The sequence below is a fragment of the Hippocampus zosterae genome, chromosome 15 (genome assembly GCF_025434085.1).
Source record: "Hippocampus zosterae strain Florida chromosome 15, ASM2543408v3, whole genome shotgun sequence".
Taxonomy (NCBI): domain Eukaryota; kingdom Metazoa; phylum Chordata; class Actinopteri; order Syngnathiformes; family Syngnathidae; genus Hippocampus; species Hippocampus zosterae.
Window position 1 is genome coordinate 1,270,431 of NC_067465.1, and position 567,129 is coordinate 1,837,559.

The 567,129-nt window shown below is 45.9% G+C and overlaps 30 protein-coding genes and 5 long non-coding RNA genes across 65 annotated transcripts in view; 18 read left to right on the forward strand and 17 right to left on the reverse strand.

Annotated features, from left to right (window-relative positions):
* The first annotated feature begins 17,759 nt into the window (after positions 1-17,759).
* Positions 17,760-168,911, forward strand: LOC127616137 (ephrin type-A receptor 4-like). Of its 3 annotated transcripts, none has more exons than XM_052087568.1 (20): positions 17,760-17,769; positions 141,242-141,383; positions 141,969-142,036; positions 145,658-145,855; positions 147,007-147,117; positions 148,044-148,398; positions 157,302-157,457; positions 157,985-158,494; positions 160,374-160,498; positions 160,615-160,774; positions 160,863-160,974; positions 162,349-162,407; positions 163,266-163,379; positions 163,469-163,654; positions 164,111-164,172; positions 164,270-164,479; positions 164,595-164,771; positions 166,433-166,620; positions 167,667-167,846; positions 168,023-168,911. In XM_052087568.1, exons 2-20 carry the CDS (start codon positions 141,290-141,292, stop codon positions 168,138-168,140), a joined length of 3,183 nt encoding a protein of 1,060 aa, XP_051943528.1. In that variant the 5' UTR covers positions 17,760-17,769; positions 141,242-141,289; the 3' UTR covers positions 168,141-168,911. The 3 variants fall into 3 exon arrangements, with proteins under 3 accessions (XP_051943528.1, XP_051943529.1, XP_051943527.1); XM_052087569.1 differs by lacking the exons at positions 17,760-17,769; positions 141,242-141,383 and adding exons at positions 135,238-135,291; positions 136,271-136,422; XM_052087567.1 differs by lacking the exon at positions 17,760-17,769 and having other exon boundaries at positions 141,174-141,383.
* epha4b (eph receptor A4b) lies at positions 38,345-111,034 on the reverse strand. The gene is made up of 19 exons (XM_052087574.1): positions 110,839-111,034; positions 97,634-97,698; positions 90,147-90,347; positions 89,846-89,953; positions 89,404-89,755; positions 71,884-72,039; positions 70,232-70,567; positions 69,484-69,596; positions 68,180-68,342; positions 65,407-65,515; positions 55,828-55,895; positions 55,214-55,339; positions 54,690-54,875; positions 46,087-46,148; positions 44,332-44,541; positions 42,594-42,743; positions 42,219-42,412; positions 41,934-42,071; positions 38,345-41,813 (listed from the first exon to the last, which is right to left on the reverse strand). Exons 1-19 carry the CDS (start codon positions 110,954-110,956, stop codon positions 41,714-41,716), a joined length of 2,955 nt encoding a protein of 984 aa, XP_051943534.1. The 5' UTR covers positions 110,957-111,034; the 3' UTR covers positions 38,345-41,713.
* On the forward strand, positions 125,534-126,469 carry LOC127616157 (eotaxin-like). The gene is made up of 3 exons (XM_052087602.1): positions 125,534-125,693; positions 125,783-125,897; positions 126,194-126,469. Exons 1-3 carry the CDS (start codon positions 125,636-125,638, stop codon positions 126,423-126,425), a joined length of 405 nt encoding a protein of 134 aa, XP_051943562.1. The 5' UTR covers positions 125,534-125,635; the 3' UTR covers positions 126,426-126,469.
* Positions 127,477-128,726, reverse strand: LOC127616158 (monocyte chemotactic protein 1B-like). Its single transcript, XM_052087603.1, has 3 exons — positions 128,279-128,726; positions 128,097-128,205; positions 127,477-127,787 (listed from the first exon to the last, which is right to left on the reverse strand). Exons 1-3 carry the CDS (start codon positions 128,343-128,345, stop codon positions 127,646-127,648), a joined length of 318 nt encoding a protein of 105 aa, XP_051943563.1. The 5' UTR covers positions 128,346-128,726; the 3' UTR covers positions 127,477-127,645.
* Positions 167,009-172,531, reverse strand: LOC127616166 (uncharacterized). Its single transcript, XR_007967055.1, has 2 exons — positions 172,444-172,531; positions 167,009-167,110 (listed from the first exon to the last, which is right to left on the reverse strand). It is a non-coding gene; the product is annotated as an uncharacterized LOC127616166 (long non-coding RNA).
* Positions 172,532-176,891: 4,360 nt separating this feature from the next.
* On the reverse strand, positions 176,892-190,704 carry LOC127616142 (phosphatidylinositol 4-phosphate 5-kinase type-1 gamma-like). 8 transcript variants are annotated; one of them, XR_007967043.1, is made up of 18 exons: positions 190,176-190,539; positions 187,869-187,894; positions 187,697-187,786; positions 187,375-187,505; positions 187,162-187,279; positions 186,078-186,230; positions 184,608-184,907; positions 184,294-184,502; positions 184,128-184,211; positions 183,095-183,143; positions 182,898-182,982; positions 182,508-182,684; positions 181,466-181,622; positions 181,319-181,387; positions 180,690-181,215; positions 179,619-179,653; positions 177,487-177,551; positions 176,892-177,365 (listed from the first exon to the last, which is right to left on the reverse strand). XR_007967043.1 is itself a non-coding variant. In XM_052087577.1 (18 exons), the coding sequence occupies exons 1-17, from the start codon at positions 190,261-190,263 to the stop codon at positions 177,492-177,494; spliced, it is 2,397 nt and encodes a 798-aa protein (XP_051943537.1). In that variant the 5' UTR covers positions 190,264-190,704; the 3' UTR covers positions 176,892-177,365; positions 177,487-177,491. The 8 variants fall into 8 exon arrangements, 5 of the variants coding, with proteins under 5 accessions (XP_051943537.1, XP_051943536.1, XP_051943540.1 ...); XR_007967042.1 differs by having other exon boundaries at positions 177,479-177,551; positions 190,176-190,538; XM_052087577.1 differs by lacking the exon at positions 179,619-179,653 and adding an exon at positions 179,234-179,308 and having other exon boundaries at positions 190,176-190,704.
* Positions 190,705-191,776: 1,072 nt separating this feature from the next.
* On the reverse strand, positions 191,777-195,313 carry LOC127616156 (phospholipid hydroperoxide glutathione peroxidase-like). The gene is made up of 7 exons (XM_052087601.1): positions 195,181-195,313; positions 194,023-194,117; positions 193,253-193,397; positions 192,825-192,976; positions 192,620-192,644; positions 192,473-192,532; positions 191,777-192,381 (listed from the first exon to the last, which is right to left on the reverse strand). Exons 1-7 carry the CDS (start codon positions 195,247-195,249, stop codon positions 192,349-192,351), a joined length of 579 nt encoding a protein of 192 aa, XP_051943561.1. The 5' UTR covers positions 195,250-195,313; the 3' UTR covers positions 191,777-192,348.
* A 10,453-nt stretch (positions 195,314-205,766) lies between these two features.
* LOC127616150 (C2 calcium-dependent domain-containing protein 4C-like) lies at positions 205,767-209,944 on the forward strand. The gene is made up of 2 exons (XM_052087590.1): positions 205,767-207,739; positions 208,433-209,944. Exons 1-2 carry the CDS (start codon positions 207,002-207,004, stop codon positions 208,982-208,984), a joined length of 1,290 nt encoding a protein of 429 aa, XP_051943550.1. The 5' UTR covers positions 205,767-207,001; the 3' UTR covers positions 208,985-209,944.
* A 664-nt stretch (positions 209,945-210,608) lies between these two features.
* fem1a (fem-1 homolog a) lies at positions 210,609-213,607 on the forward strand. The gene has a single exon (XM_052087582.1). The coding sequence runs from the start codon at positions 210,796-210,798 to the stop codon at positions 212,647-212,649; it is 1,854 nt and encodes a 617-aa protein (XP_051943542.1). The 5' UTR covers positions 210,609-210,795; the 3' UTR covers positions 212,650-213,607.
* A 1,931-nt stretch (positions 213,608-215,538) lies between these two features.
* Positions 215,539-288,867, forward strand: LOC127616131 (receptor-type tyrosine-protein phosphatase S-like). Of its 8 annotated transcripts, XM_052087556.1 has the most exons (36): positions 215,539-215,860; positions 229,887-230,097; positions 235,568-235,713; positions 237,929-238,070; positions 246,572-246,760; positions 253,340-253,450; positions 258,801-258,815; positions 260,521-260,790; positions 261,578-261,957; positions 263,061-263,262; positions 264,920-265,056; positions 265,686-265,830; positions 267,509-267,829; positions 268,845-269,032; positions 269,154-269,180; positions 269,482-269,599; positions 269,745-270,404; positions 271,148-271,242; positions 272,633-272,886; positions 272,993-273,080; positions 273,248-273,466; positions 274,776-274,933; positions 275,241-275,252; positions 275,484-275,596; positions 277,699-277,796; positions 278,146-278,269; positions 278,819-278,994; positions 280,047-280,166; positions 281,677-281,831; positions 281,910-282,195; positions 283,035-283,213; positions 283,690-283,816; positions 285,195-285,320; positions 287,289-287,443; positions 287,511-287,646; positions 288,715-288,867. In XM_052087556.1, exons 2-36 carry the CDS (start codon positions 229,956-229,958, stop codon positions 288,781-288,783), a joined length of 5,883 nt encoding a protein of 1,960 aa, XP_051943516.1. In that variant the 5' UTR covers positions 215,539-215,860; positions 229,887-229,955; the 3' UTR covers positions 288,784-288,867. The 8 variants fall into 8 exon arrangements, with proteins under 8 accessions (XP_051943516.1, XP_051943511.1, XP_051943512.1 ...); XM_052087551.1 differs by lacking the exons at positions 267,509-267,829; positions 268,845-269,032; positions 269,154-269,180; positions 269,482-269,599; positions 269,745-270,404 and having other exon boundaries at positions 215,541-215,860; positions 235,568-235,716; XM_052087552.1 differs by lacking the exons at positions 267,509-267,829; positions 268,845-269,032; positions 269,154-269,180; positions 269,482-269,599; positions 269,745-270,404 and having other exon boundaries at positions 215,541-215,860.
* On the reverse strand, positions 236,965-237,454 carry LOC127616163 (uncharacterized). Its single transcript, XR_007967050.1, has 2 exons — positions 237,221-237,454; positions 236,965-237,189 (listed from the first exon to the last, which is right to left on the reverse strand). It is a non-coding gene; the product is annotated as an uncharacterized LOC127616163 (long non-coding RNA).
* A 4,167-nt stretch (positions 288,868-293,034) lies between the features above and the next one.
* Positions 293,035-299,520, forward strand: LOC127616155 (GRAM domain-containing protein 2B-like). 4 transcript variants are annotated; one of them, XM_052087597.1, is made up of 13 exons: positions 293,036-293,244; positions 294,541-294,681; positions 294,750-294,807; positions 294,902-294,974; positions 295,103-295,206; positions 295,278-295,367; positions 296,024-296,095; positions 296,255-296,305; positions 296,931-297,030; positions 297,303-297,347; positions 297,431-297,530; positions 297,952-298,053; positions 299,067-299,520. In XM_052087597.1, the coding sequence occupies exons 1-13, from the start codon at positions 293,204-293,206 to the stop codon at positions 299,080-299,082; spliced, it is 993 nt and encodes a 330-aa protein (XP_051943557.1). In that variant the 5' UTR covers positions 293,036-293,203; the 3' UTR covers positions 299,083-299,520. The 4 variants fall into 4 exon arrangements, with proteins under 4 accessions (XP_051943560.1, XP_051943557.1, XP_051943559.1 ...); XM_052087599.1 differs by having other exon boundaries at positions 296,931-296,988; XM_052087598.1 differs by having other exon boundaries at positions 296,931-296,987; positions 297,299-297,347.
* LOC127616153 (alpha/beta hydrolase domain-containing protein 17A-like) lies at positions 299,350-305,983 on the reverse strand. 2 transcript variants are annotated; one of them, XM_052087595.1, is made up of 6 exons: positions 305,768-305,983; positions 305,197-305,280; positions 304,334-304,785; positions 304,052-304,246; positions 303,494-303,673; positions 299,350-303,394 (listed from the first exon to the last, which is right to left on the reverse strand). In XM_052087595.1, the coding sequence occupies exons 3-6, from the start codon at positions 304,780-304,782 to the stop codon at positions 303,169-303,171; spliced, it is 1,050 nt and encodes a 349-aa protein (XP_051943555.1). In that variant the 5' UTR covers positions 304,783-304,785; positions 305,197-305,280; positions 305,768-305,983; the 3' UTR covers positions 299,350-303,168. The 2 variants fall into 2 exon arrangements, with proteins under 2 accessions (XP_051943555.1, XP_051943556.1); XM_052087596.1 differs by having other exon boundaries at positions 304,334-304,788.
* Positions 305,984-306,318: 335 nt separating this feature from the next.
* Positions 306,319-332,442, forward strand: LOC127616141 (semaphorin-6B-like). The gene is made up of 18 exons (XM_052087575.1): positions 306,319-306,719; positions 306,813-306,884; positions 319,887-320,010; positions 320,714-320,825; positions 321,542-321,602; positions 321,689-321,751; positions 324,948-325,046; positions 325,139-325,229; positions 325,410-325,529; positions 326,203-326,291; positions 326,378-326,595; positions 326,711-326,842; positions 326,933-327,082; positions 327,169-327,345; positions 327,581-327,721; positions 328,469-328,546; positions 329,201-329,262; positions 331,066-332,442. The coding sequence occupies exons 3-18, from the start codon at positions 319,890-319,892 to the stop codon at positions 332,052-332,054; spliced, it is 2,703 nt and encodes a 900-aa protein (XP_051943535.1). The 5' UTR covers positions 306,319-306,719; positions 306,813-306,884; positions 319,887-319,889; the 3' UTR covers positions 332,055-332,442.
* Positions 324,394-327,700, reverse strand: LOC127616160 (uncharacterized). Its single transcript, XR_007967046.1, has 2 exons — positions 327,542-327,700; positions 324,394-325,533 (listed from the first exon to the last, which is right to left on the reverse strand). It is a non-coding gene; the product is annotated as an uncharacterized LOC127616160 (long non-coding RNA).
* An 11,948-nt stretch (positions 332,443-344,390) lies between the features above and the next one.
* On the forward strand, positions 344,391-358,394 carry LOC127616147 (nuclear receptor ROR-beta-like). 2 transcript variants are annotated; one of them, XM_052087584.1, is made up of 10 exons: positions 344,391-344,800; positions 350,361-350,446; positions 350,529-350,670; positions 352,150-352,671; positions 353,676-353,797; positions 353,927-354,059; positions 354,504-354,611; positions 355,501-355,611; positions 355,811-355,920; positions 356,008-358,394. In XM_052087584.1, exons 1-10 carry the CDS (start codon positions 344,794-344,796, stop codon positions 356,167-356,169), a joined length of 1,503 nt encoding a protein of 500 aa, XP_051943544.1. In that variant the 5' UTR covers positions 344,391-344,793; the 3' UTR covers positions 356,170-358,394. The 2 variants fall into 2 exon arrangements, with proteins under 2 accessions (XP_051943544.1, XP_051943545.1); XM_052087585.1 differs by lacking the exon at positions 344,391-344,800 and adding an exon at positions 346,554-348,707.
* A 603-nt stretch (positions 358,395-358,997) lies between these two features.
* Positions 358,998-366,319, forward strand: LOC127616152 (endophilin-A2-like). Of its 2 annotated transcripts, XM_052087593.1 has the most exons (9): positions 358,998-359,305; positions 360,592-360,660; positions 360,747-360,963; positions 361,259-361,392; positions 361,506-361,664; positions 362,178-362,281; positions 362,608-362,744; positions 363,000-363,038; positions 363,765-366,319. In XM_052087593.1, exons 1-9 carry the CDS (start codon positions 359,261-359,263, stop codon positions 363,950-363,952), a joined length of 1,092 nt encoding a protein of 363 aa, XP_051943553.1. In that variant the 5' UTR covers positions 358,998-359,260; the 3' UTR covers positions 363,953-366,319. The 2 variants fall into 2 exon arrangements, with proteins under 2 accessions (XP_051943553.1, XP_051943554.1); XM_052087594.1 differs by lacking the exon at positions 363,000-363,038 and having other exon boundaries at positions 358,999-359,305.
* A 907-nt stretch (positions 366,320-367,226) lies between these two features.
* Positions 367,227-372,806, forward strand: stap2a (signal transducing adaptor family member 2a). 2 transcript variants are annotated; one of them, XM_052087592.1, is made up of 11 exons: positions 367,227-367,451; positions 368,088-368,159; positions 368,237-368,356; positions 369,225-369,281; positions 369,374-369,525; positions 370,113-370,244; positions 370,332-370,401; positions 370,477-370,579; positions 370,668-370,763; positions 370,831-370,959; positions 371,932-372,806. In XM_052087592.1, the coding sequence occupies exons 1-11, from the start codon at positions 367,344-367,346 to the stop codon at positions 371,985-371,987; spliced, it is 1,095 nt and encodes a 364-aa protein (XP_051943552.1). In that variant the 5' UTR covers positions 367,227-367,343; the 3' UTR covers positions 371,988-372,806. The 2 variants fall into 2 exon arrangements, with proteins under 2 accessions (XP_051943552.1, XP_051943551.1); XM_052087591.1 differs by having other exon boundaries at positions 367,234-367,451; positions 370,822-370,959.
* Positions 372,805-376,259, forward strand: LOC127616148 (zinc finger protein OZF-like). Of its 4 annotated transcripts, XM_052087587.1 has the most exons (4): positions 372,805-373,183; positions 373,333-374,057; positions 374,480-374,695; positions 375,035-376,259. In XM_052087587.1, exons 2-4 carry the CDS (start codon positions 373,934-373,936, stop codon positions 376,129-376,131), a joined length of 1,437 nt encoding a protein of 478 aa, XP_051943547.1. In that variant the 5' UTR covers positions 372,805-373,183; positions 373,333-373,933; the 3' UTR covers positions 376,132-376,259. The 4 variants fall into 4 exon arrangements, with proteins under 4 accessions (XP_051943547.1, XP_051943546.1, XP_051943548.1 ...); XM_052087586.1 differs by having other exon boundaries at positions 372,805-374,057; XM_052087588.1 differs by having other exon boundaries at positions 372,805-374,057; positions 374,480-374,647.
* A 1,044-nt stretch (positions 376,260-377,303) lies between these two features.
* On the reverse strand, positions 377,304-382,200 carry LOC127616066 (zinc finger protein OZF-like). Of its 2 annotated transcripts, XM_052087473.1 has the most exons (3): positions 381,708-382,199; positions 379,744-380,830; positions 378,839-378,984 (listed from the first exon to the last, which is right to left on the reverse strand). In XM_052087473.1, exons 1-2 carry the CDS (start codon positions 381,829-381,831, stop codon positions 379,788-379,790), a joined length of 1,167 nt encoding a protein of 388 aa, XP_051943433.1. In that variant the 5' UTR covers positions 381,832-382,199; the 3' UTR covers positions 378,839-378,984; positions 379,744-379,787. The 2 variants fall into 2 exon arrangements, with proteins under 2 accessions (XP_051943432.1, XP_051943433.1); XM_052087472.1 differs by lacking the exon at positions 379,744-380,830 and having other exon boundaries at positions 377,304-378,984; positions 381,708-382,200.
* Positions 382,201-382,842: 642 nt separating this feature from the next.
* Positions 382,843-392,864, forward strand: sema4e (semaphorin 4e). Its single transcript, XM_052088230.1, has 15 exons — positions 382,843-383,291; positions 385,911-386,157; positions 386,761-386,906; positions 387,026-387,088; positions 387,175-387,273; positions 387,349-387,448; positions 387,840-387,947; positions 388,043-388,188; positions 388,959-389,137; positions 389,237-389,390; positions 389,482-389,677; positions 390,114-390,229; positions 390,305-390,462; positions 390,551-390,603; positions 391,249-392,864. The coding sequence occupies exons 2-15, from the start codon at positions 386,049-386,051 to the stop codon at positions 391,719-391,721; spliced, it is 2,100 nt and encodes a 699-aa protein (XP_051944190.1). The 5' UTR covers positions 382,843-383,291; positions 385,911-386,048; the 3' UTR covers positions 391,722-392,864.
* A 2,293-nt stretch (positions 392,865-395,157) lies between these two features.
* cactin lies at positions 395,158-400,034 on the reverse strand. Its single transcript, XM_052088229.1, has 10 exons — positions 399,550-400,034; positions 398,791-399,328; positions 398,600-398,695; positions 398,225-398,370; positions 397,974-398,136; positions 397,744-397,858; positions 397,075-397,267; positions 396,704-396,823; positions 396,173-396,552; positions 395,158-395,783 (listed from the first exon to the last, which is right to left on the reverse strand). Exons 1-10 carry the CDS (start codon positions 399,852-399,854, stop codon positions 395,293-395,295), a joined length of 2,547 nt encoding a protein of 848 aa, XP_051944189.1. The 5' UTR covers positions 399,855-400,034; the 3' UTR covers positions 395,158-395,292.
* A 410-nt stretch (positions 400,035-400,444) lies between these two features.
* cdc34b (cell division cycle 34 homolog (S. cerevisiae) b) lies at positions 400,445-403,803 on the forward strand. Of its 2 annotated transcripts, XM_052088237.1 has the most exons (6): positions 400,445-400,560; positions 401,122-401,275; positions 401,380-401,466; positions 401,855-401,952; positions 402,833-402,967; positions 403,363-403,803. In XM_052088237.1, the coding sequence occupies exons 1-6, from the start codon at positions 400,460-400,462 to the stop codon at positions 403,571-403,573; spliced, it is 786 nt and encodes a 261-aa protein (XP_051944197.1). In that variant the 5' UTR covers positions 400,445-400,459; the 3' UTR covers positions 403,574-403,803. The 2 variants fall into 2 exon arrangements, with proteins under 2 accessions (XP_051944197.1, XP_051944198.1); XM_052088238.1 differs by having other exon boundaries at positions 400,496-401,275.
* A 401-nt stretch (positions 403,804-404,204) lies between these two features.
* On the forward strand, positions 404,205-414,919 carry sirt6 (sirtuin 6). Of its 2 annotated transcripts, XM_052088236.1 has the most exons (9): positions 404,205-405,239; positions 405,586-405,713; positions 407,613-407,795; positions 408,382-408,441; positions 408,648-408,743; positions 408,859-408,939; positions 409,929-410,052; positions 410,290-410,601; positions 414,775-414,919. In XM_052088236.1, exons 1-8 carry the CDS (start codon positions 405,174-405,176, stop codon positions 410,593-410,595), a joined length of 1,044 nt encoding a protein of 347 aa, XP_051944196.1. In that variant the 5' UTR covers positions 404,205-405,173; the 3' UTR covers positions 410,596-410,601; positions 414,775-414,919. The 2 variants fall into 2 exon arrangements, with proteins under 2 accessions (XP_051944196.1, XP_051944195.1); XM_052088235.1 differs by lacking the exon at positions 414,775-414,919 and having other exon boundaries at positions 410,290-410,820.
* On the reverse strand, positions 412,429-414,939 carry LOC127616574 (relaxin-3 receptor 1-like). The gene is made up of 3 exons (XM_052088232.1): positions 414,748-414,939; positions 413,443-413,889; positions 412,429-413,333 (listed from the first exon to the last, which is right to left on the reverse strand). Exons 1-3 carry the CDS (start codon positions 414,937-414,939, stop codon positions 412,725-412,727), a joined length of 1,248 nt encoding a protein of 415 aa, XP_051944192.1. The 3' UTR covers positions 412,429-412,724.
* A 2,138-nt stretch (positions 414,940-417,077) lies between these two features.
* On the reverse strand, positions 417,078-424,182 carry LOC127616575 (cyclic AMP-responsive element-binding protein 3-like protein 3-A). 2 transcript variants are annotated; one of them, XM_052088234.1, is made up of 10 exons: positions 423,711-424,182; positions 422,658-422,750; positions 421,948-422,215; positions 421,496-421,626; positions 420,468-420,572; positions 420,246-420,352; positions 418,566-418,634; positions 418,097-418,181; positions 417,871-417,964; positions 417,078-417,287 (listed from the first exon to the last, which is right to left on the reverse strand). In XM_052088234.1, the coding sequence occupies exons 2-10, from the start codon at positions 422,736-422,738 to the stop codon at positions 417,100-417,102; spliced, it is 1,128 nt and encodes a 375-aa protein (XP_051944194.1). In that variant the 5' UTR covers positions 422,739-422,750; positions 423,711-424,182; the 3' UTR covers positions 417,078-417,099. The 2 variants fall into 2 exon arrangements, with proteins under 2 accessions (XP_051944194.1, XP_051944193.1); XM_052088233.1 differs by lacking the exon at positions 417,078-417,287 and having other exon boundaries at positions 417,570-417,964.
* eef2b (eukaryotic translation elongation factor 2b) lies at positions 422,029-434,684 on the forward strand. The gene is made up of 15 exons (XM_052088228.1): positions 422,029-422,169; positions 427,522-427,669; positions 428,897-429,111; positions 429,234-429,415; positions 429,484-429,695; positions 429,763-429,941; positions 430,026-430,131; positions 430,237-430,489; positions 430,659-430,854; positions 430,956-431,079; positions 431,631-431,873; positions 432,011-432,364; positions 432,715-432,897; positions 433,531-433,663; positions 433,813-434,684. The coding sequence occupies exons 2-15, from the start codon at positions 427,667-427,669 to the stop codon at positions 434,004-434,006; spliced, it is 2,577 nt and encodes an 858-aa protein (XP_051944188.1). The 5' UTR covers positions 422,029-422,169; positions 427,522-427,666; the 3' UTR covers positions 434,007-434,684.
* Positions 434,685-435,034: 350 nt separating this feature from the next.
* LOC127616573 (BTB/POZ domain-containing protein 2) lies at positions 435,035-439,923 on the reverse strand. Its single transcript, XM_052088231.1, has 9 exons — positions 439,400-439,923; positions 439,206-439,325; positions 438,297-438,453; positions 438,090-438,195; positions 437,827-438,024; positions 437,539-437,731; positions 437,122-437,209; positions 436,892-437,038; positions 435,035-435,875 (listed from the first exon to the last, which is right to left on the reverse strand). Exons 1-9 carry the CDS (start codon positions 439,921-439,923, stop codon positions 435,714-435,716), a joined length of 1,695 nt encoding a protein of 564 aa, XP_051944191.1. The 3' UTR covers positions 435,035-435,713.
* LOC127616580 (protein unc-13 homolog A-like) lies at positions 439,852-464,049 on the forward strand. Its single transcript, XM_052088240.1, has 43 exons — positions 439,852-440,003; positions 440,759-441,088; positions 444,070-444,099; positions 444,251-444,350; positions 444,799-444,916; positions 445,065-445,188; positions 445,680-445,750; positions 445,916-445,970; positions 446,138-446,167; positions 446,407-446,620; positions 446,796-447,827; positions 447,916-448,018; positions 449,229-449,272; positions 449,710-449,788; positions 450,106-450,111; positions 450,200-450,274; positions 450,360-450,579; positions 450,708-450,935; positions 451,126-451,267; positions 451,346-451,515; positions 451,645-451,760; positions 453,098-453,261; positions 453,355-453,508; positions 453,794-453,862; positions 454,336-454,425; positions 454,708-454,842; positions 454,975-455,102; positions 455,194-455,279; positions 455,388-455,514; positions 455,613-455,709; positions 457,761-457,904; positions 458,003-458,080; positions 458,633-458,710; positions 458,794-458,882; positions 459,114-459,257; positions 459,336-459,459; positions 459,590-459,646; positions 459,725-459,805; positions 459,930-460,077; positions 460,238-460,294; positions 460,371-460,457; positions 460,544-460,700; positions 461,197-464,049. Exons 2-43 carry the CDS (start codon positions 441,067-441,069, stop codon positions 461,483-461,485), a joined length of 5,562 nt encoding a protein of 1,853 aa, XP_051944200.1. The 5' UTR covers positions 439,852-440,003; positions 440,759-441,066; the 3' UTR covers positions 461,486-464,049.
* Positions 464,050-464,781: 732 nt separating this feature from the next.
* On the reverse strand, positions 464,782-486,599 carry LOC127616579 (myomegalin-like). The gene is made up of 40 exons (XM_052088239.1): positions 485,313-486,599; positions 483,932-484,069; positions 483,740-483,859; positions 483,582-483,674; positions 483,193-483,417; positions 482,944-483,102; positions 482,750-482,851; positions 482,220-482,357; positions 481,953-482,132; positions 481,672-481,866; positions 480,741-480,923; positions 480,550-480,669; positions 480,407-480,478; positions 480,191-480,291; positions 479,533-479,672; positions 477,094-477,206; positions 476,876-477,006; positions 476,626-476,788; positions 476,296-476,419; positions 476,078-476,194; positions 475,728-475,993; positions 475,449-475,663; positions 474,731-474,848; positions 474,529-474,646; positions 474,383-474,431; positions 472,532-472,767; positions 472,333-472,440; positions 472,016-472,246; positions 471,619-471,750; positions 471,166-471,282; positions 470,930-471,089; positions 470,713-470,834; positions 470,397-470,633; positions 469,668-469,769; positions 469,296-469,516; positions 469,077-469,220; positions 468,857-468,995; positions 468,415-468,461; positions 468,145-468,199; positions 464,782-466,930 (listed from the first exon to the last, which is right to left on the reverse strand). The coding sequence occupies exons 1-40, from the start codon at positions 486,597-486,599 to the stop codon at positions 466,800-466,802; spliced, it is 6,849 nt and encodes a 2,282-aa protein (XP_051944199.1). The 3' UTR covers positions 464,782-466,799.
* Positions 486,600-499,388: 12,789 nt separating this feature from the next.
* On the reverse strand, positions 499,389-501,197 carry LOC127616090 (uncharacterized). Its single transcript, XM_052087504.1, has 2 exons — positions 500,738-501,197; positions 499,389-500,216 (listed from the first exon to the last, which is right to left on the reverse strand). The coding sequence occupies exons 1-2, from the start codon at positions 500,940-500,942 to the stop codon at positions 499,984-499,986; spliced, it is 438 nt and encodes a 145-aa protein (XP_051943464.1). The 5' UTR covers positions 500,943-501,197; the 3' UTR covers positions 499,389-499,983.
* Positions 501,198-501,989: 792 nt separating this feature from the next.
* Positions 501,990-505,952, reverse strand: LOC127616091 (uncharacterized). The gene is made up of 3 exons (XR_007967035.1): positions 505,562-505,952; positions 504,544-504,612; positions 501,990-503,029 (listed from the first exon to the last, which is right to left on the reverse strand). It is a non-coding gene; the product is annotated as an uncharacterized LOC127616091 (long non-coding RNA).
* Positions 505,953-506,941: 989 nt separating this feature from the next.
* LOC127616094 (transmembrane 6 superfamily member 2-like) lies at positions 506,942-510,729 on the forward strand. The gene is made up of 10 exons (XM_052087506.1): positions 506,942-507,255; positions 508,239-508,345; positions 508,448-508,545; positions 508,631-508,734; positions 508,830-508,912; positions 509,123-509,247; positions 509,389-509,490; positions 509,581-509,673; positions 510,193-510,312; positions 510,446-510,729. Exons 1-10 carry the CDS (start codon positions 507,164-507,166, stop codon positions 510,653-510,655), a joined length of 1,134 nt encoding a protein of 377 aa, XP_051943466.1. The 5' UTR covers positions 506,942-507,163; the 3' UTR covers positions 510,656-510,729.
* A 1,487-nt stretch (positions 510,730-512,216) lies between these two features.
* LOC127615967 (neurocan core protein-like) lies at positions 512,217-540,982 on the reverse strand. The gene is made up of 20 exons (XM_052087331.1): positions 540,926-540,982; positions 535,083-535,162; positions 531,013-531,216; positions 530,311-530,493; positions 529,522-529,696; positions 529,143-529,270; positions 528,358-528,642; positions 527,072-527,197; positions 526,815-526,901; positions 526,596-526,738; positions 525,577-525,766; positions 523,680-524,840; positions 518,828-518,938; positions 516,944-517,057; positions 515,884-515,935; positions 515,386-515,492; positions 514,882-514,964; positions 514,656-514,800; positions 514,330-514,512; positions 512,217-513,383 (listed from the first exon to the last, which is right to left on the reverse strand). The coding sequence occupies exons 1-20, from the start codon at positions 540,943-540,945 to the stop codon at positions 513,268-513,270; spliced, it is 3,693 nt and encodes a 1,230-aa protein (XP_051943291.1). The 5' UTR covers positions 540,946-540,982; the 3' UTR covers positions 512,217-513,267.
* An 18,341-nt stretch (positions 540,983-559,323) lies between these two features.
* The window catches only part of LOC127615901 (uncharacterized), a 20,278-nt gene continuing 12,472 nt past the window's right edge, over positions 559,324-567,129 (forward strand). Inside the window, exons 1-2 of the long non-coding RNA XR_007966983.1 lie at positions 559,324-559,556; positions 561,653-561,740. This is a non-coding gene — a long non-coding RNA (uncharacterized LOC127615901). The remainder of the gene's footprint in view (positions 559,557-561,652; positions 561,741-567,129) is intronic.

Sequence of the window (567,129 nt, forward strand, 5' to 3'; positions counted from 1 at the left end):
CAACGACTTTCAGTCCTCTTACTCAAATGAGGGGTACAATGCAACAATGGCATGGAATGAAACCAAAAAACAAAACAAGAAAGTGTTGAAAGCGTGTTTTTAGTTTTTCTATATGAGTATCATCAGATTCAGAGAGGTGGATAGATAAGTTTTTTTTACTTCATCCTACTCCCTTGAACATTATAACTGTGTTGAATGAAGATTGATTTCTTTCTTTTTACTTTTTTATCTACCTTATTTTCTGTCAAATTATTACTGTATATGTTTTATGTTCAATAAACAAACAAACAAACAAGGTGGGGGGAAAAAATCACGAGAGACAACAAGGAAATTGCACTCTTTCGGTACACCTGGCAGGTAAAAATACTGTCAAAGAAAATGGAGGCGGAAACATGTTCAATTCATGTTGTCACCTTGACCGGACGGGCGGATTTGCCTCGTTGGAACGATCACACCGCCGTACCCAACGAGGAACTTTCCAAAACTTTTCACCGCACCACTGAGGATATTCACTTTGACGCCACAAAAGACCAATTGACGGTAAGAAATCGTCAATTCGACGTTTACGTTTTTTCCGACGTCCTAAAAACGAGCCGCTTCTCGTTGTATTGCCGTTGGTGGCCATGACGTGGATTCGCCCAAGCGTCGTGATCGGAATGAAGTCGCTGCAATGCAGATTTGGATGCGAGTGCTGCTGCTGGTTTTAATCACTCTTCAAAGTGATGTGCTCATTTTAGCTGCTGCCTTGCCGTGACGATGAATCATGACGGAACTGAAGTCATTTGAGTAGATGCAAAGTAGGTTGTCATTTTTTTTCCTTTTTTTACCCTTGCTGATGAATGTAGTGCAGCATATAACCGACAGACTGATTTAGTGATTAATTAAGGTGGCTGCACTTTCTTTACCGTTGTGGCAATGTGATTAGTATCACAACTATGACGACGCCTAACATAATTGCCCCCCCCACCCCCAACATGTCGACTGCTTAGCTGAACAATATCGCAACATCATTATCAGATGTAACACGATTCTTTTTTTTTTTTCGGAACACTGCAGCTCTGCTTCCATTTTGCTTTTGTCGAAAATGGTTGTGTGTCTCTGGAACGTCACTTATCTTATTGTTTTGTGTTTTTTGTTATTGTAAAGTGTCTTTGGGTGTCTTGAAAGGTGCTTATAAATAAAATGTATTATTATTATTATTATTATCTGATCATGTCGGTGGTGGAGAAGGTAAGTGTGGGCATCAGAATCAGAATCATCTTTATTGGCCAAGTATGTAGAACACACAAGGAATTTGTCTCCGTAAACAACAAAATCATTGAACCATTTTAGAGTAACCATGGTAATCAGCCTCTCTATTTCTTAACAGTAGGGTGGATAATAAATTTACTTGGTGCTTTACTTTCACACTCAACATGGCAGAGACCCAAATATTTTAAACAATGAAACATTCAATTGCCAAATCAGCCGGCAGATTTTGATTGCAATGCAACTTGGTGCGCTTGTTGCTCGTGATGGCCCGAAACGGAATCTCAAATTTGAGCTCAATCGGAGCTCCACCCTACCAAATGTTGACATTTTTTTGCTTTCTTTCCGAGTGTCGGTGTATTAAAGCCATAGCAAGCTCGCAGATTCAAACACGCTCCCGCTCTCGAGGTTAACGAAGTGGCCATCTGGAACAGGCTTCTACTATTATTTGTCCCTTGCACACTGCCGAACACGCGCGCGCTGCTGAAAAGCTAATCTTTTTGTGCTAATGAATGGTATTGGCTTTCCTAACAGGCTTTTAAAGAAATAGGATGGATTGGGGGGGAGGGAGGGACTGACGGACGCGGGGAGGCGATGCCACAAGTGCGAGGAGGGAGGGGAGGTGTCAATAAGCACCATCGGCCTGACCCCCCCCCCCCCCGCCCTTCACTCCAAGGCATGCATATGCTGCTAATGTATGCGTCCGCACTCATTGACATGCACACGTAAGCACCTGCGTGCTCCTTTAGTCGCTCATAAATCTGTGGGCAAAGGAAAAAGTCTTTCAGTGCCAATAAGCTGAGAGATGGATCGCAGGGGGGGTGCAGGGGGGGGGATGTCTCCACCTTGGCCGTTGCTGTGATGAATGCCCGAGAGTGTGTTTACATGCACTCCCGTGTATTACATCAGCTGAGAGATGTAGGCGTATGCAGATTGCTGTTGAAATAATGTGAGGAAATCCATTTTGTGATCTCTTTGGCATGGAGGAGACCTCCGTTTCATCAAAATAAAAAATAAAAAATACAGGAGTTGACAAATGGAAACATCAATGTGTGAAACCATAGCAACCAATGCAAAAATGTTTGGCATTTTCGTCCGTTTCATTCCGGTTTAGTATGGCCACCGATTGTCATAGAAATGAACATGAGCGGCATATGTCGATCAATGCCTTTCATCGTTGGTCAGGAAAAAAAAAACGGTAACCCGCAGCTCATACTTTGTCATGGTCCAGCCTCTCCTTTGGTCTGAAAAAGATGCTAAGCTAGCATGTAGCCACATGCTAGCTTAGCATCGTTTTCACTCCACACAGAAGGTTGTGACCTGAGATTCGAACCCAGAACTTCTCCATCATGAGACAGATGTGCCAACCACTACCCTTGCTGTGTTCACTTACTTTGGATATCAAAAGATTTTAAACACCTTTTCAACAATATATGTAACAGAAATCAACCGCGCTAGCTAGCGCCAATCATTCCAAAGTGTTCGACTATCTTGGATTAGCTGTCCCAATATTTTCTCTCCCGTGACTTTGAGGGGACGGCAAGCCCACCGTCCCTTTGGGGCGCTTCCAGGCTTCATCAAGGGCCGATAATCCCGCGTGTCCCAATCACATTAGCATGCTCCTAATGAGGAAGGTAAGTCAGCCATTAGAAGATGATCCATAATTCATTGTTGAATCTCATTCATTATCCCCACGCTGCTGAATGCTTCAAATCTGCGTGTGCATTTTTTGTGTGTGTGTGTGTGTGTGTGCGTGTGTGACAATGTATCACAGATCAAACAGCTTGTTTGTACATGATGCTGTTTGTATGTCCCCCTTTCCAATGTCACAGTCGGCTACTTTGTTGGAAAATTAATGCAAGGGTCCCTTATTCCCACCGTTTTAAGTGTGTTTGTGTTTGTTGCTCTCACCCGTATCGTGTGTGTGAGTGTGTGTGTGTGTGTGTGTGAGTGTGAGGCAGACAGCTGTTATCTGTCGCTGACAGAATCGTCCCATCAGCTTCCTCCTCCCCGCTGCCAATCACCAGAAGTTGTCGTCATGCTTTTGTTCAAATATCGCTTTTCTCCTTTATTTGCTCAATGCTCAAGAAAAGTGTGTGTGTGTGTGTGTGTTGTCTCTTGCCATCTTGACAGCGGGGTTATAATAGTTCTTGAATTTTTCCTGACCATTTGCTTTTATTTTGTTTTATTTTTCAAATTTTAATTCGATTTTCCAGCAGGTTTGCTATTTTTTGTTTGATTTTTTTTTTTAACTGCTGTCTTTTAGTTTGAGTTTCACTCATTTTAGTATCATTTTTGTGAGTGTGTGTGATTTTTTTTTTAATTTAATACAACCTATTTGTCCAGCGTGACACTTTCAGTGATTAAAAGTGATTAAAAACATTTACAAAAAACAACCAACCCCAAAACAAGTACTTGTACTGCATGGCAGTTCAGTCTTTGAAGTACAATAAATGGAGCGCATCATCCTGCTCCATAAAATCTAGTTTGTTCCAGCTCAGCAATTGAACAACCACCCGCAAAGCAACAATAGTCTAACGTATAGTGTTGCCGTCCGCCGACCATTAAGTGCAGTGCGGTAGACTGCTTCTATGGTTAGCTGCACCACCACATCCATAAAACCTTTTGTGAGACAATCTACCTTCCCTGCATGTTGAATGAACGACGTGACTAAAATACATTGAGGCATGACCTGCTAGTTTCGTACCTTGAAAAAAAATAAAAATAAAAAGTGCCCTTCCAGCCGGGATATGATTATTTTTCAGAGACATTTTAATCTCTGCATTTTCCATGAAAGTACAAGAACGCATACACTTCTTTGTTTGACCTTCATGACATGTCTTTTGGCATGCACGGACACACGCACGTCATCATTTAATTTCCCTTGTAAGTGACAGTCCCTTTTTTTTTTTTTTTTTTTCAATGGTGTTGTGACCTTTTTCGTCTGGGCCTGTCAAAAGGTTGCAACCGTCAGATCGGATTTCATGTTGGAGCATCGCTGTCTCTCCGTCTTGGAATTGAGATGTGCCTCTCTGTTCCATTGTCATCTGCGTTGCCGCACTCGAGACTTCTGGGAAGTCTGAACCGGCCCGCGTGTTGCTTACGGAATAATTTGTGTGGAATCGTCATATTTTGCGTAACACATGGCCATAAATACCGATTCTCGTGTCTCCGCCACTGTTTGTTTGTGATGTCGGACGGCCGCAACATGTGTTGGCCGAAGAACTGTGACTTACAGACCCTGTGAAGTGAATTCAGAGTTGTTTTTTTCCCCCTCAACAACAGTAAATGCAATACCGCATTTTCCACAATAAATTTTGATTATGAGGCGCACCTTCAATGAATGTCCGATTTTCTAATTTTTTTTCATACATTGGATGCACCGCACTACAAGACGCAATCTACAATGCATCCACTAGATGGAGCTGCGCTCGAGGAAATGCCAGCAGAAAGATCATATTTCAGTAAAACGTATTTAATAAAGCAGCGACGCAGTTCACTTAAGCAACAGCAAGTTATAACGTTGCACTCTCTCGCCGCTGCTCTGTTTCCGTGTTCAACTGCGTCACCGATCGCCTTAAGTTTGAACTCTGCGTTGTCAGCATGTCTCGAAAATGGAAGTTGCTGCTGAAAAAAAAGTGAAAAGACTGAGAATTATGTAGTCTTAAATTTTGGAGATGTAACTTATAAATGAATGACACAGCAAAATCCACCCAATTTGATGCATCTCGGGGGACGGCCATTTTGCTACCTGCCGTCGAGTGAAAATGACATCACAGCTGCTCGAGGCTCAAGTAACGACCAATCCCGATTGGGCTTGCGAATGTCACATGACCGAACTCGGCGACTGTATGTCAATATGGCTGCTGATTGATGGTAGGAAGTGTACTTGAGTGTTGTGGGAAGGGATTAAATGGAGTATATCTCATTTTTCATTCATAGCATTTGTGATGTCATGCCTTTCCCACATCTCATCTGCATCCATAGTTGGCCCATTTGTGTCTCTTCACCCGGGTTCAGCGGCACCTCATGTCCTTGGAATTTCCTCATCGTTGCGTCATTTCACCTTATTTTCTCCCTTTCAATTCCCATCTGAGATTGTTATTGCAGACACGACATGTCAATCTGAGGGGGGGAAAAAAAATGTCCCTGACAACCCGAGCACTTCAATTTGCATGATTAACTTCTCCTTCGTTCTGTGCCATAATTTCCCCTTTGCGAGAAGAAAATGTGTTTTTATTTATTTTGGATATGCATCAAGAGCTTGATTGGAAAGCCGGCGCCGGCCCGGCAAATTGATTCAACCGTCGGATCGTCACACGCTGTGCGTCGGCTCCTTTTGTTTACCGCGCCGGCCGTTTCCTGAGAGGCGTTGCTTTTTGTACCGCCGCGCTGCCGCCCGCATAACCGTCGGTCGCTAAGTGCTTTGAAGTTCATCACGCTGTGTGGCGTTTGTCGAGGACAATTGGAGAGGATGGGGCTCGCTCGTTAAGCCTTCCTGGGGACCAGACAAAAGCAACAAAGCAGCACTTGTTGAGTCTTTCCTTCCAACACAGCCGTGCGTTGAATCGGTGTACAATGGTTAGTAGAATATTGATGCGCCGCGCTGAGCTCAAATCCAAAAGCGGTGACGGCGGCGGCAAATGCTTGGATTCCAATCGACAAATAAAAATGCACATGGAAGCCAAGGAGTCGACTGGGGGTCGATGTGATATTTCTTCGGACCCCACAACTGTTGCCCGACACCCGACAATCTGTGTGTTCTGCCCACAGTAAAAGTTTTGGGTCATTTCATTAATAGTAATTCCGTTTAGAATATTCATTTAGTTATCGCGGTGCATTGTGGGTAGCAGACGTCACGTTTCAACAGACGACTCATTACAGAAAGCGTGACCGTGATCGTTGTAACCGGTCCTCCTGAGTTATATTCCTTTCGTTTCACCTTCGAAAGCAATGGCTGTAAGTCTGCTCGTGTTTGTCATTAGTTAGAAATGTGTTTCAGAGATTGTTATTGGAAATTCGCTAGTTTAGAATGTTGCTAACGACGTAGCGACTATGCTAAATCGGTGCTAACAAGCTAATTAGCATGCGAAGGTGCTGCAAAAATGCACTGTTTATCGTTGTTTGTCACATTTTGAGCTGTATTTATGTCCTTGTTAAACACCTGACGATTTGTGTACACAATATTAATTCATTCATTCATTCATTCATCTTCCGTACCGCTTGATCCTCACTAGGGTCGCGGGGGGTGCTGGAGCCCATCCCAGCCGTCTCCGGGCAGTAGGCGGGGGACACCCTGAATCGGTTGCCAGCCAATCGCAGGGCACACAGAGACGAACAACCATCCACGCTCACACTCACACCTAGGGACAATTTAGAGTGTTCAATCAGCCTGCCATGCATATTTTTGGAATGTGGGAGGAAACCGGAGCACCCGGAGAAAACCCACGCAGGCCCAGGGAGAACATGCAAACTCCACACAGGGAGGCCGGAGCCAGAATCGAACCCGGTACCTCTGCACTGTGAAGCCGACGTGCTAACCACTGGACTACCGGGCCGCCCCACCCGGAGAAAACCCACGCAGGCCCGGGGAGAACATGCACACAATATTAATGCATGTTTTAAATCTGTTCATTTCAGTTTCACTCTGCAATTCATTGAGTCGATGTCACAGTTGTTCACTGTACGCCGTCAAGAAGACCGTAATAAAGGAGCAAGACGCTCAGTTTCCTGGCTCATGAATAAATGAGTTTGGCTTGCTGTTGACCTGCGTTAACATACCTATAGCATCCGACACGTAGCGATAACAGTACACTGTGAAAAAGGCAATCCAACTGCAATGATTTAATCCACCATTTAGACTTGATGCATTTAGGTCTAATCAATGCGACTTTGAAAGGGAGCCACCTCCCATAAATAACCCTCACTGCTTCCGTCGCCTGTAATTATTATTGCACTGAGTGTTTTATTTTTTATTTTTTGTCAGCATGCGAGCTCTGCCAAAACAATCCAGAGGGAAGGAAAGAACGCTCTTTTCACTCTTTCTCCACACTCACTATCGAAGCGGCCCCTCTCCCGTGAGGTTACTTGAAATAAGTGTTATGCTCTAAAATGTTCAAATGTACTTTTTGGCAAGCAGCTAAAGTGTTGTGCGAAAGTGAGACACCTCCAGCAGCGAGCGCGCTAGCATTCTGACATTGAAACAATCGCCTGGCGTCAAAGTCGTTTCTTAGAAACTAAGTTTCCTGGGTCAGATAAGGTTCTAATGTCATCATGAACTCATCAGCCACACACTTGTACGTACATTTCTGAACATCTTTGAAGTGTCCAGACTTGATGTTCATCGTAGCTCGTTCCAGCTCGTACCAGTACGTCGACTTGGTTTGCCGATGACATCACGCGCAATCGCTCCCCATCATGTCATCTTCACATTTCGAAGAATGTTGCTTAGTTTGACAAAGCTGGAGGTGACTTTCTCCTCCGCCTTGTCATATTTATGCCGTTTGCTCCAAGGTGAATCTTTTACGTCAACGACCCCCCCTGTCTGTCTCTGTTGTTTTATTTTCCTCTTCCCCAGTTCTCTCCGCTCTCGCTCGCTCGGATCAATGGGCCCGTATGACGGGAGTAAATCTTTCATGTCAAGCTTGTGTGTGTGTGTGTGTGTGTGTGTGTGTGTGTGTGTGACGGGATCATTTGTGTGTGTGCGCTTCTGGTGCAGGTGAAGTATTGCTCACTCAGCAGCGTCCCGCCCCCTTGGGCACTGCCGCCCCCCCTCCGTGACCGCCTCCGGTGTAGCCACAATCGATGTCACACGTGCAAGCGCAATGAGCAACAAAGCAAGCGCTCATTTCGTTAATCGCGGTCGTCACATAGATGAACCTCAAAAGTCACAGCGTTGCAGTTTATCAAGAAAATTTTTCCCAGGCCCTCATTTAATAATTGAATCTATTAAATGAAAGCTTGTCACAAAAGTTGACATACTATTTTGGGGCAATACAGTGGTACCTCTACTTTGGAAATGAATTGGTTCTGGAAAAAAAAAATTCTGAACTATAACATTTTGTAAGTAGAGACGCGTTTTCCATGTAAATGCCCTAATTCGTTCCAAGCCCCCCCCCCCCAAATTCAGACATAAATGCATCAAAATATGTAACAAATACATGTTACATTGAGATTATTGCACAATAAATGAGAGTCGCGCATCGTGTTAAAAACAAAGAATAGAGTCGAGGACAAAAAAATGGACATTTAACTTAAATACGCCCTGGTCGTATTTTGCCTTCTTTAGTTCATGTTCTCTCTCGGAAGTGTTTTTTTTTTTTTTTTTTTTTTTTTGGCGTACCATTTTGTCAAGAACTGATCCAAGGACGTTTGCTTTTGTCGGCTTTGAACACTGCTTCGAAAATGTCCAAGGCAAACATTAGCATAGTGAGCGATCGCCCGACGACTGAATACATTTTCTGGGTGATTCACATTTCCGTAAAAAATGATCGTAACGCCTCATGGCCCGAGGGGGCGAATGACGAGGATGACGCCGCATCGCCGCAACGACACGTATCTCTCTATTTACCGATCCACACAGAGACGCGTACGGTAGCCGATGGGATGCTAGGTAATAGCATCTAAGCTAAGCTAGCAATAGCAGAGCAGTTATCGGTGTGTTGCGTTCAGGAAACTCGGGAGCTGCGACTCGAAGCCCATACTAGTTTCCGTATCTTGAAATTTTTTTTGGAACAAGAGGCAATATTTTCCCGTTGAGGCGTTTCGTAATTCGAACATTTTGTATGAAGAGACGTTCGTAAGTAGAGGCGCCACTGTTTGTCGAAAGTCATGTTTGTGAAACGGGTCGGATCAATCCGCATACATTGAAGAATCCCAAATTAACATGTTTTTTTTTTCTCATGCGAGTGCTGACGAGGCAGCTGCAGGCTCTCTCTTCACATTCTCTGATTGCCACGTTTGATATTTCCTGCCCGTAATTGTAGATGGCAGCTTTGCGTATCTATATTGGTCTGTGAGTGCGCTCAGCGTGGGCTCCCGCGCCAATCAGCGTGCGACTTTGGCGTTGACAGTTCTTCATCACGCGCGAGTCGCGAAAAGGGCCTAATGAACCGCGCGGCCCCCGCGTGGCCCCCGCGTGGCGGAGGGGCGAACCAAATGGAGAGGCAGAGACCCCACTGTGGCTAAATGGTGTGGGCCAGGTGATGCGGGCGTGCCAGATGAAGCCAAAGGATGCATTGGGTGGGATTCAGCTGGCGCCAACAGGCTCTCACTTGAGATTCTTGACCCCCCCCCCCCCCCCCGCCCCCCCGCCCGCTGAGCTGCTTTCAAGAGCCTTGCGAACTCTCCTCTCCTCTGTACGGATCCCGTTATTACCTGCTGATTACAGAGCTGTCATTTCTCGCGTCGAAGCGGGCCTGGCGAGTGATTGGCGCTGGAATGACTGCATGCCCCCCCCCCATGTTTGCTCAAGCGTGATGGCTTTCTTGTGTACGCGGCTTTTGCGGGTGACTGCATGCGTGTTTACCCGTCTGATGGCCACTTGCGCATAGGAGACATTGTGCTTTTTCCGCCCTCGTCCTGATGAAAGAAGGTCGTCTTCTTCCGAGCGAGTGGAAGGCCAAATATTTTTGCAACAGCGGCCCGGATGCGACGCTCTTTTGCGATCGCTTACCTGTTTGATTCCCGGCTCGCCGCTCGTTTCTCCAAAGACTAAAAAACATTTCATGCGTGCAGCATTTAGTTGATGTCTGGCGGGAATTCCACAGACAGGACATGAACATGTGTCATGGGGAGGCCGTTAAAAGTGCCAGTAAATGGAAGTCTCCTGATTGGCTGTTTGACCTTTAAAGGGTAATTGCCACTTTTAAAAACTCATAAAGATTCCGAGCGTATGAAAGGAAGGAGGAAGCCCAACCCATTTTACTAGAAACTCTAACCTCCAAACAATAAATGCTTGTTTCTCCATAAAACATGGAGCTAGTTATGGTGGTGGTGGGGGGGGGGGGGTACTGCCCCATAAGAGAAATCAAAATGGAACCCATGTAGGCTTTTATGCCTTAAACCTTTGGTCGTAAATATTTCCATCATAAAAAGCCGCCCCTCCTTTTATTTCGGCACATGCGCCTTTCTCGTTAATAGTCGCCTCGCTGAATGTTTCAGAAATGCTTGAAAGCGTGTAACCCGCGCAATTGCTTAAAAAGTCTGTTGCTTCAAAGCTCATTGTATTTTCTTCTGTCTGTTTGAAAGGGAATTGGGGGGTGGGGGGGTTTAAAGAAATGATAAGTTTATGGCAGTCAGAACTAATAGTTGCCCTCCATTCGCCTAGCATGAAAGTCGCCACTCTCCGCGGTAGCATTTTGGAAACAAAGATTGCTCTCTGCGCCCACACCGTTGAGAAAATCAAGTGCAGCTTATCGTGCAAAAAATCCGTTGGGGTGGGGTGTTTTTGAGGACTACTCAAAGGAGGCACGATAGCGACCTCTATTGACGGACCAGTGGAACCTCGTAAATGGTGGTTGGCGCGCCCGAGCAATCATTAGCATAATCATTATTTCTCCTTAAATGCACTCATCATCACCAACGACTTCCAGCGTTCCCCAGAGTGAGCAGCGGACGCCCTTGTGTGGCGATTCAACATCGTTAGCCAACTTGACTGGTTGGAGGCATTAGAGACGCAACATTACACAGCGCCATGCGCTGTGCCGACGGTTGCAAAACGAGATGGCGTCCCCTCACTCATGCGTTGCTCACCGAAACCCGTGAAGGGACGTTGAGAAAAATGGGCTGAGAAAATCTCCGTCCTTCAAATAGCGTCATGGCAAATGCGGGTTAGCGGTGTGAATCTCGATACTTTTCAATATCTAGCATGATCGCATTGCATTTCTTTATCACTTGATTCGATCTTTTTCTACGGTTTTGTCACGTTTTAAACGAGATGCGGTTGAAAAGTTTGGTGGGGCTAACTTTAGGGCTGGTGCAACCAAGTAAAAAATAAAATAAAAAATGCAAGCAGGGTAAAAACTTGGTCTGGAGTCCTGTTATGAGCAACCAGAGCATATCGTATATTAGATCTGTCCTTTTACATTGCTCTTCCTTATCACTAGATGCAACATATGGGAAGTAAAAGGTGGTGGTAGTGGTGGTGGGGGGTAGATTTCAATTTTCAAAAAAAATGTATAACTGCGAGGGCTCGCTCATCTGATCACGCCGTTACAGCAAACTCATTCAAATGTACGCGCCGGCATCAGGGGTGAGTGTGTGACGATCGTTTCCCATGCTGTCGTAAGCAAGAACAGCCACGCCAAAGCTATATTTAGCTAGCCTCAAGCTCTTCTCACCTCACAGCCGCGCTCCCCTTTTAAATTCATTTGATGACAAGTATCGCCCCAGCCTCGGATTTCTCACCTCCGCCCTCGCCCTACCCCGACAAACACATTTTTTTTCTCCTAATATTTCCATTTTGGTGTTCCAAATGAGGAAATGCGAGACAAAGCCAGTTTTCGACCCGCTCTTTTATTTGTAGCCTACTTCCCTCTTTATAATTACATTTTATTTTGTTTTATTTATTATTATTATTATTCATTCATTCATTCATTCATCTTCCGAGCCGCTCGATCCTCACTAGGGTCGCGGGGGGTGCTGGAGCCTATCCCAGCCGTCTTTGGGCAGTAGGCGGGGGACACCCTGAATGGGTTGCCAGCCAATCACAGCGCACACAGAAACGAACAACCATTCGCACTCACGCTCACACCTAGGGACAATTTAGAGTGGCCAATCAGCCTGCCATGCATGTTTTTGGAATGTGGGAGGAAACCGGAGCACCCGGAGAAAACCCACGCAGGCCCGGGGAGAACATGCAAACTCCACACAGGGAGGCCGGAGCTGGAATCGAATCCGGTACCTCTGCACTGTGAAGCCCACGTGCTAACCACTGGACTACCGGGCCGCCCTTATTATTATTATTTTTATTTATTTATTTTTAAAAATTTTATTTCATTTTATTTTTTTGGCAGCACTTTTGTGCCCAGAGCCAGCTGCGACTGATACACTTCTCATGCAGACACAGAGCGAAAGAAATAAGAGAGGCAAATTGGAAGCTTGACGCTGATTGCCGGGAGACCCTTCGGGTTGTACTGGCGCCGCCAAAAAAAAAACAAAACAATTTGTGCATCATTTCCATTCCAAAGCAGTTGACCGAGTCGACTCAAGCTGAAGACGTTCCTGCCGCGGCTTTTCCTCCTTGTCACACGCCTGTTATGTTGAACAAAAAGCTACTTCGGACGCAGACACGTGACGCAGCCCGACAAAAGTCAGTCAGACATGGCAGAGAAGTGGAAGTCGGTTCCTGCGATGAGATGTGCCATCTGCCTCGCCTTTCCACAATCCCCTGCGTGATCAATGCAAATAACGGCCGAGTTAGTTAAGTGAATGCCACACGTTCGGCTTGTTTGTATTTCGACCGATTGCATACTCGGGCGTATTTGCGAACGCTTTTGATGAGGAGCTTGAAGGCAATCGCTTGCTTTAAATTGGGACCTGATGAAGACCAAAACCGATGACCTCCCATTGCAATTTTTCTTTTTTAGCATTCTTTTGCAAGATCTTCATGACAAAGCTTTACGCCGCTGTAGCTCCTCTCATTGCTTTTTTTCTTTTTTACCCACCCCCGCCCTCTAGACCCCCCCAGACTGAATTGGGATGACTTAACCTTTCTGAGGAACAATACCATTACAAGCTTGGATGGATTCCACTGTGCCACGTGCGTGTTTGACTTGCAGACGCGCACACTCTTCCTTGGGGGGGGGGGGGGGGGGGAACACGGATGCAGCCTTTTGTTTTTGCTCTTGTTCCTGATTACCGCTTGTTTTATTAATGCTATGTTAATCTCGGTTCCCCCGTCCTTCCGCGGGCGCCGCGCCGCCTGCCGTGTAGGCATTCTCAAAAGATGCTTGATGAAAAATGGCTCCGACGGGATCCGGCGCCATTCGTTTGACTTTTACTGTTTCTTGAATGCGCGTGGAGAGAAAAAAAGGGGCCGTTTGGGGAGCAGCAACAAACAACGCCATTCGTGGAATATATTTCTTTGCGGGCTATTGAACTCAGTTTCACGCCTGCACGGTGGAATCCGACACATTGCAAGAGTTCTATTGACAAATCCACACGTCTGGTGTATCGTTTGCTCAAAGGCAAATTGTGTGTTGTGCAAGCTGATAAAAGCAGCGTATTTTCCGCCTTATAAGGTGCCGCTAAAAGCATTCAGAGTTAAAGTTGTCGCGGTAGTGAAAGCTCAATATCAGTTAATCTGTATTGGATTGTATTCCATTGTATTGTATGGGGCGGCCCGGTAGTCCAGTGGTTAGCACGTTGGCTTCACAGTGCAGAGGTACCGGGTTCGATTCCAGCTCCGGCCTCCCTGTGTGGAGTTTGCATGTTCTCCCCGGGTCTGCGTGGGTTTTCTCCGGGTGCTCCGGTTTCCTCCCACATTCCAAAAACATGCGTGGCAGGCTGTTTGAACACTCTAAATTGTCCCTAGGTGTGAGTGTGAGTGCGAATGGTTGTTCGTCTCTGTGTGCCCTGCAATTGGCTGGCAACCGATTCAGGGTGTCCCCCACCTACTGCCCGGAGACAGCTGGGATAGGCTCCAGCACCCCCCGCGACCCTAGTGAGGATCAAGCGGCTCGGAAGATGAATGAATGAATTGTATTCACTTTAGCATTGCTCCATCTAGTGGATGCACAACGCAACCGCAGCCACTATTGCAGCTTCTGTTCTATGCGCCCTGTCGATGAAAATAGGCCATTCATTGAAAATGCGCCTTTTATTCCGAAGCGCCTTATAATGCGGAAAATACGGTACATGGAGGATATCGGATCATCACATCACGTCAAAAGCTTGACATCAGAGTGCGATATTTTCATGTGCACACATAGCTGAATGCTATTGAACAAATTCGGTTCAGAAATACGTTTTATAACAACCAAGACGAGTTTTTTTTTTATTTCGTACGGTGTACCCGAGTTGTTGTCGGGGGGTAGGATGAGGTAACCGTGATCCACCAGCGACTGCACACACTGTTTATTTATTTCCCTTTTGCTGCTTTTCATATAACCTCGACACGCCTCTAGTTTGTCTTAATTTCCATTCACCTGCAGGAGGAAGGGCCATGAAATATTAATTACGAGGCTCTCGCGCGGCGATGTGCTCGGCCTACCGAGAGCCCTTTGTGTGCTTGTAAGTCTTTCTTGGGCCTTGTGTTCTGCCTGCTAATGACGGCTGTTTCCGAGACCTCTTGGCCTCTTTTCTTTTGCGTCTCGGCGTCCTCTGCCCCCCCGCACCCCCACCTTGTCTCTCATCTCCCACTCGAGAGCCCTGTTTTATTCTCACTGCTTTACTTGTCTTATCTGCCTCCCAAAGCCCCGGTTTAAAGAACTGGCCTTGAGCTGCAGCGACATCTCGTCACTGCAAATGGGATCCCGGCTAGCTCCGACTCTCATTTCTTAGCGTCCTCTCAGAGGTGATGCGGTCGTGAGGGGTGTCTTGGTTTGGACCTTTCATAACCTCGGCCTGCTGCGGCTTTCAAATCGGCTTATTCGCTCTTTGCACCCTCGTGTTATCCTTCTGTCACCTGAACCCTTCTCTGCCTTGTTACCTTGATTCATTGGACATGGATATTCCGTATGTGCTGGCCATAACTTTTTGTTTTGGTGTGCCATTAGTAATAATTGAGAATGGTCTGTGTTATATATGTTGCTACACAGAGTGTATACTTCATGATACTGCATGTCAGCATTATACTAGTTGAGCTTTTACACAACGTGTACTGTAGTTCTCTTTCGTTTGATGTTTAGTTTGACAGTAACCTTGGCTATATACAGCCGGAAGCCTTTGTTTTGACATTGTACATTTTGCTGCCAATTTGCATCTGTAGACAAGACACTGGATTTTCTGATGGCACGGTTAGCTTGCGGTGGCAATGCCTACGACACATGAGCAGATTTGAATTCGGATTCAGAATTCGGCAGGTTCACGACGGCCGATTATTGGCCTCAAATCTTCATGCAATTAACAATCCATCATCCATCCATCCATCATCTACCGCTTATCCGGGGCCGGGTCGCGGGGGCAACAGCTTTAGCAGGGAAGCCCAGACTTCCCTCTCCCTAGCTACTTCTTCCAGCTCTCCCCGGGGGATCCCGAGTCGTTCCCAGGCAAGCTGGGTGACATAGTCTCTCCAGCGTGTCCTGGGTCTTCCTCGGGGTCTCCTCCCGGTGGGACATGCCCGGAACACCTCACCAGGGAGGCGCTCAGGAGGCATCCGAATCAGATGCCCAAGCCACCTCATCTGGCTCCTCTCGATGTGGAGGAGAAGCGGCTCGACTCTGAGCCCCCTCCCGGATGACCGAGCTTCTCACCTTACCGAGCTTCTCAATTAACAATATTGCCCACATATTGAATTATCAGGGATCGATTTACCAACTATGAATTTATTGATCCCACTCACATTGTGCTTCTGTTTTTATTTTTTTTTAATACCCGACACATCTGTGTGAAATCTTCCTCCAGTTTTTTTTAACACTTTTCAACACGTCGTTTGACTCGCCAAGACATTAATGAACTAAGATCGTAGACAAAAGTCAATCTCATTTTCCCAATCTCTATTATCTTGAAGTTGAATCCTGGAGCAGATCGAGGCACGATGTTTGAAAATGTCACCTGCACCATTACGTGATAATTTGAGCAAGACGAAAAGCGTTGGAGCCAGAGCTAGCCCGCTAAGCAATTCCAATCGTATCTTGAACGAGGCTCCATTTGAAATGCACGTAAAGCATGAAGGATTTAATAAATGGCTTTTTAGAGCCATGCCTCGGAGAGTTTCACTGAATATTTATAAGAAATGATAACCACATGTAAAACGGCGGCGAAATAATTTTCCCCTCCCGGCGTGAAACCAGGATGCCGTTAAAACCTCGGTACGAGTTGCAGTCATTTTGCGTTTGAATCCACCAGGGTGAAAATGCTGTAATGTCGCGTTTGTTGGTGGCACAAATTATAAATTAATGGAGCGGGGCGTGCCTGTTCTCGCGTGAATATGTGAGCCCGCCATCTCATTAACGGCCTCCACTTCTGCCTTTGTAGTAAACGGCGGTCCTCGTCGTCAAATAATACGCAAGAGGAAACGACTGCGAACATTTATTAGGAAAGGAGGAATGTTGGGCGACTAGTTATCACGTCTGCCTCGCAGTGCACAGGTCACGGGTTCGATTCCGGGCCCTGGCCTTCCTGTGTGGAGTTCTCCCGGTGCCTGCGTGCCTTTTCTCCGGGTTTCCTCCCACATTCCAAAAACATGCACAGCAGGTCACCTCGAAATTGTCCTTCGGTGTGATTGTGAGCACGAATGGTGGTTTGGCGACGTTTGCCACGTGATTGTTATCAAGACGGCGGCGCTTTTATCCACTAAACCCCCCCCCCGCCCCCCCCCCCCCAAAAATGGATACGTTTATGTAGTCCGCTGATGATGTTGTCACAATGTGCTTCGCTAACTGAGCGCTGCGAATAATTCTTTTGACAAGTGAATCGGGGAGAAACCCCCCCCCCCCCAAAAAAAACCCCTTCACAGCAGTTCATTGCAGAGTAGTCAACAGAGTAAGAGGTAAAGTTGTTTTATGCTGAGAGGTGTTTAAGGGGTTAGGCGCGGACGGGAGGCCGGGCGGGGGGGGGGTGCTATGTGCAAGATGTAGTACTCTGTACCTCTCGAGAGCGGAGAAAATTGGCCACCAACAGACAAATAAATCCGAGGTCATTCCCTCTTAGCTTTCCGCGCTCTCGGTGATTCATGAGTCTCACACTTGGAAATTGGGGATACCCTTGAATACTTTTGCCCTTCCTTCTTCTGAGGCCCGTAACGCGCCAGTGACTTATCGCTCGGACGTCCAGGTCAGGTGCGGCGCAATGCAGGAGGTAGAGAAGGCAAGACCCGCCTCCCGGGCGAGGAGGCGGGCGGAAGGGAAAATCTCTCATGAATAACCGAGGCGCTACGGAAAAAAGCCACGTTCGGCTTGAATACGGATGCTCTCCGCAGGAGTCACCCGCAGATCAGGTCTCGTATCTACATTCGGGAAAAATCTTTGCCGAGTCGACCTGCGGTTGATTGACAGATGGCCGCGGATGTGTGGTGGCGCTGCCGCTAATCCGAGTGGCGACATTTGCACTCCTCCTTGAGCGTGAAGGGATTTGGTGTTCCGTCATCAATAAAAGCGACGACTATAATAATGATGCAAATCATTATTATAGTGGAATATCATAATATATTTGCATATTATTATGATGCAAATCATTATTACATCATTATATAATCATAATGATGCAAATCAGATCCGCATCTCATCCGCGGCCAATTCCACCGCTCTGGCGAGTCCACCCAGCAACGGAACCCCGCCCCGCGTCAAATCTACCGGGGGCGGCCAATCGATTGTGATCTGCTAACTTTGGCTTGTCGGGTGATGGATGGATCCTCGGCAGGTGGCCTCAAGCAACAGTTTCCCTCAAATTGAAACGCCTGCGGGCCATGGCCGTCCATGAAGGATGAAGCGCTCCATATATCAACTGTCTCTCTGAATCGGAGCCCGAGCTCCATCACCATGGCGATGGGATGCTGATTCCTCCCCCAAGAGAGGTCGGAGGCGATGGCGTGTACGGCGTGCGCGGGTTTCAAAGCTTTCAAAGCGGCTGCTTGTGAGGCTTGTAGGTGCGATTCTGTCTTCCTTCTGTTTGGCTTCCATTTGTTGCTATGAATTATAGATCAGGGGTCACCGTGGGATTCGTGATCAAGGCCAAACGGTTTCCCGGTCAAGCACTCGAGCCGGCGGAGACGACTTTCAAACTGGGTGCGCCGGGATTGGACGTGCGTGGATGCTGAGGCTTTGCTCGCTCGCCGTCGTGCGGCACCCCCTTTGTTTCCATCACCCCCCCCTCTCCGCCCACCCCCGGGGAGACGCTCCCTTTTCTCCTTCCAAAGTGGAATCCTGTCGAGCCGTTTGCTCCTTCATTACCTCATTACTTGACTCTCTTCATTCCTCGCCTGCGCGCCGTCTCTCCGAGGACGGCCGCGCTGGGTTTTCATTACTCAACGAGTCAATCTTCATCATCGCTCTCATTGGCTGAAAGGCTCACCACGCCGCAGACGGAAGGAAAAGTCACGCACATGGAAGGGGGGGGGGGGCGATGAAGTTGCGTTCACAGTTCAATGGCGGATTTCATCACATCACACATCCTGTTGTCCAAAACTATCAAACCAAACCAAAACAGAATCATAAGAGTCGTAACCGTATCCAAATAATGAGGAAAAACTCCACCGCATGCGATTCACAAAGTGTGCAAGTGTGCCTAATTTTGTGTCTTGTGTGTGTTTAAGTGCCACTCACCCGTCAATGACATCGCTTGGAACCTCCGTTCGATTTGCTCGCCGCTTTCTCTTTGAAAAAAAAAAAAAAAGTGTCAGTATGACCAAGGACGCGGTTTTGAAAAGAAACGACCTCTGCTCTACGCACAATTTGGTTATCTTATACGTTGGCATGCGCGTGCATACGTAGCCGCTCAGCTCTGGAACGTATACGATTGTGTGCATGATATTGCCCCCCCCCCCCCCCTCTCCCCAACGCCCTCCGCCTTCTCCCGCGTGCGTATGTGTGTGATGAGCCATGGCTAACGGCTTTCGGTGAACACCGAAGGGCAAGTTGGCCGGTGAGACTTGCCGAGGCAGTGAACCGGGGTCAAACAAAGTTGCACATAAATCATTTAATGGCAACTCCGCCACGACGCTCGCCCGGTTCGCCAGGAAATGCCGGCCGTTGCCTCGGCAAAATCCGTCACAACGACGACATTTTATGATGCTATTACATTCCGCTAGCAATTACGTGAATGATAACCCCAGTTTTGTCCGTCTGTCAATCCGTTCAGTCCCCCCCCTTCCCCCATTTGGTACATTATTAACCGGGCATTTCAGAAGCAGTCAATTCCTATTTGAAATTCCGTTGACGTCATGTGACACAAAGTGTTCGTTGGCGACGCCCCCTTATCGTATTGACAATCCCATCCGGATGGCTCATTGTGGACTTCAAACGTCGTTTGTGTGCTTCCCGTGCGCTTGTTTACATGCGAGTGGCACTGCCTCTCACCTCTGTTTTACCCCGAGTTCATCCGGAGTTCAACAGTCTCCCCTCCGCCACTGAACATGCGCGTCAGGGATGCAAAAAGACTTCCAATATTCTACCTTGAGTCTCCCCAGAAGCCACTTAGGCCGTGTGCCACAAGTTATGACGCCGCCGAGATAATTGGTTCCTGGATTTACTGCGTGGTACTTTGCTGTATACGTTTCTCACACATGCAAGCGGGTATTTATGAGACGTGCCAAGTGTCTGATGACGTGGCATTCCGCCTTGTTCCCCCCCCACCCCACCCACCCCGACTGCCGGTTTTTATAGCTCGCGGTGACATTATGGTTCTGACTTTATTTCCTGCTATTACATAGTTGACGGATGTTTGTTATGTGACAGATTATATTACCTTCTTGGAGGTTTTTTTTTTTTTTTTCCTTCTGTAATGCTGCGAGAAATTCAGCTTGCTACATTCTGGCAGTCACGGTAATGTTGAGGTTCGTGTGTGCAGGTGTTGGGGTTGAATAATTCATGTGATGGTAATGCGTGTGATGGTAAAAAAAAAAAACCCAAAAATACTGTACAATCATAGTCCAGCACCTTTTTCCGCAGGATACGGCCAGTGGAGTTGATTGGCCTCAATAGCCCAAATTTGCGGACGTTGTACACGTGTACAATTGATGACCATTGAAATGCATTTGAAAAAAAAAAAGGCACTTAAACATGAATCATTCCTCCAAATTTGTTGATAAACATGCAATATGTGGAAAATGAGAGGAGGGGGGGGGTCCTTCTATTCTTCGAAACACAAAATATAATTCTGGGGCAAACTACTGCTGCTTTGGGGGCAGATTTGGCTCCTTAACATTGGGGGTGTTGGTCGACTAACTTTGACAGTCACTTTCTTGTCAGAGCAAAGTAGATGAATTGCCATTTCTTTTGGAATTAACCCCCCCGTCCCCCCCCCAAAAAAACTAAAAACATACGGATTTCGTCAGATCTGCCATGTCTTTATTTAACAGCATTGTAATGAACACACTATTATTTCCAAGGCACGCGTTCAAAAAAAAAAATATCGGAAATGTCGATGTATGCCAACGAGCAGCTGGCGTCTTGAAAGTTAACAAAAATTCCACATAAACAACTTTAGCCTCAATCAGGAAAGACCATGCTTAAAAAAAAAACACATACACACACACACACACGCAACCACATGGAGAAACAATTTACATGAAGGAGCCTGGAAAGTCCGACGACTCCTCTCTAACTGCTGATGTAAATGCCAGATTGTTCAAGCCTTTGAATGATTGACCGAAACGCTTCAGACAAGTTAGCCATGGCTCAGATCTCCCAAGCTTCTTTCGCCCAAATGCTGTTTCTTTAACGTCAACGTTTTTAATTGATGGTTTGGTCTCTTTTGTTGATTCCGAATGCCTCATTATGTGTATGTGTGTGTGTGTGTGCGTGAGAAAGAAAGAGATGATGAACGAGGCCAATGCTTGGCCTCTGTTTGAAATATGAAAGCACTCTCAGCTGTATGATATTACAGCAATGGAACAGCAATCAGCCGTTAATTGAATGTGGCTTATGACTTTTCTGTGATCTCGCTCAGCTGAGTTTTCTTTCGCTCCCTCTCGGCCCCTCCCAAGCCTTGCCCGCATGCGACTCTGCTCTCGTCTCTTCACGGTCTATCCTATACATTTTCTTAGCACTCTATACAAGTGATGATGTTGACGAGAGCGTGTTTAGAAACATTGATATCGCAATTCATTTGAGTAATAATGCTCGATCGGATTCTCTTTTAACGTCCGTCCAAACATGATACAAAACGGCGCCTTTTGATCTGATTCACACGTTGAAAATCCATTCCCAGGTCCGACATTTACTGTCATAAAACCTTTTTAACATCTCTTAAATGATATACAGGGCAGCCCGGTAGTCCAGTGGTTAGCACGTCGGCTTCACAGTGCAGAGGTACCGGGTTCGATTCCAGCTCCGGCCTCCCTGTGTGGAGTTTGCATGTTCTCCCCGGGCCTGCGTGGGTTTTCTCCGGGTGCTCCGGTTTCCTCCCACATTCCAAAAACATGCGTGGCAGGCTGATTGAACACTCCCTAGGTGTGAGTGTGAGTGGGAATGGTTGTTCGTCTCTGTGTGCCCTGCGATTGGCTGGCAACCGATTCAGGGTGTCCCCCGCAGGGATAGGCTCCAGCACCCCCGCGACCCTAGTGAGGATCAAGCGGCTCGGAAGATGAATGAATGAATGAATGAATGAATAAATGATATACAAGCATCAAAAGGAGCCAAGTGCTGTTAATATTCAAATGTAAAATCGTCAAAATGCTAGCAAGTCGACGACGAGCAACGCACGTTGCAATACTTGTATTACTGTTCGGCAGGGTACCCTTCATTTGTGGCATTAGGAATAAGCACCAAATATTTTCCACATTAAAAAAAATGCAAACATATACATGCAGATACTATTTTCCCGCTTTATGCGTTTTACTTTCAGGCTTTTTGTTCACTTCCTGTGTATTGTACTTATTTGTCATACCCATGTGAGGAATCCAATAATCTAACCTTGACCCACTGGGATCTGTTCGCAAAGGAAACCATCATCGTCGGACTAGCAATAGATTTCAGCAATGGCCAGACATCGTCACTTCCAAGAAAAATCGCTGACGGTTACATTATAGTCTAAACATGCCGCCGAGTCTGTTCCAGTCGCGTTCCAACATGAGTGTATTCACCAAGTCCTCATAAGGACTGTAAGTGTGCTGGCAGTGTGTGTATTTCCACTCTTTCATGGAATGGGAGCCCATCTATCCAGCGTGACCTTTTCCTTAATTGCTCGGTTCAGTTCTGTCTCTGCTCATTTCGGGAACGGCGGCCTGGCTGAAATGACAGCACACTCTCAATTGTCTCTGGCCAAACCGCACTTTACCGCTCGCCGCCGACATCTCTGCGACTCGCACGCATTTAATCAGAGCCGGGTTGCAGCAACCACCCGTCAGGTGTGTAAAGCAATTTGTGAGTCAAGGTCATATGAAAGGGCGCGGAACGGGTCGCTGCGAAGGAGATTTATGCCTCTTCTCCCGTCCTTCCAGTGATAGAAATTTTGCTATGATGTATCTTGTGTATTAAACTTTTATCTATTTCCCTCTGTAAACATCACTCGCAACTTAGTTCCTCTCTGACCTAGCATAGCATCACTCATCCGTCGACCGCCTCTCCCATGCAGGTAGAAATAAATCAGCCCGAATGCATTCGGTTTATGTCTACGTAACCGCACTATGATTTATGTATGCGTGTTTTAGATATTTATTTAAAAAAAATAGTCTGTCCACATCGATGGGACGTTCATTTGCCACGTCTCTAATATTGGCGGAACGGAATTGTAACATTTGTGTGGAAATGCCGGCATGGATTTACACGACATGCAGTTGTAAATCAATTCATAGACGGCATGGTGCAAATGTGGTATTGTTTATGATTGATCTCTCGCTGACTATATTATGAACCCCCCCCGTTTTGCTTTGGTGCCTGAAATGACCGTGTCAACTTGTTATAGTCGGGGGTTGTCATGATGTGCATGTGTGCACGCAAAGAGCTTAAATCTCCACTCCTACGCAGCTAGCTAACATCTGAAAATGCTTAGCTAGCTAACATGAAATGTAGCCTGTTGATATGATCGCTCACTCGGGGCTGCCGATACGATATTGCTTCGAGCGGCATCTTTTCTCGGCTCTGTCTTTGTGGCGGGTGGGTGTCAGGGGGTCATGTAACTCTTGTTCTGTCTCAACAAATCAACATTGAATCAATTTTTCGAGACCTTCGGGCAATTGTCACGAGGGTATTACATTACATCCGGTCACAAACTCTTGATTGCATCCGAATGTCTGTTTTCTGACTTGATTTCAGGATTTATTTCTATTTGCGTTGGATTGTAAGGGAGGACGGGTGACGATGTCCCTCAGGTAGATTTATTACCCGCGTGCCATTAATGTCATTTTTAATCCGGTTTCTCCATAATATGCGTTTGTATGCAGCGGCTACTAGCATCTCCCCAAATCAAATTTCCTTACCTTCATCGATGACACCATCTACAAACACCTGAAGCTTCTGTTTTCAGTTGGCTCCCGTTGCATTTAATGCCCAACGGCCCCAAGTGCCGGCAGAGTGGCTCCACCAAAACTTCAGCCTGAGGGGGGGTTAGCTCATTTTCTGGATCTGCTGGATTTTCTTTGTCGGTTTTCTTAGTCTCTGTCACTATTGAAGCCCTTTGAGCCTCTTTTGTGCTTTCGGGCCATTTAACGGGGTTCTGTTTCAAGAATCCAATGTTTCCTCCTTCTCACCGTGCAATAACGAAGCGGTCGTTCCTGAAAATGGCCCACCCATGAGCCCCATGGCTAATCTGCACGCTCCGTATTCATTAAGCCCATTAGCCTTGCACCTGGAGCTGGCTCGCTGCCACTGATACCCGACGTCCTCGTCGCGGTCCTCACGCCAAGCTCGCGTGATTGAGCTTTTGCTGATCGTCATTTGTCACGAATGAAGAAAAACAAAACGACAACAAATGACAGATCCAAACGAGTGCCGGCTCAATCGAATGCGACGCACTTACGCTCTTGACACCCGGAGTAGTTTCATGACCTTTAACTTGACTTTCAATGTTAAAATATTGCTTTGCCTTCTGCCGGTTCATCTCACCGAGATTCATCTCACCGACGCGGACCGTGTGTCTCGTCTCCTTTTCTTTCCGGCAGTCTTAATTGTTGCGCGGGCAATCCTGCGGCTGGATTTAGTGTTGCGCTTGCCTTAATTTAATTGAAAAGCTGCGGAGAGGAAGGAGGAGGGGACGGGAGGGGAGCGGATGAAAAACAGATAAATAAAAAGTGGAACCAATCTTTGTCGGCTGCGCCGGGCGGTAAAATGTCTGTGCGCGGTGAATAATGCATGGGGGGGGGGGGGGGGGGGGGGGAGATGGATAGGTTTGCTTGCTTAAAGCCCAGGACTGCTGGAGCTTCATTACCAAGATGTTTGTATGCTGATGCTGTGATTCCAGCATCCTTTGCTCCGACCGAATTGTGGCTGCGGCCGTGGCACCACCCCGAGCTATCTCATATTTCCTTATTCATTTTCTCTTTAAAGCACCCCCCCACCCTACCCCACCCCACCCTCCATCTCTCCTGGTGTAAATTTTAATGGCTCTACCAACCATCCTTCCCTTCGCTGCTCTCGCGGTATGCAAATGAGCCGTATCTCAACTGATTGCAACGCCTCGAGACGTATAGAAGTAACGCTCGCCTTGGCTCAAAAACGCAAAGCCGGCTCGTTTAAAAAAAAAAAACATCGCACGACGTACATTGTAGATACGCGTTTAACTCATTCACTCCCAACGACGTTTTTAAACGTCTTTTCAGCCTTGGTCCGGAATTGGCTGGTACCGAATGAGTTAATTTGTTCCTCGGTCATGAGCGTAACGCAAAACACTCCAAAAGGCCTTGATGCTCATGAGTAACGGGCAAGCTCAGCAAACGAAAACTGTGTGGAATGAAAATGCCCGAAATGTCCGAAGTGATGTCACACGATTGGAGTCAATTTTCCGAGGTCCTTGTCTATCGTCTGTTTTTGTTTTCCCTTCAAATAGTGGCGCGCCAAAGGCACCGTGGTGAATATTTTGTCAAAGTAAAGCAGGTAAACAAGCCACAAACACTCTGTCTGGAGACTTCCATTGTTATTGTTTGAACTCCCTCCTACCTGATTTACTTTACGAACATGACAGACCTTCAAATTACATGCCCCCCCACCATCCCCCACCCCCGGATTTGATCGTTAAAAAGTTTCTCATGTTGCTCCCGGATCAGATTTGACTCTCAACATATACACGCGATGCAAAGATTTGATCCCCCCCCCCTCCCCCCCGCCGCGGCGTCACGTTAGCTTCTTACTTGGACTTAAATGAAAGGATCAAAGAAAGAAACGTCTTTCATGTCACAACGACAGCGCACGAAAACGCGAAGCTGGAGGTGCGTTATTGTCGGAAGGCCCGGCCCGCGGCGGCGCACAGCGTGCCGTAATATATTCCATTTCATTATATCCACCCTCCAAGCCTCCTCTCATCAGTGGATCAGGGGTGTGCGGTCTCACGGGCACACGGCGATATAATTACTTTCGAACGCACCGAGAGAAAGAGACGAAAAAGACAGAGAAGCTGCGCCGACGAATAATGAACTTTAATTATGCTTTATGGCTACAATTATAGAACCAAAACAGAAAGTCAATAAGCAAGAAACACCGTCTCATTTTCTCTTTGTCGAGGTGGGCTGCCCGTGTGCCGCCGGCGAACCAAAATAGAGAAGGCGTCGAGGGGCAAAGAAAGAAAGAAAGAAAGAAAGGAGACAGATGGCTAAATGTTTGCTTGTTTTGACCCGTTTCCTTCCTTCGAATGCTCATCTCATCGCTAATGGCAACCTGCGTTAATAATAACAAGATGAATTGATTCTCGCCTCCTTGCGACGATCGTGGCGTTTTCAAAGGTGTCCGCGCGACGGAGCTAATTGGAAGGCCAAGCGCAGTTGCGGCATCGAACCGAATCTGACGTTCCGTTGACTCAGTCTGCGAATATCGGGATCGCTGGGATTAGGGGGTTCTGATTATCATGTCCCCCGGTGGCGCCCACGTGCATGAAGACGTAGTAGATGTGGGGGGGCAGACAAACACCTCCTCCATCAAGGGCACATTAATTAAAAGGAGCAATCCAATTAGTGTCATTAAGGAAGGGATAATGGAGAAAATTGGACGCGCAAACACCGTGCCAGTCTGTCAATACTGTTTGTACTCACATTGTCCTTAAAAGAGCAGGGTAATCTGTTTGGTGTGGGGGGGGGGGGGGGGATTATTAGTGTTGAATCAATACGTTCCAGTCAACACTGTACACCTTTTCCTCTGCTATTTGTGTGTGACTTTTTTTGTATGTGTGTGTGTGTGTCGTTTTCAAGGAGCGAAATGGACAAAGCAGCGTTGCCATGGGCAACAAGCCCCTCACAGTTAGTTGCCTTGGCATTTTGTTATTTTGTTAACCAATGTGATGGCAGGAGAGTCAACGACGTATATGCTGCCAAAATCATTTGGAGGAACACATTCCAAGGCTGTTTATTCACTTTATAATTTTTTTTTTTAATGGAAGTTTCTTTTTATCATGCTGAATCTCTTCATTTGAAGAGGGCTCGCTCCATTTTAAATCATACAAAGGATGTGGATTTATTCATCGGGACCTCCGGTAGTCATGGAACTTTTTTTTTTTTGTGCGCGACAGATGACTATACTGTATATTTTCCTATACCTTTGTTTAGTTTTGTACTCGGACTACTTTCAAAGAAGAATCGGCGATGGGCAATTTACAAAATATTGCCGTCCGCTTTGTCATATTTTCAAATATCGATACCACATGACCGACCTGACATACTTTTGTAGTCGGAGCCTAGTCGGCTGTCGGGGGATAATTTATAAATAACCTTAGCACACACAAATGATTGTGTTGGCATGATTTGACATCTTGCTCACCAATACCAAAGGGAGTGCGCCCAAGTCTTAATGTGTGAGGTGGTTGCTCTGTAAAGCCACACAGACACACTGGACCCAAAATATATTATCATTTATTTATTCATTCATTCATCTTCCGAGCCGCTTGATCCTCACTAGGGTCGCGGGGGGTGCTGGAGCCTATCCCAGCCGTCTTCGGGCAGTAGGCGGGGGTCACCCTGAATCGGTTGCCAGCCAATCGCAGGGCACACAGAAACGAACAACCATTCGCTCTCACACTCACACCTAGGGACAATTTAGAGTGTTCAATCAGTCTGCCACGCATGTTTTTGGAATGTGGGAGGAAACCGGAGCACCCGGAGAAAACCCACGCAGGCCCGGGGAGAACATGCAAACTCCACACAGGGAGGCCGAAGCTGGAATCGAACCCGGTACCTCTGCACTGTGAAGCCGACGTGCTAACCACTGGACTACCGGGCCGCCCCTATCATTTAGATTTTCTTTTTTCAAGGTTAGCTAGTCGTGGCGTATTAATTGCGCGAATGACGAGAGTAACTTAGAGGAGCTGTGTGCACGCCCACCAAAACGGTGAGTGATATGGGCGCCCGGTCTCAATCATATCAGTTTTTCATTCCCCTGTTATTTAATTTTTTTGAAATGAATGCGGCGTTGACGCGCTCCCGTTGTTCCGCCCGCTCTCAGACATGCTCAACGCGCACTCGCACGCTCCGCGGCTTCAAACTGAATTTTGAAAGTCGCCGGGTTAATGCGCAACAACAGCTCCGCGCGCCCTTGCTCTCGCTCCCTATTCGTGACACGCAAAAAGGAAAACAATGCACGCTGCCAGAATACACACGCGCGTGGTTTTATGCCGCGGGCTGCGGCAATATGAATCAAGGGTGACAACGGCGTGCAGAGTGGAGCCCTGTGAATCCCATTTTCATCATTTACTTTAGGCTAAATGGATTTGAAACGCTGTTGGATCGCTCACCCCTCACGCTGGTTCGCCTACTTACATGTGAAAAATGGTCCGGTTCCAACTTGGCCTTACATTTTCCCATTATTTCCCGCCACTCGCTCTGTGTCTCCATCCGAACATCAACCCTCAGGTAACCGGGCAAATTTGTTTAGAATATTGTCGTTTCCTTTCAGCTAGTTTCATGTCTATTTTGGGGGCTGTAAAATTCTTGGTTTTACACAAATATTTTTGCCTTTAAAGGTACACAACAACCTCAACAGTCACTTCATATTCATGCGGTTTCATCGAAGCTACCTTCGGCGGATGCTTGCATTCAAGCCATTGACAGCCTCGGATGCCGTTTATTACACAACCTTCTGTGCAAGGACATCCTATCGGCAAGCTTTTCAGTGTAGCGAAATGTGGCCACCGTTCACCTTTCATGTATGATTGAGCCATCACGCAACCCGGCGCGCGTTGCAGTTTTGTCAAAACCCTCGCGGCAGACATTCCTGTGCTGAAAAGGAAATTGGACGCGTGAGGGTTTTCCTAATTTGGGTCATTGATCCTTTAAAATCAAACGCCCTCCACTCCCTATGAGATCACAGTGAAGTGTCCCTCTCTCTGCTCTCCATTGTCCTATCTTCCCCCCCCCCCCCCTGTCTGTCTCCAAACCACCACGTCGATCCATTATTGACAATCTAATGTGAGACGCTTGACGCCTCTCCTGTCGGCCCACTTTCCTCCGGTCTGCCCTAATTCACCGGCAGTCTCGGGAGACATACAGTTGCACATCCATCGTTTCATTTATAGGAGTGGACATTTTGCTTCGCTTCCGTCCTTGATCCACAAGCAAATATATACAATCGAGCTTTTCAGTGCTGCTGTTGACATTGTCTTTAATAGGATTAATATTATTATGCAGTCCTGTCGTCATTTTAGTGTTGTGTGAAAAGAAGGAAGCGGGCTGAAGGAGTTTCTTCGCAGATATCTCATAAGATTCTTACCTTCGAAATGACGTCACCGTATTTTCCGCATTATAAGGCCCATCAGAGTATAAGGTGCACGTTCAATGAAAGGCCTGTTTTAAAACAGTTTTTATATGTGGGGCGCATCTCATTATAAGCTGCATTGAATAGAAGCTACAATAAATGCTGCAGTTGCGTTATGCAGCCACGAGATGGCACTACGCCGAAGGGAATACAATATAACGCAATACAGCTTTATTTCTATTGAGCTTTCACAACCGCCAGAGCTGTAACAAATCACTTTACAGAACAGTTAAAATGCTACGTCCAAGAAAACAGAATATCGGGCCATATAAAATATAAGGCGCATCGGATTATAAAACGCAGCGTCGGCTTTTGAGAAAATCAAATACTTTTAGATGAGTCTTACAATGCGGAAAATTTTTGCTTATACTTATAAATTTGACAAAGTAGAAACATGCTGACCAAAAAAGGGAAAAGAAACCTAAACGGAATGATTTTTACTTATCACGAAGAATTCCCCACAATGCTTTGGATTTGTGAAACAGCTTTTCTATTTAAGATAAGATATCCTTTATTTGTCCCACACTGGGGAAATTTACATGTCTGTTGGCATCGATTCCATTTCATGTTCTTGACCCTTTGCGCCTGCACTTGTGTGTATGCGTGCTTATTTAGAACTCCGGGGGACTGAAACACATTTAACTAAGTGCGACACACACCCATACTTGCAAAGTCATGCATATGCATACCCACACAACTTGAGAGCGCCGGTAAAGCGGACTGCGCCGTGTCTGGCTGAGTGATCCTTTTGAAGAGAAAACGGCGACATATTTGCTGCGCTGGGAGCAAAGGTTTGTTTGCCGCTGTCGCTCCACTGGCCCCCTACGGGGCCCTTGTAAAAGCGGCTTGTTTTGAAGCCGTTCTTCAAATAAGATCCTTCATCTACTTTTCTGTGCCACCAGATTGGCTCTAATATGAGTTCATTATGCACAAAAGTTTAGCGTGTAACGTGGGAATGGGCATTCCGTCTGTTTCCTTGCGTGCATATATGTATATATATACGTATATGTGTGTGTGTATAATATGTGTGTTCATGTGTACAGGTTTAAGTGTGTTTCCCTCGTGTTGACTCTTAATTGTTCTGTGCTTCTGAGAGTGTGTGTTCTGCTCAGTCCACAGCAATTGATCTGGAGAATAATGGTTGGTGGAGGGTCTCAGGTCTCTGAAATCACTGTCTGAAACTCTTTTGTAATTACCTCAGGGACCTCTCGCAATGATGAGAGAGAGAGAGAGAGAGAGGGAAGAGGTGGAGAGGACTGATGGACGAAAAGTGACAGAGAGGGGAAGAAAATGACGGTGAGAAATAATATGTGCTCGCGCCGGTGTTGTAATGGAAACGGCTTTGTGTTTGCTCTTGCGAGAGTCCTATGGACTAGCTGATCAGCACAATTAAATGCTGATTTGCAAACGTCACTTTGGGTTAGTTGTGGTAATAATATGAAGCCTTGTTAAAGGACGGCGAAAGCAAACGTCCTCGGATCAGTTCTTTGCAAAACGGCAGGCAAAAAACACTTCTGAGAGAAAACAAGGGCAAAAAAAAAACAAACGATGAGGACGCGGTGAAGTTAAATGACCATTTTTATTCTTTACTCTGTTGTTTGTTTTTTACATGATGCGCAACTCTCATTTATTGCTCACTAATCTAATTCGAACATGTTTTGATGCATTTTTATGCCTTAGAAAACATTTATGTCTGAATTTTGTGGGTGCTTGGAACGGATTAGGGCATTTACATGGAAAACGTGCCTCAACTTACAAATTTTTCTCGTTAAGACATTTCTTCCAGAACCAATTAATTTTCGTAAGTAGAGATGCAACTCTTATGCAATTGATGTAAACCGTGTGCATGTCCAAATTTCCCCAGTATGGGACAAATAAAGAATATCTTATCTTATCTTAACTTCTAGAATGGCCATCTAAGCTCGCAAACTAGCGGCCGCTGCCTCGGTCGCCTTCGTTGTGTTTTTTTTTTTCGTGGGGTGATCGAGTCTGCAGCAGACAAACTACTGGGGAGCAGAGGCCAGACACAAAAGCCACATCCATCAACAATATCGGCGCTAACAAGTTCTAGGCCGCAGTGAGCTCCCCAGTGTTGCTGCAGCTTGGGTGGCGGGGGAAAAAAATCCTGAAATCTTTCGAGTTCGCCGTTATTTCTTTTGTCTGCGAAGGTAGCTTCATTCTGCAAGCGCGACGCTCATATGTGAAATGATTCCCATCTAAGAGATAAAAGAACAAAATTGATTTCTTGCAAAAGGGACGCTGCTCCTTGCCGGGGAAATGCGCGCACATCCACCCGCGAGATGAACATCATCGCCAAGCGCAGTGGCGGAGCGGGCGAATAGCGCGTCCTTGTTTGCGTTTGGTCGTTTTTTGATTTCGCCGCCGTTCCGCACCTGCAAAGCGATTACATCAGAGGGAGTGTGCGGATGGAACTGGAGAGCAGGAGGGCAGTGGAGTGGGAGAGGGCGGGGAAAGCGGCGGAGCCCAAATGAAAACAGGAGATTACCGATCGACGCCTAACGCGGGATGAATTTGGGATTCGGTCTTTTGTGAGCTTGTTCTTATCTGAAAACATGAAATGCTGATATTTCGCGGTTTTCGGGCTCCATGCAGACGGCCGCCGTAATGGCGAGATGGATGAGCTGTCAATTCTCAGCATGACTGCGCGATAGAGGAGCACGTATCGGTGGCATTATGTCGAAATTGCATTTGGCCGAAAGAGATTTGAGCTTGGCCTTTTTGAAAGCTGAAAACGGTGTTTTCTTTAGCCTCCGAGCTTCAGCTTGTTGTCGGAGCTCGGCGGCGGTAAATCGCACGCGGCCGCATTGTCGCTCGGAAAGCTAAGCCGGCTAGTGTGCCGCGTCCCGGATTAGCTTGCGCGCACCAGGCTGCCGTCCTTGTACCGGAGATCATCGGTGAGCGGCGATGCATGTCTGCATGCTGATAACATTTTTAAACATTAATGCGACTTTGAAAATAGCGCATTAGGGAGTGTATCGACTTTGAGAGGTAAACGCCCGGCAGGTGCGCCGCTGTGCATCCGAACGCCTCACGCGCGTCCTTGTAATTGCTCTTCTCGTCGCCCCAAGGACAGCACGAGGTGGCATATAAGATACGTAATAAAGCGGTATTATCCGGGTTGGTAATGCATTTTCGCCTCCTCCAGCTTGATGACAGCTGGAATTGAGCTCCCCGTGTTGCACAAGGTGATCCATACTAAATCGCTCCCGGCGGCTTGGAGCTCTGGTTGTCAAGGAGCTGACCTTCTCCTGACAAGTAGCATAATGAGTTTGGGAAAATAAACGTCCTCCATGAACGAGTAAAGTCGCTGTTATTTTTTGTTGTTTTGTTGTTTCATAACCATTTAGCTTGGGTGGCGAATCACTCGATTTGCGAGAATATTTTCGTCGGCAAGCTACTGGTTGTGGTCCTCAACAAAGCAGCTGCTAAAAGAATCAAAACGTGTCTTGACTTGAGTGATTTTTTTAAATTTATTTTTTTGACTGAGGGAATCGCAGCTGTTCCGATTGTCAAGTGATGAAGACGGCAGAAGATGAAGGATTTGTTTTCTTCAAATCACCTGCACTGCTGCCGATGCGGCTTTGATAAAAGCAAGATGTTTGCCGTAAATGAAAACGCCTTCAGTTGACTCCCGCCGTCAATTATTGCGGGAGGCGTCGCTGTCATCTTGCCAGACGAATGAAACCGCATCGCCAGGGGGGGTGGCTTTCACTTTGCTTCGCACATTTCCGCTTAAAAGAAAAAAAAAAAAGTTCAGCGCCCTCCGAGTGACATGTAAACACTTCTTACATCATTATCTGCAAACGATGGTTCCAATTATGCGTGACGATTGTCATTCAACAGAAATACGGTCTGAAGACTTTGCTAGCCCACGTTTCCGTAATCTCATCGGAACGGAATCCCGAAGGCCGGGAGGCCGACGCATCCTCTGCATCAAGAGGAGCTAGATGAGGTGGCTCGGGCATCTGATCCAGGATGCCTCTTTATTGCCACCCTAGTGAGGTATTACGGGCACTTCCCACCGGGACGAGATCTCCGGGGGGATCTCACAGGACACTCTGGAGACACTTTTTTTCGGGTCGCGGCGGCAGCGGCTTTAGCGGGGAAGCCCAGACTTTCCTCTCCTTAGCCACTTCTTCCATCTCTCCCCGGGGGATCCCGAGGTGTTCCCAGGCCAGCTGGGGGACATCGTCTCTCCGGCGTGTCTCGGGTTGTCCCTGGGGTCTACTCCCGGTGGGACATGCCCGGAACACTTCACCAGGGAGGCGTTCGGGAGGCATCCGAATCAGACGCCCGAGCCACCTCATCTGGTTCCTATTGATGTCGATTGTGTATAGAAGATGGATGGATGGATGGATGGAATAATTAATCTGTACCCATGTGTAATACTTCTCCCTTAATTTCTTCGGCAAAAATGTGTGTTATTCTTGAGAATTTCATTTTTCGATCTCTTGAACTTATCAGTACCCATGATGCCAGGGTCGCGCTGAGCAGGATGAGGCTGCCCGAGAAAAGTTGTGTCATTCTGAAGGTCCGCTTCCCTTAACTGAGGTCATAACAAAACAATTGTGACTCAATCGATAGCCGGATGCCGCGTTGCAGCCGCGTAGTACGCTAACGTTTGCCTCAATCGTGTGAAATGAACAATGGGGCGAAATCCTTGACGATCAATTACAGTGATCGATTCTTAGGCTTACTTCTACAATGAACTTAATTGAGTACGGTCGGAATGCGGCTTTAAAAAGCGTCTTAAGACACGGGGATGATAAGCGTGATGAAGTGGATGATTGAAAGGGAAGCATCTGTTACTCTTTACGCTTATTGCTGTTGTTCTCCCAAAGGCCGACCGGGTGGGCGGGTCAACCGTGACTTGACGCGTGCGACTGTTTTCCAACCGACAGATGGGCGACGGCGGTGCAGTTTGGGAAATGGATTGGCCGCGTCTCCGCATGCTGCCACGGTCGCTTTAGCCAACTGTCTGTCACAGGCGGCAAGCTCCGAATTATCCGCCGCACTTCTCTTCTCCGAGCCGCATCTCGGTCCGAGTCGGGCGGCAAAGGCGATCAAGCGGAAGGATGGAGTACACTGACATGTTGCGATAGATGCAATCTTTGAAGGTTAAAAACGTGAAGACGGGCGGCCCGATAGATACAAGTAATGAGTTTTAAAAAAAAAGAATAAAAAAATAAACTACACACACACACACACACAAATGGAGTCTCAGTGTCTTTGATATGCGATGCAAGAGCCGCAAATGTTGCCTGCGCTCTTGTGGACTGACGCGTAATGAAGACGGCTTTGGCTTTGCACCACGAAGGAAAAGATGAAGTGCCACGAGAGAATCAATTCTGTCCTCCCTCCTCTCACAGAGCGATTTACAGGCCGAGTTATGACAGCAAACAATAACGACAAGCATCCTTCACCGCGGTCGTCGGACAAGACGGTTACCCACACGCGCGCAATCAAATCGGCCACACTTTCCTCTCTCGTATGACTGTGAGTGTGTGCGCGTGTGTGTGTGTTTCTCCATGTCATCACTAAATGTGATTGTCCTTCATTGGGTTGATCCACTCAGTTTATTGCTGCCAGAGATAAAAGACTCTCTTAGCAAAAAAAAAAAAAAAAAAAAAGGGACTTTTATTGGCAGTGTGGCAATGGAAGGCAACCAGACATGGATTCCCATGATTTGAGTATTTAGATACAGTTGACGGATAGATGCGTCGCCACAAGTAATTGATTTGGCGCAGCCCTTTAGCTCACATTCAGTGTACCAAAAAGCAGGAAAATCATCATAAATCATCTCGAGGGTGGGCCGCAGCTGATACTTGTCTCACTTGCATTTCATTTTCATGCTTTGGCCCTTGCAAATTTCTCACTTCTCCTCCGCGCGCGCACACAAGCCCCACCCCACCGGCTTTCTTCTCCCGGCTGTTGATACGTCGTGAATATAAGAATCCAGCGCGCGCACAATAACACGTCTTGTACATGTCGGCAATTTGATCGGGAGGCCCCTAAAGCGCCGGCGGCGGCCTGAAAATCAGCCCCTGGCATCCATCATGCTTTATAGCTCGTCACACGGTGCGGCCCCTCGGTATAGAGACAGAAATGAGTAGGCGGGGGGTGTGCTGGTGGTGGTGGTGGGGAGGGGGGGAGGGGCATATTAAAAAGTGCAAAATGCAAAAGAGAGAAAGATGAGGCTGTGAATGAAAGCGGGGGGTGGGAAAAAAAACATTGGGTTCCGGGGGAGTGTGTTTGGGGGGTGTTGGGGTATTGCATCAAGCCTTCCAATCAATATCCATTTCCCAGGGCTGTCATGTTGCTGGTACATTACCAAACAGAAAGCGTCTGATCCCAAATAAAATATCACCTTCAGTACAAAGCGGCACATTCGTCTTCATTTAACAAACACTCTGCTTTCAGTCAAAGCTTTCATTGTTGGTTGTTGTTGTTTTTATTTTCTTTAATCCAAGTTGAAATCGGAATCAACGAATCAAGTCGCATCAAACCTACCCTCGAGCTCATTCACACTTGATAATGTTGTCTTTATTTGTCGCGGAACTCAATTGATTGGCATTTGAATTGCCTCTTATTACGTAATTCGTCACCAGCCGCTCGCTACTCGCTTCATATGTCTAATTGCGCACATGGTGACACGTTTGCAGATGAGCACGTCTTTGTAAAACACGGTGTGCATTAACATTGTGTTTACTGTATCATTTCAAACGACAGTAGTGGCGTGTCCCAATAAAAAGACGGCGACATAAACTAAAGCCGTGGAGCTTGGTTTCGCCTCTCATTATTCTCTCTTCTATTTCCATGGCTGCCTAAAAGCCTTCATAAATGACAATGTTATTTGGGTCAAACCTTTGTTATAAAAGCACGGGGGGGGGATGATTTAGAGCCTCGACTGCCTACGCTAACTGCCGTGTTTGTGCTTCAGACGCACAAACACGGCGGTTCACCCAGCGCAGAATGAGACAATGTTGACAACCGGAAAAAAAAGAGAAGCGCATCATGTGTATTTAGCGAAACGGACCGCTAGCTGTGTCGCCCGCCGCTCTGTCGCGTGGTCAAATCGCTACATGGCTACATGGCTAGCGGTTATGGATTCTGGTGTGTGTGTGTGTGTGTATGTGCGGTGCTAGCTGCTTGTAATCAAATTCATTTTCAAATATGACATCTGGTCTTCGGATTACATTACAAACTACATCTTTTTAAAACCAGGTAACAAGTAACTATACCGGAATACATTTTTAAAGTAACCCTCCTAGCCTCGCTACTAAATACAGTACAGGTTGCACTTTGAGTGGCAGAAATTGAGTCCTATTGCACACCTTCATTTGATTTGAATACAAGTGGATTGGGGAATATTACTGCCTTTATCTTTCAATTCTTTTGATTCTTTTGAAGTAGATTTAGGTTCCAGCTTGACAAGCATGCCCAATGCCATTCGGATGCTAAATCCCCTTTCACGCTATTTGCCGTTGTCGTTTAACTCTACCCAACCGCGACCCGCTGGAGGTTGAAGCAAGCGCCAAAAGCAATGCCGCATTCAACCCAACCCAGGTGTGTTATCTTTTCCGTCCTCCATCGCACGGCTCAAATCGCAGCGTTCTGTCAACATCCATTTTTCAGCGCCGTCGCTAGCACGCAAACACACACACACACGCACAGTTCATGGTGCTGACATAGTGACTTCTCATTCCTGTGGCGTGAGGAGGGTGAGGCATGTAATATGATATCTAGAGCCGAGCCTCTGTTTATAAATTCAATCAGGAACTTTGATTGTCTTTCAAAAATTTGAGACCGGAAATCCTTTTTTGAGCAAACTAAAACACGGCGGGGCAGCGGGTTGCGGAAGTGCACATTAAATAACATTTGCTCGGGATTAGATGTCATTTCTACTTAAAAAAAATTATGTCCGTGCACAAGTCCCAATAGACGTCTAATCTTTTGGTCTCTTGTGTTTTCTTGTAAATGTCTTCTGATGCTGTCGAGGGCACAGTCAAATCCACCCGTGACAGCATGAATGAGTGCAGCAATTAGCTTTCCTTTGGGATTTTTGTCCGCGAGACCCGGCGACACTGGCCACTTGGACATGTATGTGATAGAAACATGACAGGCTCATCAGTCATCGATGGCCTTTTTAAAGTGTTCTCCATAGGGACACGTGACCTTTTCACTTGATGCCAATAGCGGCTTCTGCGATGAATCAATTGCCTGCGACTAGCTCGCACCGACCTCACGAGAAATGATATTCTCCTCATCCCCATCTTACTGTTTGGCCTTCATGGCTTCCACTCTAACAGAGAATCCAACAGGGAATCGGGATGATATGCTGGCCTAAAGGAGGTGGGATGCCGGTAATATGGAGCGACAGCAACTGGGGTTCTTTATTAAGGGGTTAATTAAGGCAAAATTGTCTCTCGTGACGGACGTTGTATCGGTCTGTCGTGGTGAAGAAGGAGCTGAGCCAAAGGGCGAAGCTCTCAATTTACCGGTCGATCTACGTCCCAACCCTCATCTATGGTCACGAGCTATGGGTCGTGACCGAAAGAACGAGATCCCGGATACAAGCGGCCGAAATGAGTTTTCTCTGCAGGGTGTCCGGGCTCTCCCTTAGAGATAAGGTGAGAAGCTCGGTCATCCGGGAGGGGCTCCGAGTCGAGCCGCTTCTCCTCCACATCGAGAGGAGCCAGATGAGGTGGCTTGGGCATCTGATTCGGATGCCTCCTGAGCGCCTCCCTGGTGAGGTGTTCCGGGCATGTCCCACCGGGAGGAGACCCCGAGGAAGACCCAGGACACGCTGGAGAGACTATGTCACCCAGCTGGCCTGGGAACGCCTCGGGATCCCCCGGGGAGAGCTGGAAGAAGTAGCTAGGGAGAGGGAAGTCTGGGCTTCCCTGCTAAAGCTGTTGCCCCCGCGACCCGGCCCCGGATAAGCGGTAGAAGATGGATGGATGGATGGATGTCTCTCGTGAAGGAAAACGATGCTCACTCACACGGTGACTCACGATGACGTCACAGGCTGGTCGAGGTTTGCCATGTGCAAATGTTATGAAACAATTTGACTCCGCCTTGGAGCAGGGGAGGGAGCGGGGAGAAGGGGGTGGGGTGGGCGGGGTTAACTAAGCAACCTTTTATGCTGACTGGTCTGCACTCAACACATTTGATACTTTAAAGCTTTTTAGCAGCAAAAATAATTAAGCGAGGTTCTCGTATTACTTTCCTGTAAAGGCACTTTGAATTGCGTGCGGTCCCTCTGGAATCACGCGCGTGAATTTACTCGGCGTGTTCGCTCGTGCATATGTGTGTGTTTTGTGTGTGTGTGCGGTACAATGAAAGAAAGGGACAACACAGGCGACAGCTAAGAAATTAGAAATATTAGCATATTTATTACAGCGACATGAAAGACAGGAGAATGCTGACAAGCTTCACGACGAGCAAGACAGAGGAGGAAACTTGGCTTGATGGTCCCTCGACAATATTTGGTGACCAAAGAAAGGAAAAGTTGAGAGGAGGTTCAAAAGACTCACTCGTTGAACATTCACAAGAACGCAGACGGAGGACAAAGACGACGCCAAACCGAGCCACGTGACTTGACGTCAGCAAGTGAAATTGGGGACAAATTTGGGATTTGAGGCTTACAAAAGGAGTGTGCCGGCATCTTAAAAAAAAATACTGTAAATTCTGAGATAGGTTTGGAAATGCATTATACGTGGTGAGGGCGGGGGGGGGGGGGTCTGAAATCATACAAAAACCGACAGCTGGAGAAAAAAAAACACTGACAGCTGTACGGAGCCAATTGTGGCGAAATACGGTAGTTGTCAACCTGTTTCTCACTATTTCTGTTTTCCTGATTTTCGTTTTGGAGCGTATCGCATTTCTATGTTGTCTCGCTCTACGTACACATCAGTGGTTTTCCGGCACAATTACGAGTTACTTAGTTTGGCCGTTACTTTGCAAATGATTGCTGGCTAGCGCCTCTCATTGAGACGTTTGAAGTCCCACAATGTCCTGGCAGTCCTTCAGCCATCAGAGATTTGAAGCGGACATGTTTTTTTTGCGTTTTTTTTACGAAGTGGCATCCATTTTTCAGGTGACATACATACTCATACTTAGCTATGTGCTCGGGCAATTTCATTATTTTTTTTATCATCATTCAAATTTGCCAGGATTGTTCATGACACGTTCCTTTGTTTCACTTAACAGGGACTTTAATTGTGAATGGGTGATGCCGTTTCAGCCATATCCGATTGGTGGGTTGGGAGGTGGGGGCATTTTATCTTGACGTAATCTTGGAACCATGTCAAAACACAATATGCATCCAGATAGACCAAAGGTGCGTCAGTCCATCACATTTGCATTCCTTTAGTTCCACAGAACATAAAATAAATAACAACACTTTTTTTTCCTTTTTTTTTTTTTTTTTGCAAACCGTTTCCCCACATCAAGATATCAAAATCCATGTTTCCAATGAAAGCGTGCTGACGCGTGGACATTTGAAGAGCAGATAAATCCTTCCTTGACGTACACTTCAGCCTCCGTAGGGCAACAAAAAGAGAAAATAAGGCATCCCAAAGGCCACCGTTGAAGGGAACTCCACCCGATACATGAAATCGCAAATTTAGTATGAGTAGAATGTGCTCACGCTGTCAGATGAGAGTATTTTTGATTTACGGTCTAACGGTTTGGCAATGATAAATCATCTGACTGGCTGTTGTGGAAAGTCGTGAAAATGATCGGCTATTCATGTTCTGTTTTTGAAAGGCTGAACAAAAAAAAATCTCCACTAGCTGACTCCAAACAGCCAAGCTGACTTTTAGGGTATTATCTGCCCAAGTGGTCCGATAGTGACGCGTCTGACAGCGCCATTCTCGTGTCCTCACTTGGACTGCGAGAGTGCCGTTTTTTTTTTTTTTACAATGAACGTGTCATTTCCACAAGCGCGATGAGCCAAACGAATCCCCAAGTCACCCCTTTTTGGCAACCAAACACTGTTTTTATTCATTTTATTCTAGAACTCATTTCAATGGTTTCTTCTCCTATTTTGGGAGTGCAATCAAAACAACCCCCCCAAATCCTTTCATCCCCGCAAGTCCGTCTTAGCGCCGTAAGTCCTCTCCAATGCCCTTGCGCATTTTGTTAATTGTGAATGCTAGCAGGGTCAACTAGGATTACTTTTGGTTGCTATGATTGGACAATCATCAGTTTGGTGAGTGAGTGTCATTTTCAGTGCAAGTACATATAAAAAAAAAGAATTCACATTTTATCCCTGCTTGCACAAACACAATCATGGAATGTCAGAGTGCAGCGGGAGCCTCCGGAATTACACTCAAGCAGCCAATGAGATTTTTGGGTTGGAATCAGCCAAAGTCCGTTCTACTCTGATGTCGAAACCGTGATCGCCGTTGCCCGTCAATCAAAGACGAAGCTCCTTTCCCATGCTACATTCCTCCGTTCGAACGCGTCAAGTACCTCGTGCGTTTCTCCTCTTTGCCCCCCCTTGAACACCCACTCGCGAATCTCTTCAGAACAAGAGTACATCACGGTCATCCTCGTCATCGTTACAAACATCGTATTATTGGAAATCAACACTGTACATATTTTACACTATGATACAATCGTATATATGGTGCGGGATGCCACTCTCTGCCCTACATTGTAAAACACCCAAAACCAGGTTCAGTGCCATTCCAAAGGTCCCGTTAGTTTTCACCTGATCGCCCGACTGCTCGGCAAAGAATTTCCTCACGGAAGGTGAGCCGTTTGCTGTCAAACTTAAGGTTGCGTGTTTGAGATACGTTAGCTGTGACGAGGGCCACGTAACCATCTGGCCATACAAGCGCAAATGAGGACTACATCAACCATTGTTGGACCCTTCACCAAAAAAAAACCCCTCGGTTTCAGTGTCAACTTGATTTTGACATTTGCTATACAACTAACTATTCCCTTCATGAATCATAAGCGAGGAAATGGATTTCATCTGATCGATATTCTTCTGGATATTGCTGGCAATGGTGACATGGAAGAAAACCGGACTCTGGATAGTCCAAGTCTAGGTAGATGGAGGGAAGCACTTTGCCCCCCGTGTGCACGCATTTTTACCGGTTGCAATACTTCCTTTTTAGGTCCGCTAGCCCTCACAACAGCCAAACATTCACGTCCTTCCTCCTTGTGTAGCGCTGACGAACGGAGGACGTAGGAACACGCGCTCGGTAGAAACTAGCATACAATCCTCAAAACCAAAGCAAACGTTAGGTCCATCTACACATGGATACGGGTGTGGGACTCGCCGCCGCCTAACGTACGGACATCTACACATAAACAATGTACTCGCGGCGCCTTTCAAACTCTTCAAGCGGCGAGCAGAAGACCACAAAAGCAATTGTAAACCTTCACGTGAGAAAGAGATTCTATTTTCTCGTCTTTCCTCTCTCGATCCTTTTTTTTTTTCAATGTTGATTTGTATTTTCGAAGCTGTTGCAATGCGAATGATGCCGTAGATGTTGGCGGTGGCGTTGCCGCCGGCACTCCGAAGCCGGTAGCGTCCGTTCAGGAGGGGGAAGAATGATGCAAGAATGTGGAAGGCGCCCGTGTTGTCCTCCGACTCGGTGACTGTTAAAACCAACGGAGTGTCTTGTTGACGTCTCTCCCTCTCGTAGGGGAGGGAAACTTAAAACGGGCGTCCCCACTCTGGGCTCTCTCTCTCGATGTGTGTTGACGTGGAGAGGGCGTTATACTTGGACATGCGTCCCCTGGGTCTGCAGGCTCTGCACGCTGGATAAAATCTTCTTCTGGTGGCCGGCGAGACTCACGCCCATTTTGGCCAATTCACTGCAAGATGGACAACATTCAACAATCTGTGAGGGTAAAAGACATTAAAACACACACTCGGCCAAAAGTGTCTGAGTGTATTTCGTATGACACTCATTGTGCCATCGGTCCCTTCGTTACCTGACACTGATGTACAGGATTGAGTCTAAGCTGACGTATCCGGAGCTGGAAAAGTTCTCCTTGTACTGGCCCATCTTGATGGCCTCCAACCACTCGTCCACAGTGCTGACACTGAATTCTGGAGTGGTGGGCTCCTCGCTGTTCAGATACAAACACATGATTGGTCTTTGCAGTTTGAGGCTAGTTGCTTGCCACCAACTAATGTCTGACGTCGGTGACGAGACTATCCAGCACCAAAATGAAATCTAAAGGCGGCCATGATGTCTTCGCCGCTGTCCCACTGACCCTGCGGGGCTGTTGGCCAGCTCTCTGAGGCTGGCGGGGTTTCTGATGAGCTTGTCCAGGATTGTGACGATCTGTCCAAACTTGGGTCGCTCGCTGCGTCCCTTCTCCCAGCAGTCTAACATGAGCTGGTGCAGGACCACCGGACAGTCCATGGGCGCAGGAAGACGGTAGCCCTCCTCGATTGCTTTTATCACCTGGAAACAACAACAACAACAAAACCCAGAGGCCAATAAATTACCTCTGCTCGAAGTTGCGCTTTGAGGGCCGCAAGCGTTCTTTCCGTGCATGCTATTAATCGCCGGCGATAACACGACTCTCGTGATGCGTGAAGGTCAGAACGGCGGGCTCCAGGATGGGGTCGTGATTGTGACTCACGTCCTGGTTGGACATCTCCCAGTAGGGCCTCTCGCCGTACGAAATCACTTCCCACATGACGATTCCGTAACTCCACACGTCACTGGCGGAGGTGAACTTCCTGTAGGCGATGGCCTCCGGAGCCGTCCACCGGATGGGGATCTTCCCTCCCTGGAAATCGTGAAGAGAATCCAAACACACTTAATTGAATATGTCACCCTGAACTTTTAAGAAATGCCGTCGTGGGGATTTGGCTCAGGAGCGTCGTAAATGAAAAGCAATAACAAGTCCGGGCTGCTCGACGACGACTGAGCCCATGATCTTATGCAGCGCCATTCCCGTGTTTACGCCAGCGCGTCGTCCTGCCGCTATCAAATTCCCTTTTCTGCTTTCATCCGACTTGTCGTGCGTTTGTCCGCGCCGGGCGCGGATCGAAACGGATTTTCTAAAACGCCACGGTGTGGACGCGACGGGGGATCTGGCGCCTTTTCGCACCGACGAGCACAATAACGACCAAAGCTCCGGTCGTCCTTTTAACATACGGCAGCTGCCTCCGCAGCGCCCGAGCGTTGCCCCGTCTCTGCGCCGCTTGGTCAAAGTCAAGTGAAAGACAAAGCTGCCCAGTCACGCTGCACCGGACTTGAGTTTCCCTGGTGCCCCCCGTTGGGCGCCTCTAAAAGCTCCTCTCTTATCTCTGAACTTCTCTCACTGGGTCCCTCCCTTGTTCCCCCTCAGCCTCATTTGATTGCCGCTCCTCTGTGGATGTCTTCCACGTCTCCACCTCTGCATCTTGCCCCGCCCCCTCCCAGCGCCTCCGGTTTTCCATCGCCGTCCCCTGACAATAGTGGGTGTGTGTCTGATTGCAACGGAGCAGTCTGCGGCTGACGCGGCCCTCCCGGGGCAATGCTAATGCCATATTAAAAATAACATCCTCGACGGTTCCTCCTATGCGTATGAATAATGCCATCTCCTTGTGGGCATTTTAGATGAGTTCCTCCGCCGCAGCTTAACTCGCTGACGACGGCTCTGTGCCAGGATGGGAATGCGACCAAAGATTTGGCCAATTTGCTAAAATGTAGGGAAGAACGTGAAAGAAGTTTATTAGCATGATGCCATGTGCCCGTGTCTCATAATTTATGAAGTCTCCAGTCATTGAACAAAGCAACCTTGGTGTGAAACATCTTAAACCACCAGGTGTCTCGTAACCAAGTCCTCATCGTGGGATCATTGACTATTTCTTCGGCGGCGGGCTCGCTAAGGATTTTGGACGTACATGTTTATTCCGCAACCAGAATTCTATCTTTGGTTCTCATAATTGACATTTTGGTTTCCACAAAGTTGGAGGCAAATTTAAAAAGAATTAAGATTTGCGGGAAATAGTGGGGGGTCTTGTTGGTTGATTCATCCAGCCATCGTTGTTCAAACAAATGAGCTGAAGGCTAAACCGTCAGACTTTGGGACCACACATTCAGGACTGGTTGCTAGCCAACCATCGGGCACACACAGGAAAACCATTCAAAGTCATATTTAGACCTGGGTGGTTGAGAGGCTTCAGTTAACCGAGCATGCGCGGTTTTGGAAAACCGGTGCAAGCATCCGGGCAACATGCTAACAGCGCAAAGAAAAGCTAACGTTTGAACCCAGAGTAATTGACCGTCAGGCAAACGTGCGTTCATAAATCCGACTTTGGGGCCTGCTACGATAACGCTCATCTTCACTATGCAGCGAAGCGTTTTCGGGCCGCGAGAATCTGTCTTACCCTTGTGGTGTACGCAGCCTCCGGGTCGTCCTCCAGAACCCGACTTAGGCCGAAGTCAGACACCTTACACACCAGGTTGCTGTTGACCAGGATGTTTCGTGCGGCGAGATCTCGGTGAACATAGCTCATGTCCGACAGGTACTTCATGCCTGAGGCGATGCCGCGCAGCATGCCCACCAGCTGGATTACGGTGAACTGACCGTCGTGTTTCTGCGGGAACAAGGAGAAAGATGAATTAATACGCAGTGGTGTACGTTGTAAAAAGCTCACACTGAGCGGCGGCAGGATGACGTCATGAATGCTGCATTCTTCAGCCGCCTCAATTGGAATTTTGAGCCCCCCCCCCACCCCCTTCAAAAAAAAATCTTCTCAAGTGTCCCTAAACAACATTAGTAATGCATTCTGTCTCCCGCTAACCCTGTCCTTGGCTACTATCAGCGGGATGTCAATGAAATATGTTTTTTTTTTTTGGGGGGGGGGTTCCACCACGAAGCCTTGGCGGCTCGGAATACTGTATGCCCAAGCAGCGCTCTACCTGATTCTGGGTTTTGTGTCCGGGAAGCGGAGCCTGTTGATCGATGACAGTTCAGCTTACCTTCCTGTGCAAATTATTTCTGCCATGGGCCAACGGCGCCCGTTAAAAACCCATCCATGTTATCGGTCACCCTTTCTCCTTCATTTAATCTCTCCCTCCCTCTCTTTGGATGCTCTCTCCATCCGTCTCTGTCTTTGCCCCGGCTTTCTTGTCTCAGGCAAAGAGAACTGAATTAGGTGGACTCCATCCCCATGTAGCCATTCATCTTGTGGCCATCATCTTTCAGAATATGCACACCGCCCTCTACCAACAACGACCGTGCTGCAGTATCACCCCACCCACCCGCACCCCCACCCCGCCTCAGCAGCTGTGGAGTAAGTTAATTAGCTGGTGGATTTTGCGAGATGCTGATTGATTGGAGTGTCTAACAAACCTACAGACTTCCTCTATTAATCTGCCCACTACAATGTATTGCCGGGCTGCTCAGTAAGGAGGCAGATGAGGAATGAACGTATTAAATGTGAGTGAGTGAGTGAGAGAGAGAGAGAAAATATATATATATATTTATATGTATGTTTTTGATTGTTTATATTTGCAAACGTCTGGCATACATGAGCACATTTGTGGGGCAGATGCTATCTCGGCGGATAGTAGGATATGAACGAGAGGGAGGAAGTCCTTCCCTGACAGGTCTCCGGTTTTGTATTTTCTCAGGGACAGCTGTTTAATAAATGGTCAGCATAATTAAAGACACATATGGATGCCGAGAGCGCAGATCAGCTGTAAAAAACATGTTCCGTTATTATATTGAGGCACCGTGGACACTCTTTATGACCCTCGTTATAAGACAAAGTGCAACACAAAACAGATTTGGTTTTGTTTTGTCTCATTAGTGTGTGTGGATTTTGTGACTGTGTGTGTTTTTGTTTTTGTCATTTAAAGTCAGCAGTTCCCATTGATCTTGTTGGAGTAGTGTGTGTGTGTGGCAGGTTGCGAAACTCCCCCCCCCAAAAAAGGAATCGGCGGACATCCACTGGTTAAATTTTCCACCTTGTGATGTTGAAATCCCCTTTTGAGTTCCAGCGAGTTGTGTGGAGTAAAAGCCCAATTTGGGCTACTCATCATCATCATCATCATCATCATCATCATCAGGAGCTGCATACCTGACCTTGAAAGTCTGCAAGTGATTACGGCCGTTGCTTCCCTTCCCGCTCACTCACCTTGAGGAAGGTGTCCAGCGATCCATTCTCCATGAATTCTGTTATGATCATCACCGGCTTACCTAGAAAGAGACATAACAAGGCAGCTGTAATGAAGTGCAATTATACGCAACAAAGACGTGGACTATAAAGAGACGAGGAGAGCGCCGCGGCGGTGCAGCCCGCAGCTGTGACCGGCCTTCTTCTCTGGGGGGGGGATCGCGTGGCGTGGCGTCATCAGTCACATTGACAGCTTCTAATCAAGCCTCCCCATGAACGCCTGGAGATAATTAGAACGGACCGATCGACTAGCATGTCTGTGTGTGTGTGTGTGAGAGAGAGAGAGAGAGAGGGAGGGTGTTTTAGGGGTTCTCCTGAGATTTCATGAATACTAATCAGCCTCAAGGGAAAGGAGGTGTGGGGCGTGTTGCGCTTCAATCACGGTGCACCTGCACATGGATGTTTATGTGTCTGTGTGTGTGTGTGTGTGTCCGTAAAGTTGACTGACAGGCCCTGTGTGCACTCTGCCCCTCTGCATGGCATCTGCTCGGGCTTACAAATGACTAACAAAGTAGAGGCAATCACACATACACGCAAACACACACCCACACTAAAAGAGCAGCCGTTCCTTTGCGGCGAGGCTAACTCAACGTGCGACCCCCGACAGCCCTACTTTGCCAATCACAAACAATTATGGACAAACCATTTAGTGTGTGTGTGTGTGTGTGTGTGTGCCTGGAAAGATGGCGTTTACGTTCCAAGTCGCGCATTTGCTCTGTCTTTGTATGTAGGCGAACTCCATGCAAGCAGACTTTCCTTCCCCGGTACATGACGTACAGTTAAATAATGATTTCATTTACTTTAAGTGCTAACAGGTTGTCGCCGCTATGATTGCATTTCAGAGTCAACAAGGAGATATGAAAAGTACGTGAAGGGATGAGGTTCTAAAGATGAAGGGAGCGAAAGAAGGAAGTAAGGGAGGATGATGGGAGCCCTGCACATAGGGAAGTCAGACGAGAGCAAAAACAAAAGAAAGATACAACACAATACAATACATGCTGATTTATATGGCGCTTTCACAACGGCGGCAGCTGTAACAAAGCGCTTAACAAAACGGTTAACATAAAGTAAAATAATAAACACAACACACAACATAAAACACGGACAGTCACGCAGTTCTAACCACTTTTCCATCACACGCTTTATTGTTTGAAGCAGTTTGAGATGAAAGAGGAGAGAATAGGGCGCACTGTCGACTTTTGGGAAAAGGGAACGCTTGAGGTGCGCCTTATAATGCGGAAAATACGGTAATTTGAACGGCTTCCCATTCCATTTGTTTTTAAGTCTATTTGGTTCTCTGCACTCAAATGTGTCAATCAGGCGTCGATAACTTTTTCCCGAAGCAGCGCGTGGCAAAATTTTATAAAGATGCTAATAACTGTCCCCGTTAGATTAGGAAGTAGCTCACAGCTAACACACAACACGGTTTCCATTCAGAGTGTATAATATAACCAGACTCATTATAATATGGTGTTTGAATATTTCCATCCCAAACATGAGACTTTGCAGACCTCTTTAATGTTTTCCGCGGCTTTACGGCCCTTGGAAAGATGGGAATGGGAATGAGATGAGAATGAAACGAGAGGAGGTGACCACATGAGAAGAGATGATGATGGTCAGAACGAGAAGGACTTCAACATTTTTGGAGTGGGCTGACTAATGGACGACGTCAGTTTTTTTTCTTCGGGTGTCAAGAGTTGTAGATGAGAGGAAATGTGTAAGAGGAGCACGGGTAAGGGTGTTATGGAGGATGGGGGGGGGGTGTCACAATCTTGTCATGGGAAGGCAGAACAACACCACAGAGGCCTCGAGTTAGATTGTAGGTAAAGGCAGCAATGCATCACCTTAAATGAATTCACTTTCTGCGCAGCAAACAGAAGGACACACACACACACACACACACACACACGGAGAGAGCCGTGGGTCTCCGGTGGTGGTGTCTTCTTTGACAGTGACATTAGTCTCAGGGATAAAAGTGAAAGGGAATTGGATTTTCTACTGCTCGGGGTGAAGACTGCTGGTCACATTTATCTCGACACGGGGCCTGGATTGTGTGTTGCTTTGTATTTGTTTGTCTTGTGTTTATTAAATTGTGTCCCGGCGTGCTTTTGTGTGTGTGTGTGTGTGTGTGTGTATAAGTGTGACTGAGAACTGGTTTCGGGGCACGGCGAGTGGAAACGGAGACGACAAAAGTGTTCAAACAACTGTTGGTGGGATTTACCGTGATGGAAAACGACGTGACGCTCTGGCCTTGATCCGCGTATGTGTGTATGACTCGTGATAAATTGTTAGTTAGGATTAGCAGTAACGTACTCACTCTCTAGTGTTGAGTTATAATTATACATACATACATACATCTTCCGAGCCGCTTGATCCTCACTAGGGTCGCGGGGGGTGCTGGAGCCTATCCCAGCTGTCTCCGGGCAGTAGGCGGGGAACACCCTGAATCGGTTGCCAGCCAATCGCAGGGCACACAGAAACGAACAACCATACGCACTCACACTCACACCTAGGGACAATTTAGAGTGTTCAATCAGCCTGCCACGCATGTTTTTGGAATGTGGGAGGAAACCGGAGCACCCGGAGAAAACCCACGCAGGCCCGGGGAGAACATGCAAACTCCACACAGGGAGGCCGGAGCTGGAATCGAACCCGGTACCTCTGCACTGTGAAGCCCACGTGCTAACCACTGGACTACAGGGCCGCCCGATTTATAATTACTGATACCAATAAAAAAATAATAATACCTCAATACTAACCTACAGTCGTCCACACATAGGAGCAGCACACCATCAGCGACGGATTTACATTCCAAAAAGTAAACATTTAAGCTAATAGCATTTAGTGCTACGATGAAGTCATACCAGAGCGGGAGCTGCGGCTCGTTTTTAAATTTATTTTTTACAGTGCACGCCTTGAGAACATTCACAGGGGTGTGTTACTTTCCTTTTTTTTTTTTTTTTTTGTTGCACAGCGACACCATCCATACCAAAGTCAGACCTCCCAGGACCATAACTTCCAACACTGACAGCAAGAAATTGAACAACAAAACACGGCTTTGTGTGTGCGGGTAAAATCATATGCCGCACGTTACCCGTGAAGTATAGACTATTACCTTTAGGCCGACGGTATTGGGTGTACCGGGAGAGGGCCGGAATGAAAACACATTCATTCTGTTGTCTCAGTGACGACGGACATGAGCGCGCCACAAGCGCCTGCGCACGCAGCGACACACACACCATCAGCAGCCATCATCTGGACACCTGCCATCCTAAATTATCCTTGCAAGTGACAGATAACAGAGGTTACCAATAAAGTCGACCGCACACAAAGCGGCTGGGCGCATTTACACGTTCCTTCTCGTTGACTCGGGTGTGCGCACGGGGCGCACGTGCGCATCCACGCACGCGCACGCAACACAATGAGCCCTTTTCATTTCCCTGAGCGACTTCATCCACTTTTCAAACGAAAATAGAACACACTTGCAGGTTGGAGCATGTCAAGAAGCGCCACTTTGCCAAATGCTCCTGAAAGCACATCGTTAACTAATCACCTTCCTATTCAGTCACATTTAATACCTTTCATCGCGCTAGGAAATAAGTCAAAGAGCTGCAAGGGCTGTCTGAGTGGGTGCCCCGCGTGCAGATTGGCTATTGACATTCTGCCAGGTGGCGGGTCATGGAATGGCTCAGCGACAACTGCCCTCGTCTTTCGGCCGCTTCGTCTATCTTTCCTTGGCCATTAAAGCGCTAATCATCACAACCTTGCGCTTGATTGTGTTTGTGCGTGAGTTGAAACCCGTGCTGCTCTCTCATTGGTCGGAATCATTCGTCATGGCATTTGAATTACACAATTGTGAAAGAAGAAATGACCGATGGAGTCACGGAGTTTGTCTCCAGTATGTCGAGTCGAACGTTCCTGGGTGTATGCTAGGCGCTAAGCTAACTTCCGCCACACCGGCTAGGTTTGTTTTGCTAGCGTGGCTCAATCGTGTTCTTCCAGGCGGTGAAGTAAGTCGTCCTCACATTCATGCCAGTGAATCAGCTCTACTTCTGACTAGCACTGCTTGCTATCGCAGGAGGAGGATGGTAGTCGCTAATCCCAGGGAGAGCAAAATGGAGAAGCATGCTAACTGCTAAAGTGCATGTAAAACGCAAGAGTTGCTGCTCCGCGTGTGTTGAAGTAGCAGATGTTTTGGAAAGTTTCTAAGTAGTTAGCTTCCGTGCTAACGTCCGCGGTTAGCTTCCGTGCTAACGAGCTAGCGTTTCGTCCAGCCCCCTCTTCACGTCGCTAATTTCTACACACGCGCTGCCACCGTGTTTCGCTCTGTTCTTTACTTTCAAATGTGGGAAAGCTTCACACGAGAGAAATGTTGACTTTACTGTTGCTGCTCCTTCTTTCCGCTCAGCAATGCGTAGCAACTCACGTGACGTGACGTCATTCCGTCAAGTACTGTAACATCGATGTTCAATTTCGTTAGCCCGTCAATGACGATGATTCACATTATCTGTAAGCATTAAGCTAGCTGACTTTTGTTCGACAGATCAACTGATTGGCATGTTGGAATTAAGTAAATCCAAGATTTCTTTTTTCCAGTAAATACGGTGAACTGTCTCCCCCCCCCCCCCCCCCCCCAATCAACTGTACTATTTTGAAATAGAGCCTCCACCCAACCCTCCCAAAAGTAGATGCTAGTAGACCCACGCAGTGGAAAAACAACCATAGAAGGGATGTAAACAACACATACGGTCATTTTTAGTGTTTGTTTCTGTTTACGAGCGTACAAATTAAATTGCCGATTGTGTGTGTGTATACATGAGTACAATTACGCTATGGGTTTTGTTGTGCCAGAGGCCTACATCGTGGCATTATTGAACGTGGTTTGAAGTAGAAAAGAGAAAATGAAGGGTTTAGAACAAAATGGTACAGGACAGATTGCGCCATGCGAGGCTGGGGGGGGGGGGGTGGGGGGGTGGTTGTGTTGCTGCATAACAGGTAGACAGAAATTCAATAAGCTTATCTGTTGGCGTCTCTCCACCTCCCCACCCTCTCATTTCCTCACGTTCATCTCCTCGCCATCCGCCCTCTCGCCTGCCCGCCCTTCTCGAACCGAAATCTCTGCACGCATCTTCGCCGTCACCCTCATTTGTTCTCCGAGTGCAATGCTGTCTAATTTCCTCGCTCTCGTATCCCATCTCATCTCGGCCACCTCTCCGCCATCTTCCCTCCATCCTGCAACCATCATCACCTCTTCGTCCTATCTTAACTCCCCCCTCGTGTGCCTCTGCGGTCGCTCCAATCTGCACGGATCTGCATACGAGCCATCCAAAGCGCCTTTTACGCAGTGTATTGTTCGACAAGCGAAGGTGCGCGTTTGGAGCCGATCGCTAGATACTCCGGACGGAAGACAAAATGGAATGAAGTCAGAGCGCGGCTTTGAAGCATCTTTAATGCATATACAAGAGTATTTGATCGGCGGACGCGATGGAGTGCCATAATTGAAGGTTTTCTCCAATGAGCTGATTGTTGCAGCCATTTTCTTTTCAAAAAAAATGCACGAGAGGCGGCCGGATCAAATTAGAGATGCGGTGAATGAGATGAAGGGATGATGAGAGGGAGGTGGAAGGGGGCGCAGATTGTGGCGCTTTTCCTGATGTGCGGATAGAGAAAAGGTGGGGGGGGGGTCTTTTTTTCCCCTCTCGCTCTCTTTTCTTGCGTGTGGCCCACCAATCAGCAAGACAATAGCAACAATCGGATGACAGGCGGCAAAGACGCTTATTAGGGTGGAACGTCGCAGGAGCTGAAGGCTTACGCGCTTGTAAACTGACAAGAGCGGCACGTATAAAAGGATGACAAGTGCCGGAATTGAAAAGATTGCAGCCGAAATGCACGAGCGGCACACACTCCACACGAGGTCCTACGCAAAATTACGAACAAAAAGACTTTTCGCTTTTTCTCAGTGAGAACAATTGCTGGGATTGGTTTTAAAGTTGCACAAAGGGCTTTTTTTTCCCTTCCCAATACGTGACAGCAAATTAGCGCGGCACTTTACTGAATGTACTTTAACTGACATTTGTGAATTCATTTGAATCCCCAGAAGCGGGCAAATTTTGTTGTCGCGTTTACAGCCCCAATCTTAGAAATCTTCCAAGAGTTTCTCCGCGCGACTGGAAAAGCGTGATTGCAAAATCCTCCTTCTCCTCCGTTGAAGTCTAGTTAGCAGCTCAACCCCTCTTGAACCCATCTGAGCCCCGGTCGGTGCACGCCAGGTCAGCCCGGCTGATTGCATAGCGAGGGTGGCGTGAAGGGACCAGCTGGTGTCGGAGAAAAGAGCCCGCGGGAATTATTGACCCATCTGAACCGGGGCCCATCAACGAGCCAGCCGATCCAGCCGCGCACACCTTAGGCTGTGACCTGTGAAATGACGTCCCGCTCGTCAGATTTGTTTCGGGGGAGGTCGAGCACCCTCTCGACACCCCCTTCACTGCAAAATAGGCCACCTTTGAGCCAGCCGAAAATTCACTCGACTTTTTTGTCAGCAAATTTCGAGATTCACTCTATTCGGTTCACGACATGACAAAAAGTGACGTTAAAAGCCACGATGCCAAAACAGATTAATCATTAATTAATGATTAATTAATTAATCATTAATCGGCCCGCTTCCGCCCTGCGTTTATGATGAAGCCTTATTTACGGAAAGCAAATAGGCAATTAATATAAGTATGTTTTTTGCATCAATTGTTTGCACACTGGTGAATATTCATGAGGGTGAAAATCACAGCCAATTAATGTTATGAATTATTGATATTCATGAATATGCATTCACGCTTGCGTTGCTGACCAGGTGCTGTGCTGTGCTGTCCCCTCCCCAGCATCCCCCTCCCTACATTTTGGTACACTTGTCTTTTTTCTGGCTACAAAAACACAAAATATTGCCTTTAAAGTCGTTAAATCCAAAGAGGATTTTTTTTCTTGCGCAATAACGGCAATAGTTGAATTATGTAACACATTAAAAAAACAAACAAACACTAAACAAGTTAGAGGTCAGTTAGTCCGATTGCGTTCAACATTTAAGGTCCCGCCGCAATTGCGGCGCACATTTGCGTGTAAAAGCCGACTCGAATTTTGATTGACACGGGGTGGTCTCCGCCGCAACAGCTAGCGTGTTATCTCTTCCCGCTTTCATTAGAGTAACATCGGGGCACGTCATCTGCCGGCGAAATGGGAGCGAGTGAGAGATAAAGATGGGAGAGATAGACCGAAAGAGAGAGAAGAGAGACTAAATGAGAAGATAAGACGAACACTGAGGGACAAAGCCGTGGCGCGAGATGGACACGCGAGATAAGAAGAGAGATGGAAAAGGGGGAGAGAGTGATGGCTAGAGCGGGCGCCAGAGATAACCAATCAGCCTTGTTGTTGAACCGCGGCCTGCGTGGCTCCCCGACGCACACGTGCAGAGATGCTCACAATGGATAGAACAGGAGTGAAGTAAACAAGTAGCTCTTTGAAGAGCGCAGGACAGTCGCAGTTGCCATGTGTCATGCAGGCGTAACCATGGTAATGGAAATCTATCCCGACAAGGGTTAGCTCCTGTTCACGCCGGCTTGCGTGCGGCGGTCCATGTACGGCGCTACAGTGGACCTCGGTCCGCAATCAGTTGATGAACCAAAGATTGGGATAAATATCGCTTTGAATCACAAAGCGATATGTGGACTTCAAGCTGTAGATAAGCCGGTCCTCGTTTATCCACATCATTTTCCAAATAACCACAGAAAATTGCCTTCAGGTAGCATAATGCTAACGGACGATTCAAAACGCTATAGACGCGCTAACAAATAGCACTGCCGGGGGCGGGGTTATTACGTTTCAAGCTCATCAACACAACAGACCAACGTATCATAGTACTCAGTCATACGTTCTTTATCCTCAGTGAAAATTGAAAATTCATTAATTCATTCATCTTCCGAGCCGCTTGATCCTCACTAGGGTCGCGGGGGGTGCTGGAGCCTATCCCAGCCGTCTCCGGGCAGTAGGCGGGGGACACCCTGAATCGGTTGCCAGCCAATCACAGGGCACACAGAAACGAACAACCATTCGCACTCACACTCACACCTAGGGACAATTTAGAGTGTTCAATCAGCCTGCTATGCATATTTTTGGAATGTGGGAGGAAACCGGAGCACCCGGAGAAAACCCACGCAGGCCCGGGGAGAACATGCAAACTCCACACAGGGAGGCCGGAGCTGGAATCGAACCCGGTACCTCTGCACTGTGAAGCCGACGTGCTAACCACTGGACTACCGGGCCGCCCAAAATTGAAAATTGACAATGTTTATTGCGGATTACAAAGTCATGGGAGTAGTTGATATATCATGCTGCACAAGCTTTTTTCGACGCAAGTGTGGCTTCACAACAAAATTTGTGTCTCAAGGCATTGTGTAGAAAATCACTTATTGCCGGCCCCTAATTTTCCATTAAATATTCTCGGGGAAAAAAACGAGAACATTCATAAGAACGTTTCACTGTAGGGAGTGATTGTTTCATAGCAACTGAGCATGACTCACATTTTGTGACGACTCCTTCCAGCCTGATGATGTTGGGGTGGTCAAATTGTCCCATGATGGAGGCCTCTGACAGAAAGTCCCGCCTCTGTTTGTCCGAGTAGCCCGCCTTCAGACTCTTGATCGCCACGTAGATCTCACGTTTTCCTTGGACGCGCAACCGCCCGCTGCACACTTCCCCAAACTCCCCTACAAATACGGACGCACATAGCCAGGCTAATTTGTGTTAGCCCATCAATGGAGTTTCACATTATATGTTAGCATCAGCTAGCTGACTTTTGCTCAATGAAATTACATGACATTTTGGGGTTTAAATGTACAAATGTTCAATTCTATTTCGTTGTATGTGTCAGTGAGAGAGTGAAAAGATTTATTTTGTGTGTGTGTTGATATTCAAAACTTGTTGGAGGTGTGAAACTATGAAAAATGTGTGTCTGGAACATGCCCACCCTAATAAACAGGGGGAGTGACTGTATCTATGTTATAATACCCAGGACGAAATGAAGCACATATGTTTTCAAGCGTACCGGCTCCAATAACTCTCTCGATGCGAATATTGGTCGCATCGATCTCTTTGGCAAAGTCCCTGACAGCCTGGTTGGGGTCTTCATAGGTGTGAGGATGGATGTAGGTCCGACTGCCGGGAAGCTTGACTGCGCACATGCCAATGAGGGAGAAAAGAAGCGAATGAACAAACACCAGTTGTATTTCCACATCTCATAAACGTTCCGGCATAGCGGGTTTACGGGGTTCCATAAAAAAAAATGCCGTTTGCCGTCCCCGCCGTTTGACTGGCCGTGGCGACGCGAATACGCTGCTCGGATGGTGTTAAAACGGTTACGTAATTAGACACGTCGAGTAACCGCTTTGTTAGTTGCGGTGATGAAAATGACACCTCGTTTTGACAGGAACCCAGAAGGAGCCTCATCCTGCAAGCACACGTTTGCGTGCAAAAAAAAAAAGCAAATTGTTGACGCCGACCTAAATGTCACCGATGTCTTTCTTTACAGTTTGAGTCGGCTACTCTTGGGATGCTTGATTAGGGTTAGCAGTCGCGGGTCCGAGAAAATGGGGCACGCATCTGTGTTTATGTTCGCCTCGCTGTTTGTATGTGTGAATTCTATTAAGGTGATGTTATTACCTCGGCCATGCTGGAACTGCATCTTCTCTTCATCGGGGTCCTGCTTGGCTTTGATATATCCACAGTGCCTGCAAAAAAAAAACAAATAGCCAGCTGGGTGAGCAACCTGCTGTAACGAGCGCACACGCACACCCGCGCGCCCACCAACCCATATGCGCACTTTCTCCACCGGATGAAAACTCGTGACGGAGAAAGTACAAAGACTCCGTTAAAATCCGTATCCCATATTGAAAATGCATATTGACAACAAGCGATCCCTCATTTTGTATATATATTTAAATACAGCGGTACCTCCGCTTACGAAATTAAGAAATGTTTTCAAGTCGAGACAAGTTTTCCATGTAAATGCCCTAATCCGTTCCAAGCCCCCCTAAAATTCAGCCAAAAATGTTTTCTAAATCATTAAAATGCATCCAAAAAACATGTTACAATTAGATTTCATTTCCTCCCGTTGTGGCTTTCAGTGACCCCCCCCCCCCCCCCCCCCCCAACATTGCTGCTTGCTAAATATTGAGCGTGTGTGAGAGCCGCAGATGTTCCATACACGTTGACTGCATTAACGCGCTACAGCCCCTCTGGCCATGACCGCCTCCAGATTTACTACGGGTCACGCTCCTATGCTGACCCCTCCCACCCGTCGGTGCGGTGTGGTCTCCGTGCGACCACCAAAATATTGATCCGTTGATCAACCGGCCTGTTGTCCAGCTGTGAGGAAGTGTTTAACAGATTGCGTGATGCCGACCTTGCGGGAGGATGACGCCGAGTTTGTTTGTGCGTTTCTCTGAGTGTATTTTTCCACGATGTCGAGCATTATCCAGGAACGGGTTTAACAGCCCCCCATTACCCATAAACATCTGACTTGCTGCTCTTTTAGATTCCGCACAACTATTTCAGGCCCAAACCCATAAAATAAGAAAGCAATTTCACTTAATGATGAACTAAAAATGATTTAAAACACAGCGTGGCCTCGCCTGTCTGATGGTTGGGGGGGAATTGAATTCTAATTTGCTTGTCTCTACTTCCCTAAGGCCCGCCGCGTATCGACATATGCGGCTGAGCGCGGCTTGACTGGACAACTGCCAGCAAATGGCAGTCGGCGACTCGCGCCCGGTGATTGACTCTTGCATACGGAATGACTTGCCGCAATGAAAAAAAAAAATAGGCATCGTTATTGGCTAGCATAATTTTGAGGCGCCATATCTAGTTTGCTGTTATTGTCACTGTACAAGAAACAACGCGACATAATTTCCTTTATTATATGCTACCGATTGCACATTCATTGAATGCGCTTGTTTATTCGGCTACGGAGACTATCCGCGCTTCGCTTTTCAGCCATGAGTACATATGCCATTATGTTACGTATGATAGTAAAATATCTAAAATGCTAGATGGGGCCAACATTTTTCATCTGTACTCCTGAGGGGGCAGGGCTGGGGGGGGGGGGGGCACAGAGGACTACACACTTGCTAACCAGCTGTATGTCAAAAGTACCAGTTTAAACAGGCAGCATATGTGCAAAGTAAGTTCTCGATATATAGTTAATTTTTTCAGACTACATTTCTCAATGCATGTAATAATAATAATAATAATAATAATACATCACATTTGTAAGCGCCTTTCACAACACTCAAGGACACTGTACAGCCAAGACCAATAGTAAAACACAGATAAAATATTTAATATTATTGATATTAATTTTTTATTATTATTATTATTAATATATATATAATATTATTATAGGGCGGTGTATTAAAAATCCACCGCCCTTCAACAACAACGGCTTTGAACAGTCCAAAAAAAAAAAAAAACAGCCCCATGTTATGATCAGTGTGAAGGGCTCTTGTGCATAAAAATGACACATCAGGCAATAGTTTTGTTCACTTCCCCCCAAAAATCAACTCACTCAAAATTTGAGTTGAAAAGATGAGGTTGAAGCGATGTTAAAGAGTTTTGAGGTCATCGTTTTTTCGTATATTTCCGGTTTAAACCAACAATTTAGCTGTTTTTGAGAGGGGTGGGCTTACTTGCAGATTTCGCTAATCACGGCAATTTTGAGAGATGCGCAATTGGGCAAGAGGACCGGTTCCGGTGCTTGCTCATGAAATCCACACACACAATCTGAGCCACAGGAAACTAGTATTTGGGGGCGGTTAAGGAAGGACGGTGGGGGGTGTCATCTGGTTATCAGCTGAGCACAAAACAGTCGATCACCACCATGAGCCGATCATTATCCCCTTGTCGCACATGCGAATACGCACACGTACCCCTTTGGGGCATGTGTTTAGAGCATATGGGGAGCCGGGGGGGGGCACACTGAGTCACACTCCTGTGATCGTCCCATGGGTGCACACACAACCCCACCTCCGCATCAGTATACATGTTCCGTGAAACCAAAAGCGTGCCTCTGTTGCTTCATATTTAATACGTGTGTGTGTGTGTGTGTGCGTGTGCATGGATACAGATGTGAATGAGTGTGTCTGATGGGAAATGAACACATTTCCATAGTAATTACGGAGAGACTCATTTCTCCTCTCCAGTTAAAAGTGTCATGAATCATTAGCTCGACATTCTGAAACACGGCGTGAAACCTGACACGGCTTTGCCTTTTGTTTCCCCGTCTTCTGTTTTTGGCCGCCGCAAAGTGTTGAAAGCCGCGAGCTAGCGAGTCAAATGTGAAAAGCTTTTGTCCATCCAATGGAGTCCATTTTTTCATCATTTCGATATGATGTTCATTGACGGAATCCAAAATGACAGATATCAAAAGTTATATTGTCTTTTTTTTTATGTTCCAAGTGGCACATTCTGCTAGATTGGATTTTTATGCGATTAGCTTTGATTAGCAAACCCGAACATCGCCCATCGAGTCGGGCAAGCCGACATTGACAATATTTCAATACTTTTAAAAGATGTCGTGTACATTTTCATTTTCAGATCTTTTGGATACTTGGTCCACACATTTACAACCGAGCAGAGACATCTTTTCGCTTTATCCGAATACTGTGAAGACGTAGATGACTGTCGATAATTTGTGCACCTTTGAATTCCTCATAGTCGTTTTAAATGGATCAATTATGGATTTTGGGGTCTTTATATTGAGTTTGCTTCATGATGCTTTTCTGTAGCTTCAAAATAGGTTTGTTTTCAATGTCATGAGTTAAAGTTGTTGTGAGAGAAGCCTCTGCGTTGACCGCACGTCACACACGCGCGCGCACACACACACACACACACACACACAACAACGCATTCACCACCAGGTTATCCTGACCTTCATATTTTCAATAACGTCAGCCCGACTGGCGATTCGGCTCATTCATGCGCGTCTCTTCGATTTTGTCACTTTGTCTTGGCGAGTTGGTGACAATCGCCTAAAGGTGCGCTCGCGTGCGCCGCAAACACAAAGCCCCCCGCTTTTGCACGTGAGTCATGCAAGGATGTCACATCGCCAAGACCGCAGGAAGCGCATCATCATTGACGCAACCGCCATTTGCATCGTTCGCCGCTTACTCCAGCTGATCGTGCTATCAGGTTACAATGTGCATGAAAGATTAACACTGATGTTGGGTGTCGTATTTACACAATCACTCCCTGCCCCCCCCCACAAAAAAAAAGGCAAATGTCAGGTAGCGATGAGGGTTTTCCCAAGTATTTATGTTCCCATCCTGCCATTTAAGAGTTGTGAGCTAAAGTTTGCAAGGAGGACGTCTCGCATTGCCACTGTCTGATTGTTCACGCCGATGCCCTTGCCGTTCAAAGTTGGCACGGTTTGCTCTCGCCCGATGTCTTCCTATCTGCTATTTTGCTGACACGCAACTGCACTTCATGCCCATTCTGCACACACACACACACACACACACACATTGGCACGCAACTTTCTATTACTGCGTACTTACTACGAACACACGCAGGCACGCTGGCATGCTAATGGTTGTGTGCTGCCATCTCCTCCCTCACCTTTTTCCCTCTGTTCCACTTCAGTGACGACAGGCTATCCCCCGTCCTCCAACGCTGCGCATTTGCATATCAATTTACTTTTTCATCTAACACTCTGTCACTTGAGAGCCATTTGTCATTCTGCTAGCAAGCTTCCCTCACAGAACTCCAATCCTCAAAACATTACGGCCGTAACCGCTCCCGCCTAGCTTCTTCCCCTCCCTCGCTCTTGTCCCATCATACACACTTTTTTAAGGCCTTTATCTCTCTTGGGGGTTATTATTTTATTCCCTAATTCTGTGTTTTTGTGAAAACATTCCCTTGTTCAATCAAACCATATATGGCAGCTTTCTTCCACCGGGCATCCATCCATTTAGCCACTCTGGCCTCCTTTCCTGCACTCTCCGCTCTTCTGGGATCGTTTTTTTTGGATAGAAAGAGTGGACTAAAGGGGATGGAACAGAAAGGAAAGTAAGAAAGAGAGAAGAGAGAGAGAGAGGGAGGGGGGGGGGGTTCCAAAGGAGTGCTGACAGGCAAGAAAGCACAATGGGGTTCCGTGCCTGCATACCAACTAACAAGCAATCACAAAGGGAGGGGCGGGGGGTGACGAGCGTCGAGGGTGAGCCGTACGGGGGCGGTGCGGGGGTGAGGGGGGTGACATAAGGGATGTGGAAAGACATAGGGTGAGGCAGTGCTTGTGCCGCAGCAACGTGGCCGGAATGTGAACAGCTATTTGAACAAGGAGACTAAAACTACCCGAGTAAAGTCAAGTGGAGATGTCGGACATCCGCAAAGTTTGTTTATTTGATTTAAAAAAAAAAAAAAACTTCTTGTTCGCTATATTTAGAACACACCTGGTGTTGGCTGTGGGGTGTGTAGACTTTTTCTATCCATCGCCTAAGTGTCAGCATGCCAGTTCCATTGAGATAGACGCGTGTGGCTTTGTGGTAATGAATAACCTTGGAGTGATGTTAGCATGAGACGCTCGCGGCTAATAAAACGTTTTGTAGCCGAGCGAGCGCCATGTCACATCACCCGCTTTGTTTTATATGACGGCTCGCATTTGATCGGATTAGAGTCGGCCCGCTCGCCGGGCGAGACGGGGAGGAGAAACGAATGCGGTTCTGAAACGAGGAAGTGTCAGCAGGGTTCGGATGCACGTTGTCTTTGGCGTGGCTTTTACTCATCGTCTCCTTTTCACTTTCATTTCCTGTCTCGCCGCGTTATTTTCCTTCTGCTAATCAGAATGACGAGGACAAATGAAATCAGTACGCCGTTAGTCACCTCTGCGGCATGACATCTGTCCTGCTTTTGCGCGCCACCTCACCTATCACACGCGCACGCTGCTGTTTTCATTACTCCCGGTGATTACTAATGGCTATTCCATTTAATATCAAGCCATTAAATTAAAACTAATTACTGAGAATGAAATTGGCTAGATTGAATTCACCTTCTTGTTATTTCACAGCAAAATTGTGTCTTGAATGACCAAACACATTATCTGCCGACATACCACACCACAATAATTAATTTTACCGTAGCGGCTGAATAGCACAAAGTTGAAAAACTAATACAAAAAGAATGACGAGGACCAAAAAAAAACATTCTAACATGAAGTCCTTTCTGACCCAATCTCCATCTTGTCGCCGTCTGGCACCGGCTCAACGATCTCTGACCACAGTAGAAAAAGATTTACTCGGCGCCGGCTAATTATTAAGACGGGGAAATGATTAGCGCAAGAGTTATGACGAATAAATCTGTCCGTTTCATTAGCAGCCTGTTTGGAAACATTTCAATTAGCTCCTTCTCATTACGGGAGAATGGAAATGGATAAAACCGAGCAGGGGGCGGGAACGAGGAACGCTTGGGAGCTGCAATACAACAATTTTATGGTCACGGACGAACGGCGTATCATCAAGCTAAGTGTATTTTTTTATATATGCAAATAGATCGCTATGTAGATCAGTGCGATACTTCCAATGATGTCACCACTGTCCGATGGCTAATAAATACATCTCAATGGTCTTTGAAACTGGAACAACCCAAAAAACGGTTCGATTTTTTGGTTTTTTTTTCTAAATAGGCCGTTTGACCAATCCCATCGCAACATATGCTCAGTTGCATAAAGCCTGCGTGAAATTGTTTTGCATCAGGGGCAACAAGCTTCCAAGGCTGCAGCGCTTTGATGCATGTTGGTTACACCCTAGCAACCCAAGCAAAACAGCCCAATCTTTTCGAATAACATCTCGTTCTAATATCATCACATAACCGCGTGTACACAATAGACCGGCCCGTCTACTGCGGTGTCTCTTGCACACACCGTACCTTGGATGCCAAATCTTTATTGTGCTCTTACTGCGGAGAGACATTGCAAAAGAGCCACGTGAACAGGCTTTGTTGAGTTCACTGGCAGATTTCGACCTGCGCTATCGTCTCCTTGAAAAAATTGTCATTGAAAGCCAGAGCGTTTCTTTTTGCTTCCAACATCCAAGTCACAAAGCATCCTCAGCGCTGACTAGTCATTAGCAGAATACGTTGCACTGCTCTTTGAATTCCAAATGCATCACATCGTTTTTTTGGGGGGGTGGGGATGCCGTGAAGGTAAAAGAACCCACCCGCAGAAACATCGCCGTTGACATGATGTGCTAATGCGCTACTGCCATTACCATGATACGCGAATCCGCGGAGCAAAAAATGGACGTATGGATGAACGTACAGAAGTACTTTTTAACGTTTGTACTTGTTTTTTTTTTTTTACTTTGAAGTACAGGAATTCAATCAGTACTTTGACTCTTACCACTATGATTATCAGTTTCCCCCTCTCTCCGACCGACAAATGAAAACATGGCTAACACGCCAAAATGTATCCGGGGTGACGAGCCATTCCGATATTCACAGGGACGCGCCTTAATAGCAAGATTGGGGAGTGATTGGATGGTGCACGAGACGAGGCAAAAGCTGTAACGTGTTTAACAAGGAGCGAGAGAAAGTGAGGACCTTGCGGGTCACGGGGGGGGGGGGGGGGGGGGACGTGTGCGAGCACGCTTTGAGCGAAAGGCCATCTGCTGAATTCGTGGTTACGCCATTCGCTCGCTTGCCTCCCACCACTCACACCTGACAGCCTGCCAAAGACCCCCCAGTGTCCCCCCCCCCACTCCACCCCCAGGTGGAGGAGAAGTGGCAAGTTCCCACACAAACATACCCTTCCACGCCTGCGCTTGCAGAGCAATAATGGCACTCATACAAGCGGAACTGGTGTTATTTGTCAGAGACGCTCGGCTCTGAGGCTCTTTGGACACTTTTTCATGTTTCCTCTTAAGGTGGAACAATCATCTAATAGCGGCGGTAGGTCGTATCAAGCTACATGGTGCTTACGAGCACCACATTGCTAACACCTAATTGTAAATTTCTCCAGTGTGGGACAAATAAAGGATATCTTATACCTACGCTAGGCCGATTTAGCGCCGGCTAATGCTAGCATTAGCGCACGTCCATCGATAGCAGCGGGACTTACTTAACAACCTACTCAACACGCGAGTCTTTTAATTCATAATTCATTCAAGCCAAACTTATAAGACCAATGAAGAATAAAAAACATAAAAAATAAAATAAAAATAAAAAAAGTTTTATGAAGAATAAAACGGATATTTTTGACCGTAACGCAGATTAATTTGCTTGTGCTTGTTTAAAAAAACAAAATAAATATGAAGAGGCCCACAAAAGAATAATCACATTTTAAATCATAATATTGAGTAGATAATGTATTTTTGAAAAATCATCCCCCATAATTTCCTTTCCGTCTAGTTGTTCCGCTGCTCCTCCTGCCTGCCTGGCTCCCATATGCAGCTTTTGAACCCTGACATAAAACGCGCAACTCCAAGCCTCACCTAATGCACACGACGAGGCAACTTTTGACAGCTGCAACAGATGCTGTTTAATCAACACCCCCCCCCCCCTCCGCCGCCCCCTCCGTCTAAATAGGGGGAAGATAGAGGGCGACGACGCCAGACGAAGCCACCTAAAATTGATGTCAGCGGATCGACCCTCTTGTAAAAGTCAGTTCGCGCCTCCCGGCTTGTGAGAGCTTATTAGCCGAGTGTGACTCTGTAGGCGCTTCACATGGCGCGTGCTCAAAATGTGCGACATTTAACGGCTTGTTTTATGTCTCTCATAATTCCCCTTTGATTAAAAACATTTTTTTGTAGTGCTCGATATGTACAAAATGTGTGTGTGTTTGTGTGTGCGCGGGTCTTGGCCTGATTACATGGCTCCGACTCGCTGGCGAACGTTGCGCTCCGCCTGATAAGCAATCACCTCAATCAATAGGAATGTTTTTCGAGTGCGTTCGTGAGGGAGCGTCCGTACGGGCGCGCGTGAGCAGCTTGTGTGTTGCGCGTCGCCTGTTGTGAATCGAGTTGCAGCTCGTTGAGGTTCCATTTTTGCTCAGGTGCTAACGTGATGTCACAGATGTCACCCCTCCCTTCAACCCTTTCATCTTCTTGGATGTAATTTTTTATTTTTTTTGGTTTTCTTTTCTCACCTTCTCCTCTACGCCCCCCCTCATTTTCTCATGTCCTTGTCCTCCTCAGATTTCGCACATAAATGTTTTGTAAAGCATAAAAACGCATGAAAATGTGCGACAAGCACAATCCTCAGCGCTCGGCTCAAACGGGACTGATTCCGCATCCCTTTGGCTCTGAATCTCTCCTGGCGTGCCTTTCCGTGAGTGATCTTGTTCTCTGCGAGTAAATATACAGCCCAGTGAAAATTTAATTTTCTCCTTGAGGCATCATAATGAGTATGATAAGTTAAAATGTATATTTCTGTAAATAAATAAGAGTCATAAGCATGAACACAAGGAGCCTGTGCGGACTGGCTGCGTGTCAACTCATAAGCAAAGGTAACCCATGCACAGAGACTCGGGGGTGCAACTCCCCCCCCCCCCCCGATTTTATTTTGGGTGTCGTCGATCCCGCCATTCTTAACATTCTGCGATTTGTAAGAATGCGTTTTGCATGTTGCTGCTGAGCGTAAGAGACCAAAAGATTTCTTTACTCTTCCGATGAATATTTTGAACCCCCCACTGGGCAGGCGTGAACCAAAAAAAATGTCAAGTTCAATTCAATGCAGCTCTTGGCTAACTTTGATTGTCGTAGTTGAACGCGTTTCTCTGCAAACACCCCAAATCTTTTCTTCTGCTTTTTCTCACCCTCCTCGTCTTTTCCTTTCGTCCTCCCCTTCCAAAATTCAACCTCCTTTCATCTTCTCAACTCTCAGCCGTCTGCGTCATTTGATTCTATTTTCTCCCTCTCTCTTCTCCCCTCCCCTGTGTGGCCTTCCTTGAGACACGGTATTAACCTTGAAAGGAGGCGATCTTAGCAGCGCCGTCGACTTCACAGAAAGACTAACACGGCCTGAAATGTCAGAAGCTGGATTGCTCGGCTGCGCTTTGCCCATCAATAATGGAATCCCTCCGTATAGGACCTAAAATTTAAAGACCCCCCCCCAAAAAAAGCCCTCGACGCTCGATTAGTACGTCTTCAACAGCGTCCGCTACAAATGCCTCCTCGCGCGTCGAGACGATGAATTCGCATTTTCTGGCTGGCAAAAAAGGGCGACATCTCCTTTTTTTGCATGCTGGGACCTCACCTTCCGCTAACAACGAAGCACGTCACCAAGAAGATGAGGAGAACCACGCCGCCCGCCACCGATACGGCCAGAATGGTGGTCTGGTTGGGGTCTCCGATCGCAAAGACGTCTGTGTGGAGAGAGGACAGAACAGAGAGGGGGGGGGGGGTGCGTGGCACGTTGAATAAAAGCGGCAGGAGCAATGGAAAAAAAAAAAAGTGATAAAAGCGAGCGAGGCTGCCGGGTGGAATAGTAAGCAAGCATTCCTGATGAAAAGCCTCGCCTGCCCGAGAGGCACCGAGAGAAGACGTGAGAGCAATTCCCGCTCGCCGCTAGCTGGTCAACGTTGCGTAAAGCGAGACCGCCGGCCAGAACTTTCCGGTGGCATCGATTTTTTAATTGATTTATTTTTCTTTCTACACCACACGATCGAGCGATTCATCGAAACTAATTTCCATTTTATCCGCCGCAGGTGAACACGAGCGCATCGGCACCTGCCAAGCGTCCGTTGGCGATTCACGTCTCTCAAGCAAGCGGCGGTTTGCGATCCGCCGCATTTACTAGCATGCGCGTATTCTTTCGGAATCAATACCGTTGATCAGATACGTTCACATTGATAAGACTCTGAAGTGCACTTGGCCTCGCGCACCTGATTAAACGGCCCTCCTCAAATTTAATTAACAGCGACGTTGGAATATGTTGCGGTTATCTTTTTTTGGGGAAATCTCTCTAACGTCAGTCTTCCTTCCCGCAATGAGCATTTCGGATTATCCGAAATGAAATTTCACTGCGGATAACGTTTCAGTCATGCCGTGATGGATATCGATAATTCATCGGCAAATATTGCCGATATCTGAATCACGGCTGTCCGCGTGAATTCATTCGTCTGTAATTCTGAACAGTCGTAATTCTCGATCAGGAGATCTTGAATTCATCTCAAATAAAAAAAAAATCACCGTCTGATGTCTTACATCTCGTGAAAAGAAAATTGCAGGTACCTCAAACTAAACGCAGAGAAACGTCGAATTCAACTGCAATTCACGAGCGGATCTCTGCACACGCGAACGGCAAAACCGCCGACATCTTTCCTGGATGCAATTCAATGAGAAGTTACGTGACGGTTACCTCAATTCAAAAATGTAATTACAACTAAAGTTAAAAAAAAACAACTCAGATTTGAAATATCAAGTCAGCTTGCCATGCGACGGCCATGTTTTTAATACATGCGGCTTTCGTTTTTCCGCGCCTAGCATTGAACTTGTACAAAACGAAGAAAAAAAAAATGCTAACACACAAATAGCACAAATGCTAACAAAATGCTAACAATTTCCCCGTCCTTTGCATTTCCCGCATGCAGTTTTGTCGCAGGGCAGAAGCGGACAACCTCCTTTCAACCATATTCATTGATTATTCGATGATTAGTAGGCTAATGTGTTCCCACTGTATGCGGCGCGATCTATATCCGCGCTGCTATACGCTAAGAGATTTATGGCCCTCTCTGCCGGGGCCATCTGAGAATCAATGTGCACTTTGAAGAGCAGATTATGGGGCCTCGATTGCAAGAAAATCGTTCCCCCGCCCCCCCTATGATGAAGCGATGAGCCAAGTAAATGACGGCTAACAAAGCATACAAGAAGGGAAAGTGAGTTTGACAACACGTTGATCACATGCCAAAGAAATTGCTACCCTTTGAGTCAAAAAAAATCATTTTTTGGAAACTGACACAAGTAGTAATAAATACATTTTTCACTTCACGAATGAAAACCAGGTATTGCGGTTTTGTGGTCCAACGTACATCATTTGAAAAAAATAAAAATAAATAATAATAATACAGGCGGCCCGGTAATCCAGTGGTTAGCACGTCGGCTTCACAGTCCAGAGGTACCGGGTTCGATTCCAGCTCCGGCCTCCCTGTGTGGAGTTTGCATGTTCTCCCCGGGCCTGGGTGGGTTTTCTCCGGGTCCTCCGGTTTCCTCCCACATTCCAAAAAACATGCATGGTAGGCTGATTGGACACTCTAAATTGTGAGGGTGAGCGTGGATGTTTGTTCGTCTCTGTGTGCCCTGCGATTGGCTGGCAACCGATTCAGGGTGTCCCCCGCCTACTGCCCGAAGACGGCTGGGATAGGCTCCAGCACCCCCGCGACCCGGGTGAGGATTAAGCGGTTCGGAAAATGGATGGATGGATGGATGGGATAATAATACAAAATCTTGCACAAACATTTAAGGCACTGCAATCAATCTATTTCTGTAACCGGATGTACCGGTCAAACGGTCGCCCACTTCAGAGTCATCTGTTTTAATCATTTCATTTAATTGCCCCTGTTAAGAAACTTTTCGGTGACATCGCAGCCAGCATTTTGTCTTTTTTCAATGAAAAAGTGGATAGTTGCAATAAAAAACAATACATATATATGTGTGTGTATGTATATTAATTAATAGTATAAATATTTACCCGGATGTTTCAAAGTAGAAAAGTTATGATGTGAACTTCCGCAAGAGTGAGATTCCTTAGCTGACAAGCGTCACTTTATTCTTTTTTTTTTTTTTTAATCGAATAAATCGTACAAATCCTGATGACAAGAGAACGGTAAGAAGCCATCGAGATGAAATGTAAGCGATTTAATAACCATCCATCAGATTGATTTTAAACTCCATCGCGGGACAAATCGCCGCACGGAGATGAAATCGAGCGCCGCTGTTTGCACTTTGTCTTCGTTGACCGCCGCGCGCGCTCTTTGAATTTGGATCCGTTTTAACCCGATCGGCAGCTTGCGTACGTTCCAAACGCGTACCTTCGTGGCTGGTTTCCAGTTCAATCTCTCCGCCGTAGCTGCCGTAGCCGCCGGCGGTTCGAGCCCTGACCCGGAACACGTAGGTGGTGCCCGGTTTCAATCCGTCCACTGTCATCATGGTGGAGCGAGTTTTCAAAACGGTGTAGTTTTGCTCCCGCTGGTTCTGAAGCAGAGATCATCAAAGAAGTCAAGTGAATAAGCGTCGTAACTGATGAGATAAAAGACACTCGTTTATTTATTCATCATGTTCGTTCTTAACGACGGCCGAGTCGACGCTCGGAGGAGTATGCAGTCGAGTTTTGCTCTTCTTCAGTTCATGATTGGATCAGATGGCGTTCCGTTAGTCGGAACCCTGCAGAGAAGGTTACTCATTCTCAAATGGAAGAGGCTCCCCGCCATGGATTAAGACCATTTCATGACTAATGCAAGCCGTCACCCATCCACGCACGCTCAAAAGCGCCCAGGCTTAATTTCATCACCTCGACGACGTTTTACCAGATTTGTCCAACAGATGTGTGTGAGTAACTGACACGCCGGCAGCCGCGGGAGAGGAGCCGATCCGATATGCCCTTCGGCTAAAACACACAGCCGATAAGTCAAACGAGAGAGACGGCGGACATGTTTGCTTTCGCCAATCTCGCGACCGGCGTTCAAGACCACACCTTCCATATGCGGCCGGGGCTAATAAGCAAGAAAAATGGGACCACGTTTGCTAAAATGGATATGCGGGGATAATTTCGTGGCCGTTTAAAAAAAAATGTATGTATGTAAATGTATGTAAATGTAATGTAAAATGTAAAAAAATAAATACATTACATTACAATACAGATACATTTTTTTTTAACTATTTTTGACATTGACGTTTACTAGTAGGCGGTCCAACGGTTAGCGCGTCGGTCGACCTCACAGTGCAGAGGTACCGGGTTCAATTCCCAGATCCGGCCTCCTTGTTTGGAGTTTGCATGTCCGGGCTTGCGTGGGTTTTCTCCGGGTATTCCGGTTTCCTCCCACATTCCAAAAACATGCATGGCAGGTTGATGGAACACTATAAATTATCTTTAAGTGTGTGTGTGCCCTGCGATTGGCTGGCAACCGCTTCAGGGCGTCCCCCGCCTACTGCCCGACGACGGCTGGGATAGGCTTGGGCACCCCCCGCGACCCTTGTGAGGGTAAAGCGGATCAGAAAATGGATGATTGGACGTTTACTAGTATGGGAAAAAAGTACAGCGCTGTGGAAATGCCAAGAATAAAGGTACACAGCTAAAGGACAACCTTTTAAAAAGAGATTTTTTTTTTCCTCTCACCTTCTCATAGTAGATGACCTCATACTCCACGATCACACCTTTGGGTCTCTGTGGACCTTGCCAGGCCAATGTCACGCTGTCCTTGCTGCGCCTCTCCTTCAACACAACGCTCACTGCAGGAAAAAGGAAAGAGAACGGGGAGTGGGGGGGCGGTGAAGCTTGACGCTGAAGTGGGGAGAGATGTGCTAGGTGGTACTTTATTATTTTTTTGTGTGCCGCGAAAATCGGAGCTTGTCACATGAAACATGGTATGCTAATTGAGGGTATATTTACGAGCCGTTATTTGATAAGGCGGAATGCTAAATGATCTGCTCATTAATTGCATGAAAATCGCAAAAAACTGATGACCGAGTCACCCATCCCACATTGGGCGGCAGATAAAAATGAGTGCCGGGTGTGCACGAGGGATGTGAGTGGCACGTGCGGGGAGAGTTGCAACCGCCTCCGCGCCTGTTGGTCATCACCACCCCGTCACATTTAATTCCCCCTGCGTCCCTTTTCGACACATCCGCCGTGTGACGGTGTGAGTGACTCATAAAAATGTGTCAATTTCCTCAGTGTGGGACAAATAAAGGATATTTATATCATATGCGGCAGCCTAAATATGAGGCTTGTCCAGACAAAAAGTCGACAAAAAGATAGCTCGGTCTTTGCGCCAATCCCAAAATCGGTTGCAAAATGGCTGAATAGGAAGTGGGAGCTGCTCAGCTCTTCGGGACTTTGGTGGGTCAGATGCAAAGTCACTCACCCGTTTGCGAGGTGGTAATATTAATCACGGCTCTTCCCTTGGGGGTTGGACTTAAGTCCGACACGCCGTTCTGGCTCTCGATGATGAAACTGTAGTTTGAATCCGGTTGCAGGTCGGTGATGGCGACGGCGGCTGACGTGAGGCCAAATTGCCGCGGCACAAAGTGGACGGCGCTTCCGCAGGGCGCGCACTCTTTGCCCTCGCCCGAGCACTTCCTGCAGTGAAGGCTGTAAGTGACGTCCCCCCGTCCTCCCGTGTCTCTTGGGGACGACCACTCCAAAGTCACGCAGGTCTCGTTCACCGTGGAGATCGGGTTTTCCGGACCGGATGGGGGACCTGGCGAAGAAAAAAAAAAAATCATAGACGATAACAACAAAGGGAGAAGACAAAGAAGATTAGCATCCATGCTAATGAATTGTAGTGAGTATGATGAACGGTGCGCAAGGAACTAGTTTAAAAAATTGAAGTGCGGATGACCGTCGAGTATGTCGACGTGTCATCAGGACATGGCTAAATACGGTACTGAGCCCTGAAGACCCCCCCCCCCCCCACACCCCCCTTCACCTTCCCCAGTGGCGAGCATCTGAGAGACACGCGGGTGCATAATTGAAGCTACCTGTAAGAAATCTGTCAGCAGGGCATCCCGTTGTCTCCCGCTAATTCTGTCATTTGCTTTTCTGCATCCCCCCCACCCCCCTTCCACACTTCCCTCGGCCACGCATAACTGTCCATCATCATCATTGGAGATCCAGTGCGCGTGCCCGACTGCAATTGCAGACTGTTCTATTCCTTTCCCGTGATTTATGTGTTCACCCCATTCTCCTTGTTTGATCCCATCCCCCCCCCCTCCCCACCCCCCCGCTCCTTCCTGCTGCCCATTTAGGGGAGCATACATATTTGAAGGAGGCATTAGTCATTTCCAACTGATAACGCCTGTCACATCTCACCTGCTATAACGATTAATGAGAGTAATCTACCGTAACCTGATAATGGCTCCGCGCTTGTGAGTGTGGGCTGTGGGGGGGGGGGGGGGGGTGTTCCGTGTGGAAGGTTTGTGCTCTTCTTCGCTTTCGGTCTTTGTCATTGTGTCACTGTCCTTTCCTGCCCCCCCCCCCCACCAACCCCCACTCACACATCCTTCCGTCTATCTCAATCCATCTCTTTGCATGTAGTGTTCTCGCTTCATTCGCCCCTCCATGCTCATAGGACAGAGTTAAATTCCTTTGGCGGGGTGTGTGTGTGTGTGTGTGTGTGTGATAAAAAGGTCAAGAAATTTCCTACATGCTTTCAATAAGAGTATTGGCCTCATGTGTTCTCACGGCACAGTGACCTACAAGCACTCAGCGAACACACCCCGGTTGTGTTACACGCGTGTGTCAGGCGTGTCGAACAGGCAGAGCCCAAGGAAAAGGGAAACGGCACGCGCGCGCTTCGTTACGGACATAAAATTGGAACGATGTCACGCACCGTAAATCCTTACCAAAAAAAAACACATTACAAACCAATTAAATGGAATGTAATCCAATTGTTGGAACTTGAAGCCGCAGTTTGGTGCAGGATGCTATGAAATCAACTTACATCGCTATGAGTGTGTGTGTGTGTGTGTGCATCGTGCGGTTATTTCTTCATATTTTGGACAGAGCATCACTCACGTGTGCACGCCATCGAGCGCGGATCGCCGTCGGCTCGGTAAAAGCCTTTCTCGCAAACGCACTCCGTGGCTTTCTCCTGCGAGGACGAGCTGTGAGGAGGACATTTGTTGCAGTAGGCGTCAGTGGCCGAGGCCTTGTAGGTCCCGAGTCTGCACGCTGGGGGTCGAGGAGAAAGACAGCGACACAAAGTTAATGGAGGAGTCAAGGTAGCCACTTAAATGCCCGCATGATGTTCGTTTAAGATCAATCACATAGACAAAGAAACGCTGCTTTCAATGTGAAAAGTGTTGCATTAACCGCCGGTTCCTATTTGGAGTTGATTGATGACTAAAATAGGATTACTTACAACAAAAAAAAAATACCCACGTACTATACATAAAAATCAATGCGAGGCATCGTAACTCGCCGAGTTCACAAGACCGTACGCTGCATCCTTGACATTGAGAAATGGCTTCTGACCACAAGCCAAACCAAAATGGCTGCCAAAAACAACACCAGATTTACCGGATGTATTTATTGATTATTATTCTGGTTGTTGTGATTTTGCTGTTGTGTATTTTTCATCTTGTCATGGACTGTGTTATACTTTCATTATTATGAAGTTGTGCTGTGTATGGTGTCGTACCTGAGCTATCTCCTTTCCGTGTAGCTAGCTAATGCTACCGCGATTCTGAAACAGGGCAGTATTGAGCAGCTGCGTCTGTATCGAACACATTTTTGGGTCAGTGACTTGATGTTAATTCGTCAACTGATTCAGACATCCTGTTTATGCACAACCAAGAATTGAGAAAAATGTATTCCGCGTGTAAATTAAGAAACACAGCTAATACCAATATAGCATCCGCGACACACGTTTTTTGGGGCGTGTAGCTGACTTCAAAGGCTTCCTGAAATAACAAAAAACACATTTGAGTGGCATCAATTTATACTTTGCCGTATAAAGCAACATGTTGCGTTATTAGAGCGCTAACAAAGCCAGTTCCTCACAGCATATCGGTTTGTTTGAACTTTTTTATGAATCAGAAATACATGAATGACTCACCATCAAAATACTAAATGATCTAAAGTAATTAAATACTCTGATTGTCTTTTACTGTCGGTCTAATGTCATTTAATACATATTTTAATCACTATAATCATTATTTTCTCTCTCTTATTTGGCTGCGAGAACCCACTTGAACTCATTCAGTTCCAGTCAATTCTAGACCAAGTCTGAAAAGACATTTCAAAACGTATTTGGGAGTGAATGAGTTCATGGCCAATTCAGATGATTCTATTATTTAGTCCTTGAAACGCACTGAAAGAAGAGCCAAAGGCTTGACCAAAAAAAGTGACCATGGGTTAAAAAAAAAGCGGAGTTGTGGTGCGGCAAAGGCACTCGAGAAACCGATGGCTCGTACGATGTTTCGTGCAGCACCCATGGCAACGGACACAAAAACAAGAGTCTGATTTAATGCGTGGTGGCATTCGGTCTTTCTACGTGAGATCTTTTTGCATCAGGCGGCAAGACCGCGGGGGGTCGTGCTGTATAAAACACAGCCAGGCAGCATCACAACTGTCACTACGCTTAGATAAGCGCCGGCCGGCTCTTCGGGCTACCGGGGGGAGGCACAAATACAAAGTTAAAAATCCTCTGGCGGTAACATAACGTGACTGCGGCTCGGCTCTGGATGCTTAGTCGTCATTTTGGGGCGCGGCATCCTGGAATAACGTCGTGCACGTTGGATGCAAGGCAGTGGAATAGACGATGCTCATCGTTAGACTTGACACAGATCTGATTGTATCTGCAGATATTTGATGCATTTTTCACATTTAATTGTTACTATGTATTGCTAATGCCTTTAAACGGGCGGCAATTAGACGTGAATGTGGACGCAGGCCAGTCCCACTTTCCCTTAAAATAATTGTGGTTGATCTTGTTTGAGATGGGTTCATTTTTTGGATCGGATTGCTCATCGGTTGTCACTTTAAAAAAAAAAATATTTTTTAACTCGCTGCTCAATGATCCTGACTGTGTAAAGCCTTCAATACATTTCTAGGACGAGTATTCAGATCCTTATACAGTCTCCCCCCCCCTCCCCCGCATTCCGTGTGCTGAAAATGAGGGTGTCACACAACCCGCGAGTGTGCTTCTGCATATTTGTCTGCAGGATAACCGATGCCCTGGAATCCACCTGGCTGCTGATTGTACGTCGATGTGCCTGACACGTGTGTCAAGTGTGCCGCTGATGTGCGTGCCTGCGTAAATGCGTTTGTGCGCCTGCTGATTGCTTGTGCCGCCGGTGAAGGTCACGCATTTAATCAAGGTACAATCCACTCATCCCGGGAAAGCTGTAAATTATCACACTCGTGCACGTCCACACACACACAAACACACACACACACACACACACACACACACACACACACATACGCTCAACATATACACGCCTCAAAAAGACGTCCATGAAGTTTATGGAAAATGTAAAAAGTTCACCCTACCCTATCATATCATGAACTTGGACATTTAAGGAGAAGGATGCACTGGTGATTTCCTGATCTCCAACAATTTGTTGAAACCAAAGTGGTGGGTACACCGCATGAAAACATTTCGACATCTCAATAACTCAATCAGGTGCCCTTGAGGATCAATGACTGGTTAACGACGTCGCACGCTGTTCAGAAGTCGACTTATTGTCTGATGAGGCATGACAAGCGATTTTTCTCGAAGGTTCATTGAGATTCTGGGAGCCTCATTGTTCATAACGCCAAAGGGCATCCACTTGTACATCTTTCTGTGACTCTTCCAGTCTCTCTGTAACGGCGACCTGCTAATGACACCGTGTAGCAGCTCACTGGCCACTTGTGTCTGAGAGCGTCCTTTATGAAGCATCACAATGGCACGGGAACGTTGATCTATTGGAGGTGTCGTCTTGGTCTCACGATGTCAAAATTGTCAACGGTGCGAAACAGCAGCTCTAATTGGATCAGGACATTTATTGGTCGGATCAAACACCATTTTGTGACTTTTGCCACTAAATTCCCGTTATTTTACAGAACAGCGACTTGTGCAAAAAGCACCGAAACAACAGTTGGACGTGTGCTTTCAAAAGCTTAGAGAAGCTCACATTTAAGTCCACCTGGAAAGGTTTGAATGCATTTTAGGCTCGTCTTGAAATTTCACCAGGAAGCCAAATATCCCTCCCTATTTTTTTATTTTTTATTTTTTTGTAAGTAGTCTATATGCAAGGCAGTAGTAGAGAAAGAGAGAGCCCTCAAAGCGGTGTGATTTCTCAAAAGTGGAGCTTAAGCTCTTCCATCTGGATGCTGCGCTGCGCTCGCTCGTGAACAGAAAGTATTTTTAGGCAAAACATTCATCATATTGGGAGCAAGGTCCACCGGCGCAATCCCCTGAAGACCTGCGGGAACGCTGGAACGGGAACGACGTGCTGCCGGTAAAAAATATTAAAAAAAAAAAAAGAAAATAATCAGGAAAACAAAAATAGAGGCGAGGTCAGTGGAGGGAAGGACGGGAAGTGTGTCTTCTCAAAGGGAGGACTTTGTGGCCTCTTTCCTCCTTGCCGTCATCTTCCAAGAGAATGGCTACCCGTGCGCTATCCCGTGTGGATTCCTTTGGCTGAGCTCTAGAAATAGGGTGGGCTAGCGACTATTCTCTAGGCAGGGGGGGCGGGGGAGGGGTCTCATCCGGAGCGTCCTTGCTCTTGCCAAGCCTGGCGTCCCAACACTGCCCGATCAAAGTCTGTGTAAAAACTTGGCGTCTTCGAGGAGCGCTTTGCCCTCCCAATTCTTTCTTTCTTTTATTTGCCGCACCGCTGCTACTTTATGTCTCTTCCACGGAGTCTCGTCTTTCTTTCCCTGGCTCCCTGACGGGGGTTCCCTTCTGATTCATGTCAGATACGAAAAGACAGACGCACAAAAACAAGCTAGCGCGCAAAAGAGTCGCCCTCGAGACTCGAAGGTAAAGCCACGAAAATCATGTGAAGCGATGCTGTGGAGCCATGAGGATTCCGAATTTGCATTTGCAACAGGAGAACGCGGATCACAAGGAAACGTGAATGAGAAAGAGATGTGATGCGCTCTAACGCAGGCCGTTTGAGGGCCCTGACTGTGGAGAAATGTAGCGAGGCATGCTGGGAAAGTCCTTCTTCCTTCTTGTCAATTTCGAATGCTGCTGACAAGAGTCGCATTATCGCTAGCGGCCGGGAAATGTTCAGCATTGACGCACTGAAATATGGATGGAAGCCTAATGGAAAGCCGTTTCATAAATTTTAACGAAATCAATCTTCGTTCACTCTGCCATAGCCTCCGCGTTCACTTTTCATAGTTCATAATTTCATTTGGGGATTCATAGAATTGGGATGATTTTTAGCAATCGCCGTGAATTCTCAAACTTCGATGAAACTTCGCATCGCCATATTTTCCACACTAAAAGGCGCGCTGGATTATGAGACTTTTTTTCCGTACATTGAGCGCACCGCGTTATAAGACGCAATCTACAATGCATCCACTAGATGGAGCTACGCTCGAGGAAACGCCAACATAATGATCAGATGTCAGTAAAAGTTATTTATAAAGCAGCGCAACGCAGTTCACTTAACCAACAGCAAGTTACAACGGCGACTAGTTCCCGTTGAACTCTCTTGCCGCCGCTCTATTTCCGTGTTCAACTGCGTATACCCGATCGCCTCGAGTTTGGACTTTGCGTTGTAAGCATGCCTCTAGCAAGGAGCCATTTTTGGGGTTGAAATATTACCGTGATGATCTTACACAGGGCGGCCTGGTATCCAGTGGTTAGCACGTCGGCTTCACAGTGCAGAGGTGCCGGGTTCGATTCCAGCTCCGGCCTCCCTGTGTGGAGTTTGCATGTTCTCCCCCGGGCCTGCGTGGGTTTTCTCCGGGTGCTCCGGTTTCCTCCCACATTCCAAAAACATGCGTGGCAGGCTGATTGAACACTCTAAATTGTCCTTAGGTGTGACATTCATTCATCGGAAGATGAATGAATGAATGAATGAATGAATGAATGAATGAATGAATGATCTTACACAAGGCGCATCAGATTTTAAGTCGCCCCCGTGAGTTTTTAAGAAAACGGAAGGCTTTTAGGTGCGCCTCCGAGTGCGGGAAATATGGTCATAACAAAAACAGGTAGCTAGTAACTGTAAGAGAATACATTTTCAACAAGCCCTCCCAAATTTGCGCATGGCTTACATCAGTGGTTCCCAACCAGTGTGCCGTGAGAGTTCAAATGGTGTGCCACGGTGCGCCACCCAGAGTGACAGAAAGACCAAATAAATGATCTCCTATTAGATGGCAAAAATTGACATATCTATCCTCGATGGGTGACAATTTTGTTTGGTGGTGTGCCGAAGAAAAAAACGCCTTGGCTCAATAAAGTTTGGGAATCACCGGCTTATATTCCGTATTCTATTTCTACGCCGTTGACACGAACGCCATCCTGCCCGCACGCTCGCCGAGTGACGTCAGATCATTTCTGAGCGTCCCAAATGTTGCTGCGGCTGGCGTAATTGCTTCGCGGCTAATTAGGGCATCACCCATGTGACAAGCTCTTGTGCCAGGAAACACCCAACGATTTTCTTTTTTGTGCCGATGCGGCGGCGGCGCGGGTGTGTTTTTCTTCCAACGACAAAGGATGGCCTCATATCCAGCGTCTGGTTAAATATTTATCTGGTCACCGGAGAGACTCTCCGTATTTATGCCAATCGATAGCTCTTAGATATGATGCAGCAGAGCTACTCGGGACACCCACGCTCTGATTGAGGAGTGGGGGGTAGGGGGGGGGGGGACAGCCCAGCTGTCTCCACTGGACCCACACGACTCTGTGAGCAGTTTGAAGGAAAAAAATAAAATAAAAATTGTCATTTTCTACAGAGCTCTCCCAACATGTTCAATTTACTTCTACGGGACGGTGGAGGAGAGTTTAGCACGTCTGGCTCACATTTCTGAGAACGGTGGTTTGAATCCGAGATCCGGACTTCCTGTTTGGAGTTTGCATGTTCTCCCCATGCGTGCGTGTTTTTTTTTTTTTCTTTTGAGGTATTCTGACTTCCTCTATTCATCCTGCAAAATGCATGTTAGCTTCTCCGAAAACTCTTAAGTTGTCGTTTAGGTGTAGCCCAAGAGACGTATTTTCAAGTTGTAAATTGTAAGTTTGACGACGATGAAACCAGAGTGCATTTGTCAAACCTCCCCCGAAACCCAATTTCTTTGAAATGATAAAGCTGCTCCGTGTCAGGGGACATCTGGGGGTACTTAAAAACCCAGCGGAATGCCGTTTAAACATATTCGCCGGGGAAAAAAAAAAAAAAGGTGATGAAATGTCCGTTTTTGCTTGTTCCGCCGCTCTCGGTTTAATATTGCTTTTGCTTGATAAATGTTATGAACTTCCTATCACGGCAAGCCACTTTGCAGTTGTATTTATTAGTTCAAGTTGAATGCGGCCGGGGAACGGGATCGTTTTAATTATTGCCTTTTCAATATCCTTCACAGTTGTTCATATTTATTCTCGGTTTTATGAGAACCGCCAGCTCGACATGAAATGAGAGTGTTTAGTATTGTTATAAAAGTTTATTGGGGAACACGCATCCACCTTTTAATATCCCCAAAATGAATAACAAATGAAGGGGATTACAAAGCGTTCCAATTGATTAAAAAAAACAAACAAAGGTCTTGAAACCCGTATCGAATTTAATCTTCATGTAGTAACACCTTGAATGTGTTTTGGCACGGGGGGGGCTCCCCCCGGTCATTTTGGAGGATAATGTACACGCCGGCTCAAAATTTCCACACGGAGACGCGTAGCTGCATCATGGACTTTTTGACTCTCTGTTCAAACCTGTCAAAAACGGCAAAATTTGCAAAAACAACAATTTGCAGGGGGGGCACAACTTTTTAATGACCCTTTGCTAAAATATCCGGTCAAGATACGAACGCAAATAGTAAGTGATACATCATTAGGTCGATTGTGCACCTGCTTGATTTAGAAGCAAATGTTCATTCATTCATTCATTCGTTCATTCATTCATTCATTCCTTCATTCATTCATCTTCCGAGCCGCTTGATCCTCACTAGGGTCGCGTGGGGTGCTGGAGCCCATCCCAGCACCCGTCTTCGGGCAGCAGGCGGGGGACACCCTGAATTGGTTGCCAGCCAATCACAGGGCACACAGAAACGAACAACCAGTCGCACTCACACTCACACCTAGGGACAATTTAGAGTGTTCAATCAGCCTGCCACGCATGTTTTTGGAATGTGGGAGGAAACCGGAGCACCCGGAGAAAACCCACGCAGGCCCGGGGAGAACATGCAAACTCCACACAGGGAGGCCGGAGCTGGAATCGAACCCGGTACCCCTGCACTGTGAAGCCGACGTGCTAACCACTGGACTACCGGGCCGCCTGAAGCAAATGTTGAAACTCACAAAAACACAAAGCTTAACGCTTTCTAATTACATTCCAAACAGGTGGTCGCTGAGACTGTGCGCGCTCTCTTGTCTGCTCCAGACTCTGGCGCTAGTTAGTCTGTTAATTGCTCCTTTCCTGGCCCTCGACGACAATCAGTTCAAGGCAAACATTGGCTCGCCATCAGGTTTGCCACAAAGCTCTGAAAAGGGAGAAAAGTGCGCGTGTATGTGCATATATCAGTATGTGTGTGTGGGGGGGGGGTGGTGGTTTGGAGCTGCCGGGTGGGCACGGGGTGTACTGAGTGCGCGCCAAAAAGTGTACGTATGTGTGTGTGTGTGTGTGTATCCTTTTGAGAGGGCTGTTGTGTAAAGCCCGCTGGCCCCCCAGGAGATGAGCTCTATCATGGTCACCATGGCAACGGGCTTTCTGGACGCAGCCCTCCTAGTACCCCTTGAGTGCCACAGCTCCTGAAGCAAAAGTAGCAGGGTGTGTGTGTGTATGTGGGAGGGGGGGGGGGGGGTTGTTTTAGGCCCGCCACTTAAAAATTGATCCATCAAACGTCAGTGGAGAAATGTGATGAGATCAAAAGTGGCATCATTCACGGCCAAGGGGGTGGCATCTGTGCGGGTGTTTGTGCTCAAGCGCATATTGACGTGGAAGGTGTTTGACACGTCTTCGTGCTCAACAAACTTGGGTGAGGGGGTGGGGGGGGGTAATCATGCTAATGATCCCAACTCGGGGCTTCTCGGCGATTTGCAGATACACGGACAGCGGCGGAGGAATGTGGCCTTTTTGCGACGACATGCCGGCTGGGTTGCGTGACGCCGTGTTTGTGTGGGGAAGAAGAGATGTCAAGTGCTCTGCTGAGAGTAGCGCTCATCTCTATTTTTAACCGCATCATGCCTCGTAGGATGCTCACACCGGCGCTTTTTTTTATCCCTCGGACCAATTAGATTTCTGCTCCTAAAGGGATTCGGTTATCTTTAACTTTCAATTGCGAATATTTTCCATAGGTTGCATCATCTGCAAGGAGTTGAGGCAGGATACAATTCCGGGCGACGTATTTGGGGAGCCGCACACGCAAAAAAAAAAAATCATTTCAACCGTGTGGCGTGAGAAATGATTCACTTTGACGTCATTTGTCAGCAAATCATTTCTTTACGCCGCTTTATCTCTTTATGACTTCTAGTGATGGGAAGGCATTTAATGCACAAATAATGAGAGCCTGTAACCCGATAAGCTGTCGTGACCACCGTCCCTGAAAGATTGTAGCTTGCAATGATAAGTTTAGTAGCCCAGATGTCGTCGAAAAAAATCGAGATGTTGCAATCATGCCATTGATATTCAAGTCTGTATAGTGTAACCAAATCCTTTTCATTCATTCATTCATTCATCGTCCTAACCGCTTGATCCTCACTAGGGTCGCGGGGGGTGCTGGAGCCTATCCCAGCTGTCTTCGGGCAGTAGGCGGGGGACACCCTGAATCAGTTGCCAGCCAATCGCAGGGCACGCAGAAACCAACAACCATTCGCACTCACACTCACACCTAGGGACAATTTAGAGTGTTCAATCAGCCTGCCATGCATGTTTTTGGAATGTGGGAGGAAACCGGAGCACCCGGAGAAAACCCACGCAGGCCCGGGGAGAACATGCAAACTCCACACAGGGAGGCCGGAGCTGGAATCGAACCCGGTACCTCTGCACTGTGACGCCAACGTGCTAACCACTGGACTACCAGGCCGCCCACCAAATCCTTTGTAGTTTACAATTTAGTTTGCTGGGGTGTTGTGTGAAACGGCGATGGCCGTATGGCATCAATTAAGTGAAACCAGCAAGAGGTTTGTGTGTGTGTGTGTGCGGAAAGTTTGCGAGCGACACCTCATCACGCACACCCTCTCAGTGTTTCGGGCTCCTTATGACTTCCCCTACTCACGCGTTCGGACCGGATATGAAACACTTGATGATGTCCAAGCGCACGAAGTGCACGAGTCGCCCGTGGGTGTCCTCAATGTAGCCGTCCAATTACCGAGAGCGCTGGAGGGGAACCGCCGGATCAAGCTTGTCCTCCTCCTCCTCCTCCTCCTCTTTCTGTCCATCACTGTCTTTCATCTCTGATGCCGCTACTCTGTTTTTCCCCTCGACATGTCTCTGTTTGCCCTCCTGTCTATTTATTTTTATTTTTATTTTTATTTTTTTATGTTCTCTCCTTGCCGCCCCTTTCGATTCGTTATGCGGGTGTGTTTGCGCGCGGGGGTTGATGTGCGTGCGCGTGTGTATTTCCCAGTGGACTGTCTGTCATACGTTGACCCCGACCTTCCTCGGAGCTCCTGCACAAATATTTACCCTCCCGCTGACAGGGACACACACACGCACACACACACACACACCCGCACGCACAGAAAGCTCCATTTGAGTACAATTAAAGCAAAGTCCCACGCCATACGTGCACATGCCCGCCTGGCAGTAATCCAAGCGGATGGCTCACTAATTTCAAGTCGAGGTGATTATCCCAGAGTCCCCAAAAAAATAGTAAAAAAAAGAAAAGGATGAAATACATGCCAGGTGTGTGCATGTGTGTGTGTGTGTGTGTGTGTGTGTGTGTGTCAGGGGTCATGGGCGATCGACGAGCAAAGAAAGGAAGAAAGAGAAGCTGACAGGCCCACAGGAGAAGTCTGGTGGGAGTTTGCTTCTCAGTCTGAGTAGCTTATTCTGCCGTCTGTTCCTTTTCCAAAGCTTCACCTTTCCCCATTTTGAATGGAAGCGGACACATCCCGTCTCCCGCGCGCGCACGCGCAAAGCTAACGCGCAAGCTAACGTCATGGAGGCACACGTGTCGTGGAAAGAAAATGAACCGACGCCTTTCTCGTCTCCCACAATGCAAAAAAGTCAAGCGGGTGTCACGGATGAACTCCTCGATGTCTATTTTGGAGCTTTATAAGCTAAAAAAAATTCAATCTATATTTTAGTTTAGCGGTCCTTTGACTGAGGAGTTGAATTCATTCCGTGAGCATTAGCTCATAACACTCAAGGCCAAGAATTGCGGCCTTTCTCTAAATCCGGACAAATATCACCGACACGCCGAAACGCATTCTGCTCAGCAGCGCGGTTAGCGAAGCGTTTCACCGTCCGCAAGGTGAATCCGTTTGCTCCGTGTTTACCGCTTAGCGCCACGCAATCGACATGCTAATTTTCGGTCGCCGTCAAAGTGAACGGAAATAGTGCGAAACCGTTCCAGCATTTGCGCTGTTTCTGCTTTGTGCGCCGTTTTCGTTTCATTCAGACACGGAGACGTACGGTACGCGCAGTTTGGGAGCGACGAATTCACCACTCGTGACGTTTGGCGTCGGAACTCATTTGTCTGTGCACCGTTGTTTATATTGTACAATGTCAATTGTATTGACAGAGGGCTGCCCGGTAGTCCAGTGGTTAGCACGTGGGCTTCACAGTGCAGAGGTACCGGGTTCGATTGCGGCTCCGGCCTCCCTGTGTGGAGTTTGCATGTTCTCGGGCCTGCGTGGGTTTTCTCCGGGTGCTCCGGTTTCCTCCCACATTCCAAAAATATGCATGGCAGGCTGATTGAACATTCTAAATTGTCCAGAGGTGTGAGTGTGAGTGCGAATGGTTGTTCGTCTCTGTGTGCCCTGCGATTGGTTGGCAACCCATTCAGGGTGTCCCCCGCCTACTGCCCGGAGACAGCTGGGATAGGCTCCAGCACCCCCCGCGGCCCTAGTGAGGATCAAGCGGCTCGGAAGATGAATGAATGAATGTATTGACAGAAACCTTATGACAAAGTTAGCATCCGATGTCACTTATTTCTGTATTGATACACGTATCAACCTTTTACTTGGAGCCGATGGGAAGGATTTTCTCATGAAAAGTGCATTTCCGAACACAAAAGTCCAGAAGCTATGATAAGCGTACCTCGTGCCGGTAGGTGGCTACGTCATTTGAGGAAATTGAAAAATTCCTCTGTCTCAAAGCTGCGCAATAATACTCGAGGCGTCGCGGACGAGAAAAGCCGCTTGCGACGCGGAACAAAATGGCTCCTCCCTGACACGCGCCGCAGTTACTTGGTCTGCATGGTTTGGGCTAAGGTCTTGCGTTACACAATCGTCATTTCGCCGACATTCTGGACAACTCTGTGTCTTGAGCTTTTTGCCTGAATACATGGGGGGGGGGGTGCAGGGGGGATGACATCACTTCTTGTTCTGCTTGATGGATGGATAAAATTCCCATGAACGCACCTCACAAGTCACCCAGCTGCAAACATGGGAGGCTGTTGGGGGTGGGGGGGGACTCCAGAACATGACTTTTTTTTGCCTTTATCACTCCTGAAAATGAAACACACACACGCACACACACAAGAGCTCCTTGACTCGCCGTTTCAATCTTTTTTGTCGCCACCCCCCTCCCCCCTCCCTGCCTCCTTTTTACCTTCAAGCCCTCTCAAGCTCCCCCAGCTGCCGTCAAAAGAGGAGCGTAGAAACCAAAGAACAGCATGTGTGTGAACATGGGGCGAGGGCGTTGACCTTCAAACGTCTGAGCGCGGTGAACACAAAATTGCTCACTTTACCAAGCAAACACACACACACACACACACACACACACACATGCAGCTAGTGGGATGGAGACAGACTTCAGGTTCTGTGTGGGTGAGGCAATGAAGTGAAGCAGGTTCCCTACTGTGCTTTCCACACACACACACACACACACACACACACACACACACACACACACACACACGCCTGTAAACGTGCTGGATCTCTTTTACAGGTGTAAAGAAAGATGAGCCTTTCTCTCCATCTGTTCTTTGCTAAAACCTTTCATTGTGAAGAGAGCCTGGAATCCTCCGATGAGATATGACTTGGACCGCGCACGCCTGCGCCTGCGCCTGCGTCTTGCCGTGCATGTGCACACACGGGCCTTTTAAGTGCACTCGCTTTCATCTTGTGCATCTAAGGGCCTATCTTGATTAAAGACCGAATCCATGTCGTATAACCTTTAGCTTGTCGCTTTGTTTTTTTTTGGGGGGGGGGGTTGCCAAGGTGCATAAACAGAGTTTTCTTTTCCTCCTGCTCGGTGGTCGTAGCCAGAGTCTGATTGTCCTAGCAGCTGAGAAGCAGCCCTTTGATCGCAGCCCATCACTGAACAAACGGAAAAGCCAAATTCCACTCACAGCCCCCCCCACACCCCCTCAAACTCTTCTGTAAACGACATTGTGCAGACCTCTGCGTCACCTCCCTCAAGTTATGATCTCATAGCGGCAGCCAAGCGGACTTTATGGCGTGTAAAAGTGATGTTTGCCCGACTTTTGCACATGGCCAGCCCTTAATAGGCGGGTTATGTTTTCAGAGCAGTGGTTTACCCGTCGTTTTTGAACGAAACGATGAGCGCAATGGGTGAAGCGCCTATCCGGGAGGCAACTTGCATTACTGAGAACGAATAGATGTTATTTTCGGTGATCCTATTGCGGCCGATGAGTTTTTCCCCACGAAAAAAATGAAAGAAAAATCACATTTTTATGGGTTTGTCCATTGATCTGAACCACTGAGGCCCTTTTAACCCTTTCATGCACCCTGTAACCCGATAAGATGCCCGCTGTCATAACCGCTGTCCCTGAAAAGGGTTAAGATCAAATTGAGCTGTGTTTATGCAAAATCGGAAGATTAAAAATTAAGATTCAGATTGCGGCAGAAGAGTCACATGGGAAATCCCATTGAACGTGTTTACATGCTTGCCGGTAATGTTTCTGTCAAATCGTAACAGATCGCATTGTCATTTGCGGTGCTCGTGTAGGATCCTCGAACACTTTTTGCTCCCTTGGTTCCTAGCAAATCGTAGCTCTTGTGAGCTTAATGTCCCAGATGGGAGATGATTTCCAGGTGACAAACGACCAAGCCTTGGCAGAGGTCCCAATGCCCTTGGTCTGAGTGTGATTTTATAATGTCCTAAATAGTCTCGATATCTCTGAGTAAGTCCATTCGGTTCTGTACGTTCAGTATATAAGCAATCGGCAGCGCCCGAGCCTTGACTCCTCACTCATTCGGCCCATTTGCTTTTAGTCCGGTTTCTCAGAAAGCGAAAAGGAATCCGAATGTCATTGTTCTTTGACTTTCTTCCTGTAAATTAGGTTGCCACGTCATTATTGCAGCACCGGACCGATGCCGATTGCACGAGGAGGAAGCTGCTATAAATCAAGTGGTGTCTGTGTGCAACAAAAAAGGAGTGCCACGCCGAGCTTTAGAACTGCGGCATGCTGAGGAAAAGAGAGTGCGAGGCGGTCTTACGCGGTGACAGGTGTCTGTCCCGTTCCGCTTTTCTCTTTTCTCCATCTGAGGCGGTAATTGGCGCTGTCAGGCACACGAAAGAGGACAGAACACACATGCAAACACACACTCCTGCCCTTCAACGTGTACCCCTTGGGCATAAAGAGGTTTGAGAAGAGATTTTACCGCGCTCCCTTGTCGCCCGCGAGAAAGCAGGAGAGGGCGAAGGACCGCCAAGCAGGAATGGAGGCAGTAATGGCGAATGTATGAGAGACAAACAAGCCTGTCTGAAAGAAGCCGTGGCCTCCTGGAGTGTGCAAATGATGGTTGGAGTGGGAGTGAGTGAGTGAGGGAGAGATTTTGTAAGTCCCCGTGAAGGGACAAAGCGCATCTGTATGATTGCCCGTGATGGAGCCGCAACGTTGTTGCGCACGCGCGCCTCAGTTGACAGGCGGCACGCGTGTGAGTGTTATAACACAGGTTAACATAACAGCAATTACGCAATCTCTAGCGAGCTGGTATTCTCAATCGAATAAAGTTACTGAAGTTTATGAGCTAGCTACCTAGCGAGCTGGTATTCTCAATCGAATAAAGTTACTGAGGTTTATGAGCTAGCTAGCTAGCGAGCTGGTATTCTCAATAGAATAAAGTTACTGAATTTTATGAGCTAGCTAGTAAGCGAGCTGGTATTCTCAATCGAATAAAGTTACTGAATTTTATGAGCTAGCTAGCTAGTGAGCTGGTATTCTCAATCGAATAAAGTTACTGAAGTTTATGAGCTAGCTAGCTAGCGAGCTGGTATTCTCAATCGAATAAAGTTACTGAATTTTATGAGCTAGCTAGCTAGTGAGCTGGTATTCTCAATCGAATAAAGTTACTGAAGTTTATGAGCTAGCTAGCTAGCGAGCTGGTATTCTCAATCGAATGAAGTTACTGAGGTTTATGAGCTAGCTAGCTAGCTAGCTGGTATTCTCAATCGAATAAAGTTACTGAATTTTATGAGCTAGCTAGCTAGCTAGCTAGCGAGCTGGAATTCTCATTCGAATAAAGTTACTGACGTTTATGAGCTAGCTAGCTAGCGAGCTGGTATTCTCAATCGAATAAAGTTACTGAATTTTATGAGCTAGCTAGCTAGCTGGTATTCTCAATCGAATAAAGTTACTGAATTTTATGAACAAAGATGGCACGGTGGAAAACGACAGTGTAAGGACAGTGAGGGGAAAAAAAGCTCGATTATAGAGAGACACCAAAGCGAGGTTAGACATAGCCTATAGAGGGGGGAGTTTGCTGGGGGGGGGCAGTAATTGGAGGTGTCTGCTGTTTGTCTAACACAGAAAGGCTAGTAATGATTCCATTAGCGCCTCACACCGAGAGCGAGAAAGAGAGAAAGGGACGAGGATACAAAGAGAGACGCTTGAGGGGGTGAGTCAGAGACAAACACTGAGACAAAATGAGGCAGCTCAAGGGGGAAAAAGGGGGAGATCCGCACAGAACATTAGCACGGAAAAACAATGAACGTCAGAGCAGCGAAATGGCAAAGAGGAACAAGAGAGAAGGAATTCAAAGTGGCCATTACAAGACTTGTTCACCTGCAAAATGAGAGTCACAAATGCCCGTCCGTTCCCCACCCCACCCCCCAACTCTTTGTGCGAAGGCAAGCGCGAGAGGGTGATTTAAATGCATTAGCAGCGTGTGTTTTCCCAAAGGAGGACCTTTAGAATGCATCAGGGCAGGAACATTTTGTTTAGAGCCACCGTACAGGTGTGAGTGGATGCGGCAGAGCCCGGCTACCTCCCAGCGGGACACATTAAAGCATGACGCACTGGCTAATATTTCTATGCGGCCTCTTATGTCTTTTTTTAAATGCAAGCAGGGATGCGACTGCGGTGCTCAACACCCCCCTCTAAAAAAAATTTATATATTTTGATCTCTTTCTCTGAACACAATGAAATGATATTTTGTGTGTGCACATTGAATTAAATGGCGAACGCAATAGTAGTTCAGAAATGTTATTCGTAATCCTTTTGCAAAGACTTGATCTGCTTACGCGCACGCACACAAAACTGAGCCTAATTATCCCACCCCCCACCCCACCACCACTTTTTTTTGCAGTCTTTTGAATTGGATCTCATTAGATTGTGCAGGTGGTCATAATTGTGTTGCCTGTTGAGTGCATGTGGGAAAATAAAAGCCTAAATTGCTCAAAATGCATTTGTGAAGTGAGTAGGTGTCAAAGGAAAACATGCCACCGATATGCTTCTAATCATCACAAGGGAATTCAAATTGTTTGGCAAGCACCCGCCCATTGTTTCCAGAATAATCACCACACAAGCAAATATGCTTTAACTTGAACTTGAACCAAAAAAAAAAAAAAAAAGAAAAAAAGGATTTATGTCCAACAATGGAAGCCTGCCGTCCGGTAATCTACTCACCATAAGTAATTACACAAGACAAGGGTCACATGATTCCTGCTCTTTGACCTTAGACCATCTGAGACCGCCCCGACCCCCCCCCCCCCACCACCACCACCCCCCTCCCTGTAGTGACGATATACACGCACACCCACACGCAGATACACAAATGCACAATGATTGAGTTAAACCTAGCTTGGGAAATTGAGCAGTTAGCATGTTAGCATGCAACATAACACTGTAGGTTTATGGCAATGTGTTCATGGGCTTCAAGCCGCTAACTTAGGGGCGCTAAAAATCGTTTTTTGGCGCCAGCCACATTTTGGTTACCGTTTCACTTGTCTCCCCTCGGTGGCAGTAGCTGCTCAGATTATTTTCTTGGATATATATATATATATTTTTTAATATTCAGAACAATCACAGTTAGCGAGTTAGCGTTCAGTGATTTCCGGAACATTTGATAGCTCTGCGTTCTGTCGCATAAATGCATGTGTGTGATCGATTGACTCGCAAACTGCAAGGTCAATTGTGCCATAGAGTCCAGCTATGCTGTGTCGGTCCTCAAAAAAAATAAAAAAAATAAATATAAAGACGACTGCCGATTGAGTGTACGTTTTAACAAAGGAAAAGGCAGAGTAAGAAGCGGAATCCGCTGAAATCAGCCCTGGGCGAAGAAGCTCCAGACAGACGCGAAGCTCAACGGCGATTGAGATGCAGCCAGAGTTGCGAGGCAATCTGTGCGCATTACCAGCGCGCAGGCAAGAGTGTACAGCTTGTACTTATTCACTCGTCTCTAAGGCCCCCACTGCCAAGCTTTCAGGGTGTCTTGGCGGCCGCTTCTCGAAAAACAACCCAGATTGCATTATGTGCTCGCGTTGCAAGTTTGCGAGGATGAATATCGATGATTTTTATTTTTTTTTTTTCCCCCCCCCTTCTTTCCTGGAAGAAAGTGAGCCTGCGGGGACACGGTGGGAAGGCTTCGATGTAATGGAGCTTCCTCTCCCCAATACATGCGGGCAAAGCAGGCAGACAAACACGGCGCACATTGCACATGCCATCTGTGGAGTTTTACGACTCAATAACCGCCTTCCTTGTCAGGCCTACCTTTTCCTCTTTCAACACACACACACGCGCACACACACATACATCTAGCAATAAGCACTTTCTCAAACACGACTCCTCAGCTCAGCGGGGTAAACGAGATATTCAAGATGGACAAACTCACACGCGCGCGCCTCTTAAATAGAGAAGAAGACGCCTCAAAGCATCTCCCACAGTTCCTTCCGAGACCTGGCCAACCATTATTGAGGGAGGCTTCGCCAACACGCTTCTCAAAAGACGCCAGCGTTCCTTCCTTACGCGGGAACGAGCCAGCATCATCCCGACACACGTTTTCAGACGCGCGGCGCTCGCTCCACTCACGTTGGCAGACGTCCTTGTTCTCCTCGAAGCCCGGTTTACACACACACCTCCCGATGGGAACCAGCCAGCCGCCGTCTGCGCTGCAGTACATCTTGGGAACCTCAAATTCCTCGGAGGCGTTGACGCAAGCTCCGTGCACCTCCACCAGGGCCGTGTCCCCCCCGGTTATGGTGTCGGGGAACTGGGCCAAATTAAGCACGGTGAGCGGACACTTCTTGTAGAAGACGCGCACCGAAACCAGAGCGATGCAAGCGCCCAGGTCCTGGAAGGCCAAGTAGAAGCCTTTTTTGCCCAGATTGCTGATGTCGCGCACTTCCGTATTGAGCTTCATCACGCGGTCGCCGACATCCACCTGGCGAGAGGAAATGCGCGTTACGAAAACGCAACCTTACATCCGATGGAGCCAAATATTTGAAGCCTTTTCGGGTACGGCGCTGGCGACCTGTGTAAAACTTTCATCTGCAGCGATAGTATCGATCTTGACGTACTGGCCTTCCTTGATGAACCACAGGTTGGCGTTGTTGGATTCGTAGTAGTACATGTTGAATGTCTGAAAGGACAACAAAAAGGAAAAATAAACCTTGGCGTTGACTTCGACGCGTTGTCGTCGAGCACTCGGGCATCCGCCAGTGCACCCAATGTGAAATTTCAACCCAGCTCGCTGCGCTCTCCCCTCGGCGTTAGTCCAGTGAGCGTCGATGCGCGTCACGTTAGCGCTTGCGCGTGCGTGAATTGACACAAACCTCTTTGCAGGTGCCGGGGACCCCCGGGAGGCTGTTGCAGTCGCGCAGGGTAAACTTGATCTCGATGTAAACCCGCTGCGCTCCTTCCCGGCTGATGTGGCGCGTCCGCAGCCAGTTGTTCTGATTGGCCTGCATGACATTGCACACCTGGTACGTCCGCATGGGCGTGTTGCGCTCGTCCATCACGCTGATCTCCTCCCACTGAAGGTAAAAGACAAGTTGCCGGTTCAGATTCCTTTAGTCGCGCTCGGAATCAACTTGACGGCATTTTATCATTTTGCAGGCGACGCGCGGAGGACAGGCGCAACCGGATCCCTCCGTCCATCACGGCGCCGATGTTGAAAACGCTCAGAAGGGATGAAAGAAGCCAAAACGAAAGAGCAAATACCTCAGGTAAGTGCAGGATGCATAAAATAAAAGACGCTTTTTTTATTTTGAAAGTAATACCAAGCAGCAGCGCAGCTTTACTTGACAGCATCAACCCGCAGCTCGGAGTTGAGTTTTTATGGGCAAAGGAGATCTCAGTCCAAAGTTTTTTTTTGGGGGGGGGGGGGGGGATTCGTGCAGGGGGGGGGGCAGGGCTCACAGTCAATGAAGTGTGAGGTCGCACAACATACAGGTTGTGTTTTGAAGTCTGGCTGAGTATGAATGATGAGCTGCGTCAAGAAGACTCGAGGACAGTCTTTGTGTGTGTGTGTGTGTGTGTGTGTGTGTGTGTGCGTGTGTTTGTGTGTGTGCGTATAAGACAGAGCAACTTTGTCTCCCATCATTTGCTGCCATCTGTTTCCACTTGCGAGTAAGGCAGTAATTGAGACCACTTCTCGCATGAGCAGGAAAACATTTCTATCTCCACGCACACGCACACACACCCACACACACACCCACACACACACACACACACACACACACACACACGCACACACACACACACACACACACACACACACAGCGTGAGCATTTCAATTCCTTAAAGACAAGAAAAATAAACCAATGCGGTTTGAGTGTTTAAAGATATTTGATCCATTGAAGGGGAAACCAACTGGGCGCACAAACACTCCGAGACGCACACAAAAAACAAAAAAAAAAAAAGTTTGCCGGGTGTGAGGAGCAGGCCCGTATTTGTTCTGCACTCGTGTCATCACGTTGATCCTCAAGATCCTGCGCAGTGATGATGATGATGATGATGATGATGATGATGATGTATCACCTAGCAACCGTTCAAACTGCGGCGTCACGTGAATGTGCTCAAAAAGCATACACATCTTGAAGTCTCAAGTGTCCCACAAGAGAAGTTCCAGCAGTGCGACACGCACCCAAGGGTGCAGTGAACGAATAAACATGGAGGAAATTCGGCTTTTTATTTGGAATAGCGGTACTTATAATTCAATGTTGCCTCCATTTTAAAACAGCGGGAAGGCAGTTTGGCTATTGTTATTTTCATAACATTTATTCCAGCACCTCATAAGTTTATTTATTTAGTTAGCTACTGAGTTATTTAGTTATTTTTACAAAGATGTTTGGCAAATTTTGTATCGGTAAAGCAATGACGATGATTGCAGTATACAGTATAGAAGTGGATATGCGTTTGATATGAAGTCATACTAAATGATTATGATGGCAGATTGTATACAAACATATAGTCTTAAAACTGCTTGGTCGATAAAAATAGTAGGAATAAAAACAATAATCTGGTATCAAAAAATTAAAAAAAATAAATAAATCAGACAGGGCGGCCCGGTAGTCCAGTGGTTAGCACGTGGGCTTCACAGTGCAGAGGTACCGGGTTCGATTCCAGCTCCGGCCTCCCTGTGTGGAGTTTGCATGTTCTCCCCGGGCCTGCGTGGGTTTTCTCCGGGTGCTCCGGTTTCCTCCCACATTCCAAAAAAAACTTGCGTGGCAGGCTGATTGGACGCTCTAAATTGTCCCTAGGTGTGAGTGTGAGTGCGAATGGTTGTTTGTCTCTGTGTGCCCTGCGATTGGCTGGCAACCGATTCAGGGTGTCCCCCGCCTACTGCCCGGAGACAGCTGAATAAATCAGACAGACCTGTTACTTGGGTCATTTTGACCCAAACCAGAAAGTTGAGTCAAATTGAGAAGTAGCAGCTCGGTCTGATTTTTCACCACAATTGTTTCGTTTTTGGCCCGCTTGTTTTAAGACTGTCGACTTCTGTCATTCATTAGTTTTTGTCATAAATCCCTGCGGAATTCTTGGAAACTGCCACATGTATGCCACGACGAATTAAAACGTTTCAAGTGTTTCCCCCAAATGTGCCCATTTTCTGTGAATTATTATCATCTCACAAAATCCCATTCCTGTGAAATTCTACAAAGTTCTTTTCCTCTCTCCTCTTGTACTGTATGTGTATGAAAGGCACAGCAGAGCAAAAAAAAAAAAAAACTGACAACCAATTGGAAAAACAGCCCTTTGCAAGCGTTCCCAGTGGCGTGCTCAATTATAAAAATCCCACTTTATTGTCGGAGACAGACACTCGCCATGTCCACCTGTCATGACGTATCGTGCGTCAATCCGGAGGGAAGTCCGCGGTTGCGTGCAGGAAACACACAAGCAATAAGAGAACGGCCATTCTGCTTAACAACCTGAAAGGCGCAAAAACGGAACTTTCCGGCTTCTGCAAGTTAATGCGATGTGACGTTCCGACAAGGCGGCAATAAAGTCCTTAACGCCAGTCACCTTGAGCGCCAAAAACAGATCAAGACGCGCGTTCTCACGCCGACTCGCTCGCTCGCTCTCGGCTGCTTTTCATCTCCACTGAGACGTTTCGTGTGTATGAATTGGAGCACGACCAGTTTTTTTTTCCCCTGGACCCTTTCCCAACTTCTAGCGGGGGGAACAGAGGCAAAGAGATGAGACCATGTGTGCGACGGGGAGGGGGGGGGGGTGCGGGGGGGGGGGGGTGCTGCTTAAGATAGAGTGGCCAACTGAAAAGTCAATGAAAGTTTCGACCATTGTTCTAGATTACTAAAAGACGACATAGAGCCGAAAATGCCAGCGAGTCCTCCATTCAATTAGAAGTGCAAAACTAGAGACTGGTGGCAGGATGGAGGGGGGGGGGGGGGTGGCGGGAAGTGTGGGGGGGATAAATGTTGGTAAATTACAGGCGCGCTTGGCAGCTAAATAGACCCATCTGTGCAGCACTGAGACCAGTCGGACATCACAAGATGGACACACACACACACACACACACACACACACACACACACACACACACGCGCGCGTGCACACAACGCTCCCGCGGGAGTAGTGATTAAAGCATTTATGGGAATAGTCGTTGAGGGATAAAAAAGGGCTTTCTAATGTCTGTGTTTATTTCTTTGTAGGCAGAGTTTGGAGTGGCTGGATTAGTGCCACTTGCGAGCGAGCAACTTATTTCCCCAGTCGGAGAAACGCGCCTGTTCGTCATCACTTTTTTTACTCGCCGCCGAGCGCAGGTGTGTTTATGGACGCGGGAACAACCCGCGCTCCTTCTCAACTGCGTCGCTGTTATGCCACTTGAGAGAAAGAGAGTTTTGAAAATATGTATATTTAAATAACGCGCATGGATGGGAAAATATTTGGATTATTTGGAAGTTGTCACCGATCGGTCAAAGTGAAATTGAAAAAACTTTTTTTTTTTTTTGGTTCATGAGACGATGTAAAAATGAGAGTGCTTTTTTAAGAAATGAAACCGAATTGAAAGTACATTTGAGGTTTGAAATATTAACATAGCTAAGAATGTTCATATCAACTGAAGTTAAAGGACATGAAGTGGAAACCAAAAATGACAACAACCACAAACTATAACATGCCCGCTCGGTAGTCAACACATTTGCACCCACACAGAGTTGAAACACGGGTTCGGCCTCGATGCTAATTGACATTTCGGGTTGGACAAAAACAAAAAAAAAAAAGGGACCCACTCCCCGCTCCCTTCCCCCCCTGAGCCCCCTCGGCCAACGCAGCCAATCAGCACCGAGCTCTCTTGATTTCTTTGAAGTGAAGCAGAGACGTCAGATCGGGGTCAAAGTTCAACCATTGGCTGGCTTCCCATAATATCCCTGCTGCTGCAATCATCCGATGTGTACACCTACCGGCACGTAATTGGCTCCCAAAGTTTGGAAAAAGCTCTGGCTTAGTTTAGGGATCCCAAATTAGAGAGGGGTGAAGAGCCTGCGGCGGTGGAGAGATGTTATGGGGCCTCTCATTTTCAAACATCATTATGACATATCTGTTTTGTGTCCCTCATGATGATCACCCCCCCACCCCCAGACCCCCGACACCACCCCTCCCACCCCCGGTTGCTCAGTGACAGAAATGGGTCGCTCCGCTCCGTCTCGGCCACGTCCGGCTCCGCGCGGCCCGGATTAAATTTGACCCGCGGGGGTCAAGTGTGGTTTTTGGACTAATTCGTGTAGACAGTGGCCTGAGATTGGTTGGGATTGTCTCGAGCTGAAACCAATCTCAAGGTTTTAAAAGCGCAAAGGTCAACTCGGTAAGACCCATTATAGGAAACACAAGACTTTCTTGCAACCGCAGCATTTTTCCTCCGTTCACCGGCCACTTACTTCTCCTATTTTGACAGTCGCCGAGCGGTGACACAAACGAGCCGCTAATATATCGAGATGCAGATAGATTTGCAATTTTCTTATGGATTTGAAAACACCACAAGAGAATTGCTGAATGCAAAACTGCAGAAGAAAGTCCGGATTGGTTCGCGTCGTCTTTCAGTTTGTTGGCCACAAAAAGCAAAATAAAACCTAAGCGCAACATCCTGGTGAAAGAGAAAGAGCAAACGTGTGGATGCAACGTGATTGGATTACATCATGGGAATGGGAGGAAAATGTGGCAGCGTGAATCTCAGGGGGGGGGGGGACATTTTGCAGCGTGCCGTCGAGCGAAAATGACATCGCAGTTGCTCAGGGCTGAGGTAAGGACCAATCACGCCTCATCTGTTTTCTGACTTTGCTCATGTAACATTTGCAATGGTCCTTAACCTCAGCCCTGAGCAACTCCATCCATCCATCCATTTTCTGATCCCGATGGATAAAAATGGGTGGAATTTGCTGCGCACAAAAAAAAAACTCGCAGCAAAAAAAATTTGCTGCGAGTGTGGCTGCATAGAATGTCTTCTTGGAAAGAACATTTGGGGCTTGATTCCCCCTTCAAATGTTAAACTTTCCAACATTCCGTATACATTTTCCATGAAAAACAAGAGGAAGATAACTAAAAAAAAATTAAAATTTAAAACTGAAATTTAAAAAAATAAGGGAAAAAAAGAGTAAAAACAAAATCAGCGAATAGGTGAATTTGCGGGTGCCAAACAGCGAGTATCAGGGTAAAGAAAACCATTTTTATTACATATATTATTCTGAAACCTCGACGAGACTCATTCCTGATGACTGAGAGACACAAAAACTGTTTGCCTTGATTTCAGGTGTGATCGCAATATTGATTTTAAATCCAAAGTGCATTCTTTTTAGTTCAGTGGGCTCATATTTGACTACGCGTTTGTTTGTGTTACCTCCACAGGCACAGATTGCCTTCAACCAGATGGTCCTCTTTCTGGAAAAAAAACATAATTTGTACTAAAGTTTAGTACAAATGGTACTAAACGGCCAGTCCGCGGACCGGTACCGGTCCGCAGGGCATTTGGTACCAGGCCGCACAGAAAGAACTTGCCTTAATTCCGTTTATTTCGGAATACGAAAGATGTTTTATTTTGAAAAATTACCGGATTCTCTGTTACATCCGTCTCTGTCACGCTTGACACGCGTCAAAACACGCTTCTGCGTCACGTGACCGATTACGCTAAAAAAAGGATTTTTTAAAATTGTTTAAAAAAATTGTGTGAGATCGCAAATGACGGCGGCCTTAAAAGGACGTTCGAGACTACTGGATTAAAGTTATGGCTGAATATTCTGAGATCGCCACAATAGCACTGTTGCTATTTCCGACATACTACCTGTGTGAGGCGGGGCTTTTCTGCAGCAACGGCGACTAAAACAAAATTACGACGTAGACCGGACATAAAACACACACTTGAGGTGTCATTGTCTCCTATTGCCGCGTGATGGGATCGCCTGGTTGCAGAAAATCAAGCTCGGGGCTGTGGTGAGTCGTCATTTTCATACACTTTAAATTTGCATCGTATCGTATTTTGAATGCCTTAAACATTACACATCGCGATCAGAGTGTTGCGGGCAGATTATACGCTCCTTGTGTTTATTGTTATTATATTACGAAAACAAACGCCACAGTTTTCATGCAGCTCATAGCGTGTTATTTTGTTGTTTATTTCTGCCGTTCCCTGAAAATATTGTCTAACATAAACCGGTCCGTGGGGCAAAAAAGGTTGGGGACCCCTGAACTAAACCAAAACTGACTGCAGTAAATTAGCGAGACATCCGTTTGAAGAACTGAAAACTCCATCAAACTAAAATAAAGGCAAGATAAACAAGCAGCAACAAGATTGTTTGTGTAAGAGTAAAGCAACATTTCTCGTGAAAGCAACAAAGTCGACCACTTTCATCCACTCATGTCATTTCCTCTCTGTATACACTCAAGGGAGTGATGTGTAATCCTTGCTTGAACGCTTGAACGAGATAAAAAGATAGGTGCAAAAAAAAGGGGGGGGGGGTATTTCATTCTGCAGTTGGTAAATTTGTAATTGTAAAATGAGAACAAATGTGCTTTTTCAGGAAGCCCGCGTCAACGAATCACATTTTCATGACAAGAAAACCCCTTCATAAGCGAATCACAGATGGAAGCCATTATGCTCGTCAATGACAACCTCGCTGAAAGAAAACACCCACAAACATAAACAAGATGGCCGCGCAATCAATGCGTTTTCGAACGCATGAACCCATACCCTCGATCGCTTGAGAAAACAAGCCCGCTAAGCCCCCCTTCGCTTCGGCTGCTGCCTCTTTGCCTACCCGCAAACCGTGAAACCCGTGTGCGGCGTCCCGCAATTCAAGCCACGCGGAAGTTGGAATCAAGTCGAATCTAATCGGTGGCAGTCAACTACAAAGTCGCTCATATTTCTAGCACGTTGGTCCTCGCGACACGTTCCTTTGGCTTTACCTGCAAAATGCGGGTTACGCAACCCTCACATGCACGTCAATCCACAATATATGCATGCAAACATCACAGGCAGCGACATTTCATCTTACATAATAATATTTGCCCCTCCCGCCCTACCCAAAAAAAAGCAACCCGAAATAAATGGAGGCTAAGGCGTCACAGCACAGTTTTCAGTGCGGCGGCAATAATTTGTAAATTCCCCCTGAAGATTCCTGATTTAGCAAGAAGAGCTCAAGAACTCGGCTCTCTCTCTTTTCAAGCACACTGCACTGCGGCTGCTGCTAAGTCCCGCCTTCCCTTCCCTTGAAATAAAACATGACGTGCATAACTTATACATGTGGTGGCGGCACGAAAAAAGGCCCATGTTTGTTTGTGCGGGTGTGTGATGTGTGCTGCGCATACTCACCCCCTCATTAGGATAAGCCTCCCAGCCCAGGTCGGCCAAGGCTGACATGGAGTCCAGCAACGTCACTGCAAAAGAGAAAACAAACGCGTGAAGCCCTTCTTTCAAGGTGTTTGTTTATACACTCAAGGGAGGGGAGGGGGGGGGCTGGCTTGAATGCACCAGATCACTCCTTCATGGGTGAGTTTGTGTGCATCTGGAAGGCTTTTGTTGTGCTGGGAAACAGCTGAGGTGGAGCTTTTGTCAAATTCCAATGTTGCGTTCGGCGCGGTGGGCCTTGCAGCTGCCGGTGTTTTTATTTTATTTTTTTTAAACGGGAGACCGAAAGCGGGCCGGGATGCCAAGAGTTGAAGCGATGATGCTCTTTTCCAAGATCAACCGCAAGGAGTGCAACGCGGCTGCAATAACTTTGTCATTTTGAAGGAGTAAAAAGGGGTTTTGCTGACGCACGCGACGGCCTTAGCGGCTCGCAGAGCTTCTCGACAGACGTTCTACATGTTGGAAGCGTGTCTGCGGGATGTTTTTCTTTCAGAGCGTTCATCCAGAAAAACATATTTGAGGTTACTGTTATTGGACTTGAGAACAAGAAGGGCTGGCTCGCTACGAGTTCATCTCAATGGTGTTCTTTTCGTTGACACGCCGAGTCGTTTGACTGTCATCGTCAACAAAGAAGAATTATTGAGTGCTGCTGGTGGTTTTCACGTCAATTTTTTTTTTTTTTTGCCTCTTTGGCTAGCGCTCTCCACTCTGGAGGTCCTGCTCAGACACTGGACAAAATCTTTGTTTTCGCTCCCATTCATCATGAGCTGAACTTGTGAGTGAATCTGTGTTAAGCTAGCTAGAATTCTGGGAAGATTTGGAACGGACCCTTGGAAAACTATCATCTCACACTTGCTCGCGTTTGAAAACGGGGTTGCCGAGTTTCTGACAGACATTTTTCAAAGACTGAATTTGGCAGGCCAGTGGTTGGCGTGTCAACCTCACAATGCAGAGGTCGTGCGTTCGATCCCAGCTCCGGCCTTTCTGTGTGGAGTTTGCATGTTCGCCCCGGCCCCGCGTGGGTTTTCTGCGGGTACTCCGGTTTCCTCCCGCATCCCAAAAAACATGCACGGCGGGCTGATTCAACGCTCCAAATTGTCTCGAGGTGTGAGTCTGAGCGCGGAGGGTTATTTGTCTCTATGTGCACCCCCCCCTGCGACCCATCAGGAAGTGGAGGGGAGATGAAGAAAGGTAATCATGACAAGCGATGAGAAGAAGGCAGCGGCATGACCAGCAGGAGGCATCGTAAAAACTTCTTAACTCGTGTGTGTGTGTGTGTGTGTGTGTGTGTGTGTGTGTGTGTGTGTGTGTGTGTGTGCGGGTGGTGATTCATCGAACGTGCGCGGCTGCACGTCTCCCGCTCAGGTCCTAATCAAGGCTTCAATGCCGCTGATCATCAATATTTAATCAGCATCCATATGCAGAGACGCCTGCTTCTCTCTTCTTGCCACTCAACTGCCATCACGTCACGCTTCTCTGTTATCCAGATTACAGTATGGCCGACAATCGTGAGGAGATTTTTTAAATTTTTTAATTTTTTTATAGCACACTGTCCACTGTTGAAGCTGCTGGGTTTTTTTAAAGTAACACCAAACGGAGCAAAGTAGCTAACCCAGCGCTGGGTCAAAAAGGGACTAAGCCAATGCTGTTATTTATCCCCAGCATATTTTGGGTTAAAGATTTGAACCAGAACATTGGGTCAAGATTTAGACATAGTAAGGGGTTAAAAAAAAAACATGCCGTACTAATGAGTTGAAGTGACCCAAAAATTAATTATGAGGTTACTAGCCGAGCTGCAGTTGAAAAATAATGCCTACTTTAGTCGCAAAATGTTCTTCGAAACAACTTTCCCCTTTCAGGGCAAATCTATTTTTACACCGGATGCCCTTGCTAACGTAACGCACCCATTTTTAATCAAGGTTTCAGACCAGCAGTGGCTGGGAATTTGCATAAAAAGTCATAGAGAGATTATTAAATTATATTTGACTTCAAGTTTAGCAAAACTGTCCAAAATGGTGACCGCTTACATGCCCCAAATTCAATCTGCTTGGTCAAAATAACCGACCCAACCTTTGGTAAAAGTCACCCAACCCGCTCAAAATCCACAATTAGCCAGTCAGTTACTTAGGAAAACGGAAAAGAAAAGGAAAAGTTTTTCTTGTATGTTCACTCACTTCAGGGGCATCAGCTGTGGCACACAAATCACCCAATTTGGCGCATCTTGTCATATTTTCTGCAATAAGAGTTTGATACAACATCTTCATCACTTCCAAAAAGACGTAACGTAATCACATTTTCTACACAGGGTGTATATACGCCTGTTTCCGAGCTCATCTGTGCTCCAGAGAGAGTGCCCGGTGTGTGCGTCGCGTGAAAGTGGGCCGAAAGAAGCAGCGTGACAAAAGAACAGGGAGGGAGAGGTGCTGAGCAGCGAAAGGGCACGTGAAACCTCCAGCCTCACGCACGTATTAAGAGCGTTTCGAGTAAACCGCCTCCCTCCATCAAGTGGCGCCGAAAGAAAGGGGAATGTCATAATCGCGTGATTAGACGTGATATCAAAGATAGAATCACACACTGACGCCGATCACGGAGCAAATGCATGGCCTGCGTTTTTAGTCCTGCGTTTCTGCAACGAGTGACCGTGCTTGTTGAAATAGGCAATCTGTGCACATTTCATCGTTCATGTTATGCCTTCGAACACGCACTCATTTCATAATATTCATTCATTCATTCATCTTCCGAGCCGCTTGATCCTCACTAGGGTCGCGGGGGGTGCTGGAGCCTATCCCAGCTGTCTCCGGGCAGCAGGCGGGGGACACCCTGAATCGGTTGCCAGCCAATCACAGGGCACACAGAGACGAACAACCATTCGCACTCACACTCACACCTAGGGACAACTTAGAGTGTTCAATCAGCCTGCCACGCATGTTTTTGGAATGTGGGAGGAAACCGGAGCACCCGGAGAAGACCCACGCAGGCCCGGGGAGAACATGCAAACTCCACACAGGGAGACCGGAGCTGGAATCGAACCCGGTACCTCTGCACTGTGAAACCCACGTGCTAACCACTGGACTACCGGGCCACCCTCATTTCATAATACTGTTGCAAAAATGGTCAACGTGGCCTCACCCGATGGATACCCGATCCTATCTGCAGTTGAGTAAAAAAAATAAAATAAAAAAAACCCAGACGCTATTTGGGGAAATAGTTTCCCGCCCTTTCATCCAAGATGATATAAAGCTGAGGAAGCAAAAAAAAAAAAAATCGATGAGCACCGGATTTCAGGGCGGGGGGAAAAAAAAAGTCAATAATTTTATTTTAAGGCCGTGTTGCCCTGCGCACCAGTTCTTGTTTTGTACCTCACAAGAGACAAACGACCTTGCGGCCTGATCCCGCCTCCACAGGCTTTACATTTCCCGAACCCGAGCAAACAGCTACATGCATTAAGATGCACCGCAACACGTTTTTCTTCTTCTCCTCACACCTCTGGTCAATACCACTTATCCCTTCTAATCACCGGGCGCGCTTATCAATGATGTAGATCCCTTCCTGACTCTGCTGACGCAGCATCGCTCCATTGCGTGGATGGATGCTGTCGGCCAACGCAAGCATTTGATCCACACGTATTATTAATCATCAGCGCATGTAACATTTGTGGGAAAACGTTCAAATCAAAATGTGCCGCCGCAACCTCAAAGGAAGAAAGCTATTACCTTGAACAAACATTTTAAAATCACAAGCGTCACGTTTGAAAGCGTTCAAGGTTGAGCTCTTACGTTTTATTGCACGTGGAACGGATGAATTGGAGAGAGAGAGCGACAGTGCAGCTCTTCCGTAAGCAAACATCAGCAAGCGTCCGTGTCTATATTTGCCTCGGCATGATTCTCTCCCTTCTTGCCATTTTCTCTCCTCCTGGGACCTTAAATGGCATTTGTGTGCGTGTGCATGTGTGTGTGTGTGTGTGTGTGTGTCTAAGACAGGCTCATATTCAGTCTGATGAGCAGTTTCTGCCTCTGACAAGCACGCGCAATTTCCACTTTGATGAGAATCGAAATATGACATCACATAGCCGCTGCGGAGAGCACCTTGCGAATCTGATGTCTTGGGTTCTACCGGTACTTTTGAGGTGAAGCACCCAATATCTCCCTCACACCCCATAGTGTCCACATACCTGCTGAGCATATACGCTATAGTGGCATTCAAGCGCATGGACGACGTTTTCTGTAAGTTGTTGACGAGTCTGCAGCCTTGCTTTTTCCAATTCGGTCCCGTACTTAAACATGAGCCTGAAATATTTTCCAGAAAAAAGTTACCTCACCCGGCACAAAAACCTCCCAGAATCCCCTGCTTGTGGCTTCTAAAAAGATTTTCATCTAGATCCAAGCCTTCGGTGACTATTGTTACATCGAGTATTGCATGGCAGGCAAGAACACATTGAAGAGGTTAATTGATCAAAAAACTTTGAAAATGTTGTAACGATCTTGTTGCTATACGTGATGCAAAAATATACGTTGATGAAATGATGGGCGGCCCGGTGGTCGCCGAAGGTTTGGCCTTCCTTTGTGCAGTTTGCATGTTTCCCGCGTTCCTGCGTGGGTTTTCTGCGGGTACTCCCGTTTCCTCCCACATTCCAAAAACATGTGCGGGTATGGCAGGCGAATGGAATACTCTGAATTGTTCTTGTGAGTCCAATGACAGCTGCGATAGGCTTCTTTTTCGAGTATTCTTAATCATGTGAAGCACCTTGAGTTAGCATCATCTGAGTTAGCATCATATGAACTGCATCATCTAAAGCCTTGCTTCGCTTAAAAGTCTTGATAGAACTGTACTCGGGCAGTGATTCCGTTCCGCACCTTTAGTTGGAAAATCGCATTTCTTACGAAAATGCTGATTCCAGACTAGTTTTGCCGAACAAATCATCATTTCTATCAGTCCTTGTGCGCCTGTTGATGATTCCTGTCATTTCTTTCATGAGTGCCTCTCTCTCTCTCTTGTGGGCATCCGCATATGGAGCTGAGCAGCCTCTGCCAAGCCTCAAGCAGCGATGCCAATAAGCCCGGCTGGCTCACAAAGAGACCAAGATGCTTATGCACTTGCGCATGCACACATTTAGATGATGCAAAAAAGACCCCACCGCAGGGATGCGAAGCACAATACATAACTTCATGCACGGTTAATTAGGTGCCTTTAATTGAGTACAAACGACTGACTACGGGGGGACAAGCCACTACTTTGTCCACATTGCGCGAGGAGCCAACCCAAAACGGTCGACGTGATTATCGGAGTCCTTGTTGTCCACTCAGTCAGAGACTTCACCGCGCTTCCCCCCCCCTCGTGTGATCGTTGAGCCCAGAGAGGGCGGGAAGTTGTTGTCAGGGCAACACACGGGCTGACGGAGAGCAAGCAGTTGAGCTATGTGAACTTTGGGAGTAAGGCGGCCCCCGCAGCAGGAGCGCTCCACTCACACTGCTGTCCTCTCATCAGTCCTCTCTCCACTCATCCACAACCCACCGGAGGCTCTGCACTCGTTTTTCTTCTAGTTATCTCTCGCCGTGCTCATCCCCTGCTCATGTCACTTGAATGGAGATTGCGTATATGTGTGTGTGTGTGTGTGTGTGTGTGTTTCTTGGCTTACGACTCTCCATGATTGTTTCATAACTGGTCTTCCACGTGCGAGCCAGCAAGGATTGCAGCAAGATTAAGGTTGAGCTTGGTAAAGCTTTTTACATTTCAACTTTCACAAAGTTGTTGCCAATTTTGAAAAAGCTTTTCAGCACAGCGTTCCACCGCTATTCATCGTTTGTGTGCCTGCCATATTGCATTTTTTTTTCCCCCCAAAAGTTTCTACAGTCTACTTACTGAGAGTGATGCCCTTGCATGTGGGAAAGGAGAGCCACTGTTGCTGGTGCAGTGGAAGACATTTTGTGCTCGATTTTTAATTTTTATTCTCGGTGCTCGGACCGATCGGCAACATGTGGTCGACAAATGTCAATCGATTTACTTTTATAGGCGATCATAACAAAAACGATCGCGACTGTGATGAGGCAATCGCCGACGACATGATTTGTCCAAACCGCCGAAGCCAACGAAAAAGCAGGAAACTCACGCAACAACCATTCGCAGTTTGGGAAAAAAAAACGGTATGCTTATTTTCACATTAGTGTAAGACGGAGCAACGATTCAAATTCACCATCGCCCGATGAAGTCATAATGCAATTCACGCGGCTAAAAAAGCGGCAATTACAACACTGCCTTTGTTCAAAGACGGCGTGTGGCGTATTGATGGCGATGCTCTTTCGGCGGCCTTGATGAAAAGCTCGGAAGCCGCAACAAAGTCGATGGTGCAGAATTTGACAAATAACTCCGACGTACTCTTTCCTTTGAAATTACACTTGAGTATCAGAGAAGCTATTTCCGAGCGGAAATGTCCAAGAAAGACTATAACAGAGGACGCTACTGCTGATTCACACACAATCCACACGCACTTTGCAGAATGGGGACCTTGAGGATTCACAAACACAACAGTCCGAAACGATCAGCACGACGCGCAATTTGACGAAAATGTGACCGACCGACGAAATGAAGTAATTAAACAAATGACACTTCACTCGCGCCGACGATTGAGACGGCTTTGGTGACTACGCATTGTGTTGCTAGCGCTAATGTCGCCATGCTCGGGTTCTGTGGCGGCGAGGTTTCCGGATTTCCTCTTTTGACCTTTTACAGCGTAAGCCGTTTCTCCTTATGAGAGCGGAGTCCTGATCGCCTGTGGACTCACACAGCGGTTGGCCACAGGAGGGGAAATTAGAGCAGTGGGCCTTAGCACTTGACACGGATAGGAGATCACATGGCGGACAGGTTGTTAGCCGTCATGCACATACACCCACAATGGCAACATCGGTCACTGCCGAACATCCAAAGGACTCAAGTCCCGAGGCTTTGTTGCGGCCTGGTCGTATGATCATGCGTGAAGTGGACTTTTATGCGTGAGTGACTGAAAATGTGACCGACGGTCAAATCTGGTTTTACGAGAGATTATACCGTTTGTTCCCTGAAACGGGCTACCTGCAAGTTTAAAAATATTTGCTTCATTCTCATATACTACAAACGTGCCTTGACTTAAGAGTTTGACTCTTGGCCATGCTCATCACTGGAAACACTTGTATCACAAATCATCTTTCGCCACTGGGATGAATGGAAATCATAATAATCATAATAATCTGTAACGGCTCTTTCTGTTCATTAGGTGTGCCGGTCTTGACCATTGTGCTGTGATGTAATCTAGCCCCTACAGATACAAACGAAGAAACGTTTCACTACTAAGTTGCAATAGTAGTCATTTTTCGCAGAGGATAAATAATATAAGGTTGCGGCCCGGTAGTCCGGTGGTTAGCACGTCGGCTTCACAGTGCAGAGGTACCGGGTTCGATTCCAGCTCCGGCCTCCCTGTGTGGAGTTTGCATGTTCTCCCCGGGCCTGCGTGGGTTTTCTCTGGGTGCTCCGGTTTCCTCCCACATTCCAAAAATATGCGTGGCAGGCTGATTGGACGCTCTAAATTGTCCCTAGGTGTGAGTGTGAGTGCGGATGGTTGTTCGTTTCTGTGTGCCCTGCGATTGGCTGGCAACCGATTCAGGGCGTCCCCCGCCTACTGCCCGAAGACAGCTGGGATAGGCTCCAGCACCCCCCGCGATCCTCGTGAGGATCAAGCGGCTCGGAAGATGAATGAATGAATGAATAAATAATATATGCAGACGAGCATTGTTATATTGCTTGTCTACATGTGTTGCTGTTGAGTTTGTAGTCATTAAAGCATCATTACACCAGCCAGGGCTGCAGACTAACTTTTTTTTTGGGGGGGGGGGGGTTGTGTACTATAGGTGAAATGTCCATTCGGTCCATACTCTTTTGGCTGTGCACTTGCTTAATATGTCAGCCTTATTTATTGTATGGTGAATGAATATCTCATAGTTGGAGCAAAGAATGGAAAGAGTTGCGCGTATAATGTGTTAAGCGACGTTGATACGGCCTGATGCAATGGAGCTTGTGAGACGCCGCTCATTGTGCGAAGATAATCTACCCAGCCGCTTGCGTTACATTCCTATTGAGGCGACGGCACAAACGCACCGAGAGCATTTGTCATTTCACTGTCGGCGAGAATCTGACGAAACAGCCGTCGAGTTCAAAGACAAAAAAAAAAGAGCAAAGATCAATGTGACGAGTATTCCGCTCCCTGCAGAAAATAAGAAATGCTTCAAATAATAGAAGCTTAGTGTGCGTGGTTTATTTATTAAAACAAGAGAAAGCCTCCGTGGGCTTAGGATCACTGTGCGTTGCCACAACGCCTGCCTCTTTGTCTCTCGTTTCAACTCACTCCTGTGAATTTGCTTTTTTTTCTTTTGCTTTTCATTGATAATAGCTCACCCGCAGACACACACACACACACAAGCGCAGAAACACAGTATGTGCTCCAAGCCTTCGCACCAGAATCATTCCCCGTCACTGTGCTGTATTTATAGCCTCATCTATCAGCTAGCCGCAGGAATACTTGACGTTATTCTCTGGACCAAGACCACCAAACTGCCCCCTAGCCATACATTAGGATGAAATGAGCGTCTGTGGGCGTGCATGCACAATGCACGGGCACCCATCTCAGCGTGCCGATGTATTACACGTACGCGGCGGCCCCACCTTGTTCCAAGTGCAGAGAGATCCTGTGATATTCGTGTTACTGAACGAGGGAGGCGGGGAAAGGGGGCTTGAATGAGAAAGAACTGAAGGGAAAACAATCCAAGAAAGAGATTATAGTAAAGTGGGGCACATATGACGGAAGGAGATGAGAGAAGAGGGAATAAAAGAATCAGGTGCTTGCCCGTGCGTCTTCTTACTCTCCCGCTCTCTTATGACAACGGCGATCTATAGCCTCTTCTGTTCAAGGTCACGGTTGTTACACGGGAGCGCCGCCATCGCCGGCGCACAAAGGCACATTCGCGGTGAGGTATGCCTCTGCCGATAACTGCAAGCAACCCTTATAGATTAACAACCCTTATAGATTAAAGCAATTAAAGCGGAGGAGACCTTTGACCCTACATTATACCATAGTCAGGATCTTGTGTGAATCATTAGGATGGTGTGTGTGTGTGTGTGTGTGCTTGCTCGTGTGTCAGCAGAGGGCATGTTTTACATATGCTTGTCTCGGCAATAAACCGCTCATATTAACCTTACAAAGCAATACAGCCATGACCCACCACCACCTCCACCCAAGACCAACGGAATGAAAAAAAAACATCGTCGATTGTGTTTACTCGGGGGGGGGGGGGGGGGGTACTGTATATGCGGTACAAATCTGGCCTACAAGTACACTTTGAAGATTTGGACTCGACTGATCAGTCACAATAATAGCTGCTTGTCGCCCGTACCTGAATGAGTGCGAAAATGGCTTCCAGCTCTTCTGACCAAAGAGCTGGACGAGCTGCCGGCTGTTCGTGCGTCTACATTGAACCAGTCACCCTCCTTGATTTCACGGCTGCTTGGGAACTACCAGGGAATGCCCCTGGTCGCGGCTGGCTAGCTAGCATAGCGAAACAGTGCGCGGAGCTTCTTTCTAAATCACTGATCCTTGCCTCTAATGTAGCAATTAAGCTTTTCAGGCCTGCTCCTGATGAGTATTGTGATCACTAAAGGAGATCAAGGAATAATAATAGCTAATCGTGTGACATGATAAGCAAAAATAAAACGGGGGAAGACCGACAAGCCATGCTAACCACTAAACTAGCGTGAAATGTGGAACAGCGAAATACCAAAATAAGGCTGAAACGGTGTCAAAGCAGAAGGGCCTCCAGCAACTCTGAACATTAAACTAGCAAGTTAATTCGATCTGGTTTGAAGCTAGCCAAACACAATCAAACCACTCGCTTAGGACCAAAACTTAGGACGTCAACATCAGGCAAACTCACAAAGTGACTCCCAGAGTGGATCGCTTTGGACTATACGCCACAAGTAAAAGATGAAGGCTTCCAATATGTGCTACAGATGCGATCCAACTGTTCAACTGCCATGCGGAAAGCATTCGAAAGCAACACTGCCCCTGACAAATACTGTCCTAAAATGGCTACTTTTGCTGTGTTCATTTCTGGCCAGGGACATTTATTTTCTATTTGGTTTCGAGAGTCCAAAAATATCCACGTCCGTGTCATTTATTGTATTCAGTCATTAAAATTAGATGGAATAAAAATCTTATATTATCAATACTATTATCATAATCAATACTACAGAATGCATTCAGAAACAATTGCATGAGAAATGGCCATAGCACCCTAGCCTAGTGCTTATCAAACCTCCAATTTAAAGTACCGGCAATTTCTTTCTATGCTGTATTCTAATGAGCGGCACATAAAAGCAAGACCCAGTCATATCTTCCCTAGGATTGAGGGGGGGGGGGGGGGGTTGCGTATTTGGAAATACAAAAGTAGGAGACAAAGACGGCACGCAGAAAGATCTCACCAGCAAAAATGATAAAAGATGGAGGATCCACAAACGGAGAGCAGAGCTGGGGGGGGGGGGGCGGGCACCCATCCTAATGTTACATCAGTTTGCCCTCAGGGTTCGCACAATACTAAATGAGTGTGTGGGGCGCCCTCTGCTGGTCCACAATCATCTCCCGGCAACTCCTCATCCCCCCCTTCCTCTCTTTCGTGCTTCTGACAAAGACTTTAAAAAGCCACTTGTGAAAAACAAACCCCGAAAAAAATCATTTCCACGATAGATCACGTTCCCCTGTCTGCAGTCACCACCAATTCCAAGCAATGTAATCAATTCCCCCTGTAGCACTTTGTTCCGCTTGTCCACCCTCACGGCGGGTTTTCTTGTAAATGCCGCCAATTTCCGTGTAAGATCGCGTTGTAAACAAAGCTTGTTGTCGCTGAAACACGATTGGAGCTTACAATATCAGCTCTGTCCGAGGGCCTTGTTGCTCTTTAATTGGTCCTGAATGGGGGGAGGGGGAGGTGAACTGTACGTTTTTTATGACAGTCCCGGCCGGCCCCGTGGGTAGATGATGTGTCATATGTGCACACGAGCTCGCATACGCACAAGACTCTATGAAGTCAAACGATCTCGATGGAAAAGCAGAAAGATCCAAAGTAAAAGCAAAATTGGCCGGGAAGGGGAAGCCGTTTACCGTACAGAAGTGACGCTTGAGGTGCAAATTGGACTCGCTATGTGTGAAACGGCAGGACGCCCGAGATCACACGTGGATAAGCCACACGATGAGAGAATAAAATCCCCATCGGGGTTCACATCAATGAAAAGTGGGAGTCGGTCGTCTACGCCGCAAAGGCTCGTTTATCTACATCGACGGGGAGTTTCAATTCATCATCTTTCAGTCTGCGTTCACCTCGATTAATATTTCATCACGTGCGTTCGACATTGTCTCCACTTGTTTAAACATTCCTTCCTGACCGCCTCTGCTCATCCTCGCTCGCCGACTGGGAGATCTCCTGCGGGCTGCGACGTATATTCGGCATCGTACTTATACGCGGCACTTAACGCGCTCAAATTGGAGGTCTGAGGTGGGGCCCCGCTTGTTGTGTCAACTTGAAGCGATTCATGGTGTGAGACCTGAGCGTCTTTTCAAACCCTTTATAGGCCACTCCTAGGAAGAGGAAAATCGTAAAGACATTGCATGAGTTTCAATTTAGTAGCCTCTAATCATGTATGGTGAAGAAATAGCTCCTTATGAATCATTTTGTTAACCGCGTACAATGTAGTAAACATGTCCCTTAACACGAAATGGAGTAAACGAGCAGCAGAAACGCAAGTCGCTTCAAGTCTCGTTAATTTGTAGTCCAAAGGACACATTCATTCATTCATTCATCTTCCGTACCGCTTGATCCTCACTAGGGTCGCGGGGGGTGCTGGAGCCCATCCCAGCCGTCTCCGGGCAGTAGGCGGGGGACACCCTGAATCGGTTGCCAGCCAATCGCAGGGCACACAGAAACGAACAACCATTCGCACTCACACTCCCACCTAGGGACAATTTAGAGTGTTCAATCAGCCTGCCACGCATGTTTTTGGAATGTGGGAGGAAACCGGAGCACCCGGAGAAAACCCACGCAGGCCCGGGGAGAACATGCAAACTCCACACAGGGAGGCCGGAGCTGGAATCGAACCCGGTACCTCTGCACTGTGAAGCCCACGTGCTAACCACTGGACTACCGGGCCGCCCCAAAGGACACATATCTGCAATTAAGGTCATATTAATAAAATTAGCATTTTATTCAAATCTAACAGTGTACCGGTTGTCATTTTCTCCAGGAAAATGCCCAATCCGAAATGTTGGACTTTTTTTTTCAACAATAAGATCAAAAGTCCATCCTGTACTGCCCCCTTTGAATCGTTATCTCCTTTCTTTCCTCTCCTCTTAACTTGTAAACTTGCCATGTTGGCCAAATCACACATGCGACCACTGACACTGCCTGACAGCGTCGTTCTTTTCTTCTCCCGCTCAATAAGTTGCTTAATAAAGTGCTCATCATGAATCTCCCCGCCTGCCTTCATACAGAATGATGACTTCTTTTTTTTTTAAATCCTCCCGCAACTTGCCAGTAAACAAGCCATCTTGCATGTTTCAGCCCGAGAAGCGGTCAGGAGTAGTTAGCGACTAAATGTATTGGCCGAACATCGATGTTAATTGAATAACCGAGAGAGGCTGTGACAAATGTAATGCAATTGCTGACTCTCATTTGCAGACTGAGTTAGATGGCTCGAGTCCGCTGAAGAAAAGACATCATCATCCCTCAGCGGGTTTTAATGAACGCGTTTGCATGGCAGGGTTGTTTGGGGGGGGTTAAGTGCTACAAGTTTGCCCACTTTCGTACACATCGGCCTTCTATCGTCACATGTCATGCAAATTTAATGTCAAAATCCAGAGGAGAGCGGGGAAACGTGACGCACCCCCCCCCCCCCCCCCCGGCCCCCCTCATCTCCAAGCTCTTTTTGTGGCTCTTTATGCATGATTCATAACGGAACGCAGCACTTCATCGCGAAGCGCCGCCGTTCCTCAACCGACAAGTGGGGCGCTCCAGATGGGGCCGCAGGGCCATGACAACCCCGTTCGCCCCACACGCCCCCTCCCGATCAAGTAGCCCGCGCACACCCACCCACCTACCTACCTTCATTTTCCGGATAATTCCTTAAGGCTCCACACGGCAACAACACGTGAAAAACCACGGAGGAGGTGAGCAGGAAAAGGGAAGGATAGATCCACAAGACGCGCGGAGTCTGGGCCATTTTTCAGGCTGCGCTTCGCCCTCGATGCATCCCTGTTGGCGGCGTGGAGAGTGTGCGCGCAGACGGCGAGATGAAGAGAGAGCAGAGCGGAGAGGGAGAGTGAGGGAGAGGAGGAGGAGGAGGAGGAGGAGGTTGGGATGACGGGAAGGAGGGTCGCTAGCCAGCCAAGTGCCGTCAATCATCCGCTTGGCCCCCCCTGGCTGTTTGGAACGCCCGCGCGCAATGCTCCAAAGCCAAGGCTGGTGGGAAGTAACAAAGTACAAAAGCTGTAACCATACTGAGAGTCATTTGATTTTCAGGGAACTGTCTTATTATTATTTTTATTTTTTTATGACGACTTTTACTCCTTACGTTTAAAAATGTGCGGTGGTGTCTTGACCGCTCTCAAGGATTCGTATGTCAAATCATCGTTCCCCATTGAAATGAGTGGAAATGTCAGTAATCCGTCCAGTCTGGGATAAAACACCAGCAAAAGTTTTAGTCATGTATTTTGGATTTTTAAAAAAAACAATTTACAGTAACGTAACTTTGAAAAGATCGCATCATGATCTTATGCAATAATTGTTCAGCTCCTTCTGGCGTGTGCCTCGCAGGACGCTTATCTTACGACAAAAATACAGGAAGAAGATGCTCACTGTGCAACAGTGATGTTAGTTTTCGCAGGGGACAGTGGTATTTTCTGTAATGCTGAAATGTTTCCAAAGGGAAAAAACAAATGCTACCTTCTATCTCAAAATATTGATCCGCGGGGGGGGGGGGGGGGGGGGGGTGTCTGGGGGGGAATACAGCAAAATGAGGATTGTGTTTGTAGTGAATGGTACAAGATAAGAATTGTTTCATAGTCTGGTTTACGCCAGGTACTTACCCTACTGCTGCATATCAGACAAGTACTGCATGGCTTTAGCCTTTGCTAGCACTTTGAGAAGGACATCAAAGTGCACAAAAACAAAAAATAAAATCTTTCAAATCGGATTCAACAATCTGATTCCATTCCGTTCAGAGCATCAGCAAAGCTTCGGGTATGAACACGAAGCAAGTTAGTAAAAGTTGGAGACTATTTTGTGTGGAGGGAAACCCCCTCCCCCGCCCACTCATCCACCCGCATTTGCGCCAAGTCGCTTTTGTATATAATTGACGGCATAGACTTATATTTACTCTTGTACATTTCGGAATCTCGACTTTTTACTTTGACTTAATTCAAAGGAGCCGAATCAATAGTTCTGCTTGAAGCACAGTTTTTCTTCGGCAAGTATCTCTTTTAGCACCTGTGCAATCATCTCGCTGATCGGGAGCCCGCCGGCGCTGGCGCACGGCGCCGCAAAGTGAGCTTTATTTAAGATGACACTTGGGATTGTCTGTGCGCCGTTGAACAACAAATGGGCAACATTAACACCGACCTATTACTTTGAATCGAAACAGCTTCAAGCAGACGCTTTGTTGCACGTGTAAGGGCGACCGAGAAATGTCCAGAAGTGGAAAAAAAGTCTACTTAAGTCGATATATATATATATATATATATACACTTATTTTTTTTTACACTCTGCTCACAATTTTTTATCATAGTTGTGAAAACATTTTGTTATTGAGCAAAGCCGGTTCCAGCACTAGTATAATCTCGTAGGCGCAAGTATTTCTACCTGCAACCTTTCGAAGCCTTTAACATTTGGTTCCATTCGACGACTTAACATGAACAGTGCCCAAAATGCCGTTCGATTGTTCTATAACAACGTAACCACCCAATGGAGTAAAGTGAGTGGATGCGTGTAACCGCTGCCACAAAGACACCGCAACAACTCCAGACGTCTCATTAACTGCTCCGCTCTCGTTAAGATGCACAATAAGGCAGCGTGGCCGCGACCGGGGGAAGACACTTGCGTCTTGCTCGGATGAAATCTTATCAATTAGCGTCGCCCGAGCAAGATAGGCGGGCGCATGCTTTTGTTGGGGATTAGTGTCAAGTCGGTCGTCTTCCGCTTGTTCGCATTGCTTCCTGTAAATGTCAGCGACTATACGCCGAGGCTGACGTATAATACGTTTGAGTAAAACGTGAAAATGTATTCAGCCTGCTTTACCCAACTTTGAATTCAGGGGGGGAGGGGGGGGGGGGCCGCGGGGCCGCGCGCAATGTGTTGGCAGCTCCGGGGAGGCCGGCAAGCGACCGTCTTTAAAATATGAATAAATAATGTGCGAAGCCTCATATAAAATGTGCGAGGGGGGGAGCTGAGGTCAAGCTGGCAGTCTTTTAGCACTTTGTGCGAGAGCCACTTGACAGCGCCCGTGCGGCGAAACCTCTGCCCTCGATGGAAGACGCTGTTTAAGAGGATTCCACTTGGCAACTTGCTTCTGCACACGCTCACCGGCCATAACGTTAGCTACACCAAGACAAAAGACATTAAAAAAAATAAAAATCAAAAGCGTTCAGGTTTGGTTGCCATGATCAGAGATTTTTTTTGGGGGGGGGGCGAGGTATTATTATTATCTTTGGTGGCCCGGTGGAGTTTGCATGTTCTCCCCAAGCCTGCGTGGGTTTTCTCCGGGTACTCCGTTTTCCTCCCACATTCCAAAAACGTGCGTGGCAGGCTGATGGAACACACTCCAAATTGTCCCGAGGTGTCTGTGTGAGCGGGGATGGTTGTTCATCTCTGTGCGCCCTGCGATTGGCTGGCAACCGGTTCAGGGTGTCCCCCGCCAAGATTAAGCGGATAGGAAAATGGGATGGACGGAGTTGCTCGGGGCTAAGGTTAAGGACCATCGCAAATGTTACACAACCAAAGTCAGAAAACAGGTGACTGAAGACAGCTGGGATAAGCTCCAGCAACCCCCCCCCCCACCCCCCACCCCCTGAGGATAATGAATGAATGAATGACTTATGATCTATTAAAAGTAGAATTTTGGTTATGGCCCTTGTATTTGTTTCCTCGTGAGTAGTCAAGAAAAAAGAAATAAGAATCAACTATACAACAGCTGCTAGTCTGCATCCTGATAACTAGTAAGGTGACCTTGAGCAAGGCACCAGCGATCACTTTTCCTGCATACGCGCATACGTGTCCTGCGCCTGTGCCTGTGACACAACATGCGCGGCAGAGTGTAAATTGAATTTTGCCTCGAGAGCACCACGTCAGTCCACTAAATTGACAATTAAAGGCGCGGCTTCTGCTGTGGCTGCTCAGGGTGTTGCGTTGAATTCAATTCCTTTATCATTATTGCGCAGTGAAGCGGAATGATGGAGCCCTTGATGACACTCGCCAAAGTTGTAGAAAAGACACCGTCAATCGGAGAACGTCCATCTGTTTTCGAATCCTCGCAAGGGTGCTTGACCCTCTCCCAGATGTCTTCGGGCAGTAGGCGGCGTACAACCTGAACTGATTGCCGACCAATCGCAGGGCACACGTAGACAAACATTTTCATAACCAATCTTGAGGGTTTTATTAAACACAATGATGTGTCGATCAATGCTTCTAGAACTTCCCATAAAAAATAAAAAATAATAATTGATGTTTATGATTTTGAAAAACACGGCTGAGCACATCCATCCTCTTGATTCCCCCGATGGACTTTTGAGGTTTTTTCTTTCCCTCCCTTGATGTAAGCATGCGGTGATTTACGAAGAGATCACGACCACAATTACATCGAGCACAAATTACGCTCCTCTCTCCCGCCTGTGTTCCAAACGAGGCTGCCGAATGAGGTATAAAACCGTCAAACGGCCTCGGGATTTATGCCGGGATTCTGTTTGACTCCCCCCGCCCCCCCAGGGTGATGCGAGCGGCCGCAGAAACGTGTGACGGCTTTTGTGGTTTGTCTGAAGCGGCCACGGTGGAAAAGGATCCAATTATGATGATGATGATTTGTTCCTTACAACGGTGGGACGAGTATGACCTCATTTCCTTTCTTCTCGTCGCTTCCTTCCGTGGTCTTCTCCTGCCGTGACGGCGCAAAAACTTCAGGCAGCCCCCCCCCCCCCCCTCGTAGTGACGCTCTTGACACACGGCTGGCGTAGGAGTCCTCTTGCTAGCGCGAGACGCTACATGTGCATGCTAACGCCTCGGGGTTGAAGCGTGCCGCGCATTTCAAACAATCACAGGACTGAAAGGCGAAATTCACAATGTTTTTTTTTTTGTTGTTGTTGTTGTTTGAGAGCGGCGAGCTGGATAATGGTTGCGCGGGACACGCAGCTGTCAAACAAAAGCTTGAATTTAAGAACGAGGAAGACTGATCTCGCTAGTGCTCGTCTTATCATTTACCGATCATGTCAACATATGGCGCTGTTCCTTGTCGCCTCCCTCACATTTCATTCGTTTGCGGCGAAAATCTCAACTCAACGATATCCAGACCGCAAAGTCCTTGATGTCAACTTGACTTGAAGCTGTCCTCTGTTTAAATCTACTGCGCTAAGAGTAGCGGGGCCAGACTCACGCACGCGCCGCCGGCGGGCGAGCGCTTGTCCGACAAGGGTCGGAGGTGATAATGGGGGTCGTCTGCCTTGTTCAGGGACGACCCCCCTCCCCTCGTTCGCCGCCACATCCTGTATACGCACAAGCCCCTTGGAGGCATTGAAAAGCACTCACTCATGTGCTAATGTCTCCATTGTGGCTAGCTAAATGCTTTACGGGCAACGTTCGGGCAGAGGCGCGAGACCGTCGGAAGGTTAGCGTGCCGACTGACTCGCCGAGCGCTTGAAATAATCCAGACCTTGATTTCTCAGCGTGAGCGGCGGATGAGAAGCGGCGCCATTTGAGATTTCAAGGCCACGCGCGCTAGAACCTTCATTCATCACTTTGATCCATTCCGGTTTTTTATTTTTTTTATTGAAACTTTTCGAGTAACACGTCTCGGGCAAAGCAGGCCGTGCGATTCGTCATGTCGGAGAGCCCCAGTGCGCCCATGCAACAAAAGGTGAAAGGGGAGTGTGGGAAAGGGCTGATGCACAAAGCCCGCCGTGCCCCCCCCCCCCCCCCCCATCTGTCCTCCTGTCTTCATTGTAGGCACATGGACACTTGAAGCATCCCCCGCCTTGCGCAACGCCCATCAAGGCAAAGTTGTGAGGGAGGTGGTTTATTTCTCGCGATGAGCTAAAATCATGAACAGAAACAGCGGTTTGACAAAAGTTGAGGGTTCAAAACCAAGTGATGACTGCGGGCCCGTGGTGCCCCTTGATTAAGATTAATTGATTAATTTTGCGATTAAACAAAACAACTCCACTCAACTGTCCAAGAATCCCGTGTTGATGAAAACATCCTTCCTTGCTACAAGTGTTTGTAGCTACTTTCACGCACACCCGGACCACGACGTGGCCTACGCATTTGTCGAGAAGGCCGCGAGTTCCAATAAGCAAAAGATCATAGAAAAATTAAGGACACTTTTTTTTCGGTCCTCAATCAGCTGACTTTCTGAGGCGCCTGCGCGATTAAACAAAGTCAACTGGGACTAAGATGAAGGCCAGTCAGCATTTTTCTCTCTGGCTAGAATCGTTAAAGAGCTTCAGAGCTGAAAAAAGCCCTTTCTTTCACGTAGTTGACACAATAGTGGGTGGGGGGGGGCAATACTGTAAATATTCATTCATTCATTCATTCATCTTCTGTACCGCTTGATCCTCACTAGGTTCGCGGGGGGTGCTGGAGCCCATTCCAGCCGTCTCCGGGCAGTAGGCGGGGGACACCCTGAATCGGTTGCCAGCCAATCGCAGGGCACACAGAAACGAACAACCAATCGCGTTCACACTCACACCGAGGGATAATTTAGAGCGTTCAATCAGCCTGCCACGCATGTTTTTGGAATGTGGGAGGAAACCGGAGCACCCGGAGAAAACCCACGCAGGCCCGGGGAGAACATGCAAACTCCACACAGGGAGGCCGGAGCTGGAATCGAACCCGGTACCTCTGCACTGTGAAGCCGAGGTGCTAACCACTGGACTACCGGGCAGCCCACTGTAAATATTCCTGCTGAGGAAATTGCATCATTTTCCAGCCTCCTTTCCTTCACACATACATACAGAAACACACACACACGCACACACGCACACGTCGGTGTGATTTGTCACCATCCGTCGAGGCCCGGACACGCTTGCTCTAATGGACAAACACTCTTTGTGTGCTAAACAAATTAGCTCCATTACGAAGAGACAGACAGCGCGGGTGAGAGAGACAGATGGAGACAACTTAAAGGTCCAAGATATGGGAAGCTAGCGGGAAATGGATTCGGTGAAAGCCAAACAAGTCGACAAAATGAGCAAAGTGGCGGTTTTAGAAGCGTTTCGCATCCCGTCGAGTCGGCGTACCGACCCGGCCCCGTTTTATCCCCGTCTTTGAGAGCGAGTCTGCGCGAGCCAGACGAGACATCCAACCCCTCGTGAGAGAGAGGCTAAATGTGCATTAGCATCCATCCATCACTCAACTCATTACTCATTCGCCTACTTACACACACACACACACACACACGTGAAGGCTGATACACACACTTAACACCACCAGACTGGATGCAAGCGAGACACATTTATCTCGATGCAACTGTGTGGAAGTGATGCAGAGTGCATCTGGGAATTTGTGTTGTGCGTGTTGTGCATTTGTGTGTGTGTGTGTGTGTGTGTGTGTGGAGGAGAGAATGTGATCTGCCAGGTTTCAGGTCAAAGCAATTCTCCGCCAAATGATTGGTTCATAATCGGATTGACAGGCTAACTGTCTCTCCTCGCCTCGTCCTCTCCTTTCTTTCCCAACATTCATCATTCTTGTTTCCGTCTTTCTCAATCACGCCTCGTCCCGATTGTATACATTAGCCGGGCTTTTCCGCCGACGGCTCGCCTCTTGTTTGTCCTGGGTGCGTGCCCCCCTTTTCTTCCAGCCCATAATATCAACTCATCAGTCTGTCTGAGCTGTGGGGGGATGCATTACCTGTTCTCATCTCCGCCAGTGGGGGGTGAGAGGAAAGACTTTGTCCTGTGATATTGGGGAAAAGAATGGCGTCAAATGTTTTTTTGTTTTTTTTTTAATATCCAAACTCCAACTCAAACCTTGAAATGTCTTATTATTATTATAATTATTATTATTAATTATATTATTATTAGGGCGGCCCGGTAGTCCAGTGGTTAGCACGTGGGCTTCACAGTGCAGAGGTACCGGGTTCGATTCCAGCTCCGGCCTCCCTGTGTGGAGTTTGCATGTTCTCCCCGGGCCTGCGTGGGTTTTCTCCGGGTGCTCCGGTTTCCTCCCACATTCCAAAAACATGCGTGGCAGGCTGATTGAACACTCTAAATTGTCCCTGGGTGTGAGTGTGAGTGCGGATGGTTGTTCGTTTCCGTGTGCCCTGCGATTGGCTGGCAACCGATTCAGGGTGTCCCCCGCCTACTGCCCGGAGACGGCTGGGATGGGCTCCAGCACCCCCCGCGACCCTAGTGAGGATCAAGCGGTACGGAAGATGAATGAATGAATGAATATTATTATTATATTAGCATATTATCGCAGAGGCTCTGTATTTTTGTTTTGAAAATTCTAACCAAAAAAAAAGATCCGGGAGCTTCCAGCGTCATCAGCCTGTCATAAAAAAGTGAAATGAAAACATATTACACATTAATTAACATTATTCTTTTTTTTTTTTAAATCAGATCTCATCCATCCATCCATTTTCTGAACCGCTTTATCCCGCCATGCTTGTTTTTGCAATGTGGGAGGAAACCGGAGTACCCGGAGAAAACCCACGCAGGCCCGGGGAGAACATGCAAAATTGTTCCGAACAATTCCGACGTTGTGTGTGGCTAGTGCTGGGAACTGCGTTGGAAACCTGTCGTGTTGTGCGTGTGCCATGGAAAAAAAAAAGTTTGAGTTTGAGATTCAAATCCAGCGCACTCCCGCCATCGAGCGGAGGTAGAACGTCATCGGTTGTGACATGCTGAAATATAAATGCCACGGTTAATAAGAGTGACAAAGAGAGCGGAATGAGAAGAATCATTATTGGAAACTTTGTTCCATTTCACTTGTCTAAAGGAAAAGTGCCCCCGCGCCCGTAATGTATTACTGCACTTCCATAAATCAGATCTTATTGATCCCTGGAGTGCGATTGGTTTTCTATCACTGTTCAGCATTCACTTACTGAAAGAGCATAATGAGCACAGTTTTTAAAAAAAATAAAAAATGCATTGTGAGAGAGTACATTAGGATTGAAAACAAAAAAAAAATCCGTGATAAGGCGTGAATTCATAAATCAAGATATTATTGAAAATTGGATGACGAGTGCTCCGGTTTCCTGACTGGTCCTTCCCTGCGCACAACGCTCGACATTTACGGGCTAGAAACGGTGCAAGATGTCACCAATGAATTTAATCAGGATTGCTCATGCCTTCTCTGATTTATGGACGATTCCTTGACAAGCCCCCCGCCCTTGGTGATGTTTTATGATCGGCGGCGGCCATATTTTTGGGATGGATCAGAAACACTTTGTCATTCGGAGACTCCAAACGTGCCGCTCCGACTGGCGAATGGGCGGAAAAGCGCGCATAATGGAAAGCGCTTTGTGCCGCATTTCACGTCGAGGGGCAAGAGTGGATGTGAAGATTTTCACGTGCGCTTACTTTTGAAAACAGATTTGAGGTGTTCAGCTTCTTAAACTGCAACTATGTACAGTCACTGCACACATTTCCTGAAGAAAAAAAATTTTGTAAGTCGAGGCACGTTTTCCATGTAAACGCCCTAATCCGTTCCAAGCCGCCCCAAAATTCAGACATAAAACGATTGGAACACCTCATGGCCCGAGGGAAGACGCTACATAGACACTTTTTATCTCTCTCTACACACAGACACATCCGGTAGAGGTCCCTCTTAGCCAATGAGATGCTAGGAAGATGCTAGGTAATAACCATGCTATAAGTATGTTGCGTTCAGGAAACTCGGCGCTGTGAGTAGCACACCGTACTCTATTTCGACCTTTCATATCTTTCGTAACAAGACGGAAATATTTTCCTCTTGAGACGTTTTGTAACTTCAACATTTCATATGAAGAGATGTTCGTAAGTAGAGGGACCACTGTGGTAGCGTTTTGGCGTGAGAGTGTACATTGAGTGCAATGGCTTCCGAGTGAATCTGCAAAGCCACAGTCAAACAAGTATTTGGTTGCATTTGCAGGATTTTATTCAATCGCAGAGCTCATTTCAAATCTTCGCAGCAGGTGCGGCGCTTTGGTGTTGCTCAGCGATCAATAGCACACACGCCTATGCACGTGCGTCCCCGGGACGGCTCTTTCTAATCGGCAAACATCACGTCAAGCGGATACACTTGAATGACAGATGAACTCTGCGTGAGGGGAGTCAGGATCAATGTGTGGGGTGGGGGCGGGGGGGGGGTTTGCTCGAAAGACAAACTCATCTGGACCATTGAGTATTGTCGTGCCCATCCCAGCTGTTCAAGCCATATTGATATCAAGATAGTGCTCAGGATCAAAGGGAACCGGCTGTGTGCTTTACTGGACAAGTGTGACAAGAAAGACCCCCCCCCCCACACACCCCCTCCGGCTGAGCTCCCCCGCCGGGCTTGGGAGACAAAGGCAAGTGCCCGTGTTGCCAAACATGGGCCTCACACATCACCCGGGGGTCAGGAACTCGGAATAATCTAGCGCAAACAGGAGGACACACACACACACACACACACACACGTACACACACTTGGGGATTAAGGCTTTGATATGACCCTGCTTAACCCAGCAGAGGAACAAATAGCGGGGTGTCACGGGGGGGAAAGAGTTGTCGCAAAAGCGGAATGAAGAGAAGCGTTTGGAATGACGCTGGCGATTGGTCGTTGGATGAAAAGGCCAACCGCCAAGCGTGCGCTTGAGCCGACAAAGAGGTCCGACTGGCCTGCGAAAAAAAAAAAAACGCCGAAATAAGATTTTGAAGGTTTGGAAATGGACTGTATGATCAAAGCGGACAAATGACGGGATGGATGAAGAGACGTTGCTTCCGTGAGTCATTAAGGGTGAGCGCGGTGCTCTAAAAGGGGGGGGGGGGGGGACACGTGCTCTAAAAGGGGGGGGGGGGGGACACGTGCTCTTTGATCCTCTTTCAGGCCTCATCACACGCGAGCAGCAATGGCGATAAATGACCGACGACCACACTCAACTTCAATCGGCAGATTTCCTACCGGCTTCCAAAAGTACATTTTCCTCTCCTTTTGGCGCCATCGCATTCTACAAAGTCGTCGGTTGACTGGTGAGCTTGTCGAGGAGGAACCAGTCGGAAATTGTTCAAGGCAAGCTGACATTTTCTCTTCCGCCTTACAACTTACTGTCGGGCCATGAAACGCGGAATACATTTCGGATCTCGCCCCGCAGGCTCCGAGGGGTTCTATTTTCAAACCACACTCAACTAGTGGGTTAAATTTAGAGAGCTGGCTTTCTCTCTCTCTCAGCAGACAGAAGCTGACGAGCCAGCCGCCTCCCTCTCAGAGACTGTGGGGAAAGCTCGCCCTCTGGTGGTCAAATACTAAACGTAGCTGTCCCTGCATTTCAGGGGGAAACAAACTACGAGTATTCTGACCGGCTCTACCCGTAGGCTGATTCAAAGTAGCCCCAAAATGATTCGGGCCCTCGGCGACAAGCAGCCGAGCAAAAATCTGTGGCATGATGATGAGAAAAATTTGAAAAATGATCTTCACCTACTTTGCCGTAGCTTCTCAATAGTTTTATTCCGGTCTGGCATCGAACAAAAAAGAGGAAAAAGAAAGCCTTGTGATTATTAGTCATCACGTAGTTAGTCATGATTTTAAAAGAAGGAGCATGTCAGATGTGTATATAAAAAAAAGACTTAATTTTCAAGATTAATTTGCCCCATATTCTAGCAAGGAAATGTAAGGTCGGCCCATTAGCGTTAAGTACGCAATAACCCGAATGTAATGACTCCCCTTGTGATTATTTTTCATGAGGAAATAATCCAGACGAATCGGCCTCCGCGGACCGGCAGATCATAAATGAATTTTGTCACAGCTCCTCCATAACGAGTCAAGTCTCGGGGTAAGCCCGACGCAACTACAATAAGCTATCTCGAAAGCTTAAAAGGCTCCCCTCCACCTCTACTAATCGGCCCATTTTCCCAATCTTAAAGAGGAGGGAGGACAATTTGCTGTCTATAATGGCATTGGCACGAGAGGGACAAGTTACTGAGGCGGTGAAAAGCCAGCGCCTCAGAAACGATCACGCCGGATCAGCTGTGGCATTGCGCGCTGCCCAAGCGTGAAGAAACCGCGGGGCCGAGCGCCATTATAATTAAAGCATATATTGATTAGACTTTAGTGTCCCCGTTAGATTGCGTGCCAGAGGCGCCGCCGGGTCGGTCAGTCGCTCTCGCAAGACATCCAAAGCGCCTGCGGAGCCACGAGAGCAATGTCTATGCTAATGCCTACGGTAACAGAAGCCTCGCTTGACGTCAATTATTGACGGCGAGCTCTAAATGGCGGTTCGAACCGCAATTGAAGCTTTGTGTGCGGGCGGGGTCAATAGCAATAAGATGGATACGGGGGGGGGGGCAGGAGGGTCGGTTTCATTTCGACCGCACCACCTTCAGGAAATGACTTTGCTAATTGAAATATTAATTTGAAGAGAAAATGACAATTCCCGAGAGGGATTTGCGTTCATCCCGTGCTATTGAGTCGGAATACACGTCCATAAAGGCCCTCGGGAATGGCTGAGGATGAATTTGTCAGCTGTTGAAATGAAGTGAGCAAAAAAAAAAAGAAGGATAGTAAAAAAAAAAAAACGGGTCAAGTAAAATACTGTCGTCGGGCACGAGAAAGAGCCTGAACGGTTGGAGATCAGGATAAAGCGCGTGAGGTTTTTATGGACCTCTCGCAAGTCGGAGTTGTTGATAAGAGGTCACGGGGTCGATCGCTGCCCACTCTTACAAATCAAAATCATCTGTGCTCTTCAGAACAGAAATAAAAGTCTTAAAACACCGCCAACAGCAGCAACGCCAAGAAAAAAAAAAGTTTCTGGTCCAATTATTTTCCATGACCACAGATGAACTTCCCTCCATGTTTACAAAGATAGAAGGAAGGAGGAGTCCTCTCTGATGGTGAGGGAAAGGGGGGGAAAAAAATGACACATCTTTATCTTCCGGGGGATGAATCAAAAACATTCCTCGAGCGGCAAGAAGGATGAATCGAAAAGCTTGAGACGTTTGCAGCCGAATCCTCATTAAAAACAAAGCGAGCCAAATTTAGCCATCAAACGTCGTGTAATTTCTGGAACGCACATCCGCAGCACTCAGGGGTGCGTTTGGTTTATCTCCGAGGAACCCTCCGTTTCATATCTGAATATTAAATTATTAAAAGCTGCTCATATTGTTCATCAGACATGTTCTTTCATTATGTAGTCCATTATCTGGTTCTGATGACAGGGCAAAAAGAAATCAAATCCCCGTTGTGTGTGTTATATTTTCATTTTTCATGTACACTTTTGATTAATGTAAAACAAAGTGTGAGCGTCATTTTCAACTCGATTGAACTTCACACTGCTCCTCATCATACAAGTGAAGAAGGATTTGCTCAAAGTGTGTTTTTCTTTTATGTCATAGGATGGCTGATGTATTTTTACACTCAAAAAGTCCCTGTAAAGTGAAAAAGAAGGATTCGAAATTTGAGAGGAGCATAAAAAACAGCACCGGGCGATATTTCGATTGATTAAAAACATCCGGAAATGTCCAAATTAAACACAAATAAAAAGGTTTCCGCAGTCAGGATAGATGTCTCGGCTCTTCGCAGAGGATAAATATTATACGACTGCGCGTACTGACATGTTGAATGTGTTGCTGCACCGTTTGTGTTTAAATATCAGCGGCTGTTAGCAATAGCATTAAGATAGCGGACTCAAGACATCTAGAGTCTGTGTCCAAGTTACATGAGGCGAGACTGGATGTAAAAGTCTCGGGACCCACGTCGGGAGGCTCTCGTACAGGCTCAATTACGAACTGGAGGTTTCATCGCAACAAAGACATTTTGCACAATTTCGTACTTCCACAAGAAGGGGCTGTCCCAGTTGTCCCAATACTTTTATCCACCGTGCCCTTTTAAAAGTTCTTCCGGGGCTTCCTTCTTCTGTTGACGATGAGTCGCGTGGCGAGGACGCACCCCCTCGCATCCATACCTGAAAATGGGCTGCCAAGTCCCTACGTGCGGTCAATATCCAACGAGAATATGAAGTCAGTATTGATTGCAATTTCCTGCCATGCAACATTCCACTCGCCGGCTTCATCAAGAGACTAATTGTAAATCAGCGACGCTGTCGTCCTGCCGACAGTCGCGGGCTGCCGCCAGGACGACAACTAATGAATTGGAGAGGGACGAATAATCCAGAGAGGCGATGATAATGATGAGGCCGGCATACTGCGAGTTGGGAGTTATGTGGATCAGTGTGAACGCTGCCAGTAGACAACAGAGCAGCACGGCTTGGCTTGGGATTTTGCATTATAGTTTGTTTTTAAGTAGTTTTAAGTAGTTTCGATTTTTGATGTTTAATTTCAGCTAGTTGCATTGAGTTTTTGGAGATTTGTTAGTTTTGATTAGTTTTTTTAAATTTTCCAAATATGCCTGATTTAGTTTTAAATTGGTTTTAGTATTAGTTTTAGTTTTTTTTTTTTAAGTCGTACGGCGGTGGAGTGTCGCTCGTATTTCCAAATCCGCTCTCATTCAGTCTGCAGAGATTATAATACAAGCATTTGTTGCGTCTCGCCTTGACAATTGTGCCGTGCTGCTTTCTAGTTTTCCCATGTCTCGTCTTGAAAGCCTGCAGTTACTAGAAAAAAGACTCGACGAGGACAAGAAAGTATCATCCAGATACTAGCAAATTTACATTGGCTCCCGGTCCACCTGAGATGCAATTTTAAGTCTGTTTGTTTTTTTTTCTGAGTCATAAATGAAAACATAAATGAAAATAATTGAAGTCCGCAGGTTCCCAATGTGCCCACCCACCGTTCGAGTTAACATTGTGTAACACCACATTTCATTATTAACGCTCCCCACTCTGCATCCTTTGCATCTGTGGTCCCCTCTGGGGTTTTTTTTTTCCCTTGCCCTCTTGGGGGGGTTTAGATCAGGGGATTATTATTGTCAACTGTGGTTTTATATAAGCCTTCTGAGACACTTTTGTGATTAAGGGCTTAGTAAAACAATCTGACATTACAAAATATGTTTTTTTTTTTAATTTTTAGAAATGATGCACAAAACCTCTTAATTGCCTCATTGGTGCTACTATTACTTCATGAGGTAAACCACAGCAATTTGTGGTGATTAGATGGTAACAAAAAAAATACATTGGTTGTGACTTTAAACTGATTCGATATACAAATGGGAGCAAGCGAGCGGATCAGGAAGCTCGACGTGTCTCCACCTTGATCTTAGCACGTCTACGTGCGTGGTCCGCTTAAAATAGACAACTGTGTGTACGAGAGCCACGTGAGACTTTTTCCAAGGAGGTGATGTGCGAGAGTGTTAAACTATTGTTTCACTGTGGGTAGATCTGTGGTCAGTGGTCTCTTCACTCATCAATTCCACCACCGCCTATCAAGGAATCGCAGAAGAACACCTTCATGGAAGAGGTGGGAGTTTCTATATCTATATATAAGAGCCTCCATCCTAAACCGGATGAATTTCATCCGCTCGCTGGTCTGTCATTCAAATCGCCGGCAGCTCTGTTGTTCCTGCTCCAAAGATGAAACTCAACCTAATTCTTCTCTGCTGGTCTCTGTGGATGACCTCGGCCCTCACAAGTGAGTGTTTTTAATTTTTAAAAAAAATTGAAATCATCATTTGATCTGAGTGTCCATGTAATGGTTTTCTTTGCGTTTGTCTTGTGTAGCGCACGGGCCAGTTTCGGACTGCTGTCCTGGCTTGTCCAACACCACAGTTAGCCTGAATCGAATCAAGAGTTACGTTATTCAGTCCGTGGGCGCCTGCTCCTTCAAGGCAGTAGTGTAAGTCAATCCTTGGCTATTGGAGATAAAAAACATATGTACTTCATATTTATAGAACAGAGTAGATGTAGGCGTGTTTGCAAAGATTGCCACTCAATTTTTCATTAGAAAGAGTTTAACAGACGGCGGCAGCTCTTGTTCATTTCAATGAAAACGGAATGAATTTGCAAATTAGACTCTGGTTCAACCCCCCTTTTCCTCATTTTGCACACCACTCTTTGACAAAAAAAATAAAAATAAAAACATGAAAATGGACTTTTCTGGGTGACCATTAAACTATTGCCCCTCCATTTTAGGTTTTACACTCACGGCCGCAAAAGAATTTGCGCAGACCCCAACAGTTGTTGGACTCAGAGAGCCATGTTCAAAGTGGATGGCCGAGCATTGCGGCGGAAGGAAGAAAGCAACGACAAATCCACGGGGGCCAGTGGGACGACTGTACCGTGCACCCTGTCAAGAAATTCACACGGGAGGAAACGTCGGAGGGGAAAGCTGTTAGGAATGAAAAAAGGCAAGACGCGGGTGTAGATATATTTGAACAAATGTCCTAAATAAATGTGCTTTAACAATGATTTATGTGCAGTATCTAAATCCATCCGTTTTTCAAATACACTTATCGTCACATGGGTTGCGCCACGTGCTGGAGCCTAGCCCCCAGCCCTCTATCCCAGCCAATCGCAGGGACACGCAACCATTTGCACTCACAATCACACCGAGGGACAATTTAGAGTGGTCGCATTAAAGTGCCACACATGTTTTTGGAATGTGGGAGGAAACCGGAGTACCCGGAGAAAACCCACGCTGGCACTATCCAGCTATCTAGCTAGCTAGCTATCTATTGAGCTTGCTAACTAGCTAGCTATTTACATGTTACAAGTACGGGAGGTTGTTTTAAAAGTTGCCCTCAATTCAGCCAATGTGGGAGAACTTTGAGTACACATTACCCGGAAACCACAAATTTATCCATTTATCCATTTGTGCTCATATTGTATTTAATTGAAAGATGTTTGTTGTTTTTTTTTTCTCTTTCTCCTTTCTTCTTTCTACATACATTCTTGCTGCTGGAGGCTGTAAATTTCCCCAGTGTGGGACGAATAAAGGATATCTTATCTTATCTTAAATTTAATCCAGTATGTAGTCTCACACACTGTCCCATAAATGCTCCATAGGCTGGTGGGTGGGGGGGGGGGGGGTCTATCATTGTGATTGACGTCTGCATCAAGGAAAATCCATTCACCTCCTCAAAGTTCCAGTGAGAAGCAGCAGTTCTCTTCCCACACATTGTAAGCAAATATGTCTGGACTGGAAGCCCCCTAAACCTCCACCTGGGCAGCCAGAAGACCGCCGTGACTCAACTAGGTACCAGGACGTACGGGGGCTGTGGAGGGCTGCGTAAAACCTCTGAATACCATCTGAGTCATTTGTGGTCAAAGACGGATAGAATTTCCTTTCCCCCCGGCGAACGAGGGTAACGCTCTGGCATATCTAAGTAACTCCTCAAAGAATGGCCGCATCTCAGATCTGACAGCTGGCGACTCTTCGATTGACTTTCTTCCAAGAAATGTCTTTCAAAAGCCTTTCTTTATTTAGAGAGCTCTTACAGACATTGGCTTAGTTCCAACTTTGCTAAAAAAAAATCATTTTCTTAATTTGCATGGTCTGTTTCTGGTTTACATGGAAAGGCTGTACTGGACCTTTTTTTTTAAAAAATGTTTTTAACGTAGAAAATATGAAGACATTACTCCAGTTCATGTGAAGCAGCGTGCTCGCTTCCGTTGTGTGCCGAGCTTTTGGGCATGACGGTTCTTCCCGTCGAGATATTTCATGCTATCTTGGGTCCACGACTTGTTCGGGTCGGCGCAGATTCTCTTGCCTTTTATCGTGACGAAACTGAGAAATAAGTACAAAAGAAACATAAGGTGGAGAAAAGTACATTAAAACCTTTCCAACATCATATTTTGAAATTTAAAATAACGTGATATAGTACATGGGGTTTTTGGGGCTTTTTTTTGGTTTTTTACAATTTGACATTTTACATGGGCCACAAATGCCCCCCCTGGTCTGGCGTTTGGACACATCTGCTTAAAAGACTTTCCTTGTAATTTCTCATTGGTAATATATTGCATAATAGAGATCATATATTTAATATGCATTCAACAGAAGAGATGCACGGTCGAAAATATTTCACATGTAACTTACACCACGACATGCAAAGCACAAGAGGGGGGTCCTTGGCGGTAGTACTTGATCAGCCGATCTCGACAGACTTGCGTGTCGGAGATTTTGCGACAACAACTTGGTAACCCCCCTGAGAAAAAAATAAACTCGTCAAATCAATAACACATCATCTCGTATGTGAGCGAACTTGACGTAGCACCTACCTCGAGCAAAGGCGCCGGGCACCATGACAGCAACCAGAAAAAGGCCGACCAAGTTAAGAGCTGTCATCGCACATGTCGGACGTAATCAGGTGTGAAGTGGATGTTTGCGCTGCGGGCTTTTAAAGCCCGCGAACGTCCTCAAATACGTGAATTTGTGTCACTTGCGAGTCTGGCGTGATGCGCCCACAGTTGCACATAAACCTGGAAATAATCAAAGCTTTTTCCTTCCACCGAAAAAAAAGGCCAAAACAACCCGTGGCCTTCTTTTCGACCTAGAGCGAGGGTGTCAATGGCCTACTTTTCGTTTGCGGGAGTCTCGTGTCAGAGCGCATTCTCTTGCAATTATAAGACTCCTCAATTTGTGAATAAGAGCCAATATTTCATCTTGATCTTCGCGGTCAATCCAATTTTTCAGCTTTGTGCATGACCTGAGAAACAGATCCACTTTTTAGCACTTTTTTTTGTCTGTTTGTTTGTGCTTTAAGGTGCATTCAGCAGAGTTGGGGCACTCGACACAGGACTGGACTCGAGTCTTGGGATTTGCGACCATTTATCGTTTTTTTAGAAAATAATAAAACACGTGTCTTGTACTGAACCACAAAAACATGTCACCATTGTCAAGGAAGAAGTGAACTGCCACAAAGGGAGGAAATGAAGCCCCGCCGCACACTTGGCGATATAAAAGCAAAGCGTGGAGAGTATCTGTCGCGGAAATGCATGAATGCCGTCAGTCAGTACCGGCGTGCAAACATCGCTAAAAACCTCTCAATGCTGTTCATTATTTTTGGGGGGTAATGCGCGACTTCCTTGACAATCATGCCATGTTTTTGCTGTTCAATAAAAAAAATAATAAATACATTACAGTACAGTATAATGCTTATGGAATCTAAAAACCCAGTACAGTGTGGCACTCATTGTGTTGGTGTGAAGAAGCAGTTACTCTATTTTATTTGTACTTGTCCCAGCTCGTGTAATTAACACAACCTTGGAAATTCCGCATCCGTGACAGCAAACAAGTAGAATGGGCGCTTTTTTTAAAGTCCCCCCCAGTCGGCGTTTGTAATGTGCTGAGATCTTATTGTACTACGGTGCTGCGTGGCTGCCGCAACAAAACAATTCTTCACATATTGATGATGACGTATGACTTTTTCTACCGCCATTTTTCAGCAGCGTTTATTCAATTCATATATAGAAACACAATATTTACCCCCTTCTCAAAATATCTCGTTCATCATCGAATTACTTTCAAGCGATCGCGGACTGCATATATCTCGATCTGCTTTTGCAAGCTCGTGAGAAATAAACTCGGCCGTGGGTTTTCTTTCTAAGAGAGAAAGTGACGCTCACAGAATAACTTGCGGTATGTTAACGGATACAGTGTACCAACAAAGTTTCCCCTGAAACTCCCCCCCTTGTTTGTGGTCACTTGATCTTTGCTGAAAGGAAGTGCACGTCGTACTCACGTGGTTGTGTCGACAACTTTTTCCTGCATGCAGAATTATCAAGGTCCACGGTGACATTTTTTTTTATCTTTAATGTATGAAACACGGGAAAAAAAGTCCATTAAGCAGTCGTCAGAGGCTTTTGGTTGAAGATGATGAAGCAAAAACACCCAGTGAGGTGCATCGCGGTCCCATACAGTCTACACTAGACAATACCAAAATGAAGAACGTTTTTACGCCGAGCGCAAAATAGTTTTGCCTCAACTCTTTTTTTCATATAAAATCTTCGGCAACGACGACATTTATTATTTTCCTGCTACAGGATGATTATGAGTCAGTAATTTTACCATCTCCATTATCTCTGCAGATCTCTGGAATCCAATGAGTCATTTTGAGAACGTTTCACCAGATCTTCTATCTGCAGCGGTCTTGATTTCTCCGTCAGATTAATAATCTTTGTCTGTCTGCCACGGCCCTGAAAAATGAAACTTTATTCATTCATTCACAATCTAGCAATCACATGATACGATTCAGAGAAGTGGATCCTTGATTTTCGCGAATGCTTCCTTCCTCCTTGTGGGTGGCACTTCTTCTTTTCACTTGCAAGGAATTCTGATGTTTCATTCAGAAATTTCAGCGCAATCTCGGCGGCGTTATATTTACTGCCGGCACTGTACGGACACACGGGCCTAACTTTTTAGACTGGTGACGAATCGTGGTGGCGTCAAACTGTATTTGTCATCCTGTTTGGAAACAAATGACACCTTCCTCTGCTCATCCATATTCTCCTTTTGCTTCGGTTATAGGCAATCTTTGTTGAAATAATAGCATTGTTTGGGTAAAAAAAAAAAAAAAAGTCGCTTTCTAGCATCAGCAGGCTAACATTAGCTCTTTCCCGACCAACGACGGAGATCTTAGAAACAATGATGTCGGACTGACTTGCCGTTCAGAGTCTCCCATTTGAATGTTTCCCCGCTTCTTGCCCAAAAAGTCAGCCGGGACAGGCTCCAGCTTTGCCGTGACCCCGGGCGAGGACAAGCAATGTAGAAAATGAATGGAGAAGTATTTAGTCGAATTCACAAACATGTTGAGACTCGTGCCGACTGACTAATGACCAAAAGGTTTGGCGGATGTTTGCGGTGCAAACCTCAGGATCTCCTTCCTTCCCTTTTCTTTTTGAAACAAAAGAAATACAGCATGGCGCATTTACAAGTGATCAGCATGTGCATGTGTATGGTTTCTTGTTTGTTTGCTTTTTTGCTGAAATCATCAAGATAATAACATTACTTCAAGGGCGCCATTCATATTTCGCAATAAGATTGCTGTCCACCCCTAAGAAGTCAGTCAGTCTGTCGGGACAAGACAGGACATGATTCTAGCGAGATCACTGACAATTCCACAAAGTCCTGTAACATTCAACAATTATACAGATGGACGGTTGAACAATAAAATATGACCTCTCATCACCTGTAACAAATTCCAAAATGTATCATCTTTGATTTGTTTGAAAATGGATGTTGTAATCTATGCTGTTATTGACGTCTTTGTTTGCAGTGGTGTAGAATAGCATTGCATCATTCTGACAGCTGTTTCTAATATTCAGGTCGCCTTATTTAGTTGAGTCACAGCGGCATAATACTCAAAACTAGGGATGAGGAACAATATTTTGCCAAGGATAACCATAGCTATAAATTACAGTAAAACCCCTACAACTCATAAGGGATAGAGACCATAACCTACTGTGAATAGTAAACTCGGCCAGTCATAGACACCCTCAAAATAATATTGTCTTAATAAATTATAATTATAAACCATCAACCAGTTTGTTAAGTTGGGTGACGTTCATCTGATGTGTATATTGTTTGTGGTATCCCCCAGGGGTCAATTTTGGGCCCCATATCGTTTATTTTCTAGATCAATGGCACTCATAAATAGGTGACACGTAAACAAACAACCATTAAAACACATAATCACAACAGAGGGCAATTTTGAGTGGTCAATTAACCAACCGTGCATGTTTTTTAAATGTGGTGTACCCAGAGAAAACCCAAGCAGGCACGGGGAGAAGTCTCAATGCAAGAATGCCGGGGACCAGAATTGAACCCCGGTCCCCTGTTTTTGTATGTCAAAAGCCCTCGATGTATCGGGATTCCGTATCAGATGAATACTGAAAGAGCGAATACTCAAACTAGTATGGGTCTGAAAAAAATGTAAATCCAACATCCTTGCTGTAACAAATCCAAACTTTGCTGTCCTATTAAAATGTATAACATAGCCAAGTTGGATGACGAGTCTGTGTTCGATTTCAGTCATGTAACTGTAATGATGAAATCAAGGGAAAGAAATGCGTCACCGACCCTCCCAACATCAACACGCTGTCAAGTACAAGATGATGCCTGCGGTCAGTTGGCTTCCCCTTTTTCTCCGATAAAACCCGGAGGTCTGACCAGAGGGTATCATCACCCTGTTACTCCTCCTGCCGGATCAAACGTTCAGCTGGTCATCTGGAACCATCTCAAGAAACAATCATGCAAGTGAACACTGCAAGACTGGCATGCTTGGCCCTTTTCGTAGGCTACCTGGCATTCGCTGCCGCAGGCCCCGGTAAGTCATCCGATCCTGCTGAGGTGGCAGTACTTCACACGATGCTAAAACTGAAATCTATTCTTTGCATGTGAACAGGAATTAAGATGACCTCCTGCTGCACTAAAAGCACCTTGGGGCATATTTCAGCCCCAATCATTGGCTACAGGATTCAAAGGAAGAACCTTCCTTGTATCCACGCTATTGTGTAAGAAGGCAAAGAGCCTACGACGCTTCAATGTGATGAATCTTTTGTTGAAGCGAAACGAGATTTTGAGCGGTTTCTTTTATCCGCTGCTCAGATTTGAGACCACTGATGGAGAAGTGTGCAGCCACTGGAAGCAGGACTGGATCATTAAGAAGGTCAAGGAGCTTGAGTGAGTTGACTTTTGTCTTGTGCCTTTTTCTGTTAATATGCGTTTTTTTTGTTTGTTTTTTAACATGTATCTCATATTCAACGTAACTCTGAAATGACGTGCATTTTTTTTTTGTGTGTGTTATACAGGGAAGCACGGAAAGTTAGAGTAAACAGCACTTCTTACCATCACGGAGAGACAAACACAACAGCCTTATACTGAGTTCACATTATTTAAAATATAATTACAGGTTTTAATTTAATATTTATTGGCATCCGTTTTATTTATATTTTTCTCTCATTTACCGGTTCAGAATGAATCTACTGTAGTCTGAAAGATGGACGATGTGGTGGCGAAAACTCTGTTCTGTTGTTTCCATTAAATAATAATACCTTGTCCTGATCATAATATTTTGTGTGTCTATTCGCGCCACCAAAGGCGTTTTCATTGTTGCCTGTGAAACGAGATGTCTCATTTGGAAAGTGGCTCCCTTGAGTTGTTAAATTTCTTGTAGAGTGAAAATATCTTGTAAATTTGGTGTTATGAAAGAAAATAACAAGTGTATAAAATCAAGCTCTTCTCTCGGCTCTCAAATGCTGCGGCAGTGTCCCTTAACTGTGCTGAAACCACGCTGCGCTACAGTTAAAAATGGATTCTACTTTGTTCAGCAACTTAAAAAAAAAAATAATTTACACTGAAATAAACCATGGCTGGAATATGTCCCACCAGGTCATGGCAGGGTTTTCTGTGAAGCACGCAAAACCACTCATAAAGCTCCTGCCCATTTCTTACAATTTGCAAATTTTCAGCAATCCTCTTCAAACATGTACTTCAAAACAAATCTCTGAATTCATTTTACGAGCAACGTCTTCGTGTTCACTTATGGCCAAGATTAGATCCGGCATTTTGCTTTTGTGCGGGTCATTAGTCAGGGAAGAATTCTCGTATGGATCCAGAAATTTGCTTCAGTTATTGTTTGCGTCATTGTGACATATTTCATTGAATGATGCATGAAAGTCCAGGGTACTCAAATATGATCCACAATTTTATCCGCCCCCAACCCCCATATTTTGACCGTGTCCTATCCCTGATATGATATTTTAAAGCGATAAAATCTTTTGCAACATTCTAATGGCTCAACTTACTCTTAGCATCTCCTAAAAAGCAGTCTTGAGTCTAGTTTTCGACAGCGCTCATCCTCATTAGGTTTGAGCCCGCAGTTTTTGACCACTCTGGACTGGTCGCCAACCAATCACAGGACACATAATGTATCAACAAACAACCATTCACACAGAATCCCAATTTCACCACGGGGGTGACCGCTGACTTTGAGTATTATTATCTACTATGAACATAAGATTGCAAATGTTTCCTTTGAAAAACAATCTGTAGCATTTTGGAGATGGGACCTTTTTCACCGTCTGTCCCAAAATATTGTCCAGCACTGTTTTCTCACTTTCCTGGGTCATTTCCTAATCCAGAAGATTCATTGCCCATTCTCTCATTCATTCATCAAATCAAAAATGACTTGGCGGATATGAATCATTTCGAAGCGAACGTCATGATTCAAGTCTGGTTCAAGGGTTACAATTTTGGATCTCTTTTGCCACTCAGTGGCCAATCCTGGTTACTGCAGCGAGTGACTTTTGGCTGGAGTCACCTTGCTTGACTGCAGCATCATCAAGCCCTGTGGCCTCCAGAGCACAAATAGCAAACTGGGCAGCTTTTTGACAGTCACGTCATGCATTTGCATGAGTTAGCTGGCACGACGTCTCATTAAACATTTTGAGGCACCCTTCAGCTGGAATGGCATCGTTGTTTTTTTGTCTTGATACTGCAGGCGGGTGCCACTTTGCGCAGTCCCACACACTTTATAGACTTGACTGAAAAGCACAAAGGTTCACTGTGTTAAAAATAAAAGTAATCCACGCTCATCGCAAGGACGCTCGGCTTTAAAGTCATAATTATTCCGCATTAAGGCTGACAGATTGACCACAGAAGTGACGATTAGCATGATTGCATTTCAACATATTCATGACCTCCAACTGGCAATTTCTCTGACTGCGCCACAAATGCTGCTAATAGCACATTGGAGTGTTGATTTGAAAGGTTCATGTGGTGTTGAGGAGAGTGCTCTTTTCTGGTTTAACTCTGTATTTTTTTTTTTCTTTCAGGTTTAAATGATTCAGTTGGACACCCACCAACCCGTTATTTATTCGGATGCTAATAAGATGAAGCGGATTGAAGCATAAGCACAACACGATCCTATATTGATATCTTGATTTATGTGTACTCCGTCTTACAAGTTTTTGTTTCAAGTTACAAGCCATCGGTGGATGGATTTTAGCAATATGGATATGTTCGGATATGCTAGCGTTACTTGGGGTGTTCCACTCGCATTTAAACAGCCTGTCAAAAAAACTGCCATTGGTGTTTTTATTACATAAGATTTGAGAACCAATGCTCCAAGGAACCCATACAATACAGACAAGAACTAATTTGAGATATTTTTTAACTTAACTCCCATACAGAGAGCGGCAAGTGAAATGATCACACAATGACGGCGCTGATGAATTGCTGTCGGTCCGCTCATTTCGTTTTCCAGTGCTCTCATCTGTAACATATTCACGGCGTGATGATGAACTAAGCGTGCAAGTTCGTCATCACACCGGGAGTATTTTCACGCACGCTACATCACAGCACTTCCTCCTCGCGTCACGAAGATAAACCCTCACGTCCCCATGCTCTACTGTCATTTATAGAATATTTAGATCACATGCATGCATAATGGCGCCACTGTAATCTGTTTCCGCATAACATTGCCTTTGTCTTGCCTTACTTTTCCCCAGGGGAGACAAGACTAATATCCACTGTCATCATTTCATGCTGTGTCTTGAAGTGCAGACATGGGTGCTTTACCACATCAGCAATCTTGTGGGGGGGGGGGTTAAAAAAATATTTATGAATTTTTATCCAACTCTCCTCACAGCCACCACACTCCCTCCTCCTCAACATGCCCCATTTCATCTGCTATAACGTAACAACTCCAAATGTAGAACATGCACAGATTCTTTTACGGCAGGGTTGTGTGAGCATCCACAACATAAATATCCTTTCAATGCAGTCAAAGCAACATGAAATAATAAGTAACAGGACAGAGACTGTTGTGCATCAATTTCCACCTCTATTGTCTTCATCATACCTGAACCGCGTCATCAGTGTGGGCATTACAATATGTTCTCAGTGGCAGTGGTAGGCTAAATTATATTAGCTAACATATTTTTGATTTGACGGGGGGGTTTGTAATTTTTATATCTTTAAATAAGAGTGACTGGATACCGTATAAGAGGTCATTAAAAAATCTTCAGAACAAAAGGCAGTTTTTAAACAAATCTATTTTATTCTTGACGGTGAGTGTTGGTGTTTGGTTCAATTTCGTATGCTCGCCTAAATGGAGTTTCGATTCGCAGACGTTTTTTTTTTCCAAATCATTTTTCAAAGTTATTCCTCTCTGATAGCCATTAGAACGCAGCTGTTTACAAAGGAATGTAGTTAACTTCGGACGAGAGATGGTGACTCATGGTGTTCTCTGACTTACTGCCCTCCCGCAGTCCCACACGTCGACATGTCGCACCTTCCTCCACCTTCTGCCACAATGTGGATGACGTCAATGATGCCCGGCCACCAGGGGGCGCTGTTTCTTCGAGGAGGCCTCTCCACTCCGCGGAAGTTGGAAATGGCAAACGTTTGTCACATGACTAAGGTGGGTTCATGAGATAAAATGACACTAATGTGTAATTGTGTGCAGGGCATCTTGGGATTTCAGTCCCCCCCCCCCCGTTTTAATGTGTCTGCATACGTGTGTATGTGTGAGCTATTGTGTTTACTGATAAAAGAAAAGGTAACTTGATAAACTGGACAATCATATGGTTTGACAGCCTAATCCTCACTAAGCCGCCGAAACACAAACTCTTATCACCAGCATGTCCTCCTCAGAACAAAAAGAAAACACCTTCATGTGATATTCCTGCCAGCTGTTCAATTTCAGGCGAGTTTTCTCATTTGCACCCGTTAGTCGTGATAAAATAATGATAAATGTTTTAAGTGGAGTGTATTAACCGCAATGAAGAGAAGTTCATTTGAAAAGCGCAGGTTATAACCTACTTTAAGTTGAAGTGATTTTTGTTTGCTGAATGGTTATCTTCTGCCTAAAATTACATAAGAGGATAGTATGTTTATGTATGTGGTATTTTCAGAAAAAAATATATATAATCTTTTTAAATAACAGAACATGGACATCAAGTCGTTGACCACTTTCTCGTGTTATTTCCAACTAGTTATTCACCCAATAAAAATGAACTCGAACATTTGGGCACAGTTTGAATAATTTATGTTTGAATAGCAGGAGAAAATTAACCTAATTTGGCACTGCAGCTGAATATTTTTGAGAAAGCTTATCTCATACTCTTTTTTTTCCGCCATTGGTAAGAAAAGATGTATTTTTTTTTTTTTTTTTTTTTTTTTAGGGGGAAAGAGGGTGAGGGTAAAGAGAAAGGATCACCATTGAGTTGTCCACCCACGTAAAGCCCCCTCTGGTCGCCTGCGTGGGTTTGGGCCAAAAGAAAGGCGAGAGTGCGCACACACGCACACACAACACGCACACAAACAAGAAAGAATGATACACTTCTAAGCTCACTTGTGAAATGTGAAGTTAAAACATGAAATATCAAACCAAGAAACATCATGTGGCTGAAAAAGTACAATATCGTAATAGTACTTCACATAAGATAAGATAAGATATCCTTTATTTGTCCCACACTGGGGAAATTTACAGCCTCCAGCAGCAAGAACGTAGGTAGAAAGAAGAAAGAGAAAAAAAACAACAAACATCTTTCAATTAAATGCAATATGAACACAAAATGGATAAATCGCAGTACTATTTACAATTTTCCTTCACATCATTTAATTACTATTATTATTATGATTGTTATTTTTTATTCATCAGCCTGACAGCAGTCGGTAGGAACTTCAGAGAAGATGAAAAGCTCTTGAAAATGCTCTTGGCGTTGACTTCAAACCCTTTATGCAAATTTCTCCTGACAGTAAAACCTGTACAATAAGCCAAACAACGTACTCCTCACTGTGTGTGTGTGTGTGTGTGTGTGTGTGTGTGTGTGTGTGTGTGTGTGTGTGAAGAGTAATGGTAAATGACATGATGCGGAATTGTTAGTGAGCCCAGAAGCTTGTGTCCTCTCCTTCTCCTCCTACATCCCATCTGCGTGTCCACAGTGTGGGTGATTGCAAGAGCTGCGGGGGTGATGAGGAATTATTGTAGCGAAACGATAAGGAAACTTGTGATGTAACAGTCTGAGTTACACTTGTGCTGTCCAGACCAAGGCACAGAATGAGAAGAAAAGAAAAAAATGGTATAGGGGGAGTAGGAGGGGGGTGGGGGTGGGGGTGGCTTGCTGTATTGTGTGACATCAGAAGGTGCCCCCGAGGTGTTTTAGTCTGGCAGAGCCTTGGCAGACTACAGCGGATACCTCACGCCAGGAGAGGTGAGGGGAACAGTGGAGAGGTGCGCCGAGGAATATTTTTAGGGTGATCTGTTATCTGAGGAGCCGGGTCACATCGCTGAGAGGGGAACGCGGTACAGGCTCTCCGCCAAGGCAGCGGATACGGAGGAGAGGAACAATGAAAACCCTCTCACACACACACACACACACACACACACACCAGAGACACGTTCCCATGAGCACAAGAAGCCAAGCGCAAACCTCACTCTTTCACCAAAGGCCGCTTTGAACGAGGCAGCACAGTTAAAATTTGCTGTTAACTGGTGTTCGTTTAAAATTGCATCGCATCCCACTTGCTCGGTGGGAATGAGCCTGTCAACGTATTTAGCTCCCACAATGATGGCGGCCCTCCATGTTGGGCTGCAAGCTGAGAGAAATCCGGAATCGCTCCAGGAATATCTCAGCGAGGCTTTGAGGGAAGATCCGTTTCATACGCCCAACAACCCCCCCGCCCCCTCTTCCCCCACTACCATCAGCATCCATACTCCACCGACGCCCACCCATCCAATCAGCTCCTCACTGGCAGTGTGCTGTCCCCGGTATCTCTTCCCAGCCTCCTTTGTTCGTCTCCTTTGCCGCCCACACACTTAGCGTCCCTTGGGCTTTTTTTTTTCTTCCTCACACACATTCTCACATTTACATTTTGGAGGTTTTATTTCTTCCAGTCGTCCTCCCCATATTGATCTGTATCGTATTAGACTGAGTCCGTGTTAACATACAAACGCACACCATCTGTGTGATACCCACAATACAGATGTGTGGGCAGCAGCCATCTGGGGACCAAAATTGAACAAAAGATGTGTGTGTTTGTGTGTGTGTGTGTGTGTGTGTGTGTGTGTGTGTGTGTGTGTGTGTGTGTGTTTGGACGATGGAGTGCCAGGGACCCGCTGTGGAACCCCCTGTCCTCCAGAGAGAGTGGGGAAATACATCCCAACAGTCATCAATCAAAACTTTGGTGACACAAATGACCAGAAACAACAGCTCGCCCGAGGACCGCCCACCCACGCCATTTTCACCGCAGGCCTTCGGCTTTTGCCGGCCAACGCCATTGGTCGAAACTTCCCGGGCGAAATCACGTGCCCCCCCCCCAAGTATGGGCTAATTTGGCCTTTGTGATTGCGCAGTCGATCGCGGCGTTGGGGGAGAAAGAAACGTGAAAATGGTATTATGGTCGATGGTTGGGCGGAGTGGCACATCGAATGCGGGACTTGCTTTTTATTTCGGCATCTGAAAGCGCCAGATGCTCTTCCTGGGCTCATTAGAATGCCTGACACAGGATCGACGCGGGTTCGGCGAAGCAAAAACAAGATGGAGACTGGAGCTTGCGAATGCAAAACACGGAGGCAATAACAATCTTGATACTGTGTTGCCTTGAGATACGTGTAAGCCTCCCCCAAAATTGAACAAATATGTTTGAATGTCTTTTATGGATAATAGCACTCCAGTATTGTACTTTAAAAGATAAATATTACTCTAGTCATAGTTTTTTTTGCCACATATTTGCTTCAATTCAATTGGCATTGTGCTGTTCCTTCTGTCGGGCTTCCCTCGGCCACCTGGGGGTTGGTAAAATACAGATATGCGACACAGCCAGTCAGTCTGATCTTCTCTTCACAGAGAATAAAGTATATATTGTATGCCTGTAAGTATTGTTACTGGATACAGGGTTGGCACTGGGCCATGAACCCGCTTAGCCAACGGGGCTAAAATCTCTTAGATAATACGTTTTAACTTGTCATTGACGACGTGGTGACCAGGGAGCACGAAGCTAGTATATTGTTTGTTTACATGAGTTGCGCCACCGTTTGTGCTCAAATATCTGAAACATATGAAAGAGTTTTAATAATGCAAACCTGATGCTATTCATTAGCCTGCCTATGGCATTTCTCATTATGCGTTAGCATTAAGATGGCAGTCTTTCAGGCAATGCGGGGTTTTCTGATAAAAAAACGATATATTTTATATTTTGACGGTACACTTAAACTGCAAGTGACAATAAACTTATTTATTATTTGACCCATCACATGGTAGTCCACTCCAAAAAAAAAGTGTCATCCAACGCCTCCCACAGGTGACAAATGACCAGAAAGCAAAAAAAAAATTAAAAAAAATGGACGATTCGCTGTAACTTAACATTTATTACTTGCTGTGATTTCACAAGAGCGATTGTTCTCAATTCTCTTTTGAGGGAGGGGACGGTGTAGGAGGACAGGCCACGAGGCCGTTCTTTGTTTTGCTTCACAGTGTTTTCGTGCAGTCTTGTGCTATCTCACCCCCGCCCCCCCCCCCTTCCTTGCCCAAATGCTCGCACTTGTGGTAATATTATTCCAGTATGAACCATTCCTTAACGTATTTTACAGAGAAAACGCAATAAAAGCCGACTGTCAAAAATTGATTGACATTTGGAAAACTTTCATGAACAGTAACGACCAAAAGGGGGCGCTGTAGTTACGTGTACAGAATCGGCAGGATTCGGGATGCTGTGCAGATAGATAACCAGTAAATCACCTCAAACCTACAAACGCCCGAGATGACACCTTATTCCTGATGTCCCGAAAAGCTTAATCGTGTGATTTATTTTTTTTGTGTGGCGTTTTATGAATTCGTCTCCATGGAATGCCCCTTATAAAAAAATAAATCCAGTGCAAGAAATAGAGCGAATGAAATATTTATCACGGGTCTGTGGTCCAGTTTGGAGGTGTTTTCAACTAAAAATAGAGCGTCATTAAAAAAAAATAGATATACATTCCAAATAACGATCTTTTTTTTTTTACATTTGACCAACACACACATTTTTATAACGTACAATTCATTCATGTTTGTCTTTCGTGGATGAATTCCATTTGGCCGGTGCAGTTTGAATGACCATTACGGCAAGCACGCGAGTGTGAGACCGCCCCGTTATCCACATCATCCAACTCACTCCCCACCACACACACCACGCACACACACTCCCGGGCTTCTTCATTTACACACACTTTTCCCACCGGGATGGATCTTCCGCAGCCAGCGCGCACAGCCAGCGGCCAACAGGCACGCATCGCTTTGTCACACATGGCCGCGCATATAGGGCGAACATTCACGGCTTTTATGTGGATAATAACTGTCGTTTCAAGTTCAAGGACGAGGATTTATCCGAGCAATGAAGGTAAGGTGGTCCGTGTGACTGTTTGCTGCGCGGCGAGGCGAGGCGAGGTTGCGTGCGCTCCTTACGCGCTGATGGTTCGCTTTTACGAAAAGCCGCGAGGGCGAAAAGTTGACAGATTGGAGCATTCGCAGCGTTTTTTTTGCTTCCTTGCCCAGTGATGCATCTCGAAGCACTTTGGGATGTGTCATGTGAATGGCTCGTCTTGGAATATGTTGCATGTGACCACCTTTTCGCTCATGTAACCTTGCGTACAGTTTTAAATGATGATTTGTGTAAAGTGCAGAAAGGACAAAAGTTTTCGGACACCCTTGAATCAAACGTTCCATTTGGATTTGAATGCCAACAAATCTGTTTTTATCTTATCCAGAAATTTTTGGATACATTTTCGGTGTTCGTGGGACGAACGGATCGATTGTATTCCTTATCCTTTGTGGAAAAAAATGAATATCATGAGTGGAGAAAGTGTCTCTTAAATCCACATCAGAATCTAGTTAAATGATGTATATCAATTCTTTAAACTGCACATTTCTATTTTTTTTTTTTTTTTACATTGAAGAATTGTTGACAGTGCATGTGTCATTTTAGTGACCCTGCTGGATACCAGGACAGTGCCAGGAGAGCTGAAGTGGGCAGCGAGTCCCTCAGAAGGAGGGGTGAGTGGGAGCTCTCCATTTCTCCTTTTTAGTTTTTTTCAGAATCACTTTGGACAACCTGCTGTCTTTTTGGACAACGCACACAAACGTGCACACATGAGGTCTGGAAACGAAATATTCATCCCCCAGATTTGAAAAATGAGCTGTCCACACAGCCTAAAGTGCTAAGATGAGCTAGTTGGCATTGTGTTTGGCACGCCACGTGGCATAAAGCAGCCTGGTGGTGGGTGTCATTTCTCGAGACTTTTTTTTTTTTTTAACTGTGATGCATTTAGCTAGAATTCGTTGAGAAAATCTCACCGTTGTCTACTTTCACCGTGCAGTGACTCTCTCACCTCGTTGTTGGTTTAAGAGTTATTGCTGAACTTGACGCCGATTTCTTGGTTCTCTATACGCTCATTGTCTCACAGGCCACTTGATTGGCAGGGTCCTGGTCCGCACACACCGAGCTTTTGATTACAAGCGCCACCCCCCCCCCCCCCTCCCCGGCTCCCCTCAGCCCTTCTGACACTTTCTGCATCTTCTTGCTTCAAATACACATATCACAGGGGGATCTCTTTGCAGACCCAAAGCCCGCCTGGCAGCTGCGATTTTTTTTTTCTTCAGCTAACAAAGACTCCAAATGAGTCAAGACAAGGAGGCATCACACCTCATTTTTCTTTACGGCCCGGCCTTCAAACACCCACACATAAAAACACGCGAGAAGCGCGCTCGTGCCCTTGTACACTCTTTGCGCTGCACATTAACCCTCCGAAGCATGGGCCATCATACCGGTTATAAAATTTTCATCTCTTGAAGCTCAACTCTCTATTGTATCTTTTAACTAGGAGAAGTGCAAAAAAAAAATGTATCGGAATTTGTTTATTTCTGTGATCCTATCGTCAAAATCAGTTTTCAGGTTATAATGTAGAGAAACAAATCTATCACAAAATACACCCGGCACAAGATCAGAAGTACTAATAAAATAAAACACATTTTATTTATGATGAACCCAAACACACACCAATGCAATGGCATTTACGGAGATAATCCAATTTCCTCCGGCGGTGCAAAAACATGCACGTTTTAGGTTCATTGATCAGTCTCGATTTTCCATCGGTGTGAATGATTGTTTGTCTTTGTGGGCCCCTGGCAATCGGCTGTGCAGGGTGGACCTCGCTCCAAGTTAGCAGGCATAGGCTGCCGCCAAATTTGATGTCTGGAAATTGTTTTGAGGGGTTTGAAAACGCATGCATCCACAAAGAATGGGCACGTGACGACATTCCTTGTCTTTTCTGAAAGACAATGTTTGATTCATTACATGTCATTTAATTCTATTGATCAAAAAAGAAAACAATAATGCAAATCACTCGTTCTCATTGATAAACATGAGCATGACAAAATAAAACACAAACGAGAGATTGGCAGTCCAGCAAATGTCAATACTGATGTCAATGCAGAGATACCCGTGCGCTAACTTCGCCTTAGCGTGCTAGCCTAACGTGGTAGTTTAACTCACTCACATCACTCACCACCCGTGTGTCGTGTTGCAATTAAGCGTTGGGAGAAACCATTCGATTGTCACAAACACAAACGCTTCGGCCGCCAGCTCCATTTGACTTCAACTCACTGCAGTAATTGTTTGATACAGCAGAACCTTCCGAGAAATCTCCATTTGTATTGTATATTTGACAGTTTGTCCTGTTAACAAGACTGCTCCGCTCCCACGTCTTCATTCAAATCTTTCCAGATTGACCTACTGGCACACCAAAAGAGGAGATGACAATCTCATTGACACGCAGTACCGATACTGCATTTGAGGGGCCCATAAGTTAATTATAGTTAGTTCAGTAGAATGGCCTCACCAATGCACACAATGTCTCATGTCTAATCATCAATTCACTAATAGACGCGTCGCACTAAAGGCCATAATTAGCTAACTGAGGAGATCGGCACTGATGGCATATTGATGAGAGTTCACCGCACACACACACACACACACACACACATGCCCGTTCGCCTTGTTACCAGCGCACGAGCACGCTCGCTCATTCCTTCTTTGGCGCGCGCTCCCCCTCCCGTTGTCCCTCGTTGGACATGGCACATTTAAGCTTGTGTGGCTCTGGGTGGTAAGGGAGAGAGCAGATTATTATTCAGTGGCAATAAAAAGCCAATTTGGAGTTGGGAGGCTCTGCGGTCATTTGAGGGGTCACGGTACAAGGCAAGTGGCTGCGTCTATTGAGATGGATGACGCAGTGAAGGCTGAGCCTGCTTCACTTGCATGGAAATGTGGCTGGGGGGGGGGGGGGGGGGGGGGGAAATGGACTGGCAACAAATGGGATACCGCAGCAGAATAGTGATGCAACAATGAATGGCTGCAGTCATTTAGCCCGTGCAACATGGGAAATATGTGCACTTTATCGATTCCACTTTTTGGATGTTTTTTTTCTACTTGGACCAAAATCAAGAAATAAAGGGGCGGTCAACCGGAACATGTTCTTTACGATAATAATGTCGCACAGTCGCTGATGTAATCTGTCGTTTCGTCACACAAATTCAAGAAACAGATATTACAATATGTTCCGTGAAGATCTATTAGTCTAAATGTGGTTTGATTCATACTGATTTCAGGCGGCGGCCATTTTGCCACTCGCTCTTGACTTGAAAATGATATCGCAGTTGCTCAGGGCTCAGGTAACAACCAATCATGGCTCAGTTTCAGAAACAAGACGAGCTGTGATTGGTCGCGACCTGAGCTCTGAGAAAATGTGATGACGTTGTTTGTTGACATAGAGTGGCAAAATGGCCGCCCCCCTCACATAGCTAAAAACGCGTGGATTTTGCTGCTTAACTCATGTTCCACAAACGTAATATTAATCAGAATGCCGTGTCTAGACTAGTGGAGGAGCAAATAATCTGTTACTGTCAGGAACATTTTGAGATTGACTTCCCCTTTTTTTTATTTGGCTATCCATTGGTTTTGGATGCGGATTAGCGCAACAGACCAATGCGTATCGATCAAATGTTTTGTTCAAATGACTTACCCGAATTTTCCAGCATGCACGATTTCGTGAAATGATTTATTTGAGAGCGTTTAGAGAAATAGTGTCTGAAATTGCAGAGCAAAAGACAATTTCATGCTCATGAGGTTTATTTTTAACCGCATTTTATTTCTCCCGGGTTTCATTTTTTGGCAGCTTCATTTCAAAGCATCTCACTTGGCAGCATTTGAGTCTGAGGTTTTGGAATACATGCACTGATTTATAATAACCTTTGTAGTTGGTGATATATGATTTCCTTTGATGGTCATAAAATCTAAACTAAAACGGCTCCCTCATTGGTCAAATAGCCAGTAGAAATTAGACACCTGTTGCCAGGTAGAACTGTCGACTTTATAATTTAATTTGAAAAGTGTATTTTATATATCTGCGGTTCAGGGTGTCCCCCGCCTACTGCCTGGTGACAGCTGGGATAGGCTCCAGCACACCCGCGACCGTTGTGAGGATAAGCAGATGAGATAACCGATGGATATTTGATATATTTGATATTATGTGCTTCTCTTGATTTTCCACTGCATTGTCATGCTGGATGTGCTACTGCTAAACAGCCGCAGAGACTAAATGTGGGGTTGTGGTTTTGCAGTGGGAAGAAGTGAGCATCATGGATGAGAAGAACATACCCATCAGGACGTACCAGGTGTGTAACGTCTTGCAACCCAACCAGAACAACTGGCTGAGGACGGACTGGATCCCCAGGTCTGGTGCTCAGAGGGTTTACGTGGAGGTCAAGTTTACGCTCAGAGATTGCAACAGCCTGCCGGGGGTCACTGGCACCTGCAAGGTATGAGGTCTTCAAATAATTCCAATCGTACTGTGTCTGTGTCGTCTTTAGTATAAAGTGGAATTTTCAGCAAGGTTTTGTACTGTATACTCAAGATGCAAGTGACCCGATTTTCTTTTTAGATGCTAACTTCAGGATGGATGGCTTAAAAACTCAACTCTGTTTGTTTCACAACAAGTAGCAGTTTATCAGAACTACTCTTGAAAAAGAGGTTTATTTCCAGTCCCAATTCATAATCACCGTCAAACTAAACATATAACAAGGGGAATTCCATGATTTGTTTTTAAAGCAAGCACATAACTACAGCTTAATGCTAAGGCACAATAGGAAACGCCAGGGCAATAGACAAATAGCATCTGTTTGGTGGTGTAAAGACTTTTTAAGGGACAGATATTTCAGCAACAACGGTGCCGCCACTTATGTAGACAGACAATACAATGCTCACGGGCATATATTCTTTATCCTCCAAAAAAAACAGTAACATTGCTGCAGATTACTGAATCACTTGCTGCCGTTGAGATTCTTCTTTATTTGTCTGCATGACTGTATTATGCTGCTGCAAGTTGCGCACACCAGAAAGAGCCGCGTTCAATATGATTATCATATGACTATGATATCATATTTATATGCATTGATTTTTGTTGTCTTTGGGGGAAGGGTCGAACAAATTAAAGACATTTCCATGTATTTCAAGCGGATTTCGGATAGAAGTGCTGTGAGTGTTTGAGAGCAGGCTGCGTTTGAGTGTTTGCCCTCGCACATGCCACACACCACACCACTAGGCCCCGCCTCTTAAAGGCACGTCATGCGTCTAACACACAAACGGCAAAATCCATTCATTTTGAATGTTTTATGCTTGTATGTTCGTGTATTTTATCGCAGTTGTGTGAATGCGTTTCAAGCTGGTGCAAACGATAAAAACGATCCATATGGTCTCACTTATTGTGGCATTTCTGGAATGTATCCCCCAGTGTAGATGCAAGCATGTATCGAATTTCCTTAAGGCAGCTTCTGATGGATATTTATGATATTTTACCGCGGCTGGCTCTCCCGCCATTGCTGTTTGCTTCATTATCATATAAAGAGGGAAAATGAGCAGCGACAGAGATGAATAAGACGGCTCTCTTCTTTAAATCCCTTTTGTCTTGCAGGAGACGTTCAATCTATACTACCACGAGTCCAACGAAGACGGGGAGAACTTCATCAAAGAGAGCAGCTTCATTAAGGTGGACACGGTGGCAGCAGATGAGAGTTTCACTCAGGTGAGGAGCGAATTCCTCATCCCGCCGCCCCCGCTCACTTTAATTCACTCTTATCTCAAAGAAAAAGCCTCCCGAGGCACTTAGCTGTAATGTTTTTATTTGTGGAACAAGCACTTTTATCTTTGCTGGACCATACACGAATATTTCTCAGGCCTTGCTAATTACCTCTCCTAAGAGGGTTTATGTTTTCATTAGTATTTGATTATTTGTTAGTGAGGAGGAGTTGCACGACCACTGTGTTACTGATTTCCATTAAATGCCATTAAATGAATCACGTTTTGTTGAGGATGGAGGGGTACATCGGGATTTTTGGGGGGTTTTTTTACGTGCAGCAAACACAAAAATGTGAAAAAGGAATCAGTTGATGTTCCTCGAGATCATTAAAAAAAAAGGACGTGTCACTTCGATACATTTCATATTTTTTCACAAATCTGTACTATTGGTATACGTTGGTCGAGGTTTTTTGATTTATTTATTTTGGAGGTGGGGTTGGGGGGGGGCATTTCATTTTTCAACCAGACTATTGCATTGCGGGCGGCCCGGTAGTCCAGTGGTTAGCACGTGGGCTTCACAGTGCAGAGGTACCGGGTTCGATTCCAGCTCCGGCCTCCCTGTGTGGAGTTTGCATGTTCTCCCCGGGCCTGCGTGGGTTTTCTCCGGGTGCTCCGGTTTCCTCCCACATTCCAAAAATATGCATGGCAGGCTGACTGAACACTCTAAATTGTCCCTAGGTGTGAGTGTGAGTGCGAATGGTTGTTCGTTTCTGTGTGCCCTGCGATTGGCTGGTGACCAGTTCAGGGTGTCCCCCGCCTACTGCCCGGAGACAGCTGGGATAGGCTCCAGCACCCCCCGCGACCCTAGTGAGGATCAAGCGGTTAGGAAGATGAATGAATTGCATTGCATAAATCGTCTCTTTACATGTCTAGGTGGACGTCGGCGACCGCATCATGAAACTCAACACTGAGGTGCGGGACGTGAAGGTGACAAACAGGAAGGGCTTCTACTTGGCCTTCCAGGACGTTGGCGCCTGCATCGCCTTGGTGTCTGTGCGAGTTTTCTACAAAACTTGCCCGCTGACTATTCGCAATCTGGCAACCTTCCCGGACACGGTGACAGGGGCTGACACTTCGTCCTTAGTGGAGATTAGGGGGTCCTGCGTCGACCAATCAGAGGAGAGAGAAGAGCCCAAAATGTACTGCGGCGCCGATGGAGAGTGGCTGGTTCCTATTGGCGGATGTCTCTGTAACGCAGGGTATGAAGAAAAAGGGAGTTCATGTAAAGGTAAGCGGCTTGTTTGCGCTTATTATGACGGCGCGACTCATCCGAGCCGACAGTGATGATGAGGCTTTCGCTGTAAACGCGGCGCATTAATTCAGCTGTTCTTGTCACACCGTCATTACGTAGGAAACAGAGTTGAAGGCTCACAACTGCATTGGCAAATGCCCGTCTGTTATCTAGACCTGAAACACTAATGACGGCAATAAATTTTGCACTCTGCTTTCTTCAAATTGGATTTGACAGCACAATTTGAGCAGACTCCTTCTCTTTACCTAAGCGGAAGAGCACATACTTATGTTTATAAAAAAAGTAGAGGTACAGAATCGATTCCAGAACTTTGTGAAATGTAATTTAAAAAATAGTTCTCGACTTACAAAATCAATTGGTTCTGGAAAAAAATTCTGAACTATAACATTTTGTAAGTCGAGACGCGTTTTCCATGTAAATACCCTAATCCGTTCCAAGCCCCCCCCCAAAATTGAGACATGAATGCATCAAAATAGGTAACAAATACATGTTACAATTAGCATCGTGTAAAAAAAAACAAAGAATAGAGTAAAGAATAAAAATGATTTTAACTTTTAACAGAGTCTTCATCGTTTTTTTGCCCTCTTTAGTTCATCTTCTTTTTTTGTCTGGCATTTTGTAAAGAACTAATCCAACACAGGCATTATTTTCCCGTCGAGGCGTTTCATAACTTAAAAATCTCGTATGAAGACACGTTCGTAAGTAGAGGCACCACTGTATAGACTGTGAAACGTGGTTAAACGCGATATTCTATGATGCCATTTTCAATGTTTTTAAAGATGTTCTCAAATTCATTATGGAAAAAAAATATTTGCCTTGAGGAGGAATTCCGGTCAATTCAAGAGAAACGGTTTGGTTACCGCTGTTCCATTTCCGGTACTCTCAAGTTGTTAGGTCTCATTGTGAATCACTTGGTCCAAACTTTACAGTAGCAAATATGCAATCTGTTCACACTTCTCAGCATCATCCTTGAGGCGTGGATGACGTGGAAGTGGAGAGCTTGGTGGCTTGGACATCACAACTGAGTGTATGTGTGTGCGTGCGTGCGCTTTGTATGTGTGTGAAGCATTCGACAAAAGTCTTATGTGGAGACATTCATACAACACGGTGTCACTCCCCCTATTCACTCCCACACAGATGGTCAGAGACCAGTCAGGGGGACCTGGGGGAGCCTTTTGCTGAACTGCTCCCTCCATTTTTATTTATGGAGCCTATCCCAGAAGGCTAATTGTATAACAAACAGTGCTATAATTCAAAGTTTAAAAGAAGAGAGAAAGACTTAAGAGAGAAACGATGACGGAAAGGGAATTGCAGTTGGTTCCAGTTGGCAAGCCGCGGACTGGAAAATGCAGTAGCCAAATTTCGTTGTGTGTGTGTGTGTGTGACAAATGTTCTTGGAGACCTTCACCGCATTTACCTCGTTTGTTCACTCTGAAAGGAGGGAGGAGGTTCACCGGTTGGACCTAAAGGTCTGAAAGATGTTTCTCCTCCATGAGATTTAGGAGAACCCCTTGACACTGTTGAACCAGGAGCAGATGTGAAGTGCCATCTATCTGTCAGCCGCGCTCTCCCTTCCCGCCGCCTGTCAGCTCGCCGGCCGGCCTCAGCTTGCATGGCTGGAAATCCATCAAAGCGCGTGTGAATAGTAAATGCCGCCGCGGCCGAGTCTTTGACCCCGGCGGTGTCAGACAGGCACCTTCTCCCATTTTAAGTTTGCAGCGGTGCGAAGAGGGAATGAGGGAAGGCGAGGGGGTGGGAGTGGGGGGGGGGCGCTGGAGAGGAGATTTAGACGTTCTCTCTTCCCACCCGGCGTCAAGGTCGAAAGGTTTCTGGATTTTCTTCACTCCCGCGCAAGAGACAGGCTGAAAGACACCTGCTGCTTCAAGTGTACTCCGATAGCAGAGTGTGTCGTGAGAAGCTTCGTAGGCCCAACTTCAGTTGCGCGACGGTCCCGGCCGGGTGTTCGTTGTGGCATTTTGAGCTTCATAAAGCGCTACCGATTTTCAAAAGGGCAACAGGTATGGACTGCTGGCAGGCCAGTCGAAGGAGTCACACTCTGTTTTACAACGGATGCGGCTTGGTATTGTTTTGCCGAAAAAAAGCAGAGAAGTCCCCGGAAAAGACATTGCATGAATGGCAGCTCCGAAGCCCGCGTACAATTGCCGGCGCGAATGGTGTCTCCGCAGATGTGCAAGATGTCAATGCCCTAGTGCGCCTACACTTCCCTCTACCGACACCGACTACATTTACATGCTGTCGGGCAAAAGTCCAAATGCTAATTGTCATCAACCCTGATCTAAAGCGCGACGTACGGTTAACCCTTGTGTGCTCCAAATTAAAAAGGCCTTAAGTTACGCATTTTACAATTTTTGTAATGATGTATTTTGTGTTATAAAAACATTCTTTTTTTTTTTTTCAAACACTCAAAATGTTCAGAGGCATCTGTGCTATCCATACATATATAGTTTTTATTAGTTCTTTGGGATTTTTTATTCTTTATTTTTTGATCGCAAAACTCATTTGCGATCCTCTGACGCCACCTAAAGTTGCAAAATTGGAATGACCTCAACCCAACCATGTGGCATGCTTACGTCTGTCCAAGCGAAAACAAAGCGATTGTCGTAAAAATCGCGTGAAATGCATGTATACACATTAGGTTTACGGTGCATTCAAAAATATGAATTATAATGGGTCTCTATGGTGCAAAATATGTAAATTGTGAAGATTAAGGTATCAAAACGTTTTTTTTATTATTGCTGCAATGCCTGAGAATTATCAGCCGGTGACGTCATGAAATTTAGGCCATTTTAGAACCCCTCCATAAGTTTCAGCTCTCTCGTGTTTTTCTGAATGCCTTTGCCTTTGATCATTTTACATTTATCGCAAGCGGTGCACTACGAGGGTTAATGTCATGACAAAAATAGATGTCATTTCCGCTTCTTACTTTCGTAACCGTTAATATGTATATGCGGCCCGTGAGGGTAAGCGGCTCAAATAACGGATGGCTCGATCCGCACGCTGTCGTTTTTGCCAATAGACACATGAAAACGTTGTCAAGTTTGGCCCGGCGGAAGGTATCCTCCGCTTCTTGTACCGCAATGCTTATTCTAATACAAGCATCAATTCCAAATCTTCTTTTCCCCAGACTAGTTGTGAACAAGAGGAGACTCAGACCGTCTGGTGAAATGCTAAACGCTCGTTTTCACCGTTGAGACAGGGTGACGTGGATAATAGCGGGAGCCGCGGCGAGGAAGAAGGGATTAAATGTTGAATGGTGCCATCGGGATATTGAAAAAGGGCCATTGACAGCAGAAGGCAGCGCCGCCCCGCCCCCCCGTCATTGGGGGTCATTGCGGGGTGCAAAGGGGGACGAGTAGAGAAACACAAGAGCGCAGGAACTCCCCCCTCTTTTTTTTTTACATCCCCGGTTAAGACCGAGGTCACGACTGAGCCCGATGAAGACGTCAAACGCTTTTGACTGACAGCCGTGCATACGCTCCCATACGGGCCGAGTGCAGGGTCACGACCGAGCCAGATGAAGTCGTCAAAAGTTTGACAGCTGCGATCCGTCCGGAAAGATCGGAAACCAGGGGCGGAGGGACGCGAGGCGAGCGCGGCGCAAACAACGGAGAGAGTTTGAAATGGGAATGGCTGAAGAATGGAAGCCGAGCCTCCTGTTTTTTGTCCCGCTCCGAAAAAAACCCCCACTGCCCCCACCCCCCTTGCGTTTGGCTTTCTGATGCTGCCCGGGGCCGCTCACTGCCTGGGAGGCTTGGAATGCCTCTTTGTGTACAGTCTCTGCATTCCCAGTCCCCACCGTCGAGACAGATTTCATGCTTGTGCTTCTTTCCAGCGCACCTGCAGTGTCTCATCGACCACAGAGAGAAAATGGAATGAGACGACACAGAGACAGACGGGTGCAAAAAAAAAAAGACTGCGTGAAAGAGGCTTCGAACAAAATAGCCAGATCACGATTGACATGAAAGAAGAGACTCCAAAAGCCCGCTTTTTTTTACGTAGTTTGCTTTCACGCGGTAACACAGCACCAAATTAGATGTCTGACAAAGTCAACATCCGTCGGGTGCTTTCAACACAATCGAACGGGACAAGTGTGAAAGCCTTTTTTTTAAATCGGAATAACACCGTTTCTACGCAGACAGACTTATAGTAGAAGTCTGTGCGTCCGGAAATGCGCAAGCAGAGGGGAAACAATCACGGCAAAACACAGCAAAGAATCGGATTTTTTGAGCCAGAAGAAAAAGAAAAAACAAAAATGAATCGAATGTGGGGCGGCCCGGTAGTCCAGTGGTTAGCACGTCGGCTTCACAGTGCAGAGGTACCGGGTTCGATTCCAGCTCCGGCCTCCCTGTGTGGAGTTTACATGTTCTCCCCGGGCCTGCGTGGGTTTTCTCCGGGTGCTCCGGTTTCCTCCCACATTCCAAAAACATGCGTGGCAGGCTGATTGAACACTCAAAATTTTCCCTAGGTGTGAGTGTGAGTGCGAATGGTTGTTCGTTTCTGTGTGCCCTGCGATTGGCTGGCAACCGATTCAGGGTGTCCCCCGCCTACTGCCCGGAGACAGCTGGGATAGGCTCCAGCACCCCCCGCGACCCAAGTGAGGATCAAGCGGTTAGGAAAATGAATGAATGAATGAATGAATCGAATGTGTTTGATTGACAGTAGAAAGAAACCGACGAAAACGGCGTCCATTTTTGCTTCACCGCTCGAATGGGGATATTCAAATGCGGGAGTAACTCTGTCCTCTCACGCGCGGGTGTTTCTGGAACCGGAATTTGAAATATTGAGGCTTCCCCTTTTTAATTGTGTCGGATTTTTGGGCCACCAAATGGTTTTGCTTATTTGGTGTCTGTGCACACACGCTTGGAGCGCTTGCCCGGCCATGCTTACGGAAGTGTGCGTAGGGGTTGCGTATTGTTGGCGCGTACGTGCGGGCTTCCTGTATTTGGTAGATGGCAAAGAAAGAAACGGGAATGGCGCAAGCGATGGCGCTCCGGCAATCGCGACAAGGTGCGCTCTCTCATTATCCCGTCTTTGTGTCTTTGGGTCATGGTGGGGCTGCGGGGGCGACTGGAGGCTTGATCTTTGTGTGACACAGAGGAGGGGGATGGTGGGGGGGGGGTATTGTTCGAGAGACCCCCACATCTCACATGCTAATGTTGGAACTGTTGTCTTTTGGGGAGCCTCTGGATTTGCTTCCAAAAGTAGCTGTTTGTAAATTTTTAGCCCGACTCTTAGGCCGCGATGTCAATTTGGATTTGTGAACCAAGCTACGGAGGAGCGTCACGTGTTCAGGCGGCGCCGTACGCGAAGGCCCCCCAGGAGACGAGATAAAAAAAATCACGTCCTTCCTCCCGCATTCTTTGGGTTGCAATTAAGAGGGCGCGACCCCCGTGATTAAACGTGCGCCCGCCTTCTGGCGCGAGCCTCATCACTTTGCGCATCCATCCGTCACTCGGCCAATCCCTCCCACGCGCCATCGCACAGACCGGGTGTCACACACGGAACGGCTCGGGGTACTTCCTGCGCCTCAACCGTCCGCTGGGTGGAAACGAGGCTTTGTTGACACATGATGTGGGTTCAAGAGGAACACACACACACACACACAAAGCACAGGTACCCTTTTTGGACACTTTGGAGTTGATTTAGAGGGTGTCAAAGTGAGGACCGGCCAAAATGTCCTCACTTCGTCAAAATGTCCTCACTCTGTTGGTTAAAAACTCATGCCGGTCCTCACAACGTGGTGAGTACAAGAACACACACACATGCAGTCATGCATCCAGTGCGCCGACGTCAGATTTGCCGTGAGCCACATTTGCATTTTAGATGGGAGAACAATGCATATGCAAATGGCGACAATGCTGATCGTAATCAAAGGGCACCTTCGCCCGCATGTCTTCGTCCGTTCGTCCCTCCCCCTTTTCTAGATTTCTGCACCTCTTTTTTGGTTGTTGTTGTTTTTTTTTTAATCGCAAAAAAAAAATCTAATCGACATTCTTTTTTTTTTTTTCCTTCCTCACTCTGTCGCCATTTTCGTGTTCCCCCACTTGTCTTTACGTACGTGAAAACCGGGTTAATGATATCCGCACGAACTCTTATTCCGGGTCATCCGCCCCCGACCGCCTCCTGTGCAACACTTTGAAACCGCCGCAAAAGCCACTGAAAAGCCTCCAGACAACAGAGAGAGAGAACAGGAGACACGAGAGGACCATGAAGGAAGTTTACGGCTTCAAATGCCTTTTTCCTTTCTTTCTCGTCCTCCCTTATTGTGACCTCGGCGCTGGTGGAAGTGACGCGTGATTGGGTTGGATATCGACAAAGATGCTGTGCTAGCCTAGCACCCGCCCCCACCCCTCCCCCTCCTTCGTCAGAGCATTGCTGAGCCCTGCAATCAACCCCGAAAAAACCTCAGCGGCTCTGAATCTTATCTCTTGTCTCGTTACGACTCTCTTTTCCTCATTGTGCTGTTTACTTGCTTGGGCTGTACTTTATCTTTATTGTTTTATTGGATTTATGTTAATGAATTTACAGAACAGCTTTCCGCGCGGGCTGTTCTGGCATCGATAGGCTATAAAAGCCGGCTTACTTGTTGTTTGGCGCACATTGAGTTATCGGGGGGGGGATCCGAGGCATGAAAAATGGACGCCGTGGAGGAAATGTGCAGGAAGACAAGAAGGAGGTTGTGAAAAGTCTGAAAGTGTGGGGGGGGGGGGGGGGGCAAGCCAGTGTGTGAATGGGTAGATGTAAGGAGACTCACCCAGATGGGACAGGATGGTTCGTGTGAATCAAGACTTCCTCCCTGTCATCCGCTCATCATAACACACACACACACACACACACACACACACATACACACACCACACACACACACACACGGCAATTTTGCCACATCTCTTCCTCCAAGCACTGGGATGTCTCCAAACTCTTTGGAAATGGGAGAGGATTGAGCACCAGGAAAGATGAATACGGTGTGATGATGCTCGCAATGGAAACAAATGGAGGATTTTCCCTCTGGAATTCAAAATGGGGGTGGGAGAGGGGGGGTGGATTTTCAGCCCCTGCTCTCCAATCTGGTTGGCTCCCATCAAGCTGGATAATTATGTTCTCATTTACAGCTTTGTTGCCCCGTCAATGCCCAAAGCCGTCAGTATACAGCCGGGAGAGACCCTCCTCTCGTTTTGCATCTCTTGTCTCCTGTGTACATGTCGCTTACGCTTGTGCGGGCTGTCAGCACCGCCGTTTGAGCTTCCATGCATTTCATCGGAATGTTCACTCAAAGTCGAAATGTGTCTCTTTGTTTGCTTTGGAAAACTCCCTTGAGGTCGTCTTTAAGCGCCAAGACTTTACCTTGTGTCAATTATCTTGTTGTCTGGCCTTTCTGGCCTGTCAATATGAAAGACAAAGAGAACTGTATGAAGGGTCAAGGGTCACTTGGCCTGAGTCGCTTTTGATGATATTGCTCGGAGGGTGGGCACAGTCCTTTCGCCGCAAGGCTTCAAAGGCACACAAGGACTATATTACAGGTGCCCCTCGAGGGCAAAACCTCGCGAACATTGTTCTTTTTAGTCTGTAACCAAAAAAAAATGAAGTGCATCAAATTTCATGCTAACCCCCCCCCCCCCCCCACCCCAAAAACGTTAAATGAAAGTGCCACTGTCACCTACTGGAGTGGATGTGCAATTACACTTTATTGTCGTCTGGCAAAAAAACTAAGCATGTTCCCTGCGGGTCCTCCCCTGCCATCGTCCGACTATTTGCGAAGGATTGCGTTCGCATTTCACATTGACTTTCGAAAATGAAGCATGTCTTGTATTTAAAACACACTACATTGTTTGGCACTTGATTCATCCCCCCCCCCCCCCCACCCCCTCCATTTGTAATGTTGTTATGATGGTGATAAGCCAAAATTGAAATCAGGATTACATTTCTATTATCTATTATCTCAGCCCGAGATATGCATGTTCATTTTTAATAAATTAATCAGTGTCCAAGAAACACTGTGCCTGCATGACAGTTTAAAAACAACAACAACAACTAATTAGCGTACTTAATTCTACTTTGGCTGAAAGGCAACACAGCCTTAGCGTCTTTGGCTATAATTGGGCTCCAAATTCACTTGTCGTCGCATTCACAAGGCACAGAAATGTGTTTGGAAAGCGACACAAGGAGTACTTTCCAAACCAATCGACAGCATACATTTCAGTGTCGTATTCGGAAATCTTCTTTCAAGCACCAGCATGCAAAAAAAACCCCATTGACTCCGTTTTTTTAAAAATAAAATCCATGATTATGTGTTTTCAAGCTTGCAGAGTGAGCAAGTAAGCTTGCCGGCGGTCTTCTGTCTGCGCTTGATTTCGCTGGCACACGAGCCTCATCCTGATGATCAGTGATGATTAGCTACAGGAAACTGCTGGCACATCAGTGCTGCTTCACTTTGGGATGCGGGCAAAATGCTACACTGCTGGTCCAAAGCCTCCCAAGTACACGACGCAGTAGAGGGGGGAGGCTACGTTTTTTTTACCTTGACGCGTAATCCGCTCATTAACCGTTTGGTTACTATCTGGATTATTTCTGTAATAGAGATTTAAGTTTTGCTGAGCACCATTTCACTTCTCTTGAGTTTCTCTTTGAGTCGTTTGCGCCGCATTAGAGCGCCTCGTTGCATGAAACGTGAAGACGCCCCTCGATATATTCCAACCGCATTTTGAATCATTCAACTCTCTTCGCTATGGCGTGTCCAATTTGTGTCTTTTCCTTTTTAGAGGACCTTTGGTCCAAAACATGTCAACGGATTTCAACTTTGGTATGACGCAAGAGCAAACGGCTGACTGTGCCTGGTGTATGTCCGTGTCTTTCCGCAGCATGTTCCGCCGGTTTCTACAAGTCCGGGTCATCTGATGCGGGATGCTCAAAGTGCCCTCCACACAGCTACTCCCTTCGAGAAGGGGCGACCGTTTGTGACTGCCACTCGGGATACTTTCGAGCTGACAGCGACCCTCCCTCCATGGGCTGTTCCCGTAAGAAAACATTGCTCCGCTTGTCGTAAGAACGGCCAACATGCCGACGCAATGACTTTCAGTTCATAAACACACAACCGGTTTTCTTGCCAGCCCTAAGCGTCCCCTCCTCCACCCCCGATGCAAAACAGAGGCCGACACTCACTTGTCTAAATGACACTCTTGTTTCGTGATCCTATTACTTATGACTAAACCAGCATCCGCATCCTATTAGGCAGCTCGGACTCCTGACGTGAATAAATGAATGTTCGCCTTTCTCCTTGTCTGCTTATCTCAGCGTCTCAGTGATGTCCTGCGTTGAAGACCCCACTCGTAAAAACAAAAAAATGGATTATGCCCGTATGGAGCATGTGGTCTTCTTGGCCTGGGAAAAAAATTGAGAACTCTAACTTGTTCACAAAAAAATTTTGTTATTGCCGGTATTTGTTTTGAAAATGTGTTGGCCACTGAAAAAGACCGATGTCTTGAGTGCTCGGTTTTTGGATTTGGACCTTAAAAACCTCTTCTTCCTTTCCCTCCTTCCTCAGAGCCTCCGTCGGCGCCGCAGCAGCTGATCTCGGTGGTGAACGAGACCTCGGTGCTTCTGGAATGGAGCGCCCCCCGCTGGCTGGGAGGACGAAGCGACCTCAGCTACAGCCTGGAGTGTCTGGTTTGTCAAAGCGGCGGCGATACTCCGACGGGTGATCAAACCGTCGGCAGGAATCGTACTACTTCCCGACCTGATGCTCAACGCGTCGGCCGAGGGATGCAGTCAGACCAGGGCTTCGTGGTGGGACCTCAAGTCCAGATGGGGAGAGGCGTCTACCAGAGAGATTCCGACAGAGCGGCCTCGGGCTCTCAGCTGTGCCAGCCGTGCAGCTCGGACGTGCTTTTCTCTCCAGACCAGACGGGCCTGACGGCCACCCGAGTGGTAGTGAGCGAACTGCGAGCCCACACTCACTATACTTTCATCGTGCGGGCACGTAACGGCGTCTCCCAGGGCGCTTCTGCCGGGGCCGCCCAGAGCGCGTCTGTCTCCGTGACCACCAATCAAGCCGGTAAGAACTTTTTGGATTGCCGCTAATATCATCTTCAGATGTTTACGAAAACGCCTGCTCGGGGAGAGGTTGTGGATAGTGGGCGGGCTCTCGTTGCATGTTTTGTCCAGAACACATCCTGTTTCGGAAACCTAGCCACGCGGAAATTGTACCGCTCTTTGAGTTAGCAGCGAGAATGCCATAAAGCTTCTGAAACTTGGCGCCGAACTGCCGTTTTGCAGCACTGCTCCAAACGCCGACCTCACAGATGTCGGAACAACATCTGTGACCCCCCCCCCCCCCCTCCAAAATTAAACATACATTGGCGGCCCGGTAGTCCAGTGGTTAGCACGTCGGCTTCACAGTGCAGAGGTACCGGGTTCGATTCCAGCTCCGGCCTCCCTGTGTGGAGTTTGCATGTTCTCCCCGGGCCTGCGTGGGTTTTCTCCGGGTGCTCCGGTTTCCTCCCACATTCCAAAGACATGCGTGGCAGGCTGATTGAACACTCTAAATTGTCCCTAGCTGTGAGTGTGAGCGTGAATGGTTGTTCGTCTATGTGTGCCCTGCGATTGGCTGGCAACCGATTCAGGGTGTCCCCCGCCTACTGCCCGGAGACGGCTGGGATGGGCTCCAGCACCCCCCGCGACACTAGTGAGGATCAAGCGGTACGGAAGATGAATGAATGAATGAATGAATCGTGACTTGAACTACCAATGCAGCAGGGTGGAGCAATTGTGAAATGATTATCATCTGTTGAAAAAGCTCACAGTGTGATTGTCAATTTTTTTTTTTGGTAGGTTTTTTTTTGTAGGTATTTTTAGCGGCAACAAATCTTCCGTTGCGCTCTCCCCTACTTGGAACTGCCGTAGCATAATCTCACTGCCAATGTTGCCATAGTTATTACTCTGTCCTCCTACTCTAAACAATGGGCTGAATTAATTACAGGGGTCTTCTCAAGCGCATGTCAGAAAACATTCCGGGAAATGCACGTCAATGACTGAAATACGAAGAGTGAACGCGGCGCGCACAAAAACGCCACACAAAAAAATCGAAATAGTAACAGGAAGCCGTAAATATATAAAAGAAGGCCCTCTTTCTTGTGTCCTTTGCTAACCATTAAAAAAAAAAAAAACGAGTCCTGTCGTTTTTACGGTGTGTTTCATTTTAGTTGAGGGGGTGTTAGCTGAGCCTCAGTTCGTGTTTCCGCCCAATATCTCGGCCGTCTTGGCTTGAGGACTTTGCGTTGGCATTTTTCGGAAAAGCGGCGCACCTGCTAAGTTTGAGGTGCCCCGGGGAAATAAGTTAGCCGGGAGTGCACAACACCAGCGTGTGCCTGGGATGTGTCAAGCCCCAACCTGCGCAGCCATATGGCTCCGCGTCATGACTCGCAGCAGAAGGGACCCGTGGAAAATGGAGCGATGGGGAGCTATAGAGCGAGCGAGGTGTTTTGCCCCACTGGAATAGGACGGAATAAGATTTAGGTTAGCTCTCATGAGCACTGGGTCAATGGGATTGTGGAGAAAGCTTCGCTATGCATTACTGATATATAATTGCGCCGTTCACAATATTCGGTGCACGTATGCAGTTTGAATGAGATGCAACATAAGAGTTGTAGTAAAAAATATATATATGTATAATACAATTAAGAATCTGGGCGAAGATCGGGGGCGGAGCTAACAAGTCAAGCGGCCGCTGCAGTGTTTGAAAAAAAACGGGCGCACGTCAGCATTTTCACTCGGACTTCAAAGCCTACCCTTCATACTCTGATCAATTAGTGTGCGGATCCATGCATGTGGTGCATGCAGCGGCAAATTGGGATACTTGAGTATACTGAATGTGTATGTCATTTCACATTTTTGGGGGGGTTTGTTTTTTAGTTTGATCTCTTTCTGTCTTTCAGCTCCCTCTCGGGTGTCATCCGTTCAAGCCACAGATGTCACAAGGCACACTTTGTCGTTGTCATGGCAACAGCCCGATCAACCCAACGGGGTCATCCTGGAATATGAGGTCAAGTTCTACGAGAAGGTGAGCGTCCGGGCGGGTTAATGGAGCCGAGCCAGTCGCCTGGAATGCCAATATTTAGTTGGACAGGCTTCTTGTCGGGCGTTCAAAGCGGGCCAACTTTTGTCTGCTCTCATCAGGATCAGAGGGAGAGGTCCTACCGCATAATGAGGACCTTCTCTCGAAACGTGGAAGTCACGGGACTCAACCCCATCACTGTCTACGTCTTTCACGTGCGGGCTCGCACCGCCGCCGGATATGGAGACTTCAGCGCCCCGTTTGAATTCGCCACCAATTCGGGTACACAAATCACAACCCGTTGCTCGTTTGGGTGGCTCGCGTTGATGTTTGTGGGGAGGGATAATGAAATGCGGGTTTTCCTGTGTAGATCCATTCCCTCTGATCGGAGAAGGCGTCAACTCCGCCTTCCTTTTGCTGTCTGTGAGCGGGGTTGGAATTCTGTTGCTGATATCTGCAGCTGTTTTCATCATTAGTCGCAGGTACGCACGCGCACACAAATGTACGCGCCATACAAGCAGGCGAGCGTTCACGTTTGATAACTTCACGATTGTCATCACTGGCCCCGATATTACATGAACAATGAGATCCCATGCGGAGCGCTCCGAGATAACAAAAAAATGGTTTGATGGACTCTGTTAAAGTCATTTGAATTGTGTTCCATCTGAGTATTACTCTAGTTTTCTGCTGTGTCGAAGTGCACCGCGTGATACTGAGAGGCGTTTGTAAATTGCTTTCCTTCATTCAGCCACCATGAAAGAGCCTGAATATCAGAAACATCTGACCAGTTCATGTCCCTCGAGGAGAACAAGCTAGAGCTAGCTAGCTAGAGCTAGAGATAGCTAGCTAGAGCTAGAGCTAGCTAGCTTGTATCAGAATATCAGAAACATCTGACCATTTCATGTCCCTCGAGGAGAACAAGCTAGAGATAGCTAGCTAGAGCTAGAGCTGGCTAGCTTGTTCTCCTCGAGGGACATGAAATGGTCAGATGTTTCTGATATTTAGCCTCTTTCATGGTGGCTGAATGAAGGAAAGCAATTTACAAACGCCTAGCTAGCTAGCTAGCTGTCTGTATCAAAAATCATCTTATGAGGATTTGGGGAAATTGTCCACTGATTTCCACAAAATGTGTGTCAGGTTCCATTGAAGAACCAATGTTTTTGTCCCCGATAATTCCATCTAAATTATGTATGAATTGTAATTAAAAATTCAATTTTTTTTTTTTCATAAAGGCCATATTTCCGATTCAATCCTTTCCCATTCCCTATTAGACGATGCAGGTGTGCCGAATGAAGTGCCCATTGAGTGTATTTTTAATGCATAATGCATTTGCCTTAAACGGCACCACTGTCATTAAGAAAGACGCCCACGCTACCGCCGCTATTGTGCGGCTAAATGAGGCGTGTGTGTTACCTGCAGCTTTTTAAAGGCGATTAGAGTGGAGACAGTGATAATCCCTTTGTCCCTGACTTGTCATCACTGTCTCCTCTTCGGTGTTTCGGTGTGTGTGTGTCTTACACACACACAAAGCCGGAGCAGGTGCGCACAGATGCACATTAAACACACCTGTCCCTGTTCATCCACAAAGGGTTTTTTGGGGGGGTGGGAGATACTTTCTTTGTTTCATGAAAAACACCTTTTATCTCAACCTACCTGATGTCAACCTCTCCCCATCAAGCCACCGCCCACCCCTTCCCCTTTCTCCCGCTCCCTCCCACCCCGTTACCCAAACGCTTTCATGTTCTCGCGCCATGTCCTGCTTGCTCTCAAACCCTCCCCCCCTCCCCCCAAAAATGAAAAAGTGTCATTTACTGGCTTTAAGTGTAAATATATGTATAACTTTTATTTGTGAGCAGGCGGAGCAAGTACAGTAAAACCAAGCAAGACTCAGAGGAGGAGAAACATCTTAATCCAGGTAGATTTCACACGCAAATGTGCACAGATCCCTTGAAACGCTTATCCTACCAAGACATTTCCATAACTTGTAGCCGTTACACAGCTCCCACCTCTCATCCTCCTTCGCATCATTTCTGAACAGGAATTTATGGGAATAAATAGTAATATATCAGGAGTTAGGGTGGCCCGGTGGTCCAGTGGTTAGCACGTCGGCTTCACAGTGCAGAGGTACCGGGTTCGATTCCAGCTCCGGCCTCCCTGTGTGGAGTTTGCATGTTCTCCCCGGGCCTGCGTGGGTTTTCTCCGGGTGCTCCGGTTTCCTCCCACATTCCAAAAACATGCGTGGCAGGCTGATTGAACACTCTAAATTGTCCCTAGGTGTGAGTGTGAGTGCGAATGGTTGTTCGTTTCCGTGTGCCCTGCGATTGGCTGGCAACTGATTCAGGGTGTCCCCCGCCTACTGCCCGGAGACGGCTGGGATAGGCTCCAGCACCCCCCGCGACCCTAGTGAGGATCAAGCGGTACGGAAGATGAATATATCAGGAGTTGAAGGTCGGCTTCAAGGGAAATTAGAATTTACGCTACTATATTTTTGCATAATGCTGACTAATACAAACATATTTCATGCACGTAAAGTGGTACTTTGATCTGAATTTTTTGGGGGTCGGGTGAATGTATTTTGCATGATGTATCAATGACATCACAACATCTTCATATTTAAGCTTGAACATGATACCCTTGTTGCCCTTCCTTCCCATGGAAAGTTTCCAAATTGGACTAGTTCCAAAATTCATTGCCCTTTACCGGAATTTTTCTGGCTATTTTCCACCTCGATGCCGCCCTAACACATTCCCTTGCTTCTTCTCCTCCACGGCAGGCGTGAAGATCTACGTGGACCCGTTCACCTACGAGGACCCGGATCAGGCCATCCACGAATTTGCCAAGGAGATTGACGTGAGCTGCATTCACATCGAGAGAGTTATCGGCATGGGTGAGCCGGCTAATGACGCACGCGCGCACGCACGCACCCCGTCATAAAACTGCACCCACGTGCGCTGACCTTGCCGCTTTGCCGTGTAGGAGAGTTTGGCGAGGTGTGCAGCGGGCGATTGCGTTTGCACGGAAAGCGAGAAGTGTACGTGGCCATTAAAAGCCTGAAGGCGGGCTACTCGGACAAGCAGAGGCGGGACTTCCTGTCGGAGGCGTCGATCATGGGGCAGTTCGACCACCCGAACATCATCAGGCTGGAGGGAGTCGTCACCAGATGTGAGTCGACGTGGAGGAACGGTGGCAGCCGTATTGCATCATATCATGACCGGGTCGCAAAACAAAAATGCCATGTACATCATCCGAAGTATCTTCTACTTGACCGATACGTCCTTGTTACAATGCTGATTTTCAAATCCTCTCTGTTGCTCGTCAAACTTGGCCGTAACAGGTTTAACTCAAACCAACCAATCAGAAGAGGGATTTTGAAATCCCACTGGCCAAAGAAATAGTCCCGTTGCTAGCATAGTTTGTGATACTTGGGCCAGCGCCGCTGATTCTGAATACCCTTGTCAGTTTCCATTGACACGGCAACACAAAGAAGCTCAAATCTGATTGGACAAAAATAAAAAAATAAATGGACAACATACACATAGTGGGAATGAGATGCTCCAAAATTAAAAGAAGAGATTGTTGGAACAAATGAAACCACTGAAATACGTCTTTTGTGTTTAGGTAAACCACTCATGATCGTTACGGAATACATGGAAAATGGATCCCTGGATGCGTTTCTTCGGGTACGTTTTGCTCTGGTTACATGGTCCTTTTGGTGTTGCAGCGAGATGGCATTTGAAGTGTTTATCGCGTTTGATTTGGCCTCTCGTCACGGATCAGAAACACGACGGCCAGTTCACGGTGATCCAGCTGGTGGGCATGCTGCGCGGCATCGCCTCAGGCATGAAGTACCTGTCGGACATGAGTTACGTTCATCGAGACCTCGCCGCACGAAACATCCTGGTCAACAGCAACCTGGTGTGTAAGGTGTCTGACTTTGGCCTCAGTCGGATTTTGGAGGATGACCCGGAAGCTGCGTACACCTCAAGGGTAAGAACAGCCACTCTCCGTGCAGACTCTCATGATCACAGTTTAGCTCTGTCATGTGCATATTTAAACAAAATAAAAATAAAAAAGCTAACATGCATAAGTGTCGTTATTTTAGGAAACCCTTGGCACTTACCTCTCCCCTGGCGGAAAGATCCCCATCAGGTGGACGGCTCCGGAAGCCATCGCCTACAGGAAGTTCACCACAGCCAGTGACGTGTGGAGTTACGGCATCGTCATGTGGGAAGTGATTTCGTACGGCGAGAGGCCCTACTGGGACATGAACAACCAGGATGTGAGTATTTTTAAATGATCTCTGACCTACAAGTCCTCTTACTATCAGAAGAAGGAGTAAAAAAGGTACGCCCGTCGGAGTACGTGGAGGTATCGCGTCTGGAGCGGTGCTCTCAAACGTACGCAGACGGAGACACCCTTGGTAAGGCGACATTATTAGTATGTAGATTGGACCTCGTGGACGTCAATAGACTCATAAAGTAGCTTTATATATGGCGCTGTAAGTGAAACCGTCACATCAAAGCCTTCTTGGTCATCCGTAATTAGTCAAAGGCTCGAAAGTTCCGCATTACAAGACCGTCAGTGTCACCATCAAAAGACTTTTCAAGCGGTTATTCTGCCATCGGAGCAAACTATGGATCCCCCGAAAACGAAAGAGAAGATTGTTGATTCGGTTATTCCGTGATGCTTTTGAGTGACTAAGTCTTTCCGATGGCCTTGTGTCAAACTGAACATAAAACAAGAAGCAATTCACGCGGTTGATTTAAAACAATCATATGATAATTTGATTGTGTCTTCATGACGGTAGAACGGCCAAGCGTTGCAGTGGATCCAATCCTGTAGCAAATGCACAGGCCACATATAGACGGTCACGTTTTGTGAGCCAAGTTCCGTATAGTGTTCACTGGAAGATTGCTCGGACAAAAAAAAATAAAAATAACACGATTTGGCGTGCAAGCAGTTTCTGGTCGGTCGTTTATTCCTGCGCAGACCAATTATGCAAACTTCAAATGAGGCCCCCCTTGATGTAGAAGAATACATGAAACAGGCTCCACATGTCTGATATTTCAGGAAAGGGAACTCTGAAGGCAAAACAAAGCAGAAGGTGTGTGTTTAACCTTTGCACCCTCGCGGCGATTTTGTCGCTTTGGCTTTCAAACCGGGGGAGGCCAATGAATCTGATAGCTTACAGGAAGAGAACCAAAAATCAAACAAACGTTTGCAAATTATAAGGTTGGCAATTGATTTTGTTGATTTGAAGGAATGGTAAATTACCTTGTTGTATTGTCGCAGTAGTGAAGGAATTTCTCGCTATTCTAGCAACCGTTTAACATTTGGGACAGGTTCGTTTTTTTCCAGGGATGGGTACATTTAGGAATCGTGAACCACAAATTAACTACTGCGCACTTTATGGTACTATTAATCTCACTCACTGCCATTGACGACTACAGCCGTCAAAGATCCATTTGAACTGTGCTGGCAGTTAATGAGTTCATGAGAAAAAACTTTTGACTGGTAGTGTATGTGGAGAGTGGCGGTCCGGTGGTTACACAGTGCAGAGGTCGTGGGTTCGATCCCATCTCCGGCCTCCCTGTGTGGAGTTTGCATGTTCTCTCTGTGCCTGCGTGGGTTTTCTCCGGGTACTCTGGCTTCCTCCCACATTCCAAAAACATGCTTGGCAAGCAGATTGGACACTCGAAATTGTGAGGGTGAGTGTGGACGGTTGTTCGTCTCTGTTTGCCCTGTGATTGGCTGGCTACCGGTTCAGGGTGTCCCCCGCCTACTACCTGAAGACAGCTGGGATCGGCTCCAGCCCCCCCCCCCCCCCCGTGACCCTTGTGAGGATAAAGCGGATTGGAAAATGGATGGATGGATTTAGCAATGCAGGGCTGTTTTCTAGCCAATGAAAACAATGACCCCCCCCCCGTGTCCTTCATGAAGGTGATAAAAGCAATCGAGGAGGGCTACCGTCTTCCTGCTCCCATGGACTGTCCGGTGGTCCTGCACCAGCTCATGTTGGACTGCTGGGAACGAGACCGAGCGGAAAGACCCACTTTCAGCCAGATTCTCAACATGCTGGATAAGCTGATTCGGAACCCGGGGACTCTGCGCAGAACCGGAGGGGAAAGGTACAGTGTACCATCATGTTCAGAAAAAAAAATGTTCGAAACATCCACCGGCTACGCTCTTCTCTCTCCTCAGTCCACTGCTATACTTGTTCACACCGTGGTCACCTCGCGACTCGATTACTGTCATTCCCTCCTGCTCGGTCTCCCTCAAAAAACCCTCCATAAGCTTCAGTTGGTCCAAAATTCAGCCGCCCGCATTATCACACACACAAACCATATGACACCTGTCCTCCAACATCTCCACTGGCTCCCCATTTTACACCGCATTCAATATAAAATCCTGCTCCTCACGTTCCACATCCATCCATAACCGTCACCATGGGAAACGGAGCCTTCAGTCGCTCTGCTCCCCAGCCTCAAAACTGTTTAGACAAAGCCATAAAATCCATTATTTTTATGTATTTATTTTTGTTGTGGGCGGCCCGGTAGTCCAGTGGTTAGCACGTCGGCTTCACAGTGCAGAGGTACCGGGTTCAATTCCAGCTCCGACCTCCCTGTGTGGAGTTTGCATGTTCTGCCCGGGCCTGCGTGGGTTTTCTCCGGGTGCTCCGTTTTCCTCCCACATTCCAAAAACATGCGTGGAAGACTGATTGAACACTCTAAATTGTCCCTAGTTGTGAGTGTGAGTGTGAATGGTTGTTCGTCTATGTGTGCCCTGCGATTGGCTGGCAACCGATTCAGGGTGTCCCCCGCCTACTGCCCGGAGACGGCTGGGATAGGCTCCAGCACCCCCCGCGACCCTAGTGAGGATCAAGCGGCTCGGAAGATGAATGAATGAATGAATGAATATTTTTGTTGTATATTTTTTTTCTAATTTCATTTGATGTTGTTTTTAGCATCGTATTCGTGATTTTAACTGCTTGTTGTAAGGTGTCCTTGAGTTTCAAGAAAGGCGCCCACAAATAAAATGTATTATTATTATTATTCAAATAGATTTACAGAGCAAAATCAATAGCCAAAAGGTCACATTCAATTCTCGCATTTTTTTTTTTGAACAAAGTGATTTTTCACACCGATTTCCAGTGTGTTCTCTGTGTACTCAACAGACCCGCGGTGCTGGAGTCAGGAGCGTGTCCGGAGGTGTGCGTGTCGGTTCTACCCGAAGTGTGCGTGTCCAAGTGGTCACTGTGTGAGTGGCTCCAGTCCATCGGCTTGGAACGGTACGCAGAGACGCTGGTGGCGGGAGGATATTCCAGCCTTGACAACCTCCTGGCACTCACACACCAGTGAGTGACACTTTTTGTGGGAATTCCGTTACAACGTCCCACACGCTCAAACGTTAGCTTCACGCTTGCCACTAAAATCAGTCTAAAATCATCTTTGATTCGTGCCCCTCGATTTGATTTGATTTTTTAAAAAAAATTTCCTCAAAGCTGGTGTTTTCTCCTGTCTGTGCCCACAGGGAGATGGACAGATTGGGAATCATCACACCATCGCACCAGGACATACTAGTTGCCGGTGCCCAGCAGGAAATCTTGTCTCAAATGCAGCACGTGCAACATACAATGGTTCCGGTCTGAGTCGCAGGTCAGAAAACCTGAATTCCATTTACCTCACCCGTGCACTTTAGGGGGGACTTTTCCACCAGTGGATCAGTACAGCGGAGCGGAATGGAAAGTGAGAAGTGAGGAAAGCGCCACTCGCGTCAATTTCCATCCTGCCGTGCTTTCTAAACACACAATATGGACGGTTGGCCACCGATTGCTACTGAGACTGAAGCCCCCCCGTCTTCTTCTTCTTCTTCTTCTTCACTTTTTAATTTGGCATTCCTTTGTTATCCGTTTTGTGAAAGCTGACATGAAAGCAGAATGGCTTCCAGTTTTATGTGGGACTTTCTTTGCTGCTTTGGGCTTGACTTGAACAACAGTGTGCGTGCGCTCTGCGCGTGCATGCATGTGTGTGTGTGTGTGTGTGTACAATGTAAATCCACAAAGGGTTGGTCGGCTCTCCTGTGTCCAAATGTTGCACGTCTTTGAACATTCTTGATATGCAAAGTGAAATTGGGAGCAGTCGGGGCAAATTTGTCGTCGCTAGTTGCAGACTAACGTACTGAATGTTTTTCTTTTGTTTTCATAGCTCTCCTCGGTTGAATCGTATTGATTAGACATTTACATTAGAATGTCGTGTCAGTATTGACCGTCTCTCATTAGCAACATGAAATATTTTATTTATGGCCTTTTTTTTTTTTAAATGTTAGTTTCTACTGTATATTGTAAATTAGAAGTGAGGAGGGGGAAACTGAATTGATTGCCATATTGCATTACAAATAAATGCCAAACTCCATCGGTGGACGTTATTGTGTAATATTGACTGCGTAGAGAGTTTTCTGCGATACACTCATCGGCCGCAATATAACTCTGAAAGCATAGCGTAATAACAGAATGAAGTGGAATGCGTAGAACGAATTGCGATAAATGCATTGCGGCTCCTTTTGTTGTTGTGCGCCACTTGGCCATCGGGGGCAGTATAAAAGACTCATTCAAACACAGACCAATTTCACCACGCCTGTAAGTGACCCGATAAGCTGCTAGAATAGTTGCCCTTCTTCACAGAGGATAAAGACCGCATGCTTGTGAGTGTGAATATCGCTACATTGTCTATTTACATCTGTTTGCTGCACCGTTTGTGGTCAAACATTCATTTCTTGGATCCCTATAAATCCGCCGCGTGGAGGCTATGAGTTAACCTCCCTCTTGCAAAGCAACCAATTCAAATCATCGGTATCGTCATCAGGTTTCTCAGAGCTGGCTGATGAGCTCATCATGTTCAATCAGGTGTGTTGGAGGACGGAGCCTTGAGGAACGCACTTGGGCACCCCTGGCTTACTGTTTGCGGATGAAAAGATAAACGTGTTTGTGTGAGAAGGAGAGGACAGGCTGACAGACAGACCGCATGGCGAGAGCGCTTGTGATCAAATGGGGGATGAAAAAAAGCTGCGGGCTGTCTTGACGCGGTATCGCGCTTTCGCCGGGGATAAATTGGGCTGAGTTGGCTGCGCAAACTTGTCCAATCAGCACACATCTGTCCTCTCGCACAAATTCTTGCACGGACAAACACTAAGGGAGCTGATTGGAGGATGCTTTTGCTACACAAAGGAAGGGGGACTATACAATCTGGATTCTGGCATCTCTGCCAATGTTTTTCCAGCCTAATGAGAGTTGGCCGCGTACACACTCATGCAAATGCGCAGACACACAAACACATCCAACCCCCTCCCACCGCCCCCCCCCTCCTCCATCCCTTCATGACTCACTCCCAATGACTCCCGAAATGAAATGCTGATGGTGGTTAATGAGGCAGATGCCGCTAAGTAAGAGACAGAAAGGGAGAGAGAGTGGGGGGGTGGGGGCGGGGGACGGGGGGGGGGGACTCGGTTGTGCTCCAGGCACATAAACTTGCCGCTGCTCCTCAGCAATAATGAGCAAGTGATGTCACGTGACCAGGCCACCTTTTGTGGCGCCGCGTCGCTTATCCAACGGAGTGTGAATGGCAGGCGGAGGTGCCAAACGTACTCCATTCATTCATTCATTCATCTTCCGAGCCGCTTGATCCTAACTAGGGTCGCGGGGGGTGCTGGAGCCTATCCCAGCCGTCTTCGGGCAGTAGGCGGGGGACACCCTGAATCGGTTGCCAGCCAATCGCAGGGCACACAGAAACGAACAACCATTCGCACTCACACTCACACCTAGGGACAATTTAGAGTGTTCAATCAGCCTGCCACGCATGTTTTTGGAATGTGGGAGGAAACCGGAGCACCCGGAGAAAACCCACGCAGGCCCGGGGAGAACATGCAAACTCCACACAGGGAGGTCGGAGCTGGAATCGAACCCGGTACCTCCGCACTGTGAAGCCGACGTGCTAACCACTGGACTACCGGGCTGCCCCCAAACGTACTCACACAATCTATTTAACCCTTTCGGGTGACCGCGGTCGCCACCGTGGACGTCCTCTCGTCTTATCGGGTTATCGTTATTGGTGCGTGAAAGAGTACAATGAGTAACGTGAATCGCCGATTTGTTTGGAAATCCGCAATGAGCGCTTGAAGAACCACCTCGGATATTTCGTCTGTTTGGTGAGATGGATTAAAAAAAAAAGAGAGATATCACATTGCTTGGTTAAGAGTATTTGATCCCTCCTGTTTGAAAAAAAAAAAAACGACTGTGGGTAGAAGATGTTTTGTGAAATTCCGCACCACTTCCTTGTTTGTCCGTTAGGGCGCTTCTTTGATTGGCTCGTTTGTGTTCACGCCACAATCCAAGGAATCAAATGACTCGTTTGGGACAAATGGACTCTGAACACATCTGGGACCAAGGCTTAAATGGAATTTGACATCCTTGGTCAGGTCGATGTGGTCTGAGCAGGTTTTTGGATGTTTCCCTCCTCCGGCACACCTGATTGACATGATTGACATGATCGGCAAGCTCTTCAGAAGCCAGAGAACCACCCTGATCATTTGAATCAAGTGTTTTGGAGGAGGGAGGCATCTAAAACGGGCTGGAAAGCGGGCTCACCAGGACCCCGGACTCTTTGTGTGATCCTGTTCCCTCATCTCAACTCTCTCTGTGTTAAAGCGTGGAGACTTTTTTTTTCTTTTTTTTTTTTTTTCAACAGATGCCTTAATTTGAAGCTAGATCATTTCCATTTGCAACGACTGTGACAAATCAGGCCTGCGTCTGTTCCAAATTGCGCTCAAAGGAATCGATCAAACGGATAACGGCGCGGCCCCGAATCCACTTTGACCGCTGCTCGAGCGAGCAGTAGTAACGTTAACCCCAAAAGGCACTCTTGATGTATTGAGGGAGGCAGATCAAATTGAATCTTTCTGTCTCCGTGTCTCCGTGGGAGGCCATTGTGGGTTTTTGTCCCCAGATTAGGGCTCGTATGGATCCGGCTAATCCTGCCTAGTCTTCCGTGTGGGAGTGGCAGCGGGGCGTCTTTGCTGCACAGCCGGCCGTGACTTAATGGCTGTGAGATTGAGTTTTGTACACGGGCGCGATCGCTCTCTCGCTCGCTCGCACACGGCCGCAAACACACAACACAAAGTCCAGATATGTTTGGGGATTAAAAGCATCACACCCTCAAAGATGGAGACAATGCCGCGGGCATTCCCACGGATGAGGATGCTCGTACACACGCGTGTGCACGAGGCTGTCCGGGATGGCGGACCGTGTCGCTCTCGTTAAGTCTTGGCTCGCTGCTGCCGCTTTGGACAGGTAGCATCTGACACACATTAGCGCGCTCGTAATGACTTCTTCTGCTGCAGTCATTATTACCCACTTGGAGGAAAAACAACCCCGGGGTGCCGTTTTTCTTTTTTTTTTTTGGTCTTATTTATTTATTTAGGCATTTATTTTCATTGGTCTGCGCTTTTAAATGGATGTCTTTGTCACGTTGGCCAGGAGAGCTTCATAAAATAGATAGCGAGCTACGAGGAGAAAATTTTAAATATTTAAAAGCATTTCATCTCCGGACTGAGTTTCGTTCTATTGTCAGTTTATTCCAGGGGTGTCAAACTCAAGGCCCGGGGGCATATAAGGCGGTGGTGGTGGTGGTGGTGGTGGTGGTGGTGGTGGTGGTGGTGGTGGTGGTGGTGGTGGTATGCAAATGTTTTTAGGTGCTGTCTTTGACTTTGTGAAGCACATTGATCCATGTATGAAATGTTACATCAATAAAACGGCCTTGCTTTGGCTTGCCTTTATAAAATCTACCCGTATAACGACGACAACTAAAATAAGTAAGTATGGCCCGATACAGCCCGGTAGTCCAGTGGTTAGCACGTGGGCTTCACAGTGCAGAGGTACCGGGTTCGATTCCAGCTCCGACCTCCCTGTGTGGAGTTTGCATGTTCTCCCCGGGCCTGCGTGGGTTTTCTCCGGGTGCTCCGGTTTCCTCCCACATTCCAAAAACATGCGTGGCAGGCTGATTGAACACTCTAAATTGTCCCTAGGTGTGAGCGTGAGTGTGAATGGTTGTTTGTTTCTGTGTGCCCTGCGATTGGCTGGCAACCGATTCAGGGTGTCCCCCGCCTACTGCCCGAAGACAGCTGGGATAGGCTCCAGCACCCCCTGCGACCCTAGTGAGGATCAAGCGGCTCGGAAGATGAATGAATGAATGAATGAATGAATGGCCCGATACGTCGTCAGTGTGCTCACACAAAGCAAATGAATCCTGAACCCCTTAAAAAAAAAAAGCAAACGCTCGTCACAATTTTTCGTGAACGAATGTAGAATTCATTGACGTTATGAAAAATTAACGCGCCGTTGCATTCAGTCCGCCGGCCGCGGAAAAAATGTGCAAGCACAACATTGACGCGTTCTCATCTCATGTGCTTGTCACTTGTGAACAAAGCAGCTGGCCTGTTTACATACCCGTCGGAGAGTAGCGACATTAGCATTAATTTGGAGTCGTGTTCCTCGCCACGCAATTCCAATATTTACTCTCATTCCACCTCTATTTCGACCTCCGCCAACTTCAACCTGCATAAATGAAGCGCTTTGCCTGCCAACTTTAGCAGTTTAGGAAAACGGGGGCAGCAAAATGCGGGGATGGAGGGGAAAGAAAACGTTATAAAGACCATACCTGTCAACTCATACGGTTTAGCCATGGTTCATACGGATTTTGCGCTGAATCTTACGTATATGGCCGTATCGCATAAAATTTTTTTGGGGGGGGGTGGGCTTCCCCTAACAGGTAGTTCCGTTATTTTTTGCCCAGAATGGTGCTAGTCTACTCAAATGCTTTCATTTCCGGTAACTTAAGTAATGCCACTAAGTAGAATGATGACATTGTATTATGGAGATCTACAATAAATAGCATTGAAAATGTCGTTATTTTGACATATAAAATGCTTTGGTACGTTATAAGGATTTTTTTGGTAGTTTATACAGGTTGACGCTCCGAAAAGTTGACAGGTATGAAAGACTCCAAAACTTTCCACAGTGAAAAACTGTCAATGAAACATGACGCTTCAAAGGCACAAAATTGCAAATTGAGCTAGCTCATTGTCTGCTTTGTTCCTCATGAGGTGACAGGTCAAGGAAGCGTGGAGGTTTTCAGTGGGGAGGCGGTGGCTCTGAAAAACGAGATGACGCGCGACGCCCCGCAGGGGTTCCAAAGTTTAGCGGCATGACGGATCAGACGCCCTCACGGAGGAAATCAATGATCTCATTTTTCCTGTGTCTCTCCCCGTGGCTTGTGGCCAAAGGCGGCTTGTGGGATTGTAATGTGGGATGTAAAACAGCAAATAACTTAATAACTTGACTTGAAGGTCACAGCTTCAAAATTATGATCAGTGTAAAGAGCCTTTTGAACGGGAGTATTTATTTATTTGTTTTTGGAGTGTCATTGACATGGTGAACTCACATTACCAACAATTGGCACCTGAAATGTTGCTGGACCAGCTAGAAGGCCTCTCTAGAGTGGCACCTAGATGATAATGTTTACAGTCGTGTCTAGTGGCTTACATATTGCAGACATATTATATATTACCCATATGCCAGGAGACTTGAGACGCACGATCGGGTATGGAAGGCTGGAAGCACTTTCTTCACCTCCTCATGAATGTAGTTTGCGCAAGCCGATCTCTGCCATGTAGTCCGTGTGCCTCATCTGCGTGGAATTTAAAACAAATGAAGGGAGCGATTTTGAATGAATTCGGCTGTGTTCACTCCCACAACGGCGCAAATGCTTCTCCCTACCAGGTGACCACTTGCATACACTTGAGCTGAATCGTTAAATTTGTGCCCGAAGCGCTCAAAGTGAACTTAAAACCAACGGCAGCCAGGCACAGACCACTGAGGGCGAGCACACGTTATTATCCGCAATTAGCTTCTATCTGCACAGCTTCACTGCTGTTGTTTTAGGGATCAGGTTGTTGAGAAAACCATCCTGGGATTGTGTACAATCACCACCGAGGGGGGGGGAAATGGCTCATTATCACAGAACGTACCGTCACTGTTGTTTGGACCTGAAATTTAATCCTTGTGTGTGTGTGTGTGTGTGTGTGTGTATGTACAAAAAGTATGTTGAGCGCATTCATCCATATCACGGACACTCAATATTTAGGCAAAGCGACTCAGTTGTGTTTGCTAAACCTCATCCAAAGTGCACTCCCGCATGTATTTTTTGTGGCAAAAGCGACATGGGGGTGGGGGGGGGGGGGGGTTGTGGGGGAGGGGGGTGCGCTTAGCCGGAGACGAGCCACGGCCTCGCTCGCTTCGTCCTTCATCAGCCCTCCATTCCTATTTTCCTTCATCTCATTAATGGATGGATAGATGATCAATAGCAGCGAGCGGGTAGAAGGGGGATTAGGATTAGAAATCGATGGCGATGTTTTCTTTCGACCTGCCAGAGATAAACTGTGCCGCAAGACACTGGCAGACTTTTAAGGATTATTTGTGTGTGTGTGCGAGAGAGAGAGAGAGAGCGAGAGAAAAAGAGAGAGAGAGAGAGAGAGAGAGGTCATGGCTTACCTTCTGGATGTTAAAACACACACACATTTGTTTGCAATTTAACACCCCCTCCCACCCCACAGTGAGATTCAGCAGAAAAGGGGGGAGGGTGATTCTCCAATGGCATCCAAGCCCGATTCTTGCACACTTTGCCAAACAAAATGTGAACGTATAACCAGTGGAAGATCAGAGCGAGCCAGGTTGACGCCGAGTTACCTTCCGACTCTTTCTGAGAATAGCTCGAGATGACTGAAGAGGAGGCAAGAGAGTGAGCGCACCCAAAAACCTGAGTGGGCTGCGAGAGATGAGGCAAAGCATTCTGGGTAGCTGTGCCTTGCTCTCCCACTCAAAAGACATTTAGAAGCGAAACCCTTGATCTGAGCCTGCTTGCTCTCGCCTTTTGTCTCCTCTCACTCTATCTCTCACTCACACACACGCACACACACACACACACACACACACACACTCCATGTGTTGAGGTGCCCATGCCTCTCGCGCCTTTGAAAGAACAAAGGCATTTATTTGTGGTTCCCGCAGATCAAAGCTGAGCTTGGTGACGGCCCGTTTCCAAGACAGGTGCACAAGGCGCCAAACCGTAATTGTTCGTTACCTCCATCACGTCGTGAAAAGCACAAAACGCCGCTTCGACGCTTTACTAAACGCGTCGTGTATACAGTAGAACTTCGGTCCATCGGTTTTCTATAGCGCTAATTGTTGCGGTTGGGATGGGGGTTGATCAGAGTTTGGCATCTCATCATGATGACTTCCGATTGATTCTAATCGATTTTCAATTTTTAGGTGACTGAAATAATTCTCCGGGTGCTCCGGTTTCCTCCCACATTCCAAAAACATGCGTGGCAGGCTGATTGAACACTCTAAATTGTCCCTAAGTGCGAGTGTGAGTGCGGATGGTTGTTCGTCTCTGTGTGCCCTGTGATTGGCTGGCAACCGATTCAGGGTGTCCCCCGCCTACTGCCCGGAGACAGCTGGGATAGGCTCCAGCACCCCCCGCGACCCTAGTGAGGATCAAGCGGCTCGCAAGATGAATGAATGAATGAATAATTTACTCTAATGGTGGCCTGGCGGTCCAGTGGTTAGCGCGTCGACCTCACAGTCCAGAGGTCGTGGGTTCGATCGCTCTGGCGTCCCTGTGTGGAGTGTTGCATGTTCTTCCTGTGCCTGCGTGGGTTTTCTCCGGGAGTTTCCTCCCACATTGGGAAAACATGCATAGCGGGCTAACGGAAGACTCTAAAATGTCTTTTGGTGATTGTTTGTCTATATGTGGGATAGGCTCCAGCCCGCCCCGCAACCGTTGTGAGGATAAGCGGATAGCGATATTCAGTCTGCAATCGTTTTATCCATCCATCCATCCAACCTGTTAAGCGGATACAGTAACTCGTGTTTCTTCACGCCCTTGTTTGTTTCAAAACAACAATCAAGTCCTGTACGTGTACATGCTCTTTATTCACTCTATTCTCTCACATGCTAATGACGTGGCTGACACCAATCTGTACATTTTGACAAATGGGTCGGAACAAAAAGCAAGCATTGCCGTCCGGTACCGCGCATGCACACTGACTCTTGAGGACTTGGTCAGCTTTCATCACGAAAGTTAGCGACGTGTCCTTTCACTTTGCAGGCTCAATGATATTATCATAGTGAATTTGCATGCGATTTGCATACAATGTTTTTTTTATAGGTCTCGAGGCGTACGCAGACTGACATGAATGTGCTACAGCACACATTTTATATACAATTAACAAAAGAGATTTATTTACATTTTTTTTTTCACGAAACCTGATTCCGTTTATGCTTTCATTCCAAATTGTCGACCTTTTTTTTTTTCCTTTTTGTTAGTCAATAAGGCATGATGAAGAGTAGACTTTGGGTGCCTCCAGAGAACACAAGACAGTCTTATAACAATTATGAAAAAATAGTAATTAATACAATGAATGCAGATTTTAAAAATTTGACTTCTTAAAAGTGCAACAAATAAGGGATACATATGCTAGATGTTCACGTTTCTAAAATATTGCACAGCCACTACTGCCACGGCAACAGATTTCACACCACGTATGAGGAGTTTGGGTTCGGGCTATTGAAATGCTTTTCGGGTGAGCTTGTTCTGTCGATCCGTTTTACAGCTGCAAAAGTCCACATGCCACCTAAGCTCTCGGCATCAAAGCGTAGTAGCGCAGCTTGAAACCGGCAGCTTGCTCTAGAAAGTGGCGGAAAAACACACAGCTTGCGCTCCACGCGCTCTTCTTTGCTTCTCGCCGCCTCCCCTCTGAGCGACTGAAAGACAAATACAATGCAGGGGGGTGGGGGGGGGATGATTGCGAAATCATGAGGGTTGCTCACAATGGGATAACATCGAAAAAAAAGTAAGATAAAACCCAAACACTTACTGACTCACATTCCTCATGAGTCATCTTCTGAGCTGGAGTGAGGAGAATGCACACAGCTCCGGTCCTCCTGAGTCTGATGTTACCAAATTTGGCCAGCAGAGAGCAGCCATAAGGGGAAGGAGGAGGGGAGTGACGGAGGAAATGAGAGGATCAAGAACACCCTTAAAAAGTAGCGATCCGACTCATCACCGTTTCATTTAAAGCTGCAAACTCTCCCCCTTTTTTTTGTTTGTGTGTGTGTGTTTAAATGCTCATCTCACACGTTTTACTTTTCTTCCGGAATTCATTAGAGCAATTTTTGTGACATTTTACGATAAGGCCACGTTTTCAAGGGGTATACAGTAAGATGTGCAGCTTTAATTATGATCAGTGCCCACTCCGGTGTGGAAGATTCCGTTTTAAACTCATGAGTTTTATCAGCTCCGACGTGCTAAAAGCCACTACGTCTCTCAAGAAGCCAATACAAACACAATCTAAAATGCTTAATGCCGCACCACCACTGAAATGTTGCATCGTAACGCCAGGCTGTAAAAAAGACAAACGAGGGCCCTTCAGAAGCTGCCTTTTTTAAATAGAATTGACAATTCATTCAGAAGTGGTCAGAGCAATCCTGAGAGATTTAGAGAAATTAAAAAAAATGAAAACGAATGAATCAACACCTGTGGTGTTTTGATGTCATTGTCGTCGTAGGTTCCAGGTTTTGCGGTTTTGCGATTTTCCCTTTAAATTGTCGAGGGGTAATTTAGAACATTTTTTTTCCCTAGTTTCCATTTGTTTTGGGTGTAATTCCACTGTAAGCCAGCAGATGGAAGCGCACATTTGTCCTCCACACCGTGCACATTTGAAAGCAATGAGAAGCATTTTAAGATCAGGTTTTGCTGAAAATTGTTGAATGTCACATCTTCTGTAATCCTGCTTTTTACACCTACAGAACGCAGCTGAAGGTTTCGGCGAGACCTGGAGAATCAAAATTTCCTTCAAGGAAACCAAAACAAAACGCAGGTGTTTGTTTTTGGCACCAGATGTGTGTGAGTAAACACTCACAATCAATCACAAAAACGGCATTTGAACATCTGAAAAGTAGATCCAGATCGAGAGGATGAATGCTCCAGGAAAACCAGCGGAAACTTACTTCGCTTTTTCAATACCTTCAGATTTGATTATTGTCATGGTCTTCTGACAAGACTGCCTCAAAAGAGCATCAAACAGCTGCAGCTCATTCAGAACACGACATTAGAGCATATTTCTCCAGTCCTAAATGCTTTACAGTGGCTTCCTGCAACATTTAATTTAAAAAACGGTTTGATATCATGTCAAATTCATCTTAGAACTTTATCATAAAACTAAATGACTCACAGATGATTCCGTTTTGAAAAATCCACCCATGGTGCTTCTGTACATGCACATTCAATAAAGTCTCACCATCACTTCCGCTAACAACCCAGGCTAAACTTGACCGGTCATCAGCATACAAAGCTCGTCTCAAAGTCAAGATCAATCATAATTCTTTGGACGCATGACTGTACTTTTCTACTTTGGACAGGGCTTTGGCACCATCTTGAGGCATTTCAGAAAAAAAGCACAAAAACCTGAAATATTGGATTTTTCAAAAGTATTTGACATATATTTGAATATCTTACAAGCATGCTTCTGAAGAGCCACAAGTCCAAGAATTTCTTTCCTACAGCGGCGCGCTGCTATGCATATGATCTGTCCTGTACATCGAATGACTCGAACAACCATCCTGTGACTTACGGTGTAACTCCAGCTCGAGTTTAGCTTACGACGGCCAAGAACAGGAGAGTACACCCAATATCTGCCATCTGCATACTGATGGATGGACAAACACACACACACATTTCCACATACACATGGAAAATGAGATGATTCAAGTTGCTTTATATAAAAAAAAAAAATATCAACCGAAATGAAAAACAAATGTAGGGAAAGCGGTGATCTCTGCAAGACATCGGCCGGGTGTATGAATGCAGGTTGACATATATAAACACCATGCAGCGAAAGGACAATTTCTTTTTTGCTGGCGCATTCAAAACGACAACCGCTGGCAGTGGCAGCCTCATGCTTGAGAAACTCCCTTAAGTGCGTGCACGCCATAATGTGAGCCCTCCTTCCTTCTCACCTTTATAACTCTATCACGCTGTCCTGACTGGGCCACTGCAAAGGAGAACCCAGCAGAGCAAAGAAAAACAAAGGAAGAAAAGATAGGACACTCACTCGCTGCAGTAGGCCACTGAAAATAACGGTATGGCGGACAAAATGAACCAAAATCATTTTCAATTGGCATCTGGGCCAGCAATCTCCCAACCACAGGGCAGAAAGCGGTTGTTTGTTTTTTGTTGTTGCTTTTTTCAGTTTGAGCATATGTGTCCGCATGTGCCACTGCAGACATGTTAAAATGCTCATCGCCGTCAGGAGTGGCAAAAAAAAAAAAAGTCAAATGATGAGATAAAAGAAGAAGAGCCAATAGCTTCAGAAGAAAAAAGAAAAAACAAAACGCTGTATTTAAGAGACATCTCAGCAGTCCTGCGTGTTTATTGCTACATGCGATTCTTCCATACCAAACACGGTCTGCATAACATGTGGCCAGAGGCACAAATGAGGCGATGAACCCAGTCAGCACTTTCAAAAAGACATCTAAAATAACTCCCGTAATGTGCTCATATTACTTGGAGGTAAATCTTCGTTTCCGTTTGTCTCCAGAAGCATCACAATTTAGTCATTTGTGATAAAAAAAAATGACTTTTACTGTTGTTTTTCCCAAAAAATGCCCATTGATTTGTTTCCTTTTTAGAAGGAATTGCAACACCAAAAATGTTGGCTCTCGCTGGTGAGCTATTTTTAGAGCAGGCCCACGGCAATGTTCGTGACAGGCCATGTTGGTGACCCCTGATCTTGAGCATGCCAAAAAATGTTTTTTAAAAACTCCGCTGCTTCCTTTCATTGTAAAACGGGATTTCAAAAACAACATTACAGAGTCCACTGGGAATAAGCAACATATTATGAGTATAATTGTCTCCCATTAACCCAGAATGAAACCGGGTTCATTCATCCAAATACCATGTTGAGACTAGTCGGGCCCATATGACTGAAAAGAAATGTGTTTGACTCGACCTGCCCTGTAAAGAAACTATGAGCCTATATTAAAAACATAAAGCCCCGTCCCCAAAAAAGAATAAGGATGAGGACTTACAAAGTAGATATCGGAAACCTGCACCTCGCCATCCAGCGAGTCGTGGCTGCTTGAGACAGACAGCTGATTGCACGCGTCTTGTGACACCGGAGTGCACGCTGGCTTGCCCGCAGGGAGATGAGGAGAGGAACTTTGCACGGAGGAGTGAGAGGACGCGGGACAGATGGGGGTAAACGCCGAGGACGGCTCGAGCGCGGTAGCGTCCGGGGTCGAAGGGTTCGCTGAAGCGGAACGTGTGGGTTGCGTGGCCGGGTGAGGGAGCGTGCGCGTGAGGGGGGTGGACGGAGAGGTGAGGAGCGGTTTGGCGGAGGGGCGGATGGAAGAGCAAAGTGTGGAGGAGGACTGGCACGCTGATTGAGCGGCGCTGGGGGAGGATGGGGAGGTGGGAGGGAGGCTTGACGAGTCGTGTGCAGATGAGGGGTTGAGAGGAGGAGGAAGAGTGGATGGAGGAATGAAGCTGGCCTGATTGTCAGCTGGCGAGGTCGCGCCGGTCCTTTGTGTGAGCTCGGTGCTGGATGGAATTTTACTGTAAGGAGCAAAAAAAAAAAAAAAAAATTATACATGTTTTTTTTTGAATAGACACCTCTTGACACTATCACACAAAAAACGACGTGTGTATGCGTGTGTACCTGAGCTCAACTTCGACTGTTATGATCTCAGGCTTCTTCTCGTGAACTTCCACGACCTCTTTGTGGGACCTAAAATGATACAATGCGGCATGTCCTTATAGAATATTACGGATTCTAGAAATGTTTGGGGTTTTTTTTCCTCCTTACTTGGCCGTATCGGGTGAGAGCATTTGTTTCCTGTAGCGCGGATGCTCGGGGGTGTCGAAGGGGGTGGTGGGCACAGAGTTGTTTGAGGAGAGTGTGGTGGCGATGGAGGCCGTGGTGGCGTCTTCAAAGGAGGGAGGCGTGCAGGGCGGCTCTCTCGCTAATTAGAAAGCAAGAAATGGAGACGTGCATTCGGATGAGAAGAGGATAAGATCATGAAGAGCACATAGGAGAGGTTGTGAACATCCACACGGTATCTCAGCTAAAAATGTTCAAGCAACTATTCCTCCTCAGTTGTTTTTTTTTTTCCTTCACAAAGTGAAATGCCGCCCAAGACTTCAGAAAGAGAATCCAATCCACTGATTGGCCATTTTGGCCCAGTTTAGCAGAGGGGCTCAAGCGCAAGGCAAGTGTCTTTCATTTCTCCGGGCTTAGATTCTCGGGGAGATTGCGGCGATGCTGATGACAGCTGCGGAATTCAAAGGAATTTATACGCGCCGGGCAAAACTTGGAAAGCTTGCAATGTTCCAGTGTGCCCGCTAAGCATTGGATTCTTGTTACAAGAAATGGATACGCTGACAAAGGTGCAATTTAGGAACATTTCATGATATAACCTAATAACCCGTAGAACCTACAGAAACCTAAATATTGTCTCGGTATGAAAACCCGAATTGTAAAAAAAAAAAAAAAAATTACTCTAAAGAGTGCACTTCCTTCTCAGGAAAGTTTTGCTCGTATTTTATTGTGTTGGCACCGCTTGCCGTTCTGCTGCTGAGCTGTTCTTTCTCCAGAAGATCAATAAGGCTTGACTTCACCCCATTTAAACAGAAAATGGAACACTCAAGTGGAGACGATTTAAGTTAATAGTGTGCCATAGCTCAGAAAGAAACAATGCAAATACAAAGAAAAAAAAAACCCAGCCCTTCGTCTTTCCGTTTTATGACTTGTGATGGCTATCGAGTGGCTCAGGGGGCGCTATTGTTGGATCTATATGAGCTCTATGATCTACCAGAGTTTGCAACTGATATGTTGAGTGAGTCCCTACCACTGTCCTCCAGCACCAGGAAGCTGTGAGGTCCTCGCGGGCTCTCCGGGTTGTCCAAGTTTTCCTGCGGCTCATCGCTCTGCGAGGGATGCTGGCCGACCCACCCGGATGCACCGGTACCGGATTTGAACATGGAGAGGGTTCCACGGCCCCGTTTAGAAGGAGATGGTCTCAGTGCTACGGAAGGAAAGGATGTGCGGGTACAGCTCTTATCAAGCAAGTTGACCGCGTTAAGTCGTGATCATTGGCAATGACGGTCGCTACGCTATCACAATAAATGGCATCCGAATATCAGCAGCTCTCAGTTATGAAAGCTCAAATCATTTATTGATTGTCGGTCTATCTACTGCCCGTGCCCGGCGCATGCCTCGTGCTCATTTTGGAACTCACAGCAACTCTTCCTGAAGACGACGCCGCTACAAAACTTGTAGAAGCGCTCCGCGTAGAAACCCGGCCTGTGAACGGACACCGTGTCCTGAGGGTCGTTATAAAGGAAAATAAATGACGGATATCAGTGCAGTGTCGGATTGCATAAAAGACATGCAAAAATAGATTAGGCCGATTTATCAGAGCGCAGAACTACTTACCCCGTCGTGGATGAGAGACTTCCAGGAATGCTCAAATTTCTTAATTAATCTGTAAGATAATTGAATTAGTTAGGTCGAAGACTTGACTCGTCCAACGCATTACCTGCTAACTTATGAGAAGCAACGGATTTAGAAGAGCTAAAAGTCACATTGTAGATTTGAATACAGGTCGTACAAGGCTAGATTTATTTCTTTGGCTTTCCGCATCTTTGTATGGCTTTCATCTATTTATAATGTCCAATGCAGGCATGCCAAGATCTGATTTCATCTCCATTCCTTTCAAACAGGATTTATTGTCAGACCGAGTCCAACTACAAAAAACTACAGAGTGAATAATGGGGAAAAAAACACTAACACTACCCTAAAAAATAAATGCTGTACAGATTATTATGATTTATAAATACTTATTATTATTAACTGAGCTCCTCCCAGAGCTACTTCCTTGGGCCAATTACTCTTCAAATTTAGACAGTGCTTTGGCGCCATGCTGTGGCATCTTAGAGCATTTCAGGAAACGCAGAAAAATTGAGACGGGAAAGACTCTGCAACTTCCACGAGCCCCCCCCCCCCCCAAGGCTAATCTTAGCTCGTCTTATCTGGCAACAGATATATGACTTGAGTATACTTCCTTGACACCATTTACTGCTTGCCAATTTAGCTTATGCTTCAGCACCACCGTGTGGCATCTTAAGGCATTACATAAAGAGCACAAATATAAATAAGAAAACATGATTAGGTGATTTTTTTTTCCTTCAGCAAACAGCTGAGGATAAGTTCCACAGGAAAAAAAAAATGCAACTAGGTAAATAGACCGGGTTCACCGTACTTCAAACATGACAATACAGTGTGTACTAAAACCAGATTAAGCCTAACTTGCATTGATTTGGTCGCCTACAAGGAGTGAAGGGATTTCCAAAACGACTGACCTCTAAAACACAATGTGCTGTAGCGGTGTTAAAATTCTCACAGTGTCTCAAAGTGACTGTCTATAGGCATCAATAGTAAATGAATCATTAAAATGCGGGACTTATACCGATAGGACTGCAGAATGTCGATGATTCCGATGAAAAGGAGGAGGTGCTCTCCTTTGACTCCCACAGCCGGAATACCACCCATTCTGCAACCGATTGGAAAAGTTACCGTGGAACGTGACGATGCGTGCGCGTTTATGCGCCGATAAAGCGCCTCGTGAGACTCACGTGTCATCATGGTCGAGAGTCTCCCTGCATGTGGACCCTCCCTGGATCGACTCAATTGCAGTGGAGTACAGAGCTCTCTGTGCAGCAGGCCGCATTTCATCCGCGCCACCTGCTGGCGAACCATGGGACTGACGCTCTCTCTGCGCATGTGTCTTGTTATGGACCCCGAGGAGCAAACTGTAGTCCATGATCTTAAAACTCTCCAGCACCTGACATGAAGAGGAGGTTACCTGTGCTTTTGATCTTCCCCATTGCTATACTTTTACTTACTCACTGAGAATCGGGAACGATGCATACTTGTAACTCTCTCTTACCAGACAGTCTCTTTGCAGGGTTTTGACCAGAGCACTGTAGGTGTCCTGGTCCAGGCTGAGGCCCTCGGGAACGTCACTGAGGAAGTCTAGATCTTTAAAAGTGGGTCTGGTTTTCTCCCGCTCCTTTTTGGATGCTCGCCTCTTGTAAGTGGAGCCCTTCAAGTCAAATTTAAGGTGCATGCGTACAGAGCGCGGTAGAATATTGTTCATCACGACAACTCGGATGTTTTTACCCCCGCACTGGACACAATAGAGACCAAAGAACTTTGGAAGCAATGTCCGGGGGTTCTGGTTCAAGTTCTGGGGAAGAGCATGGGAGAGAAGAAAGGTAGGTAATTATTTTTTTAATGAACATTTTATTTTCAGTGGAAAAAAATTCAAAAACTACTCTCTTGCTCCACTTGATTTTTTTCATTCATTCATTCATTCATTCATCTTCCGTACCGCTTGATCCTCACTAGGGTCGCGGGGGGTGCTGGAGCCTATCCCAGCTGTCTCCGGGCAGTAGGCGGGGGACACCCTGAATCGGTTGCCAGCCAATCGCAGGGCACACAGAAACGAACAACCATTCGCACTCACACCTAGGGACAATTTAGAGCGTTCAATCAGCCTGCCATGCATGTTTTTGGAATGTGGGAGGAAACCGGAGCACCCGGAGAAAACCCACGCAGGCCCGGGGAGAACATGCAAACTCCACACAGGGAGGCCGGAGCTGGAATCGAACCCGGTACCTCTGCACTGTGAAGCCGACGTGCTAACCACTGGTCTACCGGGCTGCCCCTTGATTTTTTTAAATCCTATTTTTACTTCATATTTTATGTACTTGACATACAATACTCAGAAAAAAGAAATTGTGGATGTTGGGCTACACAGGGTAAAATTGCAGTCCGAACACAAAAATGCATGCAATCAATACACAATAACCTTTACAGGTGAACTTGATCCGACCTTCTCAAAATGTTGTACATCCAATTTCTCAAAGTTTCAGTATTTTTGTTTTTTGTGCTTTGATCCATGAATCGAACGTATCCTACAGCATGCTGTTTTACATTTTGACAACTGACAATCAGTACGCCTTTGTGGTCCTTGTTGGAGAACTGCAAAATGTACTGAAACATTGAACGGTTGGACAGAGTGTATTCTAGGCCGATCCTGAAATGTCACCGCAAAGCTCAATATTCCAAACTTTTCATGAGTAGCTTATGTCAATATTTGCTTTGCGTGAGTTCTATGTCGGTAACATGCTCTTCATTTGTTTCAGTCCCGGTTTCTTGCTCCTGCTGTGCAGTGTGACATATCCACAAGGTCTTCGCTCACGCTGCTGTGCGCTAAAGCCGTTAAGGCGTACTTAACTAGGTCCAAGCCTTCTGCTCTAACACACAAGATGCAGCTTGGCAGAATTTACAAGTGCAACTGCAGCGCGCTTATTTTCCTCGCCTTTGACAATTGAGCGTTTTGACTGGGACTTACCATATAGTAGCCAGGCAGCAGTTTCTGTAGGAACTCTGCCTCCTTGTGTTGGACCGTTTTGATGATGAACTCATCATCGCGTGTCACGTAGAAAATGGAGCCGCTGGCTCCTGGATTGGTCAACTCGATCAATGCCTCGTTACAGAGGGAATACTGAAAAGGAGGACACAAAAGCGTCAACATAGCATAAAACCGAGACAACAGAAACTCCCGTGAACGCGAAGATGCGCGACGGCAGTTTTGCAGCTTTATCTAAAAGTGAGCCGTCAAATGCAAATGGCAGAAACTGCGCACTAACTGTCTGAGTTTAAAAAAAGGAAGCTTTAGTCTGCTAATCTTCCTCTGGCACGAGGAGTCAGCGAGAGCTTAAATACTGCAGCCAAGTGCGGAGCGCGTGTATGCAAATGTGCATCGCCGCATTCACGTGTGACAGCACATGAAATTGCTTGCGTTGCTTTCGATGCGTGCGTGGAAATGCCCGTCTTTTATTTCTTAACCCTGAAGTAATCGGAGAGAACTTTGCACAAATCTGCGCTATATTTAGCTCACGATAGAGTAAGCGCTATTACACCGCCATCGTGAGATCTCTCGGGCGCGTAAAAGAAAATTGCGTGGCTCTCTGAAGTGAATGAAATGATCGGGTCAAGCCTTGTTATGTGGCGCTTGGAGCGGCAATGATTGCTGAAGCGGTTTTTATGCTTTACAAGGCAACAAATTCAAATGCAACGTTCCACCTGTACAGATAAATGTGTTAGAGCACCTCAAGTAGTTCACATCCAATTAATACATAAAATTAGCGATGTGCCGGTGACATTTTCTTTTGGGCAGCCGAGTCCGAGTCTTTGGTTTTACGGATCAACTGATATCGAATCCTGATCCGATATCTTGGCAGTGCATTGAGAAAAAAAAAAGAGTTGAAGTAATATAGAAATATACATGTCGACATGTATATTCATAAATGCATGTCTGTGTTATGTCATGACATATGCTTATTATTTATTATTATTTGGGCCATTCCATTCATACGATTTGATTCCTATTTATTTTTCTCCTTCTTCAGAAAAAAAACAAAAAAAAACATTACCAAGTAGTCATCTGGTCGGATTCCAAACAGTTCCCTGAAGTAGCGGAAAGCCACAGGGGCGTACGTTTTAAACCTGAAGTCGGGAAAGTGGTGGGCTGGCGTGAGGTTGCTGCCCTCGCTGCGACAACAGGACGTATCAAATGAAAGTGGATTAGACCCCGCGGGCACTAATGCGTGAGACCGCGCATACACCAGCGTACATAGAAAAGCTACCTGGGGAAGAAGATACTTTCCACCACGTAGAAGTCCTGCATGAGCACATCTCGCTCGGGCTTGGAGCTGAGATTGCCAACAGTATAGCCGATACCCAGTTGGATGGCCCCTTTTAAGGCGGAGGAGGAAGTCTGGGGGTGGTGGCAGAAAAAACAAAGGTCACATGTGGGTGGGGGGCCATCTGATGGAATCTTGAAGCCAACTTTGCACCGCAAAAGAATCCCACACAATAAAAGTGAGAACGACCAAAGAGCGTCACGAATACTCTTACTGCGAGAACTGAAGCGGATACAAGCAGAAAGACACAAATGGCAAAGCCGACCTTCTTGTATGACGTCTCCCCGGAGGCATCCACCCTCCTGTGGCCAATCTTCTTCTCGGGAGCTTGGCCTGCTCCAAACGGAGATGGCATCTGGATCAAAAGAATTGCTGGAATTTCAATAAAAAAAAGCGCAAGCCTTTGACCCATCGTAGAGACCAATCAGAACGCTCACCTCTCCTTGACCCTTTTTGGCTGGATCTACGAGCAAACAGGAGGGGGAAATACAAGGTCAAATGTGAGATTTGGATGTTTTGGAATTAGGCAACGGCCCATGTGTATCTATTTGTCCATACGAGCGGCGGTGATTGAATTCAATATTTATTCACCTGCTTCCCACCTCAGTGTCGACATGACAAATATCACCGTACTAGTTTGCCTCTTCGATAAACATGTATACAAACGGACAAATGTATTTGAACACCTGGTGGAAGTCAAAAACGGAGGAAAGAAAAAAAATAAATAAATCATCTAAATGATGATGCGTCTTTGGGGAATTTTGTCCATTTATTCAGGTTATTATTTGTGAGGTCAAAGGTCAAGGGCGTTGAATGAGAGGGCCCGAGTCCCAGTTTTCCAGCCGTGCTGGAATAGAAAAGGTCTAAAGTTGGATGCGTAGAATTTTGCAAACATTCTTTGGAGGATTAAAAAAATAATAATATGATAAGCTTCGAAGGGAATTTACTACCTACCAGTAATCTTTCCTCTCGTGTACACAGGGTTAGAGATATTGCTACATATTCAGAAATACAACTTTCAACAACCTAATTCATCGTAAATCATTACTTGACTCACCGGCAGAAGGGTTTTGTGTTTACGTTCCCAAACAGGCAAACGGCAAGGAAAAACTAAATCGGACCAGAGCAGTTGACACTCTTAACTCTATTCTTGCAAGAACCACATTGGCCCTGAGGTGGTCAAACCTCTATTTGGACCGACTTCCTCTTTAATCTGAGTCCTCTCATTGGCTGACGTCTGAAGATCACACTGCTAACCAACCGCGCACGGGGATTAGGAGACGTCTGGCCAGCCGACAAGGAGTTGCGCTTTTGCTCCTTGGTTGCATGGCAATCGAATGCAAAGAGAGCAGCAATGGAGGATATCAAAGGGATGCTAAAGTGTTTAATCTACTTTGAAGTACAACAAACAGCTTGATTTGTGTCGCCATGCTACATTTCTTTTTTTTTTTTTGTAGGCCATGTGGAGGTTAAGTATAAAGTCAGGATACTGAATTTTTAAGACATGTTGAAGCTAAGCATTTGTAGTGGATGTTGCTGCATGATGTTATAGTAACTCTTGAGCTCCTGCTCAAGATCAAAAACACATACGAATGTGTTCTTTAAAAAGGATAGAACCAAAATATCTAATCCGAGGCTAATTGAAGTATTGAAAGGTACAATTCTATTTATAGCGAAGCACCCAGACATCCATACCTGCGGATTAATCCTGAGAATAGGTTTGTCAAGCATAACAATGGGGATTAAGATGGGGCAGAAGCGCGCAGGCACACGCACAACACGGAGGATTAGGGTTAAAAAAGAATTTTATGTCATGAGGAAAAAGCAAAACACAAAGCGAAATTAACCATGCCGGGGGGCTGTTTTGACCATGTCATTTTAACCCATTTCGGATAGGGAGTTCATTTGGAAACTGATCATTGTAAAATCATATAATATCAGGCACATTGAATACTGAGGTGTAACTCTTATTTTATGTTTGCACATAAACATCATAAAGCTGCCGTGTTATTATTTCCGCTTCAATGTCTGCAGCGGTTCTTGGAACACGTATCAACAGGGGATTAGCGCGTGCGGGTTTAGGATATAATTCCATGTCGCATTGCGTAATGCATTTATCAGATCTGGCAGGGAGAAGGAAAAAGACACGCAAAGATGAGGAGAGGCTGAGGAATTCTATCCTGTGAGGAGATGTCAACAGCAGGTGTCGTGTTCTTGTATCCACACAAACAATTCAAATACATTAGGTGCCATCTCCATCTGATATCATCTGGTAGTTTTATTCCTAGATTTCAAGTCTTTGAAACTTCGGTTTACTTTGCTTTTTTTTAACGTGACCCATCATGGTGAGACTTAGAAAGCGTGCTTTTTTTCGGTTAGTACTTGGTGGAAAACGTTTGGGGACCCCTGACCTCCTTAATAACGATATAATAACGAATATGATGTTCACTGCAAAGTCTCAACTTTTAAGAGGCGAAACTGGGAAGTCTCAAAAGGTTATCGTTCAGTATCATCATACTAATAACGATAACTAAACAAGCAAAGGTAATTTCATCAAATGTGTTATTTCAGAACCAGAATTACAGATAGACCTTCGCGTTGGAACTCCTCCGTTTCAAAAAGGGGGGGAATCATACTACACATTAAAGCACTTCAAAATGGCGACATCACATCTGTACTGTATATGGGTCAATGTTTAGCGAATAGGAAGTGTTTCCAAACACACGAAACGTATAAATGCACACCTGTCTCAGCGAGGTCCAGATGCAAAACGAGCCCAGCTTCCTCCTCATTTCCCCGGCCAGGTTCCGCAGTCACTTGGTCCAGCTCCATGACGGCAGCCGAGCCGGATGCGGCGGTCGGAGAAAGACCATCACATTACTGTCGTTGGGACTGCAGCCTACATAACTTTGGAGAATGGACATTCAGAGTGGTTCAGTAATAGCGAACTAGTAGCCGGGAAGATAACTGAAATGTCATCGTTTCAGCCGTCTCGTTTCGCGTCACTCGATGCTCGTGCAGCGACGTTACAGATCCAGCTCCAGTCTAATCACGACGTCATAATTTCATGCGGACACGACAAATCGCATACAAGCACAATGTTAAAGATGAGACCATTATATGTGTTTACGGACTAGTTAAAAGGAAATTAGGAACACTTTTACCCAATACAACCTCTCTATCCTAAGTATATTTCTCGCCACCGGCGGTACGTAACGAAGTACAAATAGTTCGTTACTGTACATCAATAATTTTTTCTGGTATTTTGATTAATAAATGTTCGGTCTACTTTTTAGAGTCTAAAAAACAAAAGGTAAGTTTTTTTTTTTACATTTTCAGAATACGAGTAAGATGCGAGCAAACAGATGTAACGGAGTGATATATTGCGTTTATTAAATTATGACGGAAGTGACGCAACAGCGCACGGTATGGCACCAGCTTCCCGCCGTAGTTCAAGCAGTCAAGCAGAGCTACCAGGGAAGTCACAGGGTAAGTCAGGTTTCATTGACGGTCCGGATTCATTCTAGTTTAATTACAATATTTCACTTTGTTTTCCCTTTTTCTACGGCGCTGTGTATTTAATTAGTTCCCGGGTTTGTTCCGAGTCCACATTGCTTTTTGTGTCGTCATTTCATTTAAGTTTTGTCGAATGAAAGTTTTTATCCATTGAGTTAACAGGTGGCTTTTTTTTGTTGCGCAGTTATTTTCTAGACTGAAAAGCCCCGTGACTTCACCTATCTTGCCATACTGTGTTGCAGACGATAAAAGGGAAAGCCACATCCTAGTGTCTGGCATTCTTGAAGCGGCAGCGACGTGGAGCTCGAGACCATCATAGTTGTGACCCCCGTCACATTTACAGTCAACTTAAAATGGTTGTATTCCTGCTCATGGTTTTCAAAATCTAGTTTTTAATTTGAGTTTGTTGGAAAGTCTCATTTTAATGAAAAACATTCTTACCTTTAGTTAAAGACCAGGCGCCTTTCTCTCAGAAAACTGGTAAACATTTTTCAAGGGTTGTGTTCAGCAACAAGTGAAATTTTATCTGACACATCTAACACATGGTAGGGGGAAAAACGTATTACCAATAGATGGCTCTGCCTGCACTGACCTCAAAGACAAAATTCAATACACAGAGTCAAGAAATGCAGAATTTATATAATCAAAGATTCAAACACACCACTTCCTGATGGCTACCATGTTCTATTTTACTGAATTTCCGGATATGACTGCAAAACAACCAAGCAATTCTTATGAGCCAATTTTCTAATTCGATCATTACCATCATTTGTACTTCTGAAATTCTCAGACTTGAGGCAAGAAGTGTGCAGTCAATGAGAAAACATAATTCATGTTTTGTTGACTTTTTAATTCTCTGCAACGCAACACTAATATTATACAGCAGATGAGCATAATTTGCACGTGAGAAGTACAGATAAATGTTAAGCCCTAAAGGCCATGACCCCATAATTCTAACAAGCACGTGAATGCAAAGCACAGGCATTCATTTGAAATGCAATACCAACACGATCTTTTTGGTTCAGTGCAGCCATTGTCATTAGCTTGGGGATGTCAGTGGATGACGGCATCTTCTGCTTTTGATGGGCAGCTGGCATCATGAAAGTACACAAAATCCTAAACACCACACATCACTAATTAGATTAGGAATGGCTGCTTAAATTCTTGTAATTAAAAAAAATCTTCCTCAGGTTCGATCACTAACAAATCTCTATTTATATGGTCTTGTAGGATGGTGTAGTGGCAAGTCTGGAGGGGAGCTGCACGCCGAGTCATCAGACCTGCCCATCCCAATAATCGGGTTCATAGGCAGGCCGTCATTGGTCCAGACACCCGTACACCAACAACCTCAAGTCCATATTGGAGATCCACAAGCGGCCATACACATCGGAGATAGTTGTATTACAGGTACGAAGGCAGATCCTTTTCCACCACCTGCAAAAAAATATATATAATCATAAATAATGTGGATTGAAAAAAAATGCAAAACGGTGACACTGTTAAAACGACAATCAGTGACACTTACAATGGGATCGTCTGTTGGACCGTAGCGCTTCACCACTTGTCCCTCTTTGTTGATAAGAAACTGTCAAGGATTTTAAATAAATGTGGAGTCACAGTAGCGGACTTGATTGGAAGAAGAAAAAAAAGAAGCTTTAGATAAGCAACTTACCTTTGTGAAGTTCCATTTGATGTTACTGTGAAAACATGGGGCATTGGAGGTGATCAGTTTTATATTTTCATTTTCAGCGATGTAATGATAAGATGGAAAAATGTGTAAACATGTTTGCATTCGTACTTTCAAGGAAGAGGACAGTATCAACTTTTTGATCGCGGATCATGGATACACTCAGACATTTGTTTGATAGCAAACATACTTTCCAAAGGTTCCCTTTCCCTTGGGCTGCGCTTTCATCCACTTCCAAAGAGGGTGAGCGTCGTCTCCATTCACATCAATTTTACTGAAGAGGTCAAAGTCTGCATTGAAACCTTTAGCAAACTCTTTAATCTCTGCATCAGTTCCAGGCTCCTATAGACCATCGACGGGAATAAACATACAATATATTACAAGTTGTGACCGGTGCTGCGCCAAATACTACAAGTATACAGTATAAGATATTCTTACAAAAAAAATCCTACCAAGTATAAACCAAAATGTAAAATTCTCGGTCGAAACTGAGCACGTAGTTGATTGGAAAAGTGCTCTTCAAAAAAAAACTAAAACATTATTTTGAGCTTTGACAATCCCATACTGATGAGACAAACGACCAATGAACCATAGCAAACCAATCCCGGGCTTAGTTACCTGTCCTCCAAACTGATTACATGGGAATCCGAGGATGCGTAAACCCTTCTCAGCCAGGGAAGCGTGCATTTCCGCAAGCTGAGTGTAGTTTACTCTTGTCTTTCCTCATTTGGAGGCCACGTTTACAACGATGCACACGTAGCCCCTGTCACAGAAACAGACAGCAATATACTACGTTAAATGTAGACATTTTGGAATTGCATTTGTAATACTGTATAGTTACAGGCATTCCGAATATTTGGCCATCCCGAAGAGCTCGACACATATAAAAATATTGGAAACAGCTCCGAGTACGTTACCCATTTTTTTAAAAATCCGTGCTCAGGACCTACTAACAAGCCGTGCATCCACCGGGCCAGAACAGTACTCAATCATCTTTTGATTATGCACATTTGCAACTAGCGATGATGTTAACGCCGTTAATAGAATCACAACTTCAAGATTATAATGTTCACATTTTAGGTCTTATTTATTATTCCTTAGGGGTGACTTTTTAGTAATTCACCATGTTATTTTATGTTGTTCCACATTTATTGTACTGTTGAGAAAATAATGTTTAAAGAGAAATCTTCTCTGTTCACCATCTTTTTAATTTAGTTAAAATATGTACTTGAGGTGTTCATAAAATTGTGAAGTACAGTACTCTCTAAAGTTTGTGAATGGTTGCCAGTCTGCGAAAAGCATGAACTTGTCTGAACCGGTCCGTGGTGGAAAAAAAAAAAGGTTGGGGATCACTGCAATAGATTCGATCATACACAATGACGTCTTACCTGTATTTTTCTAGAGACACTTCATTTCCATCAATATCCTTGGCAGAGAATTCATAGATGGACTTGGCACTTTGCCAGTCTTTCATTTGGGCACACTGCATAAAGGTGAGAAAGCACAAGGGTCAAGTTGTGCAATCAGGAAATGGACAACCAAAGCGACAACATGGACAGCTTGCTCAAGAATCACTTCTCTTAATTCTGAAGTAACAGAAAACTGAGTACGTAGTTGATTAGTAACGTAATGATTAGCAATGTAATGCTTTTTCAGTTTTTTTTAGATGTGATTAAAGAATTTGACCTAGACTTGTGTAACACAAATCTCAAGGCATTTTGATACATCAAATACATTTTACAGTAGTTAAGAACTCTAACTAATAAAGATAGACTGCTAAAAAGTGTGTTTATCCTGTCTCCTACAGGCAGCACTGATTCCCCAGGTGTGCCATGGGAAATTATCCAATTAGATTTGGTGTTCCGTTCAAAAATTATTTTTTCATATCTGTGTGCGTGTGTCTCTAAGCACGGTATGCCATCTTCAACTAAACAAGCCTAGATTTTATACAAAGATAGTACACTGAAATCTCGTAATTATTTCAATACTTATACTGTACTTATTGTGAAATTATTTACAATAAAAAAAATAATAATTTGACCTATCAATGCCAGACAATGACAAGCATAACAATTAAAACGCTCTTCCACGAGTTGGCAGAAGGTACATAACTCGCCTGTGCTTCCACCTCTTGTGACATTTTTGTTAGGTAATGTGCTCTGTGATTTTCTTCATGTAAAATAAAGTACCGCATGTGCTTTTTCTCAGAAACACCGTACAGGGCAATTTAGCATAACAATCCCACAAATGCCAACGACAAACCAGGAGACTAAAGCTGCTTTTGCGTGACCAAAAAACAGGGCACAAACAGGAATCTACCACATTCGAGACTTAAATAGGCCACTGCGTTGTTCTTTCGAGGCAGAAACGGTAAACACTGACCCGAATACTGTCACAACGTCGGACCTATTTTTTGGTTACACCGCCTTTTATAAATAGCAGCATTTCTTACACGTCGTTACAAGCGCACCGTACATGGTGGCAAAACAAATCGCTTGAATCACATCAGATCTGCATGTTTGCAAGAGTGGGATAAAATGGTTTACCATAGCTCGGATCACTCCTCTGCTTCCCAGCAAACCTAACAACACGGAAGGCGTTCGCACAAACCACATGCTGATGACACCAACGACCGTTGTTACGTCATTTATTAGCCCCACCCAGCGACCTAGTACCGCGCATGTGAAGCGTGTGTGATGCTATAAAAACAAGAAAAAACAAATGATGTTCCGTTGCTAATTGCCTAGGTAAGTCGTTATGTTTTTGTAAAAATTTATTAAAATAAATGTCGAATTATGGTTGTTTTGAAGGCCGTAGTTCTAACTCTTGACCAACAGATGGCGCAGTCCAACTGGAAGAAAGATGGCTGCTTTGCCCAAGCGTTTCCTATGGGCTGAAACATATTCAGAAGATAATAAAGATTAAGAAAACTTCATACAGCTGTTTATATACTGTAGTAATGTGAATATATCTCTTTAGACATGTTGATGGCTGCAGACGCATCCCTCTTTTTTTCACCTCACTAAATTAGAACATTCTCGACAAGTTAATTTCAATGAAAGCAAAAGAAAGTCCTACAGTTTATTACTGTACACACTGGTCTGTTGCTTAAATTCGAGCAAAAACATTCACATTATCAATAGAATAAAATGCAAATGATGGGTTGGTACGTAAACTTTCAAATGATGTAGTCTGTTATAATTCTAAAAATATAAGATGGTAATGATTATAATTCCTTCAATGAATTGATTTTTACAATGCACTGCTTCAGGCTTCTCCAAGTCCATAAAACACATGTACACTGGTTGGGCAAACCTTGAGGACCCTTCTGATTGTGTAGAGCACGAAATCATCCACTGGTCACTGTACAGCAGCCGGGACAAAAATGAGTGAATCACAAAATGAATCAAACTCATATCTCAAGGCACTACTGCAGTTACAACAAACCAATTAAGGTGCTTTCATAGTCTACATACAAATTTTAAGTCTTTTGGCAACACATACTGTACCCCGATGAATTTCCCTAACAAACACCTGGAAAATTATAAATCTATTTGAAGAAAAAAAAACCCCACTGCCACCGATCAATGTTACTGGAAAAGTAGGAGCGCATTTATTATGCAAATGGGCTCCATACCCCAAGAGCAAGTTAAAAATTCTTCAAAGAAGAGAAATTAGTGACAATAAGGACACAGAAAAACAAATCTAAAAACTAAACAGTTGCCTAGAAACCAACCTCTGCAAAACTTCTTTCTGCCAACCCCACCCTCCACAACACACACACATGCGCGCACAAACATGTCGCTCTGGGAGATTGGATCAGATGGTTTAGCAAAACTTTGGGTTATTTCTTACTGTTCCTAAGCAACAACATTGCATATCCCTGGCGGCAACGCTGGAGATTACGTGTCAGAAAATGTATTTACAAACTGACCACAGAACTTAAACCATTTCCATCGGAATGCTTCACTTGAAAAAAAAAAAAAGAATCCTTCATTTTCTGAATGATGAAGCCCACTCATTACTTTCAGATTAAAAATCTAATTAACTTTTGGCAGAGAGTTCTAATGGAAAACACCTACACGTGAGTTCTTTGCATGTTTGAGAATTTGTAACAAAGGAAGTGTTACGAACACAGATGGCAACCTATATTTGCGCTGCCAGAGAATCATTTACATTTAACCCTCGTGCTCCGAGGGGCTTGGTTGGCAAGGCAACAGATTCTGCAGTCTGTTTCCCCCTTACCGCGCCTCTCAATAGTCCACATCAGCCTTCTTATCCTCCACCTTCCTTCAGACCATCGTGAGAAAAGGCTGGCATGTCAGGTTCCGCTCTTCGGCGTTTATCTGACAGCTAATTAGCAGCTCGGCCAATTCTCCAGACCACTAAAATCTCTTCCCCCAAATCTATGTGCCAATCGCATAAAACACCTTTTGAAATAATAACAGTGCCGAAACCAGGTGAAATAATCCCAATAACACACAGCGGCACCTCAGTTTTCGTTATTAATGGCTTCTAGAGAGGCTGACTAACTTTATCATACGAGATTTAACAGTCGATGGTTGCCCCTGTTGCCAAAATGATGCCTTCAAAAAGACAGGTGGGTCATTTGCAATGTTGTACATTAATATACAAAATGGAAAGTAACCATTTACCTGGCAGCTGGTGTCCCCCTCAACACAAAATGTGCTTTAGTGCAGTACAGGAGAGGTTAAAAGACACATCTTATGGTTCAAGAAATAATTGGCTGCAAAGCTCGATCTTTCGAAAAGCGCTAACGATCCTTTGTGGGTTTAACACAATTGCAATTTACACGAGACCACATCGTCACATCCAAAGAGTGCAAAAAGCGCCCCCCCCCCCCACCACCACCACCACCACCTTCGTTAGATACAAAATGAACTCAACTCTTGAGCTCTAAGTGAAAATGCGAGATGAAAGCAGACAGCTCATTAACCACTGAGCACGCTATGCCACTGTGAAGCGGCGATGTGGCAGCATCTCGCCGGGAGGGAACTGCTGTTGAGTGGCGGGCCACTGGAACGGAACAATCGTTCAAGATATATGCATGTGTATTGGTCATGTAAGTGTATGTATAAAAAAAAAAAGGTATAGAAGTATTGTAACTTTACTTGAGATGTTGAATCTCACCTGCAGTGCGGGTCAATTGCTTTTCTCTTCATTCCCACATTTGATTGGTTTTCCTTAATCACCCCCCCCCCCCTCCTCCAGGTGTATTGAGTCTGAAAAAGTCATTTCAGTCAATGCTTTACATAGCTCTAGACACCCCCCGCACTACCACTCAACACCCCCCGCCCACCCGCCACCACCCATTGGCAATTTGCCTCATCATAATCATGACCGAAATAACATCGGATTCGGTCACAGAGAAGTCGTTGCCAAATGGAAAAATAATTGTTGTTGAGCCATTTACAGAAAGTCACCACGGCATGTCTCGGATGTCTGGAGCATCGATTCTGACGGGAAACTTAAAAAGCACGAGGAGTAGTAATGACTTGCTATTTTTTCGAGGACTACAAGGGTTGATCAACTTGTTGGCTGTTTAGAAAACGATCGTGAATACATGCCGCAATAAATAAAGACATATTTTACTTTTATATATTAACCCTTTCCCCGTAACCTGTAACCTGTTAACATGATAAGATGTCCACGTTAGTAAGCGCCGTACCCGAAAGGGTTAATGTACCAGGGGATTGTTAAAAAGAGAGTAAAGCCATTTGGCATGCCGATGCCGGAGCAACGTGGTGCAAAGTGCCTCCGTTTTGAAATGTGCTGTTTGTGAAGTGGTGCGATGCGCCGGAGCCTTTCATGGCGCCACACCGCTGCTCTTGTGATTCTCGACATCGCAAAAGCAAAGGAAGACGCTCGTGTCCGCCTGCTGCCTCACAGCAAGACTGACCTCTGAGGTCGAGTCCAATTCTTCTTGTGTGAATCAGAATAATGCCCGTTGCCTTCTATCAATTCCTTGATCTTTCTGCTCGACCCCTTTGCACTTTGTGGGTCTCGCCCTGCTGCGTTTCCTTCCTTTCCCACCGAGTAGATCCACGAAGAGCACAAATCAAATGGGGGTAGGAAAAGTATACTCATCAATCCCTCAGCCAATACTTCTCCAGCCATCCATTTTCTCATCTGCTTTATCCTCACCAGGCTCGCGGGCAGGCCGGAGACTATCGCAGCTGTTTTCGGGCACTCGGGCGGGGTACTGCGTCGCCGATCATCCTGCCACAGGCAAGAATTTCTGCTGGGGTTGACTTTCCCCAAGTTTTACAATTGATTTTGAGTAAAAAAAACGTGTGGGATATGCACCATGTATCACATTTTGTTAAAAAGATCAAGTGAAAGAAAAAAACAACAACAAAAACAACAGAATATGCTGCGGCACATACAAAATATCTCATGGTTAATATTTTTCAGCAACCGAGCTGACGTGATGGTCATTTTCTGAGATTTTATATATATACTGTATATATCCATCCATTTTCCGAACCGCATGATCCTCACTAGGGTCGCGGGGGGGTGCTGGAGCCCATCCCAGCCGTCTTCGGGCAGTAGGCGGGGGACACCCTGAATCGGTTGCCAGCCAATCGCAGGGCACACAGAGACGAACAACCATCCACGCTCACACTCACACCTAGGGACAATTTAGAGTGTTCAATCAGCCTGCCACGCATGTTTTTGGAATGTGGGAGGAAACCGGAGCACCCGGAGAAAACCCACGCAGGCCCGGGGAGAACATGCAAACTCCACACAGGGAGGCCGGAGCTGGAATCGAACCCGGTACCTCTGCGCTGTGAAGCCGACGTGCTAACCACTGGACTTACCGGGCCGCCCTTATATATTTATACAAATAATATTTATGCAGAAAAAACATAAAAATAAAATAACATAAGATAACAATGGTGCACCGGTTCAAGTTTGCTGATTAGTGTCCAAGTGCAGTTTGTAGGCGTGTTAACAATATAAATAAACTCAGGCTCTGCGGTGTTAAGTGTGTTCTGTGCTTGTCTCACCACCTAAAGTCCTCCTCCGTTTCAAACACCCTCGCCGATGTGTTGCCATTGTGCACCTCCAAGGGTGGGCCAAGTGACAAAAGGAAAAAAAAAAAAAGAAAAAAGGCAAAGCTAACAGCAAGGACAGTGAACTTTTGTATGAGACGACATTAACAAACTAGCAGGGCCACACCGACCAGCCGGGATGATTTCTTTATGTCGCAAATAAAGTCGCTGATTTTCAGTGAGTCATAATACGCCACAATAGCCAATAATAGGCAATTTGAATGTGGGCGTCGCAAGGCAGAAAGAAGTATGTGTGGAAATAGGAGCGCTATAGGAGGTGTCACACGTCTCACTTTCAGCGTGTATGCTCTAAGTGTAATTACAGAATTGAACGCTTTATTGTTTTGATTTACTGGCTGTATTTAGTTGGTATTGTTCTACGCGACATTAAAAGCACAGCGGTAGCTTTACCGACGAACGTCTCTTCATACAAAGTTTTCAAATGATTTAGTTCCCCAACAGGAAAATATTGCCTCTCTTGTTACAAAAGAAATTTCAAGATGTGAAAGTGGTGAGTGCGTCTGCCTTTTCGTTCTGCGGTTTGGGGTTTGACTCTAAGCCGTGACCTTTCTATGTCGAGTGCTATCCAAAATACCGTTCTTTGAAAATTAGCCGTAGTTGTCTCATATATGATGGCACAATCATGCATATAAAGCAGCCTTTGGGTGTCATCATTAATTTCGATGAGGGCTGCTAGTGTGTCGAGAGCACAGATTTGCTCGTGCTTGACGTAATCCGTTTTTTTTTTTAACAACAATGGCAAAACAAACAAAAAAAAAATACGATTTGTACAGTCTCAGGGACAACAGTTGGTAAATTTGCAAACTAATGAGATCCAATACAAGAGCTGCATCAACATTCTGCCATTTTGAAAATAACAGTTGTGATTCACAGAGGGGCGAAAGCGATATTCGCTCTAATTGACTCGCGGGCATATTGTTGTGGATATGTTTATAATTAAAAAATCTCACAGTGTGAAGAAGCGCCGTTCAACAGCGCTGCAAATTAAGGAGCGAGCCAGGCTGGTGTTATGGCTTCACAATTCAAATATGTCTGCTCTGTTATTGTTGTGGGCACCGAGTTGCCTCTGTTGCGGGTCCTTCGCTCGGCTAAGGTGAGTCGAGGGACCTGAATGCAGTTGTAATGATTCTCTCGTTCTTTGTCGCTTTCTGCTATTTGAATAAGAAAAAAGAAATGAACTCACTTTCTAATTGTGATGAGAAAAGTCAAGAATTCTATTTCCAACCTGTAATCAATTAAGACTGTTCGGCAAATGTTGAATGATTATTGAGCCATTTTCTCTCGTTAGGTCCATAATAAAAAAAGGTCCGTACAATTCATGTGAGGAACAAGTCGCCTGAAGTGGTTATAAATCTAAGACGATCGATAAATCCAAGGATTAGCCGTACTCTGTTCCTTCTGGCTGCATGAATTGACGCAGTACTTATCATGAAACTTGATTACATTTCTATTATCGATCATTCGCGCTAAGGGCAGTTGCTGAACCTAATTGTGCATTTACCGTAATTGTGTGGGTAGAATATGTAGATAAAAAGAATGAATGGCTTTAAATGGGTAAAAAGAAAAAAAGAAGTTTTTGAAGTGTTCACAACATTCTATTGTGCGTGCCATCATGTGGTTTCAGTGAGTTCCCCACAGATGCCCCACTTTGGAAAATATCTGCGTTGACTGCAGCGAGTTGAAATCAAAAGACTTTCCTCCTTTCGGTGTTCTCGTTACCGCCTCGTCAATAAGCTACTGTGTTTCATCCCAACTGTCTTACAGATGGTACAGGCCCGTGCTTCGTTTCTGCATCCTCCGTCTTGTCCCGTCTTCACCCCATCTCCATCTGTCCAATATTCTGTTCCGCCATGTTTACTTGTTCTATGTACTCTGCAGTCGTCTGCTCTTTTGGTTCGCATATGCGCTCCTCCTCAAACGGGTGTCTCCGCCGGAAGGCCGACATAGAAATGACTCTCTCTTTAGCGGAGAGCGCGCTTGATGACTGTTTACCTTGGTTGCCGCTGGCCCCTGACCAGATGGCGTGATGGACTTTAAAGAGCCTTAAAGGGGATTTCAGTGCAGCTGGTGAAGGAGTCTGATGCCAGCCTGCGCACGTTTGTCGAGTTTTCTTAGCGAGATCTCACAAATATGTCGCCCAGGCAGAGACACTGTGATATTTTACGAAGCACCGTTGTTGGAAATGTTTCGTCCATATGTCAACACTGTGACACAAAGCTATTCGATAAACAACAAAACATACACTCGGTTGTTTTTCGATCGCATGAGCGGGAGGATGAACGAAGGATGAAACGGACAGACTCGTAGGCCGTGGCCCTCATTTTACTTTGCGGATATTTTTACTTCGTTGACCATTTTATAAATGGCTCCAATTTCCTTAGATGTGATCGTACGAGGGCTAAAAAAAAAAAGCGAGTGAGTTTGAGGAAACTTTGGATCGAGTCGCAAGGACCCAACGCGATGACAAAGTGGCGAGGGTACACAATTCAAAGGTGTCTCGTCACCGAGCTGTATGTGAGGACACGCAAAAAATGAAACCGAGGCCGTTTCCCGAAATGACCTGAAACAGTTAAAGGCTTAGCGTAATTTAGCTGAAACAACAGCGCAAAGCCCATCTTTTATAAATGAACACATCGCCTATTCTAAACAGAGACCTCAACAACAGAAATTCTGAGTCACATCGCGCATGATAATTTCCGTCCTCGGTCCAGGATGAATTTAAAGCCAATTGCCACCAGGAGATTTTTCATCTCCAACATTCTCCGAATTAGAGCGCCCCGGCGCTTTCGAAATCAGCACGATCCTCCTGCTGCTTTTGTGCATGACTCAACTATTCTGTCCTCACAGTCGTCCTTCCAGCCGGGATATGACTCAAACTTCTTTGACTTCGCTTTTTAGGTTTGCCGAGAATAAAGTTTCAAGATCCTACAGTTGGCTATGAAAGCTTGCATCGTTAAATCGTTGGCCAAAGTAGCGTTCTTTCTTGACATGACAGAGTCAAGATGGTTAGATAATTCAGTCAAGTCAAGAAAGCCCAGCAACTACTTGCAAGATTCCAAAAGTAACCTCCGTCCCTTAACTAGATGAATGATTAACTTGTCAAAAACCATAACATCTGCTAAAAATAGCAGTGACTCAATCAAGCATCTGTTGCTATTTTAAAATACCTGAGAACTCGCTTCATTTATTCCATACACGTAGTGAGGAAAAAAACAAATCTTACAGAGTACTGTATAACAGATGAAGCTGTGATGTGGGAACGGTTTTGCTGTATAGAGCCTCACCCGTCAAAGATCACAGAGTAAATACTCACTAACGAAGGCTGATGCACAAACATGTAGGTGGACTCAAACAATTCTTTTTTTTCTTCCTCCTTGTACACTGAGCCATTTAACACGAGCAGGGGCAAAAATAAATCATATTGTTTGACAGTGGATTGCAAGTCTGCACACAGGCAATCATGACCGCGCTCGTAAACTAACACATATTTCGCAATCTGCGTTTAACATAAGTGAAATAATTACAGGACATGCATTGTAAAGAGTTAAGCAGATTTTGTTGTTGTTGTTGTCATTTTCAATTCAATGGTCATTGTGTTGGTAGTGTGACTACCATAGGTGCAGCATCATCTAGACGTACAGGAATAGGTCACTCACGCACAGTAAGCTGCAGTAATATTATTCATTCTCCACAGAGGATAAAGAATTCACGCCTGTGAGTATTATCGCTTTAGCTGTCTTTGTTTGTATATGTCTGATTTTTACTTGACATACAGCACTTTGGATGCAGCGATGGTTGTCTCTAAAGTACTCTGCCAATGAAAGAGTGGCCATTTTTTTGCATCATTTGCTGGGCCGTGTGCACATATTGGCGGTGCTTGTGGTGTACTGGAGGAGAGACTTAAATGGAGCAATAATTGCAGTGATTTTTTTCAGCACGTTGGTTTGAGGAGTGTGTGGGAAGAATCGGAAGACTTGCAGTCGGATGCCTCATTTATCAGCATTTTAGCAACTTTGAACCAATTAAAACGTACAATCGCGTCACGGGGATGTGTGGAGGTTGGGGGTGTTTGGTGCCGCAGCATCTGTCCTCTTCCCCTTGATGCCTAAAATGCAATGATGACTTGTTTTTTTTTTTTTTTGTATGTGTGTGCGTGTTTGTGTGTTTTTGCAGTCAAAGCTTGTTTGTGGCCTTTCAGCAAAAAAAAAATAAAAAACAAAATCTAATGTCTTGAATATTTACTAAAGACTTATTTCTAACTTTGCGCATTTGGTGAAATGACACCTTGTATGTAATTAGTCCCTTGGTCTGCCTCAACCCCTGATATCGGTATTTTGGCCTGTTTTACTGCCACTTCTCTTTATTCCCCCGCCTGCTCGCTTGTTCTGAGAGGGGACAAGGGAGCTGGAATCAAAGCAAGGGTGTTGCTTTGGAGAATACTGCATCGAGCGACCAGCACAAAATCTGAGGAGGACCACCACTTTTCCTGAGGTGTCCGCCTGAAGCACTCAATTTCAATCTGCCCAAACGTTTTTTTTACATCCACATGCATGTGTCAAATGTTACTGCCTTGACACTTTCACATTTCGACGTAATTTGAAACGAAATGAGTGTTCAGAAAGCTAAATGGATGGCGAGCGCACAGGATGATTCATCCTACTGTCTAATGAGGCTTCACTAACCCCTAATGGACTTTGTTCTATTTTCAGAGGGAAAATTAGATGGGCCACGTAAATCTACCTTTACTGCTTGGCACAAAAACATGTTTCCGTTTCTTGCAAGTGTTTGCCTTCAAGGTTCCAAAACGTACATTTAAACGATAACATTTACAGTCGTTCAGTATTATGAAAAGTATACATGAGTACAGTATATATATGAGGTTTGTATTATTTAAACACAGGAAAAAGCGGTGACTGCTCCAGTTGACACCTACGAGATTGCTGCTCATCCACCTCCACGTTTAACAGCGGGCAAAAGGCTCAGTTGGACATGTTTCTGGCTTTCATCAAACACAAACGTATCAAGATAGAAACAACAAATATACAGTATCAATCCACATGATTTGCCACACTTTGGATTCAACAGATTTGGAATCCACAGCCCCTCCCTGCAACAGGTTTTGCATTGAAGCTGTCATCTCGGGTTTGATGACGAGTTCAGGTTCGCATATCGAATCAGTGTCACTCACAAGGTTGTTTGTAGTTTTATTTAATCGGAATTGATGATTGAACCCTGTCTGTTTTGCTGGACGGCCTTCATGGCCCATTTACAATACAATACATGCTGATTTACTGTTCATAAACAAATGGAGAATGCACTGCGAGATTCTGCACTTCTGCAGGTCATTCGGAGAAAACAAATCATTGTTTATTATTATCTTTAAGTATTGCACTTAAAGGTATGTTCCCAAATATAATATTACATATCTCGGAAATAGTTATTAATCTAATTTGGGGAAAAATATTTGTATTTATCGGGCTTTTTACAGTTATTTATTTATTTATTTATTTGATTGTTTGCTGAACTGAAAATTGATCCAATGCCGGACAGATTATGAAGCGGGTGACGATGACACAAGTTCATCATGCAAGCGATTCATTTGTCACCAATAATTGCACTGAACGACTATCTATCTATCTATCTATCTATCTATCTATCTATCTATCTATCTATCTATCTATCTATCTATCTATCTATCTATCTATCTATCTATCTATCTATCTATCTATCTATCTATCTATCTATCTATCTATCTATCTATCTATCTATCTATCTATCTATCTATCTATCTATCTATCTATCTATCTATCTATCTAATTAATGATCCGTTGACACGCCGCCTAATTGACCTGGTACCAGTGGAATAAGAAGTATCGGCACTTTTCCACTTAAACCATACATTTCCATTGTTGTAATGTTTTCAATTCTGAATGCTTCACAAATACTTGCAAACAATGGAATGGTGCAATTAAGGACTCCGGTGTGTTTGACACTCTACGCGTTGCGTTACACTGTTCCGGTTCCAGTAACCTCCCATGACCACCGCACACAATAAAAGGAGTCGGGCTTCAGCGCAAAAGCCGACTGAAGTCACAGCGACGTGCAGCTTCCAAACTGCCGCCGTGAGATTATTTGCAGAAGATTTTCAATTGGATTGTGATCAAAATATTGGGAAGTTTAACGAGATTTTGCTCTCGAGCTAAATCCCGGTGGTCCCCATCGGCTGCTGCTTGAGCGCAGCTCATCTTTTTAATAAAACGGGCGCCTGATCTCGCTGCTTTTCCTTCCCCAGCGCTTCTGGATCACACTTGGAAGCAGACGAATATTGAATCGCACAACAAGCAACCCCGGATCGGCTCGCGCGCATCACTTCTCGACTGCTCGGAGGGAACCAGAAGTTCTGCAGTCATCGGGTACGTTTGGCGAAAAGGAAAATTGTTCAAGAAACTTCTACTTTGTTCGTAATGGGTTGAAAAGGAATTCGCGGATGCTGTTCATATCGTTGCTTGCACGTAAAAAAAAAAGTTGTTATCAAATGGTCGGGAGTGTGATGGAATGTATATTTGCGAGAGCATTTTTTCTGTATAAATATCAAACCGTGCATTTGAAGTCATTGATTGCTGTTGAAAGCATGATTAACTTTAAGTTTTCAGGATTTTTTCGTGTGCATTTTGCGATTGTATTTACGTTCCTCTAATTAGTAACTGAATATTTTGAATCACTTCACATTTATTTCAATGTTTTCTCTTTTTTTGTATATATGTGTGTGTTTGTCATTTAATATTTGATCATTTGATAAATGAGCGGTGTGGAATAACTTTGGACAGGATTATGGGTAGATTCATTCTCTACCACAGTATGAATGCCAAAATGTACCCTTGATACAAGAAGAAATCGACCCAGTGAATGAGAATGTCGAGCAACTTGACAAAAAAAAGAAGAGTAAATTCAAAACACCATATTTTTTTTCAGTGTTGATTTCAGTTCCTGTACCTTTCGTGAACATTTTATTTGGTGGTGTTCCGCGACATTTTCTAATGCAAAATGGATGCCTTGGCTCACTAAAGGTTGGTAAACACAAATCACACACCAAAATGAGAATGCATACAAGTACTTTTAAAATATAACGGTTACTTTTGAATCACCTTGCTGTAGTGTACAATCAAATTCCATTAACAAGCTCTGATATTCCTTTTTGTGAAAAAAAATTATAATAATAATGACTGATTTGTGAATGCAGATCTTGGTGGTTTGACACGACTCGGTGGACATGTGGCTACTGGAGAAGCTACGTAGCAAAATGGAGAGCAGTGGAACGCAATCTCAGCCCCCACAGACCGCCGAGGCCATTCCCGTGTCTGTATACGCCAACGTGCTCACCCCTGAGAAAATTCCAGATTTTTTCATCCCGCCCAAACTCATCTGCTGCCCACCAGAGGAATCAGCAACCCCCAAGCCTCGGCACCGCTCCGCCTTGCGACCGTCCACCTCCGATCATGTCATCTGCGTGCAGAGCCCCAGAGCTCGCAGCAGCAGCAAAAACGCCTGCAGCCCTCGCCTCTTTTCCCGTTTCGGAGGGGACACGCGCAGTCTCCAAAAGTCGGCAAACCGTCACGTCATCCAAATAGAGAGTGCGGACGAGCCGGCCGCAGGGACTTTGGACGCCAACACCAACGCAGATCCTCAGTCACAGACCGCCATGTCACTGCCATACGTCCCTAAGGCCCAGACCTCCTATGGTTTTTCCACCTTGGTGGAATCTCCTCATACCCGGCGCAAGGAGAGCCTGTTCCACAGCGACCCCAGCAGCCCTCTCACCTCCCCGATCTCCCAGAGGCGCTCCCAAGGGGGGACTCACCTAGCCCCGGCCAACACCAACCCCTACCGCTACTTCAGCGGCGGAGAGAGTGACACCTGCTCCTCGGCGAACTCGTCCCCTTTTAACTCTCCTCTGCTGTCCCGCTCGGCCTCCCTCCTGCGCTCCATCACACAAGAGACGCAAGCCAAGGCAAGGGGTTGACTTTATTTTTTTAATTTTTTTTTGCCTTTTTGAAATGAAGGCAGTTGACATGGAGGCAGAAATAGACATGGCTGTACCTCAACTGGCTCCTTATAACTTGTTTATGTTCTTCCATGATTGAGCTGAATCATAGTGCCTATGCAATCCTGCATGTTATCAGAATGAATCCTCTGGTGCTTGAAATATATCCCACCGGGTCATCGCGAGCCTTAACACGCTGCGATGAGTGGCGCGAGCTCAAAACCTTGCGTACAACCTAACGGGCTTCCAGTGCTTCTCATGGCTAGTCGACGGCATCGATTCCTCTTTGGGAATTCAAATGATGACACCGAGCCGTTCTGTAAATTGAGGCAACAAGGGAAAACGCTAGCTAACGCTCGCTAGCTAACGCTCGCTAGCTAACGCTCGCTAGCTAACGCTCGCTAGCTAACGCTCGCTAGCTAACGCTCGCTAGCTAACGCTCGCTAGCTAACGCTCGCTAGCTAACGCTCGCTAGCTAACGCTCGCTAGCTAACGCTCGCTAGCTAACGCTCGCTAGCTAACGCTCGCTAGCTAACGCTCGCTAGCTAACGCTCGCTAGCTAACGCTCGCTAGCTAACTGCATGCTGTAGAAACGGGCCAAGAAATAACAACATTTCTCTGTATTGCCAGTTTATACTTGTGTTTCTCGTCTGTCTTGAGGTATCTCGTGCCAAACGCTCCCTGGCCCGCCACAGCTCTCTCTCAACGGATGATTGCAGCTCTGCCGACAACAGCCCCAACATGCAGCGGCGGCGTATGCGTTGCCCTACCTCTCCGGCACTGCGCAAATGCAGGACTAGCAGCTCGAGGGCCTTGGCATGTGACCCTTTGCAGCGTGAGCACACCATTAACCTGCACAAGGGCGGGACACTCAGACTTAGTACGCACTACGACCCAGAGGCGGCACGGCTGAGGGTTCGCGTGCTAACGGCGGAGGCCATTTATGGCAAGCAGACAGAACTGAAGAGCATCAACTGCTGTGTGGCACTCTACCTGAAACCCGGCAAGAAACAGAAACAGAGAAGCACCATTATAAAGAATAGCAGGAATCCCATTTTTAACGAGGACTTTTTTTTTGACTCACTGCCGAAGGCGCAAGTCAAAAGTCTGGCCATTAAGATCAAAGTCATGAACAAGGGAACCAGTTTGAAGAGAGACGTGCTTCTTGGAGAAAGGGAAGTGCTGCTGAGTGAACTGCTCACAGGCCTGTAGGGAAATCCCTGTCAAGACTTTGGTGAGAAACAAGCAGCATTTCATCCTCAGAGCCCTTCCTTTACCGCCTTCATTCCACTTCAGAGGGTGAAAGGAATCCTATCTAGCACACTAAAAGCCAAACCAAAAACCGGTTTAACTACAGTTTACATAAAAAAAAAAAAAAGTGGAACCTTATTTGTGTATCTGAAGTGCACAGTGTATCGCTGTTTTCAATTAGTTGTAATGGTCTAGTTTACATGGGATCGGTATTCCTGCAATGATGCCAAATGATATTGTATCAATTGTGCTTTGTCAAATGAATTATTATGCCCTCTTCCTTTTTGACAGACATCGTATTTGGTAATGTGTTAGCTACTGAATGTAACACCCCTCAGGCTGCTGTGACTTGTTGTCGAAATAATACGTTCATCTATGTTCCAAAGAACAATGCTTTATTTATGTTTTCTGTCAGTTTTGAATTGCAGCTTTGATTATTTGATTATTATTATAAGTGCTTTGTCGCGTATTAGCCTATTTCATGTATTTAAAAGGTTTTGCTCATGTTTTTTTCCCCCCCAAACACACAAATCTCCAGAAGTGATCCTGCGGGTCGAGAGGAAGCTGGAAGACATTTGAGCGGCTTAATCTCGCTTATGGGCACAACATTTTGTCTCTGTGAATTCCAACTCCTTGCTTAATGTAACAGAGACTGTTACACCTGCACTGCAAGAAGGAGAGATACCGACGCCCGTTCCTACCGACTGCTGTCAGGCTGCTGAATAAAAAAATAAAATAATAATAATTAAATGATGTGAAAAACAATTGTAAATAACACTGCGATTTATCAATTTTGTATTTATATTGCACTTAATTGAACGGTGTTTGTTTTTTTCTTTTTTCTTCTTTCTACCCACATTCTTGCTGCTGTAGGCTGTAAATTTCCCCAGTGTGGGACAAATAAAGGATATCTTATCTTAATATTAGGAGAGAAATATCCGATTGAAATATGCCTCGCAGCGTAAAGGGCAGCGAGAACTGCCAACAGTAGTTACTACGGTATGTTGAGGTTGGTAATTTATAGAGATTTTAATGGCCTCCAAGGGAATACAATAAACAGTCATTCCCAAAATCTGGTACGTGGGCGCCCTCGAATGGAACTCGAAAGAATCACAGTTAATGACAATTTCATGGGATTTGACTTTTAAATCCAGTATATCTGCATTGCATCTTGAATAAATATGTGGGTACATGTTTTATCAAGCTTTTATGTGCAGTATATTTTAACTGACTCAGTATTTAAGTACCTAACCAAACTCAAAGTAGCCTTTGAGTATACAATATTTACGACCCGAATACCTTTTCACGAAACATACTGTACACATACGCTTCAAAATTGAACGTCAGTGTGGCATATCGAAGGGAGCGTCGGGTTTCCCCACTGTTAACGTCGCATTGACGTGACATGTCTCAGTTCACGAAGACACTAAGTGTACCTTGATTGTTCGAAATCCAAAAGAACCCATCAGCTGGATGTTTTTTTGTTAATTCCCATTGCATTGTGGGAGCTGTCGTTTATTATCACGGCACACGGCGTGTGCCCGTCCATGGTGAAAACTACGTCGCCCACAATGCACCGCGGCCACGGTAAACACAGAGCTGTCAAGCAACACAAACGCCATCTTGCCAGCGCCCTCAAAATGGAAGAAAGATGAGAGCTCGTAGCAGAGCCCGGACTAAAATTCGCTCTTTTGAAGCCATACTCACCTTTTTGGTGGTAAACTCGTGGTTATGGGGTTGATGTCCTGTGAGGCAACACGGAGCCTTTAACAATGGATATAACGACGGCGGTGTTCAACGCGGCCAGAGATGGTAAGCTGAAACTTATCCAGAAGTTGCTGAGCAACAAAACTCCCGAAGAGCTCGAAGCCTTAGCCGAAGAGAAAACACAGGGAGGTACTCCTCTTTTGATAGCGTCGCGATATGGACATTTAGAGGTCGTAGATTACCTCCTTGAACATTGTAGAGCTAACGTCGAACTCGGGGGCTCGGTGAACTTTGACGGCGAGACTATCGAAGGAGCGCCTCCGTTGTGGGCGGCTTCGGCTGCCGGTCACCTGCCGGTGGTCAAGACCCTCTTAAAACACGGGGCATCGGTGAACAACGCGACGCTAACTAACTCCACTCCGCTCCGAGCCGCCTGCTTCGACGGCCACTTGGAAATCGTCCGCTATCTGGTGGAGCACAGGGCTGACATGGAGGTGGCCAATAGACACGGCCACACCTGCCTCATGATCTCCTGCTACAAGGGCCACAAGGAGATCGCCAAGTTTCTCCTGGACCGCGGTGCTGACGTCAACCGTAAAAGCGTCAAAGGAAACACGGCCCTCCACGACTGTGCCGAGTCCGGCAGCCTGGACATCATGAAGATGTTGTTAAAGTGTAGCGCTCGCATGGACAGGGATGGTTACGGGATGACCCCTCTCCTCGCCGCCAGTGTTACGGGACACACCAACATCGTGGAGTACCTTGCCCACCAGCCCCGCGCCTCCAGGGAGGAACGCATCGATGCGCTCGAGCTGCTCGGAGCCACTTTTGTGGATAAAAAACGGGATCTATTGGGAGCGATGAAGTACTGGAGACGGGCCATGGAGCTGAGGCAGCCAGGGGAAAAAGCAGGGTGCCTGACCAAGCCCCCACCGGGGCCCCCCGTTCCTGCCTATGGCTGTGCGCAGGAGGTGAACAGCGCGGAGGAGCTGGAAGCTCTGATCACAGACCCCGACGAGATGAGGATGCAGGCCTTGTTGGTTCGCGAGCGCATCCTGGGACCGTCCCACCCGGACACCTCCTATTACATCCGCTACAGGGGAGCCGTCTACGCGGACTCTGGCAATTTTGAAAGATGCATCAGCTTGTGGAAATACGCTTTGGACATGCAGCAGAGCAACCTGGACCCGCTCAGCCCCATGACGGCCTCGAGTTTCTTGTCCTTCGCCGAGCTCTTCTCCTTCGTCCTCCAAGACCGCGCCAAAGGTACCCTGTCGACACGCGTCACCTTCCACGATCTGATGACGGTGTTGGCTAAAAGCGTGCGGGAGGTGGAGCGAGCCGTGGCGCAGAAGGACAATCCGCCGGAGGCCCCTCAGTTCACCAAGGCGCTCGCCATTATCCTCCATCTCATCTTTCTGCTGGAGAAGCTGGAGTGCAACCCCGAGCAGGAGCACCAGAAGAAGCACACGGTCTACCGCCTTCTGAAGCTAAATCCGCGCGGCCGTTGCGGCTTCACGCCGCTCCACATGGCCGTGGATAAGGAAACCACGTCGGTGGGCCGCTACCCGGTGGGGCGATTCCCCTCGCAGGCGGTGGCGTCGCTTCTCCTGGAGTGCGGCGCCGACGTGGACGCGCGGGACTGCGAGAACAACACGCCGCTGCACGTGGCCGCCGGCAACGGCTGTCCGGAGATCATGGCGCTTCTCATGAAGGCCGGGGCGCACTTTGACGCCACCAACGCGCAGAAGAAGGCGCCCTACGAGCTATTAGACGAGCACAATATGGGTGACCCGGCTCTTTACCCGCTCAACTACATCACCCTTCAGTGCCTGGCGGCTCGTGCGGTGGAAAAGCACAAACTTCCCTACAGGGGACTCATCTCGGAAGAGATGGAAGCTTTTATCGAGCTGCACTGACCTCCGCTACAGGATGAAACTACTTTGCAACAGAACTTCTTTTGGCCCACCGCTTGCTTTTCTCCTCCTTTGTCTCACCACAAATGTTCAGTCCAACATTGCATAAGAAAAGTTACAATATGTCACCGTTGAATGACCGCACCCGTTCAACAAAGATCTTGACAATTGAAAGCCATGGATCGATATTGCTTTTTGTGATATTCTGAACGGATGATTCGTCAAACCCAAGCAGCCGTACTTGCTCATCTTTATTTATTGGCTCCGGTTTGTTACCGTTTGATGACATTCTCTTTGGAAGGATGTTGACCTCTCTGTGCCAAATTTGCCGACCGTGGACGTCTTTAGCTTGTTTTGTCACGTAAAGCCACAAACATCATTCTCGATTATCATGTGCTAATCATTTGCTTTGATACTTGGAATTCCTCAGGTCATTTTGAGAGACGAAGATTTAAAAAAAAAAAATAAAGTGGTGATGTGGTCTGGCAGTATTTAAAGCTAAGCTTCACTGTGAACTAATTGGACGACTTCAAATTGGCTTCTAACAGGTTAATCATGGAACTGCTTTATAGACTTGTTTTTGTTATTTAGATGGTTCCTAGAAATGCCTTAACATCCAAACTCTCGCTTTCCATGTACCCGGCATGCGGCATCCACGACACTTGTGACGCACGTCACGGACGACTGATTTTCCTGGGACGCAATTCTCTCCAACTGAATCCATGGCTTTGTGGCCACTCAGTCTTATTTTCAATCATCTCTTCTTTTGTTTGCATTCTCTTGAATGTTTGCTCCGTGTCCAGGGTGGAAGCCCCCACCGAGTTGAATGCCGACTCAAAATCCTCTAAAATGGACATACTTTCAGGCCACGGACTGTTGCTGCCTTCTTCTTTCTCGCCGGTATGAACATCGTGTGTGTGTCAGAGAAATGCCTGAATAAAATTCAGTCTGGCAGCAGGAACTCTGTGGTCATTGCATCTTTGATTTCCATCCATTTTCTAATCCGCTTATCCTCCTCACAAGGGCGTGCCGGTGCCCGAATCGAACCTTGCACTTCCGGACGGTGAGGTGGACGTGCTAACCTGTCGCCCACCCGCATCTCTTGCTCATTCTTTATAATTCATCTCGGCTGCTTTTTTTTTTCTATAGTCCCATAGAACATGTACTGTATGTTCTTTAAACCGGTGTCTTCGCTCAAACACAAGCACAGGGCCGACTCACTTCAACTGCAGCTTACTGACGCAAAGAATAACAGAAACCTGATCATTGTAGGTCGTGCATTGATCGTAAAAATAGGGTGTAATGAGCGTCACTGCTGCGGGGCAGCGGTAGAGACAAGGGTGCTCCCCGTTCTAATTTTAGGGCTCTTTTGCCCCCAGTATCTGCTCTGAAAATGGGGACGGTGGCACACTTCCCACTCAGGCAAGGTGACGGGCTGGGGGGTTGGGGGGTGACTGGAACCCGATGGCACTCGGTCAACAAAGATGTCTTTTATTTGTGGACAGAATGACAAAACACCGAAGCCATCTGGCGCCAAATGAATACAACTATGTTAGCTTGGCAAAATTTGAAATTGGATTAGTTAAAAGACGCGGTCCCATTGTTAACATTGGTTATGTCAGCCGACACGATTGATTGTGAAGGCCTCGAGTTGGACAAAAGCAATCTGTTCTCCGCGGAGAAGCGCTGGAAGCGGTGCAACCAAGAAAAATGCTCCCTCAGGAAGAGTAGGCTCTTGTGACTAAATAATGCCATTTTAGGAAGCGAATATTCCATTTTAAGATGGAAGTGCAAATGAGCGCTTTTGATAAGTGTTTTAGGTTCGCCGCCGATACTGTTGCTTTTTAGACAACGGTCAGATTTTGTGTGGCTCCCGGTTCATGTCCATTCTCTGGTGAAAGACCTGAGCAACATATTCCAGTCTCGGCATTTAGACCATGGGTGTCAAACTCAGGTCCTGGAGGGCCACCGTCCTGCATATTTTCCCCAAGTCTCCCTGTTGCAGCACACCTGATTCAAATGAACAGGTTCAATATCAGGCTTCTGCAGAGCTTGCTGATGATCATTTGAATCAGGTGTGTTGCAAATAATTCTGAATGAATAAATATGAAATAATTACATGAAATATATCCCTTGTCTAAACGCACAGTTTCATATATTTATTTGTTTTGGGGGTAAAAAGAACCGGAAGGCCTTTGATCGTCTTCTGCTATAAAGCGTTATAACAGCAAATGGCCACTAGGTGGCGGGCTTGTCACGAGCAAAAGTATTCGACGCACCCTGGCCAAGTTCCACAATATATGATCAGCGTAATCATTTTCATGTTTTTGGATGAACACCAATGAAAGCTTGGATTTCTAGAAACAAAGCCTTCATCCAGCCGTGTCAATGGAACACGAGCATATCATTTTATTTTTTTATTCATTTCTTTATTTTTAGTAGCGTGTAATGAACCAATAAGACAGCCGTTTAAATCCGTTGATCGATTGCACTTTTCAACGGGAGGGGGGGGGGCATCATTTTGATTGCAGCAGTTCGCCACCTTTTTTTTTTTTAAATCCTTGAAAAATCAATAAAACGAAGCATTTATACGTTGGAACCAAAGTCAACGCAACCCGATTATTCGAAGTCAAATGTATTCAATATTAGCTTCAAAAAGTATTTTACTCTGACAGTCCATTTTTTAAAAAGGCTTTCTTTGTCATGATTGTACCAGCCAGCGGTCTAGTTTGAGAATATCAGGGGGGTGCTATCGGTAAGGGGGGGGGGGGTACGGTTGCTATAGGAGACTTCGCCTGCATCACGTCATACGTCGGGGGGAGGAGGGTGGTGGCGGGGAAGAGCTTCGGCGTGTGCATGAGAGGGAGGAAGGAGGGAGGAAGGAGGGAGCTGGGAGGGAGGGGGGGGTTGAAGGAGGAGGACATTCAGGCAGAAAGAAGACAGTGGCTCCCAATGACATAAAGCTTCACTACCTGAAGCCGCCCGACCAACCGAGCGACCATCTCTGCCCCCCCCCCCCCCCCTAAAAGACGTCGAGGAGCCGCGGGACGGCGGTCCCGCGTGACATGCACCCCCCTCTCTAAGGCACAGCCTCCTTTCCCATCGGAGCCGGCCTGCCACTGGATTACACCACCAGCGGAGGAAGCTTCTTCTACTTGTAAATCCACCCATGCATCTTGCAGACGGCGCAGGAGACGCTGCACCTGCGACCAAGGTAAGCCCCGCAGCACCCCACCGCGGAGCTTTATTCGTGGGGGGGGGGGGGGGGGGGGGGGGTTGGTTGTTTCTCTTTCTGCTTTTATAAACGGGAGGGATGCGCGGGGGTGTCTGCCCATTTATTGTGACTTGTGTTCAGGCTGGTTGGCAACAGCACTGAGGAGAGAGTGCCTTGCATCCACACCCCCCCCCCACCCCACCGCTTCCTCATGCCCATACCCCCCCCCCCCCCCACCCCCGTGCTTATTGTTAGCTGGGCTGCATGAGAGACCCATGCACACAGGAACATCCTTTGTTTATCCCTCACTCTAATTTCAACCGCCTGCAAGACATTCATCACTTAGGAGCGCGTTCCATGAGAGCTCTGGTTTCTCAAACAGATTTTGCTGGGAAATAGAGATGGTGTGTGTGTGTCTGTGTGTGTGTGTGTGTGTGTGTGTGTGTGGCACCAGGTGGTAAAGTGGCAGGACTTATTTAAGCAGACTGTTTTCTAGACAATAGACTAGCGGCTGCATCTGCTGCTGTCAGCCTGTGCATATAATGAAGCGCACCTGCATATATGACACCGGTGTACCCGTGTAGGTCTATAATTACACACAGTTGGGTTTTTTGTTTTTGTTTTTTTGTTTGCTAACATGCACACCCACACCCACGCACGCACACGCACAGGCTCCTGAGCGTCGTTTAATTATACATTGATTTACTCATGCACATTTCCCCGCTGCTGATGCTTGTTTTTCAGCTTTTAATAAGTACATTTCTACACTGTGCCTGTTTGGGTGTTTCTGTGGTCTCCCTCGCATGTGTACGCCCCAAATCTTAAGTTGTCTCGGTGAAACCCAGGGAGTCTTTTCCGACACACACACACACACACACACAGATGGAACATTTTCCCCGAGGCACAATGTGTTTGCTGGTTATTGTTCCACACCATTTCCACATCCCTAATTATTTTAATCAGTCATTCCTCACGCATGAATTCCTTTCTTTAGCGTGTTTATCTCTTCCCTCCTCCACTGACGACCATCTTCACCTTAATGAGAGAGACTGAGATGTGGATTTTTATTTATTTTTTTTTGCATTTGTCGGACAGGAATAGGTCATTGTGCAGAAAGCGAATGACTTCGTTAGTCGTCGTCGTCTCCTCAAAGAGCTCTGAAATCCACGGCTTGGTAGCAAGGAGCACAATGAAATCACTCATGGCATGAATTCCCTCAAATAGCATTTCACAGGGTTCAACTGTGGGCCTCGATGCTTTCCTGCCTCTCTAAAGCGTATACCGCCCCGCAAAAGCCGTCCTATCTTGAATATGCCAAATGAGCCGCCCTCCCAACGGAGCCGCTTTGGTTGCTCGTCAAAGGCCTTCATTGAAGTCTTATTCCCGCGTTCTCGCAGTGTCGCCTGGCTCGCTTTCTTCCTTTGGCTCGCAACGTGGTGACCATCCTCGCGTTTCGTCCTGGCCTCCGTGCACGTGTTAGCCTGAAGAAATGAGAACATCAAGGCAAATTTGATGAGCAAAGTCACCCGTATGCAACAAGGAAGACGACCAGTCGGTTGTTGTCGACACCCCGAGATGAATTGACCTTTTGCGGGGTATTTCAAAGAGCATGTTTTTTGCGAGCTCGGCTCAAACATCGCACGTGGCATTTAGAACTTTACCCGACGTGGCTGAGCAGTGTAGCGCTGATTGATAATACATTAAGAAAAATGCGTATGTCAACCGTAATCGGGATGCACTCCGTTAGAAAACCTCAACTAAAATGAATAATCGGCAACACGAGAACAGCCCTGGAAACGATATTGCAGAAATTATGCTCATAATAAGCAATTAGGTGTTTACTTCATTAGGCGCAATTACGCAATCCAGCGACACTGAATATAAGAGTGAAATTTGGAATTCTATCTTCGCACAATATGATGTACTTGGAGGTGGTGCAATAGCTCCATCTAGTGGATGCATAACGCAACGGCAGCCACTACTGTAGCATCAGTTCCACGCGTCTTATAACGCGATGCGCCCTATATGTGAAAACCGTTTTGAAATGGGCCATTCGTCGAAGGTGCGCCTTATACTCGGAAGCACCTCGGTGCGGAAAATACGGTAATTAACTAGTCGATACCTTGAAAGAAACACTGTCGGGCAATGAAAGGACTTGCAGAACCTTTATTACGGGTGTAGCGAAAACATGATTTGAATTTTAAAAAACCAACAATAATACATTTATTGTTATATGAATACATCAGGCGGCCCGGTAGTCCAGTGGTTAGCACGTGGGCTTCACAGTGCAGAGGTACCGGGTTCGATTCCAGCTCCGGCCTCCCTGTGTGGAGTTTGCATGTTCTCCCCGGGCCTGCGTGGGTTTTCTCCGGGTGCTCCGTTTTCCTCCCACATTCCAAAAACATGCGTGGCAGACTGATTGAACACTCTAAAATTGTCCCTAGGTGGGAGTGTGAGCGCGAATGGTTGTTCGTCCCTGTGTGCCCTGCGATTGGCTGGCAACCGATTCAGGGTGTCCCCCGCCTATTGCCCGAAGACAGCTGGGATAGGCTCCAGCACCCCCCGCGACCCTAGTGAGGATCAAGCGGCTCGGAAGATGAATGAATGAATGAATGAATGAATACATCAAACGACATAATTTTGCTTCGGACCTTTTCAAGATTGCGCTGGCGTGCCGAAATTGTTGAGGTCAGTGAGCGTACAGCCAAAGTAGCCTCACACATATGAGACCTCGTCCAAGGTCTCCAGACACACGCACGTCCATTTTTAAACCAGTTGGCCGTTTGCCATTACGGTTGCGTGCGTGCAGGTGCGCCGTGCGCACAAGACTGAAGGCCAGGAGATGTCGGGGATGGCGACTTGACGTGATGCCCTTCCCCAGATGAATCATAGATTGTGATGTGTCAGCAGGGATGAATTATGCACACTCCTCCACGACCTCTCATCTCCTCCTCTTCCGCCGTCCACTTGTCCCTCGTCTTCCGTCGGCCTTTTATCCGAGTCGACACATCTGAAGACGTCTTCATCGGCCCACGCCACCTTCCACGTTGTTCATATGGAAAGGAAGATGTTCTGGCTCTGCGTTGCTGCTGCCTAAACTGTTGAAAATCGTAGCCGAGGTCGATCTATACCGTCGTTCAGTTGCTCGCGTGGAAATTAAATGTGCGGATAGTCGCGATTCAATAATGCGAAGGAGACATGAGGCCGTTGACTCGGTCTGACAGTTACATCCCTGACTGACGGGGGCCATTAGGCCTGACTGACAAGATGGCTGACACAAGACAAGCCAAAATGCCTCATCGGGAACTGACTCCAAGATCTGGCACCGTCCACTTTGAGGTCCGGGTCGTACGTATTGCGCGTTTGCGACTTTTCGTGATTTGTTTTCGTCCCCACAAATGCAAAGAGAAGGACGAATTTATTTGAAGCGTGGCCGAGCGTAATGACGAGTCATTCATTCATTCATTCATCTTCCGCTTGATCCTCACTAGGGTCGCGGGGGGTGCTGGAGCCTATCCCAGCCGTCTTCGGGCAGTAGGCGGGGGACACCCTGAATCGGTTGCCAGCCAATCGCAGGGCACACAGAGACGAACAACCATCCGCGCTCACACTCACACCTAGGGACAATTTAGAGTGTTCAATCAGCCTGCCATGCATATTTTTGGAATGTGGGAGGAAACCGGAGCACCCGGAGAAAACCCACGCAGGCCCGGGGAGAACATGCAAACTCCACACAGGGAGGCCGGAGCTGGAATCGAACCCGGTACCTCTGCACTGTGAAGCCGACGTGCTAACCACTGGACTACCGGGCCGCCCGTAATGACGAGTCATTTGGTGGGAAAGTATCCGAGCAGAAGTCCGTTTCCTTTTGGCACGCGTGCGTTTCATTTATTTTTTCGTCCGGTCTGAGCAAGGCAGAGGGACGAGCGCATTTTTTTTTTCTAGCCCCATTACTTGCGGTTTTTGATTCGATTCCCCCGTTGATCGTTCCTCAAGGAGAAATTCATTTGCCGTCACAAATTTCATCTCCAAACGATGGCCGTTTGGTGACAAAACTGCAAGGCCGACTGCGCGTGGAGCATTTAAGCGGAATTTGGGTCCCCGGCAATATGCCGCCTCTCTCTCGGAAATAGAAGCCATCCATCAGTGACGCTTTTGCAATTCCGTCCCTGCCGTCTGCTCTATTTTAACCTTAAGCAAATAGCGTAATGTAAAGTAAAGTTCCGTAGATGATCTCGGCAGCGCTGGCGTCGCGAGATAATGAGCTCCCTCTGGGCTGCGGGTCATGTGACACAAAGTCAGTCAGGTAGTACCGTCGTAGCGCAAATACACGGGAGGGAATCGAATCCCACGCAAACGGAACATCTCCGGAAAATTAATAAGGCTCCTCCTGATCGGGCTGCGAATCTTTTCCATGAGAATGAATAAGTAATTGTGTTTCTAGAATGCAGCACCGGAGGAGGTAAAAAGTCATCATCGGCACAGTTTGCGGTACTCTTCATGATTTCATTTCAGCTTCATTTTTTTTTTTTTTGGGTGACAGCTGCCAGTCTGTATTCCAATCACTGGAATGTTGTTGTCCACCCTGGAATTCTTTTGGAATGCTCGAGCGATTAGGGAGTTCATTCGAGTGACTGTATTTCTTCAGGCTATGGTTTTCAACCTATGATGATCATCTTAGAAATAAATAAGAGGTGGGGGGGGAAGGGGGGGTCTTTGCATATCTTGTTAAGAAAGCCTCGTTGGGGTATGATGATGACATGGGAAAGGCAACGACAATTACAATGACAGTCCTGGGAGATGGCGATGTTGCGTGTTGTCAGGGAGCCGAATTCCTGGAGGAGCTCGCTAATTGGCTTCGGTGTGCCGAGGATGGAGGTGTTTGTCCTCTGGGTGTGTGTGTGTGTGTGTGTGTGTGTGTTGTTTTCATATTTCACATTGAAGCAGGCATTCTTCTGAAAAATGACGACAACAAATTCTATAAATCAAGATATAAAAAATAAATAAAATAAAGGCACATTTTCCCTCCCTTAGACTTTCACGGCATTCAAAACTTTTTTCAAAACATTTTTTTGTTTCTGATTTACCCTTTGATGCGTCATGACCAGTCACCACGCGGACGTTTTAAAATGTATTTTGTACATGCAAATACTTCATGTTTTACGACTTTCTTCCCCTCCGAATTTTGCTGCTGTAAATTGCAAATTTCTTTCATTGTGAGATCATGAGTGAGCCGATCTGTAAGGTTTTTTTTTTCTTATCTTATGAATTAATGTGATCAAAAATTGATATAAACATGAATAATCACGGCGGCCCGGTAGTCCAGTGGTTAGCATGTAGCTGTCGGCTTCACAGTGCAGAGGTACCGGGTTCGATTCCAGCTCCGGCCTCCCTGTGTGGAGTTTGCATGTCCTCCCCGGGCCTGCGTGGGTTTTCTCCGGGTGCTCCGGTTTCCTCCCACATTCCAAAAACATGCATGGCGGGCTGATTGAACACTCTAAATTGTCCCGAGGTGTGAGTGTGAGTGCGAATGCTTGTTCGTTTCTGTGTGCCCTGCGATTGGCTGGCAACCGATTCAGGGTGTCCCCCGCCTACTGCCCGAAGACAGCTGGAATAGGCTCCAGCACCCCCCCCCCCGCGACCCTTGTGAGGATCAAGCGGCTCGGAAGATGAATGAATGAATAATCACGTTTATTTTTTTGGGGGGGGTGGGCGTAATCGTGCAGCCCTAGTTTGACCTTCAAACGACAACTGTTCATTTTGTTCTTTGGACGCTATCCGGAAGAGGACACGTTGAATATGTGGAGGATGAACATGAACGTTTGCTCATCCGGGTCGGCTCACTCCTGATAAATTTTGCGCCGTCGCTTCCGAAATGATGGTTGTGACATTGACGGACGGATGCGCGGATGGATAAGACGGTAGATGGATCTTAGAGGGACATAAAATCGCCTAACTACTGTCACTGTGATCGGTATGTCCATAAAGTCGCCGGTATTAGAGTATTATGCTCTCGTTAGATATGCTAATTGGACCGCCAGTTGACGAGGACTCAACTGTCAGACTGCAAAACGAGTGGCGGCCTCCACAAGCAGCGGCGGCTCGCCTCCGACAAGAAACGCAGGACGGACAACGAGAACGATCATTGATGACAGACATTTTAAAGCAAACGCTCCGGAATACAGAATACGCCCCGTCCTTGCTTTTTGTTCCTACTGAGTGATTAAGCACCGGCCAAACGTTGTTGTCACGTACAAATCATTAATCGTCCTCTATTTAATAAGCGAGGGCAAAAAAAGACGGGCGGGTGGATCAATGAAAAAGGTACGAGTAAGAAAGGGCGACTTTGCTCATGTAATCTCGTTAAAATGCGTCTTAATTAGACCTTATCCTACATTCAATGATTAAATTGAGTGTATCTGACTTATTCCGACACGCTCTTGCTTGTGTGAAGATAGCAGCTCGATTTTCCCGAGTGTTTCGGCTCCTCTGATTCCCCCCCCCCCCCCCGGTTATAATCTTCCTCTCTTTGCACTTTTAGCCATTTTGGAATTTTTTTTTTTTTCCCAGCTCAGCGGAAGCCACTCCATCTGTGGCCCAGCTGATCTACTGCCTCCATTAGAGGACGCAATGTTGGGTTTTGACCTTGGAGCTCCAAAACGAGGAGTGGGTGTTTATTGCCCTGTTGTTGAGCATTTTTATATTGCATTTCATGGAGAGACAAGTTTAGTCAGGCTTCTCTCCCTCCGTCCTTTCACACCTCATCATCAATTTCTCCTGTTGTCCCACCTATGAAATTGTGACAAGCAACAGCTGAAGCACATCCGCAGCATTTTTTTATGGGAGAAGGGGGGGGGGGCGGTGAAAAAAAAAAAAAAAAGGGATCCGGGCAGCTAAAACGGTCCAAAGTACTCGCGCCGCCTTTGTGTAATTTTAATGACATGCTGATGTTGTGCATTGGGAAAGGTTAATAGCGTCTTCAATTACCGCTCAAAGCGGACGATAGCACCAAAAAGCAGGCGCTGCTGCTTTTAATGCCGCTCAAATGAAGCAAAGTGGTGTCTATAAATCCATCACTTTGAATTTCCTCCTCCCAGTTAGTCACACCTTAATGGCGAATTAAGCGGGAACATCAAGGGAAAAAAAACTGTAAAAACTAAAACGCCAGTGAGGATACGGCTCTCATGAGCCATACACGTCAATTAGATAAGAACTGAGCTCATGAGATGTATTCACCACCACCCGCCCCCCACCCCCAAAAAAAGGAAAGAAACACTTCAGAAAATTTAGTTTTGAGGACAGTACAGTCATGGAGAGTGACTCGGCAATCTGCAGTAATATTAGTCATTTTTTTGGTGGAGGATAAAGAATGTATGCTTGTGAATAGTGTTACGTTGTCTGCTTACATGTGTTGCTGCACTGTGTTTGTTCAAATATCTAGAAGGGTTATAAAAGTGGGAACATCAAGGGAAAAAAAAAACAACCTTGCTGTAAAAACTAAAATGCCAGTGAGGATACGGCTCTCATGAACCATACACGTCAATTAGATAAGAACTGAGCTCATGAGATGTATTCACCACCACCCACCCCCCCCCCCCAAAAAAGAAAGAAACGCTTCAGAAAATTGAGTTTTGAGGACCGTACAGTCATGGAGACGATAATGAACAACGACCGTAAGTGACTCAGCAATCTGCAGTAATATTAGTCGTTTTTTTGGTGGAGGATAAAGAATGTATGCTTGTGAATAGTGTTATGTTGTCTGCTTACATGTGTTGCTGCACTGTGTTTGTTCAAATATCTAGAAGGGTTATAAAAGTGGGAACATCAAGGGGAAAAAAAAACAACCTTGCTGTAAAAACTAAAATGCCAGTGAGGATACGGCTCTCATGAACCATACACGTCAATTAGATAAGAACTGAGCTCATGAGATGTATTCACCACCAACCGCCCCCCCCCCCCAAAAAAGGAAAGAAACGCTTCAGAAAATTGAGTTTTGAGGACAGTACAGTCATGGAGACAATAATGAACAACGACTGTAAGTGACTCAGCAATCTGCAGTAATATGAGTCATATTTTTTGGTGGAGGATAAAGAATGTATGCTTGTGAATAGTGTTATGTTGTCTGCTTACATGTGTTGCTGCACTGTGTTTGTTCAAATATCTAGAAGGGTTATAAAACGGCGACACAGATGTGATTCGTTTTCGCCCATTTATGATTTGTTGCCTAGCTTGTTAGCATATAGCTAAACTGACACAAAGGGTACAGTGTGTGGGGTCTCTCATATCTCACGGCGCCGCTGCTGATTTTAATCGCTCTCCGCAATCATTCCTCCTCACTTCATTCCTCGTCTATTTTTAAAAGTTAATTGGGCGACCGCTAACATAAATATTGGCCCTAAATCTCGACTTTGTTTTACGAATGTCTTCATACCCCGAATAACGACGCCGTGTGTCCTCATGTTCATTTGAATTATCTGTCCAATCAGCCTCGCCGTGTAAATTACATCGTGACATTTAGCAGAAACCTCCCAAAATAGAATCTAATCAAGGTGCTAGCGCATCGGTGTAAACATTTAAACCGAGCATCATTCTTGAAAAGCCGCATCTTTGATTCGTGCATCTCCACGATTTCCTTTGCTCTCATTACATTATGCGCACGTACCCTTTGTTGGGACCAGTGAACGTAAACAAGTTGTCACCCCCCCACCCCCACCCCCCTCCCCCCTGGCCCCAATGTAAACATTTGAAAGCATTAAGAAAAACAGAAATGCCGCTGAGGCACCCGCATTGGTTTATATTCAGGGCAACGATTCTCCCTATTTGAGTGACAGGTGCGTTTTCTGTTCAAGAGCCTTAGATATGATTTTTTTTTTCTCCACACTCCTAAAAATGTAACCAGGGCAACGCAACTCATGCCTGCAATAAGCCATACTTCATCCTGTGCCTCTGATCCTCAATGTGTGTGTGTGTGTGTGTGTGCGTGTGTGTGTGTGTGTGTGTCTTCAAGTTTGTGTTTAAAAGAGAAAAGTGTGACAGAGAGAGAGACTGCCAATCTCCCCCACGATGCCTTGCCATCTGCTATGTTTTCGTGGATGTTTTTGTTTTTTTGGAGGGGGGGGTTTCATTTGTGGCTGTGTGTTTAATGTGTGCCTCGTGTGTGCCTGTGTTTAATAATTGCCTGGCGGGTGTACATGAATTTGCAAGTGTCACTCGCCTAGAGGTCGCGGGGGTCACAGGAAGCGTGAGGTAATATTAGTCGGCGCCGCTCCAAGTGTGTGACTAAGGACGGCGTTCCTCTCAACTTATCAAAAGAATGGCACACAAAGCCATGAATAATTGAAAAGCGGGGGTTATTTTGGAGCTGCGTCGTGAGCGCGAGTAGATCACACAGGCCGGGGTGTAAACATGCACAAACAAAAAAAAGTGACTGCGAATTAATTAGGATTCCGCCGTAAAGTTTTGGTGGTGCAATGCAGAGCAATATGATTTGTACCTTTTGTGATCTACAATCAAAGACGCGCGTGACGCGAAAATGTCTCATGGCTTCAAATGCGCTGCGGAATCATCCATTTATTTATTATTTTGTGCCTGTCACTTGTCATGGAGACAAGTCTGTAGCTATTGTCGGCACCTTCTCGCGGTGAAAGGCGTCGTGGGGTGCGATGGCAAAAAAAAAAATGTCTTCCAGGGGCTCTCGGGGGGGGGAGCTGGGCCACGTTAAACAGCGTTATTACATCAGTCTGATGGCGCACAATAACCAGTGTACATTTCACCACCTGAGCTTGCGGTGTCATTATCTGCTCCATGCAATAAATAGCACATGCATCCCTCATCTATCTCTCTGTCTGGATGACCATCTGTGTTTGTCACGCTGAAACGGTAATAAGCCTCCCTCCCGCCTCACTGTAACGCCTTCTCTTGCGTTACGTGTGTTCTTGACGCCGAGGCTGATGATCAGTCACAGCGTGTTGTGATGGCAGCCTTATAATGCATACATGTTCAACGTAGGTGGTTTTTAACGCACTTATCAACACTCACGCTATATTCGCTGATAAAATATCGCCGGCATCAGACGCAATCCTCACACCTCCGAAAAAATTTTCAGGAATATAATACAACCCCCCAAAAATTGTGTGTGTGTGTGTGTGTGTGTGTGTGTGTGTGTGTGTGTGTGTGTTCTTGTACTCACCACGTTGTGAGGACCGGACATGAGTTTTTAACCAACAGAGTGAGGACATTTTGGCCGGTCCTCACTTTGACACCCTCTAAATCAACTCCAAAGTGTCCAAAAAGGGTACCCTGTGCTTTGTGTGTGTGTGTGTGTGTGTGTTAAGCCATTTTAGTCAATAAGTGAACAAACAAATGTGGAGATTGAACCATCATGATTTGTGTAAAAACATGGAAATGACCAAATATGGACATGTCAGCAGATTTTTTTTTTCCTCTCAAAAATTCTTTTTTTCTCTCTCCCAGCCCTTAAAAGTAGCCAACACAAGTATTTTACATTTGAAAAAACTCATGGCGTGTCACTCAACAAAAATGTCACCGGAGCAGATTCAGTTGATTGAAATAATGATGATCTCATTTTAATTTCCTTACAAGCTGTCTTCATGTGATATCTGTGCCCAGTTTGGTTGAACACAAAGCTTATTACACAGTCGTATGAATGGCAAGAAGTTCAAGTTTCATTGTTGTGCGTCTTCTGCCGTCAAGCGGAAGATCGTTTCATTGTTCTGCCTGTCACCACTGCATAACTGGCAAAAATAAATCAACCGATTGACATTGTTTGTGCTAAATAAATCATCGTACTCGGACTAATTACGTTGGATTACTTCCCACGGCACAGCAGATGATCCCCGCCCGTGCTTGGGAATAACTGATCTAAAACCAATTCAAAAGTGTCCGCAATCTAATTTGTTTTTCATAATTGCCAGAACAGATTTGATCCGCGATCGTTTACTCGGCATTGACCTTCGACCAGTGGCTCTCAATGCGGGGTTGGTGAGTTGTATCTTGGGTGTTCCCAATAAACAATGCATCATTTGAAAAATGGCACATTTCGGAATCGACGAACCAATTTCTTGATATAAACCCTGACCTCAGCCCTCAGGAGGTCAAGGGAAAAAAAAAAACATCGGAGGAAAAAACCGTCTTTGTAAGACGCTGCAAAGAATGTTGCTTGAATGCCGTCGAAGGCTCAGCAGCAGCAGCTGGAGGAGCCGATGCAGAGCAGCTGGACACAGGAGAGAAGATTTGGCCGTGAGCTTGAGGTTAGAGTGCGCGCTGCAGGAAGGAGGAAGGGAGGGAGCTGAGGATGGCGTCACGAGAGGTTAACAAGGAGATGGAGGACAGGGAGGGAGGGAGATGAGAAGATTTCGAGAATACGGCAGCTCGCGCAGAAGAGAGACGAGGGAAAGATTAAGGCTTTCGGAAGCGCATCGAGTGACAAAAGTGGAAAGGGGAAGAGTGAGAAAGGGCTTTTGTCAGCGGGGTGCCCCCCGATAAACCGCCGAAAAGATATGAGGGGTTACGCCGAGGGCAGGCGGAGGGAGGCAAAGCGGGAGAGAGGGAGCAGACGGCGAAAAATATCCGAGCAGAGTCGAATGTCGGCGTGGCCGCGCGTCTGCACGCCGAGCGGCGGCCCGAGTTAGATTAACAGCAGCAAATTGAGTTTCCCTAAAAGGGGAATTTACTTAACGTGCTGCCGCTGGAGCTTGAACCAGCCCTGATTCTTCTTATCATATTGTTCAATTGAAAAAGCGGACATGTTGAAAGCTTTTCTATTCAAGGCCCGATTACACCGGTCACAGATAAGACCGAGGCTACCAAGCGGTGAACCAAATATCGTGCCCGTATATCAGATAGACAGACGCGCCTTTCCAGATTGGCTATTTTTAGGGAGGAAGTGGCAGCCGGTAATGTGTCGGAGCAGGTCATTAGCTCGATAAGTAGACGGGGGAGTCTTTGAATATGCGCCGCACCAGAAATGTCGTTTTCGTTTAGCAAAATAGGCCAGGAAGGGTCAGCGGTAATCTCCACACACCATTAGCGCACGGTGAAGGCGTCGTATTTTTGTGCACGCTGACACATCTATGACAATATGGATCCCGTGTCACGCTCTGGACACTTCCCCGTGGCGGGCCGTGTAAGTTAGTACTTTGGCCTTCAGTTACCCGACTTCATCCACATCTTCATACCGGCGCTTGCACGTTGCAAATATGTAAAACATGTCACGGTTTCTATCAACTGCGGGGACGGGCAAGTTAAATGCTGGAGTGTGGCGCCACAATTTTTCATGCCACCGGGGGGGGGGGGCACATAGGACTCCGCACTTACAAACCAAATGTGAATAAAATCAAATAAAATGGCACTTTAAATATGATTATATGTGCACACGTGTAAAATATGTGCGTTTAATAGGTTTCATTTTTTATATTACAACTTGTGTACTGCATAAAAACAAACAAACAAAAAAAGCTATCCTAATCCAACAAGAAAGAGTTTGCAAAGAAGAATATATGCACATCATTGATTACCCCCCCCCCCCCCCCGGGTCATTCAAGGACAAGCACAAAACTGCTCAACAGCAAACCCATATGAAGTGCAATAAATAAATGTGTGCATTTTAGTATCTCATTGCAACTCTTCAAAACAATTCTTAGGACTTGGGCCATGTCTGCCATCTAGTGGTGAATGGTGATGTTGCAATGTAAAACTAGAGTCCAAACCTATATATACTTGACACTCACAAATTTGCATTTTCTCAGATTTAGTTTTAGTTTTTTTTTTTCCTGATGCGCGCGCGCGCACACACACACACACACATATATATAAAATATTCCCCTCCATTTTGGGGGTAAGGGGGCATCGGAGGATTAATCAATCGGCTGCTCAGAATACAAAAAAAGCATATAAAAAAATAATACTACACCTTAACGACCAGAGATATTCATTCAATGTATTCACGTGTCGTCTGAACGGGGCTCACTTTGTCAATAAAAACGAAAACATTGCAGTGCATTGTATGTTAGAGCCTCAAACACTATAAGGGGTCGCAGTTTTTCAATTTTAGCGCTTCGGACATTGTGCGGCGCTCGGTGTCCCGTGCGTGGCGAAGAGTTGCTGACTGTCATTTTTTCGGTTCAGGTTCACGTGCAGTGTAATGAACTCAAATGACTACATTTCGGCTTTGGCCTGGCGCGCGTCATACGCGGTCGCTTAACAAAGGCTCCTTTCTTCCCCGTCTGTTCTGACATGAAGGAATGGCAGAGGAGGACGCGACTGAAGAGTTCTTGTATCAAAGTGAGGGGACAGTGAGCCTTTGTAATTCTCCGCAAGAACACAGAGCTGAATGATGCCAGGCCATACGCGCCAGGCCGCGCACGTTTTTCTGAGAAGGCGGAGCCAATGAGAACCTTCCCCAAATTGAGAGTCTTTGACGTATGTGCCGCCATTGCAGTTTTGCCGCGTTCTGACCCCTCAATTAAATGTTATCCATTATGGAAACACACTCGAGCGCTATTATTAATCCAGTCCTTTATGTTCCGCCATAACGGTGAAATCGAATTACTTAAGTCGGAGCTCGAGATAAATGAGTCATTATGACTTTTGAGGAGAGTCGAGCAACTTAAAAACTGTATCGCCGCAGCTTATTTCACGGTTCACTAGCACCGAGGCTCATTACTGCCGAAGCCGTGTGGCAAAATAACAATTTCGGGCCTCTTTCTTGTCTTTGTTCTGGTATTAGTTGAGTCGGGGCTGGGCCCACATGAGCCCTTAATCCCAGTTAGAAGTGCTGCGGCAAAATCAAAAGCCTTAATCCTGCATTAGCATGAATTTGCCTTTAGTTTTTCCTTCACGAGGAGGCTTTTCTCCTACCTCGCTTTGAAAACGTTTGCATGAGGCCCCTCTTCCCCTGGCAGTGCGCTGACATTTCAGCGATGAATCAGCGATGCGGTGACTATGTTTTCAACCGCTTTGGCTGACCTTCATGTATTTGTGTGTGTGTGTGTGTGTGTGTCTACAGAGTGCCTATTCCTGCTGAGTGAAGCCCAAATCACATTTCAGTCATCTCCAAGCAGCCTACAGCGGGACCATGCATCTGTGCGGCACAGGCGGAGCACTGGTCCAGTTGGGCAGGCTGATCCCCGGGTTCCGCCCAAGGACCTCCCCCCTGTGTCCCCTTCTGCATCTCATCATCCTGCTAATTACAGTGACCGATCTTTCCGCAGTACCAGGTATGACAGACAAACGTTCAGCTTTCAGGATCAATACAAAAGCAGAATGAGAACACTCACAATTCAAAAGGCCGCAGCCCTCCAATGCACACACAAGCACTCAAATACTTCAATATTCAAATACTTCAATATTCACTACAACTACAGTGATACCTCCGCTTAGGAACATCTCTTCATATGAAATTTGATGCGTTTTTATGCTTTACAAAACATTTATGTCAGAATTTTGGTGGGTTTGGAACGGATTAGGACATTTACATGGAATACGTGTCTCGACTTACAAATTTGACTTCCACAACCAATTAATTTTGAAATTAGAGGTACCACTGTATTGTACTTTCTAAGAGTTTGTTTCTTTGCAATCTATTTTGCTGTTTATTCATACAACACGGTGGTACCTTTCTTTAAAAAATTCTAAATATTCTACACGGTGGAGGAACACACGCGTTGTTGAGTCCCAAAGACTTTTTTGCATGATACCGTATGTCCGTTTCCATTCATTCCAGTCCAAATTCTTGCGAGAACAGGCTACATAGTCATTTGGTTGCCATAGCAACTCAAATTCGGCAATCGCCGGGGAGCATTTCTCAGGAAATAGGCGGGGACGTCTGAAGAGATTGCACGTCGACATTGAAATAGACAACCGGTCAATCGCAGTTGAGCATTTCTTGCCGTCTTGTTAGCTTCCGAAACGACCTTCCGACCTTTTCCAACCAATCGTCCGGGGTTTCGCTTCTTCTTCTGGTGAATGGCTGCTGCCGTATAATCAGGTGTGAATGTATTGTACCATTGCGTGAAGATACGGGGGGTACGCGTGTAGGATTTGGCACGCCCATGTTTGCACTTCTGTGAGAACGCGTGCGGGTGTGCGTGCGCGGGTGTCACGTAGAGGAGCGAAAGGCGCGATGCGAGTACGTTGGAACTGGACCGCTGCTCGTTAATGCGTTTTGATAAGCCGGGAGGTTCCATCAGCATGTTTCTCATCATCGTTTTGATGACAACATTTGCACAGATTTCCTGCCTCAGTGGTCGACACGCACACACACCCACGCAAAACAAAGAATGCAAATTGCGTTTCTCTGGAAGGTATTCTTGTTGTTGTCATGTCGTTTTTATGTTTGTCTGGCTAATTAGCTCATTTGGCTGTCATATGGGTGAGCGCACGTTTCGTTGACGCGGTATGCGGTGAAGCTATACGTTTTCTTGGCAACCTTTTATAGTCGGGCTGTTGAAGCATGTCGTGTAAAAAAAAATTTTACAAAAAAGGCTTCGGACGTTGTATCGGTCTGTTGTGGTGAAGAAGGAGCTGAGCCAAAGGGCGAAGCTCTCAATTTACCGGCCGATCTACGTTCCAACCCTCATCTATGGTCACGAGCTATGGGTCGTGACCGAAAGAACGAGATCCCGGATACAAGCGGCCGAAATGAGTTTTCTCCGCAGGGTGTCCGGGCTCTCCCTTAGAGATAAGGTGAGAAGCTCGGTCATCCGGGAGGGGCTCCGAGTCGAGCCGCTTCTCCTCCACATCGAGAGGAGCCAGATGAGGTGGCTTGGGCATCTGATTCGGATGCCTCCTGAGCGCCTCCCACCGTGAGGTGTTCCGGGCATGTCCCACCGGGAGGAGACCCCGAGGAAGACCCAGGACACGCTGGAGAGACTATGTCACCCAGCTTGCCTGGGAACGTCTCGGGATCCCCCGGGGAGAGCTGGAAGAAGTAGCTAGGGAGAGGGAAGGCTGGGCTTCCCTGCTAAAGCTGTTGCCCCCGCGACCCGGCCCCGGATAAGCAGTAGAAGATGGATGGATGGATGGGCTTCGGAGCAAATACAGAGTATTATAGCACCAAATGTCGGAACTCTTTCAATGACCAATCATGATTTAATCATCAAAATGGGCTTCAAGGCTTGTCAGGCCACGGCTGATTTGGGTGTCAAGCCCCGACATCAGTCGATTGCTCGGTTACACCTGCCACCGCAGCGCAGCCTCAGTCAGATCACCAAAAGTAAAGGCAATGGGTAGGAGATGAGCCTGCTCCGGTGAAAACGAGCGGAAGCTTTTATTAAAAGAAAGATTCCCCTCATTAGGCCCCTTATTTTTGCAGGCGGCTCCACACAAGCGGCCGTGTCATAACAAGTTTTTGTTGCGTGCAAATCCACCCAGAGTCGGTGCCTTGCTGGGGGGGGCTTTTCCCCGGCTTTAAGAACAAGCTTAAGTGGTAACATTGCCAGCGGGGTCGCTTTTGCAAGAGGATTGGTGTTGAAGCGCATTTAAGGGAGGACGGAAAACATTCTGGACGGTACATAAAGCCAACGAGATCATGTTCCGGCTCAACGAGGCATATGAAATTCAGGCATAATCCTGTCACAGGAACAAGGCAGTCTGAGGTTACAATGTATTTATTTTATTTATGTATTTTCTGTTGTTGTTGTTGTTGTAGTTTTGCGGGTTTTAGGGGCTCACGACTCCCAATGTCCCCGAGCGTCTCTTTGAGATTAGTCGGCCAGATATACGGCGCTCCGGAGACTTGACGTGACGGCTCCAAATGTGTTCTGATTGAGTGCGCTGCGCCAACTGCAGCTTTAGGTATCATCCTGGCGAGGATTGCGGCTAAGCATTAAATGAGACCACTTCATTTCTGACACTCGGGGGGGGGGGGGGGGTTTGCTTGATTTATTTATTTTTCTTAAAGTGTGTTTTTCTTTTGAGAAATAATTACCAAAAAAAACACCCACCGAGGCGTTGCTACATCTTCGAAAAACAATCTTCGCATGACCCCAAATGTAAGCCAGAAAATGCGCTGTGGTCTGATGACACCCGGGAAGAATTTCTGGCCCCAATTTTTTTCATTTTTGCGCCAAAAGAAAATTGCGCAATCGCCAGAGGAACGCCACTCCCACAGAACATTCTGCTGGTGGGAGTATTCCTTCAGCTGGAACTGGGGCTTTAGGGACGGGTGGGGTGATGTTTATGACAACTTTTTTTTTTTTTTTTTGGTCCTAAAACCTCCAGATGTCTCGTGGAAAGCCGAGGAAGAATCGACTGAATTCAAATGATGATTGTACCTTTTTGGAGTGGCAAAGCCAAACCCCAAAAATCCCAAAGCAAATCTGTGGTGTCACCTAAAGATGGCTGTGCACAGGATAGGCTCTCAAAATGGAACCGGTCCCGTCTATACACAGTAAACTTTGAGGGTAAAATATTAAGAGTAAATTTGACACTGAGAAAAGTACATTTTACAAGGAGAGTTTTGGTCTAGGGCGGCCTAGTAGTCCAGTGGTTAGCACGTCGGCTTCACAGTGCAGAGGTACCGGGTTCGATTCCAGCTCCGGCCTCCCTGTGTGGAGTTTGCATGTTCTCCCCGGGCCTGCGTGGGTTTTCTCTGGGTGCTCCGGTTTCCTCCCACATTCCAAAAACATGCATGGTAGGCTGATTGGACGCTCTAAATTGTCCCGAGGTGTGTATGTGAGCGTGGATGGTTGTTCGTCTCTGTGTGCCCTGCGATTGGCTGGCAACCTATCCAGGGTGTCCCCCGCCTACTGCCCGAAGACGGCTGGGATAGGCTCCAGCACCCACCGCGACCCTAGTGAGGATTAAGCGGTTCAGAAAATGGATGGATGGAGTTTTGGTCTAAGTTTTGCTTAGTTCATTCAAATAAAATAACAAAATAAATACAGTGTTGCAAAACGAGCTCAGAGGTCATTAACTTCCGGCCTTTTGGTCATTCCAAAAGTCCAGGACCCGCACGCACGGCTCGGCATCTGTTTTGTGTTTTACAGGCCCGTTGAAGGAGCAGCCTGCCAAAGAGCCTCGGGGCCGCAGAGAATGTTCTTCTTTTCAAAACTAGACTCCACACCCATTTTTTTTTTAATCCACATTTTCAGTCATATTTAACTTTCCGGTTTTCTTAACTTTTTAAGCTGTAAGCTACTATTTATTTCCACATACTTACTATTTTCAGTACTTTTAGTCTTTTATTACTATTATTATTCATTCATTCATTCATTCATTCATTCATCTTCCGAGCCGCTTGATCCTCACTAGGGTCGCGGGGGGGTGCTGGAGCCTATCCCAGCTGTCTTCGGGCAGCAGGCGGGGGACACCCTGAATCGGTTGCAGGGCACACAGAGACGAACAACCAGTCGCACTCACACTCACACCGAGGGACAATTTAGAGCGTCCAATCAGCCTGCCATGCATGTTTTTTGGAATGTGGGAGGAAACCGGAGCACCCGGAGAAAACCCACGCAGGCCCGGGGAGAACATGCAAACTCCCACACAGGGAGGCCGGAGCTGGAATCGAACCCGGTACCTCTGCACTGTGAAGCCGACGTGCTAACCACTGGTCTACTGGGCCGCCCTACTATTATTACTACTCTGATATTTTAATCGATTATTTATTTTTGTATTTTTCTCTTTGGGTCCTTGAGGGTGGTGGGGTGGCCATGCGTTGGGGTTGAGGACTGTGTGAGGCGGGCGTGGGGGATTGCGGGAAGCACTCTTTGTTTAAGGATGATGTATAAAAGGCGCTTCCCAAATCAGGTTTGATTGATTGGTTGATTTTGCTTCGGAGATGCGAAATCAACAATTTTAGAATGCGTAAGTGATTATTTGATGGCGGCTTTATTTATTTTTTTCAGCTCCTATTCTGTCTTCAGAAAATCAGGAGTGAGCCAACACAGCAGGACCTGAGCCGCCCAGACTTGGGGGGCGGTTGGGGGGTGGGGGAGGGGGTGGGAGGAGGGATTCAGGTTGCCATGGTAAGGGTCATCCTGCCTTCACCCTGATGGATCGCAGCCATTCTGTAGCTGACGAGGAGTTAAGCTGGCCACCATGGCAACAGGCCACAGAACAGATAGCAAAGGGGCGGGTGAGCGTCGGGGCGCTTTGATTGATCGGACTCGCTTGCGAGGAAAAATGTACTACGTTCGGTCATATTGGCTCAATGGCCGGCTTGGAAAATTGCTGTTCTTCGTGCGGAGGGCGATTGCGGCACTTTTCTAATCCCGCACTCCAACGCCAAGCGTAATATTCCCCATCATTCTCCTCAACTCGCCCCCCCCCCCTCCTCCGGGTAAAACAAATTCACAGTGATGTTGTTGATCAAGATCTTCTCAATTTACAAGGCTTGTGCTGACAAATTGACCCGTCTGCTATTAACGCACGCCAATTAGATTGCTTATGTTTGCTTGCATAAGAGCGTCTTTTGCTGCAGTTCAGAGCTCGACTGGGCCGGAGAAAAAAAAGCAGAGTGTAAGAGAGTTGGACACAGAGAGGCGTTCCTCTAAAGCCCAAGCCAATCTTTTATTTATGACCCACAGGAAGTCCTTCAGCGTGTCCTCCAGATGATACCCAGGAATTTTTGCGCGACAAAATGCGGCACAAAACAAGTTGGGACGTGGTCAGCAGGGGGTTTGTGGTGTCATTGGTCAACATTCACATGCATTTTTTTTTTGTTTTTTGCTTTTCTGCTCTCAGCTGCGCCACAATTCACCAAGATTCCCACAGACCAGATTGGAGTATCAGGGGGCGTGGCGTCGTTTGTGTGCCAGGCCACCGGGAATCCCAAGCCGGTCGTCTACTGGAACAAGAAGGGCAAGAAAGTCAACTCTCAGCGTATCGAGGTGGTTGTCACAGTGCGCAATGTCAAAGTCGATCGTTTGCTGCATGGCATGCGCCACTTTGGCACGGAATTTTCCATTTTGGAGTCTCTGCGTGTGCTTTTTAATCAAATCGCCCTCAAGCGCATGTTTTAGCGAACAGTACATCGCTTGCAATGCTTCCTGACGGTGTATAATTACAGCCTGTTTAAAAATGTCATCTGTTTCCTCAACATGAAACGTGAAAGTAGCATGTGAAGTCCACACTACCCGGAAAAGTGCCAAGTTGCCAATTTTAAATGATTCATTAAAGAGAAAAAAAAAAAAAAAAAAAGGAAGTATATGAAATGGGGCTTCAACGTCAGTAAAAATCACGCGGTTCTCTCGGCTCTTGGAAGCTGTGGGAACTGTCAATCAAGCACCGCTACGACTTGGGAAAACCGGATGCTATTTTGTCAAGCATCTTATGACTTCACATAAATACACGTTTTAGCCTCCAAAACATCTCCGCTTTTGATCACTCGTTTGCCGCGGCGGACAACGAGGCGCTCCAAAGCAACCAAACCAGCTAGAAGCCTCGGTCCACATGGTGGTTTATTTAAAAAAAAAAATCATAATAATTGACCTCTTTGTCACTTTTCCACCTTTCTGTGAGCTATCTGCACTCATGTAAAAAAAAAAAAATCAAATAAAAATACAGGAACCCAACTTAACATGCTGACCCAATGTACGTGCTCAAAGTTTTACGGTTCACTCACAGGCAATATTCTGCATTATTTTCTTTGGCAGTTGAGGCCCAGCCATTGGGAAGTGGGGCTAAATGAAGCAATTGTTGGCTTGCCCGGAGGGATGAACAGATGTAAACCATTGGAAGCCAATTTTCTTTTTTTGGGGGGGTCATGCACCAATGAACAACTTGTATCTAATTGAATCTTTAGTATGTGTTTTCTTTTCATACGTGCATGCTACTAAAACCACGACCGCTACTAAGACTTGCCTGAAAATGAATCATTGATTGTCACTTAATGCATGGTACCACATTGCATTCCCGACAGTGAGCCCAGAATGGTAAGTAGAACTTGCTGGGGTGTCTTGCCACAAGACACCAGATTCTTCCAGGTATGTGTCGAAATCAGGGGTGTCAAACCCATTTTTTGTCGCGGGCCACTTCGGAGTTACGGCTTTCCGCAGAGGGCCGGTGGAAAAATCTCATTATGTGTTACATCATGACAATTTGACATTTCGGTCCAGATTGTAGCACGAATCATGATAAGATAAGATAAGATATCCTTTATTTGTACCACACTGGGGAAATTTACAGCCTCCAGCAGCAAGAATGTAGGTAGAAAGAAGAAAAAAAAATGATAGTTGACACACATGATTTGCTCCCGCGGGCCACATAAAATGACGCGGAGGGGCCGGATCTGGCCCCCGGGCCTTGACTTTGACACATGCGGTATAAATGATGGGGTCAAGTACAGTACTGATAATTGGCATAAACTCCACACTGCTGTTAAATTTCTGTCACAACTTCCACATTAGTGCTCAATGTAATTTAGATGGCGCTTGAAATTTACCCCAAAAATAACAACTGAAGAAAAATATGAGCGATTTTACAATCCGAGCGGGACACCAAATTGAGATTGTGACAGGTAAAATATTGATTGCGTAATCATGCCTTTCATGACGTGAAAAAAAAAAAAAAACGATGGCTGTAATGGAATGACTTTTGCAACCCAATACAGATGACGATAAAGAAAAATACAAACTTCGTCAAATTGACCCTCATATTTCTTTTCAAAGCTCTTTCTATCGTGCCACCAAACACACTGGCGTACACGAAAGTGCCAATTGGTTTCAAGGAAGTACGCTGCTAAATTTAGCGTAGGTTGTTACTGCGACGGCGTCTTTATTGCATTCGGATGTTTTGCTCTGCTGAATGGAGCTCTCGTTTGTACTCGTTAATTGGCCGATATACTCAAGCACTTCCGGTCCTTATGTTTGTTTTTTTTCTTCTCCAAATCAGATGATCTGCAATGTTGTAAAATGATCTTGAATTGTACAACGGGGATGAATAAAGTTTTCTAAACGTGAATCTAAACTGATTGTAAAGTGTTTGGAGACTCGTAGTTTGTGGTGTATTCACGGTTTAAATGCTCGGCTCTTAACTCTTCCCGTTAACGATTGTGGATCCGCTTCCACTGCGACGGCATTAATGTCTTTCTCTCTTGCCGTCCAGACCATCGAGTTTGACGACGGCGCGGGCGCCGTGCTGAGGATCCAGCCTCTCAGAGCACCACGAGACGAGAACACCTACGAGTGTGTCGCGCGTAACAGCGCCGGAGAGCTGTCGGTCACGGCGAAGCTGGCCATCATCAGAGGTGAGGCAAAGGCGGCGGTGGCGAGTCGTGATCCATCCATTTTGCGTTCCGCTTACCCTCATAATGCTCACAATCACACCGAGGGACAATTTCGAGTGTTCTATTGATCTGCCATGCATGTTTTTGGAATGTGGGAGGAAACCGGAGTACCCGGAGAAAAGCCACGCAGGCATTGGGGGGAGAACATGCAAACTCCACACGGGAATGCCGTAGCCGGAATCGAACCCTGCGCCTCTGCACTGTGAGCCCGACCTGGGAAGTCATGAACGAAACATTATTTCGTTTTTGCACTTTCTGCCGCTGTCAGGTCAGACTGACAATTTTTACGGATATGACAAAACGTGTCTTTTTGGGGGGGGGGTGTAAAATTGCCCCCCCCTCCCCCCCAGTGAGCACAAGTGTTCAATCAGTACTGAATGAGTAATTTTTGTCACCTCTGGACAAAGGAGCCCATGTGCTTCATCATTCTCTTACATGTGCGGGGGGGGGGGCCCTGGCTTGGGTTGTTGCCAAAGCCTCGAGCTCGGCACGAAGCTGCAGTTGACTGTTCTTTTTATGGTGGCGTCAGGCTCGCAGGCTATCGGAGCCGCTGTATCCCAGCATGCCCCAATCACTGGCGCATCCCGGCCAGAGTGCCCGTTTAATCACCGCTTCACAGCCTCCTTGGAGGAATGCTCTCCGACGCGGTGCTCCAACACGCTATGAACTTGACTTGCAGCTGTGAGCGCTGGCCATCTGCCCAGCACAGCAGCAAAGGACAAAGAAATGGGAAGGGACGGTCGCAACAGCGGCTAGGCCCTGGAAAAAAAAAAGAGTGGTGGGGGGGGGATTAGACTCGGGGCTGGCAGACAAACCCGTATCTGCTGGCGGATATTGAGGAAGCAAAGGCGAGAGGGAGGAGGAGAGGTTGAGGAGAGGTGAAGCACAGTTGCTAGAGGGTGAAGAAACGGGTGGTGGCGTGAGTCAAGTGAAACAAAAGGGATGGAATGGGATGGCGGAGGAGTGGGGGGGGGGGGAGAAGGGAAGAATGGCTTCTGCCCACTGATGAACAGAAGGTTGGCCCGGGCGTCCCTTGGCCATCTGTTAACCCGGCCCATCATCTTTGTACACAGCCCCAATCTAAAAGCCATTACCAGATGACCGTCACCTGGGGGGTGGGCGAGCCTCCCGCCGCGCGTGCGCTCACAATGTTTGTATTTGTGTTCACTTGAATCCAAATGACGTCATCGTGACATCTTTGATTTGATTCCTCCGAATCAGCAGCTCCTCGCACCGAATTGAAGAGAGGATTGCGAGGGACGTCGACAACGTTTAACCTCACATGTAAAACAAACAAACAAACAAACAAACAAACAAATCATCCAATGAAATTTTTTTTTTCCAGCAGGGAAGGCCGAAGACTCGTAGTGCTCGTTTTTCATTTGTTTGCTTCTTTCTCCAGAACCCTCATCTAAAATCAGCTCATAAAATCGAATTCATGTAGCAAAGATAGCTAAAGCTAATCTGGCTCAGTTGTACGCTCATCAGTAAGAAAATTAGCTACATGAAGCTATGTCAAGAATTCAAAATAATGCTCAATCAATTTTCAATTTCGGAAGTATAATTTGAACAATACAAAACCTTTGTATTTGTGATATTATACCGATTGGCGTTTCTAATATTTCGACCATATCTTGGAGCTTAGCAAGCTAACGACAGTACATTTGTACGCCAAACGCGTCGTATCGCGAAGCCGAATCACAAGATTACGAAATGAATTTTCCCGTGTTTTCTGTCACGCGGGCTGAATTTTTTCAAACCGGACTCGCCAAAATCAAATCCGCGCGTTCCTAATGTTCTCGCGCATTTGATCGAGTATGTTTTCAGGCCAGCGTTTTATGGGATGAAACACAGCAGAACTGCGCGTGACTATGCTAGCATGACCTTCAGCCTCATTGTTTTTTAATATAAAGGCTTAAAGGCTTCGACTTCACAACACCTTAAAGGGCACGATATGATAATCCCACTTAGACGGGGTTCCGTCAGCCCACTCGTTGTTTGGCTTTCCTACACGGTCGTATGCTTAACACAAAAAAAAAAAAAAAGATTGTGACCTAGCTAAAACGGCAATAGGCAACGTTATCACTGGAAAATTCACACACATTCATTTTTTCCACTTATTTTGTATTAGACGGTAGCCATAAGATGAAATATTAATCTGCCTACACAACGTCAATTATTTCCTATCATCTTCGATAGTACAACTCACTAGATTTGAATATTTTGCACGAATGACTCGAAAGCCCTGAAGACCAACAAACTATAAAATATGAAGACACTTCAGAAAAGATCATGTCATCCACGACTGGCGTTAAGTATAAAGTCTCCCAAAATATCAAACCATACATTCAAGAAAATAGTCTCTGGGCCATTGATGTCACAAAGATGCTTTCCATTTGTGGCCAAAGCTTTTCCACAAAAAAAATAAATAATAATACTTAAAAAAAAGCCAGTATTTGAGTCCACTCCCATGCTGTATGTCACCATTTAGTATAATGGTTGAGCGACCTTAATAGCAGCTGGTGTGGTGCTTGTGGTGGGCCTCCGGATGTGGTTTACTGCTCTAATGGACGAAGATGTGGCAGGCTATCGTCACTGAGCTCTCGGATGTTACCTTTTCTCTTCCATTACATACACGCTAGCTCATTTCACATTTCTTTCACTACTCTCCGTGGCTTCTTATAGCCCACGGCAGGCCGTTTTCTAATTTCTCCTCTTCTTGTTTTATTCATTTTTTTTCCCTGCCTGACCTCAAAGTCTGTCCGAACGCTCTCCCCGACCCCCCCGACTTTCGCTTTCGCTGCAAACCAAGCACTTCCATGCACATCATTTCGTTGAGCCTTCAGGAAATGCGGATATCTGCACTTCTGCATGTTGGAAAACCTCCGGTGGGCGAGAGGCGCTCATGGCTGCAGCAGGGGTGTGTGCTTGTTTGTGCTACGACTGCGTGCGAACGCGTCAACTCCTTCTTTAGGAGTGCAGGTTGCGATGCGCATGTTTGTGTGCAGTGTAATCCTGATTATACTCATTTCCCGGTGCCCCATTTTAGGAGAAAGGGAAGCGTGAAGTGGGGGGAGAGGCACGTGGGTGAGGGAGGAGAAGGGAAGAGAGATGATCTGCCGCCACCATAAACACCCTTCATATGACGGACAGTCAGATCAGATACCCCCCCAACCCCCCACCGACTCCCCCTCGGGTGTCTGCTGCACTGGCAGCCCAGAAAAAAAAAAATCTCGTCCTGCAAGAGGATTACACTCCTTGAGTGGAGAACCTTTTTTTTTTACACTTCCTGTCTCCCTTTTCTCCTCATTGCGCACGGGATTCTCCATGCTTGTTTGCATGGAAATGTGTGTGTGCGTGTGTGTGACACGGCCGTGTTTGATGTGCTGAGCCGAAGCAAAGTGACTCGCGGGCCTTATTTTTCATTGTGTCGCGTGGTGATCTATTCTCATAAATGGCCATTAGCATTTAAAGTGCTCCTCCTCAGTCTATAGGAGTCAAAGCATTAGCGCCTCTGAGGAGCGCAGATTATTCCTGAATCAGGCTCCCCGCGATCGTCTTTTATTCGAGGCTTCTTTCATGTGCCCGGGCACTTTCCTGACACAGATGAACCGGAGGAAGAAGAAGCAGCAGCGGGTCTTTCAACCTGGACAATGCTGATTTTTAAAAAAAAAATATTTTCCATTGTGTGTGCGTGCGCGTGAGTGACGTGAACAAAAAGCTTAGCGACACGGGAGAGAAAAACTGGAATCAGTTTTGGTGTGTTTGCATCATTTGCGCGAGGTCCTTGACTCTGTGTGTCGGTTCGAAGAATGAATTGCATATTTGCCCGAATCGGGTTGCTTACGCCGCCTGCTTTTTTGGGCACCCGGCCCGGATGTCCTTCTGTAAACATCGTCGGGCCAAAATGTACGCGCTCAACTTCGTCATGCGCACAAACAACGCGGCTCCGGGAAACAATGCCGGCTGGTTCCTTGCCAATTGTTCCTGAAAACGCTGTTGACGCGCTCTGTGTTTATTGACTTGCTGCTCGGTTTACCATATGCTGTTTTATCAATTTATCCAGGAGATGGGGAAAAAAAGCTGCACCCGTTATTTTTTATTTATTTTTATTTTTTTACTGCAGTGTTTGTGTCTGATAAATGATTCATTTGGCGAAAAGCGTGATCAAGGCCGTGCCTGCAGTATCTATTTCAAGCAGCCGCTGACTCATCCAGGAGGCTGGCTCGATACCTGCAGCTCCCACATGCCATCCCTCTTCTCCTCACCAGTCAACCGTAACGTTAGCGTCCGGTACCTGTGACATGTGCGCTATGTGCAGAATATGCGTGCATGTTTTGCGCAATATGCACATTGCACATTGTTTGTATTGAAGAAAAAAAAAGTCAAACAGGAAATCCTGGAATGTTCCGGTGTCATTGTCTAAAAAGAATTAATGACAATTTTTTTTTTAATCAACGTAAAGTAAATATGAACACAAAAATATTGTATGACAAATAAGAGATGCGTCGTGTTTTTGCGTCATACAGGTGAGCCCGCTGTCGCAGTAGCTCACAAAAGTCTATCAAATATGAGGGATGTTCTCCACTTTTTCCCCTCCGCAGAATATTGTTATTCATTTAAATGACACCAACGCAAATGATGATACAGGAGAATACCGCTGGCGCCCCGGCAGGGGATTGGCCACAAGAAAGCAACCATCACACTCAATGTTCAGTTGTCCTTTTTGTTAATGAAGTTCACCGATTGTGACTTTTGTGTTGCATAAAAGGGGCGTAGCAGCCAGGAGAGATGTCGCTATCATTTCAATTTACCGTTCCATTGTCATCCGAACACCTCCACTGGTACCCTGTGGTGTAGCGACATGACAAAAAAAAAAACATCCAACAACCCCCCCCCCCCCCCCCCCCCCACACACACACACACAAACCCAACACTTCAGCGAGTTAATCCTCATTCAAGAAGATTTTGGTCACAATCTGTGTTGCAGGGAATTTGACTTTAAATGGTCAACCGTGAATTGCTCAATATCGACCTGGAATACACGAGACTGGTCCGCCCTGACCCCCGCGCGGTGATGTGCGGTTATCAACACCCGGAGATGCAAGTCACAGACGTCGTGGCGATAAAAAAAAAACATATCAGTCCTCTCAGGAGGAAGGGGGGAGGTTGAGGCGGGGGCAGAGGGCAGCAGATGTAAGGCATAGCGTATTCTTGACCTCAGGGGACCATTCTGACCTGCCTATCGATATCCCCCGCTCAACTTCCTGTCCCTCCTCCCCCTTTCACCAGTTCGGCGGGATCATTAGCATTGATCCGCCGTGGGGATACTTGAGAGAGTTGGTCCACATCCTGCGTTTTTATCGCCGGGTTATTTCTCTCAACAGGGGGCCGCACCAGCTATGAGAATCATTACTTTTGCCTTTTGGCGTCATTTCTCTCATCAACTCTCAACTTTCGGCTGCTTGATGTTCCCATCCGACCATGACGCTTCAAAGTAGATGAATTCCCCCCCCAAAAAAGATTGATTCTATCACCATTGAAGCTGGATTCCACCATAGAACAGTGCCTGGGAGCAGATGGCACACGTCTGTCATATGTTAAGGTAGCAGGAGGCTGCAAGAAATACAACGGGGCACGACAAGCGGACCTTTGACGCGACATTTGGGACGGACTCCAAAGCTGACAACATTTGGGCGGCTTGCGTTGTCCTTCCGTCCAGGAGACTTCCGTGGGCTTGATTTATCAGCCAAGGAAATTGCCACTGCTAATTGCTTTTTCGGCTGCGGGAAAGTGGAATATGTAATTATAGGGCGCAGGTCTGGAGGAGGTGTCGGAGTGTATGTGCAAGAGAGGTAGTGGTTAAAAGCGCAAGGAAAGGAGGGAAGTGGAGGGGCTGATGGATGCTTGATTACGCGTCTGACCATCTGGATTGCTGTCATCGAGATGCTTAATCCTATTTACTTGAGAGCCTGTTTGCGTATTCCAATGTATTTGGAACTGGAAGCGACTGCTTTTCTACCCGGTGGGTGGGTTGGATGGATCAGGTTCCATTCCACAAGTGACAAGAATAGATAACAAACATTAGCTAAAGTGTGGACAAAACTTTGGCCCTTTATTTATTACTTTTTTTTTTTTGGCTCCACTTATTTGAGTCGGGATGCAGCTGTAGGTGGGGGACACCCTGAACCGGTTGCCAGACAATTGCAGGACCTACAGAGACGAACAACCATCCGCGCTCCTACCTCGGGACAATTTGGTGTTCAATCAGCCTGCCATGCATGTTTTTTTGGAATGTAGGAGGAAACCAGAGTACCCGGAGAAAACCCACGCAGGCACGGGGAGAACTTGCAAACTCCAAACAGGAAGGTTGAACCCGGGATTGAACCCATGACCTCTGCGCTGTGAGGCCGAGGCACGAACCACTCGCTCACCGGGCCGCCCCAAGGCCAGTTTTGAACAGAAATTGCTGTCTCAAGACCTCCCGAGGGTTTTTACATACCAAAAACACCTCACCGGGAGTGTATCCACAAAGTATCCATACGAGATGAGTGCCTCATTGCCACGGCCACACGCCAAAAATCCCAGCACGTGCCCAACATGCACACATGCTTGTCCGCAGCCTTACGACATAATCAGACACCCAGAGGCACGGGCACTCCTTCCAGATCGGCCTCTGTAATAGTCGCTGCATTTAAACAATTACTGCTAACAAGTCCTTATTACCCCTTTCGCCCTGCCTGTCCCTTTGATCCCGGCTTCTAATTGCAACTGCCGTTACCGAGCAGATCTCTGCATCGTTATTAGACGGGAATCGTTACAAGCACACGGAGCCTTAATGCCACCGTCACTGTCGGCGTGTGTTCGTCAGCGGGGGTTGGAGGGGGCGGGTGGGGGGTCGCGTGTGTGTGTGTGCGAGTTATGACTTTTCTTTTCAGCAACTCTCTTACCAATTGGGCAGTATGTTTACCCTCCTGTAGTGACGGCCTGTCAGAAACACGGAGAACCTTACTGCGCGTCTGCCCGCCTACTAAATCACCTAATGACTAGCTAGCTGAGAGAAGGAAAAAAAAAACCTGCGGCTTTAATGAGGACGGATATAGTGGCCCCGCTGTCTTTGCTCGTATCTCCTCTTTCAAGCCACTGCAGATGTGAAAGGCTGGGAACAGTGGCTCTCACATCACCGCGTTTGTGTGGATGTCTTATGTTTCTGCTCTGAGGGAGACAAGGGAGGATTTCACGCATGCTAGATTAACCCGTGCAGCACTCTTTGACATGCGGACTTTAGATAGCTAGCTAGGATAGATAGATAGCTACATAGCTTGCTAGCTAGCTAGATATCTCGCTAAATGGATACATAGATAGCTAAATAGCTAGCTAGCTAGATAGCTCGCTAAATGGATACATAGATAGCTAAATAGCTAGCTAGCTAGATAGCTCGCTAAATGGATACATAGATAGATAGCTAAATAGCTATCTATCTATCTATCTATCTATCTATCTATCTATCTATCTATCTATCTATCTATCTATCTATCTATCTATCTATCTAGCTAGCTAGCTAGCTAGCTAGCTAGCTAGCTAGCTAGCTATCTATCTATCTAGCTAGCTAGCTAGCTATTTAGCTATCTATCTATGTATCCATTTAGCGAGATATCTAGCTAGCTATGTAGCTATCTATCTATCTAGCTAGCTATCTAGATAGCTCACCTAATAGATAGATAGATAGATAGATAGATAGATAGATAGAGAACCTGAGTACCTTTTGTGACACCAGTCCTGGGGTTTTTTTCTGACATACCCCACGTGGATGGCTCATAATTTGGGTTTAGGGTGGATTTAAAGGGATATTTGCATACTGACAGTTTCCAAATATCATGTGTTGGATGCCAGTGGCAACAAGAATACAGTATCAGCACGTGAAACCGTAGTGTAATCTCACGATGATATGGAAGGAGACACGAATGTTGCAGCATCTACCAAACCGAATGCGTGCATGGCACCGGTATGGAAACACTTCAAAATCGAAATGGCCTCTCACAGCACATTCTACACAAAGGTGTGTTGTAGCAAGGTTTTCATCAAAGGGTGTTGTGAATTGGGACATTAGGTGCTAGAAAAACAAAAGATGGATTTTGTTCTGTTGTAATTGTGTCAGTGCCGAGATGAAAAATGGATTCAAATTTTTCACCAATGTGAGGTGCAGCCATTTTGAAGAAACTGCGGCTTCAGATGTCACAGTCTGTTGAGGTCCCTTCCAAAAAAGGTTTTCAGAATCCCACTCACAGAAGGTCAAAACCAAATATGTGTGCTCACGCTAGAAGGTCAGACAACCAGTTCTGTGCTAATTATTTTTCCCCAATCAATCTTTTTGACTATTTGCCTTCTTCGGTTTATTTTAATGCTTAATTGCCAAATGGCGCCTTGTCCATGAATCCTGTTTATTTTCTACCCCCCTCCAGAGGACCTGTTGCCATTTGGCTTCCCGAGTATCGATATGGGCCCCCAGCTGAAGGTGGTGGAGCGCACAAGGACGGCCACCATGCTGTGTGCCGCCAGTGGCATCCCCGACCCGGAGATTTCCTGGTTCAAGGACTTTCTGCCTGTTGAACCCAGAACCAGTCAAGGCCGCATCAAACAGCTCCGATCAGGTGAGAAATTTCCACTTCGTTTTCTAGCCTATTCAGGTTCACAAAAAGCCAAAACAAAAAAAAAATGCATCTCAAGCTTAGAAATGCTCTATCGTATCAAATCCCCATTGCTCTAAATTTGGCGATTATCATGCTTTATTTGTGATTACCATCGAGAGATTACATGCTCCTCACTGACGCCGTGGGGATTTACAACCTTTTCAGAGCCAATTTGATGAATTTGCTTAATTCTGCAGCCAAGGGGAACGTCGTTGTTTTTAATCAACTTCCTGATGCTTAATAGGCGCCTCACCCTATACACGTATTATTTTAACCCCGCAACTCCAGCCGTGCCACAAAGCAACTCATGCCTCACAAACCCACTAAATTAAACATGCATCACAGAAACCGCTCAAAACCAAGGCCTATGGTGTCAGGTGGATTTTTTATTTCTTTGACGGATGTGATGCTTTTTTTGTTGTTGTTGTTACTCATACTGAAATCACGTCAAATGAAAGAATGTTTGCTTTTGGAGACAGGAGAGCAACGCGTGTATTGACAGGCAGATCGAGGGATGAGCGTTTTGCACTAAAGACAGTTTGCTCAGCTTTGTTTGTGCTCCTCTGCAGAGACCGCACAGTCTCTCCTGGAATAAGCAGACAAGCATTTCCTCAGCTATTTTTTTTCCCCCTCAGCTGTTCTCGGGGGTAATGAAAGTGATGGTGAGACAAAAATCGTTTTGCTGTAGTCCAAACCCACGTTATGCGGGGCTCGTCCGCTTCGCCGGCTTTTGCTATCTCGCCTCTGTCGGCCGACACACTTCACTGATCGCTTCCTACCCCTTTGTCAACCTTTCATCTGCAATCTCCATTTGTAGAAATGTGGCTTTGGAAACTTTCAAACGTTTCTTGCAACAGCTGACCTGCCTGGCTGTCAAAGGATTGACCTTATTCATGGATGTTTTGGTTTCGTTTTTTTTTTTTAATTTTTTGCACCGGTAAAAAAACACACATTGCTTTTTTTTTTTTTTTTTTTTGTCGAGTCAATACTGTATCTATGCCAAACAATTTCCTATGATAGGACCACGGCCATGAAAGTCCAACACAATCTATTCCATCTCTTCCTGTTGTGAACAGTTTTTACTGTTGGAAAAAAAAAATAAAACAATCAGAGCCAAACCGTCATCATCATAAATCTTGATAAAAGTCACATTTTCATGACATTAACGCTTGTTCAAGCATCAAATACAGTCAGTTAATGGTACCAGCATAGAAGTAAGGTGATGGCTGATAAGATTAATAATACCGGTATATTTAAAAATAAGGTTTTTCATTTAAAAGCATAGCATGGCTCCGTTTTTACATGAACCGTGCTGCAGTTCCCTTAACTTCTGTAAGGAAGGAATATTGGCAGCTGGTGCAAATCCCTCACTTGCAAGCGCTCTGTCTGTAATTTGCAGGCTAAGTAATGCTCACCAAAAAAAAAAAAAAATCCATCTCAAATTAGATTCATAACAACATGATGCTATTAATAGAATGAGCCACTTGTACACGTTGACAAAATGTGGCAAATGATAACCCCAAAAAAATATGCATGGAGCCCCGAACGTGACGTAAGATTTTGTTTCCTCTTTCAATGGTGGCCACAAAAGAGATATAAAACCTACACAAAACTGACACTCTGCGTTATTCAGCGCTCGGCCGCACTGCTGACGTAGGGTCTCGGGTCGAGTTATCTCGTACTTCATCATCTCCCGTCATATATTTCATCTCCCCTTCTCCGATAGTTAGTTGAGAGTTACCCGGACATGAGACTTATTCACAAGTGCAGCACGTGAGGCCAAGTATCACTCCGATGAAAAGAGTATCAAGACAAATTGCAAGGTACGCTTCAGTTTCTAATGGGATTTCAACTCAACAAAAGCACGACAGGGCCCAGCAACAAAATGTTGCCGTATAATGAACCAAACGCTGCCGTGAGACGCCTTAGAGGAAATCAATTACACCCGAGCCACGCACAAAATAGTGTCAGGATGATGTGTGGATGATGCTCCTTTCTGATCACTCAAATGAGGGCACCTCCCAAGCTCTGCCTCTGATTTTGGAGACGGCTGCCGAGTCTCACCGGATCTCAGCCAGGGGTGTCTTTTGGGGACATGCTCTCTCTTTTTCTTTATTGAGATGTGGAAATATTCCTGTGGCTCGTATGGGTGAGCATGAAAAAAAAATGGTTTGGGATATTAACTGCACCCTATTTTAGAAAGATTCCATATTTCCAGAAATAGAGTCGCAATCAATTTCTGTCCCGCCTGACACAAAGTACATTAATGTACAGTATTCCATCAGGCTAATTATCGAACTCCATTGTGCCCTTTTCAGGGCTGAAAAGGTTCCCCTAGCCGTAAAAGGCAAGTGTCAAGGGTACATAAACGCCGCCTTTCGGGGGGCTTTTGTTGTTTCCCGGAGGGCGACGCCTTAACGGCCCAGCCAGAATCTATTTGTAGGAATATACCGGCGGTGGTCTGTTTTGTATTTGTTACCCCACTTAATCTGCCTTTTAATACCCCCGCCGTGCAATTATAAAAAAAAAACACCAATACTATATAAAAGCCCCCTGATCGCAACACATAACTGCGCGAGGTGCATCTGGAGCAGTTCAAAATCGATTTTTCATCCAACAACATGACAAAAACGTAAAACATTCCCATAGGATGCTTTAAAAATGCAACTGGTCATTTGTGATCGGATTCTTCTGCTTTGTGTATATTGTCGCGTTGCTGGCAGGCTGCGTGTGCACGTAAATAGCGTTCAACCCTTTCATCCACCAATAATGACAACCTGTAACCCGAGAACATGATAAGCTGTCCACTGCAGCGACTGCTGTCCCTGAAAGGGTTGAAGGCATGTTTTGATTGACATGGCAATGCATAAAAGCTAAAAAAAAAGATTTTTTTTTTAAAGTATGACAGTGTATCTGTCAATATATGGCATGAGTTTCCCCAAAGCACTTAACGGACCGTGACACCGACTGCCTAGCAGATGGCTTGCAATCTGGCCCCGGAGGTTGACTGCTGAGCAATGGATAGACCTGCCTGACCGACCAATCGGGGTGTGGTGAAAGGTTGGGGAAAAATTTGGAAACAAGAAGGATGTGTTTGGTTTTCTTGATGCTATTTTAATGTGAATTAACTATATCAATAAAACGACTGGGCGGCCCGGTAGTCCAGTGGTTAGCACGTGGGCTTCACAGTGCAGAGGTACCGGGTTCGATTCCAGCTCCGGCCTCCCTGTGTGGAGTTTGCATGTTCTCCCCGGGCCTGCGTGGGTTTTCTCCGGGTGCTCCGGTTTCCTCCCACATTCCAAAAATATGCATGGCAGGCTGATTGAACACTCTAAATTGTCCCTAGGTGTGAGTGTGAGCATGGATGGCTGTTCGTCTCAATGTGTGCCCTGCGATTGGCTGGCAACCGATTCAGGGTGTCCCCCGCCTACTGCCCGGAGACAGCTGGGATAGGCTCCAGCACCCCCCGCGACCCTAGTGAGGATCAAGCGGTTAGGAAGATAAAACGACTTTATTTTGGATGAAATGAACAACTTTTGACATAGTGGAACGATACTAACAAGAGGATCGACTCAACTCACCTCAATGTTACTTGAAACAAAGTGATGCACGTCCAAAGCATTCCAATCGTGACTCGAAATAAGAAAAGTCAGTTCATAGATGGGTGGCGTACGACTGCAGGTGTCCCATTTCAGCCAAGATAGTCATCAAACACCTTCAAGCATTTTCCTGCAACTGGGCTGTGACAGAGCTCACATGTCTTTAAGGAGCTTACTTGTCCATTTCTTTTTCCTCAACTATCTCTTTTTGTAGGTCACGCTTTTAGCCGACTGATTGACCGCTGCTCGTTCGTGTATCCGCAGTATCCGCACGTATTGTGACCTTTTGCGCTCGACAAAGGTTTTTGTGGTCTTTATGTCGATCTGACATCAGCACCGTCTGACTACACTTTGTTTCCAGTGGACACTTTTTGGGCTCAAGGATTTCTTAATCCATTTCATCACATGCTTTCCCTTCATTGTGAATGAAGTGGGGGGGGGGCATGAGCTGTTTTCCTTTCATGTGTCATGGTGGATGATTGATTGCCGAGCTTGAGCTCTCAACGTTGAGACGAAAGTGGCTGGAAAAAAAAAAAATCAAACTTTATCCCACCCTTGGAGAACGATGCACAAAAAGACACACAAAAGCCACTTACAAGGTAATCGGACTCATTTTATGAGTTTTTTTTTTTTTAATGGTGTACAAGCTGGATGCAATTGGATATGAGAGTCCTCCATTAGATTCAATGTTTTGCGACAGTTATCTTCTGTACGCCGTACTGCGCTACGTTTCATTTAAACGGGAAATACGAGCGGGATCGCCGTTCATTAAACCGACATTATGCGGGTGTTGTAATGGAGAATAACACTCACGGCAACGTTCCAACGCAGTGTTATTTCAACTAAACCTTTAAAAAGATATTTACTCTTCAAATAGCATCAAATCCGACATCAGAAAGCGATCCTATTTGAGTAAGAAGTCAGCGATCTGGCCGGGGGCAGTTTGTTGGCCTTTTGATTTGCTGTAATTGGACCCGGTTCACAAATTTTTACGGGAGCATTTGCCTCCGCCAAAATTAACGTACGGCTACAAATGAGGATCCTAAACCCGAAAACAAAGTCGAGTTTCAGCCATTGAAACGGGATGTTGAGCATCTTATTCTTAACGATATGTGCATAGCGCACAAGTGGAAGCTTTTATTGTAGTTATCTTATAGTAGGCCCATGACTTTTTAGGGCCATTGATAGCTGGCTAGCGATTTCCACCGTTCAATTCTAAACCTAAATGTGTCTACACTCTCACCATACTCCCAAATCAATGTGGAAAAAAACATTTTTTCGTCTCATTGGCCACAATTCAGTGGTAATTGCTTTGCCCCTAGCTTGCATATGCACTGCTCAAATATACAGTATATATATATTTTTAAAAAGACATCAATAAAACAAGAAAGGTTTTCTTGATCTTAATCTTAAATAAAGGGAATACTTAAACAACACAATGCAACTCCAAATGTTCCCGTGATTTTTTTTTTTTTCTGAGCAGTTTATTAATTTTTTTCTATGTACTGGAGATATTTTTAACCAGCCTGAGGGATTGAATGTGCCTCACTGTATAGTATGCTATAGCTTGTGCATGGATGTATTGACGTGTGTGCGTATGACTGCGTGGGTTTTCTTTTGGTTCTACGGTTAGCGTGTGTACGAGGTGTGTATTATGGATTGTGATAGCTTTTTTTTTTTTTCTTCTTCTTCTTCCTTTTTTTTTGTCTTTGCTCAGCGCAATGCAGCAGAGTGGAAAGCCTGGTTATGTACTTCCTCCTCAGGCTTCATGTCAAAGTTGGTTTCGGATGAGATGAATGTGACAAAAAAAAAAAAAGCACTGCTGGTAATTCAAAAGGCCCGTTAGCGAGAGGGGGGAGGGAGGAGGGGGGGATGAAGTAGCAGAAAAAATAGAACTCTTTGAAACCAGGTGAAGAAAAGAGCACCTGACAAATGTTGGGAATTATTTTAGTTTAGGGAGACACGGAATGTTGGAGAATGAAAATTGAGGAAATAAAAGAGGCAAGTGGATGAGTTAAAGGGTATCATTGGGATGTTGCTGTGGGGTGCTGGGTACATACTGTTGGCCAGGCATGTCCAAAGTCCGGCCCGCGGGCCAAATCCGGCCCGCGGTCGAATTTCATCCGGCCCTCGGCCCCCCGTCATAAAATCAGTGCCGTCTGGCCCGCAGGTTGGGCGCAATGGAACACGTGTTGCATTGACTGAGGTCTCGTAGACTGGGGAGTGATGTTTCATAGAGTACTGCTTCCCTCTAGTGGCTAAATGAGTAATAGCATTCACTAAATGAGTAATAGCATTTAGACACTAGAGGGCATCACTCACGAGTTAACAAGACATCACTCCGTGTTTATATTGACTGATATGTCATATTTCAAATTCCTGTTTCAAATGAACCAAAATAAATTCTTAAGATTGTTGAAATTAAAATAAAAATGGAAATGTGAAACAGACTGGCTTACTAAAATTTGTTGAACAATATTGTTGTTCAATGTAAAGAATGTCAGCCAAGGTCGGCCCCCCGACATTTTACCACATAAAATCTGGCCAAAAAGTTTGGACACCCCTGCTGTTGGCAAAAGGTTGTTTGGGGGGGCTTCCTTTCGATACGCAAACTCACCATCACCATACGGCATCTCATATTTTTGCTCTCAAGTCAAAGCAAAATATCAGCCGAACGAGCGATTGTATCTTGAGCCGCCGTTTGTTTTCAAGGAAGCGTTGCCTTATATTTGTTGTACTCTGTTGAAACGCTGCCTCGCTATGAAAGAAATAACAACAAAACAGACTTTGATGGATGCGGAAGCGATGCGAGTGGAGATCCCCGAGGGTCACAACGTCCAAGACGGAGCAAAAGACCAAACGGACCTGCGCCGTGTGATCGCCGGATGCCGTCAAAAATGTCTTTGACTCCACCCAACGTCATTCTTCCCTCTCCCCTCAGGAGCTCTCCAGATCGAGAACAGCGAGGAAACCGACCAAGGGAAGTACGAGTGCGTGGCCACCAATTCTCAAGGTGTGCGCTACTCCTCGCCAGCCAACCTCTACGTGCGAGGTAGGGCCCGAAAGACGCAACGGGCGACAAAAACACGCGCCTTTTAGCATCAGACAAACGCCATGAAATCACCGCTGACGGGGCGCTGTCGTGTTCTAACCAAAGACATCATTTCCATTTGCTGTACTACTAATCAATCCATTGTCTGCAGTACCTTTTTGGTCTTATTTGGCATTTTTTCACCTTAACAAGTCCACCTTAAACCGCGGTCGGTTGGTCCAACACACCGCCGTTTAACTGCATGGGGACGTCACTGTCCACTCCAATCGATTTGGTACCCGACCGAGGCCGTCTGACCTGAGGAGTCAGGCCAGCGGTGGGCAAACTATAGCGTGAGGCGCACTCCGCTCTTTAATCCGGCCCACCCAAGCCTTAACATCAGTGGTTGCTCAATTTTTTTTTTCGAAACAGCAAATAATGAGCTCTCTCAATGCCAACATCATAACCCGCGCAAAAATACCGTCGTGCGGGAAGCCTACATGTTGATCAAATATAAAAGTCTATAATCTAAATAGTGGTAGTCCAGTGGTTAGCACGTCGGCTTCACAGTGCAGAGGTACCGGGTTCGATTCCAGCTCCGGCCTCCCTGTGTGGAGTTTGCATGTTCTCCCCGGGTCTGCGTGGGTTTTCTCCGGGTGCTCCGGTTTTCTCCCACATTCCAAAAACATGCGTGGCAGGCTGATTGGACGCTCTAAATTGTCCCTAGGTGTGAGCGTGAGTGCGAATGGTTGTTCGTTTCTGTGTGCCCTGCAATTGGCTGGCAACCGATTCAGGGTGTCCCCCGCCTACTGCCCGAAGACGGCTGGGATAGGCTCCAGCACCCCCAGCGACCCTAGTGAGGATCAAGCGGCTCGGAAGATGAATGAATGAATGAATATAATCTAAATATGCAGTCGTCTAAAAACGAGCAGCTTTTACATTTAAAATGCAGATGGGTTAACTTACCAGATGAAGGGCACCAATCACGGCTCGGTTTTGGCGATTTGAGCTGTGATTGGTCAAGACCTAAACCACGAAGCGCTTGTGATGTCACTGACAGTCAGTGGCAAAATGGCCGCCCCGTAAAGTGGTGAAAAAAAGCGTGTGGATTTTGCTGCTGCACTTATAATCCCCAAACACAATATTAATCAGAATGTCGTGTTTAGATGAGTGGGGCGACGCATAAAACGTATTCTTGGAAAGATTTTGGACTTGGCTATCTATTAAATGTTTCTTTTCAATGGTTAATTGATCTATTTTAAATAATACAATCAATTTGACATACAGTCAACTGTGCATTTAACATTTTATTCATTTTTTTAAATCACTGTGAAAATATTTACAATCAAATTATGAATTCAGCCATTTGAAGAGAATGACGTTTTGTATTATCCAAAAGAAACACGGTGCATGCTTGATATCTACTATTTGCCCCAAACGAATTATTTTTCATAATAACTTCTTTTGAATTTTGTTTTTTTTCATAAATCTTATTTAGCAAAAGCTTTTTTCCTCCTCATTGTCTACCTATATATTTGAAGAAATGTAATCATCTCTACAAATGACCTGTCCCAGCTCCCTTAAGTGCGACCCCTGACCGGAAGTTTGCCCGCCTCTGAGTTTGACCTTTACTGTACGAGGTCAATCCATTCAAATGCGCTACCATTAAGATGTGGAAGACATTACTGGCACCATTGTTGAACCATTTCTAACCATTGTAGCCTCTCAATTGTGTGTACGGGCGGTTTTGTGTGTGCGGGCGTGCGTGGCTTGGCGCAGGCCCTTTTTATTCTCTCTGTGTTTCCTGGTTCTCTCTCTCCTCACGTCATTGTGTTCCGCATCAACCCCCCTTCCATCCCTCAGAGCTTCGAGAAGGTTGGTGTGCTCTCTCTTTTCTTTTGTTACTCCTTTGTTTCAGAAAGCTTCTCTGATTGAAACAGAAGGGAAACAACAAAGAAAGCAAAAGACAGACAGAAAATCCTCAAAGACCACCGCGCTCCATTTAGTCCGTTCAAACCGTCTCCCGGATTCGCTTAATTTCTCCAAATCCGCTCCCCGTGCTATAGCGTAGCGCGTAGCTATTTGCATTGACTGCTTTGTAAGGCCTTGTGTGCAGAACCCTCTCCCCAATCTATGATTTTTTATTTTTATTTTTATTTTTTGCATGGTATGGCCCTGTTGTCATGCAGACCCAAGAATTGGATCACATGAAAGACGTGTTTGCGTGATGAGAGGAGTGTGAGGAAAAAGAGAAAGAGAAGGAAAGCGAAAGGAACACCACCCGCACGCCAAGTGCATGACGCCCAGTGTGCCCCACCACCCCACCCCATCGGTGTATTTATTAAACTGCCCCCTGCCTCCTCTGCATCAACCTGACATTGCAGCCGCTGCACTTGTCGCATATCCAGCGGGAACCTCGCTTGCACTTCCCAGTCCTACTCGCACGTGCGTTTGTTTGATTCGCGGTCAAGCTTGCAGCTCTTGTGTTGGATCCTTGGCTTGAAGTTGGACTTAACGGCGGGAAGGCATCTCCATTTCCATCTCCATGTTGACATTTTCGACTCTCACATTCACGTTTCGGGATTACTACTAATGAGCGAAGAGGAGATTTCATCAAATTGCCGGCGGGTTTGACACACGGCACATTTGAATTAGATTGAGGGCGCTCAAAACTTGAAACAGATCCCAACCCGCGAGAAACAGATTTTTTTTTAAATTTATTTATTTTTGACATTTATTGTGACATTGACAAGATGCAACTCGACTCGTGTGCTTCCGTGTCCGACGGGCAGTTTTTATTTGCCGTTTCTAATCAAACATGCACTACTCAGAACACGTGATTTGGCTTTCAGGTGAAATTCCAGGACTTGGCCCAAAATGCATTGAGCATGTCAACGCCATTGCCGATGATATTTCCTGTTTAAAGGGATGAAATGATGAGCAAATCCAATTCTTTCTCCGCCCCCTTTCTTATAACACAAGCAGAAAATAGAAACGGGGCTTCTCTCAAGACTTAAGTGGCGGGGATTCAGCGTGTCCCTCGTTTACACTTGAGCAACAACGGGGGAGCGCCTCTTAAAACTAAATGGAATGGAACCCATTGCTAACGTCTGTATCCGCACCGCGTATCTTCAAACGGAAACCTGCGCTACGATAGAAGCTGCGCTGGCATTAGTTATGGGCATCTCCCCAAATAGATGTCTCCTTTTTTTCCCCTCCTCCATTTTTTTTTTTTTGTTGCTAGGTAAGCAACCATTAAGTATCATCATGATAGATTTCAGTCTGTCCTGTCCTGTCCTACGTTGTTTCTGGTCAATTTCACCCCAGACCGTTTTAGCTGTCTAAAACAAATGAGAAATATAATTGAGGCTATTTAGGTAGTCAGCAACAACAGCCCCCGCCCCCCAAAAAAAAGAAAATATAGATTCAAATACACAACGTAACTGAAGCCTGGAAGTGTTCATCATTATGTCCATTGTGAAAGTCAATTGAATGTTTTACTGTGGCTTTGCTCTCCCGGTTGTATCCGTGAAATACGGTAGAGCCATCAAACATGAACAACTCCTCCAGATATGTGATTCCATGATTTTAAAAAAAATAATAAAAATGAAAGAAAACTTGAAGTTTATAAGATGGTGCGGTGCAATCAAACATGAATGTCAAACATGAAAGGAAGCGGCTTACGTAGCTTACGAGCGACTTCAAGGCGACATCATGATCTCATGTCGCTCTGCTTTAAGTGTCCTCCGAAAGCATCCGTGTCACGCGGTCTGTCGAGCTTCACCGGTCCGCACTGTTGCTATCGCTCACCAAACACTCCGACACGCTTCTATTGACATTTGGAAGCAATCCTATTCTTTTGCATTCTCGAGTACTGAGGGGATAAGTTTCGCCTTATTACACGACTGATGAAAGCTGCGTCCTTGAGCCAGATGGGATTGTGCAGACTAAAATGTCAGCCCGCAAATAGTCCTCAATGGCTCTCTATGCGCCGTATAGTTTCGACGCGGCGGAGATAGAGCCGTAATCCCCGTGTCTGCGCCAAGGTCTCCTTTAACCGACCGCCTCCAGAGTCTCGACACAGAGGACAGCGATGAGGCTGCCTCGACTAATAAAGATGTAACCTCACGCCTCTCTCAAACTACGTATAATGGACGCAGGGGTCGTGAGGGCTGAGGAATTATTACTTGTCGCCTGCTCCTGTTAGATGTGCTGGGTCGGTAAAGTTGTGGGACCGATGTCTGTGTTGCGTTTGCGCTCTTCACTCGTAGTTTGCAGTTCGGATTATGAAGGATAGCTTTTTGCGACACTGGTCCTGGAAGCGATGGACTCGTCACTGTTCGTTCGTTGGCGCTGTTTGAATGACTTCATGATGCTTTGCCCATGCAAGTATTAGCGCCGCATAATAACCGGATGGGGTGAAGATGGAGCGATGGTGCACGTGCGCGTTTGCATACCGTGCATGCTGAATGTTGAATCTGTGTGCGCGTGTGTGCGTGTGTGTGCTTGCCCTGGTGAGATGAGATGCTTGCCTAATCATGTTTCTCTCTAACAGTTTTTTTTTGTGTCTCTGTCTCCTCCGTGGCTTTCACTTGTCTATCCAATTTTTTGGGGGCATCTTCTTTATTTTCCTCCAGCATTCCAAAATGTTTTTTTTTTTCCCACTTTATCTGTAACGAGTAAATTGAATACAGAGGCAATCTGGTCTTTTCTCTTTCCTGCCATGTGGGAATGAAAAGATGTCGACTTTGATTGGATTCTCTCTCGATTCTTTTGGACGTGGCCCTTGAAGATTGCAAGGCGCGATGTCACTCATTCGGGAGTGGAGGTTGTAAATGCAAATTTTCACCGTTGCTTTGTGTTTTTTTATTTTTATGTTCACTGATTTCCTTTGGGGAGGTGGAAAAGTGTAAAAAAAAATATTTTTTTTAAAAATGTGATTAATTTTCTTGATTTTTCCCATTTTCTGTTGCCAAAGTGATCCGATTTGCACTGCTCTGGTTCTCGCTTCCCTTTCATTCTCCTTCCATTCCAAGACGTCTGTCTGTCGATCTCTTTTGTCTTTTTTTTCTGTTTCCTGTGTTGCCAGCTTCTTCTTCCTTTTTAGTCCGTTTTTTTAATTTTTATTTTTTAATTTTGGTCCTTCCGAAGCACCTGCTCTCTGAATGGGCCTGACTTTGGTATGGCTGTGTTTTTAAATAGATTCATGTTTTTTCTTCTTCCTCGCTCCTCTTCTCTTTGCCCCTTTCCGCCCCCCCCCCTCCCACTTCCCAACCCTCTCTTTATCTCTCTTCCCCTCCTCTCCTCCCCCCCCCCCGCCCCCTCCTTTTTCTCCCGCCCCTCCGCATTCTGTCCGCACCCCGATGCGCAGGAGCGACAGGCACATGTACATAAGTTGATCCGCTTTTAAACATGCACCTACTACCTCCTTTTTTTTTTTTTTTTTTGCCCGCACTTGTTGTTGTTCTTCTTCTTCTTCTCTCTCCGTTCTGCCTCTTTCTCATGCCGTCTCGTTCTCGACTTAACGTGTCCGACGATCACTCCGTAACCGCCACCCGGCACCTTTATTTCGAACCCTCTCCTGTCCACATCCCCCCCGAGTTCATTTTGACTGCACACTGTTACCTGTATGAAACTTTTTGTGTACCGTTGCGGTATTTGGTTGTTTGCAATGTGCCCTTGCCTACATTGCCACGTCATCGCGTGGAAGCCGAGTGGAGCTGTTCTGTGGCTCTCTCACTTCCATCGCTGTCTTCTCTTCCTCTCTCTGTTTCCTCTGTGCCTTCCTCCCACTTCCGCATTGTCTGTGTTTTTGTGTTGATTCACCTTTTGTATTCCTCCTTGAGTCGCCGAGGCATGAGAAGCGGCCTATGAGTTCGGACGAAACAATCGGGGCCCCACTTCGTAGGTGATTCATGCAATCTGTTAAGGCTTCGCTTAAGAAATTCCTGATCCTCCCTAGAAATATTGGCGGCATGCGTTCGCCTCGACCAAATAAACACGGTTCGGTTCGATGCGACACCTTCATAAGCCTCCGCCATCATTTTTCAAATTCAATGGCTGCCGTTGGACTCCTTTCCGTGTATCTTAACGACTGTTATGCATCCCAAAACAGTGAAAGCATTCTCGACCAATGAGGTCTAGCTCAAATGTACACGATACATATTTAGGTTACTCCCGCTAAAGCTTTTTCAATGCTCCGTAGACTGATTCGATGTACTCGGATGAGTTCCAAATGTCTCCTACGACAACCGCAACGGGCATTTTGGATCCAACTTTGCTTTGTTGACACAGTTGGGCAAAGTGTCGCAACCCCAACGCACAAAACCCCTGCGTGGATGAGTTCGGCGTGAAAAAAAAAAAAAAAAACTCCCACCAAACCCCCTTTGGGATGAGCGAGAACAAAGTTTCAAATGATGTGATGCGTAATTAAACAACACACTCTCACACACACGCACAAAAAAAAAATGCTCACAATGATTGATGCTGTTGAAGAGGATATCTTATCTTATCTTATCTAAATTTCGCTTCCTGTCGGTGTGATTGCTCGGTATGCCAATCCACATATTTAAGACGTACTACAATAAGCGGAGTCCATTGCTGCTAACAATACGTTTATATTACATCGCCATCAAAAACAATAAATAAAATCTTCCACCTTGATGGAGAAATATAAGACTTGCGGAAAAAAAGAAACTGATAGCCGTTGTCATGCCCTCAGTGAAGCGCAACTCAAGACGATGTGACGTTGTGGTTGTTTGTCAAGGCAGCTCGCTGAGCAAAGATGTGTGCGTCTTTCTGTTGGATTCATCAGAACCGTCAAGTCAATTGGGGGCTGAACATGAAATGTCCCTTTGTAATTTCTGTAAAAGGAAAAAAAAAAAAAAGTTCATTCTTCCCCTTCCTCTTACCTCTCTTCTCCTCACTCTCTCTGCATCTCTCTCGATCTGGTTCTCTCCCCCCTCACCCGACCTCCTCTCTCTCTCTCTCTCTCTCTCTTTCCGCCTTTTTTCTCCCCCCCGCCCCCCTCCGGCCCTCCCTCAACCTCCCGCCCTTCTCCTCTCTACCTCCCGACTCTCCTCCTTTACCAGTGCGCCGCGTCCCCCCTCGTTTCTCCATCCTCCCCTCCAACCACGAAATCATGCCGGGAGGAAGCGTCAACATCACCTGCGTGGCGGTGGGCTCCCCGATGCCCTACGTCAAATGGATGGTGGCCAGCGAGGACCTGACCCCCGAGGACGAGATGCCCATCGGTCGCAACGTGCTGGAGCTCAAAGGCGTGCGGGAGTCGGCCAACTACACCTGCGTGGCCATGAGTAGCCTGGGTATCATCGAGGCCACGGCTCAGGTCTTAGTCAAGAGTAAGAGACGCCCCCCCCCACCCCCACCCCGCCGTAGGCCGAGGCTTGCAAAGGGCTGGGAAATTTTCCGGTACGTTTTCCGGAACACTTTGGATACATTTGCAATCACGTGTTGGGTCATAACTTTCAGAATCTGGTTGTTCTCATCAAGTCAAGTCAACAGCGGTAGAAAGCATCAAACAGTAAAAGCAAGAACAATATCAAAGTAATGCTGAGTCGACTGCCAAAGAATACAAGTGAGTTTTGAGGAGGCTTGCCGAATGCTCAGTGGGAGGTCCTTCCAGAGAGAGGGACCGGCAACAGAAAAGGCTCCATCTCCTCTGAGCCTCCGTTTAGTTCTTGGTACTTCTAACAAAGTCTGGTCCGTAGACCTGAGGTGCCGGGCAGGTGTGTAGGGGCGGAACAGCTCAGAGAGGTAAGGTGGCGCCAGATTATTCAGAGATTTGAAAACAAAGAGGAGGATCTTGAAAAGAACTGTGCTCCCTCTTACGAGTACCAGTCAAGAGGCGAGCAGCGGTATTCTGGACCAGCTGAAGGCGCTTCATGGAGGCACCAATTTGCCGATCGTGTCCAGTTGAAGGCCTAAGAATCAGAATTATACAACAAAATCGATTGTCCCCATTCTAGATTGAAATTCTCTACATAGAACCAATGTTGTCAAAATTCTGTTTCTCGAACCCTCATAAATTCCACTACGTTCCTCCGGAAAGTTTCCCATCAACTTGCAACCGTATCCAAGCCCGTTCACGCTCGCACAGTGTCTTGATCCATCTCGATCCGCTCCCAGCTTTGCCGAAGCCTCCGGGCACTCCCGTCGTCACGGAAACCACAGCCACCAGCGTGACCATCACGTGGGACTCCGGTAACCCCGACCCGGTCTCGTACTACATCATCCAGTACCGCGCCAAAGGTCCGGACAGCAAGTATGAGACGGTAGACAGCATCACCACCACCCGCTACAGCATCGGCGGGCTCTACCCCAACACCGAGTACGAGATCCGAGTGTCAGCCTTCAACAGCATCGGCCAGGGCCCCCCCTCTGTGCGAGTGGACGCCCGGACAGGAGAGCAAGCCCCGGCCAGCCCGCCGAAAAATGTCCAAGCGCACATTATTTCGCAGAACACAGTGATGGTCCGCTGGGAGGAACCGGAGGAGCCAAATGGCAAGGTGGGAAGTCCCTATTATTATTATTATTATTTTTTTTCATATGACATGAGATCACGTCACCCGCACTTGTTATTGACATCTTTTTTGATCGAGCTCTTATGCCGGATCTTACGACATTCTTTTAATCCTGTAATGTGTCCACTTGCGTGTGTCTAAATCTTACAAATTGATTTCAACTGAGGAATATGTGAAAGGGAAGCACTGTGTATTCTTTTAATATTGTGCCCGGAATGCCAAGTGGTCTTTTTACGCCTATTTAATAATGGCTACATCTCTTTTTTTTTAAAATTAAATTCTTTTCCATATTATATTTCAATTCTGCACATCCAGCAATTCACTGGTGCGCAATAAAGTGAAAAAAAAATTTAAAAATCATGTACCCCCCCTCTCCCCCCCCCCAATTGAAATGACATTTGCCTTTTACTGAGGACGGACTAACAAGGTTTCACATTTTCCGGCGAGACTTGAAGGAGATTAAAACATGAAAGCCTTCATAAAATTCCCCACAGGGAGCTGTATTGGAGTGTGCGGGTTTGTGTCCTTAACGGGGATGCTGCCCCACCTTTTTAGCCCCACTCCCACATAAGTGCCACCCCGATCTCTAAAGAAAGAAAAGGTGCTTTCTGCTCTAAATTAAGAGCACTCCCTCTGGAAGGCCATTTTCCTTTTCGAGCTCAGCCATGGACGATATTCACAAAAGTGCATTTTAGCGCGTGTGAGGATTAGAGTTATTAAAGGAGTGACAACAGATTTGCTGATGGAGGTCACGGGTGAGGAGGACGCTCGACGAATATGGTGACAATATAGCGAGAGCGCACTTAGTTTGTATTAGAGGTGTTGTGTCTGACCTTCAGCCACGGGAGGTCATCCCCGTCATGTCGGCGGACTCTTACGAGGCGCGAACCGCAAACCCGGTTGACGACCTTGGCTGTGATGGACGCCGGTTGTTTGTATGCCCGATGAAGGCTTTGTGGATTACGTCGCATGCAAGACAGTGAGATTAAGTGGGAGAGCATTTATCACGCAGCTCAGCCCAGGATGACCTTAAAAACTCCACACGCCATCCGTCAATAAAATCTCTCCGCGCGCTTGCCGCGTTGCAGGTGAAAGGCTATCGCGTGTACTACACCATGGACCCGTCGCGGCCGATGAATGAGTGGAAGATCCATAATGTCCAGGACAGTGTGATCACGACCATACAAAGCTTGGTGACCTCCGAGACGTACACCCTCCAAGTCCTGGCCTTCACTTCAGTCGGGGACGGGCCCTTCTCTGACCCGATCCACGTTAAGGTCATGCCAGGAGGTCAGTGTTGTTGAGAGGCAAACATAATATCATCTCATCTACCGCTTTGGTCTGTCGTCGTTGTTGGGGTGGGGGGGGTGGGGGGGGTCAATCCTTGCAATCAAAATAAACGCCATCTTGCTTGAGTCAAGTTGGTATTATATTGCCTTTTAATGGATTCATTCTTAAGGTATTTTCAACACTTTCTATTGGTTCATTAAAAAAAAAGATGTTTGGGGAAATTTCACAACAAAGCTGTAAATTGCACATTCAACTTTACAAACTTTATTTAACCTTCTCTAAAAACCAGAGCGGGCGGCCCGGTAGCCCAGTGGTTAGCACGTCGGCTTCACAGTGCAGAGGTACCGGGTTCGATTCCAGCTCTGGCCTCCCTGTGTGGAGTTTGTATGTTCTCCCCAGGCCTGCGTGGGTTTTCTCCGGGTGCTCCGGTTTCCTCCCACATTCCAAAAAACATGCGTGGCAGGCTGTTTGAACACTCTAAATTGTCCCTAGGTGTGAGTGTGAGTGCGAATGGTTGTTCGTCTCTGTGTGCCCTGCGATTGGCTGGCAACTGATTCAGGGTGTCCCCCGCCTACTGCCTGAAGACGGCTGGGATTGGCTCCAGCACCCCCCGTGACCCTAGTGAGGATCAAGCGGTTCGGAAAATGGATGGATGGATAAAAACCAGAGCTAAAGAGCGAAATTGACAGCTGGCATCTGATCAATCAGCCGATCAATACCGCATATTTATAATGAGGGCCTCCACCACCACCACTCTGCATTTCTGTGACTCTTCCAGTCTCTCTATTAAAGTCCCTCTCGGTTTATAGTCACAAATGAGTTTCTAAATGCGTTATACAGGCTTGAATATCATTATCAGTAAAACGCGTGATAAGACAAGAGAACTGTTTAGTACTCATCTGATTTTACATCTAATCGTCATGATGGCCGTTAGAATTCAATATAAATTACAGAGCGCTTACCCCACTGGCCCCCGCGGCGTCATCGCTACACGTCGTGCAAATCAGCAAGCGGCTTATTCGGGTGACAAGTGGAACCCGGCCGCTATGTAATACTGGGCTCGACCTGTCACAACACGCGCATCCTTCAGATGACTAACTTCGCACAAGCCGACACTTAAGTGTGTGGAGAGTTTGTGGAAAAGGAAAGCGATTAACAGGAGCAAAAAAAAACGTGTTATGTTCAAGCAAGTCACGTCACGACGGCGGCGGTTGCAAAAGTTGTCGGTTTTACGTCCTCGGCGGGCGCGATGAGATTAGCGCTGGCAAATCTGTGACGGCATTACGTGTTGAAATTCCCGTGTAGACTTGGGACGCGTGTACCTGAACATTTTGTCAGTTTTCCAACTCCTACAGGAAGAGAAACGTATGATTTAAGTCCAAATAGTTGTCAAAGTCTGATGAAAGAAGAGCAACATAAATCCCATGGAACGAGGCAAAAAGAAAAAATATATATATTTTGAATGAATTTTTAAAAAGCTGATTTTTTTTTTTTTACTGCCATAACTTAAATGACCTTAATAAGCGACAAGATTGGACGGCGGTTGAACACAATGACAAGCTATTCGTGCCGCTAAAAATGCCGACAAAAAGTTTTTGTTACTAGTTCTCCGAGGTCATATCCATACAAATAACATCCGTCTTGTTCCCTTCTTCAGTTCCGGGACAACCGGGGAAGTTTAAAATCGGGAGGGTGACTGACACCAGCATTGAGCTGACCTGGGAGCCGGCGTACACCAAGGAGGGCATCATCAATTACGAGCTCCTTTACAAACCTGTCAAGTATGGCAGTTTGGTAAGATCGTCGAGTGAAAATATCGCAACCACCTGAGGTGCTAGAAAACAGATTAAAAAAAAATTTTTTTTGAATCGGTCTAGTTGAAGTTTATGGTCAAAATAAACATAAAACCAACCCCCCCATAAAAAACGTGTATTTAAAACAACCACTTAGCATCCGCTAACTTAATGCTAACATTTGATGAGAAAGGCCAGAGTCAGGCTAACGAATAGCAGCTGTGTGGCTGTGTCAGAATACTTCACGCAACAAATATTTGAACGCAACATGTTTTGATAGACAATGTAACAATACTGACTGGCATATATTCTTTATCCCCTGCGGGAAAAAAAAAACAATTTGACCGCGGCTTACGGTGTGGCAGTACCGGTGGTTGTGTAACTCTTTTTCGTTCTCGTGACCGGCGTGTACCACGCCCAAATGGCCGAGTCGCATGTTCAATTCTGTGCATTTAATGGTAATATATCTTTTTATAAAGTAGTCGTGCTAATTTCCTCATTAAACATTACAACCGTTTTTTATTGGGTTTTCCGGGAGGCTGCAAATTATGCTTGCTGTCGTAGGAGCCTTGATCCTTCTGTCTCGCACCATTTTCTCCGCTGGTGACACCTTCTCTTTTCCTCATGTAGGAGAAGCTGACCTTTGGCCCGCGAAACTCCTACACGGTGGAGGGTCTGAAAGCCAACACGGACTATTCCTTCTCGCTGGCAGCCATCTCCAACAAAGGCATCGGTGCTTTCACCAATGAACTGGTGCAGAGGACATCACAAGCCAGTATGTCTCCTTTTCCTTGATGTCATACGATCAAGACACACACACACACACACACACACACACACACACACACGTTGCTGCCGTACTGTATTGGCTTTCACCTTGGCCACAAATGTCATGAAAACCCACGTTGACACCATTTTCACTTGCTGTCTGCTGACCCGGCACGAGCTGGCAAGCGTGCGACACCATCCGACCATTGATCTCCTTTATCATGTCATGTGTCCAAAGCTCACGCCCATCCATCCATCTGCGTTTAACTGCGACTTTCTTCCTCCTCCGCTCAGCCTCTCCCCCCTTTTTTTTTTTTTTCACAGCCAAAATATCATGACAGATGGAGACGGAGCGCCGCTTAATGTTTGTGTCTTACTCATTTTCACCCTCCTTCCGCTACCCCCCCCCGCCCCGTCCCCACTACTCTATCAGTGTCTAATATCTTTAAAAGGGTGAAAATGTCTGCCAGACGAGCAGGCAGCGGAGAGGAGCTTCAAAAGCTTCGTGGGTTGGCCTGCTACGTTATAAGTCGGCGCCAGACGTTATGATTTTTCGTTTCGTTCGGATTTTCGCCCTCTTTGGCATTTCTCGATAAGCGAGCGCAGCCCAACAAATGCGCCTGATTGGTGTGTGATGCAACGCATATGGCCATGTCCACACATTCGTATTTCGTTTTTAAAAGTATATGCCGTACCAAGTGCATTTGACAATAAAGTTGTATCCAATCCAATCCGATCGGTTTTGCAAAGAGAAATGTTTGTTCTATTCTGTTAACCTATTTTTCATTTTCCAGCTGTGACATCCCACGAGTAACTCCACTCCACTGTTAATCTACTTCTATGATTACCTTTTCCCTGAACTGACTTTCTTTAGTCTGCCAGTTGCTTTCATATTTCAAGAGGTCAAAGGTCATCAACAAGGTTTGCCGGGGCTAGCCGCCAAGGGACACATTAGTTTTCGAGTGCCTCGTTGTCAGCCGCGAGTGTGCCGTTGTTACAGAGAGTAGGCAGAAGAGCAAGGGGCAAAAACAAGTAAAAAAAATAATAATTGGCAGCCGGCAAGTGGTCGGGGCCTTTACAAAAATGTGCTCGGTACATCTAACCTGTGTCCTTTTCCTTTCATCCCCCAAAAAGCAAGAGGAAAGAAAAGCGGCGTAGGTGTCAGGAGGGGCTGCCGTCAAGGCCAACTCTAAGCAAGCAGACTATTTCCTGAAGCACAATGCATTTCCCAGGGCGTGCTTTGTTATCGCCAAGGTTTGGTGCACATGGAGATTGTCCCCCCGAGGCAAACGGCGCGGTGCCTTTACAGCTGAGTGGGCAGATACTTGAATCTGTCAGCCAGGACTTTGACTCCCACATTGGCGCACACGCTGTACACTCTTCAAGCCCAGTCGTCTCCGCTTTTAAGTTGTCTGCTCACTGTCAATGCTCTCGTCTCTGGTTGATTTCATTAAGTCTTACGCTTGTATGTCAAGTCCTGGCTTGGCTCTTATTCTCGTGCTTATCCCCCCCGTGTCATCTTTTTCACTTCAGTTTACCGTCGTCTCTTATTGTTTCCATTTTTTTTTTTCATCCTGTCCCCTGTGTTTTTACTTTTATTGCCCCCACCCCCACCCACACCCCTCTTGCTTTTCACCCCCTACTCTCAAACGCTTTACCGACCGCCCTCCCCCTTGTCTAATCAGAGCCCTCGGCCGCACCCGAGGGTGTCTCCTGCGAGAGTGCCAGCTCCACCTCGCTGAGAGTTAGTTGGAGGCCGCCCCCACTGGAGGGCCTGAATGGCGAGTTGGCAGGTTATGAACTGAGGTACCGCAAGGTTTCTGGGGCAAGAGGCAAAGGTCAGGGCCAGGAGGAGGTGTCCGGGCTCCCTATCCCGGCCCGGCAGGCAGACACACTAGTAGAGGGCCTGGAGAAATGGAGCTGGTACAACATCACCATGGCAGCCTCCACTTCTGAGGGAACTGGACCCAGCAGCTCGCCTGTACTCTGCAGAACAGATGAGGATGGTAAGTCTAGATAACGCATTCGTGGTTACAGTGGAACTTTGAAAGTCAAATTTAGCTCAGGTTGAACAATTCACATTGCCCACAAAGGTTCGGGGGGGAAATTAGGGCTCTTGATTCTACAGCGCAGAAGAGGGGATAAGTCACAATGTGTCTTAACGTTTAAACAAGTCCCAAGTAGCTGTCACAAAAACCAAGCCGGTCAAGTCGAGTCCCCGCTGAATTTCAATCAAGTCAAATCTTTACTCGTGGAAGAAAGTCATAACTTACAAAATCGTACTCATATCGTCACACGTTAGCCACTTCGCACTCAGTATCTATGCTAGCACTTGTTCGCTGTCATCACAGATTGAAAATCACAGTTTTGATGGTCTGAATCCATTCTCCAATGCGACTTACAATACAGTAGTACATTATTGTCTTCCCAATTCAATTTGGAATGGATACGAAGCATGTTTGGCCAGCTAGCTAACAGTGAAGGTAATGTAGCGCACCTGTCTTTTGGGGTTTTATAATAACAGATGAAGTTAGTTCTCATGGTCGTTGTGTTTCTGGGTTAAAACTGAGTTGCTGTTCTCTTTTGGACCGTTTGATCAGAAACCTCATCCTAAAATCCCAAAATAAGAATCTTTGGCTACTTGCTTAATGAACCGGCCTCTCCACTCCATTTCGTAGCATACTGGTGGATCGCCAGGATTGACGACGCAAAAAGCATATTTTCTTTCAAAAACCAAAAAAAAAAAAAGGAAAATTACCAACTCAAGTCTGACTCGAGGCAAATCATGTAAATTGAGTCACTCACCTCTGCATCAGAGGTCTACCTGTTTTGCTCCACTTACCCCCAAATGTCCAGAGGCGCTTGTAAGGACTGTAACAACAAATGAAGACATGCAGAGCATGAAAGCCTTAAAAAGTCAGTCGGGCGCATCTGCCACGCATTCCACTTTGGAAGTTCCACCGTTGATACCGATGCTTCTTTCCAGTCGGTAATCATCCGTGGCTTTTTTTGCATGTGCAGTTCCCAGCGCGGCCCCTCGTCACATCGACGTCAATCCTATCAATTCCTCCGCACTTCGGATCACTTGGCGGTCCGTGTCGCCAAGGTTACGTCAAGGTCAGATCCGTGGTTACCAGGTACACTACAGCCGTGTTGGAGAATCCCGAAATCTTCCTTGGATCAAAGATATCCTCCTGGATGAGTCTCAGGTGACATCGTCGTGAAAGAATCTAAATGTGTGATGGTCAATTATTGGATGGTTGAATATGCTTCCGCTCTCATCTCCTCTTTCTGGGTTACCCGTCTGCCGTGTCTCGCCTGGCGCTTAAGATGGAAGAGGATGATTCTACTCAGTATGTGAGTGCACGCTTCTTCTTCTCCTTCTTCATGAACTCAATATACAGAACTAGCCCAGTGCTGGAAATAGCACAGACCTGTCAAGGTTTCACTACTGATCACCTTTTCACCCGGATCCGACGGAAAACGTGCCATCATCCAACAATCCAGCCCAGTGTTGATGGCAATGAAACGCCGATTTTTCTTGCGTTTGATTTCTTCTTTTCAGGGATGCGCAGCATTAATAGTTTGTCGACTGTTTAGGAAATGATAAATACGACGTGACTGGCTTTTAACGGCCATTTTGTGTTTCCCTTGATAGGAGATGATCTTGGGAGGCCTACAAGCAGAGACTTTGTATTCCGTCTCAGTGGCAGCATACACCACCAAAGGTGACGGAGCACATAGCAAAGCCAAGCTGGTGAAGACCTCAGCGGTGGGTAAGTACGTGCCGAGGACGTAGCGGCGTACGTACTCGGCAGGGAATTTCAACTTCCGCCGCCAGAGCGGGCAAATTAATTTCAGTGCTTTTTACATTGACCATGAAAAGTAACTCTCTGCCTTCCCCCGCTTTGTCATTTGCAGTACCCGCCCCTCCCTGTCTGTGGGCACATTTGGGAATAGGTCCATCGGCGGTGCTTCGATGGGCTCCTCCACCGGAATGCGCAGCGTCAGGCTCCGATGGCCGGCGGCTCCCTTTGGAAATTCAAGGCTACCGCCTCCAGTTTGGCCTGAAGAATGGCTCCCTGGAGACCACGATAGATTTCACAAAAGAGAGAAACTTCACCGTCATAAACCTCTCCCCGGGCTCCACCTACGTCTTTGTGCTCTCTGCTAAAAGCCGAGCGGGCTACGGAGACGTAGCGCGGAGGGAAATAAGCGTACCCGTCATCCCGCCCTCAGGATACCCCAAAATATCCGACTTGGTTAACGCCACTTGCTGCTCCCTGGAGTTCTCCTGGCTCCCTCCTGACCAGGATGAGAGCCAGGGCGTCATCACAGAGTACAACGTAGCTTACAAAGAGACTGCAGGCTCCAAACCCTCGAGCGTTGCGGGCCCCTTTTCATTACCCGCCCTGCGCGCTCCCCCACTTGTGGTCACGCTGCCGGCGAGCCAGTCTCGCTACACGATTCTGGGCCTCAATCCCAGCACGGCTTACGAAGTGCAACTCAGAGCCCACAACAAGGCGGGGCCTGGCCCCTTCAGCCCCCCTCTTCTGTGCCGAACCCTGGCCTTTGAAACAGGTAGAGTTGGCCTTCAGATGCTGGAAACACCCTCTAACCAAGCACCGCTTCGACTTCACATCTCCCCCTTCTTCTGTGGAAGTCACGCCCCCCCCCCCCCCCAAAAAAGGCAGTTTCTTATAGATTGACCCCACCTTCTCACACCCACTCCCGACCCCTTCCACCTCGCCGCGTACTTCAGAGATACCGAAAGCAAGTCGGAGGAGGGCGAGCGACCCCCCCACCCCCCAATCTGTTTCACTCACTCACTTACCTCCATCACCTCCCCCCCACCAATGGAAAAAGGCTGAATGTTCATGGCTGTTTGCTTCAAGAGCACCGCTTATCACGTTCCCTCAGGTAAAAGTCAATACAGGGCATCAATTAAGCGGTACAGTACCTAATCCAGAAGGTGAGTAGTAGACGCTTGAAACGAAGTGAAGACTCGGGGCCCCGGCGATTTGTTCAATCTGATCGACTCCGCCGCCACTTGATCTAAAGCTCTTGCTGACATGCCGACTTGGAAGTGGAACAAACACAACCTTACACTCGGTGAATGTGGCATGTCACATTCCTTGTGCTACCGCTGTCTTCTCTTTTCCGACCACCATCCACTCATCACCTGTCCATCCTCCGGACGACTGTGTCTCACCTGACTGACACCTTTTTTTTTCTTCATAGGTTCACACCGGAGCGAGAACGAGAGAGAGAGTTGTTACTTGAACTCAAACTCCTCCACTGAATGCCATTTTCTTCTCTTTCAGACGTGCCAAGGAATTTTTCAGTCAATCTGGCCACCAGGACGAGCGTTCTTCTGACGTGGGAGTTTCCCGAAAGCAGCAACCCGTATCGCTTTAGTGTATGTCCGTCGTCTTTGAGCACCAACATATTTTTCATGACAAAATGAGTCACAAGCCAACTCGCCGGGGGAACACTTTTTACAACGTAGCCCTTTTGGGCGAGAAACCAAATTGAGTCTCTTAATATAGACTCGGCGGGCGTCAACGCGGAGCAGTGGAGCCATCTAATTTCTCCCAGTCATATCACAAAAAGTGATATGTCTCGTAATGAAGTTTGAAAACTGTCAACAGGAGTCTTGTTGCATTTCCAAGTCAATGTTCATCAAAGTACAACTTCAAGAATCATTCCTGTAATTATCCCGAGGTTTTGAGTTTGACTTTGGTATCCTCAAATGTTGTTGACAAATGCAAAATGCTCTCCCGATAATTTAGCGTGGGATTGTCAAAAGTTCATTCATTCATTCATCTTCCAAGCCGCTTGATCCTCACTAGGGTCGCGGGGGGGCGCTGGAGCCTATCCCAGCTGTCTTCGGGCAGTAGGCGGGGGACACCCTGAATCGGTTGCCAGCCAATCGCAGGGCACACAGAAACGAACAACCATTCGCACTCACACTCACACCTAGGGACAATTTAGAGTGTTCAATCAGCCTGCCACGCATGTTTTTTTGGAATGTGGGAGGAAACCGGAGCACCCGGAGAAAACCCACGCAGGCCCGGGGAGAACATGCAAACTCCACACAGGGAGGCCGGAGCTGGAATTGAACCCAGTACCTCTGCACTGTGAAGCCGACGTGCTAACCACTGGACTACCGGGTCACCGCTCCAGCAACAACGACTAAGAAAAAAAAAAAACAGGCAACTTTATTTAAATAGGTCATTTCATACACAAGGCGGCCCGGTAGTCCGGTGGTTAGCATGTCGGCTTCACAGTGCAGAGGTACCGGGTTCGATTCCACCTCCGGGCTCCCTGTGTGGAGTTTGCATGTTCTCCCCGGGCCTGCGTGGGTTTTCTCCGGGTGCTCCGGTTTCCTCCCACATTCCAAAAACATGCGTGGCAGGCTGATTGGACACTCTAAATTGTCCCTAGGTGTGAGTGTGAGCGTGGATGGTTGTTCGTCTCTGTGTGCCCTGTGATTGGCTGGCAACCGATTCAGGGTGTCCCCCGCCTACTGCCCGGAGACGGCTGGGATGGGCTCCAGCACCCCCCGCGACCCTAGTGAGGATCAAGCGGCTCGGAAGATGAATGAATGAATGAATTTCATACACAAGGTAAATCAATGTGCTTCACGCAGTTCCAAAACATTTACATTTCAGTTCTTTAGGCGGCTTATTCCTCTTGAACGCCACATAACAACTCGATGCTGATGCACCACGTTGGCTTTGAACTCCGGGTTCCACTAATTAGCAGTTTTGAGATCATAATCCTGACTTCGCTAACTCTCACCAAAGGTGGAGTACAATCGTCAAAAGATGGAGGTGGACGCTCGCCTGAAGAAGGCCGTCATCCCAAACCTTCAGCCCGACACCAGCTACGACTTCAAGATCACCGCTCCCGAAGGCAACATGGGTGGCCTTCGCCACCGTATCACCGCCAAGACATCCCCACCGATTACCATCCGCCGCCCGGAGGTCGATCACACCCGGGACACGGAGACCACGGTCACCATCATCCTGCCATCCCTGGAGTCTCGAACGCCCGTCAAGTAAGACGGAGCCAGGGTCCACCTTCGTCGCTGCGTCAATGCCAAATTAATTTTCTTCCGATATTGACGCTTTTAAATTTTAATTCCCCCTCTCCGCTCTCCCCAGGAATGTTTACGTTGTTGTGGTTCCATTGAGGAGAGCCCGAGGCGTCATCAGACACCTGAAGAGTCCGGACGAAATGGATCTCGAGGAGGTGAGAACCACCCAAAAACAAAACATGTCCATTGATTCTGCAGGAAGGCCGCACGCCCCAAAAACGAGCGCCATTTTGAATCGCGCCCGAGTTCACGTAAATAAATTGTTAGTCATGTTGGGATGCATCATTTCTCTCCTCCTCCTCTCTGCCGCCCCGTGTCTCAGCTGTTAAAAGACATCAGTCAAAAACAGAGGGACTCTCGTCAGCAGAAGCAGGTGGACCTGCGTCGCGCTTACATCACGGCCCGCTTCACACCTGACACCCTACCAGCCTTCTTTACCCTGGGGGACCAGCTGGACTACGGAGGCTTCGAGAACCGCGCATTAGAGCCCGGGCAGGAATACGTCTTCTTCATCCTGGCTGAACTCAACTCTACAACCGGGGTATGAAAGCTGACATGTCACATCACTTTTTCCTCGCTTTCCTTGTGACCTCCACCCCCCAAACCCCTCCCACCACCATCCAGCGGGCTGTCACGATGCATCCCGAGAGTAATATGGCCTCGCAGCTGCGACGATAACATTTGCGTCAGTCAAGGTGTAGCCGGCGAAAGGCAATAACCTTCGTGTATTTCCATCAACGGCACTAATGCGGATTGGCTGGCGGCGGGAGAGATGTTGCCTCTTTGTGTGCCGCTGCTCCATGTGAGCGATGGAATTGGAAAAGACATCAATATTCTGACTTCAGACTCATTTCAGCCTCGGGATGCTCTCTTAAAAGCCATCAGCTACAAAAAAAAACTTGATGGTGTTCTAGCACTGTAAACTGAAACGCATTTGTAATGAAACAACATTGTCCAAAATGGCGGCTGCATTTGTTTTGTTTTGTTTTGTTTTGTTTTTCATGATTTTTGTTATTTTAACACACCTAAGCTACAAAAATTTGCTTTCGAACGCAATCGCGTAACTTTTGAACTAGTTAGGTAGGTACCCGCACTTTTATTGATAGATAGATCAATCATTAGCTCTTCCTATGACAGATATTAGTTTGTCATAGCATATAATGATTCCTTATACTTCACCCAGGGTCGATTGTGCAGAGCATGAAACCGTTTTGCATCCAGTTGAAGTTGCAACTAAAATGAAAATGATATCATAAACTCCATTAAAATAATGTCATGTAAATCTTCCCATCCTATAAGATAAGATAAGATAAGATATCCTTTATTCGTCCCACACTGGGGAAATTTACAGCCTCCAGCAGCAAGAATGTATGTAGAAAGAAGAAAGAAGAACAAACATCTTTCAATTAAATGCAATATGAACACAAAATGGATAAATCGCAGTACTATTTACAATTTTCCTTCACATCATTTAATTATTATTATTATTATGATTGTTATTGTTATTTTTATACGGTACTGTACTGACATCCTACTTTCGTATTTGAACAAAGGGTACCGGGAGGTCTAAATGTGGATTAAACAAAAGCGTAGTGCACTCTTTGAACTTTATTAATATGCAAAAAATAAATAAAAAATTTTATTCATTGATATTGCATCGTCAAAGACAGCAAACCATTTCAGCACATTTATCAATATAAAGAGGTGACTGATCAATAATATCGATTTGAAAACAAATGACCACAATTTGACATTAAACATTTCAGCCCAAGGCCAGCAACAAGATGCATAAAAGAATATTTATCTCATTTATTTTTTTTTACATATTGCACTTGTTTGCCTATCAACAGAAGATGTACGTGGCCAGTCCTTACACGGATCCGGTGATCGCCCCGGATTCCGACCCCCAACCTCTGGACGCGGGTGACGGTCTGATCTGGGTGGTGGGACCCGTGCTCGCGGTGGTTTTCATCATCTGCATCGTCATCGCTATTTTACTCTACAAGAAGTGAGTTGAACAGATGAGCAGCGTGAAAATATTGTAGCCATGAATTTACAATTAGCATATTCGTGACAATAAGCGTGCGGTGGAAAGTGTTGAACACTGCTTCTCAAACACCTCCAAAAAAAGCACAAACTTTTTGGTTGCTCGGGAAACGTGTTCCAGCTTGAAGTGCGCTCAGCCTTCATTCTGCTGCAATGCTGTGCAGCTTTTGAATACTAATGCAGCCTATTGATTTTCTTCTGTCTGTTTCCTTCCTTCCTTTTCTTTTCCTTAATTATTCCTTCCCTGGCTTTTGTTTTACTGGAAACAGCAAACCTGACAGGTACGATGACACCAATGTCAAGCTCTTATTTTTACCCTTGTTACCCGAAGCAATTACAGAACATAACACCGCGCTATTGTACTAGCATATAAAATGTCACATTTGCTCATGTATGTGCATTAACTCACTGGTGCTAATGCTAATGGGGGTGTCAGTGCTGAGTCTAATTTTCCCTGGCTGAATTCTTTTTTTTTTGTGCGTGTGTGCTAAATGCTCCCTTCATAAATGCAGCAAGCGCAAGGAGTCCGAGCCAGGAACCAAAAGTCTTCTAGGTAACGCCGAGATGATGGCCCATCACCCGACAGACCCCGTGGAGATGAGACGAATCAACTTCCAGACTCCAGGTATGGAATAAGGACCCAAACATATATTTTCTTCACACCCAAATCACCACCAATTCAGTCTTCAGTGGCCGTAACATACAGTGCATATATTCAGATTCATTGAAGAAAACAAAAAGGAGGGGAGGGGGGCAAGGGGGGGGGGGTGAAAAATGACCAGGTTGCATAATCACGCTTTTTGGGGGCATGACTACTCCCAGTCCGTCAGTTTGTGACGCCATCTCCCGTGGACGACCCTCTTCAGAGCACCCCGCAGTCGTTCGACAGAACGGTTCATAATTCCCTCCTCCGAGTCCTTCAATGTTGGCCTCTAGGCAGCCTCCTTACCCAGTTTTCCTTCTTGTATTTTTCATTCATTTTGGAAGGACCCCAACTGGCCCAACTTACTTGGTCCAAACCTGCCAATGAACATTTTTCATTCATTCATTCATTTTCCGTACCACTTGATCCTCACGAGGGTCGCGGGGGGTGCTGGAGCCCATCCCAGCCGTCTCCGGGCAGTAGGCGGGGGACACCCTGAATCGGTTGCCAGCCAATCGCAGGGGACACAGAGACGAACAACCATTCGCGCTCACAGTCACACCTAGGGACAATTTTTAGAGTGTTCAATCAGCCTGCCACGCATGTTTTTGGAATGTGGGAGGAAACCGGAGCACCCGGAGAAAACCCACGCAGGCCCGGGGAGAACATGCAAACTCCACACAGGGAGGCCGGAGCTGGAATCGAACCCGGTACCGCTGCACTGTGAAGCCGACGTGCTAACCACTGGGCTACCGGGCCGCTACGCCAATGAACATACCGGGCATATTTTTAAACGCTAGAATGCTCACACAAGCACAGGCGCAATCCATGCCTGTATTTCAAACACAGAACCTTTTTTTGCTGTGGGACAACAGAACGAGCCGCCCTTGATAAGCCAGCAAATCAAGCCCGTCGCCTTGAGGTCAGCTTGGCCCCGAGCGTTGGGACTGAGTCAGCACAGTGTGGGCAAAAAAAAAAACAGAAGCATGTCCAGCCACTGGCGTCGCAAGCCGCAGCTTCCCCGAAGATTCGGAAATGAAAGGATTGCACCCCGTCAGTCTTTGACCACTAACTTTTTGATGTAACTTCAAATATGAATACGAGTGAAGGTTGACTCATCCGACCAAATCATCTGGCCAAATGAGAACCCTGCTGTGAAGGAAGTACGTCGCCCCCCCCCCCCCCCCCCTACTCGCTGTGCCATCCAACAGCATCGCCAGCCCCGTCGCTTCCTCCATTGCGACATCCAAAATAAGCATACGCCTTTTCACGAAGCGGTGATGCGCACGATGCCCTTGTTGGAAATGCGGCGCGTTTCCATGGCGAAGATGCGAAGATGAAGCTTTCTAAGCTTCTTTCTATGCAAAGTGACGACGATAAAAGAAAGCACCTCAGCCGCTCTCTTCCATCATGAGAATTTTCCTGCTCTCGTTTGACAGCAGCCTTGAAGTGCCCTCCTTTCATCCCTTGAGATTTGTGCCTCGGAGATGCCCCCCCCGGATAGATGAAAATTTCTTTCCCTCCGTTGATGTCTGAGGTCATTTAAGGCATGCGATGACCTGTGGGTGCCTTCCTGCTGGAATTGCCATTTCTTTACGTGACGTGCAAAATATGCATCTGTGGCTGCATTTGGCGCTAAGAGCCCAATGATAAGATAATATAAGATAAGATAAGATAAGATAAGATAAGATATCCTTTATTCGTCCCACAATGGGGAAATTTACAGCCTACAGATGAGAACGCATCTGAATCCAAGACCTGAATTTGATGCCGGGACTCAGGGCCGTTGCTCGCTTTTGTGCGCGCGTGTTGAAACTCTCCTAATTAGCGTCGTGTTTGTTTTGTCGGCTCGGCCGCTTCTCCGGCGGCGCACGAAGCCATTTATCAAAGTAAAACCATTTCAGAACAAAAAACACACATCTCACCCATGTCCACGCGCACGTCTCGACATTGATTTTAATGATACGTGATGTTCCGTGCCTGTGCGATTATCCATCGCATCTTGGTATGAGTGGATGGCGACCCCGCGGTCATTCGGGTGACCTCTGACCCTTTGGCTCCGTCGCGCGCTTGTCGTCACGCAGGGATGATGAGCCATCCTCCCATTCCCATCAGCGAGCTGGCTGAGCATATCGAGCTGATGAAAGCCAACGACAATCTCCGACTTTCGCAGGAATACGAGGTGAGACGCCGATTTTGTTTGGTGGGGTTTACGTCGTCGTTGTTAGCGCAACCCGGAGGCTCCTCAAAGCCATTTTAAGGGCCTGCTCTTGGTAAAATGTAGACAAGTGCTCTCTAAGTGTTCCGGGCCATAGGTGTTAAGCCTTTTAAGCCGTCTCTTCATAAAGCAAAAGCGATTTAACGTGTGTGGATATCATCACGACGTCCAGACAAACTTATGATTTATTCAGAGGTGCATTTCAAAACGCGTCTGCTTTACGAAGCGCACCGTCATCCCACATCGACGGATCCGCCGTTAGATGACGTCTGCCGGCGCTCTTCGATCCAATTTGCTTCCCTTTTTCCTCCAGTCCGTCGACCCCGGGCAGCAATTCACTTGGGAGCATTCCAACTTGGAGGTCAACAAGCCCAAAAACCGCTACGCTAACGTGATAGCGTACGACCACACCAGAGTCATCCTGGCGCCCATAGAAGGTAAGCAAGCGCACGAAGGAGGAGGGGGGTGGGGGGGGGGGGGTGCTGCGCGGAGGATGTTAAAGAGATTGGGGAAGAGGAAGAGACAGGCTGACGGATGAAACGTGAAATTGCAGAAATGGCTCGGGAGCCAAACAAACAACGCTAACGTGTTCAAATCACGCCGCCGCGGGAGAGATTGGATGTGAAAATTGATGAGCGTACAGTTTTTGGTTTGATTCTCATCCACCGATCCCTTACCACAGAAATTTGTCACATTTGTTTCCATCGCGGCTGCCCTCGGAGGACCCAATGAAACTGAAAACAACAAAAAATCTCGAAATGATCAGAGGTTTCTCCGGATTTGATTATTGTTCATTCCTCCCGCTAATTCCTTTGAAATGACACAGACAAGATCATAACAAAACATTATTACCGCTTAGATTGGATTTAATGGTGTATTTGTGTGAGGTTAGCAAATCCGCCTGGCAGTACGGAGGTCCGGTACGCCCCCCATCACTGTCAGACGCCAACGCCCCCCCCCCCCCCCAAAATGTGTCTTGTTTGCAGGCGTCCTGGGAAGCGACTACATCAACGCCAATTACATTGACGGCTACAGGAAGCAGAATGCCTACATCGCCACCCAGGGGCCGCTGGCTGAGACGTTTGGCGACTTCTGGAGAATGGTGTGGGAGCAGCGGGCGGCCTCCGTTGTCATGATGACACGCTTGGAGGAGAAATCGCGGGTACTTTTGCTACGAGCAACGTAGCGTTTTAGATGTGGTGCACTCATCCCCGCTCACAAAGAAGAAAAAAAAATCCAAGTCATTGACGCAGAAAACGGTTGAATTTATTTTCTTATTCTCCTGTTGAAAAGCAAGTCGCTTACAGGTGAGTTGATATGACCAAAAAAAAAAAAAGAAATCCACAAAGACACATGGAGATGCGGGCTCAGAATGGGAGGTAACGTCCTTGAAAAAAAAAATGGTCGTAATGACAGCATTTATCTGGAAAAACCTGCAAGTCCGGCTTGCTGGGATGTCGAGGCACCGCTGTACTTCCTTAACACTTTAATACCATAACATCATATGGTATTTAAAAAAAACAATAAAATATGGCCACGAGCTATGGGTCGTGACCGAAAGAACGAGATCCCGGATACAAGCGGCCGAAATGAGTTTTCTCCGCAGGGTGTCCGGGCTCTCCCTTAGAGATAAGGTGAGAAGCTCGGTCATCCGGGAGGGGCTCAGAGTCGAGCCGCTTCTCCTCCACATCGAGAGGAGCCAGATGAGGTGGCTTGGGCATCTGATTCGGATGCCTCCTGAACGCCTCCCCGGTGAGGTGTTCCGGTCATGTCCCACCGGGAGTAGACCCCGAGGAAGACCCAGGACACGCTGGAGAGACTATGTCACCCAGCTGGCCTGGGAACGCCTCGGGATCCCCCGGGGAGAGCTGGAAGAAGTAGCTAGGGAGAGGGAAGTCTGGGCTTCCCTGCTAAAGCTGTTGCCCCCGCGACCCGGCCCCGGATAAGCGGTAGAAGATGGATGGATGGATGGATGGATGGACAATAAAATACATCAGGCATACATTCCCCCCTCCATACACACACACACACACACACACACACACACACACACACGCACACACACACACACACACACACACACACACACACACACACAAAATGAATGTGAAAAGGTGAATATGTACCTGTAGCATTGTTGAATGGGAATTTAATGATTTGGCGAATTCATGTCATGCATCTTTTTTTTTTTTTTTTTAAATTTTGTGTGTTTAGATAAAGTGTGACCAGTACTGGCCGAGTCGGGGCACAGACACATACGGGACGATCCAGGTAACCCTGCTGGACACCATGGAACTGGCCACATTCTGCGTCCGCACCTTCTCCCTTTATAAGGTGAGAATGCGCTTTTTTTTTTTCCCTTTTCTTAAAACAGGCAGTCATAATCACGCAAAACAAAAGAAATGGAAGCTCATCTAAGCACTCGACAAACATGCTCAATTTGTAGCAGATGCCAAACTTGAACATGTGATATTTTGCTGCGATAAAAAGCTGTCGGTTACTGATCTTATCAAGAATGTTAGGGCCGGGCATGTTTTGCACATATGAAAATACGTAATACAAATCCGCTCCGGGATGTGAGCTGTTTTGCAACTATTTTCTGGGTGTGTCGTTGAGCTCAAAACAAAAAAAGAAAAAAAAAAAGAAAAGAGGCCATTAGCTTGGCCTTCATGGTGAGTCAAAGCAGGGCTGCATCCCTCTCTGGGGTGATGAGATTTGACCACTGTTGGAAGAAGAGCGCGTCTCGGCACGTCAAAGCAGCCCGTGTAACTGTGGCCTACTTGCAAACGCAGAAACTAGGCCAACTGTGGATTTGAAGTCAAGTATATCTTCAATTTCGACATTTGCAGCGTCAAACTGAGAATTCTTTAAAAAAAAAAAAGATGGATGTCGTAGAACTCCTGTGTGCCTTTTATAGCTTGCATATCAAAATGGATCTTTTTTTTTATTAAGATGAGCAAGTCTTGATTATAGAGATTTTTTTTTTCATTATTTTCAAGGAGAGGCTCTTGGAGCTTCTTGAGTTTTCAATTTGAGTCCTGGAAGCGCCCATCATTTGTTTGCTATTCACTATAAAAACGTATAAATCGACCCTTTTTTTTTTTACCTTACCACTTGAAGAAATTTAAAAAAAAAAAAAAGTTGTACCTCGGTGTTGAATCCCTGGATTCTTCAAAATCATGAAAAATAAAGCACCCTTGCCATTAACCCTTTCATGCACATTGTAACCTGATAGCATAAGAAATAAGTACAAACAACCTACACCAATCAGAGTTAAAATGATCAATTCTAAACATTAAATATAATGATAAATCAGAACTAAGTTGATAAATAGAGAAAGGTATTGCAATATCCATTATGAATACAAGAGAAAATTGACACAAGAGTTCCAGGGTGAGGATGTATATAATCCCGATACAAACCAAAAGTTGTGAAAATATCACGGTTAAGGGTAAAGTATGAGCCTTAATGGAGACTTCTTCTTACTTTTTCTTTTCTGATTGATATAAAAATGATTTAGTAGATATAAACACATAACGGGGTAGGACTAGATAAGTTTTTTTACTTCATCCTACTCCCTTGAACATAATAACTGTGTTGAATGAAGACTGATTTCTTTCTTTTTACTTTTTTTATCTACCTTATTTTCTGTCAAATTATTACTGTATATGTTCAATAAACAAACAAACAAACAAATAAGCTGTCCACTGTAATAACCGCTTTCCCTGAAACGCATTCATATCTCGATTTGACGTGTTTTTCACTTGCACCCCAAAGATCAATCATCGTTAGCGCACATATATACGTTCCGCAAACGATAATTCCTCTCACCGTCTCCCGTCAGAGCGGCAGCAGCGAACGACGAGAGGTGCGTCAGTTCCAGTTTACCGCCTGGCCAGATCACGGCGTTCCCGAGTACCCGACCCCATTCCTCAACTTCCTGCGACGGGTCAAGGCCTGCAACCCTCCGGATGCCGGGCCCATTATCGCGCACTGCAGGTGGCGCCGCAAACCCAACAGAAAGGCGCCGTTGTCCACCCCCCTTTATGCGTCCTGACCTTCATTCTTCCCTTTCAGCGCCGGCGTCGGCCGCACGGGCTGCTTCATCGTCATCGACGCCATGCTGGAGCGCATCCGACACGAGCGGACCGCCGACATCTACGGTCACGTCACTCTGATGCGTTCGCAGAGGAACTACATGGTGCAAACCGAGGACCAGTACAGCTTCATCCACGAGGCGCTGCTGGAGGCCGTGGCCTGCGGGAACACCGAGGTGGCCGCCAGGAGTCTCTACTCGTACATGCAGAAGCTGGCCAAGGTGGAGAGCGGCGAGCATGTCACTGGCATGGAGCTGGAGTTTAAAGTACGCGCCCAGAAACAGATGCACGATATGACTCTTGCTTTCGGTACAACGTCCAACATCACACTAATGTCGTAATTCGGCCTCGTTATTGAACTCCGAGGTCACCTTTTGACCCTTTTCTTGGACCATTTTGTAAATGAGTTAGAAAGTAACATTTCCATGTGGAATTACATATCTTAATAATAAAATAATCTCTGGCGGCCCGGTAGTCCAGTGGTTAGCACGTCGGCTTCACAGTGCAGAGGTACCGGGTTCGATTCCAGCTCCGGCCTCCCTGTGTGGAGTTTGCATGTTCTCTCCGGGCCGGCGTGGGTTTTCTCCGGGTGCTCCGGTTTCCTCCCACATTCCAAAAATATGCATGGCAGGCTGATTGAACACTCTAAATTGTCCCTCGGTGTGAGTGTGAGCGTGGATGGTTGTTCGTCTATGTGTGCCCTGCGATTGGCTGGCAACCGATTCAGGGTGTCCCCCGCCTACTGCCCGGAGACGGCTGGGATGGGCTCCAGCACCCCCCGCTACCCTAGTGAGGATCGAGCGGTACGGAAGATGAATGAATGAATGAAAAATAATCTCTTCCTGTGATTAAATTGTACTGTGTAGAACACCAAACTCGAGGCCCGGGGGCCAGATCTGGCCCACCACATCATTTTATGCGGCCCGTGAAAGCTGTAGAATATATTATATCATAGAGAATTAAGCCATGTCTAATTGTTTCTGACAAGTCCAATTTATCCCCAAATTTGAAATAAAACGAACGTGGTAAGTGTACCCGGTGTTCACCTACGTCTGCATTGAGCCCCGTCGCACTTTTTAATCTCATATCCGTCTTCTCTACGCAGCGACTGGCCAACACCAAAGCCCACACGTCCCGCTTTGTCACAGCCAACCTCCCGTGCAACAAATTCAAGAATCGGCTAGTCAACATCATGCCCTACGAGACAACCCGTGTGTGTCTCCAGCCAATCAGAGGCCTGGAGGGATCTGACTACATAAACGCCAGCTACATTGACGGTTACAGGTATGTTTACATGAGGAGAAACATTAATACGACTCGGCCTCTTGTCCTCCGCCGATCGCTTGACGAGTGAATGGATCGGAGAGGTTTTCACCACAGTGCTTGCGCCTGTCACATCGCGTCAGCCTTACCGTTAGCGCTGCACGGCGCCGTCCACGTCGAAAGATGGAGGCTGAAAAAAATGATTCGGGCATCCAGACTGCTTGGAGACACACGCTTTGACTGTTCCACTTCTTGAGAAAAGAAAAGTTGCGCTCGGAAAAAGTGCCTCTATGGACACTCGCTGGCCATAATATTAGGTACACCCGCGGAATCTAATCAAGAACAAAAAGACTCCCGCCCGAAAAAATAATAATCAGCTTTTGTAAAGCGCGTAGGAGATCGCTACCTAATGTTGTACCCGATGTTTGTATTCTCTTTGGTCTCATTTTAGGGAAGTTGTCTGGACTACTAAATGTTGCAATGTTGTGTGCATGCAGGCAGCAGAAAGGCTACATCGCCACCCAGGGTCCACTGGCAGAGACCACAGAAGACTTTTGGAGGATGCTGTGGGAGCACAACTCGACTATTGTGGTCATGCTCACCAAACTGAGGGAGATGGGCCGGGTAAGGATGCGGACATCTCAATCCAGTGGCTTGCTCAGGCTCTAGTTAACCCCCCCTCCCCAATTCAGACTGGCTCAGTGAGGTCAGGTTTCCAGGATCCAAGCGCAAAAAAACGTAGGCACTAATGGGAGCTCATTAGTTTACGCCTACACGAGCTACACCTGCGCAATCTAATGGGATCCACCACAAAAGCTCTGTCAGCAATTCTACCTCTAAAAACGCCCTGACCGCGCATTTATTCTTTTGATTGACTCTTTCGAATAGCTGCTATTGTACAATCCGGTTATTGTTGCACTCCGAGCAAGAAATGAGCTTTCGCCGTTAAAACGACGCCAAACGAATCATGCCAGTGACTCGCTGTGGGTGACACCTGACGGGATAAGCCGCAGGGTCACAACTACAATAGTGTTGAGCGACATTCGAATGAGGATTAAGTGCAGTTGTACACGATCGCAAACGACAACCGCAATGAAAATCTTTATCCTGCACACTCGAGCATTTTTATAATGTACTATTTATGGATGCAAGCACTTTGACTTTCATTACATTCAATCAGAGCCTTTTCAAAAATCCTTTTCAAAAATCGTCATCACCCTTCTCTGTGATGTCAATTTAGGTATTTGTTTTGAAATACACGAAACAAGTTTGAGGATTGTTTGGAAGCATGGTTCAACTGAGATCTACGTCGCAATCGAGTTAATATAGCGTTTAAAGTGTGGAGTAAGTGTGCCACCATCTGGTGGTCAGCACTGGAACTACACCCCATTCAAGCAAGATAGAATTATTAACTGAAGAAAAACTGAATCATAATAATAATGAAATAAAATCAAATCTGTGTTGTCGGTGATCAAGTAGGATCAATTTTCTTCAGGTGTAAGTAAGCGATATTTGATTGACACTTGTCAGTTGAGTGGGGTGTGTTTTGAGCGGAAAATCACGCAGTGTTGAGAGGGGAGAGAATGGCTTGATTTTTCACGATTTTGAAGGCTCCTTGTGTACTCATGCCAATTCTTTTAATTGTTCAAATTTGGCAGTGATGTCATCGGCACTCTTCACTTCCTTTTATAAAACGAACTATACAGAAAGCGATAATGTCCTTTGTTTTTCATCTTTGTCAATTAATAATCATACTTGAGCTTTTGGTGTTTTTTTTTTATTTATTCCAGTATTGCATTACATGGTCCTTGGTAACCTTTTTTTTTCATTTTTAAATTTTTATTTTTTGCACTAATGAAATATTCCAGACACTTAAAAAACTAAAACTAATACTAAAACCCATTACGAAATGAAAAAGTATCATTTAAAAAAAAATCTAAATCGATTATAACCCTGTCGTACAAAGACCCACGAATAACATCCAATCTCTGTCTTGTCTCAGGAGAAGTGTCACCAGTACTGGCCGGCTGAACGCTCCGCCAGGTACCAGTACTTTGTGGTGGACCCCATGGCCGAGTACAACATGCCCCAGTATATCCTGCGGGAGTTCAAAGTAACAGACGCCAGGGTGAGTTTATGTTCTGCGTGTTTCAATTCACCTCTGCATCTTCCAACAGCAGCATAAACACCACCTCGACCGATGTACAGCGCCGGCGGCCCAAAGCGATTGTCCTATCGACCCGCAAAGCCGCGTTACCTCATTTGTATGTGAGCGGACGGTTGACGGCAAACCGCCTGAGATTGTTCGTTCAGCCGCGCCGTCGGAATAAATTGCCGGCAGCTCATCCGCGCTTGTGACTGCACGTCCACGCTCGTGTCCAAGTGCCAGTCATAGATAACTCCAGCTAAGCCTGCCCTGTCCAGACGCCACATGGGCAGATGCTGTATTGATCTCCATTAAAGGGGAGTCAGAACGGCTGACCGGAGGAGAAAAGATGTTATTGCCTCTCGAGTGCCTGACAATCGCAGACGTTTCGGTGGGAAGTTCACCAAAGCCGCTGATCCAGGTTCAGATAACAGTAATCATTGCAGGCCAAAAAATGAAATGGCCGGCCAGTGTCTCGTCGGCCCGTCAATGAAACTAGAATTCCATTTTTTTTTAATACTCGTGACATGCAGTAACGCCGTTTCCTCAAATAGATGCTGCGCCCTCATAAATAAGTCATGCGCAGTGTTTCTCAACAATTATCCAGCCAAGGCAAGAAGTGAGGTGTGTGTGGACAAAAATATTACCGTATTTCCCGTACTATAAGGCACTTGCACCTTCAATGACTGGCCTATTTTGCCACTGTTAGACAATCGTGGCTGCGGTTGAGTTGGGCATCCACTAGATGGAGCTACGCCAAAGAGAATACAATACAATACAGCTTTGTTAATATGGAGCTTTCACAACCGCTGGAGCTAAGCACTTTACAGCACATTTAAAATAATACGTCCAAGAAATCAAAGTACTGATCTATATATAGGGCGGCCCGGTAGTCCAGTGGTTAGCACGTGGGCTTCACAGTGCAGAGGTACCGGGTTCGATTCCAGCTCCGGCCTCCCTGTGTGGAGTTTGCATGTTCTCCCCGGGCTTGCGTGGGTTTTCTCCGGGTGCTCCGGTTTCCTCCCACATTCCAAAAACATGCGTGGCAGGCGGATTGAACACTCTAAATTGTCCCTAGGTGTGAGTGTGAGTGTGAATAGTTGTTCGTTTCTGTGTGCCCTGCGATTGGCTGGCAACCGATTCAGGGTGTCCCCCGCCTACTGCCCGAAGACAGCTGGGATGGGCTCCAGCGCCCCCCCGCGACCCTAGTGAGGATCAAGCGGCTCGGAAGATGAATGAATGAATGAATGATCTATATATATAAGGCGCGTCGGATTATAAGCCTCATTGTCGGCTTTTGAGAAAATGGAATGCGCCTTTTAGTGTGGAAAATACAGTACTCAAGTAGTCCACCAAATATTTACTTCAGTAAGAGATCAATTAAATGGGACTCAGAATACTCAAGTACTGAGTAACTGGGGAGTAACTTCTTAAATAATGCATCAATGTTAAATAGGCAAAATTATCAAATAGGAATATGCTCATTCAAATATTGCCCAGCAGTATCACTTTAAACTAATATGTATGTTATTTTTTTTAATAATATAATAACCTACAACAGATTCAGCCATAATTAATGGCCTCAAATGAACCTTCTTTGATTGCGCATGGAAAACAGCACGGAGGCTTCCCAGGCAGAGGGGATGATTTATACGACGACATCATTTTATTATATTCGACAGGTGGATTCGCCCACATTTATCATCAACGCTCGCATCTGTTTCACCGCTCAAAAACAATTTGAGTCCTGCCAACTTAATATCTTTATCTTCGGCGCTGCACATACATTACAGTTTGCCGTCTTCCTTCCCCGGCTCGTTTTGAACGCGCATGACAGTGAGAAGAAGAGAGCTCAAATGAAACGGCCGCTTGTATATTTGTATGGTTTAAATGAAGTTGCAGGTTGAGATGTAAATTCCGTGAGTCGTGCTATCAAATTTTCACCCTCAGGACGGCCAATCGCGAACGGTCCGTCAGTTCCAGTTCACTGACTGGCCCGAGCAAGGTGTGCCCAAATCTGGTGAAGGCTTCATCGATTTCATTGGCCAAGTGCACAAAACGAAGGAGCAATTCGGCCAGGACGGACCGATCAGCGTTCATTGCAGGTGAGATGTCACCAACGACCGCCCTCTTTCAGACGTTGGGAATCCGGTTAAACTATTTTGGTTGCAGTGCCGGCGTGGGTCGCACGGGGGTCTTCATCACTCTGAGCATCGTGCTGGAGAGGATGCGCTACGAAGGGGCAGTGGACATTTTCCAGACTGTCAAAATGCTGCGGACACAGAGACCAGCCATGGTGCAGACTGAGGTACAGTGACGTGTTTTCTCAGAGCGGCATTCACAATTTCGTGTGGACAGTACGTGGGATTGTTTTTTTTTTTTTTTCTTTTGAATGAAGCAAGCTGGTCCTTAATCACACTGAGGGTATAAGGGGCCCTGTGGCGGACATCCCCCCCATAGCAACCCCTATTCCCTAACATGATGAGACAACGTTTGATATTTCTTGTCTTGCTACAGTTGCATCCGGAAGTATTGGAACAGTGACTTTATTTTTGCTGTTCGCTAAAACTCCATTTGTACATTTTTTTTTCTGACCGAGTTGTGACGGAAAATGATGCTTTGCGGTTATTTATATGAAAAAAAAAGGCAAGTGGAAAATTGAGTGGCTAGCATGATTGTAATGTTATTCCATCGGACCATTTTTGACTTTGAATGGGAATAAAGCAGGTTAATTTTACATAAATCCAAGTACATTTGATGTATTTTCCAAATTTGTAAACCTGAAAAAAAATATATATATGTATCGGTGTGTTGGTATCAGAGCACCAAGTACCGAGTATGAGTCCTGTCCCACAGTATCGGCGCCAAAACCATGATCTAAGATGACAGGGTGCGCTCATGTAGTGACTTCTCTCACCAAACTTAAAAAAATAACAACAATGTTAATTTTATCATTCAAAATGATTTGTAAGGTGGCCCGGTAGTCCAGTGGTTAGCACGTCGGCTTCACAGTGCAGAGGTAGCGGGTTTGATTCCAGCTCGGGCCTCACTGTGTGGAGTTTGCATGTTCTCCCCGGGCCTGGGTGGGTTTTCTCCGGGTGCTCCGGTTTCCTCCCACATTCCAAAAAAACATGCGTGGCAGGCTGATTGGACGCTCTAAATTGTCCCTAGGTTTGAGTGCGAATGGTTGTTCGTCTCTGTGTGCCCTGTGATTGGCTGGCAACCGATTCAGGGTGTCCCCCGCCTGCTGCCAGAAGACAGCTGGGATAGGCTCCAGCACCCCCCGCGACCCTAGTGAGGATCAAGCGGCTCAGAAGATGAATGAATGAATAAATGAATGAATGAATGAATGAATGATTTGTCTTGTCTCGTGCAGGATGAGTACCAGTTCTGCTACCAGGCCGCTCTGGAGTACTTGGGTAGCTTCGACCACTATGCAACATAATCGACGACTCCACGACAGTAAAGAAGGAGCGAGAGACAAAGAGGAAAGATCTACACTAACAAGGACAACAACATAAAAAGATGGGGGGGGTAAAAAAAAAACCCTTCAACAAATCTGTGTCTAACAACAGCCACGCTCTTTTCCGCTAAATGAGCTGCGGTTGGACTCTCCATGTGTAATCCATATACTTACCTCAGTGTTCCAAGTGTGAAGGACGTATAATAATACATATGTGTCGTGGTCAGCTATCTCCAATACCAGTGAAATACAAGAACAGGAATTTATGATTCTCTCGATGTATACGTACTAAAAAGAAATACACACAAAGAGCCTGGATATTTGCTGCACCCTTCATGGGCTTTTTATCCTCAACTTTGTATCTATTGGTTTTGGTGTACTCCGGGGTTACAAGAGGGCAAAAGGTCAACGTTTCTATGTGTACGTGAGTCTCTTTCCGAGGCGACTAACTGATCGTTACGAAAGCAGGTGCTTCGCTTCTGCCTCACTTGGGACTCGACCGCCCCCCCCCCCCCCCCCGCGAGAGAGACGGAGCGGAGGTTTCCGATACCCGACGCACAGTGCCAACACGAGCCAATCAACCGTGGCCCACAAACAGAAATTGCGATGTCAGGCCAAGAGAGACTCCAAGAGAATATTCTGGACCGGGCTGGCCGCCATCGTCCGTCGCCTTCGACAAAGCTTGCTTGCTCTTTGCTTGTATTGGTCCTTCATCCTCCTCCTCCTGCTCCTCTTCTTCATGCCACGCCCCATTTGTCAGATCCAATGGGCGCTTGTTGACAGGGATGCTCTTAAAAGACGTTTCTTATTATGTCTCCTGTTTTGTGTGTGCGTGCGTGTATTTTATTTTTATTTTTTATATCATTGCCTTATGCTGATTTGTGTGTGTTTTTTTTAACATGCTGCTTTGCTCACATGCTTTTAACGACTATTATCGTACACGTTCTTAAAATGAAAATGAAAGTCCCTCTCAAGCACACCTACTTGAAGAGCACCACATTGCAATTTAATCTCACCGGATGGTAAACAAGGAGGGGGGGAATGTTGAATGTTGACAAGTCTTCGGAGAACCCAGCGTTCATTTGGATCATTTAGGGGGGCGCCGGCAAAAACTCATTTCACAACAACCAGTAGTTTCGCAGATCATGGGCACTTCTTAAAACAAACAAACAAAAAAAATCTCTCAAACAACCAGGAGCTTCACTTTAGAAAAGTCCATCTAGCTTAATGCTTCTACTTATATGTGGGTTAAGTAGAAGCACATCTGGCTGAAGCTGAACTATGGCATGGTTTTTTTTGGGGGGGGGGGGCCTGGATTTGCCACCAATTATGTAGACTGACATAACACTGATGGCACAGTTTCTTTATCCTCAGCCAAAACCCTGACTTGTGAAAGTCTTCTGAATTTGTCTCTTCATGACGATGTTATACTGCCCCCTGGTGGCCATGTCACACACCAAAATGAGTCACAATGAATTAACCATTTTTTACATTTCATGCCTCCGTTTCCGTTTTTATTTTTGTTTCTTTTTTTGGGGGGGGGGGTACTTTATTAATATTTTCAGTACTGGCGTTGAGTTACAAGCATGGTCACAGAACAAATTAAAACCATATCTCAATGCACCACTGCACTAAAATTCTCTCCACGTCGCCGAGTTGACCCTCCAGTCATTAAAATTCCATGTACAGAACATCCTGAACCAACTGACATTTCTCCTTGGCCATTGGTTTTAATTTGGCAGAAAATCATGACGATCCGATCCCGCGTGGTGTCTTACAGCGCAGCGTTGTCAGCGCGGCAAACTAATGAGATTGAGCTCAATTTTGTACATACGCTCCAACAAGATGGCCGAGCACAAGATATCACGGCGGTATTGGATGTGATGTAGTTCTTAATGTCGCAAAAACAAGCCTTATCGTGTCATGTTTATTTCATGTGATTTCTTTTTTTGGAAGATATTTATGAATCTATTTTGTTACGCTTTGTTTTTATTTATCAATTTAGTCTATCTAGCTAGTAACTGTAACCGATATGTTTTTATTTCTTGTTTATCTTTTCTTTTGGTGGTGTTTTATGCTTTTGTTTTTTTTTTTTTATTCAAACTTATTTGCTCTATTATGAAATATGCCCTCTGTGCAGGGTGCTCTTTGATACCGATCACTGATGTCCAACTGTTAGCTAGAAATGTATTTTAGAGGAAGTCCTAGTTTAATTAAGTTTACAGCGATGACCTTTCGATGTCCCCGCCGCCCTCTCCCATCGCCTCTTTGACCTCGATAGCAACATCTTGGGTAATCATAGCAACAAGGTCACGGGGCATCAGAGGAAACGTTCAGAAGTAGTTTGCTAAAGCACACGGTAGCAGGCGTATTTTTGACAGATGGCTCAGCTGCACACTTTACTCGCCCTTCATTTTAAAAAAATTATTCCGATATGAAGTCGATGTGAGGTCTAGAAGTCTTGACAGTGCGTGACATTTATGGAAATATGTAATTCCTTCGCTTTTTAACCAATTGTTGTGTCAAGAGGACTGTTGAGGATGCGCACACACGCACACACGAAGCGTCGTGATAAGATGGTGTGTTTGAGGGTCATCCTCCTTCACTTCTGTACCTGTTCTTTCCTTTCCAAGCATAGATGTAGATATAGTATCTTGACTTTGTATTAAAAGCAGATGATTGGATATACAGCACAATGGAATTGGATTTTTTTGTGTGTGGAATGTCGTCATTTGTATTGTCGCCCACGAGATGGAGACAAAGATGCTGCCTTGCTTCTTTTTATTTAAGACAAAAGATTGTGTTGTACTTTTCCAGTACAGTATACATACAGTTTAATGTACTGGTTTGCAAAAAAATTTTCAATCCTCGATATATTTTGAGACAAAAAAAAAGACCATGTATAATAAGGCGTTTTTAGCAGGAAAAAAAAACGACCATGTATAGTAAGGCGTTTTTAGACGAAAAAACTACCATGTATAGTAAGGTGTTTTTAGACGAAAAAAAAGACCATGTATAATAAGGCGTTTTTAGCCGAAAAACGACCATGTATAGTAAGGCGTTTTTAGCCCAAAAAAAACTACCATGTATAGTAAGGTGTTTTTAGCCGAAAAAAACGACCACGTATAGTAAGGCGTTTTTAGCCGAAAAAAAAGACCATGTATAGTAAGGCGTTTTTAGCCGAAAAAAACGACCATGTATAGTAAGGCGTTTTGAGCCGAAAAAAAAACGACCATGTTTAGTAAGGCGTTTTTAGCCGAAAAAAACGACCATGTTTAGTAAGGCGTTTTTAGCCGAAAAACAACGACCATGTATATTAAGGCATTTTTGGATGAAAAAAACGACCATGTATAGTAAGGCGTTTTTAGCCCGAAAAAAACGACCATGTATAGTAAGGCGTTTTTAGTCGAAAAAAATGACCACGTATAGTAAGGCGTTTTTAGCCGAAAAACAACGACCATGTATATTAAGGCATTTTTGGATGAAAAAAACGACCATGTATAGTAAGGCGTTTTTAGCCCGAAAAAAACGACCATGTATAGTAAGGCATTTTTAGACGAAAAAAACGACCATGTATAGTAAGGCGTTTTAACCGAAAAAAACGACCATGTACAGTAAGGCGTTTTTAGACGAAAAAACCCGACCATGTTTAGTAAGGCGTTTTTAGCCCAAAAAATGACCACGTATAGTAAGGCGTTTTTAGCCGAAAAACAACGAACATTATAGTCGTTTTTTTTCGGCTAAAAACGCCTTACTAAACATGGTCGGTTTTTTTTCGGCTCAAAACGCCTTACTATACATGGTCGTTTTTTTCGGCTAAAAACGCCTTACTAAACATGGTCGGGTTTTTTTCGGCTAAAAACGCCTTACTAAACATGGTCGTTTTTTTCGGCTAAAAACGCCCTACTATACATGGTGGGGGGGTTTTTTTTGTTAAAACGCTTACTGTTCATGGTCGTTTTTTGGGCTCAAAACACCATTTTTTATATCCTCCGTAAACCAGGAAGTTGTCACAAGACAGATGTTATAGGGAGATATGAAATGACAATGGCCTGATGTCTTATCGGTGCTGGCTAAGCTGGTTTTCATAGCGTGACTTTTTGTGCGGCACCTTGTGTGGTAACCAAGAGCAATGGATGTGAGCCACGCCCACATTGGCTACGATTGGTTGACTTCTGGCAAGTCCTCGCAGCTTATTGGCTAATCCAGTTTATTGTGGGCGCTCCACTCACCGTGGCGTTTTCTCAGTTTTGCTGCCTCTCATTCACTTGCAGGAATGAAGCCGCGGCCGCTTGCTTTTGGCAGATTGGATTCATTTGTGAAAATGTGTGAGTGTGTGAGGGCATTTGTGCGTGTATGTGTGTGAGCGTGTGTGTGTGTGTGTGTGTGCTATGTTCCCAGCATGAGTCTGAAGAATAGGAAGTTCTCACTGGACAGCTCTGTGTAAGTAAAAGGAAGTTATATTATCTTGTTTTTTTGGCGATGCCATTGCGCGGTGATGCACAAAGTGCGATACGGAAAGAATTGCTGTACATGTACAGTTCAGTTGTATTTTACTTTGTAGTTTAACAGATTTGCGTTTAGGTTTCATGTTCGACTTGTATTTTGGTACAGTGTTTGTTGAATGTGTGTGCAATACAATTTAAGTGAATTGTGATTTCATAGTCCCCCCCCCCTACCTGTATTTAAGAGCAGGAGTATGTTCAAATCCTGCAGAATGTGGCAGTGGGTTACAGTGGTCATGACGATAATCTTTCAGAATAAAACTTCGTCTTGGTTTTTTTTTTTTTTGTGGATGAACACTTGGGCCTTACTCCGCTATGATAAATTTCTTCACGACGGAGCTACTTCAGTTTTCGGAGCGGTACTGGGCTTTAAAAGTTTGGGGACGACTGCTCTAGCTGAACATGAGGTGCGCACGGCGCTGTCTTGGCGAAAGTGAAACTGAAATATCAGAGAAACACAGATTCCACCATGTGACTGTCACATTCTAGATCAGGGATGGGCAACTTTAACGAACTTTTTGGAACGAAGATCTACTTTGCGATCAACTAACCTCACCACACACGCACACACACACACACACACACACACACACACACACACACACACACGCACGCACGCACGTCATGATGAGAAACAGCCTAAAACTGAGGCATGCGATGCACTTTTGCAGCCTGTTAACTATCGCAGCTCACACGTACCGCTTTAAACTGCTTCCCTGGGCGCTCCTATTCCTTGCCCGTGCCCTCGGTGAATTGTACACGAAGCAAACTCTGAATGAGAATCATGACGATAAAAGATAGAGCGCAACAGCTCTGATCACAAACTGCGATTGCAGGCTGCTGAGCGCTAACAACTTCCGGTGACGTATTCACGCACCATCGTAAATTCAAGCTTTACCTGTTTTATTTTATTTTCTTAAATATGTTTTTTTTTGTGAAGTTGAGACTGATGGGATGATTAGGGTGGAGCTTACATTAACACAAAAATATATTACTAACATGTACAAAGACACACAAATGGTTGCTCCTCGGATTTACTTGGGACCTGTCTTGGATTTACCGGTAGATCAGGATCGACGTAATGGGCAGCCCTGGTATACAGTATAAAATACTCCCTTTCCTCAACTGCAACACAAACAAAACATAACCAGTACTGTGAGCCCGAACCCTCCAACCATAGCCCCTCTTGGACAGATCACCACATAACAGCATTCCCTTCCTTCTCTGTGGTCAGCTCACAGGATGCGCCAGGAGGCATCAGCTGCCGCAGGAGCTCCACCCACAGGCTCCTGAAGAAGTACAGAACGAGCCTGGAGGATGGCGAACTGGAGATCCCGGAACTAAATCCAAATTCCAACGGCAACTTCAGCGGCAGGTAGGCCCGCGCCACGATTGGCATCCAAGCAGGACATCGCTCGTGTGCCAATTCTTTCGCGCCTTCAGGGAGAAGACTTCCGTGGAGGAGATAATTGAGCGGCAAGATGGTCTCATCAGCAACAATGTACGACAATATGACTGAACATAAAACGGTGCCTGATTTTGTGGCCCCCCGAGTGTATACGAATGCAAATGTGTTTTTTTTTGTATCATTTTAGAGTTTCCACAAACACAATCGAAATTTCCACAGACTCTTTAAGGAAATCCCCGAAGGAGAGAAGCTGACACATAGTGAGTAGACAGTTTTGTTTTTGTACAGTGATTTTCAAAATAAAATTAATATTTACTACTAGTAAAAAAAAAAAAGACAAATCAGAATTCCAAAGCGTGTGTCTGTGTGTGCGTGTATGTTTCCGCAGCTTTCACTTGCGCTCTGCAAAAGGAAGTGCTCTACCATGGAAAACTTTATATTTCGGAAAATAACGTGTGCTTCTTCTCATCCGTGCTGCTCAAAGAGACCAAGGTAAGCGCTGTAGTCAAGGCGTTTTGGAAATCCGTTGACGCACCCTAATCAGGGCTCGCCCGTGTTGCAAGGTGGTGATCCCCACATCCAACATCCAGGAAGTGAAGAAACAAAATTCAGCTTTGTCCATGCTGTCGATACAAACTGCCGATGACGAGAAGGTCAGATGATGCTTTTCCTCTCCGTTTTGGGAGCTAAACATTGGAACTGCGACCGTAAATATACGGTGCTGATGTAATGAAATAGAATGAAAAAGAACTGAAGTCATATTTTCTCCTTCGATGCACGTCGTGCTGCTGATTCTGGTATGTGCACCACAAGGGCCACCCGGGGATAGCATCAGATAGCCATCGCCCCCCACCCCCAAAAAATATATTCATCAATCATTTTTTCTGGAAAACTAGTATAAGGAAGTGTCCTTATTGACACTAAAGGAAAAAAAGAGAAATAATAAATCTGCTGAATAGCTTTATTAACATAATTTATACACACTCGTACACTGAGAGCGCCACTGCCACCCACTGTAGTGGATGTGCAATTACAATTCATTCCATTTGACAAAGGGTGAGCTGAGTGGCCGTAGAAAAGGCGCACCTATTTTGTCGGCTTCACCGTAAATTTGAAACGTCTCCTCATAAAAAGTGCACACATGAATGCGCTTGACGCAAACGCGTCTTGAAGGAAGTCATTTCGTGAAGGAAGCGATTCAAGTGGGGAACATGGGCTCCAACTTGATGCCGCGATGCCGCTGGAATGAAGTTAAATTGGTTTCTTCCTTGCTGCTCAGTCATCTCATGCTTTCTGTTTGTCCCCGCAGTACTTTTTTGTTTCCTTGAGAAACCGAGAGATGTGCTACAATCTCCTCCAAAGTGTCTGTTCACAGGCACAGGTGAGCGTGCCAAGCGCCAAAGGCTGTGCGTGCGTGGCGTCGCCACCGCAAATGAAGGACTTCTTTTGTGGGTGTGGGTGGGACTGTGGGCGTGTGGGTGTAATTTATTTTATTTAATCATTTTGTTTTTGTTTTTTTTTCTTTTCGGTTACGACACAGGGAGACAGCCCACACGGATCCTCTGCTGAGAATGAAGCCGATTCCAATTTGGTGGGTGAAGGAAATAATAAAAAAGAATTCCAAAATAATAGTTATAATAATAACTATAATTATTATTTTTGGGCGGCGCAAGTTCGACTGGTTAGCACCTCGGCTTCACAGTGCAGAGGTGCAAGGGTTTGATTTCGGCTCTGGCTTTGCTGTGTGGAGTTGACAAGTTTTTCCACGTACCTGCGTGGGTTTTCTCCGGGTAATTCGGTTTCCTCCCACATTCCAAAAACATGCGTGGCAGGTTAATGGAACATTCTAAATTGTCCCCTGGTGTGGGTGTGAGCGCGGTTGGTTGTCCGTCTTTGTGTGCCCTGCAATTTGCTGGAAACCAGTTCAGGGTGTCCCCCGCCTACTGTACAGCCGGAATAGACTCCAGCACGCCCGTGACCCTAGTGAGGAAAAAGCGGATTAGTAAATGGATGGATGGATGAATGGCTAATAATAATAATAAGACGAAGAATAAACTATCCGTAAGGTCAAGCACACTCCATTCAGCAGCGGTGATTTGTTCAGACAATTTCCCCAACGAAAATAACGACTCACATAATAATACTGTATGGCTTTTTAGCGGCTCTTCTGTCATCAACGCGCTACCTTACTGCTTACCCGCATGTCCAAACGGCAGGTCTCCAGTCATTCCAGCATTGATGACACCGCGGATCACCGTACGAGCGGGCAGAATGGTAATTATCTGGAAGACAACATCCCTCAATCGGCCAGTAAATGTAAGACAGGAATACGTTTCTTACGTCCATCCATGACTGAGAGTGTCAATACAATATACTTTTTTTTTTTTGTTGGCGCAGTATATCGTGGATTGAACATTTATTAATATGCTGTATAAAACGAACAAAGCTTTTCAGATTTGAATGAGACTATTTTCATATTTTCCGCCTGAGACATGCTAGCAACAAATTATTTTAAAGCCTGTTTTCTAATTATAACGCCTCTCACAGTTATCCTGAGCATTCTTTTTTTTTTTTTTGTACTTTGGCAGGTTCCACCCAAAGAATGTCTACAACAGAGGAGGCGGACGGCGCGTGTAAGGCCTTTTATGTTCTGTTCATGATGCCACCCGGCAAGAAGGGAACATTGATGCAGTGCAAATGTATTTGTCTCAATCAGTTTCGTCGTGGCTTTGGAAGATCGTGGAGAACGTCACAGTGTCTTTCTTCCTCCGACCAAGAGTGAATTTCAGCATGGTCTTATACGCCTACTTAATGTTGTAAGTTGACCAATGTTGGGCCTACAACCGCCGTACCATTCACAACACACATTTCTGGATTGGTTATCCGAGGATGTCCAATTTTGTGCCTTTTAGTGACTCCACTAGTTTCTCTGCTGCAACGCTCAGTGACCCCTGAATGCCAAATTAACGCACATTTTGAGAGAGCATACATTTCCCCTGGCAGGATGCACAAAACAAAAAAAAAAAACCCCAAATACAGTAACCAGTTTATTGTATTGTGTTGGTGTGACTATTTCCTGCTTCGTGACTGTTTTTTTTATGTGAAGTGTGTTGGTTGACCGTAATTATCTTGTCAGTGCTCATGAATTTGGCCCAGTACAATAGTAAGGCGTGTATGTGTGTGTGTGTGTGTGTGTCTGTCTGTGTGTGTGTGTGTGTACATACGACATGTGTGAAGGTTGGTGCTGCTCCTGTTGGTGTCCGGCTACATTGGGCTCAGGATGATAGCACTGGAGAGGCAGCTAAGTTCTTTGTCTGAGCTGTCCTTGCTCTTCGGAGAGTGAGTGCACACACGCGCACACCCACACACACACACACATTTGAGCAAGCTTGTGCTGGTAATGGCTCAAACCGGTTTAAAACCATTACTGGCTTGATCAGATAATTTTAAAAATAATTTCAAGAAAAACAAACAAAACAAGAACGATAGGCATGGCTTTTTGCTTGTCTACCGGTATGCCGCTGAAGGCTGAAAAAAAAGGCAAGTGATTACATTCCGCTCCAGTCACACCCAGGTGCGTTTGCAAAGTCAAAGTGGCTACTGCCCAAATATGCCGCTTTGAAAATATTGATAGAATAACACTCACTGTCTGCGATCGCGAAACGGGTCATTTAATAGAAAAGGCGAGGAGAGAGTAAATTAGCAAAAAACATTTTGCGATTGAAGTTGTGTTATGTTATCATCTGGACTCTTGAGTAGTTCGGAATTAATATATACCTCATAAAATAAAAACCACAGCAAAAAAAAAAAGTAAGCTGAAAACGACATCATTCAACAGAGATGCTGATACTTACATGTATTCGTGTGTGGCGGTCACTCAAGACAGGTTCGGCAAGTCAAGCAAGGCAACCAATCACAGGATGGAAAAATGGCCAAGTCATTGTGGGCCCAGGAAGTTGGCTGAAATGCGACAAGACAAAAAAAAAAAAAAGAATAATAACTCTTAGCCACATAAACGTTCTGGAAGCGGTGCATGCAAGAGAAAATGAAAAGAAGAGACGACTGGGAATACATTAATACAGTTTGCATGGGACAAACATTAGAATTCAGTTTGTAAATGGAGGTCAGTGCTTCTGAGTGTTTGGGCCAGCACGAAAGTCCTTACTGATCCTGATGGGTTGAACACGGCATGTAATCAATTTAATATTGAACATGTTTTTTTAATAGCTATAATTTTTCATATACAGTAATGACATTGTGCCAGCCAGTACTGATTATACTGATCAATTATCCTCATTCTGCATCAAAAATTCTCCTTGACCTTTGTCTTGATTTTTTTTTTTTTTTTTTAGCCAACAAGAAACATAGCCTGGAGCAACGACCATCCGCGATTCTCCCAAGATTCACTGTGTAATTAATGCAGTTATTCACATTTAATGAGAGAAGAGGCATGTGGCGGTTGACGTTGGGCCAAAAAATGGATTTGCGAAATCAGGGACACAAAGACTGCATTTAGCGGGCCCTTGTTTACTTCAACCAACCAAAAATAAACAGTCGAAAAGAACATTTGAATGTTGAAATTCTGTACATTTCACCTAAGATTTTAATGGTGGAATTGACCAGGTTTTTGGGGGGTTTTACTTGTACAATACATATGTTAGCCAGTAGAGGGCAGTGTTTTCATCTAAACAGGAGCATGAAGGGGTAAAGCCACTTTAATTTCTCTTCAGTTTTCAATTCCAAGTCAAACATTTTGTCATCCCAGTCTGTTAACAAAATTTGTAAATAAATAACTTTGTTACAATCCGTCTGATTTGGAGTGTCGGGCTTATTTTAAAACAGATCACTTGAGACAGGAGGACATCTTTTCAAGCCCTGATTTGTTTTTTTCCTTCTACAGTGACAGTGGGCAATGAGCTTACTTGTATAGCTCAATTTAATGGTCACTCTCGAAATAGAATTTTACTTGAGTGTCTACATTCATTCATATGAATCAAGTAAAACTTGGGGTGGACGATCCCGTTTCAACATCATCCTGTTGTATTCCATTTGCTCAGGTTCAAATGCGCCTTACGATGTGGGCCAGGTCATTTTGCAATGCGCAACTGAGACTACCATCTGATCCAAGCCACTCTTGATCCTTCTTGTACATAAGTGATATTTTATTTTGTTATCCATAAAAAGGTCAAGATTCAGTCCCATGTATTAACTCCATTACATCAGAGTCTCAGTTCAAAAAGCAACATAAAATTACAAATCATAATACAAAGAATAGGTTAAGTACAGTAACCTTACAGTATAAACAGTCCACTAGTATTGTTCAAGTAGTCTACCCCACCCACCCAGCAACCAAATGACCCCCAGGACAAAACTTGAGCATACATGACTTGGAATCAGCAATTTTTTAAAAAATGCAAAGAAATGTCCTGTTTTTTCTTGTTTTCTTTTCTTTTCTTTTCAAGCGCTTCCAAGATCCAATGCCACTGGTTTAGCTTTGCCCTCATATACAACAGAATACATTGCAGAGAGAACATCCCACCCCATCAATTGCTCTGCAAAACACAATAGACATGCACACAGTTTTTAGCGTTCAATTCCGCCCACCCCGTCCGGCTCCAATAAATGTTCAGGGCCCAAGAAACAAGATACATCAACCATAGTGGCGCATTAAAAAAAAAAACTGTTACATTTACACCCAAAAACCTACGCGAGATGGATCCCTGAAGACACAATTTGTCCGGCGGGGTTGCGTTGGGGGCGGGGGGGCTCTTAATTTCTGATACTGAGAAAAACGTTGACGAAAAGTCTTTGAACGCACGTGGCAGATCCCTGGTTTAAGGTGGTAACAGATCTCCTTGATTTCAATCGCAAGCATACAAAGTGAGAGAGAGAGACAGGACGACGATAGATGAGGTTCCGTTTGACAGTATGAGCCAATCCGAAGAGCGCAGTCACAAATTTAAAAAAAAAAAACTAAACTTTTTTTTTTTTTTTCAACGGCGCTCCGTCTCAGCTGAGTTCATTCAAGTGTACCAACTGGTCCTACAGGTTCTCTCAAACGGGAAGCCAAGTCACCTGGCCAACCCGAGACAACGATAACACACAAACTTTACATCTTCATACCCTTGTTACAATAGTGCTAAACTTAAGACCTGCTTCCCCCCACCCCCCCCGCCCCCATGCTTCATCTATTACGTAGAACCAACGTGTACATATACTGTCGCACACTACATAAGTGTCGATGTGCGTGTGTGTGTGTGGTGGAACCTGCACCACACAAAGTGAGAAGGTAACGCATGACTTGGGTCAGACAGGAAGTAGTGGGCCCCACGATTTGACACGCTCAAGGGCATGTGGGCAGGGAAAAAAATAATTACACTGGGAGACCCAGACACCAGCACAGTGGAACCTCCAAAGTCCAATTCACATCACATGAAAATCTCAGCGCAAAGAGAGAGAAATGCGGGACCCCTTCCCCAAAAAAATGGACAAAACAGGAGAAGTTAACATGGTAGTTAACTTCTTTTCAAACTTGAGATTGTTAGGAATGTACAGTTTATGGTGGCGATAGTTTGAGCCCAGAACTACAGTGGAAATAAAAAGTCTACACACCCCTGTTCAAATGCCAGATTTTGTAACATGGAGGAGAAAAAAAATGCATGGTAAACAATTTCAAAACGTTTTCAAACATGGTGACCGCCAGAAACCAGAGTTGCCCCAATTAAGCCCCTCCGGCATTTTTGATATCATAAATATATATTGATGTGATTTTCTCAACCAAAGTATCGGGCAAGCTCTCTTTTAGCCCAGGGAGATTTAAAAAAATGTTTGTTTTTTAAACTGGCGCTGTGACTGCATGGAACACAATGAAGACAGTCAACAAGTGGACAAAGTGACGTTATCACACTCCTGTCATCTTTATGCGCATGCTTTGGGGCGGTTTTTCTGCTTACGGGTATTTTTTTGTTTTACAAATACCAGGAGGTATGAGACAAAAATGAATAAATAAATCAGGCTTCTGCTCGAAAAAAAAAAAAAGTCAAAAAAAGACCACCAATAAATACATCCAAGATCCGATTTGGGGTTAATTACATATTTAAATAAAACACTTTCCCAACCCACTCCATTATAATATTTTGACACCAAGATGGCGCCGAAGCAATACTTCTATATTAGACAGTGCTTTGGCCCTTGAATATAAACGTGCGGGGGAAAATGGTATTCGCTATGGGGAAGCTTTGGGAAATTTGAAGTCACCTTAGCGGTTTACGTTCAACTTTGGAGGTTCCACTGTCGTCCTGAATTGGAACGTGCACACGGAGGGTGTGATGGTTTTTTTCAGCTCTGCGCTGAATGACCAAAGTTTCACCTCTAGTGGCTCCCGTCGGCTACACACGCTCACTTTGACAGGACATGTGACCACTTCGGTTTCGATGCAATTTTGAAATGAACGTGAGGACTGCTAAAACATCCACATTTCCTTCTCATAAACATTCCTGACCGGCTCATCTTGCTTGTGGGAGAAAAGCAACACGGGGGGGGGGGGGGGGGGGGGGGGGGGGACAAATCCCAATCCCCGTCCGGAGGAGCAGCTAAGAGTAAAAAAGGCAAAATTTACGGTGCTGCCAGGAAACAGGAAGGAAACGGCCAGGGTTGTTTTTCTTTTTTGTTGGGGGGAGGGGGGGCGGGGGGGTACAGTGGTTGAAGTGGTGTTTGGGAGGGAGACCTCCCCCCCAGGCCGCGAGCGAGTTACGATCTGGCAGTCAGTTCTGTATGCCCGCTGACAAATCGACAAGAGTGGAATTCCGACCAGTGTTGTCGTCCACTAAAAAGCTGGTCAAACTGTGGAGGTATTCTTCATACATACACACCCACGCACCCAAATAAGACACACACAAAAAAAAACATCAATAATGACAAGTCGCTAAAAAGTTTTTCCTCACTCACCACAAGCCAAGTCATAAGGAAGTCCTTCACTTCCCCCCCCCCCCCCCCCTGAAATCTGCTTCAACTCTCTCACACGCACAACCACAAACGTACATGATAAGAATATTCACCCAAGATGCGACATCCTGGTGCACAATCATTCGTTCGCTTTTAAATGACATCTGTGTGCCTTTTGGAACCAAACACGTCATTGTTACTTTTTTTTTTTTTTTTTGGGAAGAAAGCTTCCATTTTATAGTCATTTTAAAATGCGAAGCTCTGTAGAACCCCCCTCACTTTACAAACACACTACACCACAGATAAATACGCAAAATCACCTTTTTTTTCTTTTCTTCAAATGCTGATATCGTCGCCTGTTATTTGAATGCAATCCTTTTTCAAAAGTAACAACTTGTTTAAAAGACACACAGATGATTCTTGTCCGAGCCACACTTTCACTTTCACTCTCACCCGCACACGCACGCACAAACGCCACCGCGGCGCCACGAGAGGCCGTCGGTTGCGTTCTCAGGCGTGCTGTGCAGCCAGGTCCTGGTTGATGAAGCGCCGTAGCCTCTCGAGGTACTGACTGTAAAGCTCAATGTCGTTGTGACCGGCGCCCTCCACCCAGAGGGGCTCCACCGCCTTCGGGCAGCGCTCGAACAGGGCCAGGCCGTGGGAGAAGTCGATGACCTCGTCCTCGGTACCGTGGATGATGAGCACCGGAGACGGGATCTTTGATACCTTTTCTATGCTGCAAAGGGGGGGGGGGAGGTTGTCATTGCAGACTTTCTTTCTTTCGCCATCCGAGGGGCAAACGATTCGGTCAGAGAATAGAACGGCGACGGCTTACTTGGGGAAGGCGTCGAAGCAGTAGGTTTTCTTGGTGTCGGGGAAGGCTACTCTCATGCCGGATGTGAGAGGAGAGTGAAGCACGACGGCGGCGCACTCGAAGCGTGACGCCAGGTCCACCGTTGGCACCGTGCCGATGCTTTGTCCGTACAAGATGATGTTCTCGGGGCTGATGCCGTACCTGAGATGCGGTGCGGAATTGGATGAAAGCTTCGCATGACAACGGCTGCCATTTTAGAATCATTTGCAGAGTTTACGTGCATGTCCCGCGTGTGGTCAACAGTGCCCTTGTCATTTTATTCGGCGGTGACAAAGGAACAACCTGTCATCCCAGACCGATTATTGCAGAGATACGGTGGTAGCCCCAAACTCGAATATCCAATTTGGAATTTAACCAAAACTATTGAGAGAATTATGGCTCTCAAGTTGCGACCCAAAAAAAAAATCAATCACGTCATAAATGATGTCGTGAGACGTCAGCATACCTCAAGTGTAACTTTGCTATTAGGAGAGAATCGTTAAGCTCTTAAGATGGGGGGTTGGGGGGGGGGGGACTTACCGAGAGCGCAAGGCATGCCAGGCGGCATCAATGTCAGCATAAAGGTTCTTCTCTGACGGCTTGCCGGTGCTAACGCCGTAGCCCGAGTAATCGTAAGAGAATATATTGCAGTTGATGCGCGTGCCCAAGCCAATGTAGAAGCTGCTCATCTGACCAAGATCGACTGCGTTGCCGTGTGAAAACAACACGGTGAACCTGAGGGGCAAAAAGGAGAGAAATTAACAATTGCCCACAAAGTAATCGGGCATGTAACTTCACAGGATCCTATCGGCAACTACTCACCTGGCATTTGGGGCGCAGCGTATGTACATGCATCCAACCTTGTTCCCTCGGCTGGACCTGGTCAGGAACACATCGGTCACGTCCAGCTCTCTCTGAGAATACTGAAACTCCGCTCTCTCGGTGAGATGCAGCTTCCACCTGCTCTCACATCCACTCCCGACCCCAGAACTACCACCTCCTCCACCACCGCCGCTGACGCCGCCGCCTCCTCCTCTGTCACCGCCACTACCAGCACCCAAACGCGACCGTAGACCGGGAGCTCCCAGAGAAGGGAGGGTGCTCCCAGTAGTGGAACCCGATGCAGTTCCTGCTCCAGACGCAGGGTCTGGGTCAGGGAGGAGGGCGTATGTGGGCTCTGGCGGGAGGAAAGCTAATTTGGCTGCAATGCGACCGGGGCAAGGAGGGCAGCAGAAGAGGCAGCATAGCTCTCGTATGGACAGACCATTCATCTTCTGCTAGACCGAGTCAAAACAGGAGAAGGCGCGTTACATTTCGATTAAGAATGCAGATGAGACAATCTCTCTTTGCATGGGTACCAACTGCAGTGAATCCGCGCCATTTTGGTTCTGTTCATCAGTTCCCTGCATGTGCTTTTTTTTTTTGGCTCATGTTCTTCGAAAGCTTTTTTTTTTAATCAAATAATATTAACGCCATTTATCTTTAAACGCCATGTTATTAAAATTATATTCAACTGTTGTGAAATCATAGCTAATGGTATAGTTACAAGTTTAAAAATTAATATATAGGCAATTGGAAACATTTCTTTGAGGGTGAACATCTCTAATGGTACCCACAGTTTTGGCTTGGGCCTGATAGCGCGGATTCACTCGGAAGCACTGCATAATGATCCGCCATGACTTTACCTGGATTCTTAAGTCCTGGGTCTTGGAATGACTGGCACACGATGGTGCCAAGGTCTTAAGTTGTAGTCACTGAGCCAGATACACCTTTAAATTAAACAAAAGAGTAATCAAATGATAGCGAATGCACAGATATCTAAATATTACAGCAAAAACAAAAGTCAACTACCCGTTGATAACCACACGATACACAACACAGAACATTCAGTCGGGTCTAAAGGTCGTGATCAAATGTTTCAAACGTGACCAGAGGGCCGGAGAAGTGTTTGCCACTGCTGATGTCTGTGACTACTAACGGAACATCAGCTCCAGGAAACAGCCGGGACCGATATGCTGGTTAATCATATGCGAGCACCTCTAACGCTAGTCTGCTCTGGCATAGATCTTGCTTTTCCTAGCTAGCCGAACTATGCGCGATTAAGCGAATGACGTTTGGACTGGAATACCACTGTGCGTGTTAACACCGGGATACTGTCTAAATAAGAATGACAGCTATCATTAGCAAGCCAACTAGCCAGACAGAGACAGCTAGCGTTAAAGGGTTAGCCCGTTAGCATCGGCGCTAGCTACTTACAGATTCACGGTACGTTGGCGGAAAGGCTGCCGTGGTCCGATTTGTACGCACAAGCAGCACAACACTTCGGTTGTCCTCTTTTTGTCTTGACATGGATGGTTTTACTCAAAAATACTGACTGCTTTTTTGGTGCCTACCAGGATTAAAATTATGGGCTAGAGAGATTTTTTTTTTCTCGAGCAGTGTACAATTAAATCCGGAAGTGACGTCAACAATCGAACCCGTCTGGAAAATAACTTTATTTCAACGCGCTTTTAAACAATTGAACACAAACGCGTTGCGATAGATACTGTACAGCAGTTTTTTTCATTTATTCTTATATGTATCTGTGTGGTCTGATGAATTTAAACTGTTTTACTTTGAAAGATATGTATCTGGGCTTTCGGTTCATACATACTGAATATATATATATATATATATAGAGAGAGAGAGAGAGAGAGAGAGAGAGAGAGAGAGAGAGAGAGAGAGAGAGAGAGAGAGAGAGAGAGAGAGAGAGAGAGAGAGAGAGATTGGGTGGGAGGTGTCCATTGATCATTGATCCACTGCAGGACTGCGTTCGTGTACGTGTACGTGTACGTGATTGTGTTCGCGGGGGTGCAAGTTATGAGCTCGTGTTGTCACTGTGCCTGCTCTGCAATGGACATTTTCACCTCGCCACTGTAAATTAAAACAGGAAGATTACATTTAGGTGACATCTGCACGACCAAGCAAGTGCAGACCACTGTGGCAGCTCGGTCCCCTTGCAGATTATTCAACACAGGCTGCAGGACTTGAGAAATATAAACGGACGACAGGAAGGGGGAAACATCCGAAATTGTTTGCAGAGTATTCTCACCGTGGTAAGATTTAAAAAAAAAAAAAACACGCACACAAACTGGGCGTTTTGGAGTCGCTAGTTTGCGGACACGGTGATGCTCCGGCGAGGCGCAGCAACAGAAGAGGGAAGAGACAGGTGAGGTGCGGCTGATGAGCCGCCGTTCTTTTTTTTCTCCTTTTAATAGAGACTCCAGATAGCTTTGCCATCCGTCCAACCTTATCTCCCCAGAACTCAAGAGAAGCGAACGGAGAGAGGGCGAGTGGGCGACTGGCACCTGCTCCACCTGACCCATCTGGTGCGGTGAGTGTGCCAAGCGGAGCGAATGAGATGCACAAATATGCTGCGTGGATGGCATGAGCAGGTACTGTACATTCTTCATGTGCGACATCACTGCTGCATTATGCCCCTGTGGGTTCACTACCATAGAGATCCACTTGGCACCGTCTGAACTGCTCTTTGTGTCTACTGCAAGATCCTTTTCTTTTTTTTATATATCTATTTCGATTTGCGTGATGTGCACTTCTGCAGCGTTCATTATTCTTGAACGTGTTGCATGGCTCTGTGTGAAATGTAATTGTGATTTCCTTACATTAAAACACTGCAGTGGAAGAATTCCAGCACAAAGCTTGAAATTCTGGTCGTTTTTAGAGCACAGGTTGTGATTATCGAGGCTCTTAGAAGGATTCTTGGACCATGTTCATGGTGTGTGAGTTAGTGTTTGCTGATGGCTCCCTGGTAACAATAGTAAAGGTCAGATTTGACGATAGAGGCGAGATGACAATTGATTAGAAATGCCAGTCATGGTAAGCCTGTTATGCATTGAAAATATAAAAATGTACATTCAAAAGTTTTGATATGAAATCGAATCTAACATTATAGTAGACCTCAATGTTAATCTCGAGAAAACAAAATACTTTGTCAAAGTAGGGGGGGGGGGGGATCCTTTGTCCAACGTCTTGCCATGTGAATTAGACACCCAACGCCTCCGTAGCAAGTGACCATTTATTGTTTGTAGCAAAAGCAATCGAATTCTCCCACCGCCGCGGTTTACGTTCCTCCCTCTGAGTTGAAAGGTGAAAACAAAAGGTTGGAGACCAAATTAATAAGGCTAAACGAATGGGCAGCACCGCAGAGTGGCCGTAGGAGAGAGTAATTAAGTCAGATTGCAATCTGTCACGAGGGACGGGACAAGAGCGATAGAGAGAAATGATAGCGGCGGGTGAACAAGCGTTGAGGGAAAGGGGAAGCAGACAGCAGTCAGTACGGGCGTGAATGGTCGCCCTGTTTGCACTGACGCTCACACAGACGGCCATACAACGGCCGCGTGAGCAGGTGCTCAGCCCCCCGGCACACTGCAGCAAGCTCGGGCAACAACAGGTGCAGCCTACAGCCGAAAAATGTAGCAATGGTCCGACTCGTGGCCCACATCATTGTAGAACACCAAGCAAGCGTTAATTTGCATGTACAATAAAGCATGCAAAGGTCAGCTCGCTGTAATTAAATACGTGGCATTAAAAAGACCCCCGCAAAGGCTCAAACGACTGCTAAATCAACCGTGTCTTCATACAGTACCAAAATGAGGTCAAGTGATATCCACATTCCAAGGAGGCCATGTGACCAAATCCCACATCATCGAAATAGATGATCGAATGATTTGATTACATTTGACAAAAATGTGAAATGGATATTAACTGAAATTGAAGTGATTTGGCGCGTCCTTCTGCAGTATGGGGGGGGTCCGGGTTCCAACCTTCCTGTGTTCCTTTTAGTGAGGTTGGTTGGAAGCATGATTTAAAAAAAAAAGGGTTTTATTGGATTATTTATCCTTTCATTCATTCATCTTCCTAACCGCTCAATCCTCACTAGGGTCGCGGGGGGTGCTGGAGCCTATCCCAGCTGTCTCCGGGCAGTAGGCGGGGGACACCCTGAATCGGTTGCCAGCCAATCGCAGGGCACACAGAGACGAACAACCATTCGCACTCACACTCACACCTAGGGACAATTTAGAGTGTTCAATCAGCCTGCCACGCATGTTTTTTGGAATGTGGGAGGAAACCGGAGCACCCGGAGAAAACCCACGCAGGCCCGGGGAGAACATGCAAACTCCACACAAGGAGGCCGGAGCTGGAATCGAACCCGGTACCTCTGCACTGTGAAGCCCACGTGCTAACCACTGGACTACCGGGCCGCCCGCTGGATTATTTATTGTATTTTTTTTTTTTTTACTGGATTGAATTTGACGAACAAGAAGTCTGAATCAGTATTGCGCAATATTAGTAGGTCGGAGATTTTGCGTATCCATTGAGTGATTGATACCTTTTCAATTATATACAAAAAAGCTTCGACGCAAAGATTGCGCACAAAATAACAAACTAATCGAATCGGAATAAATAGACTCGTAGCCCGCCAAACAGCCCCCCTAAGTGGAGGCAACTCTTCGACAAAGTGGGAACTATTTGAAGCGAGAAAGCGTAGCTGTCTGCACGTAAAAGCTATCCGAGGGAGCCTTTTGGTTGTCCACGGGGACGCTTAATGAGCTGCTCTATTGATCACATAGGGCCCTATTCAATCACACATGCTAAGCCACAAACGTGGCATCTGAAGCACGCAAAAAGAGATTGGATGGCAGCATAATAGAGCTGTCCGCAAACGCACTAAATCAGTGGCGGATTAGCAAAGCGGCGCGGTTTGTGATTTCCTCCGCCATGACATTTTCGGCGAGATGTTGAGTGGAGAGATTTGATGGTTTCTCCATTCTTGTCGTAAAGTGGCTACTTCAAGCAATTGCCAACAAATTGCCTCTCTCTACCTTTCGTACGCAGAGAGGAACAGTGACTGAATTCATCGCTCGTAGTGGGTGAATCACCTTCTGCGCTATTGAACTAGCTAGCGGCACGCCAGGCGGGATTGACTCGTTAACTCTCCACCAAAGTTTCTTTGACGTGAAAGTCCACTTTCCTGTCAAAGTGATACACCGCAGAGAAGACGGCCGTTAAGAATAATAAACAAACCCCTTCAAGCCTTCAGTGGATGGAACAGAGTACATTTCACTCGGTCACCGCAGGGCTTTTCACAATACGACCAAAGGCGTTAGCCAGCAGCTACCTAGCAAGCTAACAGGCTCCTCTGGGCCATTGTAACCAAGTAAAGGTAGTGCGTGATTGCGATTGTTTTCACATCGCCTCAAAACTAATGTGACCGTGGTGAATCTGCTAGATATTGTTTCACTGGCTGGTCTAGCTTCACACGATTGCCGCATTGATCCAGTTGAAGGGGGGGGGGGGGGGCTCCTATGGAACAAGCTCAAGACATAAATGGGTATTGAAGTCTTTACCTCTTGGGGACAAAGATCGGAAGCACACAGCTGGGCAAGCATGTGCTGCGTGACTTCTTCCAACACGGTCCTCGGAGAGCGCACCTCAAGGGTTTCATTCCTTTCGAATCGCAAGAACCATACTTTCAGCCCTCGTCCCGAGGCGGGTATTCAAAATAAACCCTCCCATGCAAAACCTACCCTGTGATGAGGCGTGATGCCTTTAGGCCTTTTGGGGCCTTTCACAGAATTCTCGCCGATGTTTCAATAGGAAAGGAGAATAATAATGGCGGCCACGCTGCCTGGGGAGTTTTATATGCAGACTCGGTTGTCCACGGGAGCGTAACTTCCTTCCTGTGTTCAGGAAATCGGGGTGGCTGGAACCTGGCATTGAGATGCACGTTATGCACCTTTGGCCGCTGAATACTTGTGAACTGTTGCATCATTTCGCCGTCCACTTGCAAACATGCAAACATTGTGATGACTAACCAGCTCGTTCACACGTTCCTTTTTCTTCTCTACTACCACCTGAGCCCCGACATCCCTTGCGGATTGTTAGCCAAATAAGAATGCCTTGCAGTTGTTTTCAATGCGGGACTCTCCCATATACTTTACAGCGGCCATGCATCCTTTCTTTTATGACTCGCTGTCCTCATTGATTCTTCCCCGGAGGTGCAGCCTCCTTTTTTTTTTTTTTTTTTTTTTGGTCATCTCCTGCGCACACGCTTTAGCACACGCTATTACGGCTTAACACTACTGCTTGTTTTTCTTCCTATTATTCAGCTTACCTTTGTACATTATGCATGCCGTTTTCCATACACACACACATCGAGACACGCATACACACACGAAAAGGACGTTTGCGTACATTTTTGTTTCGTATTCATTTCAATTAAATCGATTAATTGTATTAGCATCCATGCATCCCTCCATTTTGTGTACAGCTCATGCCTATTAAGGGCTGCGGCTGAGCTGGAGCCCTTGGCCAAAGCCGTAAAATGGAAAGTCTAGGCACCCTTTAAAGTGACAGATTCTATGATGTTAGTCCCTCGATGAAACGACAAACTCTCAAGAATCAGCGAATCGAAAATGGTATAAAGGCAGTTTGATTTATGTAACGCGTTTCAAACGCAAGGCAGGTCAACGCAAGGACTCTTCTAGTCCTGTGTCGAAAGGCAGACACTTCCATGAGATCATGGCCAAAAGATGAACGGCCATTTGTCAGTTAACTTGAAAAGGATTCGAATATTTCAATAGGCTTGTCAAATACTGTTCAAGGATCCACACAAAAGGAACAAAAGACGCATTCTACGCTTAAGCCGCGAGAAAGAGAGCGCTCGCAGAAAGTGCACGTAGGCATATTTCATTTGAGTCAACAGGACCGACACTTGGTTTCTGAAAAGTGAGGTGGGGGGGGCAGAAAATGGCTACCATCATTTGAATTAAACCATAGCCTCATGACTTTAAAATCATACACACAAGCTGACGACTTTGGTCAAAATACTGTAATGTATTGGGGCTTATGTGGGGTTGGGGGCAAACGTGGAGGACCCCCAAGGATTTGTTTTTAAAAACACAAAAAGACAACCATGGCAAGTAGGGAGTTGTTTTTTTTTTTTTAAACAAACCCCCAAAAAAATCCAAATTCAAAGCAGCGCGGAAGATTGACGAGACCATGAGGCACACCTGAACAAGACACGAGTGCCTGGAGGGAGCTGATCGGTAGACCCAAAGAACAGGGCTGGCAAGAACAGGGGGGACACAAAACAACAACAAAAAATCTGAAAAGATGACAAGAAACGTGAGACGTAGGGAAACATCACAAAACATGAAACAAGTCCACAAACGGGATTTTGTCTCGGTCGGGCACTATTTCTCTTTCGGTTCGCTAACCGGCCATGATAATGATCTCGGATTAACGTGAAATATATCGCGAGTGATTTCGATGGGAAATGTCCTCTAGAGATGGCACATTTTGAAAATAATTGCATCGCGCAAAGTGACATGACATCAAGCCGGGTAACAAGATGGCCGCCGCGCTCGGCATTTCCAATATTTGACTATTCGCAGCTCTGCCCTGTTATTTATTTCGCCAATTACTGCTCGACTCCGTCCGTGCGTGTGACGCTCCTGCAAAGTTTGTTTTGTGTCATGCGGACGATATTCTTATTCAGCGTGATGGTCCGGCCGCCTCGTCGATGAAAACAAACACGCTGGTCTGATCCGTCACCTTCTGCCATCTCATCAACATCCCCACTTTGCAAAAAGTGAACACGACAAAACACCTCTTGGCTTCATTCGGTTTTGTTTTTTTTTGGTTGGTTTGCGAAATCAATCGACAGCCGCAGACGAATCAAACAAGCAACAATCAAATAAGCAAATGCCGCAGCGGGGGCGCTCGGCTTCTTCACCTTTGTGCCGCCAAATAAACGGCGTTACTCCTCAGTCTTGGAACTCGTATTTTTGTTTTGGAACAAATTCACCGAGAGCCGCAGCCAAAAGGCGGGCGTTCGCTCAGGCAGCTTAGCCAGAGACATTTGGAAGACATTTCAGCGGCAGATAACGGCACATCCAAGTCCTTTTGTCTCCCGGCTGTACTCGAGATGCATTTCTAGCTTGACTGAAAAAAAAGCTTTGTTGCGACCAATCCATCTCCTTGCCCTCATCCGTGTCCGCTCCGTCCGTCCAAACAAACGGTTGCTTCTTTAATAACACGAGTTCATAGGCGAGAGGCTTTTGAACGGCCGATGATGCAAGAATTTTGGGGATGAAGGTCTGTGCAAAGGACCACCTATTGTGAGCTCTGATCCTCTTAACGGGCTTCTGTCAAAAGAGCTAAACGGACCCGTATTGCTGATCCCTGCACACACGGAACAAGATGTCAGGAATATAAGCGAGCATTATGGACAAGCCGGCGGCCCGGTAGTCCAGTGGTTAGCACGTGGGCTTCACAGTGCAGAGGTACCAGGTTCGATTCCAGCTCCGGGCTCCCTGTGTGGAGTTTGCATGTTCTCCCCGGGCCTGTGTGGGTTTTCTCCGGGTGCTCCGGTTTCCTCCCACATTACAAAAACACGCGTGGCAGGCTGATTGAACACTCTAAAATTGTCCCTAGGTGTGAGTGTGAGTGCGAATGGTTGTTCGTTTCTGTGTGCCCTGCGATTGGCTGGCAACCGATTCAGGGTGTCCCCCGCCTACTGCCCGAAGACGGCTGGGATAGGCTCCAGCACCCCCCCGCGACCCTAGTGAGGATCAAGCGGCTCGGAAGATGAATGAATGAATGAATGTTAATAATTGACATTAATAGCAGGAAGGCGGCCCGGTAGTCCAGTGGTTAGCACGTCGGCTTCACAGTGCAGAGGTACCGGGTTCGATTCCAGCTCCAGCCTCCCTGTGTGGAGTTTGCATGTTCTCCCTGGGCCTGCGTGGGTTTTCTCCGGGTGCTCCGGTTTCCTCCCACATTCCAAAAACATGCGTGGCAGGCTGATTGAACACTCTAAATTGTCCCTAGGTGTGAGTGTGAGTGCGAATGGTTGTTCGTTTCTGTGTGCCCTGCGATTGGCTGGCAACCGATTCAGGGTGTCCCCCGCCTACTGCCCGGAGACGGCTGGGATGGGCTCCAGCACCCCCCCGCGACCCTAGTGAGGATCAAGCGGCTCGGAAGATGAATGAATGAATTATGCACAAGCCGCCCTGACGCTAATGGCCGCCGTGTTAACTTATTAAGCAAAGCATCCCGCAGAAAGTAGAAATAGAAAATCACAATCTAATAAAGGAATCTTGTTTTTTTTTGTTTTTTTTTATGGGAATCCTAACCCTATTGAGCGACGTGATTGTTATCTTCAGTGTAGCCCCGCGCCCGAGCGACTCTGTGCTCCTGGTGTGTGTGTGTGCGCCGCATACTCATGCGCCGGCTTCCAGCTCGGAGCTGTGCGGTGAATGTATATGCGCTCACTGCAGTCAAACTCCACTTAGTCACATTTGCCCTCGCTGCGGCGCCGATGGACGCGCGCCGGCCTTTTGTGCGCGTATGCGACATGACATGACATGACATGAAGTCGTCATGTGCTGGTTTTTATTTTATTTTTTTGGAAAGCTGTTTGTCGTCTCGTCCCTCCGTTTTGTGAGCCGCGCGTTTATCACACCCGTCCGTTATCGCGCTAAGCCGCTAACTCACTGCGGCCAACGATTGCAGCGCGCCGCCGCCGCTGCTGCTAGCAATTTAGCTTTTGGCAGAAGAGCCTGATTGGACGAGAAGTCTGAGGGGAGACGGAGCTCTTCGCTGGCTAGACTCCAGCTCTGTCCATCCTCTTTTTAATTACCTACGGCATCCACCCCTCGGGGAATATCTCCTCGTTTTACGGCTCCCACCTTTTTCCTTTTCCGTCTTTCGCTCACCATCTCTCATTTGCTCTCCTTTCCCACACACAAAACAGGCGAGCCCGCAGCTGCGTAAAAAAAAAGGCCCTTGCAGGGTTCACCTGGCATTAGCATATAAATGACCCTTTGGATGGGATTTCGCATTTTCGGATATTTAACAGCAAAAGACAGATTCTCTTCTGTGTGATTAGAGCTGCTCTGAGGAGACAGGCACCCACTTTAGGCAATATCGTCTTCAACTTGATAAGATAAAGACTTGACACGGTGTTCTCGAGCATAATTGTCCGTCTGTGTGTGTGTGTGTTGCAGGCTTTCTATTTTATTTGTAAATGAGCGCATGTGATCCGGTCTGGGAACAGAAATACGGTAAATCTGCATGTGTCCTCTTTCTTGTCTTAAAAAAAAAAAAACGATCTGGTTTAACACGATGTGGGCGCTGCTAGCTTTGTTGCATTCCGGGGGAGATATTTGAAACGGTAATTATGCCCCCGCTGCCCAGTCATAGAATCGCACGCGTAACGGCCGACCACCCCGTTTCATCCAAATAGATGAATAAATCTCACTTCAATGGTGCGATGAAGGATAATTTTTTTTTTTTTTAATGGAGTCGTCGTTTGTCTGCCTTCAGGCCGCTTCATCGGGTATATTTGCGCAGTCTAACTGGATCCAAACAATGTCAAAATGGAACGTTACATTGAGAATTTTGCTCCGGTTCTTGTCTAGGGATCTCATTCTATCGTGCAGATGTGCCTAATGAAATGGCCAGTCTGTGTCTCGTACTGCGCATACAGTTAGCTACCGTAGCACCCCATCCCGGGAGGAGATTTATTTCTTTTTAAAGACCCTGCCAAGTGAATTTAGCCCAGTGGCACATCGGGCGCCCAGTGTGATGCCTCGCCTTGCCCACCATATGAGAACTTGAGCACCTATGCTCACATCCGTGGTTATCTGACGCAGTTGTCAACTGCAGTAAAGTGCCTAGACCCCCCCCCCCCTCCCCTTCAATACATCTTCCATTCAGGTCGTCTGCCGAGACGGCTGCTTTAGAGCGCCTCGTTGTAGCTTTGTCTTCAAATGCCCCGCCACACTTTCTGTATGAGCAACAATTGATGTTTCTATGCACTAAAGTGAATCTTGCCTGTAGCCGGATTGTGTGTTCTTCGCTCCTTGCATGCTAAGCACTACGGTGCCATTTTTAGAATATTGAGGTCTTAAAACTTGAATCTTGTCAGCTTTAAGAGGAGCTGTCTCATGCACATTTTGCTCGTGTGCCAGAAGGAGGGTTCCCCCCCCCCCCTACCCCCCTTATATAGTACAACGGTCATCTGGACTGTTACTACGGTAATTGATGCATGTGTGGCCGGACAATAAGGCACTAGAAAAGTCATTGTCTTAAATGTTTTCCTGAAGGCTGTAGCGTACATTAATGCTCAGTAACAGACTTGCTACAAGTTATCTGCCGTTCTATGAAGGTGACCCACTTCTCCCAGTTTAGCCCACGTCTGTCTGTCTACCCTCAAGCCATTTTACTTTCTTCACGGATTTAACCTGCTTCCTGTCCTCAAGGACGGGGTACGTTCCATGTCAGAAAAGGTCTTTTAATTTTTCTTGTACTCGCCAGTGTGTTTATATCCGATGCCGCTTGAGTTCATTGGCGTAGCGAGTGTGCTGACGAGAACGAAAAGACTATTTGCCGTTGTCTCTCATATCCCGTATGTCGGATAAACCGCCGTCAAATCGTCTGTGATGATTGCCGGCGTGTGGCCCAATGTGAAGACAAAACACCTTCAGCCCATCCCCCTTCTTGCTGAGAAAATGGGGAGCCCCCCCCCGAGCCCCACCTCGTGTCTCCATCGCTGTACATAAACACATTCGAGTGTGCGCGCACAGGCGTAAATATGCAATGTGTACGTGTAACGAGAGTGGACCTAACATCTTGGCTTTTTACATCTCCCCTTGCACTAGAGCTTCGGAGCTTTGCTATCGGTTGCTACGGTAACAAAGGCAGGAGTGAAGTGGCTGCAGCACCGGCGCCTAAGAGACAGTGAAAGAGGGGGGGGGGGGTGGGGCGTTTGCCCGTACAGCTAATCACAACCTCTGATTGAACGTAACAAAGAAAACACATTCGGCACGCATATGTAAACCTTACGGCACAAAAAGGTCCCTCTCCATTGCGCCTGCGACGTCGTATCCGATGGATGGCTTTTCGGAAAGAGAAATGCTTATGTCGGATGTGTCAACGGTGAAAGGTAAATATTGATCCAACCGTTTTTTTATCCAGTTGGGGCTCACGGGTGAGCTGCGGTCCATCTTGTCATGCCTTGTACAAAAAAAAAAAACAAAAAAAATTAAAACACATTCAACAAGCACTTATTTGATGAGATTATCGGTACAGTAAATATCATATCCATCAGGTTTGTTGACATGATGGACATTTCAAAATTCTCAGCGTGCCGGCTTCAAGCTTTCCAGGTCCGGTATGGTATTAAAAAGTGCACGCCGGACATCCGGAAACGGTGCTTGCGTGCCCCAGCTGTTGAGAAACAAGAAACAGCGGCGAAGGTGTAAACAGGTTGACCGCGCCGCTTCTGACAAGCCGCTGACCGGGTAATGATGCGGAATATTAGCAGGTGATTTGTTCATCGTTTGCTTGATGAGGCGAGATGACGCCGCCGAGATGCGCGCATCCCGTGATAAGCGTGTCAAGCGTCACGCCGTTAGATTCAATCACACGCCACCAACGCGATCCGACGCGGACCGCAGGACGCGTTCTTCCTTCGAAACCGGCCGGCTCGGGGCTGCCTTTGCTTCATTTTACGATCCTGGTTTTATGATCCTCACTGCAGCTTTGTTAAGTGCCTTTTCGGTTTCTTCAACAGAGCAGCAACTGATTCAAAATATAAAAACACTGTTTCGCATTACACAGAGGGGCCTGATTTATGAAGATTCTAAATAGTGGCGTTGGGCAAGATCTACTGAGATTGCAATTTTTTTTTTTAGTACGATCTTAAATAGAGGGCACTAAATTGCTTGCAGTTTTAGCACATTCACCGACTTTTACATGTGCAACCTTGTGCTTCAACATGAAGAGTCTTCATCCTGAACCAGACCTATGGTTCGATTACGTCAGTCATCTAATGAGGAGGCTTTGTCAATAATGGGTTTTTTTTTGTTTTTTTTTTGTGGGTTGATCCTTTCGACCGCTTGATCCTCACTAGGGTCGCGGGGGGGTGCCGGAGCCTATCCCAGCTGTCTTCGGGCAGTAGGCGGGGGACACCCTGAATCGGTTGCCAGCCAATCGCAGGGCACACAGAGACGAACAACCATTCGCACTCACACCTAGGGACAATTTAGAGTGTTCAATCAGCCTGCCCTGCATGTTTTTGGAATGTGGGAGGAAACCGGAGCACCCGGAGAAAACCCACGCAGGCCCGTGGAGAACATGCAAACTCCACACAGGGAGGCCGGAGCTGGAATCGAACCCGGTACCTCTGCACTGTGAAGCCGACGTGCTAACCACTGGACTACCGGGCCGCCCACTCCATAACCATCCGACGCCTAATCTCAGAGGAACACACGCTTCATTTGATGCCGTTTTAAATTTCGCACGTCCGACCCTCTCAATCCATTCAATGCAACGGAATTTCTTTTTAAATTTTTTTTTTTTATATGATGCGTCAAAATTTGGATCCCGCCCATTAAAATGTGGCCATGATGAAATGACAGTGCCAGAGCGGCGAATCCTGATGGCGAGTTGAGATGAAAAGACTCCCCCCCGCCCCCCTCAGGCTTCACCCTCTCTATCAGATATGGAGGGGGTGTAGAGATGTCAAACCTGCACTCTCTCGGATAGAATTGGCCCTGGGGCGTGTGCGCAGGTGTGTGTGCGCGTGTATGTGTGTGTGTGTACGTGCGTCCGCGTGTGATGATGTGTGTAGCGGCCATCCCGTCCCTGAAGTCTTCAAACAGCTCGTCACTTCTGCAACCGCTGCAGGTGAACGTGCATCCTATTTATGGGTATTTTTATTTTATTTATTTTTTCCCATCTGAAAAATAATTCCTATCACCGTAGCAACAGTCACCCGCTCTTCTTTTCCAGCAAACGTACCCAAGTTACTATTTATTAAACGCTTAGAGAGTTTGAAAGGTTACAATGACAGAGGTAGGCGAATTAGGAAGTAAGAGGAATTGAAAAGAAATAAGTGGCGGAAGGTAGCTTTTCGGGGAGATTCGATATACGTGGATCATTTTTATTTCTCCAATCCCGGAGGTTTCTTTTTGATCATCAAAACGGCACACGTTCCACCATTTGAGCGGTGTTGCGGAGCAACAAAAGACAAAAACTCAAGGATCCTACTCCTGATGCTCTTCTCGCTGGTCTCGTTTTTTTTTTTTCTTTGCTCCTCTTCATTTGGCCTCGCCCATTTCCGAGGCTTCTACTGTCAAAGCCAATTCAGTTTTACATACCAGCTGTTAAGATTACTCACAGGCATTCCACTGAAATAAATGCATCCGAAATAGCATTTTATTTTATTTTTTTTACAATTATTGTGCATTAATCTAATTGTATTTGTTACATATGTTGATGTAATTTCATGCTTTAGAAAACATTTATGTCTGAATTTTGGTGGCGGGGGGAGGGGGGGTGCGTGGAACGAATTAGGGCATTTACATGGAAAACGCGTCTCTACCGACAAAATTTTCTAATTTCGAAATTTCCACTGTACTATTTCTCACATGTTTCTAATCGATGTGTTTGGGAACTGCCCAAGTGTGTGTGCACACATTGCACTTTTGCCCTGGAGCTCTGAGAAACAACCCATCCTACACACACACACACACACACACACACACACATCTCCTTGTTTCCACCATTTCTACTCAGAAAAGGGGAAGTCGCCCACTTCGGTGGCAGATTACCCCCAAATAAAGCCTCCATATGTTCATGTAGAAGGACCATCAGCGATAGGAACGTTACCGCGCAAAGTGCCTTTGTAGTCTGTGACTGGTTTTGTCCCCGCGGTGTGTTTTATGGCTGTGAGAATCCTCTTCCATTTCAGCACTCTGACAATGGAGTGACATCTCTGACAATAGAGTTCTATTATAGTCGAAAGCAACAAGAGAAACGCATCAGCGTCCTGCTGCCGGCAGCTTGGTGGCAGCAGTCACAACGCTGCACTTCTGACCAAGTCTGCACGCATGCAAACATGTGCACAAAAGACACACGAGTAGAAGTACAAATACTTAAATAAAACTAATACTAAAACTAATTCAAAACCTGTCCTGAAAGATCACGTGGAGTGAATTCAGAGATTTGCCGTGTGTATTGTACTTGTTTGAAGGTGATTGCTGCTATTTTGGTTGAAGACCGACAACAATTTAGCACTCGGTTGTGAAGATCGGTTAAATTGTTCCGTTTTGCTAATTTTTTGGGGCAAGGCTAAAACGTGGCTCAGTGAGATACCTGAAAATGTTCGACAGTTCTACCAGCTCACACAAACTCTTTATGACTTACAAACCCGTCCAAGTGTATTATTTGTTGGCAAATGTGCCAAATACAAAAAAAATGATGTTTTTTTTTTTTGTTCTCCTCTCTCTGACTTTGTTCACAGTGCATGTATTCCGCTGTCATGGCAACGGTGGGTCCACTTCTCACATTTTTTCTCCTGCTGCTTCATTTGGCTGATGGCTCATTCCCAGAGGAGCCCAGTCCACTCGGCTATGTCCCTCTGGAGGGTACGTGTCCTTGTGTCGAGGAGGTGTTTGTGCGTACGTGTGTGCGTCGCATTGATGTATGGCCCCGTGATAAATGTGGAAATCGGGGGTCAAAAGTCCCAGTCTTGCACTGGGGGCTGCATTAAAAATACACTTTTCACGTATAAAGCTCACCTTCATGATGCAAAAGCACAAAAGAATTGGAGGAGGAAGGAAATAGAATCGGTTTGGATTTCAAGGGACATGTAAAGATGAAGGAAGTGAGAGAGCTTTGGGGGGGGGCGAGAGAGAGCTCAGGTTAGAGCGAAAAATAGGAAGGAGAGCCGAGGAGATGGATCACTTCATCACTTTCCCGCTGACCCGTAGTCAAGGACAATGAGACATTTTCCCACTCCGTCTCCTGGTGATGAGCGCTACCCGTGGAGGCGGCTCTCTTCCTCTTTGAAACTTTGGATCGCTCTCTTTCGGCCACTTCCTTTCTCCCTCTCGTCTGTTTTCTCTCATCAAGAGAAAATAAGCGCTAATATTTTCTGACTATAATAACGATCGCAAGCTTGCTCTCATTAATAAACACCAAGAGGATTTCAAATGTCTTTATGGGCAGTACTATACACTAGATTTGAACACAAAAGCAGCAAGGCATCAATGAGCGTTTTATTAAATGGAGCTTTCGAGGGATTTTTTGAAGCTCCGGCGCGGTTATTTTATTTGTGGCCCGTTTCAGTGGTGAGAAGGTATCCGGTGTTCCTGGGCAGAGCTCACCGTTCAGCACAGAGACAGGAGCTGCACATCCAAACGGTGCTACAAGTCAATCGAACACTCTACATAGGAGCCAGGTAACTAACGGCAACCGCCGCCAACTGTGTGTGACTGATGCGCTCACTCACGTTTGTATTTTTCATTTGATGCTTCCATCTGCTGTCTCTTTTTTTTTTTTTTTTTTTTGCTCTAGTTAGAGTGGATTAAGGAGATTTGGACACTTAATTTGACTTACATGTCATATAGTAACATATAGTAAAATGACACAATCGATAAAAAAATATGCCCTTACAAATTATATATTTATATATTGGTGGGGGAGGGGGGGGGGGTCAGGTGTACCTAATGAGTAGTCCAGTGAGTAATACTAACCGTGTTATGTTCTGCACGACATTATGCATTGTCATGCGAACAGGCCCCTAAGTCAACTCAATACGGCTTTTATTTTTATCCTGAGACCCAAAAAAAAAATGTACGGTACTTAAAAATGTGGGCAACTACATTTTACATTAAATTCAGCAATTAGTACATCTGGGTTGTTTTCCATAGATGTTCATGGGAAGCGCGCGTTTGTTTTGGGAGGGTTTGTTTGTTTTTTCCAACTGCTTCGTGGGCCTCTAGGTAACATTGATCAAAACAAAATGTGAAAGGCAACGATCCAGTATAGTATGAAGCATCATCCTGCGATTCGGGAAAAACACAACCCACGTTAGGCCACCTTAAAAATAAATAAAAGCACAGAAAAGTGCCGATGCCTTTTTACACCCGGTTATATTTTTTTGTGTGGTTGTAGAGATGATTTATACCGGGTGGAACTGGACAACATGGCGGGTGATGAGATGTTCTACAGCAAGGTAATGGTCATTTTGTTACACGCCCACTAAAGAATGATCAATCACGAGCATGATTTTGCGATACCTTCTGACTCTCTTTTCGGCAGAAACGGACATGGGAATCCAACAAAAACGACATTCGAGTGTGCCGAATGAAGGGGAAACATGAGGTATTGTGGTGAGACACAGACATGTATCAACACCATCTGCGTGGACACGCGCCACAGCTGTTACCTTGTTTATTTGGCGCGCAAATTCATGTTAACGAACAACCGGCTCCTCACGTCATTCAAACAAAGATCGATGAAATGAAATGCTAGCCTGAGCTAAAATCAAAACCTCCCAATAGACTTGAAACCTCTTTTTATTTTTTTAAACCAGAGCCTGTGGAACTGATGGAAAAGTGTAAAAATACAGAGGGAAGATCATTCCAAAATACAAAAGATTAGGTGGGATGGTGGGAACGGGTTGTGACGCCTTGCTAAAAAAGCGGCAAGAGAATTTTTTTTACAGGAAAGAACAGCGATAGAAACATTGCTTCGGGGAGGTAACAATAAATGAAATAAGATGAGGCACAGCACTGCTAGCTAACTGGCTAGCTGCTTGCTCGACTCAAGCCACCTCTTAAAACCACCACTATCACGTCGCGTCCACTATGTAAAAAAAACTTGAGTCCCTTCGTTCGTAACAGAGGTTACTCAACTGCGAGTTGGTATTACTCGGCTCATTTCTACCACGACATTGCGCAGTTAGCTAGCTAGCTAGCTATACCTGTACCCCGACAAAGCAGCTTCCCTGGATGCCACAATTTACAAAACATATTGGTGTCGTTATTTAACTTCCCGAGCAAGGAAGTAATGTTGCGCACCGGCATGAAACAAATATTAGCAGCTAGAAATGATGTTATGAGCTTCTGCTAGTGTTTTGGCTAGCAGAGAAGGACGGCCTGACTATTCACCACTTTGTCGGAAGAGATGAGGATGTTTTCCTGGATGAACAAACATTACATCGAAAGAAGGAAAGTAAACCGACAAAAAGAAGGTGTCAGAGATAGAAGCACAATCGCAATCATGAATGTGTCGACTCAGTAACCGCATTGATTTTGAGTGGCACACACAAGATGGCTGAGGCCATTGAGCTAGCTTCAAGGTCAGCTCAACACATGCCACCGGGCTCGTATTTTTCAGCTTTAGTCATGCGAGTCATGCATGAATTCCTTTTGAGCCATTGCATTTGTTGCCGTCGTGTTCAAGAAAATAACGATTGATTTTGAAAAATATTCAGGAAGGGCTGTTTTGAGTGGGGATTGGGTGAAATAAGAAAAAAAATTAAACTCGGAATGGATGTTTGTGTTGACTTATATTAGATGAGCTGCGAGGCTTTTTTTTCACAGAAGCAGGCGGGGGAAAAAAAAAAAGAAGCACGGGATGATTTAGTATCGTATCCTGAGGCACCTTATTGGAATGGTGTTTGTTGTAGTTATGAGAAAAATATTTTACAGCAAGGGAAATGTTGGAGGTAGACGCTTCAGCCCGGGTTGCAGTTGTGTAGCATTCTTATTATTATTATTTTGGCCATCTCGTGTAGCACGATAAGGAAATGATTGGAAACACCTCTCGGGCTGATAAGTACCTTGCATTGGATCTAATTAGGTTGCGCCAGTGTGTGTACGTCTACTGGTCTGTTAGTTTAGCTTATGGTACAAAGACTGGGAGAGAAATTTGTACGGAGTCTTCGTTAATCCATCTACTTTTTCTCCATGACTGGGCACAGGTGGCAGCAGCGTAGTCGTCTCTTCATGTTAAAAGGCTGGTTTGATCCACGTTGTACACGTGCTTTCCAAGCCGTCTTCTGCTACGCATGTCGAAAGTTTAATTTTGCTCCACCGCTCCTTCAAGCCTTTTAATAGTGTTGTAAAAATCAGAGAGGTTAGACGTGTCGAGTTTCATCTTCCCTAGTCGTCTCATTAATTTCGGCTCCATCAACAGCCCTCCACCTTGAAGACAGCTACAGAGTGTGGCTGAGAGCGTTATTACCTCTCGGGATTCTTGTTAAGATTTGTTCCCCCCCACACTCCGCCGTCGTTTTCTGCAAGAGGTGACAGAAGTACTCCCACTGTGTACTTAAGTAGAAGGAAAAGATGGTGGTAAAGGTAAAAAGTAGAAGTACCTGATTCGAATCCCTTGCTTGAGTAGAAACGAAAAGGAAAACCTCACTCGTGTGATTCATATAAAATAACAATGTGGACTTGACCATGTTGTGTTTTTTAAAATTATATTCAATTGTCTTATGTTTTATGTTCGGTGTTTATTTATGTACGGCCCTTTTGCTTCAGCTGTGATTGTTTTTAAATCGCAGTATAAAATTGCTGACTAATGTCGGCTCAGGCCCCCGGAATCTGAACCGACAAACAAACATGACAACTGAAAAACTATACGTTGCCTGTGTGTGTTTTGTCAGACGAGGTAAAGCATATTTGAAAGCCAAATTTTCAGACTAGCGCAAGACACGGCGCACTCGCGACAAGTCATTCTTGTAGCCAACGTGACAGCTAAACGAGTCTTCAAAATGGGGCCAATGATGGGGAATATCGCACTCCTGCGCATCCGTCGCGTCCTCGCCTTTAATGCTCCCTTAGCCGCCATGACGCTGCCGTCTCCAAGATCTCAATAAATCAAAATCTCAACATCATGTCATCATTGGAAAAAAAAATAAGAAGCCTATTTTCATACACCAAGGAGGAATAAGTCCAGATAAACGTTATCAAACGTGCTGTCGGGGAAATAAACATACGATGCGGTAGCTGTGGGAGTAAGGAATCAACGGTGTTTATATATCTTTACAGGTGACATTTTATCTCATGTACAAGGGCGGCAATCACCCTTGAGGTAGGCGGCAATCACCTTTCAGGCAGGTGATAAAAAAAACGGTTCGTACCAGTTCTACGCCAGTGGTTTACCCTGACCTCGTCTAACCGAGCCCAAGTGAAAAATTCGTTCCTTCTCTAATCTACCGTATTTTCCGCACTATAAGGCGCTCCGGAGTATAAGGCGCACCTTCAATGAATGGTCTATTTTAAAACTGTTTTCATATATAGGGCGCACCGCATTATAAGGCGCATGGAATAGAAGCTACAATAGTGGCTGCAGTTGCATTATGCATCCACTAGATGGAGTTACATTTATATTTCCATACATATAGTTCCATATATTAGGCGCATCGGATTATAAGGCGCACTGTCGGCTTTGGAGAAAATGAAATGCTTTTAGTTGCGCCTTATAGTGCGGAAAATACGCTCATTCCCCGATTGGTGATTAGCTCAACCCGCAAAGCGGCCATTCTTTTGTTGATTGCATGTTTCTGCAGGGAGAATGCCGTAATTTTGTCAAGGTTCTTCTCCGGCAGCATGGAGGCCTGTTTGTGTGCGGAACCAACGCCTTCAACCCGCTGTGTGCAAACTACACCGTGAGTCGTCTTCCTCTCTGTCATCTGCGCTTTTGCACGTTTTTATCTTCTCGTTCTGAAGACATGTCCCTCTCTCTCCCTCCTCGTTCAAGAGAGATACTCTAGAAATGGTGGGAGAGCCCGTGAGCGGAATGGCGCGCTGCCCGTATGATCCGCGGCATGCCAACGTGGCTTTATTTGCAGGTATGATTTGGAATATCAAGCGCCGCGGCCGCAAACACAATGTTTGCCCGTGTCGGATGATTTATGGTCCCGCCTCTTGCGGAATTGCTCGTTTGGTTTTAATCTTACCGACCTTGTCCTATCTCTCCATCACCTTCCTCCTTCCTCGTCTTCTTAATCTTCCTCCGCTGGTGCTCCAAGATGGAAGTCTTTTCACTGGTACCGTGACAGACTTCCTGGCCATCGACGCGGTGATCTATCGCAGTCTCGGCGACAGCCCCGCCCTGCGCACGGTCAAACACGATTCCAAATGGTTCCGAGGTACCTTCACGGAACAGAAACATAAGAATTGTCACCTCAATGTGTCACGTAAACTGTATTTTTCCAACGTCTCTCATTTTGTTGTCCTTGCTTACAAAAAAAAATTCACAGCACACACTCTGTGAGGAAAAAGGTGTAGAATTTCCTAATGGTGCCACAAGATGGCGTCAAAGCATTACTTTCCTATTAGAGAGAGCTATAGCCTGATAACAGGAAGCGCCTCCCCTCACTTCAACATAGTTCCTTGGCATCAAGATGGCACCACAGCAGTACTTTAAATTAGACAATGCTCTGGCCAGAGCACAAAAGCAGTGAATGAGTTCCTCTAAAAATCTGTGACTAGGAGAATTCACAAATATACGGGAGAGCGTTGAAATAATCTCATCTCATTGACAAATAGTGTCAACTATGCGCTTTTTTTGGTTTCATTTCAGGAATGACACAAGTGATAGTGATTGCGCCTTCTGCCATGCAGCGGAAGAGCATTTAATAGATGAGCAAAGTTACGCGGATCATTTTCAGACTAATGAAGTATAAGTGGAAAATTTCCCGCACGTACACCCGATGATCTTTCGTCGCACGGCGGTTGCCAATCAATGGAACGGACGTAATATCGTGATTGTCATGAAACATTGTGATGGCCTCACGTTGCCTTTTTCTGATTCCCATCTAGAGCCCTACTTTGTGAGCGCCATGGAATGGGGCTCTCACATTTATTTCTTCTTCAGAGAAATGGCCATGGAGTTTCATCATCTAGAAAAGGTCGATTCTCGCTCCGTGTGCACGATTTTCCCCGGGTGCATTATGAAAGCATCTCTCTACATCCTATTTGGACCATGTTATTGCAGGTCATGGTGTCCCGCGTGGCTCGCGTGTGTAAATCCGACCTCGGCGGCTCTCAGCGTGTCCTCGAGAAACAGTGGACCACCTTCCTGAAGGCTCGGCTCAATTGCTCCGTGCCGGGAGACTCGCACTTCTACTTCAACCTCCTGCACGCCACGAGCGGCATCATTCGCATGCAAGGGCGGGACGTCATTTTGGGCCTTTTCTCCACACCCCCAAACAGGTAATAAGACACCCACACGCGCATGCAGCGGGTGGACGGTTATGAATCCTGGATTGGAAAAAATATAAATCCGATGTTGTAATTGACACGGGATGATTTCGTCTGCATCCGGCAGCATCCCCGGTTCTGCCGTGTGCGTGTTTGACATGCAGCAGCTCGCTCACGCTTTCGAGGGACGCTTCAAGGAACAGAAATCCCCAGAGTCCATTTGGACTCCGGTACCAGAAGAAGCCGTTCCCAAACCCAGGTAGGTATGCTTCAGCAACAATTGCACTACACAAGCACACGGGACTGGACTGGATAGTTTCCCTGCAGCTTTACTTTGTCCCCCCCCTAGACCTGGAGGATGTGCAGTCCAAGGATCCCGATTTAGTTCCTCCACCACGCTGCCAGACGAGGTGTTAAATTTTGTCAAAACCCACCCTCTGATGGACGAGACGGTCCCGCTGCTGGGGCACAGACCCTGGGTGGTCAAGACTATGGGCCGGTACGGTGACAAAACACTTTAAACGGCACCGGGGGAAGAAAAGAGGTTTGATCGAGCCGCTCGGTGCTCTCGCGCCGTCTTTGCAGGTACCAGCTGACAGCAATGGTGGTGGACACCGACGCCGGACCCTACAGGAACCGCACGGTTTTGTTCCTGGGCTCCACCCGAGGGACGATTCTCAAGTTTCTGATGATTCCCAACGGGGATTCCATGTCCCACAGCAGTGTGTTCTTGGAGGAGGTAGAGGCTTTCAACCCCGAGAGGTGAGCTGGGGTCAAGAGATTTATTTTGTCCTTCATATCCGATCGATGACGCCTCTTGGCATAGTGCTCCATCGCATCTCATGGATCGCTTCTATTTTAGAAACAGAGGGATCAGCTCTACTCCCTGCTGCAGCATGATATCGTTGACCACGTCATCACGTGTCATAACACGAGTCGTTTCGTTAAGTCGACTCACCTGCAGATGTTTTCATCTCCTCGTTTGTCTCCCCCGTAGATGCGGTGAGGATTCACCGCAGGCCCGCCAGCTCTTGTCTTTGACGTTGGACCGTACCAGCCACACTCTACTGCTGGCCTTCCCGTCCTGCCTGGTCCGTGTGCCCACATCCCGTTGCCACCTGTACTCCCGTTGCATGAAGTAAGCAGAACCCAGTATGGTTATACTGGGTGTCTACATGTGTTGCTGCACCGTTTGCATTCAATTAATGAAAGCATTATATATGACAGTTCTGCATCGTTGATATTAGCCTATCTATGGCGTTTCTTATCATGCGTTAGCATTACGCTGCTGGACAAAAAAGGCAAAGTTATGTGGTCATTTTAAATGTACCAATTCTCTTTGTTTTAAGTTGAGTTTGACAGCAAAGGGGGTGGGTGGCATTAAATAATTTGAAATGTCTTTTTCGAAGATTTGTTCACAAGGCCAAACTCCTGCTTCTTGCGAAGTGAGCCGAGTTGAGTTGCATGCGCCCTACAAGTGCTCTCGTCTGCAATTTAAAAAAAAGAAAAACTTGCAAGTATGTCAAGGCACCGCCGCATTTCCAGACGGGTTCCTAACCAGTAGCAAAATTGGATACGTTTCACGTACTGTGAACTTAATTGCCCACACTATGCATTTGATTTCAATCTGGAAAAAAATAATGACAAAATAAGAAAAGCACGGCGCCCCAACTGCTCACAAAACAAATACGGCAAATCGTGCGTGGCAAGTCCGACCTTTAAATCAGTTGGGTCATATTTGACATTTGGGAATTGTGTAGCCGAGCAGATTAACGGCGACATGGTTACCTTTAGCGCCACGTTTTTTTTTTTCCTTGCCTTTCCGCGGCGAGTAAGCAGAATGCGATCAGCTTTGTTCCATTTTTGATGACGCGTTTGCACACAGGAGTTGCCTCGCCTCCAGGGACCCGTACTGTGGCTGGACCAGAGGCAGCACCTGCTCCTTCCTTAGACCAGGAACCAGGTGAGAGGGGGGGACAAGACACAAAGGTTTGAGCGACCTCATTGGTTGACACAAGAGAGAAATGATGATTCCACAGCACGGCCCAAAAAAATGAATTTTGATGAAAATTTTTGTTAGTGCATAAATCCGGCTCGCCAAGCCACCACTGAACAAATTTTGAAAGTTATGCGGCATTTGGAATATCCTGAGTGATTTTATGATGTTCCGAACAAACTTTTCTTCTTTTAGTCTCGCCGCAAAACCTGTTTATTCAAATATTATTCAGCAAGGTTATCAGCGCTGGCAGCCGAGAAAAATGAATTGCAAAACTCGTTTGTGGCTACACGCTTAGCCGACCGTGACATCTGACCTCCTCGTGGGCAGGGAGCTGAGGAGAAAATCAATGAGAGCATAAGCGGCAGATCCTATTAACGCCAGTGACCTATCAATATGTGGGGAACACTGTTTCATTGATTGGTCTCCCCAAATAGTCCACTTTGGTGCAGATGTGCGAAGAATTATAGCACATCATATCCTGTTTTTGTTTTTCATATCCTTTTACTAAAGATGAAGTGAGTTATTGTACAGGACGGTGCAGGATTTTTATTTTTTATTTTTAATTCGCCTTGTGAAATGCAGACGACGCTTCTCATACGTATTCATGTGTGATTGCAGGCTCCCATTTCAACAAGACGTGGAATACGGAAACACCGCCTCCCAATTAGGAGACTGTGATGGTAGGTGGCGGCGACATGACCGTTTGTGTGGCCACCGTTTTGCACCAAAACAGATTTTAAGGGATGAAGACTGAACAATGATTTTTTTTTTTAAATCCCCGAAAGCTCATCGTGTCTAAAATTAAGCCTTTCATGCACCCTGTAACCTGATAACGTGATCAATTGTCCACTGCAGTATGGAGCCGGAAAATGGAAATCTCCGCCTAGTGGCTGAATCCCTCATTGCATCCTCCCCACTGCTTGTTTCTTTGGGATTTGTTTTGTTGCAGCAAGTATTCGTGACCTGTTTTTTGGAATTCAAATCGTTTCGTGCGCAACGTAATGTCACGTATTCCACCACCTTCACTCTCTGCTCAGCAACATCCATTCAAGCTCGACACCAATCGTTGATGTTTGGGATGTCTTCATTTGTCAAAGATGATTGGCGTGTGCCGCTGGGATTGCTTTTTTCTTTCTTTTTTTTTGCCACCACGGTTATTTTTGCTTTGTTTTGTTTTTCCTTCAATCTGACTTGCTTTGGGTCAGAAGTGAACCAGTGTGACAGTTTAATTAGGGAAGATGTGAAAGAGATGTAGCTGCCATCACAAGACTGCGCACGGCGGAACGGCATCGATGCGAAGCCTGTCGGGCGTGCAGACTTTTGCTCTTTCTTTGCAGAATGTGAAAAGGGGGGGATTGAATATAAAACAGGAGACTGTTTTGACTTCTGTTGAGACACTCCCGTGTCACTGTAACAGCAGCAAGGGCAGAAAGAGAGAGCAAGAGAGAAAGAGACTTATGCGGCTCTGCTCCGGAATTCACTCAGTGGAAACAAGAAAGCCGTTTCTACAGAGGATTAAGCGTGTCCCTTTTTTTTTGGGTTGGGCCATGTGTCATTAGGCCAGAACTTCAAAGTTTAAAGAAGCTTTTGTCAAGCTTTCAGCGCATTCGCTTCATTTCTATCCGACACGTGGGCTGCAGGGGCGGCCCGGTAGTCCATAGTGCAGAGGTACCAGGTTCGATTCCAGCTCCGGCCTCCCTGTGTGGAGTTTGCATGTTCTCCCCGGGCCTGCGTGGGTTTTCTCCGGGTGCTCCGGTTTCCTCCCACATTCCAAAAACATGCATAGCAGGCTGATTGAACACTCTAAAATTGTCCCTAGGTGTGAGTGTGAGCGTGAATGGTTGTTCGTCTCTGTGTGCCCTGCGATTGGCTGGCAACCGATTCAGGGTGTCCCCCGCCTGCTCCCCGAAGACAGCTGGGATAGGCTCCAGCACCCCCCGCGACCCTAGTGAGGATCGAGCGGCTCGGAAGATGAATGAATGAATGAACGTGGCTCGGCGACTCCCGAGCAAGCGACGAGTATTTACTGCAATGGCCGCAGATGGGAGTGATTAGAGGCGGGGTGGAAACACTGAAGTCACGCTAGGTTGTACGGAGAGAATCGCTGCACAACGGAAAGAATGAGGAGCGGAGAGAAGAAAAATAGCCAGTCTGTCTGCTGCGTTGATGACAAGCGCAGGCTTCGCCGGAACCTTTTGAGCCCGCAGAGCCCCAAGGCCGCCCTGGAGCAAAGTTATTGACTCGCGTGGAAGTCTTATAGAATGCTAATCCTGCTAAGGGTCACGGGGGTCTCTCTGGACCAAAATTTGGGCTTGCAACACAAAAAATGACCAAGAGACAGTGTGGGGACTCCAAAAACCCAGTCGATATATTTTCATTTACGAGTGTGCGGTATTTTTATTTTTTCCATGTAAAATTTGTTCCTTGGCTCGAAAAACACGTCCTTATATTTGTCACCCTAAGAAATCTTTCTCCGGCGTTAGGCATCCTGCAGCAGAGTCTCCTCATCGAACCCGAGAGTCTGGTCTCGCTCAATCTGCTGGTGGCTTCGGCGGTGTCGGCGTTCACCATCGGGGCGGCGCTCTCGGGCTTCGCCGTCTGCTGGATCATGGCCCGCAAGCCCAGGAGCCGTCGCCATGGCAACGCCGCTCAGTCGTCCATCCGCCGGCGAGAAAGGGGCCTGTTGAGCAAAGCCGGCGGAATGGGAGGCTCCGTGCTCAGCGTGACGCGGCAGGGGGGCGGAGAGCGCACCTGCACCCAGGGCGGGGAGACCCTCTTGGTGATGCCCAACGGGTGGGTCAAATCCGGGGAGCTGGACCCCGGTTTCCTCCCCACCCCGGAGCACACGCCCCAGCAGAAACGAAGAGGCCTGCGCCTGTCCGACTCCAACTCCGGGGGGTGGGACACCAGCCAGACCTACTTGGGGGGTGGCTCGGTGGGTTTGGGCTCCCCCTGTCGAATGCCCCCCTCGGTTTATCTGACCACCAGACTCTTCCAACAGGGGGGAGGCGGCCGGCACGGCTGCGAGGGCCGGGGGAGCGACGCCCCCCGGCAGCATTACGTTTGCTTGAGCAGGCAGGAGAAAGGAGGAAAGGGGACGCCCAAAGGCCCCTTGAGGAAGTCGGCGGGGGAATACGTGTACCCCATGACCCCCCAGGACTCGCCCGAGCGTCGGAGGGTGGTCTCGGCGCCCGGCGCGCCGGCCGAGTGCGGCGAGCCTCTGCCGTTGCGCTGGCCGGCCCCGGAAGGCTACATCCTCGGCGGCCACGCCGCCGTGCCCGCGGTCCCCTTGCCCCCTCCCTCGATGCCTGCCCACAGCGCTCAGACGTACGCGTCCCAACAGCACACGCCGGCTCTCACCAGGGCCCTCCTGAGGGGGGCTTTGGAGCGAGGGGAGCTGGGGGAGCTGATGGACCTCAGCCAGCTGATGAGTAAGAAGAACTGCAATGACAGGACTCAGGCTGGCCGCTGAGGGGGGTCGGGGGGGGGGGGGGCGAATACCTACGCGGGCATGGTTCCGTTGACTTGTCTTGAGCCTGATCCGATACCCCGCCACCGTTCTCGTCGCTGGATCTTTTTCCTTCGTTGTCATTCAAGCCCTCCGTCTCAGGCAACCCAACCCCCCCCTCCCCTCCCCCAGTGGTGAGGCTCTCGTTACCACTGGCTAGTGCGCCTGCCAATCTTTTTGCTGGCTCGCACTAATTGGTCATATGGACGGAGGTCATTGCGCTGCAGAGCTGCCAAACACTCTGCAGATCTGCAGGCAGAGGGCACAAGAAGAAGAACAAAAAAAAAAAGGACGGCACTTGGAAGCTGCTGTGCACGCAAGGGGGGGCAAACGAACAAATCCTGGGATGCAATTTGCCTCGTGGACTTGCACCCGCACACATTTGGGGCTCTTTTTCCATCTTTGTTTGGGTGAGCTTTGACTGCGCCGCGGTGCACAAATCAGCGGGTGTGGCGGGCATTTGGGGACTGAATTGCGCCACTGTCACGTCTCAAATGAGAGAAAAGATCAAAGGTCAAAGGACGCAATTCTGCCACATAGGCTATCGAAAGCAATTCACAATCAATATTTATCTCATCACATGACAAAAACATCCAACGTTCAACTAAAAAGACCTCAGCAGGAATTCACGTTTGCACAACTTGGCCGTCACAGCTTTTGCTCAGACAACGAACGAGAAGACGGGGAAAAAAAAAATGCGGACAAATTTGAAAATCGGTCCACCTTACGTGGGGGGGCCGCCGCTAGGCAGCCCAGCTGGAATTGGGAAGCTTTTCTACGCAACTCCAACCGAGGTTTCAAGGTCTCGCGGACGTGATGCAGAACAAAATGGCAGGCGGTGACGGAAACTCCCATGCCAAAAGACGTCATGGAAATGCCCCCGGCAGGCAAATGGGGGCCATCAATTCCATACCATCAAAGTGTCGAGTCCCATGAAGGAGTCGGCGTTTATATCAGCGGAGCACTGACACGGATGCTTTCGGGAAAAAAAAAAAAATCAAGTCAAGAGTATTTCTCGAGCACTTTCAAACATCCATCGCTGCATACAAAGTGCTGCACATGGAGCGATTTAACACACACAATAAACAGTAAGACGAATCGGTAATCAAGGCGGTAGAAAGCACCGAGCAGTAAAATCAAGAACAAAAAAAAAAAAACAATAACAACAAAAAAACGCTGAAGACGAAATAAGGCAAAAGTTGTCATGAGAATGCCTCGTTAAAGCCGATTTAACTTTGGGTGACCTCGATAGTATGCTTTATACGTACGTGTACGTATAAAGTACGTACGTAAAGTACGTACATAGTAAGTTATACATGTACATAGTAAGCTTCGGTTGGCGCGTGAACGAATGAAAAGCCGTGTCAGCATTACTACGAATGTAAAATAAGAAAAGTAATCACCTGCCTGTTTGTCAAGTACACCAAAGCTGCAATTCAGCCATAATACACCCCCCAACCCCCCCCCCCCACCCCCACCCCCACAGCGTACAATTTTCAGTTCAGCTCAAATCGCTACGTTTTGATTGATTTTACCGGACCCTGGCTCAAGTGGCCGTTGACACAAAACACCGCAATTGAAATAAATCAACGGAACGCATCGTCGTCTCAACTGCTGCGCCGCAAAACGCGACAGACAACGGGTGGGAAGAAGAGACGTCAAGGGATGCTTTTTTTTTTTTTTTTTACGGGTGCCGCGTTCTTTTTTCCTCCATCACTAGTGGCAACATGAGCAGCCCGCGGAGGGAAGCTCGAGCCGCTCAACGCGGCTGCGTCAAAAGCGTGGAGGAGATATCAGAAGACAGGCCAGTATCACATTCGTGTCTCAGCGCAAAGTGTCCAGGAGCTTCCATGAACCCTGGTCGGGAAATCCCGGAGGAAATCATCAGTCATCTCATCAGGAACATTCCCAGACGCATAAACGTTACACAGCCACATTTGCAGTTGTCTGGAGGAAATTGACTAAAATGGGATGAGACGGTGATCGCATTTTTCCTTTATGGAGCAGGATTCTAAATCCAGTTTTCAGAAGGTGCATGTTGAGGGGGGGTCAGTTAGGTCATTTTGTTGTCAACAAATGACTCGATGTAATCGCTCAGTGAGCGATTACAGTTCAAGTGTTCCCTTTATTTCGGAAACTTTTTTTTTTTTCATTCGCAGCGACGTAAACCTCAGGACGGGAGGATTTTAAGTTGGCCGAGGAATGCAGTACACTCTATCGTGTCGTTTCAGTTCATCTCTGTGCCCAAATCTCCTTGACAGTGTTTACAAAAGCAAAAAAAAAAAGAAAAACAAGTTGTGTTCAAGTGCCATGATGACCATTTTAGTCAGCGGCGCCGCCACCGCTGACTGAAATCGTACTTATTGCAGTATGCTACGTGAGATATAAGCCTTTGACCTTACACGCTGAATGTTTTTTTTCTGTTCCGCGCGTTGGGCCTGCGCTGTCGACGCGCAGCTGCAGCCATGCGAGCGACGGCGTTGAAAACTGTAGATATGTGTACAGACACTTTCTCAATGCGCTTTATCATGACGCAAAGTGTGGATGCGAAATGGAAATGGACTGAAAGGCTGTGAGGGACTATGGCAAGTCACGTTTTGTGTCATATCTGTCATTAGTTTTTGGGGGGTGGGGGGTTGTTTTGTTTTTTTGTCTCGTGGTTGTCACTCTGTTTGCCTATCAACTGCCGGATTGAAGGATTTTAAAGATATGTGTTTGCTTCCCGCCTGGGAGAGAAATTGTTTTTATTGGCATTATGCTGCTTAGTAACAGAGAAGCACAAAGACTTTTTTTTTTTTTTTGCAATTCCAAAATTGTAACAATTGTAAATAATGTTAACAATCACCTGGTAGGCACACTTGTTTGGTTTTGGGGGTCTTTCCCAAGACAGAGAGGTGTGATTGAAGTGTGAGGGTTTTATTTGATTTGATTTGATTTGATTTGAATTCTTCTTCTGTGCCGACGCTGTGAATAAGATGGATGTAAAGTATCTCTGTGACTTTGGCTGAACGCCGACTTCGGCCCTTTCCTGTTGTTATGAGTAGAGATGCAGGCCCGATCTCAGCCAGAACTGAGAACATACCGTATGCCTGCCTTCCGAGTTTTTTTTTCAGTTGTTCAAATACTTCTGTGGTAATGACCATCAATCTTTGGAGTACTGCTATTAAATGTAAATATAATCATGTACTGCTATTGTGTTGCGATTGGTGCTGAATGCACGCATAACCTACATGTGAAGTGTCTTATCTTTAAATGCCACCCCGGCATTCGATTTGTACATCTTGGCGGTTTTAAACCATAATGTCATATATTATTTTCTCTTCATCTCGGTGGCGAAAACATCAGTTAAGAGGCAGCTGATTTCTCAGGGTCTGCAGTTCCTTTCTTCAGCGCAAGAGGGTGCTAGATGCCGTCTGAGCAGACGCTGGGTAACAACAAACTCAAGAGAGAGTGAGTAAAATGACACGTTTAACAAGCAATTGGACATGCGATGCAATCGCATCTTTTCAATCAATCAACACATTTTCCAACTCAAACTGTTTTTTTTTTTGTCGTCATGCCCATCGTGCATTCACATGAGATCGAAGGCCAGCGTGTGGACAGGGACTTGCCGTGGCCACTTTAGAGCGCCTCATTGCTGTGGTTTGGACAAGCCCTACCATGAAACAGTGAGAAATATTACAGCCAACAATTATTATAGCGTTAAGGACTGGGGGGTGAGGGGGGGGGGGGGGTTAGTACATAACATAGGCTTCTAAAAAAAACCCACATGCAATAAAAAATCAAATCTATTAATCACCAAACACGCCCAAGGTAAATAACCTGTGATCGCATCTCATTGATTGGAGGTGTTCAAAGTCCATCCCGCTGGCCATTTGGCACTCATTGCACTTTTTATTGCATGTGTATCAATGTCACATTTACAAGAAAGGGTGCAACAAAGTCAATCTTCTCAGAAAGACAAGCCCCAAGTCCAAAAAAAAAAAACCCACTTACGGCATATCATCCCTTCCGAATAACAAGATTGTGAGGAGAACCGGGTCAGCAATTAGTTCTTTCCACAGGGAAGGAAAAATAAAATAAAATCACACAACTGATGATTTCATCCGGGATGTTTACGGCCGCCAGGTCAGCTGGGAAAAAGGCTCCGTTTCATCCGTGACCCACAATGAGGATGAGCGGAATATAAAACGGATGGATTGATGTTACCTGAAAAGTAAACCTGCATATAGCCTCGAGCCACGGATGAAGAAAAGTACGGCTATGAAAGAAATATTTGTGAGGGGCAGCACAGGAGCTCATCTGTAAGAAACATTGCTGTCGACACAGCAGTAAATACTTGAAAGAAGCATCGGGCCGGTCGTGGCTTCCTGCCACGAGAGATTTTCTTCCACATGAAGATTCTTGTCGTTTAGCAAAGGGGGGAAAAGATTGCTTGCCAAATGGCAAGGCCCACAAGAATAGTGAGGGTGGAAATTTGGAGACCGAAGGAAAAAAAAAAGAAAAATCCAAGGGGAGGGTCGTTTGGCAGGCAATAGAGAATCGTTTAAGAATGCACGAGATGAAAAGGGATGACGGAGCAGAAAGTTTTGAAGAATTGAATTGCCCCTTAAAGGGGCGGTTGGCAGTGTTAAAACTGTTAAAACTGGCGGTGTTGGCAACGCGGCCACTCGCCGAGAGGTTTTCAACTGGGTCGCGCTCATTTTCTGGCCGCTAGTTGCCTCACTCAAACTGCGTGTTGCTATTAGCGCTGGCGTTAGCGTTTAGCAATGAGGCTCGTTTAGCATCGAGGCGGCGGGCAATTTCTCCGCCAAATATATGCAGATTATGTCATTTCAATACGCGCAGCAAGACACGTTCGGCTTGGCATCTCAGTTCACGACTCATTTCTGTTTCACATTGTTTACTCCATTTGCACTGGTTAGCGTCACGCCAAAGCCGCTCAGTCCCTCGGTGAATACGACCCTGAATGTTAGCCGTGTGAAATTCTATCATTTGGTCAATGTACAATCTATATATATATATTGCGCGTCGTCCCGCACGCGGTCTGTCCTTCCGTCTGTCCCTTTTCAAAACGTACCTACTTCACCGCGCCGCTGCACGCCGCCACTGTACCGCTCAGGCAGTGGCTCACTACGATCGCGCGGGCATCTTAGCGAAAAAATGTTGTCTACCCACAAGCATTGCAATGAAATTGTTAGTTATTTAGTAGAGCTAAACATCTCTTTATTTTCGCGATAAGCAATGAAGATGAACAAAAAGTTGAACCAAGCAACAACACTTTTGTGGGCCGAAGGCCCACCTTACCAGCCTTCCGCAGGAACTAGCTGATGAGCCGCCCGGAGGGCGGCGGACCAGCTAGTCACTTATAAGTCAAAAAGAGGTCATTTAACGGTCATGGGAAAATGTTTCCATGTCACTTCTGAATCCTGGTGGCTGCCTGAGGAGGGGGTGGGGGGGAGGCCCCTCAACTCCAATATCCACCATTGTTTTTTCCTCACTAATCATATCACTCGTGTACTACTGACAGGTTATATTGAGAGTTTTAAGTAAAATAAGAAAAATATATTTTTTTCCACGCCCCGCCCCTTTAACTTTCAGCTCATTGCAAGTATTTGTAAACTGATATGGCGTATGTGTTTTTGTGTTTGTGTGTGTGTGTGTCAGGAACGTTTTACGATACTTGACCTTTCAGTCTCTGTCTTCACTAGTTCTAATTGAACTTGAAGGGGTCAAAATTTGTTCAAACAGCGAGGAGCCAGGGAGGTAAAATATACCCTGAAGTCTGTCGTTAATCCTGCCTACTTAATCCCGCAGACGTCGTCTACGCTACAACGGCCACGAAATTCAAGCTTTGCTCTATAAGAAGCACAGGAAATATGAGATTAGATCATGTTTATGAGTAATCATAGCCTGTATTTTGTGCCTTTAGAGCATTTCTGATTTTATTAAAAGCTGCTTTACGCTGCCAAGATGTAATTTCTCCGCCCCCCCCCCTACTCCCCAATGAAGAATTAAAAAAAAAAAAATCCAATATTCCACAGGATGAGTGGAGGTTTAATATTACAAATGCAGCCCGTCTTTATTAATTTGCTGAAAGCCGCTGGAGGCTCTTCCTGTTTGTGTAAAGATATTTCCCATCTCTGTGCAGATCTCGTACTTCATTGTGGATATATTTGTCTGCTCGTCTCGGTCGACCTTTAATTGTGTTGCATCCTTCCGCTCATCTCCAGTTTGCCCCCCCCCCCCCCCCCCTCGGTCTGCTTCTGCCTGATTTCCATTCCTGGCTGCCTGTACTGTTTGAAAGTGCCCTTTACACGTCAGGCAGAGATGGTGGATGGTGGGGGCTGGAGGAGGGGTGAGTTGGAGCGGGGGGGGGGGGGGTGTTCTATTGCTGTAACTAGGTCAGCAAAGACACACCCATCTGTCCCCCCTGACCACCTTCTCGATACTCCCCCGTTGTGACGCAATGCAGACTTTCCACGCAGACCATTTCTTTCTGTCTTATTAGCATCAGCAGGCGTCCACTTGACGAAAGGCCTATTTGAGTATTCGGGTTAGATGAGTCAGCGACACATTCATTTGATAGTTTCATTCTTAAAATCCAGTGGTGGATTGCATAATATTTTTCAATCCATGGGGGGGGGGGGGGGTCAATCTGCATTTGTCAATCTGAAAAATCCAGTTGGAGAAATGGACTTGAAACGTGTGCGGATAGTAACGTTGGTACCAATGTATCTCTCTTTGTATCTCTCTTATGGCCAAAAAAAGGTCCAAAGGTGTCATGATGTTGTCGATTGTAGCGCGCAAGCCCACTGTACAACCTTTTCATCCGAACGAGAGTAAAAAGAAGCAAAAGAAAGGAAATAATGACACCGTGTAGTGCCGTTTTTCAACCGCATAACAAGCTTGTGACTTGTGACTTGTCATGTGTCCCCGCGGTCCTCTGATCAAAAAGGCCCGAGAGTCATACAATATGCACGATCTGGAGCAAACTCCAACTATTACGTAAGGCCGCCCTGCCGTATCTCAACGCCGACACTAGATGTCTCTGCGAAGGCCTGCGCCGCTATGAGTCATCCTGGGCCCGATTGCACAGGAACTGACCTAATCAAATCTCACCCATGCCCGATTCTCAAATGCAGTGTTTCTGTGTGGATTAACACCAAATCTAGGGTGCTACGTGCAAGATTTCTCCAATGACGAACAAAAGGCGTGGGCGGCGAATGCGATTAACCTGACGAAGCGCAAATATATGGAGAAATATATGCGGTTCAAAACGGGTGATTCATACGGGAAAACGCTGTCATTGTTTCAAAAGACTCATCCAGTGGCTCCACTCTTCCATGATTAGATAATGTAGGGCTGCAGAGGCTTAAACAAACATACTACTCTGGCCCTGAAGGAAATTAAAATGACGTAGGGAGTCAAGAGAGCATGAGGGCGGATAAAAGAAATATGAAAAGGGGGGGGGGGGGGTCGGATTGGCCAGCAGACAGTATGGACAGTGCAGGAAGGCTCCAGAAGGATGTAGGTCATTGGGCTAAAACATGAAGGAAGCAGAAAGTATTTCCTTGGGGGCGGGGGGGTCTGCAAGATACTGGACTTCTTGTTTCCACCTCGCTACACTCGATGGCCTTGGATACAAAATACAAACAAATATCACAACAGCGTCGATGTGCACGGAAGGGGCGGGGAAGGGAGGGGGTGTAACTGGGTCAGATTCACATAGCAAAGCACACCGAAACACACCAGGGATGAAAACAATCCCGTTGCCACGGAAACCCACTTCTTACGCACTTATTTGCATGGCATATATTTGCATGCGCGCTTGTGTACACACAGGAAAAACAGCTCGACCTCATATCGCTGCATTATGAGCGGGTAGGGACTCCAATTGCCCAAGCACATTTCATTTTCAGTTCATGCACTACCTCATTTTGAGGCTTAGGCACCGATCGCTGTGTCAACACGAGCCACGGCCTTGCTATTCAAGTCAATGTGGGAGTGGAAAAAGAACAAAACCAGAGATGGACCGAGTGACAAAGGTAGAAATATGTCGATGACGGCGGTTGTCGAGACATGTCTGGGCATACTGCGCAAATGTAAACGTGCGTGACGGCGTCTGCGCGAAGCATCGCTAATGGAACAGAACCGTGGCCACGAGTACGGATTTCGAAGGGAGTACGTCATCACAAGTGCTCTTCATTTAAACAGCGATGAACTACATGTTCATGAAAGACCCTGAAAAGGGGATTCAGAGATTGATTCTAAATAGATTACACATGTTTGGAGGCAAACGGTTCAATGACTGAGGACTTTGTAGTACTCAAGTGTGGACATGAAGCTTTAAACAGTTTTTCACCATGTGACGCACTTTTCTATCTGGTTAATGTCAGCGCTACCCCATTATCAGAATCAGAATCAGAATCAGAATCATCTTTATTGGCCAAGTATGTAGAACACACAAGGAATTTGTCTCCGGTATAACACGCTGCACTAGTATCATCGTAAACAATATAAAATTATATAAGAACTTAAGCGCCTTTGTTCCCATCAGCAGTTATTCGGCGCGATTGTTAGCTAGCTAACAATCTGCTAGCTAAAGCTAGCTAAAATGCGTTTTTGGTCTGTAAGCACAGCTAGCTAACAGTACGTCAGTTAGCTAGCTAACAGAACGTCAGTTAGCTAGCTAACAGATTGTTAGCGCATTGTTAGCTAGCTAACATATAGCTAACAATGCGCTAACAATCTGTTAGCTAGCTAACTGACGTACTGTTAGCTAGCTGTGCTTACAGACCAAAAACGCATTTTCCCTTTGAACAGTCCAACGGCGTGACGCTCGCGTCGCACAGAGAACAACCCGAGAACGAGGAAGGGGAGAAAAACAAAAGTCCAGCATGACGGCCATCATATAGACCCGTGTTTTAATCCGGTGTGAACGCTTTAGAGTGCCTCGGCACTCCGTAACATCAGGTCAAGGACAATATAAAAAAAAATGTAATTAATATGTTTGCTCTCCTCCCAGCGATCCATCTTATTCGGAGTGGGGGGTTGTATTTGCTCAATGAGATAAACTCTACCTATTGACCTGCGCCTCAACTCCAATTTTAGTGACACGGTGCAGGCTTTTGATCACACGCTGAAGCTGCAACACTGTCTGACAAGAGAAGATGACAAAAGTGTGCGGAGAGAAACAGTACAATGATTTGTAAAAGCTATAAAAGAAGGAGCAAATAAAACATGAGGTGCGGCGAGTGACACACTGACCTATTGACAGAGCAAAGAGCACAACCGCAGTAGGCAGGAAGGGGAATGTTTTTAAAGTTAACGGCACCTTCAGAGAGGAGAAGATGAGGAGATTTAGAAAATGACAATGAGGAAAATTAGCATTATGCTAATTAGAAAATGAGGATTATGCTACGGGGTAGGGCGGACTTTTGACATAAGTCAAAATACGTTTGACACAGTCCGCTCCCTGTTTACATGACTAAACATGTAGCTGTGAATAGTGTTGATTCAAATAGATGCGCTTTTTATAAACCCCCCCCCCCCCATATCAAATCACGCGCAGCCAATCAGTTACAATCCAACCATCATCCCTACAAAGTCACTTTGATGTGAGCAAGGCTTTTAAATTCGATTCCGCAGAGTCACAAGGCTCAAGGAGACGTCGACGCCACAAAGAAGCAGACGTGGTGTTTTAAAAATAAACTGCAGCATGTACAACACACTGGTGGATCTGATTTGTTCAAATTAGCATAACGTAGCTGGATCATACAGTGGGCCCAGGTGTTGGGTAGGGGGGGGGGCCTCTTTCCGAGCCAGTCGGATCATTTCAGTGGGGATGGCGGATCACGCGGCTATTGCGTGGTTTCCTCCTAGCCAGGCTCCCCCGGACTGGGGGTGCCCGCACATTCCTCTTGGTGCGACAGAGCCTGCCCCCCCCCCCCTCATTTGCGCCCGTACTGCAACTCTCACATTGGATTTTCAACGGCGAAGTGTTTGAATGCGCATCTGTTTGTTGTGACAAGACATGATGTTGAACACTCATGCACGTTGGTATTTTCACCGTCCTCCCCCATCCATGCTGGCCTCTTGTTAAGACAGCCCGCCGGCACCCCCCCCCCCCCCCCCAAAGCTTTCTTGGCTCTTGTACCACCTTACTTTCTCATCGGGCAACAAAATGTCTGCCTTGCAAAAGCCACCTCATCTTCTCTCTCTCTCTCTCTCTGTCTGTCTAAGCAATCTGCACAGCGGTTACATAAGCACTAAGGTCAAAGTGTCACTGCTGTTGTCAAGGGAGACATAGAACAGAGGGGCTTTAGAGCGGTTGTGAGCGCGGGGCGAGAGTAAAACGAGGGGGTTGGGGGGGGGGTTGACTGCAGCACGGGCTTGAGCAGCAGTGACTGGCACACACGCTGGAGAATGAAAATGTGCGACATATTAGCTGTGGAGTGAAAGGATGAAAAGGATTACTAAAAGGGGAATGAATGTGTGTGTGTGTGTGTGTGTGTGTGTGTGTGTGTGTGTGAGAGAGAGAGAAAGAAGCCATGACTGCCGCTGCTCTACTAACCTAGTTTGAATAATCTCTGCCTTCATGCTGTTTCATAACACTGCTGCCAGAGCATTGCATCATAACCCCCCCCCCCCACACACACACACACACACACACACATCACCACTATGGGGGCGTCCGTCTTACGCACATGTTTATAATATCATTCCATTGGAATTCGATGTACGTGATTGCAATCGAAAAAAATAGACAAAGAAAAGAAAAAAAAGAAGTCATTATAATCTTGTGCGCCACACCACCCATCTGCGCTTGACGACCGTCGTGCAAAATTCTCGGGTATAGCATGAATCGAAAACATCATGACGCATTCAGAAATGAAGCAAAACAGGAACCGAGCAGAAAACTCCACAAGGTCTCCATGGAGCATACGTTGACATATCTGTGAACGATTATTGCGGGGAAAACCCACATGATGTGACCTTCTTGTGCTGACAGAATTCATTCGTGTCAAACAGATGAAATAAAAATCGGGGAGTTGTAGACATATTTTGGAAGTTTGACTCGATTGCAGAAGTACCAATGGCAATTCAGTACGGTAGTCGTTCAATCGTCTCCGCATTGTTCCCTATAGATGCCTGGCTGGCATCCTCCAGTTTGCAATTTGTGCAGTACTCTTTTAATCCAGAGCACACGCAAATATACTCACTGGCCGTGGTGCACGTGCAAAAGGTGATAATCTGTTAAAAAGATCATTTTAAGTTTTGTTGGACATTGTCGGTTGGACGAATGAAACAAATGTCCAGATTGCTGATAAATGTGATTGAAGGCAGCTGTCAAAGTTCAATACAATCAAAGTGCATATGATCACATATAAATCATTTCAACAATATTTATTGTGCCTGAATTTGCCTTCTACTTCCTTTTTGTATAATTATTTCTTTGAGGTGACATTAAGAGGCAATATTTAAATTTGGCATTTTCCTATTTTTAGATTTTTCTCTAATTATTTAAATATTGCCAATGCGCGATTTTTTTTAATTTACGTAATTAAATCAGAAGTCACTCACCAGTTACTTGCTTAGTGTATTCAAACAAAATTCGCGTATCGCTAAGTAATCAACTTTTCACTTGAATCATATACGGCAGTCTTAATTAACAGTACTTGTATTTGAATACAGGGCGGCCCGGTAGTCCAGTGGTTAGCACGTCGGCTTCACAGTGCAGAGGTACCGGGTTCGGTTCCAGCTCCGGCCTCCCTGTGTGGAGTTTGCATGTTCTCCCCGGGCCTGCGTGGGTTTTCTCCGGGTGCTCCGGTTTCCTCCCACATTCCAAAAATATGCATGGCAGGCTGGTTGAACACTCTAAATTGTCCCTAGGTGTGAGTGTGAGTGCAAATGGTTGTTCGTTTCTGTGTGCCCTGCGATTGGCTGGCAACCGATTCAGGGTGTCCCCCCTGCCTACTGCCCGGAGACAGCTGGGATAGGCTCCAGCACCCCCCGCGACCCTAGTGAGGATCAAGCGGCTCGGAAGATGAGTATTTGAATACAATGTAACGTCACTTTACCCACCTCTGGTGACGTCACATAAAATATTATGAACAGCAACAGGTGCAAATAAAACACAACTACAATTAACTCAGCGATCCTTAAACAACTTATCTAATCGCCTTTTGGCATGGAGGTTCGACAGGATGCTTCGCGCGCGCCCCCGCGGCCTCTCCTCTCAACAACCACTGCCACCTTAAGCTCGTCCCAGGGCGCGCGCGCGCGCTTTGCTTTGCGCGCGCCCCCGCCGCTCCTGCTCGAGGAGCTTGTGGCGGTGAGATCATGTGAGAGAGTCCACGCTTGGAGAAAGTAGGTTAGCAGGGTAGACTGAGAGGAAGGCGCTGACTTTGTGGCCCATCGTGTACACCGCGGGGGCTATTCGAGCCAAACAGCGCGCCGTTCGCAAGAGCGTTTATAGGATGCAATCCAAAGCGACTTTCTTCCTTGTTTTATTCCGCTCGGACTTCCACGAATCCTAGAGGACCATCGGGGTGGTTTTTTTTCCGACCCCCTCCCCGTATTTTCGTCTCGTCGTCCTTATTTACACAGCCACTTCTTTCTGGCTAGTCACCTGCAAGCGCAGCCAAATGTAGCCGAGCTTCCTTCTCCTGGAGCCGTTAAGAAGAAAGAACGCGTCAAAATGAGAGGTGAGTGCGTTCAAGTTAAGTCGCATCGCGTCGTGCGTGCTTGCCGCAAACTTGGCGGCGCGTTTTAATCGTCACGCCGAAGGAGTTGCGTGCCACATGTGCGCGCAAAGACAGACCCTCGCGGTGCGCCAGTTTTTGCGACCAAGCGCGCATTAAGTCGCCCCATGACAGGATTATGACTCAAGACCGCGGTGCTGTGCTTACTTTACTTGCAGCGGGGGGGGGGGGGGGGGGGGGGGGGGGGGGGGTTCCAATAAATTAATTTCAACCATAAAAGATGATGATTTTTGTGAATTTTCAATTCTGTACGGATTACTTGAACAATTGAATACGTTTGTGTATTTGTCTTTTTTTGTGGGGGGGGGGGTGATATAAACGAGAAGAAGAATTTCATGACATCTATCACTCCGGAGACCATCTGTGCATTTTGGTTTGGGTTGCATGTTTGTGTTATGCAATAGGAAGATGGGAGGGGCTTGAGACGAGATTGTTGTTACCCAAAACTACAATTATGTAATCGAGATGTTCGTTATTTATATACTTTCATCGTGTCAATCCCAGTGTAGATATACTGCGCATTAGTTCATCATCCAACTCTTTTAACAAGTGCCACATACTGTAGATCTGGTTGTGAGCAACGGAAAGACGCTGCAGATGAAAACAAAACTGGGCTTTTGGAACGTTGTTATTAAAAAAAAAGAAAGACAAGAAAATGTCGAATTTATTTTGCATGCCGTTTTTAGCAGGCCGATTGCGATGTCGTCGAGCTGGCATGGCCGTGCCAGCATGGCCGGCCGTGTGACTGTACAGAGGGAGAGGGACCTGGCTGTTCCACTGACCTAGTTATGTCACCCAACGTTACACAGCATGCGCAGCAGAGAAGGGGGGGGGGGGGCGGCTGAGGGAAGCGCCTGCCTTGCTTGCCTGCCTGCAGGCCATGTGCATAAAAGCCCACTGACAGTTGCCCTTGCACTTCAACTTGACTCTTCCCCAACCGCCACTGCGGAATGAACTTGAACTCGCTGCGCTGTCGGGCCGAGACCTCGACAGCGCAGCATATGATTAACATCTGTACATTCCCTCCGACGGTAACAGGCACTGAACCTTTAGAATGGTTCACGTTGAGAGCGAGATACTTTCAATTCCTAATCCTGTCAGCGAATTTAAGGTAGTATTAGAATGTAGGTGCCCTAAGCAATTTGGTTTAATGAAAATATAATTGGATAATAAATGAATGGGCGGCCCGGTAGTCCAGTGGTTAGCACGTCGGCTTCACAGTGCAGAGGTACCGGGTTCGATTCCAGCTGCGGCCTCCCTGTGTGGAGTTTGCATGTTCTCCCCGGGCCTGCGTGGGTTTTCTCCGGGTGCTCCGGTTTCCTCCCACATTCCCAAAAAAATATGCATGGCAGGCTGATTGAACACTCTAAATTGTCCCTAGGTGTGAGTGTGAGCGTGGATGGTTGTTCGTCTATGTGTGCCCTGCGATTGGCTGGCAACCGATTCAGGGTGTCCCCCGCCTACTGCCCGAAGACAGCTGGGATAGGCTGCAGCACCCTCCGCGACCCTAATGAGGATCAAGCGGCCCGGAAGATGAATGAATGAATAAATGAATGCAAAAAATGCTAATGATCTAAATGCCTTGCATTCACATGGACTCATGCCATGTGCTATTATTTTTTTTTTCCACGGGATGGTAGAGTACAGTGAACCCCCCACATATTCACAAATTCACCTAATCACATTACCCCTTGGTACCCCCACAAATAGATGACAGTAGCGTGCACTGTGCAGTAGTTGTTTTTATCACAGGAAGTACAGTAAACGAGCGGAGGGTGTGAGGAAGAAGCTAAGAAGGCCCCTGGTGGTGGGAGGTTCCCGTTTGGAGGCAGGATATCCAACTGTAAACAAATCAGAAGCCTTACTTTGTCACTTGATCTGTTCCCCATAGAAAAACGATTTATATGTACAGTATGTAACCCCTTCGGTATATTACAATTATTTTCCTCTCAATCAGGGGTGCGCCCAAATTGAATCGGGATCATTCTCGGGCTTTAGAAGAGCGGATTTTGGGCACTCCGGTTCGAAATGATTTGAGTCCATCGTTAGCATGCCGACATTACATCTGCATCACATCTGACAGACGGGGCCTTGAAAATCCTTTGCTGTTTTCAGCCACCCCCCACCACCCCCAGATTCACTGATGTTTTTTTTTAAGAGAGCGTCGCCATTTCAAAAGCCCTTAAAATCTCGGGATTGCACGCAAAGGCATAGTGCTCTACCACCTCAGCAAGAATAAAATGACGGGAGGCATGCATGCAACATGGCTCGATGTAATATAATGGAGAGTGTTACGGCAGAAGGTTGTTGCAAGATGACTGCGTGTGCTGCACCATCATCTGGCACCCCGCCGCGCCACATGACGCAATCAGCGTCGCCGAAACCCACGGAATGAAACCCCATGCCGTCATCCCTTCCAATTAGTAGCCAGCAAGTCACAACAAGGCCTCATTTGGCTCATTTGCTCTCAAAGTGTAGGCATACTGCAAATAGACAAGGGTATTACAACACATCAAGGAATGGGGGGGAAGATTATTATTCAGTTTGAAATGAGCTCATTAAAAAAAAAAAACGCAGAACAGCGGCTTCCTTCCACCAAGTGATGCCAAAGTGCGATCGAGCTGTGCTCATATTACGGCGCGCTAACTAGAACAGCTTGTACTCGTATTGAAACTGGCTGTGAGAGTATTGACATTCGTCACATACGTTGACATGCGTGTGACCACGCACACCAGGGGGGGGGGGCATGTGGGAAGGTCGACATCTTTTTCCCTTTCTGATACGTTACTGACACACTGACACGCTACCTGTTTGACACACTGGCCTACAGGCGTGCTTGTTATGCAATTACATTACTGGCAATCTGTTCCACCTGGAACAAAATGTTGGAAGACAAAAGTGGCTTTTCCGACGCATGATAACTAGCTCAGACGTTTAACTGGCTGAGAGCAACATCAACTGTTTCTTCTGGTTTCTTTCGCTCTGTGTCTCTTTTTTTTTTTAACAGGCCTGTCTTTCCGAGTAGGTAAATGTTGCCTTAAGCGGAACTTGTCTAGTGCCCCCGTGCCTTGGCAAAGTGATGGAAAAATGAATGTCAACAGAACTTTTTCCTCTGGTCTGTCTGGCTTTGACGGTTAGCGGTTAGCTATATGCTCACACTGGACTTCGACGGTACATACTGCGATACCATCTTTGGTCAAGAGATTAGAGACATGCCTGTGAAGCTGCAACATTGAGGGTGTGTGGCTGTATGGACATCTGTATTGTATTTCTGGCTCTTAGCGGGGGGATAAGAATAGACGCGGCTGTACCGAAGCTCACTGTCAAAGGCAGAGGAAACCGAAGAGATGGCATCCAGGTTACTTTGTCTGTACAGTAGCCGCATACGGTAGCTTGATCATTTTTGAACTGGCGTGTATCAGTAATAAAACACCATGTTTATTTCTTACGTCTTTTAAGACAGAACTGGAAAATGCCGTTTTTCCGGTATCATCGTTATTTCTCAGAGGCTTTAATTTGAACTGTTACGCAACCTCATTTTTCTGATGCAAGCTCCAAGGTTTAAGGAAAGATTTTTTAAAAAATTTTTTTCATGGAAGCAAGCGATTTGTTGAGCTCCACCTTAAAACTAGTCTGTGGAGCACAGTGATCTGCCTGCTTTTCCCTCCTTTCTTCCCCCCTCCCCATGCAGTGGGAAAGTGTGTCAGTGGGACAAAATGTCCACATGGGCTGACAGGCTACAGCAACCAAGCGACGGCTGACTCAGCCAATACCAAGCAAGCTGCCGTCACAGCCCGGCCAATGGGATCGCGAGAATCCGGCGAGGACGGATCGCCGACATGTTGCTAGAGTGAGCCGGCTGAATGAGTGCTGTGAGGAATGCTCACAGATGAGAGTTATATAATCAAGAGATGGGGGGCGGGGGGAGCCTCGAAGGAAGAGGGTGGAGGGTTTTTTTTCTTTCCATTGCATGCCGGCAGCTGCCCGGATCGTTTGGAGTACAGTATTTTAGTCAGAGAGCTTTAGACCCGAACGGGTCAGAGAGTATGTATTCGTGGTGGCAAGTTGCCTTTCAAAGTAAGAGTCGCATGACTCAACGAATGTGGATCAGACAAAACTCAAGAGCTTTGAGATCCAAAAATAAATGAATAACCCACACCAACAAACATCTTATGATGTTGTTGTTTTGCCTCCGATGAGACAGAAAAAAAGGCTCTTTGTTCATCTCAGTGTGCAACAGTCATGTGATCCCCTTATCTGTTTGTGCAATCTGTTCCTTTGTGGGGGGCCTCATGCAGGGTGCACACAAACACAGTTGAAGGCAAGTTCGCTTCTCAGAGTCTTTTTGTGTGCACACGATGTGAGACGTTCCAGTTCCTTTTTTTTTTTCTTCACAAGACCGTGTTTATTTGCGTTAGTTTCCGTTGCCGCTCACTCGTCTCCTTTTTATATTACAAATGTCAAAAACAACATAAATATGCAAAATAAATCATTTAGTCCTATTCACAAATGACGTGCAAGTTTATGTTTCTTTTCAAACTAGATCTCAGACTAAACTCAAAGGTGAGTTTGAGAACCATTTTGCTCTTAAAGACCAAACGTCAAGACTTCAAACAAAAACACTTTGCACTTTGTGTCAGTTGGAAGTGAAGCGCCACCGTTTGATTCGGAGCACAAAGAATTACAGAACGCCTAACTGTGACAAGATAAGGCCGCGGCTCGCCGTTTCTAGGTCAACGGACGACACAATGGATATTATTTGGGTTGCGATTTACAAGCGAGGACAACAAGGCAGCGCTGTGCGGATGGACTGCGCTAAAAGACAGGCAAAGTTCACAACCGCCATCATAAAGCAATAGAAAAGCCGCTCGCCCGAGTGCAGAAAAGACTTTCCGTCGGGGCTGACGTGTTATTCGGGACGTTTGATGAAACATGAGCACGTGTCTTAAAGGAAGGCCTTGGTTTTGTTGAAATCTGCTCAAAGTCTCTCACAAGGGGTGTGGCAGAGTATCTTCTCGTTGAGCCGAATAAATGTTTAATCTTCACATAGTATTATTACCGGGTACTTGTACACAACAAATTGATGGATTAGTAGTTTGGAAATCAGTCAACTATCTGTTTGTTTGTTGACTTATTGTGAGTGGAAACAGAGGAGCAAAATGATTACAAAATTTGGAGGTTGACACACATGATCCGCTTTCGTGGGCCACATAAAATAATGTGGCGGGCCAGATCTGGCCCCCGGGCCTCGAGTTTGAGCCCTATGGGTTAAACGATGAGAAAAAAAAAACACACACACAACTTGGGCAATCGACGCGCTCCCAATAAGAAAGTATGCTAACAGAAGCCAGCTGATTGTGTGTTTTAGGTCGGACTAAATGCGCCAACTATTTTAGTGTTGGCAGCAATTCGGGAACCAATGGTCTCTTGTTTCCTTTCCATTGTCAAATCTATTTTCGGAATTTTGTTCTGACCTGCTCAATTTTGTTTTTTGGTCCTGCAGCTCAAATCGAGGTCATCCCCTGTAAAATCTGCGGGGACAAGTCCTCGGGGATCCACTACGGGGTCATTACCTGTGAAGGCTGCAAGGTAAGAAAGGAACACGAGAGATGCTTCAATGTATTTGTCGGACCTCAAATGTTCATGGGTCCGCCGGGTGCGTCCCTTGTAGGGGTTCTTCCGTCGCAGCCAGCAAAACAACGCCATGTACTCGTGCTCGCGCCAGAGGAACTGTTTGATCGACCGAACGAACCGCAACCGCTGCCAGCACTGTCGTCTGCAGAAGTGTCTGGCTTTGGGCATGAGCCGAGATGGTAAACGGAACTTATTCCTTTTTGCACACCTCCACATGCTCTTTTCACGATTACCCTCGTGTGGCCGAATCGCAAAGTGTCGCAGCTGTGAGGTTTTTTAGTCGAGACTTTAAATAAAGTGGTGTAGCTGTGTCACACATTCCGCTCAGTTGATACCGGGTGAATCTGAAGCTCTCGGTGTTAATGGTGTTAAACTTCAGCTGTTGGAGAGATGCCTCAAAACTTGCGTCCTACTCTCTTTTGGGCCGCGGAGAGAAAACGAATCCAGTGTAGAATTGTCATGGAGGAAACGAGATATCAAGGCTGGAACATACAGTACTACTTGGAGGACCAGAGTCCAAAACTGTTATCGTCCAGAGCAATAAAATGGAGAACTTTATACTGCTCGTATGTGCCGGCAGATACGTTTGCTGGATGTCACGTGTTGTTCACCGTGGAATATACTCGATTATTCTAATTCGATGTACGGCTGTTTACGGTTCTAAGGTGAATGAAGACGAACCGTAAGAAAAGAAAAAAAATGCCACTATGACAAATTAGTTGACACGATATTGTATTGATCATAAAATGAGATACAATACAATACATGCTATATAAATCAGCATGTATTGTATTGTATTGTATTGTGTGCGTTTCATTGAAGTATCTCATTTTATGATCAATACATGCCCACGGTGGATCAAAAAAAAAGCAGAGTTCCCCATATTGCCAGATGTTTGAGAGCATTTTGAGTGATCCGTCAAGACCCACGGAATATTGTGTTCTGTCACAATATAGGCGCCAAACGTACCAAAAGTTCAATCTTTTTCTGTTTCTTTTAAATCAGTATTAGAACATTGTTTGGTTTCACCAAAGGCATCAGTTTCTGACGCAAAAAACAATGAAAACAAGCGACGTGTTACTCTTTTTTTTGCAACACCTCAAACGATAAAACAAGACTGACAAAGCGCTTTTGATGTCAAAATATGAATAAATTCACACATCTGCAACAATGAAGTGCGCCGACTCACGGCATGCCTCGAGTTGAATGTCCGTCTGCTTTTTTACATGCCGTTCATCATACACTCCATGAAATGCATCATCTTTTTTCATGATTGGGGCAAAGACATTCGACTACCTAACCATATCACATATTCTATTTGTAGCTTACATGTACGTCCTCAAATGCTAGGTGACATTTCGCTCTCCTAATCCAAGCGGCAATTTCTGACTCACCCCCTGATCTTCAGCTTCTACTCAAAAGCTGTGCTGATCTCAAATGTAAAGTGAAGCGGCGCCCCCACGTGCAGTGATTGCAGTGGTTTACGAACCTAAATCTCCTCTTCCACACCTACCCGCTGAAAAACCTACTCAACAAATATACCTGCTGGCAGTAAACAAATGTAAACATCCACAGTGCTGGATGAGTGAATAGTAAATGAGTAAATAACGTATGAGGTTTCATGATCCAATGACCCAAATGGATTTAACTCTCCACAGCGGTGAAGTTTGGTCGCATGTCCAAAAAGCAGCGCGACAGCCTGTACGCTGAGGTGCAGAAGCATCAGAAATCCCAGGAGTGCGTGGGCTCCGGAGACGGGGTCTCGACAACACCCAGGGAGGACGGTGCATGCGGCGGGAGCGGAGAGGACGGCGAGGGAGCTTTGAGCCGTTCCTACAGCACCGGGGGCTCCAGCTCCACCCTCAGCGACCTCGATGACATCGCGGCACTCCCCGACTTATTTGACCTACCGCTGACCCCCGAGGAGGCCAGCGAGTATTGCAGCCTGGAGCTACTGGGCGGAAGCGGAGGGACCAGCACAGGAAATACCTCCAACTCATCATCCGCTTCTTCCTCTTCGTCATCCCCGTCCAATCAAAATTCTCCGCAGCAGACGATAGACGGGTCTGACAACAGTGGCATCCAGCTCTTGCACACACATTCTCTCACGCTTCCCCTGCTTGGAGACACACACGCGCTGCTGGACCAGTTGCCCGATGACTGCTCAATAACAGACCTTGGTGAGTTGCGACACGCCACACGACCGCAATTTTCACCGATGCGAAATTGAAAAAGTGACCAAAAAAATGCATTGATAGTCCAAAGAAAGCTCATGGGGAACTTTTCCGGAGCCAAAAGTACTTGTTTTGCAAATGTCATCTTTGATTGTGTCGTGTGAATACTCCAGCTACAAGGATGTCTTTTTTGATTCCCTTAAGTTACGAATAAAAGCTTGCATCGTGCAATGCGCCTCGCCGTCGGATTACACCACGTCAAACACAAGCCGCGAAAGTGTTTTGGGATCATATTTCTGGTTTAAAATGTAAACAAAAGCAAATATGATCACCTTCAAGGGCAATGATGCTGCGAAGCGCATGATTTACGAGATCGAGTGGTTTTGAAGTCGATTGTGGTTTGTTATCCACATTGTTGGTCAGATGCCAAGCCAATGAAGTGCAAGCCAAGAAAAATTAAAATGGAACTTATTGAGAAGGGAATACAATACAAGACAGCTTTACTTAACTCGAGCTTTCACCACCGCTGCAGCTCTCACAAAGCGCTTGACAGAATATTTAAAATACCATGTCCAAGAAACCAGAATATTGATCCATATATACGGTGCAACCGGTTATAAGGCGCACGTCGGCTGGGTGTATGGCAGTGCCATCTGCATAGAAATGAAACAAATTTGATGTAAATTAAAGCAAAATATGATTTATGTCGTGAACAATAATGGTCCCAGCGCAGAGCCTTGAGGGACGCCTTCTTTTCCGATATTCTAATACCTTCATAGAACAACGGCCTGGCTTCGGCTTGTGATATCATTGACACACCACTCAACCGCTTGTTTAAAAATATATAACTGAAAGACGAGCAAACAAGAAACCAGTGACGCAAGGTCACGCCGCCATGATTTTTAGATCGCTAAACCAAATCAGGTTGTCGAGCTCTCAAATGTTTGACTCGTGTTCCAAATCCTTTGAGTGATGAATATGCTTCTCTGGTTGTTGTATTTGGTTTGCAGAGCGAATCTCGCAATGTATTGTGAAGTCTCACATGGAGACATGTCAGTACAGCGCTGAAGACATGAAGAGATTCAACTTGGTCCAATACACACCTGAGGAAACGCGTGCTTTTCAGAACAAGGTACGTATTATCTCCCCAACAGTAACAGATTTAACTATTCAGATAAAGCCGCGAACTGCCTCTGTTCAAGTGCTGTTCATATTTGACTGATGAAACCACTCTAAACAAGTCCATTTTTCTGTTGATCAGTCAGCCGAGTGGATGTGGCAGGAGTGCGCACACCACATTACAAATGCCATCCAATACGTGGTGGAGTTTGCCAAACGAATCGCTGGATTTATGGATCTTTGCCAGAATGACCAGATTATATTGCTGAAAGCAGGTCAGTGTACAGTCCACAACGGGTATATTTAGAAATCATAAGTCACAAGAGTTTTCGACTCGAGTAAACAGGAATCTAAAACTTGCTAACTTGAGTTCCTTCTTGTTTTTTTTTGTCTCCTTCTCTTCCTTCTTTTGCCCCATTTCTTTGGACAATGGGGAGGAAAAAAAACATTATTCTGGAAAATGTGTGACAAATTTTCTTTATATAAATAATGGGAAAAAAACATGTATTTGACAATGGGTTTATGTTCTGTAAACGAACTATTTCAAATATACATTTATGAATATATGTTTGTCACATATGATGCATATTAATCTGAAACCAAATTTACATGTGTCCGTGTGTTCATGTTGGAGTATTTTCGGCCCCTCTGTGAATCCCCCGTCCAACTCCCTCCTCGTGCACTTCTCCACATCTTTGCCACTATGGCTACGCTTTCAGGATGCCTGGAGGTCTTGCTGATTCGGATGTGCCGGGCTTTTAACGTCAACAACAGCAGCATTTTCTTCAATGGAAAATTTGCCTTGCCTCAGTTCTTCAAAGCGCTCGGTGAGCATCGCATGAGGATTTTATCACCTTTTCAAAAGCTTCAAAATATTGACGTCCACACACCTGCTGTACCCTATGCTTGTCATGTCCAAATGCCAACACGAAATCCAAATATTTTCTCAGTATGCTTTCATCAAAAGTGTTTAATTTATCCTAAAAATCAATGTTGTCTACATCAAGATACAACAGGAGCAAGCGGAAAGTCAATGTACGTACTTGAAGTAGTGCTAAGGGTTAAGCGCAAGAAGATGGAGAGCACCAACGTTCACACAGAAACATGCGTCACTGCGTTTGCGTCATTCCTAGGTACCAGAGGTTGTAAATATAATACGGGGGCGTTTTTAAAAGGAACGCGATAATTAGCTCACACGTACCAATTAGTTCATTCTGCTGTCGGTGAACCAAACTTGAGTCGTAAAAAAAGACACACAACGAAACTGCACTTCAAGCACATTTTGTTTGTTTCATTCCAAATCGACTTTGGGGCTGAAACGCTGAAAATTGTGTCAATCAGTCCGTGTCCAAATATTTCTGGACCTGACTGTCCCTCCCTTGTGTAAAACTGAAGCCAGATACTTAGTGACTCAACACTGTCTCCTCTGGTTGAAAATGGAATTGCATTACTGTTGGATTGCCAAAAGGGGGAAAAAAGTACAAATATATGCTGTATGTCAGTGCTACCTTAAGAAGCAGAGATTCTTGGACCTCAAAACGTCTTCATGGACAAGTGCGTTATAGACATTATGATTTTGTGCATATACACAGAGAGGGAGAGAGAGAGAGAGCAATACACTATGATCGTAAAATGGAGGCCGTCTTCAAAACTCAACTTAGCCCTTTGACACTTGTCATCAAGTAATTCAATGACTTTCTCAATGTGTTTATTCAGGTTGTGACGACCTGGTGAGTGCAGTATTTGAACTGGGCAAAGGACTCTGCCGCCTCCAGCTGTCTGATGAAGAGGTGGCTTTGTTTAGCGCCGCTGTTCTTCTCTCCCCTGGTGATTATTATTCTTCTTTATGTATTTTCTGGGAGTCGTTTGAAATTCACTCCTGCATCATCATCAGCGTATGTGCTGTACATTGATCCTGTCACATATCCACGGTATATCGATGACTGTATTCAATAAACGGACTCGCTGGCTGAGCAAAAATCACGACGCTTTCACCGAACGTGCCATTATTGTGATTTTTTTCCAGATCGGCCGTGGCTGATGGATGGCCAAAAGGTTCAGAAGCTTCAGGAACAAGTTTACCTGGCTCTGCAGCACAGCCTTCTTAAGAGCGCTTCTGAGGAGAAACTGGACAAGGTAAAAGGAGGCCGCCATGACGCCTCATAAGCAAATGCCGACGTCAGCAGAAAAATAAAGCTCACCCGCATCTTCGATCCTCCGCAGATGCTGTCCAAACTACCCATCATGAAATCTATTTGTCACCTCCACATTGACAAACTGGAGTTTTTCCGCTTGGTCCACCCGGAGACCGCGTACAGTTTCCCTCCGCTGTACCGAGAGGTGTTTGGAACCGACCTTTCCCTGCCCGACTCCACCAACAGCTAGACACGACGGACCGACTGACAGAAAGACTGACCGACTGACACAGAGAGAGATGGAGGGAGTGCGTTTAGCGGAAGGGAAAAGGAGAGACAGAGTCGGATCCAATATGTTGATGTTCAACAACCAGCAGTTAGCAGACAATCCAGGACTTAAAAGACTCCGTCTCCCGTGATTCCAAAGTCGCCCTCCACTTTCCCAGCAGGCAAAGCACCTTAACACTACAAGACCGCGCACGCTCTGCGTATTGTAGCAGCACCGACGAGCAGATGCACGAGGCGGACGCCAGTTTTGAAAACTTGCGTAACGTCTGACCCGCGGCGGATCGCCCAACCGGTCATGAATGTACCTCGACGAGCACCAGTGCACAAGCAACGACTCAACGGTGAATGTATAACCCTTGTCACGCTTAGACGGTTTCATACATGCTCGTAGAAAGAAGATTTCAGTCAATATTGATCCCTCGGTATGGTATGTGTGTGCGGATATTCGTACTAAAACCGCCCTATTAGTGTACTGACACTTAGGGACCAAGATCACAAGTCATTTTATACAAAAAAGAAGAAAAAAAAACCAACTACAAAAACAACTTGAGCTCCCCGAGCCGCTTCGCTCACATTTCGCCTGCGTTTCGGTGCTGCCTTGAGAAAACCTCAGTTCCCACGCGTCCCTTTTCCTTGCAAATGCCACTTAAGAGACAGGGCACGATGAAATGATCTTTAATTTATATACACATTTATATACAAATATTTTAAATAAGAGTGTAAATAGATGACTATGTGCGACTGCGGAGAGTGTTGGGAGCGCGTGAGATTAGTTCAGAGCGAAAGGGAGAGAAAAGTGAGATGCACACAAAAGGAAGCTGATATTCGGACTCTGGACTACTTTCCTCTCTATTTAGTACTCTCAGGTTTCCATGACAACACCCAGCACCCTTTGTCCCCACTCCGCCGCACCCCATGACAACAAACCCACCAAGTGGGTGAACAGACACTTGTTGTACAGATGCAAACGGGGGCAGCAGCGTGTCCGTCCGACGGAGGAAACAAATTGCCTTTGTTGGGCATTTAAACTGAGCTCTGATGTTGATGATGACTGTGCCCCCCCTCGCCTGAAGAAACAAAAGGAGGACAAACGGGACTCGAAAGGAAAAGAGCAAGCAAGCCACACTTTAGGAACCTGAGACAAGGGGATACACGGTATCGCCCCCTCCCCCCCCCCCCCTTTCCCCTCGTCAATCTGTTTCTAACCAGCAGTCGGGTGTTGTTTCCTTCAATCACTTATGCGGTCGCACTTGTTCAGGTACCCGACGGTCCACAATTTGTATCATAACACCTTCCTGACTGGTTGGAGCAACTGTATTATTTGTAGAAATGCTGTTCTTTCCACTTTTAGTCCCAACACTTGTTTGAATAAAAAGCACTTACAATCCCCCCCCCCCGCCACCCGTTTCTCAGTGGACACTAGTCTTATGCCAGACGGAGCTACCAGCTGCCCCCCTGAGTTGGACCTCAAAGCCTGTAAGACTTTCTTGTTTATCTTTTTTTGTTTTTCGGTTCACGCAAGATCCTTCAAAGTTTCGGTGCGTTTCACTTGAACAAAAAGTCAACTCCCGGAGGAGGTTGTTTCAGCATTACTTACTTACTTGGGGTGCTGGGAAGTTTTTAAGGCCTGCCGCCTGCCGCTCAGGGAGCTAGCTGTGATCTCTTGTCGCTTCTATGAGCAGCCTCGTCCTCCTCACGCCTTTGCACCCCATCACCATAATCAGTGTGGACGTAAATGTTCTACTTTTGTGAATGTTGCTCACAAACTGCCCCGGGACCCCTTCCCGTTTGTCCTAATATTGTAACTTTAAATTTATGAGCATTTATATAGGAACACAAACAAATCCGTTTTAAAGATCAACTCCATTCTTTAAGTTTTTATGTTTTTTTTTTCCTTTTGCTGTGATCTTCACTTATTTGTCGCGTATCCACTTTCTTTACATGTCTCCACTTTTTTGGCCTTTCCAGTCAGTAATCGTTTTATTTAATTGGCAAATAATTGGGGAAAAGTCCATAAAAGGACTATCGTCTCCCTTTTCTTTCCTTGTAAGAAAAAAAATGTACAAGAGATATACTACTAGTGAGTCACACTACTAAGTGAGTCACACAGCTCAATATATATTGTTGTCCAATGGGATACATTATATGTGGTTTTAAGAATGTAATAAATGGTTTCTTCTTTAGAAATGTCTGTCAAGTTAATGTCATTTTAAATAGAACCGTCATTCTCACCACTGGGCTTTGTTCATCATTCGTTCGTGCGACCTCCAGTGGACGGAATTAGAAACAACAGTTACTTTTATTGAAAATTGACAGGTCATTTGTTGAAGTGCAAGAATCATGCCCGTGGACCGAATTATGGGCCAGGTATTAATCTATGAACGGGCAAATATATTTAAACTTTTCATTAGAATTGTTATTTGAACAATCCTCTTCATCGTGCTGTAGCATTTTTACCACCAAGCGGTGTCAGGAAGAAACGCAATTAAAAAAAAAAGTTCACCTGGAAATATTGCAATAAAATAAAAAAAATGCAAAAATAATGCAAACATACGTTAGTAGTCAAAAGTTTTGATACACTTTCGAGTCCTACGGAAACTGTCCAACATTATTAACGGTAATGTCAAATAATGATACCATAGCAAACGTTCATTGATCAGATTTACGGTCGCTCCAGCATCATGTTTGATTACTTATATATATTCACGTATTCTAACCATTTGGTTGGTGTAAGCCCAGTTCGAGTGTTTGTGCAACGAATGAATGGTTATTCCAATTATAAAGTTAGACGATTGAAAGCCGAACCTGAGAAGACGTCAGCAGTTGACCCACTTCGACGGTCCCGGAGCCTCCCACAACAAGCTGGAGGCAGGAAGCTGTGGTCGCCAAGGAGCTGAAGTTTCAAATTCCACATCTGCCGTGCAAAATTTGAAGACGTGGTGCTCGCTTCCTCGCTCCTTGCTGTTGAGAGCTTTCACCACAGCTGCGTTTGTCCCGCAATTAAGTTTTTCTCTCCTTGGTGAAGTCCAAGTGGACGAAAGAGACAGTTCACGATGTCCGTCGCTGGGATTAGGAAGCAATTTTACAAAGCCAGCCAGGTAAGAGCGCGATGTTTTTTTGTTTTTTAAACTTTACTTAGCCGCTAGCTAGCTTGTTGCCACTAGTTTTTAACGGCAAGTCTACGTTAGCCCCGAGCTAACTGGTTGGATCCAAAACGTCAAATATGGAACGACAAAACTCATGATCAATCGCGTTTGCACGTGAAAAGTCGCAGACGGGAGCATGTTGACCAATTGGCGTCAACTGAGTTTGGAACATCAATGTAAAAAAACTTAAATGAATGAGCCGACACTAATCAAGAGAATGTATTGTTTCTGTTTTGCTGTATTTTCAGTGTAGGTGACTTCATTCCTTAGTGTAATTATCTTTACGATGGCGAGTTTACAAGTTGCGAGTTTGTGAATTTTTAAGTCATTCCTTTACATTTTCGGAAAACGAGGAGAAAACGCAATACATTGAACAAGCAATTGGCCCTTGACCTGAATGATCGATAATATACACAGACGTGAAGGAACCCCTAACCCCCCAAGGTTTCCCAAGCAAATTGGTATTTGTTCATATTGTGAGCTCAAGTTAATAAGGGCCGAGGCAATTGTGCCATTTTTCAAATTTTATGTGAAATGATGTTGCAGAAACTAGTCAAAGTAAATTATGTGTGTTACTGGCTGTAGATATAGGAAGGGATGTCATTGTATTTAGGAATCAAGATAAATTCTATTAGATGTGTGGTGGAAAAAACGAGGCTTAATCCGAAGACCCTTGCAAAGTAGATTTAGCCTGAATACTTGGCCATCTGGCCAACATTTCTCTAAAGTGGCCCCCTATGATAATTGGTATTTAGAATGTAGGAAAAACAGCTTCATGTGAACGATCATTACGGTGCATCCATTTGTCACTGTCGTAAAACATCTCAACTCCTTGCAATTGTGTCGGCGGAGATGATATTTAACACAATTCAAGAACCTTTGTTAAGTCAAATATCTTGAACTCTGACTGAGCTGGGTTTCTGTTGCCCCATAAGAAATACAAAGCGCCACAAAAACATAACTGGCCGAACCGGCTTTGATGATGCTAGTTTTGCAAGTCACTGCTGCGGCCTAACATGTGATTGGTGAGCACTCGCAGCTTGGTGGGTGTGCCGATCCGACGTGATGGCGAGTGGAATTTTAGTTATGTCAATAACGCGCCCATACCAGTTTCACAGTGGGTATAGATGTTGTCAGAAGCTTGACAACTCTGAAATAAAAACAGGCTAAAGCTAAATGACGAGGGATGTCTAGCGTTTCAGATCATGCGTCCAATTTGCTTCCTTTTGTGTCCTCAGCTGGTGAGCGAGAAGGTTGGCGGTGCAGAGGGAACCAAGCTGGATGAAGACTTCAAGGACCTTGAAAGGGTATCGCGCCAATTCCAAATTAAAGAGAACAAGATGGATTTTTTGCACATGTTTTAAGTCGCTATCCATCCCGAATGTGCCTCCAGAGAGCAGATGTTACCAGCAAAGCGGTGGTTGAAGTCATCAACAAAACAACCGAGTACCTCCAGCCTAACCCGGCCTACAGAGCTAAACTGTCCATGCTCAATACCGTGTCCAAATTCCGTGGGCAGCTGAACAGTCCTGGATACCCGCAGTCCGAAGGCCTGCTCGGAGAGTGCATGTTGAAATACGGAGCAGACATGGGCCAGCACAACAATTTTGGTAAAGAAAAAAAAACTATCAATCATAAAAACAAAAAAATCATTTCAAAAAGGGTGGAGAACGTGAATGCAGCTTCGTTTAAACAGTACATGTCCATTGCTACCTTTCGAGGACGTGGTACCGATATTGACATTTTTCCATTGGCGAAACCAGGTACTATAAGGTACCATTTTTTGTAATTGTTTCCAACACGCCTTGACGGTATCGCCTTTCTTTCTGAGGCGCTCCCTTTTCATTCCCCGCGTCACTGTGATCCAAATGTCACAAAGCTGCATTTGGTGCATGTTTCCTCCAGGTGGCGCTCTCGTGGCTATTGGAGAATCGATGAATAAATTGTCCGCCATCAAGGACAGTCTGGACATTGACGTGAAACAGAATTTTATTGACCCGCTGCAAGGAGTCGTTGAGAAGGACATCAAAGATATTCAGGTACACGCACCGTAGTAGAGTTGGAACAGTTAATTCGATTTATGAAATGATTTGACATCTATTTAAAAAATAAAAATAAAAATTCTGCCATCGTCATCCTTCTGCGCCATCAGCACCATCTGAAGAAGATGGAGGGCCGCCGCCTGGACTACGACTATAAAAAGAAGCGTCTGGGTAAAATTCCAGATGAGGAGATCAGGCAGTCCTTGGAGAAGTTCCACGAGTCCAAAGACATGGCTGAGAGTTCCATGTACAACCTGCTGGAGACTGATGTGAGTGGACACTTGACTCGACTGTGCACGCGGCATAAAAAACACTGTTATTCGTTCTTGGCTTCAGGATTCATGAACATGTATTTATTTATTTTGTCGTGGCGCGGGCCGCTGGAAAATGGATGGCGGGCCGCAAATGGCCCCCGGGCCATAGTTTGGACACATTTGCTATACAGTGTTTAAAACAAGGTTTATTGTCTCACACCCATAAGAATAAGGTCACTATAACTTTGTTTTGAGGCTGGAATGGATTCATTGCATCGCCGTTTTTTTTTTTTTTAATGGCAAACATGACCGTGTCCATGCGTGTTGTATTTGTTTTTTTTGCTGTTGTTTGTTTGTTTCTTTTGTTCCTGACTTTGAACAAGCAGCATCGGGAGCTTGTCTAACCTGATTTTCTGCTTTTTCTTTTTTTCTTTTGTTTGGTTTGATGTTTGAATTTGCAGATATTATGAGAGAATAAAGAAGATTATATACCATATCTCTTTTCTTGTTGCGATCGCCGTCCTGTAGGTGGAGCAGGTGAGCCAGCTGGCATCCCTTGTGGAATCCTTGCTGCAGTACCACAGAAATTCCACCGAGATTCTGGAGGAACTTTCTGGCGAAATCGCAAGAAGGTCAGCACGGTGACTATTTGGGGGGAGCTTGATGTGCCGCGTATAATTCAGGAAGACTTCTCATTTGGCCTGCTAATTAGATTCTGATTCAGAAAACTTTATTTATTAGAGTATATATCTTAGTGAATACAAAATTTAATTCAAATTAGTCATCGCAAATGCGTGTCTGAACCCATGCGGGCGGGCAAGCAACGTGGCAGGAGGGTGACTTTAAATTGGGGGCCATGCTGAAAATGTACCATGCTGTTGAGTTTTGTTTTTTTTAATGGAGAATGGATGATAAACCAAAAAATATCAACATGTGTTGTTGTTTACATTTCGCGCAGGGTTGAAGAAAGTCGGTCCCAACCAAGGCGAGAGTACAGACCCAAACCCAGACAACCGAGCTTTGACTATGGAGAGACTGAGCAGTCCAACGGAGGTTACACACCAACCGCCACAAGCCCTCCGGCTTACTCTTCAGGTAAACGACATCACAGTTCCTCATTTTGGGGGGGGGTTACACTAAAAGGTGTGTTTTGATGAATTTAAGTCTTTACAATGTGTGCACTTCTCTTTTTTTTTGTCCATGTTCAAATACATTTAAATGTTTTGATACATTGAAATGCGTTTGTGTGAGACCTGATGACACCACCGTGCAAGGGATGCAACTAAGCGGGTGTTTGTTGAGTATGACTGATGTATGTGTCTTTCCCTTTGCAACATAAACAATATCCAGGCCCGTCCGTCCCGAGACCTTCCATCAAGAACCGAGCGCGTGAGTGAGCCAAAAGATGAGAGAGAGCCTTATTCATTAATTGCGCCCCCTCCGTTGCACATTTGAACGACTGAAAAGTGTCTGAGCAATTTGGAAATGGTTTCGACTAACAACTAACATTGTTGACGAGCGTTGGGAGGTCTCCTGCATTCAATCTGTCTGGGCGAGACAACAAGATTGGGCTTGTCAAAATATGGGCTCCATGGAGGCTGCAGATACATAGAATCTCGTTGTTGTTTTTTCCAAAAAGCTTCGACTCTTCATTTTTGTCGGATTGTATGTATTTGGCAGACTCTGTCGGGTGGAATCCTTGCATCTCCAAAACCACTTGCTTGAGTTATGCACAACCACATCAAACGTGTTCAGCCATTTCTTCTTGAGCCATTTTGCTAATTTGTAAAAATTTATAGATGTTGTGGAAACGTTTTGTTGTTTAAAAAAAAAAAAAAAAAAAAACAAGTTGACCATATTTGGACATATGAGGTTTCCAGGTGTCAGGTGTCAAGCTTCAGACGGGTTCACTTCACAGCATTGGGGTTCTAACTTCTTTGGCTTCTATTCCAGACTGCCATAACTGCTGGTGGAAACAGACCACTCGCACGCAGCCTCGAATGAAATATTTTTCCAAGCCAATACTAATCACATTAGAGACGGGGGGGAGGGCAGGGGAGGGGTCCAAAGTGTTCCACCGCCTCACAGTGTTCCTCTTTTGTCCTTTGTCATCAGCCGAGCCATGCTGCAAAGCTCTGTACGACTTTGACCCCGAGAACGAGAACGAGCTGGGCTTCCGCGAGGGGGACACCATCACCTTGGTCAGTTACATTGACGAGAACTGGTTTGAGGGAAAGCTGCGTGGCAAGACGGGATACTTCCCCAACAACTACGTCGAAGTCATCGTTCCACTGTCGCACTGAACGCGACGCGGCCGGAATGGAACGGGCGACGCGAGGAGGAGGAGGAGGAGGAGGAGGAGCAGGAGCATGCACTCCGAGCAACATATTTGTGAGAAAACCAAACATCTCATGATGAGGGCCTATTTTGCAGAAGCATGGTTGAAATTTTCTGAAGGTTTTCAAACAAGTTTTGGTGCGCCCAAGTATTGGACCCACAATGCACCTGTGCACTTTTTGCACTTTTTTTTTTTAAATTTTGTTTTCAACTCCATTCTCACTTGAAAGAAAATTTCCGGGAAGCTTCCACAATCCTTAACAAGTTTTCACGACATGATTAGAGGCCCCTTGAATGGACCTTGCTGGAGTCGTCATGGAGGTCGGTCCGATCGGATACTGCCATCTAGTGTTGGTCATGCTCTTGGGTTTGGACTATTTTTCATTGTAAAGTGGAACTAACTCGTGGTATCCCAAAATCTATGATTGAGGCAAGGCATGATTGGCATGATTGCTGAAACAGATTCCCCTTCCGAAGAATTTAGCCCTCCCCTAAAAAAAATGGTTTTCTCGCAAAAAGCAATATATAGAATCCTTTTCATCCACTGTATCACTGGCCTAGATTGAAAAAATAGATACTGTATATTTGTACTATTTTTTTTAATCTAAGGTTTAAAAAATCTGACTAATTAAGAAGTTTTGGACACTTTCCTATGTGGGAATGGTTGGATTTAACGAAAGATGGTTTGAGTGAAGAATCAGGTCTGGGCTGTATAATCCAGGCAGATTTCACATTGAATGGAAAAAAACAAATCGGGCAAATCACGCATTTTAAATCTGACAATTGTAAGGTTGATCACAGCTCTTGCGTTGTTTGTGTGCACTCCCGTTTCTGCTTTCCCTCCCAACAGGTTCCGCTCGACACTATAAAAGGAAGTGCAATAATGCTGCAAAATTCTCGTAAACGTTTTAAAAGCAAGGAAGAGGTTTGCCCCCCCCTCAAGCCCCCTCCTCTATTTGGTGTAATGCATACCAACCATGGCCAGTATTTGAGATGGACGGTGTGAGTGTCATACCAAAGCCACAAACATCCGGCTCCTGAATTTTGTCGGGCTCAATTGATGCTGCTGGCAGTGTCGCTTCCAACTTGGTTTCAGTGAATCATCTGCCCGTGCTTTGTTTTTGTCAAGATCCTGGACAAGCTACACGAGAGCCTTCTCGTATTTTCACCTTTAATTAGAAGCACGAAAATTAACATGATGTGTCAAACGCTGCAACGGACACGACTGATAATCCGTTTCCCATCTCTGCCCCTCCCCCATCCCATATTGAGTTAATTCATTTAAGAAAGTCCGGGACACAATCGCTTTCAATCACAAGAAGGCTGTGAACTGTGAAGCCGTCTGCCACTATCTCCATTGTGAAACCAGCCGCGCTCAACTATGCCATCATTTGCGGCTCTTTTCGGGACGAAAAGACCGCGCACCAGTGGATTATGCCCTCCCCCCCGCTAGTCTTTATTCACCACCTGCCCCCCCGGTATGCCCTGCCCCCTTTCTCATTATCAGCCCCCTATCCCCAATCCCATGCTGCCTTTTTTGAAGCTTTGGTTTGTCCCCCGGGGATTAATCTTGTCGTTGCGTCTATGCCATTCCTTTTATTGAAGATGGTTGGGGAGGGGGGGGGGGGGGGTCTGTGCAGAGGAATAACGACATTCGGTTCAGGTGTGCGTTTCCATGCCTCGTTAGAGTAAATCAGAAGTTGGGGAGGAGGGTAATTAGGCTCGGCTTGGATAAAAATGATGAATAATGTCTTGGAACAAAGGACTGGAGTGTTTGTGTGCTGCTCGACGGTGGTCAAATAAAAGATGCCGCCGGCCTTTTTACTGCAACACTAAATTCCGAAAAGGCCCTGAAATATGACCGCATGAATGAAGGAAGCATTCCCGCTTATGTTTTGCGTCGAAATGGAACCTCTTTGCATGCGTCTTTATTGCTATCCGCCTTTAATGTATTCATTTGTGAACTGACACGTTGGGAGACTTAGATTGGGATTTTCCAGGATTATCTTGAGGATATGTGGATTACCTCTTCATGTTTGATTTTGTTTATTTTATGCATTATAGCACGGGTGTGGAACTCAGGTCCCGGAGGGCCGCTGTCCTTCCTGCAAGTTTTCCCTCGTCTCCCCGTTGCAACATACCTGATTCAAATGATCAGATCACGACACTCAACCTGTTCATTTGAATCGGGTGTGTCGCAACAGGGAAACTTGGAAAACATGCCGGACAGCCGCCCTCCGCGACCAGAGTTTCACACCGATGCATTATAGTATGTAAAGGGGAGGATTGAGGCGGTGTCTTTGCTAATTCAAATAAAGGTTGTCATACTGCTACGTGCTTCTTGTTTTCAAGTATTGCGTCATTTTCTCAATTGCACCGCACTCTGAGGTTCAATGTTTAAATCTCAACGCCGGCCTTGTGTGGAGTTTGTATGCTCTTCTTATACTTATTCCGGCTCCCTCCCACATTCCAGAAACGTGCATTGTTTGTGGTCCACTGAAGACTTAACACTCACACCTCGGGACAATTTGGAGTGTTCAACCGGCCTGCTACGCATGTGGGAGGAAACCGGAGTACCCGGAGAAAACCCAAGCAGGCACGCGGAGGAGAGCATGCAAACTCCACACGGGAAGGCCGGAGTTGGAATCGAACCCGATACGTCCGCATTGTGAGGTCGATGCGCTAACCAGTTGTTCACTGGGCCGCCTGCCGGTGAACATTTCAACTATTAATGTGTAATATGTCACATTTGGTGAGCCAAGGCACCATAATACCACATCTGCTTTATAATTGTGGGGTTTGCAGTACAAATCTCGACTGGAGCTTTCCTGTGTCGAATTTGCATATACTGTATACCTCATTCCAAAAAAAAATTAATTTCGGCTTCATTTAAATTTATTTACCGGTACTTATTTTCATGCTGTGCTTCAGTTTGTATTGGTTTTAGTTCTTGCTCTGGAGTGTTTGTCGAGTGCAAGATGGTGGGGGGAAAACGGTAACTATATGTCATGAAATCGATTAATCGCAAAACTTTTTCACTTTTAATTCATGAAATCAATTTGAATGAGTTGATTTTACTCCGTCAATTTTAGATGTCACTCGTCCACAAAGCATCATGATCGTTTCGTCATATTTCCCCTCAATCAGTGTATAATCCGCACAGTACACCCCCCCCCCTACCCCCCCCCCCCCCCCCCCCCCCCCCCCTCCCGGGCAGACACGGCATGCTCCACCAGCCAGCTGTTGGTTTATTGCCACAGCACCATCTCATCGGGAGAAGGCGTGTCCCTTACCCGGAGGATCGCTCTGTGCGCCCCTTTGTCCTCTGGCGGTGCCTCCTCAGCCACAGCGACACTCATGGCGGCTGCACCCGTCAGGCAGCGCCTCGGATCGGGGGGAACCCGCGCGCAGCTCCCGCCCTGTTACTACGAAGGCTATCTGGAGAAGCGAGGACCCAAAGAAAAGGTACGTTCGTGCCGGGGCTTTCCTTGACGAGCTGCCAACTTCCTTATCGTGCGGGAGGTGAATAGGCGAGGCGTAGTGGACGTTGATACCTGCGGGGGATTTTCTTTTCTTGCCTTTTTCTTGCCACACTTCTCGGGCAAGGCGCGCCTTTCAGATCCGCGATTTTTGTAAGAAAACAGCCTCTTAATGGTCTTCTGAAGGGATTCATTCAAGTGATTGTTTGAATGGATCGCACATCCGGTGTGCTTTCTAAGGAGAATGTTGTAGCCATAGTAACAGACTGCTCCCTAATGTGTAATTTGCGTGTCTTTCAAGTTGAAATGTTGCCGCATAACTGCACGATGCTACCTGGCCATCAATGCGTGGTGGTGATGATGATGACACAAGGGGGGATACCACCCACTCGGGGTCCCACCCCCCCACCCCCCCAGGCTCTCATTAAGATGGTTTTACTGCAGGCCAGGACTTGTCATTTGAGCAGGGCTCAGGTGCAAGCTAATGCGGTGGTCTGCTGACAGCAGCTGCTGCCCACCCACCATCCCTCCCCCTGGCAGGAAATTGGATGAATTGATGAAGGCAAAAAAAAAAAAAAACAACGCTAAACAGATGCTAGGTATTTATTTTTCTTTGTTGCAGGCACCCAGGCGTCTGTGGACATGTCTGTGTGGGAATGCCTTGTATTTCTTCAATAATTCCAAGGACGCTCATGTAAGTCGGATTTGGTAGGTAAAGTCTCTTTGAAATAGAAAAATTATGGATAATTTTGGGATGTTTGCTTTTTGCAGTATGTAGAGAAGCTGGACCTCAGCGGCTTTCAGTCCCTGAAGGACGACTGCAGCCGGGATAGGAATTTGGAAGCAGCCAGACTCATCCTGCGCATGAAGGACGGGGAAACCCGAATCACGGTAATGTCTTGGATCTCAAATGATCTTTCTGCTCTCAAATGAATGGAAATGCCATTTAACCGTTCCACCTTCCCCCTAACCCCCTCAAAAAATTCGTTTCTCTTTGAATAATAAACAGCTCTGTATAATACTGCACGGTATACAGTAATACTGCATGAAAAACATGCAACGGGCAGTACTGATGTAGTTGAATGGAATCTAAAGTCTGTTTTTGCCACATTTCTTTTGTGCTTCAATTCAATGGATATTGTGCTGCTCCTTCTAGTACGCATGTGCGGTGTGCTCACCATGGGGCTGTATACTCCAGACATACAAAGAGATATTCGACTCTCAGTAAGATGCTGATATATCAGCCATTCATGCTTTCGCTATTGTTATACTAGCGGTCTACATGTTTTGCACCACCATTTTTCTCCAAATATGATTTGCTTGAATGGATATTACAGTGTGATGCCGTTGTTATTCGTTAGCCTGCGCATAGCGTTGTGCCTTTTTGTTTGCACTGAACTAAATGGACTAAGTCACAACTACGCAACGACTAAAATAAATAAGAAGTACTCAGAATTGAAAGATGGCTGAATCATAACGGAGAGGAAGTAGGAACAGGTCACATTGTAGTGTTTCACGGGCATGGCTGCAATTCCCGTAAGCACTTGTTTGTTCAGTTGTCCACACATGATCGCAAAAGCGTCACAGAAAAAGCCAAACACAATTTAACCTTTCGGCGCTAGCTGAGTGAAGACTCGCAACATTCGCTGATGTCTCATGTGAATTCCGGAGACGTTTTCTTTTGAATTTAGTTTCAACTTCAAAACGCACGTCTCAAGAGGCGCTCCATGTTGAACGAAACTCTTATCTTTGTTTCCAGGCACCCAACCTGGAATCAAGGGAGCTGTGGAAGGGTTTCCTCTATTCTGTGATCGATGTAAATGATCAAATTTTCCACCTGACATTTTTCTTACCGCCTATCTGTATCATCCCATCCTGTAACATGTTTTGCCCTCTGTTATATTAAAGCTGAATGTACCATCAAGCCTGACGCTGCTGCCGGGCCAGCTCCAGATGCTAAAGGAAGTCGTGGACAAAGAAAGATCCAGGCGGAGAAGTCGCACCCCGACACGAGCGCCTCCTTCGCCTCTCTCTGTCCCTTTAGTGGGAGAGATTCCACCGTAGGTTTTCCAGATACACTTTACAATCACGAGATCCTATAAAAATGCCGAAATTAAAAATTCGGCCTTTGCAAAGATGCTGTGATGTTTAATCACACACACACACACAAAGCACAAAACTCAGGCAAGTAGTTTCCAACATCCGAGTAAATATACTTTGTCTTTAATTATGTTGTATGTGACTGACTCTGATTGTGACCCGCCTCCTTTCATTGGAATATTCAAAACAATGTCAACATAGTTCCCGCTCAAGAGCGGTAGGGAAAAGTCGCTGAATATATCAACTAAGGTTGCAGCTATCATTTATTTCCAAGTTGTCTACCGATTGTCCGATTGATTAATCGATTATTTAGACGAAATTGATTTTGCAATACTCAACAATACTCATGAATAACGAATAAAAATTGCAAAAATGCGCATGCATTTTTTGTCCTCTTGGGGTCACCGTCATCCCGTTCTACGCTGCAGTCTTCTCTCCTGTAAGGGGTCCCTGAACTAGAAAAAAGTAACTCCTTGACCTAACCTGATGGCTGGTGTGCGTCTATTTTGACTGAGCGGCGTGTTTATCGACGTGTGGTTGGGAACAGGTGTTTTCGCCCAGTGTCGCGAACCGAGGCCGAAGTCCTCTTAGAGAGACACCCAGACTGCGGCAACATGCTGCTGCGTCCCGGAAGAGATGGAAGCTCATTGGCTGTCACCACACGACAGGACCTCAATGGGTAAACCGCCGCTGCGGCCAACATGAACTTCCAATTCAAAACATCCCAGTGCTTCTTCACGTTTTCCCCGTTTGTGCTCCGATGCAGATCGGTGTTCAGACATTATCGAGTAACGCAGCGGGACCAGGGTGGCTACGTGATTGATGTAGAAAATCCGGTCGGTTAAATTGTCATGGAGGATGTTTTTTTTTTTTTTTCATAATTCAGTAACCGCTTCCATTCATTTCTGCAGATTCCCTGTGCAACCCTTCATGATGTCATTAATGCCCTTGTAGAGAAGACAGCTGGAACTCTTCAACCTTTTCTTCTAGAAGAACCTTATGAGGAGAACATTAGTGAGTTGAAAAAAAATGTGTTGGCTTCCTGGGGTATTTTTTTCCCCTCCCTGCTGCGTAGTGTAAGTGAATGTTTTTGCATCCTCAGCATACGTTTCTGCCAATGACGAGAATGGAGAAAGGATCCTTCACACTGCCCCCACCAGCCCCTTGCCAAAGGCTCCTGCGCTGCCTCCAAAGCAAGGTTTGTCTCAACAAAGCATTTGTCAACGGAAAAAGGCAATCCAATGATTTATTTACAGTTGGTGCAGATCGTTGGCCCAGCAGCCCCCTGACCCGCTCCCCTGCTCCGGACCGCCGCCTCCTGACCTCATCAGTGCCTGCCTCGCCCACCAACCCCATGAGACGACTCATTTTATCACCTTCCCCTCTTACGCAGTGTAAGTGCTTGCAGTCAGGCGGGAGTAAATCGCATCCTGTGACGCGAGTTTAATTACTTTAGTTCTGTTTGTTCTTTTAAGTGTTATAACGCTGCCAGATAGATGCTATTCATTAGCTTGTCGAATTAATTTCCCGTTATGCGTCAACATAAAGGTAGCAGACTTAAAGTGGATGTCAAGTCAAATATTTTTTTTTAACCAATGTTTCTTTTTTTTATAAACAAAAATGTTAGATGCGACCCCACTAGTCTAAACACGTCATTCTGATTATTATTGCGTTTGTGGACTACGAATTAAGTCGCGGAATCCACCCGCTGCTATCCATCTAAAGGTGCGGCCATTTTGGCTCTTTCTGTCGCCTGAAAATGGCATCACAGTGGCTCAGGTAACGACCAATCGTGGCTCAGCTTGTGAATGTCACATGACCAAACTGCAGACAACAGGTGAGCCGTGATTGGCCGTTACCTGAGCGGTTGTGATGTCATTTTCATGTGGCGGCAAGCGACAACATGGCCGCTCTGTGCGATGGATGAAAACGGGTAGATTTTTCTGATTAGGATTTTGCTGATTAGTTTATATTTCACAAACGCAATATTATTCGGAACCCCGCGTTTAGACCGTTGGAGCTACAAAGATTTTTTGTAAAGAAAATCTTTGACTTACCCCATGTCATCACTAAAATAATTTTGAAACTGATGAGACTGGAATTGACTAAAAATGCACACTGACTAGCCACACTGTTTCTGGGAGAATGTTTTTGAGACAAAACTTTTCTTTTTACTTGTGTCACAAAAGAGCAACAATTTTGCCTGTGTGTCCAAGGCTGAGAAACAAAGAGCAGGCTCAGTTAAGTTCGGAGGTAGCGTTGCTAAATTTGGCACAGAATGTCTGGAACCAGTGCTAGGTGCAAAGAAATTACAAGACCACCTGTTGTAGTTTGACCCTCACTTTCTTTTTCCACTCTTTTCGCAGCTCTCAACGAAGAGCTCAAAGTGAAGCTGGAGAAGAGACGGGCCAGTCAGGAATAATGAACGTGCCAAGGCCCTTCTCATCGCAGATACGTATTCATTTTGTGCCTTGTGGTGTAACACCAAAGGCTGCACATGGCAGCCACCATTTCATTGCCACAGGTGTTGATGTCGAACTGTTGTTCGGATCGAGACTGGTGGTGTAGGCACACTTGATTCTTGGACCACACAAACTACTGTTTACTATCCCTGCTGAACACACCACCACGATGGCCGAAAAGGCCAACTAAAAATCTGACAAATAGGGACGGCCATCTGAGCCTGGTGCTGTTTTTCTGAGCAAGCTGTTTTTGTGCTCAACTACTGGAGCTGCTATGGGTCATTTTTAAATCGCACGGCGTTGAATAGAAACATCGGTACAACAACCTGGTAAAACAAGAACTTTGTTGTCGTGGTGTGATCCATTTACAAATTCCATCAGTTTCCTTCTTTCTGCGTGTGTGTGCGTGCGTGCGTGTGTGAGATGTACTTCTTGCAATTCTTGTAATTTACTTGCAAGGACGCCCCCTGGTGGAACGTTGGACTTACTGTGTGCAAACATGCCTTGTATAGACGTCGTAAAAAATGTTATTGGACATGTGACCTTTGAGCTTTACTGCAGCATTAGCACGACACCCGCTGCCCTGGATTTGCATGTCAAAGCCAATTGTTTACGTATCGGAGAGTGTTTAACAGGTAATAACAGGTCTGTGTGGCCTTTAATTCAGAATTGAGTCGCCCACTGCCTCTGTGATCACCCAACTGAAAGTGTGTCTTATGTTTGTATGCTTTTGTTAGATGGGAAGGGCATTCAACTATTCTGCATAGGGGCATTTTTTTCCCGTTGCGTTCAGATGTTTATATTGAAATTCACTGACCCTCAATAACAGAACCTGGGCCAGTTATATGAAGGATAAATGTTTTTTTTAAATTCCCCTGACACACACACACACACACTTTTTTTAAAGTGGTGAATCCCCTTGAAAACTTTGATTAAATGTTAAATTAAATTGAGTCTACTGGTCACTTTTTTTGATAAACATGAACAATGCTGTCCGCTATCGAATTAATATCGGCAAGAATGAACGTTATGTCTCAAAACAACTCGTGTTATTGATCGCTTGCTATCGGTCTGAGAAAAAAAGTGGTATTGAGCTAACGTGCAAAACTCTTTCATTCATTTTCCCTCGCAACTTAATGTGTCCATCACTACCATGGTGTCATCAGAATTCAATTTAAATGTGCGTAGCACAATTCAAACACCGTCCAAGCAGCTTCAGCTCGTTCTCTACTTTTATTCCACACTATTATTCTGCGTACCTCGATGGCATGCTTGCACACACTTTCACGCGACGATTCCGCCAAGTTCACGCTTGATTTTACTTTGAGCTACGGGTCGCAAGCGAAGGCGTCTTCCTGTTCGCCACTAGCGAACTAATGTCAATAAACTGAGAAGCATCAAGGCACAACGAGACGAGTTTATCCAATCAAGAATGGTTTTCAATAAATGTTTAAACCCAGTAAAGAAGTGGTGGGTGTACAAAGTGAAGGCTTCAGCGCGTTCTGTATTGAATTGGGAAGAATTATTGAACGGAAGTGAAGCTTTTCTACTTCTTTCACATTTCCGGAAGTGTAAACGCCACACTTGCCACATTACTGCCCTCTTCAGATATTCTGCTTAAATTACAACCTAAGGAGGAAGACAAAAAAAAACAACTCGCCTCCGTGACATCATGGTTGTCGATTAAGTGTTGAAGGCACCGCAGCCTCCACACAGGACGTCGATCAGTACTTTAAAAGACTACAACATCACATCACTGAGTCATTTTATGCGGATAAACTCGTTTCGGAGCGCGTCGCTGCTCACCGGCCTTGTTTATCTTAGCTCGCTAGCGGCTAACACAGAGAAGCACATAGCCTCGTCAAGCAGATATCAAGTGCGGAAGTGTTGAGATCGTCGTGCGAAAATGTGTGCAGGGGCGACACTCGAGTACAAGGCGCAACTTTGTGGAATAAAAGAACAGAACGAGCAACATCTTGAAGCGCAGGGCGATTTTTGCAAGCTGCCGCGCGTTGTGCTACGCAGAGCAGGTTTGTAGACTTCTTCCTCTCTGATTTCTGTATGGCAGGGGTGCCAAAATCCGGCTTAGTTTTTTCTGTCTCCCTGCTCTAACACACCTGATTGAAATGATCGGCTCATCAGCAAGATTTGCAGAAGCCTGATTCCGATCCTGTGCCGAGATTTCCTAAGATTGGCACTGTATTGTTCTAAAAAAACAGCCTGGCACAGTTTCAGGCGCAGGGCTCAAATGTTGAGTCTCCAGCAGGCTTTTTTTGTTTGTTTGTCTGTTTTTTTTCCCTGGCGGTTTGGTCTGCGTTACGTATTGGCGCATCTTTTCGGCATCCCTAACTCAATGTACCACTATAGAAATAATAATAGACATAATAAAAGTCCCCTTGTGACATTTAACGTGACCTAACCGAATGTGTGTTTGTCTTCTTGTGTCCCGCAGACGTCAGTGAAAAATATCTTCGTCCCGAGCAACGTGGGGCAGAGTCTTTACGTATTAAAAACGAGGAGGAGGAAAAGCCCCTTCACATCAAAAAGGAGGAAGAGGGGGAGGATATAAGCAAGTCAACATTGACCTTCGTCCCTTTAAAGAGTGAAGGTGAAGACATGGGTGCTGAGCTTCCAAGCGGCAGCTCAAGTCAACGCACGACAACAGAAGGTGACACACACCTCATTGGGGACCATCACAGGGCACATAGCAATGACAGACACATCAGCAAACTCTCACAACATTGATGATGATGAACAATCTAAAGATAATAGATTATGTCACACTGACAACAAATGCTCGTCATGTTCTCACTGTGGGAAAACATTTTGTTCAAAGTGGTCTTTGTAAGTATACACTCTTGTACTTACTTGGGAGGGAAACCTTTTGCCTGCTCTCTTTGTGGTCAAATCTTCTCCCGAGAAGTCCAGTTGAACAAAACACAGACATATGATGCTGATACTTGACTTGACCAAACCAAATGTGTGTTTGCCTTCTTGTGTCTTGCAGACATCAGTGAAAAATATCTTTGCCCCGAGCAACCGCAGGCAGAGTCTTTTAGGATTAAAAATGAGGCGGAGGAAAAGCCCCTTCACATCAAAAAGGAGGAGGAGGAGGATGGCAGCAAGATGGCACTGACCTTTGTCCCTTTAAAGAGTGAAAAGGAAGACAAGGGTGAGCGTGAGGAGGCCAGAGGGGCGGAGCTTCCAAGCAGTAGCTCAAATCAACACATAACAATAGAAGATTATGGAGACCACTGTGAACCATCGCCAGCATATCGGGATGACACATCATCACAGTCTCCTGACACTGACGACGATGATGATTATGATGATGATGATGAAGAGACTCAAGGTGACGGGGCATATCACACTGACGACAAATGCTGGGAATGTTCTCGGTGTGGGAAAACATTTCAGTCAAAGTGGTCTTTAAAAAGGCACACAAGAACACACACTGGGGAAAAACCTTTTGACTGCTCAGTTTGTGGTAAAACCTTCTCTGAGAAGTCGAGTTTAACAAAACACACAAGAACACACAGTGGTGAAAAACCGTTTTCCTGCTCAGTTTGTTGCAAGAGCTTCTCTCACAAGTCACATTTAACAAGCCACACAAGAATCCACACTGGGGAAAAACCTTTTTCCTGCTCGGTGTGTGGTAAACGCTTCCTAGAAAAGTCCCATTTAACAATGCACACAAGAACACACACTGGAGAAAAACCTTTTGCCTGCTCAGTTTGTGGTAAAAGTTTCTCTCAAAAGTCAAATTTAACGAGCCACACTCGAACACACAGTGGAGAAAAAACTTTTTCCTGCTCAGTTTGTGGTAAAAGCTTCCTAGAAAAGTCACATTTAACAATGCACACGAGAACACACACTGGGGAAAAACCTTTTGCCTGCTCAGTTTGTGGTAAGAGCTTCTCTCAAAAGTCACAGTTAGCAAGCCACACAATAATACACAGTGGAGAAAAACCTTTTGCCTGCCCGGTTTGCCGCAAAAGCTTTGCTCAGAAGTCAGGTTTAGCACAACACGCAAGAACCCACAGTGGAGAAAAACCCTTTTCCTGCTCCATTGTGGTCATCGCATCGCAGAAAAGTCAAAGTTGAGGAATCATACGAGAACCCGAGATGGAGAAAAATGCTTTTGCCTGCTTAATTTGCTCCAAAAGCTTCTCTCAAAAGTCAAATTCAACAAGGCACGCAAGAAAAAGGGGCTTTGTAATAAGATGCAAAAGTGTAAATTTCCCCAGTGTGGGACGAATAAAGGATATCTTATCTTAAACGATTATGACTAAAATGTGTGATGGATTTTGCGATGAGCTTTCAAAGATGCCTAGATGATTTTTTTTTTTCTGTGACAGAAAAACCTTTGTGTCGGAGTAAGGCCGAGTTTGGTTTTTGAAGTCTTGACATGAAATCTGATGTAATTATCTTAGCCTGTAACGGCGTGTGTCAACGTGGAAAATACAACCCAAAAAAGTCCTTAATCCAAAAAGAATGAGAAGGTGCTTCGTTGTTGCGATCCCACCTCTTTTCCAAAATCATCAATAAAATCATTTAATTGTTCCACCTACTCAAAAGTGGCCTTCATTGCTCTATGTGAAAGTGTGAAAAGAACAAGAACAAAAAATACAAGGTGAATTACGGCAACGAGAAAAGCAAGGAGTCCCACCTGGAAACAATTTGGTGACCTGATGGCGACTGGAGTCCGTGCTGGTTGTCTGCTGGCGACTCACCGGTTTGCTCTTGAGACTCTCCTTCAACCCCCCCCACCCACCCCCGTTCCTTTTGTAAGCAAGGATAAGATTTTGAATTGACGTTCTGGATCCATCCGTTTACAAAGTAAACCTCCAGAGACTTGTGAGCTTTCATCTGGCGGCGTGTCACAGACTCGTCAACACCACCAGACTCGTCAACATTGTCGGGATAAGACACTTGGTTAAACATTCTGCGCCTAAAAAACAGTCTTGGACGGCGCGTGTGGCTCGATTCCTCCACAGAATAACTTTCTGCCGCTGTCCCAGTTGTAGATCAGTTGGCAAGTCGTCAGAATATTTCATGTCATCGTGAAACAAGTTGACGATCGACGTGTACAGCCGTGATGGCGGGCCTCGGACTTGCGTGCGAGAGACGTACACTTAAACATCCAATACCTTACTCACCTTCATTTAAGGTAGCAGCAATAGGAATACAAAAGTATGACGTGACACATAGTGTGTAATTGAAAATAAGCAAGTTTCATAGATACGAATTGTTCAGACTAAAGGTCAAGACCAGCATCCGAGATGAACATTTATTGAATAGCTTGACAATACATTAGGATTCATTTGATGGAAAAGAATAGTAAAATGACCAGGTTGTGGTTGAAAATACAATGAAGCCGTTCAACCGTTCTTAGCCGTTCGATTCACAACTTTACAATATACGTTGTACTTTGAAAAACAGCTGGCAGTGAATGTTAACTGTTGTGTTCAGAGTGCTCAATCGTTAACTAGTGACACTGACATAGTTGACTAGTGGAAGGAATGTTGTCTCTCTTGTCAGGCTCAATACTGAACTTGTACAGACTTTGACTGAAGACTTAGATAAAATTGCACACGAGCTGACGGTGTTTGCGACTTCACGAGGCGTGCCCACAATCTAAACGCCAGCTAAATGCAGATCAGCTCATGACAGTTGATGGCACACACACACACACACATGTAGATCAAATCACATGGCGTCTTCAGATTGGCGCTAATACAGCTCAACTTATCCTGGTTCCACAGCTAACCACGAAGAATCCGTTTCTTTAATGGTAACTGCTCTCGTCTTCCGCACACTTGTGTCTCTTCACAAACGCATGACTGGAAAATCTTTTAGCGCACACGGTGCAACTGAATGGTTTCTCTTCGGTGTGTGTTCTCGTGTGGTTCGATAGACTCGACTTTGCAGCGAAGCTTTTACCACAAACGGGGCAGCCAAAACCATCCTTCCAGCAGTGCGCTCTTTTGTGCTTTGCTAAATTTGTCCGGACAGAGAAGCTTCTGCCGCAAACTGAGCAGATAAAAGGTTTCTCTCCGGTGTGTGTTCTCGCGTGATCCGTCAAGCTTGTATTGATAGAGAATCTTTTGCCGCAGACTGAGCAGACAAAAGGTTTTTCTCCCGTGTGTTTTCTGGTGTGTCTCGTTAAATGCGAATTCACGGAGAAGCCTTTGCCGCAAACTGAGCACGTAAAAGGTTTCTCTCCAGTATGCGTTCTTGTGTGCTGCGTTAAATTGGACTTTTCAGAGTAGCTTTTGCCACACACTTTGCAGGCAAAAGGTTTTTCCCCAGTGTGTGTTCTTATGTGTCTTGTCAAATGTCCATTTTCCGAAAATCTTTTACCGCAAATAGAGCAGGTAAAAGGTTTCTCCCCAGTGTGCGTTCTCGTGTGTTTGATCAACGTGCCTTTTTCAGTGAATTTTTTACCACAAACCGAACAGGCAAAAGGTTTCTCGCCAGTATGTGTTCTCATGTGATAGTTCAAACCCTGCTTTGAGGTAAATACTTTGTCACACCGAGAGCATTTCCTGCATGTGGTGTCGGTGTGAAATGTCATTTCAACTTCAGGCTGTTCATCATCATCATCATCATCATGAGAGTGTGACGTTATGTCGTCACTATCTGAGACTGGGGCTAATAGGCCACCCCGTGATGGTCCCCAGTGGTCTTCATCACCTTCTGTTGCCATGTATTGACTTGAGCTGTTGCTTGAAGGCTCCACCCCTCCGTTATCCTCACTCTTGTCCCGATGTTCATCTTCACTTTTTACAGGGTCAAAGGTCAATTGCAACTTGGTGATATCCTTCTCCTCCTCCTCTACTTTAATGTGAGACGGGTTTCCTTCCTTTTTAACGTGAGCGGTCTCCTCCTCCTCTTCTTTAATATGAGTGCAATCGGACTCCTGTTGCTCAAGACGAAGATATTTTCCACTGATGTCTGCAGGACACAAGAAGACAAACACATTTGAGGCACATACATACAATATGCGGAAATGATTTGGCATCGAACGTCTTGTGAATCCATTTGTAAATGTAAGTGGAAATCGCGTACACGTTTTGCGATGCGTTTCAAGGTACTGAAGTAGGTACGGTGAGTTGGGATTTGCCATTTTCAGCTGAAAACAATTCCGGGAGACCAAAAATTGAAATACTAGCTATAAACAAATACTACTATAAGTGAAATCACTTTACACACACCCACACACACATTTATAGCAAGATGACATTGCACTGTATGTGCCAGCTACGTGGATTAATTTTGCATTTGCGGAATGAGAAAGCGAAAATCCTGATTGGATGCAGACCGGAAATGACAACTGTTGAATTGCCAGCTGACAGATTTTTGCAAGCGACGGATTTAACGATTCAATTCTGTGCACACCAAGTCACAGATGAAGAACACGCCGCGGCCATCGAATGATTATCCTTCATTGTTGCACTTTTATTTGTTCTTTACAAATAAAGAAAAGAAAGGGCAGACAAAATAATTGACATATTCTTTTGTGTAAATGTTTGAAATCAACTTGCAAAACATTTGGCTCACTACTTCCAGAGGATAGAAGATCACAAAGGTTCTTCTGTGACTGATAAAATTCATTCATTCATTCAAAATTACGTTTCGTGGCTTATCTTCTCGTAATTAGACTTCCGCAGTTTACCAGAAGGAATCGGTTTCTTTCATTTCTTCAATGGTGACCGCTATTCTCATCCACACGCTTGCGGGCCTTCACGGGGGCGTTCCTAGACGATCTTTCGGGGCACGCACTGCAACCGAATGGTTTCCTCTTCGGCGTGCGCTCTCGCGTGGTTCGTTAAACTTGACTTTGTAAAGAAGCTTCTGCCGCAAACTGAGCAGGTAAAAGGTTTCTCTCCGGTGTGCATTCTCATGTGATCTGTCAAGCTTGTATTGACTGAGAATCTTTTGCCGCATACTGAGCAGGCAAAAGGTTTTTCTCCAGTGTGTCTTGTCGCATGCCTTGTTAAATGTGACTTATGAGAGAAACTCCGGCCGCAAGTTGAGCATGTGAAAGGTTTCTCTCCGGTATGTGTTCTCGTGTGTTGCGTTAAATTGGACTTTTCCGAGTAGCTTTTGCCGCACACTTTGCAGGCAAAAGGCTTTTCTCCAGTGTGTGTTCTTACGTGTCTAGTTAAATGTCCATTTTCAGAAAACCTTTTGCCACAGACGGAGCATATAAAAGGTTTCTCTCCCGTGTGCGTTCTCGTGTGTTTGATCAAAGTGCTCGCATTGGTGAATCTTTTACCGCACACTGAGCAGGCAAAGGGTTTGTCTCCGGTATGTATTCTCATGTGAACGTTCAAGCTCTGCCTGCAGCTTAATGTTTTCCCACACTGAGAACATTTTTTTGGGATGCCAGATGTCATATCCCCTTCAGACTCTTCATTATCATCCTCGTCGTCAGCGTCAGGAGATAACGTGGCATGACTATCTGCTTGAGGTGCCCCACAACAGTCTCCATCCCCTTCTGTTGTCACGTGTTGACCTAAGCTGCTGCTCGGAGGCTCCGCCTCCTTGTTCCGCTCCCTCTCACCCTGGTCTTCGTCTTGATTCTTTAAAAAGACACAAGTCACTGTTATCTTGCCGATATCTTTCTCCTCCTCCTCCTTTTCTTCTACTTTAACGAGAAATGGCTTTTCTTCCTTTTTAAAGCGCAAGTGCTCTTCCTCTTCAATGTGAACAGGCTCATCCACCTCCTCCTCTTCCTCTTTAATATGAGGGCACTCGGGCTCCTGTTGCTCAAGATGAAGATATTTTTCACTGATGTCTGCATGACACAAGAAGACAAACACATTTGGTTTGCGCAGGTGCCCTCTGTATGTTCTGTTGCACTGAGCGTGAATCGATTTGTCAACGGGATGCTGAGCGCTCGCTTCCCTTCAGCGCTGGTCGTAAAATCAGCTGTTCACCTGACGGCAAGGTCGACAAAACCATTGGTCCCCGACCATTGGTTCTCGACCCCCAATTGGCACAGATCCCCCCGCCCCAACCCTAGAGAAACCATGTGAATCATTTGAATGAGTAGCACCCAAGCGATGAAGTGGAAAGCGTGAGGAGATCATGCGCATTTGAAAGTAGCAATGATTTTAATGTCATTTCTTGGTTCATAAATTGTGACAATAATTTCCAGGTTAGGCTGTATTCATTATTCCTGAGTGGTCCACTTTTCGTAATTTACCGTATTATTTTATATTGCTCTACGTTTATTGTAATGTTGTCAAAGAGTTTGAAATGAATGAATGAAAAAGAAAATGATCTTTTTCATTTTGTTTTAAACATTTACTTCCTGAGGTCATTATTTGCGGCATGTTTTCCTCTTATAGGTTGCTTTTGCGTATGTTTTACGTGTTTGGTAGGGGGTCTTTTTATTAGTTTAAATGTATTTAAAGTATGTGGAAGGGGTATAATTCAGTAGAGCACATAAAAAGTGTTTTACATGGTCTGTCTCCAACGCAGATTTTCTGAAATAATTTCATTTGACATCACCAAGTGCTCGGCAGATGAGCCGGAAAAAATCTTCATAAGGCCATCAACATCGTACATTAATAAAGATTCCATCGATAAACAAACACGGCAGCATATACTTTTTCCGAGATGTGTTTTTTTTTGTCAATTAAACAAGTGACAGGAAGAAGTGCACAAACCTGCTCTGTGTAACACAACTCGAGGCTGCTTGCGAACATCGCCCAGCAGTCGAAGATTCTGCTCGGTCTCTTCTTTCATTCCACAAAGATCATTCGCGTGCTTTTCTGTCCTTCTTGCGGACATTTTCCACACAATACCGCCGTTCCCACCGCTGAACGGTTATCTGTTGATTACAAACAAGCGACGAGTCTCTCCTTTTGGTTAGCGCCTAGCAAGCTAAAAGCTAAACTAAGCTAACTAGGCCGAGAAGCTTCAACGTGCACCGAGACGAGTTTATCCGGACACAAAGATCGAAATGAAGTTCTGATCCAGTAAAGTCGGCGCGCTGTGTCGACACGTCAGTCCGCTCAGTCAACAAGCTCGTGGCGTTCGCGAGCAAAGAAGGAAACGTGAACCCAAGTGCATAGCCGTGCGGCGGACGTTGCCTGCAATAAGGGAGGAGCGGGGCGAGAATGTCGCCCCCCCCATCCAACTTTATCATCCATTATCTGAATCATTTTATCCTCGCGAGGGTTGCAGCGGGCGGGCTACATCCTGAACTGGTTGCCAGACATAAACACAACCTTTCGCACTCACAGGGGTCACACACTTTTCTGAAGAAAAAAAAGAGCTGCTACTTAGGGGCTCATGAATCGAAAAGGCTGCTGGTTTCATACACACTTTGCAAATAAATTCGCCAAAATTACCTTGAATAATGTTTAGACTTAAATACATTTATGTATGTTAAGACACAGATCGTTGTCACTTCCGTTTATGCCGCGGTATCAACATCCTGGTCACCGCCACTTCCTGCTTTTTGCCACGGGTAGGCGCTAGTGAGCTCTGCACTCTAAAACGAGTCGAAATTCAAACACGCGCACACGCACAACAACAAAAAAAACACGCATGGTAGGTTAATGGACTGTTTAAATTGTCCCTCTGTGTTGATTGTGTAAGCTTACGAATTGTTGTTCCTCTATGTGTGCCCTGCGATTGGCTGGCAACCAATTCAGGTGTACCCCGCCTGCTGCCCAAAGACAGCTGGGATAGGCTCCAGCACGCCTTCGACCCCCGTGCGGATAAACCGAATTGGATAATGACCAAAAAGTTAGGCGGGGGTGGGCTGGGAGTGGCACAAATTCCCAACACTTCGAAACGGTTGTCTCTCGCTCACGCCTGTTTGGGCTTGTTGTGTGAAAAAAGGTGGGGCCATGCCAAACCCGACCGCCCCCCCAGTTAATCTCAATCGTTTTCCACACACGCCGTAGTAGTGTAGACCAGTGCAAGAATGCGTGTAAAAGTGTGCGGGGCGGATTAATTGAGGACAGAGTTCAGCACCTTTTAGCGTTTTAACGCTGCGTTGACAAGAAACAAGAAGGACTGCGAGGAACAGACGCGTCCCTCTTAAGCCGCACCAGGAGCTATTTACACCGCGCTTCCTGACCACCACTAGAGTCCTGGACGTCTTTCTACAAGAAGGAATATCTGCTGCTCTTTGAGGGGAAAGAAAAATAATAATAATTTCTATGGGGCTGTTTTTGGTTCGTCTCTTCTGACAGGAAGTAACGACGCCACACATCACTCCTTGCGTGCGGCGATTAAACGTAAATACATCTCATTTCCACCCCACTATTTGTGATTTAACCCTACTTTTGATGGTACAGGCGTGTTGAATCGCAGCTAAGTCATTAATTTGCAATTTTCTGTTCACATGCTTGGGTTAATGCGCATTCCAAGTTTAGAAAGTAAATCAGGTGGCAGTTCTGTTTTTTTTTCGAATGTGCAGGGCGTGTTCAGGTGCTGGTAAGTGATTAATTTATTGTTGACTCTACAAATGCTTGGATCACTGCTCTGTCCTTGTGTATTTCTTGCATGTGGATCAACGTGAAAATAACTCGAGCTGCTACAGTACTTAACTATAGCAGTGATTACCAACCAGCGAACCATAGAGCTCCATTTGAACTAAAATGGTTTAAAAAAAAATACAATCTATATCATATCAATTGTGTTCGTCTGCCTTAGCTGGTGAGTGGTGACCTTTAGTGGCAGGCTGAAAAAATGTGTTGCCAAGCAGTTGCTAAGCAGGCCCAGATTTCACACTCATCTATAAGTGTATCGTAGCGCATTTGGTGACATTTTAGTTTGTAAAAATGTGTGCTATGCCTTAATGAGGGTTGGGGAACACTTAACAGCCACGATTAGCCTTTAGCGCAGGTAGCTTCGCTGTATTTTGATGAAACGGTGCTATTTTTCACTTCTCATCTGAATTTTGCAATTCTGGGCAAAATGAATCTGAATATGAATATATCTGGTGGGTCTCGATTTCAAAGTGAGTCGCAGAGCCATTTTTGGGCGGGCCACAGACAGCACGTAAAACTGAATGGCCTGTATTTGTACTTTGCGAACATCATTTTTCAGAACACGACAGAGGCGTACCAAGTTCCCACGTTTAAAAAAATCAAAGCTACGGCCCATGTATTTTCCGAGGCTAGTTGGAAGCAAATCAAAAAAAAAGAAAAGGTTTATTGTTCTTAACGGCAGTCGAGAACAATGGCTCGAGTGTCCGAGGTGATGGTGTCAAACTGTGTCATTGAAAGTGTTTTGGATGGATAGTAAGTGCTTTGATCTCCTGCTGATTGGATGACATTTGTTGCTTCCATCTTTTGTTCGCATTGTGGAACACGGCCGATATTTCTGAAGCGGAATAAAATCATAGCCTTGCAAACGATACAAAATAGTGGGCCGACTTAAATGATTCTCCATGCAGGGTGGAATGCGTTCAAAATTTGTGAACGATCGCCTCGAACTGTTTATATGCAGTATCATTGCAAATGCACAGCGTGGTAGCCGAAATGTCGTATAACGAGCTGAGTTATTTTCTTGAGTTGAGTCATTTGATGTTCTGTTATTTGCTTTGATTGATACAAGCATGGCCTACTATGACCTGCCGTGCCCGCTTTATTTATTTGCCGCATTTCACCCGCAGAGTACTTCAATGTGCTTCACAAAATTAAAAGTACATTTAAAAGCGTTTACAAACAGGAGTTAAAAAGAAATTTAAAGGCAAAAGTCAAGATATCAAAAAGTATCTTTCTAAAGTCACTAAAATAGTATGCTGTGCCGCACTCAAAACGTGCATCTTAGGTTGACTGAAGACTCCAAACGTTTTGTAGTATTTTTAAATGTCTGAAAGCGGAGCGAAAGGATTCTCTCTGAGGACGAATCATTTGCAAACGATTCGATTTGAAATTGACTCGCGTTTCCAAAAACTGAAACTTCAAGCCGATACCAATTTCTCTCATAGCCACTCTCCATTCATGCTAGCAGTGCTACAATGCTAACGCTCATCTTAGCATTACTCGCTCTGCGTTCCCACCACTGTACACTTTATTCCGCGCGTGGCATTCTGAACGGCCATGTTTGAGAATCGCGCTCGTGCGCGTCGGTGAAGGGCGAGGCGCTCGAACAGAGACTAATAAGTGTCGTGAGACTAGTTTGTTCAAACGGTACTAGCGCTTTAACACTGGAAGCTAACCTGTCAGCATTCTCATACATATCTTTGATGTATATCATCCACAGGCACGTGGTTCTGCTCATGCCGGGTGGGGGGCGGGGGGCATTTTGAGTGCAGATTACGAAAGACGTGATTGCGAATGTGTGTTCTAGAGGGAGCTGGCTTTTCGGCCTCATGCTGAAAAAATGTGAACTCTCTTATCAGAACTACATTCTCTGACATGCTGGAGCTCGTCAGCTCTTGGCACCGACCGCCAACAAACATCCCACCCAGCAGGGCCGCCGTCATCAGTCACGAAACAATCGCCACCTTGCCGATCGGTCAACAAGAAATGAGCCTGTGGCTTGCGCACTCCAACCGAGTGGAAGAAAATGGAGACAATGCAGGAAACCGGGGTTGCAAAAGCAGTGTCGCAAACACGCCTCTTAACGTGTCCGCCAAGCCTTGGCTCGGTGTGTGTGAATCTCTTGTGTTGGTTTTGCGGGGGGGGAGTTGAAGTTGACGGCCCCGCTGAATGCTTTTCACGGCTCCGCATTAACATCGCTATGGCCGTGACGGAATTACTGCCGCGCGACAGCCATTTTTTTTGTCTTCCCTTTTAGCATCTCCTTTGTTTTGCACATTTTGCTCCAGATCATTTTCCAGCTCCCCCGCGCGACAACATTTTCATGCCTGTACAACTTTTGTGTCTTTCACCCCCCCTCGCCAGTCTGTCTCTGCGGTACGCGCCATCCATCTCAACATGGACCGCCTGCTGAGCGGCACCGCCGAAGGGGCCCTTCGGTTACTACGGACGCCAGCGATTCACAGATGACGCCATCTTAAATTGCCCTCGCACAAAGAAGCCATGCGTCCTTTGCTCTGTATCAGCGTGTTTTGGTTCCTCCCTCTCGCCTCCACGCTGGATGATGACGCGCCCAAGGATTGCATCCCCCGCAGATATGTGCCCTATCACAGTGAGTGTCGGATTGCTTACGTTGGTGACATCACCCCCCCAAAAAATAAAATAATCCAACACCCCCCTGGTGTTAATCAGGTACTAGATTCCTGAAACAGTCATTTCAAATCCAACTTTTGCCCGTGGGTGTTTTTTTTTTTTTTTCGTAATATTGTGGTTCAGCGTGGCGGCCCGGTAGTCCAGCGGTTAGCACGTGGGCTTCACAGTGCAGAGGTACCGGGTTCGATTCCAGCTCCGGCCTCCCTGTGTGGAGTTTGCATGTTCTCCCCGGGCCTGCGTGGGTTTTCTCCGGGTGCTCCGGTTTCCTCCCACATTCCAAAAACATGCGTGGCAGGCTGATTGAACACTCTAAATTGTCCCTAGGTGTGAGTGTGAGCGTGGATGGTTGTTCGTCTCTGTGTGCCCTGTGATTGGCTGGCAACCGATTCAGGGTGTCCCCCGCCTGGGATAGGCTCCAGCACTCCCCGCGACTCTAGTGAGGATCAAGCGGGTTGGAAGATGAATGAATGAATGAATGTGGTTCAGCTCCAGATTGGCTCTCAGGAGTTTCCACCAAAATTGCATAAAATATGAAGCGTATTTGTGTTCCCTTTTGCCTCAGGCAACGACACTCGGCTCTTTCGCGAGGAGGGGGTGTCCAACTACACCATCATGCTGCTGCAAGAGGACACCAAGCTGCTGTTGCTGGGCGCCCGGGAGGCGCTCTTCGCTCTTGACCTTGAGGACATTTCAAAGAAACAGGCCTCTGTAAGTATTATTCACACACACTCAAAAAGTTAGCAACTCCAGATCTGGACAGGCCATGACATACGGGTGATCTGTTATTTAAAAAAAAAAATAATAATAATATCTCACACTTTTCTCAGGTGAAATGGGAGGCGACTCAACAGCAAGAGTATGACTGTAAAAACAAAGGAAAAGATCTTGTAGTGAGTTGAAATACTCTTTTTTTTGTTGTTGTTGTCATTAGAAATCCTTAAAATATCGAGCCTACCCACTTTTTTTTTTTAAACAGAGCGAGTGCAAGAACTATATCAAGATACTGCACAAGAAAGAGGATAACAGGATGTACGTGTGCGGAACCAATGCTTTTGATCCAGAGTGTGATTACATGGTGAGACTAATTCATTTTTTTCTGGTCTGAATGAACACAAGTCTGAAATCAAATCATCTGATTATCTGCGTATAGTCCTACGCAAATGGGAAACTGACTCTGGCGAAGACGGCTGAAGACGGGAAAGGCAAATGTCCATTTGATCCTTACCAAAGACATGCCTCCATCATGGTTGGTAAGTGGAAATTGCACCTGAAATGAATCGGTTATGTCGGTTACGACGAGGCGCCTACGAGGTCCAAAGTTTATAAGACTGTAATAAACCTTTACGATGTGAGTTCCGTTATTTGTTTCTCACTACTTTGTCCACTCGAGCGCTGTTTTTTTTTCAATCATACACAATGATAGTTTTTTAAAATATATATATATATACATATATATATATATATATATATATATATTTGATACATTTCTTCTTGTATTGTACATGGAAGAAAAAGCTGGTGGGGCGTTATTGGGAATTGAAATGGCAATATTTGTCAGAAAAATATTTTCCTAACAGTCCTCATGTTCATGACTAAAATGTATCTGTTTTTTTTTTTGTTTGTTTGTTTGTTTTTTGCCAGACGATAACTTGTACTCGGCTACGTCAATGAACTTCCTGGGCTCGGAATTGGTCTTAATGCGCAGCTCTCCTCCCATTCGCACTGAGATTAAAACATCCTGGCTCAATGGTGACCTTTTGACCTTTTGGATGACTTTTTTTTTGGTCGGTGGAAAGGAATCAGCTGCTCAAACCGAATCTTTATTTGTCTCCCGTCCATGCCAGAGCCCAACTTTATCTCCCTGGCTCAGTTGCCAAAAAGCGACTGGGGCGACGATGACAAGGTCTACTTGTTTTTCAGCGAGACGGCAGTCGAGTACGACTGCTACAAGAAACCGGTGGTGGTTTCCCGCGTAGCCCGTGTTTGCAAGGTAAAATTAAGAAAATGACTTCCTCGGGCTTGTTTCCTCATAGCGCTTTCATACGTTTTTCCGCCGTTGCTTTGTAGCGCAACCTGGTTTCTTCACGTTTCCGTGACTTGGTTCCTTATCCTGTTTCAAATTCTGAGAATGGTTGGTTTGAAACGAGCGCAGTGGTTTGTTACATAACGAATCCTTAGCTTAATGGCATCATCGGCCAAGTTGTTTTTGATTTAAAATTTTTTTTTTTTACCACAACGTTACTGCTCTTGGACTGTTTCACACACTTATATTTTACGCTCGCTTTCAAGCACGATCAAAGGGATATTACCAGCAAGTTAACGAGATAACTGGCACAGACATGCTTGAGGACTCTGGGGACAAATGACCAGTTCTTGATGGCAAGTACATTTTGCATTTACTTTCATGGAGATGACGGTAGTAAAAGCTTTCTTTTTGAAGAGTCTTTCGCAGTAGTGATCTGGTCTGGTCGAATTGTGTAATACAACATTAAATGAAGCTTCATTTTTTTTTTTTGGTCCAAATGAAGCTTCTCTTCAGTTGTTCAAAACTAATGACAAAAAGAAAGCGTTTTGAAATCTGAACACATTGGAGGGTTTCCAGAATCCCAGAACGGCAAGCATGTAGCCCCCAAATTTTGTCAGCAGTCTTGTTTTGTTTTTTGAGGGGGGGGGGGGGGGGGGTTGCGCTAGAACACGGTGCCAATGTAGTGCTGTCGGAGTATGGAAAGATTGTCATCCTAGCGCTCTTTGTTTTCCCAGGGAGACATGGGAGGTCGGCGGACCTTGCAGAGAAAGTGGACATCCTTCCTGAAAGCCAGGCTGGAATGTCCTGTCCTAGGCTCGCAACTGCCCAACATCATCCAGAATACGTACCGCTGGTGTGACCCCCAGAAGCACTGGACCGGTTGCTTATTCTACGCCATCTTCACCCTGCAGTCGTACGTTTGCTAAAAACGCTTACATGGAAAGTCTGCATTCAATTGGAAAGCGCCCAGTTCGCTCACTTTTTGTGAATTTTTTTTTTTTTGTTGCTCCAGCGACACGTCCGACCTGTCTGCGGTGTGCGCGTACAGCGTATTTGACATCGACCGAGTGTTTGCAGAGGGGCAGTTCAAGACTCTGGTCCCTGTCGAAACCTCCTTTATTTGGGTGGCGTATAGTGGGGAGGTGCCCGACCCTCGACCCGGATCTGTGAGTGCCTCCAAATCTTGTTTATGGATGTCAGTCCTTCAAAATACCCTTGATCAGATTTTATTTTTTATTTTTTTTTAAATCCCCTCAGTGTCAAACTCAATCCCTGGACCTCCCAGACCAAACCCTTCACTTCATCAGAGATAGGCCCCTCATGGAGGACATAATTCAGCCGATAGGCGAGAAACCTCTGCTGGAGAGACGGGGAGCCGCCTTTACGTGCATCGTTGTGCACCAAGTGGAGGCAGCGGATGGCCAGAAGTTCCATGTGATGTTCATAGGCACAGGTGTGCTCCTCCCTGCGGTTGCGTGTCGTCACTCGCTTCATTTGGCTTCGTACAAGAACAAAACATCTGAGAATAAAGGGGTGTGGGGGTGGGGGGGGTGGGGGGTGATGACAGTGAGACTAAAATCATAATCGTAATGACGCCGGCAGCCCGTCTTTCTCTCAAAACCTTAGTCTGAAATATTTTTTAAAAAACTGAATTTAAGAGATTAAGAAATTGCTTTCTGAAGTCTTTCGCTGTTTGTGAAACGTATCGTAACATCAACTTAGTTCCTGTAATGTGTTTTTTTTTTGTGATATGAGTAAACATTTTAGCGACCTTCAGATACACTCAAGCAAAGTGTATGAAAAAAAAACCCATACTCTTAAATCTTAACATAAATGTACATTCTCAAAAACATAATTTAGCGAATGACTCTTGTTGCCCATCTTTCCAGAGGATGGCACCCTTCTGAAAGCAGTAAACTACGTCGGCGAGATGTTCATCATTGAGCAGATTCAGCTCTTCCAGTCCCCCGAGGCCATTAAGGTCCTAAGGTTTTCCGACGTCACGGTAATATACGGCCGGCTCATTTGCTGTTTTATTACGTACGACGGCCCGAGCGCATTCACGGATCAACATTTACAGGGACAGCTATACGCAGGATCCGACTACGGAGTTGTCCAGGTGCCTCTTGCCACCTGCGGGAGATCCTTGTCCTGTTTGGACTGTATTCTGGCAAGAGATCCCTACTGTGGCTGGGACGCGGATGCTGGGAGTTGCGTCGCCATTTCCAGTACACAGAGGTGGGGACATTTTGTTTTTCATGTAAAGAGCATCATGACTGTTGGCCGTTTTCCCAAACAAAGTGAAATCATTGTCATCGGCTTTTAGGCAACTGATCCAGAGCGTGACGGACGGAAACGCTTCTCTCTGCCCGCCGGCGGGTGAGTTGGTGCACTCCGACACTTTTCAGGAGACCAAAAAAAAATACAAAAGAAAATTGTCAAAAGAGAGCTAGGTGTTTCAAAACTTTAGAATGGTCAATAAGTGGTAGAAATAAAACCCACGCATGTGGACTGACCAATAGCATAGATTTGTGATGTTGTACTTTCTCCAAGTGGAGTTTTTTTTGGGGGGGGGGGTTTATATACATACACACAATTATTGTTTGGGACGAACCCTTTCGTCCAATCGGTCACGTCACTCTTTGGATTTTAATCTGCTTAAAAACTTGTGGGGCGGCATTACAAATGTTTTTTCTGAGGAAAAAAACAAGGAATACAATTATGAAGTGTTGTGGATTGGAATTCCTGTTCACGCATGCAATAAGACTTTCATTTTTATGAAGTCGATATTAAAGTACATCAAAAATAATGTTTAATTTTTTTTTTCTTAAGCTTTTCATGTACAGTGGATACTACAGTGGACATTCTATCATGTTATCAGATTACAGTGTGCGCAAAAGGTTTAATGTTGGGAATATAATATGCAGTGTGACCAATGCATGGAAATCAAAACTCCTTCAAGGCCTTAATTGTGTTTTTTAAACAACTACTACCCCCCCACCCCCACCCCACCCTCACCCCCAGATCCCATACATGTTGTGAATCAGTGGTTCATGCCTGGCGGGAGCGTGAAGCTAGCCTGCCCGTCATCGTCAAAGCTAGCAACGACCAAATGGGAAGTCAACGGTCGCCTCGTGGCCTCTTCGCCTCGCCACGAGATCCTCCAAGACGAACTCCTCATCCTCAACGTCTCAGACTCCGACGCGGGCCGCTACCGCTGCCTGTCGGTGGAGCGCTCCAAAGTTGACGAGTACACCGCCACCGTGGCGGAGTATCAGCTCAGTCTGAAAGGTGAACCCAGATTACCTCAGGCTCAGAGGAACGGCTCCTCTACGGTGGGACTGCAGGTTGTCATCGGGCTTCTGGTTGTCTCTCTCGTGGCCCTTTTGGCCTGGAATTTTTACAACGGCCACCTACCTCTGCCCTGGAACTGCAACAAAAAGCAGAGTGCTAAATCTTATGAGTCAAATGGCCAGGAGGACCCAGGTCCACTGTGAAAGCCACCAAGATGCACCGGGGTACGGCCGGCCGGATAAGTCGCCGCTCGCCGGAAGTGAGCGCAGAAAGCCAAACGGTATCCGCGCAGAGATCTGCTTCCGTTTCCTGTCTGCATTTTATTGACACCGAGTTTGTAATTTTAAGACAATTGCATACTCAGTGGGGGAGAAATTGGATCGTGTGAATGTGACGTTTTAAGAGCTAAAAGGTCAATATGTTGGGCGGTTTCACAAAACACTTTTTCACTCGTTCACTCCCAAAGACGTTCTTAAATGTCTTTTCAGACTTGGTCCAGAATTGGCTGGTACTGAATGAGTTAATTCTTGTACAAATCCAAATTCCACTGAAGTTGGGATGTAGTAAAAAAACAAAACAACCTATTTTATTCATTCATTCATTCATTCATTCATTCATTCATTCATTTTCCGAACCGCTTTTTATCCTCACTAGGGTCGCGGGGGGTGCCGGAGCCTATCCCAGCTGTCTTCGGGCAGTAGGCAGGGGACACCCTGAACCGGCTGACAGCCAATCGCATCCCACCTATTTTTTATGATACTGATATTAACCGATATGTAAGATGCCGATGTCATGAAATGTCCGACTGGATTGCAATGCGCGTCTTGTATTTGTTCAAGGCACCATACGAACGCGGTCTAATTTGGCAGCTGGGTGATTAAGTGCACAAGAGAAAATCCGATTGTTGCCGTCTTAACTTGTGCTCGGATGTATTTCTCACTGGCACTTAAATCTTGAGGCTTTAAGCACAAATAGCCAAGAGCCACGGCATGTTTCCTTGAAAACGGAGGTCTTGTCATTATTCACACCGTGTATTTTGTTTTGTTTCAGGGAAACATTTTCATTTTTTTTTCCCGAAATGGTTTTTGTACTTCACCTGTCTTCAGTTTTTACCTCGACTCACCAAGAATGTGGAAAAACAGATGTGGCTGTTTTGTGTAGTACTCAAATCTTGGCTGTCTCGACTTGGTCACTCATCCCAAATGATGCCCACTCGATTTTGTCATCTTGTCAATGTTTTTATTTGTTCATGATGTTCTTGGTTGCCCGGTGGTTGTTTATAAAGTAGCGTTTTCTTTCACAAGATATCCTAAAACCACACACTAAAAGGTGTGTTAACACAACAATGACCTGTCCTCTCTTCTTTTTAAAAAAAAATCTTTTACTAATTAAAGTAAAGCAAATGTGTAATTTTGGGGGGGTTGTGGTTAACTTGTATGGGGAGAAAAGAGAGTGGACCGAGTAGCAAAATTAATTCGGAGCCAGGACTTGCCAACCTCTAATAAGAAGACGTCCAAGGTTTCAAAGTCTTGAAATCCTTGAACAGAGCTCAGAATCTGGTCTGTTTGTGCAACCGTCTGGCTTGGCTGGTTGGGTTGAAGTGGAGGAGGGAGAGAAACGGGACGGAGGATAGCTGGAGAAAGGAAATGGGATAGAGGGCTTCAGTAACCGCAGGAGGGAAACGAGAACAATGGTGACAACAAGCGTATAAGCAGCAGCAGTAGTGGTCCCATTGTGACATCACGCTATCATAATGGGGACTATTACTGCTGACAGCTGAACAGTGGCGTTCCGTCAGGGCCAGCAAGGCCTTCTCTGCTGGCCTAAACATTAAAAAATTAAATAAAAATAAATTTAATAAATTTTCTGAGAATAACATAAATTTAATTTGTTATTTTATTTTCATAAATATGTCAACAAAATTATTCTCTGTATTATTTACATCATATTATTTCCACTTAGTTGAGTGTCGAATGTTATTTAAAATAACATTGAAAGCCATGCGATACATAACTTATTTATTATGGTAGAGTTTTTAACCAATCATATTTCAGATAGCTTGTGTTGCTAGGTAAACTAAACTTGCTAGATGAAGCAGGCCCCTATCTGCTGTAAATGAACGGGCACAGTCAGCTTGCAATATCCAATCAGATCACGAGTCTGCGTACCAAGGCCAGCTAGAAAGGCTTACGTCACTGGACGTGCGCGTTCCGTGATTGGATTAGCGCCTGCTAGAGGGAGCTGTTGCTGCATTTTGACCCAAAATGACCGAAGGAGAAGACGTTGATCTGGTTGCAGGACTACTTTCCACACCATTTTCAAGACGGACCTTCCACTGGATTTACCGATTTAAGTTGTTTTCAGCAAGGAAACATCAGAGCACGGCTGCGCACTTACAAGCTATGGTGCGTTTAAAAACGTTTGGGGACACTTGCGTAGATCTGCAGCTCAGTGAACAGGCACTACATTGGTGAGTAAATGAATTTTATTTTACATTTCTTCTTGTTATTTTATTTCGTTAGTATTAATGGTCACAAAATAAAATGATAAAGATACAAAAATGTATCAAATAAATCAGCTCACCTGCGATTTATAATGGCGCATTGTAGTCAGCTTTGTGCACGAAAATCCGTTCGATCTCAGCTGCTCAACATTTTCGGTTAATTGCTGTTGTATAGCGTATTCTCAAAATGCAAATGATCTGTTAATTTTATTTTCAAAGAATAGTTTGTTTTGTTATTGTGTGGTTGGTGTCTTATATGAAACTGTGACATTGCGCAATTTAGTGGACAGTGATCACACAGCGTAATTTGGGTGGCATTTTATTTATTTCCTCTACTCCTACAAGATGGGACTCCTCATCCTTGACACTTGATACTGTGACGTCGGGCGTTTATTTGTAAAGCACGAGCACACCACCCGTCACGGACTACCAGATCAGCCTGAAAGGCGGTGCTAAATTACCTCAAGGGGAAGGGGAAAGGGAAACGGAAGGCCTCTCTGCGGTCAAATTGCAGGCTGTCATCGGGCTCTTGTAGTGCTTTTTGTCCTGGAATTTTAACAACAGGCCATCATCATTCTCAGCGAACTGCAGCAACAGGATGAGAGGAAAATCCTTCGAGGGAAATGGCTAGGGGGACCCAGATGAACTGTAAGCCATCAAGATGCACTGTGACCTGGATAAACGACTGCTGTATGTAAGCGAGCACAGCAAAAGTAACAATTTCCACACGCAGGTCGCTTCAGGAAGACAATCGGATGTTGACTTTGTGAGATTTTAACTTGTAGGGCGATTTCAACAAAAATACATTTGTATGCTAATCCGCGTTAGTTTCCTGCATTGTTCTTTATTGGGAATCTATGAGCCTCGGGGACACTGGGGAAAATCGGCGGATCATGCATTGTGGGGACTGATCTGAAACCACTTTAATACCACCACAACTCGTCACAATTATAAATAAAATACATTATTTAGAGATTCTGCCTATTAAATGTGTTAATATGCACAGACTGCTCCAGGTGTTTTGCTCGACGAAGTTGGCAGTAAGATTTGATCTACCCAAGCAAAAGATGGAAAAAATATATATATTGTTCATTCGGTGCATTCAAAAGAGAAAAAGAAACAAATGGGATGGTTAAAAAAAAAAGGAAAACAACTTTAATGGATGATTTTTTTTTTAATACATGTACACCTTTTCAGACTTGTGGACCCCAAATCACCAGGAAACAAGTTGGGCTTGGTAATATTAAAATGATGAGGATGTTACACGAGCTTCATCTTCTGTAGCGGTACCTCTTGAAGTGGAACCACAGCTGAAAGATCCCGTTCGAAAACTGACAGCGGAAGCCGTGTCGGTGCGAATACTCCCACTCCCTGTTCACAATCTTAAAGGCGATGTCCTCGTATGGCGGCCCGGCGTGGAACCTTAGGATCCCAAAGTCCTTGTTATCAGGACTGGGCTCAAGGAAGTACTGAGGGGTGGAGCGCTTCTCGATCAGGTCCGGGTAGAAAATATTAAACTTATAGCCCTGGACGATCTTTGGCGGGGGGTTGTCAAAGTCGTAATGGGTCTGGTTGTATTTGTTCCACTCGAAACCGGTATGGACCCTGTTGAAGAAGCGGGGTTTTCTGGGTCGGTATTTGTCTGCCCACAGGTACATCTTGCCTGTGACGGGAATCTCCACGCTGAACTGGGACTCGTCGTTGCCCATTCCTTCTTTGGCTCGACGCACAAAGGCGTCCTCGGCACTCTCGCTGGCGTCACCTGATGGAAAGATGTGACGTGATCAACAATATTGTGGTATGTCACACGAATATTTACTTTGGCCAACGGTGTCTTGAGATACAAGTTTCATTTGTCCCATGACCGCGGTCGTAACTCAAAACATTCGAATTTGAAATCGTCAACTCTTCTTAGCTCATCAGTTCAGCACGAATATTGTTGAATATGTACTGTTGCTTGTTGCGACATGATCCGAGTCGACGGACCAAGTTGATGCTCAGGTGTCAAAACAAACAATTGAACGATGACTTGGATCTTGAAAAGCACAATCTCAAATCCTGGACTGGACTTCCTTTGCGCCGCTCTATTCTGACTCGGTTGCTTCGAGACTCGGCAAAATCAATCGCATTCTCGCGGTCTTAATCTGGTACCTGTGGCCTGCAGCTGTCTGCGTGCTAACTGCAGCCTGTGCGCGTCCTCCTCGGGGTCGATGGCGTGCGTGTCCAGTGGCAGCTCGGAGGACGCGAGTAGCGTGGGACTGTAACGACCCGAATCGTACTCCGCTTGGCTCTGCTGAATCAAATCCTCCTCCGTCAACACCGCCTCCGCCTCCTCGCCCTTTTCGTCATCTTTTTTCTCGCCGCTCTCTCCTCCTTCCTTATTCCGGTCACCGCGTTCCGCCGCCGTAGATGCGACTGGTCCGCCGTCCTCTCCCGTAGGCCCTTTGTTGGCGTTTCGGGATGAGGGGGAAGACGACTGGCCAGGCTCTTCCGAGGTTGACTCTCCCGATCGGCCTGCCGCTCTGTTGTCGCTGTGAAGACACTCACCGTGAACTTGACTTCATCGCGTCACGGCGTAATCTGACAGTAAGCGTTACGACAGTAACCAGCGACGCAGTCTCGTATGATGAATGAAGATGTCATTAGTTTCACATTATTGCCGGGGTCCACCGATTGACTTACGCGTCGTCACTCCTTGGCTCCTCTTTAATGATGGGGAACAAAGGTTCGCTGTCTACTCCTTGTTCCTGCTTCAGCTTGAACAACTTCTGACGCAGCACATCCTGGTGTCGCTCTCTCAGCCTGTCACACAAATACATTTCAAATGTACGCACTAATTGTCACCTGTTCTGCATTAAAAAAAAAAATGCTGGGTTGCTTGTTTTTAACAACAGCTATACTTACAACGTGGTGACCCATTTCTTGATTTTTATTTTTATTTTTTTGCCCCTTTGTTGCCTCAAATTATTGACTCAACGTGCTTGATCAAATCCTCACACCAATTAGTATAAATAAAAGAAAAAAAGAAAAACCTGGAATGACCACATTCATACCTTGCTCTTGCCAAATAGACTCGGACCTGCTGAAGCAGACTCTCCCAGTACCCGATGTCGAGGTTGGATCCCCCGGCCCGAATCTTGGTCTCGATGTTGAGATGGAGAGCCTGCAGCTGGCTGTATGTCTTTCCTTTGAACACGGTCTGCACGTCGGTGCTCACAGCTGTGTTGATGCCATCGCGGCGGTCACCTGAAGGTCATTAAAAAAAAAAAACAATTATAGTTCATTCATTCATTCATTCATCTTCCGATCCGCTTGGTCCTCACTAGGGTCGCGGGGGGTGCTGGAGCCTATCCCAGCGGGCAGTAGGCGGGGGACACCCTGAATCGGTTGCCAGCCAATCGCAGGGCACACATAGACGAACAACCATCCACGCTCACACTCACACCTAGGGACAATTTAGAGCGTTCAATCAGCCCGCCATGCATGTTTTTGGAATGTGGGAGGAAACCGGAGCACCCGGAGAAAACCCACGCAGGCCCGGGGAGAACATGCAAACTCCACACAGGGAGGCCGGAGCTGGAATCGAACCCGGTACCTCTGCACTGTGAAGCCGAAGTGCTAACCACTAGACTACCGGGCCGCCTTACAATTATAGTGCATTTCTCAAACTAACATATGTGCATTTAGAAGTGAAGAGTGGTGAAAAAGGGGGAATAATCGACCTGGTCCCTTTCCAGAGGCCTCCAGTTTTCTCAATTTGCTGATTTCATCCTCCGTGATTGTGGTCATGTCTCTCCAGAAATCCACATTCTTGCCTTGTTCCAACTCCATATAAACCTGAAAATAGAGCAACACTCCAAAAAATTAATCTACAGTTATACAATTTCTCGTGAGGGGACAAAATTGACATAAGTGCTAACCTCTACCCCTCAAGTGGAACCGGAGCACCAACCTTAATATCCTCCAGTAGGTCATCCATGTCTGTGACTGTCAGCCCATTGAGGAAGGTGTACGGTTCATGCATCTCAACAGCCAGATCGTCATCTTCGGCACTGATGTATTTGGCCAGCAGGTCGATTGGCTTCGCACGTCCATCACGGATTCTAATCTTAGATCTGGACAAACGCGTTTGTAATTACAACTTTTGAGGTGCCAACAACACATTCTTGGTGGACTTTTATTTGGGCAGTGGCAGCGACGTACCGCAGTTTGGCCTGATGCAGATGGAAGTTGTCCTCCTGTTCGGCCCAGGTTTTGAAATGCTCCGCTTCTTTCTCTCTCTGAAGCATTTCCAGCTCCGTCTCCCTCATTGCCTTCTCTCGCTCACGCTCCAAACGCAGCTGCTTCACCTACAAATAAATTCGGATGCAAATCGGCGTTACAATAGTTTTACGATAAACCACTTTATCGTTGTCGCCATGACTAAAATGTACCGTGTCAGGGTTTTACGAGGTATTGTAATTCTTTTGCTTATGTTTAATACAAATGAATGCATCGCTTGTTTGTTGAAAAAGAAAATCACAATTTGATTATTTCTTCAGAATCATTCGGGCCTTTGTATGCAGTAAGTAACCCAACCTTCTGAAGTTCTCTGCGATTCTCCTCCTGGATGCGTTTGTTCCTTTCCTTAAGATCTTTCTCTCCAAGGTGGCCGATACCTTTCATATCCAAAGCCTGACAAAATAACAAGAGGACAGAGTATAATAAAGTACATAAAAGGCAATTCAGAAAATGTGACCTAATCAAACGTCCTCGGCTCCAAAATGTACCTTTTGCCATTTGAAGGTGCCCAATAGGTTATTATCGCCAAAAGGGTTGTCTGCATTGGTGTAGCCCATGTACTCTTCACTCCAACCCATCTTTTCTCTCCTTTTCTTTTCCTTTGCCTCTTTCTTGGCCAACCTCCTGGCCCTCTTCTCTTCTGGTGTCTCCAGAGCCTTCATCATCTCCCTTTGTTTTTTCTTGTCTTCCTTGTCCTTGATGGTCCTGCTCTCCCGATCGGAACCTGAGCCGTCAGAGGAGTCGGCTGAACTGGACTGATGTCTCCCTCTGTCTCTGCCTTTCTCGTTCCTCCCACGGTCCCTTTCGCTACTCTTTTTCCTTTTGTCTCTTTCGGAATTCCTGTCTCTGTCCTGCTCTTTCTGTCTATGTCGGTCTCTGCTGAGGCTTCTCCGTCTTCCTCGCTGCCTGTCGTTGCTTTCATCCCGGGAGCCCGAAGAAGACCTTTCCTTCCTTCGTTCTCGAGATCCTCTTCGGATCCGCATATCACCTCTTCTGCTTCTCTCCCTAGGATGATCTGAATCAGAACTGAGGCAAAACATATGATTCGATAAACATGGCACATGTTTTCAAAACTAAAGGCTGAAAACGTTCTTGTAACTGACAGTTTACCCATAAAAACGCAATTAAAAACATTGGACATTTGGATTTCAAGGGCTGCTTGCTTCTAAGCAGACAAAACTTGTCAACAAAAAAGAGGTGATGATCACAACTAAGATATGAAAAGTATCTGGACATAGCATCGGTACCTGGGCGGCTTTTCCTTAGATTTGCTTCTGGCACGTTGAATTCTTCGCCTCCTATCGTTCTCTGAATCACTTCGGGAACTTGAACGGCCCCGAAGTTGAGGTCTTCGTTTGTCTGGTGAGCTGCTGCCGGAGTCGCGACTGTCGGACCGTGCACGACTTCGAGAGGATCGTTTTGGGTCTACAAATTGAGAGCGCTTCGCCCTTCTCTCTGGAGATTTGGATTTGCTTGCTCTGGACCTATTTCGCCGATCCCGGCTGCGACTTCTGGACCCGGAGCTGGAACGTCGTCTTGATTTCGAATCCATCACGAACTTTGCGTTCACTCAGGGTCCTGGTATGATTTTGTCGCGTTGACGTGATGTGGACGATATTTTTATTTATTTATAGAGTCAATAATAGCTATGCTGCCAAGTAAATATCCGATATCCGAACATAAAACGAGACAAGGCATAATTCATGCAACATGTACTACGTTGTAGGTTTTTTTCGAAACGTTTCATTCTGGCAAATCAGGGGCAGCTAAAATGAGGCCCATTCCGTAATTGTGTCGCAAGAAAACTATGTCACGAACGGCGTATGATAAATTAATATTGAAAAGTTGATTACGCTGGTATTTACGCCATTATACGTTCCAAATCAAATCTTCGACTCATAATTACTTTATAAAATGATATTAATGTCATTATAAAAAATAGGTGCGCAGCTTTACGGAAACGCAAACTACACTCGGGTTCGCGTTAGATCCTGTAACTGGTGAATGTAGTTCTATCTCGCTAGTTGCCTAATAAAAACATAGATATAATATGAGGTATATGCTATTCAATTTCGGTTTACTTTATTTGTGGGATATAACATAGTATTTTATTGACGCTTTTGTCCTGAGTCTTTTCTGTTTGTAGTTTAGAGGGCAATGTTTACAAACAATAAACGGACTACAAATCCCAGAGCAGCCCATTGCACAATTGCCTGTTTTCGGGGAGAGAAAGGACTTCTTTTCAACAACATTCGTCGGTCTGTCCACATGATATAAAGATTTAGGGCGTTCGTTGTGTAGTTTATAATATTTGATAATCACTCGCTGCGTTTTCTTGTTAAACCTGTCACAATTTCCCAATAGGCAGCGCGTTCAAATCTATTCGCGACAGGGTTGAAAAAAGAAAACCCCGACTCCATCTGGTTGTGAGGTAGTCTTCGTTAGCTCGCTTATTTAGCCAGGAGCTACCAGTAGATTTACGGCTTATATCCGCGGCTACTTTTCTAGGAAGACCAGCTAAATCTTTGGTTACTCGGCAGCCACGATGATGTGGTTAGTTTACGCCAGTGAGCGAGTGCAAGCTAAATAATTGATCCGATTCCGAAAACAAACACAACCCGCGTTCGAGCCGAGTTCGCTTTGGCCTGTTTGCATTGTATCCTGACGTCGGTCGTGTCGGTTTGTTCGACTAGTGAGTGCGGCGTCAAATTTAGCTGCGGTGCCGTCAACAAACGAGTCAGCAGCTGTCGATTGGGGAAATAACTTGAGGGAAGCCAAGTGTCAAGTATGGCGCAGCACGATTGCTCTCATGTCGCAAGTTCGCAGAAGGCTCTTATGCTGGAAATGAAGAGTCTCCAAGAGGAGCCAGTCGAGGGCTTTAAAATAACGCTGGTGGACGAGGCGGATATGTACAACTGGGAAGTGGCCATTTTCGGGCCACCAAATACACACTACGAGGGGGGGTATTTCAAGGTAAGAATCATTTCAAGTCAAAATGCCGGGACAGGTGAACGTATGTTGTGTATATGAAGCATTAAAGTGGTTAAAATATATTTTGTTGCTATTTTACCTTCTAGGCCCGGATCAAGTTCCCAATGGACTACCCTTATTCTCCACCTTCCTTCAGATTCCTCACCAAGATGTGGCATCCCAACATCTACGAGGTGTGTCAATTTTACTCCTCATTAGAGATCACTCGGTCATCATGGAAATTTAGCAGCATAGTGGAACTCACGAGGTCTTGCAGTATTATAAGTTGCCAAACATATTTGCATACGCACCAGTACAATAGTAAGTGCCCGACACATTGTTCTGATCATATGCTCCGTGTCATAAGTGGTAAAATGATACTAAATATTTATTATTCCTTGTTTTTATTAAGCATTTTGCATGTGTCCATGAAACTGATACAATACAATACAATACAATACAATACAATACAATACAATACAATACAATACAATACAATACATGCTAAATTGTCCAACCTGTCATTGCAGGATCTGCTGACCACATGGCAATCAACTCATAATAAATTTTATTCTCTTCCAGAATGGAGATGTTTGTATTTCTATATTGCACCCACCAGTGGATGACCCGCAAAGTGGAGAACTGCCTTCGGAGAGATGGAATCCCACCCAGAATGTCCGGTTAGCATGAACAGTCATTATCTGGTTACCGCCTTTGACTCCGACCCTGATCACATGACATTTGTCTTCAGAGTAGTCCGTTCTCAGGAGACGCATATTGACGCCACATCTGGGGATTTGACACCATCTGTGAAAAATGATCTCTGTCTCTCAGCTAGCATATTCTGTTTAACTGCACAATTCAGTTGAGCCTCTATAGTAAAACACAATTGTTTCCAAGACGCTGCTTGTAAAACTAATTCTCCCCCAGGGAATGATTACAATAGAAATTACAGGCGCCACCATCATAAAACGTATACCGTATAGGCGATATTTTAAGTAACACTTTAACATTCCTTAGTTTCTAGGAAGTCTTGTCACGTCTCCCAGGGTATATACATTTATGAGCATGTATATACCGATGATTGTTAACATGTCGTTGAGAATGCCGATTAATAGAGTCTTGAAGCAAATGAGGAAATCTGGGCTGCACTACTCGACTGCAACAAGTAAGTGTCGCGTAGCTGATTCAGTTTCACTTTCAACTAGTCGGCTGAAGGAAGAATGTGACGCCAGCGATGGGAAGTTGAGCCACATTTTCGCAGATGACGCAGCGCAATTATCCGCTTTGTACAACTCTGGTAACAAAAGAGGACTTGGAAACATTGAGGGCGGAGAGATTCATTGTAGGAATTCAGCATGTTGTCCATCCCACCTATTTTCCATCGCACTTGTCCTCATTCGCGTCATGGGTGAACTGTAGGCTAACTCTGCTAACTCTAGAATGTTATTTATATGGGGGGGGGGGGGGGGGGGGTCAAAAAATGCTTCCATTCTCCTTAACGTACATCAGATGTCATGTGTCAAGCTAAAGTGGTGTGACCCTCTTTTGTGCTTTCAGAACCATTTTGCTGAGTGTCATCTCACTGCTGAATGAGCCAAACACCTTCTCTCCCGCCAACGTGGATGCCTCTGTCATGTACCGCAAATGGAGGGACAGCAAGGGCAAGGATCGTGAATATGTCGAGATCATCAGGTGAGCAGCCTTTGACGGCAGTATGAGTATTCATGCAACTAATGTTGAGCTAACAAGACAAAAATCTGAATTTGCCTCTTTTTGCACAAGTGAGCATGAGTACTCATCATATTTATTCGATTGGCTTCCAGTCGGCAGTCATTTCAGTCACATCAAAATTCTGAGGTACATTTCTAGTTTCAGAAATACATTTAAAAATGAACAAAGAAGTATAGGGTGAAGCCTCCAAGCAAATTTTGCCTTCATCTTAGATGTTATATCCTCCATACTAATAAGGGTTTTCTTATCTTATCTTTTCTTATAACGGATTCATGGCATATTTCCAATCATTTCAATGGGGAAAGATGATTTTTACCTCACCCAACAAACCACCAATTATTGAATGTCTTGTGCAGAAAACAAGTATTGGCCACCAAGGTTGAGGCGGAACGCGACGGGGTACAGGTGCCCACCACGCTGGCCGAATACTGTGTCCGCACACGTGCTCCGCCTCCCGATGAGGGCTCCGACCTCTTCTATGACTATTATTACGATGACGACGACGTCGAGGACGGAGATGGCGACTGCTGCTATGACGAAGATGACTCTGGCAACGAAGAGTCGTGACACGCCTTTCCCAACAGCGTGACCATTCTTTGCTGACACGCGACGACCCCCTTTTACTGGCCGGGGGTCATCTGAGAGGTCCGAGGTCTGCAAGTGAGAAATATTTGACACCTGTTTGTAAACCAATGAAACGAGATGATTTTATCTTAGCTTGCGCGCTCTTTGTTAAAGCTGAATTGATGGGCTCATGTGGATTTGCTGAGATTTGCACCAGCAAAAAAAAAACAAAATTCATTTTGACCTGAAACCAGAGAGGCCAACATAAATAGTGCTTCTAATGTAAAGGGTTCAAGTGGGGGGGGGTGATGCCACTTTGCACTGATGTAGACACTTACAAATCATTCACTTTGCATCTTCTTTCATTGTTACTGGTTTCCCTTGCTGAATATGGTCTTTTCTTACTGGTATTAAGTCTCACTGATTTCCTGGATTAGTGAACGACAAAAAAAAGGTGGGGTGGAATGGGATTTAACTCAAAACATCATCTGCATGCCAGAAACTGTTGGAATATTTTTTTCTTTCTTCTTCTGGGAAACTGTTTGCAAATCGTGATCTGCTTACAGCTTTGACAAGAAAAGTGTATGATTACAGAGAACTAACGGATTCTCTGAAGTGGACTGTTGGCTGGGTCAAAATGGCGTTTACCATTTTTACTATTAAAAAAACAAAAAACAAAAAAAAGATCTTTGCTGTGTCTCCCCTGGTTGTCACCGGGTGTGTTTTGTCATTTTCATTGTGGGAATTAACTTACTTAAAACCACCAGATAAAAATAGTGCCACGTTCACCATGCTTTCTAGGGGAGGGCAGTACTTGCTTATCAGAATTCTTTCAGGTTTAATGCCTGACTAAAAATTGGTGTTTATCTTTTGTTCTTTTAAATGCCCCTGAAATGTATGCTGTTGTATTCGCGTCTTTATTTTATGCTTCTTGCAAGCAATGTTAGTCTTTTTCTATATGGTTAGACTTAATGCCTGCAAGTTTTGCTTGGGAATGTTTTATGTGATGAGATTATAAGGCTTGACAAAACGTGTGTAGAAAATGATGTTGCAGTGTCAGTCAGGATTTGAAAGGATTCCCCCCTTGGAAGTCAGTGGAGGTGAAAAAGAACAATTCCACCACATTTTATTTGACAGTTTGTGTTAGTAGTGAGTTTAAGTATTTTGATATATTTTTAGTGTTAGCGTGTTTCCTCGTGTGTGTTTTTCGTCGCCAGTATTTCATCTGCTCAAATTGGACTACAGTATACTGAATTTCTCAGGATTATTCAATTACATTCGACATAGTGGGTGGTTTTGAGAGTGATAGATCTTGACGGATATGCACATGTAGCTGAAAGGATGATCACCTTGTTTTCTTCATCTGTTTATTTTTAAAATTTTGGCTATTTAAAAGTGAAAAATAAAGATTTATTGGAACAAAATCTACTTGGTGTACAGCGAGAACGTTGAAAGTTGCCAATTTTTCCGTATCCGTGAAAGCACCTAATTTGGACGCGGAGTTATGACGTCAACGAAAGCTCCCAGTCGCTACGGAAATAGTAATAGTTCTTCCCGGCCGCACACGGAAGTTTATTTTTTTTAAATTGAAGAAACAGCTGCAATGTCGGTGAATTATGCGGCCGGGCTCTCACCGTATGCAGACAAGGGTGTGTGCGGACTTCCAGAGGTAATAAGAAGCTACAGAGGAACCGGCAGATCCCTTTCTAACAAGGTTTAGCTAGCAGATTAGCTGCTACTTGTGCGTTCAAGGTAGACTTTGTGATGAATGAACTGTTTGAAACTGTAGATTTGATCAAACATTCAACCAAAACTCATCAAATCAACGCATAGTGTAAGCTGCTTGCATTATCTGATTGAAGAGATGCGATAGTTGCGCTAAACTTGATCATTTTCATCGTCAATGTGAATACATGCGCCTGAAACTACTTCAATGAGATGCTTATAAAGAATGCTAGCTGCAAAATTCGCATGTATTTCATATTCTTACTAACCAATGTGATATGATGATACAGGCATTTGATAGCCCTGAAGAGCTTAAAGCAAAGGTGACGGCGCTTGCTCAACTGGTAAGAGAGTCCAGGTACATGGTCGTGCATTCTGGAGCAGGAATCAGCACGTCAGCTGGCATCCCTGACTTCAGGTAAGCTTTTGCATTTCACATTTAAGTTAATTTAATTCAATTTCACATCTGCAATGCAAATACACATGCCATTTACCCCATTGCTTCCTTCACCTCTCCCCGACCGAGGGCATGAAATGCTTTTATACATCCATGTATGTATTTATACATCTTGGAGCACACAGAAAATGGCCAATATCTTTCCAATATTCCGTGGTAAAACCTTTGTGCGGTCTTTATCATCTTGCTTTAATTAATTATACTGTTTTTAATCCATCATTTTTAACTGCTTATCTGTACTTTGGACAACCCTGAGCTTTGGGGTCGTTCTGGTGCCTCGCTAAAAAAAATCTTGAAAAAACATTTGTAAATGCCCTTTTGAACATGAATGTTTTCAAAAACCAAATCATTTACCGTACTAGCACGTATTTATTGTAGTATGTTATCACTGTCAATTGTTTGTGTCAGACAATTGATTCAATTAACCTATACAGAAGTAGTACCAAACTCATTTTATAAATAATATCTCTAAAACAAACAAAAAATATACTCATAGGGGCCTCAACATGTGAAATTAACGTTTAGATCATGTGACACAAATCGATTCTTGGTGAACTTTATTTACATTTTCATCTTGCAGTTCCACAGTTTGAACAAAAGAGGGAAGTACATGTCAATTGTTTTTCAGTGTTTGCTCATTGATTCCCAATACTGTAGTCTTTGCCAAAAAGGTGTTAAAATAATTTCATGTATCCAGAATTAATACCCGATTCATCATATGAACAGTCTATAACACCTCTAAAGCAAATTTCAATGTCAAATGAATGTGTGGTGTATATCGATTTTCTTGGCTGACTTGATTTTTTTTTTTCATCTTGTAGTTCCTCAGTTTGATCAAAAGAGGCTAATATACGTTTGATGCACGCTCAACTAATGATAAGAAAACACATCATTTTTGATTAGTTCAAAATGTTTGGAGTCACCACAGTATTTATTTCAACCTTTGATTTTGCCTGGAAACACCTTCATCTTTTTGAACTCATTTGATCATGTTTCCAATTGCCGTCCAGCGGTACTTGCACTTCTCCTGAATGTATTCATATTTGATTTGTTCAGCCGCTAGTCATTTCGACTTTGGACGGCAACATCATTAAAGCTACACGTTATGTTGTATCTACACATTAGGTCATCTCGTGCAAACTTGAACTGCTGTTGCTGACGCAAGCGCAAATGTAGTGGAACACGACAGCTGTGACGCGACGCATTTTTACAGCCTTTGCGCTTCCCCTCACCAAAGTTCCGAATGACGCGAATGTGGCTCTCGCATCCTGAAGCATCTCCATCATGGAGATAAGCTGTTATAAATAATGTCTGTAAATTTCCCCATTGTGGGACGAATAAAGGTTATCTTATCTTATCTTATCTTATCTTATCTTATGAGCTTAAAAGGGAGAACGAGGGAGCGGTCGGCAGTCGAACTTCAAATGCAAAATGGTTGCTTTGTTAGGATTCACATGATGAGTGTGATATTATACCAATACTTACAGGGATGAGACAAAATATTGATCGCAATCCATACAGCCAAATACAGATTTGAGATTTTTTTTTTCCCAGTAGCCTTGTTTGATTTATTTATGGCTCAATACCACCCGCGCCATCATCATGTGGCATATTTGTGCAAGTGTGAATTTAAATTGAGGAGCTTCATTGAGACAAATCTAGTGCTCTGCCGCCAATGCCATGGAGCTACTGTATGTTGAAGTGAGTTTAGGAGCTTTGTTTAGACAAAATTGTTGCATTGTGGCATCACCAGGCACTTTTCTTTGGGTGGGGGGGGTCCTTCTACTCACAGATCTCCACAATTGACAGCTCCTCTGTACTATTCTTTTGTGGCCATCGTGATAACAAATTTTCTTTTAGGGGGCCCAAGGGTGTGTGGACCTTGGAGGAAAAGGGAGAGACGCCTCACTTTGAGACAACTTTTGAAGAGGCCCGACCCAGCCTTACTCACATGGCCCTGCTGGGACTCCAGCGGGCCGGATACCTCAAGTATCTCATCAGCCAAAATGTGGACGGCCTGCACGTGCGATCCGGCTTTCCAAGGTGACTTGGCTCAGGGCATTTTTTTTTCCCCAACGCTTGCAATGTATACCAAATTTGTCGAGAGTAATAGTTTAAGTCCGAACGCGCTGCAGTCTGTCACTCACCTACACTCATGTAGTTATCAAGTCATGATGACAGAAAAGAAAATGGTGAAAAGCAAAATTTTCAGCCCGTTCATTGTGTACTCCAATGAAATTGAGATTTAACATCCACGCCGTGAGCATAGAAATGTTGCTTTTTGAACTGCTCAAACAACACTCCCAAAAAGTCTTCGCCAAAAACACTCGAGGCAAAAACTCGTTCCAACTTTTATTCCATTGCGATGCACTGACCTCAAGCAGCAAAGGCAATTTTCCATTCACGACAAGTATCCAGCGTGTAATGGAAGACCTGCTCTCCCTGGGAGCGGTTTCATACATCTCCTTTTTTTTTCTTTATTTTTTTTTTGCGCTCCACCTTTTCTATAAAGAACTTCACAGCAGGAAGAGAATGGCCGCAGCCGTTGGCCCGGCCTAACCGCTGAACTTCTTCTCAAGTGAAATATGCACACTGTGATCTAAAGGGATGTCGTCTCTGGCCCTGACAGGGATTTGTTGTCGGAGCTTCATGGAAACATGTTTGTGGAGGAGTGCGAGAAGTGTTGCAGGTATATGCGTACACATTTTTCCTCTTCTTTGGCACAATTTGATTTGATTGCTCACAAGGTTTGTTGACAAGAGTTTTATCGTGTACGTTAAAATAATTTTTGGGGGCTAAGCACCAAAACGGCAGCATAGGTGGGTGTCTTTAGTAAGTCCACTTGAGAAGGCCAGGCTTGTGTGATTTCTTTCTTTTTTTTTTTTTTTCTCGCAGGCAGTTTGTCAGGGAAAAGGTGATTGGCGTGATGGGCCTCAAGCCAACAGGACGTTACTGCGATGTGGTGCGCTCCAGAGGACTCCGAGCCTGCAGGTTAACGCGCGCGTGCACAGACGCGCGAACGCACACACGATGCTCTCCGTGGCAATTGAAGACCTTCGCTTGTCCGACGGACGACCCGTGTCTTGTGTGGTCTTTATAAAAACAGAGGGAAGTTGATCAGCACTATACTGGACTGGGAGGATGCGCTTCCTGACAGAGATCTGAACAAAGCAGACAACGCAAGCAGGTCAGCTTTGTTGACTTGTTCGCATCTTGCCGTTATACAACATTGTGCATGTTCTTGTTTCATTTCGTCCTGTGTCCAAATCGCAAATAACGCTGTATGGGGGGAAAAAAGGGCCATGCATTTGGCACCTGCACTTTCAGTCGGGATGTACCAGACTCAATCTAGCTCTTATTCTTGCTTTCACATCAGCGTTATAGAAGCCATCAATACGATACAAAATCACAATATAACAGCATATCATAACAAGTATCTACTGTACATGTACAGTATAAAAGGAAGTTTCATGTTGGGAATATTCATTCATTCATTCATTCATCCTCCGAGCCGCATGATCCTCACTAGGGTCGCGGGGGGTGCTGGAGCCTATCCCAGCTGTCTTCGGGCAGTAGGCGGGGGGACACCCTGAATCGGTTGCCAGCCAATCGCAGGGCACACGGAGACGAACAACCATTCGCACTCACACTCACACCTAGGGACAATTTAGAGCGTTCAATCAGCCTGCCACGCATGTTTTTGGAATGTGGGAGGAAACCGGAGCACCCGGAGAAAACCCACGCAGGCCCGGGGAGAACATGCAAACTCCACACAGGGAGGCCGGAGCTGGAATCGAACCCGGGACCTCTGCACTGTGAAGCCGACGTGCTAACCACTGGACTACCGGGCCGCCCATGTTGGGAATAAATTATTACTATTTCATGGAACAAATAATGGGTTTTGCTGCCCCTGACATCACACCACTGTTTAAAAAAAAACTTCTTTGGGTTTAATCGATACATCAGTGCCTGTTAATGTTCCCATTTGGCAGCTCAGTGTCAATAGTCAACCTTTTATGACTCGCGCTCCAGCAATTTCATAAAAGCTAAAATGTGTAACCGCCCCCCCAACCCCTCCTTTCTTTTTTCACAGAGGTCCAAACGCAGCCACCATGTTGTTGTAAGATCCCCACTCACATTTTCACTTTGAACCGTTGTGCTCTCTCCGTATTTTAGACAAGCCGACCTGGCACTGACGCTGGGCACCTCCATGCAGATCAAACCCAGCGGAGACCTTCCACTCGTCACCAAGCGCAAAGGCGGCAAAATGGTTATTGTCAACCTGCAGCCCACGAAGCACGTACGTTTTTACTCCGGCGCCTCTCGCACACGCTTTGCCGCCAACCTTTTGGAGCAGCTCATTAATCCACACTTCTGAAAAAAACATTTCCTCAAAATACATTTCAGGATTTATGATTCGGAATTAATAATTGTCTTGCTCATATCGTGTGACAGAGTAAGACCAGATTTTTTTTTTTTGGCAGGTGGATTGTGTTCCAGTGTCTGACCATATCTGCTTTAACTTGATGTCCTGCAGGACAAGCATGCCCACTTGCGGATCAATGGCTACGTGGATGATGTCATGAAGCAGCTCATGGAGCACCTGGGGTTGGACATCCCAAAGTGGGAAGGGCCGACCGTGTGCGAGAGTTCCGCCGCTGCGCCCGAGGATGACGCCGACACGAAGCCCACGCACGCTCTCAGTGTGGATGTCAAGGTCAAAGGTGAACTCGTTAAGAAGGAGAAGAAACGAGCAGCGGATGGCGACGCCATCAAAGAACAGACTCTCAAAGTCAAGAAGGAGAGGAAAGATCCTCCACTAGGGATCAAAGATGACAAATAGCCTCAGGTACGACCCTCATCGAAAATGACTCCTGACAATTTTTTTTACCAGTTGTAAGTCACGTTAATAGTGGATTTTATGGGCGAATTTTTGTATAATTTTGCAAAAACCTGGAATTTTGCCTGGGGGAGTATGCAGACTTTTTCACTCCGCTGTACTAGAGGATCTCTCGTTGCGCTCTCTCTCTCGTCATGTGCCGTGAAACCACACCGGGATGAAGAAAACTTGTAAACAGAGGGGGGGTATTAAAAAAAAAGTAGATCATGTGGTGCTGTGAGGTGTACATTTTGTACTTGACCTCCATGTTTCATCCATCTGCCAAAAAGCAATGCATATAAGATGTCCTTTATTTGTCCCACACTGGGGAAATTTACAGCCTCCAGCAGCGAGAATGTAGGTAGAAAGAAGAAAGAAGAAAAAAAACAAACAAACAGCGTTCAATATAAATACAAAATGGATAAATCGCAGTGCTATTTACATTTGTCTTTCACATCATTTAATTATTATTATTGTTGTTATTTTTATTCAGCAGCCTGACAGCAGTCGGTAGGAACGAGCGTCGGTATCTCTCCTTCTTGCAGCGCGGGTGTAACAGTCTCTGGCTGAAGGAGCAACCAAGTGCTGTCAGGGCGGGCTGGAGGGGGTGGGAGGGACTGGCCATCATAGCTTTTAGCTTAGTTAGCATCCTTATGTTGCCCACCTCCTCCAGAGTGTCAAGGGAGCAGCCCAGGACAGAACTGGCCTTGTCTCTTTCTGTCCCGGGCTGAGATGCTGCCTGACCAGCAGACAATGCCATAACGGATGGCCGAGGCCACCACCGAGTTATAGAACGTCTTAAGGAGCGACCCCTGAACTCCAAAAGACCTCAGTTTCCTGAGTAGGAAGAGTCGGCATCTGTCTTTTCCTAATCAGGGTGTCCGTGTTTGTAGACCTGTCCAGTTTGTTGTTCAGAAGAACGCCCAGGTACTTGTAGGAGGTCACCCTCTCTATGTCCATACCCTGGATGTTCATCGGTGCTGGTGAGGACTGTTTCCTGCAGAAATCCACAACCAACTCCTTAGTTTTCCTAGGGTTGTCCCCGATCGTCCCCTTCTGTTATGAGGCCAACAATCGCAGAGTCATCGGAGAACTTCTGAAGGTGGCAGTTTGGAGTGGCGTGTCTGAATTCCGAGGTGTAGAAGATGAACTGGAATGGAGCCAGAACAGTCCCCTGCGGAGCTCCGGTGCTGCAGAGAAGCCTGTCCGACTCACAGCTCTGCAACCTCACGTACTGCGACCGATTTGTGAGGTACCGGTAGTCTATGATCCAAGCTGTCAGATGGTGGTCAGCTCTGACCTGTTCTTCCTGGTAATAAAATGACTTGTACAGGGATGAGGTTTATATTTCCTCTTGTGGTTTTCTGCGCAAAGGAGCTGAACATTAAAATGCATGAACCTGAGCGGGAGGGAGTCTGTTCAAATGCCAGGTCTTGATGATATCGATAAATGAGACCAAGATAATTCTTTGCTAACCTTTCTTCCACCATTGATGTGACCCCAGAACCCGTACAGCACAGTCGAAAGGAAAATTCTCAAGTCAAAATTGAATGGTAAAAATTGTCCTTAGATGTCTACAAGAACAGCTGAACTTTATTTGAGGTTAATCAGAGGCACTTCAAACAATAGCAAGTGCATGCTGACTCCCATTTCACTTCAGTTTGAATGTGACTGCTTCATTCGGAAAACAGCCACATCCCCATTTATAAGCAAGAGGGTGTGCACAGTTTTGCAATCACATTATTCAGGTCAGGATGAGAGGAGGAGCTTCATTTAGTCACGCCATTGTCTTGTACTTTGTCGCCAAATTCTCTCGGATTTCTGCTAATCGCAGCATTTCTGTAATGCCGCAGGATGCTACCAAGCCCTTGCTCGTAGGAAAGTAGGAATAGGCGTCTCCGAAGTATGTTGAAATGATATAGCTTGACTAAAAGACGAAAACCCATGGATGTTGGGAAATGTGCTAAGTTTAACCCAGGTTGTTAGCAAGAATTTTCGTCACATGTGTTGTAATTTTTCACAAAAGGACTCAATCCCTCTCCCTTGCCACAAGCCGGGTTTTACTCTATTCCTTTTCGAATAACCTCATAAAATCACACATTGTCTTTGTGTATCATGACGAAGCTAGTGGGTGCTACCTCTCCTCTCCCCCCTCCCACGGCGTGGTTGAAAATGCTTTGGATCGGGATATACACTCGGCGCAGAAGCTGTCGGAGACCGGCACGATATTCCTGCCGGATGAGGCAGTAGAGGACCGGGTTGAGGCAACTGTTTGCCTGGGCCAGGCACACCGTCAAAGGGAAGGCGTAGGCCTGCGCGTTGTAGAAGGCTTTGCTAAAGGGCGCCAAGTCCAACTTGATCAACACGCCCCATAGCGTCAGAGCTTGGTTGGGCAGCCAGCAGATGAAGAAAGACAGAACCACGACGGTGACGGAGCGGGTGACCTTGGAGCGGCGGCAGTGGCGACCTCGCTGGCATTGGGAGCTCTTTGCGACGGCGCCGTCCATCACGCTGCCGACCGCGCGCTGTCTCAGGACCAACCTCAGGAGCAGGAGGTAGCACACGCTGATGATTATCAAAGGAAAGACAAATCCCAGAAGCACTTTTTGCAATTGATAGAGCCCGAGGAGTACTTGTGGATCCAAGTGACCGGAATCCGATTCGGAAAACCTCACCAGGCAGAGCTCTTCGTCGACCGACACCTGTGAACACAACACTTTGGTGACCTAAACGTGAACCGTATCGGTATAAGCGGGAAGTGGCACACTTGACCCCCTGATTACGAAACGGATGCCGTTTCAGTCAACAAACCTGAACAGTGGTGGAGTAGATGGAATGAGGCAACGTGGCGACCAGCGAGACCGCCCAAATCGCCAAACTGGCCCATTTTGCTCGAGCGGCGGCCGCCCTCCCCGGGCCGGCGATCTTCTGAGACGTGACCAGCAAGTGGTAGCGGGTCACGCTCATGGCGGTGAGGAAGAACACGCTGGCGTACATGTTCATCGTGGTGACCGAGCTCACGATCTTACACATGACCCAGCCGAAGGGCCAGCGGAAGTCCAGGACCGTGTCCACGGCCCAGAAGGGCAAAGTGAGGACAAACTGGAGGTCGGTAAGAGCCAGGCTCATCACAAAACGGTCGACGGAGGTGTGGCGGTGACCTCGGCGGCGGAAGTGGAGCAGGAAGAGTGCCAGGAGGTTACCCGCAAGCCCCAGGACACACACGACCAGGTAGACCAGAGCGATGAGGACTCGCACCTGACGGACCAAACCAACGCAACGTTGTGGATGACTTTTATTTGTATCAAAACATGACAAGAATGCAAAGGGGATGGTTGTGCGTGTGTGTGTGTGTGTGTCGCAGGATCAGGCGCTGTACAGCAAGACCCAGCCAGCCGGACGAGTCGAATCAATCTAGTAAATTGTGTTTTATCACACTAATAATATTTTACGATTCACCAGGGATGCAACGAAAATAGATTTGAATTGGAAAACCAATTTTCATTAAAAAAGAAAAAAAGACGACTGCATAGAATGGAATCTTTCCACTCCAAAATGTACCGTGATTGAATCGGATTGCAGTCCATGTATCGAGAGACGTGTTTGAATCCTCTTTTTTTTTTTTTGGAAGAGATCCACACCCATTAGTATTTCTGCTTTTACCTGTGCTTGTGGTAATCAATTAAATATAACAGATAAAATTTCTGTGATATGCTGATGTCTTGCTATGTTTATGTCAGGTCACAATCTGCAACTTCTTAAGATTGATCATTTAATAGGAAATTCATATAACAGCGGTTTTTGTAAGAGAGTTATAAAAAAAAAGTGTCTTATAAAGACAACAACAATCATGAAATACGGCCATAATTCTATACATATATATATATTTTCACAAAATATTTTTAACAACATTAAAAAGGGTAATTCTTTGAAAAATAATTTCAAAAAATCCATTCTGACATTTTAACATCATTATTCTTTATTTAAATAATCAAATATGGCCCTTAATCACCAATATTTCCCCACCACTGATTTAATTGGTCTTAATTTCGCTGTAGTGGATTAAATGTATATATATACACTTTTTTTTTTAATCAAATTTGGAGCCCCACTTACCGCCGTGTTGGCACTGTCACCGTGCAGATCCGCAGCGGTTTCTTTGGAAAGGATGTGGAGCCAGCAGTTGAGGGACAGGTTCAAGGCGGCCAAGTTGGACCCAGCTCCGGTGGCGTTGTCATCCTCTTCTCCCCCACACCCTTCCAGCCCACCAGCGGGTGCCGAATCCGAGGCGCTGCTGTTGCTCTGCATGGTTCGGTCGGTGAGACTCTTTCAACGCATATTTGCATCCACCTCCTCCACTTTAGGAAGGGCCGTTTTCAAAGTGTGGGCAAGAACAAATGTCCATTGTCTTTGTGTTATGGGGAGTGAGTGATTTCTGATGAAATCAGTGACGGCACAGAATCGATGGAGTTTCTTGGTGACAGCCTAACTAGGGGAGCATTCACAAGTGTTGCAGCCGCCTCCTGCCTCGCGTCTGCAGGAGGGATGCTCGCGCCACTCGAAGCCTTTTATACTCGCTCATATGCACCTTTTGGTCACGTGGGGGCGCAATGCTCAAGGAGGCTGAAATGGGAACCATCCAAATTGTTTCAACGTTCAAAAAATTGGTCGGTTATGTAGCTTCTAGCATCTAATGAAAGAGCATTTAACATATTCTCCGTCAGCTGTTTTCAAAGCAGTTTCCTCTTTTGTCTGCCCCCTTTTGAACGTTTTTATGACAAAATGTTCAACTATGAAACGCGCTATGAGTGGCGGTGACACGGGTGGGCTCGTGAGTTGGACGCTCGTGACATACTTTCTACTTCCTAACGCGGCACATACATTGTTTCTAGCATCCGTGCCCTTTTGGAGTCTGACGTAGTCAAACTTGTCCGACTTTGAACGTGTTGGCATTTTACTTTGTTTTAATCGACGTGACAATCCGAGGTTCCTTCCTTTGTTTTACTTGACAACTGTGCTAATGTGCTAAACTGTGCAAAATTGTCATCTACTGTTGTGAAACGTCCGTCAAGTTAAATTAAAAGTGGACCAAAATAAATTAGAAACAAATAGTTCTAATAGATTGAGTGCAACCGGATTGTATTTAAAAGTTAAATACAACTGAACTCGACTGAGAAAATGTACAGTAACATGATGCAATCATTCAATTCAGTGATCCTTTTGCGTACCACTAGAGGGAGCCCACGTACCTTTAGTTATACTCGCACTTTAGAATCACTGCTTTCAGCATAGTCCATTTTTTCCTCATAAGATTGCATTCATTGGTCACCCGCATTGGTTTTACATTCAAATATCATGATTCCTATTTTACACGTGATGTGAAAGTAGACTCTGAAGGTTGGCATTTGTAGACCGTCACCTTTGGACTGTCACGTTTTGCAATGTCCATACGAATTTATCGTCAGAAGAATCCGAGCGCTTGATGGTTGATGGTTTGCATTTCTTACAAGACACGGTTCCGTTTTAATTGACACGTTCAATGGGCTGTCGTGTCCAGTTATGCAGGAAGGACGGGACGAGGTCACATGGACACGCGTGACATTTTCCAACCAGACTAAATGAAAAGATGTAGTTTGTTTTTCCTGCTCATTTGTATTCCCCAAAAGCATTCCACAGCAGTTGAGCATGCCATTATAGTCCCCAAATTATTTTTCTCTCAAGATGAGTTGAGTGCACTGCACTGATTTGCAGATAAATACCCCACATGCCACCCCACGCTCTTTTAATGAGGCAAAGCGTGAACAAAAATAACACAAAAGCTCTTTGTGGTTTCTGCGCAAAGAGTTCACTAATGGCTGCACACAAATTATTATTATTGGGAAGCAAAATGGCTTCCGGTCACTAGAATTGCTTTAATTTTTCACCAAATATTTCCCTATTCATTTCCGACGAGCCCTTGCCCACATGGCTCCCATTAGAAATTCAAACCGTTCAGCTCTTTCAAGTCACCTTTGGAATAAGTTTCGGCATTTAACAGACTCGGAACCGAATCCGATTGAATGGACAGAAGTCAAACAGATTTAAGTTCGAGTATAAAAAAAAGAAATCAAATGTACTTAACTTTTTTTCAAGCTGTGATTTATTTGGACCGTTCCAAAAATCACAAAGTTCTCCTAAACGGATCGTAGTGCCGCAAAACAAGCAGTGCCGTCATCATCCCGATCCAGAAGCTGTCAGGTCGTGGTGCAGATGTTCCAAAGCACAATCGAAGCGACACCTGACCTCAATCAACGTGAACACATTCTCGTGTGTGTGTGTGTGTGTGTTATGACAACCACTCCAATGGCCCTCCGTGAGAAAGCCGTGCTGGAAAGCAATCGGACTCTCGCTCATTTGGATGCTGTCTCTGCTTTGTAGCGTCTTTTTTTTTTTCTTCTTTTTTTTCCCCCTGCGGAGGCTTCGCAGACATCAATAGTCTTTCCTTGGCCTGTGATCATGCTGCCGGGATGCTAGCAGCTTCCCCTTGGGCGGACGTTTCAAAAGCTGCTCCGCTACACGACCGAGTCCCCCCAACGTGCTCCCGGAGATGGAGACGGCGGGCCGTGTCGCGGCGACCTCTGCCACTTCAGCGACCGATTGCAGGGAGCGTGACGGCACTGAGGGAGAACAGACACGGAGAGAAAGTCAGGGCCGATTGGGTTTTCTCCGCTGACCTAAACACTATCAAGAAGCACTGGCCTACATTTAGAACCCAAATTGTCCTGTGAAATTGTGTGAAAGTATTGTATCCAATCCGTAGCATTTATTTGGCTTCATGCTTTTGGTAGGTGAATGCGGGTGTTAGATTTTTTTTGTTTTTGACCAGTCAGATTTCAGACTCTGTAATTTCCCATTCGCTCCCACTCAGTGACTTTTCTTTTTTACAGCTGCTGTTGCTAAGTGCTCTTTAAATTAAAAGATTGAGGAGCTTTTTTTTTTTAACCAATCAGATGTCACATTACTCAACATTTTTCCGTCCTCTGTTCGGTGGCTCAGCGCAAAACTTCTGACCGCCAACTGTCAGCATCTCTGATGAGTGACAAGTATTTTGCCGTTTAAGTGCCGTTTTTTTTTTTTTTGGTGTCATATTCACGATTTCGACGACTGTGAAGTGATCATAGAATTCCTCAGACGCGGATCGAGTCTCCGCCGAAGCCCCGATCTTCTTAAATAGGCGACCCTGCATTCCTAAATACACACCTGAGGTCTCTGTGTACTCTTCTTGGCTCAGTTGGCTGTATGAATCCGGCTTCATATTTGAGGAAATAATGAGAGAGATGGAGAGAAGCAAAACCTACAGAGGAGGAGGGGGGGGGGAGTCCATTAGAAAGTAAAAGCTAACTTTTCACACCGCACGTAGCCACGGATGCTTTTCAAACGTTTAGCTCGATACGGAGAATTGAATGTAGAATGCGGCGGGACTCACCAAGAGGCAGGTGCCCCTTTGCGTTGTTTTGCCGGAGCTGTTGGGAAGAAGCGCTTGGAGCTGGCTCAGCTGCTCTAACAGGGCGCTGTTGAGCAAAGACCATGACATTGAGCAAGCAGGCTTCCAAAGAAATGTTTTCTTATCACAACTTTGTGGGAAATCAATTTTAAAAAATCAGTTTGGAAGTTGATTTTAGTATCTCTGTATTTTCAGGACTTTTGATATGTATATACTCCCGTATGTATGAAAACTGAAGTTTGTACTTTCTACTCAAAGTGGGCGTGTTAATTTGGGTTGTACAGATTCTGAGTCACGGTTAAGGTTGAAAAGGTTTTGGAAATATTTATCTTGGTCTCTGGGATTTTTTATTTTTTTTTGGTCACAAAAATAATGAGAGAAGGTGTGTTGTGACTTTTTGTCTCGACTAGATGTCGATCCAATAACCGTCATGACGTTGGGCTCATCTTACGTGTTTGTCTCCTCCAGTCTGTGGATCTTTCTCTGCAGCTGGAGGTTGTGAGCGCTGCATGCAGACATCCTAAAGAAGGGAAAGGCGAGACAATGAGAGAAAGGGTATCCAAAATCTCGTGATTGGATCATGCATCGTCTGCCCTATTTTGTTCCCCCTCCCTTGCCAATATCTGTTGGAGTGTTATCTCGAATGACTCCAACCCCTCAGCCCCTTCTTTCTTTTTGCTTCAGCCTCTTTTGTTTCTCCTCGTCACTCTGAGTCATCCACCATTATAACCCCCACCCCCACCCCCCCATGTCTGAGCTGAGTCAAGACTGATAACAGCAGCCAGACAATATTCTCTGTTTACGGCTTGCTAAATGATACCAATAAATGCTGACTAGGGTAAGCAACGGCAAGGGGGCCTATTATTTATTTAACCCCCCCCCCCCCCCGAAAAAAATTGACACCAATATATAATATTGTTACAGTACCTCACCAAAGTAAGAAAATCCCTGCGCCTTGTTGCCAATATTTTGTTATACCTTGTCCAATTTGGACATTTTCCCTTAGGGGTGTGCTCACTTTTGCTGCCAGCAGTTTAAACACGAATGGCTGGCTGTGTGTTGAATTATTTGGACAGTGAGATTATATTTCCGCTGTTGTACAAGGTGTACACTGACTGTATTGTTGGAAAGTGTCCTTTAATGTATCATAAGAACGCTCCGTGGACAAAAGTGTGAAGCGCGTTTTCACTTTTGTGCGATGCTGTTGATAGGATGCAACAACATTGTAACACATCAGTAAATTCAATTCAAGAACAAACAACACCCAGCTGTGGTGTTGTTGTTGTCCCCCCCCCCCCCCCCCCCTCCCCCCGGGATGGCTTTGTCTCAGCCCAATTACTCTCTTGCAGTATGCCGAGCAAGAACTGAGCTGAATGGGTTGATGGCAAAAAGATTGGGGGGGGGGGGGGGGTCGGGTGGCGATAAGGTTTAGTGGGTGTCAAAGGTTGCTTTTTGGTACAAGGCGATTATATTTACAGTACTTTGAACTTGTGCCTGCAGAATGACGTGATGCATTTGCACATCTTCAACGCATCATACGCTGTGACACGAGCGGGCATTTGACCATTTTCTCAAACGGGGGGGGGGGGGGGGGGGTGACCAGGCATGTGGGTAGAGCATAAAATACATTTTGCCCTCTCGATCTTTGTGCACGCTATTATGAGGGTTATCCACAATGAAGCAGCATTATATAAATAAGCATTCATAATAAGGAAGCGAGAGAGTGAAAGAGAAACAAAGACGTTTTAGTGTGTGTGAATGAGAAGGAGGTGAGGGTGTGAGATTGACAGGCTTTTTGGTGTACGCGAGAGATTTTTTTTTTGTTTAATCGTGTGAGAGGTTTTATAGCGCGTGTGAATTTATTTGTTGTTGTTTGTGTGACAATTTTTATTGTGTGAGAGGTTAATTTTTGGTTAATGCGCTTCCTTTTTAAGATTTTTTTTCCAGTTTTTGATCTGTATGAGAGTTTTTATGGTGCGTGTCATTTGGTATCATTTTTGTGTAACAAGTTTCATCTGTGTGAGTGTTTTTGGGGGGTAAATGAGGATTTTTGGTCCGCAGGAGAAGTTTATTGCTCATATGTGGGTGTGGGTGAGCGTGACTTTTGTAAGCTTTAGAGACCATCTCATACCTTTCTTCCAGACTATCCACGTATTCCCTCTTCTTTTTCCGGCTCTCTTGAGCCGAGCGCTTGTTGCGTATTTTCCGACGGATCTTCTTCAAAACGCGCTCTTCACACTTGAGAGAAACATAATTAAAAATGTGTGAAGTTGTTGCAGCAAACGTCAGAGGCAATTCGTGCGTGCGCGCGTGTGTGTGTCTTGTGTGTGTGTGTGTGGTGTGCCTGGTTCACCTTGGACAGAGGCAGCTCGCTTGGCAAGTTAATGCCTTCTTTTGCCAGAAGTTTCTTCTCGTCCTCATTAAGAACAAGCTCTTGCAGGGGATGCTGGGGGTTTCTCTGTGATATCAAAAGGGTCAGACAGAGTAGATATGAAATTATCATATTAAACAGAACGTGATGAAATGGCAGCTCAGCCGAGGACTATGCTGGATTTAACCAGCTTTTCTTATTCAACTGTAGGGTATGGGGTATTGCTGCACAAGCCCTGTAAGGGCACCTAAGGGGAAGGAATTGTAATTGGATTTCAGGCGGAGAGACTTCTTGAAGGAAAAAATGTTCCCTCCTTTCATAAATAATGTGATTAGAATCATTACATTTTTATTTGGTCATTTTTCATTTGTCTGTGGGCTGCTTGTCTTGAGATATGAGTGACTCATTCATTCATTCATTCATTCATTCATTCATCCTCCGAGCCGCTTGATCCTCACTAGGGTCGCGGGGGTGCTGGAGCCTATCCCAGCTGTCTTTGGGCAGTAGGCGGGGGACACCCTGAATCGGTTGCCAGCCAATCGCAGGGCACACAGAGACGAACAAGCATTCGCGCTCAAACTCACACCTAGGCACAATTTAGAGTGTTCAATCAGCCTGCCACGCATGTTTTCGGAATGTGGGAGTAAACCGGAGCACCCGGAGAAAACCCACGCACGCCCGGGGAGAACAAGCAAACTCCACACAGGGAGCCCGGAGGTGGAATCGAACCCGGGACCTCTGCACTGTGAAGCCGACGTGCTAACCACTGGACTACCGGGCCGCCCATGAGTGACTCAATTTACGTTATATCCCCCCCCCCCCCGAGTTGAAATTTACTGTCAAACTGAATAACATTTAGCTTCATGCCACAGACAGGCTAACGAATGGCATCAATGTTGCAGTGTGATACCATGTACGAAGCAACAGGCACTGGAACGCAAAATGTGGAGCAACACATGTAGACAGAAAGGAAACTATTCAGAGGAATACTGTACAGTTTCTCCGCTTACCTTCTCTCCGAGATTGGATAAGAGCAAGTCCTTCACCGTGAGCGTCTGACTGGACGAAGTGGTGGTACTTTGATTCGATGCGAGGTAATATGCCATTCCCAGTTTTTCCTGGATGCTGTCAGACTCCCAGCCTGTCGACACAATTTCCGTCTTCAGAACTAGTCATGCATTCACTTGTTGCGTATGCATAATAATACGATGAAACGATGAACCACTGATTTGCTTTCACCGTGACGACGGCCCTATGAGGGAGGACGTAACTACAAAACGGCCTGCGACAGAAATGAGTTCGACACCCCTGTTCTACAGCACGCAGGGGTAAATGCTCGTCTATTTGTAATCTCTTACGTTGATATGAGACAAATTGTGGGCCTTTTTTTTTTGTCCAACAGCAGATTATAAGCAAATATTTAAACGTCATCATCACTCGTGAATTAGAAACTAAATCCTACCCAGATCAATGGAAACATCGGACGTGATCTCGTTTTCACGCTTGTAGGGTGGAAGCTGCACGCATGTGAGGTGAGGCAGCGGCATGTCCAAGCCTGGAGATGAAGTGCAGGAAGGCAGTCGGAGGCTGTCTGCCAATGGCTCCTCGCACATTTCGCTGTCCAGGGTGCAGGGTGACCACGGGGGGGACGTCGGACCTGAGGAAGACTCGCTCCCAGCCAGCAGTAAGTCCAAAAAGTCTTCCGTACTTTTTCCCTCTGGGCTCAGCGCCTGCGGAGGTCAGTATGTGCAGAACGTCCTGTATACATCATGGCTTGCAACGATTTATTGACTTTTTGTCATGGCTTTTTGCTTTTCTGCACTGCTGTTTTGTTCGGTGTTCTATTCCAAATACCGTGGTGCCTTGATTTACAGGTTTAAGTCTTTCTATGACCACCTTCGTATCACAAATCATCATTCCCCATTGAAATGAATGGAAATGTCATTAATCTGTTCCAGCTTCCCCCCAAAAAATATTTTTTTCATGGTATTTAATTCCATAAAAACATGAAACATCGTACGACACTTGTGACACAGTGCAGTGGTGCCTTGCGACGCAGCTACGTAGGAGAACGCAGTTATAGCACATGCCCTTCATTCACATTACATTTAGCGGAGTCCTCTCAGAGCGCCTATATTCAGAGGTGCACTACAGAATGAGCAGTGTACTTACGTCACACATACTGATGGTCCAAGGTGTCTTGCCGTGGCCGGGTTCATCTTTGGTCCTGAACAGCAGATCAATGAGATCCATCCCAGCTTTCACCTGAATAGAGGAAATTGAGAACCAGTGCTATGCCAAGTACATTGTCATTGTTCAGAAAGAAAAGTAGCAAGAAGACGTGCTAAAACGGTAAAAGTAAAACTGCAATACATCAAGTTATGGTCACAAATGAAAATCCGCACTCGCGTGACTCTGCGAAAACCGAACCGTGAGGTAGGGAGGGAACACCGTAAACCAATTATCACTGCCTATCTTAGCTTTGGGGCAATTAAAATGCTGTGATGTGAATATCACATATCATCATATAAATCTGACACCCTGCATGACTTTTTAAAAAATATTAAAATAATATATAAATAAGTATGTATATATATATATATTTTTTTTTTTTTAAAGTGCATTATGACAAAAATCTTTTTTTTTTTTAAACAAATGGCATATTGTTCTGAAAATACTGTCTAGGGCAATTTATCAAATAGCCTCTTTGTGAAATAAAATCCACTTGAATAAAAAGTAGATTAAAATATGACTTTCTTCCATGTTAAACCTTTCCTTTATTATCATAACAACTTTATCTTGGAAAATATTACTTTGTTGGGGTTTTTTAATGCAAACACCTGTTTCAAGCAATTTTAAGAACTATATTGTCGTAGTTTTTTTTAACCCACTGTTCAGAAACAGATGAGATAATTCTTCTGTTTCTTTTCCGCGTTCATCTAAAAAGTTGTATTTATACTCATTCACTACTAAGGGATTACTATTCATTGACCTACATGAAAAATACAACTTCTAAAGTTACTTCTATGCGATTATAGCTGCAATAAACCTCACTTGTCAATGACTTTACCAGGCTCATGTTTGACTCAATTTTTGATAAACAAAATTTCTCGCATCAAAATGCTTCACACTTTAAAAAAAATTAATACAATATGTATTTAATCTAAAAATTAAATGACTGTCTTGAGATACAGCGCTCAATCCACCCGTCACCCGTGTACTTACTTGTTCTCCGCCGAGACCTGACAAAAATAGTTTGGCTCTCCTCTCAACCTGAAGGCGAGCTTGTCACACTCTAACCGTGCCCAGTGTTGATAATCCAACAAGGTGATGAAATATCAGTGAAAGAACGCAGAATCCAAACACTCGGTCTGATCAATACACTCCTCTGTGGCTTGAGCGTTAGGAGAATGTCTAAGTATGATTCAGAGGACAAAGTTGAAGTTCCATATCACTCATTTCCCCCCCATCCCAGCTGACCGGTGTCCAATCGTGTTTCGTCAACCACGTTCAGGAAACCAATTACAACACATTGAGCAAAATGTTCTGTCAAGGCGGCCGGAAATTCTTATGGTTTCACATTCCTTACTTGGTTGTGTTCACGTACATCTAAGTCGTGGGGTCCACGGCACAGAGGCACTTTCAGGAACGAGTCAACCGTTTGGCGGCACACATGCTTCAGTATGTGGCTAACATGAAACGATTTGAGCTCATGCTAATGCTAATGCTAATGCTAATTTTATACCCATAAGGCTTTGTGTTCCAACATAATACATTGAATTTCATTACATTGAATACCAAAATGTTTTGACACTAGAAAGTTCTGTAATCACAGGCAGATACATTTTTTGGGATGTAAGCACAGCTAACATGCTAGCTAACTCCACACTATGTTAGTAGCGATGGAGTGACTAATAAATATGAATTAACTTGTGATTGCGCCAGATTGCCACTGATGGGAACATGATTGACGCCAAAATGTGACCCCCCCTCCCCTGCAAAAATCTGGAAAAATGAAATGATGAAAAACACCTTCCGCACTACCCAATTCTCAGTCTTTCACGTTTTCAGCATATTCATAAACAAATCACTGAACTCACTTTGGAGCGTCTTTACGTCTTCTTACAGTCTGTGTCAGGTGGACTACACTGTTGAGTCCTCAAACAAACACATTGTTTTCCAAATGCGTTCAAAAAATTCCCTTCTGCTCCCCAGTTACAGTTCATATGTTAGAATTTCACTCAGTCCAGCAACAGTTTTGTTTTCTCTTTTCTATCCGTGTATACGATAATCTTCTCTCAGTCAGAGGGAACACACCATGTCTTTCCTTATCTTTAGTGCCATCATAAAGGCCATCTGTCTCATGCTTTTATTAAGGGTACACCCAATTAAGTCAGGAATTACATAATATGCTCACGAACATGTGCACTTGCAAAAATGTGTTTTCGTCATCTGAGCGTGATGAGCAAGAAGGATCAGAACGTTTCCATGCACAAATTAGTGTTGTGCCACGTTTTCGTTGATGAGCTTTGGTTGAATGCTAAATCATTTTTTCCCCATATCGTTACTCTTGTCATATATAAACCAATGTTATGAACACCCTCTTGTCTTCAAAAAATGAAATGTTTTCAAGACCACCTATGCATGCGATGCTTGTCATGTGACACAATTCATTTAGAAAAAAAAAAAATCAGAGTAACACAAACAGTGCACCACTGCAACCCCCCCCCCCCCCGAAAATCGAACCCAAATTAAATCTCCAATAACGTGTACAGGCAACATATGTGTGCTCCCGACAATTCGACTCATATCATTGTATGCACCAAATTCACAGCAAGCATGTGGAAATATTTTACCAGGGGCATGTTTTGTTTAGTTTAGTTTTTTTTTTACGCTACCATCACCAATTTACAACACGCTATGCTATGGCACATCAGATAAGACCAGGCCAGATGGCTTGTTGAAAAAAAAACGTGCGTAGGACTAATTATAATTATAACAATTACCGGTACATTCACCCTATCAGAGAATTTCAACTACCGGTACCTCTTTACTCTTGTCATTTATTTGTGAAATCTTGCAAAAGTTAAATTTTCATGTTCAGTGGAAGATCATTTACCCTAAATTAAGTAAGATTTCATGACTTTTTATTTTGCTTTTAAAAACGCAATTTTTACAGCTTGGGTGACTTTTTCTATTGAATTTGGATGACCAATTAAAAATGACTCCAAGTCTTTGATATGTAACATCAATTTTACAGCTCACGCGAGTCTGAACAGAATTTATATCACTGCAATACATCTCTCATTGAGAACTTGTGTTCAAAAAGACTTGAAAGCAAAGAAGTATTAAAAGAAAACTGGGGCCTTCATTTCTCTTTCACAAACCCGATCTCATTATATTAATGTGGCCACTGAATGAACTAATTAATATCATTCAGTCTACTGGCACTCATAAATATATTAGCTTGCATTTAAAATCCACTTATTATCAGTACTGTAATAAGGATAATAACAAGATTCTACTATCTTTATTGTTTCTCTATCTGTAGAGTGAAGCGTCTCAAAGTACATGCAGATATGACCTAAGAAGGACATGCCAAGCACATCTCTCAATACCTAGAATAACAGATAATTAATCTTGTGCTGCATGCACAATCTCAGTTTTCTTATGGATCTATGTGCGCCCTTAAATGATTTTAGAATAGCAATTCAGCAAAGATAGTACCACAGAGGCTTCAGAATGAGTTGTTAAATTAGAGAAAAAAATGGCTATATTAATAATAAACACCAAGGCCAGCAACCGCATGAATTATCATTAACAGCCATGAAATGCACGTCATGCTGCAAAATGTGTGCAAAATCATTGTTTGTCTGTCGGGGTGTCCCTATTCCATATTGATATAGGATATTGGGCCAATATCAGCCCTCTAAAAAACAGTACGACCTGCATTCAAAATGTCAGATTCTTGATTTATTTTTATTTTTATTTTTTGGTATTTTATTGAGCTGACCCTGATGTCCGGGATTGGCCCAGAAATACACTTGCCTTTGGGAAAATGTACGTATTTTCCCGAAATTCCCGATGGCCACCCCACACTGTAATGTTACCCAAATTGTAAATGGCTCATATTTTCTCATACCTACTTTTTCTGTGTTTGAATAGTATCCACTCAGTCAAGTATTTTGTAACATTTCAGAGAGAGAGAGAAAGAAAGAAATGGCACGAACTACGGAAGACATTTTCAGATTTGATTGACTGGCTTTCCGGTGTTCGGCCGATGAAGACATCTTCACTTTATGTGAAATTCAATTGTGTGCCATCAGGAAAATTCTCAGTTGTACTGTTTTTCAGTTCCCCTTGTTCTCGCGAGATCGCAAGAACGCCCTTTCTCACTGCTTCTGCACTTTTTTTTCACGCCACAATTTCTGTCCTGCTCTGCCCTCACCTGGTGGAGGTCTGCAAATGCAGCACTTTTTAAGCCAAGACAGGTCCATCACGTTCGAGAAGTTTGGCGTAAATGCATGAAATCGACGTTGCTGTCCAAACATATATATTTTTAAATCATACAAAGGATAACCAGAAGGCAATATGTTGTTAGCACACTTAGTTTTCTTAACAGTTCGGATGTTCAAGGGTCTGATCTCTCAAGAGAATAGACGGTTCAGAATAGATCAGTGGTGGGTGTCAGATTTCAAATCGGACAATAAATAATACTCGATTTTTTTTCACTCCTCTTACTGATCGGTTAGAAAATAGCGTGTGCCAGCGAAGTTTGACCAGCAAAACATTTCCTAATAAGTACCTATGATGAGTGGTACGCTGTCCGATCAGCATCTTGATGTGCCACACCCGCGTGAGGTGGATGGATTATCTCAGCAAATTTAGATAGATTTATGAACAGTGCTTGCGATCAATAGAACTTTTGTGATTTGAAATATGCTCATGAAAATTAGAGCAAAAACAAAAGTGTTACGAAAGCGTTACGTTTCTGTTTTTCTTCGGCGCAGATGCCTTTTTCCCCCCTCACAACCAGGCCAGCCGTAATAGGAGCACGCTAGCGCCCTCTGCTGATCCAGCGCCTCTACGCAGCCTGGCTCAACTGCGGCGTCTCCGTACGCACTTTCCCATCGCGGCCGTTCCGCAAGCAATAACGTGACGAAGATACCCAAATTGTCAACATGGTGAGTCTGTTTCGACTCGCGTTGTCAACATGTGCGTACTCAACAATCTGTCGTGGCTCATCAGTCGCTAGATTACAAAAATAACCTCTAGGTTGCTGTTGCATGAACGCTACAGGCGCGTATAGAGCCCGTGTATGTGTTTGCGTGTATATGTAAGGGCATGGGAGTGTGTGGCGAACTTGGGTGCCAATGTGTGGCGATATGTGCGCCTGTGTGGGGGATTCGGTGATTAAAAAAAATTAAACGATCCGAGGCTGTAGCCTCGGCCTACTTTCCGCACTGACGACCATAGCAAAGCATTATTTTTACATGCCGTTGCTTGGCGTCATATCCAATAAACATGTTATTACAAAACTGAATCCGGGGATGACGCTGGCTTCCCCCGCATCAACACGTAACGTGATTTAAAAGCCGGTTGCATAAATACAGGAAGTAGCATGTACTGCGCATGAAATTTCGCCCATTAAAATGAGACTTAATGAGCGGGATGCGGGCTAAATAAAGTTAATGTATTGACTAAATGCGGACGTTTTACCTCGTTTATTTGTGCCACATAATTCGGGACACTTGCACATTAGTAAATACTACGCCCAATTTTGGATAATAATACTCCATTTTAATTGTAATAATGTCATCATATTGTCGTCTTTTTTTTAAATAACAAAGATATTACAAGCAGTTTTGGAAGCAATCTGATGTCAAAAGTAAATCATTTTGTTATGTGTATATAATCATATAATGAGCCGACTATACCCAAACCTAGAGTACGTCCCAATTCCACACAGATTCAATTCACTAACTGCAGATAACATTTACAGTTACATTGCCATCCCTGACGGTGATTATTATTTTTGTTAAGGAAAAAGTTACAATCGAGATGATTTAACATGACATTGTGCACGTGTGAGAAAACAACAACAATACTCTGTGTAGTATAATAAAACATTGAGAGCGAGTCCTGTATATATATAGTCATTTTTTTTTCCCTGTTAGCATTGACTACAAATTGTTACGGCCGCTCAGACGGCAAAAGTGTGTTGACAGTATCCTAAAGTCCAACGTTTGCCTTAGTCCTCATTGCCAGCCTGATAGATTCAGTTTCAAAATGACTTTCTTTTTATAACTCAACCTGTAACGGTTGCAGACCTAGCGGACGTGAATGAAGAGACCGGGAATGACACGCGCTTCCATTTGTAGTGACGCTTAAGGTTAATGATCCCTCACCAGGTTAACTTCACGGTGGACCAGATCCGAGCCATCATGGACAAGAAGTCCAACATCAGGAACATGTCCGTGATCGCCCACGTGGATCACGGCAAGTCCACGCTGACGGACTCGCTGGTATCCAAGGCGGGCATCATCGCTTCATCCCGCGCCGGAGAGACTCGTTTCACAGACACGCGCAAAGACGAGCAAGAGCGCTGCATCACCATCAAATCGACGTATGTTGCCTTCAAGCTCTTTTGGTCTCAATGGAATAAACACAAAAGTGACAAAGCATATTTGTCACGACGGGGTTTTAGCTATAAAAATGAAGCGGCGTCCATCTTTCCCGTTCTTGCAGGGCCATCTCCTTATACTATGAGCTGGATGACAAAGACTTGGCCTTCATCAAGCAGTGCAAAGACGGCAACGGCTTCCTCATCAACCTCATCGATTCTCCGGGTCACGTTGACTTTTCGTCCGAGGTTACGGCGGCCCTCAGGGTGACCGATGGCGCCTTGGTGGTGGTGGACTGCGTCTCTGGTAATCTTCCTTCAAACATTCCCCCCTCCCCCCTCCGGTTAGGCTCATCTCTTATTTCCTCCGGGCAGGGGTTTGCGTGCAGACGGAGACGGTACTGCGGCAGGCCATCGCCGAGCGCATCAAGCCGGTTCTGATGATGAACAAAATGGACCGGGCTCTGCTGGAACTTCAGCTGGAGACCGACGAGCTCTTTAGGACCTTCCAGCGTATCATCGAGAACGTCAACGTCATCATTTCCACCTATGGAGAGGATGAGGGGGGACCCATGGGCAACATCCTGGTAAGTCGGGGACCCCAAAGACACTTTGGTCCCGTGGCTCATTCCGGATGGCGTCTTTTGTCCTCAGATTGACCCCGTTATCGGCACGGTGGGCTTCGGCTCGGGCCTGCACGGCTGGGCTTTCACATTGAAGCAGTTTGCCGAGATGTACGTGGCCAAGTTTGCTGCCAAAGGCGAAGCTCAGATGAGTCCGGCGGAGAGGTGCAAGAAAGTAGAAGACATGATGAAGAAACTGTGGGGAGAAAGGTCAAACGGAATAAACGGATATAGAAAAAGTGGATGAGTTCTCAAGCCGCCGCCATATTTAATCATTCATGTTGCGACTTGCAGATATGTTGATCCGAGCACCGGCAAGTTCACCAAGACGGCTATCGGTGCTGACGGCCAGAAATATCCTCGCTCTTTTTGCCAGTTCGTTTTGGATCCGATCTTTAAGGTTGAACGGCTGCTCTCCGAATGCCTCACAAAGGCCTCGTTCAAATAAGGCACCCAAGAACCTCCCATTGAGAGCGCGTCTGCAATTTTGCCTCCGTCCGTCCAGGTGTTTGACGCCATCATGAATTTTAAGAAGGAGGAGACGGCCAAACTCATCGAGAAGCTGGACATCAAGCTGGATTCGGAGGACAAAGAAAAGGAAGGCAAGCCTCTGCTGAAGGCGGTGATGCGTCGCTGGCTGCCGGCCGGAGAGGCCCTGCTCCAGATGATCACCATCCACCTGCCCTCGCCTGTCACCGCTCAGAAATACCGCTGCGAGCTGCTCTACGAGGGCCCGGGAGATGACGAAGCCGCCATGGGTCAGTTGGAGATTGCCACTCATCAAACGTGCACAAAATATTGACCGTGCTTAGCAAAGCGCGATAACGAGGCTGGATTAAGGAGCTCCGGAGGAGCGCACTTGGGCAACCTCCGCCTTACGATACGCGCGCGTGAAGACCATTCTGACATCCTGTTGTGATTTTACAGGTGTTAAGAATTGTGATCCCAAAGGTCCCCTGATGATGTATATCTCCAAGATGGTCCCAACCAGCGACAAGGGTCGCTTTTACGCATTTGGCCGCGTCTTTTCTGGATGCGTGTCCACCGGCCAGAAGGTGCGCATCATGGGGCCAAACTTCACCCCTGGGAAGAAAGAGGATCTTTATGTCAAGCCTATTCAAAGGTGAGGAGTGAATTTATACCCCCCGCCCCCCCCCCAAAAAAAACCCCACATTTCAATACAGTGTAAGACCTTCTCAATGTGTTGTTCATGTTCTGATCTAGGACCATCCTAATGATGGGAAGATACGTGGAGCCGATTGAAGATGTTCCATGTGGCAACATCGTAGGCCTCGTCGGAGTCGACCAGTTCCTGGTTAAGACGGGGACCATCACCACTTTTGAACAAGTACTGCCTGGTTCAAATCCAAATGGTTTCTTCCGTCGACCTTTTTCACCGTGACGTCACGTCTACTTCCAAGTGGCAAAAACTCTTAAAGGCGCCCATTTGGGGCGAGGCAAAGTGATTGAAACCCTCAAATAGATCGTGTGTTGTAGCACGGAGGCTAGCTAGCGAGGTAGCCATTTTGTTTTGCTAAATTCCTCAACGGTAACAGAACCCAACATTTTATACCTTCGTGTGAGAAAATGATGGCGCTTTGGTTTGATGAAATATATCCCGTTTTGACGGGTTGACCGGTCTTGAGTGTTTAAAGGTTAGATATAAAGTCCTCCGCGTTTGGCTGTTCATTTGGAGCGACGTTTTACAATGCACCGACTAAAACAAGTATGCACGGTAAATGGAAAAACAGAAATGAGAAATAATTTTCTTTGATCATTATTTCTCTGTCGAGTGCATGTTTTTTCATCTACTCTGTAGATAATCCACCCATTACTATTTTTTTTTTAACCTTACAAACCCAAGTCATGCTTCAGCTCAGCGACTGTGCGCCCTCGCAGGCCCACAACATGAGGGTGATGAAATTCAGCGTCAGTCCGGTGGTCAGAGTTGCCGTGGAGGCCAAGAACCCGGCCGACTTACCCAAGCTGGTGGAGGGCCTGAAGCGCCTGGCCAAGTCCGACCCCATGGTGCAGTGCATCATCGAAGAGTCCGGCGAGCACATCATCGCAGGAGCCGGGGAGCTGCACCTGGAGATCTGCCTGAAGGACTTGGAGGAGGACCACGCCTGCATTCCACTGAAGGTGAGGGAGCCACGCCCGTCATCAAATGAGATCCGACGGATCCGAGTCTGCCTTAATAAAGATAATACGATGCCGCTTTCATTGACACTTGCTTTATTGTAATCTACATTCTCCCCCCCCTTTTTTTTCCCCCCCAGAAATCAGACCCAGTCGTGTCTTACAGAGAGACAGTGACGGAGGAATCGGACCAGATGTGTCTCTCCAAGTCTCCCAACAAACACAACCGCCTCTTCATGAAGTCTCGTCCTTTCCCGGACGGCCTGGCCGAAGACATTGAGAAAGGAGACGTCACGGCCCGTCAGGAGCTGAAGGCTCGCGCTCGCTACCTGGCCGACAAGTATGAGTGGGAGGTGACCGAAGCGAGGAAGATCTGGTGCTTTGGTCCCGACGGAACCGGGCCCAACTTACTCATCGACGTGACAAAGGGGGTCCAGTACCTCAACGAGATTAAGGACAGCGTGGTGGCTGGGTTCCAGTGGGCGACTAAAGAGGTGGCCGTCAGTGAATTTACTGCAAAGCCAATTGATCCATTAATTGTGTGTGTACAGTGCCCCGCCCCCCTCAGCCCCCAGTATAGCATTATTCCACATATTTGCAACTTTTAACACCTACGGTGGAGCAGCACACGTAAACGGACATAATACTCACACATGTATATTTGCTATCCTCAGCAAAGTTATATTGCTACCGGTTCTCCGTTTATATCCGTGTATCTGCATTATCCTGCTCCCAGGTAGCCACAACACGCAGACACCCAAAAAAAAAAATGCAACACAATAGCCATCAAATTGAATTAAATTCACGAGCGAAACGTCTTGACGGCAACGTGCTCATTCTACAGGGTGCGCTGTGTGAGGAGAACATGCGCGCGGTCCGCTTCGACATCCACGACGTGACGCTGCACGCCGACGCCATCCACCGCGGCGGAGGACAGATCATTCCCACGGCCCGCAGGGTTCTGTACGCCTGCCAGCTCACTGCTCAGCCTCGCCTCATGGAGCCCGTGTACCTGGTGGAGATTCAGGTGTGGCCGCATTCAAATTCAAGTTTGCCTCTTCAAAGGAAACGGTCCCATTTATGTTCCGAGGGTTAGATGGGCGTCGTGAAGATTAGGCCACAAACGGGCAGAAATCCGATGGGACGACGAATCTTAACATCTCCTTGCACGACCGCAAGCCGAACAATTTCACGGGATAAATATTCTCATTGACTTTCCCCGCAAATGTTGTTTGATGCTGTCATTGGTCCCATTTACGTTCCGAGGGTTAGATGGGCCAGCGGCGCAACTGATTCGCAAAGGCGTCGTGAAGATTAGGCCACAAACAGGCAGAAATCCCATCGGACGACAAATCTTTACATCTCCTTGCACGACCGCAAGCCGAACAATTTCACGGGACAAATATTCTCATTGACTTTCCCCGCAAATGTTGTTTGATGCTGTCATTGGTCCCATTTACGTTCCGAGGGTTAGATGGGCCAGCAGTGCAACTGATTCGCAAAGGCGTCGTGAAGATTAGGCCACAAACGGGCAGAAATCCGATGGGACGACGAATCTTAACATCTCCTTGCACGACCGCAAGCCGAACAATTTCACGGGAGAAATATTCCCCGCAAATGTTGTTTGATGCTGTGATTTCTTTTTTACTCCCCCATTCAGTGCCCTGAAGCAGTGGTGGGCGGGATCTACGGTGTTCTGAACAGGAAGCGAGGTCACGTGTTTGAGGAATCTCAAGTGATCGGAACCCCCATGTTTGTGGTCAAAGCTTACCTGCCCGTCAACGAATCCTTCGGTAAGCGTTTTTGTCAGGGAACGTGTCAATGCCCCCCCCCCCTTAAAAAACAAAACATTGACAGTAGACCTCTATTTACGAGGGACAGCCATTGAGCCCCCTCAAATAATTTTGGGTGGCTGAAATGCGAATTGTTCTTTCTTTCCAAGGCTTCACCGCTGACCTGCGCAGTAACACTGGAGGCCAAGCCTTTCCACAATGCGTGTTTGACCACTGGCAAATTCTCCAAGGCGACCCTAAAGACCCCGCCAGCAAACCCTTCCAAGTGGTTGGTGAAATTAGGAAGCGTAAAGGTCTCAAGGAAGGCATCCCCGCTCTGGACAACTACCTGGACAAATTGTAACGTCCAACTCTTTTATCATTTCACCTTAGAAGAGGGAAGTCAACCACCAACATTTCTCGACCTGTCGTGTTCTATGCGCCTTGACGGGCGGGGCTGCCTAGAACATGTTTTTGGTAAAGAACGTGTTGGGGTTGACTTTCTCTTTAACCTTATGGGCACTTTAAAAATCTTTGCACCGGCTTTAAAGTTTGCACAGTGAGTCCCGACTTCCGAAAAAAAATAAATAAATAAAAAGCTTTTGCGTGTGCTGTTACAGGCTACTTGGGAGCAATTAATTTGACAGCAACAGCACACCAAGTGCCTAGGCCAAAAGTTCCAGGAAGTATTTGGAACAAAACTGTGAGATGATCACTTCCTTGAGTTTAGTCTTCTGCACATGACCCGTTTTTTGCCATTTCATCGGACACGACGGCTCTCGAAGGTGCACTGTGATACTGCTGCAATAATGTAAGAAGTGACGTTGCGGAATTGGTCCAGCGCTCCATTGATCTTCACAAATAAAACATGCTACTGCAGATGAGGTGGCTTTTATTTTTTGGAAGTTTCTAGAATGATCCTGTTAAGTCAAGTCAAGTTCCTTCATTCATGACTAATGAACACATTTTTTCGCACTCTTTATTCAAGTGTTTTCAAGACATACATAGAGAGAGAGAATGTTAATAAATGCCTGATTATATTTTTTAAAAAAAAAAACATTTTCAAAGACCTTTGAAGCGGTATTATATATTCAATACAGAAAAACTTGCCTTCTGTAAATAGTAACTCCTTCTCAACTTGGAACCTTTTGCGCAAATAATTGAAGTGATTCAAGATAAGAGGTTATTTGCTTTATCGCTTCTTGCCAGTAATGCGTTTCCCGTAGCAGTCAAGGATCATTTGCGCGCTATTTGGAGCGTGAATTTACTTCTCCGTGATGACCAACTTTCGTCGTTTATTGTGGACCGCGCCTCATTTCGATTCAATTGATGTGATGCAGGGATCCATTTCCGAAAGCCTTCGGTTTGACCAAAGCGGTTGCAATTGAGCCGGGCCCATATATTTACAACAAAATTAAAAAAGGGGAAAAAAAAGAAAGATATTTGAAAAAAAATGATCAACCAACCAACTACGCAAAGGCCAAGAAAGTGCGATGCGAGAGCTTTTGGGTATCGGCAGATACCAAGCAAAGATACAAACCATTTTTACTGCAGTAACTCACGAGTTGACTTACCGAACGGTACTGTGAAGGTCAAGACGTTTTTGCTTTGACTAACGCCTTTGAAATCCGCAGATGGGCGCAACCGACAGCTACCCGCTGACTTTGGTAGTTGTGAAATGCTGGCCGAGGGGGGTGACATGCGGTGTGTCAAGCTCTTGGTGGCAAACCACAGCGGAGATATTCATGCTGCTCATAATTTCGGCAGGTACAGCCTTTCCTTTACTTTTTTGTTCCGCTGTGGAGTCATGAACAGTCACATCGGTTTCGGAAAGATGGAAGAAGAGGGAGAGAGAGAGAGACGTACTACACACAATATTGTGGCCATTTGTCTTCCAATGCGACCGACCGTAGCGCACCGTATGGAGGGAACAGAATTATGACAGATGAGCCCCTGGATGTAGACCCCCCCCCCCCACACTCCCCCACCCTGACACCCAGCCCCACCCAAGGGAGCCGCTTTCCTCGGCTGTCACATTCGATGGAACATCAAGCGCAAATGTCAGAGGTGACTATGTGTAGAAGATGACCTCGGGAATCTGTCCGTCCTCGACCGAAGTGCCGTTATTGTTACCCGCCGCGTAGCAGAAGGTGAAGCAGGTCTTGGTGCCGGTTGTTGAGGACTCGTGTGTGATCTTTCGCATTCCCTTCGTCCCGTAATGAGAGTCTGGGCCCTGTAGGATGAGGGAGAGAGAAGGAGGGGGGGGGGGGGGGGTGAGTAACCACGGCCAGATAGTCATGGGAGTCGATTTCAGATTCTGTAATTGAACACCACCTTTTTTCCCCCCCAACAGCCAATTGCTAGGACAGAGACACGCACGCACAAGTACAGCACGTTCATCCACGCGTTGCAGAACACGGGGTGGGGGGGCTGTTGATTTCACGTCAGCGCCCCCGCCAGATAATGAGCTCTAACGATTCTGCAGCGAGTGTTTACTGTGACGGTGACCGCCGGAGACGCGACTCCCACAACTGAAATTCTCAATTCCAAAATGAGGCAGGTTATTGTTCCATGTCTGCCCCCCCCCCCCCCACACAGATAATGAGCTTGCTAACGTTTCTCCAGCCAAGTGTTTAATGACACGAGCTGAGACCTTCTCGCATGCAGTATAAGAGAAAATCTTTACCCCTAATATCTGGCAATCTTTTTATGATTGGCCTGGCATGCAAAGTAATGAATTTTCGCACTTAAAAGGTGGTTGAAAATAGTCAAACCTATGCAGTCTGTGTACTTGAGACATTTGAATAAGCCCAATCACATTACCGCCCCCCCCCCAAAAAAAAAATCCAGGGTGCATGAAAGGGTTAAAAAAAAAAAAAAAAAATTGGATACAGGCCGGGCGGCCCAGTAGTCCAGTGGTTAGCACGTCGGCTTCACAGTGCAGAGGTACCGGGTTCGATTCCAGCTCCGGCCTCCCTGTGTGGAGTTTGCATGTTCTCCCCGGGCCTGCGTGGGTTTTCTCCGGGTGCTCCGGTTTCCTCCCACATTCCAAAAATATGCATGGCAGGCTGATTGAACACTCTAAATTGTCCCTAGGTGTGAGTGTGAGTGCGAATGGTTGTTCGTTTCGATTGGCTGGCAACCGATTCTACTGCCCGGAGACAGCTGGGATAGGCTCCAGCACCCCCCGCGACCCTAGTGAGGATCAAGCGGTACAGAAAATGAATGAATGAATGAATGTATACAGGCCTTGAGTGTAGCACAGGCGGTGTAGTTAACATTGGGGAGAATCTCCACCGGTTCTTTGAACATGACTCGGAAGGTGTTGGCCGAGCCGTCGCAGCTGAAGCCCGTTTCATTCTGGCCCAGCACCGTGTTACTGTCCGTGTGAATAATCTACACCGGAGAGAAGCAGGACAGCGGACATTGACGAATACAGAAAAACAAAAGGAGCGCACACGCGCGCCTCCGGGTCGTACCTGAATGTTGACTTGGTAGTCCGTCGGCCCGTGTATGGAGCCGTAAAGGCCGAAGCCAACCACAAATATCCTCCGGTTTACTGAGAATCTAGAAACATGATCATCATAGTATGAGCTGAAGACAAGAGCGAGTGTTCTCAACTCACTGCTTCTCCTATTCGCTGATTATTTCTTTTTTTTGGGGGGGGGGGGGTTGTCCAATATTTGCTGTCTTCGCCGTTTTGAGACAAGTCAAAAATAGTATTATGGCATTTTGGTATAGAGGAACAATGTTGAGGTCTCGTGAGGAGCTTCATTTCAATAAAAGTAGTGCTTTGACAATAATCTTTGGCAGTGTAGTCCCGAGAAAATCTACCGCCGACGTATGCGAGTCACACGGGAAGCGGTGGCAAACGTTTTCAGCGCTCGGTGGCTTACCGTATGCGGTCGCTTGTCCCGCTGTAGCCCCAGCGACTCTCCACCTGTCCGAAGCGTGTGATGCTGCATTCCTTCCCCCGGAGGCAGCAGCGCGGCCGATCGATGAAGTCCACGCGCGGTTTCGGGTTCACCGTGAAGTGGAGGAAGAGACTCACCACCTCTCGATCAGTCAGTATGCTGGACTGCGCCGGTCCTGATGAAGCAAAAAAATACGCGGGCGGGTGAACGGCGTTTCGCCGCCAATCGGTTAAGTGAGTTTTTTTTTTTTTTTGCTACGTGTCAATTCACCCGCGGCAAACTCTTCGATGGTCATGAGAGGGAAGCGGATAAGCGTGAGCGCCTTGCCCAGCACTTTGCGCTTGTTCTCCGGGGTGGGCTGCAATTGCTGCCGGTGGGCCTCCGCTTCCGCCCAGCGCACCGCGGCGCCAAACAAACGTACCTCCCGCACACCCAAAGTGTCCCTCTCCAACACGGCGACCAGCGTATCTAAAAGGAGATCGACTCGTTATCGGATGCGAAATGTGAAATGAAAAGGCGAGCGGGAGAATCACCCAGGTCAACGTCTGTGAAGCCCTCGGCAGCGAGAGCATCCCCCGTGTTCTTATCGATGTTTTCTAGACAGAGGCTGGCAAGCTGAGGCTCATCAAACAGGCGCGCCTGAAACAAGAAAACAAGAACGTACGCGCAATGCAAGCACAAATGTTTACTTTTACGTGAACATTTAAAATCAGTTTCATATGATAGGCGTTGTGTCTGACCTGCGTGAGAAGCATAAAAGCATTGTCAGCTCTCAGGTTCTTCTTGAGAAACTCCACGCAGTGCGCCTCCAGGGCTGGCACAGCGTACTTTTTGGCAGTATATAGTGTGGTCATCACCGTCTCTGGCCCAATCTGAACTTCGTCAGAGTACAGAAACCTGGAAAGGGTCAAAATGGATCCATTTTAAGTACCATCAATGGATTTAATTTGGCTAAACTTTTAACTCGCTGATGTACAGCATATGTAAAAATCCTGCATTTGTCTTTCATAATGCTGGCATTGGACCTAATCCTCTAACCTCCATTTTTTTTAAACATAGAGATTTGTCAAAACTCTTGAAATTCCCAAATTGTGACATTGGAGGTTTCGGCTGAACTAAAGTTGTTTCAAGACCTTAAAAAAAACGAAATTCTCTATCGTGGCGGCTCGACGGTACAGTGGTTAGTGCGTCGACCTCACAGTGCAGAGGTGCGGGGTTCGCCTCCGGCCTCCCTGTGTGGATTTTGCACATTATCCCTGTGATTGGGTTTTTTCCGGGTTCTCCAGTTTTCTCCCACATTCCAAAAACACTCCCACAAAACATTAATGGAACACTCTAAATTGTGTGAGTGTCAGCGCGGATGGTTGTTCGTCTCTGCGTGCCCTGCGATTGGCTGGCAATCGGTTCAAGGTGTGTGTCCCCCGCCCCCCGCCCGAAGACAGCTGGGATAAGCTCCGGCACACACCGCACCCCTCGAGAGGATAAAACGGATCGGAAAATAGATGGATGGAAGTTCACTATACTGCCCAAGTGGCGTTGTTTACGTTTGGCTCGGTGCACCTGCGAGATGCGTGACGTCACCGGCAGGGGCTCGGCTGCAACCCTGGTGGCAAAAAAAAAAAATTCCTGCCCCCTCTACAAGTCCTTACTTTAACAGTGCCAGAAAGGCGGCTGGTTCCACGTCAGGAAGCTCGATTTCCGTTGACGTCGTCGCCATTCCGCCGTTGAACATAGCATCAAAAACGGCGCTTCCAACGGCCAGGACGAACCTAACAAGTCAGAGCCAGCTAATCAGATTAAAGCGCCACCATTTGAAGCTTTGTGCAGTTCAAACCGATCTGACCTGTGTGCGGGTATCCTCTGAACCCCCATTCCTTTGCCCACCAAGAAGTGAACGTCACTGAGCACTTCGTTGTTGAACAGAAACGCAACCCTCTCCTTCACGGTGCTCTTTGTCGCCTGCCAGTTGTACACCGGCTCTCGGTACACCAACACGGACGCGGCAGCCGGTGCGGAGGCGGGCGCCGCCGCCGGGGTCGCGTTCGACGCCGCGACGGCTGCCATGTTAGACGCCGGGGTATCCATGCCTCCGGAGCCTGCCGCACTCGCCGAAGTCGGCGGCTGGAGAGAGCCCTGTGCGGTCAGCGAAGCTCCGGAGGTCAGAACGCCGTTGCCGTCTAGACCGCCAGGGCCCAGCTGCGGGTTGGATCGTCGAGTAGCTCCCTGCGCCCCGCCAGCCGAACCCAACACTCCGCCATTGGATGCCGGCATCGAGAAAACGCTATTGCTAGGTTGGCTGTTTCCCAGAGGACCTGCGCCGACAAAGTTGAGACACGGAGGCCTGCCACTATTCTCACCAGCAGCCATCTTACATGTACCGCAGGCGAAAAAAAAAAAGAAAACACGCTTCTTCATCTCGTCAGTTTCGAGTGCTATCGACATCAAAGGTTTGTATAGCGCCCTCTATCGCGCGACCTGTTTGACTTGTAGACATGAATCCATTGTGAATTGTCATAAACCAATAAGACATGACATTAAAAAATATAGCTTATATAAATATTTTACCATTGTAAACAGCCTGCAAACCAGTAAAAAAAAACAATAATTTGGTTGATATAATGTAGTTTTTCTTGATGTGCAAGGATACCAATAAACTATGTACAGCTAAAATAACAATAATGTGGTGGATAAATATTCAATTTTAGAAGCAAATATTGTTTCCTCCACTTTCTGCTCCGTGTCCGATTTATGACCAGAAACGATCCTCAGGGTATGGTTTTAAAAATGGTCAGTTTCCTCTTGTTTTGGTTCTGTATATGGAGATGGAATTTGGTCAATGTCCAGTGCAGAAGTGGATCTAGCCTAGTGGGATACATTAAACCTTAAACTATTTGCCTGATCACTTTTGACAGTTTTTGGGGATGAACACTTAGGCCTACTATACTACTCTATTTTAATGTTTTCCTGAATCACGATGGCGAGTTAAATTTGTTTTGAGGTGAGGGAAAAGTTTGAGAACCCATCTGACCGGGCAATTGTTTTTCTGGTTTTTATTGAATGAAGTCCAGCTACTGATTCTTGACCTTTGACAATATCTGCCCCACATCGTGGTTTGGATCAATTCGCTTGGTGGAAGCACGATTGCAGTCCCACCACGTTGCCGTCCTCCTTTCACCTCCCCTCTTCCTGCTCCTCGTTCTAGTGACGTCACAGCGGCGAGGGGAGCTGTCCTGCTGAAACAAGATGGCTGTGCGGGCGGGAGGAGCGGCGAGCTGAGGCAATGCAGGGGAGCTGCCAAAGTGGACACAGGGTTTCACCCCTGTGCCGAGCAGAAGACGACGGCCGCGCGTAGCGACCGACGAGCCCGTGTGAGAGAACACCTCGTTCATCTTCCTCAAATTTGGCTTTGAGCAGTCAGACGGGGAGGGAGCGAGACTGCAAATCACGGTTCGCTCAGGCAGCGGCGGCTCACCGTAGGACAGCCGGGATCCCTCACGCCACGCGACGGAGATGTCCCTACTATGCGTGGGAGGTAAGACGGATATGAGCAGCTTATTTGGCATCTGACTTTTTAATTCATTTTTTGGTACTGCACCAAACTGTCTGATGGCTCCTCCGTTGATTGAAAACTCTTGCTTTTATGGCAGCATCTCTTCAAATGGCCACCGAACGCGTTCACTCAAGTGTCACTCGCACCTTTTCCTTAGCCCACGAGAGCTGATTGGTGTGGGGGCAACGTGAGAGGCGAAACCGGTCGACACCTGTGTGTGTGTGTCATCAAATTGCCGAAAATTGTGGTTAGCTGGGCCAACGTATTTTGGACTGTCTTTTCCTGATCGAGCAAATAGCGCAGCTGTTGAGGTTGTCTACAGTGTGTGCGTGCGTGCGCGTGCGCGCGACTTCCACTCATTCACTGGCGTGTGCAGACCGATGAGCAGGACGTGGAAAAGCCCCTGCCGTTGCCGCGTTGTTGCCGCTGCCGCCTCCCTCCTTCTGCTGCTCGGCTGTAGTCGTGAGGGAATTCTCGCCGGGTGCAGGGAAGTGCGCGTCACTTCTCAACGTTTCCCCCTCTCCGGCGATGCGTCATCTCCTCCCACCCGAAAAAAAAACACTTGATGCTGATGCTGGAGCCTCCCATTGTCATGATGAATAAACCCTTGGTACGATTGCCCATTGAAAATAGAAGCTAGGTAAAGCTGAAGTCAAATGACTCCCCTCCCTTTCCATTGATTTTATGAAGTGTTAAGTCAATGCGTTAATGACGTGTCGCACTGGATGAGCCCGTGAGCAAGGCATCGACGCCACAACTGTTTCAGTATGCTTTGTGGGCAAACAATAGAATTTTCTTTCTACTGAAGCTTGACTTATATAGTTGTTGGTGGTGGTGGTGGGGGGCTCATGACTTCACTTTCTTTATAAAGAGGTTCTTGGGTTTATTTTTTCAATAAAAGGATGAAAGGCAGCACCAGCGTGCTCGATATGAAAGTACTTTTCAATGAATTTGGCCAAAGAACATTCATCAAAATAGTTCAAGGCAGGGCTCAGCTTGCAAACGTCATCTGACCAAACCCAGAAAACAGGTAAGCTGTGATTGGTCATTACCTGAGCAACTGTGATGTCATTTTCAGTCGACACCAAGTGGCAAAATGGCCGCCCCCGTAGATGGACAAAAAATGCGTGGATTTTGCTGTTTAATTCAGATTCCACGAATGTGCGAGATTGTGTCAATTTGGAGGGGTGTGGATGTCCTATTTGTAAATGTACTTTTCGATATACGTCAACCTCTGAGGGGTTTTATGGCCTTATTTTCAAGACGGGGGTTGTTTTTCTACTTTGTAAATGTCAGCCATTGAAATTTGACAATTGCATTCAACGACATTGCAACGTCATTTTGAATTCACTGAATTGTTCAGCCCTACCGGCGATGAACTGGCAGCAATTCCAGTGTGTCGTCAGCTCGGACAACCCCCCCCCGAACGCGATGAGCTGTCTAGAAAATGAACGAATGAATGGATGGCTCTGTGAATCACCGCAAACGTTTCCTATTCATTGTCGGCCGACCTACAGGTCTCCCTGCTTGAAATGTGAGCAATCACCGCCGTGTGTCAGAGCTCGTGGCCTTAGTCGTCTATTTAATGGTGGCCAAATAGGGTGGCAAGGATAGGTAAAGGGGCTTCAAAGTCACCTCTTATGCGTCATTGTTCATGCCGGCCCACCTCATCTCATTCCACCCGGACCGCCCAATGACTGTCCCTGCACTTGAGTCAGTCCCGAGTGTCGTTAAAGCCCTTCGAGTGATCCATTCATAAAGGCCCGGCTGGCTGCCGTAGACTACGAGACTTGGCCGAGTGCCTCGCTTTTGTTCCTTTTCCATCATTCATGCTTACCTGACCGGAGCTATTTCTAGCCTCCACAGTACTCGCGCTTCTTCAAGAGGCCGCCTTTCTTCATGCATCGTACCTGTCGACGATGCAGAAAGCAGCCACGCGGACAGATTGTTCGTTTTATAAGGTGGTTGCGCAAGTGTGCACACCCGCTTACAACCCGGATGTGGCTGTGTTCAGAATTATGCAGTCATATTCAAACTCGTGTAAAATGGCAGTCAGCACCATTTAGAGTGGCTCATTTTCTTTCTTTTTTTTAATCGCAAAAAAAAGGCATTGTATTGTCATAGCTTTGACCCAAATTTTTCTGAACCAAGACTACCTATTCATAACCTGCTTTCAATAAATTGATCGATATGGTACAACGACAAAAAAAAATGGTGTCAAGGAGATTTATGATCGCCGGCCCTAATTAAGGTTCAGCCTTTCCCAGTCAGAAATCCAATTTCACTTCATATTGATCCTCCCCATGTGTTGATGCGTCCGTTTTGATATCACAGGAACACTTTCAAAGCCAAGCAAACAAAAAATGTGGCGGGAGGGGGGGGGGCGGAGCTGCTCAATATTGTTATTATGAAACTCACAGCGAGAGTGACGTGGAAATGGTATGGAACAAGAGTGCACTGGAACGCAGCATTAAAAATGTATGCCCGCCTCTTCGTCAAAGCTGGTAAAATGGCGCTGTGGTGTAGACTGTCACTCTAAACCGGTGTGTTTGACAAAAAAAAGAAAAAAGAAATGTTTCATCATAAAGGCCGGATTTATCCCTCAGGCTTTTTGTAACATGACTTCCTTTCCACACACAACATGGCCGCCTGCCATGTCACGTTGACGAGGTGTCAACAAGTCTGGCTGCCCATGTTTATGCTGGGATGTGTGGACAAGAAAGCAGCAGATTTGCATCGTTGCCGTTTTTCTTCTCTCCAAACAGCTCAGCCAAAGAAACGCTGAGCTGCCTCAAACGTGCAATAAGAGTATTTGGTATTCTGTATGGTACTCGGGTATCTTATATTGTCCTTTTATGCTGTCCCAGAACAGAAGTTGCACGTGTTTTTCTTTCTTTCTTTTTGCAAATGAAAGCAGATGGCGTTCTTGTTTGTGATACTGTCCCCTCTGTGTGTTTCCACAGTGAAGAAAGCCAAGCTGGATGGAGCCCAAGGTAAGTCATCAGGTCGATTGCACGCAGAGTTCGCCTGCTCCTAAATATGCCGCAATTGTAGCGAGTGTTGGACAAACCACGACAATCTGTTTTATGTCTAAAGGTCATCGCATGACAATAACTCAACGAGGTTTTCTTCTCTTTCTGGCAGAGAAGTTCAACACCTATGTGACTCTGAAAGTCCAAAATGTGAAGAGCACAACCATCGCCGTCAGGGGCAACCTGCCCAGCTGGGAGCAGGACTTCATGTTGTGAGTTCTTCTCCGTCTGTCTTCACTTGACTCCTTCCTGTTTTCTCCTCTCATCCGCTCAATGTCTCTCTGGGCTCCCGGCGCTCCAACGCATCAGTGAATTCGACAACGCAGCTTTTTTTCCATCTTCATCTGCCCCCCCCCCCCACCCACCCACATCCTCTGCTTGTGCTTTCATTGTTTTTTTAGAGCCTGTACCTCAATAACCATCCGAATAATTGAAATCACTCAAACGTTACGCAAGGTGCGGTTTAGCGTCGTATTAACATTACGGCATTGGGGGGCGGGGGGGGGGGGGGTGATGGATGGTGAGAACTATTTAATATGTGGGCTGCAGCAAACGGGCTGACCGCAGAGTCCCGTGCATTAGCGTTACTAGAATGCTTGATTTAAGTCCCACCAATCTCCCCCCTGGGCCCCCCCCCTCGCCCACTTTTTCACGTTTCAGTGAAATCAACCGCTTGGACCTGGGTCTAACTGTCGAGGTGTGGAACAAAGGCTTAATCTGGGACACGATGGTCGGCACCGTGTGGATTCCCCTCCACAGCATCAGACAGTCAAATGAGGTTGGCCACCAGCGACCCTCAACTCTCAACAAAATATTCTTCATGATCCGGCTTAACATGCTTGCGGATGATTCGTGGAGGCCATTTTTTTTTTTGGAATGCTCATCCCGCCCCCCCACCCTATCCAGCTCTTTCACTGTGCACACAGGAAGGCCCGGGTGAGTGGCTCACGTTGGACTCTCAGGTCATCATGACTGATAATGAGATCTGCGGCACCAAAGATCCCACGCTTCACCTGATGCTGCTCGACACGCGTTTTGAGCTGCCCCTCGGTGAGTTCCGCCTTTTCACACGCGGTCAGTGACCAAGCGGAACCTTTGGTGGGATGGGAAATGTGGGGGTGGGGGGGGATCTTTGCTGAATACATACTGCACCCTCGTGCAAAACGATTCTGTCAATCATTAGGCATTGTGATGCCTCCACCAATTAATCAACATGACCTACTTTTTAACGTCGCTCGTGTGTGTGTGTGTGTGTCCTCTCCCACTCATCGATTACACCGTGTTCCTTTTTCACATTGATTCGGTGTTCCTTTCCTGCTGTTTTGGCTTCCTGCGGGTGCTATTGAACATCCGAGTCCTTCGTCTGCGCAACTGCCCTATTTATAAATGCCGAGGCTTCGAGTGAAATTCCACCGTTGCTTTTATTCGGCTCAAGGAAAAAATAACAAACAAAAAAAACATCAAACCAGAGCTGCTATTTTTAAATGAGATACGGCGGATGAGATTTCTCTCACCCGAGTTTTGCTTTTTTTGCCTTTCAGACATCCCGGAGGATGAGGCCAGGTACTGGGCCAAAAAACTGGAACAACTCAATGCAATGCGGGAGCAAGATGTAAGTAAGCATTCACTGTGTCGAGCGTTCCAACATTTCACCGCAGGTTCTCGCGTTTGGACAACAAGGCTGCGATGATTCGTCGCTAAACTATAACCGTGTTATAACCGTGTTATAACCGTGTTATAACCGTGTTATAACCGTGTTATCTATCATTTGTCTCAGTACTCATACCAAGAAGAACAGGAGCGCCCACTCCGGCTTCCGAGCACCCAGTGCTGTAAGTTTTACTTTGTTCTTTGTGTCATTAATCATTCCGAAAGCAGAGAATTGAAAGGTCGAGTCGCGGCGACTTGCGGCGTTGGCGCTAAATTTGTTGCCAGAGGAAGCCGGAATGCTCGTCTTTGCGTCGCCTTTGTGATTCATAATTGTGTCTTTTCATTTCAGGTAATTGGAGTTTATGGGGAGATCAACCGAGTGAGTCAAGTGAGACTTTGCACGCACGCCCCCCGATGTTGCTTGAAATTCCAGTTTCTACTGTCATGAATTTGAAGGAGACTTGACATGTCGATAAATGTTTTAAAACACTCAAATCCATTTTATTTTATTTTTTTCAAAGCGTTCACGACTGAATCGTCTTTTCCTTTCCTCGTCCCACACGTCCGGCTGCCTATTTTTCCATCACGGCCATCCTTTGCGTCTTTTGTCCTGCGTAGACGACGACCCCGACAGCGCCGTGGATGACCGGGACAGCGACTACCGCAGCGAAACCAGCAACAGCGTCCCCCCACCGTACTACAGCACATCTCAGCCCAACGCGTCCGTCCACCAGTACCCTCTCAGCCACCAGCGCCGTGACTCCAGAGGCGTCTCGTACCCGCGCTTGACCAACGGCCACGACCTCGACTACCATCATCAGCGGCCTCTTAGGTGGGTGTCGGAGTTACATCGCCCGAAAATGAGTCCCGAAGGCTTCGCAAGCCCAAATACGCTTTTCCGTATTTCGCTTTTTTTTTTGGTTTGTCATCTTTCCCGTTCGCCGTTCCGGTCTACTTCCCCGCCATTCGCGCATTCTTCCCTCTCTTCTTTTGTTTTCTTCTCGCAGTCCCGCCGGAAGCTACGCATCGTCCGCAGAGTTGAGTCGCTGCAGCAGTCAGCTGAGCGAAGAGGACGACGGCGAGAGGGACGCGTACGACGAGAACGACTCGTACCACTCGTGCCACTCCTCGGTGAGCTACAGCAAAGGTTCCCCGGACTGGGACCCCGAGGAGACTCAAGGCGCTTACAGCGATGAGGGGGGCTACAGCAGGGACGGGGGGGAGGAGGCGGCTCTGTACGAGGAAGAAGACGGAGGATTGTACGAGGCGGAGGAGGAAGGCCTTTATGAGGACGAAGACTTGACGTACGACGATGACGATTTATATAATTTGGACGGAAACCTCAGCGAGGATTTGGAACCGCCATTCACGCCCACCCCGACATCCAGCGCCCCGCCCGCTCTTGACGTACCGAGCTCGAGACCCCCCCTGGAGAAACAACCTTCAGTTCACGAAAAGCAGCCCCCACCCGCACAAGCTGCCAATCGAGCGTCCGGCCAGGGTCCTCCCGCCGGCGCGGTTCCGACAGCGCACCTCCCTGCGGGTCATCAAAGTTCTCCGGCGCCGCCCCCCCAATCGGCTCCGTCCGCCGCTTCCTTCTTCTCAATGGCCAAACCCCTGACGGCCGCAGTCACGGGCTTAGCCTCCACTTTCCTGTCTTCCGTGCCCAACGCCCAACCCGCCCAGTCGCACTCCCCGCCGCCGCCCCCCGCCGAACAACATCGGTCCACGGCCGCAAACCATCTTCCACCTTCCCACCCAGCCACCTTAGCTGCCAATCAGCCCCCCTCCCAGCAGATTGCGACTGCCGCTCAGCCCGCGTCTTTACTTGACGCTTCTGCCGCCGCGCAATCGCCCGCCCCTGACGATGAGGGTTCGCAAATGAAACGAGAGCCTCGGTCGGAAGAGGAAAATCCAGCGGAGGAGGAGGCCGAGGTGCCCCCTGACCCTCCGGAGGAGGATCTCGGCATCGAGCGGAAGGCGCACGATGAAACAAGCAAGCCACCGACCCCCGAGGAAAAACAGATGACGCCTGAGAGGTAGGAGACACCAAGCTTGACTTTTCGGACACGCCCTCTTCATGTCCGTTATCAACAAACGTATTGATGTGAAAATTGTCTCTGTCAGTCCTCCAGTCACAGAGGAGCCCAAAGAGCCCGTGGATCCGGCGCTCCGAGCCAAAGAAAACTGGCTTAGACTCTACAACAAGGTTTTGGACCAGCTTCGGGAGGTAAGCGGCACAACTCTGCGGGGGGAGGCCTGCTCACGTGGGCACGTAAACGATTGAAGTCCATCTCTTCGATTAAAAAAAAAAAAAAAAACATGACGTTCTCAAGACTCTAAAGCGGTCGGCCTCGTTTTTGAAATATGGATGTGAAGTACATTATTTATTTATATGCAAAAAAAAAATAAAGTACATAAGGTCCTGCGGTTCTATTTTGAAAGTGTTTGCGAGCTAGCGGTTGGAAAGCATGGAGAATGTGTTTCGCATACGCCAGAAATAAAATATTTTTGTTGTCTTAAAATACGAAATTGGTGACGTGGCAGACAAGAAAGTTTTCGTTCAGGATGGAGCACCAAGGATGCTCCTTGGCTAAATATTTGGTTTGCTTTATCAGTTTGCACCTGCATTGTTCACTTTTTTTTTTTCATTTTTTAAATTGATTTGCTATTCATTGTTTTTGAATTGAGTTGCGCACCGTATTAATCACTTGCTTCAATGTTTCTGTCGATGTACGTATGTGGCTGTTCCCCCCCCCCCCCCCCCCACACACTTGGCCTCTCCCTTTCTCTGTCTTTCCTTTTGTTTTTTGGTTTCTGCGTGGGCCCACTTTTTGTTTTTGTTGCAGTTTCATGTCATTGCCATCGCGACACTCGCGTGCGCTTTTCTTGGCCATCATTGGAGCATGCAGGAAGGTAGGTCCAAAGCTGACGGCGGCTTGAAAAGAATTGCGCCGATTCTGTCTTAATAGTCACAATCAATCAGTAGGCGGGGGACACCCTGAATCGGTTGCCAGCCAATCGCAGGGCACACATAGACGAACAACCATCCACGCTCACACTCACACCTAGGGACAATTTTGAGTGTTCAATCAGCCTGCCATGCATATTTTTGGAATGTGGGAGGAAACCGGAGCACCCGGAGAAAACCCACGCAGGCCCGGGGAGAACATGCAAACTCCACACAGGGAGGCCGGAGCTGGAATCGAACCCGGTACCTCTTCTTTGGAAGCTCTGCATATGTTCTGTCATGTCTTTAGAGAGCTCGCTCGCTCGCTGAACCTTTACAAAGTGTTTCCCTTCATCAATGGAATTTTTAACCTTTTATAAATGCACGCCCGTCGCTATATTGTCGCGCACGTAAAACTAAGATTAGCGAGCGTAACATCGGATTGTATCCCAGACTCAAAAGCTCTTTCATCAAATGTTTTCTTTGTCAGGCACGAGGAGAAACCTCCAGCTCGCTATGGTTTGGTAAAGGAGGGTAAGTGTCTAACTCGGCATTCCGCACATGAAAGTGAGCACAAATCTGTGTATTGGATGCGAATGACGCTTTTAAGATCAAGATGCATTCAGGTACAGTATGCACGTAATACGACTGTAGCAGCAGCTTAAAAAAAAAAAAAAAAAGCAAAACACTTTTCTTGCACTTTTTTTTTTGCTTCAGGCTGATTCCGGTTTGGGCCTTTTAGCAAAAATAACCGATGAGTCGAAGTGAGCTTATTCAGTGCGACATTGGCTACACTGTTGCTGAATACTTCTGATACAATCTACTTGAAGAGAAAAAAAAACAAATGGAAGAGTGGAGCGAGAATCATATATATATATATATCCCCCCCCCAGGACCTTCGGGTTGTCTCCACCGTTGCATGGCACTTCTTGTGGCAAATGTGATGATAGCTCTTCCCTTTTGTTATGCAGAATGGGCGGTGCACTCTATAGTATTGACAGCATGCCGGACCTTCGGAAGAGAAAAGCCATTCCTCTCGTCCGGGATCTGGTACGATAAGTCTCTCTTGCACACGCACACGCATGCACGCACGTTCATTGAAGAAATTTTGGATTCTCAATTGGAGCTCAGTCCAGGACAACTAAACTCGGATGAGTTCTTTGTGTTTTCTATGCGGGCTGCATTTACCGGCTTGTGAGCACACGTGCATCTTAATCAATTCAAGTCGAGCGGTTCTTGTAATTAGGGAACAATGACGAGGCAGAAGGAATGTCCACATGAACATTTGAAACACTAATTGTGCTCAAAATGACTTTTCTCTCAATGTTTTTTTTTTTCTTCATCTCACCATTGCTTTATTACATCAGGCGATGGTAAGTACGTTTCTATCCAATATCTACTTTTAAAGCCCACACGAAAGTCCTCCCGAATGAATCCCGCCGCCTTTTAATGTATTTCCAGTCGCTGGTGCAAAACTCGCGTAAGGCGGGAATCACGTCTGCAATGGCCTCCACAACGCTCGGCAACGAAGAGTTGGTGGGTTTTTTTCCACCACGTGCTCGTTTGTCTTTGGTGACCTTTCGTTGACCCTTCTTCAAATTCTTCTCCGCGTCTTTTGCAGAAAAGTCACGTTTATAAGAAAACGCTGCAGGCTCTCATCTACCCCATCTCCTCCACGACGCCGCACAACTTTGAAGTGTGGACGGCCACCACCCCCACCTACTGCTACGAATGCGAAGGCTTGCTGTGGGGCATCGCCAGGCAAGGCATGCGCTGCTCCGAGTGCGGCGTCAAATGTCACGACAAGTGCCAAGATCTGCTGAATGCCGACTGTCTGCAGAGTAAGTCGTTGGCTCGTCGTTCACAAAACCGCATTCGCGCATTCGTTCCATCAACAACTAGTTTATGTTGCAAAAAATCCTATATTTGGCTCCCATTCGCTTCCTCCACCTGTCTGTCTGTGTGAAAGGGGCTGCAGAGAAAAGTTCCAAGCATGGAGCGGAAGACCGAACCCAGAATATCATCATGGTCCTAAAGGACCGCATGAAGATCAGAGAGCGGAACAAACCGGAGATCTTTGAGCAAATCCAGGAAGTCTTTGGCCTTGACAAATCGACGCACGCTACCCAGATGAAACAGATCAAGCAGAGCGTGCTTGACGGCACATCCAAATGGTCGGCGAAGATCAGCATCACTGGTGAGAGAGAGAGAGAGAGAGCTAGCTCGCTAGCTAGCTAAATATGGTTAGTTAGCTAGCTCGCTAGCTAGCTAAATATGGTTAGCTCGCTAGCTAGCTAAATATGGTTAGCTAGCTAGCTCGCTAGCTTATATTGGTCTCCAGTTTGATCGAGCTCACCTGACTGTGTCTCCGCTCCCCTTTCCCATAGTGGTATGCGCACAGGGACTCCAGGCTAAAGACAAAACTGGTTCCAGTGATCCCTATGTGACAGTCCAGGTGGGAAAGACCAAAAAAAGAACCAAGACTATTTATGGCAACCTAAACCCAGTGTGGGAAGAGAACTTCCACTTGTGAGTAAACGCCATCTTGACCGTTGCCGTATTCTCATCTCTGTATTTGTTCGCTAACGTGAACCGTGACTCACTCAGCGAGTGCCACAACTCTTCGGATCGCATCAAGGTTCGAGTGTGGGATGAGGATGACGACATCAAGTCTCGCGTGAAACAGAGGTTCAAACGCGAGAGCGACGATTTCCTCGGCCAAACCATCATTGAAGTCCGCACGCTGAGTGGGGAGATGGATGTTTGGTATAACCTTGGTGAGTTCCCGCGTTTGTTCAACACGTTGCAGATAAGAAAACATGAACTGTCACATTTTGTCAGTCGGAGATGGAAAAGCCAACTAACAAAAGATGTGCCGTATACTGTATCTCACTCGCTTCTGACAGACAAGAGGACCGATAAATCTGCCGTGTCGGGAGCCATCCGCATGCACATCAGCGTGGAGATTAAAGGAGAGGAGACCGTGGCGCCTTATCATGTCCAGTACACCTGTCTTCATGAGGTCAGGCTCGTTGCGTGGGAGGGGCGGAAATGTTACGTTTGCATTTTAATATTTGACAAATCAAACTACAAAGGGGCGGCCCGGTAGTCCAGTGGTTAGCACGTGGGCTTCACAGTGCAGAGGTACCGGGTTCGATTCCAGCTCCGGCCTCCCTGTGTGGAGTTTGCATATTCTCCCTGGGCCTGCGTGGGTTTTCTCCGGGTGCTCCGGTTTCCTCCCACATTCCAAAAACATGCATAGCAGGCTGATTGAACACTCTAGATTTTCCCTGGGTGTGAGTGTGAGTGCGAGTGGTTGTTCGTCTCTGTGTGCCCTGCGATTGGCTGGCAACCGATTCAGGGTGTCCCCCGCCTACTGCCCGAAGACAGCTGGGATAGGCTCCAGCACCCCCCGCGACCCTAGTGAGGCTCGGAAGATGAATGAATGAATGAACGACAAAGGTGTTTAATATTTCACACAAAAAACATAAATAATACAATCGAAATGTTCCCATTGGATGATCTATAGATCCATCCAAGTAAGCTGGTTAAATATGGTTCACAATAATCATTACAGTCACAATCAATCGATTTAGTCATTCACTTGAACTTTCTTTCAAGGTTGCTGGAAATCAGCTGGTGGGATACTAAAACGCTCATTTGTTTGTAGGGAAATTCGAGGGCAGAAATATACTGTATGTCTATTTCCATTCCAATATTAACTGCATCTAATTTTGTATTTTAAGTTCAGTACTTGATTGCACTGATAATAGAAATAGAGTAAAATCCCGAAGTCGTCCCTTCCAAAATGTATCCCAGCCCGGGTTGAGTGAACGCTGGCCAACCCGTATTGTTTTGTGTTTTTTGTTATTGTAAAGTGTCCTTGGGTGTCTTGAAAGGCGCTTATAAATAAAATGTATTATTATTATTATTATTCATCCATCCATCCATCTTCCGAGCCGATTGATCCTCACTAGGGTCGCGGGGGGTGCTGTAGCCTATCCCAGCTGTCTTCGGGCAGTAGGCGGGGGACACCCTGAATCGGTTGCCAGCCAATCGCAGGGCACACAGAAACGAACAACCATCCACACTCACACTCACACCTAGGGACAATTTAGAGTGGTCAATCAGCCTGCCACGCATGTTTTTGGAATGTGGGAGGAAACCGGAGCACCCGGAGAAAACCCACGCAGGCCCGGGGAGAACATGCAAACTCCACACAGGGAGGCCGGAGCTGGAACCGAACCCGGTACCTCTGCACTGTGAAACCGACGTGCTAACCACTGGACTACCGGCCGCCATTATTATTATTATTATTATTATTATTATAAGCAACCCTTGTATTTTGTCTCTGTTTAGCATCTCTTCCAGTACACCACCGAGGACCAGAATGGCGGCGTAGTCAAGATTCCCGATGCCAAAGGAGACGATGCCTGGAAGGTGTATTTTGAGGAGACTGCTCAGGAGATCGTAGATGAGTTTGCCATGCGTTATGGTGTGGAGTCCATCTACCAGGCTATGACGTCAGTGCTGATCGAGTCATTTTTATTCATTTATTTATTGTTTACATGCATAATTTTATTTGCTAAATGCCCCGCCCCCTTTCCATTCAACAGCCACTTTGCCTGCTTGTCATCCAAGTACATGTGCCCCGGAGTGCCGGCTGTGATGAGCACTTTGCTTGCCAACATCAACGCTTACTATGCTCACACTACCCAGTCCTCCAACAATGTTTCTGCTTCCGATAGATTTGCTGCATCCAACTTTGGCGTAAGTTCCTGACACAATTTTTAAAGTGTTGTCTATGTTAAAAAAAAAAAAAAAATCAGCTCAGTTCTTTCCTGCTGGTACTCTCCCAGTTCTTGGGATGAACCAATGTGCATAAAAAGTCCCTCCGGGTGAGTGCAAAGACAAATAAAATGTAGCCCAGCCCTCTTTGACAAACATTCGCCATCATCTGATACGGCGTTAAATGGTACTAACAGATCTACCAGCCTTGTTGTTTTTCTTAGTGTCATTCGTCTTAGTGTCTTTCTTTGTCCTTTATATTTTTAGAAGGAGAGGTTTGTCAAGTTACTGGATCAGCTGCACAACTCCCTGAGGATTGACCTCTCCATGTACCGGGTACGGAATTCTGTCGACATCTTTTTTTTTTTTTACTTGTGTCTCACAAGTTTTTTGGGCATCTCAAATCATTTGAATGACATCATGCCGTATTGTAGAAAAGAAATCATGTATTTCGCTAGTTCAATTTCAAACGTCTACGTTATGTAGATTCATTTAACGCATAGCTAAGTATTTTCCAGATGCCGATTCGTACCTATTTTCTACATTGAAAAGAATTGTGTTTCCTATGTAATATTCACATTTCTTAAGCTACTGTATTGTGGTTTTCGTGAGCTATAAGCTATGAGCTATGACGTGAATTGAGTTTTCCAGGATGTTTTAATGAATTGAGATGACCCCCCCCCCCCCCCATCCTCCCCCGTGCAGTGATTGCGGTCTTAAAGTGTTTTGTTGATGCTAGAAATACGATGTTAAAAAAGGCACTCGAGAAACACGTCTTTCCGTTTTCAACCTTCCGATGACACTTTCAGAATAATTTTCCTGCCAGCAGTCCTGAAAGACTTCAAGACCTCAAGTCTACCGTGGACCTGCTTACCAGCATCACATTCTTCAGGATGAAGGTAAGAATGAATTGCAATATAATTGTTGCATTGGGACTTACTTTATGCTACCAAAAAAAAACACATGCATGCAAGTTTCCAGGCCCTTCTGTCAAGAAGCCCGAGGGCCATCCTGAGAACCGGCTTACATTAGCCTATCCAAACGGAAACTATCGGAGAGAGAAGCAAACATGTTGTTGAAATGAGTGAACGCGTTGTCGTTTTGCAACGCGTGTACCAGTTGCTTAGCTTAGACTGGCTATCAGCACATTTTGTAGCTTTTCACCGAGCTCCTCCTTTTAGGTCCAGGAACTACAAAGTCCCCCCCGAGCCAGTCAGGTTGTGAAGGACTGTGTGAAAGCCTGCCTCAATTCCACCTACGAATACATCTTCAACAACTGTCACGACCTCTACAATAGGGAATATCAGACGGATCCTGTAAGTTTGCACATCTGCATTTAATTCACACTCAAAGGATTTTTTTTTAAGCTTCCGACATGTTAAAACCTTTAAAAAAAAACACTTTCGCGCTGCTTACTAACGCGACGCTGTGGTCCTTCCCGTCCCCAGTCAAAGGCGGTCCCTCCGGATGAGCAGGGTCCGAGTGTCAAGAACCTGGACTTCTGGTCCAAACTCATCACGCTGATTGTGTCCATCATAGAGGAGGATAAAAATTCCTACACGCCTTGCCTTAATCAGTGAGTCTGTTTCATCTTTTGACATTTTGTTTGTGGCTCAGAAAAACTCTCAAGTATAAGTTTAGTTTGATTGGCCCGTTTCCTCTTGTAGGTTTCCACAGGAATTAAACGTGGGCAAGATCAGTGCTGAGGTCATGTGGAATATGTTTGCTCAAGACATGAAATACGCCATGGAAGGTCAGCGACGCTTGAATGACGTGAACAGCAGGATGGGAAGGATTTGGGAGCGTTTTCTAAGAAATCCCCCCCCCCTCTCCCTCCATCTTTCTCTCTTTTTGTATTTAGAACACGAGAAGCACCGTCTGTGCAAAAGTGCCGATTATATGAACTTGCACTTCAAGGTGAAGTGGCTTTATAATGAGTACTGCAAGGAATTGCCCACCTTCCAGAAACACGTACCCGAATATCCGGCGTGAGTACTTTTTTAGCCAAGGACCTGCTTTAAGTAGCATGCGCCGACAAATCATGCCCCCCCCTCCCCACCCACCTCCGGTTATATTTCCCCTGCAGATGGTTTGAGCCATTTGTCATCATGTGGTTGGACGAAAACGAGGAAGTCTCCAGAGATTTTCTCCACGGTGCTCTGGAGAGGGACAAAAAAGACGGCGTAAGCACGTTTGAGTCTTTGGTTATTTGATCTCTGCAAAATGCTCTGAAGCGCCGATAGATACCCCAACACACAAGACGATGCGCTTCATTTTAGGAACATCCGAGAATATGTTCGCGCTCTATAAATATCTGCCCAAAAAAAAAACGCAATCGTCAGCAAATAAAATGTGAAAGCTATTCAGATTCTCTCCCCCCCCGATAATATACAGTGCCCTCCATAAGTATTGGCACCCCTGGTTGAGATGTGTTTTTTAGCTTCCAATTATTTTATTTTTTTTCTAAATAATATGGGACCTTAATGGAAAAAAAGAGAAAAATCCAACCTTCAATACAAGTGCATTTATTCAGTGGGGAAAAAATCCCACATAAAGAAATAATTATTTGACATCAAATAATGTGTGTCACAATTATTAGCACCCCTGGTGTTAATATTTTGTACAACCCCCTTTTGCCAACAAAACAGCACCTAATCTTCTCCTATAATGTTTCACAAGATGGGAAAAGACAGAAAGAGGGATCTTCAGCCATTCCTCTTTGCAGAATCTCTCTAAATCATCCAGAGACCTGGGTCCTCTCCTCTGTACTCTCCTCTTCAGCTCACCCCACAGGTTCTCAATGGGGTTGAGGTCAGGGGACTGAGATGGCCATGGGAGGAGCTTGATTTTGTGTCTGGTGAACCATTTCTGTGTAGATTTGGCCATATGTTTAGGGTCATTGTCTTGCTGAAAGACCCAGTGACGACCCAGCTTCAGCTTTCGGGCAGAGGGCAACAGATTTTGATTTAAAATGTCCTGGTATTTCAAAGCATTCATGATGACATGCACCCTAACAAGGTTCCCAGGGCCTTTGGAAGCGAAACAGCCCCACAGCATCACTGACCCACCCCCATACTTCACAGTGGGTATGAGGTGCTTTTCAGCATGCGCATCTTTCGTGGTACGCCAGACCCACTTAGAGTGTTTGTTGCCAAAAAGCTCAATCTTGGTCTCATCTGACCAAAGCACACGGTCCCAGTTGAAGCCCCAATACCGCTTGGCGAACTCCAGACGCTTGCGTTTATGATTGTGAGTGAGGAAAGGTTTTCTCCGTGCATGCCTCCCAAACAGCTTGTTGGCGTGTAGACAGCGCCTGATGGTTGATTTGGAGACTTTGTGACCCCAGGATGCTACCATTTGTTGTAATTCTGTAACAGTGAGCTTTGGAGATCTTTTGATTTCTCTTACCATCCTCCTCACTGTGCGTGGTGGCAAAATAAACTTGGCTCCTCGTCCAGGCTTGTTTACCACTGTTCCAGTTGTTTTGAACTTCTTAATTATTCCTCTCACAGTGGATATGGGCAGCTGCAGTTGAGTGGCAATCTTCTTGTAGCCTCTGCCTGACCTGTGAAGGTCGACGCACATCTGCCTCACTTGTATGCTGTGTTCCTTTGTCTTTCCCATGTTTAAGAGTGGATAAGAGAAATGGCCTCGGTGTCACGTCATATTTATACCCCAGGGAGACAGGAAGTGATGAATTACTAATTAAATGTTCCTACATACTCTGGTAAACTTTGTAAACTACTGTAGAAATGACAGAAATGCTTCAATTATATTTATTTCCTGGGAATTGTTAAGGGTGCCAATAATTGTGGAACAGGTGATTTGATGTCAAATAATTATTTCTTTATGTGGGATTTTTTCCCCACTGAATAAATGCACTTGTATTGAAGGTTGGATTTTTCTCTTTTTTTCCATTAAGGTCCCATATTATTTAGAAAAAAAATAAAATAATTGGAAGCTAAAAAACACATCTCAACCAGGGGTGCCAATAATTATGGAGGGCACTGTATTCATGCACGTCTCGTGGCAATTCAGGTCATTCGCAGCCGACTCAGCACGCAAGGGTGCTCAGGCTGAAGACCCCGCGGCCATCAATAATGAGGCGAATGGCAAAACATGACAAGCTGTCCATTGGAGCGATGGCTGCCCCCCCCCCCCCCCCGAAAGAGTTAATTGAGGCTCGGACCTCCTCCTGTTAAGCGTTTGCCCCTTTTTTCCTCTTGTCGTGCAGTTCCAGGTCACTTCGGAACACGCTCTGTTCTCCTGCTCGGTGGTGGACGTGTTCTCTCAGCTCAATCAGAGCTTCGAAATCATCCGCAAACTGGAGTGTCCCGACCCCCACATTGTTGGCAACTACATGAAGAGATTCGCCAAGGTGACCTTCACCTCCTCATGCGATCTGCAGACATCTTCCAAAACATGGTCCTATTTTAATTTTTTTCTTTTTTTTTGAACTCTGTTTCTCTTGCTCAGACCATTGGCAATGTCCTGCTGTCTTACGCCGACATCATCGCGAAGGAATTTCCAAATCATGTCAAGAAGGAGAAGGTGGTGAGTGTCAAGACAAACACTCAGTCGGGTCGATGCTTCGAGCCACCGCGTTACTCCGTGATGACATTTAGCGCACCAGGCGGCACGGCCTGCGGCAATAACTTTTCCTGAAAACGAACCAAAATATGCCACGAGCAAAGTCTCGCCTCAAATCTGACCGAAAGCACAACTGGGCGTGACTCGTCGGCCGTCAGCAAAATCGCCAAAACCCGCCTCCCGTGACGGCGAAAAGACGGACAGACGCACAAATCCCGCCTCCTGTGAGTGTAATTGACACAGCCAGTTTTCGGGGTTTCAAACGGAATTAATTCTGTGTAATTAGCTGAGTGTTGTATAAGCTGAGCAAAAGCGGGCGGCACTCCCAGAGAGACCGCAGCCTCGGAGGAGGATTTAAGTAGTGCAATCTCCAGCTTTTCTTGCCTCACTGACTTTTTTTTATTTTTTTTTCCTTCACAAGGTCTAGAACGGACTGATTTGCACTCCAACATTGGCAGATGAAGAGTGAATCATAAACGTATATGGACTGATTTTATTATTTTTTTGTTTCTGCAGCCATGTATCATCATCAATAATATCCAGCAGCTCCGAGTTCAGCTGGAAAAAATGTTTGAGGCAATGGGAGGAAAAGATGTGAGTAGCAGCCCGATTCGGGCAATCTTCTGATCCGCGTGGAGTCTAGTCATTCCCCCCCCCCCCCGTTTGAATTTTTCTAGCTCAATGTGGAGGCAAGCGACTTCTTAAAAGAACTGCAGAATAAACTCAACAGCGTCATGGACGGCCTCAGCCACATCTTTGCTGTCAGGTGGGTGTGGCCCCCCCACCCCCCAGTCTCATTAGTACCGTATTTTCCGCACAGCTTCAATGAATGGCCCATTTTCAAAGCGTTTTCATATATAAGGCGCGTAGAATAGAAGCTACAAAAGTGGCTGTTCTTGCGTTCTGCATCCACTAGATGGAGCAACGCTGAAGTGAATACAATGCAATACAGCTTGCCAAGCCCCAAGGGTTGCCATCAATCTGTGCTTTGCTGTAGTTTCCAGCCCCAAATCGAGGACAACGTCAGACAGATGGGGGACATCTTGGCCCAGGTCAAAGGTCAGACCGTGCCGGCAAATGGCAGCGTCGTTCAGGAAGCAGACAACGTTCTGCAGCCCATCATGGACTTTCTGGACAGCAAGTGAGTCGGGCCGGAGCGTCCCAAGAGTATTTTTCGTGACGGCGCCATCTTAACCTGGAAGTTCTTTTTGCGCCGCAGCCTTTCGTTGTTTGCAAAAATCTGCGAGAAGACCGTTTTGAAGAGAGTGCTGAAGGAGCTGTGGAAACTGGTCATGAATACCATGGAGAAAACCATTGTGCTTCCTACGCTGACCGACCAAACGGTGGGCCATTCGATTCATCTCTCTCGAACTTCCAAAGTCAAATACGATGAGCCCTGTGACGAATTATTTGAGGAACCAAAAAAAAAAAATCTTTCTTAAGTGTGAATTTTCCTCTCATTGGTCTCCTCAGGGGACTCAGATGATCTTCAACGCTGCTAAGGAATTAGGCCAACTGTCCAAGCTCAAGGTAACAAAGGCGACATCCACAACGTAGGATGAGCCGGTCAACAGCGGGCGCATTGTAAACACTCTCGTCCTTTTGCAGGAGCACATGGGCCGAGAGGAGGCCAAAGCTTTGACTCCCAAACAGTGTGCGGTCATCGAACTGGCACTGGACACCATCAAGGTCCAGCCCCCTTTTTTTTTTTTTTTTTTAACCACCGACTCACGATTCCAAAGCTAAAATGTTCATCTTGTGCTCACGGCTTGAGCTACACCTTTTGTGACGAAAGCTGTTTTTATTCACGCAGCAATACTTCCACGCCGGCGGCGTCGGCCTGAAGAAAACCTTCTTGGAGAAGAGTCCAGACCTTGCGTCTCTGCGTTACGCCTTGTCTCTGTACACGCAGGCCACGGACAAACTCATCAGAAAGTTTGTTCTCTCCCAGCATGCTCAGGGTACGACAGATGTCAAACACACTCAACTCACACGTCGTCATATTTGATTTTAAGCCTTTCGGTTACCACAGTGGACAGCTTCTCATGTTCTCGGGTCACAAGGGTGCATGAAGATCGCTTCTTTCCAGTCTAACAAACATCTTCAACTGTGTCCTTTCAGTCCACGGAGGCAAAGGGATCCGCTACACGGCAAATGAAGACACACCTCCAGAAAAACGTATGCGCTGCTGCCTTGTTTTTTTTTTGGGTCTCATCATTGTCAACTGTCCACAAAATGGAAATCTGATTTGCAGCATCGGGGGTGGACGCAGTTGGAGAGGTGGTCATGCACGTGGACATTCTACCTCAGCCTAATGGCGAGCACAAGATCAGCATCAAAGGTAAAGCAAATAGCAGCCTCTCTCAATGTTGGGGGTGCCCCCCCCCCAGATCCCCCCTCCCGCCGTAACTGAAGTTCTTTTTCCAGTGGTGGCCGCTAACGACTTGAAATGGAGGGCGCAGGGTTTTCGGCCTTTCGTGGAGGTCTACATCATCGGGCCTCACCTTAGTGACAAGAAAAGGAAGTTTGCAACCAAATCGAAGAACAACTGCTGGTCCCCCAAATTCAATGAGAGCTTCCAGTAGTGAGTATCTGCTTGATGGCAATGCGCTGATTGTTCATTTGATTCAATCCTCTACACGCTTCCGTTGCATAGTCTTGATTTTCTCTTTGGGCAAAATTGCGAATAGAAAAAAAAGGCGATTTGGCGCCATCTTGTGGCATGTCGGTGACAAGGAACTATGTCGACATGAGGGAAGGAGGTCGTCGTCCTTTCTGTTAGAAAAGTAGTGCTTTGGCACCATTTTAGGACATCTGCAGAATAACACAAGTTTTCAGAAAGGATTTGGAATTTTTATGGTATACTGAATGACGAATTTGATGAGTCTAAAAGGAATCAGCGCCATCGTCTCTACAATTTTTTCAGCAAATATCATCAAACTATTTTTTCCTAAAATATTCCATAATTCACAAAAACAATGATTTTAAAATAAATAGTTAATCGTTAAAAAAAATGTTGCTGTATCAAAAGAAAAAAAAAAGAGGTTATGGATTTGAGCAGTGTCGCGTCTCGTTTTCAGCTCGCTGGGCACCGAGGTGGGTCCCGAGAGCTACGAGCTGCAAGTGTGCGTGAAGGACTACTGCTTTGCCCGCGAGGACCGCACGGTGGGCATGGGCGTGCTGCAGGTGAAGGACATTGCCAACAAGGCCAACGTCACCTGCTGGCTGCCGCTGGGGCGCCGCGTCCACATGGACGAGACGGGCCTGACGGTGCTGCGCATCCTGTCGCAGCGCAACAACGACGACGTGGCCAAAGAGTTCGTCAAGCTCAAGTCGGACCAGCGCTCAGCCGAAGAGGGCCGAAGCTGAGGGGGGCGGGGAGGGACGGGGGTACACAAGCACACACGCCGCTGTAAATACCTTCGCCGACATTTTTTTTTTTTGGGGCAACATTGAGGGCAGAATATCTTTCTACAAATTCATCTTTCCTTTGGACACATTTTGGACTCTTAGCTTCAGGTTAGCCACACTCGTGATACTAACGTCGCACTTTTTTTTCTACAGCCAACACTTAGATGTGAAAATCATGACAAGACACACGAAGAGTCGGAGGATGACCACTTTTGCACTTTTGCCTCCCTGCATATTCAAGGAGAGCGTCGCTATGCTATGCTATGCTATGCTACGTCCGTCTGCGTGTTTGCGCCTTGTTCTTCCACCGCCTGCCCGTCTTGTGTGTGAACCGGATCTCCTGGGCCGCGAGTCTGAGAGAAGCTTTGTTCAGTTAACGGGGGTGTCCAAACAACGGCTAGCAAGAAGAAAACGTCAGGTCCATCTTAAAAGGAGATGTTGCTGCGCCTAGCATCCAGGAGGCTACTAGCGCATGACGCATGCTTACTAGCTAGGTTTCATTGGGTACTCGCCGGCCAAAATTACAAAGTAGTGTTTAAAAAAAAAAGTTCATTGAATAATACTCATTCAATCTCCCCCTTCATGTTTCATTTTTCTTGAAAAAAATATGACAATTGCAGCCAGACTTTGGACATCCCCGTTGATATTTTTGACGAGAACCCCACTGACCTGAAATCAGCGTCCGTCAGTCTTTAACGTCCCGCATGTTGAAAGCTCCCTACCAACACTGTGATTCACCTGCTGTAACCACGGCAACCGCTCACCTGCTCCCAGTAAAATGGCTGCCTCCAACATTTGCCCAGCGTGAACATGATGCGTGTATCGTTGCGTTTCATCTGGGATTTGACTCCAAGCCATGTTGCGGTCCGTTGTGTGGTTATAATACACAAGCGTGGAGCACAGAAACTAAACGGTGGTACCTTGACGTGCAGGGGACCCAACTTAGGAGCTGTATGTAAGAGTATGTGTGTGCCGCCGAGCGGTAAACTTGTTTCATATCGTTAGCTTGTTAGCATAGTGGCTTAAATCATATTGCAATGTTTTCAGAAAACTAGGAGAAAAAAAACAACCAATTCAATTGCATATGAAGTCAATGACAGCGTGATTGACACGTTTGAGGTGATACGAATGGGGGGCCAGCACATTTGCTCAACTTTGGAAATTACAACTCTTACACCTCATGTTGCGACAACCAATTGGTGACGAGAGTTGTCTTTTTTATACAGTACATTATTATTTTTCTTATGTAAAACGAGATGTTTTGTGTGTTGGAACGGATTCATGTTGTTTCTGTTTATTTCAATGGGCGAGAATGATTTGAGTTGAGCGCTGATGGCGGCATGATTTCAATTCGTACGTCAAGGTACCACTGCACTTCCAAAAAGGGCTAGCAGACCCCTACCCCAGCCCCTCCCCCGCCAACCCATCACCTTGACTCCGCCATACAAACATGGCCACCGTGCATTGAGTCAAATATGGAGCAGGGCAAGGTTGTCGCTGCGCAAAAAAAAAACTTGAGATTGTGAGCAATACGAATGCGCCGCCAATCCAAGCAAGAAGCAAGCGCAATCTAAAACGCAGTCCCCCACATCATTTCCTCTCACTGTTTGGTCTGTTTTTGTGTGGAACTGTTGAAGATGAAATATGTTTGTGTCCTTAGACAACTATTTGCCTTGAGAAGGACCCACTTTGCACCAACCGGAGTTCTTGCTCGATTTTTATTTGAAAGACAAGCCATCAGAGTCGCCGCCAAGCATTTTATGAGCTAATTTATGTCCACTGCAAAAAAAAAAGGCTGACATCCACCGCCGTAGTCCACAGCGTCTTGTGTGTGTGTGGTCTGATTGATGTCATGATGTCATTGACTGTGACCAAACACTGCTGACCTATCAGATGTTTCCACCGCAATACAATCACGATGAATGGTATTCACTGTATCTCCAAGAGAAACATCTTTAGGCCATTATCTGTAACGGGGTTTCCCAAACTTTTATTTATTTAGTTTTTTTAGCTCAAGACTCAAATTAGATGCCTTTGAAAACTCAGTTATGTCCAGTTGCAATCTTTTTCGGTGAAAAGAAACCGAGGGCTTCATCACCCGCTTCATGGCGTATATAGCGTCAACCACACGGCGATCTCTGCTCAAGCACAAATGGCCACGTCAAGATGACACACATGCATGCGTTGCACGCCGACATGATGACCACCCCTGTGAATAGAAAACACAAATGCATGATGGGAATTTAGTGTGCCAGCACGCATCCCCTTTTTGTTATGTTGCCCTTCCTATCATTTGTTTTTGGAAAAAAAAAAGATGTATCATCCACGTTTGTTTTCAAGCTTGTGAATATGTCATCTGTAACAACGTTGAATGTAGTGTGAACACGGAATTCGCATGAGAGGATTATTTTCTACTAAGGATGTTTCTAATTGGTTTCCTATCATAATTGATTTTTCTGATTGATTGAACTAGAATGCAGCCTGACTGATCTGCTTCCTATTAAAATGACATTTGTGTCACAGTCGGACTCTTTGTTGTGTTTTTCTCTCCCTAATCACTGTGTTGAAAGCAAAACACGTACTTCCCAGTCAGCACGTATAGAAAGGTATTTTAACTCGAAAAACACGACCATGTACAGTAAGGCGTTTTTAGACGAAAAAAAACGACCATGTATAGTAAGGCGTTTTTTGCCGAAAAAAACGACCATGTATAGTAAGGCGTTTTTTGCCGAAAAAACTACCATGTATAGTAAGGCGTTTTTTGCAGAAAAAAACGACCATGTATAGTAAGGCGTTTTTAGACGAAAAAAACGACCATGTATAGTAAGGCGTTTTTTGCCGAAAAAAACGACCATGTATAGTAAGGCGTTTTTTGCCGAAAAAAACGACCATGTATAGTAAGGCGTTTTTGGACGAAAAAAAACGACCGTGTATAGTCAGGCGTTTTTAGACGAAAAAAACGACCATGTATAGTAAGGCGTTTTTAGACGAAAAAAACGACCATGTATAGTAAGGCGTTTTTAGCCCCAAAAAAACGACCATGTATAGTAAGGCGTTTTTAGACGAAAAAAATGACCATGTATAGTAAGGCGTTTTTTACTATACATGGTCGTTTTTTTCGGCTAAAAATGCCTTACTATACATGGTCGTTTTTTTTTCAGCAAAAAACGCCTTACTCTACACGGTCGTTTTTTTTCAGCAAATAACGCCTTACTATATATGGTCGTTTTCATAAACACAGAAGGCACGATGGCTTAAAAAAAAGACCAGATTTTGTTTGTTTTATTGGTTCTTTTCCAAAATCGTTCGATAAATACTTGTTTTTGGGCAACACAACACACATAACTGTCATCGGAGACAGGATCCATACGAGTCCTTTTTCTAACATTCTTTCCAGCCACATCAAAAGCTGCACAAGTTTAATAACACTACACTATATACATCCAGAACTGCACAAAACACGGTTCACTCCCCCTCGTGAACAACAATAAGGCCGTATTTCTGTCTGCTCTAGCAAAGAAAATACCCCCACAACGACAACGCTTTGGATTCAAAGTCAAGCGAAGCAACAAAAATATGAATGCGGGGCCAACTATTGTGCTCGGTGGCATACTGGAAAACGCAAAGCGATTTCTTGTCGGAAACAGAAAGTGGCCTCTATAAACTGCGTATAAATAACACATGGCACAAACACACTTTGAAATACAATTATGGTTCACATCACGTTAAAAGAGTTATTGCACAGCTACCCAAACTGTTTCACTTTGACCAAAGCAACCGTGTCTTTATTCAAGCGCGCGCGCACACACGCTCTCACATAATAAGGATATTTACAGCATGAATAGCACGTGTACAAGCGTCAAACAAAGCAAAATGTACACAACAATGATCCCACCCGTATCCTGCCAAAGTTTGCATCATCTATAACATGACCATGAGCCATGAGAATGTCATCACATAGATGCACAAAATGAATGGCATGAGACCTTTTGGAGAAACTGACTTTTTTTTTAATGTTTCCTCCCCGTTTGTTTGTTTGTTTTGGTCCAAAACTAGAATTCATTTCGAAACACCAAACCAGCTCCATTGTGGTTCGAGAAGCCTTCAGTACCCTGATCGGCTAATTGCTCATTCACATGGTTAAGGCAAGTTAAAAGTTCAAACTTTGGCAAGTCGTGGCAATCTCTCATCCTATAAGTTGATTTTTGTTGTTTTTTTTTCTACAATCTTATTGATCATGCACACTCCAGTGATAGCTTCGAGTCACTGCATTATTGCACATGCTCGTACGTCGGCTTTTTTTTTTACATTGTGTTTTTTTGCAGCGGCACTTCAACCTCACATTTCAGCAAACATGCACGTTTAGAAATGCCAAATCTCGCCACTTCGGCACTTGACGAACCAAAAAGGAAGCTGGTGACAAAACAGTGAGCCACTTGCAGGTGTCTATGGCTCGTCGCAGAAAAGATTTTATACTGTCACAAAAAAAAAAAAAAATTCCACCGGGCCTACGTTTCTCCATCATCTCGACTAATACATTGTGAATGCCAGTGAGTTAGATTTAAAGGTTGAAATACATTCGGTGCTTGATGGAATGACAGATTGTTTGTCTTTGAGTGAACCTTTCTTGACCACACACCCAGCGCACTCATACACTATTGTTCAAAAGTTTGTGGGTTACTCGCAAATATCTTTTTTTATTAAAGAAAAGTAGAGAAAAAGTTTAAAAATGTTAAATACTTATTGTCATGTTCATTAAAATTGTATCACCTGACAGGGAGTTTAAAAAGGAATTCATCTCTGGCCCCATTTTGTGCCTCTAAATGGATTAGAAACCACCGGGGGCTTCAGTTTCGCTCAAACTATGGCGGAATATCCAAAATAAAGACAATGTATTTCTAAGTGACCCCAGACTTTTTGAACATGATGTGTATGTGCATAGCGTTCCTCTCACAAACCTCCTTTTTACGTGCAGAAAAAAACCCCTTTCCCCCTACCACATGTTCTCGGAAGACGGCGTTTCGGGGGCGTCTAAAGCCATTCCAATCCGGCTTGTCACTGCAACCACCAGGTACACGTTTCACACGCCTTCTTTCATACACATTGCTGACAGCTCCACTCAAAGAATAACACTGACTGCGCTTTTGAGGAGTTTGGGGACGCTGAAGGGAGTTTGGTAAGGCCTGGTTGAAGACAGAGGTTTAGGGGACTGAGGAGGTCTTAGCGATTTTCAATGTGGAGGTCCGTAGCATTGAGTCCGGTTGTTCGGGGTCTAAAGCAAGCATCGGCTGGTGCGCTTCCTGGCAGCGGGGCGCTGGTTGGCCCCAGGGGCTTTGACTCCGTCAGTCGTCAAGCCCCGGATATTAGCAGGTTGCTCTCGGGCACCACCTCCTGGCTCCTCAGCTGCATGCAGGAGAGAAGGTTGTGAATGAAATTGGCAATATAAGCAGCCCCAGAATTGATGCGGAGGAAACCTTGTGGCCACAATTTAGAGAACTTTCAAAAAGACACTCTACAGTTCCTCTTTTCGATTTCGAAGCTTTATGGCTTGTGACATTCCTCCAAAATAAGTAAGACACGTTTCAGGTGTACTCAATTAGCTTATTCAAGTCCGTCCAAGTTTTCGCGGGAAGGATATTAAACTCACGAATGTGTATTTCGTGTTGAACGTTGCTACAAATGAGCATTTGTTATGCACGCACACGCGCTACAGTTATATCGCAGCCACAATTCGTTTCCTCCCAGCTCACGATAGGGGCTAATATTACTCTGAAAAATACTTCTAGCGTTTGTGTTAGTTGTATGATAATGCAAATGGTATACTCAAGATAAGCGGTGAGTGTCGTGCTCTTTGACAACAACAGTAACAACACACAAAACATGAACGCGCACACGTACACTTTTGAAAGTTTGTGACTCACATTGGGCAGCAGCTCCCTATTTTAATTGTGCTGCTCCCAAGCTAAACTCATCCAAGCATCCATTTTTTTGGACCTCAAATGTTGATGATTCGTTTTAAAAAAAAAAAGAACTGACAAAGCGCAAGCAGCGAAGTCTCTCTGTAACCGTCCAGGTTCAATTTAGGTTCAATTTAGCTCCTCCCCCGACATACAAAGCTTGTCTAATAGTCGAGATGCATCACTTCAACATCATTTCTTGAACTCCCATTTCGACACGACTTTGGTGTAATCATGCGACATTTCAGAGTGTTTCAGAAAGACCACAAAAATGTGAGTAGGTGTGTTTGTTGTTTTTTTGTGGTAAATTATGCAAGATTGGTTAAAAAAAAGGGTTCACACCTTGAACGGGTAACATGCATGTTAGTTCCATTGAAAACTCCAAATTGTTATTTGTCGATGTGTGCCCTGCGATTGGCTGGCAAGGGCCCGCCTCTCGCCTAAAGTCTGCTGCCATAGGTTACATTTTATATGGATGGATGGATGAATATTTATCTATAAATACTTTCTGTTGCTGTACTGTGAAATGGCCGTAAATGATGAGGCGTTAATGTCGGCGTGATTGCAAACAACAAATGCGCCACAAGGTAAAAGCTGCCAATCCAAAAGCAAAAAATCGGCATCTGGGGCAGCCTCTACCTATTGTGGCAAGACAATTACCGGCGTAGGGAGCGGAAGACGAGGAGCTTAGAGAGGAAAGTCTCAGCTCGTTCTTCTGGAGGTGTTCACACGCAGTGACGTGTGTGTGAGACCCAAGGACGAGCAAGACCCAAACAGACAAGAAGTGATGGAATCACAGGTAAGGGTAATGAGAAGAGAGGAGACAATCCTGATACAAATAATGATTTGACCCGGGTGGGGGGGGGGGGGGGGGTGGGGGGGGGGGGTGGGGTTGGGCATTTACCGTACATTATTATTATTTTTTCCTACCTCCAGGTTTGTCCTTGCTTTCTTCAAAACATCCCGAGTCCTTGACACTGTCAAAACAAAGTGCAAAAGAGGGAACCCGTGTTCATTTCCGTTTCTTTGTTCACAGAGATCCGTTGAAATTAAAAAAAAAAAACAAGTTGAGTGTCCCACATGTTGTCCTTGTTTCATGAAACATGAAAAGTGCTAAAGCCCAACATTTGTTGGCATTGTCGTTGGAATCGGATTTACTGACTTATGTTTACGCCACACTTGTTTACGGAAAATACTCTTGAGGAATAAATCATCTGTTTGTGATGGTCAAAATGATGCCACTTGGGGAGACTTTTTTTTTATTTAAACACTTTACTTGGTGTAAAAACGATTGGGCCTATTGGGCTCTTTTTTTTTTTCTTCTCGCACTCTTGTGCTAAATTTGGTGCGCTCTTCTTCAATTGTAACTTACGCTGGTTCACGATGAAATGCTCCATGCTCTCCTTGGTGCGACTGGTGCTCCTCAGTCTTTGAATCGTCCCCTTCAGTACCTCCTCCTGCTCAGACACGCGCAGCTTGAGGGACAAGATCTCCTCTTGCATCGACTGCTCCTGCGTTCAATCACATGAAACGCGTGACTGTGCGACGTCTCCGGAGTCGTAAATTTCCATCTCGCTGCCGGCGGCGCAAACCTTCTTCAGGTTCGGCGTGGCGGCGTCGGCGCTGGGCAGCGCCGCCCTCCAGAACATCTTCAGCAGGGACGCCGCCTCCTCCAGAATCTGCCTCAGGGTCTTCGCGTTGGACAAGAGACTCGGGACATTGCCGTAATCCAAGAGCTGAAAAGAAATGAGTCAGATGACGGCTCCTGATTATCGAAAAGTATTTGGCGGTGCAGCCACAAGGTTCCTCACCTGCTCATTGTTTTGTTTCTGGGCGGCTCCTAACGGTGGAGGAGAGCGCAGGCGCGGGCGCAACGCTGCCTCCATGCGCTGCACGACGCTGCGACCTTCAAGGACTTGTTGCTGGAGAGCGTTAAAGTCATCCACGTGACCGACGGCGTGGCGGCCGTAACGGTTGGCGAACGAGCCATCGGGGGCGTCGCCTTCCAGCTCAGCGTGCGGGTCGAGGGGGTCTGTGGGGCGGTTGAAAGCAAATACAAAGCCATTCCTTTCATTCTAGTTTCGCCGAGGTCACTTGCGAGTGAAGCAAAGCGCCGGCAGCCACGTTAGAACCAAACTGTGTACGAGTGAAGCCACAGGCATGCAGTGCAGTTAAAGTCACACCGTTGGCGGCGCTATGGTTGTCATCCAGGTCCGAGTAGGGGGGGCAGGGAGATCCACAGTTAAAGAGACCAATGTCCCTGACAGGTGGAGAAGGGGCCGGGTCTGCGGAGCACACATACACAAACCAGGCTGGGACACACACACATCACACCGAAGCCTCACATACACGTGCACCGCCAACCCCCGCCTAGCCATTTGTCCGACATGTTTTTATGCGGGGAACCCGTCTTCGCCTATTTGGGTATCGTGTTTTATTTTGAAGGGTTACGTTGTCAAAAGACTTTGAAATTTCATATACGTTTTTAGTTCATGATTGTTGCTGCAATAATATCAGTCATTTATCTTCACAGCGGATAAAGAAAACATGCCCGTGATTTGCGCCACATTGTCTATCCCCAAATGTTGCTGCACCGTTTGTGTTCAAATATATGTTGCTAAATGACCGTTGGTGAGCCCGTTTATGGTGGTTTTGGATTGTGTGTGAGCGTTAAGCTAGCAGAAGGTCAAGTTGTTTTCAATGCGCATCTAATTTGCTTTATGTTGAGTCTAACGGTAAACTTCAAATGGGAACGGCTCGAAGCATCTCTTTTTTTTGTTTTGTTTATTTTTTTTGTGCCAAATTGCAGCTTGCTGTGAGGTCAGACTAGATTTTTGCTTGCAAGTCAGAGCAAAAATTGAGCGTTGGCTTGCATTACCACAACATAGGCAATTCTTTTGTGACAACGTTACCGTGGAGCAGCTGTCGCCTGTAGACGTTTTCTCTCTGAGGGCTGGCGCCGAAGGCCGACAGGGACGGCGTGCGAGGGGAGCCGGCGCCCAGTTTTTGCTCCAGCTGCTTGTGGAGCTCCAGCTGCTTGAAGGCGCTATTCTCCTGGATGCTGCTCTGCAGCTGGGCCCGCAGACTCCTCACCTCGCTCAGTAGCTCCGCCGACTCCGCGGGCAGGCCAGGAGCTTCGCACAGGAAGCCTGAAACCAAAACGCAAGTTCGGCCTTCGGGTTCAAGGACGCAGCAATGACATTTGTAGGAGTGCAAGGAGACGAGAACCTTTGTTGGATTTGAAGCTGGAGCACACGCGATCGTAGACGTGCAGTTCGTTCTGCAGGGAGTGGATGAGGTCTCTGCTCTCACACAACTGCTGCTGCAGTAGAGACGCCTCGTGCTGCGCTCTGCGGACGCACGCGTGACAATAGGTTGAGAAAAAAAAAAAAAAAAGAAGCTCAGGACGGATAGATTTTCCTCAAAGCATTTCGGCCGAACAGACCTGTTGATTCTCTCCTGACCGGCTTGCCTCAAGGCGAGAATCTGCCGTCCCTGCTCCTCACTGTGTGTCTGAAGTCGTCTCAACTCCTCCTTCCACTGCTCAGCTTCCAGTTCGGCTTGCTTGAGGCGGGCGCGTGCTTCGATCAGCTCCTCGCACGAGTCTGAGCAAAAAAAAAAAAAAAAAAAAAGAACGCTTTGACTACAGGTCCAAGCAAAAACAATCTAATGGCGCCTTACCTGTGCTGGCCTGTAGACGGGACTGCAGATTCAAGTTCTCGTCTGTCAGGACTCGGATTTCATTCGACAGATGTGTGACTGTGTCCAACCCTTGAATGTAGATGTTTGTAGCTGCTCCTGAGCAATACAACAGTAGACAGATGAAGGAACACTTCTGTTCAACTGTATATAAAGGTTTCAGTTTTCAGATAAAAACACACACGTGAGTGCAACTAGGTGATATTTTCCTTCTCTCTCTCTCTCGAGACAATTCTGAATGACACCTTTTAGAGTGCCTTTTATTTTACACAACATGTCCTCAAAGATGACCAGTAGAGGACGAATGTGTAAATATTCAGAAAAGACTATTCGAGCAAGTTTGTGGCTTCAAAATATTTTTGTTTTGTTGCGCTCACGGGAAGTCCACCAACCATTGAAACGTGCTGAACTGATCATAGAGTTGAGCTCTCCTACCTCCGTCACGCCCGGGGTTTGCTAATTTTTCCTCCAGCTGCTGTCGGAGCCTTTCGTTGGTCCGAATGGACTCTTCCAGACGCTGGCGAAGGCATCGCACCTCCCGTAGGTGCTCTTCGATTAAATTGGGCCCTGAAAATCAAACAATAAAAAAAAAAGAGTTAATAGATTTGTTTGACTGGATTATAGCTGTAGATTTAGTGACATCATCGAAAGTCGTTTCCAGCTAAGATACTCATAACTCAAAATGTAGCGCGACATTTGTATTTCTTATTGAAGATAAGATGGGGGGGGGGGTTGTTTTTTTACGCGCAATATCGGCTATTTCAATGGTAAATCATTTTTGGATGCTACCGTCTCATGCACGAAGCTTGAGAGATAAAGTGGCCAAGTTTACTTGTCTGGTTGTTTTCTAGGAAAGGTCCAGGGATTCCAGAAGAGTCCCCCATAGGCGCAGTCACGTTGCTCAAGTCCCAAAAAGTCCCTCCACCTGTTAGCATACCCGAGCCCGACTTTAGTGAGTGACCCTCGGGAATGCCGCCCAACTGATACTGCGGAAAGGCATGATGAGGTAGCTGGCTGTAGCCTGAGAGGTCGAAGGACGAAGAGAAGGGAATACTGAGAGGGGCTGGTGGAGAATGAAAGGGAGTCAAGAGACAGAAAAGAAACCGGGAGGGGGGGGTCCAAGCAAGCCTTGAGTCATGAATCCTCTACCTTTCAAGGACGGAGCGGTTAAACCCCCAGAAGCTGAGAAAAGCATTCCGGGACAGCTGAAAGATGATTGGAGGTGTCCACGAGAAGGAGGGGGGATCGATGAATGAGCTAAAAGACGGTGATGGAAGATGAAGGACAGAGCAGAGAGACAAAGAAAGAAGAAAAAAAAAAATCACAGAATGATAAAAGGTCCGGTTACCATCCGGTTCGGATTGTCGCTGCTCATCCTGGTCCCGATAGTCTCCGGCGTCTAACTCGGAGCACAGATCCAGGTCTTCGTTGGTTTGACACTCGTCGGACACCAAGGAAGTCCTGTCTGATGGGTCGGTGGTCTCCGAGAGGGCTTGGCAGCTGGATGGCGTCTCAGGGCGATGCTGCAGCTTGTTGTGCAGAGACTCGATGATTTGGTCTTTCTGCTGAAGCTCCTTGCTAAGCCTGCAGGGGGAAGCGTTGCCAATGACGTTAGAAAGCCTGAGGAAAATTCTAAATTGTTGTAAATTGCAATTCGAAAATGCGTTTCACGTTCATTACAACCTTGATAAAATCTTTTGTTTTACAGCGCGGGTAAGAAAGTCGAAATTGTTGACAAAGAAGGAATTCTCTCATTTTACGAGTCCCCTTTTCTCAATGCTGGTAAAAGAACGCAATACCTCGCCAGCTAAGACCGGAACAGCAAACAAAATAAAACTACAGAACGGCATTCGTGTACACTTGAAACTGCGAATGAGTGTTTTATATTTTCATCCTATTCCTTTCTTACTGTTTGAGCATCCTAAGAAGGCGCATCTCTCCGGATCGACCCTGGACATCGTTCACCGAAAAAGACCACAGGGAGTCTCTGTATATTGGACAGCTCTTAGAAATCAGTGATTTCCACAGCGGAGCCATTTGAGCCTCAGTAAAGTCCAAAAGAAGAAAAGAAAAAAAAGACAAAAAATACGCGACCAAGACAAAGAAAAGTACACAAGAAAACAAACAACCCCCCCCCCCCAAAAAAAAACGAAAAATGTTACTACGAGACGGGAATGATTCCTCTCTGCAGCAGCACTGACCCGCTGAACAGCAGCTGTTGGGATGTCTTTACAGCTAAATCATCTTAAGAGTAAAGGATCCCCTCTACCTACTTGATTGTGTGGATTAACGGCGACCATCTGTCTCCTTTCTTTCTTCTTCGCATGTTACATCATCTATCTATATCTCTCTCTCTATCCATCAATAAGCCAGCTGTTTTAGGGACCAAGCCACGTCACAAACAACGAAAAACTGCAAGTAATTGATCTCAGAATATTCAAAATGGCCTCTATCAAAGGTTTTACTCATAGATAAACCAGGAAATATGAACCCCAAAACACTTCGTTATCATTTCCAATTCGTCTTCCAACATTACTCTTGAAAATTGAAAAGATTTGATGAAAAGGAAAGGGGAAAAAAACATACACACAGGAAGTGGACACGCAACTGAGCTGCGGCGCCATCTTGTGGTGCCGTTTCAGAATGCGCACAAAATCCCCCCCAAAGTTTTTTTTTAACCGGCATATAAAAAACAAAAAGACATGACTAAGACAATTTAAGTTGACCTTATACACTCAAACAATTACTGTCGTTGTTTTTGTCGCGAGGACAACCAAAACGGAGACATCTAGTGTGAGTGAAATTGGTGCTAATTTGTGCCCAAAGGCCTTGCAGTCTTTTTTTTTAACGAGACATTTCTGACGATTTTCTTGCTCACGCTCGCTGCCCTTTTTATACTTTGAGGAGGTAAAGCCAGTTGCGTCACTGGAGTATGCACTGACTTTACTGGCCTTTGTGTGTAGGCTAAACATGAATTCTGCCAGCAAGAGGGGGCTATGACAAAGGCATGCCTCCGTTTTTTTTAAATTTTGTTGCACCCAATGTTATTCAATCCAATGGCGTAGTTAATCCTTAGTGTGTCATGACGGATCAGCAGGTACTCTGTGGGACATTATCCAATTGTCCCAAAAATTATTATTTCATTAAAAAAAAAAAGTATTTTTGTTTATCTATACAAGAGACGATTAAGGTGACTCACTGCATGGCCAGCAACTCGTGGCCTGTCTTGTCAACGGGGCTTTCCACTCCTGAATCAGGAAAGGCACAGGTTGGGACTTGTCGTAAAATGCATGGAATGACAACAACGCAAGCTGCGGCTGGGGGAGACGTGAGGGTGTGCCTTACGTCCAGTCAGCTTGATGAGCAGTCTCTGAGCTAGCGCGGTGCTTTGTGAAAGCTGCTCTCGAAAGCTCTGCCCCATGTAGTAGTCAACATCGTTGGCCCGCAGCAGCTCCTCAAAAGCCTGAGGGAGGGTGGGGGGGAGAAAAATTAGCAACGGAAAGTCTGACAAGAGATCCGCGTCACCGCAAAGGGACTTCCCGGGCACCTTGGTGGTGTCAGCCAGATGCTGTGTGAGGATATGGGAGACTCCTTCACCCTCTCTCATCCTCTGCCTCAGGTGGGAGAGCTCACGAGCTTGGGCCTGGATGAGAGAGTTGTACTTTCTGCACAAAAAGGAGGAGGTGAAAAGGGGACACAAGAAAGCAAAATATTAGATCATATTACACCTGGATGTTTTCTGTTGATAAGGAGGTTAGTTCACCGTGTCCTTTTCATTTTCTAATGTTGTGAAGGCTGAAAAAATATATTTTTTTGGAAACCCGTATTGAGTTCTGCCATGAATAGCAAAAAAGCGCAAGTAATTGACCTCCGCTTAAAAATGTGAATCGTGGAAATATCTCTCAGTCAAACACACGTATACAAAATGAAAACACTCATAAGGAGCACAGTGTAAATGCTGACCATTGACTTAACCAAGTTGCAAATGGTCAATGACGGCACCTCCTGACGTATCTATCCAGGCCACGCCCCTCAAATTTACAACACAACACAAAAATGTGCTGCAGTGTGTGACTTCTGGAAGAAATACATTTTAGGAGCTGTAGCGCTAAATAGATCGGATTTGGCGCCATCTTGTGGCATTTAGGGTAATTTCAGAGGGGAAAAAAACCCAGCGGAGCGTACTGCTTTATCCTGTTAAAGGAGGCAGGAAGCCTGACCCTATGTGAACTGTATTGTTTGGTAAAAAATGTCTGATGCCGCACCCAGGCCATGTGGCACATTTCCCCTGCTCTGCTTCGCACTTCCCCTCCAACTTGGAGCTGCTCAATTGGGCCTCCAAGGTGGCCACTCGTGCCATCAGCTCCTGCAGCTCGCGACTGGGTTTGGACGCAGGCGAAGTCGCCTGGGTGTCGGACACCCAGCCTTCATCTTCCTCCACGCCCTCTTGGGCGGGTGACATCTCGAAGGCCCAGTTTACCTGCAAGACACAACGTAAAAGGTGAGGGGTCATGAATGAAGCGGCCAAACTGATTGAGCGATACCTTGCGCGGCGTCCGCTCAAGGCTCGAGGCGTAGTCGCTTGTGGCCGACATGGAGCGAACACGCATCTGAAGCCCGCGGATGACTTTGTGACAGCGGGTTAGCTGGGAGCGCAGATCCTGGACCAGGTGATGTAAAGCCGACTCCTCCCCGGTTCCATCGCATGCATCTCCATTAGTCCCGGTTCTACTGGCCTTGTACCAGTCCCCTCCCACGCTATCCTCCTGCTGGTGAGACAGTGACGTGCACATCTCGAGGTCATCAAACTCTGAGGAGGAGAAAAGATCTCGCATTAATGAAAGCAATACACCGAGAAACAGAAAATCTGTGTGCGCTTCTATCTTGGCATCACCCGGGCTGCTGGCATCGTCCCTCTCGGCTTCATTTTCACTGCGTCCACAAGTCTCATAGCCCAAATCCTGTAGATCCACTTGCACCTGCTTACTGGCCTGCTGCACCGACGTCTCGGCTGCAGAAAACGTCAAACCGTCAAGACTCTGCGCACGAATCGTTTCAACCTTGCCGTGCTCCCGTGATGATGATGATGATGATGATGACGACCAGACTCACTGAGCAGGTCCCTGTAGTCCTTCAGCTGCTCGGCCTGAGCGTGAACGGTGGCTTCAGACACCATCAGCCTCTCCTGCAGCTCTCGGTTCTCCGAACAAAGCCGGGCCGAACGCTCACTCGGACCCTGGAACAAACGTGCATATTTTTTGGAATGTGAAGTCCCGAGCCGGGATTCAAACCCAGAACCTCAATAAGGCAGACGTGTTATTTAGCAAGCTGTCCTTTTCCCCCCCAACTAATACCACTAAGTTCCAATGTACTCCGAGACTAGAATATGATAGAACAGGCCTAGGAAAAACGAGGGCACAAACATACAGGACATTATTTTACCTTGACAGGCACGCAAGACGTCGCCCCCACTTCATCATCTTCCATGTAGTCCTCCTCCTCAGTATCGTCCTCCTCCTCACCCCGGTCAAGACTCCCGTGGTTCGTCCCCACTTGATGCTCTTTTAGGAAGCGGTTCTCCTTCCGAAGCCTCTGCAGTGTGCTCCTTTGAGCAAACAAGACCACCGCGTTGCCATCAAACGGGGAAAAAAAAAAAAAAACAACGGAAATTGCCACTGGGACAAATACGCACCTCATGTGGGTCACCGAGGTGAATCCCTCCCGCTCGAGCTGCGACTGTATTTCTTTCAGCTCCAGTTCGACGCTCTGCGTGCGAGTCGTCAGGAATGCAGACTCTCCTTCATGCCCAAGGGCCGCTTGAGGCTACACAAACACGTTGGATTGTTAGCGCCGTCACACCCGCGGCGGTGTCGAAACGAGTATACGCGGGTGTGGAAGAGAAAATCCAACCTGGGTGAAAGGCAAACTCGCAGGTGTAACTTTCTCGTCGTCCTCTATGCTGTCGGTGAACTCGTCGCTGCTGCCGTCTTCATCATCCCCCTCGTCCTCCTCGGTGCTGACATCTGGAAACACACCAAGCGCATTTAGACATGGTCCACTTGTGCAGTTCCCAATAGTTGATATCCACAGTCACTCCCGCCTCCTTTTATTTCTACATCTTTTTTTTTTTTTTCCTCGACTAACACAGCTCCACTCTGACGTGGAGTCACAGGGCTGAGGGGGAAATGTTATGTCATCGCTTTCCAGTGGGCCAAAAAACACATTCAGGGTGGAGCAAACTGAAAACCAAGGGGAGGTTCTGAACAGTCTTTGAAGAAATATGGAGTCATAGATTTTATATAGAAGCACTAAAAATATAGTCTGTTTGGACTGGTCGGGACAATGGCGGACATTTGGAGTTGGTTACTGCCAGTGAAGAAGTTGTTTGTTGTATTAAAATGGATGCTTTTCCTAAAGTGGTAACGTTCAGGTTTTATTTCTTGTAGTGGGTGGAACGCCAACTGCGTACTGTTATCTTGGCTAAATAAGGTAATTGGAATATTAAGAACGGCTCAGGATGACGGAATGCACTTTAACGCCACAAAATGTATATTAAATGAATACCCGTGTTTTGCGTCTTGGAAGTGATTGTTTACTGTCAGCATGAAATGGCAGCGTAGGAAAGGGGTCTATGGGGTCTTGCATTTTCCGGTTCGTTGATTTTGTGCATTTTTAAGAGGAGGCTCTACTTGCGCTGGGAATTTATAGATTGAAGAATTGTATTTCTTGACATTTTTCTTCGCTTTGGCACACTTAACCAGTGAGCGACCATCAGTGTGACAACTTGGCTGTTTTATATTGGGGGATGTTTGGGGGACTCACGGTCATGCAGACGTGGAATGCATGCCACACTCACACCAGGTGGGAAATAAAGAAACACATTTAAAGGGACAATCTCATGTCATGTATGTTGCCTGTTGAGGCCCCCCCCTCCCATTGTTCTGGGGGCAGAGATTGGGGTTCCATACAAGGTAAAAATCAGGAATTTCAGGGTTGGGATCTTCTCAATGTCCTCCCAACAAACACAAGAAAAAAAGATATTCATAAAGAGAAGAAGTTCTCTTCAACAGAGGGAAAAACAGCATGTGTTTATTTAATTGCATTTCAAATACAAAAAGGATTGACAAAGAATGCCTGAGGTGAGATAAGAGCTTCCAGGATGAATTGAACAGGAGATAGAACATGGATAGCAAAAGCTTACCAATACCGTAGCACTGTACAAGTTTATTTCCATCTCATCTAATAGAGCCCCAGCTGACGTCTCTTGCCTATTTGGACCATCAAGGAGCAAGCGCAAAGTTCCTCTGAAACGAACCTAAAGGCTGCCCACGCACCGAGCGACACAACTGAACAATTGCCAACCAAACGGTCGGCGACTCTCCCGACGCAGCGCAGAGTGCAAAACGGCTTCCATTTCAGGAAACGTTTTGACCAGAAAAAGTGTCAATATGTGCGAGGTTATGGATATATCTGCTAGCGCCACCAAACTGTACTTGTGCTTGTAGGTGACAGAGACTCTCCTCGCTTGACTTTTAGCACAGGCACATTTGAAATGCTACATTTTGTTACGTACTATTGTAAATCTATATTTTGTATGCATACCGTATTAACCGTTTTGGCACGGCTTAGCGGCAGCTGGCTGGATGTGGCTTCCCGCACGGTAATATTTTGTAAAAGGGAATGCAATAGAACAGCCGTCCTATTCGCATCCATGCGTTTGAATCGCATAACTAGTTGGTGATAGTCGGCCACTCGTGATAACTAGTCATTCACCCTCCTACTGTTCAGTTATGTTGCTCCGTGTGTGAAAAAAAAAAAATCTAAAGCCGACTACAGAAGCTTGGGAACTCTTTTTTGGAGGGATTTGTACGTTGGCGTGAACTACTGTACATGTCCTTGCAGACAACAAGATGACGTCAAGTAAATAGTGGATGGCAAGATGTTGCACCGTATGTACTTTGTATAAGGCGTGGGCTTCCGGAGGAAACGTAAAACTGCGGCTCCAAGGCTGGAAAAGTAACATCGGTGAGAGACGGCACACGGAAATGGCAAAACAGAACAGTTAGCACTGACAAGCAAAAAAAATTAAAAAATTGCAAGTCGTTTTTTGAAAGCAAATAGAACATTCACAACACCATTATTCATAAGCATGACTCCATTGAGGTTAGTCTTCTTTGATTATGTTGCATCTGGATGAGGTTAGGTGTTTCTATCTATGAGCACAACCTTTTTTTTAATTTTTTTTTAGGAACAAGCTTTCATCAGCATGTCGAGGCCACACCAAACATCACACATCATTCGTGAGAGTGGCCCCTGCAGACCCAGAGGCTTGAGTCTGACTGTTCCCACCTCCTAAGTCACGCTGCCTTTTGGTGGCCCTTTCCAGGTCCAGGGCCATGTTCTGAATCCGGGTCAGGACCTCCTCCAGTTGCCCGCGGAGTGCCTGAACCGAGTCCAGCTGAGTGTGGAGGGCCAAGACCTTGTCCGAGCTGTTGAGTGGAAAGCAGAGTTGTCTATGTACAATCGCAGATATATCGGTTTTGTGAGTTCCTAAATGTATTTTTGTTGGTGATTTTAAAAAAATGTATTCGGTTCTTTTGAGCATACGATAATTTCATTTTTTTCTTCGTATGTCTAAATGAAGCTTCTCCCCTCACTTCAACATAGTTCCTCATCGATAAGATGCTACATGATGGTGGCAAAGCAGTACCTGCGTAAATCTGAATATGTGGGGGGGGGGGGGGGGGGGGGGGACTATAATGATTATCCTAGTTGTCATTTACAATTGAATCGTCCAGTGAATCCAGGAACATCACTGATGATGTGTCCAGACTAGGCATCAGTAGATGTATGTACACATTTAGCGGAAAGGGAGTGAGAGCAGTCCAGGGTTCCTGGCTGTGCAAACTACAACAATAATTATACTGTAATAACCGAGTAAGACAAAATTTGGGATTCCGTGTGCAAATGTACTTGATATTGTGCCTGCAAGGTATCCACTGCCTACCTGTCGCTATTGGTGTGAATGAGATTCTGGTAGAGTCTCTTCTCAGTCCTCAGGGCACCATTCAGCTGACGATACTCCAAGACAAGCTGCTCCAGCACATGCTAATTTGTTTGGGATCAAACAAAATGAGATTGAAGGTGATTTTTTGAGCAAATCTCTGGTTCCTGCCCGTTATCGCCGCACAACACGTAATCCGTGAATGAAGCAACAATACACCTCGGTACTTGCTGTTGCTGCTCCCTTTGCTTGCTGGGCAGCCAAAGACGAGCGCAGAGCAGAGAGTTCTTTCTGCAAGGGATCGGATAACAACGGGTTAAGCGTCGACACGGACAAAAGAAAAACTGATTTTCCACGTCTACCTGGGCTTCCCTCTCCTTCTTAAGCATTAACTGCAGCTCTTCCCGAAGAGCCTTCACGTCTTCTTCACTCTCTGGAGACGGCGGCCGCATCATGACTTCCTCTTGGTTCTGCATCATCTCCTGATCAATGGAATCAACAGTCAATACTTTTGGCGCGAGGGACACAAAGACAAAGAGTTGAAAGCGGGTACCTTAAAAAAGGCTTCTTTCTCTCGGAGAAGACCTTGCAGGTGTTGCACGTCTCCGGCCGTCTGCCTCTCTTTGTCCCGCCTCAGCTCGCACAGTTCCTGCTCTCTCTTGGACAGCTGCCTGCGCACCTCCTGCAGCTGACCCGTGCGCTCGCTTATAACCAAGGACAGCCTGTACGAATTGTCCTGAGATGGATACGGAGTAATATTCATGAAAATGCACCGATGTGGTTCTCAACGGCGCGCACGCACACACGCACAAATCACATTTAATGAGATTGAATATACATTAGGGCGGCCCGGTAGTCCAGTGGTTAGCACGTGGGCTTCACAGTGCAGAGGTAGCGGGTTCGATTCCAGCTCCGGCCTCCCTGTGTGGAGTTTGCATGTTCTCCCCGGGCCTGCGTGGGTTTTCTCCGGGTGCTCCGGTTTCCTCCCAGATTCCAAAAACATGCGTGGCAGCCTAATTGAACACTCTAAATTGTCCCGAGGTGTGAGTGTGAGCGTGGATGGTTGTTCGTTTCTGTGTGCCCTGCGATTGGCTGGCAACCGATTCAGGGTGTCCCCCGCCCACTGCCCGAAGACAGCTGGGATAGGCTCCAGCGCCCCCCGCGACCCTCGTGAGGATCAAGCGGCTCGGAAGATGAATGAATGAAATGAATGAATGAATGAATATACATTAGTAGCCACAGAAATTTAGAGATAGATTTCCTTCACTACTTTCATATGTTCTTTTTTCCCCCATTTTTCTAGGTATGTCACTTTCATGCCTTTCTGTGACTTTTCCAGTCCCCCCTGTTACTACTGTTAAGAAACATTCCACATTTGACACTGTTGAACTGATTTCAGTTTAGTTTTTTTCCCATCCTTTTAATAGCGGATCGCAACTGTTGGTTGAATGAGAAGACATTCACAAATGCCTGCGATCTCATACCTGCAGGTACTGGTCTTTGTCAGCGAGGGTGTTGAGCAAGTCCGAAAGCCGCGTTTGGTGTTCAATCGATTGGCGGCTGCGGTCTGACAGCAGCTCCTGGAAGAGCTTCTCCTTCAGCTGGAGCCGAGCCTTCAGCTCCTCCACCACCTCGGTAGGGCCGGCCTGAACTCTGGCGACCAGGGTCGCCGTCAGATCCTGCGCACACAGAAAACAACCTTGCTTGGACTTTCTCCTTAGAGATCTTCAAAGTGTCGGGATAGAAGCCGCAATGCGTCTGTAACCTGTATCTCCTTGCCGCGAGCCTGCAGCGCTGCTTGCAGCTGGCCAATGATGGCGTCCTTCTCCCTGCAAGTTCTCCTCTCCTTTTCTTCACTGGCCTGTTTCAGCCACTGAAGGTTTCTGTAGGCTTCGGCCGCCTGCTCCAGCTCCAGCTCTTTCCTTTGCACCAGAGCATCGAGACTCTAAAATAAGCACACACACAGTCCAGTTATCGCAAGCGTATACACGTACTCGAAATGTCAACTCAAGCTTGCAACTTCAAAGTGTACCGTGATGGTCTCCTCGTTGTTAGACAGGATGCAGCGGAGCCTGTCCAGGTCTCGGTCTTTTTCCCGTAGCGCCAGCTGCAGTGTCCTCACTTGACCCTCACGTTCATCCAGGCAGCGGAACTTGTCATCGATGGTGCGCTGCGGGAAGATCTTACTTTGGAATTTTCAATGTAACACACACCTCATACCAGCTCAAAATCCGCTATATTATTATTATTATTTTTTTTTTTTTAAATAAATGGAGACAAAACCCTCGCCAATGGGAAAACAGAAATTGGTGTCAAAAAAGCACGTCGAGATTCAAGCACATTCAAATCATCATCAAAAAATTCAAGCATCTTCAAGAATCTTTGAAGATTAAGTAGCGGTATGCAGGGACTAGTACACATTTTGATATAAATCTTTACACGAGGTTATATATTTAGAGATATTGTGAAATGGAGTGCAAAATAATAATAATAATACATTTTATTTGAAATACAGACTTTTCTTCCCTTGTAAGAGACGTATTCAGTCTGTTTGCATACTACCTCCAAAGCTCTGTCTCGGTCTTTAATTCGCTCTCTTAATTTCTCAACAAGTGCATCTCTTGGTTTGGGACTTTCTGGTGTCTCGAACATTTGTGAGTACTCCTAAAAGAAACGAGAAAAGACAAGTTTGGTAAGCTGCAGATTTATATACGGTGTGCATCGTGCAAAGTGTGAGGAGGGATGGGGGGGGTGACCTGTAACTGTCGCTCCTTCTCCCGCAGAGTGTGATTGAGCTGTGCGATGCTCATGTCTTTTTCTTGCGCCGCGGAGAGCCTCTCGGCCTCGACTTCCTTCAGAGCTTCTTCCTTCGCCCTGAGCTCGGCGCGGGTTTTCTGAAGTGCGCAACGCAGGTCCTGCAGCAAAGAGTAGAGATCGTCATTCAGGCCTGTGGAATTTTAACGTACCGCACATCCTTTGCGCTTGCTTTTAAATAGCCACAAAACCTGATTGTGTTTTTCAGTCTCTTCCTTATGCTGCAGCGCCTCCTGGAGGTCAGCGTTCAGTCTGTCTTTGAAGCGGGCCAGATCGTCAGCTTGTCTTTGACTCTGACTGAAGCTCCTCTGGCTGGCCTCCAGCTCCAGGCCCAAAGAGAACAGGGAGCTCTGCACGCCCACCAGCTCCCCTTGCAGCTGGGAAAGCGTCACAGACTCACTGACCCCCTCTGGTGTCTAAAGAGAGAATAAACAAACATTTTTGTTTTACTGTGTGCAGGGAATCTAAATAATGTCTGAATTTCTCTTTTCGAGTTAAACTACTGAATGGCCGATCTGTTTTTTGTCTGCCACCTTGAAGGACATCAGATGATTCACCCAAAAATAATAAAACATCTGACCTTGCTTTGTGCGAGTTGATTCCGATGGGCCATCTCTCGGAGCTTGTTTAATGTGACGTTCTGCCCCTCGATCAGCTGATACAACTTCTGGGCCTTGAGGCAGAATTTAGATTGATTACATAAATCCAATGCATTTTGTTTCAAGAGCGCACACTCACCTCACTGTCTTTGGCGCCGATAGATTCCGTAAGGTCTTGGATGGTTCTCTCCCGACTCTGAGCGGCCTGGCGGAGGGAACGAAGCTCGCACTCCATCTCATTCAGCTTCTCCTGTAGCCTCTATGCGTGAATGCAGATGTTACAAGTCAATCTCAGCCTCCCGTCAGTCATATTCCTCCGAAATGGTCTTACCATATTGTTGGAATCACTCTCGTGGATTTTGGCCTGCAGGGACTGGACCTGGAGTTGGGCCTTCTGCAGCTCGCTGACACACTGACCGGCTGCACACTCGTATTGGTTCAGCTGGCTTTGCTGCTCCTCGACAAGGTTCTGCAACACAAAGAGAGTCAGGTCTAAAATCTGTAGCCCAAATACATCATACACAAAAGTATTGAGACAACTTGCAATCGCTTTCAGGAGCGGGTCCGGGGGCAATATTTGCTTACTAATATCACACATCTTGGTTATGGTCTAAGCTGAGTAATACATTGACTAAAAATAGTGTCGGTCAATAACGCTGCATGTTGTAGCAGACATCGAAATGCAAGAAAAAAAAAGCAGGACTGCAAAGAGCATTGTGGGCGTCTTGCGTAGTGCTGGTTCTCCATTAAAAAGTCTGCTCGTTCATGTGATCATTTGGAAAAAAGCCCCTTGCGTAGGATTTTGCCTTTACGACATGCCTGAGTTAGCCCGAGTGTGCCCAAAGTGCTCTGTACGGCCATTATGTTTACATAACACACATGTGCACTCCACGAGACGGTTGCATCAGTCCCGTGTGATTTATACTATCAAGCAAGATGAGGATTTTACAAACAATTTAGGTCGTTATTGCCATTTCAAATGGAAGTGCTGAATTGGTGAGATGTTGTGGTTTTGTACCATTGGGTGGAAGTGGGTGAAATCAGGCCAACAGTACAGCCACTGTCTTCACCATCTCCCCTCTCATAACCTACTTATGTCAGCAGCTCTTATGTTTATTGTAGAAGGCCGGCGTACAGAAGGCCTAACAAAGATAACGCTCGGGATTACTCATTTGTCGCAACTGAATTTTTGATGCGGCCTTTGGAGACATATTGAATAGAGAAATGGGGATATTAAAGTCTACTTTTCAGTTGCACATGTGAAAACAATCCTGTGCCTTAAAATGACAATGACCCTCGTGTTTGCATGCCAACACAGATCTACATACACACATTAAGCAAGTAGGCCATGCCGTGGCTGGAAGCTTACCGAAGGCTAATTCAATGTATTCGTTCACTGAGACACAAACCGCAATGGCGGACGTCCTCTGCCTTCCTGCTGTGTGAGCTGGATACAGCAACTGACACATTTGTGTGGCTAATTGTGCAACAATGTTCATTGGCAGTCACTTGATTATTTTTGATACATATTTTGAGGGTCTCAAACAGTTCGTGAAACTGAATTTTCCCCTTGGGTTTACTTGTTAGTGGACATTTTTTTTAGGTTTGTTATTAACTAGAATGAGGATCCTAGTTTTGGGACGAACTGACTGCGAGTTGTGTCATTATCCAGATGCAGCGCATTCGCAATTCTGCTAGCCAAGGCGTTATACCTGATGTGGCTTTGGTGGCGGATATTCTATATAAACATCCACCGAACGGTCTTCTACATTAACCCGATTAAGAACAAGGTCTGGCCCAACGTGGATCAGGGGGGCCTCCAGCTCAGGTGTTGCCATGTGGTGACATCCTTCACCATCCGGAGTTCCAAAGGTCAGTTCCAGAATTGGATCAGAGAAGTCCAATCTTCCAGGATTGGGGCTCCGTCTAAGCAACACCGGAAGTTTACTGCCTTTGGCGCTTTGTACTGGTCGGTGCACAGCATAATTCTGTAGCAAGCAGAGGGCCAGTGAGATGCTTGGTCCAGGAGAGGATTGGCCATGTGGAGCTCTGTTAGGGAGAGTGTCAGATATCCGATCGTCCAATGGCTCTTTGGGAGGGCTCAACAGTTCATCTGTCTGAATGTAGTCCTCGGTTGTCTCCAGGGATGCTATCGAGGGGCTGGAGCTGGCTCTTCCCGCTAGAGTGTGCTCACTATCTGAAGTCTTGGACACATCCTGAGAACCAGGAACTAGTGTTAGAGAGGATGTGGGCTCATCCGGCTCATCCCCATTTCCTTTTTCCTCTACTTCTGCACCGCCACCACTGCCTCCAAAGAAGCTAGCTGAATATCTGGTGGAGGGGCCACAAGAAGTGCTCCTTGCTAGCTTCCTGGGTACCTTACAAACGGCTTCATAGTCAGAGTCCGCCACGCGCCAATGGGAACAACCACGGCATCTCCTAGGAGTGGCGGGCATACAACGGTGAGACCCTGCAACCTCTGACCCTTGCCCAGCCGAAGTGTGTTGGTAGTGGTGATGGGGGCAATCCACGGTGTCGTCGGCCCAGGATTCATACAAAGAGTAGACTAGGTCCTCCTGGAGAAGAGCGCAGTACTTTGCATGGGTCAGGCCTGAAATATCCACCATCCCGTCTCCTGCCGCTTCACCTTCGTCCGCAGAAGTCAGGGGGCTCTCCGCCGAGTTGGTCTTCCTGTACAATCCGCCAATGCACTGCCTGAGCCGATGTTTCTCTTGCAGGAGCCTCTGAAGCCTCTCAATGGAGAGGGCCTCCACGCGGGCTATCACCGTGTCGAAACGATACATGCGGTCCAGCATGAAGGCGCACTTGGAGCAGGCAAACTCCCCGCGGCCATCCCGTGCCAGCTCTTGGCCGAGCGCATGTGACAGCAGCACCTGCAGGTTGAGCTTGGTGGTTGGGTGGAAGATCCACCGGCGCTGGTTGCCATAGAGATCCCGTCCACAGATGCGACACGTCTCTTTCATTTTGTTGTCCAGCATTGAACAAGCTGCTTCTCTCCCTCTACATCATTCATTCACCAGTCACGAGTCGTTGCGCCGCCACAGGCTTCATCACGACCGCCGCCGCTTTTAATAAGGACATAACGCAGACAAAAAGCAGCGTCGCTGTGTTCCCAGTTCGTGATGGGTCTTGGCAAGCGAAGGGCGCTACGTTTCTCTCATTTCATAGCCGTCTGTTACCGCGACGGTCAGGTGCTCCGCGCAGCCTGAGATCTTCCGGGGGCGATAACGAGGAGGCAGGCTGAACTAGACCCGCAGCCTGGAGCGTACCATTCACAGAACAAAGGGGAGTTCAAAGCCCGTGGACGTCACACGGGTTACCAGTAGCTCATATAAACATAAAATAAGTCCTCATTAAAATACGAATACTTTTTGTTATAAATGCCCAAACTAATGTAGGGTCGTGAGATATTTGTCTTTCTTCGGGTTAACAGAAAATACACAGCGCAGTGTTCCCCTTTGTGTAGGCGACTTCCTCCTGCTCGGTTTGCAAAGCTCGGCTCGCCTGACTGACTCGGGCAAAGTGAACTCCCGAGCAACATTAGTGACGCTCTAGAAATTTAGAAAATCACACACAACTACAGTGGCTGCATTAAGTTGTAACACTGCATCATTGTCAAAGTAAGCTGTGGATATAATATATGTAGTTAAAGAGTGGCTGTAGTTATTTTAGTCGGCAAACGGTCCAGCACATCTCTTTCATATTCACAGTTACATTGCAAATTAATTTGTCACGTAGTTCTTGGATTAATAAAGGTTGAAAAACAATGTGTACAATAAAGTTTCGTACCTTGATAATGTCCAGTATTAATGAGGGTGTGTGATGCCACATCATGCAAATCACAACAAATGTACCCCTTTTTATATAGGAGTAACACTTATTAAAAACATTCACTCTTGTTATTTACAAAAAAAAAAAAAACTACGCAAATACAGTTATATATACAGCAGGACGGAAGATTTAACATGTCCTAACGGTGATTATTTCAAGGTTAAATACGGAGTTGTTAAACCACTACGTCTGTTAGAATTTGTATCGGAACAGCTGCAAAGGCCCAACACAATCCAAATAATGTATTAACTTTGTCCGGCCTATTTTGCCCGGCGACAGCGGAAGTGAGACCGGTCAAGATAATACTCCCTCCGCTCTTCTACAGATCGGGATCTAAATGGCTGTGGTGTCTGGGGAACAAATTGAGAGCTCTTGTGGTGAGTGTCAATCTGGAAGGACATCAACTCGATATCAGTTTCTGTCTGGCTCACGGGGCGCTCGGGAGTCAACCTGATCTATTGACAGGCCGACTGAAACCAAAGTCAGTGAACTGCGAGATGCCGGCATGCACATGTGACAGAAGGCACGGCGTTGGAATGCTTGGACACAAACACACACACACACGAGTCGTTATCTGTAAACAGAGCTCGCTCGTCTCGAGCAATATCGCGCTTCTCGAATTGGACTTATATAACTAATGCTGACATGGAACAAGATGGTAACTAAATACTGAACTGTGGATAATTCTTGGTGATATGCAACCAAATTCTTCTCATTTTAGATTGGATTGGGACATGCGTGTCTTAGTATGGCAGGAGCGATCGTGTACACGCGTATCCATTGTGAACATTTGAGCAAGGCCATTTGCATTAAACCCCGCTCAATGGATTTGACAGTTAAATTGCACGCAGGGGCACCTTGAAAACAAATCATTACTTGTGTGACAACATATCACCCACTGCAATTACCGTAGATGGTGTTGTGTATTATTATTATTATTATTATTATTAAGATGAAACTGAAATACTATTTACACTGGTGGGTGTTGTGAGCCGCTGACAAAACAATACCATCCCCTCATTTTAAAGGTTTAAGAGCAGACGAAGAGCAAGCATGTCCTTGGAGGGGATCAGACAAAGCTCCAACTGCAATTGGAGTCGGTACTTAGTGGATCCATAAACACACTCTAAGAACAACACCTTTGTGAATATGATGGGCTTCCCGCCTGTGTGTCCATTCCTGAAACTACTATTTGTTGTTCGCCAGGAGGCGGCAGACTTTGTCAAATGTAGGCTACGCTGTTCAAAAAAATAAGAAATTTGACTCAGTGGAAAGGTCTGTGACACAAAATGTCTTGTGTGTTACATACAATAAACACACACACACACACACCAAAATGCTTTTTAAAATACACTTTTTCTGTTGTGTATCAGTTTGGCATACCTGCATTTCCTGTTCAATGCGCAGCCTTTCATGACCGAGTTCCTCCTGATAGAACTGCAGGAAAGAAAAGATAATGCTTGATAATGTCCTTACATCTTGCAATTGTGATGAAAAAGCATTTTATTGTTTAAAAAAAAGAAAAAAATCCAGGCGCCGTCACCAACAGTGCATGCAGCCACCTGTTTACATCAGCGTTTATTTGTTTGCTTAACAAATTCTCCACGAACCGAAATAACTCCGTTGACCGACACTATCAGCTGTTTAAATGAGGCTAAGGAATGTGACGGGCTGCTTCAGGAGCTTCTTTCCACTGGAGAGGTCTGCCGGGAAGGGACGCGGTGGTCAAGTGGAATGTGGTCGTATTGGAGGGCTTGTGATAAGAGTTTTGACGAGTTCTAGGTAGCATCGAGGAAAGGTGCAGTGTACCAGTATATGGAGTTGACGGGGCAACTCGAGTGTGTCTTAAAAGGGCCGGTGTACCTCCACATCTTTGTCCTTCTGTAGTAGAGAGGACGACAGTTCGTGAACCCGTCCTTCCAGTGCCCCCACCCGGTGTGCGAGAGTCTTCTTCTCTGCGCTTAACTCTGCAATGAGGGCCTGCTTGGAGTGAAGCTCTTTTGTCAGGTCCTCTATCATTCTGAACACACACAAACAAACACACAGGCACAATTTTAAGTCATAATGCTTATGTGACACTACCAGAAAAAATATCAAAAATACTTGATAAGACTAAGAATGGATTGTCTCTGAAAGTCATAACACATGCACACTAATAAAGCCTGAAATGGGGTGGTTGCATAATTAAGTGCTGCACTTGAGCAACAAGCGAATGTGACTAATGGGATCAATTAATATCTTATTTCATCTCTTCAACCCCTTTTTGGGGGGGGATATTCAGAATGTGACAGCAACAAATATTTTTTCCCATTCAATAGTTTGTTTTCTCAATCCTTTTGCAGACCAGGCGAATTCTATACTGATCCAGATTTGCGTGTAACCTTCTATCATCAAGACTTTTACAAAATATTATAAAAGAAACAATATTTCTACCTGTACATAAAGAAATTAGCATGGTGAAAATAATTATTTTCCTATGTTAAATGAATCTGGGTGACATAGTGTAGCTTTCACAGTTTGAATTATGACTGATCTAATAACTTTTCATATTAGATTCTGAGTCTTCTTCATTTCACCACCAAATGTAAAGATTTTCCATCTTTATTGTGAAAATGAGCTGTTATGTTGTTCCAAAATGCATATTGGCGTAACTCCAAACACGTTTTAAAATTAAATCCAAGCATACAATGAATATCCAAACAGAAAAATCTATGCGCTTGCCGACAGAGTGGATTTTTTTTGGCAAGGAACATATCTACAAACCGTTTCTTCGTTGGTGTAAATTTCAATTCAGAATTTGACGTCATCAAGTCATGTTTTATCCTCATGAATGCTGTGCTGTTTTTACCTGTCTTTATTTGCGTCGGATGACGGCATGACGTCGTGAGGCCTCTCATCCGCCGTGTTATCTTCCATGTTGGCATCTTCGGAGTGGTTGCGAGTGCGGGCGTGTGACCCAGTTAACGAGGCCGACCTGACGGCCTCATTGTGCGCTAACTGGGCCTCCTGGAAAAACGCACACGCAGAAGCAGGCGCGGGTGAATATCATTTGTGTCGCCGTATATGCGACAGGCTCATCGAGGACGCCGTTTGACCTCCTGCAGGAACTGTATCTTGGTCTCGAGCACTTGCTGCATTTGTTCGATCTCCTGCTGCCTCTCATGACAGCGTCTCTGCACCTCTTCTTCATTGTGGTTGGACAAGCACTCTGCTGTTGTTCTGTCAAACATTCAGAAAAGGCCAAGGTCAAGCTTTTGAAGGCATATGTCGGTATAAGATAAGATAAGAGGTTTTAGTTTGGGTGGAGAAAAAATAATGAAACATGATGACATCACCAACCCCCCCTCCCTCAGCTACAGCTGACCTAATATTAATCAAGTAGCTCCACCCACCATTTAAGGCTTTTATTGTATTGGGTCATGCCAAGAAATACCCAAGCACATGTGTTGTTCACAATTTTTTTTATAGAGCAGTATATATATATACACCCAGGTCACGTCATTAGGCACGCCAGCAGAATCCATCTACATTTTTTACTTTTACAGTCACATCACATATCTTGAATTCCCCCCCCCCCCCCCCACCCCTCTCCCGCAAACAGCAGAGTGAGCATCAGTCTACCTCACGTTGTCGGTCATTGCAACGCTTCCCAGAATTCCTGCTCCCAGAATGGCACACGCCACACCGTCGCCACTGAGTCCCATTCTGGAACTTTGTCTGCATTCATACTTGGCTCGCAGCAGCTCAGGCAAACAGCTGGGTTGACTTGGATATTTTGAACGCGTTTCTAAATGCGCTATTCATAAGCGGAATGAACAAATATCCTCACTGCATCGAGCGTATATGACGAATGTGGACACGGGCATCGTCATGTCTGCAAAATGTCATTTTAAACCATCTGAGGATGACTCTCTTGTAAGAAACTGGCATTTGATGAGACCGTTTTTTTCAAATCCAAGAGAAAGCGTCACGTGTGCCAGCTTCGCGTGACAACCATCAATCTACATTTGGGTGTAGTTCAAATATAAGGCATGACCTCACACCACATTTACAGACCCGGTGACTAATAAAAATGACACATATGACTTTCTGTTTTGGATTCGACTTGAGTGGCCTTGTAAGACGCCTGTCAGTGTGAACTTACAGAGCTTTGTCCAGAAGCTGCTGTTTTTCTTGGAGCTCCTGCTTCAAGCTCTCCACTTCCACCTTCAGCTCGATGTTCTGCAACAAATGCAAGCACAAACCTCTAAATTCTATTCGTTCAGCCTTCTTTTGGAATCTGTGGGCGCGCGGAGCTGCAATAGTGGCCGCGGTTGCGTTACGCATCCACTAGGTGGAGTTACGCTAAAGGGAATACAATACAATACAATACAGCTTTCATATTGAGCTTTCGCAAACGCTGTCACAAAGTGCTTTACAGAACACTGAAAATACTACGTTCAAGAAATCAGAATATTGATCAATATATAAGGCACATCGGATTAAAATGCACACTGTCGGCTTTTGAGGAAGCTGAATAATTTTTGTTGCGCCTTACGGTGCGGAAAATACGGTCATTCGCTTTTAGTGGTCTGCACTCCACAGAGTACTCCTCTGGTGGTCTTCTGCTCCTGTTCAGAATTTACATTTATTTGATCTTGATCATTCATGAACAATATCGTCAAGTGTTGTAAATCTAAGGCCGTCTCCCGAAGAACTTTTGTCATGGCATGAGATCACTTCCTAATCTCTCCATCTGCAGAGCGAATCAGAGTTTGTAGGTATTGTGTATCAGTTCAGAACCCAAGCGTGCTGTCAAGGTTGGTATATTTAGAGCAGTAGAATTCACAGCAGCTCAGACTTTTAACCCCTGATGGCCAAAGGTTGGACACCACGGTTTGTTTACCTGCCGGGTTCCATTAGGTCACGGGTGTCCAAAGTCCACCCTGCGGGCCAAATAGCGAAACTGCTATTGAGAAAAAAAAAATTGAAATAACACAATCAACCCCTGAATTGATTTGTTCCGATTTTAAGTTATTCATGGAGAAGAAAATGTATTGGATATTTTGGAATCATTTCCGAATGATTCTTGAGATAATCTAATCGAACACAATCTCGAATATACTTTTTCCTCTTATGTAATGAGTCACCTCAGCGGTGATGGTAAATAAACACGTTGCCGAGAGGAATGTGTATTAAGAGTGTGTCAACAGCTCTCTATATATAGACAAGCGTCAGGGTACACCTGCTATTTTGGCTCCTCTGGCCACTCAGCCCTCAGCAACAAACTCCCCGAATAAAGCCAGCGCAGAGGGACGTGACTACATTTACAAATTGAAACAAACCGGTTCTACTCTCGCAGCTTTGAGAGATGGATTTTAGAAAGAGGACATTTGCTCACAGCTCGTCAAATCAATAAGAGCAACACGCTGCCCCCGTGTCTCCCGTCGAAAGGACTCTCATGCAACGGCATGTGCGTTCACTCGGGTTAAAAATAGTGTATCAGAGCTTTGAGAGGGATCGCTATGTACCCACCTAGGCCGTCCTGGGTTTCGCCGAAATGTTTAGACAGCGGGCAGCGAGCCTTCGCTCTTGACGCCCCGCCAACAGCAATAAGCCGGAGCAGCTTTCCCGTACGGAGCACAGACTTAAGTCGCCAATCGCAAAGTCATTCAATTGGAGATAAAAGATGCCACTTCTGGTTGACAATCATAATTGGGAGAATATTCAATCAAATCTGGATCTAAAAGACACTTGTCCGTTTTCCAAAGCAAGAAAATGAGAAACTAAAGATATACGAAAGCAAGACACTGTAAAGTTCTTGAAACATAGCAAAGAAAAAAAAAAATCAAGCCACAACATTGAGTCCACTGGCACAATTTAGTTTTGTTTTCCTTTTGTTGAGCGACACTTCAGTGAGGCAGCTTAAAATAAAAATTTTAATTGCTGATCAAAACTGAAATTACTATTGAAAAAAAAATGCCATCAACGGCTTTGTTAATAGCAGCTTAGTTAATCGAGCAAATTTAGTTGAAAGCTTGAATAATTTCTTCACTGACTGACTGGCAAAAAAAAACAAAAACAAAAACAAAGCAAAAACATTCTACTAAAGTTTGTGTTCCTTATTAAGCAACCATATTCCGCTTGATCACATTGTTTTTGCTAAGTAGACCCCCCCCCCCAAAAAAAAGAGACCATTCACAATCTAGCTGATCAAAACTGCTATTTTCAAAAAAAAAATAATGAGTACACTGCTACATGCACAATGATTTGTTCACCCCCCCCCCCCACACACACAGTTAATAAAGGAAATATACTTCCCCTCCTACAGGTCATTCGATTCTTTATTGATCCATACGGGTGATTCATTCACGAAACCCGAAAAAAATTATTTCATTAAAGAGGTACTGATGCTCTGCCGAGACTTAAAATATTACAAGATTCCATTTTTCTTTCATATATTTCTACATTAAGGTGAGTACCATATGTTCGGAAAACCAAAAGAAAATTAGCATCTCTCCATTTTTTTTTTAAACCCAATGACCACTCCTACAGAAGAACACTTTCTTAGGTGTGAAGCAGTCCATTTGAAAGCCACGGCACCATTCAAAAGTCCATTTCTCTGGTTTCCTGAACACCCAAATCTTGATCGGAGCCATTTGCACTTCCACCACACAAAAGTCCTTAGCAAAATCCGAACACCTTACACAGCCTTCACAACCGAGACGCTTCTAAAAGCATCACAGGCAGTTGACGAGCAGGGCAAGCTGAGCCCAAACTAAAGATTGCTCAAAGAAGACCATTTGCAGCCAGATGGGTTTTGTTTTGTTTTGTTTTTGTGAGTCTCAGTTGCAGGAAAAGACACACCTCCGCACTCACTTACCGTTCGAAAGACATCTTCACTGCTCTCCTCGTACTTCTGCTGAATTCTCTCCTCCAGGAAGTAGATGCGCAGCTTGAGGCTGAAGTTCTCCTTCTTCAGGTCGTTCAGGTGCTGTGACAACGTACGGTAGCCGTTAGACATGACCGTCAAAGAGCGCCGACGCCGCTTGACATGTCCGGTACAGGTTCAGAAAAAGAAAAAAGTCCTCCTCAGCTTCTGCATGTCACGCCATGTCCAAGGACATGTGCTTCTGGTACTCGAGACAAACGTCCGCTCCTGTTGGGCCTCTCACACCCCATTGACAAAAATCACACACTTCTAAACGAATAAATAACACACGCGGAGTTTATGAGAGTATTTGAGGTGCAGAGGGCATCTCTGCTGGGCGAGCGGTCACGGATGCATCCGTGTCAGTTCCATGGTGTGATGTGGGAGCGAGGGGATGGCACTCCGGTTTATTTTACAGGAGGACGCATCCCTGGAATCTCAGATGGCCAAGGGAGTTGGGTGGAAGTGGAGGGGACGAGGGAGGGAGGGATAAACACACGAAGGGGGGGGGGGGAAGACACTGGCACTTGCAGGCACTTGTGAAATGATGGGAAGTCTACACACGAAGGGGGGGGGAGAAAGACACTGGCACTTGCAGGCACTTGTGAAATGATGGCAAGTCTCACCCAGCAGCTGACACGAACGTACACATGGGCCACATTTCATTTTTTGGGCCTTTCGTTTCGGCTTTTCACAACAAACAAAACATCTTTGGCGATTGAAATGAATGACAATGTCATCACCCTGTTGCGGCTAATTGCAAAATTAAAAACATACCTTAATGACAAAAATTACAATAATTGTACACATTGATTTGTTGACGTGATGGTGCAACACTCAGATCCTTACAACAAAGCTGGGGGGGGAACATGGCTATTTTTTATGGCATCTGTATACAAGTGTTGCTGCACCATTTGTGTTCTAAATAAATAAATAAAAACTGTCTCCTAAGTCGAGGGACCACTGTGCTTTTTCTAATGCCCCCCCTATGTGGGGAAAGGAGAGCCCCAACCATGAGAAGAGTTAAAACACTTAAGCACTATGAGCACGCTCAGGCAGGAGCTGCTGTCAGCCAGAGCTCGCTGCCAGACGCTCACACGCATACGTCAAATGCCACCGGGTCCAGCCTCTTCAAGGCACAGTTATAGAATGTCTAGCACGGGCAATATGATATGTACATGATTCTTGATTCATTTTAGGCCTGTTTTTTTTTTTTTGCGAGCATTCAAATGTGTTTCCAATCCGTTTAAAAAAAATTAAAGGTGTTTTGGTTGGGAAGAGCACCACAGAACAGTCAGTGAACATTTTGCAGAATACAACGGCAGACTGAGCTGACGGTGAACTTAATGGGGAGCTTTCTTCATTCACTATATTAAAGAGAGATAACAAAACAAATGTTCATCCAAAATTCTCATCCAATGTAAAATTAGCTTCAGTTTTGACTAATAGTGTTCCGTTGAAATGGGTTATTTACACAACTTCCTGTTCCGGATGAGATCACCGATGGTGTCCATTAAAGTGTCCCATTACACGCTGTGGTTCAATAATTCAGAACAAAATTGGGTCGGACACCGAACTTAAGTGTCTGCATGGATTTCGGATGACGTGATGTGGCACGTTAACACGTGAAACGTTGGCTTCCGTGCTCGCACACATCCTGTTGAAATCTAATCTCACAAAACACACAGTGAGAACAATAAGGTAAGATCTTGTGAAGACGAGAGTCAATAAGCTGAATTCATCATTAAGCTGAATTATGATCTAAATGAACTTTTCAGTCAATTTGATCATTCCTATTGTTGCAGCGAATCCTTTTGGTACTACAAGGGCGCCCAAAGTGGTGCGCATTGAAAAGCTTCACGTGTGCACCCGATTTGAATGTGTCGGTGTGCAATTGCGTGTCAAGCAGCCCAGTCAACGTGACTGCAGTTAGACAAATGGAGGCCACCCTCGAGCAAAAGTGAAGTCAGCTGCCACAGCAATTGCTTCCAAGAGCCAACTTCAAAATAAAAGCACAAATAATAAGGCATACGGTAGTTATTAATTTACAACAGATCTGAGTGAATTACCGCCTGGGGTCGGGGGGAAAAAAAATTACTGTCAAGCAAAAACCTCTGATATTGTTCTGAGAAAAACACTTTTTTTTCAGGTAAACACCTGACTCATAACACTAGGTTCCAAACGGTGGTACACTGTATCGCAGGATGAATACATTATTTTGCTGGCCTTTACAAATAGGACAATGGAAGCACACAATTATAATTGAACTTTCCCAAAATAGTCAAATTGTACGCTGTACGTCTGGACATGTAGTCTTGTAATCACACACTTGACCCCAAGATTGCAATGTAGAGCACACTGTCCTCAAATCACTCTAAATGAGTGCCAACAATCTAGGGACCAGAAATCAGTCAAAATGATGCAAGGCAATTCTGCCATTTACATAAGCGCTGGAAAGTTTGCGACAAACGTCCAGCATGAAATTAATGTTCAAAATCAGCACACTCACACATTATTAAAACGTCTGGTTTTACAGTAAAATATGCAATTATTAAGGAATATACATTTATATATACTGTATATACCTGCTCAAACTGCTTGAGAGTGTGAGGCTGAAGTGGAGGAGTGTTGTCTGCCTCGTCTCGACACACATCTAAAACAGTTTGGAGTTAGAAACAAAAAAAAAATGAATAAATAAAGCAAGCTTTTACTAGATGTCATCCATACAGAATTGTAGGTCAGGCCTACCTGTCACGGTACCTGTGACTTTGGACGATGCTCCCTCCTCCACAGCACTGTGCAGAGAAAAAAAGGTTTGGAAACACCCTTGAATTCCATGTTTTAAATAAATAAATAAAGGAGATTAATACTTAAAGGAAGGCGAATGACATGGCAGCTGACATGATAGCTGCACTTTCTACTCGGCTCTCCAAAGTGTGTTTTGTGCCATCAAAAGACCATCCGCCTCTGCATCTTTCATATCAAAAGTGGAATCTCACTCGTAGATTTATTTCATACCATTGGATGCAAAACGATACGGTTTCATTCTTTCAGGATTAAGACGATAGATGCACTCCATTCATCGTAGACTGTATACTGTATCATTGTATAGGGTAGCCCAAAGTTAGCACACATGCGAAATGTTTAATGAACACAGTGGCCAGTGCTATTTTTAAATTTGTGTTTAAATGTCTTAAAAGTACATGCGAAATAATAATGTTGTCAAATGAATTGGAGACAAAATATCAAGTTGCTGCTAATGGCGAATGTATGTGATGTATCCCTTGGAGTCATCAACATTATGAAGAAATATGAATTCATTTACCGAAAACTCAACTAAACTAATCAAAACAGGATAGGTTTACAGTATTAGTTTGTATGCCTAAATTGAAGAGGAAAAAAAATCAGCTGGAAACCCGTCTGTGAAGAATTGTGGTGATGGGGGCTGTCATTAATTAGCCCATGAAGGACACCCAGCAGGAAACATTTGGAGGGATGGGAGGCAATACAGGCTGCTAATCAATAGTACAGTGAGCTAACTAGCATGCTAGCATGGTGCTAAAAATACACCTACATTAAAGTCGAACTATCCTGGCATACCACACACGCAGGCCGAAAGCTCCCAAACGCACTTGTGCCGAGCCATACATGGCACATTCCTCAAAACAGCTGAAAACGACAAGACAGTTGCAGCATACCACAGCTTAAAAGTTCACCACATGAGCAGACTAGTTGTTCAAATCCCGCATTGTTGTGCTTGAGCCAGACAATCACAATGAAACGACACTATTGTTTTTTTTTCCTAATGTGCCACACTGCAGCGTGGTAAGAATTTGACATGTTAAACAGCACCGGTTCCTGTTTTGTTAGCATCGTGGAATTTCTATTGTATCTCTCGTGACAGTTGTGTTGTTGTTTTTTCCCGTTACTTGTTTTGCTGCTTAGTTGCATATTAATCGAAACAGGTCACCAATTAAAAAAAAACAGCCATCTAATTTTAATATTCAAATGACATTTAAAAAAAATGACGAAAATGCAAATGGTTGCTGGGCCTCCGCTTTTTCAATTCAAATTACCATTTGCAATGTGGCACTCATCATGTTTCCGAACACCTAAAGGTATCCCTAAACGAGGTTAAAATAAATATTAGCCGAGTGCCGGCTTGCCTTCCAACACCACCGTTTCCCTTAGGAAAGAAAAAGCACCTCACCTCTCACACTCGCCCCACATCGGCGATGAACTCCGATCCATACAGTTACAATAATTCCTTTTCGATCAATTGGCGTCCATGTCGCCTTTAAAGCACACCGTCTTCTTGAGCCATCTTTTCGCAGGAGTGAGGAGCACAGTGAAGTGTGTCGGCTCGCTCGGCTGGAGGTGGAGGACGAGGAGGCGTGTGCGCCCTCCGTGGAGCAGAAAACGTGACACAAAAGGGGGAGCACTCTGCTACAGAAGCTCGTCGACTGCAGCATTATGAACACGGAGAAGGACCGTGGGGCTGTGGCGTTTCCAGTCGCGACAAAATTCCTGAAAACATTTTGAGTCCAAAAGTGGCACTACAGTAGTAGTGAAAAATAGATTCTACCACTAAATCACAGTCGTCTTTCTATGACAAAGCGTGTATATATACAGTACGTATAATACATTTATTTAGCACTTTGACAACTATTTCAGCTGCAACAATCGTTCCAAGGTTTTTAAAGCCTTGTTTATATATTTACATTTATATGTATATCCTAGATATTTATCTTAAGGTCTTACTCGGAAGCCATAAGCAGGGGCGAAGTTATGTGGTGGCCAGTGGTGGTCATGGCCACCCCTTGCCACTCTTTCGCTACCCCCCAAACCTAAGGTAAAATTTTGATATTGGCAATTGCTTTTATACGGATGCAGTATTGTTAGACCACTTGATACTCTGCCACTATTTCTTTTTTTTGGGGGGGGGGACAATATGTAATATGTATATAATATATACATAGTGGGGGATAATATAATGCCAAATTGCTCATCTAAGGAGGTAATAATTGGCAAAAAGAATGATCAAGTCTTCCAATCAGGATTTTATCATTTCAAAAATCTTCCGTTTTGAGAACATTGATTACAAAAGGTTGTGCACGTTATAGTTTGATAATGTGTCGCTCAGCTGTTGCTGGTTTAAAGTTACAGAGGCTGACGATGATATAATCTGTCTGATAGCAGTGTGGAGTGCAGGGTTTGGAGGGGTGAGTTGGCGGGTTGAGTAGTGGGACAAAGATAATAAGATTATGACAGTGATTGAAGTTAGGGAGAGAATTGTGATTAAATCATACTTTTAAGTAATCTAATCAGTTAACACAATGTCGCTTGGAGTGACATTGTGGCAAATGATGAACGGTGTGGCTAGTGAGTTACAGTCAAGGTTGTTGTTGTTGTTAGCGTGTAGTTTGTCAACATTCTTAAAAATGCAAAATGCTCTGACTTTTCACTGCAGGGGACATTTATTGCAACATTAAAGCATTTTTTTCCCAGTTGCACTTACAATAAAAACCGCTAGAGGTCCTCCAACGACCAAAGTATCATCAGTCGCCTCCATAACTCGGCCACGTCATTAAAATTATAGAGCTAGAGTCTCTGAGTGCACATTAACTCCTCTTCCCAAAGACCACACGGGGCCCCGTTTTGCTCTCCCGAGGCTCCTTGGAGATGACCCAGATAGCCGGCGACTTCATAAAATCCTTCTCGGCCATCCTGTTCTCAGCTCGGGCCATCTCCTGCAGCTCTGGCGTGGTTTCTGGACACCAGTCGGCCACGAATTTGTCTTTGGCTTCACAATAGTTGACCACCACTTCTTCAGGCTGCCTCCCCAAAAGCCAGTCTGGAAAACATAACGTTCGACATCTGCAAGTTATGTCGCCCCATCACGAAGAGATGGTGAACCTGCATGGGCACAATGCTACTCAGTTTTGGACTTGCTTTTCATTCGAATAGGTGTTGATGTACAGGGGGAAAAAAATTACACTTTTGCTGTGCGAAAAGACAGAATTTTACATGGAATACCGAATTAGTGAGTTATGATGACATCATCATCATTTCGAAAAAAACGGCATACACCGTTCCTTTTGTGTCCTATGTGTTGTGTTATTTTTGTTATTTTGACTTCAAAATGGCGCCGCGAGAGTGGCTGCCTTTCCAGCAGCTCTTATATTTTGTTCTTCTACTTCTTCCTTTCATTACTTTGCTGCTGTGAATTAGGAATTTCTCCATTGCGAGACCAAGAAAGGTTTTCTTATCTTATCTTTTTGTGACAGTGTTGTTTTGGTGGTGTGCCGTGAAATGTTCATGTAAAATATGAGCAACGGTTCACTAAAAAAATGGGAATAATTCATAGCCACACACCTGCAAAGTCGTGTATGAGGTCCTTGATGAGGTGGCCGATGATGGCGTAGAGAACCCCGAGCACGATGAATATGGCTATGAGTAAATAGAGCACATAGGTGGGCAGGTGAATGGCGTCCCTGGACGGGGGTATGTAGCTCTCAAACAACACCGTCCCGTCCTCTTCTCTGTAACGGATCTTTAAACTGTCTGCAGGCACTTCCATGGCTCTTGCAGGTTTCCGAAGACTTCAGTGAGGAAATCTCATCGTGGTGTTGAAAGAGTTTAGGAGGGGGGGAAAAAAAATCTTCAGGCAAAATGCTGTGAGAGATCAGAGGAAATCTCGCCCCCCCCCACTTGAGCAAATCAGTGTCTGTCCGATGTTGAGCCAAGCTCATCGAAGGAGATTAGAGCAGCTTGAGGCATTCAAGGTTAGCAGGTCCTTTTCGTGATGACACGGTGCGTTCAGGCAAACGGAACAAACGTGTTGCTTCTGTTTCACTTTTTGTGTTTCAAATAGTGTACATCCATCCATGCATCCATTTTCAGATCCGCTTTATCCCCACTCGGGGTCGCAGGGGGTTGCTGGAGCCTATCCCAGCCGCCCAAAGGGGGAGTAGGCGGGGGACACCCTGAACCGGTTGCCAGCCAATCGCAGGGCACACAGAGACCATCCGAGCTCACATTCACACCTAGGGACAATTTTGAATGTTGAATCAGCCTGCCACGCATGTTTTTGGAATGTGGGAGGAAAGCGGAGTACCCGGAGAAAACCCACGCAGGCCCGGGGAGAACATGCAAAGTCCACACAGGGAGGCCGGAACTGGAATCGAACCCGGTACCTCTGCACTGTGAAGCCGACGTGCGAGCCACCTATTTATTTTTAGAATATTGTTATTACCAAATTTACAATCGGTGCAAGTGTGCTTTAAAAAACAATTGCAACAAGAAGTTTTGGTGAAGCTTACTGTAAGCGCAGCTGTCGCCGGTGAGCTATTTTTAGAACAGACTTGTGGGCTACTCAAGTGGTACTTGGTAGCATTCTTCAAGGTATATAAAATTACAGATTTAGAATATTGGCTCGACCTGTATTGATAAATGGTATAATAGAATATCTAATCGCTACATCTATCAATCCATCACTCGAATGTTGAATAATGCGGATGTTGCGCAATCCTTAGGCCTTGACCAATAAGCTGACTGTAGCTGACCAGTGCAGCTATTACACGTAAGCAGGATGGTAAAATGGATTAATGAGAGCACACGAGACAAGTTGTATTGTTAAGTTGTTTACTGGGGGGGGGGGGGAGCTTCATATGACAGGACCAGGAAATTGTATTGAATACAATACAGTATAACTTTTTGTTGTCTTTTTTTTTCATTCAATATCAATGTCACATCGTCGTTTTTTTTTTTTTTGGGGGGGGGGTGCATGTTGCATAGGTGTCAGACTCAGGTCCTGGAGGGCCACTGTCCTGCATGTTGCTCACTTGTATTCTTTGGCATTCGACTCAGCATGACTTAAATTTGTTCTTGATTTTACCGTTTGGTGCTTTCTACCGCCTTTTATTACCGATTTGTCTTACTGTTTATTGTGCATGTTAAATTGCTCCATGTACAGCACTTTGTATGCAGCGATGGCCGTTTGAAAGTGCTCGAGAAATACGGTTGACTTGACTTGACATTCCAAGTCTCCCTGTTGCAACACACCCGATTCAAACGAACAGGTTCAACGTCAGGCTTGCGCAGAGCTTGCTGATGATCTGAATCAGGTGCGTTGCAACAGGGACACTTGGAAAACATGCAGGACGGCGGCCCTCCAGGACCTGAGTTTCACACCTACGATGTCATCATCGTTTGTGATCGGGGTGCAATGGAGAATTATTCACAATAGGGACGGATTTCATAATGGAAGTGTAATCACGGAAGGTTTGCGCTCATTATCTGCAAATGAAGTCGGCTATATGCAGCCAAAGAAGACGACAAACGCATTTACTTCACTGCAGAGATTGCTATGATTGGACAATGGACATAAAGGGGAGGTGACATCAGGGCTCAAGCGGGCATTTCACCGGCACGCCATGGGAGGATCTTCTCGGAACGAACGGACGATGCTTCTGGGAGGAGGAGGAGGAGGGCTGGATGGATGCTGGCAACATGGCAACATCTTTCTTTCGTTCTCTTCCTCCATTTTCATTTGCTCTCTCTCTCCGTCGGATGACCACACACACACACTCGGCTGCTTTTCATCTTCTATTGCTGTTCCGTCTGGCTCACAACCATCCTCCACCTGTTTGGGGCCGAGAATCCAGTCTGAGGGGGAAGAACAGCGGATAAAATAAACAATCGGTCACGTGTGTGTGTGTGTTGAAGTTCACATTTCAACCATGATGCACTTGCTTGGGTTCACCTTCACGATGATGGAAGATTGTTGTTTTGAAGCAAACCAACGCATGAAAAAGGATTGGATGGAGGATAAAAAAAAAAAAAAAATCAATATCAAATCAAAATCTCAATGCGGCCTTGGGACAGTTCAGAGTCCAAACACTGGTTTGGTGACAAAGCACCAAAGAGGTGCCAGGTGCTTTCTGTCTCAAGTTACCTGCAAGGTCATGCATGAGATCTCTGATCAGGTGTCCCACTATGGCGTATGTGGCTACTAGAACCAAGACCACCCCAACGAGGACCAAGACTACATTGCGTGGCAGGGTTATGGCATCTCTTGCTGGGGGGGGGATGTAGTCCAAGAAATAGGCCTCCTGGTCTCCGTCCTCTTTCTTCATTATTCTCTGTGGACATCTGAAGGAGCCGACGGTGTTCAAACACAAAAGCTGTGGGGAATTCCACGGCGGAGCTCCCCCCCCCCCCCCGTGAGGCATTCGGGGACACGGTCACGGTTGAGCCGTTTTCAACAAACGGATGATGTCTTTGAACGCGAAAAGTCCAGTCAGGCTTTGTGCATGATGATTTCTTATGAGCGAAAGCGCGGGCTGATGAGAATGCGAGAGCAGGTCATTTTTAAGGAAAAGAGACAAAATGTAGTTTTGGCACACTCTACATGTTGATTAATTATGACATGCCCGCCTGCGCCATCACTGGCTGCAGATGATCACATGACATTGCTTGTCCAATCAGCGCAGTGGGAAATTTAGTTCGCTTTGTCTTCAACGTGCGACTGCGGAAGAGGTAAATATAGGACAGAGTTAATAGGATCGGAAGTGTGCGGCTAAGCAATATCAGCATTCCATCCGTTGGTGGGGTTACAGATATGAGATATGAAAGAGGCTTATGACCACATCATCGGTGTGATGCATACATGAAAAGGAGCACCTGACCGGATTTAAAACAGACTCGTCACTGCATACGTTATCTGACGTTATAAAGGTCATAGCTGATATTCCTTCAAAAGGCCAGGATGATCACCTCAAGATGGAAAATGAGATGGCTTTATCCTCACGAGGGTCATCTCATCAACACCACGAAACACATTTCATGTCGTCATGGTTTCGGTCTCATGGGTTTTAGGTTTTGAACCTGGAGTCCGGAGCCTTCAATTCTGGAGCTTTCATGTTCTCCCTGTGCATGTGTGGGTTTTGCCTTGCTACTCTTGCACCTCCCACATACAATCTTAAATTCATTGATGGATCTATATTAAAACTGCATTGTAACATTTAAAATAAAATATAGACCCAATCATAAGTGTATCCATTATCCTGAAGCAGATGCTTTAAAACGGTAAAAAAAAAAAAGGGAACAAATTCTGATCCAAATGCCAACGTGAGTTCAGAAAAATTGCAATGACAATGCTTAAAATGAAGACCCCTCACCTGGAAATCAAGATTTGTCGAGCTTTTCCTCAAGAAAAGGTTTTCTAAATTAGTGGACGTCCGGCGCATCTGAAAAAGGACCACAAAGAAGAAACAAAAAGTTACCGTCACCCCCCACCTTAAGCGACGCCTCTGTCACAAGTCAGCACAAAACGCACCGTCATTCCTTCTATCTACAAGTGTAAACACGAGCTATGATCCCGAAGTCCACCGCATTTCTTCCTTTAGGGCTGCGTCTTGTTTTCTGTCCGCGGCATGTTAATTTGGACAAAGCGAGAGATGACAAACTTCCATTCCAGGATGATGACGGCGACGTTTGCCAAGAGAATGAACCAGGACACCGGGTGCAGACCACAAAAGTATTCGTGGCTCATGTTGAGAGAGATGGAAAAAGCCACGTCGCCTCGAAATGTCTATTGCAAGAGTCCGGGCGGCGGCGCAGTCAAGGTGCTCCCTTTGTAATCCTCGATTAGGATTTTCTTCACATGTCATCACCGCACAGCTTCCTTTTAATCATGTCAGCATATTAGCAGGTTGCTTGTGTACTTACTGTACAGTCTGTCTTGAAATTCTCAAACTTGACTTAGAAATCATGCTAGGCCACACAAATACACAACCTTGCGTGGTCACATATGCTCAATTTAAAAAAAAAAATACTATTGATCTTTCCCCGCCTCGTCTGTTATTTTTCCGCAAAATACAAATGAAGTTAAGGTATTGAAACAGCTTCATAACGCATCTAAAAACTGTCTTGGACACGTCTCCGAAAAGTATTGTAAAACTCTCTGCGGGAGCCGTGCTGCATTATGGTGCCTTCAAGATTGAAAGTCTGGAATTTTCTTTTCCGGACAATAACGAAATGAAAAATGTTTGGAAACATCCGAGTCCACCTTTTCTAAGCCCGTTTTGTGCATCCGCAAAAGGTTTTAAGTGTGTCCAGATTACACTGTCAGCTCATCATTTTATTTCAACATAATAGCGATTAAATGCGATTTTAGAGTTTTTTATGAGAACATACCTGTTTCATTGACTCCTTCTTCTCACTGTGAATCTGGAATATTCTCCAGAAAAAAAAATAATAATAATCCCCAAAAGAAAATCTCTAAAAGCTGCCTATTGTCCTAGACGCAAACAACACTTTAGCTCAGGTGGGCTCATTTCGGACCCTCAGGCGGGGGTGACCACCTTCTTGGGCTTGTCCTCGGGCTCCATCATCCACTTGAAGTAGAAGTCGCCCAAGAGGAAGGTCCAGTAGACGACGGTGAGAGAGGTGTTGACGGTCATGATGCCGATTATTAGGGGATGCAGCATGATGGAACGCACGCAAAAATGAGCACACCTCAGAAATGAATGTGTGTGTGCTTTGACTGGGGAGGGGGGTCAAGGCGCGACTATCTTGTCTCTATACTCGGGCACTCCTCCCCTCTCCACTCTCACTGGCCATGAAGTTTCTGTGGCAACACGAGAGTAATCCCCCTTCAGCCGCTTTGTTGCAGAAGATAAATTGCATTAGGAAATGTTTATGCCGAAGATGTTGCATAATGCACGCGCATCCTCACGTGAAAGAAAAATGTGGTGTGGATTGAACAAAGGGAATATTTTCTTTTAAGAACTTATTCATGTATGTAATCCACAATCTTAATCAAGAATGGAAAGATCCTACAGGGAGATTGTTAATCTTACGGCAAACGCGACAGATGGCTCCCTAAGGAATCGAACAAATTCACTTCACTTCTGGAAATGTACAGAAGGAACAGAAAGGACCCAATATCACGCTGCATGAGATGGTGCCAGTAGCCCACATATCAAATATTTGGACACACTACCGAATAAAAAAAAGATTTTGACTGGTTTAATATTGGCCGTTGTTTGTATCAACAATGGCTTGTGTTTTGTTTAATACTTTAAATTTGTATTTATTAATAAACATTGCATGTTTCTGTAAAACATAATTATGGATTCATTCCCCCTAACCCCCGCAATAAAGTACGCATTACAACATTTTTAGTTCATATTTTTAGGGGGGCGGAGGGGGATGCTGGAACGGATTAATGGCAAAACCATTTATTTAAATGGGAAGGATAATTTGAGCTACGGAACACATTTAAATCATATCTCAAGACACCCCCGTACTTGAACACAAAGTTTTTTTTTTGTATGTGTAAAAAGATTGAGAACGACAAGAGTTGACATGAACAACTATGCCCACTAGATGTCAGTGTTGGCCGAATTACACCATCGACACAGGGTACGAAAGAGAAAATGGCCACAAGTTACTTCAAGTGTGAGGAGAAAAAAAAACAATCCCCAATCCCCACAAATGACAAACACTTTCATGTAAAAAGGGACACATTTTAGTGTCGTAATGTGCCTTTCCGACGCTCCTGAATAAACACATAATTCAATTTGAGCCTCTACCAGCGGAGCTGGACTTTGAGCCCTGCTTGGGAAGGTGGAGACTGGACAGGCACTAGTGTTGATTCATCACAAAAGGAGAGTAGACCGAGTAGTAGTAGTATGTGTCCACCCGTTTCTTTGCGACGTTAAATTAGCACCTGGGGCCTATTTTGGTCGGGGCTCTCTCTCCTGTCTCCAAAGAGCAACAGCTGAGCGTTGGACCATGAGGCTTCCCGAGGAAATGTGCGTTTTGGGCCTCTCCCTGCTCGCTCCTGCAGTCTTGTACACCATGAACAATGTCCCTGCACTCCATGAGTAAGTTTGTTCGTTTCACTCTCCGTTTTGTGTTGTATGAGGGCACGGAGTCTATTATCTGTTCAAGCGTCATTTGAAACTTAAACGAGCACTATCAGAAGTGTTTGTTCTATGAAATTGCAATGGGACTGATTGTTCAACCGATCCGATTTTAAAAATTGTCCTCACGGGACCAACCAAGCAGGTCATTTTTTAATACTCTCTATGATTGGTCCGAACAAAAACTTTGCATTCAAGTTTGACTAACAGAAACATGTCCATTGTGAACCGCACTCATGAATAGATTTAATAGTAAGCATCTTTGGGGAATATGATGCTGGTGTGTGGTTTTCTTTTCTTTTTTGTGTCATGTTGCTAGATATTGATTCTGAAATGTGGCACTCTTTCAAGGTAAATTACACACAGAAAGTAATTGCAAATTGGGGTGGTATGATCTCTAGGACATGAGGAAGAAGAAGAAGTCATAATATATAAGAACATCTGTAAGAAAAGGGAATGTCCATGAGCGGATTTTTCTAGCATTTCTTTGGCCAGTATAGGCCCCTAACCCTAACCCTGTTCTCTGCACCGCAACTGGAGAACCACACTGTGCAAGGTTAAAAATGTTTTCCTGTTTCCAAAAAAAAAAATAATAATAATACAAAATAAAAAACAGCAGGAGATTGGGGGAGCCTGTTTTTACTTTCCAAAGAAGTAAAAGTTGCTTGCTTCCCCATTTCGGATGACTGAGATGTGTACTCTCAGGAGCTTAAACCTCTTTCGCAATGTCCTCCCCCTTCTGCTGGAAAGAGTGGAGGTGCTCAGACTTCCAATGAGTTTCTTGGTCTGGGATGCGTTTCTATCAAGGTTATTGTGGAGTCGCCGGTTAGTCAGAGTTCATCATTGTTTTGTAATCACTCCTACAAATCAGAGAGTGCTCATCAAACTCGATGATGGCATGAAGTTGATGAGCCCCCCGCCCCATCCATCATTTCTTGCTTCAGGCCTCTGCCCATCCTGGGAATCGGTGTGGCCATCCTGGGATCTGTTCTTCTTCTCCTACTCTTCTTAACCTCGCCACATAAAAAGACAGTGGATCCTTTATTTTATGGTAGGGACTGACCAGCCGTGACGTTTACTGTTAAATTAAAGGTGGGCGAGTTGCTTTTATTTTATTTTATTTACAGTTGTGCCACTTTTGTTGCGTGTGCAGTGTTTGCAGAGTTTTCTTTTACTTGTCTGGTGGGTCTGACGAGTGCCCTGGAGCAGGATGGCTTCATATCAGGCTTCATGGGCTTCTACCTCAAAATGGTAACATTTCATGTACTGCGCCGAAATCCATATTTGTGATTCATTTAAAGCTGAAATGACAATTTGCTGCCGTCCGTCTCTGCAGGGCGAACCTCACCTGAGTACTGCCTATGCTGTGATGATGTCATACTGGGAAGGTGTCGTTCACTTGATTCTCTTTCTAGTCATCATCCATCGCATGTTCAGAAGGTAAATTGAGGATTCATTACTAGCATGATCTTTTTTTTTCTCTTTCTGGATGATCTATTTTATGAGAGGATTTTAAGTTATTTTGGTCCTTGCAGGAAATCTTACCGCAGCCTTACACTGCTTTGGGTGGGGTCCTCCATCATGCAGCAACTTGTTCACATCCCGGGAGTGGTTGTAGGTGCGTTCATAAGAACATAAATGATATGAATGAACATTTTCGGGACATCTGGATGTAAAGCGTATCACTCTTCCGGGAATCTTTCTACCGGGTGTTGGAGATATTGTCGACTGCAAAAAGTATATAGTTGCTCAACCCTGAGGGATGGAAGCAGAATCTTATTGTTCACTAATTTGTCCTCGACCAAGTTCTTCTTTCCATCTTTTTTAGGTAAACACGGATCTAACATCTATCCAGCTTTTTGGCGAAATGTTCCCTTCTTTTTAGCACCTTTCTGGGCGGCTTCCATCCTTTTTAGCAGGCCCAGAGTGATGCCTATCGTCACAGCAGACAAGGTAAGTAAAGTCATGGCAACGGTTTCTTCTGAGACAGCCAAATGTAATGTTAGCAAGTTTCAGAAGAGCATTTTACTTAATCCATCATTTTCTTCTCACGTTCAATGATGACATCACTTTGAAACCGTCTGTGTTGACTAGATCATGGCCGAGCAAAAGAAAGGTCTGTTATCTCGTCCTCTTGACCTGCCGTTTGCCGTGTTGCTCCTGGGAGGTGTGGCCGGCTGTGTTTTTAGAGGCTTTGTGAGTAGACCGGTTAAAAAAATAAATACATTTTTTTAAAAAGCCGATAATCTGTGTAAAAACTAAAACTTTCTCCTTGCTGTTCTTCAGGTGGTGCTGGACTGTCCTTTGGATTTCTCTTTCAGATACATTTATCAGTTTGAACCTTATCTTAAAGATCCGGTGGGCTTCCCCAGAGTGATGGTGAGTCAGCGGGAGAATAAATGTATACGACTGTCTCACTTCTACAAAAGCTGCGGTGTTGTAGAAGCATCTTTCCTGGAAGCCGCAAATTGTAGAACAGGTCCATATCATTATTTAAATCCCAATCTTAGAATTTACATCCCAAACAAAAGGAGCTGGTAGCTGGCGGCTAGCGCTTCTCATTGCACTGTGGAAATGCTCCACCACGACCTGGACCGATATATTCCAGCTTCCAGAGGCTTTAATCGTATACATTTTCATGGCTCAAACTTGTGGGGACTTAAGAAAGATCCGAGATAAAGTAGCATCCATTTTTCAGCGGTGCGTGGTTTCACTCATTTAGACAAGGGCTTAATTTTGAAGCCTCATTTGAAAGAGAGTACTTGGCAATTTCTCTCTGCTGTGTCACTTTACCAGATGGTCGTCATTCCCTAATTCATTGTATTCACTTTACAAATTCTTAAAGCTCTTTTGGGGTACGCAGAATATTTGATCAAAGATGTTCTGTATCTCCAATAGATGCTGGTCTATTTGTTCTATGCCGTGCCCCTGATGAGCCTCCTCCTCTATGGTCTGATAAGACCAGGCTGCAGCTGGATGCTAGACTGGACTCTCGTCTTTGCTGGAGCCACCGCCCAGGTAAAGTGTGCTTGTCATGTTTTTAAATGTTGTATGAGTAAATTTCCCCATGTTTTATTTTTAGAACAAAAGCCTCCTCTCTTTTTCTCTGTCCATCTCCCCCCTCACTCTCCATCCCTCCCCATGCATCCAGGCCCAGTGGTGCCACATCGGCGCATCTCTACACTCCCGCACCCCCTTCACATACCGAGTCCCAGCAGACAAATTGTGGACCGTTCTCACCTTCAATGTACTGCTTGCTGTCGTGCCCGCTCTGCTGGCTCTGCGCTGCCACTACAGCCCCGCTTATTTCATGAAACCCGTTCCCAAAGGACAGAGCAACAGCAAAAAGAAGAAAAACTAGACTGCGCAAAAGTCAAGGCTTCTCCAGGTATACATTCTCTCAAGATGACTGCCTCACGAAAATAAACAAAAACGTGTTGCAACACCCAACATGTTCTAAACCAAGGGGTCCCCAACCTTTTTTGCCCCACGGACCGCTTTATGTCAGACAATATTTTCACGGACTGGCATTTAAGGTGTGGCGGATAAACACTACAAAATAATATGCCAAGAGCTGCATGAACACTGGGAGGGCGGGGGGGTCGAGATAAACACGAGGAGCGTCCAAACACTCTGATCGCTACGGTCTTAATGCCTTCAAAATACGATGCAACACAAATTCAAAGTGCATGAAAATCTCAACTCACCACAATGCTGAATCAGTGCGGGCGCTCCGGAGACAATAACACCGGAAGTGTGTGCTTCATGTCGAGTCTATTTCGTCATTTTGTTTTAGTCGCCGTTGTTGCACAAAACCCCCGCCTCACACAGGTAGCATGTCGGAAATGGCAACAGTGCCATTGTGGCGATCTCAGAGTGTTTAGCCATAACTTGAATCCTGAACGCCGGCAGAGTTGCTGTCTGTCTCGAACGTACTTTTGAGGCCGCTGCCATTTGCGATCTCCAGCAGTTTATTTGACTCATTTAGCAAGCTCAGGTGTTTTGTTTTTCAGCGTAATGAGTCACGTGACGTAGAAGCGTGGTTTGACGTGTGTCAAGTGACACAGCCGGATGTAACGGATAATCCGGTAATTTTTCAAAATAAAATATCTTTCGTATTCCAAAATAAATACGAAGGAATTAAGGTAAGTTCTTATTGTGCGGCCTGGTACCAAATGCCCCGAGAACCGGTACCGGTCCGCGGCCCGACGGTTGGGGACCTCTGTTCTAACCCCATACCTGGAGGAAAGTTGGAATCATGTTGCTGCGAGTGGCCCAGTGCAGCACTCCCTTGTCTGGACTGTTGGACCCTGATACCAAGGTCTTTAATGGGGGTGAGGACTGTGATCAGCGAGCACAGCTTTCGGGTGACTCACGCAACACATCCACTTCCTGTCTCTCCTCATCTTCTTCTTCAGCAGTTGAGTCAAATTAAATACCACCGTTTTAATTCCAGGATCTAAGGTATCAAAACAATTGTGTTGAACAAAACTGAACCGAATTAAATTCAAAGCGAAAGTGTACAGGAAGGTTCAAGTTAAAAAGACCATGCCAAAAATGCAAGAAATGACTTACAAATTGCAAATTTTAATGTTGAAAAATAAAGGTGACGATTATTATGAAATACAGCCTGCGCTCAACGTGTTTTTAATTGGAATTTGATTCGTTAGCGGTTCCCCGTTGACACGCTAACAATGGCTTGAGTGGCGCTGATCTTTTACCCAATGATGAGGTCACAGTGCTGCTGGCCCATATAACTGATAAGAGCTGAACCCTGGATGGATCGTCTGCTATCTATCACGTGACATCATTGTTAGCTTGCGTTTGGGAGCAGTTTAAAACAAAAAGCTCCTAAAAAAAACTCGAGTTCTTAGCTATTTACCTATTCTCATTGATAATCATTGAAAATACACAATCGTAAATGCTGTATCATTTTCCTCTTTATTAAGAATGAAACAACAACAGGACGTCATAAGAACACCAAAAAAGGTAGATGACAATTCAAATATCAAAGACCGAAAAAAATAAAATCATAATAATCTCCACATTCTAGCCATCAAGTAAATGTAGCCATGCAATGATGGAAGGAAGTTGTAAGCAATTTAGGTACGAGTGAGCGGAGTCAAATAATCTCATTCATATAATCAATCAAGTTGTCAATGCCACTCACTGAGTCACAGAGAGCGCTTGAGGCGCATGATCCGATTGGACAAGGTCCAGCTATTGATTAAACATCAGCCAGTAAACACCACAATATGTACAATACTCAAGATTAGAGACAATCAACTGATTCGTGTTAATACTGGCTGACCATATGACATAATACTGGATTAGAAAAAACAAAACAAAACATGTTCCACCAAATGAGTACAAAATAACAGAAGAGCATTTTCACTAGCAAAAGTAATAAATAAAACGTGACAGAAAAAGGAGCAGATATTAAAATTTAAAAAAAGCATGTCAGTAGAAGAAATCGCAATGCGTGTGCTTGCACGTACAAAAAAAAAGACAAAGCAGAGGGTCACCTCGCTCTCTTGCCTCAATGACGTGTGCTTTGTAACAGAATACTCGTCGAGTCATTTTCAGATCACAAAACCAAAAACATTCCTCACTTACATGCACGCGCAGACACGCACACACACACACTCTGCCGCCAGTCTGACCGACTCAAGTTCACGGCGGGCGAGAGAGGGAAAGATTAGGGAGCGTGAGATCTAGCGTTACGGTTAGTGTTCGCGTCGGACCTTAGTTAAAGGAAGTGAGTTTAAAAGTCGGTTGGGGGGGGGAAACAAAACATTAAAACAGCCAAAGCCGGTGCGGTTAATGAGATCACCTCTATGTGTGAGAGCAATAAAACCTTACGTACTCGTCAGGAGGAAGAAAGCAGTTCGAAGCAGACCGAGGAAATCACTTCTTCGCTTGCGGGAGCCGCACAAGTACCACCTGGGCTTTGCAGGCGGCGTGTCATTTGGTTCAGTCGTAGCTGCGCGCGTTCTCTCTGGCCTTGTGGCCCTCGCCGTGCCTCCTGTGGCCGCGACGCTCGCGGCGCTCTCGGCGATGATGGCGTCGGTAGCGGTGGGAGCGCCGGGCTGGAAGGCCGTGACAGTCGGTTAGTAGCAGGAAGGGCTAAAGAGGCATACTCTGAAGCGCAATGCAGATTCAACACCTGTACTTCAATGGAAAAAATAAAAAATAAAATAAATAAATAAAAATAAAAAAAAGGGCAGATTCTGGAATGTTCTATCAAATTTTCAGTATGTTCTGATGACAGTTGGTGAATAAAATGATCGGTGGGCCTCGAAGAAACCATCATAAGACAAGATAAGATAAGATAAGATATCCTTTATTCGTCCCACACTGGGGAAATTTACAGCCTCCAGCAGCAAGAATGTATGTAGAAAGAAGAAAGGAGAAAAAAAAAACAACAAACATCTTTCCATTAAATACAATATGAACACAATGGATAAATCGCAGTACTATTTACAATTTTACTTCACATAATTTAATTATTATTATTATTATGATTGTTATTTTTTATTCATCAGCCTGACAGCAGTCGGTAGGAATGAAAAAAAAAGGTCGCTCTGACACCGTGCGACCTTGCGCTGGCATGTTACCTTGTTACCACTTTTTATGTAATGGACTTTTACACTAAAACATTTGGCTTAAATTAAACATTCGATTGTGTCCCAACGTTTCCAACAGTAACGTTAAATATAAGCGCCACCTTTCTCTGATTGAAAAGAAATGTTTGTGCTATTATTAACGTGCCCATATTTTATGTTCTAGGCTGAAATGTGTTCTTGAAGTAGACGATCAAATAAGTTTTTTTTTTTTTTTTTGTTTAACAAACACGAAATCCCACAGTCATTGTTCTTTGGATGAAAACCCGATAAAGGTATTTTTAGCTTTCGGGACGGTCTTTATTTTTGTCCTTTTTTCCAAAAAGACTTATTTATGGCTCCAAAGACCGTCGAAAACGACGTGAAAAGGGCCTCGCGAGGATTCAAAATCCGTCCCATCGAGCGGACTTACATTTGGCGCAGATGATCCTGGGTCGCTCCCAGCTGCCGTCGGCCCTGCAACGCGCGGTGGGAATGTGACGCTGGTAGAAGCCCTCCGAGCACTGGTAGCGCACCACCGCGTGGATGTCATAGTGTGACCTCCGCCGACCGACCAGGTGGGCGTTTTCCACGGCGGGCGGGGTCCCGCACAACACTGGAAGGACCCACCCAAGTCGACGCAGGGGGGTTGTCAAACTCGAATTCGTCACCATCCACATCCAAGCCACCTTACTAAATCAATCAGCACCGCTTTGGAGCTCAACTCTGTCTGCGTTTCGTGCATCGAGTAAAAAGTACCTGTTCCCTTCTTGCAGATGTAAGGCAGATTGTAGTTGCAGGGCACGTCGTTCCATTTGCCATCCTCGTGAGCAATGGTCACCACGCAGTCCTCGCCTCCTGCGAAAAAGTTATCCGGCTGGCTCTCCCGCCAGTTCTCGTACACCTGCAAAAGAAATGATTGCGCTTGATTTATCAGCAGGCTTGCACGACTGGAAGCGGTAATATCGGAGGAGTGCTCACTGACCAGTTCGTTGCCGTCAGTCCACTGAAAGTCGTCCTCCACCGTGCGGTCGTTTAGACCCAGCCAGGCGTTGTCGTGGCCGAGACCTTTCAAAACAACATGCTGTCATTAACCCTTTCATGCACCCTGTAAACCTGATAACATGACAAGCTGCCCACTATAGTAACCGCAGGTCCTTAATTAACCCGAAGGTCCTTAATTCGGTCCTTAATTAATAATTAAGGACCAATAAATAGAAGAGGTAAGTAAAACTGAATTAATTGGCCGATATAGTATTTTTTTAAAACTATATATTTCTCTTAATGTGTCAACAAATTACAACGTAAGACAAAAGATAAGGACAGTCAGATTCACGACGCTCTCCATCCGCTTATCCTCACGAGGGTCGCTGGCTATTCATTTATTTGATAGTAATTGTCTCATTGGACCTTGTTAGATGCTCTAAGAATCCCGAAACATTTTGGACAGTGGGCGTAGATCATTTTACAACAGAATTTTTCAACTTACCGTTGAGAAACTCTTGCTCATTGGCGGTGGCGACACTGCTCAGGTGGGCGCTGTGCTCTCTGCAGTCTTTCTCCGCGTCTTCCCACGTGTGTCTGTGGGTGAAGTACCTGAGAGACGGGGGGGGGGGGAAACAAAAAACACCCACATATTTTGTCCCGCTTCCATCATCCACACCGGCTCAATAAAGTTCCTCTGCCACTGATTAAAAGCTCATCATAAAAGCGAAAAAAAAAAAGTCATTTATTTAGAGAGGAATTAATCGCAGCATGGCTCGTAAGGGGGCTTTGACCTTGACATAACATGTTAAACATGTCGTTGACGGCATTACAAGAAAGAAGCCGTCTACGCGCGGCGCCTATTAACCCTTTCATCCTCCAAGAAAAAGAAAGCCGCATTCAAGAGACTAAATCATCACTATAAGCAAAATCGGGTTATCATTAGTGATGATGATAAAAAGATACGAAAAAGATAGAGGACCGCAACGCCATCATTTCTTACCTGTAGCAATGGCCGTGGAACTTCCTCCAGCCGTGCTCACAGCCCTCTATGTCTGCGGGGGGCGAAAAAAAATAAAATCATATATTCAAATTGAAAGAGCAAGAGTGATGTAGAAGGGAGGAGAGGCATTTGGCAGTTTGCAGCACTACATAAAAGACGCTTTTCACACAGCCTCTTCTCTCCCTGCATCTTTAATGTCCATAAATAACCCAGAGGATACAATGACTGCTACAAAGATGACAGATTCATTAATACTCATTACACGCACGCACATCGCACACGCTTTTGCAATAGTGGGTGCGCTTTTGATTTGCATTGCGCGTCAACAATTTTTTGTTTGACTTTGTTTGCGTTGTTTGAAGGTCGTGAATGCTTCCAGGTTCACATTCCTTCATGTCGTTGCCGCCCCGAGCACCCCCCCCCCCCACCTTTAAAAAGTCGTCAAGATCTCGATCGCTCAATCAAGCTCTCACGTGACTTTACTTCCCCGCATGTGCGGTGGTAGAAATAAACTAACAGGCCTATTTGGACCAAGTAACTAGTAGAAAGTACAACGACTGTATCAGTTTACAAATGTAGTGAGTTAAAAGACCTAAAAAAAAAGTAAAAGTACGTACAGATACAAAGACTTTCTATTTCATTATGTAACCCAGCCTTGATAAGACTGTTATTTTATTGTTAGTTTCTGTAGGGTGATATTCGTTTGTGATACTGCTGTTTCCGTGGGACATTGAACGCACCGCAGCGCTTGGAGCGAGGACCCGTTAGCGAGAGAGACAGAACATTCTCGCACTTTCCCAGGCGGGTCGAAACGAAGAACGATAAATGAGAACTTGTCCTTGATCCTCTACCTGTACAATATAGTAAAGTTAAATCAATGTAGTGAGTAAAAGACCTAAAAAAGTAAAAGTACGTACAGATACAAAGAATTTCTATTTCATTACTTCCAAGCAGTGAGCGGCAGCCTCCATTAGCATCGCGCAAATGAGTCAATGGCGCTTTTTGAGTCACCCCCTTTTTGCTTTGTCCCTCCGCGCTGGCTCAGTGTTTCACCTCTCACCTTTCTCGCACGTGTCTCCTCCGTAACTGGGCAGGCAAAGGCAGAGGAAAGAATCAATCTTGTCGATGCAAGTGCCTCCATTCTCACATGGCTCCGACTGGCAGTCATCAACGTCTGCAAGGAGGAAGAAAGAGAGGGGGGGGGGGGCATCTCATTCGGGCTCACATGAAAAGGATGGTGACAAGAAGAAAACGTGTCCATTTGTGTGACATTCAGCCACTGTCACAAAAACAATTCCGCCACGTGTTCTTGTTTCAAGAAGAGGACTACATTGATGTTAGAGAGCATCGTAGCATGACTTGAACAGGAGGTGCGGAGGTTTAATCCCCTGTGCATATTTTTTTTTGTCCGTCCTATTGTCTCACATAAGGAGACGCTCTCAATGTCTTCCAAAATAGCCCGTGTGTGCGCGCTGGAGGCTTAGATGCTCCTTCCTCACATGCAGAGACAAATATAGCGGTGCCTTGAGATCCAATTTAATTCATTCCGTGACAATGCAATATTATTATTTCAAATCATTTCCCCCATTGAAATGAATGGAAACGCAACAATTCTGTTCTCGTCTCCCGCTAAAGTAACCTTTTTTTTTCTTCAGTTTTTTTGCTTTAATTCACAGGTCATTGTTCTGCTCCTTCCGATGCGGGTGCCTCGGCCACATTTAGTTTAATATATCCAATTCAGTCAGGTGCGCCGGTATTATACCATTTCTCACAAAAGACAAAGAAGTATTCTTTATCTTCAATTCTTTATCTGCAATACACACAGCAGTATTTTAAATGTACTGTAAAGCGCGTCGTTACAGCTGCAGTGGTGGCGAAAGCTTGATATGGATAAAGCTATATTATATTGCATTATCTCTAGCGTAGCTCCATCTAGTGGATGCATAACGCAACCGCAGCCACTATTGTAGCTCCTATTCTGTCCTTTCCTTATCGATCTGGAATTCATTCAGTCATACACTGGTCCTCATCCGTTCCAAAATTCACGTATCAGCACATCTCTCAGCCGTCGTCAATCATCATCCATTAATCAATCCGTCATTCATACATCAACCATTATTCATTCACAATACGCATACATCATTTGTCCATCCGAAACACAAAAAAATAATTGTGCTCCTAGGAAATAAGGCGGGTAGGATGTCACCACTCGCGGTTCGTTTATCCGTCCGCGTTCACTTCCTCGAGGGGTGACCGCTTCATCGCTCAAGTGTGCCCTGAAGAGAACCACTTAAACACTCCAATTTGCTCCTCCAAAGGCCGAGCAGGCGTGTGACGGTCCGTGCGGGTGTCTAACGTGAGACCGCAACGTGACTCACAAACATCCCGACGGCATCATTACAATGTTAGTAGATCCGCTACGAGAGCTGTAACAAGTGTTGCTCTTCTGCATCGAGAACGTTCCGCGTTTGGTTTTGCTCTTGTTGTACGCAGTGCTCGAGACGTTGTTCGCGCCTACGCTGAACCGCATGTTTCTAAGCATTCATCATTTTGTAATTGCCGACAGATGCCACAAGATGGCGAAAAAGCACTACTTTTGTCGCAACAAAGCTCAACAAATCACTTCAACGATTCTTTGGCACCAAGTTGCCACAAATGTCACCAAAATGAGACTTGGCACAAAAAGTGAGTGTTGCATAGGTTAAAAAAAAGAGTCTGTAAACAAGTAGGTATGCCAAACTGTAGACTTCACCGTATCTTTACTTACCTCTGGAATGACCTTCTGTTAAATATTAGCTCATTCCCTGTCCATTTTTAAAATTCATTTTAAGATGCATATTTATCGCCTCGACGTAACGACAACTTGATCACGCTGATGTGTGCGGGCGTGTGTGTGTGTGTGTGTATTAGAGTTTATGTGCGTGTCTGCGGAGGCATCACTCACCAATCTCACAGTTCTCCCCCGCGTAGCCTTGTGGGCAGTAGCAGCTGTAGCCTGTTCCCTGAGGAAGGCACTTTCCTCCATGCAGACATGGGTTTGTCACGCAGGGCTCCACTAAAAGAGACAATTCAACATGGGGAGGGGGGATGAATTGAAATAAAAGGATTCTAACCACAGTCAGCGGACTGATACCGGAGCCTCATCTATGTTCAATCATTTCAAATAATTTGAAATATTCTTGTCGTTAACAGCAACAACAAAAAGAGTGTTCATTTATAAAATAACCTTTCAGCAGTTAAAAAATTCAGAAATTTACCCCTGGAGTACGACTTACTAGACTTATCATACCAGAATGTCATAATATGTTCTTACTATTGGCGACAACAAACCAATTTCATTAATAGCATTATTTTTCCTTGATGACCAACTGGGGTTGCCTTCAGGGCTCCTAGCCTGATATTCTTGGGGTAATACTGCTTGATAGCAATTGCAAAGAACAAAAGACAAACAAACTAAATTAAAGCAGTCCATTATGGGAGACCTTCTGCTAAGGTACCGTATGTCTTTGTATTTTCAGTGTCATGAGACAATCTTTAAAAACAAACACTGTAAAGAAAAATATACCGGTACATGCATACAGTGGTGATTTGAGATATAATTTGGGGATTTATGGACATAATAGCTGTCTGTGATTTGTCCGCCTTGACTTGTGAGCAACAATTTGAGATATGAACACTGTATGATGTCTGAAAGTCAACTCAATGAACCTCAAAACAAGAAAGATGTTTAATTCCACTTCAAGTTCAATGTCAAAACAAGCGTAAAACTAAGCGAATTACACGTTGGGTATTTCAACCAACGGTATAACTTTGCCGCTAGCTTAATGCGAACACGTCATGTGAATCACCATAGACGGCCCGAAAGCATTCGAGCCGCAGTGTTATAACCATGCTAAGCAACATATATTATGATATTTGAACGCAAACTGTGTTATATTAAAACAGAACAATCTCTCAGCCATATATTCTTTATCATCGATCACGAATGACTAATATTATGGCTTAGCTTAGCTGCCATATATCACTATGTCGATATTATACTCCTCCCAGGTGGTCAAGAAGGAGCTGGCTAATGTCCACCGAGTTGAACAAAAACATGTCATTGCTTTACATTATAGTCATAGTACATATTACATATTATAGTACATAGTACATAGTACATATTACGCATGTAGATGCACGTGACGATTGCCAGTCCCGATGCAGATCTTTTAAATGAACCAGCCCGCAGCCATGCAATGCTAATTAGCCATCAACGGCAGCTGACCCACAAGCAACGGCTGCAGCACCCCTCGTATCCATTTCGCATCCACTCCGCCTCTTTTCACAGGGATCAGAAGCCGGAGCGCTTCAACCCCGCCATCCACTCACGGCCGCAGTTGCCATGGTTACCATATGGAAAGCGAGCCCCGGCCCGGCTCACTCCGCCGAGCGTTAGCGGGCAGCGTGAGAACTTCAGACATCAGACATCCTCGGCAGAAATGAGCAGACCCCCCGCCGCCGAACGCCTCGGCCCCGCCATTCACCCGCTAAATGCGTGCGTGCGTGCGTGTGGTCCGTTTCCACAATTACACATTTCCATATCAATTGACAGAGAGCCACATGTTTCTCCCCTCAACCGCTCGTTATGGCGACTTATTAGGGTCTTTGAAAAACACCACCCGTTCAGTGTGGTCGCAAAGCTAGCTTCTGGAGTCTTTGTTCCGTCACCTCGGACATTGTGTACGTGCACGCTAAGGCTTTTTTTTCCTGTCGTTTGCGGCGTGCACGCGCACTGGGTGAATTTCAATCGCTAGGCTATGATGATTCGCATGGCCGGTAACTCAGCAGATGGCGCCGAGATCGTCAATAAACATCATAAATGAATACGATAATAATGTCATATTATAATAAAAAATGTAATTAATAAACGCCCATCTCTAAAATGTTCATCATTGTTCAAACCATAAAGATACCACCAACTGTGATCACAAACCAATGATCTCATTTCAAACTCATCTTACAACATGATCCAAGGCTCGTCGGAATAAGCACATTTAGCATTTTGAACCTTGATCAAAACACTTTGAACAGCAAAACTGAGAGTCAAACCGTCAAAAAAAGTTTCGCTGGGGCGGACGCATGCGTGTGTCTCGCAACACCGAACTGCGGGTCGTCAGAGGTCGAGGCCAGCTCGAAACGAAGCTTCGGCAGAATACTCACGCGGTTAGGTGGGAGAACTGCAGATGATTCACTGGAAATGCATCATTTCCGTGAATCGCAAGCCGTAAAGACAGCAAATTGTCAAGCAACAACGATATTCGTCCTTTGTGTGTTCGCATTTTAATTGCCGCTCCGCAGCGCTAACACGAACACAGGCAGACTTTTCACTAATGACCCCGAGGCTAAATTGAGCTCCTTCTTCATGATGATGTTGTTAGAGCATTTTAGAAAGAGCACAAAAGATGAGGATTGGTTCCACATGGGGGGGGGGGGGGGGGGGCGCTACACCAATCCAGGCCATAATTTTTAATTTTCCAGGCATGACCCAACAAATACCAAGAGAGGTGGCAAAGCTAAGCTAGGAGCCACTGCGTTGCAAAGATAAATCTTGCGCAATCGGCTCTTCATTAAAGTGAGTGTTGCAGAAAAATCAATCGAGTGCGTGTGGACGGAGCCGACCGAGTGAACCGTCCTCTGGTCCGCACAGCATCAGACACCACCGACGCAAATGACGCGCCAAATAAATTCACACAGGGGCACAAAAGAGATGTTCATTCGCACATTTTGCACCCATTTGTGTTCATTCATTCATTCATTCATCTTCCGAGCCGCTTGCTCCTCACTAGGGTCGCGGGCGGGTGCTGGAGCCTATCCCAGCTGTCTTCGGGCAGTAGGCGGGGGACACCCTGAATCGGTTGCCAGCCAATCGCAGGGCACACAGAAACGAACAACCATTCGCACTCACACTCACACCTCGGGACAATTTAGAGTGTTCAATCAGCCTGCCACGCATGTTTTTGGAATGTGGGAGGAAACCGGAGCACCCGTAGAAAACCCACGCAGGCCCGGGGAGAACATGCAAACTCCACACAGGGAGCCCGGAGGTGGAATCGAACCCGCTACCTTTGCACTGTGAAGCCCACGTGCTAACCACTGGACTACCGGGCCGCCCATTTGTGTTCCGCGGAGTTCTATTTGTGCAGGCCGCATGCCAAGCGTGACGTCATCCGGTAAAGTCGTTTGTAAATGTCAAGCATTTATTGCATGTCCTTGATGTCCAGCTCAAGGTGCATCTAAATGTAATTTTTCCTCCCTCGATGATGACGCGCAGAGTGAACTCTTACACGGCGCTGAAGCCAGACATGGGGAATATTGAATAAGTGATCGCAACCCGTTGGAGAGCCCGAACCATGGCAACGTGTTTGTGCATGCATGCGTTGTGTTGTGTTTGCCTCATCGTGTCTCGACCTTGCGGTCGTTTTCTCCGCCCCCACAATCAACCGCAACCGTCGAAGCGACGGGGAGCAAAAACGACCTGCGCCACAAAGGTCCACCGCCATCGCTCGGTCTCACTCCCTTGCAAGCTCATCCATCCGCATCTCCAGTCCGCGTGGTTAAGAGATCAGCGTCTGTGTGTTTATGGCCCTCCCGCCTGCATGCCTCCCGGGGGGGCTCCCGCTCAATCAATCAACCTTCATCCCCCCGAACACAAGCAGCCCCGGTCTGTCGCCCCCCTCCCTCCCTCCCTCCCTCCCTCCCTCCCTCCCTCCCTCCCTCCCTCCCTCCCTCCCCCACTCCCAGGCTTCCTAGTCGATACGATTTACAGCCCGTTCTCGCCTTTTACCGCCCTAGTTGGCGGTTTTGATTTGCTCGCTGCAGATTTGCAGAGGAGCAAAGTAATCAGCATGGAAATGTGGGGGTGTCAACAACGCTCGGGAGGATTTCCAATGGCGGGCGATGGGATGTTTCTCATGCGCGTGCTCATTAGCAAAGCAAAAAATAGGTGGCAAAGCAAAGCACTGAGATGCGCCCGTGCTGCAGACTGTCGACACGGACGGAAAGGTGCGGACGGAAGGGGGGGAGGGGGTTGGGGGGCTGACACTGTATTATTTTGAATATAAACCAACTGTGACAAGGTCAGGGAGGAAATGAAAAGTCAATCTTTTGTGAGATTTCCTAGAATTTTATATTTATTGCTGGTTATCGGAATGACACAAATCCCAGTACCAGAACCCCCCCACCCCCCCACATATTTATACCTTGTTCTCTCATTGACCTCCTCACATATTGATGATTCACACATTAAGTACACACGCCTCGTCAAGGACAAGCGGTGTACTCGACCGCTCGATCATCTGCCTTCAGGAGTCAACCGGGTGAGTCATTGCTTCGCAAAAAAGTAACGGATGCTTGGCTTAAGGTTATTTACTCTTCCAACGCATCATCAAACAAACCGTGAAAGTGTTGCAAAAACCTTCGCGCAGAAAATCACGCCCAAGCGGTTTGAAAACAGGAGTCGGCAGTTACTGTACTGATCAGCATGTGGCGCATGCAGCAGACACAAATACACGCTGCTAATCTGTGAATCCAACGACACTGAAGCTGCGTTTAGCTTTTGGATCTGATGGGACCCACAGATAGGTTAAACGAGTACATTCTCGTTAATAAAAATCGGATTTACTTTGAACCCGACAAATGTACTGTATATCGATTGCGTGGCACCGTGCAATAATCTCGACCTGACTCAGCACGGCAGTGCGAGAGGAGATGATAATAACCAGGAGATGAAATGAAAGCAGGACATCGGTACTCACCAGCCGGGACCAGAGTGATGTTGCTGACGTTGAACCTGCTCCCCTCCTCCTCCATATTGCCTGGTAACGGCGACCCCGAGCCCACAGTCTGGGACCAGGCAGGCTCCTCCTCTTGCTCCTCCTCTTCCTCCTCTGGAGGGGGTTCCAGAGAGATGTTGAGAAGTGCCACGCTCTCCACCGGAACCCAATCGAGCAGCGCCTCCAGGTTAGCGGAGCCGTTCTGGTTGTCTGCGGGAGGAAATGCGGGAGGGCCTCCTGATCCGAGAGTCGGAGGTGGAGACCATGCGGACGACGGGGAGAGCGTCGTTATCGGCCGGGCTGTGTGGGCTGGGGATGGAGACGGGCTCGGAGTTGTGGTTGATGTCCAAAAGGATGAACTTGTGGGTGCTGAGGATGGTAATGACGTGGAGGAAGAAGAAGAAGAAGCAGAAGGAGAAGAAGAAGGAAGAGGAGCAGCAGAAGAAGAAGAGGAGGAGGAGGAGGAGGAGGAGGAGGAGGAGGAGGAGGAGGAGGAAGAAGAAGTAGAAGAAATGGGATCCGAGTCTGCTTGGATGGATGAGGACTGTGTTTCAGTTGAAAGGGTGAACAGGAGTTTAGACGCGGATAGGTCCACAATCTGAGATGTGGACATCACGGAGGGCTCGCTAGTGGTACTTGGGTTGGTTGTGGTGGTGGTGGTGGTGGTGGTGGTGGTCTGTCCTTTCCTGTGACCTCTTTCTCTAGACCTGGACCTTTCTCTTGGTTTACTGGTCCCGACTGGACGTCGTGAGACTTGAATCTCCCCTTTGGCCTCGGCGGCGGTAATCTCTCCACTTCCTTCATCATCTCCTCTTCCCTTGTCTTCTCCTCTGCTGCGGTCCTCCCCACGGTTTTTCTTGCCCCTGCCTCTTCCTCCTCTGGAACCGGCTCGGGACATCAACGTGACCTCCCTCTTGTCACTGGACTGGGTCGTGGTTTCCCCATGAGAAGAAGTCGTTTCAGGGACCGGGGTGGAGGTGGGGGACGGACGCGTCTGCGGAGTCTCCTCACTAATGGTTGTCCTCGAGGAATTATTGGAGGCAGTGGGAGAAGGTGTCACGCGAGCGGATAATTCTTCGTTGGCTGGAGTCGTATCGTCCTTGGGGGTGCCACTCAACAGGAAACTTCCCCAGGAAAATAAGGCTGCAGATGGTCAGGAGGGCCAAGAAGAAAAGAGGAATTAAAAATAAAAAAAAATGTCGGACACGAAGCCAGTCAGACCCAAAGACCCAAACAAAAGCCTCACGAAGCCACTCAGACCCAAAGACCCAAACAAAAGCCTCACAGATTTCCCCAGAATCGAATGCAACATCTCCGAAAGCACTTTATTGGCAATCGCTTTCCTCTGAAGACACTTGATGGTGTTCAGCCACCCAGACCCCCCCACCCACCCCCCTGACATCATGAAAACAAGGACGACGATGACACCAAGTGTTCCGTGACCTGCTAGCTTGCGAGCGACGAGATGTTCTTCACACGCGTTGATGTTGAGAACAACCTAATGATCGTCGCCTCGAGAAGGACGTTTACGGAAATAATGGCGCTGCGTGACAACAACCGCGAGTTCACAGCACCAGCGGAGAAGATAACCAGAAAAACAAGTGCGGGTTTTATTCTTCTTAATTGGTTTTGCCGGTACCCATTTTTAATCCATAACCCAAGGGTGCCTATCGGGAATAAAATGCAAAGGCAATTATGCTATTTGGTCTTTTGTACATTCAACGCAAACATTATCCTCACTGTGATGGATTGTATCAACATATTTTTATGAAAGAAAAATGTTCTCGTTTTCTCTCTCCCACATGTGTTTTTTCTTACTTTATTTCATGATTCCACAAAGGTGTAAACACAAAACTCCATAACGAAGGAAATATCCAACCTGGTGATGCTGCGGTGGTCGTATTTCCTCCATCCTCCTCCTGCTCCACCTTCTTCTTCTGCTTCTTCTTCACATCTTCTTCACCTGCCGTTCCTTTGGGAGTTGCAGTCGTTTCCTCACTACCACCACCACCAGTCCCCACAAGGTAGTTCCAAGGCTTCCATAAGGATTCGATAATCCCCGAGATGACCTGAAAGTTTTATCAAATTCACAGGTGGAGCTCCAGTTCAAATTTAAATGACAATTCAAATATTTTATCAAGGTTTCAACGGTGGAAGGTCAAGGCCTTCTCGAAGGGCTGACCTACATTTGACGATCTAAATTCCGTTTTTGTTTTTTTTTCCATGAATTTCTTTTTAACATGATCCATCCATCCATCCATCCATCATCTACCGCTTATCCGGGGCCGGGTCGCGGGGGCAACAGCTTTAGCAGGGAAGCCCAGACTTCCCTCTCCCTAGCTACTTCTTCCAGCTCTCCCCGGGGGATCCAGAGTCATTCCCAGGCAAGCTGGGTGATATAGTCTCTCCAGCGTGTCCTGGGTCTTCCTCGGGGTCTCCTCCCGGTGGGACATGACCGCAACACCTCACCAGGGAGGCGCTCAGGAGGCATCCGAATCAGATACCCAAGCCACCTCATCTGGCTCCTCTCGATGTGGAGGAGAAGCGGCTCGACTCTGAGCCCCTCCCGGTTGACCGAGCTTCTCACCTTATCTCTAAGGGAGAGCCCGGATACCCTGCGGAGAAAACTCATTTCGGCCGCTTGTAACCGGGATCTCGACCCATAGCTCGTGACCATAGATGAGGGTTGGAACGTAGATCGACCGGTAAATTGAGAGCTTCACCCTTTGGCTCAGCTCCTTCTTCTTTTTAACATGATATTTTCTTTATTTTGGCGGGGTTTCTTTTACCACTAGAGGAAGCCCACATAGCATTAGCGGCACTACACTCGTCTCATCTAATCGATCGTTAATAATCTTCATTGCAGATCATGGAAATTCATCCGAAACAAAAACCAACCTTCTTCTCGGCAGGCGTTGGAACGACAGGAGGCCGGAGAAATTCAAGCGAGTCTGGCTCAAATGGTTCTCCCCAGTCGATGATGCTTTGACCTGGAGATATCTGAAGGCTTACGTAGGACTCTGAGGACCAGGGGTCTGAGGCTGGGAACACAGTTAGCGTATAACCTTCGAGTTTGGGCTTCAGCGCAAAAAAAAAGATGTGATCAACTGGACTTACAAGCATTGACGCTAAGAAGCGACGACTCCTCCTCCTCCTCAAGGTCAACCGGTCCGGTCCAGTTCGAGGGAGAATTGCCACTCTCATCTGTGTATCCCGGTGATGCAGAAGTAATCACACAATGTACACTTTATATTTAAGAAGTAAATAAATGAAAGATTTCCTCATCATTAATGCTTCCTGGTTCACATTCCTCCATACTTGAGTGAATTGATGAATGGTCGCTTTCAAAAGTGATATGAGACAAAATGTCAAACCTTTAGTAGTAATGGCAGGCGGGCTCTCTGTTGCTGAAGACGCACTACTCGAGTCGGTGAGGTAGCTCCAGGGCTTCCACAGGGAAGTGGAGATCTGAGAGATGGTGTCTGTGTTCTCCACTTTACCTTCGGAAATACAGATGGAAAAAAAATATGCCGAGTCACTGGAAGATTTTCAGAAAAAAAAAAAAATTCAGAAGCCAATCCTTCCATGACTTGTGTCAATCTATCTTTTTCACAGCTGTGTAACGGTGTGAAGATGAAGCTCGGGATTAACTGTTGCCATAGCTACAGCACCGGCCGTGGCGTGTTCTGTCACCATTCGACCAAATTCGAGGCGTTTACAGCTTCTACGCCTGCTTGGAGTGAGGAGTTTTGGTCCGTCAAGGACATTTAAAATTACCTTCAGTATATCTCTTCTTTTCCCGAACATTGAATCACTTCGCTCAGCAGCTAATAAGAAGTATAAGATAAATCATTCCGGTCCTGCCGTGAGGTTTGATTCTATCCACAACCACACTCAGAACTCAAAAGACTTGTATCGCAAATCACATTTCCCCATTGGAATCAATGGAAATGCCATTACAGTCGGAGCCCGCTCTTCGCTGGGGACTGGGCCGGCCCACCGATGGTGAAAATCCCTGGATGCTTCTAGCCTATTGAAATGTATTGGTGAAAATTAAGAAAAAAAATCAAATTATTAAAAAAAAAAAAAAAAAACAAAGCTTGATTTATTAGTCAATCTTTGTAGGTGATAAAGAATATATGCCTGTGAATCTTGCTATTTCACCCGACTACCTGTGCTGCTCTACCATTTGTGTTTAAAAATAAAATAACACAACGCTCAAAGGGTTCGACAACAATGCTATTCGTTAGACCGTCTTTGCCATTTTACATCGGTAGCATTAAGCTAAATGGAATTTAAGGCAACGTGATTGTTGTAAATTCACATGCAAAATGCGCTTTGTTTTATTTCTAGTGTGACAGTAAAAATGAACTAAGAGCAGCCAGACATGTTTTTGTTGTTGTTTTTTTTAAGAACGATTCACTAGCTGACAAACTGCCACCATACCGCGCTCGTATCGTTCATTTTTGTTCTCAAGTCAAAGTAATCAATCTCGTACTTTTGAATTATGCAAATGATGCAAAATTGATGTGAATTTTTTTTTTCATAGCGCCGACCAGAAGGAGCTGCTCATGTCGGTGGGTTGGGCCGAACCTTCTGCCAAAAGGCCTGCTGTGAAAAAGACTTTGACAATAAATCAAACCGTCGCCTCCCGCCATACCTCTGTAGCAGTACGCATCATACAGCGCCGTGGCGTTGTCACTCGTGATGTTCAACGTGACGGTGTGGACCCCTGGCTCGTTCCCTCCGCAGTCCGGACGAGGGTGGCCGACTGGGTAGCGGACGCTGCCGTCGGCGAGCCAACCCGGGGCGCAGCTATGCAGGCCGGCCCTCCAGGCCAGATAAAGCTGCCCCACGGTGGCCAGCTGGCCCCCCAAGGACACGCAGCGGTCCGACGCTGAAGACAGCGACAACCTGCCAGGAACTGAGGTATGAAACACCTCGCCTGCAGGCGGAAAATAGAATGGGAAGACAGATAGACACCAGGAGCTCATTTGAAGGCCGCGTTCAAAAGCGTCGACACAGTCGGCGTGCAAGAAAAACATGTTTCGGATATTTTTTTTTTTTTCCCCCAATTGTCCCAGGTAAGGCAGAAATCGCAGACTATTTTTAGTGGCGCGTTCAACAAAAGTAGCAGGAAGACGTGCTTTGACTAGAAATAAATAAGCAAGTTTTTTGAATGTCACCACTGCAGTCCTGTGATTCACGCGGATTAGTCAGAGATTCAGCACATTTTTGAGACTTTTATAGGCCAATTTAAAAAAAAAAAAAGTTCACAATGGGGTTGGAAAATACGTCTCTGGTCTCTGATTGTGGCTCTCCTTTCCCACGCCCGAGGGTATTAAAGCGATTATATGATAAAAATGATCACTGGATAAAATAGTAGAGCTACAGTCCAAAATAATCGATTATTGATTGTGTGTGTGTGCGTGTGCTGTGCACTACCATCCAGTTCTTTTGCAAAGCAGTACACATCAAACAACTCTTTGGGGTCTCTTTTCCCATAATTCCTCACTCCAGCAGAGTACTCCTTATGGCCAGAGCAGTCCAACTCGGTTGACCGGACAGAATAGCTGCAGAAGATAAGGAAACATAAATCACCTTTTGCTATGACATCATTGCTCCAAAGAATCAGAAGACTGACTGGAATCGTGCTGTGAGGATAAGTGAGATACATAATGAAGAAATGGATGGTTCATTTTTTTTTTTTTTTGCTATCTATGAATAACAAGTGAAAGTATTTTTTTTTCTGACAAAGAAAGAGTGGCGGTGTCCAACGAATGAGCATAGCAGCTAAGTGGCAAATCATTTCTCCTCGACTCACCGGACAGTCTGATCATCCAGCCAGCCGGCCGCACAGCCGGCGAAGCCGTCGTAGTACGCCGCCCACATCTGGCCCGACGTGGCCATCTGAGCCGAGTTCTCTTGGCAGGCTCGCCGGGCGTCTGCGAAGGAGAGGGCGTAACGAGCGCCGGGAGCCTGGTAATGAAACACCACACCTGCAGAAGCACACAAACGCACGCGCGGGTTAGTTTTTCTCTCAAACCAAAGGGTTGATATTCCCTTGAAGAACGCGAACGTTCAGCAGGCATTTCACAGATGAGCGAGCTGAAAGAATATCATTTGTATTCAGCCCAAATGCCATCATTAAAAAAAAAAAAAGATTACACAATTACTCGGGTGGAAATTTAGATGAGAAAAAGAGATGGGCTGCACAGAGCCCCGCAGCAGTGCATTAATCAAGTCAGTCATTGTGATGGGACTGATTTGCTGAATTAATGTTATTAATGTTTAATTAGTCAGGGTGGCAAATGTATTCATCTGCTGTACTTAAGTAGAAGTACATATTCTGATGTAAAAAAAAAAAAAGTGCTGTACTTGAATAAACCTGAAAGCTGCTGAAATGTACCAAAGGAAAATGCGTTTTTATTGTCAAATGTAAAAAAAAATAATAATAAAAATCTAAAGTCCTACATGCGCTTTGTTACTTGCCACCGCTGTAATTGAAATCAAATCGCAGCGATGATAACACATCAAATTAGCAGAGAGAGAAAAAAAAAATCCCATCCAATTGTTGTGTCATCACGTGGTTGGCGCTCGCGATTGAGCTTACCGTAGACCACCAGGGGCACGGCGTCTCTCTCGTAGTTGTTGCCCATGACAACCTGACAGCGGTAAGTGCCCGAGTCGTTGGTACGCAGACCGGAGATCTCCATGGTAGCGTTGAGGGGATCGGCGGCGTATCCCGGCAGCCTGACGCGGCCGCTGAAAGCCTCGTTCACCTTGATTACGTCACCTTTGGCAGAGAGACATCGGACGCAGTCGGGGAGGGGGGGTTAGGGGGGCGAGACGGTTGACATCATGCAGACTTTAGAAAAGGACAAAGCAAAACCCTTGAAAGTCTTTTTCTCATTCGCAATCTTGAAGATCACGTCGCACGTATCGAGCAATCATTTTGGATCCCCCCCCCCACTCTGCAAGTCAAGAACCCTGACCTCAAGCTTTTTTTCTGAACTAGTTTAGAACACAGTTGTCCCAATAGTTTGGTCTATATTTGATATAGAACAGTCGTCCCAATTCTTTTGTCCATATTTTGTTATAGACAGGAACCCAATGTCCATATTTTATCCATCCAGTTTTTGTAGCGCTCGTCCTTAAGAGATTATCAGTATAAAGAATTACATTCATTAGGGCATCAAGATGGGTGGAGCTTATCTCAGCCCATCGACAAACGATCATTTACACTTGAGACATATGAGAAATTTTAGTCCTAATGCGTTACACAGTTTATTTTTTTTGGGGGGGGGGGGATTACCTTGAGCTGACAACACAACGTGTTCCAGAGGGGACTCCTGTCCACCAGCAGGAAGCCTGACGAGAGTCCACAGGAGTCGGATAGACTGAGAGGATGAGCCGTTGGGAAGAGTGAAGACGCAGGGGAGCGCAGCTTCAGCGGCCAACGGCTGCCGCACGGTAGGATGAGTGACCTTCCTCATGTTAACTATGGAGGAGGATGCACCTGCAGAGAGGACGAGAGCAAGCGACGTACGCAATTTGTGAGGATCCGTGCTTGCAACGTCGAGGGGGGGGGGAGTGGGATCCGACATCCATTTTTGCCCGAGCGCGTCAATACTTTTGAATTAAAGCACGAATCCGTCGTCTCATCGATTAGCGCTCTCTCGCGCTGTCGTAGGGGAGAAATTTTAAATGAGGGTCAGCTGCGGCTTTAACCCAATTTGTCTACCGATCAGACATGGCGGATTTATTAGCAACTTTCAACTTTCGAGCAATAATCTTTGTCATCACTCTCGAGAAAAGATCGCCATGCTCATTACGCAAATGCAAAGCGGACGCGGTAGTGATCTTCATTCTGCCCGCTCCTTTTACGCATCTGTTTACTGCCATTATATTCACATGAATGTCAAAATGATTTTTTTTTTTAAAGATGGCCGCAGAGCGCAAAGCGGCGTGCTCCGCGGCTCCGCGCATTAAGAACACTGTCACCGTGACAACGGGATCACCTCAAAAGAAGTCGCCAAACAAGCTCGGTGTGTCCAACGGCAACATAAAAGCCACGTGTTTATTTTCGTTTGGTGTGACCAGATGCCCCCCCCCCCCCCCCCCGCGGGAGATATCGAAAGAAATGCGAGTGGATGCAAACGAAATGTGTGTATAAATACACAAATAAAATTTTTGGAATAATACAAACATCCCTGGAGGATATTTCCATCTGCATTTAGATTGGACATCTTTCACGCACCCAGCCCCCCCCCCCCCCGCCTCCCCTGAGAGTCCCCCACAACCTGGCCCTCGAATCAGATGTAATCACACAAGAACCATGCAGCCTGAGCCGGAATGAGATGGGCAGCCAGGCTGACTGAGGTGGGGGGGGGGGGGGGGGGGGGGCAGTCAAAAAGAGCTGCTGTAAATTGAATGATGGAAATGGAGGAGCCTTGGCTGACAAGTGTACTCTTAAGCATGCAACTGACAGAGAGGGCATTGTTAAAATAAAGCTAAAAGTAAAGGGGGGGAGCACTGGAAGTGACTTCAAGGGACACTCGCCGTCTTTAGCAGGCGGCTCTTTCTTCACGTCGACTCCCTAAAAGGTGGCGAGGGGGGACGTTTTGAGGCGAGCCGGCACAGTGGACGGCAGATGAAATGCTTTTGTGTGGAAGAAATAGGCGAGGCCTATAAAGCACAGATTGTTCGGAAACTCTGAACCTTTTTCACATGAGCGGTTCGGTTATTCAGTATCCGCAAAAAATAAATACATTTTTTTAAAAAACGGAGTAGCGCAGCCTCGTGTACAAGGAAGTAGCTGAAGCACATGCTGCCAATTATCGGCTACATTCACAAATTAATGAGAGCAGAGCAGGCTGCGAGTTCCTCTAACACTTGAAGACGATGAAAGGTACACTTAGTGATTATGTTTGTCTTTTTAGTTTAAAATAGCTTACCTTAACCAGAATCCTGCGTCACATTCTACCCAAAGGTAACATTCTGGTGGGCTAATACGCCTTTTTTGTTGTAGGAAATCTACACTTCTTCGAAATGGACGAAGAAAAAGATTTACAGTGGCGGAAATTGACCGGTTAATCAACTCAAGAGATTTCCCTTGCTTGGACATCGAGCTGATGAAAATTTAGAACTCCATTTTTGTTCCTTTTGTTCACCCAGAAGCTAGAAATAAAATGTAGTATTATTATTATTATTAAGCGCGGGCGGCCCGGTAGTCCAGTGGTTAGCACGTCGGCTTCACAGTGCAGAGGTACCGGGTTCGATTCTAGCTCCGGCCTCCCTGTGTGGAGTTTGCATGTTCTCCCCCCCGGGTCTGCATGGGTTTTCTCCGGGTGCTCCGGTTTCCTCCCACATTCCAAAAACATGCGTGGCAGGCTGATTGAACACTCTAAATTGTCCCTAGGTGTGAGTGTGAGTGCGAATGGTTGTTCGTTTCTGTGTGCCCTGCGATTGGCTGGCAACCGATTCAGGGTGTCCCCCGCCTACTGCCCGGAGACGGCTGGGATGGGCTCCAGCACCCCCCGCGACCCTAGTGAGGATCAAGCGGTTCGGACGATGAATGAATGTTTCTAAAAAAAATGCGGCCCCTTGCAATCATCGCAAAGGAAGGTAAAGTTTTAGGGGTTTTTTTTCCTCTTCCGTGTCACCTTAGAATAATCACATAAGGATAATCTCATAAAACAATCTTAGACGACATAAGATTGTCAAATGTTTACCGGTAACATCGTTAGTCAGGAAAGACCAAAATCAGGCCAAAAACATCTCGATTGACTTTTTGTGTGTACCTGACCTTAATAGAGGTGCTACCTTAACCCCCCCCCTCCCCCCTCTCCAAATTTTTAGAGCGATTCGCTGATCTTATCATAAAAAGATGAGGGAACATTGTACATCCGCTGTGACATCACTCCTGTAACCTTTCTGACATTAACGCGACGCGTTTAGTTGAGAATGAATTTGGTTGTTCATAAATGTGAATTTCACGCCGAGTCATAAATGAACAGATGGTGGAGTTAAATGGCATAAATGGCTTTTGGAGACGTTCCAGCTCACTCCCGCAGAGTATGTCGACAAACATTCCCAGCATGTCAACTCTCACTTAACAACACTGAAATTAGCGAGTGAATAAGAATAACGGCGAAGCAGATGTTAACCGATCCAGCTGCACTTCCTCTCTTCACTTATTCATCCATACTTATGGATGAACTAAATGGACACGGACTGCCATTGGAGCTGGAGGGGAAAAAAAAAAAAAAAAAAAAGCCCAGGTGCAAATACATCACCAACAATGACCTCATTCCACGAATTGACCCATCAGGTTGTTAATTATCTTGGGAAGGGTGGCTTCCATCAAAGTGGTGAAAATGCTCTTTCGGGAGAGAGTGAAAAGATGGCAACGGATGAAAATCCCCATTTCTCGCATCTCCCGAGATGCCTTCGCATTTCCTCCATAACGGCGGTTTTAATAGCTCGCATCATAGTGTCCTCCCTCGCTGGGTGTCCTTGGTATGACCTTGGGCTCATAATCTGTTGGGCAGCCTTGCTCGGGAGAATAAAGTTGGTGAAGGCGGGAAAGTGAATTTGCATGTACGTTCTGCATACGTATTTTGCCCCCCCAAAAAAAACGTCACTCATAAAAATGCTAATGCTGCCGACTGCTGTGAGTACACCTGATCCACAATGTCCAATTCGACCTCGTATATTCTCGGTGGCGGTTCTTCCTTCTAATCTTCTAATCTCCAGACGCCATCACTGGCGAGTGATGTCTCATCATGCATTCACTTCTCATGAACTAAGTTTGGGTTTTGGGCGGAACTTCATTTGAGTTTCTCTTAAACTGTTGGAATGCGCATGACTGACTGTTAAATATTCATTCATTCATCTTCCGAGCCGCTTGATCCTCACTAGGGTGGCGGGGGGTGCTGGAGCCTATCCCAGCCATCTTCGGGCAGTAGGCGGGAGACACCCTGAATTAGTTGCCAGCCAATCGCAGGGCACACAGAGACGAACAACTATCCACGCCCACATTCACACCGAGGGACAATTTAGAGTGTTCAATGCCACGCATATTTTTGGAATGTGGGAGGAAACCGGAGCACCCGGAGAAAACCCACGCAGGCCCGGGGAGAACATGCAAGCTCCACACAGGGAGGCCGGAGCTGGAATCGAACCCGGTACCTCTGCACTGTGAAGCCGACGTGCTAACCACTGGGCTACCGGGCCGCCCCACTGTTAAATATTTCATTCATATATTTTGAATCACCCGCTGTTGTCGAACATGGAGCACCGATGGCAACGTTCAAAACAAGGTGTTGGATTTGCCAACACGTCCACCTCGATTGTTTTTGTTGTTGAATCCGAAAAACTCACCAAAGCCGAAGCAGTGCAGCAACAGGAGAGTCGAGAAGACGTGTGGCCCGGCTGCGCACCGAGGAAGCGCCATCTTGGACCTGGATGGTTGAGAGATGACAGAAAGCAAGCGGTTTCAAGCTCCCAAAAAACTGAGGTGAGCCATGAAACGGTGCGTTCATACATACGATGCTTAAGTACGTCACATCAACACAATTGGCTCAACATGACAATTGTTGCTGGGCTTGTTTGTTCGGTAATAAAGCTTTAAAAAAAAAACAAAAAAAAGATCTGCCAACCTCATGGAGTTTTGTTATTTTCATTGCCATGTTCTCACTCGTAGTACAACGATGGAGAGATTTTTCACGATTGAATTTTGACTCCTTTTCAAAGTATCGCAACAGTGAGCTCAATTGATTTGTTTTCGAGGTGTCAATCGTTAAAAAAACTTCAATGTGAATTTGTTGTCTCTTCTTTCTTTTTTCCCTCAGGTGCTTCCCTCTGGATCCAATTCATAATTTAGAAGATTGCATTTTTGGATTGAATGCATCCATTTTTCATGTGAGCAAAAGTATTGGAACACGCCCGGGTGTGTTTTGCTGAATACGATAAATAGACCTGAATGCCTACACGGGTTCACTTTGGGGTTTCGCCTGTGCAAACGTCTTTTACAGTCAAGAGGCGGAGCCAATATCATCAACCGTTGTACACTACCCAACACTGGACATCATCTAACCGAGTGCATCAAATATTAATAGACCAAATTCTCCACAATGGCCTTGCAGATAGATGACGAGAAAGGTTAATCCGGTGCACCTCAACAGAGCGCTAATGTATGGGGGCTCCGCATCCTGAGCAATTAGCCGTGTTAGAGCTTTGTGTGAATGTGAGGTTAAATACGAAGGTGCTGCAAGGAGACAAGGTGACCTTCAACCACCGTGTGGCGCCGGCGAACGCAAAAGCTAGAACGTTGCATTTAGTCCGCCCATTATTTTGTCCAATAGGAATGCTTCACTGACATGAAAACTCATTCAGCTGACATTAGTACACCCCATCGCGTTTCCTTCGTGCGCCGGGTAGCGAAAGGCCATCCGACGTCCTCCGAGCGAGCGGAAAGAGATTTGGTCCACCAGCGGTCTACCTCAAAAACTCGCCAGTCAGCTATGAGAAGATTGTGGCGCCGAAATCGAAGCTACCGACTGCGCCAGAGAATTTGGATGGCGGCCTGAAGCTTCCCAGCTCAATGGGGAGGCGGATTGTCCCATGGCGAGATGAGATAGCGACGGAGAGGAGGTTGTTTGAAGAAAAGGGTTTAAGGCTCGGCTTTAAAAACGCACCGTTTCCATGAATTAAAGGAGAATGAAGCAAACGAGGATCCGCAAGAAAGGGTTTTACTGCTGTTGGAATACGATGAGGCTGGAATTAGCCATGTTTGGAGTGGGTGTCAACTCGTGGTGATCTGATGTCGGGGGGTTCTAATCCTGGCCAATATGGATTTTCCATGAAAAACAGGAGTTGGCTTAAAAAAAAAAAGTCTCAGAATGATGATGGATGCAATTAAAAAATAAAATAAAATGGTGACCCCGATCGAGATAATCTTGCTAGAAAATTGATGGAAAGATGGATCAATGTCCTGCATCTCCATTTCAGCTGCATCAAGTAAGGCATTCATGAAGGCCTCCTGGTCCTCACCTAGGTAACTGCAACTCATTCCAGCAGCATCCCCCCAAATGCTCTGAAAGAGGATTACGCAACACCGATTCAAGCACCAATAAATGAACCCAACAATGTCAGGCTTTCTGACCATGTGAAGTTTGGTGAAGCTTTAAATAAAAAAAATAGAAAAGTGGAGCGTGTGAGGGGAAATAAAAACTCCCTGTAAAGTAGTATATCAGCCCTTTGACACCAACTAAAGCACCAAACAACAACCATGTGAGTGTTTTTTTGTTTTGTTTTTAAATGGAAACCAAGTTCCTGAAAAGGACCCCCGCTGTGGCACACATTTTTAAAATGTCCCTCCGGTGAAAGGTGGGTTTGGTCGTCGTGATGGTCTGTGACAGATTGGGGTCGAGCTGCTGGACTCTTTGCGCATTGGAGATGCGAACCGGGAGTTGCCGCTCGCCGGGTGGTGCTTTTGTAAAGCTTTGGACTGGGGGGTCGCCAACCCCCAGACGTTTGCCCATCCACGGATGCATACAAAGTGCGGAATCCCAAATCCTCGCCCTGGCAGGGCCCCCCAGCCACCCCCGATGCCCGCCATCACAATTGCCAGTTGAGGCCACGGACATGTGAATGGATGCCGCACAATGCGCGACGCTGCGCGCCCGTGGACGGAAGCCATTGAAGAGGTTTACCGGTGAGGGATTTACAACATACAGTTCAGTCACCGGCCATTAACATCACGTGCGAACGCCGCCTCCCCGAGTCACCCGCTGAACACAAATTGAGCAGAAGAAGCCTTTAAAACGCTCCGGTGGACTTCAATGTGGATTTATATCCATGATATATTTTCACTGAATGCATGTTGTGAGCCGGTTGACGCAGATCCAAAAACGTGCAACTCGAACCGACATATAAAACGGGGATCGGGATTCGACGGATGAGACAGACGGACGGATGCGAGTTACTTCGAAGCCGAGTTGTACTAAACCAGGTCACAGCTTTGCCCCCCGATTTTATCCCTGTGGCCATGGCGCGCGTTTTCTACTCAAGCAATCACATCAGATTGCAGACGATGCACATGATAGGTCAGCGAATTCCGCATTCATGTGAACACGCAATGACACAAGTGGACGTTTGGGCAGCTGGCGTCCCTGTTAAATAAAAAAATCAAAGCTTGCTCAAACTTGAAAAGATTTCTGGATGCTTCACAGATGATACAGTAAGTGCCCAATGCTCTTGATAGATGGGATTTATTTTGGTTTCCAAGGAATGTGCATTCTTTGCACAAATTGTTTTTCTTCAATGCGTTTCCTTCAAAAAGTAAAAGAGTCCCACTTTCAGTCTTGCACGTCACCACTTCACAAGCGACCGAATCTCGCCACGGCCTCCGATTAATTATGTCTCAGCGAATCCTGAAGTGCCGACAGCTCCCGATGAGTGACAGACAAAAGTAGGGAGCGGAATAAGAGCGAAGGAGAAGATGAAGGAAGACAAATGAAAGGAAGGTCATTTGATCGCCCTTGTCACGTCCTCACAATGAAAGCCGGTCCACAAAAAGCTGCGGGAAGCTCTTGAGCTCTTCCGTATTCGCAAATGGCACATGCGGCCCGGCTTGTGGGCCACAAAAAAAAACAAACAACAAAACTGAAATCATATTCTATAGAGGGAAGCAATGAGAATGGAAGCAAATCCAATGGCGTGTTGAGGGAGGACTTAAGATGTTCACTCCTACTCCCAATCGAAGTTCGGTTTCAAACAAAAAAAATCAAATTGCTGCCCTGAGCTGCTGCTGCTCTAGCTCACCTTAAAGATTGATAAATTGGCTCCACCACACCAAACTCGCTTTGCACACTAAGAACAAAAAAAACAACAACAAATGGCCATCCCCCAATCAGATTTGACCATAATGGTCCAAAATGTCTTCTTGTCAACACCATTTAAAATTGGAACAGTTTGAGGGGAGAGAAATGATGTAAGATTATTTAAGCGATAAAAGTAATCATCACAGTCAAAGAAACGCGTGAACTCAACCGATTAATCTCTTGGATACATTCATTACACTGTCACAGACACACACACACACACACACAGATTCTTCACAGTGACTAATCACCATGGTGCAAAACAACTACGTAATGACTCATCAACTTTCTTCTTTAAATGGAAACAAATTGGGGGAGGCCTGAATGGAACGTAGATCCTCCTAAAGGCGCTCAAGTAAGAAGAAATGTGAAATGCGAGTATAGTGCAACCACTCACCACCCATTTTCCGAACCGCTTGATCCTCACTCGGGTCGCGGAGGGTGCTGGAGCCCATCCCAGCCGTCTTCGGGCAGTAGGCGGGGGACACCCTGAATCGGTTGCCAGCCAATCGCAGGGCACACAGACGAACAACCATTCACACCTAGTGACAATTTAGAGCGTCCAATCAGCCTGCCATGCATGTTTTTGGAATGTGGGAGGAAACCGGAGCACCCGGAGAAAACCCACGCAGGCCCGGGGAGAACATGCAAACTCCACACAGGGAGGCCGGAGCTGGAATTGAACCCGGTTCCTTTGCACTGTGAAGCCGACGTGCTAACCACTGGACTACCGGGCCGCCATAGTGCAACCATTTTTGTGTATTGTAAGTGGGCATACCTGACAGTGATTGACAGCTCTTATGACAACCACATGGCTGAAGAAAAATTCAAGTCCTGATCTTAACTGCTACTTGAATAGTGCCCCCCCCACACCCCCACTATATCATCACTCACTGCCATTTTTATGGGTTTATACAGGATACTATGCTAATTTTACACTTTTTAGCTTGACGATATCTGCTTGCATTAAGCTACTTTTAATTATGCTATGCTAACTATGCTAATTTCTAAAAGCACATGAATGGCATTTCAGTAAAATTGGGGGTGGTGGGGGGGGGGGCAACTGAACTATGGAGACTACTGTACTTGCACTTGGTATGAAAAATGAATTCATTTTTAATGTATTTTTCCAAAAAAGGATTTCAAAAATGAACTTTTGGAGGGAGGGGCTTGTTCAAGGTTTCAATTTATTGAGTGGCAGGGTTAAAGGTTAAAATCATGTCACTAAACTGCTGTCGACATGGTCACGGTAACAGCTGTGCCCCAAAGCGTCGGAGGGCAAAGGCGAAAGTTCAGAGGTCATAAAGCCAGTTATGACATCAGGTGTGTGAGTTTTCAGGTTTATTAAATGCGCGGCTCGCCACACAAACACACTCGCACCCAAGGATGTGCCGCACCGGTGGAACGTCCACAGCGCGGAGGAGGAGAGCGAAACAAAGCCTTGTCCTTCAGGTGTGTTTTACGTCCACACAAGAACAAAAAGTGCTGAGAGGCGATGTTTCACGCAGCGTGATCGTGAGGGGGATTAAAAACAAAAACAAAACTAGCATCCAAATGTGACAGCAGAAATAATCTGTCACCAAACAGAAAATGCTGATAAAATTTAGCTGTTAAAAAAAAAAAAATGAGGTTACTTAAATGTAATAAAGTGTTTGTCTCGCACCACACGTCACATTTAAGGCGAAGACAAAGAGAGGGCCGTTTCCTTTGTGTGGACGAGTTGCTCAGCTGCGCTCTCATCCATGCTGGTAAGCGTCGGTCGGCCTGACCGGCAGCTTGAAGCAGTGAAGGTGATTGATGGCTCGGCTGCACCAATCGCCTTTTGGCTCCCTTTGTGGCATGGGGGCTCGCTCGCATGAGGGCTTATACGTATATGCCAGTGGTAAAAAAGGAAAAGGAGTCTCATATTGTAGCTTAATCACATTCCGCCGTCATTATTTGAGGTTTGCCTCGAGGGGCTGATAATCACAGCACAAAAACATCTGAACAAACGCCATCAAACCAGGGGCTGTCCAAAAACGTTTTCCACTGAGGGACAAATACAAGAAAAAAAAATGGAAGGACGTGGGGGGGGGGGTACCTCAACTTGGATTTTCAAAACCATTTTCTGGCGCATGACACTGCTTTCTGTCCATCCTGCCCAATAGTAAGTGCACTCAGCTGCACACACACACACACACACACACACACACACACACACACACACACACACACACACACATAGGATGAAAAATGCATGGTGTAAACTAGTAGCTTTTAGCACCGTTCTTCTTCACTATTCTCCTCTTCGCCAACCAACACACACACACACACTCACACACACACACAAAATGCCCTCACCTTCTCCCGCTCCAGTACATGCACCCGCCTTGTTAACTTTGTCCCGCTTTATGGCACTGACACCCAGCTGGTGATGGGTGCACTAACAAGGCCAAAGAAGAAAGTGGGATTACAACTCCAAGGGAGCGAAGAATAGAGGAAAGGGTCGGTTGTATTCGGAGGGGGCTCTCGGCTGTCACACAATGCGGCGAATTTCTCAAGATGAACCCAAACTCTCTTCTCCTATACAAGCGTTGTGACTTTTATTCTATATTAGGAGGTTCAAAAATATTCACAGAAGTGAATTGTGTTTTAAATGTAGTGCCGTGTATTTCATATCAAAGTCCAAAAGATTAGTTCAAAGTCCATTTTTGGTACAGTGGAACCTTGACGTAACGGGCTGATTAAGGGAAGGGGGTGGTGCCTTAGAACCGATCGTCCGTTACATCCAAGTAATGTTTTTCGTGGTCTAAAAAATCCACAACAGTACAAAATGTTTTTGGTGGCCTAAAAATATCCAACGCCGTTCAAAATTATTGCACATTAAAAAAAAAAAGAGACACTCGAAACAGTTTGAAGTTTACCAAAATTAAATTTTCAATCATCTTAACTCCATTTACCCCAATGTTGGTACTTTTTTTTTTTACGGTTAGGATTACGTGCCAAATATAAAGGCTTTACCAAAAAAACAACAACTGTGTACTGTATCAAAAATAGCACATTCGGCATACGAGTACATGACTCCCGCCTGAGTAAAAAAACAGCCATAGGTATGAATAACGATGCGCTCCTTTTGAGTTGCTTGCTTATAGCGATGCTAAGCTAACATCCGTATCGCTCATTACTTTTGAGGGGACGGCCACCTAAAATGGCCGCTACATGTGCACATGCATTACTTTTGGGGAGGATGTTGCCCCTGCCAACATGGCGACCACATCGACATCATATTTAGCCAGCTCAAGACTACTCTAACTTAATGTGTGTGGAGGAGCTGCTGTATCAAAACGAGTTGACTTCCCTCGGAAATGAGTAGGGTTACAATCGGTTTTCTGATCCGAGTCTTATGCTTCTCCTACAGGCGTAATCTAATTCAATAAAATGTAAAGAATAAAACAGTTTTCGCATGATAATGAATTTATTAATGAATCTGTTGGATGTGCGCGTCTTGGCCACCAGGGGCCAGTGCAACACAGACAAACGGATATTCACGAAGATGGTCAAAACATGCTCAGTAAACTGCAGTGGTATCACACAGTTCATTTTTTTTGCAGAGGGTTAAGAATATATGACCTTGAGTATTGCCATTTTGTCTGTCTACACATGTTGACGCACCATTTGTGCTTAACGAGCCATTGCTGAAAGGGTTTCTAGTCTATGGCCACTGATGCTATTCTTCATCCTGTCTGGGGTTTTTTTGCGTTGCATATTGACTTTAAGATTGCCGGATTATTCTTCTGCAAACCTTTGTGGTTGTTTTAAATTAAAAACACTGTTTTATGGTTAGCTTGACAGTAAACTTCGACAGCAAGTGGAAAAAAACAGGTGGAAGGCTCTTTTTTTTTTTTAATTACTGTTCACTACCTCCCAAAGTGCTGCTTGTTTTGCAGTGAGTTGCGTTTGCTGCCAACATAGCTATAGTGCTGATAAATCAACTTTGTCTTGCAACTCCAGACAAAAAAAAAAGTAATTCAGCCAATCGACTAATTAGAACTTGAAAAAAAACTCGTAATACAGGTCAATTGCACAAGCTACCACTGTATCTTTGTTCATTAATCTATTTCAATGAATGTATCTGTTGAAAGGGACAATCAACCTGTAGACAAAGAACCCCATGAAGAGCGAAAATCTGTGAGTAACTGACAGCCACTCAAAAAGGTTTGTAATTACCCATAGGTGCCAGAAGATGGCAGCAAACAACTTTTACTATTCAAACAGGCCTGACTAAATGAAACACTTCTTTTCAGTTCAACATAGTTGCTTGACACTAAGATGCCACCAGATAGCCTCAAAGCAAATTTTTTATATTAGACATGGCTTTGGCCTGAGCGCAAAGAAGGGCAAATTAAAGACAATAGAACTACAACAACCCACTAGCAGGTGCATTTGCGACTGCAGCACTGCGCAAATGCAGGCGTTTAATGATTCCACTTATTGTGACATTTTTGCTTCATGTCATATGCTGTCAGAGTTTGTTCTACGGTAACATACAATATGTGCCTTGGCTTGGTGAAGGTTTGGAAGGGCCGTTTTAAGGCAAACAATGCAGGCACCGCATCGGCCAATGGGCATGCAGGTTGTAAGGCGTCCCTGGATGTCATGTGCAGGCGACAGAAGACTTCATCACAACACAATAGATTTCATTCACACCTGTTCCAAGACTATGCCATTGCATCATTCCCAGTCAAAACTTGTTCAAATTACAATCTCTGCAGGCTAAAACCACACACACACACACACACATACGCACGCACGCACGCACGCACGCCTGTGTACTCACAAGAGTTGATGTTTTATGCATCCCACTACATCAGTCGTAAATTTCACTCAGTACAGTATCAATAAGCTTCGAGGTGTAGATAATTCACAAATACGGAACACTGATTTGCCCTGATTGGAGCCATCATTTTGTTGCCAGTGACATTACTTCATGCATGCAAGACCACGCGAGCGGCTAATTGTTCACCTTTTTTTTTTCCATGCAACTCACACATAAACGCTTCCCAATGATGCACGACACTTATAGTCGTAAATTCCGATCTCGCACTCACCTCAAGGGGACAAAGCAGAGATGGAATGAGCGTGGGGGGCAGAAGAAGAAAAAGAAGGGAGGAGGAAAAAAAAAGAAGCTTTTGCAGGTGCAGCTCGACGGAGCGGGCGTGAAGCAGCACTTTGCGGCACTTTGCGGTAAGCCTGACTTCAGCGAGCGGCTGATGATGGGCGCTTCATCTTCCAGCTCAGGGGGGGGCGTGATGGCTGCGAGCTGGTTGGCCACCTTTGGGTGCTTCTGATCAGTTTGAAACAAAGACGGTTGACAGGCAGTCAGACAGACAGGCAGGCAGGCAGGCAGGCGGCTCCGGCGCCCCCCATTCAAAGAGAGAGGGTGGCAGTGTAGGTGGAAGGGGGAGGGTGGCTGGTCGGGGGAAGAAGAAAAAAAAAAAAAGAAAAAGAAAAAAAGCGGGGGTAGGAGGGGATCTTTATATGACCATAATCCGATATAAACCTTTAAAGGTTGAGCCGGTGTCTGTGAATTAAATTAGAATGTCAGTCTGACCATCAGCTTAACCTCATCACACCCTCCTGATGCTCCCTCTCTCTCTCCTCATGTGACACTCTTTGGAACAATAAATAACAACAAAATAACAGAAGCCCGTCTCCGACCGCCATAGAAATCACTGGAACAAAAAATGGCATGGCAACCTGCAGGCTGCTTTGAGTGAGAGTCTGCTTACTTCTCAACTTCATCTTCTGCAAGGTTACAGAAAGAGTGACTTTCAAATTGTCACCACAGTACTTACACTTTACAAAACGGTTATTTCTTCACATTCCTTTTCATGCTTTTATATAATTCAGTGCTATCATTCTTCTGATCTACACTGTAGACTTCACTTTACTAAACACCCTTAAAAATCTACCTTACGCCAAACTGAATTTCAGACTTCGAAAGAGACTCGACACAATAGTAGAGCACAACAAATGCGTGTCTTGCTGATGTTGACGTCACTCATCCCTCGATGCACTGCGCTAAGCGATGCAACAAAATGCTAATGAACAATCTAGCACCGCCCTTGTGTGACTGCCGCTCCGAAATATGATGAGCGTCACGGCCAAGAGGTGTGCCGCGGTCAGGGAGCCAACGACACAAGAGTTGGTTCCAAACCAACAGTCCAAAGCCTCATCGCAGTCCGTGGTGGATGAGATGAGATGAGATGAGATGAGATGAGATGAGATGAGATGAGATGAGATGAGATGAGATGAGATGAGATGAGATGAGATGAGATGAGATGAGATGAGATGAGATGAGATGAGATGAGATGAGATGAGATGAGATGAGATGAGATGAGATGAGATGAGATGAGATGAGATGAGATGAGATGAGATGAGATGAGATGAGATGAGATGAGATGAGATGAGATGAGATGAGATGAGATGAGATGAGATGAGATGAGATGAGATGAGATGAGATGAGATGAGATGAGATGAGATGAGATGAGATGAGATGAGATGAGATGAGATGAGATGAGATGAGATGAGATGAGATGAGATGAGATGAGATGAGATGAGATGAGATGAGATGAGATGAGATGAGATGAGATGAGATGAGATGAGATGAGATGAGATGAGATGAGATGAGATGAGATGAGATGAGATGAGATGAGATGAGATGAGATGAGATGAGATGAGATGAGATGAGATGAGATGAGATGAGATGAGATGAGATGAGATGAGATGAGATGAGATGAGATGAGATGAGATGAGATGAGATGAGATATTTTAAAAAAGTACTTATTTATGTCTTTAGCTGCTGTTATCTAAAATGTGGCACAGCGCATCTCCCCTCTCGCATTTATTATTGTCTGTAGGCTACATTGTCTCACACAAATAAAGGAAAAGCCTAAATGAGAGTTTATCTACAGCTTCTTTAGCATCCATCCATTCCCTATCGTCACAAAATGCTGCAGGTATGCTTAAAGCCTATCCCGACTGACTCCGACCGAGAGGTGGAGGTTAATGTTATTTTTCCCTCAAATTTACGGTAGAATTTGGGATTTTACTAGTGCAGCATTTGGGTCATTGCATTAACTCGACATCCTGAGGGCAGAAACAGATTAAACGCGTGTTTATTGCAGTCATTGCTCACAACTCATGCGCAGTTATAAAAAAAAAAAGCTTAGTGGAGCAAAGTGTGTTATTTGCCCCAGTGTTGATCTGCAGGCTGTTGCTAGGTGCTCGGCATGCTTTTGAATAATGCATCTCCCCTTCATGTCATGGAGGCAGGTTTTTGGAGTCCTAATTGTGCCACTGATAGCTGAGATGTGCAGAGCAAAAAAAAAAAAAAAGAGAGAGAGAGGGGCAGAGGGGAGGGCTGCAGGTAATTGCCCCACTTGAAGTAATTTGCTGTCCAAATTGGGAGACCTCATTAAAATGCATGATGCAGCCCAAACTGCACCACTTTTCCTCGTGATACCGTCTAATGCAGAAGATTGAGCACCATCCATTTTTCAATGGTGCTCCCATTTCGGAACAAATTTCGGAATATATGTGTAAAACCAGCAAAAGTGCTGGTGAAATGGGTTGCCAGGTCGGCGTGAAGGAAACAACAAAAACCCTCCTTTTTCTTATTTTCTGGCTTTTTGTGGCAAATTGTGTTCAAATGCAGATGTCAAACTAGATGACTTGTCAACTCTTATAGTTCAAGTCTAAGTCAAGATACTGACTCGAGTCATGGCATACACTTCGAGTCCCCCGCCACCACCCCCCACCAGCCATGATTACACACTATATGGTGTGAATGCGAAAAATGATGGGCAATATAGCGAGGGGTTCACTGTAGGTTTGTCTCCCACAGTGAATGCATGCCCATTCAATTAGCAATAGATTTTGTGCAATTCCATATGAGCTAAGCATATGCAAATTACAAAATGCCGCACAAATCACATCACAAAGCCTTTTTGGGGAGGGAACTTTCTCAATGGGAAATCTCATCACCGCGGCGAGAGTTGTCGGGCAAACAGAACAGCGGGGGAATTATACGAGTGTTATTGCATTGCTGATTTCCTCTGAACACAACGGGAGGCACGGAAAGAGATGCACTCCGTTTTGCAAATGTCAGTCAGAGGTTGAGAATTTAGCACGGAACCGTCTGCAGAGTCAAGCAGCAAAAGACATTTACTGTGGGACTGTGTCCCAGCAGCTCGAATGTCATAACACAAGCTATGAACGTGTGATGCGATGTCCTCTTTAAAAAAACAAACAAAAACACACAAACATAAAGACTTATTTTTGAAGTACGATGTCTTTTTAGATATGTCGCTCCTTGTCCGTCATCGGCGCAGCAATCCAAACGCAAGACTTGAGAGGAGCGGGATTGTGACATGAAAAACTGCTCCATCATCTTAACAGCGCTGCCAGGAAAGACACAGTGATCACAGCGGGCACAAAGAGCATAATGATGTTTTTAGTAGCATAATAAATTCTCCATCTTGGTTTGGGTGCTCTCGGGTGTCTGTGCACGCTTGTTATTGGCCGGAAAACCTCATTCTGCACGGTTTGTTTTTACTGGTGCTGCTGTTAATGGGAATAGATCAAACGAGCTAGTCAGTAAACCACATATAAAGATTTTTGTCTGGCAGACAGAGAAGGCCAGTTGCGGAGGAAGTTAAGGAGACGTGCTGGGAGCCGACGCTAACCACCGGGAAAGTTGTCCAAACATCGGCCAGCTATGGATGAGATGCCATTTCTCGACCCAGGTGAAAAACTGCGAGATTGAGGGACAATGTAAACATTTGTCTGATAGTACCTCACGCACACAGTTTAAAATCCAAGTAGGTGATGAATAATCGGGGGTCCTAGAATGGAACCTTGAGAGACTCCTAAGATGACAGCGGGCTGGTTTGGAATGGGCACATCCAAGTAGGTGATGAATAATAGGGGTCCTAGAATGGAACCTTGAGAGACTCCTAAGATGACACTGGCCTGGTTTGGAATGGGCACATCCAAGGCCGACAAAGTTGGCTCTTTTGGTGAGATATGAGGTGAACCAGACAAGAATATTGTGGGAGAAACCAATGAGGAACCACTCGTGCTACGCACATTTTGTGAATCGTTGGTCCGTATGCACGTCTAATATACAGTAGCACGTTTGCACCATACTTAATGATTCATCACATCACTCGGGTTGTGATTTACTGCACGTGCTCTTCATTTAGTGCATTTTTATGCAGATGCACAAGTGTAAATGTCACTGAACAGCATACAGAATTTCAATGATTTTAGGTTCACGCTGACGACCTTGGTAAATCTAGGTTGGTATGTGCAACAGCATATCTGATTTGAATTCGTTTTTTATCAGTGTTCAATGTTTTTTCTTTTGCTCGTTTTGTTGCAATGATGAAAAAGCAGTATTCTGCTAACCACACTCATGAAAAGTCAACACTGTCATCGCAGCCTGACTTGCTGAGTGGCTATATCAAATTTGAGTTTTTTTGAAACCATAAACCAAGACCAACTGGTCTGTGCCAAAGTTAAGCTACTGTGCTTACACCAAAATATACAGACAGTAAAAAAAAGACACTGTATAGAAAAGCACTGAACCACTTCATGTAGAACCTTCAGCAACTTCACACATTCTAACCACAAAAATGCTGCTCCAACAAACAAAAACACAAAATTTTAAAGCCGCAGACTCGCTGCAATGTTGCAATCGCACCCCGGTGAAAAGTCCGCGCTCCCCAAAGCTGTGTTCATCCTTTTTGTAGCCGTCAAGTGTTAGCCTGATGACACGACATTTGACAGCGGCAGAGTTTTACGGACTTACTAAGGCTCAGGACTTATTGTAATCTTTCCATTTGCAGCCAGAAAAAAAAACTGCCAAGCTGAAGAACTTGCAATTAGCCTTGTAGAACTGTCAAAAACAACAGATTTATCCTGTAAGCGGCCTTTTCAAGAAAACAGAAAATCAACAAAACTGTCAAAACCTCAGAGCATCACATCTTGTTGAAAAAGTTAGACAATTCAGCGTTGGATTCTTTCTGTTTGTGCTCCCACAAAAAAGGTGAGAAGTTGTCCGGTCAAAGGTCTGCCAAATAGCCTAAAATTTAACCCCACTGAAAATGGGTCAAATGAGGGACCCCTAAGCCAGATTTGTCTTTGCAAAATAACTGACAACACCTCCTCCACCCACACACTTTTTCCATGCCCAATTACATTCTGATTTACCTTGCCGCTTAAAATTCAGGTCATGTGTGGCTGAGCATTTTTGTGTGTGTGTGTGTGTGTGTGTGTGTCTGTCTAACGAGCTCTGTGCAGCATCTGTGCTTCGTGTGTTCCACTCACCCGCTTTGGTCCCTCTCCTCCTTTCATCCAATATGTGCGCCAGTTGCTCAGACAAAAAAAAAAAAAAAAAAGATTTTAAAAACATGAAACATCTTCTGTTAAAGCTCTTGGCTATTGGTTTTATTTACGCAAATGGTCGTGCACATACACTGAGACACACACAATGTGCAGATTTATTATGTTGATAAGCATCATCAGAGAATCCAGTGGAGAACAATCAGCGGGTGTGCACGTCGCTCGGTTTTTTTTTATTGACTCAATGCGGTTGGCTTTTCCTTGTCCAATGAAACGACTGATTTTTAATTTGTAATTTTAGCGATGCATACAAAACAGGATGCGACATTTCCCACAATGCACCGCTGTATACACACCTGCAGTTATTTTACCCCGTGAATGAATGCTTCCTCCAAATGCTGCATTTTGGGAATGTTTATTTGCATAAAACTTAAATTCACTTTTTCATCATGATCCTTGTTCCTAATCCTATCATTATACAACGTAATGAAGGGAAGAATTAATTAGGTGAGCTGTTGGGTTCCTTTCGCTGCAGGTGAGACTCGCCCTAGTTGGCCTGAGCGAGTTTCACTCACATTGCCTCACGCTGCCTCCTGATAATAAATGTTAATGTGACTCACTGCAGCCTCAGTCTAACTGTGACTGTAATTGGGTTTCGGCAAGCATTTTTCCCCCCAAACAATGTGATTATTCAGATTTTGGGTGTAGTTCTCCATTATTTATTAAAACTGTAAACACCACCAAATCTTACAGTTCAAATGTATTTGAACTGTAAGATTTGGTGTTCAAATGCACTTTGATTCGGCATTTCTAATCGCTGCTAGTTAAAAAAAAAATCTTACATTTTTTTCCCCAATGATTTTTTTTTTCATTAAAAGGTTTCCTGACATTAAATTCTATTTCAAGCAAGACCATAGGCCAACTCGAAGAGAAGTAGAGGCGCGTGAGAGATGCTTGGTTCGTTTTGATAAAAGCGTTGCAGCCCCATCTTGCGGAACAAATCGGCGTTACAGATTTTAGCGCGAATGTTCGCCTTTCTTTCCGTTTATTGTAAGATCAAAATTGTTATTACTTCTTTTGGAGAAAAATATCTCCAAGGTTAGGTAAAAAGCTAAATTGTATTCATTAAATACAGTACATCAGTGAATATTTTTCATGAGGCTACTTCCTTCACGTTTTATTAATTTAACATTTATTCAACCAGTAAAGTCCCATTGCAACATTTTTTGCCCTCTTGCACATCTTGTAACGACTGTTTTGACTGAATCTAATCGAACAAAATCCATCAATTAATCGAGTAAAGTCCATCCATGAAGGACGTCCTCTACCATTATGCTCCGGCAGAGGTCGCCATTGGACTCCCTACGTAATAACTCCTTCCATCCTTCTGCCCATTCAGGCTCTCATCCATTCATCAAACTTCTTTTACTCCGAATGACAAAAGATGCGGCAAACGGGGAGTGTGGGAAAACACAACAATGCATTAGAGAACAGACAGCGATTAGCATAAGCATCGGGGAGCGTCTGTCTGCACGTGTGTGTGTGTGCGCGTGCGAGGGGGCGTGTGTGTGCGCGTCTGTTGGTCTGGCTACTTCTACTTTGTTTGAGGATTAAATCAAACTACTATTATTACATTTAATCTACCGCAACCCAAAGAATTCCCTACGGTTTTTAGTAACTATATTTGAGATTGTGAGAGATTTGAATGTATGAATGATAACCAGCTGGGATCGTCTCCAACACGCCCGCAACACTTGTGAGGATTTGGATAATCAATAAATAAAATCAACCATCTTTCTGCTAAACCTCTCTATTTTGTTTGACAACTAAAACTTGACACAAAAATGTAGGGAGTTAAAGTGAAGTAAAAATACTCTGAAAACCTTTTCCTAAAGTCCAACAATTCCGTCTGCGATTGACAAGGCAGTGATTTTGATTTGTGTGCTTTGCAAGACAACGGAGCTCAGGTCATTCCTCCTGCCAGCCGGAAAAAAAAAAACGTGTACTTAAAATGACGTCTTTTTTCCTGGCTGGCCGCTCACTTTTTCCCACCCAAATCAAAAGGGGGCGAGTCGTGGGGGGTCATGTCTGGCCACCCCTCAGGAGAATAGCGGGGTCTCTGTCTGGCCCCCCAAACCACCAACGGTTCTCCGCCATCCCTATGACAACAGGCAAGGATCTTAGCAGGCCCCTAAGGCCTCTAGACTGGGCCGTTTGAGCAGATGCCCATAATTAACGTCACTATATGGATGTGTCAGGCGGCCCGTCTGCCTTACATGGAGGTGGACCCTGTCCCAGACCTGTCGGGGGCCCCATCAGGCTGGATGAAAAATGAGGGGTGCGTGCGTCTGCTGGCTTGGGGGGGGGGGGGGGTGCCAAGTGTTCGCTATCTACCCAGAGCGACTCTAGCTAACCTAGCGAAATGATATTACACTTGAAAGCTTTGTGACTACAACAGGTGGCATAAGTACTTAGATGCTGTACTACATAAAAGTTGACCATTAAAAAAAAAATAATAAAAATGGATGGGTGAAAGTAAATGTACTGACCCAACTCCATTCCAGAAGTTTAAAACAAAACTTTGAAATATGCTTAAGTGCAGAAATAAAACTTTTTGTTGTGACTTCTATACAATTGAATAGAGGAAAAAAATGGTGTGACTGTACATGTGTTGTGTTGTTGTTTGGGGCTGTTTCTCTTCAATTGGAACAGCATGGGGCCCCAGTCAAGGCGGGGGGAATTATGAACAGTTCCAAAGAGTGGTCAGTATTTGCACTAAACCAACTAGAAAGGATTTTTAAAAAAATCAGGCATATAAACAACAGCAGGTTAACTTGATTTGGGGTTAATCGGAGGTACTTAAAAAGATGGCGGCTATCTGTATTTCTATTTAAGTGCGAGTACTTTTGCAACCTCTCCATATGGATGAAACAGCAGTTAGTTGAAAAGTTGAAAAGTCATTCTTCCTCCTGAAATTAGGACTTATTCCTCAAAATGTTCAGACAACTCATAATAGTACCACTCATTTCTCGAAACCTTGGTCTTTCTTCTCTCTTTTACAATGCTGCTGGCATCAATAAATAAACAAAATGATTGTTTATCGTCAATGAATATTGTGTTTTATGGAGCAATGAGACCAAATTATGTCATTTCTAACCGCAACAAGAAACTTCTATAGATTAACAACGGTTTGAACCTCCAGAGTCATCATGCGCAAACGTCATCAAAGGTCAACGGATCAATGCCGATTGGTTAAAGACACATCCGTCCGCTGCCAGGCCAATGACCCCCACGGGGTCAGTCGATGCACTGCCCCGTGAGTCCATCAACATCCGCCGTTGGTCAGCGGCACGCTCCGGCTCCTCGCCGAGGGAGTTCGCGGGGTCACCTCACCTCTGGCCTGGCCGGCCCTTTTTGTTGTCATGACTTAATAAGGTGCTTCCCAGCTCGCTGATAATTTCGCTCCTTTGTGCACGGCTTTCGGGCGCACAAGTGTCGTCTTTTTTTACGGTGATGTTCGAGCCTTTAAAAGCAGCTGAGGAGGTCTGTAAAAGGAAGCTCGTGAAAGTACATTACAAGCTTGTAAAACAGGTGAACAATAGGTCCCCTTGACGGCACAATGTTGTCGGCAAATTCAACCGATGTAAAATGGCAAGTCAAGTGAATGTGCGCGGTGGAAAACTACGAGATTAAAAACATTGGATTATTTTAAATAACACTCGAGAAATGCGGTACAACAATGAAGATCGGTGCAGCGCTATCTGATTTTTTTAAAGGTATAATTAGACGACAAAGCGGCCCACGCGTTGAAGAAAAAAAGTGAATCGATGTAATGGCATTTATGAGACTAATATTCATCATACTATAAGAGTAAAATCAAATGATATCATTAACTATTTATAGCGAACTCTTCGGTTGGATGACGGATGACATAACTTTTGCCAATAATACGACATTAATCTTTCCTAAGACAGTGACACATCGATTCTCATACGTATCACTTTATTCTTGTAACTTAAGTAACAGGTTTATTAAATAGGCCTTAAAAAATGACTCTTGAATGACAATTTGCTCTTTGCCTTCTCCCCCTCCCTCACCGAGCAGGGATGAGGGTAGGAGGAAGCGGCAGTAAAACAGGCCAAAATCCAAGGGGGTGGGAACTCAAGCTATTTACTGACATGATTTTGTTTTCCTCCCACTTCCATACTTGTTCATATCTATCCATCAAGTGAAAGTACAGACATTTTTCTGTTTTGTTTTTGAAAGGTTCCATGCATTGATGTAAATGATGATGATTGGCATTGCTTATGTGCCATATGCAATTCAGGCCATTAGTTTGCTTCATTGAAGACGAGACGTCAATGCTTACCTTCACGAGACTTCATCAAATGCATTGAAATATCCTTCGTTGACCTGTATGTGAGTTCACACCTTATAGGTAAATAGCCAGTAGTAGAATATTGGGTTAAAAAAATAGGTTAAAGGTACAAATGTAGTTGCAAAAGTACACACCTTCCAATAATCGGTGCCAAATTGGAACATTATTCTCCAGTTTTGATCAAAGTCGGCAAAGGCCCGATTCTCGGATTTCTTTAAAAGATTATCCTGACTGATTATCCCTGTTGGGTATTTGAAGACTGATGTGTAGCGGTTAGCTCTATGAAATATTTCAAGTATATTAGGGGCTTCAAGAGCAGGAAGCACGCCATTTTTTTCCCTCCTCGTTTGGCGTGTTTCTCACATTCTAAAAATCGGTGCGTTTGCTTTGTTGTTAAAAACCAAATGGCTACTTCCAATACATTTTCACAAGGGTTCAAGTGAAAACGCATGTCATGTAAAGTTGCCAGTGGTCATGGACGCTTTTGGAGTTCCAAAAGGGATTCAATTCTCTCGGGAGTCATGGAGTCGCCGAGACAGACACCATTTTATTGTAGAGCAAGTGCAGAACCATAGGGAGGCGGGACCGCCGGTCTGGGAGCAAGCTGGCTAATTATACTGCGGCTAGACACGCAAAAGTGGCGTGTCATGTATGTGGGAAAACGCACAGAACGCATAATATGGAGGCTACTGGAATGACGCAGAAAGAGGAGCATTCGAGAGAAGTGGATTACCGCAAACTCACTGAAGTACAACACAATTATTGTACCGTGCAGTTGATGTCATTCTCGACTGCACCACAGACTTTTAAGTGATTTATTATTTTTTTTCCCCAGCAATTGTTTTTTATGGCTTTTTTTCAGTGTACAAGCACTCCCTTATGAACATTTCCAACATAGAAATACTTTTGCAACGGCAAGTCAGGGCGGACCGAGGTCTGCTTGACAAGATGCAGTATACTGTAATTAAGAGTGAGAAGTCAGTCAGAAGACAGTCGATTAAGGACCGGCTTGATCCGAAATGAGCAAAAATCCGCATATAATTGACGGACATTAAATTGCATTTGGGAAAAAAAAAATCATTTGGAAATTAAAAAAAAAAAATTGCTGCCCTGCGATTGGTTGGCAACCGGTTCAGAATGGATGGATGGATGGATAAAAAAAAATGCTGATGACCACTCAGTGTACGTTTTTCCCCCAAAAGAAATGGCTTGGAAACAGATACCTCAAATATCCCCAAAATGTTGAAAGAAATATTGAACACTTTTGGGGGGGGGGGGGGTAAATATAAATGTGTAAATGTTTAGTCCTAGTTTGTTTTATTTGTCAGTTTGGCAGCAAACTTCAATTTGGAGTGATAAATAAATAGTTTAAAGCCGTTTTAAATATTAGCAATAAGCTCGCTAAGAACTACTCGAGCTCTATCTCTCTCTATCTATGTTTAATAATTTGTCCATGTGGTGCCAGTCTGCTGTGGTGGCAGCTTTGAGGTTGAACTTCAGTGAGCGTCGGAATGTGGCCCGTGGGAACGCGGGCCCCTGTTGGCCCCCGTTGGCCCGCTCCATTCAGTGGGGGCCACCGGGGTGTTGTCACGGCTCATTTGCATAAAAATCCGGTGGACTCAAATGAAGGCACGCGGATGGCGTCTCTTTCACACGCGCACTCCTTGCCTGGACTCACACACACACTGAGGGTAAGAACTTCACTCTCACTCGTTTTTACAGTCACATTAGGTTTAGTTTGATTAATTTAGGTCGTTTGTTATTACCCATGTGTGTGCGTGTGTATACATATTAGTATGAGTATTATTATTAAGACCAACCAACTGTAGCTGGTTTTATATGTTGCTTTATTATTCACTTGTAAGATGTTTCTTTGAGATGGACTTCATTTAAAATCAAAGCAGTTGTTGTTGTTGGATTATTATTATTTTTTTTTTTTTAATCAAACTACAATGTGCCTTTTCGTTTTACTGCATATACATCACATTCGAATTTAGGGGCACTCTAATGTGTTTCTATTTAAATGTGTGGACAATTCCACAAATGGATTCTGGGTCAATCGTCTGTTTTTTACTTTTTAATCATAACACGTATTTAAGAGTTGCACACGGGAAAAGCACTAAACGTAAACTCAAAGAATATAAAAATCAAATCTGAAGTAATATTTTGTTAATGCAAACTATGTGTAAAAGCATGCACATCTGACTGAAATACGAACGTCTGTGTCATTGACGCAAGTAATGATAACAATTCTATAGAAACAATTATCCCGTGGGACGGTGTGCTCGTTACATAAAAAAAGGAAGAAACAAACTTTTACGTTGTGCTGACGTCATCGCCCCCGAAACGTGCAGTCCAAATCGGGGATTAAAAGAAGTACCGCTAATCCATTTTAGACGTTAACCTTCAAGAATTCGAATAATATGCCAATAAACCACACGTTTCCAACGATATATTCATTTTCATTCACACGTTTTAAATGCGAATGAATTCATTTCAAATCTTGACTGTCTGGCTGTATGCTAATGACGCGTTTTAAATCGTGCGTAATGAATTCGTTTTTAATTCAATGTTTCACGGCTGCCAGAAGGCGTTGCTTTACTGTACTTTGAAAGATAGCAATAACAATATAGGAGATGTGCACTATACTTGATATATTATGTTTTGTCATTATCATAATTATATACGACAAGTTCATGTTTTTTTTTTGTTACCCATAACGTAATCGTGACTAGGCTATTATACCTGTATGTCCATCTAACTATTATCACTTGTTTTTTTTACTTAATCGGATACACATAATTAGTAATTACCATCATCATCATCATCATCATCAATACATACAATACATATACAAATTGTCATAAATCAAGCCACCACACGGACACGTTATTATTTTTTTTACATTTCCTGTTTAATGTTAATATTTGTTTTCCCCCTACGCAGTCAAATAGCATAGAAATATCGTGAGACGCTTCGACTTTTCATTTCCAATTCAGGATGACGTGACAGTTCGGTCCTTTATCACCGAAGTGTGGCGCTGTTTCTTCTTGTTGCCTGCATTCTCAATGCATTCAATCGGACGTGTTTTTTTTTTTTTTGTTATTTTGTTTTTCGCAAGCGTGGGCCATATCATGAAAATATAGTTTGGTTAAAAGAATTCAAATATTATGATGTAATCTATTAAATTATGAAGCCTCAAACGACAGGATGTAAATCGGGTCGAAAACTGAAAGATACAAAACACATTAGCAGAGAAATGATACAGATGTTTGTTTGTTTTTTAATGTACATTATTGTCTTCATTATATGATCACTCTTGTTAAGCCTAAAATTGGGACAATGGTTAACAAGAAGAAGTTCAAACTGGGGGTGGGGGGGGGGGGAAATTACTGATGATAGTAGACATGGAATGAAATGCTGCATTTCATTTTATTAGACCATTGTGAGGCTTGAAAGACAACACGGCTCTCAAATTATCTTTTTAAAAAATATATTCATCAATATAACTGCATTTTGGGATTGATCGATTTTTATTTTTTTTACATTAAACGCACCTGCATGATTTTCATGGCTTGTTCAGCACATGCATGTAAAGTAGAATATAGGACCTGGCAAATTTGATAGGACCCGCCTCCTCTTCCTCTTCCTCCTCCCTTCTTGCATCTTTATCATAATATGCGTGCACACATTCCTTAATGTACATGTGAATATTTGAGAGAAGATAGGTGAAATCTTGCAGAGGAAAATACATGTGTAAAACATGCATTTTTGTGTGCGTCTACTAAAACTGCGTAGGGATACAAAAAAAATACTTTGTTGTTTTTTTTTTAAACGCGCACGTGTGTGTGTGTGTGTGTGTGCTCGCGCCCACGACTGTGACCCTCCATCTAAATCTTCTGCATTTTTAAATAACACAGTGTTTCAACTATAGCCAATTATCGACCGAATCGCAATAATGCAATTCCGATATCAACAAACCGATGTAGCTTGAGCCACTGGCCACGTCCAGAATGCTAATTAGCAAAATGTAGATTGTTTAATGAGGCTCGGGGCAGCCATGTGCTCGTGTGAGGAGCATTGATGGAGCAGGAGGAGGAGGAGGAGGAGGACACGCCGGCAGCGCCGCGGTGCAAAGTTCGGGGCGGGGGTGGGAGGGGAGACATTGTTGTGAGCCTGGGAAAGTGTAGCAGGGCTGACGCCAGACTCTGGTGTGCGGTGGGGGTGCGGGATGCGGGACCAGACCGAATTGTCATGGAAATGTCTCTCCAGTACGTCGTTGAACTTGATTTTGACTTTTTTTTTTCTCCTACCCCCCTCAAACCTCTTTCAGTCGGGTGGGGGTGATGGGGGGTATATTTTCCTTGTCACACGTTTGTGGGGAAATCCTTCAGGAACACTTGAGTGTGTGAAATGCATCCATATATATTTTTTAAACCCCATTATCGTGTTTGTTTAGGTTTGCGTAGAATTATCCGACTGTCCCCATTGTGCACGCGCATTTTTTTTCAGTGCCTAAATTGAATTTTACACATGCAGCATGGACCGAGAGGGGCCTGCCTGCACATCGCGCGGACGATTGGATCTTCTTATAAATGATGCAGAGAGGAATCCGAAAGATTCAAGATGCACGAGCACTGGGCCGCTGCACGTGGCCCGACACCCACCCGGGTCGAGTCACATAACAGATTGCCCACGTACCGTAATCAGATACTGTATATGTAACTGCTATCTGGTGCAAGGTTCGTTTGGAAACCTGCTGGAATAGGAGGATACCTCCCCCCCACCCCCCAACCCCTTTTTTTTGGCTTACCTTCACAATATCTCCACATCGCGCACGCGCGCGCATGCACATATTCAGTACGACACGCACGCGTGATTCCAACTTGAGCAGATATTGCAAGTTGCTGCTAGTGTGTGTGTGTGTGTGTGTGTGCGTATACGCGTGCGATAGTTATCTTGTGCGCCATCTCATCTCGTCATGCAGCCCGAATATCAGTCACATCTTAATATCACACACTCGATAAGGTTGTGTGTGTGTGTGTGTGCGCGCGTGTGCACGTGCCCTTGCACGATGTTCTTGGTTCTAATCCCACCAAGCGCAACCTCAAAACGCACCTGCTCGCTGCCATTTTTAACAACAGTTTTGCAACCATAGCCTGCAAATGTTTTTTCATTCATATGAGTTACCTGCAAGAAATTGTTGAAAAGTGATTCTGAGGGTTTATAATGTCATCGGGAGCATTTTACACTTTGAAATGATATGAGCAAGCGGGCAAAATGAAATTTTACATTTAATTGGATTCCTTACCTTTCAGGCATTTGAGAAAAAACTAAAAAAAAAAAACACTCGGTAAATAGATTTAGGCTGCTAAAATAGGTCAAACTGTCAAGCAGGTGAAACGATTTTGAATTGCACCTCCACAAGAGAACAGAACAAAAATATGTTCTTGTTGTTGCGTTTATCATTTTTTTTAGCGCCTAATATTTATGTTGTCATTTAGTACGCCAGAATAAAATGGTGTTGATTTTCTGGAGGCAATGATTATTTTATAGGATGAAGCAGCCTTGAATTCAAATAAGCTAAACAATGAAAATAAAGTGAAAATCAAATTCTGATTTATTTTTCTCAAATCTGCTCAGTACATTATTGCAAGTCACTATTTTGCTAATAAGCGGCATGTTTGTATTAACATAAAGAAATTAACACATAATAAACAAGCAAATCCACAAAATGAAGAGAAAAAGATGAGCAAGACTGAAAACGCATCTAGGAATTGATACTGGCAACCGGGTGCGAATTAAACACCGTTATTTATTTACATGTCGGTTAATGTTTTTGGATTCCCGCCTTTCTCTCTCGCTTACTCTCTCTCACCCCCCCCCCCCCTCTCTCATGCCCTCCTCCCTCCATGCCTCCCTCCCTCCTTTCTTGCTCCGTGTGAGGCGGAGTTAACGTGTGTGCGCTCACCATGTGCACTTCTTGCACTTGTCAGTCGCACTCTGCAAGAAGCTGCACACCACTTGGAGTTCCCCTACAATGGCTGCATGCACACTTTTTTAAAAATCTCTTTTTTTTCATAATTTGCACCTTTTCGGGAGAGGGGGGGCTGAAAAGCGGACTTGAGCTTTTATTTTCTATTTTTTGGGGTGGGACGCACTGATTCACTGAAGAGGAGGAGCGGGAGTAGTCATGTTGGAGTGCAAGTAAGTGTGACGTTGTGTATTTTTTACTTGCATTAAAAGGATGCGAGTGAGGCCATTTTCCTCCATCGCGATATATTTCCTATTTTGTCCCTGACGTGGATGTCGTTGTGGAATAATATTCAAGATTCAAAGCGTTTATTATCATACAAAGGACCCCCGTTTTCCAATAAGTCACTATTATTTCCAATATAAGCAGAGCTGCATAATGATACACCTCGCGCCTGCGTGCGCGCGCGTCCACGCGCTCTCCCCTCTCAGCTTTGGGAGGCGAGGTGCGAGGCGGCCCCTTTAAGAGAGACGACGGGCTCCGAGTTGGTGTCTTTGGTTATCTAGCTGTATGAGTTTTAATTTCATAAAGCTAGAGAACCGAAAGTACCAACTGAAGCCGAACACCTCGCAACGACCCCCTCCCCCTCCCACCCACGAGCCACGACGGCTATCTGGACCGGAGGACTCGCTCAAGGCAGCATCTGCTCATGGGGACGCTGGATGCCGAGGGGAATGCTCAAGTCGCCACCGAGGAAAATGAGGAGGATGGTGATTATATTCGCTCGGGAAAAGAAGACCGAGTGCTTGACACTTGCTGACGGCTCGGTCCATGTGTTTCGGTCCAAGACTCAACTCAATTCATTCATCATCTCGCCTTTTAAGACACAAAAGGAAGCGTTCACGCACCTATGGGAGACGTGACACGTGTCAGCACATGAATGGGTGTTTAAGGTGTAATAATAATATCAGGAGTGGGAAGACGTAGAAGGTGTCAGAAGACTCGGCCTGATTGGCCGGTTTTGGGGACACGTGATGTTGGCAGCGCAGCAACCTCCGTCTTTCATAGATGTTTGTTTATGCCAGGATGCTTTGCAATCTTTTGACTCACTTGCCCTCATCACAAAATAACATCATCTTTAATATACCTCATTCAAGCCATTTATTACCACTCCCAGTTGACAAGAATTTACTCAAATCAAACGGCTTAAAACCTAACACAACGGAGGGGCTCACAGAAGAAGCATCGATACCGAGGTCGTGACAACACTTTAAGTGATGGGCATGAACATAAGCGGTGCAACAACACACGTAGACAGACAGTATAACGATACTCACAGGCATATATTCTTTATCCTCTATGAAAAACGAATGTTGCTGACCGAGTCACTTGGCTATGAAACTCTTTTCTGTGTTAGTCTGAGTATCGATATCAAGTGTCGATAACTAAATATAAGATTTCCAGCCATCGAGCTATAAACTCCAAATGCACAAATAACTCCCACGTGACCGCCATGGCTGCTTTACCATGGGTATAGATTCTATGCATACGTATATCATCCGCAACTTTCGGAGACCAACAACTTTGCATGATTCTGGAAGATTGTTTACGTCCATGCTCATTAGCAATGTTCCTAAAGGTGACCCTTGAGGGACTCCAATTATATATATATAATGATTATTTTAATTAATGTTCACGATCCGCAAGATATATTGTGAACCACAACAGAATTTCCTCAGAAAAGTCTATAAAATATGATGTACAAGTGAATCACGGCACAAAGTCTGGTTTTGCTCGTGGCTTTATTTGCAACGCTACATAACAATCCTCAATCTGCTTTTTGAACCATCTTCACATTGAGTGGATTATTTTTGCCAGCAAAGAAGAAAATAGGACAACGCATGGCGTTTGATCTATTCCTGGTGTGGAATCACAAGGCCTGGGAGATGACTGAATATCCCTGAAGTCCCCCAGCATGCTCTATTTAGACCATGACTGACAATATTTGATGTGCACCGTTAGACAAGAGCTTGGCCCAAGTGTGACTGGCTGTGTGCATGCGTGTGATTGTTTTACATGGAACACGCTGTATCTTGCACTAGTCTGTTGTTGTAGCTTAGCAACTGATGAAGGTGCCCAGATGCAGCAAAGATTCAATTTTATCCTCGTTTCATCGTGTGTGTGTTGTATCAAGACAATGGAACATACAGTATATGGTTATCATACATGAGGAAACGAATGCGTCTCTATCATTTTGTTTTTCAAGCGTCATTTTTTTTTAACTTTCTTGTGCGCCAACATTGTTTTTCTTTATGTTTTTCTTTCAAAGGAGAATGCCAAAGACATCAGCCCAGAAGTTAGCTTCTGAAGCCACAAGGCTAGCAGTGATGACAAGGAGCTCATCCGTCAGCCTGCAGGTACACGTGCACTTCAGCTGTCATTTAGAGCCTCACTTTTATAGTTTGCACCCGGAGGTCAAACGGAAAGATGCTCCAGGCTTTTCCACAGGATTAGATGTGTGTGTGTGTGTTTCTTGAGCCATGATACTGATGTGAGCCTTGATACTGTACTTGAGTTGCACGTCTGTATTTTAGAGTGGTACCTTCATTTTACATTGATTCGGGATTAGATCATGCTCCATAATCCACAGATAGCATGTCGGAAAAACTCACAATTAGCTGTCATTGTGGGAAAAATACGAAACAACCACAGGGGCAGGCAGATGTTCGAGGGTAGAACTAGTGGTCAGGGGGAAAAGAGGATTGGCAGGCCACAAAAAAGGTTTGGTGTTGATGGGTTGCAGGCAATCTGGCAATGAATGATCAGGGGAGCCTTAAATAGGTGGGGGGGGGGGGGTGGTAGCTGACTGTCATAGGTGGGCATGGCTTGGGAATGGAGCGTTGAGTGCAAAAACACGGGGGGGGGGGGGGGGGTTGGTGACTAATGGCGGTGACAAAAATAGTCAGGAAAACAAATAAAAACACTGGCAATGCAGGGAGCTGCTGTTTTATGTCCTCATTGGAAGAACGGGCAATCCCCAACGCCAGCTTGTGACGTCACACACCCCTTAAAGCTGGGGTCCCCAACCTTTTTTTTGCCCCACTGACCGGTTTATGTCGGACAATATTTTCACAACACAAATTCAAAGTGCATGAGTCCAATTTGGCCGCAACACTCTGTCTTAATGCCTTCAAAATACGATATAACACACATTCAAAGTGCATGAAAATCTCAACTCACCACAATGCTGAATCAGTGCGAACGGCGAGCTTGATTTTCTGCAAGCGGGCGGTCCCATCTCGGGGTAACAGGAGACAATGACACCTGAAGCGTGTGCTTCATGTCGAGTCTATTTCGTCATTTTGTTTTAGTAGCCGTTGCTGCACAAAACCCCCGCCTCACACAGGTAGCATGTCCGAAATGGCAACAGTGCTATTGTGGCGATCTCAGAGTGTTCAGCCATAACTTGAATCCAGAACGCCGCCAGAGTTGTTGTCTCGAACGTACTTTTGAGGCCGCCGTCATTTGCGATCTCCAGCAGTTTATTTTACTCATTTAGCAAGCTCAGGTGTTTTGTTTTTAAGCGTAATCAGTCACGTGACGGAGAAGCGTGGTTTAACATGTGTCAAGTGACACAGCCGGATGTAACGGAGAATCCGGTAATTCTTCAAAATAAAATATCTTTCGTATTACAAAATAAATACGACGGAAATAATGTAAGTTCTTATTGTGCGGCCCGGTACCAAATGCCGCGAGGACCGGTACCGGTACCGGCGGTTGGGGACCCCTGCCTTAAAGGCACACATCCAACACAAATACTACAGTATGTGTACTAGGGCTGATTTTGAAAAATAATCAAATTGCAATTTTTTTTCTCTCCTCAAGAGGCCCTCCGTGAATTTTGTCCACAATTACAAGCAGTAAATCAGTCTGTATTTAAAAAAATATTCATCAGACAGTTGAATTATTTACTACAACGTGTGTTGTTAACTTGACTTTACTTAACACTTTGACAAGTGTCTGCCTAGTTCTCCTTCGGCGAGCTCATATTTACTACACACATGAACAGGCAGTTATCATCTGTGTTATGCAACCCAACGAGCACCCCCCCCCCTACCACTCCCACTAAACAACTGCAGACATTTTGCATTGTCTCATAGCAAAGTGAGAATTTTGCACGGTCATGTACATCGCGTAAAACAATGACAGGAGCGTATGTACATCATTTGTTTTTGCTTTCAAGTATGAGCATTTTTATACTCCTCCTCAACCTAACACACACACACACACACACACACACACACACACACACACACACACACACACACACACACACACACACACACACACACACACCTCTTTCATTCTCATGCGGTCAGCGTTTTATCCCTTTAACCACGATGATCCTATTTGTCAGGTAGAGTGTGTGGTAGGTGGCGGGGAGGTGGCCGTGTAATCTTTGCTGCGGTTCCTTTATCCCGTTAGGCAGGCACGGGAGTCGGGCTCAAGCCGACGTTTTGGACCCGCTCATGCGGAAAGAGCGTTTGGGTGGCTCTGTCCTTTTCGTCCTTAATGCCTCGACGCGACAACCTCCCCTCGTCTCCTTGTTATTGTCAGCTACGCTTGCACAAAGGTGCGCGGCCGATGCATAATTCAGCCACGGCGAAGCATTTGGCCGACGCATCAGCAATTTTGTCCATTTGGGTGGATTATTTCTTTCCAAATGCCGCCGGTACTTTATTTGAACTAAAATCCTGCCCAAGACGACGTTCCATCTCCCCCACTTAGGAGCTTCTCTTCAACCCCGGCATTAAGAATTAAACACAAAGTACATATTATCACCAAGGTCAAATCTTCATGGTTCCACAACCTTGGCGCTCAATAGAAAGCTCAGTTATTCAAATTTTCGTATGGAGTTCTTTGAGTTGCCCCCGATTTTCCCAAGCTTGCGATTAGCATATGCAAGGAACGGGCCCGCGCCGCTGTTTTCTAAAGTGGATGTAAATTATAACCTCCGTATTATACAGACCGACGGCAGATAAATCTCTGCAGTAATGCATTGCAGAGAATGGGGGGTCGGAGGGGGGGTGTCGACGTGCGCATGTATGAGCGAGCGAGCTACTGTACAATAGCCGCTGGCAGATGGAATACACACGAGCGAAACGCTCAACTTTCTGTGCAGCAAAGCAGAAATATCTGATATTCTCCTTAAAGTGTGCGCCCGGCGCTCTAGACAAATATTAACACAAGGAGATGACTAAACTGAAATTTGCTCCGAAAAGGCCTCGCGAGCAAAGTGGAGATCTCTTTAGAATCGCTATGCAAACGAGGGCTTGAATAATAAGACGTATTTATGAAGGACCGGGGAAGGGATGGGGAGCGCAGGGGGGGTTGCTTTTGAAAGCCACTAGGCCGCAGCGTGAATAGGATTGAAGGTGGGGAGGGGAGGCGGGGGGATTTGGAGGGTCCAGTCAGACAAGGGTAAGGGGGTGTAAGGCGGGGGGCACCCCAGCAGTCTAGGCCTCAGCCGAAGCAGCTGTGAAAAGGGTTCCCGTCTTTTTCCCACGCCCAGCAAGACGCGCAAACACTGCCGCAACTCGCCAGGGTCAAGTCCCATCACTGATATATACACTCGTGCACACACGCAGGGGGAGCGTGTGTGGACGAGTTGTGCAAATTAACAAGCTGGTCGCTGTGACATAGGGACACCTGCCATTCCCCCACAATGCTTTGCGCTCTCTTTTTTTTTTTCCCCATCAATGGCCTGACGAGACAACAATTAGGTCATAACTTCAACTTGAACTTAAAATTCGTCTGTGGACTCAACAAAGACTCCCCAAAAACAATAGCGTGCAGCAAGCTAGCGATGCGGCGCGGTCCTTATTTTTACATTTGTGTGTCCTGTGAAAATGTTGATGCAGAATCCTTGATAATCAGAACAAAATGTTAAAATGAGATGAGACAGTGATATAATGTTTTTTTTTTAAATAAGTAGTCCAGCTTTAGAAATGCAGACGTAAGAAAAAAAAATCCCCTGTTTTCTGAGTTTGGTCATGTGAGGTTAGCAAGCTGAGCTGTGATTGGTCGTTACCTGAACAACTGTGATGTCATTTTCAGTTGACAGCAAGCTACAAAATGGCTAAAAACGGTTAAAAACATATTCCACAAATGAACTATACACCCGAATACTGTGTTTAGACTAATTGGAAAGCATGGAACATTTTATTGTTGATAACGTTTTTGGGGCTTGGCTTCCCCTTTAACGACAACGACATACGGGAGCCTACTGGTGACCAGTTGATTGTCAACACTCACCTTCCACCGCAAGCGTAAAAAAAGATTCTGGTACAAGTTGACAGACCAAAAAAAAATTTTAAAAATGGACAAACTCTGGAATGTGTGTGAGTAAAAATGAATTTGTACCGTCAATGATATGCAATAACCTGTTTGTTTGCATAACTTGACACAATGGGGGAGAAAAACCTTCTAAATTCTCTTTCTCCGAATCTGCTGCATCATCCTCGTTCCTCCAAATTGCTCCTGTCCCCAGGATCTCAATCATTAAGCTCCCAAGCCACCTCTCTCCTCCCCGTCTTTTTGACATCATCAAAGTCACCAGCCAATTTTGATCAAATCTAGAGAAGACGCCGCAAGTATCTGTTTTTAAGTGAAGGAGCAAAACAAAAGGCTTGTCAGAAATGTATATTTTTAAACTCGCATCAAGTACAGAGAAAACCTTAAGTGGAGTGTCAACCACGACGATTGCGAGGAAATCGTTAAGGGGACGAAAAATAGACATGAACGAGGAGGACGACTCTTTTCTGTGGCAAACGCTTTTTCAGATCGCCCCGACCTTCCGTCTTTCTTCGAGGGGAGGAGCTGAAAGACATTTTAAACAGAAGACAACACTCATCATTTCCATACCGCGCTCCTCCGAAAAACAATTAGCCTGCACAAAAGCAAAGAAGGTCAAAAACATCACGCAGGTATTAAGCCGCCTCACATTTAGGGAGGATTTGCTCTTTCCATTATTCCGCACCCGTTTAAAAAGCTTCTCGAGGAGCTTTTTAGAAATGTCGGCAGCTGCTCTTTTGGCGCCGAGAGGCCGTTCCTCCCTTTCCTAACCCTCTACGCGGCACACCAATCACCGTGTGAGCGACGCTCACAAAGAAGCTAACGCGACACCGAGGCCAGTCACCGTATTGAGTTCTCGCCGTTTTTTTTTTTTTAAATTCCGCGGCGGCTCTCTCGTCTTCATCTTTTGTTACTTTGGTCTCCCGCCTTTTTCCCCATCCGTCCTCCTGGTTGTCATTTTCCCTCCTATTCAGATGAGTTTCAAATTAAGAGGGGGGAAGGTTGCTAATTAGCTCTGTAAGGACGCTTTGTGGACGTCACGCGCGTCGAGAGCAGATACGTGACAGCCGCGGTGTTAGCAGACGGCCGCCGTGTATGGACCCTTAATGAGGTTTGTTAGCCGAGTGTGCGTCCCGCTGTTTGGGCCGCCTTTCAAAAGCGGCGCGCGTGAAGAGAGCGAGAAGTGTTTGAGCAAGGCCGGAATGCAGATGCTAATAACGCGTTGCGCGTGGACGAGAAGAGGAGCGTCGCAGCTTTGAGGCTTGCTTGTGCAACATTTATGGAGAGGAAATATTCACGGGGTCGTGTTGCGTTTCAGATCTTCAAGAGACAGTTGGGGAGATACTTATGAAACGGTATAACTCGCCTCGGCTGGGCAGGTTATGCTTTTCATTTCATTTGTTTGCTTATTAGCGAGGACCAGACTAAAAAAAAAAAAAAAAACTTTGTGGG

Bases quoted from the DNA above. Each gene is read 5' to 3' on its own strand.
- epha4b (XM_052087574.1), bottom strand. From the start codon at position 110,956: ATGGCCCAGACTCCGCGCGTCTTGTGGATCTATCCTTCCCTTTTCCTG. The intron at 72,040-89,403 runs GTGAGTGGAGCG...CTCGACCCCCAG, and splicing joins GAACAAGGACGTCTGCCAAC to CGTGCAGACTCGGGACCTAC. The intron at 44,542-46,086 runs GTGAGTGAGCGG...TTGTTCCCGCAG, and splicing joins CGCTGGACACCTTCCTCAAG to AAACACGACGGTCAGTTCAC.
- LOC127616157 (XM_052087602.1), top strand. From the start codon at position 125,636: ATGAAACTCAACCTAATTCTTCTCTGCTGGTCTCTGTGGATGACCTCG. The intron at 125,694-125,782 runs GTGAGTGTTTTT...TGTCTTGTGTAG, and splicing joins GATGACCTCGGCCCTCACAA to CGCACGGGCCAGTTTCGGAC. The intron at 125,898-126,193 runs GTAAGTCAATCC...CCTCCATTTTAG, and splicing joins TGCTCCTTCAAGGCAGTAGT to GTTTTACACTCACGGCCGCA.
- LOC127616158 (XM_052087603.1), bottom strand. From the start codon at position 128,345: ATGACAGCTCTTAACTTGGTCGGCCTTTTTCTGGTTGCTGTCATGGTG. The intron at 128,206-128,278 runs GTAGGTGCTACG...TTTTTTTCTCAG, and splicing joins GCCCGGCGCCTTTGCTCGAG to GGGGGTTACCAAGTTGTTGT. The intron at 127,788-128,096 runs GTAAGTTACATG...CTTATTTCTCAG, and splicing joins TGTGCTTTGCATGTCGTGGT to TTTCGTCACGATAAAAGGCA.
- LOC127616137 (XM_052087567.1), top strand. From the start codon at position 141,227: ATGGATCTTCCGCAGCCAGCGCGCACAGCCAGCGGCCAACAGGCACGC. The intron at 163,655-164,110 runs GTGAGTCGACGT...TTTTGTGTTTAG, and splicing joins GGAGGGAGTCGTCACCAGAT to GTAAACCACTCATGATCGTT. The intron at 164,173-164,269 runs GTACGTTTTGCT...GTCACGGATCAG, and splicing joins CCCTGGATGCGTTTCTTCGG to AAACACGACGGCCAGTTCAC.
- LOC127616142 (XM_052087577.1), bottom strand. From the start codon at position 190,263: ATGGAGCTGGACCAAGTGACTGCGGAACCTGGCCGGGGAAATGAGGAG. The intron at 187,787-187,868 runs GTGAGCGTTCTG...CTTTTGATCCAG, and splicing joins CCAAAAAGGGTCAAGGAGAG to ATGCCATCTCCGTTTGGAGC. The intron at 183,144-184,127 runs GTATAAGTCCCG...ATTATCTTACAG, and splicing joins GACATTCTGCAGTCCTATCG to ATTAATTAAGAAATTTGAGC.
- LOC127616150 (XM_052087590.1), top strand. From the start codon at position 207,002: ATGTGGCTACTGGAGAAGCTACGTAGCAAAATGGAGAGCAGTGGAACG. The intron at 207,740-208,432 runs GCAAGGGGTTGA...GTCTGTCTTGAG, and splicing joins CACAAGAGACGCAAGCCAAG to GTATCTCGTGCCAAACGCTC.
- fem1a (XM_052087582.1), top strand. From the start codon at position 210,796: ATGGATATAACGACGGCGGTGTTCAACGCGGCCAGAGATGGTAAGCTG.
- LOC127616131 (XM_052087556.1), top strand. From the start codon at position 229,956: ATGCATCTGTGCGGCACAGGCGGAGCACTGGTCCAGTTGGGCAGGCTG. The intron at 267,830-268,844 runs GTAAGTCTAGAT...TTGCATGTGCAG, and splicing joins CTGCAGAACAGATGAGGATG to TTCCCAGCGCGGCCCCTCGT. The intron at 273,467-274,775 runs GTATGAAAGCTG...GCCTATCAACAG, and splicing joins AACTCAACTCTACAACCGGG to AAGATGTACGTGGCCAGTCC.
- LOC127616155 (XM_052087597.1), top strand. From the start codon at position 293,204: ATGAGTCTGAAGAATAGGAAGTTCTCACTGGACAGCTCTGT. The intron at 297,031-297,302 runs GTAAGACAGGAA...GTACTTTGGCAG, and splicing joins CCCTCAATCGGCCAGTAAAT to GTTCCACCCAAAGAATGTCT. The intron at 297,531-297,951 runs GTAAGTTGACCA...ACATGTGTGAAG, and splicing joins TTATACGCCTACTTAATGTT to GTTGGTGCTGCTCCTGTTGG.
- LOC127616153 (XM_052087595.1), bottom strand. From the start codon at position 304,782: ATGAATGGTCTGTCCATACGAGAGCTATGCTGCCTCTTCTGCTGCCCT. The intron at 303,674-304,051 runs GTAAGTCCCCCC...ACCGCATCTCAG, and splicing joins TGGCATGCCTTGCGCTCTCG to GTACGGCATCAGCCCCGAGA. The intron at 303,395-303,493 runs GTAAGCCGTCGC...CCCCCTTTGCAG, and splicing joins TGCTTCGACGCCTTCCCCAA to CATAGAAAAGGTATCAAAGA.
- LOC127616141 (XM_052087575.1), top strand. From the start codon at position 319,890: ATGTATTCCGCTGTCATGGCAACGGTGGGTCCACTTCTCACATTTTTT. The intron at 327,083-327,168 runs GTACGGTGACAA...CCGTCTTTGCAG, and splicing joins GTGGTCAAGACTATGGGCCG to GTACCAGCTGACAGCAATGG. The intron at 327,346-327,580 runs GTGAGCTGGGGT...TCTCCCCCGTAG, and splicing joins GAGGCTTTCAACCCCGAGAG to ATGCGGTGAGGATTCACCGC.
- LOC127616147 (XM_052087584.1), top strand. The intron at 352,672-353,675 runs GTGAGTTGCGAC...TTTGGTTTGCAG, and splicing joins CTGCTCAATAACAGACCTTG to AGCGAATCTCGCAATGTATT. The intron at 355,921-356,007 runs GTAAAAGGAGGC...GATCCTCCGCAG, and splicing joins CTGAGGAGAAACTGGACAAG to ATGCTGTCCAAACTACCCAT.
- LOC127616152 (XM_052087593.1), top strand. From the start codon at position 359,261: ATGTCCGTCGCTGGGATTAGGAAGCAATTTTACAAAGCCAGCCAG. The intron at 360,661-360,746 runs GTATCGCGCCAA...ATGTGCCTCCAG, and splicing joins ACTTCAAGGACCTTGAAAGG to AGAGCAGATGTTACCAGCAA. The intron at 360,964-361,258 runs GTAAAGAAAAAA...TGTTTCCTCCAG, and splicing joins GGGCCAGCACAACAATTTTG to GTGGCGCTCTCGTGGCTATT.
- stap2a (XM_052087591.1), top strand. From the start codon at position 367,344: ATGGCGGCTGCACCCGTCAGGCAGCGCCTCGGATCGGGGGGAACCCGC. The intron at 368,357-369,224 runs GTAATGTCTTGG...CTTTGTTTCCAG, and splicing joins ACGGGGAAACCCGAATCACG to GCACCCAACCTGGAATCAAG. The intron at 370,245-370,331 runs GTAAACCGCCGC...GCTCCGATGCAG, and splicing joins ACACGACAGGACCTCAATGG to ATCGGTGTTCAGACATTATC.
- LOC127616148 (XM_052087586.1), top strand. From the start codon at position 373,934: ATGTGTGCAGGGGCGACACTCGAGTACAAGGCGCAACTTTGTGGAATA. The intron at 374,058-374,479 runs GTTTGTAGACTT...TGTGTCCCGCAG, and splicing joins CGTTGTGCTACGCAGAGCAG to ACGTCAGTGAAAAATATCTT. The intron at 374,696-375,034 runs GTGACACACACC...TGTGTCTTGCAG, and splicing joins TCAACGCACGACAACAGAAG to ACATCAGTGAAAAATATCTT.
- LOC127616066 (XM_052087472.1), bottom strand. From the start codon at position 381,831: ATGTCCGCAAGAAGGACAGAAAAGCACGCGAATGATCTTTGTGGAATG. The intron at 378,985-381,707 runs GTTTGTGCACTT...TGTGTCCTGCAG, and splicing joins AGTTGTGTTACACAGAGCAG to ACATCAGTGGAAAATATCTT.
- sema4e (XM_052088230.1), top strand. From the start codon at position 386,049: ATGCGTCCTTTGCTCTGTATCAGCGTGTTTTGGTTCCTCCCTCTCGCC. The intron at 387,089-387,174 runs GTGAGTTGAAAT...TTTTTTAAACAG, and splicing joins ACAAAGGAAAAGATCTTGTA to AGCGAGTGCAAGAACTATAT. The intron at 389,678-390,113 runs GTGTGCTCCTCC...CCATCTTTCCAG, and splicing joins TGTGATGTTCATAGGCACAG to AGGATGGCACCCTTCTGAAA.
- cactin (XM_052088229.1), bottom strand. From the start codon at position 399,854: ATGGATTCGAAATCAAGACGACGTTCCAGCTCCGGGTCCAGAAGTCGC. The intron at 398,696-398,790 runs GTACATTTTGGA...TTATTTTGTCAG, and splicing joins GCACCTTCAAATGGCAAAAG to GCTTTGGATATGAAAGGTAT. The intron at 398,371-398,599 runs GTTGGGTTACTT...ATTTATTTGTAG, and splicing joins ATCGCAGAGAACTTCAGAAG to GTGAAGCAGCTGCGTTTGGA.
- cdc34b (XM_052088237.1), top strand. From the start codon at position 400,460: ATGTTTACAAACAATAAACGGACTACAAATCCCAGAGCAGCCCATTGC. The intron at 401,467-401,854 runs GTGTGTCAATTT...ATTCTCTTCCAG, and splicing joins GGCATCCCAACATCTACGAG to AATGGAGATGTTTGTATTTC. The intron at 402,968-403,362 runs GTGAGCAGCCTT...TGTCTTGTGCAG, and splicing joins GAATATGTCGAGATCATCAG to AAAACAAGTATTGGCCACCA.
- sirt6 (XM_052088236.1), top strand. From the start codon at position 405,174: ATGTCGGTGAATTATGCGGCCGGGCTCTCACCGTATGCAGACAAGGGT. The intron at 408,442-408,647 runs GTATATGCGTAC...TTTTTCTCGCAG, and splicing joins GAGTGCGAGAAGTGTTGCAG to GCAGTTTGTCAGGGAAAAGG. The intron at 408,744-408,858 runs GTTAACGCGCGC...TTATAAAAACAG, and splicing joins AGAGGACTCCGAGCCTGCAG to AGGGAAGTTGATCAGCACTA.
- LOC127616574 (XM_052088232.1), bottom strand. From the start codon at position 414,939: ATGCAGAGCAACAGCAGCGCCTCGGATTCGGCACCCGCTGGTGGGCTG. The intron at 413,890-414,747 runs GTAAGTGGGGCT...TTGGTCCGTCAG, and splicing joins GTGACAGTGCCAACACGGCG to GTGCGAGTCCTCATCGCTCT. The intron at 413,334-413,442 runs GTTTGTTGACTG...TTGTGTTCACAG, and splicing joins TCTACTCCACCACTGTTCAG to GTGTCGGTCGACGAAGAGCT.
- LOC127616575 (XM_052088233.1), bottom strand. From the start codon at position 422,738: ATGGATCTCATTGATCTGCTGTTCAGGACCAAAGATGAACCCGGCCAC. The intron at 420,353-420,467 runs GTGAACCAGGCA...GTTTCTCTCAAG, and splicing joins GCGAGCTGCCTCTGTCCAAG to TGTGAAGAGCGCGTTTTGAA. The intron at 417,965-418,096 runs GTGAGTCCCGCC...CCTCCTCTGTAG, and splicing joins AAAGGGGCACCTGCCTCTTG to GTTTTGCTTCTCTCCATCTC.
- eef2b (XM_052088228.1), top strand. The intron at 431,874-432,010 runs GTGAGGGAGCCA...TTTCCCCCCCAG, and splicing joins ACGCCTGCATTCCACTGAAG to AAATCAGACCCAGTCGTGTC. The intron at 432,898-433,530 runs GTGTGGCCGCAT...TCCCCCATTCAG, and splicing joins TGTACCTGGTGGAGATTCAG to TGCCCTGAAGCAGTGGTGGG.
- LOC127616573 (XM_052088231.1), bottom strand. From the start codon at position 439,923: ATGGCTGCTGGTGAGAATAGTGGCAGGCCTCCGTGTCTCAACTTTGTC. The intron at 438,196-438,296 runs GTCAGACACAAC...TTCTTGTTTCAG, and splicing joins CTTTTATGCTTCTCACGCAG to GCGCGCCTGTTTGATGAGCC. The intron at 437,732-437,826 runs GTGAATTGACAC...TTGCTTCATCAG, and splicing joins CATCGAAGAGTTTGCCGCGG to GACCGGCGCAGTCCAGCATA.
- LOC127616580 (XM_052088240.1), top strand. From the start codon at position 441,067: ATGTCCCTACTATGCGTGGGAG. The intron at 450,275-450,359 runs GTGGGTTTTTTT...CGTCTTTTGCAG, and splicing joins CGCTCGGCAACGAAGAGTTG to AAAAGTCACGTTTATAAGAA. The intron at 459,460-459,589 runs GTGGGCCATTCG...TGGTCTCCTCAG, and splicing joins CTACGCTGACCGACCAAACG to GGGACTCAGATGATCTTCAA.
- LOC127616579 (XM_052088239.1), bottom strand. From the start codon at position 486,599: ATGCTGGACAACAAAATGAAAGAGACGTGTCGCATCTGTGGACGGGAT. The intron at 477,207-479,532 runs GTGGGAACAGTC...GTGTGTTTCCAG, and splicing joins AAGGCAGCGTGACTTAGGAG to ATGTCAGCACCGAGGAGGAC. The intron at 471,090-471,165 runs GTAAGGCGCCAT...TTTTTTGCTCAG, and splicing joins CCGTCTACAGGCCAGCACAG to ACTCGTGCGAGGAGCTGATC.
- LOC127616090 (XM_052087504.1), bottom strand. From the start codon at position 500,942: ATGGAAGTGCCTGCAGACAGTTTAAAGATCCGTTACAGAGAAGAGGAC. The intron at 500,217-500,737 runs GTGTGTGGCTAT...TATGTTTTCCAG, and splicing joins CCTCATACACGACTTTGCAG to ACTGGCTTTTGGGGAGGCAG.
- LOC127616094 (XM_052087506.1), top strand. From the start codon at position 507,164: ATGAGGCTTCCCGAGGAAATGTGCGTTTTGGGCCTCTCCCTGCTCGCT. The intron at 509,248-509,388 runs GTAAGTAAAGTC...TGTGTTGACTAG, and splicing joins CTATCGTCACAGCAGACAAG to ATCATGGCCGAGCAAAAGAA. The intron at 510,313-510,445 runs GTAAAGTGTGCT...CCATGCATCCAG, and splicing joins TTGCTGGAGCCACCGCCCAG to GCCCAGTGGTGCCACATCGG.
- LOC127615967 (XM_052087331.1), bottom strand. From the start codon at position 540,945: ATGTACTGGAGCGGGAGAAG. The intron at 527,198-528,357 runs GTATGGCGGGAG...GTATTTCCGAAG, and splicing joins TGATGCGTACTGCTACAGAG to GTAAAGTGGAGAACACAGAC. The intron at 526,902-527,071 runs GTTTGACATTTT...CGGGATACACAG, and splicing joins GCCTGCCATTACTACTAAAG to ATGAGAGTGGCAATTCTCCC.